At 43.3% G+C, this 503787-nt stretch overlaps 13 protein-coding genes and 1 long non-coding RNA gene across 39 annotated transcripts; 6 read left to right on the forward strand and 8 right to left on the reverse strand.

The window, feature by feature from the left end:
• Positions 1-286: 286 nt before the first annotated feature.
• Positions 287-11865, reverse strand: FBXO7 (F-box protein 7). Its single transcript, XM_015863647.2, has 9 exons — positions 11543-11865; positions 10013-10310; positions 8463-8690; positions 7084-7225; positions 6127-6210; positions 4914-5006; positions 2671-2847; positions 1999-2036; positions 287-1788 (listed from the first exon to the last, which is right to left on the reverse strand). Exons 1-9 carry the CDS (start codon positions 11662-11664, stop codon positions 1390-1392), a joined length of 1581 nt encoding a protein of 526 aa, XP_015719133.1. The 5' UTR covers positions 11665-11865; the 3' UTR covers positions 287-1389.
• A 57-nt stretch (positions 11866-11922) lies between these two features.
• Positions 11923-32655, forward strand: LOC107314456 (BPI fold-containing family C protein-like). Of its 6 annotated transcripts, none has more exons than XM_032445066.1 (19): positions 11923-13685; positions 13770-14109; positions 15221-15346; positions 16221-16346; positions 18046-18142; positions 18382-18493; positions 20078-20206; positions 21963-22121; positions 22810-22873; positions 22961-23021; positions 23851-23942; positions 25377-25550; positions 26621-26674; positions 27323-27493; positions 28111-28178; positions 29692-29734; positions 30635-30698; positions 31556-31632; positions 32181-32655. In XM_032445066.1, exons 5-19 carry the CDS (start codon positions 18139-18141, stop codon positions 32247-32249), a joined length of 1341 nt encoding a protein of 446 aa, XP_032300957.1. In that variant the 5' UTR covers positions 11923-13685; positions 13770-14109; positions 15221-15346; positions 16221-16346; positions 18046-18138; the 3' UTR covers positions 32250-32655. The 6 variants fall into 6 exon arrangements, with proteins under 6 accessions (XP_032300957.1, XP_032300948.1, XP_032300953.1 ...); XM_032445057.1 differs by lacking the exon at positions 18046-18142 and having other exon boundaries at positions 13770-13871; positions 14053-14109; XM_032445062.1 differs by lacking the exon at positions 18046-18142 and having other exon boundaries at positions 11923-12052; positions 13549-13685.
• Positions 32656-36952: 4297 nt separating this feature from the next.
• Positions 36953-49213, forward strand: LOC107314491 (BPI fold-containing family C protein-like). Its single transcript, XM_015863737.2, has 16 exons — positions 36953-37359; positions 38721-38847; positions 39093-39204; positions 39839-39967; positions 40626-40781; positions 41483-41546; positions 42178-42238; positions 43144-43232; positions 43729-43902; positions 44594-44647; positions 45443-45613; positions 46071-46138; positions 47140-47182; positions 47749-47812; positions 48922-48998; positions 49100-49213. The coding sequence occupies exons 2-16, from the start codon at positions 38742-38744 to the stop codon at positions 49139-49141; spliced, it is 1410 nt and encodes a 469-aa protein (XP_015719223.1). The 5' UTR covers positions 36953-37359; positions 38721-38741; the 3' UTR covers positions 49142-49213.
• Positions 49214-49502: 289 nt separating this feature from the next.
• On the forward strand, positions 49503-59271 carry RTCB (RNA 2',3'-cyclic phosphate and 5'-OH ligase). Its single transcript, XM_015863722.2, has 12 exons — positions 49503-49693; positions 49780-49858; positions 50069-50136; positions 51359-51458; positions 52200-52356; positions 52553-52709; positions 53777-53936; positions 54391-54566; positions 55476-55664; positions 56156-56266; positions 57024-57143; positions 58190-59271. The coding sequence occupies exons 1-12, from the start codon at positions 49601-49603 to the stop codon at positions 58295-58297; spliced, it is 1518 nt and encodes a 505-aa protein (XP_015719208.1). The 5' UTR covers positions 49503-49600; the 3' UTR covers positions 58298-59271.
• Positions 59272-70796: 11525 nt separating this feature from the next.
• ASCL4 (achaete-scute family bHLH transcription factor 4) lies at positions 70797-77717 on the reverse strand. Its single transcript, XM_015863760.2, has one exon. The coding sequence runs from the start codon at positions 73338-73340 to the stop codon at positions 72774-72776; it is 567 nt and encodes a 188-aa protein (XP_015719246.1). The 5' UTR covers positions 73341-77717; the 3' UTR covers positions 70797-72773.
• A 669-nt stretch (positions 77718-78386) lies between these two features.
• Positions 78387-94388, forward strand: PRDM4 (PR/SET domain 4). Of its 3 annotated transcripts, XR_001555482.2 has the most exons (12): positions 78387-78509; positions 79658-79791; positions 80452-80637; positions 83001-83801; positions 86485-86634; positions 87861-88000; positions 88801-88886; positions 89600-89727; positions 90194-90508; positions 91617-91785; positions 92552-92620; positions 93200-93289. XR_001555482.2 is itself a non-coding variant. In XM_015863808.2 (11 exons), the coding sequence occupies exons 1-11, from the start codon at positions 78499-78501 to the stop codon at positions 93504-93506; spliced, it is 2427 nt and encodes an 808-aa protein (XP_015719294.1). In that variant the 5' UTR covers positions 78387-78498; the 3' UTR covers positions 93507-94388. The 3 variants fall into 3 exon arrangements, 2 of the variants coding, with proteins under 2 accessions (XP_015719294.1, XP_015719305.1); XM_015863808.2 differs by lacking the exon at positions 92552-92620 and having other exon boundaries at positions 93200-94388; XM_015863819.2 differs by lacking the exon at positions 92552-92620 and having other exon boundaries at positions 87882-88000; positions 93200-94388.
• Positions 94389-94882: 494 nt separating this feature from the next.
• PWP1 (PWP1 homolog, endonuclein) lies at positions 94883-108119 on the reverse strand. 2 transcript variants are annotated; one of them, XM_015863841.2, is made up of 16 exons: positions 107976-108119; positions 107831-107889; positions 106956-107140; positions 106452-106537; positions 105062-105158; positions 104429-104539; positions 103772-103902; positions 102802-102875; positions 101054-101150; positions 100194-100255; positions 99376-99487; positions 98801-98891; positions 97582-97703; positions 97007-97112; positions 96157-96320; positions 94883-95110 (listed from the first exon to the last, which is right to left on the reverse strand). In XM_015863841.2, exons 1-15 carry the CDS (start codon positions 108039-108041, stop codon positions 96205-96207), a joined length of 1515 nt encoding a protein of 504 aa, XP_015719327.1. In that variant the 5' UTR covers positions 108042-108119; the 3' UTR covers positions 94883-95110; positions 96157-96204. The 2 variants fall into 2 exon arrangements, with proteins under 2 accessions (XP_015719327.1, XP_015719317.1); XM_015863831.2 differs by having other exon boundaries at positions 94883-96320.
• LOC107314543 lies at positions 108036-122464 on the forward strand. Its single transcript, XR_001555494.2, has 3 exons — positions 108036-108132; positions 112030-112115; positions 114437-122464. It is a non-coding gene; the product is annotated as an uncharacterized LOC107314543 (long non-coding RNA).
• A 2046-nt stretch (positions 122465-124510) lies between these two features.
• BTBD11 (BTB domain containing 11) lies at positions 124511-279072 on the reverse strand. Of its 6 annotated transcripts, XM_032445080.1 has the most exons (19): positions 277862-279071; positions 192318-192467; positions 180070-180274; positions 170640-170792; positions 158267-158432; positions 155034-155123; positions 151733-151834; positions 150516-150609; positions 150271-150406; positions 149696-149719; positions 148379-148599; positions 146555-146733; positions 140865-140936; positions 135765-135870; positions 135080-135182; positions 133585-133666; positions 132549-132617; positions 129298-129411; positions 124511-125908 (listed from the first exon to the last, which is right to left on the reverse strand). In XM_032445080.1, the coding sequence occupies exons 1-19, from the start codon at positions 278832-278834 to the stop codon at positions 125699-125701; spliced, it is 3249 nt and encodes a 1082-aa protein (XP_032300971.1). In that variant the 5' UTR covers positions 278835-279071; the 3' UTR covers positions 124511-125698. The 6 variants fall into 6 exon arrangements, with proteins under 6 accessions (XP_032300971.1, XP_032300975.1, XP_032300976.1 ...); XM_032445084.1 differs by lacking the exon at positions 155034-155123 and having other exon boundaries at positions 277862-279072; XM_032445085.1 differs by lacking the exon at positions 151733-151834 and having other exon boundaries at positions 277862-279072.
• A 38848-nt stretch (positions 279073-317920) lies between these two features.
• On the reverse strand, positions 317921-349467 carry CRY1 (cryptochrome circadian regulator 1). Of its 2 annotated transcripts, none has more exons than XM_015863858.2 (14): positions 349082-349467; positions 331841-331949; positions 328956-329098; positions 327685-327869; positions 326369-326457; positions 325575-325715; positions 325151-325462; positions 322735-322886; positions 322445-322647; positions 321557-321658; positions 321154-321249; positions 320271-320342; positions 320042-320155; positions 317921-318594 (listed from the first exon to the last, which is right to left on the reverse strand). In XM_015863858.2, exons 1-13 carry the CDS (start codon positions 349237-349239, stop codon positions 320046-320048), a joined length of 1872 nt encoding a protein of 623 aa, XP_015719344.1. In that variant the 5' UTR covers positions 349240-349467; the 3' UTR covers positions 317921-318594; positions 320042-320045. The 2 variants fall into 2 exon arrangements, with proteins under 2 accessions (XP_015719344.1, XP_015719355.1); XM_015863869.1 differs by having other exon boundaries at positions 320042-320149; positions 349082-349327.
• Positions 349468-349851: 384 nt separating this feature from the next.
• MTERF2 (mitochondrial transcription termination factor 2) lies at positions 349852-356063 on the forward strand. Of its 4 annotated transcripts, none has more exons than XM_015863917.2 (2): positions 349852-350370; positions 353799-356063. In XM_015863917.2, exon 2 carries the CDS (start codon positions 353810-353812, stop codon positions 354995-354997), a length of 1188 nt encoding a protein of 395 aa, XP_015719403.1. In that variant the 5' UTR covers positions 349852-350370; positions 353799-353809; the 3' UTR covers positions 354998-356063. The 4 variants fall into 4 exon arrangements, with proteins under 4 accessions (XP_015719403.1, XP_032300990.1, XP_015719393.1 ...); XM_032445099.1 differs by lacking the exon at positions 349852-350370 and adding an exon at positions 351205-351288; XM_015863907.2 differs by lacking the exon at positions 349852-350370 and adding an exon at positions 351226-351284.
• A 1745-nt stretch (positions 356064-357808) lies between these two features.
• On the reverse strand, positions 357809-367421 carry TMEM263 (transmembrane protein 263). Of its 3 annotated transcripts, none has more exons than XM_015863927.2 (5): positions 367310-367421; positions 365929-365993; positions 365077-365210; positions 362643-362712; positions 357809-360396 (listed from the first exon to the last, which is right to left on the reverse strand). In XM_015863927.2, exons 3-5 carry the CDS (start codon positions 365107-365109, stop codon positions 360110-360112), a joined length of 390 nt encoding a protein of 129 aa, XP_015719413.1. In that variant the 5' UTR covers positions 365110-365210; positions 365929-365993; positions 367310-367421; the 3' UTR covers positions 357809-360109. The 3 variants fall into 3 exon arrangements, with proteins under 3 accessions (XP_015719413.1, XP_015719430.1, XP_015719421.1); XM_015863944.2 differs by having other exon boundaries at positions 362643-362748; XM_015863935.2 differs by lacking the exon at positions 367310-367421 and adding an exon at positions 366657-366763.
• Positions 367422-384451: 17030 nt separating this feature from the next.
• Positions 384452-413052, reverse strand: RIC8B (RIC8 guanine nucleotide exchange factor B). Of its 2 annotated transcripts, XM_015863959.2 has the most exons (11): positions 412828-413052; positions 410791-410838; positions 401872-402480; positions 399291-399385; positions 395521-395674; positions 395101-395196; positions 392509-392653; positions 392212-392356; positions 391624-391743; positions 389515-389562; positions 384452-385506 (listed from the first exon to the last, which is right to left on the reverse strand). In XM_015863959.2, the coding sequence occupies exons 1-11, from the start codon at positions 412951-412953 to the stop codon at positions 385395-385397; spliced, it is 1698 nt and encodes a 565-aa protein (XP_015719445.1). In that variant the 5' UTR covers positions 412954-413052; the 3' UTR covers positions 384452-385394. The 2 variants fall into 2 exon arrangements, with proteins under 2 accessions (XP_015719445.1, XP_015719455.1); XM_015863969.2 differs by lacking the exon at positions 389515-389562 and having other exon boundaries at positions 412828-413049.
• Positions 413053-416088: 3036 nt separating this feature from the next.
• Positions 416089-496676, reverse strand: RFX4 (regulatory factor X4). 6 transcript variants are annotated; one of them, XM_015864007.2, is made up of 18 exons: positions 496166-496676; positions 479971-480057; positions 473261-473321; positions 469353-469476; positions 459464-459525; positions 454269-454482; positions 453351-453428; positions 451226-451389; positions 448956-449056; positions 447119-447177; positions 445804-445948; positions 442356-442450; positions 441138-441255; positions 435916-436035; positions 434834-434995; positions 428908-429070; positions 426924-427062; positions 416089-417653 (listed from the first exon to the last, which is right to left on the reverse strand). In XM_015864007.2, exons 1-18 carry the CDS (start codon positions 496206-496208, stop codon positions 417381-417383), a joined length of 2208 nt encoding a protein of 735 aa, XP_015719493.1. In that variant the 5' UTR covers positions 496209-496676; the 3' UTR covers positions 416089-417380. The 6 variants fall into 6 exon arrangements, with proteins under 6 accessions (XP_015719493.1, XP_032301013.1, XP_015719485.1 ...); XM_032445122.1 differs by having other exon boundaries at positions 469353-469505; positions 496166-496675; XM_015863999.2 differs by lacking the exon at positions 496166-496676 and adding an exon at positions 491863-492061 and having other exon boundaries at positions 434834-434992.
• Between the last annotated feature and the right edge of the window lie 7111 nt (positions 496677-503787).

Below are 503787 nucleotides of genomic sequence, written 5' to 3' on the forward strand. Positions count from 1 at the left end.
CCCCCAGAGTTAATAGAACTTCCTGACCCAACCAAAGTCAGCTGATGTGTAAAACAAAAAGATGACTCACTGAAACATCACCTGAAAAAGCACAGAAGTATTACTGATGAAACAGCTTGTATTTAGTAGGAAACGTAATTCACTGCCATTGTTTGAATTCCAAAAGGATTGTAGAAAGCAATATCAGCTGTCACAACAGTCATCGGTACCATTTACGTTTTCAGAAACACCGAGATCAAACCATCTTAAAAAGAAGGAAAATAAGAAATGAAAAGTTCTAGCAAAGTTTAGTTATTCCAGTCTTTCTTTAATTGAGCTTCAGTATGACACTGCAGATCTCATCAGGAAACTGTAACAGCGATGTTGTTAGTTGTTCATTAGTTAACGAGACAACACTTGAAAAGCTCTAACATGCCACAGCATGTTTTCTTCCGTCGAGATAACTTTTGATACTGCTCTAGTGCAATTGAACAGAATTTACTGAAGTATGAACTGGTTCTGTTTCTCCTGCTGTGATGCCACATCCACTGCAATCGGGTCAACCTGTTTAATTCCTTAAATAGTTAGGCAGGCAGAAAAACTTATTTTTGCATCCATTTTAGTTCACACACAGTAAACGCGGCCATGTACTATAGCTACTTATTTGTAAAGTCAACCTGTTCAAACAAGGAAAAAGTAAAAATGTTTTGCTGCTGGTTCTTTGTAAAATTGCTCTGCTTCTGTTCAGGCTTTGAGTTGCCCTGCAGCATGGGTTCACTCAGCTGTTTGCAAAATGAACTGATTTGCTTTCTAATTTCTTCCACTTAAAACAAAAAGTCCCTTCCTTGTATTCTTTGTGTATTAAGTAACGACATAAAAATGCTTTTTACCTAACAGAAAAAGGAAAACGTCTCTGAAAAATAATCTATGAAAACACATCTACCATAGCAGTGGTAGGATCCCATTCTACGTGGGATGTGGCAGAGTTTTTGTTAAGAAAAATCATTAGCCAGGTAGATTTGAAACGAAATATTTTTTTTTCCTGGCAAATTAAAAAAACTCTTCAAATAAGACAGAAAAAGATACTCTTTATCTGATGAAGCAAATACTTAGCCAGTATCCTTCTAGTCTCTAAGTAGCACTCCACAGGTGATTGAAGAAGAGAGGTGGGAGGGAAACAACATGTACTGTTCTAAGTCACAGCCCATCTTGAAAAAGACCTTAGTGCCAGGTACTGCACTATTACCAGAACACAAACAAACCCTAACTCTGGGGTCAAAACATTACCATGCAAACAAGTTCTTGCAACAATCTGAGGAGAAGGCAGATGTTAGTGCCTGGCTTTACAAGGTCCTGCAGTTAGAAAGCAAGCTCAGGAACTAGAAAATCCACTGAGGGAGAAAGCAGCAATCAAATGAACGCACGGCGAACGTCCGTGGGGCGGCCCCGGCTGGGTCTAGGTGGAAACCTGTCATTGGGACCAGCTCGTCCTGGAAGTGTAGGGTTTGCTCCAGGCAAGGAACCAATGGGGTCAAAATGTGGTCTGAATGGAGGAAACTGGCATGGTGCTTCTCCTGGGCCAGGAATGAGTGAATTAATTGGGTCTCCAATATACAGAAGCGTTGGTCTCTCAACATATTCTCCAATGACCATGGGGGGATAGATTGGGTTTGATGGGAATGGGTTGGGAGGAAAGGGACTAGGATAAAATGGGTTGGGATGAAAGGGAATTGGATGAGGTGTAGGGGGCAGAAACATGTGCCTCCATCTCAAGGCCTCCTTCTTCTGTTTCAACTTTTTCTTGTATAGCTGCAGACAGAAACAAAGGTATTTTAAGGTTCACCAAGTCTCTTGTTGATGTTCATCTTCCCCTACTCCAACCAAACTCAACTCGTGTTTACAGAACACTTTTAAATTAAAATTTAACTCAAAACTACAGCTTCCCAAAGTCTCTGTGTTTGCCCTGAATTTCTCCCATGTAGACTAATCTCAGTGAGATTATATAGAGAAGCCACCTACTTCTTTCCAGTCAGTGTCACGAGGCCTTGCAATGGGATCTACAAGAGAAGCACAGAATCAAAATGAGCAACCTCTTTTAAGTAGCATTTATGCCAAGGATTTGTGGGAACATGCAGGAGATGAAAAAAACATCTCTGGTCAATACATAATGTGTTTAAAAAAAATATAAAGCTGTAGGACCATTCAGTATATAATCTACTCATATTCTATATAAAATACCATCTCCGAAACTCCTAGGAAATCCCAGGAATATTATTCCCATCTTTGATTTATAATAGCACTTCCCTTTACCACCTTTTTCTTCAGTCTCTTGTGAGGAATTCTAGCAGGAATATCCCTTCTCTTCACTCTCAGATAGCTGCAATAACAAGTGTATCTAAGTAGCAAGAGAAACAGATGAAAACAACCAAAGTTCTACCACATGATGGGCAGAACTATATGGTCCATGAGAAATGGCTCAGATAACTATTACTATTTTTCATGACAGAAAACAGAATACCCACCTGAATTACATCTAGTCCACTGTACTGGTCACTATCACTAATGACTCTATTTGATGCCACTATTTAAAAATCAAGACTGCTTACCTGAGCAACCTCTTATCAAAACGTAAGACCTAATTACCCCTGTTCACACGAGAATGAAATTGAAGAAAATGTGTATCACCGTTACCTCTGAAATCTCGCAGATACATAAACCTCCACAGAAGCTGATCATTTGAAGCTGCATAAAGATCACGGCAAACAGCAGACAGAGAGATGAGGGAACGGACATCCAGAAGTCTAAAAATCCGAAGCTTCAGCTCAAGAGGAAGGACCACTAACCCAAAGACATCTGGCAAGTTCAGAGCTACGAAGTGGAGGACACAGAAGAATTAACTAAATGGTGCAAAGCTGATGACCCTGAAGAAAAGAAAGACATCATAACCTTTCCCTTAGATCATTCCCTTTTGATGCCTCAGTTAAACAACGGGTCTCCAAAAGCACCAGGACACGGTTTCTTAGAATACTGATCTCTTCCACCTTGCAGTATGTTTATGAGTTCATGAAATAGGCCAAATGGTACTTTACACTGAACACCAGTGACTGCTGTTAACCTAAGAAACATGCCGCATGCTTATGTGTGCAGGCTACAGAACAAAGGCCAAAGGAAAAAGGTCTGCCTGATTACAAGAGTCCATAAAAAAAACATATCAAATGCACAGCATATGTTTCACATAAAACTTGCCCGCACTGAAGTCTACGGATTCCACTGTGTCTTCAGAATACTAAGCTGAACTCTTTTACAGCAGTATCTATACACAGAAAGCCTGATTTCCTACTGCTGATAGGTCTTAGAAAAGTCTAGTAAAGAGACACAATCAATATCTGGTTGCAATTTTACACGTTCCATGTGAAAATTCACAGGTAACGTATTTGTGTCAACTGAAAACAGGAGAATGGCAAACATGAAAAAATTTGATGAATCTCAGACTCCTTTATCAAAACAGAAAACTGCAAATATGTCATTGTTCACAGGACAGTTTAGCACCAAAATGCTTATAATCATTTGCCATAACTTCAATTAGCACTGCACCGTGCCCCCTGTGTCTTGGTTTCAGCTTAGTGTCAAGCACACCCTGATGTTTGGCTGTTACTGAGAGATGAGTGCATGCCCACGGCTGGGCCGGGCCGCAAACATAACAGGAAGAGCCTGCCATGATGATGTAGAGTAGGGGGTGGCTGCAGTATGAGCTATGCCAGGCTGCATGCAGCATGTGGGTTGGACATGCCTGCAGTTCTACTGTTGAACTTTCTGTTGAACCGGTTCTACTGGCTGAGCTTTCCCACCAATATGCTGTTACATGCTGTTGCTTTCCAACAGATGGCAGCAGAGGGGCGGTCTGACAAAATGGTGTCTGACACAGAAGTGTGGATGAAGCAAAAGTCTGGTACTGAGTTCTTCCATGCAGAAAAAAAATTGCACCCACTGACATTTATCAACATTTGCCGAATGTTTATGGAGACAAAATATTAGGTGTGAGTACAGTGAGGCAACAGCTGTGATGTGAAAGAAGAGCCATGTTCTGCATGGCCACACACAGCTGTCACATAATGAAACGAAGAGTGTCTTTATCAGCTCATCCATGTGAATCAGTGGATTACTTCCAGGGACCAATGTACAGAGCTGAGTGTCACCTTCAAGAAGTTAGAAAAGATGGTGGCAACACTAGAATATTGAGACGTTTGTGTCAGGTGGGCCCCACCAAGGCTCACATAGGAACAGAAAAAAACAATTTATACAAGTCTGTGAGGACCCATTGCAACAATACCACACTGACAGTGACAGCCTCCTGTTCCATTCTCAATCATGAGATGTGGTGTCAGCACTATGAGACAGAGTCAAAACAGCAGTACACAGAGCAGTGATACATGAATTTCACATTAAAAAAAAGTTCAAGGTGCAGCCCTCAGTGGGCAAAGTGAGGAAAGGGATGATCCTCCTGGATTTCCTAAGACATGGACAAACCATCAATGCTGACTGCTACATCACAATGCTAACTAAGCTGAAGGCTCCAACTTGCAGAGTCAGGACAGCAAAGACAACCACTCTTTTGCATCATGGTTATGTCAGGCCCCATACCAGTTTAAAGACAGTGGAGTACATTGCCTGTCTTGGCTGCACTGTCCTACCACACCCATCATACAGTTTGGATTTGGTGCCCTCTGACTTTTGATGGGAAATTATCATTATATTGACTTCTTTTAAAATACAAAGATTAATCTAATTTCTTTAGAGTGTCCATTTTTTTCTTACTCTCCACATACCCACCACTGAGCAGCTGTCTGAACTGTTTCTAACACTTCTCCCTCAAGACTCTGCATACACTCCCTCCCTTTCTTCCATCTGCAAAAATTAAGTATCATCTCTCTCACCTTGTCGGGCAGCAGCCAGAAGAGAATAAACCAGCTGGTCTTTAAAGAGACGAGATAATTTCTGAAGGTCTTTGTAAACACCCGCAACCTTTTCTATCAAATCAGAGAGATAAAAAGCTTAATTTCAAGAGGTTATAATGCAATGATTATGCAAGAGCAGAAAAACCATGGCTTTCTTATAAACAAAACCGTGATCTGTTTGTCATCTTGGTGGGCCCAGGTCTGCAGCTAGTGTGTGTATGTGGATAGTGTGTATGGAATAGCAATTTTTTGAGAAACTCCAGCCTACTTCCATGGTAAGGCTAGGCTACCCAATGGCTTTAAAAAGCACCATTATGAGAAATACATGAGTTCTCCAAAAACCAACTGGCTCTCAAGCTGTCAGACCTTCTTTGATCAGATTTCAAAGCTCAGATGGCACACACCTATGCTGTAAATGTCTGTTACATTCATTTTTCAGATAAGAGTGCTTTTCCATTCTGTTATCCTAGGAAAGAGGAGCCAGAAGACTCTACCATTATCTTGGACACGTCAGTGCTCAGTTATTCCTCTAGAGCCTTTTGACTAGCTTCTTACATCAGTGACTGGAGATCTGAGAGACACAGTGTAGGACACCAAGTCATCCTCAACTGGCAACAAAGAGGTTCATTAATGCCTTGTAAAACAAAAGGCTAGTCAGTCTTCTGCTGACAAAGGATCCACATCCATCTGTCCTTCTCCTCCCCCACCTTAGTACTTCTCTGATTTTGTCATTCTGGAGAGAGTTATGTGGTTGGCATCTATTTTATAACACAGATAACAGTTACGTTGTCACAGTAAGAGTGTAGGTATCACCAGCCTCTAAAGTCCTGAGCCAGCAGGGAGAAAAAAAGAGGGTCTAATCCAGCATTGCTGCCTCAGAAATTTACACTGACATTTAGAACCTCAGAAATAACAGGCATTTGGGACAAAGCATGAGTCAGTCTTTGCAAAATCCTTTCTTTATTCAGTTAATCAAAGAAATTTGAATTACTTTAGCAGCAAAATACAAGTAAATGGCTATACTCTGAATTCCTTTTACCATAAAGCAATAACCCATCTAAACAGTGGTTGTATTTTTATTCTTTCTTGCTATTTTTTTCCTATTTAGTCCTCCACTTACTATTCCTACCCACTATTGCATCACTTGCCTACTTCCTAGTTGACTGTTATCAGTATTATAGCTCACGCATACCTGGTTCCTGAAAGCAAACAAAGGATGCTGGCAGCAGCTGTATTCTCTTCACACCTTTAATCTCTTTGTTGATTTTTAATGTTGCTGCAAACATAAGAAGAAGAAAAAAAAAATGATATTCCAAAATTGAAAACATACTGAGAGACAGCCAAGACCACTTCATCACTGCCTTACTCTCAGAGGTGCTTTACTATTCTCCCTTACCAGCTCCTGTCAAGGAAAATACCAATGACAGCCAGCAGTTAGATACACAGAAATTTCAGAAAAAATAAAAACTGAACTCCTAATAGCAAAGGATAACCAAATATATGTCTACAAATATTAATCAAAGAAACCTTGAAATTAGAATGGAATTCCAATTTAATATCTGTTCCATAATAAGGAATTGCTCAAATGCTAAATCAAACATTAAAGAGCAACTAAAAAGCAACAAACCAATCAAAAGCTACCAAGAGATATGGAAGTTGCCTCAAAATAAACAGACTTCTCTTAATTTTCTGAGTTAAACAGCTTTTTGAGACCACAGTGAGAATGCTCATGTGTTTCAGTCAGGACAAAAAAGAACACACACTAGAACAAAGAAATATGTAGTCTAGAAATGGCTTAAGTCTTGCAAAGAGTGTGAGACTAAATAAAATGGATTAAATCTCTCTCTTTTTAGTATTTACTCAGGTATAACACAGTTCCCATGAAACGAGATAAAACCCATACTTTTACAACACTGTAATGAAAAAGCTAACTGACTTCCCCAAACATTATTCCATTCTCATTAGAGAGAAGGAAAAAGCTGATACTGAGGCAAGAAATGCCAAGAATTTCCAGCATCAGGAAGTGGCATCTGCCTTATCAACCTGGATAATGACATTGTGATTCCAAAGAAGCTTATGCAAGTCTTCTCTTGCTAAGCAATCGTGATATTTAGCAACCTATATCCAGGATAAAACTTTACTAATTTACCATTAATAGCAACAAGATCTCCCAAAGGCACACAAGTCAAACCAGCAGAACCCTCTTCGCAAAGGGGATGCGTGTACTGTAGCTTGTAAACACCATTCCCTCTCCATTTCTCTGGCATAGACACTGCCTTGGCTTCTGTCCCCTGAAAATACACAGAAAATACCGTCATATCTTCAAATGGAAAAAGAGGACTAGAAACTTGAAAATGCCAGAACTGTGTTTGAATTCAAATCTTTAGTTTAGTCCCAATCTGCATTATGATACAGACTATAACTGCATGAGCACATACTTTTTTCCTCAATACTAACAGCAAATCTAAGGGAAGTTTAGCAATTTCTGTCTTGCGCCAGTTTCTGGGGAGGTTATTCAGCGTGTAGACTTATAGTCACTGTGTAAGTCTATACTTCACTCTGCCATTCACTCCAGCATTCTGAAAACTCCTGAATATATGATAATTTTCTGCATTTAAAATGTCTTATTGCACCTTTTCTGTGATCTCTGACAGGACTTGAAGGTCATAGCTTGAAAATCTCAGTGGATTAACTGTTTTCCTTTCAATTTCAGTATGAGAATTATCAGATGTTATCTCACAGAGAGATGCAACATAACCACGAGGACAAGCAGGGTCTCTCTTTCTTTCCTCTTAAACTTGCACAAAAATCACATTCCTTCTTTTCAAATCCACAAATCGACATTAATAAATTCTGCTCCCTATGGGAATGTGTTCATTGGATAGTACTTCAGCCTATGGGAGTGCTGTTTAATAATGTTAACTGGTGTTGGCCAAACAGAATTAAACTAATTTCATATGGTTTTAGCACCACAAGGAAAACAGGACACTAGTCACATAATAGTAAACACCTAATGCAAGTTACATGAAAACGGAAAAGATGAGCTCACTGGACAGAGACAAAACTGTAGGTGCTCTAGACATTAGTGATTCTAAAGCCTAACTGAACCCTGCTGAAGATGATGTAAGTTAATACTTAGGCAGCCCTAGACCTTATTAGCCACCATTTGAACTGTACCCTATTGAGATGACACTTACGTTGAGGAAAGCACTACAACAAAGTGCCACAATCCAAGCACATCTACACAAGCTTAACAGTAAAAAGCAGAAATGTCAGGTTATCAGGTGAGTTCCAGGTGAGGACTGAGAGGAACATGGAGGCAAGCCTCTCCTTTTACCCCGAAAATCTGCTCTAGAGTTTAGCCTTAAGATATACTCGCCAGTCAAGTTAGAGATGCTGACACTTCAGCAGACTGGGCTGCTTACAGTATACACACAGCCTGATCCAGACCTCTAGAAGCATCTTGCATTACAGGTTCTTGTAATATTCTACAGCTTACTTGCACTGACCAAGACATTGTGTACTTACCTGAGGTACATAGCCTGTCTCCATCATGAGAAGATGTAGTAGGACAATCAAGGCATCAGTGGCACTGGTACACTCAGCAGAAAGGTAGAGCACCTCTAAGGAATGCGGAATCTCTCCATCAGTAGCCTCACTGCACAGCATGGGTTCGGAAGGATAGGAACCTGTACCTTCTTCTAAATCAACATCTCCTGGGACTAATCCAGAAGGAAATTCTAGGCTGGATCCTGCCTTCAAGAGATAACAAGAGATACATGCAGAAAATTATACCATCACAATTGCTTGTCTGTCTGGCAGTCTTCATGGGCACCAAGTCAACACTACAGATGTTCCATGTAACTTCTACCGACTCAATTCATCTCTGTTTTCTAGCATCCCAGTTGGAGACTGGGATTATATACACAGCCTCTGTATTTTTTCAATACTTGTAATGCAAGTCTTTCATTTAAAAAGTCTGTCATTTTCTTGCAAATTGATAATAAATTATTAAACATTTGTCAGAATTCTTGCAACACTTAAAGGAACAATTATTGTGGTACTTCAACGTGCATAGCAAGAAACCAACATGATTAACTCAGACTCCTTAGAAATGCAATAGGCTTAAATAGCTAAAATAATCATTAACAGAAAGCATTTGCTGACATTTCAAGAAGACTGTGGCTTTATTGTCATTTCCTTTCTTGCATGGGCTTGCATGCCCACAGCACCAATGTACTAATGCTGCTTTGCTCCTGGCAAGAATCAATGGGACAACGGTCCAACTACATTCTCCTTCACTACTCAGAATTCTTTGGATCCTAAATCTTAATTCCTGTACTTTGAAACAATACCTTATACATATGTTTGGCAATATTTCTCATATGAAGGTCGGAGCGAGTGATATTTTGTATTTGACAATTAATCCAAAATCAAAGAACAAATAAACATCTTCTCAAGCTCCTGTCTAGGAAGGGACAAAATCAAATAATGAGACAGGCACCAAGCAGCACGGCACCTAGGGGTCTCTTCTAGAAAAACCACTTTCACCACACAACTAGCAGCTGGCAGATGCAGTTGTCTGCTTAACTGTTCTATCTACAGTCACAAACAAATCACTGCAAAACATGCATAAGACATGTCTATTAACTGGAAACAGGTTTGTGGCTTCATACAAATGTACACTTCTGAAGCACAATGCTACCTTAGCACTGTTAAACTTCATGCACAAGATAGACAGATCTCTCATTCCAAGCAGGCCATCTGAATCCTAGAAAACTGCTATAACCACGAGAATGGAATCACACATGCTCAACGTGAGAGTGATATTTCAGTATTTGCTGCATTTGTGTGGTACCTCAAGTAATTTTTTTCAAGGTAGCACTGAGGCACTAGAACTTGGAACCAGGACATAACAAGTAATGATGGAGACAGCTTTCCATCCAAATAACTGGTTACATTATCAGACAGTCAGAACTAGTCAAATATTCTGAAGCAATTCTTTGATATGCAGGGCATCACCTGATGTAAGATACCTCATTTTTTGTCTTTTGTCAAGTCAATTCTCACGTGCTTACCCTACTGTCACTTTTCTGAGCTTCCGCTTGAGATTTCTGGTTGTCAGACTCTTCATTCTGCCTTTCTTCTTTTGGACTGTCAGCCTGACTTTTGGGAGTTAAGGTGGATATCTCATGACCATTCTGAAGTGAGGGAGGATTAGAAGATGAGGGAGGAGGTAGGCTGGATTTGGCATCTGTTTCTTCTAGTAATAAACATAACAAATCACCAGGAACTATCCCATATGAAACTAAAGTCTTCTCATCTTCTGTAAGAGCATCCTTCCCATTCAACGTTATTGAAAACTCTGTATCAGAACTGTAAAATAACAGAATAAGGAAATATGGTTAGCTGCATTTGAGTAGCTGTACACAGAGGTATAGTTAGAAAAGCATACTATGTTCTACAAATGTTATTCCTTTGGGTTCTAATCTATCAGTAAGGTTCAACAAGGGCAAGCACAGAGTCCTACACCTGGGAAGGAATAACTGCATGCACTGGAACAGGTGAGGGGTGACCTACTGAAAAAGATCTCTGCAGCAGAAGGAACTGGGTGCCCTGGTGGGCAACAGGTTGGCCATGAGCCAGCAGTGTGCCCTTGTGGCCCAAAGGCCAACAGCATCCTAGGTGCATTGCAAAGAGCATGGCCAGCAAGTCAAAGGAGGTCATCCTCCCTCTCTTCTTTGCCCTGCTGGAGTACTGTGTTCTGGGCAGCCCAGTTCAAGAAAGCCAGGGAACTTCTAAGAGAGCCCAGCAGAGTGCCACTGAGAAGATGGAAAGCATGGAGCATTCCCATATGAGGAAAGGCTGAGAGCCTTGGGATTGTTCCACCTGGAGAAGTCTTGAGGGGGAAATCTTATCAATGCTGATAAGAGTCAAATGGATGGGGCCAAGCTCCTTTCAGTGGTGGCCTGCATCAGAACAAGGGGCAACAGACACGAACCGGAACATAGGAAATTCCACGTGAACATGAAGAAAAACTTCTTTACTGTGAGTGTGACAGAGCAGTGGAACAAGCTGCCCAGAAAGGTTGCGGAGTATCTCCTTCTCTGGAGATACTCAAAACCCACCCAATTGCTTTCCTGTATATGCTACTGTAGGGAACCTGCTTTAGCAGGGCATTGGATTAGATGATCTCCAGAAGTCCCCACCACACCGTACAGAATGTCAAGCCCTACAATTCTGTCATTCAGTAACACTCAGCAATACACTACAGCAAAAGTGAGGAAATAATTACAGTTTGAAGTTTCCCCCCCGATTCGCTCTCCAGGTACACTGGAGCAAAACTTTTTCTAAGTTTTTATTAAGTTTCACCTCACAACCGTTCGCACTGCGCTCCCGTGCGACAGAGGACGCCTCTCCCAACCCGTGGCCAGGCCCCGCACAGCTCCCACGGACCTCTCCCCACAGGGGGCGGCAGCGCCACGTCTCGGCCAGGGGTGGGTTAGGGAAGAGAAACGGGCCGGGCCGCCCCGACCCCACCCCGCGTGGTTCGGCCCCGCTCCCGGCCGCCCCCCCGCCGCCGCGGGATGGTTCGCTCCGCGCGCTACCTGTAGCCCCAGGCTGGAAGCAGGGCCCGGCGGAGCTGCGCGCGCAACTCCCCCAGCGTTGGCTCCGCCCCCTCCAGCTCCAGCGGCGCCGTTCGTTTCTGCAGCCGCACGCGAAGCTTCATGGCGGCGGGGCCGGCGGGGCCGCGCTTCCGCCCGCTTGACGTTCCGAGCGGGCCCCCGCCGGCTAACGATGGTGGCGGGCAGCGGGCGCAAGGGCTGCCGGGGCGTGGCGGTGTTTGGGTTGGCGCGGCGCCGCCTCTGCCCCCGGCCGGCTCCGCCTCCGGCCGGCCCCGCCCCCGCTGCCCGAGGAGCGGTTGCTCGGTGTGCCAAGATGGCCGCCGCCCGTGGTGCGGCGCGAGCGGGTCGCTGCTGCGCATGCGCACGGGTGGCGCGCCGTGGCGGGGAGGTATGAGGCGGGAAGGTGGCTGTGAGCGCCGTGGCAGCTAAGTGCAGTGAGGGCACTGCGAGCGCTGTGCCTGTCAGGAACCGCTCTCCTGAGTCTTGGAGAAGGTTGGCTGGAGTGTTTTGTATCTCTTCAGCATTGTGACCATTTCTGCAGTTTCCAGTAATCAAGTATCAAACTGAGCTCAGGCTGGGCAAGGCACTCTACAAAAAAAGTATTGAAATCGTAGAATCGTAAAATGGTTTAGGTCAGAAGAGACCTCAAAGATTGTTGATTTCCCACCCCTTTCTATGCACAGGGCTGCCACTCCCCAGCTGAGGCTGCTTAGGTCCCCATCCAACCCAGCTTTGAATGCCTCCAGTCATGGGGCACCCACAGACCTTTGGGCAGCGCTGCCTACTGAGTAAAGAATTGTTTCCTAACATCTAACCTTAATCTTCCTTTATACTAGTGTTGTATAGCTAATACCTTTATCGAGGCTCTGCTTCACATCTCAGGTTGGCTGCTGGCCCTTATGCAGCATCCTACGTTTCTTTTTGTGGCTTTTAACTGCTCTACTCCTGATGAAAATATGTGCTCCATATGGAGCATAATTCTATAATATCCATACTCCATATGGAGTATAATTTCTATTGCTTTCCTTCATCATTCTTGACCAAACATCAATGTAGTCCTCTACTGGAGGCTGTAAAAAAAAAAATGACAGAGGTGTCTGAATCGGAAATGTCCTTCAGAACATCCTTCAGGACCAATTGGCTGCTATACTGTCTTTGTTCCAATGCTGTCAGCTATGATGTGAGAACCTCAGATTGGAGAGGAACCTGAATCACAGAATATATGATCTTAGATATCTTAGGCAATCTTGTCCTATATAAGAGTTTATAAGTTTATCAAGGAAATCTTAAGGTCCTTGTAGATCAAACTACGTCTCACAAGCACCTTAACACTTTTGTTCTTTATATAATCCTTTTCACTATTGAACTACGTGCTATATATATCACTATTGAGCTACATGCAGAGCAAAATTCTTTGAAGTGACACCTCAGAAACAGAGTTTGGTATCTCTGCATTAGCAGCACCTTTGCAACTCTTAGCTGTGAGGCCAGCATGCACTGTGAGAGCACTGACTTGTTAAATGAACTTTGTTAAAAGTGAATCAAGTAGTCCAGGTTCAGGTACTAGGACAGGACAGTTATAGAGGTCAGAAATGCAAACTAAATGGGTTAGAACAGTGGAAAGTGTGTTCTTGTTTACCATCAGCTCATCAGACAACTGCCTTTCAACATAATTATCTATCATCAACGAGTTCTGTGTAGGCACTGCAGCTATAGGTGTTTCCAGCACAGATTAGTTGCCCTCTGGCAGCTACATTCCAAGGCTTTCCAGTGGCAGTAGAGAGCAGATACCTGCTTTTATGTCCTTTAGCAAACTTCTGTCTGTATCATTTGATGGATACTTTAAACATTCCAGGCAGTATCTCCCTCCTGCTAACCATATAAATGTTGTATTCCTTTTCCCTTGAGTGATTTTCCATATGGAATATCATTGTATAGGAAGGGTTAAAAGCATGAAGCTATTGAGTCATTTTGATTTGATATTGCAGAGTGAGCTGTGGAAAGCATACCTATTGCTGCTGAGTAACTGGAAGAAACAGAGCAAGGAAGAAACTGAAAAGTCTAATCCTAGTTCTGCGCTAACAGCAAAGAGATTGTGAAACTAAATGCTCTTTCTGGAGTCCAGGTTGGAATTATACTAATTTTTTACTGCTGCATTTGAGGTCTGTTTTTCTTGTGTTTCTTAACTATTGAGATTTCTCCCCTGAAGCTTTAGGAGTGAAAAAAATTCTTCTGTGGGCAGCAACTGAGAAGTTTGTGCAGGGCCGAGACAAGGACATTGACAGCATTCTTTCTCATGGATATTCTAAAGGTTGATCAATTTAAGATACTGTGTTTTATGGCTGTGTTAAATCTGTACGAGACAATAAGAGTGACTTTTTTTTTTGTTATTGTTGGGTTTTGTTGTTTTTTTTTTTTAATCAAAAGCTTTGATTCTCAGTCAGGCTTCAGTGGTTACCTTTAATATAAGTTTTATTTAAACTCTTTTGCAGGCTTCATGAGGGAGAACTCTAATGTTTGCATTCCGGGCAGTAATGTACTTCATTAGGGTGAGATAAGTACGCAGACTGAAGCAAAACAGTTTTTCATCTTTTTTTCTTTATATACGATACTTGAACACTCTATCTCTGAAAAGACAAAAGCATTAAGAGAATTAATTATATAGAGGATTTGCCTGATTAGTGCTCAGTTACTGAAGATAAAAATCAGAGCAATTTATCTATCATTTGTTGTCATCAGCAGTGAAAATGGCAGCTCTGATTCAGATTATCAGGCAGCTGGCATCTTCCATCTCCTTAGTTCTGTCTGTTGTGGTCATCTGACTAAGCTTGTACAATCAACCCTGGCATATGACAGAGGCTTTGGTCTTTGATGAAATCATAAATATCAGCTTTGGAGTGTGAAAGTAAAGCTTGTTGACTAGAGAAAACAGTATGTGATGATACCATCTTCTAGCACCATGGAAGTTCACTTTGTTCTTTCAGCTTCACACTTGGGATACATTTAAGAGCCTAACAATAGCGTGTAACTTCAAAGCAAAGTAGTTAACTAAGGTTGCTGTTTTCTGTTCCTCTGTGGGAGTGAATTTCAATGGCAGTGAGGTAACCTCACCTATGTTAGTGCTGCCTGCTTTCCTTTTAGATAAATTAGGTAAATATTTCATACATGTCTGTGTTATTTAATGATAGAAAACTCTGTCTTTTTGGTTTTATATTTATTTTTAATTGAATCCATAGAATTAGGCTAGAAAAGGTGACATTTGCAAGAAAAGCTAAGACTTTTTTTTTGGAAAAATGTTAAGGTCTGTGACTCCAGGTGGCTGTTTTATGTAACACTGCTACCTTAAATTAATTCTCCATGTTGTGTTGGTTACAATAGAGAAAATCAAAGAAGCATAAAAACTAGAGATGGAAAGACCACTTAAAGAGGAATTTTCCAAATCTGTCAGAATTTGGATTTTATTTTCAGATTTATCCGTTGTTTGTTTTTTTTTTCCTGAAGCCACCTTTTCCAGCATAGAATTTCTGGGGCGATTTCATAAGTACTCTATGATTTATATGATATTCTATTATTTTTATCTATGATTTCTATGATTTTTAAGCATTCCTTCAGAAAACTACTATCAGAACAATACTGATAAAGCTTTTTGTCTATTAACAGCTCAGAAGTCCCATGAAGAGCAGTATTTTATGAGCTGCTGGGTAGATACTGGATTTGTAGCTGTTCGAAGTCTGGCCTCATCAGTATTAATTCCAACAAAGAAGTAAGACTATCAAAGGTTTGGAGGTAGGGAGTTGCATGTTTCTTTGTTTTGTTACACATTTGTATATATTCTGGTTTTGTACATATGCAGATACTACAATCACAGTCTTACATGTTGGAAGAGTGTGATCTAGTCTCCTCAGTGTTAAGGCCAGTATAAAATCACCACAGACCCCTAATAAAAATTTCACTCAGCACTTGGAATACTTGAGTTGTCATGTGAAACAACATTCAGTTTCTAGGGAATTGAACAGTGCCTGTCACTGATAGTGAAAATCATGATGAATGCAAGTTTTGAATGAAGAAACCTTACTTCTGTAAGTGTAAAAGAAAAATAAAAACTAATTTGTCGCTGCTCTTTTGAAGCTGTGTTTTGTGTTTGTGTTCCACCATGTAGTGGCTTACTTGCTTTGCATTCACACTCGCTATACTGTAGTCTGCCACGTGAAGTACATGCTTTGAATTAACCATTGCAGTCCCCTCTTATGAGCTGATTTGATCAGCATTTGGATTAAGTCAGAAGTTTGTCTATGTATGTGAAAAGGGTGTTGGCTTTTATTAGGACAGACGTTTCTCAGCTGTTTGCTCTGTCATGTTCACTCTGCATGAGCTAGAATATGGTAAAATAAACCAGCCAAAACATGGGTGCAAGGAAAGCACAGAGTAGTGGAGCAGAACCATGCAACCTCACCAATAGGTGATGCCTACTGAAGTGCTATCCAGTTAATCACTGCTCCCACTATGACTACTTTGTGCAGTAAAATCATCAGCTAAACCTCTCATGGTTATCCACCCTTGTCCACGTTTCTTTGAGGGAACAATGCCAGATAAAGATTTTTTTGTGACTCATGGTATACGTCATTTACAATCACATTTGCATCATAAACGTTGTTGACAGGTCCCAGAGACAAAGGTGAGAAGATGCGAAAGATGTGGTATTCTTTCCTGCCATGTTTGCTGTTTTTACAACTTGAAGCTAATCCTGGTCTTAAAGTGAGAATTACTCAGAAAGGGCTGGACTACGGTATGTCTGAGATTACCAGAAGTTAATTTAAAATAAATATTCTATGTACAGAATATAGTTCTTTAAAGAGGTGCAGTGTACAAGCCCGGTCCTTAAATACTGCAACAGAATATATTCCTTTTGTCACCTCATAGCAGAACGCCCTTTGTCCCTTCTCTCTCTTTGTCTCTTTTTTGGACTCAGGGTACAAATTTATCCTTGAATTTGGGGCTGCATGCTCCTGCAATCCAACCATGTTTCTATCACACTTCTCATATTTATCTGCTGTCTTAGAACTAGAATGAGATGGTCACATAATTGTTGCTTTTCAAAAAGTGCTAAAATCTTGATTGTAAGTGCAATATTTAATTGAAAATAATTAACATATAATAAGAAAAAAAAAAGGGGGAGGGGGGGGAGCTTAGAATCTTGGAACGAACATGTAACTGCACACTTTCACTGTCATTCTATTTGAGGTGAGATAGAATCTGCACGTGCTGTTCTTTACAGCAACCATCTGCTGTAATTTTGACCCTTAACAGAACATCAGCGATTTTGTACATGGCACTCCTAACCTCTACAGTGTATTTTCCTTACTCTTTCTATTCAGGCTAGCTCTCCCTGCCTCCTGCTGAAGGTGTAGTGCGTGGGTGTGGAGGGCACTCAGTACAACTTCAATTGTTTACAGAATTAATATTAATAATAAAGGTTAACAAGGTACAGATTCAACAAAGGCTGGGTCACGCTAAGGATTAATCATCATTTATGTACTCAACACACTGACAGCTAGACAATGGACTTGTGAGATGAAAAGCAGAAGCTTGGGGCTTATGAGTTTGAGATGAAAGAGAGGATCAAGTCTACTTATTTCTGTGCATGAACATTGTTTTTAAGGCTTTTGAGGAGTTAAGTGTGGGACAAACATCAGTTATCCAAAACAGAATTGTTCTTTGTATCTTTTGATGAAATGCGAGTGAAATTACCCCTTAGGCATCTCTGTTGCCTTTAGAAATGAAAATTCAGCCTATTTCTTAATATGAGCCCAGCAGTAGTTGTGACATTCAGCGTGGCTTTCAAGTGCCAGACGTACAGACTAACCCTGTGTTAGTCATTGGGGGTAAGAACAGATATTGACAGTGACTCTGGCAATGGTATTTCTTGTATTTGAAAAGTGTTGTACCTGTCATAGAATCACAGAATCATAGAATTGCTCAGATTGGAAAAGACCGTAAAGATAATCAAGTCCAACCACAACTTGACCGTACTACTCTAACAACCCTCCACTAAATCATGTATTTTCCTTTAACATGAGATTTTAAGGCTGAGTCAGTAGATCCTCCCCGCTCTCTCATTTTGGCAGGACCATTTGAGGTCACTGGCTGCTCTCATTTAGAACCATAAGTGAGCTCTAGGGTATTTCTGTCAGAAAGAGCCTGTGTTTTCGCTTTTGAAGAGGGAACTTCCAGGGAATCATAATGAGTTATCATTTATTGTAATTGTTTGTTTTTTTTAACTTACTGAATTCTGGAAGGGGAAAAAGTATATATGTATATATATTTATTTATTCAGCAGCTGTGAGGCTCTAAAGCTAAAGAAACTCCTGTAAAAATGTGTTTGACATACCAACGCTTCATATGCATATGTTCACACTTCTTACCTAAGTAAGGACTATGCATGTTGGCCATCTTGTCACTTCTTAACAGGCCTCTTCATTCAACAGGTATAAGACAGTCTGAGAGAAATGTGATGACCAAGTATTTCCAAGGTTATCCACACTGTATGTGAAGTGAAGGAAGTATAACAGTTTCAAAAAATGGGTAAGAGTTCTAGAATGTAAAATGCAAGTCAAGATCATCATGATCTTGAACTAAATGATTCATATGGGGGCAACAGATGCAGATGTGTAAGTAGTTGGAAAGAGGTCTAGGTAAGGGCTTAAGAGCAGAAGAGTTTCCAGAACTGTGTTAAAAGTGATTGAATTATTTGTCAGTATATCTAGACCTTTGCATGCCATAATGTGGCCTGCAAGGTATCTATTTCCTCTGTCCCACTGCAGGCAGGAAGATTGGGATAGAACTACTGAAGCAAAGAGTATTGCAAGAGACCTTCCCAAGTTGGAGTGGGCAGGAGAGTTTCTCAATTGTGAAGGTGAATTATACAATCTCAAGGTAAGTGAAGGAATTGCATTTCAAAGTTTTAGGATGAAACAGGTCCGTAGTAATAATTATGCAGCCTTTTTTGTTGTTGTTCAGTACAAAACTTTAATGGTTCATCTAACTGCTGAAATGAGTTTCATGAGGGAAAAGCCATCATGAAAGAGTAGGAGGAAAATGTGCGTATGGGGATGATGTATCTGAGTTGATGGAACAGGAAGATAACTTTTGCAGAATCTTTTTGGGTAGATTTACAATGGCTAAAATAGCATTTTCATTAGGTAAGGCTCTACTTTTATTTCCTGCTGAGGAAAGTTGTGTACTGGGAACAGCCTGTAAAGTAAAAGGCCTGTGGAGCTTTCTACAATATTTCCAAGCAAGGAAAGTAATATAAAAGCATGTTGTTTTACAGCCTTCATTCCCATCTTTCTGTTTAAGCTTTTTCAATATACTGTAACCAAAAAAAAAACCAAACAAACAAACAGTAACTTCTGACCTTTTAATATTACTTCCAAGTAAAGCTCTGCTGCCCAATAGTATTTTACTTCATTTTTTCTTCATATCATTTTTATTTATTATAAATTGCCCAGAGCAAGAAATAACAATCTGGGAGACTTCATATACTTTTTGCTGGATAAGGGCCCGCATCCTCTATTAACATCAAATATTTTAGTAATGTTCTAATACATTAATATATTGCTTATATTCATTGTATTATAGTATCCTGGAGACCTTAACTTTTGCACAGCTGAGAAAGATGAATTTGGACAGCCTGAATAAGAAAAAACTGGGGGGGGGGGGGGGGCAGGGTGATGTCTTACTGTACATCTTTTGCTGGGTGTTGATTATGGAGAATGTGGAGCCAGTGAAGAGATGCTGGGCAGCAGGCACAAGTTACATCAAGAAAATCTCCAATTAGAAGTTAAGAAATTGCTGAGGAGAAGCAGAGTGAGAACAGAGGTTGGGGAATCTCCATCCTTGAAGATGTTCGAGACTTAAAAGAACAGGACCCTTACTTGGCCTGGCTTGGATCAAGGACATGATCCAGAAGATCTTAAGGTTCCTTCCAAACTAAGTTGGAGTGATCTGCAAAATCACAATTCATTCTCCCAATTAGTTATTTCCCTACACAGACTGATCTCACCTCACTGAAAATAGGATTAATAATTAATGTTGCCCGAGCTGTTTTTGGAAAACTATGTTCATTTTCACTAAAACTAGCCAGTTTCCCAGGGAAAGTAGATGAAAGTCAGTTGTTTCTGAGATCTCTGCCAGGTAGCAGGAAACAATGAGGAATGTCAAGTATATGATAAGATTGCAGCTGATACCTTTACAATGTGCAGCTCAGTTCAACACACCCATTTGCAACACAATGTCTTTGAATATCAGGAAAAATCATTTTCATGGGGAAGTCTTTAAGTAAGACTTGATTTTGAAAAACTGAACAGCTCCAGGACCTTTTGCTGAGATGAGTAAAGGGATATAGATGGGGAAGGAAATCATAGACTCTGCCTTTGATTGCAGAAGAATTCAATCATCAATATTCCTTCTTAACCTTTTAACATGCAGTCTAACGTCCTGCTTCCTTTTTTTCTGTAGGTTCAAAGTTGATGCTGTAGATATACCAGAAACTTCTGCTTCCTTTATTCCTGACACTGGTGTTAGTCTATCAGTGGCACATGCTTCTGCTACAATCAGTGCAGACTGGAGACTGAAAGCATGGCTACTGTAAGTACTGTACAGTGCAGTTGGAGTTGGGAGACAGTTCTGGGAGTGGAATTAGAATTGTAATTCAGAAATTTAGTTGCTACTTATCATTTTTTTAAGTCTGATATAAGCATTTAAAAAACAGTTTGTATGAACTTCTTGAGAGGGAAGCATTTCCTGCAACAAATGCAGGTATGTCTCCTCGGGAGTCATCAAGTCAGACAACTGTTAGCATGCGCAGCTTGTCCAGATGGTATGAGTTGTATATACAGGACCACAGTATTTTAAATGACAACAATTATTTTTTTTGGTAGAGTATAACCAATAAGTTGACTCTGTAGTTAATTATCTACTTGTTGCTACAGTGTATATTGTCTTCCATAGTGATCATTTTTATAAGGTGAGTACTGTCACAATGCCAAACATCCAGAAGTTAGAAAATTCTACAATTCAAGTCACTGTGGATAAATGACTTGGCTTCATGAGCCTGTACAGTATGAGATTATCTTCAATCACACCATCACATTCAGATTTTTCCACTTTTCTATCTCAGCATCTCTTTAAGACAATATATTTTTTTTCCTTCCCTTCTTTGAAGAGGGGGAGGGAGGGCCAAAACATCTGGGATATCAGAAAAGGTTTCAAGGTGTTAATCTCTACAGTTGGGGTTAATGGAATACCTGGAAACAGCAGTAGGCGTTGCTCTGTTTGCAAGCCAGATAGCACAGCAAGATGGATCACCAGGCTGCACAATTCACAGTATGTCCTGATTTCAAAGGAGCACGTACACAAAGTTTTGTATTCAGTTTTAGTACTGGTAGCTGGAAAGCACTGTCACTGTGGTCGCAATCTGTATGTAGTTGTCATAGTGGCATTGTGAGGAAAAGGATACTGTGTTCAGCAGAGCACATCAGCTGCTCCCAAACATTAATTTACCTCTCCCTCTTGTCCAGGGTGAGGACTGGGGCATGATCTAAAGAACACACCAGAAATATAAAGCTCTGAGGACTTCACCAACTGCAAAGGAGATGAGGAACTGGCATGCAGGATTTGGGGGAGGGAGTCAAAGCCAGCTTTGGTGAAGTGCATGGTTATGAAGGGAGTTTCTTTCCTTTTTGAGGGATGGAGGGAACAGTCTATTCTGTTGTGTTCCATATTATGTTTTGTACATAGCTGTAAGTTTAAACAAATCCTGAATATGCCTTACTCTTCAACCCCTCCACTCCCTCATCCTAATACACCACTTTCAGCTTAAAATAAGAGATCCCAACTGAAAGTCAGCTTTTCAAGGGAGACCCTTGACAACCCAGGCCTACCTGGCTGTTTCTGGGGTCAGTAAGATGGGTTTTATCCCAGCTTTTTCAGTATTATTCCTGAGTTCCCAAATCTCACTGTAGCCCTCTTCTCTTTCCACTGTGTCCCAGTGCACTCTGTGAGTTCCAGAATCTCATGGCAGGCACTTTGCTCCCGAAAACCTATAACCAATGAATTCAGATTCCTACTAAGGAAGAACAGAGTTAAGGATGCTGCAAGAGACCTAGGTAGTTAAACTTTTCCTCATCTCCCAAGCAGCCCAAAAAGGCAGAAGGTCCAAGATCCTTTTCACAATGATCTCTATCACTTTAATGACTAAACTAAAACATAATTCATTCTTGATGATAGAAGCCAGTAGTCCTTTCAAAACTGATTTACAGGTAGTATATTAAAGTATTCCCTTAGAGGACATGTTTCCCTGACTGAGATTCGTTTCTATTTTGTTTCGTTTTGTTTTTCTAAGTAGCAAAGACCAAGGAGGATTTACCCTGTCCATCTCAGAACTGTTCATTGCAGTTGTCTTCAAAGTATCACGGGACAACACAGGCCACTTGTCTGTGTTGCTGCACAGTTGCCAGTTGAGCATTGGTAGTGTAAAAGTCACGTTAAATGAAGGATCCAGGTATGTATGCTAGGTATGTATAGAAGATTTTCTAATTACTCTGGGGGAAGTAGCGGAGTTTGTCACATAAGGGCCACTTTTCAAACTGTGCCTTTCACGATCCAAGTAACTACTGAAGGATCAAATTAGACTTTTAAAGGCCTGTTTGTTGTAAGCAGTCTCCTTTGCTGAGCATGTGAAGGGTGGCTAATCATCATTTCTTTGTGCACATACCTAAAAATGAGCTGACTAGACGTACTGCATTTGAAAAATTTGACACTTGCCTACATTAAATGCTACAAGATGGCAAATGGAAATTTGCAGGAAGGGATCTGGATTCATTATGCATTTTGACAAGCTGACCTACAATTTAACTACAAAACTTGATATTTAAAAAAAAAAAAATGACATAATTTTTGTAGTTCTCCTTGTTTTGACTTTCTAGAAAGCCTTTTGTTATATTTAAAGAGAAAATGTGGCTGTTATCAGCATGTTAACATTAATATTCACAGCTTTGCAGATGATTAACTTCTAAATAGCTCCAACAAGACCCAGAACTCATAGCATTGGTACCGTCTACCAATATTGGTAATTGGTTTTCATTAATCTAAATGACATTGATGCCCTAGCCTGGAAGATTCTATGGTTTTATATTTCAGAGACTTCAGTCCATGGTAAAAAGTGTTTGTGTTCATTTCCTTTTCTTCAGCTGGATCTATAGCTTCCTATCTGGTTATCTTGAGAAGGCCATTCATTCCAAACTGAATGAAAATGTAAGTTTGAAAAGATTATTTCAGCTAGTGAAGGGAGGAGTTCAAATACAGCCCTTACATTGCTGACTTCTCTCTCTTTTCCTATAGATATGTCTAAATATCAAATACAAAATACAAGTGATGGATGCACAGCTTAGAAAGCAGAAGGGTGAGCTGCTGATTTGAGCTTTTTGAGTAATTTTCACAGTGTGTTGTTTGTAGTGTTTTTATCACTTGCCAATCCACCCCTGTGTTCACAGTACAAAAACAAAACAAAACAAAACAAAAAAGCAAAGACATAAAGACTGAGCCTTTGTCCTTTATGTTAGTCCATTTCAGATTCTTAGAAATCTCCTGCAAGAACCTTATAGACAATATTCAGATTTCTTCGGTGCCCATAGCAGGTCACCTGTAATCTTTCAGTTTGTTGTAGCTGACCCATATTACTTTCTTAGATTTTCAAGATGAACATTTTCCCTCCCTCCCTCCCTCCCTCCCTCCCTCTCTCCCTCTCTTTCAAGACTAGAATATTTATCCGTAGTTATGAACTCACCGTTTCTCTTTAAAACCATCTAATTATTTACACAGTGTGAATTTTCCAATTAAAAAAAAAGGTCAGGCTGAAGTTGTAAACACAAAACAATCATAGATTCACAAGGTTGGAAAGGACCTACAAGATCATCTAGTCCAACCCTGCTCCCATTACCATTGCTACCACAAGCTACTAAACCGTATATAGATACTGCGCTGTGTGAGAGCTGATTTCCGAGGAGTCAGTTCAGTTGTGAAACAAGAGAAGTAGGCCTATAACTGGAGGAACTGGTGACTTTCCAAAGGTGCAGTCTCACTTTTTCTCTTACTGCAAGTTTTTATTTTCTTCTTCCTTCTCCCACTATTTCCCTTCATCAGATTCATCATTTCTAGAACACCTTTGCCTTTAACTGCTATGATGCTTTTGTAATAATGCACATTTTGTTTTTGTCTGTTATTTTTTCTAGTCTTAAGCCAAATAGATGCCTTTGCACAAATAGACTATTCTCTAGTTAGTTCTCCAGCAGTCTTCAAATCACACATTAACTTGGATTTGAAGGTAATTCGCCATTAATATCTCTGTGCTCTCAAAGTCTCTTCAGATCCTCTTCTGCATTTATTCATTTCTTTTTTTCACTACAGTCTTGCTCAGCCCCTTCACTGTTGAGTCAGAAAAGCAATAAGGATTTGGAATGTTTTTGGTAGCAGCTGTTTTGGAAACAAGACACAAGCTTATTTAATATAGTAACTACATTGGTTAATTCACCAAAATAAATTATTTCAGTTGAATCCCTTCAGAGGTGCATTATAATAAGTGATACATAATCTACAATCCCTACCGCTGTAATTACAATCCAAAGTGATCGTTTTGGGGTGAGTCCTTGTCTTCTATATGTACCAAAAAACTTCTCACAAACAACATACAGCAGTTCCTTTCTCACTAATTTTTCACCTTTTCTGGCAAGAGATATCCCAGCAACACTCAGTTGATCCAGCAGCTTCAACCGTCCTTGTAATGTAGAGCATCCCTATTGCTCTCAGCACTGGCTTCAGTTTAGAAAGGCATGCTAGAATAACAGCTGAAACTCTCTCTCTGCTTATTTTATTCAAGAAACACCATTCACAGGTGAAAACAAAAAAAAACAAAAAACAAACACCAGCAACAGAAAAGAACAAGACACGAAAGAAAAGAACAAGAAAAGAAAAGAAAAGAAAAGAAAAGAAAAGAAAAGAAAAGAAAAGAAAAGAAAAGAAAAGAAAAGAAAAGAAAAGAGGAAAAAGAAATACATCAAACTTCCCAGCAGACCTTCTTCAAAGAAGATATACACAGATTAAGAGTATTTAGCAATACTGTTAATTCTTCAGCTATAGTTAGTTCGAATTTACAAGTTAAACTTCAACATGCTGACACCCACTATGAGATTACAGATGAGTCAGGAAAAGAAGTGATTGGTCTTCAGTGTTCCTTGGAACAAAGTGATCCTTGATGGTTTTAAGTTGCCGTTTTCCAACTCTCAATCTTTTTTTTATCACAGTTGGGTGTTTCCTTTTTGTCTCCCTCTTACACTACTTTTATTGCTTTTCAGGAGGTAGGGAGGAGTTCCTGAGGAATCTCCTTAAATGTCATTCTTAGATTAAGTCAACAACTGTATCTTTGCAGCAGAAGAAGACTGGTCTAGAGGATTTTTATGCTGACTGGTGGTGGCAGTTCAGAACGTTCATTTCAGTGCTCAAATTCAGATTTGGAAAGGGTAGAGGCCATGTTCTCTGTGATTCCTGTTTGTTTTTGGTTTTTTTTTCGAAAGAACTTCAATTTGCTGATTTTCAGGGCATACAAGAAATTCTTGCGTGTTTCAGGTTTTACTTACTGTCAATTTTATCTTCAGGTTAATAAGATAGAATAAGAATTCCCTCTGTTCAGCCACTACTAATGCATTCTGACAAATACAAATGCTTAATAAGTATAAGTACGTGTGTTAATGACTCTTTGCAGGGCACAGTCTATCCAGTAGGAAATCACACAGACCCTCCCTTTGTGCCTGCTCCGTTTGGTCTCCCAAACAAAGGTGATTCCATGTTCTACTTCGGAGTCTCCAATTATTTTCTTAAGTCTGCTACACTGGCTTACTACAGAGCAGGGGTCTTTAATATCACCATCTCCAAAGACGTGAGTATAATTTGTATATAATAGAATAACAAATAACAGAAACATGAATGGTCAGCAGAGGAGACTGATTCTTTACAGGCTGCCCAGGGAAGTGATGGAGTCGCCATCCCTGGAGGTGCTCAGGAAATGTATGAATGTTGTACTGAGGGACATGGTCAGTGGGCACAGTAGGGATGGGTAGGCAGTTGGACTGGGTGATCTTAGTGGTCTTTTCCAATCTTAATGATTCTGTGATACTGTGATTATGTTTGCCATGTCACACAGATCCAGATCAGGATTCTACCACTTATAAGACTGAACCAGGACATTTTTTCTTCTTTTCATCATTTTAGATAGTCAAAGTCTCCCTCAGACCTGAACTTACTGGCAACTCTAGGCAGTAAATGGCAGAGATGAATGTCACAGAGCTGGTGCACAAGGCGTGTATGAAATAACCAAAGAAAGCTTTCCTCTGCATGAGTTCCAAACAACAGTAAAAAAGGCAAGATGGGAAAAGGAATTCTTAGTCCACTGTCTGCTGCATAGAGGCCCACAACATAGGTATTGGCTGTGCTGAAAGCAGCAAAATAAGGCAAAAAGCAGGTACAGGGGAAGTAAGCTTTCAGCTGTGGATGAAGAACATATAAAACTTGTCCCAGAAATGCTGTTTCCACAACATTAGTAGACAAGGATTCCAAGAAGTTTTGCTAGCTGAAACACTGCTAAGAGGGTCTGGCACTGGCAAACATCATCATGGTGGTCAGCAGAAAAAGGGCAAATAAGATTTTTGAGTTCTATCTGACAGATCCGTTGTATTCCATCTAAGAAAGTCCCAAAGGCAGGAAGAAAGCAGGATGCCAGTTCTGTTCTTTTAAAGTACTCGCTGTCTGGTAGAAGCCTCTGAGATAATCCATTAGAAAGAAATCTTTCTCTCCTCTCTTCCACAGAGTATTGTGGCTCCCCTAGGAATCATTCTGTGCAAAGGAAATACTAAATGTAAACATGAATTACCTAGAGTCAAAGTGTTTTTTTCAAGGAAGCCCTTATTTTTAAGCTCGTATAAAGACCTGATTGATCTCATTTGTTTACAGCTTTCTACTGCTTTTAACCTAACTACTGCCACACTGAAAAATTTTCTTCCTGAGGTGGGTACTTCTGTTTGTACAGATCTTTTAAGAACAAGCAGTAGCTGATGTCTGCTGATATTACCTGTGTAACATATTTGCAGAAGTTTGTGGAAGACGAGGAGGCTGAGCTGCTTTACAAGTAGTGGAAAATTCAAACATACATGTTCTCTTCTCATAACTCATTGTTCTTCCTAACTATATCACGCTACTCTGAAGTCATTCTTTGCCCCCATGAATACCAAATTCACTTTCAGTCTCTGAAACAGTTATAAAGACTATATGGTGGACATCTTCTCCAAGATCGGTCTCCTTTTATTCCTGCTGAAGTAAAGGCATCTCTGTTGTGCTAGGCTGACTCCTCTATGTCAAGGTACCTTCTGGATGCAGGAAATCATATACAATGGGAAGTAACGGTCATGAGCACAGTTTATAAATGCAATGCAAGACATTAATATACTTACAAGATGCTTTAAAAATACCTAATATGGCAACATTTGATATGAAGTTGTGGCATTTTTTGTCCTTTAAGAGTATATATATATGTATGTATGTATGTATGTATGTATGTATGTATATTTTAATGACTCTTCTGGAAGGCTGCTCTTCCAATGTTTTTTTGTATTGTCATATTGTCAGAGTCATCACTTTTTCTGTGAAATCCCACAGATTGCTCTGCATTGCCTAACTGCATGCCCAGTGCTTCTGAAGCTGATGGCTACATCACCACCTGTTGTCAGTTTGCAGTCAGACACATGCAGACTATGGATCACTGGGTCTGTAGAGGTGTTTGCTGTTCTGCCAAATTCAACCATCCAGTACATCTTTACAGGGAATCTAGTAAGTAGCATGAACTAGAAGATAACATTCAGTGCTGAGGCTGAACAAATGATGCAGTAATCTTTCAAGTCCTTCAAAAATCAGAGATTAGCTTAATATACCATATACAAGCCTGTCACAAATGTGCATACTGTTCTGTTGCATTTCACGGGGAGGAAATGTGCACTACATACTGTAGAATTTAATATGCAGGTACAATATGCAGTTTATGAAGCCCATTCTTCCCATGTGGGAGGTTGAATGATTATTTGAGAATAAATTGTAATATATACAAATGGGATTATCTGACATTCCTAACTTGTTCTCTCTTGTTCAGCATGTCCCCAGACATCTTTTCATTAGGTTGAAAGTAATGCAGTTAAGTCAGCCATGCAGGGATTTAAATGATACTAACGATAAGGAAGCAATCAGGGCAGTATTATCACTTCACTCAGGTAATCCCTGCTGCACTCAGAAAGCAGCAAATTGACAAATGATTTCACTATTTATACATACTGACTAAATATAATGTTTAGGCATTGTGCTTCCAATGACAAAAAGCAATTACATTTGTGTCTGTAGCTCAGACAGTATCTACATATACAGTCACAGAAGATGGTTTTGTTTTTTCCCCACAGACAACAAGTACCAGAAGCAATTTGGCAGTAATCAAACAGAAGCTGGTCATCTCATTATTTCTGAAGAGGTAATTAAGGAAAATTCAGAAAGCAACATTAATGATTCAAACACTAGGACCCACTAGAATGTCATTCTGTTTATCAACACTTGTTTCACCATGAGAAAAAGAGCAATGGTTACCTTCTTTCTCACAGAGGCTCTAAAATACATTTGACTATTTAATCTATGTTGTGCAGATAAAATATAATAATATTGGGGAATAACTTTGTCTCCTGTACAGCGTGTTATTACCCCTTTCTCAAGGTTATTTAACCCCTCCAAATGACAGTGTTCAACATATTCAGTATCTTAAAGTCACCTGTGCTGATGCTAGAGAATGAGATTTGGTCTATTATTCTAAGCCCTTTACATGTTGCTGTCTTGCCATGTCTGAACATCATAAACAGATGCCATCATGAAAACACTTTACAGGAGCAGTACAGCAAGCTCTCTGTACGCCTTTACATGTGGGGAAGGGAACAATTACACTATGTAGCTGATACAACAACATGCTGTCAAACAAATGAAACTAGAAGTGTCTCTAATTTGAAACAATGCCCAGAACTTTTTAGATCGTGCTTAGATCTTGCTGGTTTTCTGGTTACCTACAGGTCATGTGTTTTCAGCTGGCTTTCAGCAAATTTTACTCACACTTCAAACTCAGTGATGTTCTAGAGCTGCTTTCTCCCTATATATGTAATTGTATAGAAGTGCAGACTTTCAGGAATATCCATGTTTCTTCTTGGTAGCCCTGCTCTGCAAGCTGGATCAGAATTCCAGAGTATATATTGTATTTTTCAACCTATTAAATTTCCATTAGAGAAAAACATAGGCAGCCTTTTCTGAGTTTTGGTCACTGGCCCATTTTAACAGGAAAAGAGGACTTGGAATGATCAGAACCTGACAGCGTGAGTTCAAAAAAGAATCCTGCCACACAAAACTTTTGACATGAGACTGTGTTCCGCTCATCAGGATGATGTGTTTGTTTTGTCATGGTTTTTTTTCCCCCAGAGTTAAGTTTACAATTATCTGAGTGTGTATCACAGACATCAGCATTGAAGTTAGACTGGGCTGGGACTGGATAGCAGCTCTTCCAAATCATGTTGAGGAAAGTGTAGTTCAGCCACTGCAGGAAATGGCAATTCCAGAGAGATTTCTCTTTACAAATCTTGTAGTTGTCACCCAAGACAACAGATGACTGTAGAAGTAGGTTGATTTCAGAAAGATCTCATTAATTCTACAACAAGTGAATAGTCGTCTGTTTGATAAAATGCAAGAATCAGGCAAAATTAAATACATTAATCAGCATGAAATCAAGAAGTTGGACAAACGAAATGTAAAAGGAAATGCAAATTCTCACTGCCCGCTATGCTTCTGGATTCAGTTTTTGTACACACATTCTGCAGCACCTTAAGAAAAAAAAAATATATATATATTCTTTTTTCTGGAGAGCAAAGGTGTGTTTCTTCAAGACTCTTCACTTCAAGCAACGACTGTGCTAAACCATTTTTGCTGAATCCTTTTTTACTTCTTCCATTTAGGCTTCAGTTCTCCCTGCTGCACTCTGCTGTTGGCTTCTCTAAGGTAAGTTAACAGTTTCAGTGCCTTAACCAGGTAGCTGAGCCCTTCAGAGTTAAAAGCAGTTCAGCCAAACTTGTTGCCGGACATTTCTCCATCTGCCTTGGAGATCATCTGTCACTGCTCTTTCTACGTTCAAATACATTACCTGTTTTGCTTGTTTGTTCCTTTCTGGTAAGAGGAAGTAACTCTTGGGGTGTTTCTTTTGTCAACAGAGACACCAAATATCATTATTACCATGCAACATTAATTGAAACAGGGAGAAGTGTCTGCCTAGCCTGCATGACCTAGTCTGCCATCACAATTGATTTTACTGTCTTCTGCATCCAGCAGGACAAAGGCAGGCATGGGGCTAGAACTTCTTCTAGCCGTTTCTGACAGCCAGCCTGAATTCACAGCTGGATTAAGTAGACATAACATTAGGAATGAGTACAATGTCACGCTTAAGCTCAGCTTCAGGAATTATCTTGAAACACTCGAAGCAAATAAAAGGAGAGTAAAAAACAGGGAGTAAAAGAAACAGCATGCCACTGGATAGATCATTCATCGTACACTGAGAATTGGTCAGGGCAACTCTACAGCAGCTCAACCCAACCTGCACCTTTAAGTGAAGGGAGTAGAGCACCAGAGAGGGGGCAATTACTGCCACCCAGAACACAGTTCATTTCTGAGAACTTCTGAGAAGAATATTCACATCATCCAGGTGCCATTTAAAACAACAATAACAAAAGCATCTTTCTTTATTATTTTTTTTAACCTGAGATTTTCTTTACCAGTTTTTTTTCTTTGCAATAAAAGATCTTGTTTCTGATCTTTTGCAGTTCTAACCGTCACTCTCCATCCTCATGCTGCAGTCCCCTGGGTATAATGCAGTAATCACCAAATGTATTTTCCCCTTTACTGCAGGTCTCACTGGTGGAGAATTTTCTGTCTTACACTTTACGGAGGGTAGTAATCCCAGTAATCAATGGTAAGGATTGTGGCCTGTTCCTGAGTACAGTTGGTGGGAAAGTGAGACCAAAACCATTAAAGAGAGTGCACAGCTTCGAAGGCTGGAACAGAGCAAGTCTCAGCTCCTTTCCAAAGTGCAGCAGTAGAAGGCAGACATGCTTGAGTCTCATCTCAACAGAGTTGAGCCATAACCAGAGAATGGCCCAGACCTGGGAAGCTCATAAGCACATCTGCATCTTCTGGCTTTAGGATAGTGTAACATTATCACTCCCCTCTGCATTTGCACTCTGCCTGCTACCCCAGGCAGAACAAAGTTGAAAATCAGCTCAGTGACATGCAGAGAGCAAGGGATGAAGAAAGAGGTGCAAGTAGAAAGAAACATACGGAAGTGTATAGAAGGTGCCTGGGGGCATAAACAAGGGCAAGTTGTTTATCTTGCTGAGGAAGGAGGTGAGATATTGAGGAGGGAAAGGAGGGATGCAAAAGTCAAATGGTTGAAAAAGCAGGCAAGGGGCTTCACCCAGGAAAGTAGGAATGGATGAAAATAAGAGGGACCCACAGGCTTAGATGGTCATATTGAGAATAAAATGAAAGGAAACTGGCAAATAAGCCAGAGTGGGAAACAGCAGAAACCACATCCAATAGAGTAGATGTCTGAGAAGGAGCAAAGGCAGACTGCAGTGTCAGACAGCTGAGAGATTTTGAGAGGTCTGTCCACTGCTTTTTCATAGGAATTGTTGCTTCTTTGCAAATACAAGCGTCACAGATACAGTGGTGATTGATTAAAGGGAGATCTTAAAACTAATTTAGTTCCTACTGAAAAATGCTTCCGAAGTATTTTATTCACAGATATATTTATATTTGTCCTTCTTTAAGATAAATTAGGAAAAGGATTTCCTCTTCCTAACTTGGCCTACACCAGCCTGGTTGGACCTGTAATAAAAATGAATCAGGTGAGGAGCCTCACTTTTAGTTAAATAATATTGATTATTTTTTAGGTCTGTAAATGTGTGCATATTGCTGTGTTGCATCATTCTAAAGATAGCTGATAGTAAAGCTTTAACCATTCAATAGATTGAAAATCCACACTCTGGATGAAAAATGTACACACACACCCCCCACCAGACCAGGATGCTTTGAGCATTATGATTGTAAAGGGGCCTCTAGACTTTTGGGGGAATCCCAGCGAAGTGGAAACACCACAGAGGCAGCTGTGCTGTCCCCAGCAGGTCTTAGGAGCATTGAATGAGCTCTCGCTACTATGACCTTTCCATAGTACTGGAAAGCTGAGATGCAGCCTTGTGGTTAGCATTACCCAGCATTCTGGGGGGCTGCGTTAACTAACATCAGTTCCTATCTGTACTCTGATGTCAACTGCATTTCAGGAAGCACAAAGCCATGCTTGTCTCCTGCACTGCTGAGGGTCTAATTGTCAAATCTACTGACTGCAAACGTGTCCATCTGAAATTTAAGGTAATTTTACATGTTCTTGTTTCCTCAGGGTCATCTTGTGATTTTCACTGATGTTCACTACAAACATGAGCAAGAGGAAGATGAGGATCTTCACTGACACCCCTAATGCCCCTTTTCTTTCAAACAATAATAGAGAAAAAAAGAGGTCTTCCTTCTGCTGGCTTGTATGGAGTAGATGCTATAATATTAGAAACATGGATCTTGGTCACTATTTTTGCTGTTTCTTCCCTTTTCATGAACCAAATCTGTTGGTTTTTAGTATAGTGGGTATAGATGACTTTTATATTATTTTATGATGCATTAGAAAACTTGTTGCAGTATGATGGGAAGGAGTGGATGGGTCTTCTTGTGTTAGGAACACCAAGTTTTATTAATTTCAGGAACCAGTTATTGCATTATTCAACTTATCTCCATCAGTGTTAGCAACACTGTATGTGTAGAGTGAGATCTTAGTTTTTGTAATATTTTCACAGTTTCATAGTTTCATAGTTTCATGCGGGTTGGAAGGGACCTTAGAGATCATCGAGTCCAGCCCCCAGGATTCGAGCCTCTGTGTAGCAGAGCGGCACTTCTACCACTTGCGCCACAGGGGGGATTCGAACTCCGGGCCCCAGTGTTGCAAGGCGGCGTCTTTAACCACTGCGCCACTGGGGCACAAGTTTGTCCCTTTGTAACTGGATGCCGTAAATGGGAACAGATTTATGAAATCGAGTGAATTATAGAATTACAGAATCAAAATTTATGTTGAAGTAACCTCCAATAGCCATCTAGTCCAGAGATCACCTTGGAACAGGACTAATTAAATTATGTTGCTGCAGGCTGCGTCCATGTGAGTTTTGAACCTCCCCAAGGACAGAAATTCCACAACCTTTCTGGGCAACGTTTTAACATTTATTTAACCAGCTTCAGAGTAAATTTCTTTTCCTGATATCAAATCAGAATTTCCCATGTTCCAACTTGTGTCCACTGCCCTTTTTCTATACACTGTGTGCTTCCAAGAGCCCAGCTCCATCTCTGTATCCTCAGATCAGAATGTTGTAGAAGAGAAAAAGGTCTTGGCAGGCTCTCTCTTTCCCAAGCTAAGCATACTGAATCTCTCATACTGTCCTAGTAGATCGTGTTCTCCAGCCTCATAACCTTTTTCATGATACCTGCTGGACTTGATCCAGGATGTCAATATCATTCTTGTAGTGGGGAGCCCAAATTGGACGCACTGATTCAAACAGTCTTGCAAGTGCCAAACAGAAAGGAAGAAACATTTACCTTCGCATGCAGCTCTATGGACCTTGCTGTCCACTAAGATTCACAGACCCTTTTCTGCATAGTTTGTTTCTAAAGATCCCCAAGCCTGGACTGATGCAGGGCATTACTCCCTCCCAGACACAAGGAGTGTATTGATTGCTCCACACTGGTTGGTGTTGTGCACAAAGTTGCCAAGAGTGCACAGTCCCATCATCCACACCAGCAGTGGAGGAATTAAGCAGTGCTGATCGCAGTGTTGATTCCTGTGGGACACCCACTAGTTGTCAGTCAGCACCTGGACGGTCAACACTTTGTTGATCACAACTCTGATTCTGGGCCACACAGCCAATTTTTTACCTTCCTTCTCCCCCTGTAAATCACCAGTGTGATGAGAATAATGGAGACTGTTTCAAAGACCTTACTCTAATCAAGGTATAACATATCCACTGCCCTTCGTTTGTCCACAGCACCAGTCAGTTCATCACAGAAAGGAATTAAGCTGGTCAGGTGTGATCTGCCTCTAGAATACCCGTGCTGGCTGCTCCCAGTTACGTTACCCTTCGTGTGCTTTAGAAATGGCTTCTAAGATATTTTACTCCATATCCATCCCAGGGTCTGACATGAGACTGACCATCTTGTATTTTGCTGTGTTGTTCTCCTTGCCTTTCTTGAAGGCAGGTGTGGTGTCTACCTTTTTTTTCCAGTCATGAGGAACTTCTGACTGCCATGACTTTGACAGAGAGCAGCTTATTTCTGTGATCAGTCAGCCAGCACCTTTGGGTGCTTTCTGTCTGGTCCCATGGATTTGTGTCCATCCATGTGGGTTCAGTGACCCCAAACACTGCCTTTCTCTGCTGTGGGTTATACCTTGTTTCCACAGGCTCTGCAAGGAGCTCAGAGACCTGTGAGTCCTGATGACAGATATTACTGGTAGAGACATCTTTTTCTACATCTCTTGTCACAAGTCCCTGGCTTCCTAAGCAATGGACCCATGCTCTCCTTAAACTTTCTTTTGTTACTGATGTATTTAGAGTGCTTCACCTCCCACAGCTGTTTCAGCTCCAAGTGAGTTTTGGCTTTCCTGACTTCATTTCTACATGTGCAAGCAATGCCTTTGCACTCCTTTCAAGTAGCTGGTCCTGGTTTCCATCTTCCGTATGCTTCCTTTTCATGTCTGAGCTCACTCAAGAGCTCCGTGTTCATCCACTCTGGCCTTTTGCCACAGTTGCTCAACCGTCTGAACATTGTTCTTGTGCTCTGAGGAGGTTATCCTTGAAGATTAGCCAGCCCTGGGCCTTTGCTCTGCAGGGTATTTTCCCACAGATCTTGCCAAGCAGGCTCCTGAATTCTTCACATCTTAAGTCTACAGCTGTAATTCTGTTGTTTTGTTTTTTTTTTTGTCTTGCTCACTCCTCTCAGGATCTGAAACTCACAGACTTGTACTCACTGCAACTAAGACTGACCTGTCTTTGATCGTCATCCGGCAGTTTTTCTTTGTCTGTGGGTAGCTGCAGCTCTTTGAGGGGATCGAGCTCCACTGAATTCTATAATACTACAACTCAAATTTCTGGAACTGAAGAGCTTGTTTTTCCCTGTGTTGTTGTCAATTACTCAATTAAAAAAGTCATCTTGAAACCAAAGAGAAGCAAATCACTGCAGCGCCTCCAACTCATTGCATTATATAGTGGGAGAAGAGTGACTAGAAAATGGACAGAAAAGCTCAAAAGAAATAGTTCAATATCCCTCATTGATAATACCCCAGGCACTTCTTTCTGCCTATTTGGGAGGGAGAATTCATGGGATAAGGGAAAAAGAGAATGAAAGCCCTGCTGCTCATCTCTCTTCCAATTAGATGTGCTTCAGTACCAGCCAACAAGTGCCATGGCTGGATGGGCCTTTCCAAACCAAAGCTGTGCCTTAGTGTGATGTTGCACTTGTGTAAAACGAAGTGTAAGGAGAGGTTTACATACAGGAGGATGTGAATTTTATTCATCTTTAGTAGCCAGAGGTATAAATAATGGTATGGTTACACGCGTGACTACCTGCGGTGAGTTTTGTATCTGTATACAGCATGAGTATTTGTTGTCTGACAAATGTTTTTACCCTTTTCTATTTGTGATTGCACAATGAAGTGACTCAGATCGTTGGGCTAGAAGTGCTCCATGCCTGAGGGAATGCACACAAGCTAAATTAATTGAATCACCTCTTTTGCAAGCCAGGTAGTACTGGTCAGCTGAAGGACAAGCAAGCAAGCAAAAGAAACAGAAAATACTGACTGCAAGTACTTCACAGTATATTAGTATATAAACCACAATAGTATATATACACAATTTCACAACAGATGGGCTTAGACAGGTGTTTTCTATCTGTTCTTCCTAGCAGCTATGCATTTCTTTCTTTCTTTCACAGTACACATTTGGTTATGAACGTTAGTCCTGTGCAACAAATAGAATCACAGAATCACAGAATTGTAGGGGTTGGAAGGGACCTCTAGAGATCATCAAGTCAAACCCCCCTGCCAAAGCAGGCTCCCTACACCATGTCACACAGGTAGGCATCCAGGCGGGTCTTAAATATCTCCAGAGAAGGAGACTCCACACCTTCCTGGGCAGCCTGTTCAGTGCTCCGTCACCCTCACTGTAAAGAAGTTTTCCGCACATCCGTGCGGATTTCTATGCTGTAGTTTCATCCATTACCCTAGTCCTACTCCCACGCACTACTGAAAAGAGACCAAGACTCACCACTATGGCTCCAACACCTCAGGTATTTATAAACCTGGATCAAGTCCCTCTCAGCCTTCTTTTTTCAAGGCTAAACAGACCCAGTTCCCTAAGTCTCTCCTCATAGGGAGATGCTCCAGGCCTTCACCATCTTAGTGGCCGCTCTGCTGGACTCTTTCCAAGAGATCCCTGTCTTTTTTGTACTGGGGAGCCCAGAACTGGAACACAATATTCCAGATGAGGCCTCACCAGGGCAGAGTAGAGGGGAGGATCATCTCCTTCGACCTGCTGGACCGTCTTTTTAATACACCCCAGTATGCCATTGGCTTTTTTGGCTACAAGGGCACACTGCTGGCTCATGGTCAATCTGTCGTCCACCAGGACGCCTAGGTCCCTCTCAGCAGAGCTCCTCTCCAGCAGGTCTTCCCAAGCCTGTACCCGGTGCATGCAATTATTTCTACCCAGGTGCGAGACTCTACACTTGCTTTTGTTAAACCTCATCCGGTTTCTTACTGCCAGCTCTCCACCTGTCCAGGTCTCGCTGAATGGTAGCACAGCCTTCAGGCGTGTCAGCCAATCCTACCAACTTCGTGTCATCAGCAACTTGCTGAGGGTGGTCACTATCCCCTCATCAAGGTTGTTGATGAAGATGTTGAACAAGACCGGACCCAGCACAGACCCCTGGGGGACTCTGCTAGTTACAGGCCTCCAGCCAGACACCACACCGCCAACGACAACCCTCTGCACTCTGCCAGTCAGCCAATTCTCAGCCCACTTGACCGTCCACTCATCTATCCCATACTTCCTCAGCTTTGTTATAAGGATGTCATGCGGGACAGTATCAAAAGCCTTACTGAAATATATTCGAATATATTCGCCACTGGGGAATCTTGTATCTGAAAAGCCAGTGCTGAAACAGCATGCTACAGATGGAGCAACCACTGTGAGCTCAGCATCCCTGTGCCTGAGGAACTCTGCCTACAGTTTACACTGCCCTCTGCTTAGTCTCTAAATTAAATTAGAGTGATAGTTTTAACCTGTGACACTCAAAATAGTTCAGGGCATGGTTATCTGAGAGGCCACTCCCTGTGTGATACTGCTGAAGGTGGCAGCAATTGGCTGTATTCAAGCTCTCAGCTCTTTCCTTTAAAAGACAGGGCTGTGGCTGCAGAGAGTTTTCTTGCAGCGTCCTCAACCCTGTGGTCTGGTACAGCAAGACACCTCTTTCCAGCCCTCAGAGGAGAGGTATGGTAACAAATACTTTGTGACTGTTCTTTGCTGTGGAGTGTGTTGTTGGGAAGGGATAGATGTAGATAACACTGGCAAGATTTGGGGGTTTTGAATTATGAGAACTGTGCCTGCGTAGAAAACACATTTCCTTCCAGCATTCTGTTATAGTCATGCATGAGAAATATATATTCCATTTACCTCTCAGTTTCTGACAGTGAAAATTAAAAAGCAAACACTGGTCTTACCAAAGGCAAAGGTGTTCTGTGGGATTAGTTAAAACTTTACAGCAAAATTAAGCCAATGTAATATTGTAATTTAGCACCTTGCTTAAATTGTGATCACGACTGAAATTCTTCAGAGTTTTGAGATAGATTATTATTTCTAATAGGTGAAGAAATAGCCAGTGAAAGATAGAGCAACATCTAAACAATTTTTCAGGTGTTAGGAGAGAGTGCAGTCTTCTCCTAACAGATGGTTTCATCCCAGCTCTGCAATGGCCCTGTGGTAATTAAAGGGATTTTTTATATAAAAGTAATGCTAGGAAAGATATGCTAATATTTTCAGCTGTCCATGATGTGGCATAGTAGTAGGGATTAAGGAAAATCAAGCCTGTAAGCACAGGAGGATTATAAGCATTCCCCACAGAGCAATTCGTACAAAGACAGGTGGGCTATGTCCCTCTTCACTATAAATGTGGCTGTTGTAAATGAGAGCCTTAACATTTGAATGGCTGTAATTGAATAAGACCGGTCCCACCCAAAAGTACTGAGGAAGGATAAACTGTGAATAGTAAATGATTGTTTGTCCTGGGCTGTACATCGCTTCCCCCAGCTAGTCCTTAACATTTTCTGAGAGGAGATAATGGAAGAATAGAGTCTATTGCTGATTACCCCCAAACAAGGGAAACAAGTGACAGCCAGTAATATGTAAATATTGAAAACATTTATTTTGCCATTATTAATTTGTTTATATAAAGTACATTCAACACTGATGTCCCTCTCTGTGAATGGAGAAACTAAGTAGAGTGTGCTTTGGACAAAAGGCTGGAAACCTCAGGTGCACCTCAACAATGACATACATAGGCACAACAGGAAAAAAAGGGGAAAAACATGATAAAATACCCATCTTTAGGGATGTCCAAAATAGCCACTTTGAGAAAGCTTGGTCATGATGCTTAATTTTACTAAAGAAAAAATTGTGGAATAACTAAAATAACAGATTTAGTAGAAGTGGTCCATTTGTTTCAACATAGTTTCCCAACAGGCACTAAAAGAATCCTGTGGAGGGTAAGAAATACAACTCTATTCCAGGCAAAAGAGTTGTTTAACAGGAATGAAAAGCACAATTGTACAACTGTTTGAAATGTTTCTTAACAGATCCTTTAAAAAACAAAGACGATGGTGAAGATTTGCTGTTCTCTCCTCCTGTTAAGTTTGCTCAGTGTGCAGCTAAAAGCCAACCCTGGACTCAAAGTGAGGATCACCCAGAAGGCCTTGGAGTATGGTAGGTGTGCTGAAGTACGTGGTGATATTGCACTGAATCCTGATATGACAGACATCTTCAATAGTGAGGGCAGTGGGAGGAAATGAGCTGGTCACAGGCTATGGAGCAAAGTTAAGAGCACAATAATTCATCCACATCCATCCCATCAGCAGGCAGTGTTTTAAAATCTGCTAACCTGGAAGCACATAAATATAAACCCACTGTCACTATCAAAGGCAACTGAACCAGTCCTTCTCTTCCTGCAGCCAAGGAGGTTGGACTGGAGATCCTGAAGAAGAATATGGAGAAGGAGCAATTCCCTGATTTGACTGGCTATGAGAGATTTGGGCTTGGTAACGTCAACTACAACATCTCGAGGTAAGTAATAATCCTAGAAAAATAGTTCTGGTAATATGCTACTGTTATATTTAGTTCTGTGCATGGATTAAATGGGAGTGTTGATGTGTTTTACAGTAATTTTCACTTAAAGTAGGACACGTGCAGCTTACATCCAAAGCCTGATGAAGCTGAAGCAAAAACTCTCAATTAACTTCTGTTTGGATAAAGTTATCTCATCTAATTTAGTCAGCTAAGCCCTTGCTATGATCAGTGGAGAAAGATTTACAGGTATCAAGTCCTTCTAAGGCAGCTAGCCTTACAGTGCACAAATCAAGCAGAAATATTGCATGTTTTGAAATACTAAAAGGGACAAAACTGCAAAATGTGGGGTCTCCATACATAAACACACAGGTCAGTGTATAGATATAGCACTTTTAGGTGTTTAGCTTGCAGTGTTAAGTTCATTGGGTGCCTTGTTGGTTGCTCAGCACTCAACAAATATGCTTTAATGACTTATTTTTGCAATGTAAAACTAAATGATAGTGTAAGAGTGGAGTGGCAGTTATTGTAGCCTGAAAAAGTGCAAGCAGGACAAATCAAGTAACATCTGAAGTTACTTGAAATACTCATCTTTATTTTTGTTTTTCTCACCTTTATCTTTCTCATGCTCTAGAATAAGAGTCACTGCTGTTGAATTCCCCAACGTTTCCATCTCCCTCATGCCCAGGAGCGGGGTAAAACTGGTGATTAGAAATGCTTCTCTCACCATCGATATGAACTGGAACATAAGGACCTGGATGTTGTACGTGTAGCCTTGTGTGTTCTGGGATTTTTCTTGATAAAGAATATAAAAAAGCAAAGAGTAGTTTGTCCTGTGGGTTCTTCATGGCCAAAGGTGCTCTTTAACAGCTCAGAGCAGAAACCCATTAAGTCTGGTCCTCACCGACAGGAGAGGTAGTAGGTCTACCTACAACATAGTTCAAGTAAAGGCATGAGCTTCAATGCAGCTCACAGACCAAGGACAGAGACCCTCACTGAGGCTTTTCACAGCTCTTTCTCACAACCAGGCTATGAAGTTTGATCAAAAATCCCATGAGCACGGGCTGCCAAACCCCTGGGACTGCGGCAGTGGGGAGGGCACTCCAGGCCCTGAAATAGGTTTGCTCTTTAACAGACATAATCCAGTCACCCTCTGATATGGACATGTCTTGTAACAACACACAAACTACTTTAGAACAGTGAGTTACCTGCTTTTCCTAATTCAGCATATTTCAAAACTCCTAGCATGGAAACTTGTGTAGAACACACGATTTGTTTTCTCTATGAGCAACACAATGAAAAGTATTCAGATAAACATCTTCATCTTCAGTGAACAGCAAGAGTCCATTTAAACCTTAGAAAGCCTTCAATGTTCACTAAAATAGGCATTTCAGTTGTTTATGTACTTCTACTTCATGCAGCAAAGACGGCGGAAGAAGCACAGTGCATATTTCCAAGGTGTTTGTTACTGCAATGTTTTCAACACCCCTGGATAGAATGGGTCATACTTCAATACCGCTAATCAGCTGTCATACGACTCCTGGTGATACAGACATCAAATTGAATGGAAAAAGTGGGTAAGTGCAAGAGATCTGTGTACATGCTGGGAGAAAATAATTGTCAGTGAGTGGCACAAAGACAGCTTCGCAAAATAGGACAACTAGAATTGCTTTTGGGTGTCTATAAACAACACAGGTGAGAATCAGGGCCCTAATCTAGTGCTCAAGTAGCCAAGATTAACCTCTGTTCTTGTACTTGTGCACTGTAATTTGAGTATAGATACAGCAACTTCTGTCAAATCAAAGATTCCCTTGTGCTTCTTCAACACAGAATTCTTTCCAAATACAGCTCTGATCTTCAACTCTAGGTAGAAGCTACATGTTCGTACTATGCTTTATGTACTTCAGATCAGAAAGCTATAAAAACTTAAAAGAACCAGGCTGCTGTCTGTCATTTCTCTGGATATAAACCCATGCAATGTGATTTCTTAGTGCACAGACAGTTTGCCTTGTGCTTACACATACACGATGGTGCTAATATAAAGCAATTATTGTTTATGATGATGAACCCAGTCTAATCACTGGGTAAATTATCTCCTTTTCTGTGGTAGATCCCTGATTGCTCTTGAATTTCAGAAAGCTCCCGTGTGTAGAAGTATATCACACTTTGAAACCATTGAAGTCATGTTCCACAGAGATATTGGATTTCCTGTTAATGGCTGTAGTACTTGACCCATGAATTGTGTTTTGTTTTGTTTTGTTTTTTTCTTTTCCTGTAGCTTCCTGCATGATTTCTTTATCAAATATCTGAAGAAACCCATTCACAGGAGGTTGGCCACTAATGTAAGCCTTTCACATTGTGTAGGGGAGCATTTAAGGAACATCACATGTCAGCACTGGGAACTTGGCAAAGGATGAACTAGAAGAATTACAGTTTGGTTCTGGCCTGATCCACACAGTTATTGCTTTGCCAGACAGAAAAACTTCCAGATAAAATGTTGAGTTTGTGGCTAATATTAACTGATCCAGAAATAGGTGAGGTTCAACCAGAGCCAGAATGTGCAGTTATTCTCCCATTCCAATGCAGTACAGGACTGTGCCTGTGTACATACAAACATCCTGGTTGTCAGGTAGTGTTCATACTCAGCAGGTAAAACGTACTATGTGACACATGGATTTCGTGATGCACCATCTGATAGTATGACTTATTTAAACCTTATGGTTTCAAAGAGATGAGCACTTGTGACAACATCCTGCCTATCGCCTCTAAGAAGGTAAAGCTATGTTCCTTCAGAAATGGGTTTTTAGTGCATTGAATCACCTCCTGCACCCAATAGCTGAAGAAAAACAACCTTAGGTGTTTTTGACAACTGCTGAAATTGTAACATAAGGAGACAGATTTGCTAGCACACTGGTAAGAGGTGCATACAGTTCCATGATAGTCATGCTGTAACTTGAGTATGCTTTTATGCAGTCTTGTCCCAACATCAAATCTGGGATCCGGTTGATAGCTAAGGACCTCCAATCACTGAACGGTGAGTCACCAATGATATATTTTCTTTCTGTCTCTGACCTGTCCAGTGGAATTCTGTAGTTTCCTTAGCAGCAACTGGATAGCAAAGCCTCCAGGAGCTGTATCAGACCCCACATTCTGTCTGCTCCTTAACTTAGAAGACCACAGGTAAATAAAAGGACTTACAGTCTGAAGCCTGCCCTCTTAGCCTGCCTGGAAATTTAGGACTTACTTGCATATTTATAGAACTTCCCAAAAACAGAAGAAGAAAGCTTACAAGTTCCTTTTAGATATATCTTTCTGAAAAGAAAAGAAAAGAAAAGAAAAGAAAAGAAAAGAAAAGAAAAGAAAAGAAAAGAAGAGAAAAGAANAAAAGAAAAGAAAAGAAAAGAAAAGAAAAGAAAAGAAAAGAAAAGAAAAGAAAAGAAAAGAAAAGAAAAGAAAAGAAAAGAAAAGAAAAGAAAAGGGGAAAAAAAAGTTTGTTAACCATTTTAGTTTAGATTTGCAGGAAGCAGGCAAATTGCTGGGTGGAAACAATCTGTAAAACACAAATGCCTAAATAGACCAGGCACCCACCTTTTTCTGGGGAAGTATTTGCAAATCAGGAGTACTTCAGGTGCTCTCACGCTGTTTAACAAGAAGGCCCAGCATAGCTTATGGGCATTTCCTTTTTCATTTGGTAAAACAAAATTCACTTTTCTACATTGAAGAAAATATTAGGCAAGCTAAAATGATGCTTTGAAGAACTTACCAGTAAAATGTCAAGCCTCAGGTCAGAATATGTGTTAGGATGTCACAGGTTGTTTTTCCCTACCCTTTGGAATGTTTGTCATTTTCCTTCAGATGCTGATTTAGTTTTAATGCACATAAAATTCACTCTGTGGTTGTATAATATTGGGTCTTTTGCCTTATTTACCATATGTACAGTCCCAGTGCGGATTGATGATTTGGCTGAAATTGACTACTCCTTAAACAACTTGGAAGTATTCAGACCACACATTGACATGGACTTAAAGGTAACTGCTGTAGCGTTATTTGTCAGGATTGCAAGAAACAACAGAAAAATAAGTGTTAGATATGCAAGTTTTGAGTAATGTCAGTGGTACTGCAAAAGATAACAAGAGTGATTTTAAGATTGTCTGACTTTTTCTCTTGTGCATTCTTTCATCTGCACGCATTACTTGCTGATTTTTTTACCTCAGTCATTTTAAAGATCCATCTTGTAACTGAGACCCTTGGCTGGCTCTGGGCAACAGTTTATAAATCTAAAGTCTTGGAAATGGGGAAAAGAGATAGTGAAGCTTTTCAAAGTCATTCAGTACTTAAGTCCTTCATATGAGGTGGTAGAATGTTTTCAGTAGGTGAAGCACTAGAGCTCCAGGGTGTAATACAAGTCCTATGTACTTATACAACAGATGCATAGCTTAAGCAAAGGGAAAAAAGTCTGTGGTCACTTCAAAGTCGTGTTTTGATTCTGACTTTTTGTGTTAAATCTCTGAATCTACATTTCAGGGGATAGTCTACCCAGCTGGAAATTATACTGGCCCTCCCTATGTGGCAGCTCCCTTTGCTATCCCGGACCAAAACGACTCCATGCTCTACCTTGCCTTCTCCGAGTATTTCTTTCAGACATCCTTATTTTCTTACTACACAGCAGGGGCCTTCAACATCACCATTGAAAAGGAGGTGAGTAGGACACAAGAATGGGCTCAGAGTGGCTCTGTCATTCAATGTGGAGCCTTGACATGTCAACTGTCAGTATGCAATAGATTCACTGCTAGTTGGGCTGTGAAGTCCTGAGCCAGTAGAGCACAAATGCTTGGGTATTGCAATGTTCTTGTTTTATGCCCAGTACAGACTCCTCAGTCCATGGCCAGGAATGCCTCGTTCCACTGTATAAAGTACTTTGCTACACAAAAGAAATTTATTATAGACCTGTGGAATAGCCAAGAGATGGTCACATAACTTACTCTGGACAATTTAGCTGCCTTAGTGGCTTTTTCCCAAGGGGTCTTTACAGAGAAAAAAAATGCTACGGGGATGATGGAAGCAAAGCATAAGACAAAACACAACAGCTATAGCTTGGGCGTAGGCAAACTTGGCTATATAGTCTACAGGAGGTTCACTAAGTCCCCATACCTACGGATTGCCACCCAAACTAAGACAGTATGAAGCATTTGCTTTCCCAGGAAGTACCTTGACATGAGTTACTGGGAATAAGCTTTAAGTATATTGAGTCTCTTAAGAATATTTCAGAGAACAAAAGGTACAAAGCCAAAGATCCATTGAAATGACAGTAACAATGCATTAAAGAACAGCTGAGAATGAAGGTCAAACCTGGTAAACTCATTTCTTTTATCTTTATTCTTTCCCCCAGACTTGCAGATATTTAAATATAAATACTGAGATGTTTGGTAGTATCATCCCCGAGGTGAGTGTCATTACTTTCACAAACTGTTAGAAAACTGCCCAGTGTGAGTGTTGTGCACCTCAATACTGGTGTTCCCCAAAGGTTTTGTAGGTGCAGTGGGGCTCCTGCACTGGAGAAATGGGCATATGCATGCATGGTAGCAGCAGAGCAGATGCACCTTGTCACCTCCCATCCCCACAGTAAACTGAATGACTATCATTGCCAAACTTGGCCATAATCTTGTGCATCAGTCTTTACTCTGGGCACTGTTTCAAGCTTACAGCTTGAAATTGTCATATGGTCTTTATAAAATGCCATGAGCATGGACATTAATATCCACTTTCCTATTCTAATTAATGAACTTGTGAACCTATGCACTCTTTAGGCAATGGGGAGTCTGAGGCTCCTCAGAGGACAGTCTGCAGCAGGTACCTGTCCTATGAGATGGATTAATCTCAAAGTGAATGTCCTCTGAGCTCCTTTACTATTACTTAAGTGTCACATTTTGTTCCGTTTCTTTCCTGTATTCACAGACTAATATTTAATTTAATTTCTCTAAAAGTGATGCAGAGGAAGTAATATTTCTAGGGTGGAAAGAACTTACCATTTCTTTCCTGATTTAGCCAAGATTGGTGATTTATCACCACTGAGAATTTATATTTCCAGCTTGTATTAAAGAATTTGATGTTAGCAACTGTTCTTAACCTCATCTTAAAGAACCGATAGCTTTGAGAAAGAGAAAATGTAGTATTCTAACTTCTTTTATAAGAAGAGCATTTCTCTGACTTTTTTGATCTTTGCCTTGGAATCCTGCAGATAGCCAAATACTCAGTTGTACCGTATCCAGTTATGGTGAAGCTGATGGCCACTGAAATACCTCTCGTCAGCTTGCAGCAGGATTCTTTTACTCTAGAGATTCTGGAATCCATGGAGGTGTTTGCTGTTCTACCAGACTCAAACAATCAGTCATTGTTCACAGTGAATGTAGTAAGTATAGTAAACGAGGTAACATTTAACTCAGGGTGGAGTATACCTGTTCATTCCTGCTGTTAAATTTCTCTTTAGCAAAGGACCATATTTTTAGCATTAAAACGCGCAGGTTCCCTTTAGTCATTGGTGATGTTGTGTGGCCCCACTTTAACCAACAGGAAGGGGAAGATAAATGAGAATCCAAATAAATTGACATTGATTAACTAAAGATTTGTTCTCTGGGATGGCTTTTGTAAGCATAAGCCATGTCCCATGAATCTTGTTCTTCTAACTAAAAATGGCCTTGATTAGTGAAATCCCATTATCCACATTTCACCTCACTGTGGGGAAACCCCATATACACAAAATAGCTCCTGTACACAACCAGGAAGATGGTGCTTCTGCATCTGTGACTAATTCTCAGCAAGGGTTCTCTTTTCTGTGTCTGGAAGCCCATGGTTTCTCTCTTCTGCAGGCAGCCAACACCAGCGTTGCTCTGAATGTCTTTGACCAGAAACTCACTGGCTCACTATGTCTGAACAGGTAATTAAACAAGGTTGGCCTGAGCCCATCTGTAAAACAATGCTAGCAATCTCAGCACTGCAGTTTTGACATGTGATCAGCTAACTATAATTTACTTTCTCCTCTGAGCTAGGTATGCAGGGCAGTTATGATGATCATGAACAATTTGAGAGCTTCCCTCGTTCCTTTCTGGCTAGTTATGATACATCCGCTTCCTAGTCTATCTGCATGGGGATCCAGGACACAGAAAAGAACATTGATACCTGCAGTTTTCCCTATGTTGAAATAGGGAGAGATGCCCCTACAGAAGCACTGCAGTGTCTGGACTTCAGAAGGCCAGAGCAGAGAGGCTTGAACATTAAAAAGTCCTGTAAACCACAACCTCATAGCTGAGAGTTGGGTCCCTTATGTCACAAAGCACTCCTTGGGAAGAAAAAGAATGTGCAAACTCTTTCAGGACACAGCTATGTTAGGGATGTAAAGAGGACGACATTGATAGTATTTGTTTCTGGTTTTGTTTTTTTCCCAGAAAAATTAAGAGGAAAAAAAGAATCTGAAGCATGCAAGTAATTGGATACTTGAATATGTATGGAAAAGTATAAGCATTTGAAATAGGAAACATTGACATCATCATCACCATACTGTGAAAAGTTATTCTTCCCATCCCTGGAAAGGCTCACATCAAAATATTGTGCTTATGTAACAAAATCCTTGCAAATGTTCTGAGACCGTGCACATCCTTAATGTTGGCCCTAGTAACATCAAATACTGACTGGGTTTCCAAAGCACAGCACAGAAGAAGTGCGCTCACATCCCTCCCTACAGCCCTTCTAAGATATTTCTGCATTCATGCTTAACTATGCCCTAAGAGAATCACATCTTTCTCAAGCAAAAGATACTGCTTCAAAAGTCTCCTTACAGATGTTTCATAATGCCTAGAGCTCTGAAGCAGTGACTGTACATCTAGAATAGTACGTGTTTGTCTTCTCTAGTGACTCTCTCATTTTATTTCTTTCCCTAAGGCTGCAGTTCTCCCTCATCCATTCCAATGTTGGCTCTTTTGAGGTAAGCAGATAGTTAAAGCGCATAAGAAATACAAACCAGGACTATCAGTGATGTCAAGGCTAAAGTGTAAGCAGCTAATATTTATCTCTATTCCTAAATAATTTGGTTTCATTCCTGGATGTCTCTTTTCCTGTCTTCTAGCAGACACCTCTCTCCTGTTGACTAAATAATTAAAAAATAAAAGTTTATTCTTTGGGGCAAGTTAGTGTTGTGAAAACTAGATATTCTGAAGTTTTCCTGACTGATGTATCATACTTTACCAGTAACTAGAGAGATGTCTCAAATCAGAGCCATGGAATGCACAGCAGCAATCTGAACTCCAGCAGGAGGTGGAGCGGTGTGCTGCTATCTGAGCAATCACGTGTATGAGTGAGCTGTTTACATTTTGCATCTCATTTCTGCATCAAAGACTTAAGATCCAGAGGCTACTTTAGCTTAAGACTCTCTGGAGCTAAATGGAAGCCAAAAGCTGAAAGAAAGCCTACAGACCTCACCCAGAATGTGGGAATGATGATTCTGTCACTATCAGAAAATGATGCTTAACTCAGCTTTTTTGTCTGTGACAGATCTCATTTCTGGAGAACGTCCTGTCTTATATTTTACAGACTGAAGTAATTCCATCAGCCAATGGTAAGGCTATAACACCAACCTGTATCATGTGGTTGAAACACCTGAGGGATGGGATGCTATTCAGAGAAATCCAGGCAGGCTTGAGAAGTGGGCACAGGAGAACTTCATGAAGTTCAGCAAATCTAAATGTGAGGTCTTGCACCTGGGTTGTGGCATCCCCTGCTGTCTTCCAAGCTAGGGGATGAAAGGATGGAGCACGGCCTTGCTGAGAAGGACTTGGAGGTATTGGTGCATGGCAATTGGATGTGAGCAAGCAATGTGCCCTCACAGCCCAGAAAGCCAACTGTGTTCCAGGCTGCATCCAAAGCAGCATGGCCAGCAGGGCAAGGGAGAGGATCCTGTCCCTCTGCTCTGCATTGGTGAGACCTCACCTGGAGTACTGCGCCCAGATGTGGAGTCCTCACAGTTCAGGAGAGACATGGAACACATCCAGAGGAGGGCCACAAAAATGGCCCATCCAAGGGATGGAACACCTTTCCTGTGAGGATGGGTTGAGAGAGCCAGGGCTGTTCAGCCTGGAGAAAAGAAGGGTCCAGGGAGACATGAGAGTGGCCTTCCAGTATCTAAAAAGAAGCTGTAAGAAGGAATGAGACAGACTCTTTAGCAGAGTCTGACAAGGAGGAATGGTTTCAAACTAAAAGAGGGGAGATATAAGAAAAATGCAATCATAGTTATAGCAGCGAAGTGAAGCAAGGTAGTGAAGCACTAGAACACGTTGACTCCAGATCCTTGGAGATACCCAAGGTCAGGTTGGTGGGGCTCTTAGCACCCTGCTCTAGCTGTAGGTGTCCCTATTTGTTGCAGGGGAGTTGGACTAGATGTCCTTTAAAGGTACTTCAAACAATTCGTCCAATTCTATGATTCTGTTCTTCTAAAAATCAGCTAAACGCTTCCAGCAGAGTGGGTGATTCTAGGAACTTTGGACTTTCTGCTGAAGTTACAGGTTCCTGTTAACTCAGCTGGAACGTCACCATCATCCAGTAAGCAGTAGAACAGGAAGACAGATTGGTAGGGTTCTAATTGCTGAATAAACAGGAGGTCACTGAAGAGCAGACATTTATTATCTTTCTAACGCAGCCCTAAATCATCCTGTTTGTCTTTTCCCTAAGCTAAACTATCCAGAGGATTTCCTCTTCCCAATTTGGCCAATGTTACCTTGACAAGACCTCACATCACGATCGCACAGGTGAGATTTTAACATTCTTATGGAAAATGGTTTGGGGTTTTTTGTGGGTGTTTGTTTTTCCAGCAGCAGGAGGAGCATTTCTGTGACTGTTCTCCCCACAGGGATACGTGTTGATTTCTACCGATGTTCACTACAAACACTGAAGGAGAAGAATAAGCGTTAAGCGTGAAGCTCAAATAACGGGACTGTTGAAATAAAGCCTTGCCTACACACTGCTTGTGTCTCATGCGCTTCCTGAAAGGTGCCGCCGCCTCTCACAACAAGTACGTTGTGAGTACAGCTCTATGCATAGGCCAGGTTAGGGCCTGCCCAAGCTGAGGAGGAGAACGGCGCTCGGAGGGAGAGTGTGGCAGCACGGCCCGTGCTTCTCCGCATCCCCAGCGTCCCGGCTTGTCGCACGCAGCGCTGCCCTCCCCCTCAGCTGAGCTGAGGAAGCTGAGGAAGGCCCGGCCGCTCCGCCAGGGGGCGCGGGCGGGCGGAGTAGGTTTGTCCCTCGGCGGCTGCCGTCCCCATCCGCTGAGGTGTCGTGGCCCGCGGCGGCCGCCGTCGTGTGTCGCTGTCGGTCGGTGCCGGCTGTGGGGATCGAGGCGAGCGGAGTCACCATGAGCCGCAGCTACAACGATGAGCTGCAGTACCTGGACAAGATCGACAAGAACTGCTGGCGGATCAAGAAGGGCTTCGTGCCCAACATGCACGTGCGTGGGGGGGGGGTCTGAGGGCTGGGGACGGGGGGGAGAGAAGGAAGGCAAGTTGCCGGGCTCTCTGACCGCTGTCCCTGCAGGTGGAGGGTGTTTTCTACGTGAACGACCCGCTGGAGAAGCTGATGTTCGAGGAGCTGCGCAACGCCTGCCGTGGGGGAGGTGAGTCCGGGGAGCGGGGCCCGCGCGATGAGGGCTGGGCTGGGCCGGGCCGGCAGCGCGGTGCTTTCCCTACAGCTTTCTCTTGTCCAGGCCAAACCAGCCCGGCTCCCTCAGCCTGGTGAGCTGGTATTTTGAGCAGCCCCTTCAGAAAGTACCTCCTTGTGATTGCCATCTGATTACTGGCATGTTTTGTCTTCGTTTGGTTTGAAGGTGCGGGTGGATTTTTGCCTGCTATGAAACAGATTGGGAATGTGGCTGCACTGCCTGGAATTGTTCATGTGAGTAATTGCTCTGGAAAGTTGCTTTGTGTTCCTGCTTGTCATTGATGATGGGAATACTGCTGTGAGAAGGTGTTTGGATCAGAGAGCTCTCTAGCACAGTTGGTGTGTTGGGAAGCTGGATCGGAGTGTTTGCAAGGACAGGCTGTGAAACTCAGAAAGGGGAGTATCCACTTATTTCATGGACTGCCTTTCGATGTGAAGCCTTGTTGGCTTTGCTTTATGCTATTCCAGTTGCTTTAGCCACTGTTTTCCCACTGTTTTGTTTTTTAATCCTCTCTGCTGACCTGCAGTGCATGAAGAAGAGAGGAGGGAGCAGGAGGTGATGCTGTTATTTGTGTTACTGTTGCTGCCCTCACCTTTTCACTCTTTTTAATAAGATTTCTTGTTGATTGTAAGGGGAGGGGAAAGAAGCATATAAGCCCTGAAAAACTGTTCTCCTCTTCATGTATAGCAGCAGGTTAACACGTTCAGTGGGTTTCAGAAAACAGACAGAATGTTTTGAGTCCTATTTGCAGCATCACAATCTGAAGAGTTGTGTAGATGCACTCTTTAATTGGCAGTAATCTGATAGGTTCAATTAAAAGTAACTGTTATGAATTGACTCAGCTCCTAATTTATCTTGTTGTATTGAAAGAATGATTTTTTTCTGCCTAGAGCACAAAGTTTTAGGCCAACATTCAGTGACGTAGCTAAGAAAGGAAAGTGCTGACTGTTGTATGGTCTTATTCCATTGCACTGACTTCCTTCTTCATTAAATTTGCAGCATTTAAGTATTGCTGATGGCACGTAACAGGGACAGACTCGTCTTCAGTCTTATGTCTCTGCTCTGTGCAAGTTATTGCCTACAAAGATGTCAGTGCAAAGGCTCTTTAGTTCAGGGATAAACTACATTTCAGTTTGCCATCGCCGTTCCTACACTTGGGTGTTTGTTTTTGTCCCTCCTGGGTCAGTCTCAGGAGGGGCTACTCAGCTGACTAGCCTCAATCTTGCTTCAGGGTGAGATGAGCTGCTCTCTGCTTTCTTTGATGGTCTCTCCTATAAACTGTAGGAGTTTAGATACCTGAATTCAGATGTCTGCTCCATCAGAACATCCTTTCTCTATCTGGTGTATTGGTCTGTATATGTGACAACCTCTAACACAAGGCAGAGCATAACCAAGATGACTCTTAGTGCAGTACAAAGTTTGAAGAACTTTGAAATTTCCTTTGTTTTCTTTCAGAGATCCATAGGCCTGCCAGATGTCCACTCTGGCTATGGCTTTGCCATTGGCAACATGGCAGCCTTTGATATGAATGATCCAGAAGCAGTGGTGTCACCAGGTGAGATTACTTTAGGATTGACTTAGTCTGCACTGAAGAAGGTCTGTGTTGGCTTAAAAATACATGGCAAAATGGCAGATCTTTATGGTACTTTATATGCAGAATAAAGACAAAAGATATCTGAATTACACAGAGTTAAAAGACACTTAAATTTCTATGCTCAGGACCTTTATTCTTCATGAAGTGAGTGGTTATTCTGTAAGCATTTGAACAGTACAGAAAAATTACCATTATGTTATTGGCTTGGGCTTGCATCCCTCAGTCTTGAAGGGAGAGCACGAGACTTTGGACTTGGGTTTCACCACGTTGATAAAGAATTGACTCTTCTCTTTGAGCAAGATTTGAAGCCCCTTTTTAAGAACATTTCTATATTGTTAAAAACGTAACCTTCCTATATTTCTGACTTTTTAATGTACAACTTGGTCTGCAGTAACTGATGGTCTACAGGTGCTTTTGTGGTTGTATCTGAGATTAATGTTTTAGGCCTTGCTGTATTCAAATCATGTGTTCCCAGTGGACTCTTGAAATCTATGGCTTCTTGTAAATCTATTAAAATGAAACTTAATACAGTTCCCAATATTTTCATAGAAGATGTAAGATCACATCATTTGGTACGTGCTCCCTGTTAGCAAAGATGTTGATTTAAGATTAATGTTAATCTCATTTTTATTATCCTAATGTTTGGCAAACACTCACCATTAGCGCACTATTAACCGTATGGCTCTTCTTACACTGATACAGGTGGTGTCGGATTTGACATCAACTGCGGTGTCCGCTTACTGCGAACAAATTTGGATGAAAGTGATGTGCAGCCTGTGAAGGAGCAGCTTGCCCAGGCTATGTTTGACCATATTCCTGTTGGTGTCGGTTCAAAGGGTGTCATCCCCATGAACGCCAAGTAAGAGAACAACTTTGTGTGCACGTCACTGCAGTGGTCATCTCTCATTTTTATGGAAGATTCAAGGGCGGGAGGCTTAGCCTTTCTGCATATGTGCTTCTCCAGGAGGAGAGCCATCGGGTGTCTTAGGACCATACCTAGTTGAGTTTTGAGTATTTCCAAGAATAACATGCATGTATGTGTTTCCTAATTGCAGGGATTTGGAAGAGGCTCTAGAGATGGGTGTAGACTGGTCTCTCCGGGAAGGCTATGCCTGGGCAGAGGACAAGGAACACTGTGAGGAGTATGGAAGAATGCTGCAGGCTGATCCCAATAAAGTCTCTTCGAGAGCAAAGAAGAGGGGGCTGCCTCAGGTAAAGCTGTGTTTCAAGAGGGTTTTGAGTGCTCCCAGGGTTCAAAGTGAAAGATAGTGGGTGGTTTCCTGACTTTGCCTTTCCTTGAAACTTTGTTCTTAGCAGGTGAAAAGGTGAGACAGTGGTGCTATTTCTGATGAATTCTTGGCAGAGTTTGAACGCAGGGAAACATGATAAATGTTGGGCTTACCCAAAGTACCTGGGGCCATCAGGTTTTCACCAGTTAACACTCAGTAACTGGGATTCGTGTTTGCTGGCATGTCCCTGTCCAGATGTCATATTGTTGAGAGACAAGCTGTTCTGTAACTTTTCTCCTTGTTTGTATAGGGAGTTAATAGAAAGGGAAGGAAAGATACTACAATAAATGTGACTAACTCAGAACTCTGAATTACAGTTCAAGGGTTTCTATGTGTAGTATGTCATTGCTCTGAGTGAAATGCTTTTGAGATAGCTGTAATAATGCTCTGATTACTGAAACTTGATTTTATATGATTTGAGTGTTATGAATTGTGCTGCAATACATTACAAGATTTTAACCTGAAAATGATTTTACCTCCTCAATTTTCTCATTTCTACCTATCAAATAAGTAATCACCTGTTACTAAGTCAGAAAAAAAATGGGTCTTAGAAATGGAACATCTTGCTTTAATCTGCTGAAAAGGTTTAATAATGTAGTTAATAGGATATTCTAGCTTCTTCATGGGGTTAGAAATAAGTGTAAGGCAATGTCTGCCTTGTCTCTACAAACAGGATGGATTCTCAATACTCTACTTTCCCTGTCTTTTGACTAGACCTAAGTAAGTTGCAAAAAAAAAGTGGCTGCACAGACTGTAGATTCTTGTCCTTCTGTTTAATCCTGGTCTTGTTCAAGCAGTAGAATTTGTTATGAATCTGAACAAAGATGGCTACAATAATGCTACTGTGTTCTGCTTCCTTTTAGTTTACATTTGTTTGTTTTCCCTGGAAGAACTTCTAAAACTAAAACCTTTGTAGCAATTTGCCTTTTTGCCCATGTTCCCATGGCTGCCTTACTAAACACTGTCTGATCTTCATGTTGTGATTGGCAGCTGGGGACCCTGGGAGCAGGAAATCATTATGCTGAGATCCAGGTTGTGGATGACATTTACAATGAATATGCTGCCAGGAAGATGGGCATCGACCACAAAGGACAGGTTTGCGTCATGATCCATAGCGGCAGCAGAGGTTTGGGCCACCAAGTTGCCACAGGTATGGTCTGACTGGCATGGGTACCTGGAGTAAAGCAAACTGGTCAGCATGTTCTTACCAGTGGCTTGTAAACGCCAACACCATAAAGCTTTTCTTATGGTGTAACTGTCAGTCTATTCTGAGTTACCTTGGCAGGGGTTGTCTCCCTATGTTCTCCCTTTCCCCAAATACCATGTATCAACAGGCTGAACTGCATTTGTCTAAGCAGAGAATTCTTTCTGGTTCACGTCAGACCTGCTGAACCTCAGACTGTTCTTTCTAAAAATAGTCAGGGAATGCTGTTTGCAAACAACAATATTCTGCCACAAAATTACTCTACTGTTTGAGGGGAAGCTGTAGGTCTGACCGCTGGGCAGATGCGTTCAGTTTTAGAATATAAATTGTGGACACTTGTGTTAATCCCATAGACTGAAACAAAACGAAGAAGTCACGTAGAAATCTGCTTATTTCCTAGATGCATTGGTGGCTATGGAGAAAGCTATGAAACGGGACAAAATCATAGTGAATGATCGGCAGCTAGCGTGTGCCAGGATTGCCTCTGTGGAGGGACAGGATTACTTGAAGGGAATGGCAGCTGCTGGAAACTATGCGTGGGTCAACCGCTCTTCTATGACTTTTCTAACAAGACAGGTATGAGCAGAGTTGCCTCTGATGTAAATATTGTGGTACGCATCATGCTTTATTCTAGGCATACACATGCACAGTGCTGCATCATAGAATCACTGAGGCTGGAAAAAACTGTCAAGGTTAACCAGTCCAACTGTCCACCTATCACCAGTATTTCCTCACTGAACCATGGCCCTTGGTACAACATCTAAGTGTTTCTTGAACACCTCCAGGGATGGTGACTCAGCCACCTCTCTGGGCAGCCTGTACCAGCACCTGACCACTCTTTCAGAAGATATTTTTCAGAAGAAATTTTTCCTAATATGTGACTTTCAATTTTGTGCTTCTTAAGTCTGTCTAGAAAAAGCAGCTTGCACAGAACTGTAATCAAAGCAGCCTGTGTAAATCATAGAACCGTAGAATAGCTTGGGTTGGAAGGGGACCCAAGGATCAACACGCTCCAACCCACCATCATAGGCAGGGCCACCAACCTCCAGATCTGGTACTAGATCTGGTAAAACTTCTCAGCATCACTGAGAAGCCATTTAAACAGTGTTTTCTAAAATGCCTCATACTGGAAGAAGAGTTTGCAAGAAGACTGTCCTTTTAACCTACCAAAACCATCTTTTTCTGAGTTGCCAGAATTTGTCTGGCTGATAATAGATTGAATTCTAATGTTAAAACTGTTGATGGGCAGATGAGTCCAGACAGTCCATTTCTGTCATGCTCGACACTGTTGTACTTAGTTTAATCATGGCTGAATTTGACCGAGGATTCTTACCTGCCATACCAAGTGTTTAGGTCACTGACTTACCAGTAAGAAACATTTTCAAGCAAATCTGTTGCTTTTATTTCTAGAAGTATTGTTTAGCTTCTGTGTGTACACTGCAGTTCACCTCTTGTATTCCATGTTGGGGTTTGTTCTCATTTTAGGCTTTTGCCAAAGTCTTCAACACAACCCCAGATGACCTGGATATGCACGTTATCTACGATGTGTCTCACAACATTGCCAAAGTGGAGCAACACGTAGTGGATGGGAAGGAACGGACTTTGCTGGTGCACAGAAAAGGATCAACCAGAGCCTTCCCTCCTCACCATCCTCTTATTGCTGTTGATTATCAAGTAAGTTTAGCTGTAGGAGAACAGAAGAGAATTTTGGGATGAATCAGATAATTCTAGGGTATTTAAAAGAGATCTAAACTTTGAGAGTTTCTTTTCTGAGTGAATAGCCCTGGAAACCTTATGGAATGGCAAAATTCTGCTTGTGTGTGTATATATGATCTTTGGGATATTAAACTCAGTCTTGCACTCCGCAACTGCAGTGGCTGATAGATCATTAAAGTTTTATAATTATGGCAGGCTGCAGTCATTTGCCTTGTCTGTCTGTTGGACCTAAGCCTTTTTTGATATACTGGTGTACATCTTTCAGTGCATTTTGGTATCCAGAATCCTTGATACCAGGTATCTGAGGAAGGCAGTGCTCTGAGGGAATGTAAATCTAGCTTTTTTTTTTCTTTTTTTTTTTTTTGGGGGTGTAGTTCCTCTCAGATGTTTATTAAGAAACATTTGTTTAGGCTTTTCCTTGGTGGATTAAGACTTGTTTGTATCCACAGCTGACTGGACAGCCTGTTCTGATTGGTGGGACTATGGGCACGTGTAGTTATGTCCTTACTGGCACAGAGCAAGGCATGACTGAGACGTTTGGAACTACTTGCCATGGAGCTGTAAGTGGAAAAGCATTTCAGGAAGATGTTTGAATGGGAATTTCATCCAGTGAACAAGGTTGTTTAAAGGGCCATTTGGTGTCTGATTTGTTTGTTGGTAATACAGGTGTCCTTACCACTGTAGTTCAAGCCCAGGAGGATCGCAGGCTGGAAGTCCTCTTTGTCTCTTATTGAGTGTTTTTTACTACTCCTACAGAAAATGTAGGGGGTGCTCCTTTATATGAAGCAACAGTTAATACAGATGTATTGGGAATGATCTCCTCCTTCAAAATCCTGATATCTGAGCTAGCAAGAATTCATGATGTTGAGGCTGTTCATACAAAACTCCTCAGTTGTTGGAAGGAGATATTTTCTCCCTTTTATTTTATGTCGTGAGACAAGGATGACTGAGGAAAAGGAAGTTTCCAGTAAAACTCTGAATCATGAGCACTGTCTGACATGGTGTGGGCAAAAAGGCTACTGTGTTTTACATACAGAACTTTTCTAGCCATAGTACCAGATGTGTGATTATGCAGAAGCTTGTCATCTGAAATCTAAATTCATTTCCCATTTTATGGCTTACTCTGGTCTGTGTCATCAGCTATTCTATTGGCTGATATGTAATGACTAGAGATTATATGTTGGATATAGCACCAGATGTTATTACATATAGTTTTCTTGTGCATATCTGTTGATTTCTTTTTCATGTAGTAAGAATAGAGTGCTGTTTTTCCAAACTACCACAAAAAAATACAGAACTAACTAATCTACTTTCTAGGGCCGTGCACTGTCTCGAGCCAAATCTCGACGTAACTTGGACTTCCAGGATGTACTGGACAAGCTGGCTGACATGGGCATTGCCATCCGTGTTGCTTCTCCCAAACTGGTCATGGAAGAAGTGAGTTTAATACTTTGTTAGCTGAGAGGGGAGAAGAGAATCTTGCTCCTTGGCTGAATGACCCTCTGTCACATGGTTCTTGACAGTGCTGAGTAGTCCCTGCTTGAATATATATACAGCTTCTGCAATTTCTGATAGACTTACCTACTTTTCTGGAAAATAATATGAAGTTTTCTCTGTCCCCAAAGTCCTGACATAAGTAGATTATTTGGCAGGTTCAAGGAGTGTGGTTTTTTTTTCCCTCTTCTCCTGCCTGACAATAGAGGTAGTAACCATCTGTGCTGAAAAATCTTTATGGGACCATCACTGAAGTTGTTACCGTTTATGGGTTCTCTTCCTTCTAAATGATGTTCTCCCAGTTTTGCATTTAGTGTATGCTGTAGTTATGTAGATTCATAGCAGTGTATGAGAGGGGTCTGCCTTTTAAAACAAAATCCTCTTTTTTCTCAAGAAGAGGAGAACTTTGGCTAGAGAACTTTGATTGTTAGGACTTCAGTTATGATTAACATGTCTCTTGTAAACACAGCTTAATTTGTGCAAGCATATCAGTCATTTATAACTGTGCTTTTATGGGTGTTAGGGCTGTACAAACCTGCTGATCTTATAATAATCTCCATTCAAGGGTGGTTTCCTAATAAAATGCTGAGGAGGAGCTCAAGAGCTCAGCCTTGTTTCTTGTCACTGAGAGGCAGTGAAGATAAATCCAAAAGGCTGTCTGGAAGGAGGAAGTTGGAATGACTTCCTGTCAAATGCTGAGTTCCAGAATTACTGGCTGCTGGGTATTGCATTATCTGAGAGCATGAGGAAAACTGAACCAAAACAGCCAGTACCTTATCTGAAACGTGGTAAAAGTTTAATTGTAAAACTGAATATACCTTAGATTTTGCATGTCTGAAATGTCTAGATTTTGAATATCTTCACCTTTTACAACCTCAATGCATATGATTCAGATTTTGTGAAGAAAGGAAGGGATATCCAAAGCCTGTATCCAGCTACCTGTGACTGTGCTGTTTACAATGTTTGCTTTTTCTCTCTTTTCCCTCCAGGCACCAGAGTCTTATAAGAATGTGACGGATGTTGTTAATACCTGCCATGCAGCTGGCATCAGCAAGAAAGCCATTAAGTTGAGACCTATTGCTGTTATAAAAGGCTAGGAACTGACGAGGCAGCAGAAACCCACCAACATCTTCAGGCCTTCTGCAAAACTTCTGCAAAATCATCATCTTTCCATACCTTTGGACTCCATCATCTACTCAGATACTACATCACTCTTATGGAAACACAGCAGTTGAGGATGCCCCTATTTTTAACCACATCTAGGCATAAATAATAGTTCCACCTCCTTGTTATATGGTGTTTGTTTCTTATGGAAACAGTAAAGAAATCACTCTTGTTTTGTTTTCTATGCAGTTTCTCCCCCAATTTGGCTGGTTGTTCCAAAGGCAGAACTTCTGACTTTGCTGAGTTATCACTAATTACTGTGCTGTAAGACCACCGCCATCAGCAAAGGTGACATACAAACCAGACCTCCCATCTCTGCACCTGAGTGCCTGGAGCTCTTTCCGTGTACAGAAGTACCGTGACAGGCAGGGTATAGCACCTCTGGGCAGGGAGAGGTCCCTCTGTTTGCAGATATCTATATCGTTGCATGTTTTCTGGCAGTTGGGTAAAAAATACGGAGTTGGGAGTGGTCTCCCACTTAGGTTGAGAGGGACTAGCTGGGCTTGAGGTGCAGTCTTCTCCTCTCCCCCCACCCTCTACCACGTACCACAGCACCTGATGTGCTTGGCTGTGCCTAAGCAGGTGTCTGCAGTATTGTGTAAATGCTGGTAGAAATTGGCAGGTTATTTAGAAAGACTTTGTTTGCCTAATAAAAGTTGCAACTTTGCAAGTTGGAAATGTACTAATCCAATATTTTGAAAAGTCCTTAGCATCTGATAGTTGGGTTGGATGGTGTTGTTCACCGTGTCCAGTGACTGATTGAAATGAATCCGGCTGCAGTGTTGGGCCCAGTAGGATAAGACTGCTTTCAGCTGATGATATTTCTTTAAATAAAACTGGAGTGGGAGCTGACCATCCCCACTAGATCATATTGAATATTATAAATAAAATGGGAAGATGGACACTACAGTGTGTCTGTGTCATGTTTATTCTGTGGCTGTTGTCCATTTCTAAGTGTATATATCAGCATGGAACCCAGGACATTTGGTGACTTCAGCTGATGGACCTTGCAAAGAAATGTGCTGGTGGCAGGTATTTTTGCAGGACAGAGGAGGAAACCTGTAAGCCTGTATACAGACACAAGAGGGCAGCAGGAGAAAAAGGCAGTGCCTAACTAGTTGGTTCAGTCATTCAGTTGATTCAGTACGATGACCTGCAGCAGAAAGTTTGCTGGCCCCTGGGGCTTAACTTATAAATGGTCTTGCCAAAGCAGTGCTACTTCTGCCTCTAGGAGGTGGCAGGTATCATTTCTGGTGACAGCACCTTCCTGCAGTCTGCTTGCAGGGCAGTGCTACAGAACATGGGCTGTACAGCTTCCTCCTTTGCCAGGAACCCCGCTGCTAATGGTGCACTCGGAGCTTTGTGCAGGTGCTGTTCCTGCACCGTTAGTGCAGCAGACAGAAGACTGCTTTGGGTTATTCTGTGACTGAATGAGTCTCATCCCAGGACCCAGCAAGGTGCAGACTTGTGCAGTGTTTGCTCCCATACCAGCTGCTTGGGAAACTGGCATCTAACCAGCGTCACTTTTATCACCACCATGAGTCTTAGGGGAGGTTTTTCTGCTATCTCTGTGCACTCCCCACTTTACATGCTGCTCCTTGCACGCTCCGCTTCCTCCTCTCCCGGTGGTCCTGGGCTGGTGGCCTGGCCCAGGAGGAACAAGTGATCTCTGACACATCTCTGGCACGGGCCTCTTCTCTGCTCTCCTTTGTTCCTCCCAAACATAAACACACTTAACTGGCCTCTTCTCCCCTCTCCCCTCCCACCAGCCTTCAAAGCATGCAGACATAGATATCCCTCCCACAGCAAGTGCCAGCATGCTCCCTTCTCGCAGAGGGAAGGCTTCAATTACACTCAGGCCCTGCCCGGAGCTGGCATTTGCTTTACTCTGAGCACTGTCCTTGCTTGAGTGGCTCTGATTGCCACTGCCTCACATTCTTTTGGGAGGTTTTTCTTTTCTCTTTTGCCTGGAGAGGTGGCGGTGGGGCAGATAAGGGAAAGGCTGTGATGCTGAAGGCACCTGCAGCAGGTGCTTTGTCCTCAGTGCTGCAGGAGGCGGTGGGAACCTCCTGGCATCCTCGAAGCACTGAGAAGTGCTCACTGAGTTTGCAGATAACACTAAGGAAGAGTTAATCTGCCTGAGGATATGAAAGCTCTACAGAGGGATCTGGAAAGGCCAGATCAATGGACTGAGGCCAGTTGTATGGGCTTCAACAAGATCAAGTGCTGGGGCCTGCGCCGTAATCACAACAACTACATGCAGCGCTGCAGGTTTGGGACAGATTGGTTGGAAATATACATGGAGGAAAAGAACCTGGGGCTTTAGCTGTGGCACAGGCTGCCCAGGGAGGTGGTGCAGTCACTGTCCCTGGAGGTGTTCCAGAACCGTATGGATATGGCACTGAGGGATGTGGTCAGTGGGCATGGTGGGGATGGGCTGATTGTATGACTAGATGGTTTTAGAGGCCTTTTCCAGTCTTAATGATTCTATGATACTTTAATGGAGGATTCAGATCTCTGAATTCTTCCTTGCCTGGAGTAAATGAGGGATTGCATAAAGCCTGGCCTCTATTCTTCTGTGTTAACACTAGCGCCTGAGCATGCTTCTGTCCCAAGATTTCACTCTCTGTCTTTCTTAGTCTGTGTGTAGTCACTTGGGTGCACAAGGCCACTCTGCTCACAGTAAAGGCAGTGGCCGTGCAGGCTCCTGACACAAGGAGCTGCCTTAGCAGAGACTGAGAGCTGCTCCTGGGCAGTGGTACGACTCAAACGAGAATCACAGAATGGCCCAGGTTGAGGGGACCTCAAGGATCATGAATCTCCGACCCCCCTACACAGGCAGGGCCACCAACACCAGCCTCCAAAACCTTTTCAGTCTGTGTCTTTTCTTCCAACACTCTGAACCAAAGCAGAGATCTCTGGGAACCTGTGGGCAGTTACGTCCTTGCTGGGAAGCAATTGGGAGTGCTTTGGGTTACGGCACTCAGGTCTTGGAGTACCAGTGCTGAGTACATTACTCATACAGTCCCCAGGCAGCAGGCGTCGTGCTGTACTGCCAGAGATAGTTACATCCCATAACTCTTTATTACCCTTTTTACAGTTTCAGGCAGAAGGAAAGGTGGGTTTCCTGGCTGGAAGAACACCTTGCCGATAAATCACTCCATTACCCCATTGGCTTTTAAGAACTGTAACCTGTTTGCACTTTAATCTTTAAAAAAGAAAAAAAGAAAGATGGTTGTTTTAGTTTTGACTAATGCTTATTATTGTAGGGTTATAAATCTGTAGCATTCACAGGCATGTTATCAAGCTTTAAAATCACAGATGGACTGATCAGTTCCTCCACTGTTTTCCTGCCAAATCCTTATCCACTTCTTGGATGAGGAAGAAAAAACATCACTGTAAATTATTTCTTCCCCAGAAGGTATTTATATTGTAGCTGTTGCCAAAGGGATTTTCTACACCCGCCGCTCACAGGAGTCTTCTTTTAATCAGGTAGATAGAAAAAGGGCTGGGTTGTGCGCTTTCTTCCCCATTTTGAGCCTTGCCCATCAAGAACTATGTCTGTCCCTTTCCCCTTATATATGCCTGTGCATGTCCATTGTGGAGCACTGAGCTCTACAGAGGAACAGGTGCCTCTTTGTCCAGCCAGAGGCCAGGACATGGGCTGTGATGACAGAAGGCCACTTTTGGGTGTACTGAGCACCCCCATGGCGTAGAAACACTTGGGATGCCAGGGGTTGTCCCTCCTGTCCCTGCTCAGACCCAGGGCCTCCAAAAGGCCTCCAAAATCAGCCTAGAAGAATAGAAGATGCAGGCTTCTGGCCACTCCTCCTGCCAGACCCCACAAGCTCTTCCATTAATGGTCAGTGGATGAGGCAAAAGTTTTATCTTGATTGAGAAACACGAAGCTTTGTTTGTGAGACAAATACTTGTTTCCTTGTCTCCTGGGCAGGAATTCAGAATATTTGATGATTATCAATAGCAGGCAAGAGCATCGTTGCTGTATTCTTTCTTTTCCGTTCCTCTGGCTGAAGGTTAACCTTCCCATCACAGACCAATTCTTGGAGAGGAGTTTTTGGCGTAAGGCCGAGGCATTTGGGTACATCTCCAGAGAGCAGCTTTTGGTGCTCTGAGCCACCATGGATTTACCCAACCCATGCCAAGTAATTTCATTTTATTGTGTCTTGGTGCTCTATTGACCAGTGGTCTTTATTATAGTTTTTTGCCATTAAGGAGACAAACTCTGATGTGGGGACCATTGCCATATACATCTGTGGGCACTGCCAAGTATGGAATTACTTCTCTGCAGACCCCAGACCCAGCAGCCCTTGCTCAGCATCAGCATAGCAGGCATGTGGTGGCCATGAGAGCCCATTTTCTCTCTGGCTTCTGGCACTGATAGAGGGACAGCTTCATTCAGAAAGACACTGAGACCCTGGAGTGTGTCCAGAGAAGGGCAGTGGAGCTGTCAAGGGTCGGGAGTACAAGTGGCTGATGGAACTGAGGCTGTTCAGTCTTGAGCAGAGGAGGCTCAGGGGAGACCTCATCACTCTCAACAGTGACCTGAAAGGAAGGTGTGTCAAGGTAAGGGTTGGCCTGTTCTCCCAGGTAACAGCAATAGGATGGGAGGAAATGGCCTCAAGTTGTGCCAGGGGAGGTTCTAGTTGGATATGAGGAAAAATATCCACTTTCCTCCCAGCATGAGAAAGCTCCAGACCCCAGACCAGAGGATGAGGGGCTGGATTGGGCTTTTTCATATTTAGTTCATGTTTCACAACACCAGCTTTTCAACAGGCCCACCTCCCCCTCCCTGCCTGTGGTGACTCATCCCAGGAATTTTAATCTCCATTCTCTGTCTGTAGTTGTAAAATGTAATACCAGCAAAGTTGGGCTTATTTATCCCGAAGCCATGAAACTGTTGTCAGAAGAAATTGATACGAACTACTGAGGGGAGAAAAAGGGCTGCTGGTGCTGGGGAAGATTTGACTTGAACAGGGCTTTGAATTCTCAGCACTTCAAATGGAAATTTCCCTTTTTGAAGTGGATCCATTTTCATCTCTATTCCTTTCTTGTTTTTCAAACTACCTGAGTGAGGACTTAGAGGATTTGTTTGTGGGAGCATTAGTTCCTGCCGCAGCTCTTGTCTGCAAGAAGTTTCCACCAACATGCCATGTCTTATGGGGAGCAGCTGAGGGAACTGGGGTTGTTCAGTCTGGAGAAGTTTCAGGGGAGACCCTATCGCTCTCTGCAGTGATCTGAAAGGAGGTTGTAGTGACAGGAGGTTGGCCTCTTCTCCCAGCTAACAGTGATGGGATGAGAGGAAATGGCCTTACGTTTACCAGGGAAGGTTCCCATTAGGAACAATTTCTTCTCAGAAGGAGCAGTGCTGCAGTGGCACAGGCTGCCCAGGGAGGTGGTGCAGTCACCGTCCCTGGAGGTGTTCCAGAACTGTCTCTGTTCCAGAACAGACTCTGGGTCCTTCCCAGAGTGGGGAGATGATACTTAATTTTACTTTCTCTCTGGGGTGAGGAAGAAATTGACCCACTGAGCACATCAGTGCTGGTCTTCCAGTTGCATTGCTGAGAAGTTTGCAGTAAGTGTTGCTGCAGGGCTCTGCTGGGAGAGGTTTTCCTGTGACTATGAAAAGGAGAATTTGTACCTCATCCAGTGAGAAGCCACGGTGGAGTGAATGGCTGGTACCGACACCCCCAGTATGCACAGCCTTCTGGAGACACCACCGATCTATCTTGATGTCTTTTGAAGCCAGGCTGGCCCAGAAGCTGCTGGTTTACCATCCTATGGATATGTTTCAGCAGCCAAGCTAAGTAGATCCCTCTAGGCCCTCAGAACCCAACTACTCTGGACAAAGATTTGCCTGTGTAAACATGAGCATATCCAAGGTGCTCCAGATCAAATCATAAGGTCTTCACAGATATCTAAGGCCTAATGACTAAATAAAAAGCAGATCAAACATGTAAATTTGAACAGGGATTAATTACACACTTGCAACTGAATAATAATAATAATAATAATAATAATAATAATAATAATAATAATAATAATAATAATAAAAAAAGCCGTTTAGGTTTGTCTGCATTAACTATGCCCATGGGGCTGTTCCTTTGTATGTGATGATGCTCCATGAGATATTAGGTCTAGTTCCACCAGATCTCCTGAAAAGCCTTGAAGGCTCTGGGAAACTCTGCAAATACATTTTAGGAGGAGGTAGACGGTGAGAAGGGAAGTGTCGGCATCTCTTCCTCAGAGCAGGGGAGAAGCCTTTGTTGAGTGGCCTGAGGCTAGTTCTCAGCTCCTGGATTTCAAACAGATGTAATTATCACTTGGATAAGGTTCAGGACTCGGAGGGAGCTGCCAAATCTTTCATGAGGGAGTGAATATATCCCACTGAATCTTGGATTAAAAAAAAAAAACAAGAAAGAGAGGAGGAATATGATTTAACTTCGTAGGTGTTGTCTTGCATGTATGATGTCCTAGGTAGGATATACTCCCAGCAGTGTCCTATAGCCTGTCTTATAAACCCTTTTTTTGTCTGTTTGTTTTTTGCAGCATTTGTGATGTAATTTCATTTAAATGATTATTTATTTATTGCACTTATTCGTGGCATTTATAATCTAGCTGAAACCAAGTGGTATTGCAAATGTCTTTACAATACCTACTGTCCAAAGAGCTCTAGCCCAAGGAGTCTCGAACCAAATAGAATAGCTGATCTTCCAGGAATCCCACTGATTCTCCAAAGCTTTTGAGCTTTTTTTGCTCAGCCCTATAAGCTGCCTTTTCTTAAAGCTTTCCAAGTAAATTCTAAGTCCAATGGATTTCCATTCACACTTTTCCTGGTGTCTACGTGCTTTAAACCTTCAGATCTGCCTAAGCTGCAAATCCCTTGTGTCGTCATTGTGATAAAATCCCTGCCAATATTGGAGTTGAAGCTTTCGGCTTTTGCTCACTGAATTAAAAATCAAGGCCAGCTGGAAGAAGGGAATGATTTCAGAAAAAAAAAAAAAAAATAGAATAAAATCACAGAATCACAGAATCACAGAATGGGTTGTGTTGGAAGGGACATGAAAAACCATGTAATCCCAACTCCCTTCCATGAGCAAGGACACCTTCTATTAGTAGAGTCTGCGCCAGGCCCCATCCAGACTGGCCTTGAGTGCCTCCAGGTATGGCACATCAAGAGCTTCTCTGCAAAACATACTCCAGTGTCTCAGCACCCTCATAGTAAAGAATTTCTTCCTAATGTCTAAGCTAAATCTGCCTCCTTTTAGTTTTAAGCCATTACCCCTTCTCCTATCACTACAGTCTCTGATACAATGTCTTGTAGCCCCCTTTAAGTACTGGCAATTTAAAGTTGCCTTTGTTTTCCAGACATGGTTTAACACAAATCCATTTCTTACAGTATTTCCAATTGCATTCTTTTGAACTGAAAGCGACCATCAGAATTACTCCTGTATACTCTATATACCTTTTAGGCCTTAAAAAAAAATACAACAGTCACCATGCTCATGATTTCTGGATGTAGGTCTGACACTCCAAGTCCTCAGTTCCCAGACTGGAGCTTGCTGTAGTACGTACTCAATAGCATTTGTTGCATTCACATCTGTGCCCATACTTAATACAGATACAAATACAGAACATGTTCTTTAAGACAATGACCCCAAAACACAGCGTTTAACAATCTCAAAGCCACCTCTGGAAATGTTGACTGTTCTTACCACAAAGAATGCAGCCATTGCATGGGCATTGCTGCTGTTTTTCCTTCTCTTTCAACACGAGTTACTGCAGCATGTACAGAGATGACTTGGCACTCTCACCAAACTCACTTAACTAAAAATCGAGCCAGCTGCTAACTGAATGAGCTCCTCAGACAGGCTACTATAAACAACATTTAATATCCTTATGCTTTATGGGCTTGTTAACGTAAATGGAGCTTTTGAAGCTTTGATAGCACTGAAAAATGCAAAGCAATAGAGCACGCAGCATATAAACAGAGACAAATGCCTTGTGCCAACACACTGCGTGGCTCAGCTTTGATCCATCCAGCAAGGCCATTGGGATGAGCAGCTTCTGCAGGGCATCACTGCTCCCATGACACAGGGAGCAGCCTGGGTGATGTTGAAGGGCAGGTTTATTTAAGCGCTCAGGATTCCTCAAGGTGAAATGGCAGAAGGGCAGCCCAGTGATATTTCCTAGTGAGACACAGCAGGATCTGCTGGTGGTCATAACACGTTTACAAGAGGAGGGCTGCACTGGTGCTGAAATGAAGGGGAAACCCAGGGCTGAAGTCACCTGGGCTTATCACTCAGTTCATCCTGGTGGCAGATGGGCTGAGCAAAGCCTGCTTTGTGGTGGCTCAGAGCTTTGATAAGGAATGCATACAGAGATGCTCAGCAGTGATGAGCAAGCAGAATGAGGAGCAGTGGTGGGTAGATAGGGGTGGTGTGTCTTAGTTTCAGGCAGACAGGCACACTGTCATGCAGATGCTGTGGTCTCAGCCATTTTTGCACAAAGACTGGTGCTGAAATTGTATTGCTGCTTCTTTGTTGATATTTTTATGTCATTTGGAGAAGCTTCCATTACAACCATCAGAACCTGCCTAGTCTGCAGCTCTGTGGTTCCTCTTTCCAAAGAGTGTATTGCTGTGCTGAGTTGGACATCCATGCTACAGGCATTGCATCTATTCCCTTACCCACATTCAAACAGCCAGCACTTAAACAGTGTGCCACGCTTCAAAACAGCTATTTCTCCTCCCTCCCTCTACCATCCTCCTTCCTTCTCTTGTGTGCAGATGCCACAGCACTGTGTTTGTACATCTGCCTCATTTCATTTATACATTGCTTAGTTTATCATCTGTTTTATTCATTAAGCACCGGTGAGCTTTAGCACCACTGATTGTATGGAAGTACAGATCATCTCTGCAGGAGTGTTCCACTGGGATAAATGCTCTGTATCTGAGTCTGGGACTTCTTCAGTGCTTCTTAAATTTAAAGAGCTACATCTAGAGAGCAGGATAGTATAGAATAATGCTGGCAGTAAAGGAAATCCATAAAAAGGCCTGAAAATTCCATTTATTTGCAACTACTTGTTCTCTTTGTGATCTTGGTGCAGATGGAAAAGCTTGGTTGGAATTAAATGCCAGTGGTGGACCTCTCAGGAGCACAAAAATCTGCTATATATGTCCAGAATTGCACAGCATCAAGATAAAGCAATATATTTTTCCTAATATCTAATACTAATATATCTTTTCCAGCACATGTAAAATTATAATCAATACAAATGGAGGTCTGCACTAACACAGATTTAACTCTTGGTGTTCCTCCAAATGCAGGCTCTAGCCAAAATGACAAGGTAGGTCCCATAATAAAATGAAGCCAGATGAAAGCACAGTGCAATGGGTGAGAAGGAATTCAGAGTGAAATATCTAGTGGTTGGCAACCCTGCCTACAGCAGGAGGTTGGAACTAGATGACATTTAAGGTCCTTTCCTACCCTAATAATTCTGTAGTTCTATGATTCTATGAGCTTGTTGGTTGCTACCTGCACCTGTAACCCACAGTTCTGGGGGTACTGACTCTTATCAGCCATATCTGCAGACAGTGATGACAATGAACCAGGATCAGAGTTAACCACCCAGAGTTACAGATGTATGTGCTGACCTTGGCAAAGCCCCTTGATTACATGAATACAGCAAGTATGACTGGAGGTGGCTAAAAGTGTCTTCTGTGTCTGTTCCAGGAGCTGGGCTATGGTTAGCTTAGCATTTCCAGCTTTTATGCATGCAGTTTCTGAACCTTTCAAGCAAATGGTTCTTTTGTAAGCTAAGACAAATAAAAGGAAACCAATTAAACTTAGCTTTTCTTCTTGTTTTTCCTTTGAAGTGCAGCCAGTAAACCCAGCCTGGGCATATACCTGTGCTTTCCATTCCTGAGCTGGGTTTTTTTTTGTGATTCACTGGAATACATATGGTCATTGGTTGTGGGGTTTTGTTGTTTGTTTTTTTGGCGTTTTCTATAGTCAAATGAATTTTAGTCATAACATTTTCAGTCAGCTCTGGAGCATCTTCTGTGCAGTGTCACCTTGCCAAACTGCTGTAAATTGCAAACAAATGCTCTTGGATTATTTCTCTGGTATCCCAACCTGACTCCTCTCCTTTTTTGATCCTCCACTGACTTTGGAGACCCACTGAAGTAACGGAGAGAGACATCCAACTTTAGAAATGCCTTCAGTCTGGTTTGTTTTTCCAGCATGGCTGGTTTGCTCAACTAAGAGAAGCTTTCTATCACTCTGCCAACGGATGTACTCACAGTGAGATAAAGAAAGCTGTGGAAAAATCACATGGGAAATACATGTGTAAGCACTTATAGATTTTTACCAGCGAGAATGCCTCTGGGTTGTCAGAGTGTTCCCAGAACCGTGTAGATATGGCACTGAGGGACATGGTCAGTGGGCATGGTGGGGGTGGGCTGATGGTTGGGCTATATGATCTTAGTGGTCTTATCTAACTTGGAATATTCTATAATTCTATGACTGACCTTGGCCAACAGCAGCAACCCTGTTGGTACCACTTCAAACATTTTATATGTCTTTTTTCCTTCCTTCTGAGTATGCTGGCATTAAAGGTTTTCAAAAATACTTTGCTTTTGTGTGACTGTTCTCTGTTCATTTATTCCAGTGTGATAAATTGGCCTTGATTGCTTTGCTGCCTGAACACAATTTCTCTACAGTGCTTTCTGGTTTTCTTTGGCCACGTTATTGACACTGGTAATATAACATGAAAGGAGAGTGGATGGGCTTTCACAAAGAAATCAGCTAAATAGCTATTAGAGGATTAAAAGAAATCCCAGGGCCAGGATTACACATCTTTACAATGCTGATAATATCAAGGAGCAAATGGATTTGTAATTTAATGGCAGAAGACGGAAGATGACAGATGTGCGCTTTTTTTCATGTTTGATAGAAAGATTAAAGCCTGCATTTGGTGTGCAGCACTTTGATAAAGCTGTAGCACGGTTGCTTAGGGATATCAGTGCTGACTTTCTTGTAAATGGTGATTGTGCCACATGGAGAGAATTCTTCCGGTCACCATTTTTATTCAAACTTTAATTCTCGGGGTGACAAGTCGGATCATTGTCTGCCTTCAAAGTCTGGTAATGATAGACTTTAGAAGCTTTGAAGAACAACTTTGTCTGCACAGAAACAGCTTAGGAAAGCTTTTGAAATGTATCATTCACTTGAAACTTCTGCTGACACAAATAAGAATCACTGACCCACACTTGGAAATCTTTTGGCTGACTTCTGCTTCCTTGTGCTAGAAGAATACGAGAGGTTTGCACGCCCATAGGAACTGTGAGAAGTGAAGTGTCCAGCTTTCCTGGGAGCTGTTCAACCCATCACAGATTTTTTTTGCACAGAAATAATTTGATTTTCATCCAGAACTTCATTTTCCTATAAAACTAATTGAACTCCAGCTTTTACACCTGCAGAACTGAAGTTGGACCAAGAGGTACATTCAGGACATCTTTTAGAGCTGTTAAAAGGAGTGAAATGTGCAATCTAAAATAAACATACATGCATGTTTTTATTAGTATATAGGCTTTTTCGTCCATCTCCTTTATTTGAGATCCAGAGGTATTTCCAGCATGTTATTTCAGATATACAGACATGGTTCTGAACAGATCATTAAGGACACACAAGAAATAAACCAGCCCCATCCAGATGTGCAGCTGTTCAGACTGCGACTCACATGGGAAGGGTCACCCTACAGCAGTGCAGATCAAGTGCAGGCCCAGGACCACAAAGAGGAGATGCTTTCCTCTGATGAGCCTCCCTTAGAGGTACATCCCACATGAGATGAAGCTGGCAAGGGGCAGATGGCTCCATCTGTCTGTCTGATCACCAAGGAGACACACTGTACCTTCTCTCCAGGATTTGAAACCACAGGATTGCAATGCTTGGATATGTCACTGCAGGACTCAAACCTCCGTGAGAAGCATCTGATATAAAAATGTGTTTGGGGGGGGTTATCTGATGCCTCCCACCCAGACAGAAAAAGGCATTCTGCTCATTTTGATTTCTAGTGGTTTGGTTTGATTTGGATACTTACTTTCATTAAACATGTGTTAAGTGCTTTTCATCTTCAGAGAGCTTTACAGAGCATTTCACAGAATTTGTCTCAGGTACGCTGAATGCATGTTTTTCATAGGTAAGAGAGATTTGATCTCTGCTTTAAGGGAGAAATGCAACCCAGGCTTACTCACAGAGTTACCACCAGTGCCGCTCCATTCCCAGAAATATCAGAACTGAGGCACAGAGACTCTGAGTCTATTGTCAGAATCCATACAGAGAAGAAGAAAAACCAAAAAGGAATGAATCCCAAGCAGCCATCATACCACTATGTTGCCCTTCTCCCCTTTCTTGGATAACAAATATGAACACTGATGTATCCAAAAATCAGTGCCTAAGCTCTAGATCCTTAGATCTAGAGATTCAGATCTATTCAGATCTAGAGATCTGAATAACTGTTCAGGTAACAGGAATTAAACATTTGGGGTCTGGAAAACAGAAACAAACTGAATTAAATTTGTCAGAAAAGGAACCTGGCTACCACTTAAAGAATAAACTACAAAGCTTGTGACTGCCATTGATATCTCTGAATGAATGTTCTGTCAGAAGCCACTTGGACAACACATTCAGGCCTTTATTCATATATGAGTTGCATGCGATTTGCTTGAGTGTCTGCCTTTCAGTACTATTGAGAAACACATATGTGACTTAAGAAGAAATAATTGGGTTGAGAGCTGTAGCAATAGCTCAACCCAAGTACTTCTACTGCAAGTACTTGAAAGCAGGCTTCCAGTAGCTAAAAGTGTACAGAGATCCATAGCAGTGAACTAGAAATCAGCAGAGTATCTTTATATCTAGTAAATGCTATTAGAAGCCAACAGTATAAACATGCTAACTATCTAGATGTAAAAATCTAGATTAAAAACTGAGGTAGCACTTTGTGTGCACTTCCTATGCTATTCATTATCCACTGGAAAACAAAAACAAAACCCCATAGCCTGGATGTATTGCGTTTTTTATTTAAATGAAATTTACGGACACATCTGAGGTATTTAATCAGTATGCATTCTCATTTACATAGGTGTTCAGTCAGCACGCTGTGAAGGAAAGACAAAATGATACAAAACCATTTCACCAAAGCGAGGCCAGAAAAGCAGAAGTTTGGAAGGTTTGTGCAAGACGTACAAGTGAGAAGGAGTTTACTTCGTGTTCAGAACAGGATTCAAGCTCATAGCTGAATGTTAATTAAGTCCGGCCTTGGGGAAAGGAAGATTTTTGAGCAATTTGGGGGGAAGTTTTCACTTTAAGCAGATATTGTCTGAATGAAAAGTATTTCATATACTTCAAGATATTCATTTGAAAAGATGGATTCTTTGAAAAAGTAATGTGATATTCTGATCAAAAGGGGAAATGCCTACACCTTCACACAGACGTAAACTGGTATATTTAATGTTACCCTTTTTGTACATACTACATAACCACTACAAGAGCCTATTTCTGAGTTCTGACCAGTCAAAAATACTCAGGACTATTTTGTGTACAAACTCAATTTTGAGTAAAGAAATAAATAGGCTGGCAATGTGTTTTTTTTTTTAACATCAGAATTGAAGCTGTGCCTTTTTAGGTGTACTTTTACAACTCTCTGCCTACCACATTCTAGAACACATAGGAGTGAAAATGTCAGACTTGCTTTTCCTGAATATCATCCCTCCCATCATCACTGAATAGCCAGAATCCAATGCATGAGTTGCTTCTTTCGCTTTAGAAGATGCCACTTAAAAAAAAAATTACTCACAAGTTTATAACAACAACATCTTTATCTATCAGAAACAGGAGCATTTCTGGGAGTTTTCTAACCATTTTAGGGAAGGTTGAGTTATCTAAATCTTACCTTTCCCAGTCGAAATGTTTGTTAACTGCGGTATTCCAAGTTAGCAAGCAGGAAAATAAAGGAGGAACTGGGAGAAAGGGAAAGGGGATTTCCTGAAATGGATTTATCTGGTTTTGTTCTCTTCTTGCATGAAAGGCAAATGAAAATAGAACAGAAGCTGAATGAAAAGTAGAATGCAAAGATTTGCTTCAGTTTTAACAATCCGAAGTTTAGTAACACATTTGGAACAAATGAAGCAAGGTCTGTGTCCTTGCAAGTCATCTTCAAGTTCTGCACAGACAACACAGTTGTCCTTTGAAAGAGTGAGAATACCTTTATCTTTTCTCCTAGCTGTTATCCTTTTTCCTGGTATTCATCTTAATCCGCAGAAAAATCCCAGGGGATTTAGTTCTGGCTTTCAGAAGGTCTTGAAGGCTTCTTTCTTCAGGGGTCCAATTCCTAGCTATTCACCTCCTCAAATTCACTGTAGGGGGATGAGGCTGAGGAGGCTTTCGACTCTCCATCACTGTTGCATTCCCGCAGAGGACCAGGGCTGGGAGCATTCGAGAGCTCCTTGGTGGTGAGCGTTTCCTTACTGCTGGACCCCAGGGGATGGCAGTCCAGCAAGCTCTGCAGGTGCTTGATGTAGCTTATGGCTGCCCGCAGAGTCTCCACTTTGCTGAGGCGCTTGTCAGCAAATTCCTTGGGCAGGTGCTCTCTCAGACGTGTGTAGCCCTCGTTCACACAGCGCACCCGCTGCCTTTCCCTCTCGTTCCTCTTCCGAATGAAGGCAGGCTCAAAGGAATAGTCATAGACGCCCACGTAGCCAGGGAATGGGACATAGGAGATGTGACCTGTGTGCCCACCGTAGGCTCGCTCCCAGTACGATGGGTCTATATGGATGGGAACCCCAAAGGGTTCTCTCAGGGGAACCCCATGGGGATGGATGTGGCTGTTAGCCAGGGGCATCGATCCTGAAAATGCAATCCTGTTCAACAGTCCACCATCGTCTTTATTGCTGGCCATGCTTTGTCTTTTCTCACCAGCACAAAGTCAGCTCCCAAATGTGGCTTCCAAATCCTGTATCAATCCAGGCAAGAGGGAAACATTTGTACGGGCACTCTGCCCCGCAGGTGGCAATTTCCTCTTGTTGTGTAGAAACTCAGATCTCAAAGCACTGCTGATGACTCAGGAGGTCCACTCATGCCTGGAAATCAGCTCTGAGCCTTGTCTTTATAGATGCAGGATGCCAGCTAATTCATAGGCAGGTTTTGAGGACAATCACTTTTAAACTTTCCTTTTCCTCTGATCTTCATATTTCAAAAGATAATAAGAGGGTTCCTGTGTATTCCTTTTCTCCCTTCTTGAAATTATGACCATACGAGTTAACGCTAAACATAAATAATCTTCCAGGCTCTAAACACTTCTCATGTATTGTAATCCACAGTATCGTTTGATATAATTGTCTCCAAAAGCGCCGTAATTTGCAAAGTTTACAGGGATCTTCAAAGTTTTGGCAGAACTCCTCCCTTTCAGGAACCGAGGATCTTCTGTCATCTGAAAACTACCCAAAGGCTCTTCACAATGAAATCCAAAAGACAACGGCAAGCTTTGTTGTTTCGGCTGCTCTGGTCTAACTGAAACAGCTCTCAAGCAGTTTGCAAACTTATATGGCATGTCTCTAGGTTTCTGGAGAAGCAGAGAAATCTTCAAAGGAAAGAGTGCTCTCTTGTGGTTGCAAGTCATGTCAGATCAAGAATGCATACGTGCGAGCGATAAGAGGAAAACTGTTCTCTTCACCCGAAGAGAGGCTTTTGCAAGAAATATGAGTTTCACAAATTGAACGCGAACATTATCAAGAAAGCCTGCAACATTTTGCTCATTTCTACTCATTGCAGAGATGTTCTGGTCATCATTATAATCACCTCCCTCAGAAGTTATGCTCTGATTGCCCCTGCGTAGCTGTTTCCAGATGTTTACATCAGTGTTGTCTTCCTAGATGCATCCTACAGAGTGCTTCAGCTGTGGAGCTGAAAATCTCCCTCAGCTGTGCCAGACCTGTGCAGCACCCACCAGTTTGCCTGCACCCTGCCAAGAAGGCATAGGCAGAAAGAAGACAAGGACTTTTGGCAGTGCCATGTGGTCATCCATGTGCTTCCTCTAAGAAATCTGCTGTGCTAGCAGCATCCTTTCCCATTTTGTTGTTCAGAAGTTATAATATTTGTGGGTTTTTTTTCCAGAAAAACAGCTTCACAGTTAACAGAATTGCCTTCTTTTTGCTACCATCATTTTGGTGAGTTGAACGTTTGGCCCAGGAGAGCAGTGGGAAAGGACAGACATGAAAAGGTACAAGCATGTGGGCTCTATTAAAACTGTTCTTTTGCTCAAAGTGAAAGTTTCCACCCTGTTAGGTCTTTCATGCCAAACAGTCTCAGAAGCGTGAGTAACTGAAACAACATCCTCTGCTCTGAGAAACACATCTGTGTCTCTGCTGAGTCAGAAACCAGCAGCAGTGATGCCAGCGCATGCTTTCAAGTCAGTATCTCTGCTGGCCTATTCCGCTGCTTCAAAAAACAATGGTAGAAGAAGAATCTAGATGGTAATCTTCAAAATATGATGAACGTACAGGGAGACCCTTCCAGACAGATGTAAATGAGAATAATCCTGGCTTCTGGTTTATGCCAGCAGCTGGAAAAGCACCTAAATGGCTCAAACGACAGGGCAAGTATCCATCCACTTTCACCTCCACCACCAGTGCTGTCAGTGAGTTCTCCAGTAGAAACATTTCCAGAGCTGAACTCTGAAAATAGCACATTCGCTGTAGCACTGAGGTAGGCAAGGACTTGATGCTTTCTTGAAGCAAGGAGGCTGTTGGCCTCTGAGCAAATATCGGAAGTAGGAAAAGGACATTTGATGTATGTTATTTTTCTATTGAAAAATGCTGCTCTCTGTCATAATCAGCACAAGCAAAGACCTTCCCAGTATCTACAATCTCTGCAGAAGCATATAAGGAAATAGCAATGTGCCTCCTGGGGCCCTCTGGTGCCAAAACTTTTTGCAGCCCTCCATGACCCCACCAGAAGTCCAGCTGAGTTCAAAAGCCATGGTTGTGTTTCAGTTCTGTCATGCAAATACACTGCTCTTTGCTGCCAGAGCTCTTGTCCATGTTTACAGTAAATACAGGTCACCTGCACAGCCCAAAGGGTCAGAACCACACCTGTACCTGGGGAGGGAGTAACAATACATGTAAATGTGAATTGTTAACCTGCATAACTGAACTCATGTCAAAGTCTGCAGATTGTGTTTCCGAGCAAGAGAAGAGAACACACCACGAGTGCTTGCTGAATGTTGTATCTTGTTGACAAATCTAATATCGTGCTCACAGACAGGGCTTTGAACCCAGGCAGGGTGCCAGCACAAGGCAATACACTCTTGGTACCAACGCATGCAGCTGAGCATAGGGACAGCAACAGGACTGGGGCATCATAGTGTAATGAGTAGATTAAGACTCCATGGACAATGTCCTTCCAAGAAAACCCACTGTTCTTAATTCTTACACTGTTTCTCAAATTGCCTCCCTTGTCCTGAACAGGAGACTCTTCAAATGAAAGGAAGCAGAGGGACTGGTTTGTCTTTGGTTGGTAGAAGTCAGATATAATTCACTGCTCTGTGGCAGAATCATCCTGCTTTCAGAGCTGTTGCAAGAGAACATTCAGGCTATGAGGTTCTGGAAGCTGTGCTGTTTCTATTTGAAACTTAGTTGTGGTTTTAATTGCATATATCCTAACACTGTCTACAAGAATGTAATCTTTGTACAAAAGAACCCTCAGCCTGTTCACACTCCCACAAGAATCATGAATAACACTACAAACATCCTTGTGTTACACCGTGATTGCTTTGAATTACTCTGAATTACTCAAAGCAACAGATTCTCCTTGACACCGCATCCCTCTGTGGCTGAAATGAAAGTCATTATTGGAAATACTATAGAAACTCAAGCACCAGCTGAACATGTGCATCTATTTCCCAGCAGATGAGGTCTCAACTATTTTATCTGTGAACATATTACTGAGGAGGAGGAGGAAGAAAATACAGTAGGAGTTAAAAATCACACTAACTGCATCTTTTCCCCTGTGATTCCACGAGCATCCCTTATTTTTCAGCATGTCTCCAGGGTATTAGTACAGCTTGAAAAATAGCCGTGTCATTTGCTCTCATGCAGCAAGTACCATGCAAGTCAATAAACTAAGCTTTCAGGACACATCATACACCTGTCTTAATGGAAACAACTCACAGATATTACAAATGCTATCTCTATAAAAATCTTCTCTTTCAGAGGAGGCATTTCTGAAATGTATTTTACTGTAATACTCCAGCATGCAGAATACATCTCTGTAGACACAGGTTAATTTCTCATCCAGTGACACTTCAGAGCTCTTCTGTTTTCCTTTGATACAGGTGCTTTAAGCTGGTAGTTAAACTATCACTTCTTCAAGGGTGTAAAGAGCCTACAAAAAAAACCTGGAATGTTGGAGGACCCACGCTTGCCAGCAGGAGAAAACACTCTTATCTGCCTATGACTACATCCAGTCTGACTCATAGGCTCAAAGTATTACTTTCAGCTCAGATAGCGAGGATTTCAGCAATGGGATGGTCCTCCAGTAAGAGTGCATTATCAAAATTAGCATCGAGCTCAGGTCTTGGTGTTTCAGGGCAGAACGGAGATGTATTGAGAGTAACAGTGAAGTTGTGAGGATGACGAGGGAAAATGTACGGTCTCCAGTCGTCATCTGTGTTTTAGGGAGTTCAGTGTCATGAAAGAGTCTTTCGAGCTGGAAGGGTCAGGCTGGAGGTGCTCTGAGCACTTGATCTAGCTCTAGATCTAGATCTAGATCTAGGTGTCCCTGTTCATTGCAGAGGAGGTGGAGTAGACGGCCTTTAAGGGTTCCTTCAAACTCAAATGATTCTGTGATTCTATGAAATAGCATATAGGACATACGCAGCTCTCAGACTGCTAGAGCCAAATGAGAAGCTGTTTCCACCCCTAATAGAGCTTACAGCTGTGTATCAAAATGGAATGATCTTTCCAGATTGCACATTCAGTCATTCTGGATCAAAAGGCAGCAAGAAGACAAATACGTTGAGTTTCCTCGTGCGCAGACACCCAGTCAAGGCATTATGTGAGGCAACATTTACTTGCAGAATGGAACACCTCTCCCATGAGGGCAGGATGAGAGAGCTGGGGCTGTTCAGCCTGGAGAGAAGATGGCTGGGAGGTGAACTGAGAGTACCTAAAGGGGAGGTACAGGAAAGAAGCGGACAGACATCAGGGTCTGTGGTGACAGAACAAGGGGAAATGGTTTCAAGATCAAAGAGGGTAGATTTAGGTTAGATAAAAAGAAAAAATCGTTTACAGGGTGGTGAGGCACTGGAACAGGTTGCCTAGCAATGTGGTTGATGCCCCATCCCTGGGGACTTTCAAGGCAAGGCTGGACCAGGCCCTGGGCAACCTGATCTAGCTGTGGTGTCCCTGTTCACTGCAGGGGAGTTGGACTAGATGGCCTTCAGAGGTCTCTTCCAGTACCAAGCATTCTATGATTTAGGGGCAGACACGATCCGATCACAGAAGCACATTACAGCATTTCAGGAAACAGCTGTTCGCCTCTGTACTTAGCAACTTGCAGACTGATTTGAACAGCAAATGTGATTAATATGCACGTGCCACAGGTGACTACACGCCAAGCGGTTCCTTTGTAACACAGCCTTAGCCGGAGCAGTACGTTATTGAGCCACAAATCGCAACCAACCAAGGAACGGCAGCTCCGGGCCTGCTTCGTACCCAAAGCAAACGCGGCCCGCCCCTTCCAAGCGCGCTGCCCGGCGCCGCGCCGTGCCCCGTCCCTGCTCCTTGGCGGGGCCGCTTCCTGGCTGTGGCGCCCGGCGGCGGAAGCTGCCCCCGGCCCCCTCCCGCCGCCATCACCGCCTCCTCCTCCGCGCTCCCCCGCCCGCAGCCGGGCCCGCGCCGCTCGGGGCCCCGCCCATGAGGCGGCGGCGGCGGCGGCGGTTGCGGCCGGGGCAGGCGGCTGCCCGAGGGGCGGCGGCAGGCCGGGGCTGAGGGCCCTGATGCGGCTGCGGCCGCGGCCGCTCCGCCGCCGGGAGAGGCCCCGCCCCGCCGCCGGGCTCCATGTACCCCAGGTGAGCGGCGCTGGGGCTCAGGGGCCTGGGGAGGTGCGTGGGCGGCTCGGGCCTGGCCCGGGAGACGGGAACGGGACTCCTTCACTCGGCTCCTCCCGCGGGCCTCTCCCGCCCGGCCGGGATGCCAGCCGTGCAGCCCTGCGCCGCCGGGGACTGGGGGCTGTGGGACGGAGCGTCGCGCTGGAGCCGGGCTGAAGTGCGACGAATGTTGGCAGCCCTGCGTGCGGGGTCAGACCCGGGGCCCGCGTGAGCTGCGGGTGTTCTTCCCCGCTTCCAGGCCTGCGATCCATCACCCTCGCATAGCTGTGCTCGGCCGTGCTGTTTGCTGAGCCCATGGGTGGGTGGCAGTGCCACGATGGGCAGAGCGAAGGCTCGTGGAGCTGCCCACATCTGGAGGCGACGACGGTGTCCCGTTTGCATCCCTTGAGGACTGGTTCAGGCCACTTATGCGGTATCACACCTCGGGGTGTGTCGTGTGACGGCTGACTTCTCCCTAGCCTGGGGTTTGGGATTGTTGGGCGGCCCCTGCCCTACAGCTGCTTGAGTGGCTCGGGAGGTGCAGCTACTCAACTAGCAGTTGTGTCACCTGTGGTGCCAGTTTTCAATAAGACGAGAGCACGTACTATTTCAGAACTAGGCTTTTAAAGCTCTGTAAAATGCCTATTCTGCAGAGGTGACTCTTGTCACCATGGGCCAGGTTTGGACTGATGGTGAATTGGGGATTTTGTGTCCATTACAAAATTTAAGCCATCTTGGGTGATGTTGTCCAAATAAGTGTGACATTCAGCTTGCAGATTGATCTGCAGTCACAATACTTTTTTACAGTGGTTTTGACTGGAAGAAATGAGACTTTGTATTCCGGATAGAAAGCAAGGTGCTATGCTCTGATTTGTCTTTTTGGACTGGCTTTCTACTCTCGGTCATTGCTATCAAATGACATTAGTATGTCTTGGCCATGGCATAATCACAGTGTGAGTGGCTGATGTACTTTATGCTTTGTTTCCTAAGACAGACCTTTTACGTGTCAATACTTGATTTTGAGTTTGTGTTTGTTCAACCCTTCTACACAGTCAGTACTCGGGAATGCTTCTGTTTCTGTTTCTCTTTCTCTCTTTTTTGACCTCCGCTTTCTGTTCCCTGCCCTCTAGAATGAATGAAATGAACCTGAGTCCTGTAGGGATGGACCAGCTGACCTCGTCCTCTGTCAGCAATGCCCTGCCTGTCTCAGGGAGTCACCTGGGATTGGCAGCATCACCCACTCACAACGCCATACCGGCACCAGGTAACGGGAGAAGCTCCCTTTTAAGGGTATTGCAACTGATGCTCTCCATTTTATTGTCTTGTGAAAGTTCATAACTGGGTAGCAGTGCTTGCCTTGATACCAAGTCTCATCTTTTGCAGGTAATTAGGATATATAGAACTGTGGAAATATACACGGTGTGTATAGAACTGTGGAAATATACACCATAAGCCAATTTCTTATGTGGGAGGACAAAAGGGATGTGTGCTTACTAGGTTTAGTAACCCCTTAGTGGGGGTCTCATTTTGTGGCTGCAGAGTCCTTTGAAATATGACCTGTCACTGCAGATCTTCCTCTGCTTCAGTCCATCTTTACTCAGGTGAATATAATGGTCTTTCATCCATAAAGCAAAACCATTTTCCTAGGTGTTCATACAGGGGACTGCACAGATAGAAGTCCATCACAATTGCAAAGTAGATTCAGGTCCTACCTAATGTGTTTAAAGGAAGATCTAGCCACATGCAGGCGTGTCTCTCAGTGCTGTGATAACTGCGATCCTTTCTTTGAAGCCTGTTGCCTTATGCTGACAGCACCATGTTTTACTTCTGCAGTGAGCTGAGGAATTAGTAATCTCTTTGTTAGCTTGTTTGTCCATAAGCTCCACTAGTTTCACTGAATTTAAATGGGCATTTTTCTTCACAGGTTTGCCTGTTGCGATTCCAAACTTGGGCCCCTCCTTGAGTTCCTTGCCCTCTGCTCTGTCTCTGATGCTCCCAATGGGTATTGGGGATCGAGGAGTGATGTGTGGTATACCAGAAAGAAACTACACCCTACCTCCACCGCCATACCCTCACCTGGAGAGCAGCTACTTCAGACACATTCTACCTGGTGAGTGGTCTGCTGCTAATGGATGGAAGCAAAGAGAAATTGATTTAAGAGCCCCTTGGTTTCTGCTCTGAAGCAGCCGAAACATTTTGCAGAACTTAGTTTTCGTGCAGTCTGACGTGATATTTACAGACCTTCACTTTCAGATCTCTGTTGTTGTATGCGTACATATGTATATGAAGAGAATTGTAGGAGATAAACTACTTAAATTTATCTATAGATATTAGATACAGATAATAGAAGGAAGTTCTTCACACAGAGGGTGGTGACACACTGGAACAGGTTGCCCAAGGAAGCTGTGGATGCCCCATCCCTGGAGGCATTCAAGGCCAGGCTGGATGTGGCTCTGGGCAGCCTGGTCTGGTGGTTGGTGATCCTGCACATAGCAGGGAGGTTGAAACTAGATGATCAGTATGGTCCTTTTCAACCCAGGTCATTCTGTTATTCTAAACTGAACCTCTTACTGCTCCTGCTTTAAGATCATCAGAATGCAAGGAATGTATTGTTTTGATGTCAAATATCTTGGTAGAGTTGGAAAATTGCTGCCATCTTGTTGTTGTTGCTGTTGTTCTGTAGTCTGAAGTAGCACTTGATATGCATGTAAAATGGTTACAGTACTCCAGTGCTCAAAAGGAGCAAGCCAACAGCTAAGGAGTATGATCTATTACCCCCCCCCCACACACACTTCTTTAGTCCATGGTGTAGTTTTTCTTCATTTTTGTTCAAGGTTGGTTGTCAAACATATTGATATGTATCTCAAATCCCTATTAGTATCTATATTGGAGTAAAAATGTAGAATTTTACATGTTACTATATCAAGACATGGAAATCTGAGCTGTAAATGTAGACCTTGTTTTGTTTTATAGCTAAGATTGACAGGGTGGAAGGGGTTAGATAAACTTCAAGGTCACCCTGTGAGTGTTGTTGGTTCAGCCTGGATGAGGAAACGAAATACAGCAGCCCAGATCTCGTCCAGCTACCTGACAACTCATGTCTGTATTTGCCAGCTGCTTAGCAGTGTATTTACATGCCTGCCATTTTGTGGGCAAAGAGTAGAGGAGAAAGCAGCACGTCTGAGGGCCAGAGGTATTTGTCATTCTTCTGAGATGGTATAATTCATGCAGAAATGTGTTCTGTTGGCTTTTTTTAGTCTGCTTGATGTTTAGTCTGATGTCTTATAGACATCAGCCATCTTCCTTCCTTCCTTCAAGAATCCTCCTTGTTTGGGCAACAGGTCAACGTCACTCGTGGAAATGTTTGATGCAACTGATCAATTTAACCATCCATTTACTACTAATTTCTTCACTTAGCCATTTATGGGGGGTTGTGTTGCAGAAAGAATAACCATAATTGCATGCTTACAATACTGGATGTGTTAGAATGGCAAATCGTTACAGAACAAATGGCTCATAGGGTTCAAGGCTAAAAAGAAGCACGCTGATACCGATCTTGCAGAATGTGCAAACTCTTTCTCTGTTATTACACTTGAGGCACTGTTTACTTGATTGTGCCAATGAATTTCCTCCAGAGATTTGTCAGCTTGGGCTAACTGAAGAAGTTGATACGATGTAAATATAGTAATTTCTTTAGTGTTTCCTTGTATCCTAAGTCTGGAGGTTATTTGATGGTGAGGAGTTTTCCAGGACTACCAGAAAAGATGTTAGAATTTCTAATTTAAATTTAACCAGTCTATTGTTTATAAGGAGAAACAGCATATTTCCTTTCTAAGGAAAGAGAACGGGTGATACAAGATAACTTTGAGAGATATTATTCCTTCCTAATTATGGTTGAAGAGCTCTGAGATGGACTGAGGTGTCATTTAGTTGTAGAGGAACAAAGTAGTTATTGTTAAAACTTAAGTACTTGAGCTGGAAGTATCTTGGAGAACTGTTTCTACTTCTAGCAAAAGCGAACCTGAGTTTGATCAAATGTTAGATTCTATTAGAAATCCTTCATTGCTTCTGGGCTGGTTCTTAAGAATGAATAATTATGGCTAAAATGCAAAGAGCCTTTTCTGATTCAATCTGTATACTGAGGAGTCTAGACTAAATGCTACCAGATAGCTAAGAGACAAATCACTTAAGTTTAACGGATAACCACAGACTTACCTTGTTGGATGGATGCTCTGTTTTTTTTGTTGTCAAAAGATATTCTGTAAAGGAGTGTCAGGTTGGCATATGTTTGTGAGGCAGGTTTTTAACTGGGCATAATGTAAAGAGCGTGTCTCCTTATATTGGCAGGAGCTGAGCCAAAGCACACCAGTAGGGATTTAGGTCTTAATGTACTACACTACAATGACTGGGTGTTTTTGCTTCAGACTTGAAAACTGATGACGTCTCATCTCTTCTCCCTTCTCTTTCTACCAGGTATCTTATCATACTTGGCTGACAGACCTCCGCCTCAGTACATCCATCCCAACACGATCAATGTTGATAGCAATCCAGCATTGTCAGTGCCCAGCAATCCCTCGGCCCTAGATCCCTACCAGCCCAGTGGAACTGTGGGGCTGGAACCAGGGATTGTGCCCATGGACTCCCGTACAGTCAACACACATGGTGCTCAAAACATGCATCCTAGTGACAGCCACGAGGTAGCTCTGGACAGTACAATCACTATGGAGAATGTTTCGAGGGTAACCAGCCCCATCTCTACAGATGGGATGACAGAGGAGCTTACAATGGACGATGTAGCCGGGGATCATTCGCAGATGCCAAATGGCTCCCGGAGCCATGAACCTTTGGCCGTGGACACAGTGGGAAGTAACTTGACACCAGACGCAGTGGGGCACGGCGGGGTCATCCCCATTCACAGCAGCACTTTGGAACTCCCTGTCCCTGTTGTCATGGAGCCTGACCACATCGCTGGGCGGGTGGCAGGGATGTCGGATAGCACACTAAATGACTCCATTCATACCGTGGCCATGAGCACCAACTCTGTGAGCGTGGCACTCTCTACCTCACACAACCTCGCTTCCCTGGACTCGGTAGCCTTGCACGAAGTGGGCCTCAGCCTTGAGCCAGTGGCGGTGTCTTCCATAAATCAGGAAGTAGCCATGGGGCCGGGTCACGTGGATGTGTCCGCAGACAATCTTGCCTTCGTACCGTCCTCTCTGCAAATGGAAGACTCCAATTCGAACAAGGAGAACATGGCAACCTTGTTTACCATATGTGAGTGTGAATTTGCTGCTTTCTTTGGGTGGGAATTGTTTTGTAGCTGTTGTCGGGAGGGATAACATAACTCCTGTTGTCAGCGTTACAGATTTCTGGTGGAAGAAACATAGCTACTTAACAAGTCCTCCAAAACTGGAATATTGGTGGTGGTGGATTAACCTCTAACTGGTAGACACAGAGTGTTTTAGCACTGTTCTCTTTGAATCACTTTCCCATGCTGCCTTGAGGTTGGAAGTTTTGCTCCTTATGATCATGTCTTGTGGGTATGCTGATGCTGTCCTTTGCAAATGATTCTCTTATTTCTCAAAGTTGCATTAAAAATGACTCATTTTGCTCTGCTTGAAGAAGAAAACAAATGTTTCACCAAGTGGTATAGCTGTTGAGTTTGATGTTGTGTCATTTCCTAAAATTGTTATTAAACTTTGAGCAGCCACCAAGGAAATGTTCTCAACAGGATCTATTGGGAAAAAAAGAGCAAGGAGAGGGTGGGAAGTTTTTAATATTTCTAATTATTCTCATTAAAGACTCCAGTATGTAGGCTAGTTGATCTTTTAGGAAAGGAGAAGCAGTGGACATTGTGCTCTCTTAATCCTCTCATAGTTAAAGGAGTTGTGTTAGAGAACTGTCAGGTTCTCATTCATGGGGATAGAGATTTGAACTCCTAACCACAACATATCTGTCTTCCTGCCTATGAAGCGTAAGGCCAGTGGCATTTATGTTCAGTTCTGTCAACTGTGGTAGCATTGCTGACCACCACTCTTGTACGTGAAGTGGACTTGAAGCTGCTTGTCTTCTGACAAGATTTGCTTGTGGGAAGTTTTTAAGGAATTGAAAGAAATAGTGCCTGATCAGCAATGCGAGAGGTGCAGTTTAATGTGTAGTCTCTCCAAAGTCTAGTCAGGCACTTGAATTAACATTTTTGTTCTTTGTAATAAGCTCTAACCTAAAATCGGATGGCTCTAGACCGTGATGAAGCTGCAACTCCTAGATGAGAAGTTTTGCCATTGATGCAGTCAGGATTTCCTGCTAACAACTGTTGCCTGTTGAAGACAAAATGATCAAAATGGTGTCATACGCAACATGCTCGTGATGAAGTCACTTACTTACACTGCTGAGAATCTTCTTATCACTCTTGAGACCGAAGCTGTTTCCCAGCTGGTGTTCCTCATTGGTAGGATGTTACAGTGGCTACTGTGTGCCATGTGATTTCATGTGATTTGAAATAGTCTTTGGCTTGGGAGAGTTTGCATTGTAACTTCTTGTTCTTCTGTAGCTTTTCTTAAATAAAACGTGGCTTTGTGTCCAGGCAAGTGACAGTAAGGAAGAAGAATCAGAACCTCCTGATGGCTTTTCGTCACTGAGAAGGCAGAAATCAGGGTGTTTTTCAGAAAACTTTGTATACTGCTCCCAAGTGGGAAGAAAAAGATTCGACAGTCCTGACTGTGAAATGAAGGACTTCTTTATAATCAGTGCTGAGTGGTAGGCAAGGCTTTAAAAACTAGCATTACAAATAGTATTTCTTGTTACTTGGATCGGGTGTAGCTGCTGTACTCTAACATGTCATCTGCATACATTAAGCCATTCTATATGAGCTTACTTGATGATTTTCTGAGTGCCTTCATAGCTGTAACTGTATAGTTGCTCAAACTGTACTTGATACAGAGTCATATTCTGGTACACTAACATCTCTCTCCCAAAAACCTCTTCTGAAGACTTAATAATGGATGTGTTGTTTATGTGTACTGAAGGCTACTTCTGTGATAAGGTATTTTAAACTGCACTTGGGCTGTTGAGGGACTGAAGAAGATCTTTGTGGAGATCTGGCTTTATCAGCTGAGCATCTTTATTTAGAAGAGAAGTGATTTATCAGGAGTGTGTTTACCGAGGCTGCTCCATTTGTGGAGAATTAAAGTGACAGCCTTTTTTGAGGTGAGAGCATTTTATGATGGGCTTTTTCCTGAAGTTACTGGACTAAGGACTTTCAGTGCTTTTCTTTTTGGCATTATGTGCGCCAAATGATGGACTGGGAAGGGGGAGATGCTGACTCTACTTGGACACTTCATTTGTTCCATTCAGTACCACCTTGTAAAGGGGTTCTCTGTGAGTGTATTGCAGTGGGTCCTTCAAAGGAAACAGTGCACTGTCTGAATTGAAACAGAAATAAGGGGGTTTATGGATTCAATTCAGAAAAACTTGAGGAAGAAAACCTTACTGACCCTCTACATGAATATCCATGAGGGTTCTGCATGCCATAAAATTCTTGTGCTCCTGGTAAATTCAGAAACCATGCTCAGTTAGAAAGCTTGTGGCCTGGCTTTTCCTGCCTTCTATTAAAGGTTATGTCACTTCTGATCAGAGTGAACATGGCTTTTCTCCCATGAACCTTACTGCCAGCTCTGGGGAAAACACCCTCAGTTTTACCATAGTTTGGTGAGGAGACGGCAGGTGGGGATCTGCATGGTTGAATTTGATAGTAACAGTGATATGTATGTTGGTGCCCATCTGACTGTAATAAAATTGCACATAGTATTCTGAGCAAAAGCTCCCAAAGCTTCTGAGTTAAGCAAGATAAAAGCAGCCTTTGGCAGAAGCTGATCTATAGCATATTGATAGGGAACTGGTTGCAGTTCAGGGGCTGTGACATCTTTTTAATGCCTGTTGTCCTTCCCTCTCTCTGCAGGGTGCACACTGTGTGACAAGGCGTATCCATCAGACTGCCCTGACCATGGACCTGTCACCTTTGTCCCGGACACCCCAATAGAGAGCCGAGCCAGGCTTTCTCTCCCTAAGCAGCTTGTCCTACGGCAGTCTCTCATGGGAGCTGAAGTGGGTAAGAATCAGATTACTGTGTGCTTCTCTGCAGCAGTTTAAAATATGCTCACTGCCTGAAATGAAAAACTGTAGGGATTTTAATGTGGGGAAAGAAACACAGAGAGAGAAGTGGTTCCCTCTTCTATAGTCACCGTGGCTTCTGTCGTTTTTGAATGTGCAAGAACTTCTTGTCCCTTGGTTACTTTGTAGACTTCAGCTAGGCTGCAGGGGTGCTGCCACACAGCATTACTGTAACATTTGATAAGGTCAAGTGCAAGCAAGGTATGATGTTTATTTTTATCATGTGCTAAATCTCCTGGGCACAGCTTTGATAAGAAAAAAAAAAAACCACAGCAATTGCAGCCTGGGGGAAGATAACAAGTAGAAATAATGGAAGATATTTCTGCCTGCTTGTTTATCAGCTTGGTTTGCTACCTGTGGGTCTCCTGGATACTCATATTGGAGAATTGATCAAGAGTGCCTCTTTTTTTTTGTTTTCCCCCACCTTCATCTACATTTGGCACGTAGACTGACCCTGTCATTGGATGTGGACCTTGTAACTGTATTACACACCACTGTCACCTGGAAATCGAAGAATACAGTGCAATACCCTAAGGATCTGAAGGCTAGAGAAGAATGTGATTATTGGCTTGCTTAGTGTTGCTGCTTGTTGGGAGTAGATTACATCTGTTGTTTTTATTTTTTTCAAGCTCCACTAGTTTCCAGTTTATTCCTGAAAGCTGTTCAGTGTATTCGTGTAGATCTCTATATATGAATGTTTAATAATAAATAATATACATGCAGGAATCCCTCTGCCCATGACAGAAATACAGCTGCCTCTGGGGAGAAATACAGAAGCTGCTTAACAATGCCCAGCAACAGTTCTGGAAATTCCTGGGGATTAGGTAGGCAAAATGTAGTTACTGAAACTAGTATTTTCTGCTTCTGCAGAAAGTGCCATGAAAACTTTAATTGGTACAAGTGGTTAGGATCTTAGTTTTGTAGCTTACTGAAAAGTGAATTACTTGCTTTTGGCAAGCACGTAAAGATTTGCAATTATAACAAAGCGGCTCCAATAGTGTCATGTGGTGGTGGTGGTTCTTGTCTCTGCATTAGGCGTGCTCTACATGTGAAATAGAAGCTTTGATGATCTTATGCCTAGATATTATCCTCAGAGCATTATCTCCTAAATCTCCCACCTTTTTGTTAAGCATTCTTAGTTATTTAAATCGTTGATTTCTGCAGATGTTGGTCTTCTACTGATAGGTGTGTGGACACGAGAAACCATTCCTGTAAGGACTTGTTTTGGACCTCTGATTGGGCAGCAGAGCCATTCTCTGGAGGTGGCTGACTGGACAGACAAAGCAGCTAGTCACATCTGGAAGGTCAGTGGGTGACCGGCTTGCAGACTGCTGCGTGCCTTTCTCTGATGAAGGACACCACATGACACAGCAGCTTGTACATTGTCATCCTTGCGAAAACCTGAAACTAATGCAGTTTGATTGCTTAACGCTTAGTATCAGCATATCACAGCTCTGTGTCATGTAGTATTCTGGTAATCAGTCCTGACAACAGAGCCTCTTTAATGCCTTTTCTTTTACAGGGCTGCGTGTGGTTTCCCGTATTTATGTGAAGTGCCAGCAGAGATTGTATATTCCTAGGCAGCAGTTGTTTGTTTTGTATTGTTGTTTATCGCCTGTGGAGACTTTCAATAAATCATTTGTTGTAGGAAAGCTGCTTCAAAGCTTTCTTTGCCACACCATTTCATATTGAGAAAATAAAATTGATCTTTATAAATAAAGCAGGTATTGTTTGCCCAGTATTATTCACAAGAGTATTTTATTAGTATCTGCCCAGTATTATTCACAAGATTTGGCTCGTAGGAAAAATAACCACATGCATTTCTGCTGGGAGCTGAAGGTGTTGAGTGGGAAAGATGCTGATAAATAATTTTTCTAGTCTCCTGGATAGCAGAGATGTCAAGATTTCTGTGTGAAGGGGAAATAAGGAATAAAAACAGGGCTGTGGCCTTGACAGCGGCAATAGAGACCTCCTGGCATGCTCTAGGTAAACATATCCTCTCTTAGAGAAAGAAGCTCTTTCACTGTGTTGTTTGCTGTGTTTTATCCTAAGATTGCCTTTGTGGTTTTTTCTGGTTTTTGGTTTTTGGTTTTTTTTCTGATAGATCTATCACAATGGTGTCCTGGAGTTCTGCATCATTACAACTGATGAAACTGAATGTAATTGGATGATGTTTGTACGCAAAGCCAGGTGAGAGCCATCTGTACCATGCTAAATGTCTTGGAATTTGGGCTTATAGGAGGCTGTGCTGGAGATCACGCAGCCTGTCATGCTGACTGCCCAGGTAGGTCATGAACTCAGGATCAGGGGACCTGCAGGAAGCATCTAGGGATCTTGGACTAGGTGAGGAACAGTGAATCAAAGTATCCAGTGGAGAATGTTCTGGGGAAGCCAATGCACATGCTGTAGTAAAAACTGGTTCTAATGCTTTAAACCAGATTTTTTTATATTAGTTTGCCGTGTATTAGCTAGTCTCCCCATTGGCCCATTCCTTTTGGATGTATTTGTGAAGACAGTGTTGATTTATTTATTTCTTTTCATGGAATCGTAGAATGACTTAGGTTGGAAGAGACCTTAAAGCCCACCCAATTCCAACCCCCTGCTATGGGCAGAGTTGCTGCCCACCAGAACAGGCTACCCGTGGCTCCATCCAGCTAGGTGTTCTAGGGATCACGCCCTAGGGATGACTCCCTTCTTTAAGCAACCTGTTCCAGTTCTTCGCCACTCTCTGAATAAATAATTTCCTCCTAACATCTAATGTACGAATGAATGAAGAGACAGCCTCTTTTTTTTATGTGCTGGCAAGTGCTGAGGTTTCCTTGTTATTTATTTATAGGAATTTCCTTTATTTTTCTGAGTATCCCTGGAGCACTTATTTTCCATAACTCTCCATGTTGCTGTAGGAACCGGGAAGAGCAGAACCTGGTGGCTTACCCTCATGATGGAAAAATTTACTTTTGCACCTCTCGGGACATCCCACCTGAGCACGAGCTTTGCTTTTATTACAGTCGGGACTACGCACGACAGCTTGGTAAGTAAGCACTCACCTTCACTGGCTTTGCAGGGACTCCCCAGCATGAATTCCTTTTAGTGCCACTTCTGGGTACTGTGCCTTGGGAGTGCTTAATGTTCCTTGTCAGTGATACACATCATAGTTTCCATTTCATTATGAAGTGACTGTCATCACTTAAAAGAAATACTTAAGTATCTTATTCCACTAATCAGAAGCATGAGATTGGAGTTTTGTGGAAAAAGGGCTGATTTTCTTCTGTTCTTCTGTCTGGTGTTGAGAGAGTTCTGTTCCTGCTCTCCTCATTTAGTTGCGTTAATTTAGGCTTATATAATAAGAGCTGGAAAGCAAACATCAGAGGTGAAGGGAGCTGGAGTGAAAACCTCTTCAGCTGGTTTTCCTACCCTAAGATGTTAATGTGGATCATGTTCATTGTCTAATTAGACCTTGCTGTGCCTCACTAAAAGTAATATTTTTGTGCCCAAAGGTGTCCCCGAACATCCAGACGTGCACATCTGCCACTGTGGAAAGGAATGTGCTTCCTATGCGGACTTCAAGGCCCATTTGAGCAGCCATATTCACAGCCACCTCCCCAGCCAGGGCCACAGCAGTAGCCACGGGCCAGGCCATGGCAAGGAAAGGAAATGGAAGTGCTCCATGTGCCCCCAGGCTTTTATCTCCCCTTCCAAGCTCCACGTCCACTTCATGGGGCACATGGGCATGAAGCCACACAAGTGTGATTTCTGTAGTAAAGCTTTCAGTGATCCTAGCAACTTACGCACGCACCTCAAGATACACACAGGTGAGGGCTGGGGACTTTATGGGTATTCTCTGAAGGGGAAACATTGAGGCAGGCCCTGTTCTCTGATCTGGGCCAGCTCATGTCTGTAAAGCCAAGCTCTTGCCCCCTTTCTAAGATTAGCAGCATACTGGCTGTTAGTAGGAGTGATCTCTGGTCTGTGCTGAGCCCAGCTAATGACCAGGCATCATCTAAATAGTGCTGACCGGTGTGGGATAGGACTGAGATGGATTCAGTGTTTGTAGGACAGTATTTAGCGCCATGTTCTGCTTGATTATGCCATGCTTAAACGAGCATTTGATGAACTGCAGTGCATTACAATTGGGAAGAGCTATAACGCTTCATTTGCAAGACAGAAACCCCTTGTTCCCTCACAGTTGCTCTGCAGTTGGCAGCTATGATAGAACAAGTGTTCCCTTCTGCTCAGGAGGAAAAAGCCAACTGGGTTTAAGAGCTTGTAATATGGACAGTTTCCCACTTAAATGTGGGGCTGAGATGTTTCCCCTCATTCTTACTCATTTGAAGCAAATGGCACAAGACTGAAATTGGTGACTATGGGGTCAGACTGAAGTGGCTAAGACTCAGCTCTTTCACTCATCAAAACTCACCAAGTCTGAACATGCTGATGGCCTCTGTGTGAATTTGGATATCGCTACAGCCTTTTGGAGATAAAGGAAGAATTGCCAGAAGATTGGTGAATGAAAAAAGAGAAAAATAGAAAGGGAGATTTTTAAGCTCTGTAGAAAGATGACAGGGACTCAGAAAGTGTATTTAACAGAGTGAGGAGAGGGGAGATGATGTAGATAAGTGCTGTCCAGCAAGATGTAGCATGGATATTTTTGCCTGTTTCTTCAGAACAGTTGAAAAATGCAATTGGGAATCAAGGAGTGCAAATCACAAAGCTGGAGGGGGGAGCTGTGGGCTTGGTGGTGAATGGATTCAGTGTGTGTGATCACAGAATGCTCACTGGGATAGGAACAAACTTAGTGAGCTTTGTACATGGGAGTACAAAGTCTGAAGTTCTGCCTTCCTTCAGGGTGAAAGTGGATGGGATTGATTGCTTACTGTTCTTCTTGGCACGCTGATTGTGGGTATACATGTGTGATTATAGGTCAGAAGAATTATCGGTGTACCCTCTGTGACAAGTCGTTCACCCAGAAGGCTCACTTGGAGTCACACATGGTCATCCACACGGGGGAGAAGAATCTGAAGTGTGATTACTGTGAAAAGCTGTTCATGCGGAGGCAGGACCTCAAGCAGCACGTACTTACCCACACACAGTAAGTGAGCTCTGGGGATGTGCTGGGCTGCAGTCAGTAATGAAGCTTAATGGCCTGAGAATTCAATGTGCAAATACTTTGGCCTAGAGAGCACAGGTTCACCTTCTAAAATAAGGGAGAAATCTGTCTGGACAGATGCCTTGTTACTGGCCTGCTGCTGCTGGGACTATTGTGGTGTTTGTTTGGAATTTCCTTTGTCATTAAAAAATTGCAGGCATGCATCCTGTCTTGTGAAATAGCATTCTGGAGCGCTCATCACTACAGCTGATTTATGTTTAGTTCTCTGCTGAGAACTGTTTCCAAGTCACAACATGAGTCCTTAATAATGTCATTCTTATGTTTTAGTTAATTCTCTTAGTCAGTTTGCACCTGGGGAGTGTGTTTGTTCCCTGCTGTTTCTCTCCACCCACCCTTTCCACCCTCAACTCTCATTCACACACACTTGTCTCCTCTGTGCGGGGAGAAGGCACCCCCAGGTCCTCCTCCATTTATCTGGAATTCTCACCCAGTCCTTCAGCCCTGCCAGGCCGGATCTTTCCCTTTGCTCTGTGAATTTTCTCCATCCTGTTTGGAATTACTCCCAGTCCCAAGTCCCTCCCTTAAAGGCTGCTTACCCAAATCTAATCCCTCTGAATGTTTCATTTTCAGCATCTGGTTCTTGTATGCACTTGGAATCAGATTGCTGCTGCTTTCCTGCTGCCTAGGAGACAGAACAGTGCAGCAAGCATGAGAGAGACTAAGAGATTTGCTTTGCTTGTTCTTACAGCCAGAGCTAGGAGCACTGCAGGTGGGAGGCATTTTGCAGAGTCATGTGCAATTTGACTGTTGCAGTCTGGTAAGCCTCAGCTTAGCATTTACATCTGAGGTTTGTTAACACTCAGCAGCTTTGTTATTTTTTTTCTTTTTCTTTCCTTCCCTTCCTGTTTGTACAGGATGGAAAGAAGGGGGGGGGGGGGGGGGGGGGGACTCACCCTTCCACCATGGCAACACCTCTGTCCTGCCAAAACATGGAGCTTAACCAGAGTTCAGTCTCACTTAAAAGGCAAAGAAACAATCAAAAAACTTTTAGAATTCTTGTTGGGTTTTTTGTTTGTTTGTTTCTTTTTTCCCTCTGATTTACCATCAGGAAAAATAACTGGTTGGGTGCAGGTGAGGAGTTGAGCCAAAAAGTTTGACTTTTGCCAAGAGCATGAGGGGGAGCAGAGAACAGCTGTGTGAACATGCTGCTTTTTGAGAGAAAACAGCATTTACATGTCAATGTTGTGGTACTTTTGTTATTTCTGATTCAGATGCATTGGAACCAAGATTTAGGAACAAGAGTGACTCTGCCACTTGCACTGTCACCCACCTCCCTACGACTTAATACATCAGCTGCCTTTCTGCAGAAGCAAACTTAAACTTTTTTCTCTTGCAGAGAACGGCAGATCAAGTGCCCCAAGTGTGACAAGCTGTTTCTGAGGACAAATCATCTGAAGAAGCACCTCAACTCACATGAAGGAAAGAGGGACTATATCTGTGAAAAATGCACCAAGGCTTATCTAACCAAATATCACCTCACTCGCCACTTAAAAATATGTAAAGGCCCCACATCCAGTCTATCGACCCCAGAGGAGGAAGAGGAGGATTCAGAAGAGGAATTAATAGACTCAATGAGGACTGAGGACTGTAGGATTAACAATGGAATCTACTCAACTGGTGATGCCCTCGCTGGACACAAATGAAGAAACTGAAGAGGGAAATTTTTGTGGATATTAAAACGGGGGGAAGGAAAAAACTACAGAACTCTTCCTTGTTTCCCCAGTCAACAACAGCATTATGTCAGATGAGGAGTATTCCTTTCATTCTGGTCTCCCCACTACCACCACTTAATAAACTCTGTAGCCAAAACACTGAATGAGAACGGTGCGCTTAAGAGTGAACAGTTGCTAGAAAAGAAATATGAGGAACAGAGATTTTTCACACATGCTGTGCATACTCAGATAACCCACCCAGTGCTAGGATATGTAACACACCTTGCATTGTCCTTTGAGGGAAGAGCCACAACCCAGAGATGTAGCTGAGTAATGGCTATGACCTGTAAGCCATCTTGTCCGTAACTGCCACAGCCCTGACAGCAAGAAAAACAAAACAAACAGGACAAAAAAAAATGGTGGTAGCAGTTAGTTGTATTTATCTTTTCTAATACTTGTTAACTGAAGGATGTGGTTTGGCACAGAGCAAAGAATGTCAGGTTTCCTTCTATAGAAACTACAATAAGGCTTTGGTCTGGAGGCAGTGTACCTGTACTCAACAGTAGTAGATAAAGCAATTATCCCACTACAGCAGTGTTCAGAAAACCAAAAGTTGGCTATCAGTTATTACCTTCTCTCACTCTGGTTCACGAGAGCACGTTGTGAAGAGGTAAAGACTGTACAGGTCAGTAAGGAAGAGGCTTATAGGTGATCAGGCAGTGTTTACAGCCTTTGCGTGCTGTAAACCTTTTACAGCTTAAAAGTGATGGGAGGGTTTGCTGCTAATACTATTTATGGAATGAAAATGTATTATTTCATTCACTTGTTTTCTTTTTGGAAGAAAAAAAAATTAAAAATGTGGCTCTTTTCTAATGTTCTTTAATATTTAAGCAGTCTGAAAAAAACCCAGCACTTCCTTTTTCCATCATCTGCCTCTCCCAAGTGTTCCTGGGACAAGGCAGGGGCAGGAATGCCTCTGTGAAGAGAGAAGATGATGACTAACAACTCATCTCTAAATCTTGTAGGCTGGTTTTATGGTTTGTCTCTCTCTGCTGTAAGTGGGTGGACAGTGAGCTGAGCTCTTCCCTGACAAGGTACCTGGGGTTCTCCCTGTTAGGTTCTTGCTGTAAACAGCCTCATTTCAGCTGTGCCTCTCCCTTGACGTTGTATTGCCTTGTTTCTTTAAAGCCTCTGTGTGGTTTACCATGCTTGCTCTCAGAGATCAGTGAGGGAGACAGGGTGAGAGATGATGTTTGGTCAAGGGACAGCTGGGATAAGAGGTGCATATCTGTAGGGACATGATTTCTCACTAGAACAAAAAGCAGCTGCTACAGCCAGTAATTACAGAAGCAAAGAAACAACTACCCTCAAGGAGCTTAATATGAAGCATTTATTTCAAATGGAAGCTTGGAAAAGCTTGCAGCTTTTCAGTGCAGAGCACATGACCAGAGGTGGTTCTGATGCTTTCACCTTCAGATTCACAAGCCCACTCACTGGGGCCTGGCAGAATGGGACAGCGCTCCTGGTACATGCAACAACTGTTGGTTCCTGCAGAGCCATTCTGAACACCTGGTACCAGCCTGGGAACAGCTGAACTGGAATCATAGAATCATTTATGTCAGAAAGAACCTGTTGAAGCTGGAGTTAGAAGCAGGCACTTATTTCAAGGGTTGGGACAGAAACCTACAGCTCTACCTCTTGCCCAGGGCAGTCCAGGCCAGTTGTTTGTCTGCTAATGGCCAGAGGAAGTTACAGCGAGCTAGGGTGGAAAGCAGCAGTTGCAGCTTGTAAACTGTGTGCACTGACAAGTCTGTGAGCACACTTGTTTTCATACCGAGGGGTTTTGCAGCAGTAATGCTTTAATAGACATCTTGAATAAACACCTTCCAAAACGTGGCAAGGGAAGCAACTCACAGGGGTTAAGAGTATCCATTTAACTTCCTCTGGCCTACGGTAAGGCACCTGGTGCTCATTTTTAAATGTGAGGAGCCTTAATGAGGTTCCTGCTGCTATAAATCAACTGAATGTCAACCTAACTGCTGACTTTAAGGGAACCAGGGGAAAGAAACCCTCGGTCACAGTGGGACAGAGCAGAGATGTTTGTGGTTTAATTTTGGTGATCTCAAGTGACACATTTCAGGATTCTACTCAGGGACACAAATTTACTACCCATTCTTAAGGAAAAAAAAAACCAAACAACTTTGATATGAAAAAGGTAAAAATCTGTATTAGAATTTTAGTCTATCCAGTCTCAAATTAAGCATCAGTTATCTGACTATTTACAGCTGCCATTTCACCCAGCATCTGTCTGACATTACACAACTGTTGGCTGAAGTGTTGTTCCTTAACGCCATTCGGAGATATTTACCTTCTTTGCAGTATTGGACAAACCTCTGACAGCAGCAGAATGCTTTTCTGGTGACGATTTCATCTTGTATATCAAGTCTACAACCAGCAGCCCCTAATTCAAGGATCGTAAACTCAAGCGTATGGAATTGATTTGGTCTTTTGAAGCTGGTGAGAGAGGCAGAACTCGCAGCTTCTCGTGTCCACATTTCTTTGAGATAAAGAAGCCTGCAGTCTGCACGACATGAGTCACTCCCACGAACACTCTCCAAACAGGGGAACTGCTTGAATATACCTGAGCTGTAGTCCCTTCAGTTACTTTGACTTTGTGAGGTTCGGTCCATCATGATTCCATTGCCGTCTCTGAACTGTTGCTGCTACTACCAGCCAACGAGCTGCAAGCCGCAGAGTTTGCACCAGCCAGAACAAGTCTCTCTCTGTTTCCAAAAACTTCATTCACTGCAACACAGGTAAGGGATTGCTTACATGTTACTTCCCCAGAGACAAAAGCACTGCAGCAAGTACAGCAAGGCAAATACAACAGAATGGAAATCCTCACCTGATGCAGTTTCAAAGCCTTCCCCATTACCCAGAGCAGGGAGCTGTAAGCTTACATGTCAGAACAATCTGTTTCCCCGTGTACGATAATTGAATTACAAGTCACGGTATTTCTCCCCCGGTGAATCTCTAGATGTTTCCCTGTGTGTAATTCCCTTACTGAAGCACTGTGAAATGGATGAGTTTTGTAGAGCAAAACAGTTTAAATTATTTATTACTGGTTTTAGTCCCTCTGGGTTTTATCGAGCTCTCATAAGCCTCAAAAAATTCACACCATTTAGCTACATGCAACTGAGACAACTGATCAAAACCAGCCCTGACTTCTATGCAGTGCTTGTTTACACCAGGAACATTAACAAAAAAGGAAGGCTGTGAGAAATGAGGTATTGTATTTCAGTTACAAGAAAATAAACCGTGGCAAATACAGCTCTCCAAGATGGAAAAAAAAAAATAGAAGATATTTTTAAGCTGGTAGTGAGAAAACATTCAATCTTTGGGTACTTGTTTAAACGTGTCACGCTCAGAGCTGAATATACAGATACACCCTGGGGGCAGAGCCTCAAGATCCCAGAAAATGAGAATGTTACCTGCAGAAATGCTGCTTATATCCCAGACACGCAGACCTTCTCGCTCTCCTCCAAAGGCAAAAACAAATGGGAAGTCAGGGCAACAAGCTGCGCAGAAGAGAACACCCTGGGAAGGAGGGAGAAAGTATCTTTTGGTGTTTTTCCTTCCCTTAAATATCATCTGAAAATGATTTTATCATCTAAAATACTTTTGCCAGGCAAGTTATAACAAATATAAGCTCTTTGTTTCTTGAAACTTGACTTTGTGTCCCTACAAAATCATAGTAAGAGCTGTTAAACACATTTAGGAAGTCATATTCATTCTGAAGCTCAAAGATGCATGTTGGAGAACTATTAGTTCTACTGCAGAACACTTGATCTGACATCCAGATCCAAGGCTTCAAGGCAGCCTGCCAACTGTATCTTGCACTGAATATTGTGTTGCAATGAGGAACATTTTACTCAGAATACACAGATGTGGGTTTTTTTGTTCTTGTTTCTTTAAGACGTCCCACAAAACAAGACTTAAATTAGAAAACAGATTCAACAGTTATACATACACCTTCTTGGAAGTAAGAAATGTAATCAAAGATTACCATTTTCATATCCCTGGAATGGATTAGACTTGGTTTGCCTCCCAGGATATCCCAAATTTTCACGTGTTTGTCAGCAGATGATGTCACGAGGCACCCTTTGACCTGACTGCTTAGTTGTAGCCCTGGAAGATATGAACACATCAGTGTATAAGCATCAATCAATCGCCATTTTAGAGATGAGGATACACTTAGGGTGAAAGCAGAACAAACCTAATATTCTTCACACACTGAACTCAGTTCCAGCAAAACAAAGCAAAAAGTTAACAACAGCTTTGTGCTACCACTGCTTCCTACAGTGACAGAAGAGCCTTTTGAGAGCAAACTTCATGTAGGCCTATTTTATCTCTCAGTGTAATGACAGTAACAGTAACAGTAACAGCAGAGCTGCGGTTGTGCTTCTTGCTTGACATAATCAATCTGGCTTCCCCAGTTAGTTTTCTTCATTCAACTCCATCACTTCATCCATCTGCGATGACGGGACATACTGACATCTCATTCTGAACACATAATCAGGTACTTCCTTCAAGTTGCTTTTTAAAAGTTTCTAGGCTGGTCAAATAATTTAAGGAGTCTAAAGCAGAGAGCATTAAAACCTTCCCATGTGCCATATCTAAGTCACCATCAGAGCGAAGTGCCAGTATAAAATATTACGGATACAGAAGTTCTAGTTGATAGTCCTGCACCAGACTCCATAGTTTCTGTCCTTTCTCATCCCAAAAAGCAAAGGGAACATATCCTAGATGAACAAGCCTGTTTTGAAATGCTTATTCTTCATGATATTCACTGAGACAAGTTCACTGTTGTTAAAATACTTTGCTTACAATGGTTTTAAACAAAAAGAGTGGAGATTTAGATATTAGGAAATGTTTCATTCAGAGGGCAGTGAGGCACTGACACAGGATACCCAGAGAAGCTGTGGGTGCCCCATCCCTGGAGGCTCAAGCCCAGGTTGGATGGGGCCCTAGGCAGCCTGAGCTGGCAGGAGGCAGCCCTAACCATGGCACGGGGTATGACTGGGTGGGCTTTAAGGTCCCCTCCAACTCAAGCCATCCTGTGGTTCTCAGCAGAGACTGTTTCATGGACCAGCTACTCACTATTACTACGCACTAGTTTATCTTTTCGTTAAGCAAGGAATCACCACCACCTCAGCCATATCAGCTGAAGACATCTTCCAGATAAGCCCTACCACTGGGGCAAACACAACACACACATCATTTACCTGATACTTCTTCGTCATGAGCCTTCAGAGTAAACAGAGGCTTATCAGAGCGAGCATCCAGGCAGTACACAAAGCCATCCTCTGTGCTTGCCTAAGGAAACCACAATACTTTGAAAACAAACCGCCGTAGTCATTTGTTTAAAAGTGTTCTATGGAGTAACATCCATTCTCTATTAAACCCCTGTCATCTGAGACAGACTTAAACTGCTTCTTAGCTGGATACATTCCCCTGTACACAGTTCTTCACTTCCAAAGTCAGACTTCATACATCTGGAGCTTGAATTATTCCATGTATATATGCTATGCTGCAGTGACATATGTGGAAATCTTAACCGTATACAGATTTCTTTAACTGTATTTTGTATTGAATATGGCTGCACTACTGAGCTCAGACCTTATGCTCAGCACTAAAACACCGAGCTTCTCGTCTCTAAACTCAGTGCAAACTTTGGAGCCATTTAACAGCTGCCTCACAGACCTACACAAAGTTAAGTGTAATCATACTGAGAGAAAATACAAAAGCACGGGTTAAACGAAGCAGCCAACAGGCCAAGAAGAGAAAAGCAAATACTCACTAAGAAATTACAAGGTGAAAAGTGATTCCAAGTTACTCTTTCAACCTGACCACTAAACCGCCAGATTCGATGGTTATCTTGTGGGCTTCTGCAGTCGTACAGCACAGCTGATCTATGGCAAACAGACAGGAAAGGAAAAAATAGCAAAATCATAACAGAACTCTGTGAAGTTCCTTTTACCACTGGCACCTACAGAAGGTCCCTGGATGCTTTACAGGAGGAATCCACAAAGGCGGTCAGCTGGTCTACAGACAGTGTACTGGTATGTAGGTGTGCAGGAAATCAAAGGGAGAGCTAACAAGGGATAAGGATGCTGGTCTGAGTGAACGGACAATTTCTTCTTGTTTTTACAGAAGGATTACAGGGGAGGAAAGTGGGCAGAATCCAGCTCCCAACAACACGGGGTTCTTCTCCAACGTGGCAAGTACGTAACACAAGCCAGACAACATAAAGCCCAGCTTAGTCTTATAGCTTGGAGAAGCCCAGAGATGCTTACACAGAGATGAGCAGAGGTACATTTCTACTGCAGAAAAAACATAAAGACAAATTAAGAAATAAATTCAGTTTGGAACAGATGCCTGGCACAGAAAATTTCAGTCCAGATGGTTAAAGTATTTGGCTAAGCTGAGAAAGAGGGAAGGAAAGCTGTATTTTGGCCACGTACAAACCTGGCTACTTTACTGGAAAGAAACAACTTTACTCAAATCTGGCACTCTTAAAAAGCAAATTAAAAGGAAAACCTGAGGCAAATTAATGGGCTAAAGATGGGCATTAATGCTGGGCTAAGCATGGCATTTAAAAACATTACCATGACATACTTATCGTAAGATCCGGAAATGAGGGTCTGGGTTTCAAAGGGATGAAACTGCAATGTCTGGACCTAAGTGACAGGAGATTTTATTAAAGAATAAGCATTGAGATAGAATCAGGGAATCACCAAGGCTGGAAAAGACCTCTAAGATCATCCAGTCCAATTGTCTACCTATCTCCAGTACATCCCACTAAACTACGTCCCTCAGTACAACATCTAAATGTTTCTTGAAGACAGAACGCATACACAGGTACTGCCTTTGAATAAACACTGCACACAGTAAAAGCCCCACAATAAACAAACAAAAACCCACAACACCTCCCCCTAACAACTCCTATGAAGTGTTCTGATATTCTGATGCCTCGTAAGTGAACTAAATCACATACCCTCATTCCACACTCTAATTACAAGATTAATTCATTTTCCAAACATCCATCACTATGGAATTTCGGTATCGTTTACTTTAAACCTTTCTTACCTAGAATAAAATACAGGCAACACTCATAGTTTCCTTAAGCAAAGCTTAGTTTGATCTATGCTCAGAAACCTGTATTTTGAAGCTTCATAGCAGCACTATTAGATCCCCAACCTCCTGGGCTTTTACACAACAAAACCAGGAAACTGTTATAAGTCTCCCATGATTTTCTAATGGATAAGTTAATTAACAGTTCTGAAACCAAACAAAAAAAACACAACCGTTTGTCTGCAAAAAACAACCGACTGAGAATTGTAAAGAATTCTGCACAGTTGGCTGGAAAACCACAGAGCTGCTGCTTTAATGTGTTCAGTACTGAGCAGCTACACAGAAACTGCAGCGTTTTCTTCTCTGTGCTTTACACTGAAATAAACGCATTCATTATTACGTACCTTGTCTGTGTGCAGTGTCAGGCTGGCTGCAGGTTTGCCCACAGCCATATCCCACAAGATCACAGTGCTGTCAGCAGAAGCACTTGCCAAAACATTCCTGATAATAAGCCAAAAGATCAGGTTTAAAAAAAGTCTTAGAGACAAAACCTAATAATGGTCCAAAATCCTAAACACGCAGAAAATCTGATGTGGAGATCAAGCATCATAGAATCATGAATGGCTCGGGCTGAAAGGGACCTCAAAGCCCACCTGATGCCAACCCCCTGCCATGGGCACAGCTGACCCCTATTAGCTCAGGCTTCCCAGGGCCCCATCCAACCTGGCCTTGAGCATCTCCAGGGACAGGGCACTCACAAGAACACTGGTCTATATAGTTACAAGTAAAGATCTGCTAGCATTTTCTCCCCACAGCACTTAAAAATATAATTTACCAGAAGGCTTCCTGAGCAAAATAGTGAGAAAGACTTGAAGCACTTCCCTCTGTTTGACATGAAGATGGTATTTTTCAGCATTAATGCAACTTCAGTCTGCAGGCATATGCTTGCAGCCAAGAGCCAGATAAATCTATTCTTAACAAAAAACCCAGCTCTCCAATATCTGAGTGTTTATATAACTAACAAAGACCCAACACCATACACCCTTTATTTCCTGAAAGTTTTACCAGCATCACGGAGTTCATAACCCAGTATATTACAGCACTGGACATTGCAGACACTTTAACTCTTGTAGCTGTAGTTTTGTGACTTATCCCTGTCACAAGACAATCGCCTCTAAGTAATATGAAAGTTACGTCTGAGTCAGACTGATGGAATGATACCACGCTGTGCGTGTGTATCATTCAAGATCAACAGACAACACACTGAGAGCACAAACTTCTGCATGTTTATTGAATATCTATGAGGGTGCTTCCTCCTTTGGTGCCTAGATAACAAGGAGCTTTAAGTAAAGGCTGACACCTGCTGATCAGAGAATGCAGAATTGATTGCATGAGTCTTCAGGCAATTTGACAGCAGGAAAAATAAATATAAATACATAAATCTATCACTGAGACAGTTTCAAGGCCCATCCTAAGGATCCTTTAACAGTTGATTCATTACAAGCTACCTAAGCAACACCGAGTGGCTTCTCTATTCCAGCCTGCACATCATCCTTAACCTCTCCCCTTAGATGTGCCCGCTTTGCATTCCTTCAACAGCACTACTTTCTTGCTAACTCACTCAGGCAACAGTAACTCCCACAGGTCAGAGGTGTGTCTACAGCAGTGCTATGAAGGCTTTTGCAGTCTTTTCTCTTCACAGCTCTAGAGCAAAAGCCAAAGGAAAATAATACACAGCAAGGATTACCTTCTATGAAGAAGTAGTCCTCTATCTGTTCAGATGCTGTTTTAGGTCACTGACAGACTGGCCCAGACCTTGTGCTATTCCAGTTTGTCTGGCTTAAATGCAGCTGCTTTATTGAATGGCTTGGAACCACTTTAGCCCCGACCTCATCTGGACAACTTGGAAATAAAAGCCATCTGCAGCAGTATATAAACACTTATTTTAAAAAATAAAGAGGAAATCCGGTGTCCTAATTTTGTTTGTCTTTTTATTTTTTACAGGGGCAAATATTTTTGAGAACTGATTCATTTCACAACTGCTTTCAAGTTCAGCACTACGCTTCATAAGGCTCTGAATTAGTGAAAAAAAGCAAGCCTAATTAACTGTGCCAATGTGTACCCAAGCACTGTTGTTCAAAGACTCCTTTACCTGCTTTGTTTATTCCATGAGAGATCGAGCACAGCATCAGCGTGTCCTTCCACTGCTCCTTCCTGAGATAAACCCTGCACAGGCAGATACAGCACAGACTTCAGAACATTACAGCTTCAATGGAAATCAAACAGCACAACACACTATTATGAACTCTTCAGTGCCTTCACAGACATCTACACTTATTAAATCATTCTTTCTAGCTGCAACGAGGCTTCCGGTAGAAGAGGCTTCCTCTTACCCCATCTCTCAGACTGCTCCATCCACAGCAGGAGAGCTCACAGAACCACTTATTTCCTTCAGGCTACAGAAGAAGAAATTTCATTTCCATCACCTAATGTGCAGCTTTTTCAGCTTCTTCCTAAACTCTTCTGGCATTTCCTTCTTTTCCCACCAACTGGTCCTTTAATGACCAGCTCCTACAAATGCTAATTTTAAATGGTTAAGCTTTGAAGGATTTTTCTAGAACAATTGGAAGGTACCCATAAGTTCTCCCACTCATTCTCTGTTCTTTCCTCCAGGCTTTAACTATCCCTGGGCAGAGCAGTGGGTGTTTCAAGCTGAAGCATTTCCAAACGGTTATCTTTAATAGCAATTCTGATACCTCAGTCACTCTCTGGGCGTGCCTATATGTACACATGCTGTATTATCTCGATGACTACTTTAAACCTGCTTCAATTTCAGATGGATAAAGCTGACAGAGGTGAATCCAAACTAGCTGTGTTTCATTAGAGTAAACCTTGTCCTTTATTGCTCAATGCCTTTTCAACTCCCTGAGTCACAGGCAAGTAGCAGTTTCAGCCCCCTGTATACAACCAAGACATTATCTTCTGTAACTCATCTAGACATCATCCTTCAACACAATAGCGGGGATTAAACCTGACTACCTACACTTTCATTTATTCCATTGCAGGACAGAAGTAAGAATATTATCCTCGCTTTAAGTTTCCTCCATTCAACCAACACTTACTTTCTTTCCTTTCTTTTTCTTCTTTTTCTCCTTCTTGCTCCCAAGAGAAAAGACAGGTTCTAAGCAGTCCACTATATCAAGGTCCCAGATATCAATAACTGGGGTCATGTTACCCACCGCAACATAATTTCCTGCATACACACAAGACAAACCAACAACAAACACAATCACATTTAGTTATAAAACAGCACCTTCGGCAGCCCAGCTGCTGCATATTTCTTCAAGTGCTCTTAAGTGCACTTCACCTTCAGTAAGCACCGCTGTTCACATGAGCCCTATTAAAGCACCACAGGAAAAAATGCTCCTAAAAACATAAACATATATAAATGTTGCAACCGTGCTGTGCCATAAGGACTTTGAAACCCTTCACTTGCAAACATCAAAAAACAGATCAGAGTTTGCTTTGTTCTGCTAATTAACAATAACTTAATTATTTCTCATCAAGCCAATATTTTAGTTGCACCGCTTGTTAAGCCAGCATCACTAAGGTCACTTATCACCAAGTGAGAAAAAGGAAAGATTTTCAGTTTTTCCCTCTTAACATCTTGGGTTTATTAAGTTTCAGTGGATGGAACTACTCAGTAACAACATCATATTTACATGCTTTTCAGTTACGAACAGTTTTATTGGCCAATTACAGTATCCTTTGTTGTTTACCTGATGACTCCTCAGGGTTCGGATCAAAATTCAACCACTCCAAACTCAGAGGATAAGCAGGCAGGATGATATCATGATGTACATAAAATGAGTCTTCTTCGTGATTATAAACTGAAAAAGATGTATGTGACATCAGTGAAGAGGAAAAGCAAGCAACCAAAGTCAGCTCACCTCTGCAGTGACATGGCACTAAATTCCAAAGGAGATCTGGAATGCCAATTTCCAATATGTTCAGAGCTTCCAAGTAGAAGCCATAGCCTCTAAGTACTAATGTTACAGCTTACAAAATCCTACAAAAGGAACTAATGCTCTCCTGTGTAATTCAGATATCAAGTGAAATATTAGCAAAATTCAGATGTTACAACATGACTCCGTTTAAATAATCACTTCAATGTAATTGCTCTGAACCCACAATCACCATTTCCTACACGTGAGGACATTAACGAAGGTTGAAACATTCATTTCATAGAATCACTAAGTCCAGATTCAGTAACATGGGAAATCAGGTAACAGATGAACAGTTTTTGCTTTGGAGGAAGCTGAGGACTCCAAAAAACAACCTCATCTTTTACACAGCTACATGGAAAAAAAACCAGCAGGCTTCTCTGTAAGGCACAAATCCACATTACTTACCATGGACCTCCAAACTACAGTAGTCTTTATCGACTCTGCCACAGAGGACAAGATTGTCATTGGGCTTAATCAAAAAGTCCTCCTGTTCGTATTGATCCTGAACAGCAAAAAGGAGAGGCCATCACATGTTAAGCAAAGAACACACTGGCACAATTGCACGAGTTCTAAAGGCTGAATCTGTTACAGTAAACAACCAGAGCCCTACAGCCCACCTACCCGAAAGCATCATACAGTGGTAAATGCAGAAAGGCAGAACCAGGTTCTGTCACAGGGAGGCTGAATGTACTTCTGAATGCTACAGAGATGGCGTTTATGTGGACGCAGTTGCATTTAGAGAAACATTTCATTACCACACATGAAACCACCTTCTGAGGTAAACAAGATGCAGCCTATCACCAAAAGGAAAATCACCAGAGGGATCCCACTTTTGTAGCTTTATTTCCCTTTGCCTCTCATGCCTTGAGCATTTAGATCACAAAACAATGTTCTGCACAGTAAGTATACTGAGGCGCTGCTCCTCACACTACAGGAAGCAATTCCCAGAGCATTAAAACATTGTCCACATACTGGAAAATAGTTGCAGAGAAGTATTGCCTGAAGCTATACTGGCATTCAGCTGCACCAGGACAGATGTAGCCTCCATCCAGTTCTCATTGTTACTGAGGAATGGAAGGCATTCAGGGAATTTTTGTTAATGGAAAACTAGGAACTGCATATTAAAGTCAGTAGCCTTACACAGACTGCCATCATTCATATAAACAACGCATAGGAAACCTTTTGGGCACCGCGCAGCAAGCTTTCAATAATTCCTTTTCCATTCACTCCCAGTATTTTTTTATATTTGCATTCTGCTGAGTATTGCAATTCTCTGAAGGGGTCCAATTAATACTGTGCAGTACTTAACTCTTTAACAGTGATGGCAGTAAACACCAAGAACAACAACATGGCTGTATTTCTTCAAGCCACAACGCTGACTGGACACGATTACTTTGCATTTTAGTTCTTTTCTAAACTAGCCTGAGCTCATCTGGCTGCAAGGAACATGTAGGTGTCTTGCAGTCTGGGAAGCTGTCTTATTAGGGTCATTAGTGACCTGAGATTTGGTATTTCTTCACGTGCTTTCTGGGTCCTATTAAGTAGCTCACAAGCCGCCTCCACAGATAGAAGTGCGTGTCTGAAATCATGAGTCAGTTCACCTCACCATCTAACTTAAACATAGAAAGCACACACAAAGGGGGATGCACAAAGCAAAAAGAGCTCTGTACGAGGATAACTCTGGCAAACATTTTAAAGTACTGCAAGCACCCCCAGGCAGCCTGGGAGGGTGGAAAATCTAAATCAATTCTGAGTTTCTGGCGCTTCACATATTTAACATCTTTACAGTACTTACGGTGTTTTTCAGAGTGATATAAGGATCCTGATCATTGCTCCCATATACTGCCAGACCAGCCAATGTCTCTCCAAGTTTGGTATCACCTACATGGGAATTTCAGAATATTTCTCATATGTGTCAATGATCACCCAAATCACTCCAATGGAGTCAGAAACTCCAGCACTGCCCCACACATGGTAAAATACCAGGAGTGGGCTACATCAGCTTCCAAGTTTCAAACATGAGAACTTCACATGGCTCCGCTGCTCAGTGCTGCTCTGCTCCAGTGCAGCAGCAGAGGGAGCAACAGCCCTTTTCCAACACCACCCAGTGCTGGCAGCAAGGAGCAGGACATGGAGTTATTTCACCCATTAAATCTAAACTCAGACAAACAAACAATTCAAAATGTGAATTTCCAGCACTTTAAACTAAGCGCTACATGGCTTCAACGTGCGTATGTCCTAAGTACAAAAAGAAGTGAAGAAAGAGCTTACAACAAAATCTGACATTTCAGTTTCTTACCTCCGTCTTCCTCTTCATCATACTTGTCCAAATCATACTCAGCCAGCTCATCATCACTCAGCTTTTCAGCGCTTTCCTCCTGCTCTTCATTGTCAGGAGGCGGCTCAGCCCTGTCAGCAATGGCAATATCCATGCCATCCGCTGGCTGGCCCTGATCTTCTTCATCGCTGCCATCAGAGCCCTCCCTGTACAAAGACACATCCCCTGAGCAACGCAGACAGAATGCGCAGATAGAAACACCACTCAGCAGCTTGGTAGCGAAGCTTCAGCACACAGAGCCCTGACCCCTTCCAACCTCCGCATTAAATACAAGTCACTGTTCTCTCAGGCTGCCTGAGAATTGCGATGAAGTTTTTTTCTTGTATATTTTCCTGACAACTATTAGCAAGCATCAAGAGGAGCTCTGACAAAGATGGTGAAGGGTCTGTAGGGCAAGGTGCGTGAGGAGCGGCTGAGGGCCCTGGTTTGCTCACCCAGAGCAGAGGAGCTGATGGAGGCCTGATGGCGGCTGCTGCTCCTGACCGGGAGCGGAGGGGCAGCGCTGAGCTGTGCTGTGTGACAGCGACAGGGCCCGAGGGAACGGCATGGAGCTGTGCCAGGGGAGGGGCAGCTGGGGGTCAGGGACAGGGGCTGCACCACAGGGCGGTGGGCATGGCCCCAAGTGCTGGAGTTCAAGGCGTGTCTGGACAATGCACTCAACAGGGTTTGGCTGCTGTGTGGTGCCATGTGGGGTCAGGATCTGGATTCCAATGACTCTTACAGTCCCTTCCAATTCGGGATATTCCATCACTGTCACAACGTGTTCCTTCCCACCCACAGACTCACCTCCTCCCGTCCCCCCCCTCCCCCTGTGCCGCCCCGAGCTCCCCACTCACTGCAGCCTGCCGCGGGCCTCCCCGACGAGCCGCCTCAACTCCTCCCGGCTCAGCTGCACCTGCGGGCGGACACAGCGCCGTGAGGATGGGGGAGGACCGAGGATCCCTCACGGGGTCCCTCAGCACCACCCCATCCCACCCCCACCTTGTCCGGCGTCTCCTTGGCAATGCCGCGGCGCACCCAAGCGGCGCAAGTCACCGGGCAGCTCATGGCGGCCACACGTGCGTAGGGCTGCGGGGCACCGAGTGGGCGCACCACGAGTGACGTGTCCGCCCGCAGAGCCTGTGGGAAGAGGGAAGAGGTGGGGACTTGTGGGTGATGTCACATTTAAACGCCGAAACGGGGAAGTGCGGGGTGGGTGGGGTAGTGGTGGTAGTTTTTTTTAATCAATGTTCAGCAGTCATCAATGAATATCAACAGGTGCTGTTTTCTCATAGGGAACCAAACATAGAGTGGTTTGGGTTGGAAGGGAGCTTTAAGATCATGTAGGTCCAACCCCCTGTTATAGACAGGGACACCTCCCTCTAGACCAGGATGCTCAGAGCCCCGTCCAGCCTGTTCTTGAGTGCCTCAAGGGTGGGGGCATCCACAACTGGGCAACCCGTGCCAGTGTCCAGGTACCCAGGGTTGGGGAAACGAGCATTTCACGTGGTGAGACTCAAGAGCTTGGCGTCTGAATTTCAGCTTGGCAGGTGGAGTGGCCCAAAGGACAGGCTGAGGGAAGTGCTAAGCAGCCAAAGAAGAAAGGTTACTTCCAGTGAATGTGGCTCCTGGATGTGTATTTTTGCAGAGACGTTCATTTACACTGTGCACGGTTGCACAGCAAACCCTCGAGCCAGACCTGTTTGTACCAAAGCATTACCCAGAGGGGGCACACGTGCTCCATCTTCCCTCTCAGCACAAACGTAATTACAAAACAGCAGTATTCTGTGGTGATATTTAGCAATGGAAGTATCAGAAGAGAGATCTAAAGATGGAGGTGGGGAGGAAAATAGGTAACAAATCTGCATGATAACAAAACTACTATTAATTTCATATTTGAGAGCCAGTCCATAAACACTTTATGATTCCAACACTTCCATCCGTTATGTGGTTACTGGAGATGTGGAGCTGGTCCTCTGACTTCTTAAGAATAGAAAGACCAGCAAGCTGGTTTTTGCATGCATCATTGTTTCACAGTGCCTTGGCAGTTACAGAGGTGGAGTTGAAAGTGCTCTGTCCCAGGCAGAAAGCTCCCTGCAGTCACTTGCGACAGTGACTGAGCTCTAGTGCCATACAGCACACATACCCCAAAGAAGCAGCCAGGATGTCTCAGGTTGTAACACTCCAGTAAAAGTGGGCTTCTTGTTATCTAGTGCCCAAAGATGGCTTGGCTACAGAGGTGTGAGGCTTAAGGCAGAAAGCAGATGTTTATTTCTAAAGTTTGTGTGGAATTCTGACACAACCATTGGGGGAATTAGGGGGTGAACCTAAAAGGTTGTCTCAACTAGGAAGAATGATCCATAGCTGTCAGAAGTCTGAATCGCTGCTGGATGCAGGAAGTGGACTTGAAGTTTGGTACATACAACAGGAGAAAAGGGCTCCAATGGCTGTCCCGGGAAGCATGCAAGGACCAAGTTCAGGTCCCATGTCAATGAGAGCACTCTAACAAGAAAGTTCACCAAACATTCCTATGTTACATTGTGTTCTGGACTGAGCTTTCCTAAACCTGAGCTTCTAAAAGGCTTCCCCCTACATCAGTGATCAATCAGACGTGGCAGTATGTTTCCCCAGAGCTGGTTTGTACCTGAAATCTGTCTTAGACCCATTTGTTAACCTTGCATGAGCAGAGCTGAGTTTCATTTTCTCCTGAGGGAACTCTGCAAAGTAAGGCAAGTCTTCATAGCGATGAGTTGCACTGTCTCAGTTTAGTCACCTCTTCTGGTGTTGGCACCTCCTGCCTGTCTGAAAAAAGCACTAAAGCACTGTCCCTATTTCTGGATCTGCTTATGCAGAATTTGAGGCATTTGACCCATCCCAACCTTCTGCTTTTCATCTGAGGGGGAAAGCGCCAGATAGTTCTCATCAATAGGAAATGTGTGTGTCTCATTCCAGGTGGCATCAAAAACATTCAGAAAAGTTCAGCTGGGTGATGGAACCCAGCTAAGCAGAAGGACCTTTTGTTCTGGCATGGATTTACCAGGTCAAGAAAAATGGTTTCGGTCAGGAAAATCAATAGGTCCTTTGAAGGGAAGTGACAGCCTCTTTTTGGGAGGACGTGTCAAGGATCCCAGAGAGCTACAGTATTTTCTTCACACTAAGTAGAGGTGAGGAGAGAAGGGAGCTGATTGGTGAAGAAGTGATGCAGAAGCCACTGGTGCCAGTAGGCTTTCCAGGAGTGATTTGAAGATTGCAGAGAGGGTGCTCCAGTGTCCAACAGTGATCAAAGGTCTTGGAATGTCTTGGATTGTGAAACTGCCAGAGACACCATAAGCATTTCTAATATGACAGCTGGAAGGTACTACGAGGCCATGAAATTGTGTTTTCTTGCAGGCTGAGAGCAATAAAACAGAGGGAATTTTCTATGTTTTGAGAAGCTATGCTGTAGGCTGACGGCTGTGGTTCAGCTGATCTCTTCAGATGAGAAGAGGGTGAAGGGACCGATACACTGAGCATGCCACCTCACTCAGAAAAAAATCTCTTTTCTCAAATGAGCTGCAAAATACATGTTGCAGTTCCAGGTTTGCTGAACAGCTAAAAGCAAAGTCTCAACATCAAGAAATACTCTAACTTGAGACAGACATAAAGAACTACTTACAAGTGGCTTTGAAACACCAAGGGTAGCCACAAAAGTCCTCAAGGTTACCTTCTGATTCTCTATTTGCATTCCCTGGGTGTTTCCATGAGTTAAAGTGCATGAATTTGGAGGAAACCAAAGGAAGATCAGATCTCAGTAGGGCAGCATCTTGTCAGGGGAGACAAGAACACTGCTTGCACACGGCAGTGTAGCCTGGAGGGAAAAACTCTTGAAGTGATTGCTAGGCATAAAGTTTTCAGGTAGTTGAAATAGAGTTGCTTTGTTGGGTTTGTGTTTTTTTTTTTCATTCACCATCTCCTCAAAGAGTTGTCTGGGAGATCACCAACCTCCTCACATTAGAAGATAAAGTATTCTTAGTGCAAGCTTTATTCTCCCAAACCTTAGATTTGCTTGCCTTTATGAAGTAAACTGGGTCCTTTCCTTATCAATTAACTATGTCTAGCAATAAGTATGATCTCAGTGTGAGACAGATACACATAGAAGACATTAAATGCTTATTGGAACTGTTTGCCTTTGTTTCAGTATACATGTGAGTGAGCACTTGGCAAGGAAGGGGCACATGTGAGCATGTGTGTGCCCCAGTGGCGCAGTGGTTAAAGACGCCGCCTTGCAACACTGGGGCCCTGGGTTCGAATCCCCCTGTGGCGCAAGTGGTAGAAGTGCCGCTCTGCTACACAGAGGCTCGAATCCCGGGGGCTGGACTCGATGATCTCTAAGGTCCCTTCCAACCCGCACAAAACTATGAAACTATGAAACTATGTCAGGATGTCACATCTCCACAGGCAGATGCTCCTGTGAGCACACAAAGACTCCCACCTCTCCAGCTGTGCCGTGCCATGGGAGCAATGGCAGATACGGGACAAGCGTTTGTCTCTGTGGCTGGACACCCTACTTCAGCATCTAAGTACATGTCATTACTGGTTGCTTCAAATTCCCATGCTTTCAGGAAGAGGTCCCAGCTCCTTCACAAACCTCTGGGCTTGTAGAGCAGATGGGCTAAGAAGCTCTAGAGAGGCAGCGGGGCTGTGCTATGTACGGCAGCTTCCTGAGCTCCATTGTGTTCATGGACATGGTTTGTCTTGCAGGCCTAGATCTTTGTAACAAAGCTCAGATCACCAGCCCAAACTTGTATTCCGTAACATCTCCCTTGAAAAATGCATTAGAAAAAATGAAAGTCATTGCAAAAGCTTTCATTAAAGTATAAAGCTCTGCTGACACGGAAATGTTTGGCTGATACTGCTACACACCTAGAAATATGCCTGTACAAGCTACCGTGCAGACTTTTAGAACTGTGTTGTCTGAGTAGTTTAGATGTTACAGTCTGAATGATCTAATTTAAACTACTTAAACTGAGACAGCGAGTTTTTTATTTACTTGTTTATCTATTTATTTATTTTGAAGTTACACAGAGGCCTTTACTGCTGGTGCCACTTGTAGGCCTTTGGACAGCGGTCTCTTGTTTGGACTACACCTGAAGCTCCTCTTGGGTAAGCCCCAGTATTCAGTTCTTTGCTAGGAGATTGGTGAGGTGCTGGCACAGGCTGCCCAGAGAGGCTGTGGATGCCCATCCCTGGAGCTGTTCAAGGACAGGTTGGATGGGGCCCTGGGCAGCCTGGTCTAGTATTAAATGTGGAAGCTGGTGGCAGGTGGGTTGGAGATTAGTGATCCTTGAGGTCCCTCTGTCACTTCTTCACAAGCACTGCGGCCATGCTGACAGCAGTGAGTGGGAGCACCAAATCTTACAGATGTGAAACACTGAACACAGGCAGTTTCTGGGAGATGTTTCCTTGCGGGAGCCCCATTCTGCTGCCTGAAGCACATGGAGAAACACCTGAGCAGGAGAAGGAACAACAAAAACACTCACAGCAGCCATCGCCTCAGCTAGAAAACAATGGGATTTTTATTGAACAAAGATGGCTCATTATCACACTCCAGAGAATTCCACCTGCTGCTCAGCAATCTTTGTTGCCATCTGATAATAACCTATGGGGGTAGCTGTATAAAATAGGAATAAAATACCAAATCGCTATATTCATTAATAAGTTTGCCTTCCAAATACAGAACCATGTGTAATTTAAAGTCTAAAAATAGACTACAGTTGTTAGCGTTTAAACCAAACCTTTATGATAACAAATATACAAAAAGGCAGTCAATATATTAAACATTTAAATCAACAGCATACATTTCTCAGAGGTAAACATTGAGCAAACAAAGCCACCGATGACGTTCAGAAGGCAGGTAGAAGTTTTAAGGTCAAGCTCCAAATGCTGTTGGTTTCCTAAAGCTGTGGTGGTATTATACTTTATTTGGCCCCTACATTGAAAACTACATAGCATGGACACTTGAAACTATTATAAGATGTGCTATCCAACAGGAAATTGGAAGTTTCTTCATTTCTTGTTGTATCTCACTGTATATATATTAAAGCACCTGCAGAGGCAGAGGGCAGTAGGAATTAAGCACTTTGCTTTGCTAGACTGGGGTTTTACTTCTGTTAAAGGTGAGGGCAACAGCATCCTCCTGCTGACACAAACTCCAGCACTGACAAAAGAGAAGTCTTGGCCTGACAGACAGACCTTGCAAATAATCAGCCTTGCAACAGGCATAAAACAGCATGGGATTTGCATACCTGCCTATTTACTGTAAGTCTGCACTATTTCTACTGCACAGAGAAGTCTCCTTCGGTAGTTGATCTAATGCCTGAGTTTGAAAGCTCGGGATGCATACATACACTCAAAAATAATGACAAATTTACTATCAATAAAAACGTGTTTTAATGCCAACAACTAATAAAAGTTCATATTGCAATACTGCTCACAACATAAATGTACAATTTGCACAAAACATTGCTCTTCAACATGAATATTTTGCAAGCTACTATATATATATATATATAATATGTATAACTTCTTTTCTTAAAGAATTATATGCTGGAGTGCATGCAAAGAATTTCAGAGCAGTACCACAACAGGTGCAATCACTTGTTTATAGGTTACTGAAACCATTCAATACAGAAACACCGGGATATTAGATAGACAGACAGACAGACAGATAGGTAGATGTATGTACACACTGCTTTTTTGCGGACCTTCCTTTCCATGCTATGCGAGCAGTGTGGGTTCCATACGAGCCCAGGTCTCCACAAATGACTGATTCAAACAGGGCTCTGAATGTTCTCCACACCATAAATCACTTCTGCTGGAGCTGATGGCAAAGGAAGCACTTGTCCTTTAGCCAGGAGTGAAGGCAAGCCATCTTCTCCATAGCCAAAGCCTGTTCCGATCCTACTCCTACATTCACAAGCAGTGAGTGGTGAGCATCTATCCATCCTGTGTTTTGGCTGGTTCCAAGCAGTCTCCTGCAGCCTTTACAGTTGGAAACCCAAGAAGGGAGAACTTGGATCCCCTAAACAGCAGTGCACAGCACTGCCCCTGTTCTAGTCAGGTATGTACAAGAAATGATACGTCTCCTCTGGTTAAAAATTTACATAGAATATATACAAATAAAGCTATTCTATCAAGGTGCAAGTTTAGTATTCTCTGGTGTGTTCCAGTGAAGATTTCTTACAAACCTTTATACAAACTCATCAGAAGAGCTTACACAAAGTTGACATTTTGTCACAGCTTGCTATGTAGGCTCTGTTCTGCAGGCTTTGGAATGGAAACTCCCTTTCCTTTCCCTTGGAATTCTCCCTACGCACAAGTCTGCAGTTGGTAGACTACAGTCACATCAAATATACATTTTTTGTCCTCAGTACATTTTAGACAGGATGAACTGGCCACATGTGTTGTTGGTTTTTTTTCTCCAGGAAGTCATCAATCTCTATGAAATGAAGCAGGATGGAAATGAAGCAACTGGACATCACAGGAGTTGCAGTTCACGTGCCCAGTTCAGCTCTCCTTGCCTTGGATGGGACTATTTGTAGCGTGTGAAGCTACACAGTTTGGCCCTAAGGGTATGTTTTTAAGTCCTTGGCACTATTTTACACCAAGCCAATGGCAGGCAATGTCCTCAAAGAAACGTTTAAAAAATACTAATAACAAATAAACTAAAATGTAATTTACTGCACACAAAGCAGTAAGCATCAGACTGATCCACTAAGCAGATGGATACGGAATGCAAAGTGTCTAAAATTAGAATGGTTGATGTTTACTCAGGCAGGTCTAAATTTGTAAAAATCTTTCCCACCCTACAAAGGCCTCGTTCTGCACCATGTAAATATAAGATGCTTCTAATCAAGTCACTGGAAATGCAAAGATTGTGATCAATGGGCACAAGGAAAGCCTACCCTCTCCCATTTCTGTTCGGCAGAAACCTCAAAGTTGTGCAGCTAATGAGTGTAACTGAAGTACACGCCTGTGATTCCTGCTGAAGTAGGGCTGTTCTGTGGCAGCAGGATTTGGCCTTTAGCCTTCATGGTGTACCAGGCACAACTGTGTGGGTGACTGGGTGGGAAATTCTATCCACCAGCACATTAAAAAGCCTTGCAGCCTTGCTGTATTCCCACTGACTTCATGAGAGAGTTTGCCAAGTGTGCGTTCAGCACCACTGGAGGTAAGCTTTTCAAAGATCTTCTCCTAACACCATCTCCCTCCATTTTATGGCTGTTTTAACAAGACATTCAAAGCACAGGCTTAGCACATGTACTCTGAAGCTACAGGGAGTGTAAACTAGAAGCAAATATCTGATTAGTTTTTCTCTTTTCTATTTTTTTCCATAGTAATACAATAACAAAAAAGAACTTGCTACTTTCATCCACCTTCCTGCAGTTGTGCAGCATTAACCAAATGACATTCAGCAATGACAAATGAATCTTAATCTCATTGGAGATTTTAAAAGGATTAGCAACAGACCAAATGGGGTTTAAAAGAACATAAGGTGGACAAAAAGACTCCTTCAGAGTTTTTCCAACATTTATGCTGAAGACCATATTACGTGATAGACCGTGTAAAGCTTTCTGATCCAGCTGACTGAAGGCATTACGCTCAAGGGACAAACATGTTTGTATTAGAATAAAAATAATAATAATATAAAAATCAAGAGAAATATAACAGTAAAAACAATTTAAAGCAGCGTTGAAGTTGTGGACATGGCAGACAAAACTACTATTCCAATTTACGGCTGAGCTCCTCTGTTTTTCCACATTTCCTCCTGCCTAGTTTCCAAGTGCCCTACGTTTTCAGTGGAACAGTTTGCTCAGGAGCATTAGTGCCAAGCAGGGGATTTTCAGAAGCATCCAGCAGACTTCAGAGACTGACATCTTTGAATGAACTACAGATGTCTGTCTTTTTGCAGTGAAATGTTTGGTTCCAGGAACATTTTTCTTAGCTAAAGTCTTGGTCTACTAACAAACATCTGCCATCTGACTTCTATCCTCTCTGACTCTGTGGCATTTTGGAAGTTGAATGTTCAGAAAAGGATACGGAAAGGGAAGGAAAGTTTCACCTGTGCCGTTAGTTGTAGATGACCTCAGGCACGTCTGTGAAGCCACAAGCCAGTGATCAAGCTGCATTTGTGGGCTGTTGGACAATAGCTTTTTCTTGGCAGTTACTGTTGGGTTGTGTGATCTTTCATTTGTTTCTCAGTAGAAAGTGTAGAGAAACCTTCCCATAAAACCCCAACAATGGCTGGCAGCAAACAAAACTACTCTGCTGAGATTAAAAGGAAAAGAAACACCACAAAACCCAACAACACTCATAACAATTGTAACAAATGCAAAGCAATCATAACCATTCCTGGTTTTTATATTACACAAATTAAGAGTCTTCCCAGCAGCTGTATATAAAAAAAATAATAATAAATAAACCAAGATTCACTTGATGGTTCTGAACCATTCCAGAAGCCGTCTTATTTCTAGCACATCCGTTCCTCTGGCTTTCATCTTTCTCTTCTATCTTTAACATCAAAGACATCTCAGACAAGTGGGAGTGGATGTGAGGAGGGATGAAGGAAGCAAAGAGTTGTCACAGGGATGGTGCTAGTTCTTCTGTCTTTTCAGGATGGTTGCACCAGGATTTTCCCACTCAGTTGTTGTTTTCAATGTTAAACAGAAAGACACAAAACCAGTCCTTCAGAGCTGGATGACGGAGGAAGGATCTCTTCCTCATTTAAGGATCTAATTACAGATATGTATTTGGTTTGGGAAGTATGAGATGCAAGAAGACTTCAAAGGTGACACAGTATGAAAGAGATGGAAAACAGACCTAATCCACAGACTAGAAATAAAGTCAATGAAAAGACTTCCAGCAATTTTAATGGGGCAAATTTCATCACGCTTTCATGTTTGGTTTGTGAATGAGGTTATAGTAGAATCTTAACTTGTATTTTCCCTAGAACATTCATATATCCTTCATTTAACATGTAAATTACTTTCTGAACCTTGTATCAAATATTTATAAATGCTAAACAAGGTAAAATGTGAAACCCTTTTGGGAAAGTGGAGTGGAGGGAGGTTTAGCTGCACTAATGGATATTGCATTAATGCTTAGCATCAAGGAAGCCTGACTGCCATTAACAAGAAATCTCATTACAAATATGATTTCACGCCTCATAACATATCCTGTGGATCTATTTACTGTCCATCTCTCTCTCTCTCCTGAACATACAAACACATGAAGATAACTATGGATGAAATGTCCAAAATATATTTCATATCCTTAACCCTTTTTTTCCCCACACAGCAATAACTGAATTAGGATCACAGCAGAAAATTCAGAGCTTGGACAATATAGAACAAATTTGTTTACAGTACCACAGGAAGTGTGGGATAGATGAGTGAACAGAGGGCAGATTGAGAACTGGCTGATTGGAATTGCTCAGAGGGTTATGGTCAGTGGTGCAGAGTCTAGCTGCAGGTCTGCAGCTAGCAGCGTTCCCCTAGAGCTGATACAGAGTACATTCTTGTTCAACATCTTCAACAGTGACCTGGATGAAGGGATACAGCGCAGCCTCAGCAAGTTTGATTCTGAAACAAAGCTGGGAGGACTGGCTGACACACCAGAAGTCTGTGCTACCATTCAGCAAGAGTTGGACAGGATGGAGAGTTTGTCAGAGAGGAACCTGATGAGGTTCAACAAGAGCAAGTGTAGAGTCCTACACCTGGGGATGAATAATCGCATACATCAGTACAGGTGAGGGGCTGACCTGCTGGAAAGGAGCTCCGTGGTGAAGGACGTGGGTGTCCTGGTGGGCAACAGATTTGCCATGAGCCAGCAGTGTGCCCTTGTGGCCTAGAAGGTCAATGGGTGTCCTGGGGTGCATTGCAAGAGTGTGGCCAGCAGGTCAAGGGAGGTGATCATCCCCTCTGCTCTGCCCTACAAAGGCCACATCTGGAGTGCTGTGTCCAGGCCTGGGCTCCCCAGTTCACAAAAGAGATCTTCTAGAGAGCCCAGCAAAGGGCCACCAAGATGGTGAGGAGCTCGAAGCCTTGGGACTGTTCAGCTTGGATAGGAGAAGGCTGAGAGGGGATATTGTCAATGCTTATAAATATCTAATGGAGGGGAGTCAAATAGATGGCCAGGCTCTTTTCACCAGTGCCCAGTGACAGAACAAGGGGCAATGGGCAAAAACTGGAATATAGGAAGTTCCATACAAACATGAGGAAGAACCTTCAGACTTTGAGGGTGACAAAGCACTGGAACATGCTGCCCAGAGAGTCTGTGGAGTCTCCTTCTCTGAAAATACTCAAAACCCACCTGGATGTTTTCTTGTGTAATCTACTGTCTGTAAAGAACCAGCTTTAGCAGGGGGTTAGACTTCCAACCCCTATGATTCTGTCATTCTGCATGACTCAATGGATAGCCATGAATCCACATCTCAAAGAAGACTGAGTGCTTTACCATGTCGCCAAGGGGCATATCAGTCTCTGGTGCAATAATCAAAAGCCAGAGATAGTTTCCAAAGCTACTGAACCAACTGTTCCAAGCTTGTTTATTGGTAGTTTACCCAGATTTGATCGAGTCAAGCAAGGTGCCTGATCGGGTGAACACTGACAGTAGGGAAGTCGCTTGCACTGTGAGGAGGCCTTGGGGGCTTCCCACCACTCCTACCTCCTGCCACCTCAGCCCACAGACGTGCTGTGTGCTCTCCAAAAGCCACAAAGCACAGTGAACCAGACTTCTGAAAGTCTCATTTGAAAGCATCTCATGCAGTACACCACAAGGCAGTCAATTTGTCCACTGCTGGGAAGGGGAAAGGGCAAGGCGGTTTGGCTTGAACCTGCAGCTTGAACAAGTCCAGATGTTTTGAATCTCAGTAATCCATCCCTGCCAAAATATCAGAGGTGTGAAGGCTGTGACCTTAATTAATTAAAATGACCTCCTAATGGACTGGCTTTTCTAATGTGTCTGTCTTTTTATTTTCTTTTCTTTTTTCGTCTGAGCATCTCCATTTTCGAATGTAGCTTATTTTAAACCATGAATTATTTCTGATTGGGTATTTCAGGGAGTTTTTCTCCCTTTCTTTGTTTGCTACAGAAAGGCAGTAAGAAAGAAGATTGCTTCTCGCTGCGCCAGGCAAAGCTGGGTAATGGAAGTTTTAATGAAAACACAGCAGCAGAGATGATGGGAAGTGGGAAGACCAAAGTTAACCACACGCAAAAGAGTGCAGGCAAATTCGCTCCTGCAGCTGCAGCAGCGGAGATATTTATAAGGCCAAAAAAAGAAACAACCACCAAGCGGTACCAATTGCTAGAGCTCCACAGCCTCATCTGAGCAGTGTGACTGAGTAAACCCTGAGCACTGAAAAGACCAGAGCCAAAGCAGTTGGCTGAGAATACTCGGTGAGGGATTGGAGATGGGGCTGCTTTCCCCTCTCCTCCTGTCCTCTGCTTTCCTCTCCCCTTTGACTGCATGTAAATTCAAAGCTGGAAACCAAATGAAGCAGGACAGAGAGAACTCCATGTCTTGAAAACTCCAGGCAAAGACCAGGGGTTAGGCATTTAAATTCTTGGACTCCATCCTTTTCCCTTACTGAGACCTTTTCATTAGCATGCCATCTAACCCTGACAGAAACCTGTGCTTGTTGTGCTTGCACACCTACTCACACAGCACCATCACCTGCACAGGACGAGAGGTAAAAAAAATAAACCTACGAGCCCAAAGAAGTAAGAAAAATGCCTCCCAAAGGAAAACAAACACGCAAACTGCTGTTCCAGCACATCATGTACAATTGGGTGGACAGATGAAGACAACTAAGCAGCACAGCACACAAAGCTGCAAGATGTTCATAGAAATTACCCTGTCGAGTTAATGCAACCACTCCTGCAAGTTTTTGCCATGTTTCCCAGCTGTTTCAATGACAAGCAACCCCCGCAAAGCACAGAAACCAATCAAGGCTACACCAACCTGAGGAAAATAAGAGCTGCCACATTTAGAACCCTCTGTATGAAACAGCACAAGATAATCCAGACCATCCACAGCTGATCCACACAAGAAGTCTCAAACCAACCTAAAAGCATTACAGTTTAAAGGCAACAACAAAAATCCAGTATCTCCCCCTGCAAAGCTTACTCCTCCAGCTTTTAAGCTCACTGGAGACAGCTGACAAATGCTTCTTATCTTCAGCACATTTCCAGGTTTTCCTTCAGCTTCGGGCACTGTATTGGTAGTGCTTTCAGCAGTGGTCTCACAGCTCATCAGATCTCAGCCCAAGACTCAGCTTCACTACTTTTGGCCCTTGGAGAGCAGATAGAAGCTGTAGGTCAGGTGTGAGTCTATTGAAACGTGGGAAGTGGCTCAGAGCTAGCAGCCCATTTGAGCCCACTGAAGACAACAAAACTTGCCTCATAATAGGATGGTAACAAATTAGCAGCATTTGTTTTGTTATAAGTGTGGAAGACGTGACTGGAAGTGCTAGGAGTTAGAGATACAGAAGTGCTTATAGGCAAGCATCTAAAATTAGCAATGTTCTCATCGATGGGGTTTCAGATATTATTTGACTGCTGTTTCAAAGCGAACTTCCTGAAAGGTGATTTATTAAATATTAGGACAAATCCTAAGCAGACTCTTTAATGCTTATGTATCTCAACAGACCTACATCTCTGGGCTAAGGGATGAAAGCAACGTCAGGCACTTCATTTCTGCAAAGCGCTCGCTTCCTCACATGAAAGACGCTTTGTCAAACAAACAAACTTCAAGTCTTTGACTTCAGGTAACTGCCATTCATCAAAAGAAGAAATCATCCACTGACTTCAGAGCAGCCCTAGTGAATGTGGGCTTCAGGATGTCACCTTTCTGGAACAGTTTATAAAAGCAGAACCAGCTCCTGAGGGGCAGCAAATACCCACAGCCGACTTTTAGGAGCTTTGCAGGACCTCTGCTGCTTCTGGGATTTAGCCATGGACAACGGGATTAGGAACAGCCTTTTTGTTAAGATGGCTGAGTCTTGCCTCGAGGATGTAGATGTGTGAACTCCAACACCTCTATTTCTTTTGAACGTTAAAAAGATAAAAGCCCTTAAATAGCTTCCCGCACACCTGAGTCCCCGTGGGCTTAGAGGCAATCTGCAATAGCAGAACCCTCCTCTGACATGAGGCAGGTCTGGGATGAAGAAGAGGTGCCCATTCTTTCTTCTCCCCATACCAACTTACTGCAGCACAAAACAAGGACTTTTTTTCCTTTCAGTTTTCACAAGGCAGCCCAGCGTGTCCCCAAAAGCCTCCTGCAGACCACGCTGCACCACATACACCACTGGGTATGGAGCTGGTGGCCAGTGGCTATTCAGTATAGGAGGCTCAGTGTCAAAAGCAGCACATGGACGTTCAGCAAGCAGCTCTCACTGTGCCAATAGCAGACTGGCTACTAAGCTCCCACACCTCTTTAGGAGTGTTTCCTCTGTCTTTCAACAGGCGTTTGCACAAATCTACTCAGAAACTGAGTCCAAGCAGGCAAAGATTTAGCTGGGAAAAAGTCTTTGTCGTTACAAAGCTGGCCTTGCTCCAGGATGGAGAGCATCTGGCCGCCAGCTGTGCTAAGAGGACAGTGGGCTGAAGGCACAGAGCAGGGAAAAAATGAGAAAGGAGCAGACAGTGCTGAAATCTGTCCTGAAAAGAATACCAGCCTTCCTCTCTGATGTCCAAAACCTTTGCCCTCACACATTCCCCATCCTCTTCCCAGCTCTGAAGCTGACTCTTGGGAAATAGCCCATTCAGGAATATGCAGCTAACATCTCCAAGCTTGGGAAGGGATCCAGCAGGGCTCCAGAGTAACAGACTGGGAAGTCTGGAAACTGGCAGCATGTGAGGCAAAGTGAGGAAGTTCTGGAAGCGAAAGGAGGACCCTGTGGAGAGGCAGGAGAGATGTGCAGGCAGGATGCCTGCAAGGCTTGAAGAATACAGCATGGGGCTTGTATAAAAAAGGCACATGGAAAGAACCTTCGCCACCTGTAGGCTGGGAAATTATGATTAAAAATGGAAAAAAATCTCAAGTTTTTCTAAGGATTTTCTATTTTTTTCCCCCATACTTTACCTAGAGAGGCTGGAGAAGATTCGAGGCCACATTTTCCCCTCCAAATTTGGAAATTATAGCAACTTGTGCAAAGACTAAAGAAGCAGAAGGCTATTTATTTTCTAAAGTGGCAGTACCATCTCTCTAAGAATTCCTAATAAAATGCTCTGCTGGAAAGAGCCGTATCTGATAGGGACGGTGGTCATAGGCACCCGCTGCAACTCACACTGCTTGTTAAATTACACTTACAATAGAGCCCTTTCCCCAGCCCCAGATTAATGGGATGGAGAATCCATGCATGAAGCCACATAGCACAAAGCAGGGAGATGATGAGGCCAGGAGACGAGATCAGAATTGAAATTGATTTTGATGAACTGGGGAAATCGCCTCAATTAAACCAGAACAAATTTAATAAAGACAAGTTGGAAGTGTTAAAACTTTGGGAGGTGGAGGAAACAGACACATGCATTAAAATGGGAACTCCTGGGACAGCTGCTGTAAATCAACCAGGAATTGTAATGCAAGGTAGGTTAGAGGAGTGTCAGCCAGGGGATGTAGAAAATATTCTGGGATATATTTTCTGATATGCTCTGTGTAAAACTCATGGGACAGTCACTGAACATCGCCTGTTGCTGTATAAATCCCCCACAGGAGCAGAACATTCTGGGAAGCTGGGAAGACGTGAGGGGAAAGACAGCAACAATCAGAGGCTTAGAAAATATTACTGAAAGGACTAAGGAAGACTTAAACTAGTGAGGGAGGTTTGATAATTCCCCTCATATGCAGAATTATTTTATAAAAAGGCTGTGGATTATCCATTCTTCCTGTTGACTGAGGCTGGAAGGAAAAGTGTTTTGATTTACAGCAAATAATTTCTGGAAGTCTATCGGGAAACCTTTCTGATGATGGGTTTGGTGGAGATGGTGGATCCTGTAACAGCTCTGAATGACAGGTTGTTATAAAGGGGTCCTTTGCTCCTACTGTTTGCTACAGATCAGCAAAGCAGATCTGATGGTGACAGCGGGTGCCACACTTTCTGTCATAGCCCAGACTCACAAGCCCGCAGAGGAGCACAGGGACACAGCAACATGTGAAGCAGCAGTGCTGCACAGACACCACAGCGTGTGCCTGGAGGTGGGCACTCTGCTACTACACCAAAACCTCTTATTTTCCCTTGGAGGACTCAAAGATGATGACCATGCAGTACATGTACAGGTACCAAAGAACACTGTAAGCTCTTCATCTCTAAAAGAGAAAACAGTGAATATTACCACAGATATTCTCGATTCGACTTATCAGGAGAACAACTAGCACAGTTATCAGTATTCCCTTTCTGTTAAGTGCAGGTTCCTAGTCACGCTCAAAAACCATCACCTTCCAGGAGCAGTTATGCACACAGGACTCTATCCCCTTACCAAACACTAAGATTATTTGAGCTGGAAACAGAGGCGCAACACTTCTGGCTGCCATTATAACATCCAACACCAGACTGCCTACCCAAAGGTACAACTACGTGCTTGTTTCCCAGAAAAAGACATTCTGCCTATGGATATATGTGTGCACAACTCTTGATGACTTCATTGGACACTACACCTGTACCCAAGGGAAAAGATTTTAATATCATGATTATTGTCTGAAGCTGCGGGATGAGGTCTGCTCCTGCCTGGCTATCGTAAGCACAAAGGATGGCTTTCCTTGGATGGGGAGGCACAATGAACGACAACAAGCACCCCGCGTGTTGTTACTCCATCAGCCACAGTCATGTTTCTCCACGATCACAACATTCACAAAAAGCTGTCGTTACCTGAATGTTCTCGACAACATCCTGTGTGAACATTTGCTAGGCAGGAAAACAAAAGGTCTGACTGACTGCCATGCCATGCCTATAACACATTAGCATCAGTGAAGACATTTCTGTACTTTCTTGCAGAAGCTGCATAGGCATTAAAAGACCGAGTACATAGGACGCTTCACACCTCGAGTCATAAAACAGCTTCCTACCATGTGGATAACTAAAGCCAAAACTGTGTTCTCTGAGCATGCCCAAAACTACCAACATGGAAGAGCACCCAACACAGATACTTCAACAGAAGAACAAGAGGCTACCATGCACCATCCAAATAAAACTTCTAGAGTCTATGAGCTGGGCAGAGTTTCTGAACAGCATGCTAGAAAATAAATACATCAGTGTCACTCTGCCATGGAAAAGGCAATATCATTGCTTGCATCTCGCTGCAGTCTTCTCCATGTTTTAAATCAAACGATTCATGAAAAGCATTATTTGAAGACAGAGCATCAGGAATGTTGTGGAGCGTCGCAGATCTGCCTTGCTAACAACAGGCTGCAAAACAAATGAAGTTTGGACATTAAATCGCACCCCCCGTCCCACCCCACCCAAACCCTGCATTGTAGATAACCTATACGTTCTGAGGATACAGTGAGAAATCATTCTATAGTATATTTAATTATAATTTATAAAAGTCTAGCTTGGACACAATCTCTGGTCAGTAGCAAAGTATCGACACATCACAAGAGGAACGATCTGTTATTATCCCTTCACTGTAACAAACAGAAATCAGCATCTCGAGAAGGTCTCTGGGGGTATCATATCACAACCAACTGCACTGAGTAAAATAATATGCCGATTTTACAGATGGAGTTTGACAAGAAGTAACATTGCATTTGTCTTGGCAAAACGAAGCACAAACAAAACATTTCACTGGTACAGTTACCATGCAAATGCATGTTGAGTTCGTCATTGTTTTTAACCCCAAATCACAAGAAGCATGCAGTTTTCCTGCCCCCCCCCAACTACTGTATTAGAGATAGTCTGGGTAATGTACCTCTTTGGCGTAACCATAGCCTGTCAGGCAAGGTTATACCACTTTAGGAAAGAATACAAGCAAAACTCGATCATATGTGTGTTTACACAATGTACATTTTAACCATTTAAAAAACAAAACATGTTACATAGATTCTCAAACACAGCTCTGTCGAAAATGAAACCATAAGCTTAAGAAATAGTTTTTAAACTACAAGGCCACCCCATTATTTTTATGAACAATTTAAAAAGTTCCCACCCCTAAAAATCTGCCAGTATGTCTACTTCCTCCATTGTAACAGTCTTACCCGCTCTCTTAACACAATCGCTTTTTGCTCAACAGCAACAACAGTTCTTACATTTTTTAAGTGTATGAGATAATGGACTCCGGGATAGGTATAGTTCTTAAATGTGAAACGATGGAACATTTCGCCTTAAATGTGTAATTGGTCAATTCAGGTGTTTCATGGCACCACCGCTCAGGCAGGGGCTGCTGCTGTTCACTGATATGAGTTCTGACTTTTGTTGGCATCTAGCTCCACGACCATACTTTCATGTTCAGAACTTGGGTACAACACCGATGCACCGGACGCTCTGGTAGGCCTGCTGCTCAGAAGCATACAGGAACTATATTTTCCATATTCCCTCATCCAAACGAGGCGGCAGCCTCAACGCAGCACCTTTGGCCAATACAGAACTATTTGGATGTGAAGTAGAATCTATTTTGTGTGTATTCGTTTAAGCAACTGCAACAGGAGACGTAACTTGCAGGGTCTTTATTAGAGTGTTACCATCTTCCTCAGCTTTATACAATGGAGCCCTTTGAAGAAGACAAATGAATTGACTGAATCCTTGTGGCCAACGTCCTCTGTAAGTCCTGTAGTACATTCTGACCAGACGTTTCTCCGTTCTTGTCATACAACAGCTGCTTGAAAGCTTCGTTTTCAATGAGGACCATCATATTTTTTAGGAAGTATCCTTCGCAATAGGAAGATAGTTCTGTGACTCCGAGAAACTACAAGAAGTGAAATTAGAGAAAGATAACCATTCTGATAAAACCTGGTCAGCAAGAGCAGTGCCTAAGAGCTGTACACAAACAAAAGCACAAGCTGAGCCTTTCAGACTGGCCCCGTTAACACTTACAGATACACATATTGCAGGGGCACGAGTTAATCAAACAGTATTTTATACCAATGATTATGGTTACAAGCTCAATGTTAAGGGGCTGAAGCTTTGGTCCCTTGGAAATTGCTAGGAGTTTTACAACTGAGGTCACTAAACCCATGATTTCATTCTAGTAGCCATGTCCTAAGCCTGTAAGTTTGGGAAGAACTGCAAGAGACCTTCGAGTTTCATGAATTCCATCCTTAGCAAGAGTGGGATTCTTGACTGCAGAAGTCTGTCATGCAAAGTAACAGGTTTTAGGGACCTCTTGAGGAGGAATGAAGGCTAAATGTTAGTAACCCTTGGATGAGTGAACTCAACTGTGTGAGGAAACCAAAATGATCCATACTGGCCATTTGATGGGTGACTCATAGTGGTCATCACCCCCTGGTTACCTCCTGCAGTCACACAAGCAGTACAGCCATGATACATAGGAATTTAAGATACGTGAGCTTACAGAGGAGAGCTCAGCACATGTTCCTGTGCAGGTAAGATCCTGCTGAGTCTGAGCTCTGAGAAAAGCATGAATCTTTGGCTCTGGAGTGCATCTGTGAGGCTAGGACTGCTGGGAGATTTCATAACTTTGGGTCCAGACTGTAACAACTGCACAGCACTGTTATCCTACACCATCTTAATGTTATGTTTGGAGCTAAGAATGGAAATGGCTAAAAAAAATATGACAATGAATACATATTAGGACAAGGTAGGTTCTATCTTCCAGAGGAAAATTCAATTTCAAACCATGCAGGTTTTCAACAAATTATGAGTGCATTACTTTGCACCTGGGTGTGACAGCATATGTTTGAATCTGTATTCTTCTCCAAAACACCACTTGTCTCTATTCATCATTTCAATATATCCACAGTATTGAGAAAGTGCTGGGTTGTTTTTTTTTGGCCAGGCTTGTTCTAAGGCTCAGCTTGCAAGCAGTGCAAGCACTGAGTGTTTTAGACAAGTACTTGACTCTCCAATTGATTTTGCTGGAACTTTGAGTAAAAAGCAACTGGTATCTGGTGGTAACTGATCAGTCACCATTATAAATCCTATTTGCCTGGTGACTTTCTTTCTGGAGGAAAGATGTAAATGAAGCCCTGAAAGTGATGCTGATCAAAAGGTAGTTGCAATCCTATGAACAGAAAACCATGAATGATTTAATATTTTCCATTCAGTTTTTAAATTGCAAGTGAGACAAAATCCACATTCTCTCACCTTCCTAGCAGTACTTCACCTCCTTAACCCACGGCCCTAAACTCTTGTTCCTACAGCTCTCCACCCTGATAAACACTCCTCTCCTATAACTTATCCCCCTACCATGGACAGTGTTCCAAATCTGTGCTCACTTCATCCTATGCTTCTACCAAATTAGGTCTTAATTGTGATGAGGAAGTCTGTACTCCCTGTGTCCAGGTCAGCTTGCTTGCACAGTAGCAAGGACTAGAAATGGTTCCCACAGAATGGAAAGGCAGACCGTTTGCTGGCAAGCTGTGTCTGAGCTGCCTGTGAGCTCCCCTGGCTCATGAGGACATCTGGTCTCTTCTGCTGTGTGCCATTCACATAAACAAGAAATGAAGCTGCAGTGTGATGGGAGCACTCTGAGCAGAACAAACTGGGCTTGGCTTAGTAAGCTGCACAACACAAAGACCAGAAGCAAAAAGATGGAGACGTCTACTCTTCAGACAGCAACAAGGAGAGGTATTTGAACTAGCTTTAGAATGTGTTCACATTCTGAAAACCTAGCTATCGCACTGTGAAGCTTAGCCCTGCTAATTTACTGGAAGCAGGGTCAATTAGCCCATGAAGAGCTCTGAAGTGATGTAGTTTAACCAATTCCAGAAGTCAGGATTTCACTCCCAGCTAGTTAGCTCTGTAATGTGCTACATGTCAATGCAAACATGACCCTGGCCTTTAAAACCTCTCAAGTAAACCATCTGCACTGACTCTACAGAGAGATGAAGGCACAGAAAACTTGCAGGCTGAAGCCCTTACTGGCAGACAAGGAACCAGATCTAGCCAAGAACACTGGGTACCTTCAGTCCCAGCATTGGCAGTGTAGAAGTCCCTCAGATGAGTCTAAAGCTTGGTATATGAACGTTACAACCACATTTCACAATCCAGAGAAAGCATGTGATTTTAAAACAAAATTGTTCAATTTACTTTTGCTAACAGTAATGTAAATTGAAAAGTTCCCACATGAACTTGAAGATAAATGAAGTATTTTTCAAGAGTACTGCACTGGTGATTTTATTTCCTATTACAATAAATGGTCCTGCAAATACACCTCATTTTTTATTCATTTTAAGTGGAACTTTATGCCATATCAAGCACTGATTGCATAGTATCCGTACATTGAGATCTAACATTACTACTCAATGTAGGAAATACCTGATTGGAATGGAGGTCAGATCTGCAGAGGCTTGGAGCAATCTGCAGGATTACTCTGTTCAGTCAAACCTCAGTACCACACCACAACATTTTCATGTAGTCTGTGTGAGGAAAATTGTTCAAGAATTGCTTTAAAAATTATTCATTTTAACTATTTTTGTATCATTTCTATCTTCCAAGACTTAGTACTTAGCAGATGAGGAAGGGAAAAACTGAACCTTGTCCATGTGGCTATGACCTTCATCAGTGACCTAAAATAGGTTTTCTAGGTCAAAACATGCCATGTTTTTATGCCTGATGGCTTCCACACAAGCTAAGTAAATGATTTAATTCCAGTCTCTCCTCTCCAAGACATACAATTCTCACTACTGTGCTTGCATGGCTGTGAGACACTATACTTCGACAACGTGGCATTTTCATATATTATAAAAAAAATAAAAGCATATATTATAAAAAAATATAAAAGCTGTCACCAGCACTGCGGGGTTTAGGCAAGAGGCAAAAGGAACATTTATAGGAAAATGCAGCCTGGAAGGTGAAAAAGAGATATCTTACTCAGTTAGGTGATTCCTGTTGAGTAACTTAGCAATTTGGGTCACTGTGATAAGATACAGATCTGCCACAAGTAGAGACTGAACCATAGGAGGATAGTAGGAGGATGAGAAGTTGCCACAGATGTTCTTAGATGTGACTAATGACTGTCACTCTCCCAGGTACCTTTTACAGTCCAGAATGTGAATGACAAATGCTAAACATGCAACAAACATACTAAGCACACGACATATGCATTACTACTTATCACCAAAGTGATCTATGAGCAGGAGGACAGACAAGTAACACACATGTAGTTATTTTTACCTTGGCATGATTATAAATATCCACGCAGTTTTCTGTATTAATGCTTTTTGCACAAATGATCTCACAGTGTCGTTGTAAAGCTTCAAGCTGGAAAAATTTAGCAGCAGAGAGAAGCTAAAAAAAAAATAGGAAAGAAAGGGAAAAAAAAATAGTCAAAAGTGGTGAGCAGTACACATTCAGAATTTGGTTCTTTACTGCTTCATTATAGTTTTTCTCTGCCCCTGCTGCAGTCTGAGTTAAAGCACTGACCGCTGACAGTCAGTCACAATGAGAGGGTTGCTGTAGTCTCCTCTAGATCTCACTGTGGGAAGGTGGAGATGAAAGGACCGCCACAGCCTGTTCAGGTCCATACGCTGGCCTTAGGACAGATATCTGTCCTAAGATAAGCGACAGACTGGAGAGTCCCTGGTCACTTTGCAAACATGCAAGGAGGAATCTGAAGCTACATTCCAGGAAAAGAAGGTTTGGATTCAACTGTTCCTCAAGATCTGTCTGAAACACAACACCTGGGTTTGATGTGCGGATGTCAGCAGAAAGGCCAGGACCATGAGTATAGAAGAATTCAAACCAGATGACAATAACCACCCCAGGTAGTCTTAAAAACCTAGAGAGAGAATAAACTTCAAACCTCTCACCTCAGCAGGCTCAAGGAAATAGAGTCAGGTCTCCACATACTCCTTGCTCTATCTCAGCAGCAGCAGTAAGGTTATGTTGAGGCCATAGGCACTGAAATGCTGCCTGGTTCCAAATGACAGTGAACCAGCTTGATGTGAGGCAGCACCTAGCACCACTAACATGAGGGTAATGCATCCACATTGCTGCACTAACAGCTCCTGTGCCATCAGGACTCACACCGACATCTCACTTTGGTCCCATACTAACCCAGGAAATGCAGCCTGGACTAGCGCTGCTCTGGAGATTTCAGTTTAACACCATGAACATTAAACGTAACCTGGAGCCTGCAGCATGAAAACCCGGCTTAATTTGTGCCTTTTCCTGCTGATTTCAATACCGCTTGGATTGCCTCCTTTTTTTGTCCTTCTACAGCTGGGGGAGTGAGCTTCATTTTCTGCCTTTCCACAGTCCATCATCACCTCTGGCTCTTAGCCCTGGTTTAGAAAGCAGATTGAGGTTTTTCACTTCTTTACGCCTTGCTCTAACCCAGGAAGGTCCCTTCAGGCTGAGCTGGTCACATGTTCTGGCATTTATAAGAGCCTTATCAACACAGACTTCAGGATAGAGAGGCTTCTCATGATTCCCGAAACAGCTGTTATGCTACTAGGTAGGAGCACTTGGGAACAAAACCCTGAAACTGCCCTAACATTATTCTGACTTCTCCTATGCGGTCTGCTCAAGTTCTGCTTTAGTCCCATAAATAAATCCAAGTGCTGGAAATCTGCAGCGCTGATGTGATAGCAGCCAGCTGGCCTCAATTATGAATTGCAGCAAAGATTTCTGTGGAGTATTTCTGGTGCTCCTTGTTATCATATTTGTAATAAGGCAAGTTGCTAAATGCAGTTTTGAAAGATAAAGCTAAATCCTATTCCAGCTGCCTCTGTGGCTCAAGCAGTCACGTGCTGGTTTGTAATTACTTTAAACTGTGAGGAACCGTAGCCAGATCTGTTATCAACAGATCAATCAATCAGCCATACATTCTGGAATCACAGAAGTTTTGAGATGCCATGAAAGTAGAGCAAGCAGCCAGCTGAACTGCGGCACAAACTTTTTTCAGTGTGGGTCCACCATCTGCAATGGACAGGGATGATCTCAGTCTTAGTTCCATCCCCTGGTTGCCAGCAGGATTCATACAGATGCCCCTGTACCCAACATAATTGCTACATTTTGGCCACTTTATACCTCAAAGAAAAACTGTTCCCCATTTATAGTTAGCGGTACTTTGGTAAGAGTCAAACCCCACATGGGTGCTCCAGACAGCAGTGCGATAGAGATATCTGGGGCTCTTCAGCCTGGAAAAGAGAAGGCTCTGGGGAGACCTGATAGTGGCCATCCAGTACCTGAAGGGGACCTACAGGAAAGCTGGGGAGGGACTTTTTATTAGGGCATGTAGTGATAGGATGAGGGGAAATGGTTTTAAACTGGAAGAGGGCAGATTCAGAGTAGATATTTGGAAGAAATTCTCTACAGTGAGGGTGGAGAGACAATAGAACAGGCTGCCCAGCAAGGCTGTGGATGTCCCCACCCTCGAGGCATTCAAGGCCAGGCTGGATGGGGCTTTGAGCAACCTGGTCTAGAGGGAGGTGTCCCTGCCTATATTAGGGGGGTGGAACTAGATCTTAAAGGTCCCTTCCAACCCAAACCATTCTATGGTTCTATGATGGGGACAGATTAATTCATGTAAGCAACAATAGAAGATCATGGGTGCAGTAGCTCTTATTTTAGCTTTTATTGTCCTGTATCCCTTTTGGCTACCATTAGTTGTCAACAGGAAAGCTCCCAAATGACTATCACAAATTTGTTCTAATGTATCTTAGTTCTGTTGACTTGGTTGAATTAGGTTAATCAGAGATGGTAATGACAGCGCACAGTATCTGGAAGAGAAGGACCTAACATCCATACAGGATGTGTGACTATGCTGAAGGTTCCATCAGTTCCAGAGGGCTTGGCGTGGCCACTGCAAATGGGCACAATGGCAATGGACTTCAACACCCAGTAAGAAAGTGGCAAATAATTATCTCAGGGAGCAACTTAAGGTTTTATTCAGAAAATGAGACAGTCATATGCTTGAAACTGAACTGAACTCCACCAGGATTTCTTCTGTGATTAAAGTCAGTTGCATGCCCAAAAATTCTCTGGAGTGATTGAACCAAATTGGATGCTTTAAAGCTGCTGAGAAAGGTACAGACACATAAGCCTGGGCTAATAAGCCAGAAGTAAGAGTGCCGTAGACAAGCTCATTGGCCCAGCTCAACAGAGCACCTCATCTACTAGGCTGAGAGACAGAGAAGACAACGTACTATGCTGCTGGGAATTGTTTCCAGACACTGGTAACACCTGCTTTGCATTTCCTTGTAAGAGCATCACAAATCACCTCAGCAGATATTTTCATTTCAGACAAACTATTTTGTCTGGTGATCATGACTTTTCTACCTGGGTACTCTGGGCACTCAGCAGGAGGCAGTGATGTCTCTTACGGGAGCGCTCATGTCTTGCCCTTGTCATGAACCCTTGGGTGAATGGTAAAGAGATCACTTAGCACTGTTCCCCCTGAAATTAACATAAATGTATCTTACCTCCATAATTTCATTATTTTTAATCAAGAGTGACTCTGCACCTCCATAGTAAAGATACTGCATAACAAGCTGTAACAAAACAAAGGGGGTGTTTATAAAAAACCGTCAAAGGGAGCAAGGAAATGGTGAAATTGCAGATTTCACCAGAGACTCTCCAACATCAAGGATTTGTAGATAAAACTGGCCAAATCCTCCTAATTTCAAGATATATTTGGTTATTCTCTCTCTGCACAGTTCAATAGTTCCTTCTCATGGGTAATCTTAACCCTTGCCAGCCATGTTGTCCATGCTTTCTCTTGATGCCCAAACATTGTGCAGGAAGCTGATTAATTCATTCTGAGTTTTCTACGTCTTTTCCAATATAGTGCATCATTTATTAAGGACAATATAGCATATATATTGGTTATTCCTTTATTACCCCCTTGGCAATGGGACCAACACCTCCACTCAGCTGTGTGAGGGCATGCATGGATGACAACAAATAATTGTGGAGGCTTTGCACTGTAATACGAGACAACTAAGATATCTCTGCAGTGAGCTTCCAGCAAGTTTAAAGTCACTGTAATGAGCTGGGAAATATCTTCATCTATAACAGTCAACACATGGAACTGCCTGGGCTCTGACTCAAGGGAAGGGAAGCATATACAAGTATACACTACAGAAAATATATTTTCATGGCAAAAAAAAAGTGATTGAATAGCATTGCTAAAGAAGCAAATGAACTATGTCTGGGAGCCTGTCCATTAAATGCAGAAAAAGTCAGCAAGAGAAAAAGGAATCAAGTACTTCCCAGTGACACGCTCTGCTTTATCTGCATACTCTGTATAAGTGAAATGTATGCTATTGAATCTGGTTGGGCATGACATTTGCAATCAATAGCACTATGCAGCTTAGTGTATGCAAGGAGATGGATTCTGTGCTCATGGAACCACTATTCTGAGCTATATGCTTATCAAATACACATGTATTAGTTTGGACAGGGCATGTACAATGTTTCTATGTTTCTATTCAAATACAATGTGAGAACTGACTTTACCTGAAAGATGGGGTACTTCACATAGTTGATCTCAATACAAGTACTATCAGTTGAGGGCTTGCTAGACAGCAATGCTTTAAACCTAAATAGAAAGGAGCAAGATTGAAATACCAGCCCAATTATCTATGTGGAAAACTATGGCAAAGTGGAAGGACAGCATCAGCTCTTACAAAAACAGTACACTGAAATGAATGGATTTGTCACTGAAATGCATCAGGATTCAGACAGCTACACAAAATAAAGTTCAAATTGAAAGGAAGAAGCCTCTCTTTTAGGAGATTTCAATTTGAAATGTTGGGAAAATACTTCTGATACCACAATAGAAAAAATGCATAGGGGAGATTCAGATACCGGAAAGAAGCATATCAAACTTGTTGTTTTGGTTTGGGCTTTTTTGCTTGAAGGAAACGTGGTTGTTTAGGAAGTTGCAATAATTCAAAACTGTGCACTTACTTTATTTGAAGATCAATTTCTAGCCTATTTCTATTATGCTGCAGCAAAAATGTTTTGAACAAAGCATTAAAACCACATTAAGGTTACTACTACATAGGCTTCATACAACTGTATAAGAAGAGATAAGAGAGAAAAATAGGTATGCTACTTTCTCTGATTATCAAAACCTAAAATTCAGACATAGGTTTCAAGATAAAAAGCCTCTTAAAGTTAATTATTGCTAGATATTCTTATTTGATTAGAAGGTGAGTGCACCGTCAGAAACATCTGCCCTTCTCTTGTCAATAATTCATCTGACCTTCTTGAGGCAGTGCAAAGCTTAGTTTATCTATCAAGACCAGCATTTGCTGGATGGTAACCTCTTCCATACCATGACTGCATTTTAATTAAAATATGGGTAACAATTGATTTGATCTTAGTAGTGTCAAACTCTATTTTGAAGGCAATTTAATAAGCTTGGAGATGAAGTTTGGATTGTGCTTGCACATCTTGAATTATAAAGTTGTGTACAAATACAGTTTGTGATCATCACGTGCGGAATACTCTTGAAGGCTGAGTTGAGCTGGGTGACCCACACCCAGCCTTCTGAGCACAGGGATGAAACCATAAGTACTGCATTTTGATACAGCGTGACGTTTCCTATGCATCTAATTCTGAATCAAGTGATAGTATCTTGTTCCTCCTAGAGACTGTGTACACGGATGCAAGACAAGATTTAGCTGCTCACCGGATAAATGACTATTAAGAAGCAAACTGTTAAGACTACTCTATGTTTAAGGGCTGGATGCAGCGATGAGCTCCATGCAAATGTGCCTTGGTGGAATGAAGTCAGCTGTATGGCCAGAAGCGTGGAGCATTTACAGGTTGGGAATCTAGTGATGGGAGCGCTTGTTAATCAGAAATAGGCTGCTGAGATTTGCTGCTTAGGAAAAAAACTTGAATATTGAACCATTAACCCTCGAAGAATCTTAACAACAAAAATACAAAAGCACAAAATCAATTTCTATTTTTGCTAAGAAACAGAACCATCTCTATGTCTTACCGTGGTGATGCAGTAAATAGCAGCACTCTATGTGCATAAAATGGTCTTCCTTCCACCAGAAATGTAACATCTGACATCTCTTTGTTGTTAAGAAAATGGGGATCTAGAATTATAGAAAAAAAAAAAAAAAAGAAGAAGAAGAAATAAACCACCAATAAATTTGGTTTGGGATCATGAATGTACATAATATTTTCCTGTTTTGACAAAAGAAGACAATGGTGTAAAAGGATATTGTTCATAATGAGTAAAGCCCGTCAAGCTATTTTGGACTGTCTGAAACAGGAGACCCACAGACAGGCACATGGAGTTCAGACTAAGGAAATTCAAAGCTTTGAAGTCTGTGTCAACCTTTGCTGAGATGATCACCAGCCAGCCCTGCCACACGGAGCTGGCACAGCTTCCCAGCTCTGTTCCCCAAAGCAAACTGCAGAGAAATATCCTTAGCCCATACCCTCCCCTCCCCCTAGGCAGCGAAGCCTTTGTGCCAAGGGGAAAAGCATGCTGGAAATGGGCTCACTTCTTCTCTAGGTTACATTAAGCAGGGCTGGGAGGGCCATGCCATCACAATGTCACTTGAAGCCAACAACAGTGGTTCACATTTTCTCTGACTTGTACACTCAGCCTGCAATGCAGATTTCCCATAGCTCTCCTTAAGGACCGAAAAGCATCTTCAAGTCATGCTTACCTAAGCGAGAGGTCTGCTTGCGCTTGATTTCAACAAGCTTTGGAATAGGGTAGGGTCCATAGCAATGAGTGAAAATGACAGATAGCTGCTGACTTATCACTTCATTCTAAGCAAAAGGAAATAAACACAAGCAACATAAACTCAGTATTCAAAGAAAGACATTACGTTATGCTCAAGAGCTGTTTGTTTTGAAGCTGAAAAATGTGACTGCTGAAACTTCATTAAGAACCAGAACTTCAGTGTTTGTTATAAACTACCTGTTTGTTACATCTCCTGTAGGAAGCAGGTAAAATGGAATGTCCTCTCCTTGGGCCTGATTTTCCCAACAAACTCAACAGCCACCATCCCTTCCAAATAAGCCATGCTCCTTTATGAGAGCCATTTCACTTCATTTTCAGACTTACTTCAATATAAAATACCTTTCTGTTGCTCTTTGGGAAATGGGTCATTGCTATGTTTTAGAAAACCGGGGTTACCAAACAGAGCTGTATAGCCAGCATACATTTCTAATCACAACATTCTCACAAACAGAATGTCAGAAGCATCACAGAATGCTACTGAGGCTCCTCATTTCACCCCAAGCATGTTATTAATATGATCTTATGCCCCTGGCATTGGTTTTGGCACCACTTCTCTGAAGAGACCACCAGAACCTCACAGAACCAGACCCTTGGGTCTTCCCAGAGAAGCCTTCAATGATAATGAAATGAACTTAGTGCTGAGTCACATCTGAAAGCAGGATTTAAGAGTTTTTTGCAGATTTTATCCCAGTCTTTGCTGGTAACTGGAACTTCTCATATTCAATGGAGACACACAGCTAATTCCTGAAAATGAAGTATCTTGACTTTCAGCTACCATGTTGGTTGGCAATTCACTTCCATACTGGGAAACCATGAAAAAATGAGATGCTTAGATGGTCCAAGACTAAGGAAGTAAGCAGGTACGGGAGTAAAATAATAACAATATAAACAATGGAGGAGTTTAGCTGTTATACTAAAAATATCTTCAGGCTTATTAAGCAGAAATTGAAGTCTTCCTTCTCTGAGCACATTTCAGCTCAGTTCTAAAAGTAGAAATTCCTTAAATCCCACATGGGATGAGGAGGAGTGGCAGAGATACTGTAATAACTCTTGCACCGTATCTAATTAAACAGGGTGGGAAAAGGAAACGAGCTGTGCCTTCATAGGCACACGCTGATGTCAAAGGAAATTACATGCACTCGCCTGCAGGCAGAAGTTGGCTCCTATTACTACATCAGACATAAGACTGAAAGAAATATTGGGATAAGAGAGATACTAAGAAATACTGATACCAAGAGAGACCATTCAGCACGGCATAGGAGCAGCCACCAGTGAGGGCTCACTGTTGTGGCTCCAGGACAACACCGATGCAGTGCCCCAGGAGCATCTCTGTTCAGCGTTGGCAAAGCTGGAGCTCTGCAAATCGCTTCACAAAGGGAGTGAATCACAGGGCAAAAAGAAAAGGAAGATTTAAAGCCAGATTTACAGAAGGAAGTGACTCAGCCATTGGGAGGGATGGGGGGAAAGCTCCAGACAGACAGGGCAGAAAGAGCAATTGCTTCTCTGCTTGGAAGGGCTGTGTCGAAGCCATGCTGGCTGAGTCAGCCAGGGAGGAGCATGTCCGGGGGGATGCTCCTACCAGCAGGGTAGCAGTGAGCTGGAGGCGGCAGACACTAAGATGTCAATAAATACAACACAGGATGAATCTAATACCACATTCTGGAAAGGAGGGAACCTTCTGGAGAGGAATAAGAGCAGTGCCTACCTACACATACACATACGTCAGAAAAGACAAAGCATCTCCTCCCTCAGGTGCCTGTGGGAATGCACTGATAATAAAATACGTATCAACCTCCCAGTGCCTTGTTAGGAGCCAGAGGACTTGCCCACTGCAGACCAGGAAGTCAAGGTGCACTGAGACTGGGAAGGAATGAGCCAGCCACAGCCACGCAGGGTTGGGAAGAGGATACACACTTGTAACTTGAACTGGCATGATGGTCACATGCCAGCAAGCCTGGGAAGCCTGTCAGTTTCCTCAGCGTGAAATGGGTGATGAGCCCTGCCACGGCATACGGACCCCAGTCCACTATACAGCCAACTTGCTACTGACTGCACACAACCCTGCTGAAAACTGGTGTAGATAAAACTCTAATTAACTCAAAATGGGATTCACTCACATAAAAGAGGCTTTAGAACACTATGGTGCAGAACAAAGATGGGACAAAGGGAAAAATGACAAAAGAAAGGGAGACTTTAGGACCAAAGAGTCAAAGAAAGCGCAGCTATCAAGCAGACAGAGACACTAAGCATCATGGACCTTCAGAGCTCTCACACAGGACACTGCTTTCATTTAGCAGACAGGAGGCTGAAGACCTTTGGCTTCTGTTGATAGCTTTAAGAAATGCGCTCAGCTAGAAAGACAAAGCATTTAGAGTCATCACCAACAAAATATACCAAGTTTTCCTCCAAAAAGACATGGAAAGAAAAAAAGAACAACTGTTCCCCATGCAAATCTGCACATAGCCAAGCTTTCCAGGGCCCTGGCCCTGGCCCTGCTTCCCGCAGCCTACTGGCATCTCCAATAAAGCAGGCAGGAAGAAGCAGCAAAGAGGAGAGATAAAAGGGATGCTTCGTCGAAGGTGCAGTCTGCAATTGGATTGCTGGGGAAACAAAAATCTTGTTTTGTCAGAAGCCCAGTGTTTCTCTTGGAGCAAGTTGAGCTTGGCTGCCTGTGAAGCAACTGGAAACAACTACAGGCGACCAAAACCTGGTAGATCAGAATTGCTTCAGCAAAGAAGATGACATTCCACTGTATGTGCACCAGCATCAAGAAGCTCCAAAGCTGCCTTGGTTACCACATCCAACATTAAAATGGTTACCATTTTAAGCTCTAAGCATTATTCTTTCCTGCTTATCCATCACCTTACCAGCTGACTGTGTAAGAACAGCTGTAGGAGCTCTCTGCAGCAGTTGTGGGTGGTGATATCAACACCAGAGAAGAGAACCCATTTGTTTTCTTGCCAAAGTTTGAAGCTGGAAAACATTTTGCCTTGATGCTTGATGCTGAGATCCAGATCAAGGCCAGCTTCTTCTCAGATACGAGCATGCATTTGCCGTCAAAGGGAGCTCCATGTGCATCTGCTTGAACGGGAGAGGGAAGAAAGCTTGGCATAGGATATAATGAAAATATTTACCTAGCCATGGGGTAGTTTACAAATAGGCTAAAAGGAACAGGGAACAACAGTGAATCTTCTTAAGGAGATGATGCTTCCTGCAGAGGGTTGGTCGGTGAGCAAGAAACTTTGCTTTGTAGATACATGCGGCCTCCTGACTTAAAAGCATTCTTCAAGGGAGATCTAACGGAATTCCCCACACTTGAACTGTGAAAGGAATTCATAATTTCTTTTGAAGCAAAGCTGAAGGTTCTCAAGTTGCCAGAGCAGAGATGAGTGAATGATCTGAGAGGAGGTGAAGAACTGGGTGGGGTATCTTTTCCTGAACGCCTTTCTGATGATGAAGGTCTGCAGCACAACTCAGGAAAGGCTCCTGAAGATTGAGGCACAACCCATGGGAGAGTCTGCTTCAGTTCTTCTGACTGGGTTCAACCTGGTCTAGCCATTCTGGAATGTCCTACTGTACATATGTACTGGACACAGCTGGGACATACCAAGCCAGTTTTCTCCAGTGCCTGTGGAAGGTAAGTGTCATCTTGGCGGCTCATGCTCCAAAATCTCAAGAAGAAAACCTAGGCTGGATTCAGAAGATAGGCTAAGGTCTTGCCCTTTTCTTTTCCAGCGAGATCACACTCTGCTTTAGTTGCCCCCTATTCACAGGTTTCCTCATTGACTCTCCCTGGATCACTCAAACCCCAGGGGATAGGAATTCTGACTGGTCTAAGATACCTTGCCACCTCTGCCTCATTGCCTTCTACAGTGGTAACAATTTAGGCTGCTTTTCTTTGCTAACTTAGCCCTGGAGTGTCAGGCCCTTGAATTCCTCTACCACACAGCCACAAAAATAAACGCAGTGTTAAGATGAAAAATAACACCATCATTCTGAGTCCAGTGTTTGCCATTTAATACAGATCCGCCCTGCAAGCAGAGAAAACATGCTGCTCAGGGCACAGGGGTGCTGGCAAAGATAGCTTTTCTGTCTCTAGTTCTGAGGATGCTGGGAGGACCCAACTTTCTGCTAAACACAGAGAAGTGCTGCTTCCAGTCTCCTGTTCTGCATGTGGTCCCCAGATACTGTTCCAGCAGTGAAATCTGCCTCAGATCCACTGAGGAGTCATGCATGAACTTCCTTCCATAACAGGCTGGGATGCCTTTGAGTTATTCCTCTACTTATCCTCCCCTCTTCCTGTAAAGAGTCAATAAGTGCTAAGGCAATAGAGAGGGCTTTTTGTAGACCTCCCAAGCTCAAGCACTCAAACTCTGCTATAAGACTTTCTTTGCCATCTCTGTGAATCTTTGTCATCCTTCCCTTATGTTTCTGCAATAGTCCTCAAGCAAAATTCATTTTTTACCAGCTGCATCCAAACTGATTAAATGCTGCTTTACAGGGTCACTCCTAGATGATTAAACAGCACACACATAATTCATATTAGTCAACAGTTGCAAAGGTAGGGAAGCCCCAGAGGTTGAAGACACAGTTAGAGGCAGTGAACTGCATAACAAAATGGGTTTTGTTAGTGCCAGGCTCAAGTCATTCCACTGCAAATACAAACGGAAAGGAATTAATCACAGGTAAGGCACAAATGGGCCCTTCAGCTAGCTCTGGGAAAGCTGCCAAGTCTTCCTTTCAAAAGACTCTTTATATCACAGCTGTGCATTGTATGTAAAAAGCTGAGATCCCCGGGCACGGTCTAATCCCTGGGTGAGAGACCATAAAAGGGCAGGTGTCACATCCATGGCAGTTATTTATTGTCAATGAAGAAACGGCTCCTGCCTCTGGCAGCGAAACATTTTAGAAGGCAGTCAGAGTAGAAAAACAAATATCAAACCTGTATTAGTATGAAGAATTTGTGTTATGAAAACACAATACACGGTTAATAGTTGGTTATTAAAATACCACTTGGTACCTGGCGTTCACATCTCACACGGAGAATGCATGACGTACACGTGTGGATAACTTGCGTCCTGGTTATTCTGAACTGTTTAGACACAGAAGTACTACAAATGACAATGGGCAACATTACAGACCACTGCAAATTTTCAGTGAAACTTGCTTCAAGAAATCAAAATCTCAGTCAGAAGATCAATCTCTGAGCTCAGGCTGAGCATTAACACACGGGAGGGTATCAGCCACTCCATGGAACCTGTAAGCAGGCATTTTGGGATCGTGGAGGTTTTCAGGGCTATTCCTACTACTCGTATTGGTGCGTCTGTCTCCCCTGTGTAAAGGCTACATTTTTCTTCACTTAAAATATTCCAGCTGTTGGCCAAAATATTCAATTTCCAGATTTTATTTTTCAAGAAAAGTGAAATAGCAATAAAGAAACAGGACACCCATCTGAAGCTCCAGCTTCTAAACATTAAGCTGCAACAGAACAGGCAGGTGTTGTAGGCTTTCCTTCTGCTTTTTCTTTGCTGGAGCCATCAACATTTTTTCTCCCAACAGAAGAGTTAATGCACTTGCTACAGAGTCTACACATTGCTATTTCTGAAAGGATATATTAAATAAACACTTAACTTTCTAGGAGATTTTGGATTACATGGAGTTAAGTCACTGTCTAGAGATTACTTTGGCTTTTAAATTAAACAGGCCAAAGCTTCTCAGGATACCTACATGCCTGAATCCTTTTGGAATTGTAAAAAACTGGCTATTGCTTTAAACTGTTATTTATTCTAAATAACTGTCAACGTGGTATTGATGGCTGTTTTTCAAACAGTTCAACTTCCCAAATAACTCTGTGCATTCCTGTGGGTTTCTTCAGCTGCCTACAGATGCGTATGGAGCGTGTGTGAAACCCAGCAGGAATTTTAAATCCTGAGGAAACACCTCTGCAAACAGTTTCCTGCAACCTTTCATCAAGTCTTAATGCACAGTGTAATCAACACCTCGCTAATGGGCTATTTTTCAAAGTAAACTACTGACAGAACCTGATGGGAAGGATGAAGGCTACAGAGAAAGGGCAGTGAAGGACCTCCCATGATTCTTCAAGTTGGTTTTGCCATGGGCAATACACTAGCAGCAATACTCACAGTCCTAAGCTAAGGTTTCCTGGTGCAAAGCACTTCCAGAGCCAGGCAGGGCTCCAAACAACACTTCAGCACATGCACTTAATGTACAGTTAACAAACTTTGCCAATACGTTTCCCCAAAGTATACAAGGAAATGGCAAATAGCAACTCCATGCCCATAACATGGGTGGGAGGGAGAAGGCTGTGTTAGAGATTACTTGAAATTAAAAGATTCTTTTCATCCTCCAAGAACTAGGCCATAGACAATCTGATCTAAATTGCTGCATACAGAAAAAGCAGTGGACAAAACTGGCTCATCACCCAGTACTGCTGGTGACAGAGCTGTCTCATCTGCATGGATGGAGCTGGTGGATTGTAATGACAATGCAAGCTCATGCTGAGCCTCAGAGTGGAAATCTAAAACCATCCTCTTCCAAATGCTGATGGTTAGACTAGATGATCTGAGGAATCTTTTCCAACCTTAGTTATTCTATGATTCTGTATGCATGTGGACATACTCAGGACAGCCGCAGGTTTTCTTCCCTTTGACTTTTGCCCACCATCATATGAGAATGGCTACTGTCTATAATCACATGTAGGTAGCCTACTCTGTGCCTGAGGGTAAGGCCTGAGATCCCCGTGCTGGTTCTTCCTGATGGCTGCAGCTGACCTGCCAGCCCCACCTCAGGTACCACAAGTCCATAAATCTGGGAGCTTCCTCCCCCAGACTCTTCTTAAATTCTTGTTTGAGGGGCCCAAACTCAGTGTTGCCTCCAGTCCACAATTACAGTCACTAGTCAAGCAGATGCGGGGCACTATGACATGGGGCAAGATGTCAGTTCAGCTCAGAGACAAGCTCAGACAATGCAAACATCAGCCTTGGCTATAGACAAATGAGAGGCCCAGTAAGGAGTTCAGAGGGGTTCCACGGGCCATGAAGAATATGACACAGATACTGACAGGCAGCAATTCAGTTGCATCTTCTTGTTTTCTTCTTTCACAAGATCTCCAATGTCATCTTATCTTTGAGGCATTCAACCCTGTCCTGTACAGCAGCCCAAGTTTAGCTCACGGCTACTTGCTTCCAGAAGTGTCTCTCCAGCTTTTGTCACATGCAACCCTGTCCAAACTACTTTAAGCAGACCGTCTGTGAGCTCATCTCCCTCAGAGATGTGGTCAGTCCCCAAATGAGAGAGACTTTCCTCCTCATCCAGTGGTCCAAATCCCCTTAGTGAACCACACAGCTTCACTGTAAGTTTTAGGTCTGAATTTTGCCTTCTCTTAGGGAAGTGCCCTAAACAATGCTCTCCATGTCCCTTCCATCACCACTGCTCTCTGGTTTGGCAGGGATCTAAGCTGACTGCAGGACAGCAGTGGGGGCTAAGCCATCTGCCTGTTGTTGTAGCTTTGCCTCAGCTGCATGGAAATACTTCATTCCTCCATTCTCAATTCAATTCTGAGCAGTGCAGCTGATAAAAACATTAAAAGGCATGAAAGGAAATGAAAGTGCTCAGTCCTACTGGCAGCCACCGGGAGGCTGGGAACCAAATCCTCATTTGTGCCTTTGGAAGTCTTTCCCCAGGGCTTGAGTGCAGCGGTGATTGACCAAAATGCAATTTATTAACTGTTCTTCCCCTCCTATTTCACAGCTCTAGGAGAGGCAGTAACTCTAGGAACTACTGCTCAGGCGGTTTTGCCTGATTTGCTAATTCTTGTTACCACTCTGTGTTCCAGTCCTGTCATATTAATGCCAGCCTCTGGGCTCCAGGACACTCACATCAGCAGTGGTGGCAGAGATCCCATACAAGCTCTCACATTTGGACCCTGAGACCCTCTAGGTATGGGTATTAAAAAAATATAATAAAACCTGTTAGACAAAAGGCATTCCTTCTATCATGTTCTTTTAGACAGTACTTACTTTTTCTTTAGTCTTTTCCTTTTTTCATACCCTGCATGTCCTGGGAACCATTGAGAACGTTTTGTCCTACAGTGCAATCTGGAGCTGGGGTAGAAGGCCCATTTCCTATTCAGAGATCTGATCTACATTTCTGTGCAATTTCTGGAGAGTCTCTCAAGACAATTACTCAAATAATAAACTGATGTCTGGCTTAGCCAGGTTGTCACAGCTTCTGAAGCTGAGATTGCAACTCTGTAAGGCACTGAAAATCTGCCTGTTTAATTACCTTCATTTCCTTGTTCGGAAAAGGAGGCTAAGATCTTCTTCCATATCTCAACTCATTAATATTTGTAAATTGTTCTGAGACTGCAGGATAGTTGGGACTACTTATAGGACTGCAAAATGCCATTTCAATTAGGTACAAGTTGCCATGCAATTAAAATATACTGAGCATCACAATATGTAGCAAATGGGACATCTTGTTTTACATCACCCAAGGAGCACTAAGTGGCTTTGTGCTTTTGAGTTGCCTATTTTATACTTTTTGCCCTGAAAAACTCATTAAGGAAATGTATTGGGACAGACTGCGATGTTCAGTGTGAGCTGTTATCTCTCAAAGTTCCCGGCCCATGGGAAAAAGTACGTCCATGTGGGCAAATCAAACTCTCTCCTGACAACTCCACAAAATGCAGAAACAGAGGGACAAGAACCACAGCTACAGCCCTTCTGTACCTCTGCAAGGAGATTCCCAATCTGTGGATATATACAAAGAACAGTATCTGCTCTCAGCATTCCTAGGGAAGTGGATCCTTAGAATCTCAGCTGTCCTTGTCTGACTCACATGGAGTAACCAGGGAGAACTTTTATTGGCTCTTCCTCCTGCAAATGAATTTATTTTGATTCCTTCCAAAGGGCTGCTCAGAGTCTGCCCTCATTTCAGTCTCTAAGAGCTTTGTGGGAGACTGTTTGGGCAAGACTGTGGCAAGAATTCATGCCATTTGGAGACAATCTGTAAGCCCTCACAGTGTCCCAGAATGATTCCTTATTTTTCTAAGAATATGAAGCACTGTATGTGCATAGAATTGCCCAGGTTGGAAAAGACCTTTAAGATCATCAAGTCCAAAGCATGTGGTTGTGAATATGCACGCTCACGAAAGGTGAAGACAGGCAGCTCCTCTAGGCCCAGAGTCGGGAACAAAGATCAGCACAGATTTTTTTATCATACTTTTTCTGTGTGTGTAACATATATCAGTTGCTTTACTCCTCCTACACCTCCACATGTTAACTTTTAAGTGAACCCAAAGCAGAAGGTAGCAGTCTCATTGGCTGCCATGTCTCCTAGAGGACACTCCAGATGGCCCAGTCAAACATCTCCAAAAGGTATGATCTTATATAAATAACTTATTCTAATGACAATCGTCTATAAACCAGTTGGCTTTGGCTTCAGCCACCCAGGAGAACCGCAGCTAAAGCCATTCCTCATCCTAGATTACAGAGACTAAACTTAATCTCCATTAAGTTTTCCAATATGATTAGTTTTATATCAGCTTTCAAAACAAACAGCACCTTGCTGTTAGTTACTGGATGAACATGTATTAACCCAAGGCAGTTCAGACTACAAATCTGAGGATTTAGAATGATTTCCTGAAAGGTATATCTAAATATTCTCCATAAATACCCACGCAATACAAATCAACACCAAACTATCCCCAAAGGAAACATTCATGGGAGCAGAAATCAGAACAATCGCTGGGATAAATGTTCAGCACTTGGTCAGGACTGTACTCCAAGTCATCTTTTGCATTAGCATATAATAAATCCGTGTAGGCTTTTACTAAATATACTGTGCCTGGTATCCTTTAGTAGTGTGTGTCTGTACCAGAACTCTCTTCACATTATTTAGGTTATTGCTGTAGGTGCTAAAAATACTTGCTCCTTGCTGTTGCGTGTGGAGTTGGGTGAGAAACGTTACTTCCCAGTTCAACAAAGAAAACTGTACCAGCGTGTACTGTAACACATAAGAAAAAAAATAACCTTCACTTTCCTTCCTGCTCAGTGATCATCTCTTCTTCACTGTTTTACTCACATACCTAATGGCACCTCCTCCCTCAAAAGGTTTTGTTAGTCTGATGTATCTGGCTAAGACAACGTCAACTGAAAGAACAAACCTGGGGAGGCTGCAAGTGGAAACACACATAGGATTTTAAAAAATCATTCTGCATGTGTTCTCATAGAAACCAATCTCCTCACAAGTTTAGAAGTCATGATCCCACATTAAGGGAAGAGAGAATCATGTGAGGGGTTAAATAAACACAAAGCAAACATGAGCATCAGCTTTGTTGCACGGTGCTGTAAAGCAAGCTGGGTAAAGTCAGTCACTGGTTGGTTTTGGTTATCAGCATTTCTTGTGCTACAGTGACCCTTGTGATTTTAATTTCGCCACTATGAATTAGCTCCTGTTGTCTCCTCAGTTAGCATCAGTATTAAGATGTTGTAGCGGAAGATGTAATTAGCTTGTGTGTTTTTAACCCATGATTCCACAGTAAAGAAAAATGAGATACACAGTACAAAAGTAATAATCCTATACAGCTCTAAAGCAGCTTTGGGACCGCTGTGCAAAAACATTAGAGCAGTTTCTGCTGTACAGGATCAGAATGAGTCTGATTTCTTTAGAATACATAATTTATCCTACCTTGCTGGCTTTTAGTATCTCAAACATCAGAGGCAACCCCTGTGTGATGAGCTCTTCTGTGTACTCTTCCTCTTGAATGGACTTGAATTCCTTTAGCAAGCACTGGATGAGGGGTCGTCTGTGCTGCTGGAAGGATGTTCGCAAGGACTCCAGCCATGTGTGCAGTGTCCAGGGAACACCTACAGAAAGAGGACAGAGCTCACTCCCAGCTCCAGAGAAAGATGTGCCCTTCTGTAATTTCCATCTTCACTTGTATTAATCCTCAGATTTTAAGCAAAAGCTGCCAAATAACACTAGAAATAAAATTCCTATTTACCCACAGCTGAGAAGGCGGGTGGTTATCAAGACGTCCCAGACCTAATACACAGAGGCTCTCCTCCAACTGCTAAGGGAAATTGTGGTCCCTTTGCTCATCTAGCCCTCAGCTTCTCTGCTGAGACTGCCAATTTGAGGTAATTGTTGTGGTGCTCTGAAACGCAAAAACCTTTTGGAAACTAGATTTACATGAGTTCATTTGTTTGAATGTGGCCCTGGGGAGCCACTGAATGGAAACAAAAGATTTTGGTCACTACCTAGCTGTATTCAAACTGGTGGTCTTCAGACTACAACTTTTAGTTGTAAGCCCTAGCCTGTGTCCTCTACTGATCATTACTATTTCCCCTAAACAGCACTGGGTGAGTTAAGGAGCCTTTTCAAGTAGCTGTTTGTCATGGCAGAACCACTCTCTAGGAACTTAAAGGGAAATGTTCCCCTGCACTGAATGAGAAAACACACAAAGTTAATATAGTACTCCAAACATTAGGCTGGACGTGACCTAGTTTCTGTTCTTGCAGAATAGAGTGGGAGGAAACAGAAGCCTGGGATTTGGCAACATAAGGACTTTCCTTCCAATTCAGCAAATGCCCAGCACCTTGAGCAGCTCTGGTTCTCTCCTCTCACTCAGCACCAAGAGCTCTGCCTGCCCAGCGCACCTGGTAAAACAAGAATGTACACCCTGACACACAGAAGAGGTCCTCAGTGCTGGAGTGCTGCACTACATGAAGGCACAACAGCCACGCTGGCCTCTCTCCAGGGAAAAATTAATGGAGATCAGGCACAGAGTAATGGACACATAGTCCAGATTCATTCCCTCTTGTGATCCTGACCACTCTTGCCATGAGAAGAAGGCAGACCTCCAACAGGCTGCTGAAGTGCTCAAGCCCCATGCTGGCACAATTAGCACACTGAGAAGCCAGTTCACTGCTCTTCTCCTCAAAGGCTCATAAACCTTGGGAAAAAAAAGATGTTTAAACTGTGGACTGTGAAATGGCAGAGTGCAGAAGAGAACTGTTGGAAGCAGCAGACAAACACTGCCCCAGAGACTTAGCTAACGCTCTGCCAAGCAGCAGTGAAGATGGCTGCTGGTAGAAACTACGCTGTCCTGAAGAGCAGAATATGCTATGGAGCTAAAATGGCCCCGAAACCTGCAGGATCCCCTATCATGTTCCAGATGAAGGGTGGAAAATAAGAGATTGCTCTTAGAGTGTGTCTAGCACACACAATTTGACATAAAAAGCAGTTTGCTCTATTTTGCAGTTGCTTAGGCAGCAGGAATCTTAACTGAGTTCAGAGAAGCTCTGATAGCCTTGGCTTTAAGCCTGGGCTGACTTGAACTTACCTTCCCCATCCTCACCCACAAACCTGCTGGGAAACCCCCTGCAATTACCACCTCCATAGAAGTTCAGGAGGCTCAGCTGCAGTCAGTTTAAGCAGCAGCACATGAAAGACACATTTCTTACAGCGGTATCTCTGATGAGGCAGAGAAGCAAGGGTGCCAGCACTGACCTATACTCCGTATGTCAATGGTCACATCCACATATCCATGCTCAGCACTGTGGTACATGGCCTCCTTCAGGGCTTTCAGTTTGGCCTTGCTGTTGCGGCTGGCACAAAGCGGAGCTGCTGCAGAGTCAGGTAGGTCCGTCCCTTCGGCCAGTATCTCCTCCAGAGACAAGATATCACTCTTTTCCTTCTCTGGCTGAGCAAGTAGCTTACGGAAGACATTCCTGGCAATTACAGCATGACACAGAGAGGGAGGCAGGGAAAGAAGAGCAGGAGAGTAGTCAGTGGTGATGATACTTTGTGCAAGACACCTATCCAGCAAGCAGGTCAGAAATTACTCCAATTAATGGAATAGTTTACAGCAGTCCTAAAGCAAGCATCACTCTGTTAGCCCACCTCTTAGCCCACCAGACCACAACTGCAAGATGCTGCTGTAATGACAGCAACTGTACAGATGTCAAACAAATGGCAGGAACTTTGTGGGAACATAAACCCATGAGCTAAACGTGACTCTCACGTGTCTCATGACTTCTGGCACCTGCCCCACCATCGGGTTAAGGTTGGATTGCCTTTGGACAAGCACTCAGGACTTTCACCAGGGAGGCCACTTGAGAAGGGAGCTGTCTGGAGCTATGGAAAGCACCAGCACTGGATTAACACTCAAAGCAGCTTGGGAAAGCTAGAGCAACTAGACATTCAACAAGGCCAGTCAGGGCAGGTTCAAGCACATCACGGACTGTTCTGGCTGGGCGATCAAATCTGGGCCATCACACACCAGGCCCAAATTCAGCCAGAGACTTGGTATCTTCAGGTTCATACCAGCATAAGTTCATCAATCTCAAAGGAGTTGCTCTTGGTTTCCACAACTATAAGAAGAGAAGCCAGGCTGGCCACCATGTCACCTCCATCATACTCTGACATCCTCCCCACACCTGCTTAGAACCTCGCATGGGGTGACAGCAGGCCACGGGGTGTCCCAAAGGAGTGGTTTGGGGAGAGAGGGAAAGAGGAGGGAGCCTGTGTGGGCAGTGTAGAGGTAGGAGTGTAAGAGCCAGTTCTCAGAAGTAAGTTGTGGGTCTGTGATGTAAACAGAGCCTCAAGTCCTCCTCAGGCACATGGCTCTCACTCACACCAGCTGGCACCAAGGCCTGAGTAGTAAATGCAAGAATCCAGCAACAAGTTGTCTTGTCTGTCATCCCAGAGATCCCTCGCAGGCTCCAGATGGGCAGTGTTTTTTGAACCCACCCTGACATGCCATGAGCATGTTGTTACACTGGCAGCTCTTCTCTAAGCAAACAGACGATAGGTACTGTCTCTAACCTGTATCTATGTTCCTCTGGATGGCTACAATTAGAAAAGCAGGAACGTGAAGATCATAATACTAATCCATTGCACTGCAGTAAACTCCTGAACGTTGCAACATCATGCATGCCAGGTGCTTCATTTCATTACTTTCTTTAAAGAATTGCAGCATACATCCAACATTAAAGCACACAGGACTTTACAGTAAACACAGATGCAGGAACTCTGTTCAGTGACAGCAAAGGCTGCAGCAGTACAGACACAATTCACCCCAAACCTCAGAAATACGTCAACAAGAAATTCAGAAGGAATGTCTTCGGCATTCCTTTCCACCATCACATAATCTACCATTTAACAAACATCACATTGCAACACACCACGAGGAGTATCCTTCCTCTTCTTTCAATAAGATAGAAAGAGCAGGTTGTACCACCAACTGGTTTAATTCACATGCTAGCAAAAAGCCTTACATCTCTGCTCAGTTGGTGGCTTGTTTGATTGTTCATGCAGAACTTTCACCCATCTGCTCAAACCAGACTCCCAGGAAAAATACAACCACGTGAAGGATGCCACTAGACTTGTTCCCACTCTACCTGTGTCCATGAGCAGCGGCCTGACTGAAAGAGTTCATGTCACCTTGTGGAGTCATGGAAATGCCGTTCCTGTACATAGTTCCTATCATGGGGTCAGCTCCTCGCTCCAACAGCAAACTGACCAGCTCGAAATTTCCTGCAAGTCAAGAGATGCACGTTTACTTCTTTTAAAATCCACTGTTTGCTCATCCAAATCACAGATCTCAACTGAAGAATTTACAGCAGAGGAAGGAGAAAATCCTTACCGGCAGCTGCTGCCAACTGTAAAGGAGTTTCAGAGTAGTTTTCTTCTCCATGCTCCAGGGAACCTTCTACTTTTGCTCCAGCATCTAACAACAACTAGAAAGAAAATTCGCCATTTAGAGCAACTGAGGGTACCACAGTGATCAAGAGTTCATGAACAGTGACGAATGAGAGTCTAATGCTTCTTGTTATCTGCAAACCAGATACAATGGAGACAAGTGACATGCAAGTTCTGCTCATTATTTTACAGAGGCAAATTGATTCCTTTTTTCGCTCATTTTACATTGCCAGACACCAGGAGCACTAGTGTCCAAGGCTCAGAGCCAAAAAAGTGTAACCCAGTGTTTTTGAATGGGAAATGCGAATAAGGTTGGTGTTAGGAAGCAATGCACTGAAGATGGAAATACTGAATATCAGCCCAACAAGCATCCTTCCTTTATGGTCTTCTAGAAGCTCAGGACCAACTTATAATGGAACAGATTTCAATTGCCTCCATCTTTTTTATAAAGACATGGCCAAAGAAAGGCAATCATTAAAAACAAATCGTAGTAATGAATCCAAAAGCTGTGGTTTCCATCGGGTACACGTCCACATGAATAGTGACAATGCTGAAAACAAAAGTGGCCAAGGAGAGCAGGATGGAGCCTGCCCTCTAGCCCCTCTTGGCCCTTTATGTCTTTAGGCTTTCAAAGTTTTAACAAAGCTTGGTTACATGTGCAACAGACACAGCTGTTTTGAAGAATAAACCTTCTTGACTTTTGAGATGCCAAAGCAGAGAACCAGCATATCCCACGCGACGCCTTGCTCGGGTAAGGAGACTGAGAGCTTCTCTCCCTTTGGGACAGAGCGATGGCTGTGGCTGTCTGTCTCTCCCCACCAAGGCAGCCGTCTGGTACTTGTTAAAGTATTACAGCATAAGAAAGTGTAATGAATGAATAAACAGACACACAAAACAAGTGGTCAGGAAGGAGCACAAGGAGTTGTCAGACTTTCTTTGGTGCAAGTTTGCTTTAAAATTGTCCTATTTAAGCCTCATATTGGTTAAGGTTTGAACACCATATTTGTTATATAATAGGTCTATTATATATCAGTACACTCTAGAAGAAGCAGAAGTAACCAATATGAGTATGACAAGAGGATACTGGTTTGAGATGTGCATAACTGGAACTAAAGAGGAGAAACAAAAGAATGAGATGCAGGTAGGGAAATACAATAATACCTGAACTACAGGAATATGTCCATGCAACACAGCAAATGTCAGAGCTGTCCAATGGCGGGTCTCAGGGTGGACGGATGGGTATTTATGAGCAGTACTGACAACCTACAAACAAATTAAAGTTATTTTTTTTCAAGTGTAATAAAGTCAACCTGCCTGAAAGCCAGGCATGTGAGGGAGTAAGTGAAATAGAAAACCTGGGAAAGGTGCTTTATAAAATGATTGGTCTCACTTTTTTCCAGCAAAAATTTTTCTTAAGTCTAAAACTGTTCATGCTGATTTGACAGCTTGAATAGCGCAATACCAAATGAAGTCTTTTTACCAACTACTGTAGCTCCATCTAAACCACTGGCCACCACTTTTGCACAAGGTCAAAACATCCACAGTTGTTTACAGCAGCGCACGCTGGAGGAGCAGGGATGGATCAGGACCCTTATGGCTAAGGACCATCTGACTTCTGCAGACCCCTACAGCTCCAGCTCTTGGGATTGCTTCAGGCCCAAAGGAATTCTCTCCACATAAATCGGTATGACTTTTGTCGTTGACATCAAGGAAGACACATCACAGTCCCTGCCCTGGAGTTTTCCAGCAGTGCTTCCAGGCTCCTCCTCTTCTACCGGAGGGAAAATGACAGCTGAGAACTGATGGGGCAGAGTGACATTTCACAGATATTTTAAGAAAAGTCATTTTTATTGCTTTCTCCTGTCTGAATCGAGTTAGAACACAGCAAAGTGGCTTCAGTTAAAAGAGATGCAAAGTTTATTCTCAGAAAAAAGCGGTATTTTTTTACATTGCTCCTTCAATTTTCTATGTTTTTGTTCCTGGTTCCTCTAATGTAGACATTGGAAAAGATGAATAACCACTCTCTGCTTCAGTTTCCCTGTCTTAAAGATGGGGATATTAATATTGATGAGGTTCACAGAGATGGAAATATCTAATGAACATTTGCAATCTGAGCTCGCACACTCAGATGGAGTGTGATACTAAAATTCAAAATCTTATTATTCATCTTAGAACGAGGACTAAGATCAGAGTAAAAGATGCACCACCTCTCTGTCTTATCAGCCAACTATGCTTTCACTAAGTTGTTTGACATAGTTTTATCCATGTAGGGAAGCAAGGGCAGTTATTAAATGCTTAATTGCATGAGCAGATAGCATTTCCAAGCACCACATGCAGCATTTTGTTAAAAGCATCTAACCAAGCCCTTGATTCTGAGAACAAGGGATGAGGACAAAATCTGAAGAGCCTGTACAGATCCCACAATTAGAGTGGATCTGCACCAGAGCCTGGTTGCATCACTCAGATTTGCCAAAGAGAGGGGGCTGAAATGCCCTTCTCTCTTTTACAGCTCAGTAAGGACCAGCACACTACAAGCTCTGGTGCAACTGGAGAAGCCTGCTGGTGTCTGAGCACAAGTACAGGGATTCTTCAGGTCTGAGTTTTCTCAGAAGGAAGAGATCAAGCAATCTGAGCTGGGGATTTAGGCTGGGGAGCAAGAGTGGCAGAGGGTGAGGATGGGCATCATGGTGCAGTGAGATCAGTGTCCAGCATCTCCTCTTCCAGCATGGACTCCCACTGCTGTCTGGGGCAGCCCGTGGCAAGCGGTAAAGAAAATGAAGTCATTTAAACTCCTTTGCTCCTTTTTGATTACAATTCTCTTCTGTTCATATGGTGTTTACAAAAGACCTGTGGCTGATAGGGCTTTTAAAGCCTCAACTGCAATTTGCTGTGCATCTACAGGTCCCACTGACTCCAGAGAGTATTGCAGCTCCTCAGAACATCTGGAGATGAGTCCATTTTCGATAAACATGGGCAATCAAAAATGGAGGCACCCAGCATTTGAGGCTACTTTTGGAAATATACATATATATAACTGATTTGCAAAGAGAAATAAGAAAAATGATGCAGGCACCTGACAGGGTATTTATTTTCGTTCATGGTTGATTTGCCTTTTTTCGCTGTAATTGCCCAATTTGCACAGTTGGTTGTGGTGTGCACAAATCATCTTCTAATTGCACACCATAATTATTCATAGTTCTTGTCCCAAAGTGTTTTCATTTGATTTGAGAGCAAACACTCTACAGAAATGAATCAGGGAGGTTCAAATTTCTCACTGGAGTTGTTTTTTTCAGATGTCAGCAGTTTCAGGAAGACAAAACTGTTTAAATTTGCATTTGGTTCAAGTCTGGAAGATTACTGGCCCAAATGGAAGGGCCAGGATTTCTGCTCTTAATGATAACCAAATAATGCTCTGAGCTGTGGGATCTGAGCAGCAGGAGAGATCAGCCTGTGCTCATCCATTCTTTGGTCTGTCTACAGTGCTAACAAGGGTTCAAGTGCTCAGTTATTGCTGGCTCCAAGGGCAGCTCACTTGAATTGTGGGAAGGAAGAGGTGAGAGTGGATTCCATGAGGAATCATCAGCAGATTTCACACAAGACACAAAGAGCAATAAGATAGTAACAACTATCAGTCTGTACAGGTGACATCTATTCCTGCTTTTAAATTCAATGTTTTACAAGTGCAAAATGTCTGGCTGAAAGCAGCACCTACAATTTATCAGCTCATTCAAATCAAAACAGAACAGATGGAACACAGATAAGTGAAGCAGACAGTTTAATTTACTCATGACCTCCACAAACTGAAACTGGAATCAATAACAAATAATTCTCTCGTGGATTTTCAAACAGCTCTTTAAAAATGTACATACCTGCATTGCACGGAGTTGAACCACAATCTGTTTGGTGGACAGATTGTAAGTTTTTGATGTGCATTCATCAAAGAGATGTTAATATTCTGGAAGCTTCAAGCTCCTCATCCAACAGTTTTCAGACCAAAGCATTTCATCAAAAAAAGCAGGGGAACGTACACTGCACTTGTGTGCTGGGGATGCTTAGACGGAACATCCCAAGACGTACAAATGCATAAGCTGTAGCAGGCCATCAGACAGACATTTCTTTTACCCTCTTCATTTTTACTCAGCTGAGATTCTGGGAGTCCTCCAATTACTATCAGAGCGGTGCTCTGTGCTAATGCTAATGCCCGTTTTCATTTGCAGTATGCAAACACAACTAATTAAAAATTACCTGTGGGGTAAGTCCGATGACTTGACCCTTTCTGAGAAGCGAATCCAAATGTTAACCTAAGGCAATCTGATTTCACCATTCATTTCAAGTGGTGTTGTCCAGGACAAGATAATTTTATCTTTATTTCTTGGGATTTTCCCTCCGCTACTATTTCAGGGGGTAGTTTAAGATGTCAACAAACAACAGAACAAAGATACAACCAACAAAAAGTCCTCACCTCAGCATTCAGATCTGCTCCAGCATCTAGCAGCATCTGCACCATAGCCTCATCACCCCTGACACAAGCATACATCAGTGGAGTCATGCCCTAGTCATTTTTTGGAGTTAAAAAACAAAGGAATTGACAAATTTAACACAGAACTCTTCTGATTTTTTAAAAAATAGTTAAGTATATATCATTAAAACTAACAGTATGTATTTAATGAAATCCATTACCTCTGTTACAGTCATGCCCCTCAGACTAGCAAAAGCAAACAATTTCATAAAATCTCCATTTTCATTGTCACTTTGGCTGTTCTGTTTCTGTGTTGCCCTTGACATTCTCAATACAGCCACTGAATCTGGGTCTGTAAGCCTCACCTCCATGTTTGTGTACAAAACTCTGCATGTTTGCCTCTTCTGTGGGACCCCATGAAGAAATGTTCTTATCAAAACAACCATATACCCACTGATAGTTTGTAAAAATGATAATCTTATTCAGTTTTCTACGATCACTGTTTCTTAAAATCTAACTTTTCAATTACTGACAGAGCCTTTAAAAACATCCAAAGCTCCTCTGATAATAAAGTAGATTTGGGCACAGTTTTTTTTCCATATGGATACCATAAGGGGCTGGAGATGCAAATACTTTGTATTGCACTCTCTGGTAAACAAAGATTTAATTTTAAATGAAATGCTAAACAGCTGCTGTCTCTAGGAAAGAATGTCACTGTTTAGAGGAGAACTAGATTAAATGACCCCTCACTTCAGAATGACCACTATACAACTTGTATTAGTCTGAAATACCTGCAGTGTCTGATCACCGTTTCCCTTGAGATAAGTATGATTGTGGTTGTGGTAATATATCTAGATGAAACCATAAAAAAAATCATTACGTCTACCATAAATTATAATAGAAAAGGCTGCTTATTAAATGCCATAGGTGGCGTTGACCAACAGCCAACAGTTGTTTTGCAGTACATTTACTGCAGCATGTGGCTACCTCTGATGTGTGTTTGTAGCCTCCCTCAAGGTTCCCTGGTAAAATTCCAGTCAGATGGCAGCGGGTTCACTGTTTAATCTGAGAGCTGCCCCCAAATGAAATTATTTTCAGAGGCACAGGGGGTGCCCAGCATGGCCAGACACAGAGCCATGCCACTGCTCTTCCTGGCCTAAGCCCAATACCACTGCTGTTGTTGAACTACCCATTCTTCCTGCTTGCATGCTGGGTTGAACGTAGTGGGCATGTGGAAGAGTTGGAGAGAAAATAGAAGTTATGGTTTGTCCCTGCAAGGTAGACACAGCTCCCTTTAAATGCACGGAGCAGAACACTTTTGGAGATACAGCAAAAGGGAACAAGAATTTGGGCCTCCTGCTATTATTAAGGAACAACTTCACCCCAGGCAAGGACAGGTGTGGGTGACTTGAAGTAACTTTCAAGGAGAATCTGAAATGACTTTAGCTACAGTCAGTGCCAAAATATTTCTTTTGGCAGTTAATAAACAGTACCAGAGCAAATGAGTCCACCAGAACTGCGAAAAAACAGTGCTTGGGCCTTGAAACACAATGACTGCACGGCAGCTTAAAATTAAGGTGACTTAAACTATTATTTCAGATTCTCTAAATGGTGTCAGTCAATGATTAAATCAAATGTTTAGCACATGACTTTAAAAACCTGCATGGCCCAGCAATTGCATAACCAGGAGCCCCATGGCAACTCTGGCACCTTGGTGTAAGCAAAGGAGATGCCTGTGTGCTACACATGGCTTCTGAACCCACAGCAAGAGAGACTTACAATTGACAAAAAGGGGCCCTGAATGTCACGCTGTGACATCAGGGTTTACAGGGTTTCCAAACTCCTGTCCCTTTGCATTGCTGTCCCTCTGCCTATCCCCTGGCTTGCTCTGTAGCTCAACCTTGAAGCATTCCTCAAACCCCTCTCTTTGCAAGTGGGAGGAATGGGATTTTAATGAGCCCATCATTACTGCTCTACTCACACAGGAACACGGTAACAACATGAAAAATCAACACCCAGGGCATTAGGGTTTTGGCAAAATAAAAATGACTTTTTTTTCAGCCTTGTATAACTTCCAGCTCTGCCCTGCAAGATGTGGGATGGCTGGTTCAGGGAAACATTTAAGAACTTTCACTCAAATGGGATGTAAGCATGTGTTCATAGTTAAGCATATGATTAAGTACTTTGATTCATCAAGGCAGAGCGTTCCCAGCTTTCAGCCTGGAGGACAGAGGAAATATGGTGCAAAAAGTTTCCAGATTCAGACTAAGTTAAAATAATAATGATTTTTTCAAGTATAATGTTTGAACATTAGAATGGGCTCTCTAATACAATCTTTTTTTGCAGAGTACTGCCCTCTTCTAAAGCTTCTCTCAAACAAAGCCACATTACTGACCCAAACTGAAGCTCTTGAATTCAACATAACTCACATCCCTGGAGCAGCTTTCCTTCCAGAGGACCTAAACCAACTCACAACCCAACCATGACTTTCATCTGGGGGCATCAAAAAACTCAGGGAAATTCCCTTGTAAAGGAAACCATAATATCTGTGTTGCCCTCATAGGAATGGGAAGGGACCTCTTGAGCATCACAGTCCATTGGACTGCTGCCGACAGGCAACTGAAGAGGCAGGTTTATCCCTTGACACAACCACTGGCCTACTGGAGAAGTAACTCCAGAGAAATCTAGGTTCCTCGTTAGGTGGATATTGGCCACAAAGTGTAATGGAGTGGTAATGTTGACAAGAGGCTTTCCCATCTAGAAGACCAGTTCAAACAGGGCTCAACTCAGGGTGCCAGCAGGAGAATTAACCTTCTCGTGCTGTGGGGGGGTTGGTGGTGTATTTCAAACATGTTGCAAATCCCAGGGCAGTTTCTCTTGGAAGATGTTCACCTCACAAAGCTCTGCCACACATTAAAATGGCTTTAAGTATTCAGAACAAGACTAAGCTCTCTTCTGATCTCCTGGCTTCAACTGATTCACTTTTCTGTTAAGAAGATACCAGGAGACATATTCATTCTCACGCTGAGTTACCTCAATTCTAAATAATCAGTATGACCTGATATGACCAAATATGATTTAGTTGTTCACCTGGTGGGGCTTTAACTCAATGCAAACTAATGCAGGGAAAGCACTAAGGTCCTGACTATATTTAGTTGACAATTGGGCTCATTTGCTTTGATAAACAGAGAAAAACCCTCATATTTCATTTCTTCTTTACATTTCTGTCTCGTTACCTGTTCACTCATGCTGTTAATCCCATCCGGCCCCAGCAAGGCTATGGCCTGTTTAACCAGATCCGTTCGGCCACAGTTGAGCATCCGGAAGCCGAGGTCCTGCTTGAACTTTGCTTCAGTGGCAACTGCATCCAGTTTCCGAGATGCACAAAAACAGTCGTCGATTCTGTGAACGTGAGAAATAAAGTCCCTCAGAGGACAGTCAGAGGACAGACATTGCTGCCCTTAGGAAAATAATACCTTGCCCTATCTTTGAAGGATGTAGGTCATGCACACATTCGCTCTCCTTTGACCTGTATGCTCAAGGAAAGTGTTGAACGGGAAGTGCTAATGCATACTAATGGAGACTGCCCTTGGTCTATCTTTCACGGAACAAATTACATATTTTATTTCTTTTTAATGGGAAAAAAAAAGAGAGCTTTCACTTGATATTTTTTTCCCCTATGAAAGTAACACACAGCGCATTCTCACCACAAGTTCTCCCTCTGCATGGCGAGGTGATCCAGACCCCTCAGTTTCTGAAAAGTTAGCTTTGAACTAACATCAAATGGATGTATCATCATTGACAATACAACAAAGAGAAAATCATTCCAAACACCTTCAAGTGTCTTACCAGCACAGCCACGGCAATAGAGGAGCCTCTGCAGAGCAGAAAGCACGAGTCCCATAGACAAGTAGGGCACCGTGCAATCAGGGAAGAGAACAGCATTTCTGCCGGGTAACTGTGGCAAAGTATCACATGTCCTTACTGGCTGTGCATAATAAACAGGATATCATTCTTTTAAGATCTTATTCAAAAGATCCACAAACTGTAAGCTGCTCAAGATCTCCATTTCAAATGGATGAAGGGCTGGGGGTTATTTAGCCAAGATGTGAATCTACAGCTCCAGAGAGAGCAGGCGATTCAAATCTGATGTTTACTTAACTCGGTTTCATCTTATTAAAAGACAGATTTGCTTTTCTTTCATGCTGAAGAGTGTCTTGTACAGGGTGGGGCCCAAATCCACAGTGCTGTTGCTGTGAAGTTGGATAAAGAACTGGAAAAACAACACTTTGATTCTCCAATGACACCAGGTCAGAAAACAAGGGGCTACTTATGAATGAAAAACAAAATCAAGATCAAAAGTGAAAACTGCAAATAGACAGCGAGTACTTGTTTTCTATTTCAAATGGAAAAAAAAAAAGGGAGCGAACAAAAAAGTATATAAACAGAACATCATTATCATTTAATTTTCTTCTTCAAAGTGCTGTATCAGTGCTTTATAAAATATATAACACTGCTTAATATTTAACAGCAATATGCAAATAATATGCTGTTTATATAGAAGCAGTGGTATGTAGTAACAGGTACTGCTCTTCCTCTTTCAGCAAAATAATCTGAACTGGAAATACAAAGCAGTTTGATCAAAGCTTCTGCAGGACTCAATACTGAAGCTGGCATATGAGCCTGAGATTGCTCTCTGCCTTGCTGGGTCACCAACCACCAGACCAGGCTGCCCAGAGCCACATCCACCCTGGCCTTGAATGCCTCCAGGGATGGGGCATCCACAGCCTCCTTGGGCAACCTGTTCCAGTGAGTAAATACACTGTAACAGCAGCAACTGGAGCTGCGGAAGAAATATGCCCACAAAGGAGATGAATAAAGAAAACATAACAACGCTGTTTGTTGCACAGATGTTTCTGAGCAATTTTAAGGAAAAAGAAAAACCAGTTCAGATATACAGGGCTGAGCTCTATAACAGAGATCCACAGGAGCAATTGCTGCTTTTACACGTTCACACCGTACGGCACATTTCTGGCACAAGAGCTACAGCAACATTTGGTACTTGCTACCCCCATAGCATAGGATGCTAGAGATCATCTGTGCCCTCCTTTAATGTACAACAAAGACAAAGCACTCTCACAAGTAGGTGTTGGGATTTGCAGTGCCCAGAGGGAGCGCCTGGGCCTCCCAGCTCCAGCTGGCCATTTCCAGATGTCTGTGGGCTGAAAATAAGGTGGTTCCTCAGTGAAGCAGGGCTCTGGAAAGATCTAGACATCCTCTGAGGACTGCAGAGGAGTCTGCCACTATGAATCATTGATTGTGTCAAGCCACTGCTTCATCATTTGTACCAAGATATATAACATACACTGAATAAAATGGGTCAAAATCAGTGCTGGCAGAAACAGGGAGAGCTGTACTGACGTCAGCCAGACTTGGTGCGTGCAGAATGCCAGTTGATGATCTTCTCTTCCCCAAAAATATGATTTTGACTTGAGTTACACACCCACACAAGGAAGGAAGAAGGAACAGGGGCCACCTATCTTACTTATTTTGTATGGGCTGCCCAGAGTTCTGCTCTGGCATGGGTTCATACAGCACCTACCGCTCTGTAAGTGACGCCTCTGAGGGCTGGATCTGATCCCCTACGAGCACATCAGTTCACCTGCTCAGAGCCTATGAAGGGGAACTTTTTACCACTCATTCTGGGTATCAGCAAATCAGTACTCCTCGATCAGTTGGGGGGACTAAGTCTTGGTTCGAGGCTATGTCTGTGGAAGCAGCTGTGTAAACACTGCAATGATCTGGATACAGGGCAGTGTTTGAGTTGCAAGGCTGCTGGATAGCACGGAAGATATGCCATCTAGACCAAGTACCACAAAGCAAGAAGCCACAACTTCACCCTATTATCAGTGTCAACACCCCCAAAAGGGTCTATCACAAGTGGATTATAGCTCTGATTTATGGAACAAAGGCAAAATTGGACCAGACTGTTGCTGCTGCCACCATAATCATATACTGACTAATACAATGGCTAATGATCAAACCAGGGAGTTCAGTAAAACAGGAACATTACGTAAGGGAATGGAATGGAGAATACTTGAGAAGAGAACACATAGCAGCATCTGAAAAAGCCAGAGAGATGAGAGAGTTAAGGCAAGGAGACATGTACAGATAGAAAGCAGTGAGGAGACAGATCAAAAATGATTGGGAACTACAAGTACAGAATAGTAGAGTATAGCATCATTTTTAACACTGGAAAAAGCCAACTGGGACGATGGCACAGCAGACAGAGCGAGCAGCCACACTGCAGAATGAAAACGAAAGAAACTGAAAAAAAAACGCAAAGCCATCAAAAATGAGCCCTAAGCCAACCCAGCATTGCATTTGCTCCCAGATCCTCTTCCTCACCATGAACTGTGCAATGCCAGTTCCAGTGGTGAAGTACAAGCAGGGGTCTCTGCTCCATATTATGCTAATGGATGCTCTCCCATCGCAGACAACATAAAGACACACAAGCATGAAAGAATGCAAGATAAAAAGAGGAAGAGAGCAGGCACCAAACCCTGACGCATTCAGACTTCCCATCTTTGTAATGTAATGAATATACTGACAAGCTACCAAGAGGTAGGGAACGGATGGGAAAGAAGCTTGAAGAATCAGGTTGACTAAGGTCAGCTAAACATACAGCGTCACTCTTCAGAGTTGTGAAGCTGTGCCTACAAAGAAATGGAACTGGAAATGTCCCTGGCTGAACAGTCAGTTTGCAGCCCTTTTGCCAAGAAGTATTTGTGATCTTTCCAGCCGCACAGGATGCTGACACCAGCTTGACAGCTGGATGTCTCCTCCAAGGCCACCTCAGTTTACTGCCAGATCTGCTGGCTGCCAGCGCTCAAAGTTTGTCCTTTTTCAAGTCCTCACCCTGCAAAAAAGGTGCTTCTTCATCGACAGGGACAGCTACGGGAGGAGCAGTTTGTGGAGGCAGTGCTCTCCCCCTCTTTTTGCTGGGGACAGTGCAGGATGGCTCTGGGAGATGATGTAATCCCCATAACTAAGGGGTCCAGTCACAAGGCCTACAAGCTCACTATCCTAAATCAAACGAAGTATTGCCTTTTTTAAATAAAAGGAAAACTAGAAGGTAAAAATCTTCTCAATTTTATTTTTATAGCTAAGCTGCAACCATGTTTTTGCAATATTTCTTTTTTAAAAGGATTTGCTCCCAAACGTCTTTTAATTCCTCACAAATATTCTACAGCAGTTATCTTCAAGATCACTACAGTGTCACCACTGCACATAATTAACTTCACTGTGGCATCATATGGGCAATGCCATGGTAACGTTAATTATTTCTGAATGGCCACTGTCAGATTCTGTGCGGTGCCCATGACATTCTATCCTAATCCAAAATGCTCACACCTCTGACAGGAGTCAAAGGTAATCTTCCTCATTTATAATGGCTCCCAACAGCAGGGCAAATTGTTTTTATCTTTTCCCGAACTCATATTTATGACAACGGAATGAAGCTTTTCTACAGCAGCTGCTACATTTACAAATGTAAGTTTCCTCATTCTCATTTGGACTGGCCAAGAAACGGTCTGTGCTGATCTTTAGTAAGTTACTCACGGATTGAATACATTTGGGAAAACAGATGATTCAAAGTGTTTCCATCGTAACTGGTAGACGTAGCAGTTCTGTTATTACATCGCTTTTTAATTATTTGTTCTCTTGGAGGGGATTATTGCCATAGTCAGTAGTGGACAATTAAAAAACGCAATGCTCTGTAAATGTTATAAAAAGGAGAATAGAAAATAAAGTATAAAAAAAAGAACATCCTAATTATGTTCTAAGCTATACGTGCCAGCATCACAAGTGAATAGTTAATTTAAAAGAAATGGAAAGCGAATGTGATGAGCAGCAGGACAAATGCTTCCCTCTGGTAAAAGGAACAAATCATTATCGCGATATCCAAGCACCAAAACCTTGTTTGTCCACTTGGGACCCAATCACCAGCTCTTTCAATTAAAAGAATGATAATCTATTAATTAAGTCCATCTCTCCAGCTCTGTTGAGATTATTCACTATGCCTCCGTCCTAAAACTGAATGAGGTCTCATGTCAGAAATTATAGTTCAGCTGGTTGCAAGTCTGGAAGGAGTCATATTTTAGCTAGCAATATGCATGCATTTTCAATGCTTAATTTCTTGGGGTCAAGGATCACAGTTTTGATCTGGGTTTGTACAGCCCATCGCACAAAAGGGTCCTGTTCTTTGCCTGGGGCTCTTCAGTGAGACTACAGACACAACAGCAGCAGGAGGAGTGGTAGACGGTTTGATTTAAATTTGTAAGCAGTCTTTTCTTCAGTGACATGCTTTAAAAGGGAATACACAGCTGATATTAATAGGACTGCAGTATAAATACTATATTGAGACAATCATTTGCATTTGCAGTTTGGAGAAAGCAAAACATAAGCACAAACATTGATCAAAGTGATCAAGAGTGCTACTTTTTAACATGGACATAAAGTATCTCTGTTTACTTTAATCAGGAGCCAAATTAGGCAAAAAAATAAAACTCCTCTGGATATTTATTAACCGATCTCTTATTCTTGTCAAAGGCTTGAAAATAGATTTGTTACAGATACTGGAAAACTGACTTTAAAAGTGATGTAACTATAAAGTCAAGACCAAAATCTATATTTCAAGGCACTTTTAGCATTATAGTCCCATGTATCTAGGCCAGAAACCTTACTCAAAACTGAATCTGACTTCAGATTTTGAATAAGGCCAATGTAGAAGAGGAAAGATTGAGTACAAATTAATCTTTCATACAAACAAACATAAGTCCTCTCTAGTTAGTGGAAGACAATATGTTATCCGTATCCTGATGACTGTAATCAGGAACATACATAGAAAAGAAGTATATGAAACCCCAACAAAAAAGACTGTATTCTTAAGCCTATAAAAATACAAGTGTGTTCTACCATGGAACCAAAGAGAACACAAGGAGAAGGTTCTCCTGATCAATATTTTTTGTTCATTACTGTTGCCTTCCAACAGCCGGTTGGCAGCACAGGTTGTGATTCACCTCAAGAAACCTATGCCCTATCTTTTAAGTAATAAAATCTCCTTCATCCACCGACACCATCTGCCCCAAGGGACTGCTGGGTTTTGTCAAGCAGCTTGTTTGCAACCGCTTGCTCGTTTGGCATTTTTGTGCCTAATTACGGCGATAGACATGGCTGGTGTTAAAGGATTAGTGAAAATTTGTGGGAGAACAAGGACATTCAAGGAGGTAGGCAAACACCAACCGTTCCTACTTAACTGCAGCTGTAATCTAATTAAACAGTGGATTTTCTCAGCTATTTTCTACTCTCTCTCTCTAGAACCTCAGCCCTTTACTCTGCATTTTAAGAGAGAGCAAAAAGCAGTAGAAAATATTTTTGTGCTTCCAAATCTCTATTTATTAAGTCTATTTATATTTTCATGCTCTAGTACAAGCACAGGATTTCCATAAATAAAATATTAAATGCAACTTTTCCTATTTCACCTCTAAGTAAGAAGAGCATATGCGCAGTCTAGTATTTAGATGACATGGCAAATGACAGAGACTGCTCTGAAAGAAGAAAATAGCACATCTTGCCTTTACATTGCGTCCTTCCTTTTCCATGGTGCTCAGAAAACTCTGTACGGTGATCTAAGGATGTCCTCACACTAAATGAGCTTCATTCCTGAGTTTGATAATCCTATTTTCCTAGAGAACCTTCATTAAGAAGGATGGTCCCAGACAGAAAAGCAGACTTTGTGTTCTTGGTTCAAGGCACATTGGAAATTAGGAGTCATTTTCAATTAAAAACAGATTTTCAAAGGCATTCAGATACTGAAACAGCCCAGAGACCTTTCTGGATCAGAGCTGTAAAGGCAGAGCAGAGTGAGGCTGGGATGGAGTAGCCACTACAGAAGCATACAAAACTGAAGCGTTAATAATCCCTGCCTCTTTCTGCAGCAAGGCTTGAACCCATCTGCACTTTCAGCTTAAACTTGCTCACGATCTGCTAATATCCACATAGTTCTGTGTCTGCAGTGCCCTTTAACAGAGTGTTTTCCCTTCCATGGTGTTTACTCTTGACGTATGTGTAGAAAATAGCCACACGTTCCCTCAGCAGTCACCTTGCTCAGCTACACGAGACCAGTTCTCCCAGCCTTCCTCTAAAACATTTTGACAAAACTCCACTCACCCAAGCCCAATCTCTCTGCCAGGTCCAATGTGACTATTTTCTCCACATGGACACGGTATTTGGTATTCCACATCACTTCCTACCAGTCCCACCCAGAGAAGCACCAGTATTTTCCAGCTTGTACAGCCCTTGTGCATCCTCAGATTGCACTGTTGTTTCTTTTTCCACAGCTAAGGAAGAAGTCGCTAGCATGGTTTGCAATTGTTCTCTGAATGAATACTGCACTATAGTCTTCACTGGCCCCATTCGAATACTCAGTTCTCAATACAGAATATATCACACTGTATATACAGTGTGTAAGTTACATGCACACCATTATATGTATTATTTTTAACTAAGCTGTATGTGTTTGCCTTACAGTTGTGGAAAACTGCATTTCATCTCATTGCTGTTGTCCCAGCCCTCAAGGTCATCCACTTTTTCCTGGATGATTTCCCAAACTTCCTCTGTTTGGACAATGCCTCTCAACACCATGGCATCAGCAAATTTTAACATCATGAGCACACTGCTAATATTTGTGCCAAAGTCCTTTCTGAGAATTAAAAAAGGAGCAGCTCTTACAGCAGAAAGCTGAATAACTCTGGTTGTAACCTCATTGCAGCCAATCCATCCCTTGTCACCTCTTTCTAAGCCAGGCTCTGCTCACTTCCCAGTTCCTTCACTAATCCCGAGCTCATCTGCCTTAACTGAAGGCTCCCTGCATGGACTGCATCAAATAGCTCACACGAGTCCAAAAAGATGCAATCTACCAAATTTCCTTGGGGTAGAAAATCACTTATGGAGAAGTTATTAGATTAGTCTGGCAAGCTCTATCTTTAGAAAATCTGTGTCACATTTTATCCCATTTTCCCCTCAACAACCTCCTTAATTAGTCTTTGCTTCTAAAACCATCCTAAAGCCTTGCATATTATTGACGTTACACTAAGGGGCTGGAATTTTCCTTGGATCCTTGTTCAAATATCGGGCACTGCTATTATTAATCCTTAGAGTTATGGTACCACTCCGGGCTTTGTAAAAAATATTTCCCTCTGACCTTCTGATTTCATGAGGCAGCTCTTTCTTGTCTCTGGGATAGAGATGAATGCACAATTTTGAGTGCATTAAGCTGCCTACTTCACTCCCTTTCTGATGTCTGTTTTTCCATTTTCATAACCTTGTTGTTATTGTTTAGTTTTCTTTCCCCACCAGAATTTTCTTCCTGAAAACAAAGTATTCTTGGGTGATGGCATCTGTTAGCACTGCTGCATACTTTTCCAGGAGCCTTCTCAAGGCTGGGACAGAAATCTACCAGTTTCCTCTCTGTGCTGCAGGAAGAGAGAAGAGAAATGGGTATGCCCATGGTCAGGAGCAGAGACAGGACCCAGATTCTCAGCCAGACAGAGCAGAAAGGAGGATTTACTACCACCATTGGAGGCAAGCCCAGCAACCTGAGAGAACAGCATTGAAACAAGCAGAAGCGATGCTGTCACCTACAAATATGGGGAGCTCCATGCTCTGCACATCAAGATGGGATAGGGCAGTAAGAAACCAACTCCTTTGGAACTCACCCATGCCACTGCCCACTACTGTCATTCAAATCAGAAAGTCACAGAATATACTGAGTTGGAATGGACCCACAAGGATCATCAAGTCCAACCCCTGGCTCCACACAGCACCACCAAAAGACCAGACCATACATCTGAAAGCATAATCCTCCAGGACTGCTGTAATATACTGCAAGCAGAAACAAAACTAGTGAGAAAACACACAGCAGCCTTTGTGCTGAACGATACAGGATGCTTCCTCCTTTGCTCTGTTTCCCTGCCTTCAGACCAGACCTTGCACGCAGTCATCCACTGGGAATTCTCCCCAGCACATCCAACACATTGGGTATTTTTTTATTATTTAACAATCGCCCTACAAAATGGAGGAAGGAAAGAGATGTGTGAAGAGCTGCATGTATTTAGGTTGAGCAAGGGAAAGGTACATTTTGCTGATGCAATGAAGAAGAGCAGCCAAAGGCAGGCATCTGTTCACAGCCACACAGACCCAGAGCAGTTTGAGAACAATGCTGCCTTACTGCAGCACAGGAGCAGGTCCAACACAAACGATACCACCACACCCTTTTGACAACAAATTTCCTTCATCCCCGATGCCTTCACTAACCAAAGGCCCAGCGCTGGGGGCAGAACACCCACCTTCACCAGATTTCTGCCAACAGAGAGCTGTTTGGCATGTGAGTCTCTACTGGCTACATCCAGCTGCTTTAAGGGGCACAACATGGCCTGGGAACAGGAAGGTTGTTATTTAGGTCTGATCTCCCACTATGACAAAGAACGTCTTGGGCACAGCTTGTGCTTCAGTCTCAGCTAGCTGTTGTACATCCAGCAGTCATCCCATCTGTGAAACCTACCTCCATGCAAGAGGTGGAGACAACTCTATTTAAAGCTCCCACTCCTGAGGGAAGGTAGAACATTTATATCCTCGTTCATTTCCAAAAGCTGGGAAAGGGAAGAAACTTTCTGGCATGTCTGGTGCTGTAAAATGAAAAGAGACTGGGAAGGAGACAGACAACTTCTGCCTGATTCCAACCTTCCTCAGTCCTGTGCACACAGAAAAAGCAACCCCTCTTTCAGGAGATTGCAAGAAATTAAGGAGATGGATTTTTAAAGATCAGAAGAGGGAAGAAAGAGAGGAAGTGCTGGAGTGAAAGGCAGGAAGAGAGCAGAGATGATTTACAAACACATATCAGGAACCTCACTGCTGGAGTATGTGATTGCGCCAGGAGGTGTCACATGGCTCCACTGGGAGACCATGCTATAGTCCAGATAAGACACTGCACATTTGTTTTTTATCTGAACTTCATAGCCTTTGAGATTCTGCCAGAGCTCTCCTTCTCTCCATACGCACATTTTTCCAGCGTGGAAGCTGATTTTGCTTTATGTGTTAGCAATGACAGGTTGTGAATCAACACCACGGAATGATGCAGTTGCACACAGTGCAGGACATGGGCCATGGGACATAACACACGGTGAGTTTTTTGGTTTGGGTTTCTGTACTTAAGGGATGAAGGAAGAATGCTAAGAAAAGTCTAGAAATTGAATGGCTCTCAAGGTTCTACTTACTCAGACATCTTTATAAAAGTCATAAAAATATATCAAGCTCTCTGCATTTAAAATCCTTTGGATGCCATCCGTCACACAGCTTATTTGTAAAGCCATTCCCTGCAAAGCTGCTGTGTCCTCTCCCAGTGTTTACATCTGTGGCAACAGTGCTTGCTGAGGAAAGGACATTTGGGAACACTCCCTCCCTTATGGGGAGGCATGGAAGGTTGGCACTTGGCTTGATGGCAATGAGAAGCAGAGAGGGTTGGTACCAAATATAGAAACCAATACGTACAAGATTTTAAATTCACATTATTGTTCAGAATAGCACAGCCCTCCCCTGAATCTCAGGATTACAGGCACACAGGGGCCTGAGACCCCGCTGCACAAACAGCCTCCACCATGGATGGACCTTGACACAAACATGAGTGCCCCGAAACTCATCTGCAGGCTTCTACAGAGGGGAGAGATTCTCCCTTTGAGACATCAGTGGGTGAACGAAGCCCCTAGAGTCAAACAAGAGCGCACTGCAAGGTCTGGTCTCTGTGAACTCCAGAGACTGTCTCCAGAATGATTTAGTTTTTCATTTCCACCTGATTAATTCTGGGCTGCGCTTTTCAGGCTCCATCCTGCCTGTGAGACAGGCAGGACAACAGCTACTGCTTCCACTCATTACAAAATGAATTCTTGATAGCAACTTTAAACTAAACACTGATTTGTTCTCATCAGTAATAAATTTTCCTTGGGCATAATACAACTCTCCTCAACTTTAAGTGATTCTGAAACTTCTGGAAAATCATCTAACAAGTTATTTAGAGAATCACAGAATAGTTGGGCTGGAAGGGGCCTTTTAAAGCCTTTCCAGTTCCAACCCCTTGCTGTGGGCAGGGCTACCACCCACCAGATCAGGCTGCCCATGGCCCCATCCAATCCATCTTGTATGTATGTACACACACATACATACACACACTTACAAACTTGAAGAATGGTACACAGCCTTTTTTTAGTTACACAAACGTTTAACCATATCTACCTCCCTTTTTAAGACAGAATATTTACAGCGCAAACATTATTGCCTCATTTGCAATCCTACCTAAATACCAAAACAGGAATTTAATTTATGGTGCCTTTTAGAAACCAAGCACTTGGTCCTCAGAATGCACATTGTGCCTATGAGTCCTGACATTTCAGTAGGGATGCAGAATGCTGCACTTCTGGAAATGAGGGTCAAGATGTTCACACTGAAGGGAAGCAATTACAGTCAATATCTGAAATATGAAACGCTCCAGATTTAGCTTTTGAAATTCAACATATTTCTTCAACTAAACATTCAGTGCCTTCAACTATAAAAATCTCATGCAGATCACAAAGTAAAGTATTATGCTCTCTGGTGAAAGAGCATGTCAAGGCCAGAGTCAACACAACCCAGCTGCTCCAATGCAGGTTGTCACAGCTAATCATGTAGCTCATTGCTCTGCCTTCTGCGTTGCAGGAAGGAATGCACCTAGTGCTGTAGGAGAGGCAGACTGCTGAAAAATGGTGTTGTTTTTTTTTTTTTTTTACATACAAATTCATAAAGTAGTTATCAGTGAGTAATTTCTCCTTTGGCAGATTCATAATGCCTTTTGGTATGAAAATCAAAACCGACTTCATTCTCGACTACAGCACAGCTCTACATCATGCTTTTATACATGTACATAACAATGAAGCGAAACAGACACTAAAAACATTCTGGCAATAAATACTTTAGGACTTCATTAGAAAACCAAAAGGTCACATCTGATACATGAAAAAGTCAAATTATCCAGACTGACATTTACAACGAATTTGAACTGACATTAGCATGAAAAATACAATTTTACCATGAGAAGTAGTCTTACCTATAAGTTTAAATCTAACCATTAATGCTGAAAACAAAGCACTGAAAATATCTGCAGCCTTGCCAGTTATATCTCAGTATTCTAGGGCAAAGCAGTGTGAAGCAGACAATTAGCAGAAAATTTCAGCCCCTCATTACCAAGCAGAAGCTAACAGTAAGAGAAAAAAGCCAGGCGAGCAGATTATGGGCTCGGTCCAGCTGTGAGATATTCAGGCACCCATTACCGTGCAACCAGCTTATCCACGGATGTGAGCAAATCCCAGAGCCGATTTCGCAGAACACGCAGTGACGAGCCCGAGCATCCGTGCACCTCTCTGGGAAATGAGAGAGCCCTCTGCCTGCCTGCTAATTCGCCGTCACTGGGAGAGAGAGAGAGTCACATTTTGCACAAAGCATCCGATCTTTCTGTGGACTTACTTTAGCTGTCGAGGTTCACAGTCAACTCCGGGCAGCAAGAGCCTGGCTGCCTGCCGTACGTCATCACTGTCCACCGAGAAGCTGCGACGGTGCCCCGCGTGAGCCACGGCGACCCGAATCCACTCCATCAGGGGCGGCAGCACGATGAATGGCCTGGGGGAGCACACAGACATCAGTGCTACGGTACAGAAAGCAAAACAACAGCTGTAGGGTGATATCTTGGGGAGGTGAGCGCATGGACGCGTTTGCAATATACGGAAAGGATACAGAATACAGGGAGAGAGAAGGAAAGACACAAAATGAAACCGTAGAAGAGCAAACTAGCTCAGCAAATTTCGTGTGGGTCTAAATCAAGATGTCTCGCCCTGTCTCTGGAGCAGGATTAGTCAAAATGTCAGATTTATGAGCCACGCTCATTTATGGGGCCCCTGTGAGATCGATGCACCCACATACAAAGTCCTCCCCCACCTCTGCACCATGTGTCCCAAAAGAAGGCAGAAGCCAGCACAGGATGACATCCTGCTCTGGGTGATGCACTGGGGCTGGGCACACTCCCTGATGCTCCACAAGGGTGGAGAGAGGGGACCCTGACCCCAAGTGCTGGGCACGCGGTGTCAATGGGCAAGGACATCTCCAGCATCTCCACTGACGCAATGTGCATCTCGCCACAAAGTGGGACCTTGACATCTGCTTCCACTGCATAGTTGAGCAGCATCAGCAATCAGACTGGATCATCTCACTGTTATACCTATTGCTGTCTGTATCAAGTTGCTCTGTTCTGTTCTGCCACATGAGCAAAATTACTGTCCCCAAAAGGCACACTGGAAACTTGGTTGCAGCCCTCATTCTGTCACTGACAGTGTGTGGCCCCTGCCAGAGGCAAAGCCCTTCACTACACCACACCTGGCAGCCCCATGTTCTAGCAGGAGCACTCCATGCCTTACAAGTAACACACAGCATGTAAAAATAAAACTGAACATCTTGGAAGGTCATTGCCTGGGAGATCACAGTGAACAAAACCTAGAGAGCAATGCAAGTCACAGCAGTAGCTTTCCCATCCCAAATGGCTTTTGTGGACATCCCAGCACTGATGGCATCCTCCACGGAGCATAAAAAAAAGAAAAGTCTAAATGGAGAAGGGCTGAGGGAGGGTGGAAGATATAGTATAAAATTCTAAAATTATGAAATAATAATTAAAAAAAAATTAAGTCTGCTCCAAAGCTACATGTGAACTATGCTGAACGTTCTGTACTTAGATAGAACAGCTGAAAACTACGTAGACACAGTAAGATCATTCTGTCCAACCTGCAAAGAAGACACCACAGCTAAAGGATGTTAACAGAGATTATTATAATAGACTAAAAAAAAAAACAACACAAAAACAAACAAACAAAAAAAAAAACCAGAGAGAGAGAGATGAAGCTTGTAAATGACTGCTAAAGGAATGCCTGCAATTAACATGCTTCTACCTTCTCCTCCTGAACCTTCTACCTTTATCTTCCTTCCTTTGTGGCTCCCTTTCTCCTTCTTAGCTTGTGTTTATTAGCTCAGTATCTCATTTTGTTAGTAGCATCATCCCTTACTTCTGCTTCCTTCCTTTCTCCTGCTCCTTTTTATCTGATACTGCTTTGCCTGACTTGTGGTCCCTTCCAACAGAGGGAAACAAAAAAAGGCTGGATTAGGTACCCTGCGGACAAAAACTTTGCATTTTAAATATCTAACTTTACCCAAAACTAATCTACCCTGAGAAAAATGATTTAATCAAATGTTGATTCTGGAATATCTTTTTCCTATTTATAGCTTTTTATGCCATTTATTTTTCTTTTTAAGAACCAACTTTCCAGAGCTCTGATAATATCCTTAAGGAGGGATGAGATATTTCAAAGGCGCTGAAGGACATAGAAGCCCTAAGGCCACTGACTTTCCCTAGGACACTGGGTTCCCAATTCACATGGGTATGTAAACGAATAACCTCCTTCTGAAATATGACAACTTTTGCTGACTTGACACTTCCATTACTATTACATTTAAATGCATTTCCATCACCTTGGGACCAGGCTGCATTTGTTTCCCAGCCTTCCCTTTCTCCAGACCTGCCAGTGCCATGGAAGGAGGCTAATAAGAAGAGAACAAACTCCCACAAGCACTGTGATCAGATTTTTAGAACCCAGATGGATCGCAGTGATGGCAGTGGTCAGAGGATGGAGAGGGTGTGCTATTTCACCCTAAGGGGAATGAAGGACAAAAATGCAGGGAATTCTGCTGCGTACTGCTCCAGGAGGCTGGCAGCAAAGGGCTCAGCAAGGCAGCTCCCTGCAGCCTGGACTGCTGGGAACAACTGATTGGTGGGAGTTGCTTTCATCACTCACGGAGCAAACAGGAAAGCAGTACAAATCATGCTGGAAGTGTAAAAATGCATATAGTTACACACAGACCTTGTGCACTGGAAACAGTTAACAGGAAACTAAATTCTAGGCTATGGTTCGCCCTCCTATTAAGCAGGCAACTCGGGGGCTCATTTATTCCCCCCTCTTGTGCAAGGCAGCTCACCCAGCAGCAGATTTGCCCCACTGAGGTAGTCAGGGCAAATAAAACTATTTTCAGGAACTGAATCAACTCTGCTGCAAGATGTCATGTTTTCTCTCCTGATCTTGCAAGCTTCAGCAGAAAAATAGAAATGAATTTATTTGGTGCAATAAATCCTGAAAGGGAAGAGAAGCAGTGTTATATAGAAGCTGCGGGATTTTCTCTAAAGGCCGGTTTTACTCTGCATGGGAGGATGTGGGATTCACTCAGAATATATTACATTCTTCTTTCCAAGGCAAAAAACCCTGCCACTGCCTATCTGAGCATGTCAGGGAATTTGTGTTTTGAGAGGAGAACCAAATATGGTTGAGAGCAATAGGTTAAAAATACCCTTCAGGAGTCCATGCATCATGTGAAGTTGGTTGGCTTTTCTTTTCTTTTTTTTTTTTTTTGAATGCTATTTGTGTGTCAAAGGAGAAAGAGGATCACAAAGTTATAGGAAGGCGGCAATCCACAAGATAGCATGACATCAGCAAGTAATATATCACTTTCCTTCCAAATGACACTCTGCAAAAACAGATCAAGCGAATGCATCACATCATTTTATCACTCACAAATGATTTATCTATGCTGCACAAAGGCAGACAGCAACAAGGAGATCCAGAGCAGAGAAGCAGAGATGTCACTGACCTCCTCCTCCAGCCTCTCTGCACCTGCGCTCAGTGGTAAGGGCACACACCAGGCAACTTCCATGCACTGCTGGGAAGCTAAACACAACCTTAAGTCATGTCCTGAAAATGAATGGGTTTTGGCACAAGCTTTGACATTTTCCTGAACTAAGGGAAAAACTGTCCCAGATGGGGATGCAGAGAGAGGTCTCTGTGCAGAGCCAGCCCTGGTCCCATGCAGAAAAGCTGCAGGGGGAGGAGAATAAAGAGCTCCCAAGGGGCCAGACTCTTCTCAGCACTGTCCCCAGTCCTTAGCAAGGGGGCAGACAGATCATCCTCGAGCAAGCCCTTACTGAGCTCCTGCTTAAACTGAAGAACATTATCAGGGCTGCTCTCACCACATTAAGACACCTGTTTCTACAGGAGCAGCATATCAGGCCTTCTTTCTCTTCCACACCTATTTCAGGCTCATGGGACACACTGGGGAGGAGACAGCACATACTCAGCTGCAACTGTGAAGGCCAAACTCTGACCTCACTGGCATTCCCTGTTTCCCTGCTGCAGCCCCACACTCTACACTTCTCTCACAGCTACTTTGGGACAGTTCAGGACTCATGAGCTCCTCTGTCTTGCAGGCATCTGCAGGCTCAACCATCCTATCTTGATCTCAGATGCTTCTTGCTCTCCCTCTCTCAGTTTCAGCAGATAGAAAGTGGCCACAGTTGTACAGACCTGACCATGCTTTACCCTAAACACAGGTCACTGCTGGCATTTGAATTTTTAAAAGCAGCAAGTGAGAGTGAGCAGTACTTCCGACAACAGTCACAGAACATCCTGAATTCAAAGAGAGCACAAAGATCATGGAGTCCAACCCCTGGCTCCACAAAGCACCACCCAGAAATCAGACTATGTGTGACAGCAGTGCCCCCGTGCACCTTGAATTCCAGTAGCTTGAGGCCATGCCCACTCTCTGGAGCAGACCCTGTCCCTGACCCCCAGCTGCCCCTCCCCTGGCTCAGCTCCATGCTGTTCCCCTGGGCCCTGTCGCTGTCACACAGAGCAGAGCACAGCACTGCCCTTCTAATCCTTCTGAGGAGCTGCAGCCGCCATCAGGCCTCCATCAGCTGCTCTGGGCTGAGCAAACCAGGGCCCTCAGCCACTTCTCACACACCTTGCCCTTCAGTGGATAAGGGAAGTCTGTACCTTTACAAGTAAAGCATATTCAGACAAAGGTGGAGAGATGTTTCTTCTTGCCAATATGAGTCAGCAAATTTAAAATGATGAAAAGATCTTTTCATTTGTTTGTCCCTAGTGTTTATAACATGCATTTTATATTTAAGCCACAAACTTCTTGTCTTCCTTGAGAGCCAATGCTTCCCGTTGCGCTGCAGAGGTGCTGCACAGGGAGCTGGCTGATCAACCCCTCTGTGACTCCAAAAGCCTCACTAAGCACGGTCCAAGCCTCTGACAATGGCAATTCTACATTTCACTCAGGCTGAAGGACCTGCCTAAGCAGAGGGAGCCATTCACCCATATGCTTTATGCACCCAGCCTGCAGTGCTTGGGTCTGCACCAAGTCTGCAAGTCACGGGCCTTCGGCTCACACTCAGGGGTTGGGCACACAGTCCCTGTTGCCTCTCCTGCATGAGAGCATTTCTGGGCAAGACCTGAAACACAAGCAAGTCAGAGTGATGACTTGTCCGGCAGCGACAGCGAGGAGATATTTCCCAGGCAGTTCTGACATCGGATGTGACACGCCTGGCTGCGACAGAAATCCCTGGAAAGAAGCCATCCGCAAGAGCGCTGATGGGAGCGCGGTGCAGAGCAGCCCCGGTGCTGCGCTCCTCTCAATGCCGTGCAGAGTTTTCTCTATTTAACAAATCCTATAGCGATCACACGGACAGCTTAAGCCTCGCTTGATAAATTAGATTTCGAGTACAGCCCCAGCACCACAAGGAGATGGTGTCTGACAGCCGAGCTACAAATGCTGTCTCTGTGCTGCTTTGTGTGCCATGTGCAATCCAGCACGCTGCAGGCAGCTGCCAATACCAATCCTGAAGTGATTTTTAACAAGTGGGAAGTTTGATACTTAGGATGCGAATGCAGAGGATGAACAAAGATGAATTTGGGATTCCCCTTCAGTGGCTTCCAGAGAAATAAGCAATGGCGATAACTTCCGAGTTTAGTGAGGCCATGGTTTTACCATGGGGTTAATACAAGGTTACGCCATATCAGCATGCCAAGCGTGTGTAATATCTTCTGCAAACACACTGCAGCTTCATAGCAGGACTTTCCCATTCTAATTTCCCAGAGGTGCAATGTTTATGCTTTCTCCCCTCTCAGCAGCCCCTCCTCAGGGGTCGCTCTGCTTTCTGCTGGCATCTGCTGGAGCTGGCACCACAGAATGATTTAAAGCAGGGTCACATCTTCCTGGTTATGCTCTTAATAAAATGGTTTTATGGCTATTCTATGGACACAGCTGTACCAAGTGCTGAAGGAACTGAGGAATTGCTGGGGAAGGCGCTTTGCTGCCTTGTGAGCAGAATTAATGGGTGGCCCTGGACAGGCTGAGTGCTGAGACACTGCTTCTCAATGAGTTGTTAATGGGGAACATGGAGAGTTAGGAAGTCATGAGGACTTTGTCAATACAGCTGTGGGTAGAAGTGGGTAAGGAACCACTTAAGGAAAAAGCATCATACAAATCTGCAACTACAGATTCTGTGCTTTCCGGTGCTTAAGAAATTACTTGAAATAATTTTGGAAGCCTAGAAGCAAAACACAACCACGGGACAGATCCTTTTATTAAACTAGAAGCAGCAAGCTAGAAAGAAATCTTGGCAACAGTGGTCTAATTGACAAATCCTTCCTTTTTTATTTCCCAGGAAAGCAGAAGAATGAACAAACCTAAATAATCTGCAGGCACCCACAGGTGAGGGCACCAGAGGAATGATGGTTACACAGACAATCAATGGCAGCACAAGCCAATCATTTCCATTGCGTCCTAGCAGGATGCATTAGGAACACTGGACTCACAAACAGGTCCAAATCCCCTCATGCACTTTCAAACCTGCCGAAATAGCCATCTACATGGTACCCAGGGCCATGAGATAATCCATCCCAGCAGGACCGGCTTGTGGTAGTGCCAACAACACAGCCAAAAGGCACAGGGTTTATTCAAGTATGATCAGATTGAAAGAAATATATGAATTTGGAGGTGGGGGGACTGTAACAAATCTGTCTTCTGGTTGGGTTTGCTGGAGCTTGGGAAGCAGGGAGTATTTTCCAGATCTTCTGAGAAATCCTAGCCACTTTCCTACTCTCCCAGCCTCATTATTGCATAATATTTTTTCCCTTTCATTTTATGTGAAGACAACCATTATTATAAATAGACTGCATTCTTATTCCTTTACCTCCGTGAAGAGCAAATACAGAGAAACACTCCCTAGAAAATACTCCCTAGAAGCAAAGTGTTGGATTTATTCAAAGGTAAACATCCAATTTTATGCGCCCCATGAGACTTTAGAGGAGGTGTTGCTTTTTGTGCTAGAAAGTGCTAACCCAGGCAGGACTACAGTAATACTGGTTGCAGGGATTGGGCTCCAGCTTCCCTTCCACACCCAGATGCTGCGGAAGAACAAGCAGGGCCTTTGCAGTTTTGTAACTCAGCCCAATTCAACTGTGGTTGAGAGCCCAAGCCCAAGTGGACTAGAGATGGGTGAGAAGGAGTAAAAGCTCCCATGGGGCCATTGAGCCCTGTGAGAACTTGGGGAGTTCTCTGACCACATCTCATAACGCTCTCCCCATCTTGGGCATGCATGGTCAGGAAAGATGGACAAAATAGTAGCCAGGTTGTCTTCAAATGAGCCAAGTACAACCCTCACTCCAAGAAAATACTGTCTGTGGCCAGATCCACTCAGTTTCTGGCTTCTCTGCACCAGCCAGGACCCAGAGAGGCCAGGGAAGGGGGAAATTGTTTGGATCTCCTTCCTTCTCTCTCTGTGCTTCTTCCAACATAAAAGTCATTGTCACAGCCAAAGGAAAAGAGAGGGAATAAGTAACAGAGATAAGGCTTCAAGCCTGCAAATATTGTGCATATAAAAATGTCATGTTTAACAAACCCACTTCCTCATAATGCATAGAAACCCACCATGGAAACTGAAAACACTAGAAATAAGTCATGGACCATAAAGCATGAGTGCGTATAGCACTGATAAGTCTTTGACTGGAAATATGAAAGGAGGGTTCTCAGAGCACTAAATAGAAATCAGCTGAACTGGATTACTTGCTGAGCAGCCCAAGATACTTGCATCCAGCTGGTGCTGGTGAGGCATGCTACACAGCACATCCAGTGGAAATATCTCGGCACGTGCTTACCCCTGCATCACTTCCACTTGTGTTTTCCAGAACTAAGTACAAACGCATGTTTGATTAGGCAATAGAAGGAATATCTGTTCCTTCCAAAACTGACCACAAACTCTTGGCAGTAACACTTAGTACTTACTTTGGCCCTAACCACACACCACAGTTGTTAAACCGGTTTTCCAAAGGAAGACATTTTGCCAAACAGAATACTCGTAATATAGCAAAGAAGAGAAATTGCATCTGGCTTTATATAATCAGCATTTCAATTGCTCTAACAAAGAGAAGATACATTAAGACTACCTCACGAAAAAGAAAACCTATTAAAGCAAATGCTTAATGAGATTCTACAAATATTCCTTCCCCTTTCACCTTCCACAGGAAAGTCTTTAGAAATTTTACAAAACCAGAGGCTCACTGCTACTTACTTTTACAGTTCCACTGGTCCCAATGGCATTAATCCCACAGATGGTGACTTCAGATAAGGTGAGAATACATTCTTATTTCAGTCACCACTTTTAGCACAGTACTAACCACAAGAGCTCTTGCTCATGAGTTAGGCCTTCTGCAAAAGCCAGGTTGGCTAACAGTTCATGTAATAAAACTATTTTAGAAAGATATAAAAATACTGGGTTCTTTTAGCTTCCCTTCTGTTTTCTTTCATACACTGGGTATCAATAGAGCAAAAACCAAAGACCATTCTAACTGAGTGACCCAAATTTGGAAAGAAACAAAATGCCACCCAAAGGAAAATGGCGAAGTTCCCAGTAGCATCACTAATGCCAGAGCTTCGTCTTGTCTGATTTTCTATGAATCAATATAACAATATTTCAGTGAAAATATTATATAGCACTTGTGGTTACACATATAATGACATTCTCAAACACTGCTTTTGGGATGCAAACTTCATACTAAAACAATAACCAAGCCCCATATATGCAACTGTCGGTGCACATGTGCATCAGTTTGGCTCATACATACAGCATGATACATCAGGACATGAATGTGGAGTTCAGCTTGCAATTGCACCACCATGATACACCATCCTAAGCATGAATATCCATCTCTTTTCAAGCACCGGTCACTCCTCTCATCTCCTGAGTGACAACTCCTGGTTCAGGGAAGTGAAATAACAGAACATGCCTCAGACCACAAGTGGAGGCAGAGTTTGGCTCTTGTTACTAGAGAGGCTGCTGTGTTTTTGACAAGATGGCTTTATTTACATCTCCTTTCTTTATAAATATTATGAGTCAGGACTGAGTCTTGAACTTGCTTCTTCTGCCCTGGTTGATACTAAAGGATGGATGAAGGCGGGTAAGCTGGATGCAGCCCTATCCCCAGCAAGACACCCCACAGGCTGGGCAGGAGCTCACAGCCCCCAAGTTCCTCTTATGCTGAGTATATAACATACCCCCACACCTCGCTCAACTGGGGCCCTGCATCTTTAACAACCCCTCCTTGCTACACACTACTCTACTCATTTTCCCCTTCCCAAATCACAGCTGTCAAATCCTATTAATGTATAGAAAGACACATTTAAACCCAGACCTGCTATGCCAGAAATAGAAGTTCTCATTTTCTTTTCCAAAACACAGAATAGCTGAGCAACAAAGAAAGAAAACGGAAATCTCTACCAAGTGCACATCTGGAACCAATTTGCTGAATGTAGCCACTGGGTGTCACTTTTGATATATATTGGGTCAGCCATGGAGCACTTCAGCAAGAGAAACGGGATTTCAAAAAGGTGATCCCAAACCAAAACAGACTGCTCTGCAGCCTCCTATGCACAAGCTGCAATTAGCAATTAGCCAGCAACGCTGATTTATCAGCAAAACGTCTTCACAAAGATATTAAACACACTCTAACATGGCTCTTACCTCTCAGTCTGCAACGTAACTTTTGATGGTTCCACATTTGGGTTTTCCCACTCCATCTGCGGGCAGTGCATGAAGTAGCAGAGGGTGTACAAAGCCTCCGGCTCCCAGTAGAGTGATCCCTGCTTCTGGTGCATCGGTGTGCCATTCCCATGCTGCTTGGCATTCAGAGGCTGGAGGTGATGCATGGCTCGGGACACGAGGTCACCTGGAAAGCAAGACCTGGGTGAACACTGGGCTTTTACCTCTTCTCCCTTTCCCTTGTGCTACTATATTTCCCCCAAGTTTTCAAACCAAAAGATGCATCAGGTTGTTTTCCCTTGCCATTTAATTTTGGAGAACCTAAACAGTAACAGGTAGAATCTGTGCAATATTAATCACCAGGCTTGGTTGTTTACACAGTGTGGTGACATATCTGGGCTGCAGACAAGCCCCTGAAGGGATGTGTGAATAGTGTGCTTAGTGAGCATAAGCAGTGTCAGGCTGGCCCATGTTGACACTGTCACAAGAGCCAGTCCACTGGGGCCAGGGTCACAGCCCTTGGAGAATGCCAAACTCCTGCTTCCAGAAGTTACAGAATCACAGAATGGCTGAGATTCAAAGGGACCTCTGGATCCGTCTCCTCCAGTCCCAGCTCAAGTAGGGACACCCACAGGCCCTGGCCTGGGTATACTCAGTCACTATCACACTATTACAGTATTTCCTGTGCTTGTTTGTGCCCACTGCTTCTTGTTCTGGTAACACTGCAAAGAGTCCTCTTGCATCCTCCCTTCAGGTATTTGCACAATCCCCCTGAACCTCCTCCTTTCCAGACTGAACAACCCCTCCTCTCTCAGGCTCTCCTTATAGAGGAGGACTTAATTGGACGCTCTCTAAGTAAGTTGTATGTCTCTTCTACACTGGAGAGCCCAGAACTGCACCCAGCATTCCAGGTGTGAACTCTGCAGGGTAAATGAGAGAGGAAGGAAAGGATCACCTCCTACACCTGCTGGCAATACTCTTCTTAATGAAGCCCAGGATACCATTAGCCTTCTCTGTAGCAAGGGAACATTGCGAGCTTCAACTTGGTGTCCACTGGGACTCCTGTGTCCTTTTCATACTAAGCTGCTTTCCAGCAGTGTCCATGCTCTATGCACTTCCACTTGTTGAACAGCATGAGGTTCCTGTCAGCCCACCTCTCCAGCCTGTCTATGGATGGCAGCATAACCTCTGGTACATCAGCAGCCACTACTCCCAGTTTTCTTATCTATGGGTAAACTGCCTGGAATCCAGATCATTAATGAAGATGTTGAAGAGAACTGGACCTAGTGCCAGGCCCAGAGGACATGGTTTGTGAATAGCCATTGTGTCATCTTCCCAAAATCCAGTCTCTTGCCCCACAGGGGCAGTTGCTGCCCAAAAAACAAGGAGGGCTTGCACTATGGGCCCTGTGAGCAGAGTCAACTCCATGGCTCTGGAAAACAGGCTTAAGTCAGTATCATCAGAAACGTGCAACTGCAATAACAATTTCTAAGTCCAAGCTGGACTGGGAAACTTCATGTTTGTTGAACAGGAAATCGGAGAATTGGGCTCACCTGAACTATTCAGGAGATCAAAGAATGGAAAATGGCTGATTAGAAAGATGCCTGTTGTCTCCCTCTATAATTATTCGATTCTGAAAGTTTCCTTGCATTACAGGTATGGGAAATAAGCCGCAATACTCTAACCTATGATTATGTTAGCAGGCAAATATACAGGCAGGAGCATTGACTCTCTAAGCATTGTACTGATTGTAACTAATTAACTAAATCATCTCCCTCTGAGGCAGTGGATTTTATGACATTAGCTGTCTAGTGACCACTATATAAAAGACAGCAAGCAATTTTGGTTATAAACTGCCTGTTTTTACATCATTCTGAAAGTTCTTCAGGGGGAAATAATGATCTCTGATCAAATCAGATGGATTGTTTTAAATGAAAATCTGAGCAAAAGCCCTTTGGGTCATCCTTGAGCTATGCATAAGCATGTGATGGGGTAAAGAGGGCATAATTTCCTGGTGCTAAGAGAAAGAAACACAGGTTTTCTCAGCCCGGTTCTCCAAAAACAGAGTCTTAAAGCCATGAGCAGAAGAAAACCGCTGTCATGAGGAAACTGCCGAGTCCATGATTTCAGGGTTTTTGACACAATTTTTGCTGCACTCTGCAATATTCTTCTGATTCAAAGCTTTCATTTAAAAATAGTTTCTGCCTTTTCCCACCGCCAGGAAATAGTCATGACAGGACCAGTCTTACAGTCCTGCATATACATAATCTCCAAGAGAAGCTGTGCATGTGGAATACCTGCAGAATCAGGCCCACCTGCTTTTTTTGTTTCTGTACCAAAAGATAAATAAAATCAGGATATGGTTTAGGCCAAGACTCAGTCAGCAACATTACTTCACCCACATTCCTCATTGAGTCCCAAGGCGATGTGACTTGTATGACACATCCAGCACTGCAGGGAATGGCACGCTGAGTAAGGAGAAGCAGCAGCAGAAGGAATGAAGAGTGCAGGGCAGCCAGCTCAGCATCACTGCTGATGCAAGGCTGGAGAAACTCAAGCCTTACTGGGACTGATGGCAAAACTCCAATCAATTTCAACATGACCAGGAGTTCATCCTTTTATTCTTTATTTCCTCAATTGCTTCTTAAGAAACCTAAACCAATTCAAGCCATTAAAGCTGAATTAATGCTTCTTATGTATAAAGTATCATTTAATTACATTATACCAAGAATTGATTGGCTTAGATCTTGCTTTACCCTTTGCTATGTTATCTCTGGCTACACTTTAAATAAATGCTGTACTAACAATTATTATAACATTCCTCTATCAGACACAACTCAGGGCTTAAATAATCAATACATATAAAGCACTGAGCTTCACAGAGGGCAGTAAGTAAGCATAGAAAACCACATTGTGAGCTTGCTGTCTAGAGGGCCAAACACTGGAGGCAGGACAGGAATCTCTGGTTTCAGTTTTATTCTGCTGTGTAACCTTGGAGCAGCCACCACTCCCCCAGTGCCCTTCTCTATTCCAGTCACATCAAGCTACAGTGCCAAATCTTCAGGGCAGAGACAGTGTCGGAGCACATCAGGGCTGAGGAGGGAGCTGGCAGGCGTGCACACTGTACAGCAGTACTTAATACGTACTCTGTAAAATGTGGTGTAGTGTAACAGCTGGTTTGAGATGCACGTGCACTCTTTCAGCTCCTGTGACATTTTGCTTTGTCTGTTCTTCCTCACTAAGACGCTATTGCTTCTCCATTTGCTTCCAACAAAGAATGCATCACGTTCCGTTGCTTTATTCAATGATCTTGAAACTCTTCTTGACTCTGGCCCACACAGCCCATGCACATGCAGCTCCCTGGTGGGACTCCCTGCCCTGGCCTTCAGCAGTTGCTCAGCCAGCTCAAGTCTGAATGCAGAGCCCAGCCTCACCTCCATGCTGAAGCAGGCTTTCCTTGCCAGCTGTAAGAGCCACATAGAGGGCAACCTTGAATTTGAGGCCAATTATAGAGAGGGAAACTCCCTGTTCATCACTGTGTCAGCCAGCTCTGCACTTCAGAGCTACAGCAATGCTGTGTAAGGTGAACTCACCTGCTCACAACATTGCTGGCTCTTGTTTGCTTGTACAGCTTGCAGTTTTGCACGCATTCCCTTCGCTCCTGATGGGTACATGTGAGAATCCCAGCTTCTGGCCCTCAAAATACATCTCAGACATATGAGCTGAGTGTATCCAAAAAGCCAATAAATCCCCAAGTGCGACACTGCCAAAAAGACTAAAATAAATCCCAGATTGGAGTTGCTCTTGTAAGCTGCTGATGCTGCTCCCAATGGCTGTGGTGTCATGATGCAGGGGGCTGGGCAGGGATCCACGCCCCATATCCCCTGCGCTCCCTCCTACCCCTGTGCCATGGCCTGCAACCCATCTGCGGAGCAGACCGCGGAACTGAGCTGCCTGATGAAAAACCTTGCCAACATGACTTTGTTTTTAATTTAAACCAAATAAACACTTCCACAATTTATGCAACGCGAGCCAAATGAGCCGCCACACCAACTGTTGTGCTGGCAGAACTGGGGAAAGGAAGACATCACATCGTGTGGGACAGACAAGAAACGAGCAGCGAGGTGGGGGGATGTGCGGGCGTGTTTGTGTTTTGAAGCTAGGAAGCCAGAACTGGAGGGAAGGCTCCTGGAGCACAGCAAAGACAGTGGCAGTCCCAGGATGAGCTTGGCAGCCCTGAGGAGAAACCCAGGCTAGGCCTGCCTGCTAGCAAATGGACAAAGAAAGTGGGGCTACGTCCACCAGCACTACGGCCTTCCTACGACTACAAGAAGGGCCCCTCAGTGCTTTTTATGAACTCAAGACCCACATACATACATTTAATTTGAAGATTCAGAATGTTATGTAACATGCATGCTCTGACACGGGCCTGGTTTAAGGCCATACTGAATATTTAAGGAATAGCTTCACTGACTGCAAGTCGGAGATGTGATGTGACAGGGAAGGTTAGGCTGCATGGGGGTGCTACGTTCAGCAACCCACAGCACGCAACTGGAACACTCCTGCCCTCTCAACAGTGACCAGCTAAACATTTTTTGACGGTGAATGCCTTCAGAAAAACCTGTTACAATCTCTTTTATTATTTTAGACCCCAGTGCTTACAAAGAAACGTGTCTATTTTGCATTGTTTAAGAGAAAATGGGGGGGAGGGGGAAGATACAGAAAAACAAGAGGAAGAAGGAGGAAATGACAGATGACTAATATTCCTCTTCTGACAAGCATCCTGGAGGATATTATGGTCTGGCATGATGGACCTGATCTTCCAAGCCCATTTGCTTAGGAACAAGCTCAGGGATAGAGCTGTGCAGGCTAAAATGTTCAGCTGGGTGTGTGCTTGCACAGCCATGCCCAAATGGTGAATGATGCTGGGCTGATCCTTGCTGAGCCGCTCCCAATGACACAAGTCTCAAGTTTTTCTGGTTCCAAGAGCAACTTATAAACAATATTTCTACACACAGTTGTTCAACCTGTGTCATTCCTTCAAAGCTCAGGGCAGGGGGGAGGATCTCCGGTGCCACCACAGATCTTTTCAGGTGTGAGCCTGGGGCAGTGAGCAGTAGGCCGTGTTTATTATAGAGCACATGTGAGAACATACTGCAAGCAGAACCCGTTGGTTCAGTAACAGTCGTCTGACCACCCCTCTGGCTCTTCATCACTCCAGTGTGTGTGCTGACCTGCTCTGGAGATCATCCAAAGTTTCCAAAGTTTGCCCCCTTACAATCACACAACTCAGGTTCCAATTCCCTTTCTTGATATGGATTCATCTCACAGCTCAGCGTTAAGGCCTTGGATCTACAGCTTTTGCTCAGGGCCAGCTCTAGAGAGACTGTGTTGAAAACATGAATTATAACCCTGATAAAAAAATTGAGAACTATCCAGTTAGATTGCTATCTGGTAGCCATGGCATCCTGAATCCTCCCTGTACTGTAGCGAAGTCTCTCTCCCTTCCTGCCTGCCTGTTGCATCTGGTTTCTGCATCAAAGTGATGTATTGCTACAGCTCACCCAGGCGTGTGCCTGTGAGCGCATGAATGCAGGTGAATACAAGCAGTTTAACAGCGCCTCTTGTATGACAGCAGAATGCCTGCAGTCATCTGCTCAGTCAGCTGCCCAAAGCATCCACACATTCATGATTCCAGCTGCACTGCTCCTACACGTTTGCACTGCCTCTGAAGTCCATCCACCTGTATGTCTCAAAAGTCAGCTAAGCAAAAACCGCTTGAGCAAAACTTTCCCTCAAATGATTTACTGGAGGTCTTTATCGTTAACTCCCATCTGTACTAGAAAGGAGTCTGCAGAAAGCTGGGGTGAGGGCACGCAAGAAAGTGTCTATCACATTACTGTTTGCACACATCAAGTATATTCTAACATGGAGCTATGCTCTTCTTGGCATACAATATACTCCAAATCCAAAAGCCAGACTCCTGGGGCTATGGATGCACTTGGGGTGGCATAACACACAGTCATTGGAATACCTTATCTGATGCAGAATCATCATCAAGCTCACCTTGCAGTAATCTCCTCATTCCTGTCATATCGGCTTGTCTATGGCACCAGCGTTGTGCCCCAGTGTGAAACTGCTCCCTGCTATCCCAGGTAATTTTTTGTTTTCCTAACAGCCACTTATCTCTCCTATAGAAAAGCAGGGGAAGCTCTGAATTTTGTACCAAAAGACAGGACCAGTACACAAGCAGCCAATTTCAGCTCCACTGTGCCCCCCAGCAGATCATTTAACGTTTTATCTTGTCTTATCCCACCATCACAAGAAGGTTCTATTTATAAGACAGAATATGTGTTTGTGTGTAATTTAGTGTTTGTAAAGCCTTTGAAGATAGAAAAAGGATTGAATATATCTAATTAAAAAGCCACAATAATGATTAAACCTTTTCAATTCTACATACCTATTATAATAATATTCTTACTTTCAAAATCTCCTATCCAGTGAGACAAGCATAATGTTTACATTTTACTTCCCTCATACAATGTCAGCTCCAAACAAAACAGTCTTTGACTGAGAAGTTCATCTCCTAACCTAAGGCAGAGCCTTTCACTCTGCCTTTCTGGACCACCATAACTGGTTTTTTCTCTGATCTTATGTGGACCCATTCACTGAATTATGAGCCCCACATGCCTGAGCAGGCCATGACAAACATATCACTCTGCCCCAGCTGACTGCCTGTGGTCTGCAAAGCACAAGCTGGGATGATAGCAAACTTGAAGAAAGGAAAATGCTGTGTTAAGAGTTTGTACCTCAAAGGTGATTTTTGCAGGGGTGTCCTGAGCTGATTCGTTGGGTTTTCAGGGGAGAGTGGTGGAGGGCTGGAGTTCCAGAATGCCCCCATCCAACAAGATGATGACTGTACTGTCAGCAGTAACAGCCGTATTGTCACATCCAAGGGGTACCCACTAAAGCTGTCAGCTCTGTGGTCAAACTCTGCACTGAAGGAAGCACTGCTATATGAATTTCAGGATTCAGCCAGTATCTCTGCTTAGCTCTGCACTGCACTGAGAGAAGAGAACTGTTAATCAAAAAAAAAGCTCTGGTCTTTCTCTACAGTGCTGCTTAGTCTAAGAAAAATATCTGACAAACAGTGCTTTTGCTCTGGCAGTAAATGAGCACAGCACTTACAACAATTCTCCTTCAGATGCCACCCTTCCAGCAATCACCTTTATCCCAGCATTTGCTTAAGCCCGGACTTTACCTCTTACTTACAATACAGGAATAAATTTGTATGGCTCCTGCAGCCCTCCTCCCTGTTAGTTGTACAGGATTGAGACTAGATGAAAAGACAAGGGAGGGGATGCTGACTTTCATCATCTCCTTGGCTGGGGCTGAGAGCAGAAATGAAAAACAGTGTTGGTATGTACAAGCACATTTCTACTAACACTGGAGCAGTAAAACTTCCTTTCATCCCTAGAGTGTGCCAAGATCTACTGGGAGTCTGTTATTTTGGAAATGCATACATTCAGCACTGTGGAGGCACAGAGAGGATGATGGGAAGATGTAGCATTTTTCCAATGTTGAAAAGAAAAACCTCAGTGAGACCTGAGCGGTGATGTGGAGGAAATACCAGATCGAACATCAAAGTTGGAAGCTGTTTAAGTTAAACATCATTCAAAGGCTACGAAGTGCTGAGATCAGCAGGGTTTAGTTACATCTTCATCTTCAGATTGCCCCAGTTTAAAATAAAAACACCTACTGATCCCAGTTAATGCTCAAGAGTAACACCTCCCCATTACCAATCACCATGGTTTGCATAAGACTGGATAGCAAGTCTCACCGGCCAGAGAGACCTGGCCATCCCTGGACCCAAAGCAGGCCTCAAGCAGAGATCTGCTTCTGTCTAAAGAGAAAAACAAAATCCAGAAGAATTCTCCTAGTCTGGAAATATTTTCTCTGAGAACAAACAGTGAAACATTGTCAAGCTGCTCTTTTAAATCCTATTATTTTAGCTGTGCTTCAGTTCTTCCCAATGTTCTCTATATAATAAGCATTTCAAATCAAATGACATTATTTTAAAACACACTGTAGTAGGCAATTACAATTCCTGAATACTAAAATGCCAATATAACATAGGCAAAATTTACTGTTGTTCCTTAACTTTCTGCCATGTTCATTATATTTTAATGAATAAGGTTTCACATTAATTTTTCAAGCCTTTTCCTCAGAATCACATATTACCTCAGTAATTGCGTTACAGAATTAGGTCTCTATTTACGTTCTCCTCTTGAATCCCAGAGACAAAACCTTGCTTTGGTTTTCCATAGGTCAGCAGTATTACTTCTTCCTATTTTCAGGAGAGCACCACAGAGCTAGCAGCACTGCTCTGCTGTGCTGGGACATCCCAGAGACAATCCATGCCCATGTCATTGCATCCAACCTGCTGACTCCATGAGATAACAGCAGAGGTAATGCCACACTGTAGTGGCAGGTGGGATCTGTGGGTACCAGAGCAGCATCTGTAAGTTTGGATACACCTGAGGACACCTCACTGAAGGTCAGACTTCTCTGCAGTGGACTGTGTTAGCATTCCACTACAGTTGTGCTCCCCAGCCCACCATTCTCCACCTTCTCTGTCAGCCCTGAGGAGACACAGTTCACCTAAACAGCCTTTTCTAATGTGCTAACAGCAAAAATGAATAAACTAATGCTAATATCATGGTCCAGATAACTATAAACTTCACCCACAGGTATCACCACTGATGGATACTGAAGTTTCCAGGCAAGGGCAATAAGGAAAGGAATTTTTGGACACCTCCCACCCACCCTGTATCCCCCTTGGTGTATGACCATGCCTAGTGGGATTAGCACACTGCAGCACAGAGATCCCATCGGCATGCTCTGCAGATCTGGGGCTGAAAGGCTGCTGGTTGATACCACCAACAGATCCTGACAAACAGCACCAATCCAGGTGTGCCAGCTTCAGGAAACGTGAATACAGAAGTTCAGTTGTCCCCAGAAATGTCCTCAAAAGCCCTTACCACAGCATCCTAAGCAGCAGTTCCTCATCGGCATGACAGTAGATATAGTACTCGTCTGCCACAGCAGACAATTTCTGCATTACTTAAAGGAATGACACAGCCAGACCAAGTAGCTTAAACTGCTGTAAGTGACACCAGTAATTCATTTCATGCTGCAGCCAAAAGGTGAAAATTTTCCCCCAGCAAATCTTCAGCCCTCCCCTGCATAACCAGCTGTCAGCCCTTGACAGAAAAGGAAGAGGAAAGAAAAAGGGAGTAAGAAGATGGTCAGGAGATATCACGAAAGTAGCAGACCAGAAAGTACCACACACAGGAGAAGGTGGGGATACCACACTATGCAATGCTTTTCATTTATGATTAACTATCTCCATTTTCTACCTGGGACAAAGACTGGGAAGAAACTGAGAAGGTCTGAGCAGAAGAAATACAGATGCTGGCCAATAAGCAGGCCCTGCTTGCCAGCTGTCATCTTCAAAGGGACAGATTTGATTTCCTGTTCTCCATGCCTCTGGCAGCTGGTCACACTGTTACATGTGAGCACACTGGGCAGAAGAGTCAGGGATGTCTTTCCTCCAATGAAATGTATATGTGTTAAATCTAGTTATTCTGTATGCTCTCAGTGCTTTAATTGTCAATGTTGATAAACTATAGGAAATCTCATTCAATTAACCTGTGAGGTAGACGTAAGTTTCGATATTGAAGGATCACTCTACCCTTGTTTCTTGTGCAGTTATGGACAACACAAATTAAATCCTGAGTCCTGGGACACTGCAAGCCATGGGATGTTACAGACACACACTTGGGTCCTGCTACTCTGTTACCACAGCAGGTCAAGCTTTCATCCTTGCCACTTACCCCTGGTTTCATCCTATTCCTCTCTTCACAGCTACTATGCTCTTAATTCCCTTCTGTTTCAAAGCTCTGCCCATTAACTTTATACATCCCCACAAGAGCAGGGGCTTTTACATATGTAACGCTTCCCTCACATCCCACTTTCTCCATGCCTGAAGTTGCTATATCCCCTTTTCATACCACAGCACCAATTTTAAGGCTCTACAACCACTACCCCACCCCACGACAATCAGATATCTTCCTCCACTTCCCCAGTCCTGCTGATACACTGTGATGCCCAGGTGTTCCCCATGGCTCTGCCCTGCTGCTGCTTCCCCAGCCTCCTTCCACAGCCATGGCTCGCTGTAACCTCCAAATCACAGCCAGCCCTGATCCAGAGGCAGACACACAAGTGCTGAACAGACAGGCTGCAGTACCTCTTGTATTCCCACATTTCTATCTGTTTAATGATTTTCCCTTAAATCCACCACGCTCTGCTCACTGACACCCAGCACTTCCCTCGATGTTTCAGAATAAAGTTTTGAACTCTGCACCAGCATCGCTCCACAACAGATTTCTATCCGCTTGAACAGAAAACCTTGCAAGCTTTGCTGGCTACCACTACTCCTACGATTTCTTCCACGACATGCATCTGCTTGCAGAGGATGGGGAGGTGCCCTCATTGTTGTCCAGAGGGCTTTCTGGAGTGCTGTCAGCCTGCTGTGTGCCAAGCTCTCTCTGACAGCTGCATCTAACTCCCACTGAGGCGTTGTGTTCTTCAAGTTGGCCACCCTGAAGAGTGCTCTGCCTGCGTTTGGAGTCAACAATGCGTACAGAGCAAACTGTATTGACCAGGGTGAGGGGGGTCTTAAAGATTCTGGGTCTTGTGTATAGAGGTACAAAATAGCCCGAGATGGAAAAAAAAAAGAAACCTTCTGAAATATCCACAGATCACATACTTATTAAAATACAACCATACGTACTTTAAGAGAGGGAGAAGTATCATGAATAATTTAGTTGGCACACAGAAAGTACTGTTGTGTATTTCATACGTGTGAAATAAATAAGCAGAAATTACTTCATTTGAATAACACTGAACACCTGATTCCAGAGACTGAGCAACACTTCACACTAAGGCATGTAAGAGCTCTTGGCTTGTTGACATTTCACCAGAACAGAGGAAAATTAGCAAGTTGAAAACAGAAATGTCTATTGCGGCTTGCAGATAAACATTCAAAGTGCATCCACTGGGCTCGTAAACAGCACCTAAACTGAGCCCTTGACATTATGAAATGGCTGCATTTCATTGCTCCTGTTGTTACAAAAAAGGCTGAAAAACTGCACCTGAGATGACAATGTGTATTGTTTGGTGTTGATCACACAGAATCCAACATTGAGAACAGTAAGTTGAGCTGCATATGTTTTTACATTTGACTCTACAGTTTCTACCCAGAATTTCAAAGTGGAGCTCAGGAAAACAAAAAACATCTGGTTTCCCACCCATCACTCAGTCTCTCTATACCACAAATGTGACTGGAAGGCTCCTTTACTAATAAAAAATCCCAAGAAGGCACTTTTGCTAACTGTAAGCTCCATGTTGCATGAAGATTTACATGGCGTTTGCCTCCTGCTATCAGAGCAGCCACGTAGCATTCAGAAAACAGTAAATAATTTATCTGTGCTGTAATCAAAGCTTTCAGATATAATAATTAGGCACATTTCTCTGCAAGTGTTTTGATTAATAACAAATTATTTGTCTTCCAGGTGCTAATTGCTCTGCTTCAGGTTTGAGTGGTGTTTTTTCTTTTCCTCTGCTAAAACTGGAGAAAGAAAGGAAGAGCGAGGGACCTCTCCTGTAACACAGATGGATGTAGCTCTGCTTCAGCCTGTGACTATTGCCTTAATGTATTGCAACCTCTATCTTTTTGCCTGCCCATTTCAAAACAGGACATCGGTATGTCAGATATTTGCAAGTGTAGCAAAGCCGTGAGGTACTCTCAAGCATAATATAAAGAAGATGAAATAAAAACATAGAATCACAGGATCATTCAGGTTGGAAAAGACCTCTAAGATCACCCAGTCCAACCGTCCATCTGCCACCAATATTGCCCACTAAACTATGCCACTAAGTGCTACATCTACCTTTTCTTTAAACACCTCAAGGATCCCTCACCTTCAAAAACAAGAGCAGTGTGCGCACAGAAGCGGTAGCCACTGCTAAGACCTCTTTCCTCCTATGGCTCCAGCTTCAAGTTTCATGTGTGCCCCTGTCTTCCTGCTGCACAGCCAGACAATGCAGGTGGCTTTGTTTTACTTTGAGGAAAGAAATCCAAGCATTATAAACAGCGTTGTACTTACTGAGCTCGGCAATGCTCCCCACACGCGTAGCCAGTAAAGACTGCTCGATGGTCCTTAGCTCGGACTGGCTGAACATCTGCACTTCCCCAGGCTTGTTTGACCGCTGCTGGTCTTTGTGAAGGTTCAAGCTGTCTGGCAGGCAGAGAACACCTACAGTGGATAAAAAAATAACAAAAGAACTTCCATGTAATTTCAGTCACTACTGCTGTCACCACCTCATATTCTTTGAACATTCTAAGGCCCATGTGAGTAGAGCACAAAGACAATAAGCATTTGTAACTCAATGTCACAGATGACTCATGTTCTCAGAAGTGGCCCTCATTAACTCTTCTGAATATCCTCAAGTCACTGGTGATGTCACCAAGGGATAATGCTTACAGAAAATCCCTTGTAATTGCCTGTGCTGGAGGTCAAGAGAACCCTTCCAAAGAAGCCTTCTAGAAACTACTCCAAAACCACGGTATCTCAGCAACGGAATCCTTCGAGATTGACGTTAAAAATATACACAAGGAGGCTGATACATTTACAGGACTTTCCTGTCTGGGGAATTCCACTGACAGTTGCCAAAATAATGGACAGGATCAAGATGCCTGCTGTGCCATTGATGAGTTTATTGGATTTCTTTTGCAAACACAGCTCCTGACAACTGAACTGCATAGATTTCAAAAGCCCATCACGCAGAAGCCCTCAAAGCAGCCAACTTTTATGAGAAGGCAAAAACAAGGTACTGACATAAAAAAAATTGTCAATACACATCCATGCAGGCACAAAAGTCACTTTCTGCCACGATATCTGTACACTCAGAGGTAGAGGGCACCTGTTTGTTAATCAAAATCACCGTCATGCTACAAAACAGAACTTATGTAGAACAGTAAATGCTTCATTACCATCCTCGAGTAACAGATACATGGAAGCTCAGCCTGGATAGTAAGCGCTGCTCCCTTCCTGAGGTCTGAGAACAAGCAACTATGGCCATGCTTGCTTATCCATAGTATTGCCTTCCAGATCCCTCTGGGACCACACAAGTGGGCATCCCTGGGAGGCAGTGCGGTTGTACCTCTTCGTGGCAATTAAATCCCATCCTATCTCTGACTGTGGGATTTGCAACAATTTGCTTTGAAAATAAAATAAAAGTAGGAAATGTATTTTTTTAAATTAGCTTGTACTCTTTGTTCCATTTAAGCACAGGGGAGAAGTTCCCCCTTAAGGACCAAGAAAACACTTTACAAAATGCCTTAAGAAAAAGGGACATATGTCTTCAGAAGGGAGAACTCAGGAAGTAACTGGTGACTAACCCTATTAATCAGTAATTCTGTTAGTATCATAGAATTAAAGAATGGTTTAGACTGGAAAGGATCTCAAAGCCCACCCAGTTCCAACGTCGTGCCACAGGCAGGGCTGTCACCCACCAGATCAAGCTGCCCAGGGCTCCATTCAGCCTGGTCTTGAATGCCTCTGTGGATGGGTCATCCACAATTTCTCTGGTAAGCAGTAGGTACACAACATTCTGAGTCCCTTGCTGAATTACTGCCTTAACCCCTTGTATATTTTCACATTTAAACAACCCACCAAACATCACTGCTTTGGAGCACCTCAAGGCCAGGCAGTCAGTGCTCCTGGAAAAGGATGTTTCTCAGACGTCGGGGTCTGAGGAATTAAAAGCACTGAGGTAAGGGGTAAAAAAGTGCAGCAATGAAAAAACATTGAACGAGCAATCGAAAATTACCAAACAAGCTTTCCAAATTCACTTCTGATCACTTAAGTGTTTGCCTTGAATCAACTCTTAGCGTAACACTTTTATTCTGTAGACGCATGGATCTTGAGATGTTCAACACCTGGATTTAGAACGCAGACTTGCCTGCATACTTTAATAAGTATTCTCTCCCTGAAATATTGCTCATTTATTTAGATTACTCTTCATAATTTTAATGGATAGAAATTAAGACAAAATTGGAAGTCTTCCCTGCAGAAAACAGATGTGTAACATCTAATGCCCTACTCTAAAAGACCTCTAAAAACAAGAAATAGTACCAACAACTTTATGTCATCTTTAGAAGGAAAAGAATACCCAACAAGAAAATAATTAGTGAAAATACATGTTAAAGTGTGTGGGGAAAAAACCAACTACACTGTTTTAATGTACCTTTATGAACAAGACTGAAATGGTTTAACATCCTAAGGCACAAAGGAAAGCGGTCTCTGAGCGATGAGTGATGGCATACAGATATTTTATTCTCAATTTTGTCTCTGCCTGTTCCCACAGCCGTGCTTTCCCTTACAAACAGCCCTGATGATTAATTACTCTGTTCCATAGCGAGGGGAGTGTATTCTTAGGTTTTCAGATGAAAAGTGCAAATGAAATGCAAAATGTACCATTGTTAGAAAACTTAGCAAATTATAGGATGTGTCACGCCAAAGGGTTTTTTCACTTGAGTGTGACATGATTAAAGCCATGCGGTAGCCAAACATCTGATACTTACACGCCAGCTTCACAACTATAATTGACCACAGCGGGTGACCAGTGGTGTGCTGGAAGATTTTTTATAACTCTCATCATTTTGCTGGAGAGCATTTCTTTTCTTTTGCCAGAACGGAGAGAGGGAATTCTATGCTGGAGCACACAACTCTGCCCCTTTCCTTGCTTCAACTGCTTTCCCCCAGAATAATTGAAGAAAAGTTACAAAAATGCATTTTGGCAGAAAAACTTGCTCTATTTTATCAGTGTTTCACGTAAAGCTCAAAGGTGCTGATGAATGACTGTGGATGGAAATTGCTCCCTAGCAAGAAGGGAGCATGCCGAATTGAAGAAGAATGCAAAAGTTAAGGTAAAATCTTTGTGATTATAAATGCCTTCGTTATATAAATAGAAACATTTAAATAGCCATCACCTGCTTTCGCTGGCTTGGCTACAGTTCAACCTCCTCATGTTAATTCCCTGCTGACTGGCATTATTCACTTGCTTTGTCAGCCACGACTTCAGCCCCACTGCGCTATACTTGAAGCATAGGTAAGGATCTCATGTTTCCAGCAGCCTGAAAGACAGGGCATTTTCCCTTGCTTTTTTTGCTCTCTTGACTGTTGATGCTGACGCTGCCATTCCAAGCCAAAGATTTCTGTGCTGCATCTTCAGAAATAACTACAATATCTGTCTTTTCTCTCTCCTGGCATTGCTAAATGTCCTTCCTTTCTGCATGGTTACTCAGCCCTGTGCTCTTCTTTGCCCGTTACTTTATTCCTCATCTTCCTTCCAATTCACTAGAGTAGAAATCAAGTAGTCTGTTGTAGCAGGACGAATGTGGGGCCACACGCAACATGCCCCTGGCTGCTCCATGCCCATGGTGATGTACGGCAGCCATGCGCTGCATTTATGACTGCTATGAATCACTGGAGCAACGAGAAATAACCAAAGCTCTCCTCTGTGTTTGGCTTTTGTCACCTCTTGTCATGCTTGGCCGTAAGATCCTTGGGGCAGGTATCTGTCTAAAACATCCAGAATGAATCAAACCCAAAGTTTGCTTTATAAGCGGCTGTTTTTGATTTGCCCTTGGCCTCAGCTTGCCTTGCAGCCCTTAGGTACAAGATTGCAGAGAAACAACAAAAATACTTTAAAATCAGTAGCATGCCAAAAAAACTCACAGCAACAAGCTCCTAGTGCTCTTCTCCCTAATCTCCAGGGAGAAAAATACAACCATCATAGGGAGCATTCGATGCGCAATACACTCTACATTTTTCCTGCCCTCTGGGCTCAGTGGAAACATAAGCCTGAGCTCAAATCCCAAACCAAAGAAGTATTGCACTGAATGACATTGAAGATGCCTGAACTTATAAAAGCACCAAGTCTTTCAAACCTCATGGAGGTACTTGGTAGCTCCATTCCGGTTTCCCCATGCAAATTCCCATTTCTTGTGTTAGGAAGGCAGATTTTGAAACACGTACATGCACATTCCTGCATGGAGCTGTGGGTACAGTCCTTGCAGCATGGCAGAGGTGTGCACATATCCCACTAACTTCCCACATGGCAGAAATTGTCCCAGGGCCCAGAGCAGCTCTAACACTGAACACAACAGCAGATGGGAAACCTCCTCAGCTTTCAGAGCAGGAGAAGCATGGGTTTGTAGCCCAAATTTCACCTAAAGACAAAGAAGTCATAAAAAAAAAATCTAGGCCTTCTCCACTGTTCCTCTATTTAGACAGGTATCAGCATTTATTTATCTGCCAGCTGTTGTAAGTGTTGCAAAACAGTTGATTCCTGGAGCGCTGGCACCTACAGTGTCCATATGTCAGAACTGGCAATAGGATTTCACATCCACTTCAACACTGGAGCCTGGAGGCTTCCCATGGTCTGCTGTTGTCACCACCCAGCTGTTTTCACAGGGCAAAGGCAGATCAAAGGGCACAACAGTAAAAAACTGGTATACGCAGTCTTCTGTGCACACTACACCACCATGAATGGGAGAAGTAATGAAATGGCAAGTCTGTTTATTTGGAATGGAAAGTATTTTTTGGGTAAAGCCATGTTACATCCTTAAGTTTGGTCCCATACCAGCTTTCCCTGCTAAAGAAACAGTTCAAGCACTGAGTCCATCTTAGAAGAATGAGACACTGAGAGGAGAGATTTAGATCTATTTATCAGATTCTTTGTCTTCTCTCTCCTTCAAATCCCATGGTCTAAACCAAAACAAACTTCCAATGGCACTAAATTAATATAAGTGCCCACTAGACAATGTAATTCAAATGACGAACGCAGAGGCATCTAGCAGGAACCTAACACATTTGTTTTGACTAAAAATATAAGCATTGTAAAGACTAAAACAGTTTTTTGCACATTCTTATCCTTTTCATTCGAGAATACTGCTAGATTTTACTCTACATGTGAATGTACAGTCTAGATAGAAGATGGAAGGTTTTGCTGATACTCGTTTTTACTTCTTTAATTAAGGGCTCCCACTTTTAGTAGAAAATATTTCAAAGCATCTTTGATATCTCTATCTATCTCTTACATCTTAAACAAATATACATATCTGGAAGACTTCTTATACTCCCACCTCATGGATTCTTCCATAAGTTTATAGAGATTAAGAGTGCTGGGTAGGTACTGGGCAAATTACTCTGTAAAATGAGCCTGAAAATGGTAGTTAACCCTCAAATGCCCCCAAAACTCAGTGCTGCTCACTGCTCCAGTCAATGCCAGTCTTGAGTCCAACTCCATGAGATGGTGAATTCTAACTCATTCCAACTATGCAGGAGCTCCCTCCAACTTGGGATGCCAACAGCAGGCAACCTGAACCATGACTCCCAAACTCAGCCTGTCAAACTGACAGGCAAGGCAGATGGAAAACATCTTGACTTCTCCTTACAGAAATGAGACTATGGGGAAAACCTTAGTGCTTATCATATCAACCAGCGCTTTCAGTTAACTGAAGGCGTGGAAAGTATTCAAGGCAAGGAGTGCAAAGTGTCTTCTTTCCACGCATTCCAGCCTGGTTAAATAACAGGGAGTGGCTCCGCGTGGAGAAAATGCAAAGCACTTGGGAAAGCCAGAAGGTGATAAAAAGTTTCCAGAATCTAAGTTGCAGAGGAGACAAAGCAGCCCAAATGAGGAAAGGTGGGACAGGCGCAGGAATCAGATGCATGTCAGGAAAGTAAAGCTGCTTTGTGCGTCTTTAACACCTACTACCCAAAGCCATTAAGAAGCAGTACCAGCTCTCCACTTAGCCTCCAGGCTCTGGTGCTAAGCAGCTATAATAATATGCACGTCCAGTTTATATGTGAAATGAAAGTAAAGCACTGCAGAGCTTAGTAGCTAATTCAAGGTGAAATAAGAAATGTCAGAGAAAAGCAGGAAGAGAGCATAAGGCCTCTAGTTATGCTGTTTAACCACAAGAGATCACCCTTTCTCTCCTGGAAAAAATCAGTAGAAGAGCAAATGAAAAATGCTTACAATGAACAGGGGATCCTAATAAATCTGCCACAAAGTCATCAACAGCAGCAGCCACTGATGAACGACAAACAGAAGTTGTGCAAACCGTAGGGGCTGGGATCCTACCAGAACAACTGCAATCATCTGAGCTGTGCGAGTGCAGCTTCGTTATTTCATTTGGCCAAGTGCGGAGGTTTCGTCTTAGCAATTTAGTCTCTGGCTCCTTGCAACTGGAAATTTCAGCAACTGTCTGCATATCTGGAGAGCAGTTTCTTCCAAAGCTGCATGATCGTTTTCAGGGCAGTACCCCAGCTGGGCTGGATCTGATTTCATCAGAAGCCAGAATGGATGATCGTTATCCAAAGCAGAATACCTCTGTGAGTTATTAGAACAGATGTTATAGGAAGATGAGATAATAGAATTATATTGCTACGCACGGCTGTGACATCTTTTCTTGTAAGGAGTTTGTTAGCACAACACATTCTACTTAATTGGGACATTCTCCTTATTAGGAGCCTTCTAAGGCAATCACTTTAGCCTAATGATAATGAGTGGCAATCACTGCTGCTTTAAATGGCATTGAAGTAACAACAATTCAACTAAATTAGGATATATTCTGCTGGTACCAAGCGGTTAAGTGGTGCACAACCAAGTGGAACGCAGGACGGATTTGACTGTTTAGGTTATAAATTACAAAAGAAAGAAGAATCAGGAGATTAGATCCCTCTCAACACAAAAACGAAACTCCCAGCTTTACCTTTGTTTTTATTAAGATATAAAGAAAGCAAAACCTTGATCCCATCAAAATCAATTGCAAAACTTCTAAATACTCAAAACCACCACTGAAGGAAAAGAAGAGCAAACACAAAGCAAGCCTGTCCATAAACAAGAGAAGTAATGGAGATCCATCTCCTCGTGCTTTTCCCCAGGTCTCTACCAGGGCCCAAGAGTGGCCCCTGAGATCCTCCTGTTGGGCATGAGATGGCCCTCATAGCCTTCTGTTGGGCATGAAGCAGCCAATGCTGCTCAATGTTGTGCACCCATGGCTGGACAGCCAACACCTACCAATGGCCCAGTGAGCAGCACCCAATGTGAAACCACATTCCCTCCTTTTCCACAGGAAGGAGACTAACGTGCCTTTACCTACCCTTGATTTTCAACACATCTCTCCCTGTTGACCATGAAGTAGCATTTTGTGGACTTTACAACAGGAAGCTGCTCAGCAGCACGCTGTGATCAGCCGGGCTATTCCACTGTCACAGTAGTCATAAAAGCTCCAGTGCAAGCTGGGATTATTTTGGCACAGAGATGTTTGAGCTGACACAGTGCATTTACTTCACACACAGCTCTAGATTACCCAGGTCTGAGCTATGCTGCCCTGGAAATAGCAATGTGGAGGAGAAAGGCTTTCTATCACACTCTTTGATAGGAGGCATCGAGGTAAATAAATAATAATAATAATTACAGCTGTCATCTTTCTTCTCTGCTACATGCAAATAAATACAATACGTGCTGCCCTCAGTGTCTCTACACCAGCTAAAAGTTGATAGATTGTGGGAAATTTGCAGGCAGAAAAGAGAATGATGAATGTGTTGGCAGTATTGGCTGGGGTGGAGACTTAGGGATGAATCTGGATTTTGCAGCACGCAGCCTGACCACAAGATGCCTCTTCTAGGTCCAGGCAGCACTCAAAGTGCCGGGCACATACAGGGGGAAGGGATGTATGTTGGAATAAATATGGACTTAGGGAATGCACTGCAGTACTAACTCATGCAAGGATGTGTCTGGCTAAAAACAGGCAAAATCCCCCTTTAGGCTGAGAGTTCGTAGAAGGTCTAAGCCTTTGAGTCACTGAAAATGACCAAGAATGCATTAGCAGTTTTTTATTTCCCAGAAAAAGACCCATCACCTGATAGCAGCAGAACAAGAGGATTCAGTGATTCATAGCGTAATACGCTTTCCTAGAGCCCGCAATTTCCACCACTCATTACCACCAGCCTTCCAAAATGCCCAGCCACGACGGACGACTTCCTGCTCAGTGACCGGAATGCATGCACGGCATGGAAGCCCAGCAGTGCCGATAAGGCACCTTTCCTAGCCCAGCCGGGGCTCATCCATTATGTGATCAACAAAACACCAGCAGCTCATCAGGTATCATCACAGACAGCTGTGTCCAAGCCTGGTTTTTAGGAGCTACAAGTTTCTAGTAACCATGCTGTGGTTACGGTGCACCTCTCAAGAACAGAGGCTGAGTATTTAAATTACGAATGAATAACCCCATGCAAGAACATAATCCCCCATTTTTGTGAGACCTACTATCCAAACAAACTCCTACACCAGGTTATGCAGCTACAGAATGGCAGTGCAAAATGCTTGATGCAACAGAGCATTTTTTTTCCACTGCTTTCTCTGTGTACCTCCATTCACTTGGCATAGTCACTAAGCATTGGATCCCCTCAAGGCTTGGCCCCATCATTTCAAAAACACTGATGTGCCTGCAATTTCTGAGCAGTTCCACTGAGTACTATACAATACACTTGGCAAGAATATTAAGAATACCTTAAAAAAACACCTCCCCCATTTTCTTCAATATTTGTAAAGACCAGTATGCCTTTTATAGAAGGGATCATTTGGCAGAATTTCTCCCTTCACCTCAAAACATCATCAGCTTGTACAAAAGCCATGAATAATACATAATGGCAAAGACATTTAGTGCTCGGACTGAATACGGGGCATTCCCATACCAGTTACCAACCAAATCCTTTATGCTTCACAAGCAGGCATGGTGTCAGCAGCCACAAACGGGACAGAGAAGTGTGGGACAGAGCTCCTGTGCTCTGTGTGCAGTTGCTCTACAATTGCATGTGCATCTTTACATAGATGTCCATACATGAAAAGCAGTGATGCATCCATCCTTACCAGGCTGTGGTAGTAGGGCACAGAGCTGTGCTTTGGGGGGAAATTCAGGCAGCTCAGGCAGAACTTACTTTGTCAAGGTTGGGTTTTATCCCTGAGCAATGAGTTCTGGGTAAACTGGAGCATGCGGAGCCCACAGCAAAGGTTGAGTAATTAGAATTTCCTTTCAACCGCTTGTGCAGATGACTATCAGATCAGTCACTCCACCCTCCCCAGGAAAGCCCACACTTAATGAAAGCAGAGCTGTTTAAGAAACACGTGCACCTATTTACTGGCCCTAGGGCATTATCCCATCATCCTGAGCACTGACCACGCTCCCGCCCACCTGGCAAAGAGCAGTGCTGAGGAAACTGAATGAAAACCGCCCACTCCCGAAGGCAGAGGGCATAGGACCACCGCCATCTCATCAGAAGTCATGGATAGGATGTGCCCTACAGCCCCCTACCAGCCACCCGCCCAGGTTGGCTGCATGATCTGAGGGTTTTCTAGCAGATGAGCTCCCTTAGCTCCAGAAGGGATGGCTGTGAGCTGTGTGGGTCTGGGGTATCCTTCTCCCCACAACCTCAGTAAAAGAATAAGGCTCTGCCTTCGGTACATGCTTCAAGGGGTTTTTGCCATGTATTTAAAACCAATAACTTGCCTAAAAACTTCACTGACTGGAAAGCCTGGATGGCGGCCAGGGGACAGTCCTTTCTAAATGCAACCTTTACGTTCTTCAAAAATTCCACTTGGCTTACCATGTAGACATGGCTTGTCATTAGCACGTGTTTTGGCATCCAAACCTTTGATATAGATACCTACAGCAATAAATCAGTTCTGACCAGTAAAGGTTAGACTAGATGTACATATATATATATATATATATATATATATATATATGGTAAAATCATTACAGGCAATGAATAAAATTTATGAGAAGAGACATTAGCCTACATCTCTGGCAGACTTTTATGACTGGTTGCCCCACAGATTGGCCGGCTGACCCCATTTCAAGTAATTCCAATTTTACAGAGCTCACAGACGCCTTCTTCCCCCACCCAGCTATAATAAAGCTGCGTTCAGGTGCATGAACTCATTACGGGGCTACCACATTAACTGAAGAAAGACTTCTAAAAATTATTTAATGGGAGTTAATTTTTTTTCCTTTGATCCCCCACAGGGTATCAATTTGTGCATTCAGAGTTTTATGGCACTAAGATATACAGTCTTACTCCTAAAATACCTATTTTGTTTTTTTGAAATGATGCCCTCTATTACTTTTCCGAGACAAAGCTGTGCATTTATTCTCAGAGCAGTTAAAGGTCAAAATCTGTTCTCGCTCTATGCATAATCTTCAAATTTGAACCTCTGCATTATTCATTTCCTCCACTTCTTCACCCAGACATTCACATAGAAATTCACAAACACCAAAAACCCTATAGTAAAGGAATACTAGTGTCTCCCTATCAGACCCTTCTGTGGTGCACTGATTAGCCAGTAGATAAGGAATAAACGGATATTCAATATTATATCCTTCTGCTTCAGTGCAGTCTGTGGCACGACCGCATCTCATTCATCCTCTGCTTTGAGTAAAGCACAGTGCCGTTCCTCATGGGCTCACCTCTTCCCATGCCACACTCAGAGAAGCAGAGCTGCAGCATCCATGGCAGTGCCTGGGCTGCCCCTTGTCTTCAAGGCCTTCTGAAGTACACCAGCACCACAGCTAGAAGGGAGAACAAACTGTGGGGCAGCAAAGGCCCTGATTCTGCCCCCACTGCATCCTCCTTGGAAATCGCTGAGCTAGCTCTGCTGAAATGGTTCCAAACAGATATATATTTAAATCAGTCGTGAGGGGGACATCTGCCCTAGAAAATGGAAAATGCAGTTGGAACGTATTACAGCAACCCAAATCAGGGGCATGTAATGATAATCAGCAGGTAGCTGTAACAGCAGGCCATGCTAACTGCCTCACCTCTTACATCCCTTAGCTTTATTCAGCCTTTCCTCTTCAAAGCAGACTGAAAGAATCCAACTGATATTTTGAAACTTCCAGACTTGGCTGCAGTGTGCTGCATTACTTAACAGGCAGGCTGACTAAGGAGCAGCACGTGCTCTAGTGGACAGTGGAACTGAAGATGAATCTAATCTAAATAAACTAATTCCAACCACATTCTTAAAGAGTACTGACATGTCGCACTTTCAAGTGTTGCACTTATTCCAGTCTCTGTGGATGGCACAACACAATGCTCCCTGGTTTGTATCTTCTAATGCTAACGGTGATATAAACCACGGGGAACTATATAAGTTAGGGAATGATGAAGATCATAATACCCGAACAAGGCATGGATTCAGAGAGAACTGTGACTTTATAGCACAGAAACACACCGCAAAATGACAACTGCACTGTAAAACCTACAGGAATTACAAGCAAGTTTTAAATGCCTCAACTGCACACTGCAAGGAAAACTAACAAAAATAGATTCCACTTCTAGTTCTAAAATAATGCTATAATTAGTTATTTTAATTCCATTCTAGTGAAAAGTCTGAGCTCACAGTTTAAATCATTTGTGGATTCATGGCCTCCAGTCATGAGTGGACTACACATTGCCACTGACCTCAGCCACAGAGTGTGCCAAGTGAGCTACGAGCTTCATTAAGGAATTACAGTTCATGTGTATATATATATATATATATGTATGGACAAAAATACATCCTATTTCTATCTATAGACCATTTGTAGGCACAGCTAAACTGTTCATTTAAGTGGGAAAAGGTATCATTTTCCCGTGCATCATTATATATACAGACACAGTACTTGAAATACGTTGCATGTGGGTCATCTTTTCTGACATGAGGTTTGCATAAAGAACACAGACAGTCCTTCTGGCCCAAACGCTTCACGTTAATCATGTCTCTAGGTGGCTAACGATGGGTTTAGAGGATGCTCAAAATGGTTGGTTGAGTAAAAACGTTTCTCTTCGACCTGCAACCAATCTCCCTTCTCCCCATCTCCTGCAGTGGAAGGGAATTTTGCCACTACAGTAATGGCAAACAGCAAAATAAGCACATTAACCACAAGCACAGCTGCAGAAGGCAAAGCCTTCTGTGTGAGAACTAAAAGATCACATCCAATGAAGAGGAACTTTGACAAAAAGAAGTGAGACACTTTGGTGATTTCTTGCGAAGTCTACTTGCAAAGTCTACCCAATGGACTTTTTAAGCAAGAAGTGTTTCAGGAGTGACCTGACTCACAAAGGGCAAGTCCAGCAGTGTGGCTTTCCCCAGCATGCTCTGTGATAGGGAAATGGATGCTGGTGCAGTCAGATGCCCTCCTGAAGCACCCAGAACTTGGCTTTTAGGATCCAAAGCCTTGATCTTTTGAAAAACTCAATCTGGATTGTTCCTAGAAGCTAAAAACACATCTCAGTGTCTGCAAATCTTGGGAGAAGAACAAAGGAAAAATATGACTTGCAGCTCTAAGGAGAAAAGTGGTAAAATATTTTTGGGATGACTTCAGAATCATGGGAAATATGCAGGATGAAGCAATGGCTTTCATGTGCAAGTGGAACTGTGATTGAAACGTCCTGAAGGTGCATAGTTAGTAAAGAGTTAGTAAAGAGAAGTACGATGTAGAGAAGAGAGAGAAGGAGCTTGGGAGCTGTGGTTTATCAGTATGACACACAAGATTAATGCAAGCACCTACAGAGAGGGAAAACAATAAAAACATAAATGATGGAAAATAATCCTCACACTTTGCCACTGTGCATGCTTTCGGGCAAAGATCTGACAGCTGAGTGTGCAATAATATTTGTGCCATCTGCCATCCTCCTACTTTTTACAAGCTAATAGTAGCAAGCTGCTATGAATAGCAGTAATATACAAGGACAGCTTTGTAGAAGCGAACACCAGTTTGCACCTAATCTTAAGTATATTGAAAACATTAATTTCAGTGCTTTAAAAACAGACTGATCAAGAAACAAATTTGAAGCAAGGCGAAACATTCAAAATATGTAATACTGATGCAAGGAAAGATCAAATCTTGGTGGCACTAAGAACGTGCCAGTCTTCAGCAAGTGCAAACAGTGGCCAAGGCAACATCTTGTCCAAAGAAACAGATTATTACAGACGATCCTAGACTAAGTGGAGGAAGATAGACTTCTGCTGTCAATCAGCTGGACAACAGCAGTTCCTAATCGCAAAGCCTTTGAGCCCTGGCAAACCCTGGCTCATGACAAAGTGCTGCAGCCACATAGGCTCCTGCAGGCTGCTAAGCCATCACTTCCTCAGACTTAAAGCACCACAGCATTCCACTGCCCTGCAGTCCACATATAAGGCATGTTTACTGAGTTAGTAACTCATCTCGATGTCAAATGGTGCAGGACACCCATGCACATCCCATTCCCTTTAGATGGTTCAGGTCAGAATAACCCCAGCAGCCTGAAAGCTTAAGATTTAGTTTTAAAAAGCTACAGGTGGGCCAGCAGGACAGGCTGGAAACATGCTGAAGAGCAGAGCGGGCACGTTTGGATGTGGAAAGTGACTTCCATTGGCAAGTGAAATGCCTGCTGTGCTAGGGCTTGGCTAGTGGAAAATGCTAGTGAGCTGGCAGCCTAAGGAAATCCTGTTCCAGTGCTGGCTCCCCACTGGGATGTGTGTATGTTTGCCAACACCCACGCTTACTCGATCCTCTCTGTTGGTTTATTTTGGCTGCCAACCAAACACTGTAAACTACAGACTGGAGTGTGAGTGTGGCAAAAAAGAGCCTGGTGGTCAATGGCACTCCTGTGGGGTTGCGGGGTTGAACAGATCAGAAGCACAGGAAAACCAGTGCTGCCACCACTGCACTAGGACAATTCCCCCAAGCTCTGGCCCAGCAGCAGGAGACAGCCCTGCAGCAACATAGGCTCTGCAGAGCTCATGAGAAGGGACGAGCCACTTCTGCAGAGCTGTGGGAGGCTGCGGGAATGTACGTGACATTTCAGGTGCTGTGGTTTGCAGGTTGTGGTCAGCAGCATATGCAGAAGGAGGCCCAAGTGCCTACCAGTGCTTGTGCTTTGCAGCGTGTGCACAATGCCTGCTCCAGTGTGCTCACCGGAGAGCATCCGCTGACTTTGTGGGGTCATGAGTGCACACCAAATCCTTACCAGCACTGCTCCGGAAGGCATGTGGCCAGGTTTGCTTTATTAACGTCAGCTAAATGCTGTGCAGATGATTATGATAACGTGAGACACATTGCTGTAATAAAGGAAACAATATTTACCTAGGTACTTAGAAGTTATTTTCGATATATATCTTCAAAGCAATTAACAAATATTAAGGCATTAATTTTTTTTTGCCAGCAAGTAAGTTTAGGGCTGCCTTATTGGCATGTTTAATACACAGTGCTTTAAATCTGCTGCCTTGAATGTGAGCAGAGATATCTGCACTCCTGACAAAACCAGGGCTGGGAAGCCTGAACCAACAGACTGAGCATCCTTCTCTGAAGTAGATGAATGAGTTGGTAGCAGGACGTGGATCCAGAACTTGAAGGGAGCCTATAAGCAGAATGGGGATGGACTTTTTACGCCATATAATAGCAATAGGGCAAGAGGGAATGGCTTTGAACTAAAAGAGGGGAGACTTAGGTTAGATGTTAGGAGGAAATTCTTTACTCAGATGGCAGTGAGGCACTGGCACAGCTGCCTAGAGAAGTTGTGGGTGCCCCAACCCTGGAGGTGCTCAAGGCCAGGTTGAATGGGGCCCTGGGCAGCCTGAGCTGAGCGGTGACAGCCCTGCCATTTATGGCAGGGGGTGTGACTAGGTGGGCTCTGAAGTCCCTTCCAACCCAAGCCATTTTGTGATTCTATGGTTCCATGAGCCAGGAATGGTTCATTAAAAACAACAACAACAAAAGACACTGTATCCTGACTTCACACAGTATGGTTTCACCCTATTGTACATACATGGGTACTGCTCCTTGCATACATCGCATACACAGCCCCAACTTCAAGCCCAAAACAGTATTCACCACACAAAAATGGGGAAGACCGGAGGAGCACATTGCACAGGAACAGTGTGGAGGGAGAGAAGCATCTTTTCCATCGAACCCTTCTGTCCATGCCTCATGGCCTGGGCACCAGGGCCTACCGCTCTGCCATGGCACTGCAGGGTCTCCAACAAGCCCCACCATACCCTGTTAGCCTGGTGATGGCTGGGCACCTTGTTTGGCTAAAAATGCCCTATGGAACATGTTGTGATACACAGCTGTCTCCATGGGAGGCTTCTTAATGAACTAATTCTCCCAAGGAGCAGTGAATATAGAAAATGGAGCATCGCGGTGACGTACTTAAACAGCCGCAGAGGATGCAGCCCAGCAAACAGAAACGAGTGCGCTACAGTGCCAGCTCTGCTATGTGGAGGTGAAAACCAAGTATGCTTAAAAAATTACTTCCTTCATCCAACACAGTGGACTTTAATAAATCCAGATGTCTAAGATTTCAATTCTTAAAACTTTGTAAAAGAAAAAGAAAGGTCAACAGAAAGAAATGCGAAGAGGAGAGCACATTTTATATCCATTACAGCCCTGCACAGCCTACCTGGGAGAGTCGACAGGAAGGGAGAAAAAATGCCAACCACAGACGTTTCGAATCAAACAGAACAAATATTCAAGGGCAATGAAATGCTATGAAGTAGCTTAGTGGAACTGTTTAACAGTCTCAAAGATACTTTTAAACATTTCGTTATCAGAAATCCAAATGTCAAAAAAAAGTCCCGAAACTGGCTTAAAAATAAATACATTTACATGAATTAAACTGCCATCCTGCTTTATTTTCCCAGCTCAGCTCTAGTCATGTTGTCAAACTTATCTCCTCAGACAAGAAAAATAGAAAGAACATTTTTCTGCATGTCAGAAGACCAACTCCTGCAAATGCACAGCGACTCAAGAACTGGGGCTTTGGGAAAGCCATCGAACACAGAGATGTGTACTGACCAGCTCATCCATGCTTCTTAATGGGATCCTCACTGGTATCTCAGTCATTCAGCAAGAGATTTTAAGCAGCAACTTCCATTGATTTACAGGCAATGAATCTATCAAAGCCTTCTGCTTTGCTTTCATCTTTAGTGGAAAAACAAAAGAAAGAAGAAAGAAAAAGAAGGATAAAAAAGAATACAAAAAAAGCCCAAACCCAACTCAAGCAGTTTGCAAGGGAAAGAGGAGAAAGAGAAGACAGTAAAAATAATTCAGTCCTAGGAAAAAGAGCCTGTATTGTTAAAAATATAAAACAGTCCAAATACAATGCAACAGTCCCAGGACAGGAGGTCACTCCTGTAAGCTGTCATTCTGACCCTATATTTCTTTCCTAAATCATCCCAGCAGCTTGAGCTCTGCTACGACTAACACTGAGCTCAGCCTGCCCTGTGGGCTTAGGGCCAGAGGGACAGCACCAGGGCTGGGTTGCAGAATGAAATGCCCCTATCCAGATCACTCTTTGAATGCAAACACTATGCAAGGGATTAAAAAGGAATAAACATCCGTGTGAAACATGGCCATTTCGAAACTGTAACACGGCGTCCCAGTGTGAAATTTCAGGCTTTGGTTGCCAACATTTCTTTGGTTTCCATTTTTTTTCTAAACCTGACACCCTTTTGCAGTAGAAGACCTGTCCTATCATTCTTAAGAGGAAGTTTAATGAAAATGCCAAGGGACAGTGATAAATGACTTCAACTCGGCCAGGGATTTAGAAACATATTCTTAGCCAGACAAAGCCCATAAGAAACAGGTTTGAAACAAGGCAAAACTCGCACTGATTTCATTGTGAGTGTGGCGAAGATCAAAGATGGCACAACTATTTTATCTGCCCGCTCATCTGCTTTTTGTTTTCTAAACCCACCATAAAGATAATGGACCCGATCAACCTCTCCATCACCGCAGTGAAAAACAAGGAGCAGTGACAGCACAGTCTCTGAGGCTGCCACCGAGCAAAACACTCTGAACCACAAATCAGTCCTCCCTCTCTTTCTGTTTTAGGTGGAAGTTGACCTCACCAGGGGGTTACTAACTGCTTACTTCCCAACCCAGGGGAAAATCGCAGATGGTAAGGGGGTCAGCTGGCAGGCCTGCAGCCCACAAAAACAGGACCTCTCACTCTCCAGCAGAACACACTTATCTTTGCAAAGCCTTTGTTTAAAAATCCCAGCTGAAAACACATGTGGATGACAATCGTTTACAAGTCATTTAACCTAACTCATCATGGAGTTTGTGCTGGAAGCAAAGTTTGGCAGCCACCCCCAGCCCCTGCAGCCTTCAGCAGAGGGCACTCCCAATAACACCATGCGGAGCCTGGCAACAAGGTACACGGCAAGCATTAATGCATTTAGGACGTTATTTTTCCTAAGGTGTTTTTTTCCCTCATTTTATGAGGAACTTGGGTTTACTGAACTCAAGGAAATAATGTCAGCATTAATTAAAAAAAGAAAGAAAAAAATACCCATGCAAATAAAAAAGAAAAAGAGTGAACAATATGACCCAAAAGCTCATGTGTTGACCAGATTTTCACTCTAAGACTAATCACCAAAGAAAGCACAGAATGGCAAAATTCACTCATCATAAACTTCAGAGATTTCAAGAAAGTACTTGACAGATTCCATCACCGTTCACTCTGGAACATCTTGAAGCGTTAAGCTTGCCAACAAAAATAATTACATCATCAAGTCTTTATACCAAGCTGCAGATTGAATACTTAAAGCAAATGCAGATTTAATTCGTGGTTCAACATAAAGGCTGGTGTCAGATCAGCGAGAATTTGCTCGCTGCTGTAGCTGGGCACTGCAGTGATTCTACTGGGACAACAACTCAAAATGGTAACAATCAGAGAATCACAGAATCATAGAATGGCCTGGGTTGAGAAGGACCTCAAAGATCGTCTAGTTTCAACCCCATGCTACAGGCAGGGTCGCCAATAACTAGACCAGGCTTCCCAGAGCCACACCAAAAAGCGTGGCATTCCCAAAGTCCCAAAGTCTTCCAGGTGTAACTTAGCCAACACACACACCTGACGAAGGACAACCAACCCCAGGGCTTGCAGCTGGTTCCAGAGGAAGAACAGTAATTAAAACACAACTTCCAACTCACAAGAAGTGATGCAGTTTGTAGAATAATTGGCTGTAGCTCACAGCCAATTGGGATAATGTCACCAACTGAAAAGATGGCATTTGTGCTTTGCATTTCAATAAGATTCAGCTGTTAAAAAAATTATCTACAGCTCAAACTCTTACAGACTGCAAGTCTACAACTCAAAATGTTATTCTTGCTGTGAAATACAGACAAGAAAGCTGTACACTGTTAAAGGGTACCTACAGGCAAATGCTGTTAGAAGCAAGTGTATAAGGAAACTGCATAAAATGAAAAGAAATGCAAGCTTTTGCTCCAAGGCTGTCTTGTCTGTAGGACGACTCAGAAAACGGGGTGGATACATCTGGCAAGTATGGTAGAGATGGAACTAGATGAGGTAAAGAAACTTGGGAAAGGTGGAACTGATATCAATTCTATGATAGTTAAAGCCATTGCTTAAGAGAAGAGGACATTGGCAACTGGAAATAGATGTTACATGAAGGAATTCCTTCTTTCCATTCTGATAATTTTAATGTTTCTATAAATGTTTTTACATACACATAATGTCTTCTTTCATTGTAAATTTGTAAACTGCAAAGGCTGATTTTAGGGAAGAGTGACTGCATAAAGCAATATTAGTCCTCCCAAATGGCAAATGTAATCGCCTCACATCTCACATACATTTTGTAACACACTGGATCTACTAGCCTAACACTACACTAACGTTTAAGTGACCTGTGACCTCATGGGCCAATATTACAGGTGACAAAAACTGCATGTATTGTAATGTAAGCACTAAATAAATACCTAAAAACCATAAAAAGAAACACACGGGAAAAGAACAACAAGATGCATGCAAAAATATGGTTGCACTCATCAATATCGAGATATCAGAATATAGAGACAAATAAATACCTTTGCGTTGATGGTTTAGAGCATGTTCTACACGTGATGTAATCAGAAAATGTAATGTTTCTGAACAACATGGTTGATTGTGTGCCCAAACCACACTAAGGGGAGGTTAAGGTCACAAAGTCAAGCATTCTTAAAATTAGAAAATGCCAGATTAAATTTACTAGTGCAGTAATTTTATTCTCTTATGCATGCGCACTACCACACACCATTTTATCCCATGACTGCATATGAGTTTTCTTCAGAAAACTGACAGGAGACCAGCAAAAACTACAGCAAAGCTGGAAGGAAAGCAGAAATAACGGGAGATTACAGTGATTAGTCCACGATTCTAGGGGAAAAATAGTAATGAAGAGAGAAAAAGAAAACCCAGACACCCACTGAGTGAGCTCGCCCTTATGTGATTGAAATGGATGGCTCAAAATCCATATGCTAGGTTTCCTAGCATAGCCAGCCATCTTTTCATTGACTGAACATCTACAGAGTGAAAACTTCCGTTGGGATAAAAAAATCTATAAAGATCTCCCATCTTTAACAGGTAACATTCCAGGGAATATAGAAACATGGCACCAATGTGTTATTTGTGAAATACTGCTCAGCAACGCCAGAGGTTCATTCATCTTAAGTAGGACGGTTGAATACCCAGTAAAACCCAGAAAGGAAGCATCTGAAACTAGATCTCACCCTTTATTTGCTTGGCTTTAGAAATGATAACCTCTCATTAGAGGAACATCTCATTAAATAGCCCATCTGGGTCATCGTGCAGGATCTCCGCTTGAACAGGCAGCACAAAGCCCCAGAGAACTGTTGATGTCCAAGAGCCTTTATTTTCTCTTTTTTTTTTTTTTTTGCTGCACTAAGCAAAGATTTGCCTGGTGTCTCTAAGGACCCTGACGGCAAGGGTGGAAGCCTTCAGTTTGTTCTCTGTATCATTAAATCTCCAATGGAAAGCGCAGTCTTTCATTATCCCAATCATTAGCACTCCCTATCCACTATAAATTCGGGCCCTTCAATCACCTGTCTCAGCTCTACTGCTAAAATCCTTCTGACTTCTGCAAATTCCAGGTAAAAACGCTTGCATTATAATGAGTTATTTAACAAAAACTTCACGAAGCACAAAAAGCACACGTTTCAAGGGCGAGGTTCACTAATAGCATGGAGTGGTGAGCACTGTGTCACTGCTGCAGTCAGTTTTTAAACACCTAAAGGACTGCCTGCAGGCCCACATACCCCAAATCTCATACCATTTATTTGATGTCACAAATGGGGAGTAATAAGAGTACACCACAATTTGTATCCTCAGTTGCATCTATTCCTGCACAACGATACTCTCTGAAATAACAGACGGATGAATCAAGAAACAAAGTGTCCCAATTGCATTTATTTTCTTGAACACCACAAAAAGTCTGTGCAGAGAATAGGGCCCCATTTTTGGTCCCAGAAGGCAACAGATACTAAACTGCACTTCTGATCATCGTACATGTGTCACACCTATTTGCAAGCTCAGATACTCATAGGTAACACTGAAAATAAGCCGAATGATAACTTAGACAGGATTCATAACCTTAGGATAGTAAATGCTTCAGGACCAAAACCAGGTATGCTCATACGGCTCCTGGCACAACAGACCCTCATTGATATTGCCTGAGCTGGTCTATAGCAAACAAACAGCCCAAGTGTCTGAAAAACAGTTGATATGAGGCAAGAAATACAAAGAGTGAGCAGTTCCTAGGAGGAACACCAGCAGGCTTCTGCTGTGATGGCACACCTGAATCGGGATATCAAAAAGCCAAAGCTGACACCCACAGCTTTGAAAGCAGGAACAAAGCAACACCTTGCTTAAGTAGGCAAGGAAGTGGGACTTAAATTCCAGCTTGAGACTCAAAGTGTCTTAATAAGGCAGTGCCCACACATGAAAAAGCAAAATGTTTTAAGCCTTTAGAGGAAGCGCCCCTTTGAAAACACTGTTTTGCTTACAAGAAGATGCACTTTTAGTCTTGTGTTTCATGCCACTTCCATTTGCTGTTTTCTAATTCATTCAAAGCAAACAGAAAGGGATTTAGGTAGCACAGATAGGGAGAAAACCACCACATCGCGGGTATTTTAGCACATCTGAGGGAGTGCAGATCCTCCTATAGCTCCAGCTGCTTCCCCCAAAATCTCACTAACTCCAACCCGCCCAGCAGAGTCACCCAGCCACCAAAATGGCTGCGTTCTGTTAACCGAGCAGCCTGGGGATGAGGCCAACAGCTCTGCAGGGCCTGAGACACCCAGCAAGGTGCCATGGCAGCACCAGCAGAGGCCAGGACCTCAGCCAAGGGCTTGACCCCACTAGCAGATGACAGTCACACCTGGCTGTGCACAGACCTGGGCAGACATTTGCTCACGAGCACATGCAGTGTAATGCTGGGATGCAGTTGGCTTGCACTACCTGTGCCTCATTAAGGTCCAAAGCAAGAGCTACCCAGAAACACTAGGTGCTGCTGTCAGGCAAAATCCTCCAAGTATTTTTCTCCTCTCACAGAAATGGAGGACAACCATTCATTAGCTGCAGTCCGCACCCACTAGCTTTGAAATTTGTGATACACTGCTGAATACTCACATTAGCAAGAAGTCTTAATGAGGGTAAATGCATGGAGCCTCCATGCCTCTAGAAAACAGATTTTCTCTCTTAATTTGGACAAGGTGAACCGCATGAGATGACACTGCAGCCGTACTTACTTTGCTGTCTGAACTCAGGGCAGACAGAGGTTGCTGGCTTCCATCTTAGGATCCCTCTGATAGCCTGCGCCACTGCAGCACCAGCTGTATGGAGCTTTGAGGAGTATGGTCCCGTATATATCCAAGTGCTGCCCATCACAAACTTTGTTACTGCCCTTTCTTTCTCCTTTATGTACTGAAGCAACTTACACTCAGTGCTCTCACTATTAACAAACACGGACTGTGTTCTCAACTTGCATAAACCCCAAACTTGCAAAATGAGCTCAGGAGGAACACACAGGCTTTGGTTCTGCCAATGTATGCACGTGTACATTCTCCCTTAATTGAACCGTTACTCATACATATAGATGTTTGCTGAGCAGGGGCCTCCACCTCTTTGTGTTTGAGCTGCTTGAAAAGTAAAATGCAAATGAGGCAATGTGCTGCAAATGCAAATTATGCATTATTGATAAAAAGTTGCAATTCAACACAGATGATTTAAAGAGAAATTACTGAGGCCTGTGCTGAAGGGAAGGAGTGGAAAAATGAGAAACATACTGAAGAGAAAGCGGATTGTTTCATTTTTCAAAGGAGCATGTTTCACATTTTCTATTTATTCTATTTATTTCTTCCATGTTAAACATGTTTTTTTGGTATTTATTATCCCTCAAAGTGGGGCACCTTGCCTTGTCTGCCAGCTTCAAACTGCATACAGATGCCGAGACAGACCCAGAGAAGAAACCGAGACACAATTCTGCCTATCAAGACACAGGTTTCGCTACTTTAAAGAATTCCCACCGCCGGCACCAAAACAGGGCGATAGCGAGGAGGTGAGAGGCAAGAGAGACGGCTGCACTGAAAAGCCCTGTTGTGTTCAGCCACATATTTTTCTCATTTGTTTAGTCTGAAATTCCTCCTTCACTGACTCTGGAATTGTTACCTTTTCGGAAGGCACCGGGAACATCTGGGCTCCATATGGCTCGTGCCTCCTCTGTGCCAAATGAAGCTATATTCTGTTTCTATACCCTTGATTTCTCCGAGCATCGCCACTGATGAGGTTTTAAATATCTCCACACCGGACTAAAGCGTAACCTTAGAATCACTCCGTTTGTTGACACAAAGTTTATGGCAGTGCATCGATGTGGCTGGATTAGCCGGCGTTTTCTGCCTCGTCCTCTTCCTTTTTCTTCATTCTTTCTGTTTGTTTCTTTAAGATTAGGACGGTGCAAATAGAAAGGCACAGATGCTGAGAAAGCAGTTAGCAGCAATCTCACCTCTGCTCTAGGAAGCTATCCTCACCCACCCTTTGACAAGATGCAAAAAGGAAATGGGTTATTCTGATGGCTCATGTCTAGGTAATAACCTTTTCCTTTGCTCTCCAGCTTTCCCAGCTCCTGGTATCTCCAAGGATCTACGATGATTTTTCCTCCAATAGAGGAAGGATAGCTCAAATACTGGGGAGATAAATGGCACAACCTTGTTGAAGTGTTTTCCTCTCCTTTCACTACAGAAGAAATACTACTCTTATTCGCTCCCCACCAGACATTTCTGTGTGGCAGCCTCTGCCCTGGGTCTCTGCTGTTACAACCACTGCTGTGCAGCTGCTCTCATTGGAGAGACCCAAGGGCTGCACTGAGCTTTCTGCCACCTGAACCCACTCTTGCAAAGGTTTGTTCCACCCCAAATCTCGCCAGAGCACTGATTTGCCGTTTCTCTCTCTGCAGGAGGGAAGCAGAGACCCAGAAGCACTCCACTGATTATCTGGACACTGTTACCAATTCCAAAGAGGATTTGAAATGTTGCCTCCATTCTGGGATAATTTACAAGCAGCAATCTGTGTATTTTTTCCTGCTGTACACTGGGTTGATTCGCAGGTATTAATCTTACCAGGGAACATGCTGAGGTTCTTTACACTTAATAAAATATCAAGCCCTGGCTCCCAACAACCATTACTTTGCACCTGTCAGCATCACAGACACCATGCTTTTTCCTGAGTCATTCTTTTTCACATTGCCATTAATAATGGCAGTCTCAGTGTTCAGCACTGCACTGAAATGGGGAAGACAAGGCTTCATTTCTGCAGACTCCTAATGGGGCCCTAGATGAGGCACTTATAAGAACCTCCCATCTCCAGCCTACTCCCTATGCTGTGGGCCCGCAAAGCACTGGGCTCGCAGGGAGATAAGCTAAAAAGAAAAAAAAGCATCTGCCACAATGCAGCTGGAGCTTCTGGATAACATCACAATAAATTAGATTTGATGCTGGAGAGATTTTTCACTCATAGGGTAGTGAGGCGCTGGCAGAGGCTGGCCAGAGAAGCTGTGGGTGCCCCATCCCTGGAGGTTCAAGGCCAGGTTGGATGGGGCCCTGGGCAACCTGAGCTGGTGGGGGCAGCCTTGCCTACAAACCAGGTGGACTTTGAGGTCTCTTCCAAACCAAGCCATTCTATAATTTATGATTCTATGTAAATCAGCAATAGCCCACGATAGCACCACAGTTCAGTTGGTAAATGGGCTGTTTTTCAGCATTATTCCCCAGGTATGGGTCAAAACAGTAAGAATTCATCCCAGTATCCCAAAGATGGATGGTTCAGGTGATGTGCTACTGTTGTGACCTGCAAGGAAAGACCTATGTCTTTCCAAACATAGTCCTGTCACCAAGGTTCTATCTAAATTCTGCAGTAATCTATGCAGGAATCAACGAATGACTTAGGTTGGAAGGGACCTTAAAGATTATGTAGTTCCAACCCCAACACTGACCAAGGCACAGAAGATGGCACCTCCCTTTTCTTTCAGACCAAGCACCTGCAGTGCTATTAACTTCCCTGCCCATTAAAGACCTCTGTTGCAGGTGCTGAGTAATCAGGCTCCTGGTCAGAATAATGCTTAAGGCGCTTCCTTGGATTCTTTGCATGCATTTGCAACTTTAGTGGCTTTGCTGGGGCAATGCTGCAACTCTGAAACCAGAGATCCCTCCTTAGTATAGTCCCCACAAAAACAAGTAACATGCCCTTCCCTCCTGCTCATGCATACCCACCCCCTCCCATCCCCTCCAGAGCGAACAGCAGAACAAAGAGCTCCCTGCATGCAAACATCCCCGAGAGGAACCACATGTGGCAGATGCTGCTGCATCACTTAATGCATCATTTAAAGCCTTTCGGGGACTGTACTGTGGCGATGAGTAATTTGGCTGGAATATTGTCCACAGACAGCACTGTGTGGATTAGGGCACTTTGAAGGTCATCAGCTGGGTCAGAAGCAAGAAAACAATGCTTAAAACAGAGCTTTCCATCAGCATACATCCTGCAAAGAGAATGAGTGAAGAAAAGGGCCCTACAAAGCCAAAACATTTATTTATTTTACTGCAAAACCAGCTTTTAACATTTTCTATATAAAATAAGCAGCAGATGTACCTGTCTAAAAGCAGAATATGAAAGCACATCATTTGTGCTGTGTGGTGTCTGAAATCAAGACCCGTCCCTAAACATCTCAGCCAGTGGTCTGGGTACCAATTGAGAGGCTAGGACTAGATGACCTTTGAGGTGCCTTCCAACCCAAGCCATTCTACGAGTCTTCACATTCAGATACAAGTACATGAGCAAGCGGATACTGAGACCAGCAGCACCTTTTCAGTCCAGTGGGGGAAACACGTCAGATCTGACAATTAGATGAAACTGTCTTGCCTGTCTTTAAGAAAGTCTTTCAGGTCACGAGAGACTGCAAGTGCCAAAGTGCTCTCTGGATTTACACAGCTGCAAACTCCGGCCACAGATGAAGCCACGCAGAAAGGCAAGTTCATGAATTATGAACAAATACTGTGTGCCAAAACACATCAATCATTATCTGTCATGAACAAGCCAAGCACCATCAAGTCATAATGTTGACATTTGCACAAAACTTACACAAAACAATCAATAGAACTGCATGGATAGCTGAAAAAGGAGATGTTGTTTTCATATAATTTAACACTAGGCTTTTCACTGAATACAAAATGCTGAAAGTCCTCAAAATAAAATAGCTGGAGAGCTAGTGCTCTAATGAAAAGTCGGATGAGCAGCTTCTGCCCACTTCAGATGTCTCACTCATGCCTGAAAGCGAGAAGAGATGGATTTACCTGTTCTTCTCTTCAGAAATGGAAGCAAAGTCAGCTGCCAGCTAAACAAGTGAAAAGCTGTACAGTCTTTTTAGCCAGCAGAAAATGGACACGATTCTGCCTGGAGCATGATATAAAAAGGCCGTGATTGCCAGACTTTTCAGCAAGGTATAGCACAACAAGACTATGATAGCTGGACTCATGTTCCTTGTGGGTCCTTGTGGCTGTGTACTGTAGGGCTTCCAGCACCCTTTGTTTCTAAGGCAGGAACACGTATTTCCTGCAAACACGCTTTGGGCAGAGAGCACTGAAAGAAGAGGAAACTTCTGTGGTTTTCTTTCTCAACTGCCACGCAAAAGACTTCCTTGTGTTTGAAACAAAAGGGCGCACACACCTTCCAGACACGAGAGCAGCCCTTGCTTTAAGCACAAGGTGAATGCAATTCTTGTTCCAGGGGCTGGACAGTGCCGACTCAGCCAAGCAAGAAGGCAAGCACTTATAATCAGTGTTTGCCACCTGAAATTCACACTATAATTATGATTGCCGTTGTTAAGGGTAAGCACAGGATTGAATGCAGAGCTTTGCTGAATCAATGTCTTGATTTCATTTTACTTTTATCTAACCCTACATCTAAGCCAGGCCACAAGCTCTTAAGCACAGAGAGATTAAGCACTGTTCTACACCTCGAAAGGCAGACAAGCATGGCAGGCAGATGACAAAAGGGTTCACTACTTATGTAACATGGGGTACAATGTAAGGTTTCACTTCACACTTGAACAAGGTTCAGAGCAACTCCAAAGGAAAAAGAACAACCCTACAACCTAAAAGCCACCAGAAATTCTACCTGTGTCTGTAGGCATGGGAGTGAGGGACACCCACGCTGGTCAGAGCTGCACTGTGCTGTGGTTTATCAGAGATTAGGACAAGCCCCTGGCAGGCTCCCAATTTTCAAACCCAATCTCACTCACTGCCACCCAGCCCCAGACTTCAGCTCCCCGCGGGGCTCTGCCGTCAAGGCTGTGCCTACGAGCATCTTGGTTAAGCATCCCACTTGGTCTCTCAGCTGGCATTTTTGCACAACAAACAAGACACAAATTTCAGCCGACAGCGTGTCCAAGGCTTTCATTTTCCCCCGGGACACAGGACTCGTGTGAGTGAACATCTGTGAGAGCAGAGCCCATCCTTCCTCCATCATTGTGCACAATACTGAATCATAGATTGGCCTGCGTTGCAAAAGACCACAATGATCATCCAGTTTCAACCTCCCTGCTGTGTGCAGGGTCGCCAACCACCAGACCAGGCTGCCCAAAGCCACATCCAGCCTGGCCTTGAATGCCTCCAGGGATGGGGCAACCACAGCCTCCTTGGGCAACCTGTGCCAGTGTCTCACCACCCTCTGAGTAAAAAACTTCCACCTAATATCTAACCTAAACCTCAATAAAGTTTTCATGATTACATTTACTCGTTCTAGTGCAGTTGCTCATACAAAATACTTACAAGTCAAATCTGCTGAAATCCACGAGCACCTTTTTGCACCACTCCAAAGCAGGAGAAGAATTCTCTAAAAAGATGAAATCTCCCTGCTGTATTCAATCAGGAGACAGCCAGTTTTCCTGCCTGCTGCTGAGCAGAGCCAGAGCATCCCTGCTGCTCACTGCCCTGTGTATCCCAAGCAGCATTCATGCCTCGGATGTGTCCTCCTAGAAATATACCCCGAGACACTGCTGTGAAAAGATGCAGGTTGAGCCCACAGCTGCAATCATTATGAGATTTGTTCTCCAAAGGCTTCTAACATGAGCTGTTATTTTATCTGAGATTACAGACATTAGATTATTATTAAGTAAATCTGTTCACTGCCAGTCCTGAAGAAGTCAGAAAGAAAGCAACACTTGAGCTCTCTATCTGGGTCAAGTTTGTCTCGGTTTAACAAAGTACATAAAAGCCTAACAATGCTATCAAATACAGATATTAAGCTTAGCAAACTTTGAGATTCTCAGATCAATTATTATCTCCCTGTAAGCTGACATCCATGGGATCACTCCTAGGCCTTTTAATTTACCATGTCTTCTAATTAAAGAAGATTAGGTATACTTCAAACAACTGTTCTTCCTCTGTCAGGCTCAGACCTCTGCATTCCTCCTAGTCTACCTGAGAGGATGGGCTACCAGGAAAACATCCGCTCCAGCCCCTCTCCCACCTAATGCCTGAACTCCTTTTTTCTTGTGGAGCAGGAGGTTGGAAATTCAATTCCTGCTTCCAAAGCTCTAGTCAAGTGCCTGAATTTAAATGGGATGCATCCTGGCATTGGTGCCTGAAACCATGCAGGCAGCTGGGCCTGAAGTCACAACCAACTACTAGCCCCCCCACACTAGTCACACCCCCTCAAGCCCAGGGCCTTGTTCATGCTAGGAGCCTCTCCAGTGCCCCTGACCCCCCGCTCAGCTTCCACCAAGGTTTTTCATGCACCCATCTCCCACTGCCAGCAGCACCTACCTCTGTTCAGGGCCTGAATAACAGGTAAAAAGCCTGTCTGCTAAAAGTTGGTCCTAATACCCACAGATATCACTATCACTATCTGTGCTGTCAGGGGGTCGGAAATATCACATGAAAAGGCAATCCCATTGGTATACATAGTATGAAAAGGATAAAACACCTTCTCCCCACAAAGTGAAAGCATTTGAAAATTCCCTAATTGCCAGTGTATCTCTTATAGGTGGAGGGCACAGGGAGAGAAGACATTCTGCACTTCAGGAAATAAGCTTCCTTGTCAAACACAAAGGTGAAAGATAACCGAGCTGTACACAGAGAGCTGCATTACGCCTGCATGCAGCTCTTGCACAGAGCTACTCTGCTATTTGCTGCACTTGTTTTTATGTCATGCTTGGGAAAGGTTTACTGGACATTGCTTTACCTTCTGCCAGCACTCAGACTTACTCATCTGGTGTGTTTATGAGTGTGTTTAAGCGCAATTCAGAGAACAGGCCAGAAGGACTACTTAAGACAAGAGCTCTCAATGCAGTAGCCTGTAGCAGAGCCCATGACACACCTGGTCCCTCCACTCCACTCTGCACCCCTTCATACATCAGCCCCCACACCTGCAGATGCCATCAGCTTTGCTGCTCCTGATAGTTGCTGCTTCTTCCCCCAAGCTACCACAGTTCTGTGAGCACACCTTGCTAGGTTCTGCCACTACCCATGTATCTTTCTGGCAGGATTCTGTCTCACTCAGCTCTTCAATGAGGCTGCTCCCCATTCATCAGGAGATTTACTTCCTCTTCAGGAAGCACAAAGAACTGGGGAGGATACAGCAAAGAAAGGTTTGGGAAATCTAATGACAAACAAGGAGCTGGAGCTGTGAAACAGCTGTGTGCCCTGACCAGATGTTCATACCCATATGTGGTGTGAATGCAGCAGCTAAACGAGCTGCTCTATGCACTATGTTAGCAGGCTTGCTCCTAACCCTGACATGCTGCGTTGTAAACTACATGCAAACATGCAGGCTGGCCTCAATTCATGGCAGTGCAAGGTCCCAGCACCAGCACCTGCTGGCACCACACTTTGGGGACATCGGGGCTCCCTTGGGCCCCAATGGACTCTAAGGGACAGGTGCCAACCAGTCACAGAATATCCTGAGTTGGAAGGAACCCACAAGAACCACCCAAGTCTGCATGGCTTCTGATCTTCAGCTTTTTGAAAGCAATAATAAGCCAAAATCAAAGCATATTCATAATTCTTTGTTCATACATCTGACCACTGGAATAGTCTGGGAATAACGATTCCCAGGAGAAGGAACTTAAGCAATCAGCCCACTCTGTTGTATCAGGTTTGATAGCCAAAACAATAACAGTGCTAACAGCAACAGACCAAAGACTTATTCTCATTAAAACTCATCAAAATGAGCAATATGCCCATTCCGTGCATTCAAGAGGATTTGATACTGGACAATTCTTTAATTTCTCAATCAAACAAACACTCAGTCCCTCTCTCCTAAAATCAGAGAACAGCTTTATGAAACACCTCTTCTCTCCTGCAGGATGGTTTTGCAAAAGCAGAGTGGGTGCACGTAAGATCTGTTGCAGATACACTTGCTTGTTGTGGGTCTCATATTTGCAGATGCATTAAAGGCTACCTTTTCCCTGTCATCCACCAGGCTTTCTTCCCTTCCCATTTAAAATTACAGTGTTTGCTATGGTGACATCATGTCATGACTGCAAGGAGTAAACGCGGCGTGACATACGTAACTCCTGGGCAATGCAAATCCTAAGTCATAGCAGTAACAAAGGTGGGCAGTGAATCACTCCTGTCCTGTGTGAGAGAAGGTTGCATTTCTCCTTTTTTTCCTTCTCCACCCATCATTGTGAAAACAACAACCTCCAGGAGGGCATGCGAGGCTCAGCAGCTCTGGTGCTGGCATGGCCACTCCTTAAACAGGATTAAACTTACCTCAAAATGATACCCTGCAAAAGAAAAGTTTCTTCACAAGAGTCCAAAATTGGCCTTTCTGAGAAGTTTCAGAGCAAAAGTAGGAGCCTTCTGCACGTGGGAAAACAGCACTATGGCATTTTAATTAAGGGCTGAGTCATGTTCCAGCTTGTGTAGTAACAGCGTGTGAAATAATCCCATTAAAGAACTGCTTGAGGAACTCACACTAGCGTAGCAATGTGACAGGGCCTGCTGCCACCATCCCCATGCTGAGAACAGGCAGAAAGCCACTACGATCCCATACCGACAATCAGTGCTACCTTCCTCCTCTTCTGTGTCTCCATCACAAAGCCGCATCTTTGGGCCAGCACATGGTCTTGAGCCCTAAGGCCAGAGACCAAAAGATGGGGTATTTGTGTTGATCAGATCTGTAGCTTTCGTCACCTTATGATGAAATGGTGACTTGAGCTGGTCAGCGCTGTTCAGCTTCATGCCCATAATCCTCAAACACATTTCCTTTACTTTTGGTGTTTCATCTTGCAGTACGTGCTTTATCACAGCCTCCTCTGAGCAGCTGTAGAAAAGGGATGTATTTGGCTGTGCATCCCCATAAAGACCCAAATCTATGATTGCACTGACTTTCTGATTCCTTCAGGGCTGAGCATCAAGGGCACAGCAGCTGCGCTTGTGGCCCAGGGCTTGTCATGAAGATGGCCATTAAGGCTGAAGCATGAAAGAAATGACAGCTCGGAGCAATGCATAGCTTAGTCAGAGGCCAGAGGGGAAGCTGGGGAGCACTGGGAAAGGCAGAGGGATGGGAAGAGATAGGAAAGAGAGAAGAAGGGCATCCAAGGACAAAGAAGGTAGAGTTACATGAAGAGCAACTGAATGTCTATTTGCTCTGACTTGCTCTCTCCACTTGGCGCCACTGCATGGAGAGGAGGAACCTCTGCCCATTCTTTTCCTTTGACCACATCCCTCAGCGTTGCACGGCCCTGCCTTGCTCTCTGCAGGCAGGGTGAAGTTGGGATGCTCCCACCCGCTGCTGGTGGCTTAAGCAGCACATAAGAGTGCCTGACAGCTTGGCATGCTATGTTTGTGACAGCACCTCACTCTTCAGGGACAGGGAAATCTCACTTAAAATACAGCGCTCTCATTGTGCAGTGCCAGGTGTGACTGTGACATTTAACACTGAGGAAATCTGAGATTGTTTAAAGTGAAAATATTCTGTTTTACCCTACAGGCACAGAACTAGGAAGGGCAGGCAAGCCTGCTCCAGTCAAAGCAGAGTAAGCGTGACCACCAGCAGCATCACCTGTGGTCATGCTGGCCAGTCTTCAGTTTGGTCCTTTGGGTATTTCTTAAAGGAGGAAAAAAGAACAAAAAAAAGGCTTGTCTTACCTTGCACTACATATGGCAAGTGCCTGTGCTGCAGAGCTTGGGGCCTTCATCACCTATGTGGTAAAATGGATGAATTCACATGTAAAGGGCAGTTTTCACCTTCCTACCAGAGCTCTGCTCTGAGCAAAATGACTTCTCCTCTCTACCCTTCAGCAACTCCTGTTCTCCAAGGCCTGATCCAATCTGATCTTTTTCCTTTATGCCAGTTTTGGAAGCTTTTGGACTAAAGGAACAAATGAAGCAGCTGACAGAACTGTAAATAGAAACGTGGAACATTGTTAATCAATACCAAGAGTTCTCAAACATGAAGAAACCTTGACAAGAGAACTTCTAGAAACTGCAGGATGCAGCCTCCAACACCACATACACACCCATAGATGTGGAGACCCCCCATCAACTACTGTTTCTCTTCACTGGCTCTTTTTTCTACCTATTTGAACACACAAGCCCAGGGGAAAATGACAGATTTATAAAGCTTTACAGTGGAAATCCATCCTTGAATCAGGGTAATCTCCCAACGCTCTGCTTTACTTGTTCTTACTTGTAGCAAGACCAAAACACTGCCAAATAAAGATCTAAAATCCTAAATCGGGACAAGGGCAAAAGCCTCAACAAAGGCTTCTGCAAACCTCATCTAAACACGGCCTTTTGTTGTGTACCGCACACAGCCTCGTCATCCATCGGCCAGGAACGACGCCGCTGCTCTGCTCAGAAACTTGCCCCAGTCTGAGAACTGTAAAATTGCAAAATCCTTTTCTGTTCTGATTCTAACTGAATCCAGCTAAGCTCCACCATGAGGTTCAATCCATTAGCTGATTAAAAGCTATAGATCACGCTGCCTTCAACACATTCAGGCCATTATGAATAAGTCCTGTCAGAAAAGCTTCCCAGCACAACCAGTATCTGTGAAATTGCTACGGCTACAGTTAATAAAATTTCTCATTCGATCTTTTTTCAAGTCTGCAATATACCAACAGGCAAGAAAAGAAATGTGGTATTCTTCAAAATTACATACTTAATTACTTAGTTACAGGTACAGCATCGTTAATCCCCAAACAAACAAAAAATGCCCCAAAAGAATAGCAAATATGTTACTGCATGCCTTTGTTTGCTTATGAAAACTGCACAAAAAATAGCCCTGATGGCTTTCAGCTCCAGTTTGCAGATTAGCTTTCTACGGACTAAACAGACCTTTGAAGTTTCTCTACAGAGAACTTTCTTCATAGCCATCTGTTTACTCCCATTCCTTCTGAAAAACAGCAAAGACAGCACCCTCTGATCAACACATCCAGCTATTATCAACTAATATTGAAAGCCAGGCAAATCCTAACACTAGGATTCAAAATTAAATATATATATACATAGAGAGAGAGAGATTTTTCAAGGCTTGTAAATAAGCTGAGCAATTAAATTATGAGGAACGTGATAGGCTTTTTGAACTTCCCTAAGCTTTGCTTGAGTACCACCTCTAACACGAATTCTGTCTTGACAGGGAAAAGAAGAACTCAGGTCTCCTCTGCCCTCTCATTTCTGTCAGCTGAAAACTTAGTCCTTATAAATGAGCCCTATAATGTTTCCTGGATGTGCCACTGCCTTTTTATTAGTGTCACTGCGAGACCCCTATTACAGGTGATTCATAATGCTTCACAGAGGCTCAGCAAATGTTCCCAGTCTTTAAAACTGTACAATAAATAAGTCAGGATTTTTCATTTAAATATCATTACAATGATATTTAAGCCCTTGCCTTTCAGAACAGTAGAAACTAAATCTTGTCAAATTGCTATTTGCACATTATTTACCTCAATAATTTATCTTTATATGCTTCAAATGATCTTCAAGAAGGCTGTAAAAGTTTCCAGTGTGTTCAGCATTCACAACTATGAAACAAATGGCTTATGCAAATATGTTTGGCTCGCCGTTCATTTAGCAGCTAGTTACCATGTCCCCATCCCAAGCTCACTGCAGACAAAGAAGAGACTCTGCAATTATTTATCACCTGCTATTCTGCAGGACAGTTTACATGTGACTATCTGCACATGTTCTATGACCCCATGAATTATTTGATTGTATTATTAAGGAAAGCAACCTCTCAAAGTGCCAGGGAGTCGTTTACAACCTGCATTAGTTTCACTGGCTGCTTGCACATGGTCTTAATGAAATACGTTTGTTCTTCAAATTCTACAAAACATTCATGGACTTCCTACTTCATTTAATGAGCAGGTAACAATAAAGGTGATCAGATCTTAATCTTCCTGAGCATCAAGAACTTAAATATTTGCAGTTACTCTCTTTGACAGATGAAATCAAATGTGCTTTTTCTGCTGAAGAATGAAGGAAGCACTCCTATGGGAAAGGGGCTTTCAGCCCAGTGACACTGTATGAATAGCATTTATTTACTTTAGAAAAGGGAGGGTCTCTTGGGCAACAGGAAGAGCGGTTTTAACCCTTTTTCACTATACAATTCCTAAAAGCTTTCTAGTGAAACCACAGGCGCACATTTCAGTTGTGTGACAGACAGCTCGCTTTTCTTAGCTGTGTTTTTGCAGACAGCTCAAAGTTAATCCATTGCAAACTGCTGAACACATCTGAAAACTATGGAGCCAGGAAGTAAAGCTGCCATAGAAACAAAACTTTTAGGGGAGAGGTCAAGCAGTGCCTAAATACCAAAAGCATTAAAGTACAACCTGGATTTTACTGGTCTGTGCCATTTCTGACATTGAGACTTTTCGCCCATACCTATGATTTTTATGTATTTTATTGTGTTATGTCCTTGCTGGTCACCCACTGCCATCTGAAATTGGAAAGACGACATACCATTTATCTCAAAGGGAAACAAAAGAGAGCACTAGTACTCCTCGAGGTTTCACCCTTCTAAAATAAACACTACATTTAGTGTAGGAAATAAGGACATAAGAAATTACCAGAATAGCAACTAGACCGATGGTACCAAGTCTGCAGGGGAAAGTTTTCAAGACTCAAAAACTCCTTTGGTCAACCAAACATGTACCTTCACTGAACTTGTGTATCTATCTGTGTCATCTGTACTTGGAACAAAAAAATGGGGTGGCTGAAGGAAATGCTTTGACTAGGATAAAAATAATCAAAGGTCTGTACCTGTGAGAAGAGATTGAAGAGAACAGATTTGTTCAGAGATCTGCAAATTCATAAAAGTTGCTGCAAATAGCAATGAACTGATTCATTCTCCACAATGACAGTGACCAGAACAAAAAAACATGGGTTGAAAACGCAGCAAGGAAGATTTAATTCAAGCATTGCAGAGAGCTTTTTCCACTGGTAAAGACAACCTTGGAGAGGTTTGTTGGAGGATGCTGTAAATCTCCCATAGCGAAGACGCTTACCTAAGCCAATGGGCAAATTCTGCCTCCAAAATGGCAAAGATATCTCAACAAGGGCAAGAACTGTGCTTATAAGTGATAGATTCCTAATTCTCCTGAGAGATAGTAAATGCCATTATTACAGGTACTGAATAAGAGCTCCTCATGCTTGTGGGCAAGGACAGGAGGAAGGATGAGTGGAAGGCTGCCATTTGTCTTCAAAACTCTTGTTGGCTGGTATAGCTCAGACTCATTAACGACTGTGTTGCTCCACAGAGGGCTATCCACAACACATGCACTGCTTGTTTAGTGCTAAACACAGACATATTAGAGGTGAAAGAGCAAGAACACAATTTTGACAAACAGATATATAACAAAACATACATCCTTCCAACTCAGACCTCAAAGCACTTCAACAAACCAGGAGCTGGCATTGCTGCTTTACACAGAGAGCTGACTTGGTTTTCAGCAGGCAGACAGAATGGTGACAGGAGGTATGGACACACCAGGCAAAGCATTCATGATCCTCTCACCCTGAGATTTCCAGCTGTTGTAAATCCACTGACTTCTCAGTGACTATCTAAGGGCACTTCCCCAAACTGATGTACAGCAGGATTGATAAGTAACTCACTGGGAAAAAAAGCAGGTATGAAAGCATCTGACAAAGACCCAAATTTCTATTGCTAATCCTAAAATTACAAGTATGCTTCCAGCTGAAAGGAATGACAGTGTAGTTACCTTTGAAGCAGCATCTGCTCCATGCAGTCACTCAAGTTTGCCATCTCTATGAGAAAGACAATGCTGTTCCAGTGCAAACAGGGGTTTGAGAGAGGAGATATCAGCCCAAACCACCATTTCTCATGCTTATTAAAGTGCTGGTACAGAGTTGATAAATGAGCTATTGAGCGTCCAGCAGTGGTCAAGAGAGAAAATTATTCTGTGAATTTCATTTCTGAGGTTATGAAATGTGTTAGACTAAAATGGCTTGTCAAAAGCTTCAGAAGGCCTTTTGGGATCCAGTTGCCCTAAACAGCCAGGGTCGTTCACTGTCAGCTGTGGCTCAGCACAGCCAGTCAGGCGTGAGCCTCCTCACCAGCAGCTTCATTTCAACAGCACAGAGGAAACCAAACTAACATATTTCATTTCTCAAAGTGACGGAGACTTAGCAGCATACAATGCATGGCTTGTGCAACAGCGCTCGGCTCCCGGCTGGATGAAGGATATTGCTTTGCTCACACAGGGTGTCTGCCACGTGACATCAAGCGCTCAGCAGCCAGTCCAACCAGGGCCCCATGCATGGACACATCCTTGCCTTTGGGGGCCACCTACCTGGGTGCAGCCCATACAGATGCAGGAAGAGGGTCCTCAAACAAGCACAGATCATAGCTCAGTTTTCATCCTCGGAGTTCAGCCTTTGATATCTCACCTTGTAAGCATGCATGCTATGTCTTCAGACAAGCGCAGAGATAACAGCCCCTCTAAACTTTCCAATCACTGTATCACCCACCAAGCTGTTATGCTCCCACTTGACTGGGAGCATACCAGCTGCTGGGGTAATCTTACAACATATTTTATCTACAACCTCCTCCATGCTAAGAAGGGCTTCACTGCATGCTGTGTTCGGTACAATACAGACATGAAACATGGACTTCCCTTAGTCACGTCAGATCTTCTGACCCAGAGGATCATTCCAGCCATCATGGAAAAAGACATTCCTCTGTCAGGCCTTTACGCATGCAGACTTCAATATTACCCTTCAGGGCAGCCCCCAGGTTCCAGAACAGCCCAAGAAAGAGCAGCTGTTCTGTAGAGATGTTGGGTTTTGTTGTTTTTTTCCTCCAGGATTAAACACTTTTTCTAGCTAAGAATTATATTTGATTTACCTTTCTGGAATTTCCTCTGTCTAATAAGCTGGAAGCTTTACAGACTCAATTAACAACAGAGAAACTCAGCAGGAACATGACAGCATGAACAGGTCAGATTTTCTGTTTCCCTCCCCTTTCCCTCCCTTCCTCACTCCAACACACTTCTCCTACCACCTCCTTGGGAGTGATGGGGGTGGTGGTATACGAGAGGTTCAGCTTGGATCTCGGAATCTTCCAGATAATAAGAAATCAAAACATCTCTACAAAATGGCTCAGTTTCAGCTAAGCAGCATCATTTATAATTTACAGGAAAAGTGCCAAAAATATCTCAATTAGATTCAGTCCTATTATCCTCTTGCAGCTGCCCTTGTTGGGGAACATCCAGAGCTTTTTACCTTGTGTACCTGAGATCTTACAGCTTTTCTAAAGGAAAACAGGTAATAATAACTACCAGAGCATCTGTCTGAAAACTGCTGCTTTGGGCCAGCTACAGAGATGAGTTGCTTTGAGTCCAGTGCCTCAATGCTTCCTCTCACCTCAGTATATACTGAATCCAAGACATTTCTGTATACGTCTGTCTTCTATCATTCTTGCTCATCTTCCTGAGGATGCTACTGCTATATGTGATGGTTTAGGACATCAGTTAGATATTAAAGAACAGTGTGCTGATAAATAATGAACTAAATTAGTTTTCAAAACACACACTGATAAACGATGGATGGGACCAGGTTTCCAAGTCCGATTTACAGCACAGGTTGTGGTGCACCTTAAACCTATTCCTACATCCACAAAAGCCATATTATAATCATGGCAACATTAATACCAAACTCACTTGATTGAAACTGAAGGGCGCTACCAGTGAAGAAAGCATTGGAACAGGTTGCCCAAGGAGGTTGTGGTTGCCCCATTCCTGGAGGCAATCAAGGCCAGGCTGGATGTGGCTCTGGGCAGCCTGGTTTGGTGGTTGGCAACCCTGCACATAGCAGGGGGTTGAAACTGGATGATCATTGTGGTCTTTTTCAAGCCAGGCCATTCTATGATCCTATGATCCATTCAGAATTTCAATTAGCAATAAAGGTTAGGTGAGAAACAGTTAAACTTTTTATTTATTTACATATAATTAATTGTCATACTAAATGATAATGGGTAAAATGATGGGCTGTGTGAATGCCTCTTTTCCATTGCCTTCATGGCACTGCACCTTGCCTTTTACTTACCTAATAAAACATCACTGAACACACATGCAACCACTTGCTTATTCTGAATGCAATCAAAACTAAGATGATATCTAACCATACATGTTAAACATCCATTTGAAGATCTCTTCTTCCACACCTCTAGATCTGAAGTAGGTCACATGAAGTACTGATTAGAGCCATGTTGCACCCATTTTTACGTCTGTGCTACACCTGGTAGAACAACTTTGATGGTGTTTCTTTGATATTTTCAGAAACCCAACCAGCACCTTCAGCAGCAAGAGATTGACAATGCACCCCAGACAACATCCTACTGCTGCTTCCATGGTCTGAAGAATAATATCCATATTCAAAACATTTTACTATAAGGAGATATTGCCAGGTACTTCACTAGCAGCTACCTTCCTGTTAAGCACAGCTAACAGCACCATCCCCTAAAGCTCATCCTATCAGGCATCAGCTATTTATACACACTCAGGCATCAGTTCTGGAAAACAAACTACAAGCTTCTATGTGCCAGTGGGGAAAAGGTTGAGTAGAATGCATACATATTTGAACCCCCGTATTTTCCTGTCTTAGCAAGAGAAACTGGAGTAGAGAATTCACTTTTCCATTCAGCTCTCATAGTCACAACCTTACAGCCCATGTTCCCACTGAGCAGCTGCTGTACCACAGAATAGCTTCTTGCCCCATGCCAGCCTGCAGCGATGAGCTCAGCTGCTTCTGGCTGCCTTCCTCTCCTCTGGTCCCAAGCTATCAGTCACCCCTATGGGAAAATGCCTTTCCAAGCTCCTCCTGCTCGGAATGCCTTTGGGATGAGTTCTTTGGCTACAGACCACAGCAGCTCCCCTTCGTACCTCTACCCCATCATGTGCACTAGAAAAGCTGTCCCCACAGACTCTTTAATAAGAACAAGCAATAACTCACTGAATTAAAGCATTCGTAGTCCTAGTGGCTACATATTTAGCACAAAACCGCAGAGCTTTTTGCTGAGCTTCAGCGTGCCCTTGATTTTCACCCAGCCTCGCAGACAAGCAGAGCTCCAAGGACAGAGGCATTGCCCCTGGTCCTAGGTCCGTGCCACAGTGCTCAGCTGCTCTGTTCCTCCAGGCTAACACTGCCATTTCCTCATCACACCAGAATCCCCTCTGCGGCCACTTCCCCAGCAAATCTGATTAGATGTCCTCATATCCTCGAAATAAAGAGAGGTTTATTCATACCACAGTTGCTCTTCTACATTCATTTACTCAGCTATTTACATTGGCAAGTGGTCACCCTTATAACTATTACAGACTGTTTTCAAGACCAAAACAGCATGTCCTGAAAACGGCCTGCTTGTAGCCTTGCAATAACTGGCTTTTTGCACACTTTCATTTAGGCTGTCATTTCTCCTCCCCAGCAGTTTCATTAGCCCAGCCATTAGCCAGCAAGTCCATCTTCCCTTGAGAAAAACTCTGGCTTCTTGATTGCCTTGGTTCTTTGTCCAGCTCTGGCCAGGCAAGCGCTCAGACTCCCTGAGATCACATAAACTCAACTAGTGGTGCAGGTTCTGTGGTGATGGATCCCTACCAGCACAGGACAGCTGTAGAGCTGAATGGGGTGTGCAGGACAGCAGAAGCGGGGTGTAGGGAGGGCTTTGGGCAACCCAACCCAAACCATTCGATGATACTATGATTCTAATGGTCCTGCCCCATCTGACCGCTGTACTGTGCACAGCATACACAGATGAACACAGCACAGGTAAGTCAACACAAAACAAGCCATTGTGGATGAACTCCAAAGAGAAACCCCAGAAGTTACACTGATAGCCTTTACTGTCTTAAAAGTATTGGTAACAGCAGCTACATGTGCTTTTATATACTTGTAGATGGCATCCTTATCATCATCTCTCACTGCTCCTGCACCTGAACTTCCTGGACTAAATCTAAGGGGTTTTAATGAGCATCCACTCTACTCCAGTGATTAAATTACTGAGGTGCTGTTCCCGAGGCGCATTTTACCAGTCTTGCTCTTTGCTTGAGCCCTGATCTTTGCTCCGATCAGTTGAGAAATCAACAGAGACAGCTTTTGGATCAAGGAATTACTTAGGCAAACAGAAACGACAAAAAAGACCTGAGATTCAACCTTAATCGCTCTTCTGATTCTGTGACGATAAGGGACTTATTTGCACCTTGGAAGGCTGAACTGTTCTCAGCCCTTTTCAGAAACAAAGCAGAAGCAGTGAAACAAAGAGCGTCAAAACCAGGTAGGAAATGTCACCACAGAAATATAAAACAGTTATGTGCAGATAAGCCAATGGAAAATACAGGGGTAACAGATGTGTGGTGGGAAGGGGACTGCTTTGTTAGCACTGCCAAGAAAAGCAATTAAAACCATCCAGTGTCCCAACCACTTTCCATGGGCTGTTCTGTCTGATTATTTTTTCAAACCCTGACAGGGCTGAAGTGCATTCTGCCCATGTTCCAAACAAGTTTTTGCCATGCTCACAGCACTTCCCCGGTGGTGGAGGACAGCAGGTCACTCAGTGCTGCATTCTCCTACCACCTAGAGATGAGGTGCAGCACACAGATTTCCCCTAGATAATCTGAGGCTTCTTGGGGAAGCCCATGCATTATTCACTAAAGATTTTAACACCCATTAAATTATTGCTAAAGGTCAACATTTAATACTTCCCATGAGAAGGGATTTGGTTTGTTGCCCTTTAGAATAAATGTTTACAGTAATGTTTCTCTGAGCACCAGTTCCTCCCCAAAGAGCATGGGAAGTGAGAACTAGCCCCTTCTATTACTTATTATTAAACTGCAATGTTTCAACCCAACCATCAGCATTTCTGATTGTAAAGCAAGCCTTCAAAATGGCAACAGTAGTGTGACTCAATGGGCACTCTCAGTTCACTTTACTCAGAAGGGAAGGCTGACACCTTTGAGATGTCAAAGAAAGATTGGAGACACCAGCTTTCACAGCCCATATTACCAGACGGAGAAGTCACTCCCATTTCTCATCTGCAATCATAGGATCTAGACCAGCAATGGCACTGACTTCAAATGCAATGAAGACAAGTGCACCAGGGCTGCACTGATACACTTTTTAATGGGGACAGCTTGCATTTCCACATACGTTTGTATGTTGTCCATCCTACAGCCCCCTGAGAAGCACTTGCCATCCACAGGTACACATGACAGATGGATGGGTACCCTGGGCTGCTGGGCAAGGCAAGCTGTAGAGCAAGTGCCCGTGCCATGTCTTCAGGCAACACCAAGCACATGAAGCTACAAGCAGCCTCGGTCCCAAGTCTCAGCCCCTGTATGCTGTAATATCCCTAACAGGCCATGCCTGTGCCTTCCAGGTGAAGGCCTTAAATTGTGCCAGAGGAGGTTCAGGTTCTGTTTTGTGGGGGTTTTTTTTTCCACTCAACAAAGGACACTGCGGAGATTCAGCATCCTTGCCCCAAGCACTCCTTCCCATGGAGCGGCAGAAGATATGCCTGTGACTCCCAGGGGAAGAAATTAAGCTAGTCTTTCACTACCAGCACCCTTCAAGGTGATGCTGACAGCAGCGTCTGCTGTTAGTGCTGCTGCAGGAGCTTATGTATCAGTGTGGGCCTCCAGCTGGAAATGTTCAGAAGGATTGATCCCATACACACCAACACTGGCATCAAAACTGATGGCCAGGCTGCATCCCAGTCATCAGCATCCACACGGTGCCCACCTGAGACATGAGTATTTGCCGTCACCCCCTTCTCATTTATTCTTGTGCCTGCAAAAGCAGTTCATCAAATCAGTGGGTTCTATGCAGCATATTTTCAGTATCTACTTCTCCCTGTTGGTAATGTCTATAAATTACTTGGAGAAACCAGCTGTAAAATTGCTAAATTGCTGATGACATGAAACTGAAGGGAGTAGTAAATACAAAGCAACCACAAGAGAGATCCATAGGGATTCAGATCACTTATGTAACTAGGCCAGTACGCTGAAAATTAAATTTACTGTGGAGCAAAAGTAAACTATTGCTCAGTTATTGGAAAACTGCACAAAAAAAAAAAAAAATCAAAAAACTAAAATGTAAGAGGAAAGGAGCATGAAATAGCAGCAGACACCTATCAAAAACTCTCCTGAAGGGAGGAAATTAATCCAGCAAAGCTGCCGTGGTGATGGAATCTGCAGGAGCTGAGGTGGGCAGGGCCCTGGCAGGGGACTGTGCAGTTTGCTGATCAGACTCCACTCTGTCTCTCAGTAACAGGACACAAACCTCCATCAAACCAATTTTCCAAGACTTAAACTGTTCAGGCACATTCTGTTCAGCACTCAGCCTGCTTTCATCACTGCAAGATCTATCAGCACCGCTCTGCCTTCTGGTAGGCCTTGTGCTACCTTCTTGCCCTCCTCTTCCTCCCCATGCATCCTTCGTCTTGTTTCAGCCCCTGTTCACCCTTCTCCCACCCTCCTCTCTCCCCAGGCATCATCCTTGCTCATGTAGATGCACTGGGAACAAGCAGTGATACCAAGAACCAGTCTGCCCCCAGTCTCAAATAAGGCTGCAGTCTGGAGGGTAGCATACATATTCTGAAAACCACAATTATTTTTAAAAAAAAAAACAACAAAAAAAAACCCTGAAAATATAGGGCAGGTGTTAAAGCACTCACAAGCACACACAGGAAATGTTACAAGAGAAGGCTGCAAAAAGACACCACAGTTTCTTAGCGAGTATGGCTGCAGTTGCAAGCCTTGGTGAGGGCGAGGCTTGCTGCTCAGAGCTGTGCCTGCAGTAGCTGGAAGGCACCCTGCATACCTAAGCCCACTAAAATCTGAACTAAGAAAGGACACTGAGACATGACACTACACGAAGAGGCTTTGGATATAAAGAACAGCTCCCCAGATTATCTAAATATGGACTAAATTGCCTCAAAAATGCATGCAGAATCCCCTGGGTGTTACTTTATTCACCTACTAAAACCCATGGTATGCTGGAGGCTGGAGCTGAGGGAATAGGAGCGCAATGCAGCAGGCTGCTCATCCTATCAGGGCAGCTCTGCTATCACTGCATCACCCCACAGCCAACACCAGACACAGCACTGTGGCAGCAAGGGATGCTCCAAATGGGGATGGCAACACTACAGGAAAGATGCTTCATCCTTGGAGATATCCAAGGTCAGGATAGAGGGGCTCTGAGCAACCAAATGTAGCTGTATTTGTCCCTGTTCATTGCAGAGGAGGTGAACTAGAGGGCCTTTAAGGGTCCCTTCCAACTCAAAGGATTCTGTGTTGATGCAGGGAGAAGGCAGCAGCCACCTGCTCTCCTGGTTGTGATATCTCCCACAGTTCTGCACATCTCCTAAGCATGCAGGTCCCCATCACAATGTGCCTGGCACAGGGCAGCTTCTCTGCTGGACCTCAATATTCCACTCCCAAACTATCTCACCTAGGACCCACGGCGCATTTCCCCCTAACATCACTTTCAGAAACACCTGAACTATTTGGACAGAAACTCCCTTCCGCTCCAGAATTAGAATGAACAAACACATTGCTTTTGCTGACCTCCTTGGGAAATCTCAGCACAGTCATTTACAGTTTGGCACCATCACGAGCAGCCAATTAAGTCCCAAAGTACAAGTCAGTCAAGCTCCTTGATTTATGGAGTTATGCTACCTGCTTTGCCTCTTACACAGGTTCTTAGAGAAGCAGAGATGGGATCCCCATTGTAAAACAGGGAAGAGCCGCATCAGATATGCAGAAGCATATACTTCACTTGAATGCAAAGCTCAGCGGGTCAGGAAGTTCGATATTCTGGCCTCCAGCAGTGACCAAGCCCTGATGCTCCAGTAGAAGGTGAAAGCCTCAGACTTCAAGTGCTGCAAGACCCTGACCAATGTTGCCAGTTGTTGAGGGCCCCCACCTGCACAGCGTGCTGGCCACCATGGGACCACAGTCTGGCAGCCATGCAATGCGGCAAAGCATCTCTCCAGGTCTCCAGAGAAGCAGCTGTAACCGAAAGCATGAAATTTGTTTAGCTCTATTTTCATATGCATAACTGAGTATCTGACATAAAATTATATAATGCCTAAAAAAAATAATAAATTATAAAAGAAATGATCTGTTTTGATACTTGACTCAGCAGCACCCAACAGGCAGGAGGGAAGAGAGGGAACGTAAGGAAAAGATTAATTTTTTAAGTGGAAAACACAGAATGGCCTCAAAAAGTAAAAAAACCATTATGATAACGAACAATATCGAAAAGGCAATTAAAAAAAGTTATTAGACGTAAATTCAGGAGAACAGAAAATGAAAAATAATCAGCGTCGATAAGCCAAATCTCCTGTTCTTAGATGTTCTTTCACACATGAAATTTCAGCGTTCATAAATCTGTGTTATGCTTTGCAATACAGGACGGAAAGCTCTCAAGTTGCTTTGTATTTTATTATTTATTTTCCATTTTCTTGTCAGCAGACATAATAGGATTATAGCTGGCTGGTAGCTCCCTCACTGCCTTTCCACCCAAGGAGTAGCCTTGCAGACATCCTTGCCCTCCCCTCCAGGGCAGGGAGGCTCACTCAGCCTGATGCGGCTTCTTGGGCTGTCTCTGCACCCACTGGCAGCTCTCACATCTACCTGACAGAGGGAGCAAGGTTCTAACAACGTGGAGTCCCTGAGGAGCCTACCTTGCTTGATGAGCAGGGGTAGGCAGGCAAAGCACAGTGAGAAGGATGGGAAGGGGCTTGCAGTAGCCTAGGGATGTGGGGACAGATGGGGCACTGGAAGCTCGCATGGGGATTTGGGATTCTTGGGGTTGGGTGACACAAATCCACCAAGAAAGCCACTTTTAATAGCTCCTTCTTAATAGTTATTTAATCACAAATAACACGCTTTACATCTGAGGCTGTGCTGTTTTTCTCTTCCTGTCTGATTTTAGCTCCCAGTTCCACAATGCACTAAAGCTCCTGCTCTAGGACCCCGCTGAATCACATTTCTAAATAAGGCAGTCTCCCAAAACACTTTTTTGCCTTGCAGTGCATATTGCAGGATTTCTACCCACAGCACCAAGTGGAGATAAACAACCCAGTACACAAATAAAGAAACAAATGTGCTTTCTTCCTTTCCCCCCTACCCCCAGTGAGATTTCAAAATAGGCATCACTTCATGAATATATATATAAATGTTGTTTTGCTTTTGTTTCTAAGATAATGAAATCTTGTGAATTTCTAGTGCCAAAGAAAATAGGTACAGAAGAAAAGAAATGAAAGCAGTGTGGACTCTAAAACGGAAATTTCCCTGAGCTCCAGTGCCTCTAGGCTACAATTGCATCTCCTATGTGTTCTTCCCGAGCGTCCATGTGCGTAACTAATTCACACCAAAGTCAGTGGGACAAAGTCACATGCTTAAGTGTTTTGCTAAATTTGAACAGTTCAGACCCTTAAGGGCTGTAACACAGTCCTAGGCCTCCTTTCAGAGCACCCAGATCCTCTTTATTTCACAGGGAAGCTGCATATGAGCTGCAGGCTGCCAGGAGCTTGAAGGACAAGCCAGGCAGGAGTAGCTTGCTGCATGCCACATTCCTCACCCTATTCTCAGCCAAGGGATGGGAAAGGGGGACTCACAACTCCCCCGGACCCTAGGGATGATTTCAGCTCTGCAGAAAGCCCTGGGCTGATGGCACTGGGCTCTTTCACAAGCTCCCTCAGTCGACCACGCTCTCATCTGCCCTGGCTGGGTGTGTGCCCCACTTCTAAACCCCACTGCTGGGCTCAGTACAACAGAGGCTTCACATCGTCCTATGTCCCATTCTGTCAAAGCTGGAGTGCATCAAAATCAAATCAAAGCACAATCATAAGACTATGAAATCTTTTACACAGATGCAGCAGCTGACTGGAATTTAAAGGATCTGCAGAGAAGGAACAAAAAGATGGCAGGAGGGGGGTTAACGCTTGTAGAAGGGCTTGAAATGTGACAACCAGAATAACTGCATTTGGATGAGAAATGCTAAAGATTACAGACTGGGCCTCCTGCAAGGGTGTTTGCTTTGCGTGCAGTGCATGTAATTGAGTCTCAGTTCCTTGTAGCCTACAACGAAATGAATAAAAGGTGATATAGACAGTAATTACCACAGGTAAAATGACTAGTGTGGCTGTGAATGTGGTGAGTCAACACTGATAAACACACTGACCCTATATGGTGTCTGACATGATGCTCTCTACTCATGTGTTTGCTGAAGATGGATGACTACCACCACTCAAGACATTTGTGTGTTCTCCACCCAGAAGCAGCAGCACACAGAGGGACACCTTCTGAGCACCTTGGGTTTGTGCAAACATATGTGGCTATGCATCCATGTTCAGAGGGCAAGAGCACCTGAATACAAGCTCTTCACTCCTGCTGAGCTCCAAATCCACCCCACAGCACAGTAAATACAATTTCTCCATCAATAAACTTTGTTTTTAGCCTGGTGGGTACCAAGAAAATAGCAAGCTTACACCAACAAGCACATCTGCCTTCAGTAGCTAAAAGCTTTTCAAACTTGATGTCTGCTCAAACCGTCCTTACCAAAACCTGACTATACCATCCCTGAATGCACACATCTTCAAGGGAAGCCAATGCCTGCCTCACTGAGTCTGATGCAACTTCAGTTTAATAGCATTAAAGGTGTCTGTGTTTTCCCACTGAAAAGGAAGGTGCCTTGTGGGAAGGGTGGTAGCCAGGTTTCTGAGGAAGAAACACTGATTTCTATAAGTAGACTGTGCTTCCAAAAAAGTAACACCCCAGAAATGGCTCCTACCTCTGCTCTCAAGCCCATAAAGACTTCTTTAAAATGATGGCACATCTGTGGGAGCCATGCTCACAGAAGCCAAATGTCTCATATGGTATTCATGGAACCATTAATTTTTTTCTATTACTAGCATTACGCTCACCACCAACTAAATCAACATCCTGGTAACTCTTTACACTCTCTGCACTCCAAGGATTAATTCCAGAGGCATCACGAATAACTTTCACCCCATTGAAAACTATTCCTGTTCCTCTACTGAATCATACATCAGTCCAGCTTGAAGGTCTGCAAAGACACAGCCCCTGAACTGGAACTAACAGCCTGCATTACAGCTTTAGTGACCATTGGAAGTGCTTTCCTAAGTGCTCTGAGCTACAATAACCATTTAAAAACTCACTTTGAGATGATCTAGACTTGCACAAGTTGAAGAGTTCCATTCTATTGGATAAAAAACAACACTGGGGCCATGACTCAGGAAAGCATACCTAACATACTGCTGAAACCATCACACGTCACAGCAAGTACATGCCCAAGCACTTTCTCAATACTGAGGCCTGGGCTGAAGATAGTTTCCCTTTGCTCTCTTTGTCCTCCTACAGCATCCACTCCTCTATTTTTAATCCCCCCCACCAGTAGGGTGCTCAGCAGAGCACCGGGTGTCATTGGGGTGGGCTTTGCTATTCCCGTCAGGGCTGCCGCAGCCACCTGCAGGGGAGTGGGCCCATGAGGGCCCAGCCACCCACATGAATAGCACAGGTCCCAGGGCCTTTACTAAAGCAGTCTTCATCCTCTTCCCATCTATTCTGCTGTTTCTTCTCTCTGCTGCAGTCTAAATTCATCCCTATTTACATCCCAGCTGCCTGCAGAGAATTGATCCCTGTCCGCTTTGAAACTGTTCTGTATGTTTTTATAGATACTGGGCCTCTCAGTCTCTTTTCTGCGTGGGGCTGATCCTAAGCCTTTTCTGTCACAAGTCTTCTCCTTCCCAATCTCTTCTTGTTGTTGCTGATCCACTTTGACTACTCAATTTAGACTGACAGTGGTACCCCAAAACAAAATACAGCAAGCAAAGCAGTAATGGCAGCAAGCAGAGTACAGTAAACTGCTAAGATGGTCTCCAGATCATCAAAAGATGGTCTTAATGGTCATCAAGAGATGTCTCCAAGCATCAGGATATGCCCAGGAGTGCAAGCTGCATTTCCACTTCTCACAACCTGAATGAATCCAGAAAAAAGGGCTGTGTCTGGGAAAATCTTAAATTAAAGTGGACTCGATCTAACGTTGACAAAAGAATGCCACTGTGGGATGGGAATCAAACAGCCTTCCAAAATGACAGAATGGCTAAAATCTTTTCTCTGTAACCATGGGACAAAGAGAAAACTACATTCCTGTTAAGAAGCATCAGTGCACTCCCAGAACAGCAATACAGACTGGATTTATACTTCCAAAGCAGAAAGCATCACACCTAGGGCTACACACTCTTGGACTTATTTTATATCTTTGATTATTAGGTACTACTGCCTCTTACTTCATAAGAATTTAGGAGGAAAAAGTGGTCTACAACAAATGCACCTACCGACACCAAGAACATCAAGCTATGTTTTGACATTTCCAATTGAACTTAAGAAGTATGTAAATCCTTCTGTCGGTTGTCTCAGTAAGCATGAATGTAGCAATAGTGAATGTGGGGGCTGATGGGGAATCAAGGTGCTGCAGACAAAGAAAGCTTCTGCACAGTTCTAGTCCCAGACCTGCTGAAGCCAGATACATCTTGATGGCCTCTCCAAGCTAAGACCAACCACCCAAAACCTGCTCAGCAGTCAGAGCCATTTCCCTTAGTGTATTTTTTCAACAATCTGCAAGACCCACTTTGGTAAACCAGATGATGTTTACCAGTATGTCTTTGATTAGTTTATCCCTAAGAAAGCCTACATTTTAAGGACAGGAAGTGGCAAAAGCATCAGGCTGTTAAGGCTAATTATTTAAATAGAAAAACATTTAAAATCCATTTATAGTAAACTGTAAAGTTCACGTTAATTTGTTATCTAACACCTTTCCAAACGTGCTCTACTCGCCTGTCTAGACAGAGTTCCTGTGACACAAATAAGCAGTACAGGGGTAAGGTGCTCAGACCACTCAACCACAAATATCTGAAATTCATCTGTCTGCTGCCCTCTTCCCCCCCTAACGTGACTCTTAAAAAGCCCAACGTATATGTTTTCAAACCATAATTCTTTTTATTTGCTGTCAAGCTGCTGAGTCTCTGGAGTATACGTGCTGCATATTTTCGAGCCTCTTTGTGCAGCCACAGCATGAAGAAACTGATGTGCTGTGGTGGGTGTGGATTTGGAGAGAAGGAAGAAAGCTAAATGAATGCAGCAATTCTCCTGAAGTGTTCTTGCAGTGGATGGGGCTTTAAAGACAATAAGGAAACAGACCCTGAAATACCAGCAGTAAGATCACAGAAGCTGAGTGTAGCAATTTATACTAGATATCAGGAAGAAATTCTTTACTGTGAGAATGGCGAGTCACTGGCACGAGTTGCCCAGTGAGGTTGTGGATGCCCCCCCCCCCCGGAGGCATTCAAGGCCAGGCTGGATGGGGCTTTGAGCAACCTGGTTTAGAGGGAGGTGTCCCTGCTTACAGCAAGGGGGTTGGAACTAAGTGATTCTATTCATGATGCACAACAGCACCAACACCCAGACCTCAGCAAACTTCAGTGCTGCTTTTCTTTGCCAAAAAGAAAAGCGAGTTTGAAACCCGCAGTCAAAAATGGACTTTGTGGTCACCTTTTAAATCACACTGGTTCTGTCCCAAACACCATCTGAGCTGATATGAACCAGAACACTGTTAATCTCTTCTATTTGTCATGCCATTGCTTCTTACTCCAAACCACCAAGCTATCCCTCGAGAGGCCAGGAGTAACCAGTTAATCAAAGACAACCTATGGTTTGGGGTAAAACAAAGCTAGCAGCAATGTTTTTAATGCATCTAGCATTCCTATTTGCAATCTACAATAACCGCAGCTCACTTTCACGACAGTATCACCCTGCTTTGCGTGGATGAAGAATTTCTATTTTCCTTTTTACGTTAAAATTAACAGCTGATATTCCAGTAATAATAACAAAGTATTAAAATGCTTCCTACCCTATTATTTCTAAATACTGCTATATTAGGTTGCACTACTAATCAAGCAGTTCCCAACTAATCGATACTTTCTACTGACAAACTGCGTTTTACTGTTGCTTTGGAAGACAAACACTCAAGTAACAGCTCTTCGACTTAATGCTTTTTTTGAGAGAAGTTGTTTTGAGTAACCAGATTAATAATACTGCAAATGTTTAACTTAAAATTTTCATGAGAAAATTGTTTGCATTCGTCCATTGTTGAAGACTGATGGAAGATATGGAACAATTTCTCTTTTAGAGCTGCTGAATATGCAGGAGTTGATTATGTATCTATTTATATTTATGCAAAACTTAATATGAACGTATCTTTGCCTGAAAGGCAATAATCTATTCCCTACATGCATACTTTATTTTGTTACTATCTCCCATAAAGAAGATCTGACTTGCAACAATTAATTTTTGTAATAGCATTCTGGAAAACTCTAAGGCCATTTTTAACCAGAGATGTTATTCCTTACGTACCATGTGCTGGCACATGCAAGCATTGTGAAGTAAACTTCAACTCTTCAAATAACCACAAAACACTTGGTAAAAAATTTCATTGGAAAATGCCTTCCTGACCCCTCTTGGCAACGATATAAATGGGCATGAACACATTTGCTCTTGAACCGTAACTCCCTCTTCTAGTTTTCTTCTTCCTTTAGTTTGCCTTCTCACCTCCCTTCTCTGCGCTCCGATCTTCTTTCAGCTGCTCTCACCATATCACCAGCCACTCATTGAAATTCTCTCATGGCATTTTGACAGTTAACATCCAAACAGAATAAGCAATCACTCAGAGAAAGCAAACCTTCGGTCCTCCGCCCTCTCAGCAGTTAAGCGGAAAATAGGGATGAACCCAGCAGGCAATCACAAAGATGCATTAATTTCCAGCACTGCCCAGCTGTAGGTTTCCCAGGCAATACCCAAGGCTACTTAGTGCCCAGGTGCTGCATCTGTACAGCACATTATGAAGAACTACCTACTTCAAAAGGTTGTTACACAGCTGAGAGTAACACCTTTGGTGATGAAAGGCACCAAGTGTTTTATAAAGGTCAATAATACCACAGTGCCTGGGATGAAATGAGCTATTTGCATGGGCTTCCTCCAGTGCGCCATCCACCTTGAGCTGTCTGGCTTTCTGGGGTACTGCATGAGTGACAGGTGATTTAGGAAGTGTATGTTTAACTGTGTGGGCTCTTTTCCTGAGCTCCACAAACAAGATGGAGTGCCTGCTCTCCTATGAAGTACATCTACCTCTGAACACATTCCCGGTGCCAGCAGAAAGCCATTACAGGCAAAGTGACTGATGTAGAAAGAGTTCTGCTGAGCGATCTCACATGAGGAGCTCTGTCCTACGGGCTATAATTTAAAATAAATTAGCCTCCCTCTGGAAACCTGTTCTGGTCACAGACGCCTCTAACTTCACTGGAAACTCTACCACATGCCTTGAAAAGCAAAAATTCCAGCTGAAGGGATGCACTTGCTTTTGAGCTGCATTTGCATCTGTGTCTGCAGTGCCAGCAGCAGGTGTGGAAACTGGGGCACGCTTATTTTAAAGCAATACGGGCTGTCCTGTACACACTACAACATTTTCAGGGTCTGTACTTTCAGCCAGGGATGTCTCAAGACACCCTACCTGCCAGGCAAGCATCTTTACAAACTCATACCAATAACTATTCTTCTAGGTTGCACTTCTTCCTTTAACAAAAGCAAGAGTGTGAAAGTAATTCCCACAGCATGAACTACTCACATTAAATAACCGAAAGATGAGGTACTGGTGGTTGGCGACCCTGCACATAGCAGGGGGGTTGAAACTAGATGATCACTGTGGTGCTTTTCCACCCAGGCCATTCTATGATTCTATTCTATGATTCTAAGTGGATTATAAATGTATTTGCTGAGCAGAAACACAGGTTCTTGTTATTTCTGCTTACTACCCTCAACTAGTCAGCCCTTGAGCAACAGTGACCTAAATTTGAAGTTGGTTCTTCCTTGAGCCAGGTGTGAGATGAGCTGCTCTCCATCAGCCTGCTCCAACCTCAACTCTGCTGTGACTGTAATGCTACTGCGCTGTGACACTTCTGCCACAGATGAGGACTGAAACCCTATGGATCATGCATCAGTTCATAGCCCACTCCTCCCTTCACAATCCTTTCTGGTCATGCATTACTGAGCCTAGTATTCCCCTTGCAGCTGCTGTAGGGAGCTGCTCATTCAGGTGACTGCAGCAAGGGGACTGCATTTAAAGTTAATCTAGGTATTCCAATGGCTGTCGTAATTAAATTGATGTGTTTTACGTGCTAACCAAAGCATATGTGCACACAAACTGAAGGAGCTGGAATCATGTCAGAAAACGTGGACTCACAAGTAGGCAGCAGACTGACAGCATACAGCCAGCAGGAAGGAAAAAGCAGCCAGTGCAGAGGAGGAAGGAAAATATGTGGGCAAAAGAGAAAAAAAAAAGAGAATGAAGCAAGCTGCAGAGTGAAGCTGCTGGTGAAACTAGCCAGGCTCATCTCTATCTGAGGAATTGTCCATGCTAGGGCTGAAACACAAATATTGGCAAGCTGGTGCTAGGAGCCAAGCAGCTTGAGCAGTTGGTGCTTTGCCAGGACACAGACACAGATGCTGACAAAGCTGTTTATGGAGCACCCAAGTAGCATCTTTTCTCATTATTGTCTGAAGTGCTTCTACAAATATTTAAACTCCTGCACCTAGCATTCAGAAGGCCTCATGATGAGCACAATATACAAGTTTCTGCAGCAAAGAAAGGAAAAACTAATGAGATCAGTGGTCCTCTTCACTCTCACCTCTTCCTCACACTGTGCTCAGTGCTGCCAGCATGTACAAATTCAGCACACGTGGAAGATTTACAGCAACAAGTTTTCTCTTTTCCTGCACTAGCTACTTCCAAGCAGCCTCCGAGCCTGGTGACACTGAAGAGCTCTCGTATTCTCCTTTAACAGATAACACTGTGGGAAGACACCCCTTACAACAGGGTACTTAAATACAGACAATGTGGAACAATTACTACTCTGTACAAGATTATAAAAGAAAAACTACTCAAGTCTTTTGGTACAACTCCATAAATGGCACTGCTTTTTCTGCCTTCATACAGTAATCGCACTGAAATTGCATCCAATGAGTCCATGAATTTTTAATCAGGTCTGGGGCTCCTGCACACACGGCTATTGCACGTGGTGGTATCAGCCAGAACCATCAATTATTAAGTTTGCCAACTAAACTTCTGCTAAACAGTTTCAGGTTGGTGGCACATTATTTGACTGAGGTGATGCTTGCTTTGTTTATCTCTTTATCATTAATATTCTTCCCAGCTTTCCTGCAGCACCGAAGTGCCAGAAAGGGTCACAGCTCGGTTCGAGATGATGCCCCCAGGGAGGATGTGGTGCCTCAAACAGACTGTATTATATGCCACTGCTCAATTTTTTCCTTAGCAAATGCTTCCTCTTGGGTCGTGTCTAATCTCATCACTAATTATACCTTTTTGTTAAGGCCAAAGAACATATCTGGTAGTCATCTTTATTAGGCAAAGATTAATAAACAGACACGGTCTTGCTTTTCAGTCTTTCTAGCAATATAAAAAGCTCAGCTAAGTGCTAAGAAAAAGCATTGAAAGAAAAAGACTGAAAAGCAAATTCAGCCCTTCTGTCCACTAAATTAATCCATGTCTCCACAGGGCTCTGCTCATTAAACAAAACGAGCTGTGACAGACCCACTTTACTCCAGGTACCTCTCACCATGCTGCCACCAACCCATTACCAGCAGTGCGTATCAGTCAGCAGCAGCAGAACGCACTGCACGCAGGCTGGGAAATGGGGCATCATGTGCCTGTTCAGTGGGGTCAGGCTTTAGGTTACAAACTTTCCGCATCTGTGGTCACCTCCTGATATGCTTTGCTCTGCAGAGAGCATAACGGATCTCTGCTGATGCTTGCAAGAGATATAACAAAGCAAATATTGACAAGCAGCCATGTGCAAGAAGAGGTACTACCCACAAGTTTCTCACACTTTCCATTAGGGATCAGCAGAGCTAAGTGGTCAGCTCCATTGACTGTACTCTTCCCCAGTTGTTTCAGGACTTATTCCAGGCCAGCCTGCAACTACATGCATTCTGAGATTCTTGACATAAATGCATCGCAGAAATGCAAACTATCATTAATGATTACTAATGCCATTAATAATTAATTTATTACTATTCACTAGCATGAAATTCTCCCCATGGTAGGTGCAAAACATGCATCTTCAGCTGTCAGCCTGCACTGCACTTTATGGAGCAGAGTGTGGCAGGCATCTGCTTCCCAGGGATTTTTCCTGACAGCAAGGCACTATGTTATTACAGCAAGGCTCTCACACTTAGAATTACAGAGCAGTAGACCTTGGAGAGAAAAATGGAAATTACAAACCTAGGAACAAAGTGCAGATTGTATACAGACCAACGTTTGCTAAGGTGCCATTTGTAAAGCTGTATATATGACAACTCAATGTTGCTGTTTCTCCTGCATCCAGGTAATCCCACTGACCTTGGTGGGAGCCCCACACAGAAGCCCCACCAGCCCAATTCTGAACCCCAGAAGAAGTCCCATGCATGGTGCCCTATGAGCCACTGCCGCACAGACGCACTCCACCTACAGATCACAGCAGAGGCTGAGCAAGAAGGAGCATAAAACCACCCTTGTGGCACATAACAGCCTGAAGAAGCAGATCTATCAGTTAGCACTATGGTGCCAGCTTGCATCAGGATCTCTTCTTTCCTCAACAGCAGCAGAGGCCATTCACCAGCTCTCACAATAGCCGAACACGGAAACTCACGTTACTTGCCACTCACAAACCATATTGTATCGAAGAGTCAAAATATCATAGAATCACAGAACATCCTGAGTTGGAAGGGACCACAAGGAACATGGAGTCCAACTCCTGGCTCCACACAGCACCACCCAAAAATTAGAACTGAAAGTACAATTCGTTTCATCTTCATATACAGTCTCACAATCGTGGAGTCTCCCACCTCGGGAATTTGGTGAAAAGCGACTCTGAATCTGTGTGTGTGGTTTATGAGGTCACCAGAATGCCCAGCACAATTACATCCTTCTGTTGAAGCTACTCATTATTTTAACACACCACATTTTCTTTTCTTTTGGCTCATGAGTGCCAGTATTTTAAAAGGTCCAGAACTGTGCTGCTACTTTGACAGCTTTGGAAAGTGCAAAAAAAGAAAGGAGAAAAAAAAACAAAACCAAGAGAGAGAAGAGAAGGATGCTTGTCCACCCAACTGGCTTAGCTCCACAATACACGCTGCAACACAGGACTCAGTTTCTGCCCTGACATATCACCGTATTCTTACACTGACTTCTTTGGAGCATCATGACATAAAAGAGGAGTTGATTTACCTCACTTTGCTAAGCTCCATGTAGGTGCTTTCCTCATTCAGTTTTTTTTTGAAGAGGAATTGTTGTTGCTCCTGTAGCCACAGTTCTTTCTTCCACTGTTTCTGAAATAAAGGCATGGCACAGACATATAACACTGGGTACCCTAGAGCGGCACCAAGAAAAGACCTTCATGGTCATATATGAGAGAGCAGTCAGAATCAAAATAAAAGCCTTTACAATAGAAACAAGGAAACTCTAAGAGGTAATGATGAAAACTTGGTCAAAGCATGACCACTGTTTTAAAGAGAATGGTTGAACTCAAATACGTAGTGAGCTCACCCTGCAAAAACCTTACCCTTGAGGTTTTTATTCAGGCAAATGCCCATGGATTTTATATTAGTGCAAACTTCACGATCTGGCCAAAACACAGCTTAGGAAGAGATTACAAGGTTTGATTTGAGAGCGTAACAGCAACAGCATGGCTCAAGCTTACTTAATTTATGAAAACAGGAATGAGTCTATCCCCACAAGACCGAAAAGCTGAAACACAAAGCCTACATAGGAAAATGTACTGCAACTGGGCAAGACAGGAAGAAAATGGAGAAATCATTTATGGTTACTTCAGATATGTGTAACTATTTTCCACTATTGTCAAAGGGCTGTTAAACCACAGCAGGGAGAAGCCAACCGGATAGGTGGGGCAAAACCATGGTTCAAAGAGCATGCATGTACACCAGACAAGCTGCAGAACAACATGCCTCCTAAGCTGCTGCTTCAGTTTCAAGTCACTATTTACAGCTGCTAAACACAGTACGGTAAAATCTGGGCTCCCCCAAGAGAGGAAGGGGTAGACCGAGGGGATGAGGATGGAGGAGCAGAGAGGTAGATTGTTTTATTACAGCTGAGAAAGGGGCAAAGGGAAGCTGTACTGGCAGTGACAACCAAATGCTGTACAAAAATAGACAAATAGCTATTTAAAAAAAAATTAAAGTTAATGCGCTTTGCTCATGGCCACAAAATCCACTGCACTCAGCATATTTATGGCCTGTGTGTTAGTTTTCCACATTAAGATGACTGTCAGTGCCTTCCAGGGCTCTGAAAACTTAGAACTCTCACTGGAACCCAACTTCTGTTGATTTATGTTTGCATCATCTAACCTCTGTGAACCTACACTGGTATCAATGACTGACCTGCTCTGCAATAGGATTGTATCACTTCTAGCATGGGCAATACATGTAAATATTGGACTCAGTTTCCACAGTAATATAGCCAAAAAAAAAGCTAGCCCTTCTTTCAAAGAGTTGGAACTAGAAATAGCATTATAAAGAAAAAAAAAAAAAAAAAAAAAAAAAAAAAAGCTCAGTTAAGGTCACAATTTGCTAAATTTGCCTCTATGCATGTTCACATGCATGCAAGTAAAATATGTATTTCCTGTATCTTTACATGAGAACATTAAGGATGCTTATATCTACCTGAACTGCCTTCTTAGAACTCTTGCAAAATCCCAGCCACCTCATGCAAAATCCAACTGGTGCCAAGAAGAGAAGAAAAAAGAAAGGCAAACCAAGACACAATAGCTTTATCATTCAGTATCAAAAAACCCGTGTTGATTTGCCACCAGATTTCACACAAATTGGCCTGTTTAATATAAACCTGTGTAAAATCTATTTTTTGGAAGGCAATTATTATTCACTCCTGCCTAGCCCCAGCCAATCTGCATGCCAAAAACAACATTTGATGAACCCCAAGGAGCTACAGCTGACTCTCCCTACCTGGGCCCTTCTATCCTGACTTCTAACTGACTTTCCCAATGGAACATGTCTGAGCTCATCTCTAGCACCACCACATTTCACACTGAGATGGAGGGAGCAGTTGGTTGCGTACCTTCTGCTCCTGTGCTATTTTGGTAGCCTTTCTGTTGAATGGGAAAGGCACTATATATGGCAGTATCTACCAATGCAATAAAGTCTTCCAGCCCATAAGAAGCAATCTGATCTCACCCCACGGCACCAGAAGACAGTAAATGCAACTCCTGTTACAACAGCTGACAGACTAACGCACACCAGGCAATGGGATCCCCGGCAGGTGCTCCCCTCCGCCAGCTGTTGCAGGAAGGGTAGGAATGTTTCCCTGGCCCCAAGGCGCTGCTGGTGAGAAAATACTTCCTGTCACCCTAAGGAATGAAGAGTGCAACATATCATTTCAACATAGAAATTAGATCCCGTCCCTCTCCGCAGGCAAGCATCCCCACAGAGTCTCAAAGTGCAGGTCCAAAGAAGTCCCTAGGAGCTTCTCCAGTGATGTACCTCAAGAGACCAGGAACACTGTCCTGAAAGGCTGCAGGAACAGGATGACCATTCCGTGCTCAGCTGTGTACATCAAGGACTAAGCATTAACTCGGTACATGGAGACAGCCTTCCACTAGCAGGCAAAACATGCTCAGCATATTCATTCTAACAGCTACACTTTGGTTTCAGTTACTGCTAAGAGGCAAGTAAAATGTAATACAGCATATTAAGTAAAAATAAAACAATCTTTCCTTCAGATGCCCACTTAGTAAAACTTTCCTGCAAAGTGGAAGGAAGCTAATTTTCACTTCATGTGGGAATTAAAAAGACACGTAGATTAACCCTTCTACTCTGTTTTCTCACAAAAGCTGCCATTTCTCTAAAGCTGTATTAAACCCTACACTCTGAAGTTTAGAAGATAGTGCTGCTTGCCACTGTGAAAGCAATAAGATGTGAGTATAGCCATGCAGCATCCACTGCCCTGCTGGAGCTGAGCAAATTATAACCTTCACTTCTTCCAGAGGAACGGTCCCAGCTGCGGAGAAATGATTCTTTCAAATGACAATATAAAATGATACAGTCAAGCTGCCTGATCTTATTCCCTGAAAAGAGATTTTCTCCTGGGATGCAATCTGGTTCGAGTGGAGGGAGTTAATCTGAACACTGCATAAGGATACAGAAGATATAGATGTTAGTTGCCTCTTGCAGAAAGCATTCCTTAATATAAGTAGAAACACACACACAGCAACTGAAAAGAAACTGAGTCACCCCAAATGTGTCTTCTGTGTCCCGATGGGCTCCCTGGGTTCACTCATTTCCTGCTGCTGTCACTGCAGCAAGGACAGGACCTAGACTCAGGGTACGGGCTACACCATGAGCAACACAACCTCACTCCCAGCGGACAGTATATGAGCCCTGAGTAATTCAAGGCGATTGCTCCATCACCACGACATCCTTGAAGGTGTGGTCCCCCAGCCCTGTCTCTATGGCTTAAACCACAGAAAGTGCTCTGCAAGTGAGTCAGGCCTCTGTTATCATAGCGAAGTACTCACATTTGGAAGACAGAAACATTTCCATATAGCTGGGATGCCCCATCCTGGGCTTGCCTAGAAGATGAGATCAAGGGGCTCAGAAAAATGACAGCAGATAAAAAATATTCATGGCAACTAGAGAAAATGCTTGGGAAGCAACGCAGTGCAGAATGAGTTTGCAGGTGCTAGACAAAAGCTGCCCAGCAACAAAGCCTGTCTTGCAGGGAATAAATAAATCACATTGTTTGAAGAAATTTTGCTGCAGCTGTTATTCTGATTTGCCCCAGCAGCACAGCCTCACCAGGCAGCCCAGCACACAGCAAGCAAGGGCAGATGTCAGGTGGATGCATTTTGTAGGTTGCTATAGGCACACCACACCCTGGCTGGAGCACTGGGCTTAGGAGGCAGGGGGAAAGGGAGGCAGCACATCTGCCTCAGACAAGTGGAGGTTATGCTGGACTGAGGAAGTGGAACAAAGCAATGCTATTCTCTTCCCCTATTAAATTACAGAGTGTCACAGCCCTCAGACTGACAAGTGCTCAGAGAGCAGTGCCGGTGGGACAGGCTGATCACAGAGAACACAAGGCACATTGCTGAGCATGGCTCACCTGTCACTATGCATGTATGCACGTGCATTAGACTGCATTCGAAATAAAGTAACTCCTTCCAGTTTGCTCTCTCAAAAGCCTAAGGATAATTGCAACACAACAGAACAGCGGTGTCAGAGTCATTTACTAATACCTCCACTGACATTCACATAAAACATTTTGCAATATCAAAGGGGAAAGGGCAAAAAAGCAACAACACGCAGCCTGCATGAATGGGAGCCTCTGAGAAGCAAGGCTGACTTCCAGTTACTAACACAGGACATGAACCAGAACTCCAGGGGACTGGGCTGCAGTACAGCGTGACTGAAATTAAGGTCAACTTACCTGTTCAGCAAGCATGAGAAAATAAACACTACCAAATCAGAAGCCTACAGACTCTGTTAACCCATGTTTAGCCATAACTACCCTGCTGGAAACAACAGACTAGGCAAACTCTTCTCCATAAAGAGCTCACTTCTTCATCACCAGCTGGGAGCTCACAGAGATGGGGATATATGACTTTCATAGGATACAGGTAGAAGGGAGCAACTGAAGGAGCACAGATAGGCAGAAATTACCAGAAATGCACCTGAAATTGAAGGTAGTTTGAAAAGCAAACAGCACATCGTTAGTGGCAGCCTGGCCACAACCCTCTAACACCACACCTTCAATTTTGAACACCCATCTCTTAATGCTGTTGTTGAGCAGATTAAAAGGCCTTTTGGGGTTTTTTTTGCCATGTGATCATAGTAGTGAAAAGAAGGGCAGCTACCCTCCTAGGCCAGCCAGGCAATGCAAACAGTGAGAATTAACCCATGACAGCTGTGCTAATGGTTTGAGAAAAGGCCGTTTAGAGTTGGGAGCACGCCCAACACCAAAGCAATGGAGCAGTAGGCTGCTCCTTCAGCTGAGAAACGAGAAATCTCCACTATTTCCTCCTGCACTTTCCCAGAACCTTTGAAAAATGGTATTAAATGAAGAAAAATACCACTGCCAAAGCGATTTCAGTTTTAAGCCGCCTGCATGACAGACAAATGTACAATGCATTTAAGTGTGACTTCCAGCCACGGCTAGTTCCTGCTGGCAGATCCCACCATCAAGAAAGAAATCAAGGACCCTTCTTATTCCCCCCAGTACAAACCAGCTTATGCTACGCCAGCTCACAGGAATGCTAAGTAGGTACACTTCAGAATGCATTATTTGCTCTCGGATGTACACTCTTGTAGTCCTGGAAGGCGAATAACATTTGCTTTCTGCAACACATCAAACTGAATACTCACATGTGATTAGCGAGTTATGTGAGGTATCCCCAGGCCTTCCCTGCTCCTCTGCATTTTAATAATCTTCTAATTTCTAGCTGATAGTATTTTCACCCCAAGCGTATTAATGTTTCCACACACCTATGCTAATTCCAGCGCCACGAGCAGCTGCCCGTTTGTCTTAGCTCTCTGCTGTGTGCAAAGCATGCCCAATGTGCCCTCTTCATGTAACTGGGTATTGCACAGTTTACCTCTGCTTCAGCCAGGCCACTTGTAATGCACAGCAAACTTTGTGGAGACAGCATCTGTATTCTTTAACACCGCACCGCCTCGTTGCAAGACACTGTTCATAGCCTTAGCACAGATCTGCTCAAACCAATCCATCAGTGCCGTATGAAAACTGATTTTTTTAATCTTTTTTTCTTTCTTTTTTTTTTTTTTTTTTTTTTTTTTTTGGAATAAAAATAACACGTTACGCTGGAAATAAAATCATGATTTGTAGTTTAATTTTTTAAGTCTGTGAGCATTTCTCCCAGATTTTGCTTTAAGCCCCCGCTGGTGCCTGCAATTCTTTGAAGCATTCTTATACATCACCATATGAAAATAAACTGCATTTATCCCCCACAGAGTCAATCTGCACACCAATAATAAACACCCTGAGCCTGCCTCTTTTAATACATGGAACACTGACCCCAGATGTATATGTAAGGTTGCCACCAGCTTTAATGAAGACAGAAAAGTACATTTAAGGGTGAAATTTGGAAAACAGTCTAGTTTTTCCTCAGTATTCCATACAAGCACTCCATCAGATTCCTCGGGGCCGTTTTACCCAGCCTCTGTAATGCGCTTTTGTGAGCTACACCTCTCAGTCAGTAAACCCCTTTTCCCCTTGACTTGAAATTTCAGAAACCATAATTTAATTCAGAACATAAACAGAAACTCCAGAGAGCATTTCTAATCATACCATGTATCCTTTTGATACTGCTTCATAGCATACCACTCTTGCATAGAGCTGGCTCGTATGCTTGCTGTGGCATGCTGAAAACAACCCCAGTGGGGCAACAGGCTTTCCATGGGGCAATCACATAGGAAAGGCATGTGCCATGTGCCAGATTCATGGCTGAAGGAGGCATCTGGGCTTTTAGAAGAAGCCTTAGGAACCTTTGGTTCCTATGGAGAAGAGGGCAGCTGCCCACCTCACCAGGCCTGCTCACTGCATGGGGCTCATCTAATAGATAAGCATCGCTCCTGAATTTTGCCACCAGCAAGCAGGTGCTATAGTCCTTAACTTATGGAAATTAATTCATCTGTGCCAGATCTGCAAAGGAGAAATAAAAAAAAAGCAAACAAACAAAAATATTTAGAGCCTTATTAAGTGGTGTCACTCTATAAGAGGCTCCTCCGGAAGCTGCACAGCTAGATTTACATTCTTTCATAAACCAAATCCACTTTAAACCTTACTGGGTCTAATTCCACCACTGTGCTGAATGATCCATTTAAAAACTAAGCCTGAGCACCAACCATAGATAATGAAAACAATGCAGAGCTTCCTCTCACAGGCATTAGCTCAGGCTCAGCCCACTGGCAGTAAGAGCAGAGATCCTGGCTGTGGGGAGGCAGCCCCTCTTTGGGTCCCCTCTGCCTGTAATGCAGAGATCACTTCATTTCACCTGCTTGCAGGGCAATGGCAAGGAGGCAGTTCAGTCCGCCCAGCAGCAGGGACTAAGGAAAGCCCTTGGCCTTGTCCCACACACCAGGCACAGACAGCCACATGCTGCTTCAGCTCCCAGGCTCAGGGGCAGCAGAGAGATTTCAGGTTTTGCACATGCCTTCTGCTAAGAAAGCGTTTCTATTGTGAAGAGGGGTGGGACTTTGAGTAAGAGCCCTTCATCATCTCAGTGCAGCTTTGCATCGCCTCCCTGCTTTCTGGGTTGAAGGCTCTCTAGATACACACTAGGTTTCATGACATTGTAAATTACAATAGTGAAGTCACAGAAAAAGAAATGTTTTTTGCTTCTTCCGGCTCCCCACCATTTCCATAAGGCACATAAAAATTCAGACAGCACAAGCATTTTCAATTCAAATGCTTCTGCTCTGCCCTCACCAGGACAACTGTCCCCAGGGACAAGCTTTGCTACGGCCTGACCTGTGACTGATAATGACAGAGCTAACACCATACCACTACTCCCCTTCAAGTGTTCAGCAAGACAGATGGTTACCTGAAAAATAAAAAGCAAACAACATGCAAAATTCCACCATCTTTTCCCAAAACACTGGCAACCTTTCCATCTGACTCTGTACACGTTCTCTGAGATACGGACATTCCCAGAATGGTTTGCAAGTGTGCAGGTTATCTCTGGTGCCGGTTGTAGGGGTTAAAAATAGCAGCTGATAACATGATACAACACTTCTGCCCAGCGCTCAAAAACCAGAAGTGACAGACAAGGTGAGAGAAGATGAGGAAAGTGCATGAAGTACAACATGGGGTTTCACATTTTGTTAGGAAGACAAAGTCCAAACCTACATTCAAACATATACCAAGTCCAAACCTACATTCAAACATATACCATTCAAATCTATATTCAAATACATGCAAGGGGGGCAAAAAAAGTATGAGGGAAGACTTACATTGGATATCAGGGGGAAGTTCTTTACTATGAGAGTGGTGAGGAGCTGGAACACACTACCTGGAGGGCTTGTGGATGCCCTATCCCTGGAGGTGTTCAGAGCCAGGTTGGATGGGGCTGTGGGCAGCTTGGTCTAGTATTAAATGTGGAGACTAGCAGCCCTGCCTGAGGAGGGTGGGAGAGGGGTGGAGCTTCATGATCCTTGAGATCCCTTCCAACCCCAGCCATTCTGTGATTCTATGATTCAAATCCTAGGAACCACCTGAAGGCAGAAGTGCCATTCAAGACCCGGGGCACTGCCCAGTGACTCCAACACTAACATGGTTTCCATGAGAGCTGTGAGACCCCATGGGATCCCGAGTAGCTGCCCTGTTCAGGTATGAATACGCTCATGCCCAGCCAGGGCTGGTGATGTCTACATTGAGTCCCTTGTTAAGATGGCACAAAAAGTCACTTAGACTGATTACCAACTCAATACTTAATTACTACTCCATGTCTTCAGCATTTTCAGAAGCAGCCACAGTGATGATATTTGAACTTGAACCAACACGTTAAACCAAACACAATCTGCGAACCTGATGGGTTTCAGATGTCTCACCTGGCATTTGGCAGCCTACTGGACTGAACAGCAGCAGTGCCACCACAGCACTGGGATCTCGAACCTCATCCCACCGCTCAACAGTGACCTCCCATGCTGACCTCTGGCTCATCATTTAGACTGCTTTCCTGAGCTTTTCCATCTATAAAATGGAAATAATCACATTTAATTTCCTTGCAGAGCTGTTATTAGGGTTAATTAGCTAATGTTTGTACACTGCTTTGAAAAATGTAGGAGTGCTCTCCTCTCTCTCACTCTCCCTATATAAATATATGATGTCCTATTATCATAACCATCTGTGCCAGTGGGAAGTTTTAATTGCTGAGCCAGCTCTTGGGAAAGACCTGACATTCTATAATATATAGGTCAGAGGACCTTGTGAACTGTGAAGGCAATGATAACACGTTTCAACAGGGAATGCAACGAGACATGAGGTAATGCTAAATCTGGTGCTAACTGGGAGGCATTTACTAAAAGCCTAGAAGAGAAATCTTGGTGTCCCTTCCGCATGAACTGAGTACTAAGAAAGGTATTTTCCATCTCTCTTCAGGAAAACAACCTTATCTTAAATAAAAAAATGAGAAAATGGCATTTAAAAATGCACTGAATAGAATATCCTAAAGGCTAACCTGGAGGAAATACACATGAAAATAATTTCAGTGCTAAAGAGAACCAAGTGGGTCAAAATAAGTGGCTCCTCAGGCTCTTGGCATGAAGTGAGCTCATTCCTTAAGTGAGACCAAAAAAAAAAAAACTAAAATGAGAGAGGAAACAGAAAAGTTACTAAAGTCTGAATATATGCTGGAGGTAAAATACTGTAAGGTATAAAGTTAAGGAAACAAACAGTAAGGTTCTTGTTTTGCTTTTAGCTTGAAAGAGTAATGAGAAACAAGTATATGTTTTTATAAATATAACCAAAGAAAATACAGGGGAGAGAATGGGTCTATTGTTGAGCCAGGCAGGGGATCACATAACAAGAATTCAGACGGATAAAGCACTCAGGAGTCATTTCTCTTATGTGCTCTGTACAAAGCACACAGAAATAATTAGGCAGGAGATAAAATTCATGATCTAGATAAACCTGAAAAAGAAAAAGAAGACATGTGAAAGTATACTCGTTTAATCAATGTGCCAAACTCTATAGCAAACAGCCACTGAAATTAGCGGCATTAAGCAAGGGATAAATGTAGCTCACATTTTATAACTCAGTGAGACCAAATGGGATGCACAGAAGGGATCTAAAGAAGCCATATAGACACACAGACCATAAAACTGCTGTTGAGCAGTCTTGAATCTCATACGGAACTGGCAAGATACCAGCAGTGTGCAGAAAAACAGTTTGTAGAAAATAGGTACAACGACCAGGATGGGGTAAGATGTAACATTAGGAAATTCCAATCAATTGTTTTATTAGAAGAAGTAAAGTACACAGCATAAAACAGCATGATGAGAAAAAGAGAGCTTCAATAAAGAATGATTCTGCCCAGAGAAATCGCACTGCCCTCCAAACATGCAGCTCTTGATGGAATGAATTCTAGATTAATTAATTAAACAGTCTTTACTGCAGGACTACAAATATCCATGAAACAGTGTGATCTCGGGAACAGCCCCACAAAACCAAAGAATGGGTATGTCCCAGGTCTGAGCTCATCTCCCCTGGTAAGAATGACTAATGGGAATGTGCCCAGAGACATTCACTCAGCTACATGAACCAAACAGCTATATCTTCCGCCGGTGTGGCCACCGTGAGCTTAAAGCACTTGTATCTAAAACGGAGGCAAACCAGGCAATTGGCACTCTTTAACAAATGTATGCGTGCACATACACCATTTTAACCGTATTTTAATTGAAAATGTTGCCTGCAGAACCTCTGTATCTCCCACTGCCATCACGTTACAAATGCTGTATCACTGTTTTTACCTAAATGTCTTGTAGACCAGAAGTAGCACGTAAATATCTTGATCACATTTACAAATGGCACCGACCGGCATCTGATCACAGGAAGAGGGCTGATATGCATCTGCTCCAGCCCTCCACTTAGGGCCTAATAAGAAAATGTATTTCGCTTTGATGAGTGAGGATGTTACCAGGCAGAGGAGCATGACCAGCACAGTAGAAGATTGAGAGCGACCACATAGCAACCTTTCAGCCCAGAGGCAACATGCACACTCAAGCCTTCATTTGGACAAAATGTACAGTACCAGAGATGAAACTCACACCCAGCAGAATCACAAAGTGGAGAGCCCTCCCTTAAGGATCCAAAATGCAGAAGGGGCAACTGCAAGGGGCTTGCAGGGCTCTGCAGCTGCAAGAGTGGGGCTCTGGCACCAGCTCCCCACAGCTGCCTGCAGAGCACTTGCTGTTGGAGGGATCCTGCCTGCCCGAGGCATGGGGAGGTCACAGAGGCACTGGGAGGGGGCACGGGGGGGGGGGGGGGGGAGACACAGCTGGAGAGGCTGCCAAAATGATCTGCAGATTGAGGAGGCTTGAAGGCTTTGAGGAAATTAGTTCAGGGAAGGAAGAGGAAGTGGAGACAATTTAGGTGTAATTGAAAAATAGCAGTATGTGGCAGTGAGGATGGATAGTGTGCAAAAGATGGAAACTCGTGAGAAGCTCAGATGCAGCTTGTGCAGGTGGCTGTAAGCCAGCAGCAGACCGAGCAGCCATGGTGTGGGCTCCCTCCTCCTACCCAAACAGCTCTGCCCCTGCATTGCACTGCAAAATCACTATTTATTGCATATCCCTCATAATGTCCAGTACTCTGTACCGTGTCCCTCGCATGGAAGGAGTGAGCAGCAGATCTGGCACTGAGATGACACATCCACTCTGGGGAGCAACTGTGTTTCACAGCCAACACCTGTGGCCTGGAACACATCCCAGCACCATCCTGATCCTATGCTTTGGGATGGGATGGGTGTGAGTGCCAGGCCTTGCCATTGGACATTACAGGGCATTTAAACACCCAGCCAGGCCTGATGCCACAGCTGTAGATCAAAGGCCCACAGCACAGTGATTCCTGCTTCTTAGAACAGATGCTGGGAGTTTCTCTTGCGTGCTTTGTGTTTTTGGAGGCAGTTCAGCTTGTCGAGACAGGAACAGAAGAACAAGTTTATTCAGGCTCACTCAGCCTGTCTGCAGTTCATGGCCCTCATTTTCTTTTGCTCTCACCAATCAGAGGTGACAGGCATTTCCCGACAGCATTTTCAGGATATCTGCATTTAACCTGACTTTCAATCTGTGTCTCTTCTGAAACTGTGTATAGTGTAGAAACAGCACTGCCATGAAGGCTCAGTGCAGTGCCAGTATGAGCTGACAAATGAAATGCCAGGTCTGTGCATTTCTGACCGACCCTCCTAGTTTTCAGTTCTCAATGATGGATTCATCACCTAAAAGTAAACAGCACTTCAAGACCTACTGTCATCCCTGTTTGGCCTGTGGCAAAATTGGTCACTTTTTGGCTGCCAACACAAACCTGCCCCCCATCTCCCAGGCCTCCCTGCAGTGCCCACACCCTGGTGACTCCCCTCCAGCAGGACACAGCCAGGGCTGCTTGGGAAGCCTTGCAGAAAGGCAACTGATTTCCAGCTGCTTTATCATCAACTTGGCGGATAAGCCTGGTGCCAGGTGGCTTAGCCAGAGATTAGCACAAGCTGTGCAGCTCCCCATGTCTCTCTTAAGCTACCTTTCTCTTTCCTTGCTGAGCCTCCTTGTCCAGAAGCAGAGCATCCTTTCCTGGAAAACCAGGCTTGAACATCGATGCCAGGCTTCACACCAGGAAACGTTGGTCAAACTACAGGCTTCTGCAGACTTCACTGAACACTGCCACAAGGGCCAGTCCTTTAGTAGCAGTAAGCCTTGCCACTGGCCATGCCACCAGCAGTGCACCAAAGGAACCACAGGCTGCAGGCAGCACCTCACCATGACTCAGTATTTGCAGTTTCCCTGTGTACCACAGTGCCAGTGGGTCTTGAAGGCCAACGAGCTGGGAAAGCAAAGTGCTGAGAGAAAGGGAAAGACTTTGGAAACACGGCTTTAAGAGCTTTGGGCCTGTGTCAGTATCTTCTAGTGGCAGTGGATGGACTTAGTCAAGATGATCAGTGTAGATGTCCCTTAGCATTCTCTTAGCCACCTGCAAGATCTGATGTTTGGAAGTAATTTGGTAAGCAACACATCTTTGACAACCACAAAGCACAGAATTAAGTTGAGGAGACAAAAATGCAAATCCTAGGCTGTTTGCATCTCCTCCACTAGCAAAGCGACAATTCACTTTGTCCCTTAATCCACCTGTGCAAGTAGGATGTTAATACATGTTAGCAGTTTACATCTAACTGATACAGCCATGCTCAGCAGATCCAGCTCACTTGATTAAGTTTTGTAGCACCCATTAGGAAAGAAATTTGGTGGCTCTTCTGCTGATCCCAGCACAACACAAGCTTCAGCCCATCTGGAACTTGATAGAGCAGCTCCCAAGAGAAAACTGAGCCAATTTGGCCATCAGAAGCTGAACTGTGAAAGCTAAAAGCTGCAAAACACTACAGACAAATTTCATGCCATCCTGAAGTGGCAGAACCGGTAGCATTTAACAAGCGTCACTGCTAGGAACTCAGAATTTAAAATACCAGGTCCATCCACTTGGTTGGCTTGTCCATATGGCTAAGGCAATTATCTCCACCCATTTCACCTCTCTGCTCAACAAAATAAGGACAGATTTGGAAAGAAGGATGGAAAATTCTGCTTACAGAAGAGCAACACTTCTTTCACAATCTTTAAAAATGTTTATGTTATCGCAAAAGGGTATAAGACAGTATGATCATAGGCCATGCTAAACTGTTCCTACTCATAATAGAAAATCACTACAGCACACAACCTGTACAGAGTATATATATCAATCACCCAGTGGGGTACTGGAGACATCAGAGTGTTCTGAGGCACCATGGCACACTGGGGACAGGCTGCTGCAGCAATTTCAGAGAACTTCAGAGGTTTAAAAGAAAAACTATATGACTAAATGCTCCCTTTCCTATTGCTGTTTGCATACTGCTAAAGGGACAGTTCAATTTTTAAAGAGCTTTTCAGGTCACCTTTAGGAATTCATCATGTATTCCCACACTTGCTTTCTATATCTGAGCCATCTTTCAAGCTAAATAGGATTGTACTGCATGGCCTGGTGTTCCCAACTTTTCTTTGTATCAGGTTATGAATGACAGCAAGATCATCTATCCCTAATTCTCCACGTCTCACATTTTTAAAGCTAGGGAAGCCTGTAAGATTGGGGAAAATAGCAAGGGAGAGATGGATGTTCAGATCTAATTTGAAGTAACCACCACCCTCTGGCAGATGCCTACCCTACTGACAATACAGATGGAGAACCAGAGCCCACCAGCAGCATGACGCTTCCTAATTAGCAACAAACAGAACTGAGAATGTGTGGAATGGGGCTGCCTGTGCCTGTACGCAATAATTAGTAACATGCTACATCATACGTGGTATGTGACATTGAGGCAAGAGGGAGATTATGCCTCCTGACAAAACACAGAGTGTAAGCCGTTAATTCCAAGGATGCCTCGTAGTGCTAATCGAAGAATGACAAAGCTGGATATCATGTCTGAGGCAAAAACCCCAAATCAGCCCCATTACTGCCAGCAGACAGTGTTTTAAATGAAACCTCACGGCTCCAATTTAGAAGTAAAGCAGAACTCTCACAAAGAAGCCTCTCCCTGGGGGTGCTGCTTTGTACGTTGTTATGAAGGTATCAAGTACAGATGCGGGCAGAAGGCCTTCTTGCAGCACACCTTTGAGAAGCACCAGCAGAAGGGACACTGCTAAGGGAGTGCTAAGAAACACAGCTGCTGGTAATCCTGCTAGCCAGAGGCACTGCAGAGCTCCTGTTATTGCAAAATAATAGAGAACACTTCTATATCCCATCTTCACCCGGTGTAACTTGGACATTGCTGTCGCCTCCACTACTTAAATGTTGAAGAAAAAAGACTAGTGTTGGGAAGAACATTCACTCAGAGCACTCAGACTGTCTCTAAGAACCCACCTTTCTTATTTTTGCGTGGCATATGCATGGGTAAAAATAGGCAAACGACCTCAATAGCAGCTAAAACACTGCTATTTAACTGAGCAGATTTGCTGCAATCTTCCTGGGCACCGTGTAAAGAGGATCCTTCCCTCTAGACACCCATGACAGGAGTGGGAGGAGAGCTATGGTTTGAACTACTGCGCTCTAGGGTGATCACATCACAGAATCACAGAATCGCTTGAGTTGGAAGGGACTCTTAAAGGCCACCTAGTCCAACTCCCCTGCAGTGAACAGGGATGCCTGCAGCTCAGCCAGGGTGCTCAGAGCCTCAGCCATTATAAATGGGCAGAAGAGTTCTTGTCCACCCACCTTCTGTGTTTCAGTCTCAAAAATCCACCTAGACATTCGTTTACTGATAAGAACAGGAGGAGTGAATGAGGTTGGCTTCCTTCACAGGAAGGGCAGAGTAGATCAATCGCCCAGTGGGGTTCCCCATCATTCAGTGGATTGCAGCTGCAGACACTTCTAGCCAGCCTGACATCATCACAGTAAGAAATATGGAACGATGAGACTCGAGGTTTGGCCCCTACTTGAGGAGGAGTGAGACAGAGGAAAGCTTTGCTTTCCAGCCTTGCCACAGCACACGTCCACTGAGCTCAATCAGTGCTGGGTCACAGATGTGGAAAACTAAAGGTAGCTTTAGAGCTCACTGCAGGAATTCAGCAAGTGCTGCTGTCACAGGTACATTATTTGCTCTTCCCTGCTTCCTTTTCCTTACAGATTACAAACCCAGTGGACATCTATGATAATTAAAAAAGCAATTACAGACACACCACTGAAATGCTGCAGCAACAGAATGACTCCAGACTCATAGCAGACCCTAACCCCTTGCTGATGACTGCATTTGCTACAGGCCTGGATCCCCTTGTTCCTGCAGCACCCTGAAAGGTGCTGGAGAGGCAACTGTGCCTCGGGTACCGCCAACACCTTGCAAACCATGCAGGCAGATGCTGAGACAGGTTTCCAAACATGGACAGCCCAGACAGAGCCAGACTTGTGCAACTAACTGCCACACACATTTCTTTGAGGTATATCAACAGCTGGCCGTGCTGAAGGCGTGATGCCTGACATGTGCATCCTGCATTTTGAGGGGATTCTGGAAGCTACTCACTATGTTGTTCCTGAGCAATCAGAACTAACACTGAATTTGGCTGGTCACTCAGTTCTCTGAGTTCTCACAAGGCTCCTAGTTGGATGCGTTCTCTCTTCCTTACACATGTGCAATTCCAGCTGCTTTGCCTCACAGCAGACAGCAATCAAACAAATGCGGTCATTGAAATCTCAGGCAAATTCAACTCCATACAGTGCAAACACACACACACACTGCTTACACACATGTGCTTTCCAGCAACTTTAACGACTCTCTGGAGGGGAGGAATCTTTCTTTGGTTTTGCTTGTTTCAGAAGCAACAAACAAACAGGCGCCGATTCTGATGCTCAGATGGTGTTTTCTCAGGAGAGCAAAGTTATTCCCGTGCCTGTCTTTTCTGAATACATCTTCACCAGCAATGCTGAACAGCTCTTGGAAATTCAATGCAGAAACAGAGCAGGCCATGTGCTGGTTCCCACAGCAAGGCAGTCGCTATTCCTGCAGGGATCTGTCCTTCTTTGCCACTTCCTTTAAGTGTTTCCTCCTCTCTAGGAGCTGCCTCAGGGAGGTGCAACACAGCACACAAACATTTTCCCCATTTCCAGCGAGTTTACACATTTACTTCTCACAAGTCAGAGAACATCTCAGGCTTCTTACTGTTCTTATTTAAGAGCCTGGAGAACAACATAAATCCCTCCTTCCTTTTCTGGAGGAGCCAACAGCACTCGTTAAGCCTTCTAGTTCCCTCTGCTGCCATAAAAAGGTGTGGAGTTTCTGAGTGCAATCAGCTGCTGTGCAGAGGCTCTGCTGTGGTCCTGGAAACAATTCAGCCCTCATGTACCTCCCCGAGGAGCCTCCCAGGGCTGCTGAGCCAAGGTGGGAGCCGGCAGCAGCACTGCAGGTCACCCTAAGAAGGCTGCCAGAGCCCCTCTGCTTTGGCTCTGGCTCTCTGGAAACTGTGAGGCTTTGTAGCTGACTGCTTCATAGCACGCGGGTAGGAAAGGAGGATCAAGCAGTCAAAGCACTTAAGGCTTTCCCCTGCACTCTGAGAACTCTCTCCCTGAATACTTTAAAGCTGGGCATCCTGCTAACAGACAGGAATGAAACAGCAACTGGAGCATCACAGCTGGGCAGAGGAATTTCCAGCCACACGAGCTGCCTGTAGTTGGACACTGCTTCCAGGCACATCAGCCTCCTCAGGCAGGCTCCCAGCTAAAGAAAGGGCAGTAAACAGATCACAGCTACACAGACATTGCACACCTTCCACCCGGCAGGGACTAAGGGTGGAGTGCGGCACAGAGCCAGGCTGGGCATGCCAGGAGACGTGGCATTTCCATATGTAAAGACAGCACCCACTCCTGCTTTACATCTCTTTTAGCTCAGTCTGAGGCACAGCTGTGCTGCACCGGTTCCAGCGCTCACAGCCTGGGATTTCCCATCCCTTCCAGCTTCCCCAGAGTCAGGGAAAAGAGCTCCCCAAAGTCAGGCAGCTCAAGTGACACTAGAATGCAGGCATCATATGTATTAGTGCCACAACTGCCTACAGCTGCACCTACCTGAGAGTGTTCTCTTGCTTTAAGCAAAGTGACTGCAAACCTCAACATCCTCAGAATAAAATGCACGTTACAAGTACGGGATTCGTTTGTGTGCGCTCAAGGGAGCTGGTTCTCCCCAGTGCTACATTTATGCATGTAAAACAGAAACAAGCTCTGGGTTAGCTGACAGCTTACCCAGTACCCCCAGGCAATAGGGCCGAATCACGTGCATCAGGAAACCAGACAGCAACAGGCTATGGCATATCTGCAAGATCTGGATCGCATCCTTGAAGCTGCCTTCACAAGCGGGTGGCACACCAAAGCTGTGGCAGAATAAGCACTAACATCTCAAGTCAGACATTCATTTTGTGGTGGCTGAAGTGTGTGCCTTCCGAGGGCCGCCTCCATTAGCAGCAGCATTTGAAACATAGTATTGCTGAAAATTGTTTAAGAGGAGAGAAGTGCTACATGAAAGCTCAAGTTGAAAAGATGGGTGGTTTTTTTTGCCAACAAGTGCGCTCCAGTAATAGAAACCGCAGTAAAACACCGTGATTTACAGAAGGATGAATGGATGTTTTCTAGGTCAACACTCGGTAACCGGTGGAGATACCAGCCCACGGAGTCATTCCTTGTGTTGTTGTTGGGTTTTTTTTTGTTTCCCTGACTTCAGGAGCTTTTCCATTCCTAAAGCACCAGAAGACCTGCCTGATAATACATCTGACCTAAATGGAACCAAAGTAGCTTTCCTTTACAATAAGGAGGGAGATCATAAGGAAGATCATCGGATATGAGGAAACAGAAGTTTAAGGAAAGACTTGAGGCCACGAAACTAAATTATTACTTCATTACAAACTGCTGAGTTTTAAGCTTGGACCTACAGCTTGAAATCTATGGACTGGGGAAGGGAGAAATCGGCAAGTATTTCCATGCTCCTCTGTAATTTGAAACCACTGAGACATATCTCAGGGTATAAATCATACAGCTCTAAAAATAACATAAATTATGTTTTTGTACTCTTCAGAAGGAAGCTGACATCAAATTAATGTAGCAAATGCAAGAAAAAAATAAGCACGGCTTATTCCAATGGCCAAGCACATCAGAAGCTCTTCCTTGTTCCAAGGGAGGAAAGTGCCACCAGTTGGCTGTGCCCTTTGGGTCTCATGGCTACAGGTAGCCTATAATAAGCCAAATGTCTGTCTACATCTTCAGGTAATGAGGGAAATGTTTATTAACAGAAAGTGCCACCAGCAAAGTTCCAAAGAACTCTCACTTACTTAATTACACGGGGAATTTCCCAGCAAGTCCCAATCCCTCGTTCTCATCACACGGACATCTCTGACTGCCTCTCTGTGCTACATAAAAGGAAACGAAGCGTCCTACTTTTAAATGCACACTGTCGCTTCTGTGAACTGAAGTTCTGACCTCTCTCTGACACAGTCTTTTTAAAACAAAGCTGCTACATACATGTGAAAAAGCAGATAAAACAGCTACCAGAAAATACCTAGTTTTGTATAAATAAGTTATCCACTGCGGCAAAAAGATCAGATAAACACAGTGTTGAAAGTAAGTGGTTATGAAATGACTGAATGTATCATTTCGGCTCTTTTGAAACAAACTAAAAGATAAAACTGAATTATTCTTTCATTTCATAATAGGAAAAAGGAAACTTCATCTAGCAGACAACTGTCACTTAAAATCTCAACAGAAACATACTGTTCAGTTTCAAAGCGGGGACAAGGGTACACTATAAAGTGCTTTAAGAAATGTATTCCCTCCTATTCTGTATCTCCCCTTTCAATAATAGACAGCAAAGAAATCAGGACACATCTCTGAGCCAGCTGATACAAAAACAGTGAAAGCTCTGCCTGCCAAAGGTATCGAGATCCTTAGGGGTGCTTTCAACCACTGCTCGGAGCCTGAGCTGCAGCTGTAATTCTCCATCTTCTGTACGTGACATCAGCACAACTGCTCTGTAAGTTTACAAGAAACATGGATGAGCACACGAAGACCGTTTCTCAAAAACCTTGCAAAATGGGAAGTTGCATTTCTTACACAATTACTAAGAAAATGAGATTTCTGCAGTTCTTTGTGCCTGCCAGTCCCTCCATCACCCCCAACAGCCTTTCATATCACTCACCAGCGGCTTTCGCCCAACTCTTGCTAAGCACAATAAACCCAAAGATGGCCATCAACAACCGTGTTTCTGCAAAGAGTATGAAAACCAAAGATCCAGAAGAGACCATGACATTTTCTCCCATACATCATAATACTGATGGTGAGCCGAAGCTTCATCAAGGATGAGAGAAATGACACAAAGATGACACAAAGATGGGTAAAATCTTGCATTGGTGTAAGCCAGGTGCAGAGACCTCCTTGGCCCTCCACCCCTTGGTTCTGGCCACAGCAACAAATAACTCACAGAACAAAGCAGAGTTTACCCACTGTCTCAAAAGGGCCACTGTGATCTAGTGGAGAGGTGCTGTCTCACTTCTCAGAGGGCACAGCACTTGGGTAGGCACCAACCAGCAGTGCTGGTGGAGGCCTGTTATCTTCCTGCCAAGACTTCTCACAACACCCACAATCCCACTAGGGAAAAAAGGTGAAAAGACTTGTAACTGCGAAATCATGAAGGTTTGAAAAGACCTCTAATATCATCCAGTCCAACCAGCAGCCCATCCCCACCATGCCCACTGACCATGTCCCTCAGTGCCACATCCACACGGCTCTGGAACACCTCCAGGGACAGTGACTGCACCACCTCCCTGGGCAGCCTGTGCCACTGCAGCACCGCTCTTACTGAGAAGAAATTGTTCCTGATGTCCAACCTGTGCTTCTCCTGGCACAACCGAGGCCATTACTTCTTGCTCTACTGAAGTCTGCAGGAAGGCACAAAGCAGAGGCCTGAGAAAGCAGAGCACCAGCAAACCTCTAACTTGCCGCTACCCAATGAACAGAGAAATCCACTCCTGCCATTTTCAGTTAATGAGCCATACTTTTATTTTCCTGAAGATGGTCCCAATGGTACAAGGTAAAGGCACGAGCCTCCTTGTTAGATTGGTTAAGCTTGAATGCCCTGCATCCACTTTTAACAGAAACTGTTTGCAGCACTAAATTCCAAGAAAGCCACAATTAATTGTGCTACAGCATCACTGAACACACTAGTTACACCATTAGAGCCCATTATTTTTCCTCTAAGACATTACAGTGCTGCATTATTGATGCAACAGTCTGGTGTAATGAAGCGGTACTTTGTGTGCCTCCCACTGATGGCTGAGCTCACTGTGCTGCAGCGCTGATGCCAGATTTAGGGAGGGTTTCTTTTTCCAGCAGGTCAAAAATTCCAGAAACAACACAAAAACAGCTGCGCAGAAGTGAAACACCTGTCCCCAGTCAAACACAAATGTTTGGGTTTCTATTTGATTCAACTCAAAATTGCATCTATTTCTAAATTCTGCTTCTACAACATCATTTGGACAAACTATTTGCAGAAAGACATTCTAGACAGATTAAGCCGGAATGCAGTAGATTAGCAAGATGCAAACATAGATACTTCTGTTATGTTAAGGAAAAAAAGTATATCTAGAGGGTTGACAGCAAATACTTGCAATGCAGAAATCACATATGAAGGCCAGTGTGCAAAGTAAAGAAGAAAGCCTACAGAAGCTGTCAGACAAATGTAACAAGCCCAGAATGGTAGATCATCCAATTCTGCATCTCTTATTCATCCATGGGACTAGTGAAATGAATGAAGTCGTAGCTCTGAGTCTGTTTGCAGAGTGCCTAGTCAGCAGTGAATGGTTACGCAGCACAGAGGAAGGCCAGGAACGCCTGCCATGTGTTGTGCAATGCCTGGGAAGGCCGTCCAAGTGAGGCCTGGTCTAAAACATGAAATAGTACTTCCTCTGCAATATGAGCAAATATTAATATCTTTAGAAATATCCTCCTTCACTTGCATAATCCCAGCCAATTGTTTCCTAGTCCCTTCCTGCAGCACTCAGTTCCTCAAAGCCCCACTATGTTGCTGAAAGGAGAGGGCTCTTTATAGTTATTTTAAATTTACTCTTGGTTTCATTTAATCTTCTCGCATTCTGCCTCTCTGCAAAATATTAAGCTGTTGATCTGCTTCCGCTCTGCCACTCACTCTTTGCATGGTTCAATCACAGCTTCTCTTGGGTGCCTTCTTTCTGCACCAAATAATGCCACTCCAGTTGACTATCACCATACTGAAACACTCCCATTAGGCCCCCAGGCTTCCATTATCTTTTCTGCTGCTTCTCTATTCCTTTGCTTTCTGGAAATGAGGCTACTGAAACTGAACTAATTACTACAGGCTCAGAGGATGTTTTATGCAGGTGCTGAATTGTTCCCATTTTTCCTCACGCCACAGACAATATTCGTGTACTTACTTCAGTATCCACAACTATTACAGAGTATATCAGTGCAACACCAGCAGTGATGCAAACCTTTGCTGGGAACATTTTATAGTGAGGGGCCCAAAACTGGACACAGTAATTGAGGTGTGGCCTCACCAGTGCCAAGTACAAAGGGATGATGGCCTCCCTAGTCCTGCTCACCATGCTATTTCCATCCACCTCAGAGCCTGTCAGACAAAAAAAAAAGGCATGAGAAGCAACTATTAAGCAGGCAGCAGTGCTACAGTGAAACTCCAGGCAGCCTCAGAGCATAGCCCTAGGCTGGGCAAATTGGTGTCATCTAATCTCAAGGTGACAGTAATGGTGTGGAGAAGCTCACCACGGCTCCACTTCCTGGGTTACCTGCAATAATGGCCAGTGCCGGAGCATTCAGGGCCAGCCAAAACCTTAGAAAACATTTTATGACTCACCATCTCCTTTATCACACAGGCACAATCTGTAATTAAAGGCGCCTCAGTAGGAGGGCACACACCCATCTGATAACGTCCCTCCAGAACCACATGCCCAGCCACTGGTGGTTCCATCCCAGGCATGTCTTTCCTGTGACTGTCCCAGCTCAGCAGAGAGGGGCAGGGCCAGCAGACATCAACCTTTCCATCACCACAAGTCTCCTTGCAAAACCCACCAATTATCCCATGCACACACAGAACCAATGAGCTAAAGAGTGGCAACAGCCTACATCATTCCTGAAAATCAACTTGATGCTGAACACAGTGGTGTAACAAAGAAGTGGTTAATAGGAAAAGCTCAACAGCAAAAGCAACAACGTGTCCCAGCTACTCAGAGGCAAGTTGTTTAGATCCCTTTTTTTTTCCATGTTAAGGGCATGGGGTATTTTGAAAACCCTTCTCCTCACTGAGAGCCTGCCAGATAATTAAACTGAAGCTCTTATTTTTAAAATCTAATTTAGTTTTGAAAACATATGCTGCTGGAACTATTTTTAGGACGTTTCCTATGTGGGCCAGCAGAAATAGGCTACAGCCAGTGAGCACGGTGGGCTGCAGGCAGCTCCTGGCGCTGCTCGCTTTGCAGCCTTCAAGCTGAGCACAGTGAACCAGTAAAACAATGAAAAGCATTTCTCCTTTCAAGTTAAGAATAAATACCTACAGTCAGACACCGATACTGATCTTCGGTTTTGAAAAAGCTTATTTTTAGCCAAACTAAATCTGGGCCTACAGCTTTGACGCAAGAGTTCCTTTAATTTGTTAGCAAATCACTGGAGCTGGCATCAGTGGGAGCTTTGCCCAGGAGAGTGCTACAGGATTGGGTTTGGGACTTCATCTGGGGCATCTTCCATCCTGTACTGCTCCACACCAAACATGACCTACAGAAATGAAACACCTGCAGCACAAGGGTGACTTTTAAGTACTGAGTTTTGCAACTGCTGTTTTATATGTATCAAGCAGCCGAGGCTCCTGACTCTATCCCTACCATCTTGATTCACTTCACTGCAACTACACACCGTGAAATAATCTATGTACAAAGCCTTCAACCAGAATCGTTCACTCTAATGACTCAGTGAAACTCATTTCTGTGATATGCTGGCATACTACAACATAGAATCATGGAATCATTAAGGTTGCAAAGACCACTAGGATCACCTAGTCCAACCACCAGCCCATCTCCACTGACCATGTCCCACAGTGCCACACATGCTCCTGTATAACAGAAATCTTCCCTGTGACCTCCTTTTGGTGGGTACTCATTGAGAGAGACCTGCAGGGTCCTCTTCAGCGTCCGTTCTTACCCTCCTTGTGTTCCTCACTCACTCCCCATCATGTCTGGGCTCTGTAGCCCCAACACTCCCCACGCAGCCAAGCACAATATATTAGTGAAGGCAATACAGCCCAGCAGTGTTTATTCAAGGCTAACACGGGGCTAGCAAAACTAGAAAACACTGCGGGACGCAGTTTCCTCCAATTATTTGACCATCTTGAAAATGCAAATACATTCTCCATACCTCCGCTGCAACTCCACCTGGGAGCAGTATTTCATAGCACTGCAATTTAAAGGCAGGGTGGTTTTGATTAATTTTAAAGCCTCAGATTCTCACAGGTCCAGGTGCTACCCCACAGCTCTCGAGGACTGAAATCTGCTCCTTGAAGAGGCCTCTTTCTGTAACCTCCTCGGGTATTCCTGCTAATCCACTCACTCATGAGACCTTCGTGGCTGTCTGGAGTCAATGTGCTGCTCACACGCGTGACCCCAGCAGCGTAGGGGCAGGGGATCAGGCTGTGCATGAGCTGACCCAGAGGTACTGCCTGTCCCTCCAGCTTAGCTGGACACAGCATGGGCTCCTATCTGCTGGAGAGCATCCGGTCTCTCACAGGGCCGCAGCTCACACCCTCCCCACACTTTCACTTTTGGCTGCCTTACAACACCTGGAGAGCAAAGCTTCTGTCTCTTATGCTTCCAAATCTGAGGATCATTCAACCCTTCTCCCCAGGTTTACTGGAAATGTTCATTACTGCCCTAAGCACAACTGCAGGACAAGCTCAGTCCTGGAGCATTACATCAGCAAAATTCCCACTGATCAAGCCCATGGCCCACCAGCAACAGATAGCCACGTACCACCAAGCAGATCTGTAAGCCATGCTGTGAAACTCCTGCACCATCCACAGAGTGTTATGGGAAGGGATGTGACAATTCAAAAGCACCAGCTCAGCATTAGGGAATAAATTAATTAATCAAGACAAGTCTCTGCAGCATTCGCAAGGCATCAGTGCAAGTGAGTGCAACTTGTCCATTCTGCTGAATGGTTAAACACCAACAGTGGCTCGCAGTCAAGCATTACTCTCAGAAACACATCCTTCATCCCTGCTACTGAAAGGAGACCATGTCATAGAACCACAGTACCAATAAGGTTGGAAAGACCTCTAAGATCATCCAGTCCAACCATCAGCCCATCCCCATCATGCCCACTGACCACATCCCTCAGTGCCACATCCACACAGCTCTGGAACACCTCCAGGGACAGTGACTGCACCACCTCCTTGGGCAGCCTGTGCCACTGCAGCACCGCTCTGAGAATTTTTTTCCTAATATCCATTGATTCATTTCCCTTCAATAGAGGCCATGTCTCTTCTGCTTTTAAAGAAGAGACATTTCTCTTCATGGAAAACAAAATGCGCAACTGACCACCAGATGCTCGCTCTTCACAGCCTACTACAGAAGGATTGCTTTATCACCTTCCTGGAAAATAAGAAGTTTATTCATTGACAGAGAAACAGGCCCACACTGAGCTCACTGCTGGAAATTTTTTGTTGTAGGTAGTTCTGGAAGCAAGGAGAGACCGAGAGCTGTGCATGAGACTCCAGCTACCACATAAAAGGAGGCTGTAAGAAACAAGGGGACTGACTCTTCAGCAAGGTCTGCTGGGATAGGAGAAATGGAAATGGTTTCAACCTACAAGACGGGAGATTCAGACTGGATTCAAGGAAGAAGTTTTCTACAATAAAGGTAGAGAGGCACTGGCAAAGGCTGCCTGGTGATGAAGTGGGTGCCCCATCCCTGGAGACCCAACCTACATCACATCCAAGGTCAGGCTGGAGGGGCTCTGAGCACCCTGCTCTAGCTGTAGGTGTCCCTGTTCATTGCAGGGGGGTTGGACTTGATGGCCTCTAAGGGTCCCTTCCATCTCAAGTGATTCTATGATCCTAAATTCCTCTGTAGTGTCTTCATTTTTCAGACTGCCCAATTGACACCCCTGGCAAAGCAGCTCGAGGTGAAGCCGATGGCACAAATTCAGGGGTAAATCTGATCCCATCTTTAAAAATCTCTAAAATACTTATCAGGTGCATAAAGATTGTAATTACAGATTGACACAGAGATAGTGCAGAATATTGTTTTCAGTCAGGAAGAAAACAAGATGAAGAGCCAAAGAAGAAGAAAGCCCCTATTGGTTCCTCACCCCTGCTGAATTCTCCTGGAAAACACCCTGCAGACAGTCCCATGAAGGAAATGCTGACATGGAGGGGCTGGTGCACAGCACTGGTGCCAGGGAAGGATGTGGCAGTGGCACGGTCCCACCAGGCAGACAGAGAGTGCAGAGGATGCTGAAACTGAGAAGGCAATGGGAAAGTGGCCAAGCACTGATGCAAGCCACAAAGATCATATGGGAGTTTCAGAGGGAGGTAACGTTGGAAGAATCTTGCCCGGGTGCCTTGCTAACAGCAACAGTGCTGAGGCAAGACGGCACATCCTGGTGACAGGCATGCCCTCCTCCTTTTCCACTGCCACTGGGAGTAAGGCATGGGGAAAGCCATAAAGCTCTCTAGAAAAGAGAACCATTTCCCCTTCCTGGAGGAGGGAGAAGAGGCAGAGACATGCTGCCCTTCAGCCAAAATGTCAGGAAAGCACTGCTCTGCTCAAGGGACACTGTTATTCCCCTGCCTCGATTCTGCCTCACAACCCTGAAGCGCTATAGCTGCAGCCCTAAAACTCCCTGCTGCCAAGGTACTTTCCAATACGATAAAGGGAATAATTACCTCGGCATACATCATCTTTATGCTTTAGCATTAAGGTGTTTGTAGTATAATCATTTCTGTTGCGGTGTTGTTGTTTTTTTTTTCAAGCTGCTCTCATTACCGAAACAAATTACATGAATAAAAACATCCAGAGGGAGACAGCCCTTCATCAGGCAGTCAGTCAGCAGCCCCCCGCTGGGCCTCCACCTCCAGCCCCAACCCCGCTCCTCCCACAGCCATAGAAGGCTGCACAGGAGGCTGTCAGTTAAGTAAAAACACATCTCATGCACTGCACTGCTACCGATGTCAGCTCCTGGGATCAGTTTTAGATGGGTTTATGTATTACCCCTAGATCCATGATAGCATCTCACATGGTTCAATTACAGAAGAAAGTAGTAACCAACTGACACGGCATGCTCACCGGTAAGTGAAGGGAACAGTCCCTGTACACACACGTGTGTATCAGAAGTGAAAAGCATTAACTGACTTTGTTAAGCCGTGCTAACACATCGGTCTCTCCCATTTGCTTGAAGTCCCGCTAACTCCCCCGGATGAGGCGAGGCTGAGGTTAAACTGAGGTTAGCTGGCACATGTCAGCCAAGCCTGACCTAATCCTTGGTTTCTTCCGACTTGTTGTGACTAAATAATATTAAGAATGGGATGAAACCACAGCGCTACGGTTGTGTTCCAAATAACTATTTTTAGGAGCTGTACACAAACAGATGAGGGTTAGCTATGCACGCTGGCTGCCCCACAAAGCCCTGCTCCCCTTTCCCCAGCCCTCCCATCCCATCCCATCCCATCCCATCCCGTGGATGCACATGGATGTTCTGCACCAGCCCCAACCTGAATGCCTCCTTCAGATGCTGAAGCGGGAAGAAATGCTCACTGAGATCTTTGCAGCAAATAATTACACCCCCCCACACACCCCCCAAAGACTTGAACAGAAAGAGTCTGTTTGCTAAACCCCTGCCCACGATGGGGTGGTGGAGCTAGAGATCTTTGAGGTCCCTTCCAACCCAAGCCATTCTATGACTTAGACCTTGCCTAATAGCTTTACCATACAGGGCAGATAACTTCAGCCAGTTGGACTGCTCCTCCAAGCTTTCCCATGGACTTACTCCTGTTCTTTGTGTTAAATCCAAGAGCTGGGGAAACCTCCCAACCTTCTCAAAGCAGCTCTGAGATCTGCCATAAAAGCAGGGGTTTCAGGAGCAATAGAGAAAAAATAATAATGCAGCTTAAGCCACAGAGGTGCTACTTTTTATTCCGTTTATTGAGTATACAATATTTTGCTCCCACTATTTCAAGGAAAATAACGCTCCATGTGATTGCTATGGGATGTAAATGCGTACTCCACTGTTCAGACAGAGCTCATAACTGAAACATCTAAGAGCCAATGAAATCCCAAGCGTAATGTTTTTAATTTTCATTCAAGCATGGCGTTAAAATTCTGGTTGTGCAGGAAAAAGAAAATACTACCTCAGAGTGCTTTAGAGGTCTATTGCTTCTGATACAGTAACTAGGAGAACTCAGCAGAGATGCCTGCAGCTTGTTCCTAGTGCTAGTACCTAATCTCTTTCCCCACCCCTACTCCCATAGCACAGAAGAGTTTGCCAGAAGGCTTGTAAAGGAGATGGGGGCTTGGCCTGCAGTGCATTAATGAGTGCGATCACCTTCATCCACATACCTCCAGCCCTGCATGAGAAACCACATCCACGCTGCATTGAGGGCATGGCTCATGCCAAGGCAGCTGCCAGAGCTCCACAGATGTACCCATGACAAACACAGCAGGCTGACGCACTTACCCAAAGGACATCCTTATCTGAAGGCGCATGACCTTCATTTATGGGAAGGAGAGGGTTATCTTGCAATACTGATCTTATTCAGCAGCTTCCAAGATGACTGGGTATGACACAAGGGTAAAAAACCTCAGCTGTAACCACTAAGTGCTCAGCACAGCTGACTGGGAAACCCTGTAAGAACGGTTGCGTCTTTCAGATCCTCAGACCGCAGGCCCCAACATCCCCACTCACAGCCTGTTTTCAAGCAGACTCTGACTACTTCATGCTCCAACCATGTGCCTCTCATACTTGCATCCTGTGATCTTCACGGGCTGCCTGTTTCACAGTCCCGTCAGAATTCAAGGTGTTGAATTTAACCCAGAGATGTTTGTGTAGTTTGACATTTGTCTGGCAGAGATGGCACCACCTCTTCCCACCAGAGTCTGCTTTTGCCCTGTTTTCCTTTTATGGCCGCTCAAAAATATTGGCCATGGTACCTCTGGAAAAGACTCAACCTGTGACTGTCGTCCATCCACATCCAATGGACCAAGACAACCCGTTCCAATGTTTGCACGCCCACATGCTACCCAATTCACCAACCCTTTATGGCACCAGGACCTGCCTCTTCCCCTGGAACAGCCCACAGAGACACAAGGAGAAGCCTGCTACATGCTGTTGTATAGAATCATGTAATCGATAAGGCTGGAGAAGACCTCGATAACCACCCAGTCCAACCAGTCAGCCCACCCCCACCAAGCCCATAACACATCCCTCAGTGTCACATCCACACAGTTCCTGAGCACCTCCAGGGATGCTGACCCCACCACCTCCCTGGGCAGCCTGTTTGTTGCAGTCTTTCAAGCACTGAGCATAGAGGAAGGATGAACAACTTGTGGTTATGCCACCATATGGAGACGTGTCTTCCAGCTCTTCTAGCAACCTACCACCGGTTTCCCAAGAGTTCTGAGCAGGTCAGATCATCTCTCCCATCGGACTTCCCCTCCTTTCAAGTGCCTGGGAAGGAAGCATTCACAGGCAGCCACTGAACATTCAGACATCGGAATGGTGAGGGCTCGATAACCAGATGCCTTTCTCTCTGGGGAAGGAACAGCACGATGTTTTTAATGACTTATGTCTGTTTTAGCTGCCATGGAAATACTTAGGGGGATGCGGCACAGAATGTAAACAGCAATTTAAAAAAGGGCTTTTCTTAATAAGAAGGCCTGAGTGTTATTTGCACCTGTAACTCTGAAGACACGTAAGAGACTGTCAAATTGCATCTTATAAGGAGCTAAAATAGCATTACAGTCATTCTGCAAGGGAAACGTAAAGGCACCAGGAGAGAGACAAAACAAAATGGACAACTTGCTGGGGTCCAGCTCAAACACCTTCAACAAATGCCATTTGCTCAAGTCAGGGCTGAGATTTGTGCCAGGTAAAGCTGCAACAAGATGGAGATGAAAACTCTGAATCATGTCCCCGGAGGGAGAAGGATGAGGGCAGGCTGAAGTTCGCGTCAGTCCCCCAGGGCTGATACAGAGGGTGTCACAGCTCCGCAAACCAAAATGAACGGCTCAATGGGAGCCGTTCTATGATAGGAACGGGCTCGATCGGAGCTGGCGCTGCAACGCCAGAGTGACAACGCCTGAAACCTGCGGGCACGGCACTGGGACGGGAGGGAAAGAGGTGCTCGGGGAGGGCTGCGCTCCTGCCTGCGGCCACACCATCAAAGCACCGGGGGATCCTGCGGCGAGAGCGTCCCGGGGGACGCTGGTCACGGCCCTGAGGAGGGCACCATGGGGCAAAGGCAGGGGAACACCGCTATTTAGACAGGGGGGGGGGGGAATGGAAGGGCGGGGATTCGCCCCTTTACTTTCACTCAGCATCCTCGCTATGGGTCTCTGTGGGGTGGGAAGACAATGGCTATGGGCCACGCGGCCGCGCTCCGCTGGCACCTCGGCAGGGTTAACCTGCTCTGCGCTTCCAGTTCTCCTCGTTTTCCCGGTTTCTTTTGCTCTGACATTTGCATCTCGGCTTGACAGCTGTTTTGTATGGGAGACGATGTGCCCGTGCATGCAGATACGTAGGAGAACAACACCCGCTCCGACCGAGGCTCCCGAGCCGGCTGCGGACTAACGCCGCGCCTCCCCTCACCGAGCAGCAGGAGGAACGTCAACTTTGGGGTCCTGCTTTACGGAACAGCACTTCTGCCAGAGATTAACACCCCCCCCCCCCCAACCTTTTGCTTGGGAACAAAGATAAATTAGAGACACAGAAACCCCTGCTTAGTCGGTGCATGGCCGTGTCAGGCTCCGGGTAAACAAGCAGCGACACGCCGCAGGTGTGCAGAAATCCTGCGTGCCAGCGCGCTGCGCCCGGCCAACCCGCTGCCTGCCGGGGGAGCAAACTTTGCTCACTCCGAGCTCTCCGCAGCGCTGCTGCCGTTTCCTGTGGAAAACTCCGAGCTCCCAACGCCGCCCGGCACGGAGTCGCGGCCGCAGACGGTGCCGAGGAGCGGCTGACAGCGGGATGCGGGAAGGAGGGGGGATGCGACGGCAGCCCCTCCCGGCCCCGCTCCCCGCCCCTACCCGGAGCAGCAGGTGGCCGCTCGCTCTCACTCACCGCTGGCGTTCTTCCCGCAGATGAGGTGCTGGTACGGCTGCAGCAGCCCCCACAGCTCGGGGTCGTTGTTGACCGTCTGCTCCAGAGCCTCCAGCGTGAAGCGCGGCCCCTCGGCGCCCTCCTTCTCCCTCTCGGCCGGGCCGGCGGTTGCGGCGGGGGTGGTGCGGCCGGGCGGCGGCAGCGGGGCGGAGGAGCCGGCCCCGGCCAGCACCCGAGCGTGGATGTCGCGGAAGAGGCTCTCGGTGCCGGCCGTCAGGTAGATGGCGGCGTGCTCGTGGATGCGCAGGGCCACGCGGCTGTCCACCATCCAGCGGTAGAACTTGCCGACGGAGAAGGCCAGCCCGCACCGCGCCGACTTGCCGCGGCTGAAGCGGTCCCCGCCGCTACCGCTCATGTTGTAGAGCGAGAGCGCTCCCAGAGCGGCCGCCGTGCAGCGGGCGGACAGCGTCCAGCCCAGCACGATCTCCATGGCGCTGCGCACCTCGTGCTTGGTGCACTTGGCGAAGCGCAGGCTGAGGCGCTGAGCCTCGCGGGCGATGCGCACCAGAGCGCGGCTCACCAGCGTGGACAGCCGCGCCGCCGCATCCCGCCCCGCCGCGCCGCCGCCGCCGCCCGGCGCCCGCGGATCCCGGCGCGGCTGCGGCGGCTGCAGCAGCGCCTCCACCTCCTCCAGGCTCCAGGGGACCTCCTCAAGGTCGGGCAGGAGCCGGGAGCAGTGCTGCCCCGCGCAGTCCAGCACCTCGGAGTCTTCCGCTAGGACGGTGTTGACGGTGTCGAAGCTGTTGTGGCGACTGTGCATGGAGTCAGTTAGGTGCGGCCGGCAGCTTCCTCCATAGGGGTACGAGGGGTGCGAATCCGAGCAGCACAGCGACAAGTTGGAGGAGCGCACCGAGTCCGCCGCGCCACCATAGCCGGAGTCCAGCGTCAGGTCTTCCAGCGTCCGCGCCGCCGTCTTACCCCGCCGTGCCATCATCGCCGCGCTTCATGCTGCACCCGCGGGACCCGGGCGGGGTGCGGCGGCCGGCGGGGACGAGGCGGAGCGCCGAGCCCTGCGGGGCAGCCCGCTGCCGTGCTCCCAGCGCCGCCAGCCCGCGGAGTGCTGCTGCTGCTGCCGCTGCTGTTGCTGCTGCTGCTGCTGCCGCTGCCGGTGCAGCCCGCACACCGCTGCCGGCCGGGCTCCTGCACTGCGCCGACGGCCGACCCGCACCGCAGCGCAGCGCCGGGCGGCGCGGGAGGGCGGGGGGGAAAGAGGTGGGCGGGGACATGCAAAACTCCGACGGCTTTCGGCCAATGGGACGGAGCGAAGGGCGGGGGCCCGCAAAGAGCCGCGCCCCGCGGCCAATGGGGCGGCGCCTCCGGCCTCCGGGTCCCGCCCCTCGGCTCTAACCCTCGGCTCTACCCCTCGCCTCCGCGGGGTGCGGAGCCGCAGCGCGGGGCGGGGACGGGGCTGCCGCCAGCGCTGCCGCCAGCGCTGCCATGGGACGGGGTGGGAGCCGCGCTCCTCTGTTTTGCAGGCTGTGCTGTCAACGCCGTAACGGCAGCGCGTACGGAGCCGAGGTGGTCGAGCCCGGGCAGCGGAGCACCGGCACCTCGCGGCCGGCACCGCGAGCGCCCCGCAGCAGAGCCCTCTGCTGTCCGCAGCGCTGTAGCGCACTCCGCGCGGCATCGAGCTGCTCGCCTCAGTGCGCCCCTGCGCTTCTGCACAGCGCTGTGCCCAGCCGGGAGTCCGAGCCGTGGCTCCATACAGCACCACCCAAAAACCAGACCCTATGTCTGATAGTGGTTTCCAGAACTTCTTGAGCTCCAGCACTCAGGGCCGTGCCCACAGCCCTGGGCATTCCATTCCATGCCCACCGCCCTGTGGTCAGCCCCTGTCCCTGACACAGGGTCCCCTCCCCTGGCACAGCTCCATGCCGTTCCCTCGGGCCCTGTCGCTGTCACACAGCAGAGCTCAGCGCTGCCCCTCCGCTCCCGGTCAGGAGCTGCAGCCGCCATGAGGCCTCCATCAGCTCCTCTGCTCTGGGTGAGCAAACCAGGGCCCTCAGTCGCTCCCCAAGGTCTGGGTGTAGGCATTTATCTACCAGACACACCCACCGCAGATAATAGCTCCTTAAAGGCCAGGTAGGGGGCGGTGATTTTCCACTAGCTGGGGCCATGTGCATCAGTTATCCGTGGACAGAGCAAAGGAGCTCAGGCAGGAGCTGATGAAGTACCCGCAGGGGATGATAAGTGCCAGCATGAGCTCTGAAAGAAGTAAATTGAAGCGCAGTTTAGGAAGGTGCTCATGGAAAATTGAAGCGGACAGGAAAGAGATGGTGTGGCGAGAGCAGTGAGGGGCACAGCTCTCACCTTCCCCAACCCGTGAGCTCCCTGCATTGGGAGCTGGGGGAGCAGCAGGGCAGGCCCCAGAGCAGGACACCCCGTGCCACCACCGTGTGCCAGATTGCTTCGTTTTTTGTTGGAAACCAAAAGCTGAAGTGAATTCAGAGAAAGCTGACACATTCCTGCTGGCTAAGAGCACTGCTAACTATTAAAACGTGATGATGCACATGCGATCTTCAGCTCAGAAGGTTTCTCGACAGCTGTTTGCCAGAAGTAGGGAGGCGATGCCAAGGGAAAGAGCGCTTTGTTGTCACTCAGTGCCTCGTGGTTCTGCAGCTGGTGGCTGCGAGAGCAGAGATAGTGCTGGGGATGGAGTAAAGGCCCACAAGGCAGCCCCTTGGTTCGAGCCCTTGGTTCTCAGCAAGGCTCAGCCATGATCTCTGCATCCATCCTGACGGATTTCAGCCTCCCCTCCTGCTGAACCCACTCTACAGCTTCCCTGCATGGTCTGTTTCAGAGTCCACTGCTGCCAGGAACAGCCCTCCCAGCATCTGGCTTAAGCTTTTTCTTTGATGCAAATGTAGAGAGCAAAAGGATGCTCCCAACCTTTGTTAGTGTCCTGGACCAATATCACTTCCCCTTAGGCAGCTCTGAAAGCAAATAGAGCCAAGCAGGATACACAGAGCTCTCCACCAGCCAGTGGCTCCAGGTGCTTCTCACGACTCTCTACACCCCTCCCATAGAGCGTAACAGCGTTTGCATGCTTTGTGTGCAGTCAGTTCGTACATACATGCTACGTTTTGATCAGAACTAAAGGAAACAGGAATAGCAGGCTTCCCTTGAGCATGGAGACCAGGAACGGCAGTGCTCCGCCACTGGGAATTTCCATTCCCACCCAGTCACACCAAGACTGCAACAGGGACGAATGCACGGGTAAGCGAGAAAACAGTTTAAAGATGAAACACAAAGCAACACACATGCTGGAGATCAGCAGTGACTGCTGCATTGGTCTGCGGTAGAGAGGACAGAAATCAATAGTTTAACTCACTCTGCATTTTAAGTGATCATTTCTGCCCATCTATCTATCACCACTTCTTAATATGTGGCAGTTCAGGGCTGACAGAGAGGGGGAAAGCAGCCCCCAGGAGGTTACCTCGTGGGCAGGGGCTCCTTCTGCTTCTGGAGGGCCTCCGGAGCCCCCAGCTGCACAGAGCCATTGAGATCAGAAGCAGATGCTGTGCACTGGTACTAAGGGGAACTCACTGTCTTGTAGGCAAACTGCAGGAGAAGCACACAAAGAAGTCGTTTTAATACGAAGAGGGTTTTTTTTGCTCCAACAACTCATCCCTTAAATAAAGAAAACAAAAACCAGGCATGTTTGGCATAAGATAAAGTTTAAGAGACTGAGCAATCTTGTGCTATTCCATTTTCTTTGTCCCTAACGCTTGCAATTCCTTTTGCATGTTTTCCTCGCGGTTTACTTAAAAACCTGATTACATCTTTTTTCTTTTATTTTTTTAACATTACAGCATTCTGTTCGTTCCTTGAGCAACCAAAGCTGCTGCTGAAATGACTGCAAATAAATCAGCCAACAAAAGCCTCAAAACTAACAAGAACTGTCCCCAGCAAAGCTCATATTGCTGTCAGCGCTCTTACATCCCTGCAGTGAACCACTAGGCTCAACAACAAACCATGCCTGGACACATGGGATGGATGAGGGGGTGTTAAAAATACATAGATATTCAAATGGTAAATATGACAATCTAGCCTTTTTGTTTTTGAAGAGTTTTTATTGTATTTTGTTTTTATGTATTTATTTGTTTAAGGTTAGCAGTAAGGAGCTCCATGCAGCAAGACCTGACACTGCCCAGCTCTACCAGAGGTTGTGTCTCATCACACTATGGCACTATGGAATGGCTGTGTGGGAGCTCCATGCTGGAGCAGACGTCTAACACAAACACACTGCGGTTTCCAAACAGAGCCAGGATGCTCTGTCATTCATAGAATCATGGAATCATGGAATCATGGACTCATAGATTGGCCTGGGTTGAAAAGGACCGCAATGATCACGTAGTTTCAACCCCCCTGCTATGTGCAGGGTCGCCAGCCACCAGACCAGGCTGCCCAGAGCCACATCCAGCCTGGCCTTGAATGCCTCCAGGGACGGGGCATCCACGGCCTCCTTGGGCAACCTGTGCCAGTACGTCACCACCCTCTGTGTGAAAAACTTCCTCCTAATTTCTAACCTAAATCTTCCCTGTCTCAGTTTCAAACCATTCCCCCTTGTCCTATCACTATCCACTCACATAAATAACCATTCCCCCTCCTGTTTACATGCTCCCTTCAAGTACTGGAAGGCCACCATGAGGTCTCCCTTCTCTCCTCCAAGCTAAACAATCCCAGTTCCCTCAACCTTTCCTCATAGTCTCCAGTGCTCCAGCCCTCTGACTATCTTAGTGACCCTCCTCGTTGCTAACCCCTGACTTCACATACAGTGAAGGCATGAGCAAAGCATCAAATATCAGTGGGAAATCACAGCTCCGGTCATCATGAAATCACCTCTCCCTCTTCCCCTCCCACTGCTGGCAACAGACAACGTATTTATGGTCTGCACAGGGATTACATTTTATATACCTTGCCCAGACGGTGACCTACTGGAATTTCATGTACTGTAAAAAATATGAGCTACCAACCTGCCTCTTCCCATTTTTATGATTTCAAGTATTTCTTGCATTTGCAGCTGCCTAAAGGCTCTGTGAGCACAGGAGGGGCAGAAGTGGTGGTTACTTCACCTCACAAGCTCTCCAATGGCCTGTATTTCACTTTAAAACCAGCCAAAACACCTTTCCCAACAAACTTTCCTGTTGGGTTCCTTGCTGTGCCTCGCATGGGGCACATGCCGGTGCCAGGTGCAAAGGGGTCAATGTCAGTACCTCCAGCATGGGAGATAGGGCTGAGACGAGCTCCAGGAGCCCACCCAGTCCTATATACACACATGTTTATGGAGACAAGACACCTGTAGGCCCCAGGCAAGTTTTGGCGATGGGATTTCCCAAAATGGAAGGCAGCCAAGGGAGGGATGGCGTAGGCACTTCCCTTTTGCACACACTGCTATGTGGCTCTTGGCCACATAGCCAAGAGCTGGGTTTGACTGGGTTTGGAGACAAAGTGCTCCCCCATGGTGTGGGCCTGGGGCTGCAGCAGCAACATGCGTCCCTGTGGGCATCCTGGGGTCACAGGACTCCTCACAGCCCTGTCCCATGGCAAACAGCATCTGCCAGGGCCCTGTGCTGGGCCTTCTCCCAGCCCTATGGCTGCTACGGAGCTTGTGGAGGTGGGCAGAGCACTTTAAGTCTCCTCACTTCTGTTTTCCAGCTGCAAAATGGCAGTGATTATATTGGCCTGCCCTATAAAATGGCTTGTAAATGTGATGCAACAGCTAAATACTATCATGACTATGTGTAAAATAATCCATTATAGCCTCTGGATGCTGGAGAAGGAATGAATGGTGGCTGGAGTCCACATAAACACTGTGCTAGATCAATGCAGGCACTATGACAGTGTTGATCTGGTCTCTTAGTGCGTGTGCTCACAAATCCACATGGGGATGAAAAATCTAAACATGTCTCTTGGCTGACAACCGACTAAAGCTATGTTGCAGGGAGGAAGAAAACCTAACGCCACTGCACAAACCACACTACAGATTTCCTGCTTTGATCACAGAAGGAAGAAAGGTTTTATTGGCCGAGCTTTCTGCGTATGAGGAGAATTGTTTTCGGTTCATTTTTGGGGTTATTTTTCCAGATCAGACACCTGAGTTTGATATGAAGGAGGCACCCTACCAGGTCGTGTAAATGTTTAACACTCTGTCGAAGTGAGGTGCTTATCAGCTTTAAAAATCTCTGGGAACAAACGTTCTGTCCTTTTTGCTGACAATGGGGAAGAAAACTCCTGACCTGACCTCCACACAAGCTCAAGCCAACATCTCCTGTACTCCAGCTACCAGGCAAACCTGAGGTCTAACTTAAGGTTCTTCTATGAAAGCTCCAGAAGGAACTAGTTTAATTGCACTCTGCAATAAAAACCAGCCCAAAGGCACTTAGCACATTGTGATCGAGGAACTGCCTGCTTCCAGCTCCCTCCTGACACCCTGCTCATCACCCAGCACTACTGACTAAATCATCAGAAGAGCTGCCTACAACAGCAAAACTCGCTTAGCACAATCAGACTGAAACACGTTGATTTCATACAATCACAGAATTACTGAGGTTGGAAAAGACCACGAAGATCACTTGGTCCAACCATCAGCCCATCCCCACCATGCCCACTGACCACAGCCCTCAGTGCCACATCCACACGGTTCTGGAACACCTCCAAGGATGGTGTCTGCACCACCTCCCTGGGCAGCCTGTGCCACTGCAGCACCACTCCTCCTGAGAAGAAATTTTCCCTAATGTTCAACCTTTCTTTCCTGCAAAGCCACAACCTGTACATTTGTATAACGAGGAAAAGCATCAGGGATGCTTTGCTCACTCATGAGTGCACACAGGGCTGCATGCCATGGGTGTCAGCCTCCGCCTGTCTTCCATCTACAGACACAGAGCTGCAGGGACTGTAGGTGCTACTGCCTTTTCCAAAGTCACACAGATAGGAAGGGAATAGGCTTATGCAGAGATTTTTTTCTATAGAGACTACTAAAGAAGATGGCTGCACAGCCTCCATGGCTGCATGATGCTGTGTCCCCTGCACTCTGCTGCTGGCAGGGGCATCCAGGCAAACATGGAGGAGACGGACCCCACAGGGCCACTATCTCTATGGTTCTTCAAGAGTTGTGCTGTGCACAGCATTTCAGTGTCTGGGGGACGTTTTCAGAGTGGGGGCTTTCCCTGGAGGTGTTCAAGAACTGTGTGGATGTGACACAGAGGGGTACGATTAGTGGGCATGGTGGGGTTGATGGTTGGACTTAATGGTCTTTTCCTACCTTAATGAATCTATGATCCTATGATTCTATTCTATGAGTGGCAGAGAACAGCACCTAAATTATCTCCTAATTAGGAACAGAAACTTCATTTTAACACGTTACCTTCCATCCTTGTACACTAAATATGAAGCCACATGACGTATCCCTTGAGGACATCTTCCTGGTACATTCACATTTTTCAAAGGAAAAATATACTCCAGCAACATGCTAGCAAGTGGAAAAGCTTTACATCTAAACAAGGATTGAGACTGCAATAAGCCACCGCCTCGTATAGAACAAGTACAGCCTGATCATCTTCCTGAACAACAGGGGAGGGGGGATAAAAGCCAAGGATTCAAATTTACAATGGTGTGGCCCAAAACCACCTGAGATTCTGTAAATATTTCTTTTCCCTTCAGGTCCGGGTATTCACATATTCCCCTTGATCTCAGCTGCTGCCTTAAGAACCCAGTTCCTCCAAGGGCGGGGGGAGAAAGGCGCACAGTATTGGGCGGTTGGAGTCTGCCGCTTAGCTGAGCAGCTCTGCATAACAAACGCTCTCAGCTCCCGCTCAGGATGTGCAGAGCTCATTTATAAATCTTTTGCCAGACTCCAAGTTGCTTGTTTGAAAAAAAAGAGATGACATTTATTCAGTTGGTAAAATAATCCACCAGCACATAAAGTGTCCCTCGCGCAGTGCCTCTGGAAGAAAGCCCAAATATACACATTCTTACCGCTATAAAATCTTTGCAGCAGTCACTGGCAAAAGTATTTGGAAAGGATTTCAGAACACCCGTATCAGCAAGATGCAAATGCAAGGGTTTTGTTTACATGGCCCGGGCTGTGCAGGGTATCTGTCAAATAACGTAGCAGTGAGAAGGCCACTGGTCACATGGTGGAAAACAAATGTGTGAGCAGCAGTGACAGAGAGTGCTGCACATGGACGTGGCCTGGGAGGAGGGCAGGGAAGCACCTGCCAAACCTGTCCTGTTATCAGACACAGCACGGCAAAGTTGGAGGTGCTATGGAGGAGGATTTTTCCATTGTCCTTTCTACGAGGAAACCAAACCAAATGCCATGTTCAAATCAGCACTGATTTTCCCAGTGATTCCATCCTGCGTTGCGACCAAGGGGCTGGTGTACTTCTTCCTTTAGTACAGTGTCCCACCACCAACACATCTACCTTCAGCCCAGGAAGCTGCAGGTAATTCCCAACGCATCCATATGAGACAGCAGCAAATATTGCTCTTGACAAGGTTATTACTTTGTACTTAGGATGCCGAAACACTGAGAAAAATTGTTCTAATTTCAGAGTTTATTCAGATGGTACAACATCACTGTTCGTCTTTAGTTACTCTGCTTGCACAAGCGATGCTGCATTCTGCCATTAATCTGCTATGACAGGGCTGCTCTGCTGCCCACGTTGAGAGCATCTGTACAAGAAGAGGAACAGATGATCAAACCACACATAAACCGACTCCAGGGCTGAAATTCAGAGTAGTCCTTCCAATGAAACTTGAAGGTTTGGAAATAGTTGACATGTTTATCATGTGCTAATGATAAGAGAAAAATCCCACAAAAGCTTCTCAGAGCAAGACTATATGGAGGAATGCTGCAAGTCGTCCTACACTGCCCTTATAGAGCATCCATAAAAGGTCCAGCTGCTGAGAGCTGGGGTACAGACAGAGAACTTTTTCTCCCTTTTCAGTTTAGCAAATGCTGTCTCCAGCTTATTGAGATGCTGTAGACAACCAGAGCAGGGCAAAAAATAGATCTTCAGTTTGATGCCAGTTCTAAAATAATAATAAGAAGGAAGAGAATGAGGAGAGGATGGAGCAAACATTTTGCTCGGTCGCAACATTTTGGCTCTGAGCCTTTTCAAACTTCCAAAATGAACCTGAAGCCTTTCAGAACAAAGCAGTGGCAAATCAGATGTCAGTAGGAGCGTTTCTGCTGCTTTGAAGTTCGGGTGCTTCTTTTCTCCATTTCTTTTTGCATACCAACAACTTGACTAAACTGACATTTCAGTTTCACAAAGTGACATTTTCTTTCCAAGAAAACTTTTGGCCAGAAAAAAAAAAAATGTCATCTCTCTGTGCAGAAAGCAGATACAAAGAGAAAGCTCTCTAATTGACATCCCTTAGAGCAGCTCCAGCACATCCCCAGAAGAAAAATGAGACGTGAAACCCCACAACCATAACTTAGGTCAAAGTTAAGCACATGTAGCTTGTATGAAGTAATGCAGATGGCTTTAGGAACTCGCAGGAGTTTCTGGTTGCCAGCATCTGCTTGCTGAGCTGGAGTGGATAACCACCATGCTGCAGAAGGTGAATTCAAAATAAAGCAACATGAAGATGACTTTGTACAGTTCCTCTCTTTTGAGGCAGAAGCTGCTTGATGGAACCCCTCAGCGAGGAGGTTTGGCACCCAGATGGACATGACAGCTCCAAGGGTGAAATCTATCCCCAGCCATTCCCACCTGCCCTGCCCTCTGAACCTGGCAGAGCTGGGATGGGCTCACATGGCTGCACCTCACCTAATGGGAAAGGCCACGGATGTCTCCACCAAGGAGAGCACCAAGGACCAGGAAGTGTGGGACTGTGTGGTTCCAGCTGTGGGCAGGGATGTAGTCCAGCCCTAGTGATGCTCCCAGGGCAGCCACACTGTGCTGGTGACATGCTCTGCAATGTCTGTTTCCAGTGTAACAGCAATGAAAGCAGCCATGCAACTCTGTTTGAGACTAAAGAGGAAAGTGCATGGCTTTGAAGTCAGAAGGTGTATAATGAATTCAACAAAACTTTGTATTTCAAAGCCGGTTCTATTTGCAGAAGCCATCTGCCCAGAGAAAAGCTCGAACACACACCTCTGACAGGAGTCAAAAGAGTGAGGGAAACAGATCTTGCCGAGGATGCTTCACATTACCTGTTCCCACAGTATCCAAAATGCCACTTTGTAGTGCAGCAGCTTCCATCCTTACATCAATTACAGCATTCATTTCCAGCTCCCAGAGGTCACTGGCATTTGAAACCACTGTCCAGTTCAGTAGCTCCCAGCACTTTCTAATGAGATATGCCAAGAAGACATCACTGCTTGTTGCTCCTAATGATAACTACAAGCTCTCTGGATCTTCCCTGAAGTCACTGCCTTTTTTATCCCCTTATTGAGGTTTATTGATCTCCCTCTCTCCCTTTCCCTGCGCTCAGTTTCTAAACCATGTGCTGAACCACGGCCCCAGAGATGGCTCCATCTAGGAGGACAGGATACAGCATGGCATGGAGGGAGCAGCAGAGCCCAGGAGCCAGGTTATCACAGAGAGCAGTGAATGCATGCCCTCCATTGGGGCACCCAGCAGCCATACTGCTCTGTGGTGTGCAGCAAGGGCTTGTGCTTCTGCAGCAAGGTGAGGAAACAGGCATCCTGAAAAGCTCAGAACAACTCTGTTTAAGAATTCCCTCTGATTTTACTGGCCTTTCATATGACTTGTAAGAGCCATCAGAATACTGTCTGATAACTGCTTCCTGAGAGATGGGAGCTGGGCCATACCACAGCAGAGCCAGGCTCTACCAATAGTCCTCCCGGCATAAAACTCACCATTAAATAAGAAGCCTGGTTTTATTAGAAATCAGCTTAAAAGCAGTTCCCTCTTATTCCTGAAATCTTACCTCTCTTGTATGGCTCAGGAGATATAGCCTGTGGTGAATGGGCTTTTGGCCCACCTTTTTACACCACTGTGTCAGTGCAAGAGGTTGTTTTGCTGTGTGCGTGGACACAGGTCCTTCTGGCTGCAGCCTTCTGAATGCTTCGGAGCCCCTGGGCCATGCAGACACATGGCGAGGTCCCAGACACATTTATAACCCTGCAACAGAAATGAGATTGCTGGCACTGAAACACAGCCTCATCTCTGATCTTACAAAGCTAATAATTACAAGCAAAAACCCAATGTCTGTGCACAGAAAGAAGTCCAGACTGGATCCTTCCTGCGTTAGCACAGGAGCCCAGGATGCACCTGAGCCACGCAGCACCTTCTCCAGCCATCATGTGCCAGGGGAATCGTGCACACCAAGGCTCAGCAGCTCCTCACAGCCACACAGCCTGCATGGCCATCAGGCTGAAGTATCTGCTGGAGGGTGTAAGCAACTTGCCTTATTGCTGCTGACACCCACCGCTCTTACTGCAACCAGAAGAGGCTACTTAATGTGGTGTCAGCCCATCCTTTTCAACTTCTAGTCTTTGGACGGTGCGATCTTTTTCTTCTCGTAATTTTTTGGGGCTAATTTACAATCTGGACACCTTCCAGCAGCAGGTTACCTCCTGCCCGCGTCCAGCCCAGCTGCCGCCTTCAGAGGCACCGTGCAGCCAGATGGACAGACGCAGGCACATGTCTGTGCACCAGCGTTGCTCCCTGTGAAGGGTAAGGGAAGGATATGGCCAATAGCAATGGCTGGGTTTTTCCACATTTTCACTTTCAAATGGCAATATTATGCAATATTCCAAACTGAGCTTTTTTTTTTTGTTCTTTTGCTTCTCAGAAGCAGACGGAAGGGGCTGGCAGAGCAAGCTGCTGCCTAAGCTGTCACTGCTTAGGTGAGTGGATTGCTAAGTTTCAATGCACTGAGTTTGGCACTAGACATAACCTGAAAAGAGATGCTTTCTGGCCTCCAAAGCAAACATGGCAGGATGGGAGAGGGAGTAGGAGCTGCAAGTTGGAACAATGTCCAGGCTTGGAATACAGCAACAACCTGGGGCTCAATACTCTGAGCCCAGCCCATGGCTGCAAAGGATACACGGAGAAGGTGCCTCACCATGACACAGCCCAAATTGTTGGATCTGGAACCCAGGGTGAAACAACAGCCAAATTATTTGCATTCCAGCAGCCTACAACTGATGCATTAATATCTACCAGCAGTGCCTATGCATCAGCTTTTGGAAACTCAGACCATTTCTCTATCACACCAAGCAGAGGAGGTCAGTACAGACAAACTCAGTCCAGACTTGGCACTGCTGTGAATGCTATTGCAGAGCACAGCTCTCCCCTGCTCCAGGAGGTGAGGGGAAGCAGGAGCAGAGCTCTGCTCCAGCACAATCTGGCATTTAAATGGCACTGTACTTAGAAGTGCCTGTGATCAAACAGCACCTTCTTGTTGAGAAGATGTGCTCCCAGAAAGAAGCAGGGTCGCATCTGCTGATTTTAATGACAGAAAATGAGCTTGTGACATATTACTGGTGCTATCATTGTAGCACTAATGTGGCCAAGAGATAATTAATGGAAGATGTGTGGTTGAGTCCCTCGTGCCTCTCTCAGAGTCTCAGCCTGTAATTGGTACATTGGCTCTCGTGAAACAAACTGCACTCCTGATACAGCTCAGAAATTGAAACACAGCACTCCAAAAGAGATGTTTTACTTTAGGAAGCGGCCTTCTAATAAAGTGATTTGAAAATGAAGAGCATTCTCTGTGTCTGGGTGCCGGCGCTGCTCCTCTCTTCAGTGCTGTGCTACATGCCCCCAATTTCCCTGCCGTGGTTTGGATTTATGCAGCTAGTGACTCCTGATGACACATTTTGATGCATTCAACCCAACCACACACCAGCATGAACCAGAGAGCACCGTATTTCTGGCTGAAGAGCCAGAACAAATATGGCCCTGTGCCCAGACAGTGCTGGCGGTGGCTGGAAAGCCAAGACTGGGTGTTTAACAAGAAACTGGGAAAAGTCTGCTCCGCTGAAGGCATGGGGCAGGGGCCCTCTGCCACCAATAAGAGCATTCCCAGACCACCTTTTTGGTGTCAGGAGCAGGCACTGCTCTTCCCCTTCCCTGGCTCTGTTCTATTCCTCACAGCCGTTTGGGAGCCACATCTGTATTTCCTAGCTATGCACAAGTATCTAGCAGAGCTGATAAGGAATGAAGACGGTTGGTCTGACAGCCTCATGGCTCTGCTGCAGGCTCCCTGTGTGGCCTCATCAAGCCGCATCTCAGTTTCTCCCCAGAAAATGACTAATAGAACTTCCTTACTTCCCAGGGGGGCAGGAGGATAAAAACAGCAACAACCATAATGTGCAAAGTTATTACAGACATCAGTTCAGGCAGACTGTCAGCTTTAGCACATAACATGCTATCATACATGGTTCTGATCATGTGCACCCTGTTGGGTGGAACCATGCAGTACGCTCCTCTGGAGAAGGTGCCTCTGATCTCAGGGATGGACCACATACTGACCATTTCCTGCCTTCGGGGAGAGAGTAATCCCTTTTAACATATTTCTCTTCTTCTTTTAGGAAGAGGTGGCAGAGGTGTCCTCTGGACCTCTGGAAATGGGGCACCGGCTCATGCCCTGCTATGTGGCTGACCCCTGATGAAAACTATGAGGCCATACTTGGAGCCTCCAACCCTCTGTCCTTGACAAAAGCAAAAACTAGGGTGTGGAAAGATGCTGTCAAACCCTTCACCACATCAGCACTTGCCATAAGTGTTCCCTTGCCTCAAACCAATCTGGGAGGAAGCGCAGCATAAACAGTCTGGTAAGATCTTCTCCAGACACCTGCTGTGGCACATCAGGAGACTAACATATTAACTCTGAAAAAACCACTAATTTTAAGGAGAACTCTGTACTTAAGGTGGCAGACGTTTTGCAGAGATCAGCAGAGCTTGTCTGGTGCTGAGAAACCAGGGAAACCTGTTAACAGCAGACTCTGAGGATAATTGAGGAAATTAGTCAATGCCACTTTTAAAGGACTTTAGATTACAATATTGCAGAGGTTGGTAATACTTCGCTCTTAATCTTTTCAAACATACATTTTCAGTGTTTTGTTTATCCCTTGCTTCTGACTTGCTGTCAAACCGGGACTCTGCTTTTTCTGGGGCTACAGTTGAGTCAAGTAGGTCACTATATGAAAAAGCTTTGAACAAGGGACATCCGTGCCATACAGGAGGTCATTATTTCTTTGCACGTAACATAGTACACACAACCAGCAGTTGAAGTGTCACTTGATAAAAACAACAGCTCCCAGTTATGCAAGCTAAGGGTACCATAAGGGTGACAGGCCATTGGAACAGGTTGCCCATAGGGGTTGTGGAGTCTCCTTCAATGGTGATATTCAAGACTCATCTGGATGCCTACCTCTGTGACCTACGTGGGGAACCTGCTTTAGCAGGGGGGTTGGACTCAGTGATCTCTTGAGGTCAACCTTCCAACCCTACAATTCTGTGAAAGGATGTAAGACCAAGACCCCTGCCCATAGGCCAGTGTGCAGAGGAGGTGGGAAATTAATGCTACAGGGTAGCCATCATGATGGAAGAGACAAACGTGCCAAAAAAAAGGGGACTGGCCTGAGATGCCCCACCTGGAGCTCAGCAGACTTCCTGAAGCCAGCTTTATTTATTTTGTTGGCAATATTCCGTGCAAAAACAGCTTGGGGAAGGTAGGATGGTGCCCCAGTTTCATCCCACCCCTTTCTTTCACCCTTATTTCATGAGGAAGATGCAGATTCCATTTCAAATAAGCCCAGGCGTATGCAAGTGATTTCATGTGACCAGCTACATATAATTATTCTAGATGTAGGCCTATAAATGATTCATTAACATCTGTATCAGCTGGTTATTTAATGTGTCCTCCTAATTAAAACTTTGTGATAAAGACAACTACAAGCTTTCTGTAATTATGCCTCTGGACAGCACAACGTGTTTCCAAGCAGTATTTGCAGTTCCTGGGTATACACTGATACCTAAAGTAGGGTAGAAAAATTTAGGCTAACTGCTGCTCTTAATAGCTCTTTGTTAATAAGGTTATTGTAGGATTTCATTGTACAACAGCTTGGGACTCTTCTGCATAGTACCGCTTACATGCAATGTTAGGTGATGAAGAACATACACTGCGTTATCATTTTGTATATATGAAGAGCATGGTAAAAACAAAAGCCAACACAAAAAAGCCCATTTCATCTACAACAAGAAATGTGTCTGGCTCTGGACACTGCTCACTTGGGAAAAATAATAGAATAAAAATGCGGACCAAAGTTATGTTTGAGGAGACACAGCATGTTTCACCCTACAGGATCAGATGTGGAATTTCCTGCTCAAACCAGAGATCCTGTTTGGCTCAGTGCAAGCTTCTCTTAGTACAGTCCATAGGCCTGAGATGACCATCAGCTGTATATATCAATGCTGGCAGGAAAAAACACAATGACTTGGGAAGCACATCAGACAGTGCTTCACTCTTCTAAGAAGTAATAACACTAAGTTTACATCAGTGTAACTAGGTAGGTCTAACATAGCTTGTCACCAGTCTTGTTCTCTCAGAAATAGGTTTGGTTTCAAAGAGAATATGCCTATGTATGAAACTGGTAGGAAGTGTAAAATGTTTTCTTGGGATGGCTATCAATGTAATAAAACATCAATAACAAATGATAAATGCTAAGTAAAAGAAGCTTTTCCTAAGCAGCTTATGCTAAGAATATAAATCTTCCCTCAGTACCGAAAGACTACATTAAGTGTAGTCCTTCTAATTTCATTGGCAGCCTGCTATCACTGCTGGATAAGATCGATAGTCCCGATGACTCTTCCAAGCAGGCTCTGCCTGGTTAATCACGATGGGAGATGACTGCCCTTCTGTTGACATTTGGCATCTCCTGTCATCAGTGGAGAAGGGCACGTTTCACCCGGAGGGATCACTCAGGTAAAACTTGTGGGTTCTTATTAGTGACAGAGCATTGCCTAAACGCTGAAGCCTGCATCCCATAGGAGCAGTGAAGTAATCTATTTTAATCTGTGGTTAATTTCTACAAACATCAGTTGGAGAGAAGACAGAATGAAAGCTACAGAAAAGCCTCTCAAATGAATTTGAGTCCCTCAGAGGTATCCTCCACCACTGTGGCCAGCATCAGTAGCTCACCAGTGTTGGTAAAGTAAACTCTATACCATGCCTGTCCTTTTTCTTTCCACCTTCTCATATCCATATGGTGCCAACATCCTCAAAATGTAGTTCAAGACAGAGCTAAAGTGCAGTAGGTACAGAAAGCCTTTACCAGGTGTTAACATTTTACAGACAAATTGATCTTGCAGTAGCACAGAAATATTATCTGAAGTGAAGTATTTAACGTATCTGGAAATCTTGGCCATATCAGAGAGACTCACTCTTGTACAAGAAAACACAGACCAGCTTCCTACAGATCTAGTTCTCACACTGTCTTGGAGTAGCTCCTCTGTTTCTTCTTAGCTACTCTCATGATAGAGTAGAAGTGATTACTCCATAGTCACTCTTGTCACAACTTTTTCTAATGTGAGAGGTCTTACTTTCAAGTAAAATTCCTCAGTGCCCCAAGGTAACAGCCACAGCCCTGTGCAGAATCCCTGACTGTTCCTCAGGTGCACACCCAGCACAGCCTTCTCAATGGGAACATTTCACATGGTTTCTCTACCTAGTGATCTACTTTAATTAAACTGATAGGAACTTAACTGTGTTTGAAATTCCTGCTCAGAGTTTATCAAAAGTGATTCAGGCTGGTCAGCCTCAAATAAGGAGGTACAGACCAAATGTGTATTAAATTCTCAAATCTCTCATGGGACAAAGAAGTTTATGAAACAAGACTGTACATGCCAGCTCCAGCCTGTGATGGCTGAGATGGCACCAGCATGCTGTTATTAGCTTGCTACTGTCCGCGAGGACTGCGGGATGCAGCAGTAAAATGGCCAGATTTTAAACTGAACTTAAGCAGCATTGTAAGGCAGGAGCAACAGGTTGCAGATGAGGCTTGATGTTAACTGAAGACGTAAATGCATTGCCGTGGCAGTGCAAGGATGGAGCCTGAGCAGGGTGTCCTGTACCTAGACCCAGCAAGCACCCTTTTGACATGAAACTGGGACAAAAGCAGCACGAACCCCTGAAGCCTGAGCAGACTGGGAGGAGAAAAGGCTCCCTACTGTCTCACACAGACCCCAGAGTAGCACTGGAGTCACATGCAACAGGGACAGGCCAGAAGGAAAATCCTAAAGCCACTTAACTGTGCGCCCCATACTCAGTGGACACTCCCTGTCTCAACCTTGAGACCTGCCATGCCTTCCTGCGTGTGTATGGTTTGGGTGCAGCAGCACTGCTGGAGAGGGCATGAAGTCCCATTGAAAAAGCAATTTTACTGAGTAGTAGAGGTGCTTGAGCAGAGGAAACACAGCTTCCCACTTGAGCTATGATAGTTTGCTGTGGCCTTTGGGTGACACCATCCTGGCATCCCCCCACCAAAAGCAGGTTATAGACATTGACTAATAGTAAGAAATGAATCCCTGTAAAGATATGAAAATGGAACAGAATTAGATGTCTTACTTAAGGGCTGGAAGGAGAAAGGGGGTCAAATGCAGAATTAGAGGGTAGATGCTCAAACAGCGGGCTCTGAGCTCTAGGTTTGTATGCTGCTTGGCACAGCATGGCCATGATCCTGCTGAGGTCCCGAGGCAGCATGGCAGTATGCATCAGCATCAGCTTCTAATCCTAGTCAAAAGCCAAACCCAGTAGGCACCGCCTGGCTCACAGAAAGGATTAGCCAACAGATTGTAAACAATAGTTGCAGGAGTCACTGTGCCTATTGTGCAAGCATTTTGTGCTGAGTATACAGAAATTCCTGAGAAAATGAGAATGTTTTGGTGAGATTTTCAAACAGAAGTAATGGGGTATTCTCAGTCTTTACCCACAGGGATAATCCATCAATATCACTGCATACCATCCCTAACTCTGCACCAACCAGATTAGCAAGGACTGCAACTCACATGTGTACTATGAAGCAATATAGACAAGCTACTTACAAGATGATCCTCTGAAGCATTCAGACTATCTACCTTTTCCCATGAATAGGCCCTACTTTCTTTCATCACAAAAGTGTTTCTATCATAAGGCAGAATATGTAGGAGAGTCAGTGGGTCCATGGGAAAAAATCAGCAGAAATTAGAAAAATTAACATTAACATTAGGAGAACAAAACAATTGGAAGCCATTGAGATGTTTTTCTATTAAAACACACACTCCTAGCCTAAGACTCTAATTCCAGGAATAGCTGAGGGCTGGCATCTAGGATAAAGTCAGAATTGCTTGAGTTACTGTAACTCAAGAGGAGCTCGTTTGAGGACAGCCAGCTTGGCTCCAGCAGCAGCAGCCACATCACAGACCACACTCAGTCTAAATACTGCAGCTTCACTGAGCTCGGGCTTCACCATTCACCTCCCTGTAGAGTTGTTTAAACCATTCCCAGTTCAAGCTAGAGATGGACAGAGAGAAGCCCACTGTGGTTAGTCTTCAGGTCAGACTTCAAGTTAGTGAAGAGAATAAAAAGTGTGGATTTTTCATTATCAATTTCCGTTGGCATTCATCCTTTTATAACCTGTGATGTCTTTATGTGATATGCTTCTAATTTCACCACCGTTTCCTTAAGAAAAATGAGATACACTCTAATAAGTCAGACCTAAAGCTTGCCAGTCTGGATGCGTTGGTAGAGGAGACAAAACAATCCCTCACAAAGACGGGTTATTGCTAACCTTGTCAGCAGGCATAAAGAAAACCAAGGGGAGTTACGTGTGCTAATTGTGTTATCTTTCTGAGCTTTGTGATCTCAAAAACCCTTAGGGATTTTTTGAGATGCTCCCTCCCTGTCAGGTGCAAATAGGAAGCGTGCTCACAGTGTGTTCCTCAGATACACAGCAATAATGATGAAATCACAATTATGATAAATGACGAACAGTAATGAAATAATGGTAGAAGGAGCATGAGCTCCCACTTGTCCACCTGCTTCCTGTGCACTACAATGGGCACCCGTCTACCCTGGCAGGACTAAATCCTCATTTTTTTGGACCAGAAAAGCACATGCGCACAGTGGAAGTCAAAGGACATTTGCTGCTGAATTCCTAAGTGAAAGATTTCAGTGTGAGGGGCTGGGCCACGTCAAAGAGCCCTTTAAGCTTTGTGCTCTGGTGGAGCTGGTGGCAGCAAAGAGCACTTTGTTGGTCACGTATACAGCTGGGGCTATTGCCTTGCACAAGACTCCTCAGGAGTCTCTGATGTAGGGAAAACTCATAAACAACGAGGCTATTAAACTACATGAGCACTGTCTCATCTGGTTTAATGCCAGCACATTAGAGGGAAAGGAGGACATCTGTGTCTTCTCTGTGAAAATTCCCCCATCACCCCTTGGAGCAAACCAATTTAACAAATGGGATGAGATATGGAATTGCAAATGCTGTTCACAGCTACAATGTGTTGAAGCGAATATCCCTTTTGGAGGAAGAATTCAACTTACTCTTCTCTTTGAGGTCTAGTTTCCAGTTTGCCTGTTCACAAGTCAGGCTTCATGTAGATTTCTAGTCTTGGTGTTTTTCTAATCATAGGGGTTGAATATGAGAGAGGTGTATGTCAAGTCAGGGCCTATTATTTGTAATTAACTTGGCTTTTGCAGAACAGACAAAACAATTGGAGAAACTAGAAACTGGAGATCAAGTAGTTGTTGTTGGATCCAGTTGCTGGCTTTACTTAACCCAATGCAAAGCCCACTCTCTGAGTCCAGTGCAGACTCTCTCATCTACATACAGAAGAGGAGAGGATGCTGCTTAGGTGTAGTGCTGCATCTGACACAGTGCGTGCTCTGATTGTGATCTTGAACACTGGAGCATCCTTATAATGCTCTGATTTTTTAGGCAGCAGATCAGGAGTCTGTAAGTGGTTGAGCAGCTAGTTATTCCCTTAACCCTCTTCCTTTCTCTGCATCTGATTTCTAGGTGGACAATAATCTAGATTATTTTTAGGGTTACTAGAGTATTCTTGTAAAAAAAAAAACAAACAATCAAACCAATCCATACCTGTTCAGTAAAGCAGAGGAAATCTTTAGAAACAAAGCAGGGCCTCTCCAGGGGGACAAGGCTAATGCTCAGCTCTGATCACAAGGCTGCAGAAAGGAAACAAAAAAGTGAAATAGAATTCCAAAAGACAGTTCTCGAGCAATACACAAGAACAAGACAAACCCAAAGGCTTTGCCAACTCACCACATGAGGAAATTCCTTCCTGTCCTAAGCATAGCCAGCGATTCTGCAGTGTGTCCAGCAGCAAATATCATTAAGGCTGATCTAGTTTGTTTTTGTCCAGGCTTGACATTGGCACTCAAAAGAAGATGCTGTTTTTTGATCTTACTTTTCAACAATTACACAAGGAATCTCCCACGGCAAAAAAGAAATTCCAAACACTGATGAACCTTTTAGAGCAAAAGCCCGACTTTCCAAGTGTTTGATCTAAACTCAGTTATGTTTTAATTTCCAGGAGTGGTGTTTTGTCGTCCTGTCCTGAAGATCTCTTGAAGACATGTCATGTCAAATCCTACACAGAAATCTAAGGCCCACTAGGGGTTAATGCATTTAAGCTGTGAAAACATGTTTCTGTAAGTAAGCGGCGGCGCAGCTATGTAGAAATCTTGAATCTGCAGAAATTTCACATACAAGGAATGTCTTGTGGTTCTCAATGGAGTCAAGTTGCCCTCGTAGTTCCACCCCCAGGGTGGTGGCGGCTGCTGGCTGGGAGGGCAGGCAGCATGGGGCTGTACCCGAGGCACCTTGTGGGAAGGCGCCTAGCACGGTGGGTTCTGAGGAGCGCAACTGGTGTTGAGGATATTCAGCACTACAAAGGATCTGGCCTTTAAAATGTTCTTTGCTGCTGCAGGCCAGAATAATTAAAACATCAGAGCGTATCGTGTTTATGTATCAATGCCTTGCATGTCCGGACACTTTATGCTAAGTCCTCATAAGGACCATATAAGCTCATCTTAGTCTGATTTGGCAAGTCAGCCCAATGATTCCTGGTTCTGATTAAGTGTTGCCTTGCGGAATCCCTTCTCCAGTTAAGCCTTGGCAGTGAAGCAGCAAACAAGGCCCAGGGGCTTGTTTGTAGACACCAAGCCCAGCCATCCAGCGGTGCACGGCACAGAGACACTTGAGCAGCAAGTAGCTCATGCTGCAGCCTGGCAGGGCTGCTCTGCATAGCGTAGCTCTTCTTGAAGGGAGCTGGTCCAAAACTGCATTCTGAGATAAAGCACTACAGAGGTTGCAGTTATCCAAAAAGTAAGCATAAGACATTCAGAATGAAAGATGCCCTGAGAAAAAATGTAAGCTCAGCTGAGTGTGGAAATAATTCTCACTGCAGTCAAAGCAACTTGCTTTTTCTTTAAGAGGATTCAATATTGCAACCATAAAACTAACATAAAAGTACAAGCATGTGAGTGTGATAAGACTGCTATAGTCTGGTTATCTTACAACAATTTAAGACTTAAGTTGTAAAAATGATAAACACGGAATCTGAATGTGAACCGGTAAGACAAAATAACATTACCCTACAATATCTTTGCAATGTGCACTGAAAAGCTGTATTTCCTCTCCTGAGGCCTGAGATAGTAAATAAACACTTTTCCAGTTAAAGAATAAGATAACTTGGAGCAAAGTGGGAAGAAGCTGCACTCTGGTTAATCACAGAATAGCTTGGATTGGAAGGGATTTTAAACCCACCCATTTCCAACCCCATGCCATGGGCAGGGCTGCCAACCCCAGCTCAGGCTGCCCAGGGCCCCATCCAACCTGGCCTTGAACCTGCAGGGATGGGGCACCCACAGCTTCTCTGGGCAGCTGTGTCAGCACCTTCCCACCCTGAAGGATTAAGGACATCAAAAAAAGGGACAGGTGCAAGAGCAAGTCTGCTTCCTTGTACCTTTTATTCTATTCTTGATCCTAGATTTAAGATCATGAACATTTTGTAAGTGTCAGATCCCTCATCATCTGAACTAACTAAAAAACATGGTGGGTGGAAAGCAGAGAACAAGACAGAGCCTCTGTATCTTACTTTAGGAGTAAAAAGTAGTGAGAACCTTTGAGTGTTTGCAGTAGCCATCATACCTGCCAGAGCTGGCAGCAAGGAGGAAGCAATGAACAAAAAGCTGACCACGCATCTGTAACACCATGGTTCACTTTGGTGATACTGAATTTTCCTGCTGCATGTCCACTTTGCTTCCCACAAGTGCTCCATGTCATATTTAGGTCACTGGCTAATTTCAGATCAGCTTCTTTGTTTCCATTTTGAAAAGCAGTGAAATTGAAGATCTGGAGGTACAGCAGAGCTAAAACACTGCAAAGAGCCTCCAGCATCTTTCTGCATCACTTGTGGCCCTGGAGCTCAGCCACAGGACAATTCCTTCCTCACCTATGGGAATCATTTTTTCCCAGTTCTGAGGGGGAAATGCACACAGCTGAGTGTTTCACCTGAACTTACATGCTGAAACATATGGGCAGTGTTCTGACCCTCTACCCTCTTTCAGACCTGTTTCCAGTACAGCACCATCTGGTGCAGCACCTTCAGCCTCCCCAGGATGCAAAGCCCTCAGGTGTTTCCATACAGGTGTTTCCATCCAGGAGGCACCAGGTAGGACAGTAAACACTTTTAAACTCTTCCTAAATGAACTTATCTCCTCACAGATTCCAGCAAGGAGGTATGCAGCCATAGAGAGCAGATACCTGAGTGCATCTCTGTTCCCCCTGCAGCTGCAGGGAATCTGCCTTCCCTATATAGAATGAGCATCAAACAAGTTGTTCCTTACTGCCTTGGGCTTTAAAATCTTCATTCTTTTAAATTGAGACCACAGCACAGCTTTCCATGTGCTCTGTGTAAGAGCAGCTCCTGATCAAAGATGGATCCCCATCGGGCTCTGCCTGTTCCTGCTGTGGTTGCCCAGCTGGGAAGCACTCACAGAGCATAGGCACTGCAAGCTCCAAGCTCTGGAAAAGCTTTGCAAAGGGAAAGTGAGTCTCCTGTTTATATTGTGAGCCAGTATTTTGTGTGAGCTGTGGTGTTATAAAGTCAGGCACCCACAGTACGATAAAGACATTTCTCCTTGCCCCTTTGTACGTAGCTTGACAGAAGCAAGACAGTGTTTGTGACAGATGCTGATGAAATGAGCGATCTGGTTACAGGGCTGAAATATTTGGGAAGGACACAAGTTAGATCAGAATCTATTGCCTTTGTGGAAAGGAGATTTAATTTCTGAACTATCCACACGTGGCAAAGAACAACCTTGTCTCTGCCCTCTGGTGACAGCCAGCAGGCACCATGCAATTATGATTAAAGCCTTTCATTGTTTTTGTCCCAGATTAGATTAAGCTGGTATTTAAAGATACAATTTCCTCATTGCATTGTCATGCCGGGATAGAGACATGGCTGTCTGTGCACTCACAGTGGGCAGCAAAAGGAAATCTGAACACTTAGAGGTGAGCACAGCTGGCAAAACCCCTGGTTCCCAGGAAGAGAGAAATCATCACAGTGTTGCTGGATTGTTTCCACTGATAATCTATTCTATAGATTCATATTTCTATTAATAAGGGGATCACAGAGTCATCGAGTTAGGCATTCTTTATCGCCTAGAATCACAGAATCATTAAGGTTGAAAGAGACCTCTAAGATCATCCAGTCCAACTGTCCGCCTATGACACCTCCTCACAGTTCCACTGCCCTTGTCTTGACACACTCCAGGGCCTCCATGTCTTTCTTGTAGTGAAGGGCCCAAAACAGAACACAGCACTTGAGGTGCAGCCTCACCAACGCTGAGTACAGAGGGGACTATCACATAGAACAACATGCCAACTCTTACTGTTAACTTCATTATGATTGTACACCAACAGTAGCTCACTCAGTGGATACAGGGCAATATGTACAGACACACAAGTTGAGGTAGCTCAGTGACACTGTAAGAAAGTGGCCCACTGACACAGAGCAATCACCTTGCTGGCCAGCAGCATCCCCACATGACAATGTGACCTCATGCTTAGGCATCACCAAACAGACCCTCATTTGTCTTGTGATGCTTTTAGCCAGTCAACACTGGTCTCCGTCAAAACCTGCTTTCTTGCTGCTGGCTCCAACCCATCACTTGAAAGGTCAACATTAATTTATCTTACAAACCAATTTCACTAATCCCTTTACATTTTATATCAATCACCTCCAAGCAATGGCTTGCACATTTGCCTCTAGCAGCCATCAGGGAAGGCCATGCAGGCTCCTCTCTGGGGGCAGTTCCTTTCCCCCTCCCCTAGCATTGCTGTCCCTCACTGGACACCCCAGCTGAAGCAATGGAGCAGCAGAGCCACCTTGTGCAATCTGCTCTGCAGCCTGGGTGCTTCCCCTTGTTATGGCCACACAGGAAGGCCTGAGGCAGGCGACTTCAGTTTTGACATCACAAATGACCTCACTTCAGATTTACCTTAGCTATGGGCTTGACCCCATTTTAACTCACCACAGTTATAGCAATCATTGGAGTTCTCATTACAAGAGATTTGGCACACTTAATAGTTTTCTTAAAGGGACAAACACACAGGGTGGTGAGGCCCTGGCACAGCTGCCCAGAGAAGCTGTAGATGCCCCATCCCTGGAGGCGCTCGGGGCTAGGTTGGATGGGGCCCTCAGTAGGTGAAAGGATGAAAAGGAGCAATGCACAAGCACTTGCCAGTATCTAACATCCCCAGCCTTAAGAAAAAACACCAAAGGTGATATCCAGTTGTTCTGGAAGATGCCCACGCAGCTTCAAAAATGTGGGTATGAAAGAAGGGAGAAACAAATGGGTTAGGAGGTTGAGACAGCACGACAAGGAGCAGCAGCCTGGAACTGAAAGTGAAAAGGAGGCATTTAATGAGTCCCATTTAAATCCTCCTTCGTATCCCGAGGGGCAGTAAATGGCTCATAAGGATTTCTCCAGCCTATTGGTTGTTAAGAAAGGCCCAGGGGACCCTGCTTTCTGTCTTAGAGCAGTTATACCATGGGACTCTGTACCTTTGGCACAGTAGGAAGACTCCCACCCAGTTTATCTCACTAGGTATGGTCAGCCAGCCCCCAGACTATTTCTTTCTGTGTAGCTCCAGAAAGACTCCTGGAGAATTGAAAATCCCAGCTTTTTACCATGAAGGCACATGGAAGAAAGGCAGAATTCAGTCTCAGTGTGGCATTCATCAAAGCCAAAGAGAGCTTTGCCAGCTGTCACAATGGTACCACATAGCAAGACCAGCACACAACACCCACCAAATGAGACCACAGGGATATAGGAACCAAGAGCTTGCTGCATATGGGACCAAAAGCAGCAAAGAATATTGTATTAAACTGCTATTATTTATTTGTTTATTTATTTTGCAGCGTTGGGGTAGAGGAGTTTCCCCTGCAAGAGATGATTTGATACATGGCAGTGCTATAGTGCTCCCAGCAGGGCCCAGTTTAATATAGAGCCCACAGGTGCAACGGCACAAGCAGATGCCAATGATACCAATGGGTTCCCCAGTCTGCACTGCAGTCTAGGTAGATGCAATGGGCCACATTCTCAGGAGCAGGACATGCCTACTTGTTCTGAATAAATGAACATTTCAATGACCCCCTTTAACAACACATCTGGAACTCTGGTTTAGGAAGCGGGTTTGTGACATTTTTAAACAGAAGAAATACTTGAGCTGCTCAAGAGATGCTGAGAGTATTGTAACATACGCAGGAAATCTTTCAAGTCCTCATAGAGGAGACGGGTAAATGCGGCTATATGGATATGTTCTTTTTAATGCACTTAGGAAAACGTGGCTTCATAACAGGCATAGCTGAGAATCTGCAGCTCTCGCAGAATGGAGTGGAAATGTGACTACAATCAGCAATCTCAGAAGAGCCTCACTGACATGCTTAAGAAATGAAGTCAACACAGCCTCTTTAGAGTAATCCCCTTCAGCAATAGCCAGCCACAACCTTGTACTTCTGGTGGCACAAACATGTGCAAGATGCTGGACAAGCAATGGCTGCTCTGAGCCACAAATGTGTTCTGCTTGGTGGACCCCTATCTCCTCTTTGAGTCAATGAGCCTCTCTGTAAAATGGGCTCTGGGACTCCTGGGTCTCTCCCAGGTTTTGAGACATTCAGCCACTGGGATGAACAGGGACCCTATCGAGGTGTTATTCCCAGCTCTCCTCTCCTGCTCATCTTCTCACAGCCCATTTTTTGTTCTCTTGACTTAATTGGGTGCACTCCAGATGGCACACACCTGCACAGATCCCCGCTAATTACACTGCACAAATGCCTCATGCAGAGAAAATAAAGGACAGAAGAAATTAGCTAATCACCCTCCCTAGCTGTATTGCTGAGGTGTTTTACAAACACACAGCGCACTCTATAAACCAACACCATACATTTACATCTGCCATCTTCCCTTCCCTTGCCCTCTCTTGGCAGGTGCTCCACCAGGAACCTCTGGTCCTGGTACACACACCCTGAAGCACTTGGGGTGCTCCAGCAAAACCATCCTCCTCTTCCTCCTCAGCTTCATCTAGAGTAGCTTCCTCTGTGGGAAGACAGCCTCCCTGTTATCCAGGATGTGTTTAAAAGCCAGCCCTTGGATGAACTCCACACTTCACAGGCTGTCTGATGGATGTCTTATGGGGAGGGAACTGGGGTTGTTGAGTCTGGAGAAGAGGAGGTTCAGTGGAGGCCTTACCACTCTCTACGATGACCTGAAAGTTGGTGGGGGTTGGCCTCTTCTCCTAGGTCACGGGGATAGGATGAGAAGAAATGGCCTCAAGTTGCACCATGGGAGGGTCAGGTTGGGTGTTCGGAAGAATTTTGTCCCAGTATGAGCAGTGCTGCAGTGGCACAGGCTGCACAGGTAGATGGTGGAGTCACTGTCCCTGGGGATGTTCAGGAACCACGTGGATGTGTCACTGAGGGTTTAGAGGGCAATAATGTTGGTAGGCAGACAGCTGGACCCCCAAAACCATGGCACAAGTGAGGAATAGCAACGAAACCCATGAGAGCTGGCAGTAGCTCAGGCAGGGCGCGTGCGGCACAGGGCACATGTCACAAACCTGCTTGTGCCGAAAAACCAGGACAGTGGTGCTGGCATAAGCTCAAGCATTTCTCCTTTCCAAGGGCACCTACTGTCCTAGCAGTGTCCAGTCCAGAGATGAAACAGGAGCAAAAATGAGGGAAAAAAGAAAGAAGAAAAAACAGTCCTGGTGGGTTTAGAGACAAAGCATGATTATGCACACACATACTTTAATTAGTTCATGCTCTGAAAGTGGGGAAAGACCTCACGCTCAGGAAGAAAACTCGCTTTAGAAAAACTGAAGTGTTATTTATTGTCAGCTTTTTTTTCCTCCTGTATTTCAAGGATGCCATTGCTGTAGGACAGCCTCTGACTTTGCTGTCCCTTGCTGTCCTTGCCTTCCACAGCTGGGAGAGAAATCTAAGATAGTTTAGATGTGATAGCCAAAAAAAAAAAGGCTTTGAAAGTAAGCACTGAAGGAACACTCTGTGTTTGAACTCCACAAAGAATATTAAAACCAAGGGAGAGTAGAGCTGAAACAGTAATACTCCATTTTTTATATGTACGCATATATATATATTTCAACCATTAGATTTAATGTCTGACTGCTTTCAATGGGACTTTTGTTTGTGTAAAGGGCGAAAAACAGAGCCCTGTTTTACCATGGCTCTGTGCTATGTCTGCTGTCTCCAGTCCCCAAATTCTGCTCTGGACATGGACAGGATGCAGACCCACCAGAAAGGGGGGTGACAAGAAATGACAGAAGGGCTGCAGCTCCTTTCTACTCACACAGTGCCCCACAAATGGCCCCATTTCAGCAGGAAACAGCAGGCATGCTCTGCAGGTGTTGGCATATCTACAGTCTACTCCTCCTATCTGCCCACAGCCTTAAATCATGGCCCATGGCTGTATATTTGGGCATGAGAGGGCATGTGGGGCATGCTACAGCCCTCGTGACACAGCCCCCTTCGGCATCAAGTAAAATAATTGACAGGTATCAAGGCTGGGTCATGATTCAAAGGAACAGATAAAGCTTCCTACTAACTCAAAAGCAGAAGAGGCCAGTTCTTGCCCCTTTTACTACTGTGGTTTCTAGGGGTAGCAAGGAGCATCAGCAATCAGCAATCAGCATAGAACAACTCTGTCCTGGAAACAACCTTCAAGACGATCAGGTCCAACCATCAAGCTGACTACAGATCCCCATCACTAAACCATGGCCAGGATGATTGGAATGAGTCTGTTTAAATCCACTTACCAGCTAGAGAGGAGAGAAAATTGCCAGTGCTTCAGCCAGGGTCCGATGGCTTCCTCGATGCCACATGCTGGCCTCCAGGAATGGAGCAGTGGTTGTGCAATCACAAGATGTGCTTTCTTCTCTTCCCATTTCTGCTCCAGAACTTCTCCAGCCTTGGACAAACCTCCCAAGGGCCTCTGTGCCTCAGCTTCCCTGCCTGGGAATGGGGATGAGCACAGCTGCCCACCTGCATGAGCCACATATCTGCAAGCCAGTTCTGCTGGGTTTTTCTGTACCTTTGTGGCTGGGCTTCTTTGAGTCACCAGCCCTGGATGTGTTTAAAAACCATTTGCATGAGGTGCTCAGGGACATGATTTAGCGGAGGGCTGTTAGTTAGAGTAGTATGGTTAGGTTGTGGTTGGACTTGACGATCTTACTGTCTTTTCCAATCTGAGTGATTCTATGATTCAAATATGTTGTGTTGGAAGGGACCATAAAGATTAAGCTCCAACCCCCCGCCATAGGCAGGGCTGCTCCCTACCAGATTAGGCTGCCCAGGACCTCATCCAACTTGTCCTTGAACATCTCCAGGAATTGGGCACTCACAGCTTCTCTCTGACCAGCTGTGCCAGTGCCTCACCACCCTCCAAGTAAAAAAAAAAAATCTAACATTTAACTTAAATCTCACCTCCTTTAGTTTAAAGCCATTCCCCTTTGTCCTATCACTATTAGATCACATATAAAAGTCAGTCCTCCTCCTGCTTTTAAGCTCCCTTTTCAAGTACTGGGAGGCCACGATTAAGTCTTCCTGAAGCCTTCTCTTCTCCAGGCTAAACAAACCCAACTCCACCAACCCTTCCTCACAGGAGAGGTGCTCCGACCCTCTGATCATCCTTATGGCCCTCCTCTGGACCCACCTCATCCTTCCTGCACTGGAGGCCCCAGGCCTGGACGCAGTACTTCAGATGGAGCCTCACAAGGGCAGAGCAGATGGGAACAATCACCTCCCTTGTCCTGCTGGCCACCCCTCTTTTGATGCAGCCCAGGATACTGTTGGCCTTCTGGGCTGCAAGTACACACTGCTGGCTTGTGTCCAGCTTTTCATACACCAGGACCCCCAAGTCCTTCACAGCAGTGCTGCTCACAATGGGTTCTTCTCCCAGCCTGTGCTCGTATCTGGGACTGCCCTGACCCAGGCACAATGTTTTGCAGTTGCCCCTGTTGAACTGCATTAGGATCTCATGGACCCACTCCACAAGCCTGTCCAGGTCCCTCTAAATGGCATCACTTCCACCTATTGTGTCAGCTGCACCACTCAGCTTGGTGTCATCATAGGATATTCACTGCTTCAGACTGGGTGTTACTGTGAATTGAGGTGAAGCCTGAAGGAAGTGAGCAAGTTAAGTCTTTTCCTTAAGTAATGAAAATGTTTTTTCTGTGTATTTATTTTGCACTAGGAATGTAAACCTCAGTGCAAACAGCCCCCTCAGCATGCTCTCTCCTGCTGTTACAGCACTGCACTAAAAGATGCAAAAGGGAGCCTTAAACGAGCTAGAAGTAAATAGAACTTTCACTTTTCTCAACATAGGTGAGATCTCAAATAAATAAATAATGCCACGACTGAGAAGCAGAGCATGATCCAAACACAAAACTACCTCAGCATCACCACATTAGGCCTCACAAGGACACTTCGACAGCACCCAGACTGGAAGCCTCTAAGAAGGTGTAAAACACAGCAGCACCCTCACAATTCCAGGAGCTGCTGCTGCAAGAAGAAAAGCACCAGAACATGCACACACGCACACACACACACACAAAGACAGAGCTTGTGAGGTCATCATTTGCAGTGCTGTCTCTATTGGCCCTGTTGCAATTAATGGCAAGGTTGTCCAGTTTCATCGCTTGAGCTCGACATGGATTCCAATCTTATTAAAGGAAAACAGTCTTCTAAACATAAAATAAAAATGCTCAACCAACACACCGTTTTTCCATTTAGCTCAAAATGAACACATAGATCATGTAAAAACTGAAAGGGCAAAGCAGAGAAACTGGCCTGCCTTCCATTCCTCGGAGAAGCTGGAAACTCATTTCATACTATATTCTAAAATATCATTTCCAGAAGCATTTGATACCTTACTTGGAGGACCCTGGGATGGATGGGTCCCTTTTTCCTTGCAAAAAACCTCCATTTCCTCTCCTAGGCCACTAGTGTAAATACCAAAATAGATCACTCTGAATTGGCCTGTTATCTATGATTTATTTAATGGCTAACCGCAGTGTCTGAGGCTACTGATAGACAATTTAAATATGTCACAGAAACACGGCACTTTGTTTTCAACTCATTCCCCGCGCACATTCAATAAATTGAGCATGGGAAAATAATAAGGCAAGCAAGGCCTTGGTTATCAGTTCTGACAGGGTTCACAGTCCATCTAAATGAGTCTTTAACTCATTTCATCTCACATTTGAACATAATGCTCCTGACAGCCATGGCTCAAACTGAGCTTTTCTAAAACCTGGAGGTTTTCAAGAACCATGTGGATGCAGCACTGAGGGGCATGGTTAGTGGGCATGGTGGGGACGGGCTGCTGGTTGGACTGGATGATCTTAGTGGTCTCTTCCAACATTCATGACTCTATGATTATATGCTCCTTGAGGGCCTTCCGGATCATTTTTATGGCACTCTGCTCTGCATGCTTTCTCTGCCCATATTGAAGCTCATATTACTCTCATTTACACTTTCCTATTAGATCCATTCCATATCTCAATTAAAAACTATTGCAGCATGCAGTATTTAATGCACTTTAACATTTAAGGATACTGTATCTTGCTGCAGGAAGTCAGAACTTCAATGAAATTTGGTCTGCTTTGATTAATAATTGATGACATTTTTGCATAGGAAAGTAAAAAAAAAAAAAAAAAAAAGTGACATACTTTCCATTGATCTGAGAGCCTCAAGTAAATGAAACACGCTGCCTACATCTGTTAACTATTGATAGGACTGCACGGCAGAGCAGAGGCTATTTCACAATCATCTGTACATATTTAAGGCTGAAAATAGAGAAAGGCTTAACCTGCACGGTGTTCAGTTTTTTTGAAAATGTAATTTGATGTTGAACAGTCAGAGAACCTGTCTGTACAGACGACTCAAGGTTACACCTACCTTCCCTGAACACTGCAGTGTTAACAAAGTAGAAGTAGTGAAGGTTGAGCAGGCACTTCAATAACTTAAAGAGCTTTGAAGGGTTTAGGGTAGGTCTTGAGCTGGGGAAGAAACCATTTTGAAAGTACAGATCATTAGTCTGACTTCTATCATATACAGAGTTTTAAAACATGTATAGAAGGAAATAATAATTAAGATGCAGAAACAAATGGAGGTGAAATGCAACATGATCTTAGCATCTAACTAAACTTGTCTTGATTAGGGAAAATCAGTATACCTTATCTACACAGGCTTCCATAACATGTGGCCAGGACCCACATTCAGTGAAGATGGAGAAGCCACATGGTTTTGTTTTGTTTTCCTTCTGTTTCTTTCATGAATGCCACTGTACCAGTCCATCCAAAAGATGGGTCTTTTCCTGACTTGAGCCACTTGCACTAAGCTTGCAGGGAGAATCTGAACGCTAACAAAGAAAGAGTCCCTTCCCAGCAGTGGTTTCCCTTGATTGATAACAGATATGGGAACCTTAGCAGGACCTGGTGCCAAGTTCCATAGGGGCACACTGTTCCCCTCAGCCCAGGGGAGCTGCAGAAATGCTTGCCTGGGGAAGGAGCAGTGCTTTGCTGCACTTGATCTGTGTGGGATCACTTCACAGCCATCGAGAGAGGATTATAACTAAATAGCAAGGATGCACTAAGAGAGCGTTTCCAAGTAAAGAGTATTTAACTAGAAGAGCTGAGAAGTAGAAGAACTTCATAAAAGAAGACTGATGAGTCGTTAGCTGTCACTTTATGCCTTCCTATGTATCAATATTTCTACTGGAAGTAGGTAAAATTAGAAGTAAAAAAAAGGGAAAAATAAATAAAATAAAATAAAATAAAATAAAATAAAATAAAATAAAATAAAATAAAATAAAATAAAATAAAATAATGGTGGAAATATTTCCATGAGATCATTTTCTCTTCCAGCACATTTAGCTGATGGCAAGTACCTTTGTTCTCCAGTGTTTCTGGTCCTCTTGCATTTTCCAGAGTCCCAGCTCCCCTTAGAGGCTGAACGATGACTTAGTGCACATGTACATTAATAAACACATCCTCCTAAATAAGTGCCATGGCACACATCTCCCTAGAGGCAACACAAAAAATGAGTGATGGGCATTGGGTGCCGCTGGTGTGAGGGAGTATCAGTGCCCTCAAGGTGATGAGCAGCAACAGCTGAAAATAGCCAGAATCACCCATCTCTTTGGGGCATTTGTTTCTTGTATTTCTACCTCACACTTACTTATACCTATTTGTGAATGGTAGAACACTGTGAGAGCTGCTGGGCTGTGCACTGGTTTTCTGGAATGTGTTGAGCCCATTCCTGGTGATTTCCCATATGATTACAGTGAAGGAAATCAAACCAGACTGTGTCCATACTGGGACAGGTATAATCTGGGCATTCTTCACAGCCCTTGCCTCCCTGCAAAATGTAGGCATAACTAATGAGTTAATCTAGAACCACTGAAATCCATCAACAGTGTGCACTGACTTCAGTACAGACATGATCAGATTCTGTATCATCCTACTAGCTTTTGCTTAAGTGAGTTTAACAGAGTGAAATAAGTCATTTTGCAGGTTTGTAAGGCGCATTCATTGAGGTAGTGCTTTACTTGAAGCATACCTTGATGTTCCTAGCAAAACCTTGCAGAGAAAAATCACAAGCTGGATGTACCCAAATGGATTGGTAGAAGGAGAAGCATTCATAAAATTCATAAAAAGTGGGTGAATAAGATTGTTCTTTCCTTTTTTCAGATAAAAGGATATATATCATTAAGGCATTTACAAGAAGCTCACACTCAGAAAGGTACTGCCCACCTCACACATGAACCCTTGTGTGTCGATGGGTGTCTGGGCTGGATGGAACAAGCAAAACATGCAGTAGCCACGGGCAGGAGAGCCAGAAGATCTTTGTGTTTCACAGCAGCTACAAACTTGTCTCAAGGAGCAAGTGGCGCCACTGATACCATTCCTTGAGTTATTTCCAGGAAAAACTTATTTTTTAAGATACTGATTAAAAGCAGACTTTTATTCCTAAAACTCAGCCTAGACATAAGACATCTTTCAAAAAATGAAAGAAACAAAACAATTGCCATAGATAGAAAACTCTGACAAAGCTGTTGCAGAACAGAGAGAGCGTATGAGTGATTAAACAATCACTATTGGCTTCAGTTCCCGATAAGCGTGGGAAGCAGCAGTAAAACATCTTTCTGTGCTGCACAGCATGGAAACATCTTCAGCAGAACCACCCAAAGATTTGTACAGTGGGTACTCACACACTAATGTAAAATAAATACTGAGAGGCAGAAAGGGAATGCATCTCTGCAGCAGTTCCTCCAAGACAAGACACCAGGACCCTTGCTGGTCATAGGAAGCAGAAATGAGTCAAAAGTGCACCCTCTGAAGAGCTGCTGTGTTCATGAAGAGTTGTGGATTCTCTGAAGTACACACCAGTATTAATAAGTGGAGTAACCCTGGGTATTTACTTCCAGGTCCATGGGTCCCCTGAAGCTCTCTGACCATATCCCTATCCTCCAGCTGATGTTCCCAGCCTTCCCCAAAGGGTGACAGAGTTCCTTAGGTTGGTCCGTAGTGGTCAGAAATAAGTCGATTCAGATTTCTGCACTGAAATCCACCCAGCGCAGTCAGCATTACCTCTAGGGATCACCCACACACAGGGCTATCCTTACCCAGCACCCTGAAAAGCCATCTGAGATGACCAGGGGGTACAGGGCAGCCTGGAGCATGGTTCCTTTCCCAGCTGCTCTGTCTTAGGCTTGGAATACAATATTCAGTCTGTGTGGCCCTGTTTCATATTTCTCAGGAAGATTTCCTCTGTCATATCACCACACCACAGAGCCTCCTGCTGCAGCAAAAGGAAAAGAAAAAACAGTAGATGAGATAGGTGTGAACTGCAAAGGACTGAATGGAAAGGAGCAGGATAACACTGTTTCTTTCCCTCTTCTTAGATAAAGGGAAATGCACCGTTAAGGCATTTATAAGCAGCTCATAGAGATGAAGGGAATCACTGTGCGATCACTGTGAGCGGTTGGGGGAGGACAGTGTGCCTGCTCCCTGCCCTGCAGAGCAGCCCTCCCCGCAGTTTTACAGACTCTGATCTCCAGCAGGAAGAGTGGGGACTTCAGCTTTGAAGGCTCTGACTCACAGCTCTCAGCCTCTGTCTGACCTCTGTCTCTTCCATGCTGCGGTCTGCAGCATCTCAGCATAACATCCATCCCACCAGGATCCTCTGACAATGGGCAAGCAGGAAACACCTTCCTCTTTACTGGGCTACACGTGATCATAGAATCATTTCATTTGGAAGGGACTTTTAAAGGCCACCTAGGCCAACTTTCTGCAATGAACAGGGGCGCCCACAGCTACATCTGGGTGCTCAGAGCTCCTCTAGCCTGACCCTGGATGTCTCCAGTGATGGGGTATCCACCACTTCTCTGAGAAACCTGTGCCAGTGCATCACCACCCTTATCATAAAAATGTTTTCCTTATATCCGGTCTAAATTTCCCCTTTTAGTTTGAAAACATTCTCCCTTGTCTTATCACAAGGGACCCTTCTAAAGAGTCCGTCCCCATCTTTCTTGCAACCACCTTTAGGTTCACTCTCAGGCCTCCCTGGAGCCTTCTCCAGAATGAGCAGATCCTCTCATTGAGTATCCAGCATTTCCCTCCACAGCAAAGAGCAATGGGCGTTGCATTAGTGGATGCTGTGTGGTGACCCACAAAACCTTCTCTGTGGGGTAGGGCTGCTGGAGAGATCTGAGTGATGAGACAGGGCTGGTTCCACCCAGGGGCTCCACATCACCCTGGGGGGACAGCAGGGCCTGCAGCAAGGAGGCACCAAACAATGACGGCCACTCCCTTTAGAGGCTGGGGAAATAAAGGCCTTGGAGTGAGGAGTTAATTACAGGTATTGTGTGCCATTTCCTACAATTAGGGGAGCCCATCTGTAGAGATTTTAATGAATGGAGATCTTATGAGGAGCCTCAGTTTGGCTGGAGGGTCTTAGTGGGTGTACTTTGTCTCCTCCAGTATTTTCTGTAGCTGCGCAATCATTACCATTTGCCATTAGAGATGGTGTTAGATGGCAGGAAATGAGGAATGAACAATATAATACCTTTCATACAGAGCAGCTGTATGCATCTGCCTCTTCTCCTGACTTCCACCATCCCTCCCAAATTAATACTACAACTCCTGGCTACAAAAATCTCTTTCCTTTTTGTAAGGGTGATTGTGCATGAAGCCATGTTAGCAGAATGGAATGAAGAGGTTTCACCCTGTGTACTGCCTCAAATATAAACAGACATGGGGTGGATATTGAAAGGAATAATCTAAATAAGTCCCTTTTCCATCTAAAGAATTTTAATTTCATTGTTTTTCTACGTGTCACAATTAAGACTTACCAGCATTGCTGTTGACCCCTCTATTTTATTGCAGCTTTCTTTATCTACAGCCCCTTCTCTGGCTATGCTATTTTTTTCTCAGTATAACCTACCGAGTGTCGTCTAAAAGTGCCTCAAAACCAACATTCCCAGATGAAAGAAAAAAGCTTTAATCACATATGTCATGTCTGGTATGTGCTGAAAATGCCCCAAAGCCTTGAGTCTGAGCAATGATGAGGACTGCATCACGCAACCAGGGATCTTCTGGCTTTGGGGGAATTTGGATGGAGCTGGACTCATTGATTCGCTCACAAAGTAGCTGCATGGGTGCTCCTGGACCACCCTACCTGAAAAGCAAGGCGCAAGCCAGCTTGCATAGCTCAATCCAGTGGACTGGGCAAGGCTGACTCCAGAAACTGTTTCTAGGCCCTTCCTTATTAAATGCTACAATGTGTGTTTGCCTGCTGCTCTATGAACCTGATCCCTTTCCTAGGGCTAAGCCTCAGCTGCATGGATGGGGCTTCCATCACAGTTCAGTCCTGGCACCAGGACTGCCCAGCACTGTAAGCTGGAGGCAGCTTCACACATCTCTGTAAGGGATGTGAGATGATCCCAGAGATATAACCAGAGTGGTGCTTTTACTCATATGGGAGTGCTTTGAATCTCCTGCTGCCTGAATATCACTTCAGTTCTTTCCATTTACAGAAACCATTTTTCATTCACTGTCTTTAATGAGACATTCAGCTCCACAACAATATCTGACTCATCAATCTTCTCCCTTCAAGAGCACTTATATTGATCTTCTATTCTCTTCTGTTATATACAGAACTATACACACACACGCATATACATAATGTGTGTACACTGCAGGTTCCTTTATTTTTGTCTTTCTGTTCTTTGCTATGCTTAAGCCAAGTTTATAACACTAAGTATAATTACATGACCGTTGATTACCTTATTGATTATTGTGCCCTGAATGATCTCTCCTCCTCTTTGCAGCTGCTTTAAATTTCCCAGTTGCTCTTAAAGCTCTGCTTTTTAATACATTTCTCTCAGGAAAAGTATTAACCAGCTCCTGTGTCATGTCTTCTCCTGCTTGTTAGTTGCCTGATGAGATCTACCCACTCACACATAGTTTTCTGGTGAAATACGCTCTGCAGAAGCAAAGTGTATTTATCCTGACCTTTGGGGAGCTTATCTGACTCAAAGCTGAATTCTAACCAACTTCAGATTACCATTTAAGAGATTTTGCAATGTCTGCCCTCCTAGCTGGGTCCACCACGTTACCCAGAGCCCCAAGAGGCAGCTCTGCTTTCTCTCTTGTTCGTGCTCAGTCAGCTCCCAGAGCAATCATTCCCAAATTTCCAAAGTCAAAAGCTTTACATACTGTCTATTCTCTGTCTGGCCTGGAAGAAGCCACAGTTGCCTTTGCTACTCAGTCAAGTATTACTGAAAATGTGGTAGATAGACAATATGCTACGCAAAGCAGCGAGCCTTTGGGGGGTTGGAGGCATTGTGTAATGCAGCTTCTCCTGTGGGAGTGGCGCAGAAAAACAAACCAGCTGTCTGGATTGAAATCACCAGCAATTAACAGCGGTTTCAATTACCCAGAGCAGAGCTTAATAAATATTTGCAAATTACACCCTACCTATTTTCACACGAACAGTGAAAGCCCTCGAGAGCCCAGATCAGAGGGACATTGGTGGAGGGAATTCAGAAGGTCAAGAATTCAGCAGATATTTCAACATTTCTCTTCTTAATTAGAAGAAGCAAAACCTTCTCTGTTGTGTGGAGTCGGCTACGAGAGCTGCAGAGAGAAATGAAAGAGGATGATCAGAGAGAAATTCTGCCAGAGCGTTCTCTTCACAATGCACGCCATGGAAGGAATCCCAACAGGAAGAGATCCCACCCATGCCCAGCCTTCAGAATGCAGCAGAGACACCACAATTGCAGTTATAATCAGAGGAAAAAGGACCCATTCATATATACTTGTCTTGTGAGGAGAGGCTGTTCTGGAAATGAGTGTCATTGCATACCAAAAAGTTTTATTTGGGCTCAGTTTCCTTCTCGGAGCTGAAAGAAACTCCGGGTTCGTAATTGCTGCCATGTTAAAGCACATCATGTCATGATAGCTGCAGAGACAGAAACCCACCATGGACCATGTGATAAAAATAGTGAAGATGCACTGGGAATGGAATCCATCACCACCTCACTGAAGCCTCAGGAATCTCTTTCCATTGTAAACGCACTCCATGCGAGAATGCCAGCTCTCGCGGGAGCGATAGTAAGACATAAATCACGCTAACTCAGAACAGCACCCACCAAACAATACAACGGGCCTATAAAGCAAGGCTTGACTCCGCATTCGGAGGAGCGTGTCTGAAGTCAGAGCATCCAGGAGGGGGGCTGGAGATAAGAACCAAGTCTGTTCCAATGGTGGGGAGGAGGCCACCTACCAGGTGAGCTCTGGGACCACCGGCACAGATAGCCCCACACACTCAAGTATTTTGTTGCTAGCTCATTTTGGGGAGATTATGTGCTCTCTGCATGTCTAACGGCTGATGCACTGGTGAAAAGGGTCCTTGTGTGCACATGAGCACAAAGTCACTGATCTGTGGTACCTGTATGGCCACCTCTATTTTAACAAAATCCTGTTTACTCAAGCAAAGTTAAGCACTCCTGAGCATCTCAAGCAGCCAAGTGTTCGCCCTGTGTACCTAAGTCCTTTGTCTATGGTATGCTAAATGCTTAGCAATGAAGCAATAAGGCGTTGTTCCACATGAGTAAAGAGCAGAATGAGGTTCAGTGAAGGAAAGCTTTAGATTCACAAAGAAGGCCCAATTTCCACAGGAATCTAATCAAAGTCAGCTCCTCCATCAGCACACCTGCAAAGTCCCATTGAAAGCAGCTTCAGAGGAGAAATAATTCGGTTAAACACGAGAGTGACTACATTTTGCTGTCATTTATTATGACTAAAACTGGATTTGGATGCTGACGTTGGGTATGCAAATTCGGAAGTCTTGGCACATGAAACATCAAATGCAAATGCTACCTGGTCATAAACATAACATTCCAGTCTTCCCCCCGCCTCCCATCTACAGACATCATTACTTCACAGGGTATTTTATGGTATTGAGCATGAAACTGCAATACATTTTTCAGATGCTACAGTCAAATGTGCACTAAAGTACCTGCAAAGCATCACTGCTTCCCCTTTTCTTGCCCCCTCAGAAAAGGCCTATGCCACAAAGGGCACAGTTACCAAGGTAGTCAAGACAAAAGGGATGCTATCTCATACCAGATGAAAGGCACTTGAGAAGCACATATAAAACAAGTAATTAAAGACCGTGTGATGACCACATGAACTGGAGCTCTAGAAAGCAAACAGACCTCAAGAAGATCTTCCCTCTCTCTAATTGCTGTCTGTAAATTGCTCTTTTATTAAATATTTATGGACTCGCTTACCGGCTACTCCCAGTCAGAACAACCACAGTTAACAGGATTATCTTCCTGTGCCAGATGTAAGTAGCAGAGATAAGAGAAATGGAGATAAGGAAAACTCACCTGCACTTGGTGCATGAGCCACCAACACAAGGTGCTGGCACATGATCCTGCATGTAGGCTGCGCTCAGGCATTTGGCAGCTCTTTTGTAAGCATTCTTTGTTTCAGTTGGAAGGGGCCTTTGAAGGGAATTTGGTCCAAGTCTCCCGCAATGAACAGGGATACCCACAGCTCCCTCAGGGTGCTCAGAGCCCTTCCAGTCTGACCTTGGGTGAATTCAGGGATGGGGCATCCACCACATCTCCGGGCAACCTGTGCCAGTGCCTCACCACCCCATCATTAAAAACTTCTTCCTTATATCTAATCTAAATCCCCCCAGTAAACATTGACACAGTGGATAAGAGGTGAGTGTTTTCTCTGTTTGATGTTGAGCGGCCGCTTCCTCATCCCGCCTCCCCTCCCCCGCCTCGGCAGGCCCCGCGCCGCTCCAGCTCCCACAGCGCCATCTACAGAGCGCCAAGTGTGTAGACGTTATGGGAACATTTCCCCCTCATTTTCCCACTCATTTTGTTTGGAAATAATGTACCAGAGCAACAACACACACAAGGACCTTCGTATCCAGCCATACAGTTTTCCTTTTTTATTAACAACATTATGTCATTACTGAACAAGGCAACTGAGAAATACAAGGACTGGACATATACATCAAAATTTTACAGCCTGACAAAAAAAATTGGCGTATGACTTTATATACAAGTGCGATTAGTAAAGATTACGGCTCTACTGTATTTGATTAAACACAGTCCTAATCACTTACGTTACGAAAATATGAAGTTGATCGTACAGAAGTCAAATCCTGGGATCTAAAAATAATGGCAGTTTAAAAACTCCAAAGCTTTCTATGTCCATCTGTTTTACAGAATGTCGCTACAGCTCTTTCTAATACCATGTACATGAAAGATTATCAAAAATATATCGATGGGTCTATGCTAATGATGAATGCTTGTATTTACATTAAGTTAGCAAATACTTCACCAAATACTTTATATACAAAACTCAATTTATCCTTTGTGAAAGAGTCATTAAAAAGTTAAAAACCATAGAAATGCCAGTTAGAAATAATGCGCTCCAAAAATTGGACTTTACAACAACTGAGAACAATTGAAAATAACTTATGAAAAAGCATGTTATTTTACTACGAGGACTCTCACAACTCTTCAGTCCCAATATGGAGTAGCAGAAACTTTGTCCTGGGTGTTAAGCGATATCTCCTCTTCTAACAATGCTGCAAAGAAACAGAAAGAAACAGTTCTTCTTAAGCAGTTTGTCACGCAGGCTTTGAAGAACACGGACTCTGAGCTGCATTCCACCCAGGCCCATTGGAATACCAAAATATGGTAGGAGAACACAGAAGTGCAGTTTACAGGGCTTCATGTGTGTGCCAAAACATCAGACAGATCAGACTCTGGTTTTCCTCCTCTACCAGCAACAAGCGAAATGCAGTATGAAAGCAGTGCTCTTCACTGAATCAAATCAGTGCGATACAGTTGTTCATAATGCACTGCAATGACTTTGTCAAAGTGCTGACACCACATAACAAGCAAAATTAGATCTTGCTGTCAAAACCAAATGAAGTAGATTGAATTTCTCTTTTTATCTCCAGAGATGCTGACCGTATTTTCTATGCTTGCTGCACGGAATTCCTATCTTTCAATTCCACCAAAGCCTAACCATGTTTAATTTTTATTCCTTATTCTTCAAATGCTGTAATGACCAAATCTTAAACCTCTTTTCTTAAAGTTAAGGATGTGATGATATGTCAAACACCTTTAATCTATGCAGTCTCTCTTACCATCTAATCTTGCCCCCTATTCCTGCAGATAGCTTTCCATTCTTTACCTTTTCTTCTAATTGCTCTTCAACATGTCTTACAGAGTATCTCCTTTGTTACTTTCAATTCATGCTCACTGGGAGAAAGGATTTAACATCTTTGGCCTGCCCTCCTTTCTCCATACCATTAACTCTACCCAAAACACAAAATCCATTTAACTTCTCTATGTTGAAGTCTGCACACAAATCCAACTCCTTCCCCAGTGTCTGTTTCTTTCCACACACTTTCTTATCTGTTCATACATGCCTAGGAACATCTTCTATCTCAGATTCAAGTACTTTTCATCACAGCTCTTTCTGACAAACACTATCAATCTGAGCATTGTATCTAGGTTGCAGACCAATGGAAAACACTCAAGACATCCAATCTTTCTCATCCCTAGGTCATTTCATTCAATAACTACAGCAGTGTTTTGTAAAACTCTTTGTGATGTCTCTCCAAAATATGTTCTCCTTAGTCCACTTGCACATCTAGGACTAATCCAGGCTCTGAGATTTCCCTTATTGGTTGTGTTACTCTTCTGATTCAGGTTAGAAGCTGCTGGCACAATTTAAGGTAAAATGCAGGAGAAGCAGAGAGTAAATGAAGCTATATAAGCAGCTCCGCTAATGTGTTTGAAGCCAATTTAACCATCTTCCTTTCCTTAACATCTCCAATGAGGTGTCCAACAGCCTTTGGTTATTTCTCTAACTATTTCCTTTCATGGTTTTGTTGTTGTTGTTGCTGTTGTTGTGTTTGTACAGCACCTGCAACTGAAAGAGCTGGAGCAAAAACTGAAGCTCCTTTGTATTGCAGCAGTATATTCATTAACAGGACAAATGTCAGGTTTCTCAGTTCTTACCAGTTTAATTGGTGCTCTGCCGCTGGACTTTTGGCCCAACACTTTGAGTTTCTTCTTCTGGATTTGGGCGTTTCCCAGCGCTAATGCCAGTACCAAGAGATGCTCTTCCTGACAATGTAAAAAACAGTATTTATAATCAAGACTGTACTTATAGAAGTTCAGGAAAGGGGGTTTTGTTTGTTTGTCTGTTTGGGGTTTTGGTGGTGGTGTTTGTTTTCTTTTTAATTACCTGGCTGCATTAAGTGTGATTGCTGATTGTCTCCATGAGCGTAGCGTAAGATACTACTTGCTTGACAGTAACCTGTTCAGTTACAGAAGATGACATAAATAAAGCTCAGAACTTCAGGAAGCGTACAGTTATTTGACTTGCACTAACAAAACAGTTTATTCTCTACCAAGAAAAATCCTCAGAACAACCTGAATATATTAAGTGCACACAGTTATGCCCTGCATTTGTAGCAAACAGAGTAAGGTAGGCTGTTTGGACACAGTAATATATTTTACGTTGTTATAAAAGTTAACATTGGCATGGTGAGTTCTCCTTTTCCTTTTAAACTACTTGGCTACAGAGACAGTAACAAACCCTTAATGTAATGAAGAAAAAATACAATCACCAAATGGATAAAAAAACCTATTTGAAAAAGTAGTCTGAATTAGCAAGAGCAGCTGCAGTTTCTTGTTCTGCTGTACTCTGCTTATGTTCTGTGTATTTAAACAAAACAAAGACAACAATCTATCATGATCAATCAGTATATGCTTAGAAGTCAGTTGTGCTCTCTTTACTCGCAACTTTGACCTCTACAAATCACATCTTAAGTTTTTTGTAAAGCAACCAGAAATTTGCTTATACGTTATGAAAACATCCACCAAAAAAAAAGACCTGTGGAATTTCATTATATATGCAAAAGCGTTAATGAAATCAGGGAAAAGGTAACATGTAAGTTTTGCAAGAAGATGTATCAAGTGAATTCCCTTTCAGGATCATTCATCTGAAATAAACCTAGAATAGGTTTCAATATTTCTGTGTAGTCACACTTGTGATTCCCTTCACTACCCATCCAGAACAATATCTGTACTTCACAGATAAAGATAAGACAATATCTTTACAATACCTTGCTGCTGAACTCCACTTCCTCCTGTATGAGAGTCTCCCAGGGCACATGTCTGAACGCCAGCTGTCTGACCGTCACAGGATCCCAGCTGAGCTCCTAGTGAAGCAGGAAAAACAACCAAAAGACAGCATTCCAATTTGGCAAGTCAAACTATTTGATGTGTGTTGAGAAATTATTTTGAGAGAAAGAAAAATATGAATAAGATTCTTCTGTTTGAGATTTTAAAACCTGTCGTTATACAAATACTACCAGCACTGAATAAAACTGGAAGTGTTTAAGTTGCTCCGGAAACTGTCTTGTGAAAACAGCTCTCTTATAATACACAGAGCCAAGGGCCTTATAAAAAGGCATTTCAGCTATTCAGTTCCAGCATTTTTGCATATTGAAAAGGAATCTGACTGACCTCCTGCACTGCTACAACCAGAAATGCTTTCTCCTGGTGAAAAGCTCATTAGGCCACCATTTCCATTTCCATTTGGATTAGAAGGCACTGTTGCAAGAAGACCTAAGCAAAGAAATAAGATATGTAGCCATAAAGACAGAACGCAAGCAAACGAAAAGATTAAAGGTAGCATCCATTGTTCTCATGGCAGGCAATTCCCCATCCTCATCCCAAGCAGTCCTCCTTTATAATAGGATAACATCTCTCTGTCTCCCCTGCTGTTGAGATATTGACAGGCAATTAACAGTTACATAGTAGGCATCTTCCTTATAACGTTCTGCATACACTCTCTAGTACATATTAGTTACAAGTGCTACTACATTGCACTGGACCGCAGTGTATCCTGATTCAATATCTAGTATTATCTTTATAAAGACTACTTACAGCATCTGAACAATCTCAATGCACATGGTTTACTTTTCAGAGAAAAGGCAAAGGTGTGTCTTCCCTTGGCACAATGTTAGCAGAGGCCGTAATAGTTTCTATCTGAACAACAGCACTTGCACATATATGGCATGACAGAAGTTATGAATAACATTCATTTTCTAACCTCTGGTATTAAAACTTAGCTGTACAAGAGTAACACAACATTCAGAAGAATATACATTGGCAGATTTAATTAACCAGAATTTATCATAAATCCAAAGAAAAATTTCTGGACAAGGTTTGTCTGTTCCACTCCAGCTCTTTTGACCCTTCTTGGTTGTATCTAATATGTTCATTTATTTGTTCATATATGTAAATCTGCTTACAGCACTGAGTTCATACCTATCTATGGGATGAAACCATTAAATGCTAGAAGGCAAAACATGTTTACAAACAAACAAAGCCAACAGCCTATCACCATACCCAGTCCTCTGTATCGTGAAAGCTGCTGGTAAATTTGTTTCATCCTCTCAATATTCAGACGGCTTGCTTCTGCATGGTTTACCATTGGTTTGGGATAGTTAACTCCTATCACACATTTTGCAGCCTTCTGGACACTCTCTGGGGCATTCCAAGGATCATAGATGTATTTTGCAGGGAAGCCTCTAAGTACAGGCAAATAACGTCTTTAAAAAAAAAGAAAGAATCCATTTTAAATAGAGAGGTAGTTGACAATGTCAGTGAATTACTGAAGATTCTGGACTGTGAATTACCTGATGTAATCTCCATTTGGGTCAGTTCTTCTGCCAAAACCCACTGGACAGTAGCAGTGAAAAAACTGCTGAAAGAAGGAACTACAGGACAGCCACATCCAGCTCCCAGCATTCACGCTCCAATCTGCATCAAGTAAGAGCTCTTCAAAGACCTCAAGAAATTAGGGCAACAAGTTAGTCTGAACGTGGCACATCTTTGAAACACCTGCTTGTCAAGAATGGATGTGAGTCCTCAACTCCCAAGGTAATCCAGCTCTTCAATGCCACAACATTCACTGAACGCTCAGTACATGGCTGCAAATACTTACCTAAATGCCAAACTCAAGAACATAAACGTGATAGCTCATTTTGACTTTTACCCTGTAAAAAAACAACTTGGAAACATCTCAGAAAGGGAAGTCTGGAAAGTTGTACATCTTTGCTAATAAAAAAAAGAATACTCAAATGATGGCTGAAGCCTGATTGCCTTTAAGTGCATTTGCTGCGCTTGGAAGAGCTGCTTCTTCATGTTACAACTGAGTAAGCTTTGCTAACTTTTACAAAGCAGGAAATACAAGGAAGTTCCCCAACTCTGACCACCAGTCTAAATACTTCAGCATGAGCAGCAGCTTTCACTAGGTGAGGAGACCCATGAGTAGTAAGGCAGTTTCAGGACAGAAGAAAATGAGTCAGAAGCCATATTCCTGAAGGCCACTAATTAATCTAGTAAGCCGCAGTTCTGAGGACACACGCTTAGAGATGTCTGAACCAATAAGACAAAAAACATCTTCTCTAACCATTAATACTAATATTAAAATAATATGAGGAAACTCATTTAAATTTACAATTCAATCCTTCCAAAGCTTTCAAGTTTCCAGCATTTTTTGTTTGTTTTTAATTAATATAAACAAGCCTATCATGCATAAAAATGTTTGTCTGCACTGATCACATCACCTAACAATGCAGGCTTACAAAAAAGAAGCTTTATTCTCTGAAGGAGAACGCAGGTGTATTTCCATAAAAACAGGGCACAAAACAGTTTCCCAAACAGTTACTTCTTCAACCTATTTTCCAAGTTCTCATTTCCCTTTCAAACTTGCATTGTATCCAAATGTTCCAAAGAACCATCATCATTTTTCTTCACATTAAGACTCTAAAAATTAACAGCTTATGGATGCCATACAGCTTAAATTAGTATTATTGCAATATAAAGGCTAAACAAGATAACACTAACCAAGACCTTTCTCCACGTAGTCATGGAAGTATTCATGCCATTTTTGTAATATTCAGTGTATACTGCAACGTTATCTACTAGCTAGAGATATTTAAGCAATAGGTGATTAAAAACAACAACCCTATTTTTCAAGCAATTACCTAACAACATAGCAAGATTTTTAGATGAACACTAAATGCTTGCACTCAACTGCTCCACTAGATGCTGCCATGCAATAAGACTTAGAATCACATTTCTTCAGAAGGCCAGGTTAGTGTTTGCTAGCTATGGATGTACTGATTTAACATCATTTGACTGCACAAGACTGGCCCGTCCATATACATGCGCTGTTTCAAGAGTAAGAACAAGGTGGCACTCATCTGTAAAGCACAGCCATTTCATTTGGCTGAATCACCTGTGCATATTTATCTTCAATGAACTGTATAAGGAAAATTCCTAAGACAGCTTATGTCCTTATGTAATCAAGACTTCCCTTTTAAATGAAATGTGTTTACTTGCAGCTAACCTATTAAGTGAGATGAAACGTCATAAGACTGGATGCATATATAAGATGCAAGCTCAAAACTCAGAGGGCAAGTACTTTTAAAAGAAATCTAAAATAATAAACTATTTGTCATTATCATCGTCCAGTAAAAGAAGTGTGACCCTTCCAAATAAATAAATAAATGTAGAACTGACTGAAATGCTAAGATTAAATTATTGCATTCTTTTCTTCAGACGACTGACACGTGCACTTTCAACTTCAGTGTCTCCTGGGTATTTGCATGGAAATTAATTACACTGAAACTACAGCTAAATGACATTGCCCATACTCATACTTCTAACATTAGGTGAAGGGACAGAAGTGGCTAAAAGGACACTCTCAGCTCTTAGTCTTCTCCCTTTAATTCCTGTATTTTTCCTTAGTGGGCAAGAAAACATACGTTGTGAACAGGAATACTTCACAAAACTATGACTGTATAGAAAATTTCAGCTGCAGGGTTAAACTATATTTCTTAAAATCATAGAATCCTGAGAGTTCAAAGAGAGCTCTGAGGGCCATCTAGTCCAACTCCCCTGCAATGAACAGGGACACCACAGCTAGAGCAGGGTGCCTGGGTCTTACCTATCCTCACCTTGAAAGTCTTCAGGGATGGGGCATCAACCACAAAATTTACATATAAATATAAACCAAAATTCAAAATCAAGAATAAGAAAGAATACCTTCATTCCTTCTTCCCAGCTAATCCAGAGGTCACCTCGAGTCAAAAAGCAGGCCACAGCGTGCCGGGCAAAGTGGTGGATCCAGCCTTCTTGTCGCAGCTGGGTCATGATTGCATCAATCCAAGGGAAACCTGTCCTGCCTTCTGCCCATTTGGCCAAAGCCTCAGGATTCTTATCCCACGGAATTTGAACACAGATAGGATTCCCCTCCATTTTATCAAACCGTGGATTGTTAGTTGCCGCTGTGTAGAAAAATTCACGCCATAACAGCTGGCCATAGAGGGAGAGGGGAGGGGAGCTGTTCTTTTTTACCTGAAGATTATTAAAGGAAAACATTTTATTAGGAAAAGATGGGGGGAAAAAAAAGACACAAAAACACATCACAACATCTAAGAATGCGTAGTTGACCATGTAGAAATCATACCTTTTTGTACAGGTCCGTTAACTTGAAATAAAAGAGTCGACAGGACAAACAGCCAAAGCGGAGGTAGGGACTAAGCCCTGTAGGGCTTGCCAGAAGGGAATTGGCATTCATTCGTGGTCTTTCAAAGTTTGCTACCCAAGCCTTAAAAAAACATAAAATAAGCCCAAAATACACTAACATCAGACTGCAGAGTAGGTAACAGAAGTTAGTGAGCTTAAAAGGGAGAAATCATGCACAATCCATAACCAAGCCCACATGCTGAACAGGTGATCACATCATCTGAGAGCTAAGATAAGGTGATCATACGTTCAAGGGGTTCTCCTTAAATCAGCAGAATCTCTAGTAAATAATTCACCTCCACAAAGAAGGCATGAACTGTCCTCCAGAACTACTTATCCCTTCCTCAAACATACAGCAAACTGCAACAAGTAACAGTACAGTAGCTTTTTAAGGAACTGCCCTTCAAAGCTAGGAAGCATTTCAAGTAAGATTATCTCCAAAGAAAAACAAATCCATTTTCTCAGAACATGCGGTAGCACAACAGACTTTCTCCAAAGTTCAAGGCAGGTGACAATTTGCTGTCATCTTTTAAAACTAAGAAACAGCAACTAGATTTACATCATGATATAAAGGCCCTGAGTATAAAGGGTTATCTTCTGTTTCTTTTTGGTGTTTTTTGGTGGGTAGGGGGCTGCTAGTTAAAAAAAACACTTTGTTCAGTTTTCTTTACATTTCATTACTAAGAACAACTCTATTTTCCAGGTACATTACGCTCACCACAATATGAAATATACCTTTCGTTCTAGATGTCTCTCCAGTCGTGTGAGAGCTTCTGTTTCTCCCCCAGGCCATACAGCAGAAGGCAGACCATCTGTGTCAAAACCTGAAAAACAAATTAAAACAAGGAAAGTCCTTGTTTGCCTCTACAGAAGGGCAATAAATTCGAGGGTACTGATACTCGATGGCATATTATTATATCCTCAGAACAGCCTTAAGTTGGACATGTGGCAACATGCAAGTTCCGTAACAGTATGCAACCAAGTTTTAACAAACCATGTTCAATAGCTTCAACTTGCAGGAAAATGCATTTTTTACATTCTGCTATAAAGTTTAACACTGAATGATTTTACTCCAATCCCACCACTTTTGTTTTTGCCCAAACTGACCTGCCTTTCATTTTCCCAATTATTTTCAGGTTTCCAGCTCTGCAGCACACTGATTATCTCTAAACTACAACTTTTACTTTTTATTACCTCACTTCTAAGAAGCAGGAATTGCTTTGTTAATTCACAGGATGCCTACAAACTTTTCCAATCATACTAAGAACATCCATACTACCTTCAGAACTAACATTCCTATGTTTCATTGACTTGGACATCCATAACAGATTGGAATTACAATTAGTAATTCTGCTGCAGAAGATAAAAAAAAAGAGGCAAGCTTTTTTCCCCATCCCCTAAGGACTGCTCAGCAGGTACATGAGATAACAAGTTCAGTGAGATCTTTCTTTCTGAAGAAGGCTTTAAAAGACAAAACAGCAAGAGCATAGCCAAAATTTGTCCAGAGCCTTTTCTTAGGGATTTGGTTGTCATGCTGCATTTGTTTGCATATATATCTTAAATTAAAATTTATACAAACAAGAGATTTTTAGAATCTTCTAAAATAATTATTTGCCTTATTATGGCAATTAATTATTATTATGGTATTTCAGGACAAGCTTTTGGGGCTTTGCTTTGCTTTATATTAAATTGTAAAGTGATAGATCGATGAACACAAGATCACTAAAGCCATATAATGCAAGGAAATAATAAAGACTGTAGTAGCTTGATGATTATTTGGTATCTCAATAAAATGGCGGTGCTGTACTTCAAGAAGCTCAGCAGTATTTAGTGTAGTTTGACCCATCTGACCACCCATTTAAACAAACTCAAAACCTAAAATGCACCAAGCTCATTATCCCTTTTTGTTCTATTTGTTTGACATCATTGACATCAACTAACAATTAACCAGAAGTAGAACTTCTCTCAGGTGGTTATTTTAAGTATTACGCTTTCAGTGGGAGGCTGCTCCTATACTCGTTCTGCAACATCTTAACAGTGTAAGAACTTACCTAGCTCTTCAAGCGACGGGACACCGTATTTCTCATCGTGGTCATCGGAAACTGGAGTGGTACATTTCTGCATTACCTCCGGGGTTATAGTCTCCACTGGCATCTCCAGAGGTTCCATTCTACTAATCAGAGTCTGGAATCGCTTGTAAGTAAGAGGTGGCTGTCCTCCATTTAATTCTATAATTCTGGTTTTGAAAGGAAAAAAAAGAATAAAAACAAAGTATGTTAGACAAGAAGATATTACAATGTTATTTGTTGGGTTTTTTTTTCATTTGTTTGTTATTGTTTGTGTATACATCTATGCACACAGAAGAAATATTGTGCTACACAGAAAGACTGATATACTTGATTATCCAGACAGTTTGTACCTTAATTTCACACCATCATTTTTCCTCATCAGGAAAACATAAATTAACTGTTTAAAATCAAGTCAATTATTCTTAACTTCTGGGCTGACGAAAGTTCCTTAAGAATGAGTAACGAATACAAAAAGCTCGAGGCAACGAAAACACATAGAATTAACAGAGCAGGTAAAAGTCTGCAGCAGCACAGGTGAGTTGCATGCATCTTATAAGATCAGCTGCATAAAAAGAAAGCATTTTTCTACTCTGGCATTCAGAGCAGAGTCCAGTGCTGCAGCTGAATTAATACTGAGAAAAGATTAGGCTGCCATTTATACACAATGACTTGTCAATACACAGTTTTCACATTCTGCACCGTCCATCCATCTTTAAATCTGCAATCTTGGAAACAGGGTAAGTTCAAGAAATAGCTTAAAGCAGCAGATCGAATCAACTGTTCACTTAAGGACAGGGGGAAAATGAGAAGGAATTTTGACAGAGGGGTAGATTTTCAGTTTAAGATTTAAAACTAGTTACTGGTTTCAAATACGTGCATCTAGCAATCTCCCATACATGTGGTTTATAACATTAAAATGAGCATCTACAGTAACAAATTACTTAATGTTAAGAGAAGCCAAATCATATTTTTGAACAGTTTGCAGATTGTGTTTCTATAATAAGGAGCTAATACTAATCCCTTTAAATAGATCTGTGGAATAACAAACAACACATTAAGTAACACAACACAGGGATATCAAACAATCCCCAGAATGTTACTGGATATGTCACTTATAGGAAACAGTGTGAGAAAAATGGAGGACCTTTTGCTAACTTGTGTAGAAATGAAATTGAGACAGAACAAACTAAAATTAAACCAGAACAAGTTCTAGTTGTTTCTTCCTTTATAAAACCAGAGTAATGGTAACTTACTTGTCTAGGTCATATAATGTGTGAGAAATTCGAACGATGACCTCCACTCCAGCTTCACTAGCCAGCTTCTTAATTGCTGCATCTCTCTCCTTGCCAAATGGTTCCGAGTCGTATTCAATAGACAGTTTTGCAATGCTCCATTCCTGAAACACAAAATAAATATCCGGTCCTTCAGCAAACCAGCTGCAAGATAGAGAGTGAGGAAAAGGAGAACAGAAAAGACAGGTTGTAACACCAGCTGTAGAGAGCTGGTAAAAATACACAAAGGTACAAGACACAGAGATACAGATATCCTGACTGACAAAAAAGCAGCCAACATTTCGGCACCTAGACTGGAATCAGACAAAAACAAAAAAAGCCTCTATTGATCTGCCCCATTACATTTCCATAGAAGTTTTGAAAATCCAGCTTTAACTTTAGGATCCACATACTTAAGAGGCATAACGGCAGGGAAAGATGACACAGGCTGTCTTCTGGACATTTTTGAGCATGTTTCTAATCCCAGTTACCTTAAACAGGAGACCTAAACACACCAGCCAGACTATTTCAGAGAACGAGACTTATACCAAAGGCACAGGGGTTCACTGTTCACTTAGGGCACTGCTTCACTTCTCCATCACATCACCTGTGATGGAGCACAGGTACAATAATGAGGATAGATTACTCTAGGGAGTGCTTGGCATCCTTCCACCCTTACGTCTGCCAACAATGACACAGCAGGCCCTGAACCCTTTAGCAGCCTCCTCTTACACAATGTTTATTTTACATTCAGTGGTGACGTTTGACAGCTGGTAGCAAGTTTTCTTAAATCCTTCTTTCCTCTGGTATGTTGAAAAGAAAACCATGAAAAAAAAGCATCCAAGGGCCAGAGCCACACTGCACAGAGAGCCAAGGAACTCTGAGACAAGTGAGACGTGATGCGAATACACACAGTTCACATTAATAGTAATGTCAGTTCACATTAGCATGAGGTAGGCACGTAGAGGCAAGGACACACTTTGCACGTGCTGCTTGGCACAATGGATGCTTTTATCAACACTGATGTATTTAAATAAATCAGAAATCGTCCCAGCTCTATTCTGTTCATCAAGCCAGCCCCAAAGCACTAGAGATACAGAACAAACTAGGACAAACTGGAAAGAATAGCAAGAACCAAGTGAAGTTCACCATTTCAAATTAAGTAACAGGTACCAAGTGGGTGTCAGCGACTAATGAAAGCTGCAACTCCGCAGTCAAATGAAACCATCTTTCTTGACTTAAAGAAATAAAATTTTTGCAAAGACCTGCAAAGTTTGCTGATAAAAATATTCTGTCTCTGTGTACTACTCCGGAAGATGACAACCTAGTGCTGCTTTCAGTAGCAATACTAGCTAGTACTGCTGAGAACAGGTGACACCGAATTAAGTCTTAAGGGAAGCAAAGCTGTTCTGAGGGATTGAAAGCGGGCAGGAAAGAAGAACATAAACAAGTATCTCTCTCTAATCCTAGAGTCCTCTTAGTCCTTTTTAACAATTAAAATATATCAGTACTCTGTCTTTTGAAAACATCATCCTCCAAACTGTGAAAAGGAGAGCCCTACTTAAAAAAAAAAACAGCTGTGAAATATTCACCCCCAGGCATCTTAAATAAGGTTTCTGACACAAGAGTTTATAGAAGTTCCACTGCATCCTACCATTAATGGCTTGAAGATATCACCTTTCAGACAAAAAAACAGATGTGTTGTTCATGGTCAGGATTGTTGCTCACTTTTATGAGACATTTAATGAGAACAATTTGAAAAGCTTGATTCAAGGTTCCACATCAGCCACCTGATATATAGGTATCTGCTTTGGCAAAATAGGCTACAGGTGTAACTGTATGAGTTATATACGTGCTTGAGGTAGCCTTCAGCCAAATGACTAACATGCTCAAGAGATTAAAAAAAAATCTCTTTCATTTATCTAGCTTAGTGCTGATGACTGGAAAATTACAACTCTTGAGAAGACAGTCTTTCCAGAAAAGGATATTTTTTCCAGTCTTGCTTATCTCAATCACCTCAATTCAGTCATTCCATAAAACCTCTTAGAATCCATATGCAAAGCATACTGAGCAGCCTGGAGAAGAGAAGGCTCCAGGGAGACTTGATAGCGGCCTTCCAGTACCTGAAGGGGACTCACAGCAATGCTGGGGAGGAACTTTTTAATGAGGGCATGTAGCAACAAATTGAGGGGAAATGGCTTTAAACTGGAAGAGGTACATTTAGACTAGCTATTAGGAAGAAATTCTTTACTGTGAGGGTGGTGAGGCACTGGAGCAGGTTGCCCAGTGACGCTGTGGATGCCCCCTCCCTGGAAACATTAAGGGCCAGGCTGGATGGGGCTCTGAGCAACCTGGTCTAGATCCCTCTAAGGTGTCCCTGACTATAGCAGGGGGTTGGAAGTAGGTGACCTTAAGGGTCCCTTCCAACCCTAACCCTAACCCTAACCCTAAAAAGCACAGCAGAGGTTTGGTCTAAAATCAAAGCACTGCTTTTACAGGTCAAACTTTGAATCTCTGAATTTGTGTACGTGTTATTTCAGAGGGAACCCAGAAAGGAAAACTTAGTACAGGACACAGCAAAACATGAGAAATTAGCCCTGTTTCTGGAGAGAAAAGAATTAGAACTGTGTAGTCTAAAAAGGAACTCAAGCCAATTGATGTGCACATTAGAGAGGAACAGAAATTCAAACATTGAAAAATCCTGAAACTGCAAAAGTGTATTTAGCATTTGTGTTGAAAGCAACTTGTGCTTAAGTATACTAGTATACTTAAGTTGAAACCATTTTGACAGTCATACTCATGGACAGAAACTATCCGTAGGGTAAAAGGAAACCTGTATTTTAGTTGTATGCATTTCTAGCATTTACCTTAAAAAGCCTGGGGAAAACATCTGCTGGCTGTCCACGAATAACAAACAAACGTGAATTCAGTTTCCGTAGATTGGCATCAAGATCCTCAAGACACTGAAGCAGAAACCTGCAAAGAAAAGTAAAGAAATGTTTGCTTTCTGAGGTAGACCAAGCAACTTTGCAGTAGAAACAGGGACCTAGAGGAACAGCCCAACTGTTATCAGATCTTCCATATTTTGTGTGTATTTTGGTGATGCATGCATGTCACCATTCTAAGTACACTTAGCTTGCAGTAGTTCAACAGCTCTTATTAAGCAGCACACAACTGACAAAAATCAAACTGAGCTCTCATTGAAGTTTTCACCTCAGTGCTACTCAGTTCCGGAACACATTAAAAGATACTCAAGTCTTATCTGAATCTGTAAATGTCTTGTCACCCTGAAGGGGGAAAAAATAGCACACCACAAAATAAAAGAGGAGACAATCAGTTATTGGCATACAGCAATGAAACTTAATCCAAGTGCCCCTTACAACACAGAGGCCTGAACTGTTACTAAAAACAGCACGTCGGGGGACTAGATGGTCACAACTACGCCATTGGCCTTCACTTATAAAAATAGCCCTGTTTCTAAGGAGGAATGTCACAAACCAGCTATACCCTCCCTTCAATTTGTAACAAGCAAATCAGGAAACAAGGAAAAAGGGGGGGGGGGGGGGGGGGGTAGGCTGCAGATCTAAAAGTCTTAAGGTGAAACGAGCTGTTGCACATCGGATGTTGAGACAGATCTACGCACCAAAGAATGATTAGTGGATTGAGTAACTGAAGATGGCTGAAGATTGTCTGGGGGGAGACAAGAAAACTGACAGGAAAACTGAGGCTGGTGGCCACCTATGGAGATATTCAGATAAGCATCCTTCTCACAGACCCTTCACCAGCATAGTGCTTCCCCTACAGCATTATCTCTGTGATAAAAGTAAGGTTTTAATTAGGAGCTGCTCAAACCCTCTACCACAGCGATGTTACTGTGAGGCAAATCATGCACTGATGAGGGCAGCTGCTAAGTTTTGTGCATGCATGCGCCACTGGATTCCCCACCATCAACCAAAAGTGATGCCCTGAGAGGCAAAGGAGAGACTCTCCTGCTGGAGGCCATCAATCCTATGAGGACCTCCCATAACACCACTACATATGGGTATACAAGAGCACAGCAGCTTCTTTACTGACAACCACAGTACGTGTTTAATGACAGAAACAAAAAACAATGCCCAGTTCTCTCACTTTGCTAAATTTTGATCTGATAAAAAACAAACCCTCCAAGGCAGGCAGACAATGAAGTAAGATATATATGCTATATCTAAAAAGAAACTTCTGTATAAAAAGTCATTTTAATATTAGATTCTAGAGTGAAATAACATATGCTTCTATTTAAAGAGAATGCAGGCCCTAAGTTTGTAGGCCAAAGTCACTTCTAGGCCTACACTAGAAAGCACAGAGTGTTTTTCTGTTGTTGTTGCTGCTGTTTTAAGCTTGGAATTACAGTCTTTATCATGAATCCTGTCCATTTCAATCTTTCTCAATCTTGTTTCCCAGGAACATATGCGTTCACAAATCACTATAAACATGAACTATAGTGTCCCAGGTGGCTTTGGAATGATAGAAGAGGTACATTTTTGTTTGAATTTAAACTTCAAGCCACAGAATATAGGGAAAAGGTGTTAAGGAGAACTGGCAAAACAAAACACTCACAGCTATTTCAATGCAAGAACTGTCTCAGGAAATTGTTTTCCTACTTACTTCCCCCCTATTTTCTCAACCCACTTTCTTCCTTACTGACCACAGCACACAACTTTAGTCTAGACCTGACACAAAATCCTATTCAAGAAGATTACATGCACTGACCCAGCCTTCAATTCACATCCAAGGTCCCTAAACTTGCCCTTAATACCATTTAATCTCTATTTTGTTGGTTTTCCAAATCTTCTCTAATATCTCTCTTCCTATCTCCATAAAACTTGCACATATGTGGAAAAACAACAGTCTAGACTGGAGCTGTCAAATACATGGAGGAAGAGAAGGGAGCAGAGGGGGACGCAGGGAAGAAATTACTCTGTTATCAACCCTTCTCACCCACACAAAAACAGAAGCAAACTAACCAAGTCCCAGCTTAGGCTGCACAACTGTCACTGAGAACACACTGTTCAGAGAGAAAAAAAAAACAAATTAAGCCCTAGCGACCCCATGGTATTTGTAGTAACAACAGTGCAAAAGAACACTGCTTTTGAATAGGAGAAAAGGAGTTCCGTTTACAGCAAACGATTATTCAGAATGAACTTGCAATTTATTAAGACTATTTGAACCTTTCATCTGGTCTGGATGTGTTTAACAAGATGCGCTGCAAATGATGAAACAAATCTATTTTGTTTTCACCAATATACAATATCACACCTAAAGGGCATTTTCTCATTAAAATTAGAACAATTTCGTCAAAAAAATCCTTCATACAGATGTTTGTTTGTTTTCTCATATGGAGGGCTGGAGCCCCTCTCCTGTGAGAAAAGGTTGAGGGAACTGGGCTTGTTTAGCTTGGAGAAGAGAAGACTCCAGGGAGACCTCATTGTGGCCTTCCAATATTTGAAAGGAACATATAAACAGGAGGGAGGACTGCTTACATGGATGGATAGTGACAGGACAAGGGGGAATGGTTTGAAACTGAGACAGGGGAGGTTTAGGTTAGATATTAGGAGGAAGTTTTTCACTCAGAGGGTGGTGATGCACTGGAACAGGTTACCTAAGGAGGCTGTGGATGCCCCATCCCTGGAGGCATTCAAGGCCAGGCTGGATGTGGCTCTGGGCAGCCTGGTCTGGTGGTTGGTGACACTGCACATAGCAGGGGTTGAAAATCAAGGATCACTGCGGTCCTTTTCAACCCAGGCCGTTCTATGATTCCATGATTTTTCTTGCTCAGTTAGAATCAATGACTTAAGAAGGCTCATTTCTAGACATAACCACTACCAAGAAATATGTAGTTGAATCAACAACTCATCGTAACCTAATCTTTTTCATGTGTACAGAAGTTTGGTTAAAGGCATGTTCAGATCTAGTTTTAGATATATCTGGGTACAAATTACTTTAAATTCAAATCTCTACATTCCAGACTTCCCACTTTCATCTAACATGCACTTATGTGCAAGGAAGCTAACAGCCATACTAGCTCCTGGGACAACCTCAAAGCCCATTGCTTTCCTTAATATTGGCATAGCATTATAATGCACACCCTAACGAATCAACGTAGCATTGATAACAGATGCATGTACGTTGGGGAGGAGTAATACCACATCTACAACATGCAACTCCCCCATAAAACAGTAGCTCTCAGCACTCAACACACCCTTACAGTACACCATTATGGGATCTGGAAGGAAGTGTTACAGAACTGCCCTTCCAAGGTTCCACTTTGAATTGTAGCTCTTGACTACAAGTGAGCGTGGTTCTGGAGAACCAACTCCATGCACAGGTACAATGCAGAGCAGCAAGATGCAGGCATTTTCCTCAATTGCAGGCATCTAAACAGAATTGGGAGCAGCACTCTAACACAGACATGCAGCACTCTTATTTTTCTCACCAAAACCACCAAAAATGCATTCCCTCTTCAGCTTAACATACTTCAAAATTACTCTGTGAACTGGAACAAGCGTGAAACCCTCTAATCTCATTAAAAGTAATCTCTTTTTAGTATAGGAACTCCTGGAGCAAAGTTTCCTAACACAAGCTCTGAAGTAACAGTTGCTAGGCTTGAATTCTATTATACTTCCCCCCCAAGTACGGCAATTAGGAGCTATTTAAATCGCTCCCTACAGTAACAGGTCATAGTCCTGAGTCTGCAATGTGAAACAACTTTGTCCTCCCAATCTAACAGAGAAAGTGAGAAAGCACTTTCTTTTTCACTTTGAGTAAATACAAGAAGTGCACAACCTAACTTCATTAAAAAGGCACAAAAAGGATGGAACAGATTATTTTAGCAGGTAAGAGCATCGACCCACATTACTTCATCCAAACCAAGCGTTCTGCCTCTCTGCTAAAGCCAGGGAGCAGAAGGGGACTGACCTGAACTAAAACCTGTTTCATTCCTCAGTCACTGAATATTTTACCCATGACTGCACGAATTCCAACAATCCATCCAAAATACTGTTGAACCAGTATTTCTGAATGCCTCCTCTCTAACCACTAGTCCTCAGGCCAAGCCTTTGATTTCCATCTCTCCAACAAAGAAAAGCAGCATCACACAACAGATTCACAGCACTGTGGATATTCAAGCACCACCCAAGCTTTGTCTCTCAGAATTATGTTATGCGGCCTGGTGGCTGCTGGCTTTATTTTCCTGTTCAATTTTTCTCCAGCTTTTCTATCAGATACTGCTTTGTCTTTCAGAGTTTGTGAAGAATGGGATTCAATAAAAAGAAAGAATACTACACACTGCACAGCATCAACCACACCTTTATATTTGAATGAACACAGTCTGCAGCATTAGGCACTGATTGCATTAAGAGATCACGCAACATGTACCTTTACGCATGGAAAGAGAGAGATTTGGCCTTTCATACATATCTTCTGTTTTGCCCTATGTTCAGTTGGATCATTATGAAATTCCAGTATCACTTAGGTAAACACACTTCTCAGATTAGCTTCTACAAGATTTCATCTAATACTGCAACTGTGTGTAAAGCATTGAGAAGTACCTCAAATTTGATATATTTAATATTTTATCAGCGCATTTTCCTGTTTACCACCATCCAACGCATCTTAGACAGCGCAAGCAGTGTATTCTTATGAAACCATAAGAAGATTAAGCTCAGACAGGATTTAATTGTTATGTACACTCCACAGCATCCTTTGGCAGCTTGCCATAGCAGTATTTTCCTGTTACCAAATCAAGGTCACACAGAGGCATACCTTATTATATTACATTGTTTCAGTGAATACAGCATACAACTTAATATCCCCAAAAGGTATACAGTAATACCTCCGCTAGTGAGCTTATACACAAGAGCAGGAAAGAGTTGACTTTATTCAACAGTGGGTACAGAAGACAGCTGGCTGTGGAGCTAACTAATCTCCTGCAGGTTTACTCTACAGACAGCTGAGAAAGAATGGTTCCTTCACAGTGCAGCTCAGGACCTCAGCACCTTTCATAACTTGGCATGAGCTGATCCGTGCACAAACCAAGAAGTGCATCGCTGGCCTTTTTTCTTCTGGCATTGACAACTGCTATTATCCTTAAGCCAAAGCAAAGCTGTGATGAATGAAGGAGACAAGATGCACCCGAGCCCAAGTAGAGTTGTGGTATGCATAACTGCTGTGAAATAAGCTCTTAATGAAAAGCAAACAATACAACAACAAATTGAATGCTTCAAAAAGGTTGTAAGAAGGAGTTTCAAACAATAAGCATTGCTTTATAGTGGTTAATCTCCAAACATGATCAAGTTGAGTCCTTTTCAGTGGATCTTCCGGAAGCTAAGCAGCAAGGACCATCTCATCTTGCTGGACATGAGCCAGCAGCATGCATTTGCAGCCCATAAGGCCAACTGACTTCTGGGCTGCATTAAAAGAGGTGGGGGTGATTGTCCCTCTCTACTCAGACCCCATCTGGAATACTGCGTCCAGGACCCTCATTACAAGAAAGATATGGAACTCTTGGAATGGGTCCAGAGGAGAGTCACTAAGAAGATCAGAGAGCTGGAGCACCTCTCCTGTAAAGAAAGGTTGAGAGAACTGGGCTTGTTTAGCTTGGAGAAGAGAAGACTCTGGGGAGACCAACCCCTGCACACAGCAGAGGGATTGGAACTAGATGGTCATTGTGGTCCTTTTCAGCCCAGGCCATTCTATGATTCTATGATCTCATATATGTAGTTTCACCCAACTCCAACATGCAATTCTGTTCTATTAAAAAGACAAAATAATTTTAATCTAATCTATCTTACACTAAGACACAGATCTATGATATCCTTCCATATTAATTTCATTAATTTGTTCACAAGTGAGCTAGCTTTTCAAGGGTAGCACTACCCAAAAGAAAGGAATACACAAAAGATGTCCTATCAAAAGGTGTCCTAATTCAAGAGACATGCATAAACTCCCTAGAAGCAACCTATATTTGGTTCCTATTTTGCGATCCCTACTTCACAGTAAATAGCATATCTAGCCTTTGTAAAGATCTGGATCTGAGCTCTGCACTTAGAGAACACCTATTACTCATCCAGACTCATTCCCATTTAACAAGCAACAAACAACTCAAATTACTTGTTACAAAGGTCAGCTTTCTGATGATAAGAGACTAACAGGCTCACAGTTTAAGTCTCTTCTCCACAGTCTTCCACTCTTATGTATTCCATGTTTGCTTTTCTGTAGCTCTTTAATTCCAATTCACTGAAATTCTCATGACTTGACTTAACTCCTTATGCTGACTCTTTCCAGCATGAAACTACTTGGATCCATAGAAGAAAAGTCAGAAGCAAGCAATCGTATCTGCAGCATGGACAGCTGGGGAAGTACAACCTAAAAGCAAATTATAAAACACAGCTTCTTGACAGTACAGCTGTGTTCACATTTAAATAAACTTACAGCTCCCTATTCTCATGTACCCACATAGCCTTATTTAAGCGAGCTGCTCATAAGGCTTCATGTAATTAAACCAGAGCTGGCCTGATTTTTATTCCTTTCGCTGAACAAAGTAGTTCAGTCACATTACTCTCCAGAGTCACACTGTCTATAAGAAAATAACAGCCAAGGCTCATTTCAAAAGAATAAAAGAGACTGGGACTCTAGCAAGGCACAATCCTGCAGCCTGATTCAGGACAAGTCCCATACTTCACTCTGCAGGGGCCTTCCATATCAAAGTCTGAAACTGACAAAAAAAGATGCACTGAGCTCCGTAACATAAGCACTGGTATAGGAAACAGCAATGTAGTTCATGGGATAACTGGTGAAATCATAAAATCGAGTAACATTTAGATAAACATCGAGACAAACACACTAACCAACCTGCCTGTTGGTCAGGAGCAACACCAAGGTCAAGGACCAGAATGTAGTATTTCACTTGAAGAAACTGAATTTAGTTTATCTAAATTAAGTCATTGCAGTAGTCCACCGAAGTGTACTATGTCACTAAAAAGTGATATTCAACCATCTCTCAAGAAGTAAAGATGATCCAGATCAATTGTTTTATGAAAAATGCAGTCTTTATAAGAACTGTGTTTTTTTTATTTTAGCTGTCTACCCGTTGCTTACAGAAGAAGCAAGTGAATTGTCAAAGAGCAACAGCATCACAGATTCTTGACTGTAGAAATAATAGCAGGCAGCTGGAAAACAATGTCCTCCACACTATCAGTTTTTTCCAGTTTGCTTGTGCCAGACTTGGAATTAACAGCACAACGGGAGATGCAGAAGGGAGCACTGCCAACGTAAACACATAAATGGAAGGCACAGGATGGGACACTCCATGGCCACCTCCCCAAAAGTGGGTAAGTGTCAGTGAAGACAAAGGGCTTAAAAACCAAGAAGTGCAGTGAAATATCAAGCAAACTGCTGTCATTCCAGTAAGGAGATGCATCTCTTAAGAAACCATATATATATATATATATATATATATATATATATGCTTTAAAGCTGATTCCATAGATGAAAATGATAGGAGAACACTTGTAGGCTCTGAACTAAAAACTTGCTTAATCACCACTGATGAGTATTATTGCTATGCAGAGCCTCACACAAGAGGAGATTTTCCTTCTCCACTGGAGGTCAAACTGAAGGAAAAAAAATAAACGTTATCTGCTTTCATCCCCACACTTCAAGGTCAAGGGAAAAGATAAGGAGGGGAGAAAGAAACAAAAAGAAGCCTCCAAACTCCGCAGCTTTCATTACTGCATTGCTCACAACCTGATCATTTCCTTATGCCGTTTGTAAGAAGAACATTTCAATATGAATCAACAAAAATAGTTTCTTAAAGTAGGTCGTTGCTGCAGCAACCAGTTGGCTGTTTGGACTACTCCCTGCCACAATGACCTACTTTTCTAGTTATATGTAACTGTTATAGTAGGAGCTGTAATTCTAGTTCACTTCCGAAGGGTTGCGAGAGGATTTATAACTTGCAGTTGAACTTTGTTCCTAACAAAGACAGATAAAAGCTTCGAGCCTTTACCAGAAGCAGATCGGTTCTGCTCCTACGTTGTATTTAGAAGCACTGCCACCAAAAGGTTAAACGAAATCTAATACTCAAAAAGCACGCAGCCAATATGCAAAATTGGGAGCTGACAAAAAATAGAAAGGGAAGCTGTCAAAACAAACAGCTACTTGTGAACTACATGTTCCAAGGCAGCGCCGGTGTCTGGCAGCAGCCTTTCTACATAGACAGGCTGCTCAGAAGCTAAGAAACACCATCTAGAGCTGTGCTTAAAGATCATTTTAAATCTGCACGAAGGACAAAAAACTTCTGTGAACGACAGGTAAAGCTAACCTATTTCTGAACCTCACTGAACCCTGCAGGAAGGGTGCAGTAGGAACATACAAGGATACAACCAAACCCAGGAAGTAACACTAACAAAGGCTTAAACTCCCTGCTTGCTGTTGCTATAGATGGGCATTATCCTTACAACAAAGGAAAAAAAGATTACTGGTACTTCATTGAACGGTATTCTAACCTTGTGGAGAAAATAAGGATCATCTTTATCTTATCATCTAAGCCCACGGAGATTCACATTTCAATCTCACTGCCTTGTGCATAGGTATTTCTGATCAATCTATGCAATGCCAAGTTCAAAAGCTTATACTCAAGTTAAATATCATGAGATAAGCACAAGAAAATAGCACTTTCAAGGCAACACAGTCCAACAGAAGGCAAGCTACGTATTACCATCCAGAACATCCTAATTATAACCTCAGTTAGTAGAAAGGTTCTGACACGCACGGTTCATATTCCAAATGCACGAAAACAAAGCACATGCACCACATCCCTCCAAAGGCTGCTTTAACTTTAGTCATCTTAAACATTTTAAGTTCAGAAGGAAGAAAAACTAGAACCAAGGAGAATAGCATTTGCAAGTGGGAAAGTTCCTGAATTCTCTCCAAACCTTCATTTTTGGAACAAATCAAATATAATGACTGTACTCCTGTAAATATTATCCTCCTCAAGGAGAACAGCAAAGAAATAAAATATAAATATCGATTTACTTTACCAGCACACTGGATGAGCAGTACAACAGCAGCCAGGGCATCTGCAAAGATAGGATTCTGGAGGAAGGATGTAGCAGGAGAAGATAAAAATGTGAAATCATTAAAGAAACAGAAAGGTTGTTGCTGCAAGAGCAGCATCCGATCACTAGTAATGCTGCTCAGTTTGAAAGCCTGACCTCCAGTGCCAAAACTGCAAGGTCTGTTGTGCTGTCTCCTATAGAAGGAACACAGAACTCCGGTAAGACCATCGGTAAATGAAGAATCGAAGAACATTTCCTTGGCAAGCTACAAGTCTCAGAACTGGCAGTTAAAAAAAAGTATGGTGGAGATTTCATGAATGTCACCCAACAAGTATTAACGAGAAATAAACCAAAATACAACCTCACCTCCATCCAAAGACCCCACCGGAACTTGGGTGACAAAAATTCCCCTTTAGAATATTCTATTTTAAAAGCACATCTCAACTTTTCAATCCATGGTCACGCCTCTCCCACTGAGAGCAATAAGGAAAACAACTGCTGAAAGCTTTGTTATTCTCTTTGCGTATTTAAGACCGTTTCAAGAGACAATCCTGAAACCCAACCAGACGCATAAATATAGTCCTAGAAAATATTATTTGTTTATCTCCAAAAATGTAAAATGTGAGAAGGGAAAAAAAGATCTCTTGATATGATGGAATTTATTAGCACAAAACAAACTTTCAGCTCAAAGGAAACTCACAATAGAACACCACAAAGATTTTTCTCCATTCTTCAATACATCCAACATACTGGAGAACAAATATAAGCTATTTTTAAGGTCAGCTGCTCTATGAGCTGGAGTCCCACAGTTCTTCAAACATTTCTCATGTACTTCAGAACTGCAGACATTGCAAAACTGAGATAAGCGTGCCACGGTGCTGTAGTACATAGCATAACCGTGACTGTCTGACACACTGCGCAAGGCGTGAAGTGGCCTACATGAAAGAGTTACCTACCAATATTCTTGTTTTTTCCAATCATGGCTGCCCTACCTCTTTTCTTTTGATCCCTCCTCTGCCCCTTTCTCAATTGCAGCTAAGGACAATCTGGAGCTAATTTCAGAGTTCTCTTGGACTTGCTGTTATAATTGTGCAACCTCCTTGCAAATCAACTTGCTCCCTCATTTCACATAAAACCAGTACTACTTCTCACCACTGGTAGCTCTCCTCAGGTCTGCTATCTCAACACAAGACATGCAGTAGTTTAACCTTACCTATAAGGTAAGCAGAGCATTGGCATCTGTATTAAGAAAAATTTCTACAACTGCAGGTGTGCATAGGCTTGTCACTGCAAAAAGAATCAACACATTTCCCAGAAAATGGGTTCCATACTTGGAAGGAGACATCACATGGTCAGGACTTCCTTCCAGTGCTTGCACATGTACAGAACCCAAACTGCAGGATGCTACCTTGCCATAGCACCTAGCTAGGAAATACAGCAGATTACAACCAATGCAGTTACTATCCAAACTTTTCAAGTGCAAACATGACAAAAAAGATTACAGAAAAATCCAAGTATTCATAACAGGAGTTGTTTCTAAGTAGCTCATGTCATCGGTATTTCCTCTCCGTTAGCAAAGAATCAATAACAATCCACATTCATGCTTTACAGCTTCCACATTTGAGCTTCCAGATTTTCTTTCCCCACCCACCCACCATTTCTGATTTTCATTTATAAAGGACAGGAGTTTTTATCAAACCCATAGCACAAGAACTTTCCCTTTGCTAAGCATACAGATTCACACTGCAAGATGTATGTGGCTGAGCAGGAGAGGAAATCAAGAAACATAAAGGTTATGGAAGTTTTCAAAGCAGATCCACGCTTCAGTAACAGGAAGAAACAATGCAGAACTCAAAAGCTAAAATGCAAACATGACATGCTTGTCCCTTCATTAATTAGATTAGCCGGAAATAGTTACTATCCAGATCAATGTCCAACTGACAAAGTCCCTTCCCTCTTTGGTACTTTGAACAAGTTCCATCCCACAGCAACAAATGTGTTGTGTTAGCACTTTTCAAGAAATTATGAGCAGTGGTTTTGATACCTGAACTGCTTTCTGAAGCCATAATACGAAATCCCTGCTTCCTACTCAAGACAGTCAATATAGACATTCGGACCTTTCAAACACTAATGCAAACTGAAAAGCAAAAAGATCTCAGTTCACAAGTCAAGAAAAAAGTGCATATTTTAGTAAGTTATGTTGACTGCAGCTCAGATGCTGTCTCCAACAACACCTACAAGCATTTGTTTATAAACCATGTTTATAAACCATTAGTGTGCCCATAACTGCTCCAATGGTGCACACAGACTTTTGCTGGAGTTACCTCCATTAACACATACAAAACAGAACTCTGCAATATTGACCTATTTTCCCTGGTCCTTTCTACACTATCCTTGACTAAACCTTTATCCCTGTGAAAAGCAACAGTCACATGCACATTAAACTCCAAAGTAGTGGAAGCAACTGCTTAAAGGTGACCTGAAAAATATATGGAGGCTTTGGGGTCAGAAGAACATTGCAATTGTAGTTCACTCCTTGTCCTAGATTGCAAAGAACCCAAAAGCCACAGGTACATGGAAGCACATGAACTAACCATGCTCCACATTCAAAGTTGTGAAAACTTGAAGTGTATTTCACCAAAATACCCTACAATTCATACCACGCTAATCAAGTCCTCTCTGCATGTAACCACAGGAACTGCTATCAAATCTGCAACATACTAAGACTATAAAACACAAAGCCACAAACTCCACATGGCTTACACAACCAATCCAGGCTTAAACTGACTTCTGCCTTTTGAATTTGCTATGGGAACACTAGAATCACATGAAGCCCTGAAGTGAAGGGTTTCTTTCAGCATACAGATTAATACATTACAGACCTCAGTGCCACTTCTACGCTGAAAAAACGGCTGACTTCACCAGCAGTTTGACCTTCCTCCTATCTCTCGTTATATAACTGACCTGAAAGCCTGCCAGGAACTGAGTGGGGATGGAAGAGAACCACTTTCCTTGAAAATAAGGCTTTCATTCTGTAGATTAGCTGTCATAAATGAAACAGTTTGGGTGGCACAATGCAAACAGCTCTCTTGCAATATTTGCATAATGAAATATGTTTCAAGAGTAACTGCTATTTGTAGCATTTAAGATATTTTTCACAAGCTGGAGGGAAATGTGCTTTCTACCTGAATAATGAAAGAAAAAGACAAAGTAAAATTTTGTTTTCAAGAGCTGATGCGGAATTCATTGATACTGACACGGGTTGATCAGTTAAAAACAAATCTGCATCCTTGATTGCATAAAAAAAGCTGCCTGCACAGATAGCATTTGTGTGGGGTTTGTCACCCTCTCCTTTCCACGAGCAGAGGACATCACAGCACAAGCTACAAACAGATTACCTCCCCCTAATCAAGTAAAGAATGCAGTTTATTGATGCTTTGGCACAGTAACAAATTATTACAGAGAAATAATTCTAGTCCCAGAGAAGACAAGTAATCCGATGGACTTGTTTCTAGAACACATCTGCCATGATCTCAGTCACAAAGTCCACACGCTCCTCTTACATATCAAGAATAATTTACCCAGAGTGTAGCCCTTAAACATGGTATAAAACCAGGCCTCCAAAACTGCTTTACTTGAGGAACTAGATTCCTGCAAGATCCTTCCTGCAGCCACCAAGCACATTGTATAAAACCTGACTGGAATTGTTCTGGCCTAAAACCACCACCCTGAAAAACAACGTACTGAGCACTTTATGTAAGGTTTGGTTTGCAGTACCACCCGCTCTCCCCAGAGCGACCAGCACAGACTTGTTACCTAGTTTAATAACTGTTACGTTACAGAATCTGGTGATACAAAGCTATTCACCACAAGAAGCAGGCAAGCATAGGGTAATTTCTCAGCCAGCAGAGTTATTTCTCACCTTCTGACAGCATGATAAAAAATAAATTGGGCCTTTCTCCTCACACAGTAAAGAGGCCAGTACTTATTTTCAACAATAAAACTTCAAAGGGTGTCAACAAATGGAGAAACTGCAGAAGAAGCCAATAATCACCTTCTGCAGAACACCCAGTGGTTACCACGCACTAACGTCACAGGCTACAGTTACATGGCCATCTCCATCAGCAGCCAAGCCATGGAAGGAAGGCACTGTCCCTCCCACTCCTACCTCTCCATGGCTACCACCAGCACAAGCCTGTCGTGGCACAACCTAATCCTACCAAAACCAGGCATTAAGCTGTCCTCGACAGCCTAACGAGCTAACCTGGTTCACCAGAGGGCTGCACCAGCAGTAGCACAAGAGGGTGGAACCAGCTTTCATCAGCAGTGTGGGATTAAAGCTGTGAGGGCAAACGTCAGCACAGCTCAGTGACGTACTTTGCAAATTACAGGACTAGCTCATATAACATTGTAAACTAACTTATGGATAGGATGCAGAGGGTTCCCCCAATCTAACAGGATGCACCGCAACACCCTGACCTGAACGAGTGACCTCTAAAAGCAAGTTACTACTCCTAGATAATAGACTTAGAAATTTACAGATTAATCACCCTCAATTTAAAGGGCTGGCTGAACTAAAGTTCTGCAAGTTACACACTGAACGGGCACTGACACAACTCATTGAATGGCACGACAGGTATGTCTGCAACATAGCACCAACTTCACCTGAGGACCTCAGACACACAAGCAATAGCAGCTGAGATCGGCTCATGTAAAAGGAACCCCAAGAATCTACAGAATATTTATATTTATGTGGGAAAGGGAATTGGATTTTGTGGACCTGTTAAAACTGTTAGAGAGCATCCAGAGGGCAAACCACTTCCTTCACGACCTGAAACTACGGGTGTATTCTCAAAACCAGATGTAAAGGACAGCAAAAGTGAATCGATGCCTCAAAAAGATGCTCAAGTATTAAATGTTCAAATAAATCTTCAACTTCCAGGAACTGCAGTGAACGTCCTGGAAATTAAATGTTTGTTTTGGTCTTTAGTTTTTAATACACTTTGAGGTATTGGCATCAAAAAAAGATCACACCTCTTCCTTCTCCTAAATCAATGGGACTATCTGGCACAACAGCAACAAACTTAGCAAGATGCTAAACACATCAATATTCTCATAGAAGTCTATGAGATTTATGATATTCCTTATTTTTCTTATTCATGAAAAGAAAGTTATTATCTCCAGGAATGATTAAAAAGGGAAGTTCAAGGATTGGCAAGATTACATTATGCATCATGTAAAATCAGCTGCTGCACACCAGCCTTTCAACTACCACATCAAAAACATACACGCAGACTCAAAAAACCCAAATTAAACAAGTAAATAATTAGCCAGAGTAAACCCTTATCCAGCAGCTAATGGAATGTTTGCATTTCTTTTTCCATATTTTGATCAAGTGCCATTTTGTACAAAACTTGGGCTAACGAAACCCTCCCCTAAATCATGTCACTAACATGAGATTCCATTCTCCTTAATATGGAAGTCTGTGAGAACATGCCAGCACATTTTTTTCTTAAGTAGGTAATGGTTACTTGCTTGAGTATGTAAGTTACATTCTTTACCTATTCTGTAGGCACAATTAGAAGCGCAGTGTGTGTGGTGCCAGAAGTTTAAGGGCAGTTATCAAAATGTGAGCAGTTTCCTATTTGGCATTTTCCCTTAGTATTTCTCTATCACCTTCTTCCTCATATTGGGTAACCACTCTCATGCAAGCTTTTATCTGTGAGTGACACAGGAGAACTCATTACACAGGAAAAGCTTGTCTCAATGCAAGTACATCGTCGTGATTTACTTAGCAGCCTGAGAGAACAAACAACAATAAGAAGCAGAAGAGAACCAGAAAAATGAAAGAAGTTGATGAAGGCCCTCGTGTCTGTTACATAGCATTCGTGATTTTAGAACAGGTAGGCTGCATGCCAGGAGAAAGGAGGTCAGTAAGGCCATGTGACTGCTTGGTAATTAGGCTTGCTCAATAGTGCAGTTACACAAAAATATTAGTTCATGAGTGTTACATGACTGTTTAAAGAGAAAAGTTCATCAGCAATGTACTCAAGGTTGCAAGATTTAAAACACATTTTCAAAATGAATTGTAACTGTTGAGTCTGCAGAGTAACAGCACTATTTCCAACAAGAAGATAAACCTCCTGTTTTCCTAGTGTTCTTACACGATTTTCCTCATTCACTGTTAGTCATACTTCAACAGACAAGAGTTTTGCTCAGGTCACTGGAGTCATAAACTCAGCATAACATAAACCCTTGGTGTAAACCTACCCAAACCAAGGAAAGCTCACAGTAAACCTACTGCAAAAGGCTAAATCTGACTCATCTTCCAAATGCTGGGGGGTTTCTACACCTCATCTCAAACAATATGCATTTTTGACTAATGCAGCACCCTACGGCACAGGCATGCAAGCAAGTATGTTACTAACGGTCATCCAGTGACCAAGGAGATGTGGGTGTTTGGTTTTCAGTTACAAGTGCTAAATGAGACTGGCAAGCCAAAAAACGGCATCATAAGTCTTGGGTATGCATGCTATGAGAGTGTGCATTACCATCAGTTAAAAATAACTCATTAAAACCACTGGAACCTAACACGGACCCATTCCAAACTACTAAGCGTTCATTTAAACATGACTTTATGGAGCTTATTCTAACAAACAGAACTCTGTCAATTACCTACTCTGCAAAAATTAATGTATTTCTTCAAATTTGGAAAAGAAAGGCCTTATAAAACTGGGCTATGAAGGCAGGGAGATCTTCTAGTCAAAGCCATGTACAGCTCATGCCCTGAGGTATACAAGTCCCAGGGGGCTGGCTGAAGTGCTCGGGATAGCAGAGTCAGAACTCAATCTCCTTCTGCAGGCCTCTGTGCTTACACGGAAAGGAGTGGTGGCGGGGAGGGTTCCTCTCCAAAATAGGAGAAAATAGAAAAACCTCCCTCTTCTGGAAAAGCAAAACGAAGCCAAAGCAACAAAGATAACCAAAGCCCCTAACCATCTACTGAAAAAGATCATTTTCTTCAAAAGCAAAATGCAGTGTAGAGACTGTCCTTTAGGACACCAAAGTAAACAACTTAGTCAAAGCAGATGAAGTGTTTTACATAAATGTACTCGAGGACTGTACTGGCTGAAGCTCATATTAAGTGGCCTCTGAAGAACCAGGGCTGAAGCACTACAGACATGAGCTTCCTTTTGCTGGAGTCCAAGTCCACATCTGTCCATTCACAGCTCAGGGATCACAACCCAATGGCCTGTTGTTAAGCAGTATTTCAGTTGCAAAACACATCAGAAACCTATGAAGTATTCCTAAGACATGTGATTTCCTTAGCACTCGGGCCTGTTCCCATCTCCCAAACTCTTTTAAAACTTAAGCACTGACCACGCTTTGCCCATAAAGATCAACACTGCTGAGCATTAGGGCTCAATACGCAAAAGGAGTTATTCCTTTCAAAGCAAATAAACAAAAAGCCACTATGAGAGAAATGTGTAATGCACCTCGGATATGGAATAAGTGATAACTTTAGCTATTACTGAATGCTATGAGCCTCGTTGCCAGTGGAAGTGAAGCGTCCATCTAGGAAAGGTTAATGTAAGAAATCTTAGTATTTCTCTCCCCTGAGAACCAAAGGCAGGACCACGAGTCGAATCTAAAGTGACAGAAGTCACGGGGTCCGCAGGGAACCATCCTCGAGTTGAACCAAGCGGAACGGAGCACCGGACCATCCCAACTCCGTCCCCGGCTCATGACGTGGCGCAGAGCCGTCACGCCGCGCCCGCTCGATACGGGGCAGCGCTCAGCCCCGCGCCGCGCCCCCGACGGGACGGGTGGCGCCGAGCCCCGCGATCACCGGCCGCGCACGGGGCCGCGCAGCCGAGCGACGCCCGGAGCGCCCCTACGGGGGCAGCCCCGTTACCCGCTCCTTATATGGCCCGCACGGAACGTCCCTCGCCCCGCGCCGACTCTCCCGGCGCGGTCGCCCGGCGCTTCCCCCGCCCGCGGCCGGTCCCCGCTCACCGCCAGCGGTTGATGCCCACGTTGGAGGAGCCGGCGAACCAGGGGTCCAGGATGTAGACGCAGCGCACGGTGTCGGCGCCCCGGATGCACTCCCGCAGCGCCGGGTTGTCGTGGAGCCGCAGCCCCTTGCGGAACCAGTGCACGGCGTTCACCCCCATGCCGTGCTCATGGCCCGGCGCCCGGGCGAGCAGGGGGCGGCCGCCGCCCCGCGCGGAGCGGGGACAGAGCGGCGCGAGGGCTCTAGGACCCGGCGGAGGCGGCCGCCCGACGGGGACGCATCACCGCGCGGAGAACCCGCGGCTCGGCGGGACGGGACGGGACGGGACGGGCTCGGGAACGCGGAGCGGCCGCGCAGCTCTCCGGCTCTCCTCGTGCCGCGCCGCCGGCCGCCACCTCGCCGCTCGCCCTGTGACTGCGCCGGGGCTCCGCCGGCCGCCCCGCCCCGCCCCCCGCCGCCGATTGGCCGCCTCCGCCCCCACGTGACCGCCGGCCCTCACGTTTCTGAAGTGTGTTCGCTGCCGGCCGCGGCGGGAGGTGGCGGCGAGGCGGGATTCCCGCCCAGCTGGGCGGCGCCAGGGGCCGCGGGGCCGCCGGGCCGGGACGGGACGGGCCGGGCTGAGCTGGGCTGAGCTGAGCTGAGCTGCCGCCGCCGCTGCTGCTGCTGCTGCTGCTGCTCCGGGCGCGTGCCCGAGCACTGTTATGTATCGTGCTCCGCGCGCTCCCGCTGAGGGTAGCGCGCATGCGCGGCGATACCGCGCTGTTCCCCTCGGGCGTCCCCTGCTTTCCCCTTACCCCTGCCCCACCCCTCACGTCTCGCTGCGGGTCTGGGGCACCGAGCCGTAACACCGATTCCCGCTCCGCCTCCCGCCCTCCGTCCCTTATGTAAGACCTACGCAGCCACGCAGCCCGCCCGCACGGCACCCTCCCCCTCCATCGGCGATTACAAAACTGCCATGCAGGCGGGCACGGCGGGGCTGTTTGTTCGTTATTCCTAACCAGTGTTTGTTTAGAAGGTCGGAACTCCCCTCTCCGAGCGGCCCGCAGCCCCGTCTCTCGTCCCCGACCCCCGACAGGGCTGTGGTACCGAGCAGCAAGGCAGCCCGCCGCCGGCTCCCGCTCCCCGCAGCCCTCCCTCACGGGTTTCGTAACCGCCGCTCCCCGAGCCGTGCCCGCTGCAGGCTGGGCCACAGCCGCGGTCTGCAGAGCCCTGGGATAAAGCACAGCCTGCTGCCTCGTTAGGCCGTCGGGCTGTGCTTCAGAAGCGGAAGGGAGGTGAAGAATGTATTAAGGTGTGTAAGCTACGGAGGCTCTGTGAGCAAGAAGGGAAATACGGCCATGGTTAATCAAGGATAATCTTGCTCACCTCACTGCTCTCCTGCAGGAAAGCTGCTGAAGGAGCACTGTATGCTCGTGTAGTGCAGGCCGTGAGAACAAAATCAAAAGGGAAGAGTCAGAAAAGGATAACAACAGTGTGACATGCTAGGAGCTGAGCATGAAGTACATACATGAAGTATACAATGCGTTAAGAACTAGGAGTGCTTTTCAGTTCTTAGCATTGCTGTATGCTGCTGTGTGGTACATACTGACAAACGCGGACTGTTCATGAAAGGGCAGCGGGGTGGGAAGCATAACCACAGAATGGTTTGGGTTGGAAGAGACCTTAAAGATAATCTATTGCAACCCCCTGCCATGGGCAGGGCCGCCACCCCACAGCTCAGCTGCCCAGGGCCCCATCCAACCTGGCCTTGAGCACCTCCAGGGATGGGGCACCACAGCTTCTCTGGCAGCCGTGCCAGTGCCTCACTGCTCTCTGAGTAAAGAATTGCTTCCTAACAACTAACCTAAACCTCCTCTCTTTTAGTTTAAAACCGTTCCCCTTTGTCCTATCACTATCTACCCATGTAAAAAGCTGATTTCCATCCTGCCTCTAAGCTCTGTAATATACATAACTAAGAGACCGCGCCACGCAGCGCATTCACCGCACCCTAAGAACAAATTGCGCCAAGACATCAACTACAGCACGCTTAATCTACGGCAGATACCCGCACCCCGCAGCCGGCCCTCAGCGCGCCATGGCGGCAGGGCGGCTCCGCACGCCCCGACCACATGGTATGGTACGTTCCGTTCGTTCCGTTCCGCTCCGCCCCGCTCCGCCCGCTGTCAGGGGTCGGGCCCGGTGCGGCCGAGCAGCGCTCAGCGGGAGGCAGGTCAGGCGCGGGGCGGCGGGGCTGTGTGTGAGGGAGAGGTGGTGCTGGAGGGGGTGCAGCTGGGGGAAAGACAGCAGTCCGTCTGGGCTGCCTTGTACAGCATTCTGTGTTTCTGCATGGAACATAGAATCATAGAATGGCCTGCGTTGAAAAGGGCCACAGTGATCATCTAGTTTCAACCCCCCTGCTATGTGCTGGGTCACCATCTTCGTTATCACTGAGGAAAAAATGACTGTGATGCCAAACAAATTTCCAGACAACCTAAAGCTTCTCTCAAACAAGCTTAGCAAGAATTTCCATGTTGGATTTTGGAAGAGCAGAGTTTACTGTAGCAGAATTTGGCCTTGTTTTTAAAAAGCTCCATAACTAATCGGTAAGATGACTCTCTATTGTAAGTAACTGCATTACTCACAAGGCAATTTTGCCTAACAGCTGGATTACGCATCAAAATAAAAGTCATGGTTAGTTATTTTCCAGCTTTGTACTTTGGAAGTATCACCTGATATACCCCAAACAGTTTTAACAATAGTTTATTTAGATGGCAGTTTCCAGCTGAGCTAAAGTACTAATGCAGAGAGCCCTGACCCTTCAGAGACTGCTTACTCTGGCTGGACCCAGTGAATAGAATAGAACCACTCAGTTCTCTCACAGGCAGTTGTGTCACTTCCTATGTAGGAGAGGCTTCAGTTTTCAGTCCTGGTGAAAGTCATTTTTTCAGGGTACAAAAGGAGCAACACTGGAAAAATCTGTGTCTTACCTGCACTTTGGGGTGCTTTCATAGCTACTTGGAGAAGCAGTGCTAGAGCTCACTGGGCAGCGCTTCTCAAGCCACAAAGTGTATGAAGATAAAGCCATTATACCTGGAGTTACGGCATATGGCTTCATTGAGCTGTGAGGCCTTTCCTCACAAACTTGAAATACAGCTAACAACCAAGTAACTGATGAACAGCTTTCTGCTAACAACAAGCTTTAATGTAGTTCAGCATTTTCTATGTCTTAATCTATTAGATTATGATGTGGCAACATAATAAAAGTGCAGCCACTAGAAACTGAAAAACATCAACTTAAAAGCAACGATACATATTATTGACAAAAAAGTATTTTACCATTAGAAAATGTTTAACCATGCCTGAAGTTCTGTCACTTTGGTTCCCTAAACAAACTACTTTTGTGTATTTTCTTGAAAGATGGGATAGAAATCAGACTGTAAGGATTTCATGTAGCTGTTCTGCATGAAACTTCTTGATATATGTTATGCAAGAGATCGGACTGGGTGATTGTAGCAGTCTTTTCTGTCTAAAAAGTAAAAAAGAAAAACCAACACAATAAGCCTTACTTAATACTCAGTGGGTACTTCTGGAAGCACAATATGCTTTGGGAGAGGTGAATGTGGCTGTATAAATAGGATTGTCCAATACACAACTTAATTGTATCTTCTTTCCCCCTTTTGATTTAGAGCAATTTTCAGCATGTTAACAGCAGCAGCAATTAGGTCAAGCATTTCAGAGACCAGAGGTTCTCACTTCCACCTCGGTGCTTCCCAAAGGTTGTTACAAAACCACCCCCTAGGAAGTTAAGGATACACTCGGTGATATCTGTGCATGCATGGCTGCCGCTGCAGCTCCTCCAGCTGTGTCAGAGCAGGTGGCACTGCCTGTGCTGTTCATGATACCTGGCACTCAGCGCCAGCAAAGCTGCCCCACTGGGTTACCCACAGCTGCATGGCGGCCGTGCGCCCATCCAAAGGGTTGCACAATGGCTCTGGGCCCTCTGGCCCAGCAGGAACATACAGCACAGGAGAAGTAAGCTCGAAGATGTGGCACTGCTTGCTTCCCCGCAAATATCAGGGTGATTACTTAGCCCCAGTTAACAGATTCAGCTAATGAAAAATGTCTTGGTACACAAGTGGGTTTGATGATTTTTTTCTTTAATTGCAAGGAGAATGAGTTGGTAAGGCAATTAGGATGTGAACTGCTACTGAAGAAACACCTGAGAGGGATATGACACATGAAGGAACATGTCATGCTCTAAACAATCCCCGAGCAGTTAAGCAAATACATTCAAAAGAGCTAAGAAATATGTTTTAAGCTGCATTTTTGTTTTGTTTTGTTTTTATTCATTTAGTAGAATTGCTGTCAAATTAAATTGCATATAACATTTTTCCACTGCAGTGTGAGTGAGCTGTAACACCGTCACTTGCAGGAAATAGCTGACAGCTTTGTTCTTGTATGACTGCAGCATATCACGGACAGAGTGCTGCCCCCACAGCAGCACAGCTGCATCTACATGTTATGTTGTGGTGAGGCATCAACCAGAATATTAACCTTTCAGAAGTCTTTTCTTTCCCTTCTGCACAAAAGCTGATTTTATTTTTTTCCAATAACAAAAATACTGTTAAGAGCAATTTCTTATGCCAGCTCAGTCTAAACATCAATGGCTCTGAGAATGTTATGAGGTATAATTTGTGTCTTCAATGTGTTTTCAAAGCATTGTTTTCCCTTTCTGCATAGGGCTGCATTCCATGATGTTGAGAGGAGTTGCTCACAGCGCAAAAGATACAGTTACATTTCTGCTGGCAAGATCTCACTACAGTAGCCCTGGGTTGTGGTTTGGGCCTGAGGTAACAAACAGAAGCTTCTTAATTCATTCAACATATACAATCGATACAAAGTCGAGACAGGAAAATCAAAAAACCATTGAGGACCTCCACAGATTGTCGGTTGATATTAAGAAGATACGCAGAGTAAAGGAATGGGTTCTCCTCCAGGAGGTGGCCTATGTTACAGAAACGGCCAGAATTCTACAAGAAATGGGTGCGGATAAACCTGCTATAGCCAGCATCTTGGAACGCTGCCCACAGGCAATGCTGCTTAGCCCTGAGGAGCTGAACTCTCAAAGAGCTCTGTGGCAACTGGTGTGCCAGAAGGAAAACCAGCTGATTAAATTAATAGAGCAGTTTCCAGATTCTTTCTTCACTACTGGGTATCACGAGAACCAGAAAGCAAATATTTTATTTTTTCAGGAACTGGGACTTAAGAATAATATAATCACCAGGTTCTTGACAAGCGCACCCAGTATCTTCCAAAATCCAGCTGAGAAAAACAAACGTGTGATAGAGACATTACAAAGAAGCTATTTGAGTTTAGGAGGTTCTGATGCAAATATGAAGATCTGGATACTGAAGTTACTGAGCCAAAATCCATTTGTTTTGTTAAGTACCTCCTCGGCAATTCAGGAAAACTTGGAGTTTCTGCAAAAGAGTAATTTCAGTGACCACGAAGTCCTACAGCTGCTGTCCAAACTTAAAGGTTTTATTTTCCAGCTTACACCCTCCACCATGCAGAAGAGCATACTTTTTTCCAAAGATGTCTTTAAGTGCAACGATCAAGAATTCAAACGATTGGTGCTGAAATGCCCAGCCCTTCTCTACTATTCTGTGCCAATTTTGGAAGAAAGACTTGAGGGGCTGCTGAAGGAAGGAATTTCTATAGCACAGATTAGAGAGACACCAATGGTGCTGGAGCTGACAACCCAAATCATTCAGTACAGGATTAAAAAACTCTCTGCTTTGGGTTACAATATAAAGAGTGGAAATCTAGAACACCTGAATGGGACTAAGAAAGATTTTGAAGCCAATTATGGTAAGATACAATCAAAGAAGGAGAGACCCATGTTTAATCCTGTTGCTCCTCTAAATACTGAAGATTAATTTGAAGACTGTACTTAAAATTATGCAGTAGGGAATGATCAAAGAGAAAAGAGGTTTGGGTTCTTTGATAAGAGTTGAAGCACAAGTCATCTTAACCAGACTGCAGTCTTATGTTGTCCTTTGCTGCGGAGCGGACTTTATGCACAACTTCATTATAAAACTGCAGCTTTTAATGCTGGTTATGAGAAAGGTTGATTAATCCTTTACATAAGGATTTTTTTTTTCCCCCAGGGAGCATCTTGCATATCTTTTTGGTTCCAATTTCCTTATCTGCCTTGCCTCTAGCTTCTGTGGCTTTTCAGCTCCATCACTGTGCTGTCCGTGGTAGTGCTTAGCGTAATCTTTATCTGAGGGAGAGAAAAGGAGGATTATTTTGCCAGTAATATTAATCCACCCACTGGTCCGCTGCCTTTGGAGGTGTATATCGAGTTCCATTCCTCATTGCTGCAGGAAGTGGCTCCAGCTCCTGCATCCTGAATTGAAGAATTGAAGCAGACCTGACTTTTGGGTGGCAGGACCCAGATAGAGCACAGCTGAAAACAGGCAGGACATAGCATTTGCATTTAGCTGCTGCTACTGTGATACCCTCGTGTGTTCATTTACAAACCATAATGGGGAGAAACTACAAGGCAACCTCCTTGAAATTTCCATGACTTCAGAAACTGGCTCCTTTGGCAAAAGGATGGGGGGCAAAAGGACATATACTTATTGCTGTTACGTGGTTGTTCATTTCTTTTCTAGCAAGGCATGGGGAGAGAAAAGGCTATGGAGTGACTTAAACAAGTCTCACGTGACTGGAGGAGAAAGGGAAAAGTCCCATTTTTGTATGGGTATAACAGAACTAGAGTCTGAGCATGCTGGTGATTAAAAGCGACCATCAGATTTGCAAACAGCTGCCATAGTTTCTAAATATATGGGTGATGGTTTCTCATGTATCACTGTAATAGTTGACAAGTGCTGGCTTTTAAAATAACGCCTGTCCTACAGTGTTTAAGTGCTTAGCTTTTTAAAATTTATTTTAATTTATGGGTTGTGAATAATAATAAAAAATAGTAGCACCATTAAAGATCCGCTCAATAAAATTAGGATCAGCAATATTACACATAGAAAACAAAGGTAGACTTTCCTAAGCAGCTATTCTATACAGATTCCCCTTTGGCATCAGGAGCTAAACCAGACACACGCCCACCACAGGCCATCCAAATCCAGGGCTCCTTCTGTTGAAAAGGAGCTTTAAAATGCAGAGGAATGGAGGTACTGAATGACGTATTTAGAAAGTGAGCTGCAAGGCGATGCCACACAGCCTGCCACATTAATTAGTGCAAAATCTGGTCAGAGCCGTGACAGGATGCCAGCAGGTCACGGAGGTGAGCACCCCCTGACCAGAGCACATGTGGTGGCAGCTAGAATTCAAGTGACACCGCCAGCAGGCACCATAGACATTCAGCTGCCTTACTAAGCCATTTCTTGGCTGACTCTTCAAAACACACGATTGATTTAAAAGAGGGAGCAGGGAAGACAGCCATATGAGAAGATTGCAGCAGCAAGATCACCATATTTCAATTCAAAACCCTCCATCCCTTGGACACAAGGGGGCATTTCAGCTTTCTGGAGGTATTCATAATACCATCTACTGTAATGCTGAGCCCCAGAAACAAGCAGTCATTCAGGATGAAAAGAAAATTGAGACATAAGAAAATGCTTTCCATAGAGAGTTCTAACATTTCTACTGGTGTCTGGCTTTAAAATTCCTACTAGCTACTGCTATTCTCATCATGTAAAGTACTCCCAGTAGCAATGGAAGAAATACGTCACTTTCCTGTTTCCTCAGCAGTCACTGCCAGATATTGCAAATGCTTTTTCCCTTCTGCAAGTTTCAAAACAAAAGCATTAAGACTCCTTTTCTATACCAGCTGGCCAAAACTCATTCAGCCCTTCATCCATAACTACACCTGGGGCCCGTCTCTCTGCTCTTCCCAAGTGTATTCAATAACAAAACCTCAGGTAAGCCTTTGATTACCAAAACATTACTCAGTAACTGCTGCAGTGCTGAAATCCTCTTCTTAATCTCTGATGTTATAGTGAACGTAAACCAGTTTACACCGTTGAAGTTTTGCACATAAATCATAGAATCATTAACACTGGAAATGGCCATTAGGATCACCCAGTCCAACCAACAGCCCATCCCCACCATGCCCACCTACCATGTCCCTCAGTGCCACATCCACAGTTCTGTAACACCTGCAGGGACGGTGACTGCACCACCTCCCTGGGCAGCCTGTGCCACTGCAGCACCGCGCTTTCTGGGAAGAAATTGTTCCTAATATCCAATCTGAGCCTCTCCTGCTACAACTTGAGGCCATTCCCTCTCATCTTACTGCTGTTACCTGGGAGAAGAGGCCAATCCCCATCTTGCTACAGTCTACTCACTCAAAGTCTCTGGCCCAGCCTTTCTTTGCAGAACTAGCAGTCATGCATACAAATTATCTTCCTAAGCATTTCCCCTTTTGAAATGGGGGCTGGGAAGGCGAGTTTTTAAAAAGTTCCATATTCTGTTCAGCTTCCTACGATCTTAAAAGCGGGTATCGCCAACCCGCGGATCCCAGAACTATATAACAAAAAACCAAACAGTGGAGATTATTTTGCATTGTGTCTACGCACAACCAACATGACAATGAAGTATGAGTTTTGTTAACAGCAGTTTGGTGCTATTCAGGTGCAGACTGCCCCGGCCTCGAATGCAGCATGAGGATTCAGATGTAAGCATTTAATGACCCACCTTTCTTCGCAAAGTAACTAAGGAAGCTTTCAGTAAGTCTGAAACAGCAACAATTTAATGTTTCACAAGTGTCAGGACAGAGTCAGAACAAGTTCTTAAGACAGGGCCTTCTTAAGCAAATGGAAAATAACACAGAATACAGGAAGAAGCTCTTCTCCAAAACTAAAACCATATGCCACGGTAAAGCATTTCAGTTACAAGATTCAGAAGTAATAACTACAACACATGCTAAGAACAAAACACATCAAAGCAGGTGGCAACCTTGTACAGTTCTAACATGGCGTCTCTCCTAACATGCTTGTTCTGCAGCAGGTTTCATAGCATAAAAATTAAAGAATGACATAAAAAAGGGGTGGGGTGGGGGGGTGGTAAAACAAGTTCAATGTCTGAGCGTTCAGAAAACAGTGAAGGGTTTGGTTGAGTGTTACAAATCTTGCTGTGCTCCAAACCAGCTGATACACAGTGCTCACTGGTAGTGCCCTGGGGTACACTGGAAACTGCACTAGGCTCACAGTTATTTACTGCAGCTCCACTGCTGCTGGTGTCTGAGGTGCTCATTCCTGCAGCTATGTGGGATCTTCAAACTATGCAGCATTCTGTGCTGTCACCTTCTGGCTATAAAAGTAGTAAGGATTGCATTTATTGCTTGACTTTACCTCATTACACACCTGCAGCAGTTTGGAGATAAGCAACTGGTGCAACTAACGAAGGGAGCAGAAGTCCACCTGCTGGGTTTTGCTCTCCCGATTGCCCCAGTCGTTAAACCTAGTAATACACCATCATTACTGATAGCCAGTATAGCTGTTCCAGACTGCAGCTGAAGTACCAATGGCTCAGAAGACAGGGTTACCGCTGTACCATCACGTGCACAGTTTACTTTCAACAACCATGAACACAGGAGCAAGTTTTAGACACGTGATATACTTTTGCTTTTCTTTAATCTCTAAGAAGTCTCTATATATCCTCGCACAACCACAGCTACCTGAAAAGTAAGCTTACAAGCTTGGAAGTTTTTGGAAGGAACACAACTTCTTAGAAAATACTGCATATACAATGTTCACAGCCTTCTTGTTTGCGAAGTCAGCACACACACATAAAGATCACCAGAGGCTTCTACTTTAAGGCAACCTCAAGCTGTGTCCTTGGAGTGTATTTGGCCTCACACACTGTGGAGGACCTACAGATGTTCCCGTATGAGGAGTGTCAAAGTTTGGCATTTGTCAGTATACAGCTTTTTTTCTTTAAAGGGCGCTCACATGCCATTTTTGGTTTGAATCAAAGTACTGCATTCTACTCAGAATGCAAGGAATGAGATAAAGATGTAGTGAAAAAAATCTTGCATCCATTTGAACAGAGCAAGAAGCTAACCTGGCACATCAAGGAGCTGAGACAACAGCTTTGCTGGTTCTTCAGTGGTTTCCAGCTACACAAAGCAATTTTTTCAAGTCACACAGCTGTGTTAGATGACCACAGCCACCTGCTCAGTTTCCGCTAAGCCATCATTATTTTCTGGTGTCTCTCAGAAGCTGATTAAAGCAAGTTTCCACTTGCAGTAGACAGATGCCTATCATTAAATACACCTGAGATTTAGCAATCTTGTATTCAGTAAAAACTGAGTAAGTTTCAGGTATCATTCTCTGAAGCTTGTTCAATGAACTGCACAGAAACAACAGAACAGCACTTTACGAAGCTTCACCTAATAGAGAGGTTCTTTTCTAATAAGGCATTAAGTTAGATTTTATTATCCCTTGTACCACTCTGTCAAACTTTCTCACCTCCCATCCCCCTCTCATTTTCAATCTGTTTGCTTCCAGTTTGGAATGGCAGAGTGCAGTCACTGAAAACTGTCAGGCTGCCTGCAAGTACTGTTTCCTAACTGTAACTATTGAAGCACATCCCACGGTGCCATTACACAGCTCAAGGATCCTTAGCAGGAGGATGTGGAAGCCACTGGGGACAGTAAGTGGCACCTCATCAAACTGACTGTACGGCAGATTATCAACTTAAGTTTCTATGTTCACATTTCAGTCCAAAACTGCAGAAGACTTAGAGTACGTGAATATTCAAATACACATTACCCCTTCAGACACACATACTCACTCCTATAGTTATCAAGTGTAACATTTCACCAGGTACAAAGCTTGAAACTAGGCCGTAACAAATCTTCAGATGCTGTGCTAGCCAAGCTTCTTCTGTCCTTTCCAGATGAAATCAGCCTTCTCTTCAGAAGACAGTGTCTAAGACACATGGCTTCTCATGGTCCAAATCTTAGCAGATTTTAATGCCACCAATGTAATATTGTAGAAAATCAAGTACGTCTCTCAGTTTTGGCTTTAGTCAGATTTGTCCTTTTTCTTTCCTGTTAAAGGCACTTTGCTCGCAACAGCAGATCCTACTGCTGTAACGCCTCCAGCCACAGCAGAAACACTTCCTTTGACCAGCCCCACTCCCACTGAAGGCACTGATGTGACTGCTGTTTTGGTGATTTCCAAGCTCTTCCCTCCAATCCAAGCAACACCCCCGATCGTGGCACCCACAGCTCCCTTTGTCACACTGAAAATGCCACCAGTCACACGAGAGAGCACGCCAGGCTGCTGCTGCGGGTGGTCTTTGATTGAACCTGAGGGAAGAAAAAGCAATCAAGTCAATCACAGTGCCACAACTAAAGCATTTTCAAGAGAGTTATTCATAAGTATTTCCTTTTATAGTCTAACAACCACTGCATGTAGTACATACTTACCTTACAGTTTATTTTTCTTGGATGCTCAAACAACACCATTGTTCCAAATAGCAAAGTGCGGTGCAATGAGATACATATACCTCAATGCTGTTTTCTAAAACGCAAGTTAACACAGGGCCTACAAATATCAGGCACACAGCTCCCACATGGTTTTAAGTGCTGAAATCAGTCCTCTGCCTGCACAACCACCAGCCTCTTTGATGCTGCCAACTCTTGCAGCCAAGGGAGTCCACTTCTGGATCTCGTTAATGGCAAGGGAATGTTGCTCCCTTTCAGTTCCACAGGGCAAGGTGACAACAAAGGAACTCCTGGTTTAGCTCATGAAAAGTGGTCCCCAAAGGCATTAACAGCTGTGCAGGCAGTGACAGGCTCCCATCAACAGAAATCCCGCTATGAGACACATAAACAAAACCCCAATCACTTTTTTTCCCTGCATGTTGTTGATGCAAGTCTGGTTTTCCTTTACGCTATGTTTGAGCTGTGTATTGAATAACATGGTTCCTTGATGCACGCTGGATAAGTCAATTCACGGTTTCTGTTTACGGTACAATTACACAGCTTCAAATCTGGTGCCACCTGCAAAGCAGAAGGCAAAATACAAGAATAGTACTACCCATACAAAGTATGAGCAGAAAGCTTTCTCTTGCATGCATTTCCCTAAATTCTCCAAGCAGCATGTTGCACGAGTGCCATTTGAACAAACTGAAACTACTCCTGTCTTTAAAACATAAAAATAATGCCTAGTAAGCTGGATTCATAATGGTTCTATGAAACTATTCAACATGCTAGGAAGACAAAAAAAAAAAAACCCATACATACACACCACTTTTACACTGTCATCTTCAACGAAGAATCAATTATAATTTACCAGTCATGCCACCATTCAGATTCTACACATGTGTTTTGGCACGTGTGAAACAATTCACTCTTCAAGGGGGAAGGAAAACAAACAAACAAAAAAAAAGCAAACAAAAAACCAAAAAACAAAACAAAAAAAAAAAAAAGGAAAAGTAGCCCATGAAGTTTGACTTGAAAATAAGACATAGTGGGGCATAGGATCCAACCAGACATCTGTGCTCAGGAATGCTTCAAGGATCTTGACAACCCTACAAGAGCTTTAAAAGAAGTATTTTCTCCTAACAATATCCTTAAGAAAACACTGCGCTAACAAAATTTATTTATCCCTTTCCTCTCACCTTCTTGTACTAGTGCTTCCTGTGTTAAGAATACATCAAGTTATTCTACTTGAACCCCTTCTGCTTCAGCTGTGGATAATACTGCTGGTTCAAGTGAAGTAAATTGCTCAGTTATACAATATGTAAAAGCTGAGAAAAAAATAACCTGCAAACAACTAGAGCTTTTAAGCATCATTATAAACCAAAGAACAATGAAAAGGAGAGGAAGCAGGACTTGCTGACCTCTATGTAGGTTTATTATGTTTGGTACTAAAGTGAGAGAAGACAAATACATAAGACCTATGTGTTGAGAGTGGTTTTTAGTCCAGTACATCCCCAGCATCGCTATGCAAACACAACCCTCACAGTCCACAGCCTAGAAGGGAATACTGCTCATTCCAAACTTTTATTTCCTCTGCAGATATAACAAGATATTTAAAATTCATTTGGTTCATGGGACCAATTCGTCCCTGCATTCATCAAACCAAGCGCTTTGTTGTCTTCACAAAACCGTGAGATTAAGCCAATCAGTGAGAACCACAACTAATGTAATCGTGGACAAAAAAACCTCCAAAAGAAGAGACAGACCCATCTTGTCTAAAAGTCACAAGTACTACAAACTCAACAAGCATCCAAAAGGGTAGCTGGGCTCTTTCCACCTCATATATGGATTGATTCAGACCTCTGGGAACTGATCTACATACCATGTCCTTCAGTATCTGCCCACCTTCCCTAAAATATCAGCAGAGTTATTAACCACAGTGAACTCACTGGTTTGTACCAGGACAATGCAGAACTGAACAAGAATCCAAGCCAATCCCATCCCAGGACTGAGTTGCTTACTGTTATTTGAAAGTTAAGAGTTCAACTTGCAGATCCATCTTTAAAATAGGTTTGATCTTCTGGCGAATTTCTGTAAACTTACCAGGTATTATGAAAACTAATACATACCTTCTGGTGGTTCATCATGGAGGTAGGATGGGACATCCTGATGACTCTTGTCCATTTGATTCATTGTTACCTAAAAAAATAAGTTCACGTATGCCGCAGATCTCTTCTGCCAAAGCAAAAATACAACCCATGAATCTAAAATTCATACAGCATCAGTTCCACAGACAAGGACTTTATTCTTCATCACTAGATAAGCTGGCATCAGCTGCTCAGTTACTGCATGTTTTATTATGAGACTGTGCTGCTGAACTCTTCAACCAGACTGAATACTTGAGGAGGAACCTTCCAGCAGGTCAGCAGCTTTGGCAAGAGCAGCCACACTGCACCACATGCACCTCAAGTGGCCACCACTGATCAACAGCTATGAAACAGATTAGCAAACATAGTGGTAGATGCTGGAAAAAAAACAGCAGCCTGCCTGTAAGATCCATTAGGACCTAGGAAGGAGCGGTTTAAATAAATGAGTCCTTGTGGGAGGATTTGAATAAAGGCCGGGAGAAAATCGACCAAAAAAACCAAAAAGGTGAAATAAACGTAATGAAAACACTCCAGATACCATGTGGTGACAGCAGCACAACTGGACTATTTTAACTATACACGAGCTTTCCAATGAAAACATTTCAGAGACAGGTGATACTAAAACAAAACAAACAAAACCACACAAAACCCATCAAAAGCTGCTCCCTAGTGCAGCTCAACACCTTTCTACCTTCCTGCCTTGTCAGGGACTCCCTGTTTTCCTTCTCCCTGCATATATGCAGAAACCCTTGAGATCACTCAGTTCCCTCCTGGGCTCACTGACCACCACCACAAGAACTGCAGCCCCTCCTGCCATGCCCATTTCTGCAGCTCAGGAGGGTGGATCCAGAAGGGATGAGGAGGCAGATGCACAACTCAAGGGTGGGAACACTCAACCTGGAAAAGAGCAGCTCAAACCCTCACACAGCAACTGTGAAGTCAAAACAGCGCAGAAAGAGCCAGCACCCACACGCTAAGTGACAGATAGATCTTTGCATGAGCAGGAAACCTAAACTGAACATTAATGAGTCTTCACAATCAGCCCTGAGGGGATCAGCTCACAGCTCAGGAAATATGGGAACAGCATCTACTGCCAGCACGATTTATCTGATGGCAATGGCAAGCAGGTGCCCTTCTGTCTTTTGATGTGGAAGCAGAGAAACAGGAAAGTGATTAACAGCACATCAATATGGGAGACTAAATACATGAAAGCTAAGAGGCAATCTGGAGAAAAGCAGTTATGTAATTCTTTGTTCTTTTATTTAATCACAACTCAGTGAGTTTGAAAAGAGCCTGACAGATTCCAGGGAGAAACAGAAGGGGAAGTGAGTTCTGAGAAAGGACCGGATTCAGCACCAAGCCATTTCTTTGCGGCTGTCTTCCCTACTAAAAAGAAACCTGGCCAGCCTTACTTCAAACAAAGGAAAAGTGGTGAAAATAATTTTCAAAATGACCCAAGGGAAACCCAAATGAATGAACACAGAGAATAACCTGTATTTATAAAGAGCTACCCCCTACAATGTGTCTGAATCCCCAACATCTAGTCTGCTTGCAGTTCCCAAAGAATCCCAGATGAAATTCACTGGTTCAACTTCCAAGAACTCTGTCAACAAGTCTTCACGAGATCATTGCTGTTTGAGTATTTTCTGCTGTCAAGAAGTTATTGGATTCAACAGCACTGACAGCAGGTACAGCCCCAGAGAAGGATCTTGGACCTGCTGTGCTAGCCATCATACAAGTATTCAATAAAGACTAGCCCTGTTCTGTGGAAAGAACTGGAATAAGGTAGGCAAACAGGTAACATAGGGAAAAGACTGCTTCACAGCTGCCTGTAATCCAGGTTAGGACACTGTCAGATTGACTTACAGCTGCAAGCATAGAAACAAGTGAAGCAATGTATTGACAGGGGAGCTTCACAGCAGAGCTTCTTGTTTAGGGACACCTCCCCCATAAAAAAAACCAACAACAATAAAGAAACCCACAGCACTCCATAAAAGCAGTGACACATTCCCACCCCTTGCTACCTTCTGCAAAGAGCAAGGTCATGGAAATCTTGAATACAAGCTACTTTTTGAAAGGTAGAGCAGAATTTTACACATCACTCACCTTCAACAACCTAACACAATCAGAACACCTTCCAAGCCACAGTAGTGCCTCACTCTCCTACAGCTCCATTGACTGCAGTGTCCTACTTCACATGGGTCAGGCACTGGTAACCTGTCGCTACAAGACCCCAGAAAGGCAGAAAGTCTTTTCTAGGTTTGTAAAAAGCAGCTAATGAAAACCAAGTCACCCTTGGTGAGCTCCAGTCATCAGAAGGGGGGATTAATAACATTTTTTCTTTAAAAAACAGAGTCAGCAAATGGGTTCTGCTTTTCTGTCTTTTACAGAACACTATCACAGCGAAAGCACTCACCTGCAATTCAGCGCCTCCTTGGTGTGATGACATCCAAGTGCTTACATCCCACTTCGGAAGGGAGCCCACGGTCACCCGACTGCTGTGTTTCCTAAGGGTGGTTCCTCTTCACTCTCCCTACTAGAGGTGCATCCCTGCAAAGGAAGAGAAAGCAAAACTCATGAGACATGATGGAATTGTTAACTCTCCACCAACACCTAAGGCATCTGGAGGTGCAAAGATAAGGTTTTGCTTGAAGAATTAGATCATTCATTGATTAAAGCACCTTGGAAACAGCTAAGTCCAAGTCTCCTGTACTCTGAATCCACAGACACCAAGAATGCAACAGCAATGTTATTATCAGCATTGCAAGCATATGCAACTAGGCAAAGATTGATCATAAGCCTGAATATATATTGATCATAATCCCTGGAATACAGGATCTTGAGCCCTGGTGCAGACAAACAGCCATGCAAAAAACACACGTAAGCTTCATCTGTTCTTATGTAAAGAAGGTGAAACAAATGTAGACCTTATGGGAAATTATGAACAAGAACACAAGTGACTGGATGCTTATTCCCCCCCTCTATGCTCACGAAGGCCTCCCACACCAAAAAAACCACAAACAACAAACCCACTTTTTCAGTTGGTTTTAAAGCAGAAAGCACACACTTCCATACTGTCACAATACAAACAGCTAGAAGCTACAACAATTTACACAGCTGGAAGAAAACAAGCAGCTCAGAAGTAGTTTTATGGTTGAGATATAATGCTGTAATAGGACCCTGAGTGAAGGCTCCAGGAAGCACTGGAGGTCCTTGTCCAGCCATGCATACATCCACATCCGAGCCACTAAACACCAGAATGTCTCACCAAATATATTCCTTTGCACAAGAGGTGTTAGGTCAGCTGTTTCCCCAGAGATGTTCTGCATCCACCTATAAGAGAAATGCTGCATTAATGACATTGTATGGAACAGGGTTACCACTGTGTTCCTGCCACGTGCCACAGTCCACTGCAAGGAGAAGCAATCAGCACAGCCTTCAGGAGCCTGGGCGTTATGGGATTCAGCTCCCTGAAACTCTAAGGACACAACCTCTCTTTCATGACCATGGATGGAGCTCCCGGACAGCAGCCGGCACTGATCGCCATCAGCCTTGTAGACATGGGTGCCACCTCCCTGCCTTCACGCAACGCTCACAGTGTCTCCCAGACTTTGCAGACAAACAGCCCCACTGTTAGGGCTCGGCAAACCCAGCCCAGCAGCCGCCACAGGAGCTGGCTTCTCTCAATGCCACCGCTCAGACGTCTGTGGGCAGCAGCGCAACGACCCGAGGATGAGGCCAATTTTGCTTGGCAGCACTACGCTGCTCCAGCACCGGAACCATTCCCTAGGGAGAGCAGCGAGCAAACCGACCGTCCCAGCTCAGCACGGAGCCTGGAGGGGGCCGAGAAAGGCCCAGAGCTTTCCCAGAAGCCGTGCGGTGCCGCACACCGCAGTATCTGCGTGCTGAGCTCAGCTATAGTACATGCCCCGCTGGTTACACAGGAGCATGCCGCCTACAGCGGCTCGGGGCAGGCCGCCTCCGTTCTGCCTTCACCTTCCGCAGGGAACCACGTCTCCGCTCGGTGCCCGACCAGGCTGGGACCGCCGTGTCCGGGCCCGGGCCGTGCCACACGGCGTCCCCGGCTGGCTCATACAGACAAAGCGAAGCGCTTCCAGGTTCCTCCCCGCGCAGCTCAGCTTCAGGAGCGGGTGGAAACGGAGATAAAGTTAAGCGGGAAACATCCCAACGCGGAGCAGCGTGTAAGGAAACGGGCAGCACCGGAGGCGGAGCGGCGCGTCCCCAACACGGACAAGTTTCGGGAGAGCAGAGCGAAGCGCTCCTGCCGCTGCTGCGAGGCTCGGGCGGAACGGCGGCCCCAGGCGCCACGCAGGAGGCGGCCCGCAGCCCGCCGGCACCCCGAGCCCCGCGGGCCGGCGCTGGGCGGCGGCACTGACGTGGCACCGTGGCCGCGGCGGAGGGCCGGCTGCGGCGCTCCTTCCTCCCTCCTTCCCGTCCTCACGGCGCGGGGCCCCGGCAGGAAGCACAAAAGCTGCGCCCTCCGCGGGCCGGCGGCCCCGCTCGGCCGAGGCCCCCCGCCCGCTTCCCGTCCCCGAGCGGCAGAGGGAGGGCGGCAGAAACGCTCGACGGACGGTCGCCCCCCGCCCCGAAATAACGGCGGCGGCGATCCCCGCTCGGTGCCCACTCACCGCTCGTCGCAGCGGGCACGCCGCGACCCGACCCGGCCCGGCGGAGACTTTACTCCCGCGCCGTCCTCCGCTGCCGACGTGGCGCCCTCCGCCGCCCGCCCCGTCGGCGCCCGCAGACCCCGCCCCAGCGCCCGGCGCGGCCCCTCGGCGGGCGGGGGGCGCGCAGGCGCCGCCACTCCCGCCCCCTGCCCGGCCCGCGGCTCCGGGCCGCCGCGCCGCCCCCGGTGCCTTTCGGGAGGGTCGGAGCTCCCGCAGAGCCACGCGGCGCCTTCGTTCAGTCCGGGGGGGTGGCGACCCCCGAGGTCGGGGAAGGCGAATCAGCGGGTCCTGAGCGGACTTGGCTCCTGCGCTGGAAGCAGGTCCGTGTTCCCTGCTCTGCCCCTGCTCTTCCTCCAGACGCGGGGATCCCGGGGCTGCCGAGCGTCCCTTGCCTTGAGGCCCTGTCTGCCATACTTGACACGCAGGCACATCTCTTCGTGTCCACTATTTCCCCCATAAGGCAGCCAGTCCCCCATAACCCTTACATCACGAGGCACCCAGCGGCCGACAACCCTGCTTGAGCCAGGGGGTTTGGAACTCGGTGATCCTTAAGGTCCCTTCCAACCCAAGCGGTTCTGTGATCTGAAAACTCTTCACCTGCTGTGATCTGAAAATGAAAGGCACCGCAGTGAGAGAAACCTCTTCTTCAGATTCTGAAAGACGCGGGGTGGAGCAGAGGAGTGTATCAGCCAAGTGCTGTGTGTGAGTGGGCGGCCTGCACACCCCGAGCCCCAAAGCAGCAGTGCCCTGGGACGCAGCTCTGCAGGCACAACAGGAGCACAGGGATGCGGCCCTGCTGCTCCCACACACACACCTCGGCTGATGGGAGAGCTGGGCTGCAGGGATGGCACCTCTTCTCATTTCGTTTTTCATGCATGGAAGCATTACATCGTCACTGATCTCCAAAGGAGAGACACCACTCACATATATACAGCGTCTTCATTGCGTATGAGGAGACATGCTTACTTAAGTGTGATGTCTGTCCTGCAGCTGCATCTTGTCTCATAGAAAACAAAACTGTCTGCTAGGAGCACTGGGTGACTGCAACGCATGGGGAAAGAAAGTCAGAGAGACACATGGTTCTGGTGATGGTTCAGAAGGTAACAGGTCACATTCTGTGCAACTGAGAGGATGCTCAGGTGGGCACTGAAAAACCTGGAACAAAATTTCTCCTTACTAAGTATTACTTAACTGAACGATATCTATTCATTAAGTTGAATATATTCATTAAGTTTTGTTGCCTAGACCACAGAAAGGCTTCATATCTGTCAAAGTGCAATGGGGAATTTAAAAATGTACCTTTGATAGGAAAATGACCAAAGTAATTGAAGCAATTTCCCAGAGTACAAATTAAATTCTAATAGGAAAAAGCATTGTTCCTTCTATCACGCTTTTTTTTTTTTACATTAGCAGCAATTATTTGATATTCCAGTCTTACAAATATGAGCAGTCATGAGTAGCATGAGCAACGTTTGCTGCAACAAATGAGCCTGGAAAGGTCAGCTCCCTGCCTTAGATAAATAAGGTGAGCAGTAACAGTGCTGTTTAGTCTCGTAGGTGTGGTGTGCTGCACAGAAGCATGGCAACTCTTATTATTATTCTTTTAATCCTCTTTTAAACAAGCCCTTCTTGCTGTTTCCCATCTGTTTGCTCTGCTTCCTCGTGTGTACGCATCACGTCTCGCTGTGTGTTAATAAGGCTGAAGGTTGACTGAGAGTTGGGTGTGTGCTTGCCCACTTTTGGAGCTTCTGAAGAAAACTGCTGGCATGGAAACCTCCCCCGACAGACTGACATCTCAAATAACAAGCTATCAGGTCTTCCTAGAGCCTTCTCAGCTCTCACAGCCCCGGCTCTCTCAGCCTATCATCACAGGAGAGCTGTTCTACCCCTTGGATCATGTTTGTGGCCCTCCTCTGGATGTGCTCCAACAGGTCCACGTCTCTCCCATACTGAGGACTCCACAGCAGGTGACGTCTTACCAGTATAGAGAAGAAGGCCAGGATCCCCTCCCTCACCCTGCTGGCCATGCAGCTTTAGATGCAGCCCAAGATACGGTTGGCATTGTGGGTTGTGTGGGCACATTGTTTGCTCATGTCCAGCTGCCATCCACCAGTACCCCCAAGTCCTTTTTAGCAAGGCTGTGCTCCATCCTTACATCCTCCAGCTTGTATTGATAGTGGAAGTTGCCACAACCCAGGTGCAAGACTTTGCACTTGGGTTTGTTGAATCTCATGAGGTTCTCCTGTGCCCACTGCTTAGCCTGTCTGGGTAACTCTGGGTGGCATCCCATCCCTCAGGCATGTTGGTCGCTCCATACAGCTTGATGTCACTGACAAACTTGCTGAGGACGCACTTGATCCCACTGTTGATGCCACCGATGAAGATACTAAAGAGCACCGGTCCCAGTACTGACCCCCGAGGGATGCCACCTATCACTGGTCTCCACCTGGACATTGAGCCATTGACCACTACTTTCCAGGTACAATCTTGTAACCAGTTCCTCATCCATCAAACAGTCCACTTGTCAAATCCATATATTTCCAGTTTGGAGAGAAAGATGCTATGGGAGACCATGTTTCAGGTCTGTGCCTCACACAAGGCACAAACTTGACTGTATTCAGGTAGAAGCTGCTTCTTAGCATCATATCCAGACTGAATTATCAGTTCCTACAGATGGGTGTTGAGAAGGGAGACCCTAAAGCACTCATGAAATATTTCTAAAATTCATAATAATTTAACCACTGCAAGTGATAGGACTTGAAGCTATTATACAGACTATGGTTTAATTAAATACTCATGGGTTTCCTGCTGCTATTTGTATCTTTGACCTGAAGGTATATTCACAGAGGTCAATCCCTGTAGCCTATACAAGCTGTAGAGGTAGAGGCGGACACCCCTCTGTGTCCCTACATGGGTTGCCCTGTTTCACCTTGGGACTCTCCTCCTCTCTAGGCTCTCTCTGGAACAAACCTGGTTGTTGCCTTGAAAAAGAGATCTGGTTTTTCCTCAGAGCATACTGCACTTCCTTGGCTGTAAAACCACTGCTCTGTCCAGCTGTGACACAGCCCTCCCAGTAGTGCAGGCATTTGAGGCTCCAAAATGACACAAGCTGCGTCTTAGCACGATGTGGCATGTTGGTATACAAGGGAATGGACTTGTTGTAGAAACCCCATCCATTTCTGCTGGCTGGAGAGAGAGGACCCAGAGAGATGAAACCTGCCAGGCTAAAGCTGGATTGTGGTGCAGAGCCCTTTCTGTGCAGAATGGTATACGTCAGCTGAGACCATAGTCAAATGGGAATAAGCCTATGTGAGGATTAGTGCATCTAAGCAAGATATTCAACAAAAGTGCTTCCCAACTGCAAGCACGGATGCCTTTTTCTCCTAATCTAACTAAGCCCTGATGACATAAAGCATTAAACAAACCTGATGCTTGAGCACAGTCAAATGTATTAAGTCAGGGATGGCTCATATGGTCTCAGCCTTCTACTTACACACAGTTAAATATGGAGCAGTGTGACTGGCTCATGGCAACACGTGGAATGAGATCTATCTGTACAAATCTGTCAGCTGGAGGTCCAGATCTTCTAATGAAACCAGCAGATGGCATTCGTACACTGCAGGCTTCCCTGCTCTGCACCTTTTGCAGCTACACAGTCCCTTCTCCCTTTATTAGGGGAGATTGCTTGCACGAGAGTATCTCCCAGATCAGTGCAGAGCTTTGTTTTCATAAGGGTAGGAGCATTTCCTGTACGCTGTCCAACCTGATAAATTACTGGTCAGTGAGGATTAGATATGTTATCCCAGAGATTAACATTTAAATTAGATCTCAGAGAAATAAGCTGCTATATGCGATCTGTCATTTCTGCAGCACTTTGGTGAAAGCTGGGAGGTTTCTTAGCAGCTGCCATCTCTTACTCTTTCCTCTGACCTGCTCAAAGCCATGTCATTATTTGGAGTTCTCAAGATGGAACAGAGCTTTTACAGTCTGTAGGAACCACAAGGTGGCCTGGTGGGAGGTGTTCCTGCCTATAGCAGGGGGGCTGGAACTACGTGGTCTTCAAAGAAAGCAGTTGGAAGTAGCTGAGGTTTGACTGTTTAGCACATTGCAGCTCTAATTACAATAAACTGAAACAGTGGGAGCTGAGTTTTAAACCGTTTCTGATGTGACAAGGGATGCTGGTCAGTACCTGAAGGCAAAATGATCGTCGAGTTTCACACAGGCCAACTGAAGAGATGTCAAAAGCCAAACAAGGGGCTTGAAATACTCTCAGAAGAAATGCAAACATATATGTATTTGCCTTATGCACGTCTTCTAAAAGGCACGGTGATGGCAGAGACCAACGTTTTAAGGTGAAGTTGGGCCCTACATTCTTTCTTATGTCATTGGGAGTAAAGATTTTAGCAACTTAAAGATTAGGCTTTACATGAGAATAGCTCAGAAGATCAAATGATGGATGGGAGGAAAAAGAAGCCCCTGCTCAAACTTCCCAATGTGTAAATCCAATATTAATTTCAGAGCTTCAATGGGAAACCTGTGACAGGAATGAAGCTAGAGAGTGCAGTACTTGTGCACATAGCTAGATGGCTGTAATGGCACACTGGGAACGGCCGCACTCCCTAATTCATCGCAGGCTGCTTCATGTTTCCTTTGATATGAGACGGTCTTTTCTGTATTCACTTTTTTTGACATTTTTATCACACACAACCTCCATCCACATTCTTTTTTTTTCATAGAAATACTCCAAGTAAATCAGCTTTCAGATTTGTATCAAATAATCTTCGGCAATGACAATTTTAAGCTGCAGCTGTTTCACTTTTAAGGAAGATGTGTTTATTTCCTCTGCTTAGTTGCTCCTTCTCCATGCAGAAGTATAGACATTACAAAATGATCAGGGAAATAAATACACACATTTAGAAAAACATATTTTTAAAGAGAATTTTCTATTTTTCTGGCAGGTGACCTGTTTGATCACCACTTTATAGCCTTAGAGAGAACGATGTCTTAAGAGCTCTGGCAGTACCTTGGGGCAGTAAACTGGCACAAAAGGAAACCTAACACAAAGGCAAGAGGAGCACTGGGGGGGTTGGATACATCTTAGCGGCTCCCGCAGGCATCTCCACTTCTTGTTTTTGGGGGAGGGGGTGGCGGGGGGTTCCTGTGAGTGTGTTGGTTTAAAAGATTAAGATTTGCAATCTGCACGGAGAGGAGAGTTCTTGCTGAAGTCTGTATACCAAAGCTGGCTGTGAATTGAAGAACTGCTGTAATTAGATTACTGTAAATACAATAAGAAACTCACTCCTGGTGGTCTGGGGAGGGGTGTCATAGGGCACTGGAGAATTGTGCTGGCAGGATTTGGGACAGTTTGACTGAAAGCAGAGAACACAATCTCAAAATCCTTTTAATCTTCCCCCCCCTCCATTCCCCTCCCTGTTCTTTGGGGATTTGTTTGTCATTAAGCAACAGTCAAAAGATTAAGGAAGTATAAAACGACATTAAAGCTCCCAAGTACTTCTATAAAATTATCAGTGCCGGTGCTGCCTTCAGCAAGGACTTCTTCTGCCAAGACTTTGGAGAGCTGGATGCAATGACAAGGCAAGCTCAGCTCTGAGAGGCCACAAAAGCAAACTCATGAGCTCGGGCCATTGTCGTGCTTTCTGCAAGCGCCTCTGCCGGACAGTCGCCCAACGCGCGGTGGCTGTTGCTATGTTTCTGCGCTCAACAAGCTTAAACTTTGCACGGCCCATGCAAAACTAATTTGAGTCAATTTGTCTACATCATTTCAACAATCGTCCCGTGCATTTTGAATCCGTACATACAACGCTGCATGATAAAGGCCCACCAAGCAGATGCCGACTGCTCATTCTGCCGTGGCCTGGCTGTTGCTAGCTCTTCACCATGGTTTCTCCATATCCTAGTGACAATGTTAGTTTTTCGGTGGTGAGGTTAAGTCTGTGCCTGGCTAGTTCAGACTTTTCTTTACAGAGGACGGCTCCTATAACAACTGCCGGCTCTAAGCCTGACCTTTAAAAATGAAACGGGGGAGTGTTAACTGGAGTAAGTTTTTTCTTAATCTCCCGAGAGAGTTCAAAGGGACGCAGGGAGATTTTGTGAGCAAAGTTTCAAGCCTGCACAAGAAAGACACAGATACCAGAAGCAGTTATCAGAAGAAAAGCTGATCTAACTCGTTTAACAATTGAAGAGTTTCAGTGTAATGGGTTTGGATTCGCTCGCAAACATTCACTTTGTGAGACGGTTTAATTTTTGATACTGAAATCAAATGAGAATAAAGCAGCTGCACTCTGTGCCTGGGCAATATAACGGGATGATTTGCAGCTGGTGCAAATCAGTCGAGCTGCAGAGGGAATCAGCTGCGTTATCCTGTTTTCTACCAGCTGAGGACTTTGAGAGCAGAGCGTCGTGTTTGGAAGACTTTCATAAGTAAAAGAGAAAGAAGGAGTAGTAAAAAATAAACCTCATCCTCATGTGTGATAAATCCCATAAGAGGCATTAAGATGCATGTGTTCTGCAGTGAGAAAAAGCCTATAATTAATGCCTTTATTATTCCTGGATTGCCTTTATATTTGCCTGCAAGCCTGTGCTGAAAAAGGATTACCTGACGAGTCCTGACAGATTGGAGCCCTGTACAACTCCAGGGACTGGCTGGCTGTTCCTCTTTCTCTAACGAACTATTGGGGATTCTTTGCTGGACCCACCAAAATGGCGACCATTTTCCTATAGCAAAATTGGAGATCATGTTCATTTTTCACAGGGTTCCCTAAAACAACATAACTCTGCCAAAGTTGCTAAAACCGATTTTGTTTAAGCCCCAGTGTTTTAGCTATTTTTTTCTTTTTAATTAATTTTCTGGTAGAAAAGGTTGGTCTGAGCTTGGGCACGTGCTGATGGTGGTGCTGTGAAGTGCTGCAGCACTATCAAAACTGCTGAATTTTGGCATGGAGATGCAGGTTCTTGGTGTAAATTCAGGGGTGGTAAGCCGTGCACCTGTATGAAATCCAGGAGATCTGTGTATGCTATTGACAATACAGCCAGTCAATCAAATAAAAGAGATAAAAGTGGGCCAACTGCAGCAAGGTTTATCAAAAGGCTTAAGAGGAGTTAGTCCTTAGTTAACAGTTAACACATCTAGCAATATCTGCAGAACCTATCTGAGATGTGTCTGGTGGGAGCCTGCAGGACCCAATTCTTTCAGCCTCTGACTTTTCTTTTCTCACATGGGAACGGGTTATTTGCAGAGCTGGGCACTGAGCATCCCACCAGCACAACCCCCAGCACTGTGAATTCACCACCACCAGTGGAGTTCAGTTGAAGAAGCCAACCAGTCACAAATACCACAACAACAAAAAAAAGTGAAAGTTTGCCAGATTTTTTTTCCTCAGAAATGGAAGAAATCCCTGTAGGAAGCCTTGGACTGCCAAAGCCACTCTCAAATGACACTTTGTTCAGACAGCTCTGGAGGAAGCAGCCCTGTGAGAGCACCAAAGCAGTGCTGGGAATAATAAATATCAGGCAAATCTGTCTGTCATAAAGAAGATAAGAATAAAAGGTAGCAGCAAAGACTGGACAAGGTTAAAGGGAGAAGATTTTGGCTCTTAGTTTCTAAATAGGGATGCAGCTGATGAAGGCACCTGAGAGAGACTTTTGAGAGTGGGAGCCAGAATGAGGGACAGGGAGGACACGCTGGTGCAAGGAGCAAGGCTAAGGTTCAAAGCATAGCATGAACAGCCACAGCCCAGTTACCTCAGGCTTGATGCATGAGCACTATAGTTGATGTCTCTAGGGAGGAAGCTTTACTAGGATGGTCATCCATCCTTTGGGCAACTTGTGAGGAGCAGGGCAGGAGCCTGTCAGGAGCTTCTGTCACAGTCTTCATGGGAGAAGTGCTCTGTCACAGGAGAAAGCAGGACATTAGCCTTCAGACCAGAGTTCTTTGGAGGCATCATGGCCATGTGGGCAAGTGGAAATGGTTCCTCATCTGCCAAAAGATGAAAATATGATGGGCATCTGTGGAAAGTGGATTTGTTTTCGTGGGATACCTCTGTTCTATATGTTGACTCCGAAATTCTCACAGAAAACTGGGTTTATACTGAATAATTTTCCCCATACCCTGTCCTGTCCCTTCACTGTGCCTCAAGCTTTGGCAAGGCACAATGCTGAGTTCATAGGCACTGCCCAAAGCATGTCCAGCATGCTACAGTGGATGTGTTTTCTATACTGCACACTGAACACCAACACTACTCTTATTAACGCACACAGCCCCTCATATTTGGACTGTGCAAACTGCTCCTAACAGCTCCTTTCCCCTCTTTGTTCAAACAAACAATGGCCTTTGGAAATTTATTTTAATGCTGCTGAGACCGAATTGTTATTTAATTTAACAAATGAATAATTCTCCCTTCCGAATCCCCATTTAGCTCCGTGTGTATATTACTTAATAGCTTATCTATACACCCAACAAATTCTTTCTCATCTGAAGGTATACAATGTGTGACCCCTTGCTTGTACAGCAGATTAGTGGAGGGAAAGGGGGATATGGCTCCTCTCTTCTTCCCCATCTTTCCATAAGCAGAGAGGACATACTCTGGCTTCCTATAGACACACTTGCCAGCTTTATTTGGCCAGGAGATACCACATTTGAAGTTGTCTCTGGGAAGAACATTTCTGATAGGGAGTGAAATGCAGGAAACACATTTGCACCATTAACCCCTGCTGATGGAGTATATGATGAAGTTAGTTTGCAGAATTTAACTTAAAAGAAGTTACTACTTTTTCTGTTTGCTCTATGTATTGGTGATTTATGTTGATGAGGACCAGTTAACTCTCCACAGCCTCCAGTCTGCAGCCTCTGCATACCTGAGGAGCTACACTAGAGGCTGCACAGTAGGACCCACCGTGTCAAACTGTAAATAAACTGAAAACACTGAACTCTGTGAAAAGAGCCCCTCCTCCAACTTACCCCACGAAAGACAGCACCAAAAGCATTCTTGTATTTAGGTAAAAATATGAGGCCTAAGCAGTTAAAAGCCTCCCCTAATCTATTTTCCTCCAATTCTTTCCACCTCTAAGAAGCTTGTGGAGTTAGTTGCCGATTAACATTCAGGAAGATTGTACTCTGCCTCCAGTTCATTGCTCTCTTGTTGGCTTATTGTTATTCAGAGCCCATTTATTGTAGATGAGCCATTCATTTTCCTCTAATTGGATGGGATTGGATTTCACTTTCATTGTTGGATGCACTGAAAACCCGGGAGGGGCTGCAGGGATCAGCTCAGGGTTGGGGAGATTTAACTGAGCACAAAGTTTAGGTTGCAGCTGAAAGAAATCACAGGTTTTTATATTTTATTTTATTTTATTTTATTTTATTTTATTTTATCTTTTACATGTAAATGCCTCTGGGCTAGGTTTGCCTTATTATCCTCAACACCTTGTTTCTGGCATTTTTTGTACAGTGTCTCACCAAAGGACTCACCACAAGGAACATTTTATGCACTGTAACATCCTCTCCTGCAAAATCTCCAGTCCATCTGGAGTCGTACAAGGCTCCGCAAGCAGAATGCATTTTGGATCCTGCTCTCCATGGCTGTTTGCCTGGCAGTGGCTCAAGCTTGGATCGAGCTCCCAGTCACCTTAGCCCCCTTGCTGCTCACCAACACGGGGTGGCCATGGCCTTCACAACACTTGACAAACAGGTCTGAAACCAGCCAGCAGGTTTGGAGGGGGCACAGGGAAAGCAAGGAGATGTGCGTACCTGCACAGAGTGGTGATGTGACTGGAAAGGGACAAGACAGTTATCAAAGAAATCCAGCTGCAAGATTGCCCAGGGAGCACTGCAGGTGGGCTATGCATTCCCAAGGGAAGAGACCAAAACCAATTCGAGACCATGATGTATTCTGAGGAAATCCCTTTGCACAGTCCTTCTGTTCACACACACAAGAACCAAGCAAAGCCACTTCCTATTCACCTGTGCCCAGCTGCTGATAGCACCTAATAAGGTGCCATCTTGGCCCCAAGCCTGACATGCATTAAGGTATTTATTAGTTTCTTTTTCATGTGGGTCTTCTGGTGTTTCATGAAGGCTACACTCACACTTGAACCTCTCCTTCCCCTCTCCCTGCCTCCTTTAGTTAAATTTGAGGTGTTCTGATACCTCTGAGAAGTCAACAGCAAGAGATAACATTTGGCCTATTGTTTACCAGCTAGTGGAGGTGCTGCCTAAAAAGCTTTAAGGCAAAGACCTGCAGGCAACTGGTGCAGAGCACAGATATATATAGTCCTATAGGTCCCCATAACATGAATAATACCAGTGGTGGCAGCAGGGCTGGCTGCCCAGACTTAAAGGTGAGACACCTAACTGAAGAGCTCTGGGTGACAGCAAGCCCACCAGACCCTACAGTCTGTCTCTTCAATGCCGAATTGTGTGCATAAAATACTATTTTTTGTTCTGTAGCTACACTAAAGGGGTTACACACCTTCTTCCCACAGATGTATACAGTGGCAATCAGCCCCTGGCTCTTGGTGGTTCCTGAGGTCACCAGACCCCTCTTGAACAGTCTGTGAATGGTAATTAAACAAAGCAAGGCTATGAGCTCATCAGCCGCTATCCTGGGCTTGCACCTCCCCTGGAAAATTGTAGTGATCTGCAAGTCAGAAATTACAGAAAACATCTGTGCTGGCCCCAGCACAAGCCTCCCCTCAGCCTTCCTCTGAGCTGCTCAGCAGCATGACTGTAAATTGTCCCACTGGATTTTCCAGGCCTCCACAGCCACGTGAGGTATGGGCACTGAAGCCGTCCATGGTCATGATCTTGCCAGCAACACACAGAGGGGATCATCTTGCATCTGACCGTACTTCCCTACATCCCCCATGCAGGGATTAGGGAGCTGCTGCATAACTCATTGGCCTTGGCCATTATACACCATCTCTGGGCTATCTCCAGCACTGTTGTTTTCCAAATCATGGATATAGACGGGCCACAGGTCTTCCAGGAACCTGTTGGACATTGTCCTTTGGATAACATTCTCCAACAGCTGTTACTGTGCAGACACTACTGAGATACCGACAGTCAAGCTATAAGCACTGCACCAATTTTACCACTACTTTTTCTCCTAATGTCACATTTTACTTAAGCAGAAGCCTGGAGTCTAGTCAGCATTATTACATCAGCCTTTAACCCAGCAGGAAGCTATGCTTCAGGAGAACTTTTCTTTGCAAAATCGTATCAGCTGGCACTGATAAACGTCTAGGTTGACTTCCCAAAGTCAAAGCAGGGCAGCATCAGAGAAATCAGAGAATGGGTGAGCAGCTTTTTCTGATCTTATCACAGAATGGCTTGGATTAGAAGGGACCTTAAAACCCAGTCAGTTTGCCACCCACTGGGTCAGGCTTCCCAGGGCCCCATCAAACATGGCCTTGGGCACCTCCAAGAATGGTCTTGGGAACAGCCTCTTTCCCTTCCCTTCCCTTCCCTTCCCTTCCCTTCCCTTCCCTTCCCTTCCCTTCCCTTCCCTTCCCTTCCCTTCCCTTCCCTTCCCTTCCCTTCCCTTCCCAGAAAAAACAAATCCAAATTGCTCATCCCACAGACACACACCCTCTGGGAGGTATTGATGTGTGCTGGTGCAAGGGTTTTACCAAGAGAAATCTAGCGGGAATAGTAAAAATTACAGCCTTTTAAAACTCTCCCAAACAATTACAGAAGGAAATGAGAATGTTCTGTGCCATTTTAATGTCCTGTTGTTCTAGTAAAGTTTGACATGACTGCTTTGTTTAATTCCAGGATTTTTTTTTTCTCTTTTTCTGATTTCATCTTGTCTTTGCTTATTTTTCTTTCCTCCCATTCTTAGAGAATTTGCGGAGATTAGAAAGAACACACACATAAAAAGACCTTGGAAACTGAGAAAACAAATAACTCTATTTCTCATTTGATTACCTCTTCCAGATTTGTTCTTTTTTCTTAATGGGAACGACCAACCAGGTAAAAAGGAGGCGCTGAATGGTAGAAAAATAAAAGGAGGACTGAAATGGCAGAATTAAGAATGTAAAGTAGAAGAGAAGAAGGTTCTCAATATCAGGGAACTCCACTCCATTCTGCACATACCCTCCAACTGCAGAAGAAGAGATTAGATTCACAGAACCAATAAGGTTGGAAAAGACCTCTAAGATCACCTGGTCCAACCACCAGCCCATCCCCACCATACCCACTGACCATGTCCCTCAGTGCCACATCCACACGGTTCTGGAACACCTCCAGGGACGGTGACTGCACCACCTCCCTGGGCAGCCTGTGCCACTGCAGCACAGCTCTTACTGAGAAGAAATTTTCCCCAATATCCAACCTGAACACCTCCTGGTGCAACTCAAGGCCTCTTGTCCTATTGCCGTTATCTGGGAGAAGAGGCTGACTCCCACAGGTTATCTGCAGGCTGACCAGCTTTCCTGGCCTTACCTGCTGCCAAGACTTTCCCAGAAAACTTCTTAGCAGGCCCAAAAGAAGCAGGAGGTGTCTGGATGCCAAGTTCTCCTGCAGGAGCTGCAGCAGTACCAATGCATACTCTCTGTGTGCCTCTAGGAAACACCAGACAAAGAGGTTGCACTGGCAGGTTCCTGTATCCCACCCAGACATGGAAGGAAATCCTCCCTCAGGCCCCTCTTCCTGTTTACATAGACCAGTGCACCCCAAACTTCACCAAGACCACTAGAAATGAGACGCAGGGGATGCAGAGCAGGAGGGGAGCTCAGCCCCCAAAGGAACAACCATCACCTTGCAGGCTTGCAGGCCGTCGTGTCCCTGTCATATTTATTTGTTACGAATAATCACCGCTTCCCTCTCCTCTCCCCTCCAGCCCACTCCCCCAAAAGGCAGCAGCATGTAACAGTTTGTTGTCACATCTCAATTAAACTGTAGGCCCTCCGCCTGCCGGCGATAATGCACTTCAGATAATTCGTTGATGCAATATATTTTCCAGCATAGGCTTTTGTTTTCTTGCTTGGCCGCTCACCCTCTTTTCTGTGGTCAGTTTTGCTCATTTCTCTTGTAAGCTGTCTAGAGGCAGAGAAAAGGCTTTCAGTTTTAAGCAGTTTCCTTTTCAGGCTCCCTTTATTGAATTCCAACCTCCATTTTTTTTTTTTTTTTTTTAAGCATAGGGACATCATTTATCTTGGACTTTAAGTTGCAGGGGCCTTCAAGGGGCTTCTTTTTTTCTTTCCCAGCTGCATTTGTTGACACACAGTCAATCTGTTTTTTGCCTTCATTCCCCCTCTTCCCCCCAGCAGGCCATAAAGTATCGACAGCTGTGCCCTTTATTAGCATAGCCATTTTAAGCACAACAAGGGGGAAGAGACTAAATATATTACAGCCATTACCTCTGTCAAAAAGTGACAATTTTAAAACATTTTAGCTTTTCACTGGGAAAGCCGGCGGCACAAAAGAAAGTGCTATAATTTTATTGTAAATGCTTTTTAAATATGGGTCACTTGGCCATCACCAGTGGAAAGGATGGAAAAGTTCAAAGCTTGAGAACAGTTCAGGCAGATAGCAGAATTGGTGGGGATTTTTTGTTTAAGCCTCGTCTTTCTAATATGCTAATTGGGGCAAAAATACAGCAGTGAGAAGCATGCAAAATAAGACCTCGTTCCTGGTGGTTTTGTTTTCCCTACAGCTCCGTTCATGCTTTTCCCATCTACTTATAAGTGTGTTTTACAACTTGGATGGGAATTATCCACCCCAACAGGGTGTTATATGAACGTTTGGGGACTGGGAAATCAGGAGGGAACACGGGCAGCCACCGCTCTTCACAGAGACTAAAAAATAAACAAACGCTTGTTTTCTCAATCAGCTGCAGAAGCATGATGTACAGCACTGTGATGGACGTACAGCACTGTGATTTACTGGGCAAAGGCATCTCTTGAGCATAACATAACCCCCTAATCCTTAGAATTCCAGTAGCTTAGGCTCAGGCTTGGATTCTGAAAGACACCCTTAGGTTTGCTGGGTTTTGCACAGCAGAAACTTGTATTTTTAAGCTCTCAGAATTAGGAATTAGCCTTTTTTGGGGGATAGAGCAGGACTAATGCCCGTACCCAGCATCTGTTAGCAGCTCTTAAAGGTAAAAGAAGGTTTACAGATACCCTGAAACATGTGGATCTGGGCTGCTTTTGTCTGAGTTTGTAATGGGTTTATCAGGCCCAGAGGAAGGGGCAATCTCAGCAGGGTTTATTTTACACAGCATCGCCTTCCTCTCCCTTTCAGACATCTGCAGAGAACTTGCATGCCTTTTCTTTCTCTTACCTGTACCATCATTACAATTTCATTTTGCCTCTTGCATCTCAGAACACGTGCAAAACTTGGCTCACAACGAGGCAAGTTGTTAAACAGGCTCCCCAAAGCAAATAGGCTTCCTTCTCCAAAGGATCTATTTAAGCAGAAGCCCCTGAAATCCTGCACAGGCATGCGGTACCTATCAGCATTGTGATGATCCATCCATGTCACAGCAGCTCCCAGAGGCCCATATCCCACTACATAAGCACTCTCCAAATTTGCCACAGAGCAAGTGAGCATCCTGCTCTGGGAAGCATGCGCTCCACAGCAAAGGGGAAGCAGGAAGGAATGCTCACCACCCATCTTCTGGCAACAAATTTAGCAGCTAAATGCAACCAGCTGGTCTCCCCAGGCTCCCTCTGTAGTCAAGGGAGGGAAAGCAAAGCTCCTGCAGAGGGTCATTCAGTGCACCCAAATTAGCCTAACTCTGAATTGTCCTCTCTCTCATCCGTGACTGCAGAAGGAGTTTGAAGAGGCTGCCCGGATAATTTAGCCAGCTAAGTTGGGTGGTCTGAATAATTCCTTCCCCACCAACCTCTAAAAGCCTGCCTAGGTACCCCACAGAGATCGGCATGCTGGTGAAGGAACATCAGCAATTCAGTGCCTGCACTAGAGAAAGCTGAGGTGCTCCATCAGCACTCCTGGATGCTGAAGGCTCCAGCTGGGCTGGGGAGTGGGCGTAAGCTACGTGATACCAGGTGCTGCTGATGGACCAGCTGTGGCCATGGTCTGCTTTGGGAGACATAGAGACATTGCTGCCCATGCCTTCCTCCTGGCTGCAGGCAGGAGAGGGGCAGTGCGGCCTGTGGGGCCACAGGACAGGGCCTGACCTGCCCTCAGGTTGCTTCCTGGCACCATGCAGGGTCCCGGCCTGCTGGGCCTTACACCAGAGCCAGTCTGCAAGCCTAAGTTTAGCCAGCTGAGCATAGGCTGACAAGACAGAAGGACATCTCTTCCTCCCAGCAGGTCCACTCTAAGATGCACCTCTGTACCATCACTAAATCATCATTTTTACACATCCAGAGAAGAATCCAGCTTGGGCTGCTGGCTGTTTAACTTGCTGCTCATCAAAGACCTGTAAAGTCTGGCTTTCAGCTGTTTGAACAGTCTCTTCACAGCCGGCCTGATGAAGGCGCGGGGCTTTATTAGCTGTTGTGCAGCAATATGGTGAAGGACAATGTTGTGGAATGCTCCTACAGGAGAGTCGGGTTTTCATGTCCCTTCCTTTTCAGACTGAGATGCTTGGCAACCAACTGCTACGACAGCACGCTTCACCGTAACATACTCTTCCTTAAAGCCACCTCAGACATTTCACACTGTTAGGGGAAAACTGGTGCTTGAAGGACCATAAGGGAACCATACTCCTGCCTAGTCGCTCTCCCCATACACACACCTTTTTTGGCAGGGAAGAAATCCCTACACAAAGGCTGGAAAACCTATTATAGGCCGTGTATAGAAATGTGCATTGAAAGCAGCCAACGCTCTGGTAATTTTCTCACAACGTTTTTGAGAAGACTGTAAGCGTCCTCTTTTTCCTGGAAACCATGTCTGGGGCACATCACATTTCAGTTAGAGGCAGCAATACCTGCCAGGAAGTTTTCATTAACATTTCAACTAATAAGGCCGAGTTGTTTCGCAAAAGAGCAAAGTATTCGGACAAATTTCAGCCATTTCCTATCGCCTGTTGTTTCATAACTCTATTTAGTAGGAAACAAAGAAAAGCACAACTTCCAAATCATTGGTGAGCCTTAATGGGAACCACGTTATTTCTGAGTGTTGGTGCCAAGAAGAAGATGGAAGTGCAAGTTTTTGTGTCTGGGATGGCCTGTGAAGGGCTTCTTGAGAATGGAAGGTACCACTCACCCCAATGCAAGCCTACAGTGTAGCAACCGGATGGAACCTCAAGAGAGGGAGTTCCCAAGTCTCACTGAACTTTGACAGCTCCTGCTCTTGGGCTCTGCACTCACAGTGATGGGCTGGGAACCAGACTACGGGGCTATGGCAGCAGAGGTTGGGCAGTGCATTGAGGGAACAAGAGGGAGAAAAGGGCAGGTGCAAAAGGACAGTCCAACACCTTCAACTCCATGGAACAGGATACAGTTTAAAAACACAGCTCACATAGAGGCATCCTCACTACAGGCAGCCCAGATTGCACAGTTGGGCTGTGGGATGCAGGCAGAACATTCAATACCCGGTCTTCATGTTCTTATTGAAAAACCTGATACAAACATGTATTTTTCAAGGCAAACCAAACAGAGGAACTGCTTAATGCATCTACTGTTACGCTGTTCAAAATGCCAAGAGGCAGATCACAAGAGCCTCTTGCCATATCATTTACTTCTCCAGTCCCATGAACCAACAGCTGATACCACGAAAGGACCGAAACCTCCATTAACAGACATAGTTAAGTTCTGCCTTTCAGCAAAAATATCACAAGCACTTTGCACTTGCGGTGCCATTTCATGTTAAGGGTTAGCAGATCTGTGCAAGCTTCTCATACAGGAAAACAAAACCTGGTTTTGGCTTCATTGAAACTCCTTCCTTCGACAGGCCTCCAAAAACCACCTCCTTTAGCACAGGGTACCAGCATCAAGTCAAAGGAAACAAAAACAAACTGGAAAACCATCATCAACGTCCAGAGGTTCTCAAGATACAACGTGCACATTTCTGAGCTAGAAGAAGGAATTACAATCTGAAACACAGATTATTCTTCAGAGACTTCCTATCAGGAGAAACAGATACAGAAACCAAACAGGCAGAGGCAACGACAGTGCGGCACAATTACAACTTTAATCTTTTATCTTTGAAGAGTACAGAGTTGAAAATTACACTTCCTAATCCTCCCCTAAAAAGGGAGCTATTTCTTTGTTAGTAGCTTGACTTCCCTTCAAGTGAAGCGCTCCCATTAGGCCCCAATTGCATAAAACACTCACACTTGCACTTCTCTTCGCTCCTATTCACAGCAACATTTAAGTGTATATACTTGAATGCTGTTTTGAATAGGGATGTTTTTATTTAACCAGAGCTGGGGGGTGGTGCGGTGGTAATACTTGTGTGGTCTTAGCGTGGAGGGGGGAGGACAGACAACATACATCATCTTGTTCCCAATTTAAAGGCAGTTTTAGCAGCAGTCAGTGACTGACACATGGGTAAAATCTTAAGCAGCAGCTTAACCACAGACGTGTGTAGTGGTAAGAAATCCCACAACATGTAAAAGGGGAAGCTCTGAAGTCACTGCTGAATGCCAGCTAAAGCAGCGCTACAAGGTCGGTTCAACTTCTAAATTTTCCTTCTGATGCTCCTAATGCCATGAAGCAAATTTGCTTCTTTAATTAGAATTATACAAAGGCAAAGAGAGATCAGGAAGACAATACAAAAATGTATAAAGAACAGGAAAATCTACAGACTTTGGAAAACAGGATTCTGGAAAAAATCAAAACGTTCACTTTTTATTTGTTGTTGTAGGATTTCACTTTTCTATCCCTTTGAAATGCATTTAGTCTTAAATTAATAAAGATCAAACGAACACACGTTCTTTGAACAGACATGATAAAAACGCAGACATTACAACACAGGATCCATCATTTAAATATCCCAGTAAGTGAAAGGTTAAAGTGGCGCTGGCTGACGTGAGGGTAAAACGCTCTGATAAAAAGATGCCGCGGCTCTAAGGAAAATGCGGACTAGAGAATTGAGAGCGAAGCAGGTGATGCTTTAGTCTGAATCTGAACTGTCTTGCTTATTGGTATGGTACTGACTGACTGCTTCTTCCAAAGGAGCCATTGTACCATCCGGCCGCACTCCCATTGGCTTTATAAGCTCATCTCTGTAAGAGATTGAAAAAAAAAGAATATACATTAGCATATGTACACATATCAATTCACATGCGTATAGTACAATCGCATACAGTATATGCTTTAGTACATAATAAGCCTTTAAAAGGAAGTTATTTCTGCTGAAGCCTTCTGTTTTGAAGGAAGAGGAATAAAAACCCTTCCAAAATAGGTGGGAGGGGAAGAGCGGGACAGATAAAGACCTCATTCATGTAGGCCAAACCTCCTTAGCCAATTAAAGACACCATGAAAAGTCAGTGCCTAATGGGCTGAAGGCAAGGAACAGGTTCGCCATTTCAAATACACAAAGTAGCTTTTCTCCTGAGAGTTCTCGGCCAGCCATCCCCACCTACAGTTCCACCTGCCATTCTGGCCAATAAATGCATGTACAATTAAAATAATGATGCGACGCACATTCCTCTTGCTGCAGGAAGTAACTCTGTGAAGAGGGCAGACTGCCCACACCACTACCCCACTACCAGGGCTGTGTAAGTACTTGTTGATTCATTTTCGAAAGCTGACTGATTCTAATACTACTGCTTTTGTTTGCGGCAGTTTAATTACAGGATTGACAGCCATTTTAATCTCTTCAAAGCTCTAAAGGCCTCTCAAAGCTAATCCAATTATATCTACTCCACAAGCTACAGCCTCATCTAAGAGATGATTAATTATTGATTAAGCCAATCAAAAAGTATTAGCAAAGATTTATTTAATCCTTACTTTTTTATCACCTCATTGATATGTGGATTATGGCAAAATCTGTGAGGGCAAAGATAACGTTTGGATTTTCTCCTGGAGGAAAAAATAAAAAGGGGGGTGGGGGTGGGGAGAATACCTCAAAATATTCAGGAGTCACCTTAAACAAAGGAGCGGAGGTTTGATGTCAGGTTTGATGTCAATTACCCCTCACTTAAAAGGCAGCCCAGTAAAACTCAGGCGATTTAACACAGTGGATGCCTTTCCCCTGCTCCCCCCAGGCCATGGACAGTAAAACCACACCACTCAGTGGGGAGGACAAAAGCATTTCACTAGATCTCTGCTGGTCTGCACTTCTACCTCTGAAAAGAAGGGGTAGAGATTGCTTGTATGCAGCTGGCAACCTAACCTTAACACAAGGATTGAAACAGAAGGCAAGGCAACATCTGAATTACATTGGCATGCATAAGATAGATACAGTACAGCAAAGCAGCAGTTCAAGTCTCTAAGAGTCCTTTTTCCTCAGGAAAAGAAATCCATCTATTTGCATAGATGTTACCATCAGATACTGCAGATCTAAGCTCACAAATCACACCACCCGCAGCACCTCACAACATGAGAAACCGGCCCTGGAGGAACCTGTCTGGCTTGGCCAACCATGTCTGGGTGGGCAGCCAGAAGCCAGGGAAGGACATCTGTTAGGACCTTACCCTAATCCATCTCTAAACAGACATCTAAACAGAGCTGGCCTGCTGTACTTGAGGACTGAGAACTCCTCGTCCTAAAGTAGTACAGGCTATAGCATGCAGATTCTACCCAAATCGCTTCTCATGCCTCCTAAGATGAGGGATCCTAAATTACTGTTTTAAAAAACACAATGCTTAGGTTGCAGCACTGCCTCCAGTAGTCATGGAACCATGTCACCTATCAGCCAGTTACCATTTGCTATTGGTAATGGCCAGCAGAGGATCAAAGGCACAGTGCAGAAAAAGGAACCCAAGAGGAATATTCCTGGTCAGAACGGCACTGCTACTGAAGGGCACAAACATGGGCTTAAGAATGAAAACCACTTGGAGAACATGGATCAGTTCTGCATAATCCCACAGCAGCTCTGATGTAACTTTCTAGCATCAATGTTGATAAGCGAAGTGAAAGCTGGAGAGCAAGTACCCACACAACTGACACACAGTAAAGGTGTGAATACCTAACCTCGTTCTCGTCTGCAATGTTTTTGCTGCAGAATACATGCTGACTGCTCATTTCACAGTGTCTCATTATGAACTGTACTGCACTACATTTGAGTTCTGATCCTCTCCTCCAGGCTCAGTCTGAGTTGGGCTGAGCTCACATTTCATAAATTAACAAGGATGTTTATCAGCTGCCTTTCTGTGCCTGCACAAGCTTCCTGCTTTGCAAGTCCTTCAATGGGATTAAAGACTGTTGTTAAAAGTTTGCTATTCTTTCTACTGGATTAGTAGCTTGAACTCCATACACACCTCCTCAGACAAGGAAGGAAAACTGACCTGTATGAAGCAAGAGAGATGCTGGGCCACCACAGGAAGAGGTAGGAATTAATTGTTCAGAGCAGAAGGCAGGGACCAACCAATTTTTTTTTCCTAATCATGAGCTAGACCTAAAGTAGTGTAAACCATGACATTCCTTTCCTGGCTATGATTTGACTGCAGGATCTGAACACTGCACAAGACCACATGAGCTGACCCTTACCTGGTACAAATCACCTCAGCTCTACCAACCTCATCATGCTTCCCCTTTAGCGCTGGCTGCTCAGAGACCTCAGCTGAGCTCTGACAACATGGGGCAGCTGAGGATCTGTTTGCTGTTTAAGGTGAAATACAAGTGGCACAGTAATCCCACAGAACTGGCACGTACACTCTCTGAAGTAATTTCATTACTTAGACACTTCTGTAGGGCAGAAGAGAGATCAGCTCACCCCAGTAGGTGGCAGCACGAACACTTCCGCATCCACAAAGTCCTACCCAAGTACATAATAGGAATATTTACACAAGTTCGAACATCCTTATGTGACCTCCAGTACACTCAAATAACCCTTCCTGCAACATTCATTTTTCTAATGCAAACAAAGCATTCTATTGAAGCATACTTAGAAACACACCATAATTAAACAGTTGGTAAAATGCATTCTCTTCTTCCACTTGCAGATCTCCCAAGAGTCCCTTCAAATGTATCTATACAAGGTCTAGCTTCCTGTTTGCCATTTAGCTTGATAACGACTCAAAAATCATTCCCTTGTTTTGCAGGGTAACTCTTTCTTGTCTGCTCTGTGTACTATAGGGCAGTATTGACACATGGAATTAATGATGGTGTCTGTAATGAAACAGCCATCATGTAAACACCAGCCTGCTCCTTTGATAAAATGGCATGGTAGGGACCTATTCACCTCCTTATAATTGAGTACCACATAATAGTTCCGATCCTTTCATGTAACATTATTTTGTTCTATGAAGGGAAGGAAAAAAAAAAATCTATGTAACGTTGCTTTCTTCATTCATCCTATGATTAATTTTGTGTTTTTAATGAGTATGGCTGCTTATTTAGGCAGGTTCTCTTACTTGTTTTGTTGACTTCTGTTGAATGTACAACAAAACCCAAGCTGTGATAATTGGAGACCATTTCATCAGCAAAAGGATTCTTGCTATTAATACAAGGTTGGCTTGGAAAAAGCATCCTGACATTTTAAATTAGTCAATTAATATACAATTCCACCTACCATTTATAATAGAAAAAAATGTTAGCATATTTCTTCAAACATTTTAATTAACAGAGACTATTTCCAATAGTCTATGATATAAACAGACAGAATACTATACAACAATAACTTAAGTTGGCTATCTTTGATGTTTTGTGAAGGAAATAAATAATAGAGGTTGAGTTAAATCTGTTTGCAGACTTGGAGATGTGCACCACATGTAGAAGACGCACTGATTTACAGCTACCTGACAATTCTCAGCAAGCCACCATCTATTCTTCCCACAAGCAAAGCCCATGAAGTTACTTTAGGGCCAAGTTCAGGCATTCGGCAACCTACCCTAAGTAACATACACATTTACCAAGTGCTGCAGCAGAAAATATTAATGAGGGTGAAAATCTTGACAACACATTTTTAATCGTTTCAAAAAGTAACTGCATTCAGCCAAATCTGAGCTAAGTTTTTGTAGCACCCAAGCCAGTGTTAGTTTGGGCAGAGTAAATGGGTTCACAAGCAGTTTCCAGCTTTTTTTCCCCCTATTCATGTTGATAAAACCAGGTGATTATTTGACATTTACCCTTCTTGAGTGTCAGTTGCCTCGTGAACAGGCCTTAGCACCAGCAACCTAAGAGAAAACAAAAGCCTTGGAAACATGACCCGAAACAACCAAAACAGCACCTCAAAGTAATTTCAAATCTTCACTGCCAATGATCAAAATTAAAGAGAAATATGGAGAGCAGAAATCCACTGGCGTCTTATGGAACAAGGGCAAAACCATCCCTTTATTACTCACAGTAAACTCATACAAAAGGGTACAGTGTAAAGAGATAGCAGCCATTAATGGCAGGCTATATATCTGCACTGACACAGTGCTGCTTTGCACATTTGTTTTCTGAGAAGTTCAAGCTGTCCCTCAGGTAGCTCTTCAAAAATAATAACAGCCAGTCATTAAAGTCTAAAACAACCCAATGGCAGATTGCCTTCAATACCCTCAGTCAGAAGAGGAAGCAAGTTTGTCAGTCCTTCAAGTGTTTTCCATACCTTTCCCTAGTAAAAGAAGCTATCACAGCACCTACAGGGGTCACACATCAACACAACTGCCCTGCAGTAAGCACTACACTAAAAACCAATCAAACACACAGCAGAAAGAGTTGCAGCCCTGAAGATCTTGCAGTCCCAGTACTACAGTAAGAACTGCAGGTGGATGTAGTGAGACATAAAAGCCCAAGGTGAAAGCAAAGCTACTGGCCAAGAGGGTAAGGAGCGACACCAGGCACCAGCTGCTTAGATATTGTCAGTTTTTAGCACACAACACAGCAGGTGCCTCCAGCCCTCCGAACTGAAAAGGCTTTTAGGCTACAGTAATGCCATTTGGACTTATAGTGGACTGCTATAGTGACAGCAACTGACTTGTCTTCAGTTTTTGTTTCTCTCCATCATCCCTTTAAAGAAAAAACAATAAAAGCTGTAGAGCTTTTAGACAGATTATAATGCTATTCCTAATGCTCAGCATCTTAATTCTCTACCTCATGTAGCAACCATTTGGTTTTACATAATAGTTTAACTAGAATAACACACACAGTTTTCCTCTCTTTATTAAGAAGACTGTTAACTTATGACACTTGCTTCCCATACAAATAACCTGGATAAAGTATTCAAGTATTCAATTATTTCACTGATCCAGTTGTCTCCAGTTTTTCCCTGCTCACACTCTGGTTTATACTTCAGACTCTGCCAGCTAATAGGAAATCCAGAATCACCCACAGCATCTGCTGTTTCTACAATCCTTAGCAGACAGGTAAAAACATTTAGTTGGCTGAAACATCTCTCAAGAGAACCTGTTATTTGAATATTCACTGACTGCACAATACACAAACATTTCTATCTTCATCTTTATCCCCTTGTTTGAAAAATGATTCGCTTACAAATTTACCTAAATTCCTACAGCTCAGACCAGAGGTGGATTCGTATTACATAAGGCGTTCCTTGAGAACACAATACTTTGCTTACACAGAAAACAAAGCACAAGCAACCATTCCAGTATGCCTACAAGTATTGGGTGATCACCAACAATACAGGTTTGTTCCCTGAAAAAAAGCAATCAATTTCACGTATCAACAACATATCACATACCACACCAGTTTATTTTATGGCATTACCATATCCATCTAGAACAAATGTTAAAGCCTCCTTTGTAGTCCAGTCTGCATTTACCCTAAGTCCTTATGAATTCCTAATTGTATCTTCCCTTTCAATTGCTCTAATAGATAACTCATTCCTTCTGCTGACAGCTGTTTTCATGCAGTAATTGTTCTTCAGATAAGCAGCAAGACATAAATATCTACCATCAGATCCTGCTTGCTGACTTGGGGTAAACAGGCACACTTGTCTCGCACTTCCTCATACATCAAAATGAGAAATTCTTTTAATTACTCATCAGTCTACCCATTTAGGAGGCAGGTTTCATTGACACCTGATTCTGTCCAATCCTTTCCAAAAAGGGTTTCCTCTGAGGTCCTGTAAAATATCACTCTTTCCTTTGAAGTATTAAACATTCTCCTCTGCAGTGAAATCAGCCCTAATTCTGCAGTGTTAATTATAGCACTATTTGAAGCTGCAGACTTCAGTAAAGAGCAAAGAACTGGGATGTAAAATGTCTCCATCCAATGCAGCTACAATACAATACCTGGAAAGTTTATCAAACATGTTGACAAGCTTCATAGCTTCATATTCTTTTTGTTCTTCTGTCATTTCATCCATTGGATTAGGCATGGGTTCTTCTAAGTGACCAGTGATCAGGTTAATGCTGGAGGTAAAAAGACAACATAGTTTACATTCCTACTGAAAAATGTATGTAAGTTGTCTGCCTTCTTAAGAGGAGGAAAGAGCAACACACAATCTAGTTTAGATTTTAAGGTAGCATTTAAATGGACAACACATATATTCTGAACCTCTAACACTGTGTTCTTAGGCCATCCACAAACATTCTGAATAGTTCTTATTTCTTCTTGGCAAGCATTTCATTTTTATGTAACTCCACCTACTGAAATTAAATCATTATCAGAGAGGGTATTTTTTCTTTGGAGCCACCCAAGTGTATTCTGGACACTGAGTGAAGCTGGTCACTCAGTAATTCAACTGTGAGGCTCAGAAGAGACAGTAGTCCATATAAGCACATGTAATTCAAAAACTGGCTGCTTTGTAAAAGGGGAAAGGGATATGTCAGAACATCTTGACTGCAAGAGGAAATGCAGAATTTACACCAATACCATACTTGGGCTTTGCAGATTTGTATTCTTCGGTATCTGTATCTTCATCATCCGAGTACCAATGATCTCCTCTTCCCCCTGCTAACAGGCCTCTTGCTGCCAACAATCCTGCCGCATTACCGTAGCCAGTATATTTTAACAAGCTGTCAACTGCAAAGAGTGATACAAAGGATTATTCAGCTTAGAATTAGCTACAAAACTAAAAGCATACGGTTCTGCCAAAATCAAAAGAGTTACAGCGAGAGGCAAACGTTACAGCATGACTTTAAGTGAAAGGGAGAAGAAAAAATATATACATATACCTCTCTCTTTACAAAGAACAAAAAGAAATTCTGCTGCAATTTGCTTTACTCCAAGGTCAACATGTGTCATAAGGCGCACAAGCTTGTTTCTCACTGTTGTGCCAACTTCTGGACGACTCGATACATCTCGTAGCGGAGGCAGAACCTAGCAGCATTAAAAATAGAAAACAACGACATAGAATGCGTGGAAATTCTTAGCTAACTTCTGCAGAAACACTGTAAAAAGAACAAGAAAATACTGCTGTTCTGCTGCTTTAAAGAAGGGACTAATATAATAGCAACCCAGTTGTGTTTACATGGACCAGTAACAACTATTCCTCCATCACACACTCTGCCCTTCTGGTCTGCTGTCCTGTGCAAATGCATGTTGAACCTCAAGCACAGATTTGAGAAAGGAGGGCTAGGAGCAGTTTAAGAGCATTATTGTCTGTCTCAAAATACCTGGTTATAGACAACAGCCACCTTATGTTCTTAGATTCTTCTGTTTTGTTCTAGTTTCTGGCAAAGCATTAAGAATAAAGCTTAGTATGATGCATAATTTGTACAGAGCAGCAAGAACACTTACAGTGAAAAAGCAGGAAAGTCAGTCATACTGCAAGTGCTAACAAGGATTTCAAAAACTGTCCCCATATGCGAACAAGGAAGCTCATCCTTGTTCACTCCTTTGAAAGCCGAAGCTCGCTTTTAAAAAGATTTGGAGGAAATACTCTTTTTTAACATATCCTAAAATGCACTGCTTCCTCACTATATATCATTAGTATTGTTAACTTTAACCCTCCAGAAAGCAAGAAGGTGCCTGAAATGTTTGGTCTGGCAACCTAACTTCAGCCTCTCTATGTCAGTGCATTCAAACTCAAGCCCCGGATTATGATGATTATTTTGCATTCACAGGACATGACATGACCAGCCAACAAACCTACGCCATAAGACCAAATATTTGGTAGATGGAAGACTTCTGTAAGAATTACAGATCACCCGCGTTTTACTAGCTAACAAAACCAAGCCTGTCATTAATTGCCAATAAGAACTGCGGGTTCTTTGTTTTCCAGGTGTTTAACACAAAACATTGTGTTCTGTGCAAATTTATTGCACCATTACTGAAATCAGACTCACTGGGAGCTGATACTTACATGCTACATATTGACTTCTTTGAGAAGGATGGGGCCTGGTCCTTTTTTCCCCAATCTAAGTACTCAAATAATTAGCAAAAACACTTTGTCCCTGCTTACTTTCCCCAAAGGGGATAATACCATGACTGCCATTTCCCAAAGTGCTGTAAGACTGAATTTGTGTTTTCAGAATAGTTGAAAGCTAACACCACGATGAGTGCCATGAGGGAATTAATCATTCTGTCTTCAGATCAGAATTTGAATAGTGCACACTAAATAAAGCCTAAGGCCAACACTTAACTACGAAAGTAACTTAAAATATCAAGCATCCGGCCACGCAGTTAGCAGCACCCATCCATTTCCTGCACAATGAGACAGTGCTCCTGTGGGAAGAGAAAGCAACCAGTTGCATCCCGACACCTATATGCTGAGATTTAGTACAAACAGGCAGACAGCCTCACTTTCTAACTTGTATTTGGAATATTTGGCTCTGTATTTTTTTTGTAAAGAAGTTTAACAGATAAGAAAGACTGTTCCAGGAAAGACCTGCTGCAAACAAAATATTTATACAAAAATGGGTTTCCAAACACTGCCTGGTGAAAGAAGTGGACAATATATGCAAAATACTCTCATTGCCATTACAGATTCCATTTATGAATTCAGGCACAGCTTTGATCTGGGAGTGGCGTTTAAGATGCAAACCAAAAAGCATCACAGGTTAGGAAAAACACATCCTTCAGCTGGTCTCCGCTGTCCCTTCCTTGCTCATGTTTTAAGTTTTCTCTCCTCAACTTCAGGAAAAGCAGCAAATAACACCTCCCGGACCCACCACACTGAGCCTATATGTGATTGTTTAATCTTTAAACGTAGTACAGAAATCACTTTTCCCTGTGAAGAAACTCTCAGGGTCTGCACTGTATTTAATGGCTCTTTTAAGAGATGCTGAAGTAATGAAGGTCAGCATTTTACCCCAGTGGAACAGCAGATCCATGCTTGGTTTGTAAGTTTCAATTCCCAAGATTCCTGCCTGCTGAAGTCAAATTAAAGCTCAAGGAGAAGTGACCAAATGCCTGTAGTCTCAACTGGCTGCCATACAGCTTGATAAAGTTCGATCAACTGCACTGACGTGTTTCTGACACAATGGATGTAAGGGGTCAGATATTACTGGGCTTTTTCCTACCACAGTGACCTCCCAACTAACAGAGCTTTAAAACATCTCCAATATTATTTAACAGCTCGCAACATTTACCATGGATCACAGGCTATACTATATATTGATTGACATGACTCTGAAAAAAATATTTCTATAGCTGACAGCTGTGAGAGACACAATGGAAAAAACAAATACCAGAGAGAGAACTTTCTGGGTAATTTAATAGGAAACCATCAGTGCTTTGAAGGTATTAGTGCCCTGCACTGATGTGCAGATGTAAGGACATTTGTCATTAGTTTTTGTTTGAATTTCGATGACTATTTTACATACCTGAGCTTTGATAAATTTCCTGATATTCCTATGAGTTCGGCAGCATTCCGTTAATAAACTGAGAACAGGAGTCAAACCTTCTCTGTAGCTGCTTCCCTAAAATAAAAACAAACAAAAAGCATTCTTAACGTGCATTTCAAATCCTTTGAGCTCTACAATAAAGCCCTGTGATGATCAAATCACAAACTTCACACAGATATCAACAAAGAGCCAAATGCTCGCGGCCTGAAAAACACAAGCATGTTTCAGGTATTCACGGGAATTTGTCCTCAAATTCAAAGTGTTTCACAATCTAGAATCAAGCAACAACATCCATATTTTTCCTAACACTGCCTGAAAAGTTCTTACAAACATAATAGAGAACCACTATTTAATTTAATGAAAGAAGCCACCTTTGACAAAAATCTTCACAGGCCATACCTTGTCAATTCTCTTCTCCATGAAATCCAATAAAATCTGGATTGCTCCCATATTCATACCATTGTATTTTATATCTGTTTCCTCTTGGGATGATGGACTAATAAGGACATCCAAGCAAGAAACGGGAATATTGCTTAAGAGGTTGATTGCATTGCTGAAACAGATTATTAGAATTTGTTATTTATTTGGAAGAAGCAAAAGCAGTACAACTTACCATACTGTTTGTACAACTGCAACAACAAAAAGGCCCTGCAACTGAAGCAATGCTTTATTTTCTATTCTCTGTGCTTTAAAGAAGGTGGCACACGTTATGCCTGAGTGCAAGCTGTCAGAACGAACAAGGAAAAAGAACAAAGCTCCAAAAGCATTAGTGCAGCAGTGCAGCATCACCTCTAGCCCCCACAGAGCACTACCCCTAGGATAAGGCACAGCCGCCAGCACTACTTTACAGCAGCTGAGCTGGCAGGACAGCAGGGGGAACTCTCACATTGACTTGCAGGGCTCAGAGCTTTTTCCTCCTTGAAACTTTTACAATCTGGCCATGTCCTGTCATTATTCTGACAGAATTATGCCATGGAAAGCTTCTCCCTCCATACCTGAGTGGAGCGTGGTGGTAATTTCTCAGGTTCCCTGGAACGGTTTCACTTTTCCTCAGCTTGTAGTATACAGGAAATATAGGATGCTTTAACACTTTAGAAAGATCAGGCTTACTTACCAAGTGCTAACATACAGCAATTGGCAGCTTTTGCAATCCAGAGTGGAGTATAATGTGGAACTTAGCTTTGCAAGGAACTCTTCTCTGTCACATATCCTTCAAGTTTGCTATCTGTCCTGTTCTCATTACACAGATCAGAATCTGTACTTTTCCTGAAGGAGGCTAAATGACACAGATGTAGCAAAACTTATAACTGTCACTATTTAATGTTGATGCCCAACTGCAGTTTTAAAAGGATGCGTTTACAAATACTACAGAACAATGTGGTTTTAGGTAAGCAGGTCTCAAAGCTATCAAAAAACCTACGGGTTAATAATGTTTCCAAGAGTGACCGAGAATTCCAAGAGTGGAGAAAGCTTCTCAGTTCAGTTAATGCTTTAGATCGTATTTACATAGAAGCTGCACTCAGTTTTTATGTTATTCATACAATTCTAACAAATGAATAACGTGTCAGAAAGCAAAACAGCAATGACACAAGAGGATATCTACCAAACGTGCTCCTTGCAGTCTGATCAGGCTGAGCGGCTGCTCCATGCCACGTTATCTCCCTTCTGCTCTTCTAATCATTGAATTTCAGTCAACTTGCTCTTTTGGAAAAGAAAAATATCATCCTCATTCTTGTTTAAGATATCTCCTACAGCGCAGAAGTCGCTCCTCTCCAGTATTTTGGGAAGAGTTAGAAGCAAAGCAGACTGAAATTCAACAAATATTTGGTGGCTTTCATCCTTTCATCCAAAGTTCTCTTTTTAACCAGTTCCTTATTAAACAACTGACTTCTCAAACACCTACAAAATTAATTTTCTGGATCACTGTGTCTGAGCTATTCTTTTCACCAAATGAAGTCCAGCTTTCTGATCTTTGTCACTTCACTGACAGTTTTATTTGTGGTAGAGGAGTGTATGAAATTCTCCAGCTACCAGGAAGTCAGTGACTATGCACAGATCTGCACAATAGTGTTTGCATTCCTACTCCAGGGGGTAGAAATACTGCGTATATTACTCTCCCCTTTTGGGCTTCCCAGAGATCATTAATCACTGGGACATGACATCCACCCACTCATGCTCCCAGCCCCCTCCTGATATGCAAATTCAGAAGCAAAGGCCTATTTACAGTTGCAGAATGCCTTGATTAAAGCCTTGTTAGTGGGCATAAACGGCACTCACTCTAATATGTGGTGCTGTAAGCTGTTCATATTCAAACGTTACGTAATGACAGGACAGAACCACAATAATGACACCAACAGCAGGTACTAAATTAGTTAAGGGATTTTTTTGTAGGTAGCTTCTGCTTATTTCTTCGGAAAATAAGTCAAACCAACAAGCAGTACAACACAGTTAAGGGCATGTATCCAATACCTGATGCTCATATAAAATAAATCCTTAACTCAGACACTCTGAGCACAACTCATACAACACACTATAGCAGGTCGTCCAAACCCTTCAGCTGCACATCTTACATTCTGCAGGTTTGCAGACTTACAGAAGTGAACAGGAATTCCAGGTAGTATACTTATGCTTCCTGATACTGCATTCAAGTCTGTTTGTATTTCATTCTATTTCTAATGACATTTTAATAACTGTGTTACCGCTGGTTGGGATGCAGACTGGGAAGCTGAACTCTTTCTGACTCTCACCTCAGCACTGCAGTAAGGACCCCATGGTCAGAGCCCAGCTTATTTAGCAGCCAAACTGACCCAACCTGCTTTCCCATGCTGGCTACAGACAGCTCAGACAGCTAACACAAGTATTACAGAAACTTCAATCTGGAATGAAAGATTTCCTTGGCTTATTACAACAGTGAGATACCCAACCCCTTAAGATCTGCAGGGTCATAACTTCTGACTACACCTCTTCTGTTCCAGAACTGCCTTGTGATGAACCCTGGGGGTAGAAAAGCACCCTAAATTATTCAGCTTCCACTGCAGCGTGTAGCATTCTGAGATGAAATTCAGTTCTGCAGATGGGCTGAAATATTTGAACCACAAAGTTCTAACCATGTGCTGTGCTACTCTATCATTAGAAAAAAAACCAACAACCTTGTGTGTGTTATAAATCAAGATCAAATATTACAGGCAGCAGTGCTACACTTGCAGGCTTTCTTCTATCAACTTGAGCTGAACAAACTAGATACAGTTGGCTAACAGAGGGAGAAAGTTATATTCCCAGCACAGCAGGCAAAGGCCAATGCAATGGTATGCTGAATTTAACGGAGAAAGGGAGACAACTGAAGGAATAAGGCAGTGATTCATCCTCCCTCCCTCTACTTCCCCCTCCTCGGAACTGGGGGGAATTCTTGCCTTTATCTGGCACCTCCATAAGGAGGGATGCAAGCAGCATACCTACAAAACATATTCCTTCTGACTGAAAAAAGCAAAAAAAAAAAAAAAAGACAGAAATCACACTAACACTGCATTTCCTCCATCACTGCTTACCTCTATCTATAAAGCCCTCTTTCCTGTAGCTGTGGAACTTACATGGATCTGTTCAATGTTCCCAGCAGTGGGAAACTCAGACCTACCAGTCCTGGCTTTGGGAAGATGAGGAGGCAAAAATCTACCATAAGCAGAAGCACAGATAAAACACTGGCTGCCTTTCAGGACACACTCAGTACTAACTCGAGTCATGGCTACCACTGCAGCAGTCTCCTAAATTATTCCAAACCAGCCAGCAAAAAATGAGAAGGGCTCTGATGTGGGATTTTAGCGCCTGCCTACTAAGACTGTTGATCCCTAAGAGCTTTCCAAGATTTTTAGTAAAGCTCATGTAACTCCTCCAGGACTGCTGGGTGTGAAAAGCTGTATTCTTATTGCTGGATACTGCAGGATCAGAAAAGGATCTTGCACTTTGATAAACTGATGTCTCAGACAAAGAGAGCTGCAAAACAGGTTTTATCGCCAAGCTATGGTGGCATAAGTGTCTGATGCTCCTGTACTGCTCAGCTGTAAAAAATTACAGTTTTCACTGGTTCTCAAATTCCCACTTCAGATATCAGTGAAAGTGACTTATTTATTTTTGCAATAATAACAGCAGTAGACTGTCTCTGCAATTTTACCAACCTGTGCAACTCTTCAGTTTTGTCTTCAGTGGGGCCCGTGGTTAATAAGCAGTACCGAAGGATGGCAGCCATGTAACGAAATTGATGAGATTCGTTCTATATAAATATAAATTATGAAGATATTTTTTCATTTTGAAGATTGCAAGTGAGGTTTTCAGGTCACTAGAATAATAAAAATTAAAAACGGAAAATACCTATTAGATCACAACATCCATCCCTACCAATAAAAGGACTTCACCTTAGAGTTCACTTAATGCAAGGTACTTTCATGTGCTGGCCTTTTAAATGAGGCCTTTTACAAGGCTAGGGGACCTCCTTCCAGCCAAACGAGTCCCCACTAATAGAAAACCCCGTTAGAACTATTTGCCCAATTCCATGCAACTATTCTTAACATAACATTCCTATCTTCTTTTCTGTTTACACCCAGAACTGATGTCTCTTCATCAGTTTAGATTTACATATATTCTTTGCTCACTTCATTCTCACTCAGTCCTTTTGCTGCCAACAGTTTCATTCTCCCACCCAATATGTTTCCTTTCTTAGCTCGCTTGCTTCTGTTCCCTTGACATTTTTCTACATTTCTTTAATAACTTCTCTACATTCAGCAACCTTATTTGTCCCACTTTTGCTCTCCTCAAACAGCACTCCCTTCCAGCCTTTCAACACAGAGCAGTCACACAGAAGAATGCCAGTAAATGTAATCACAAAGCTGCGTCTGTCATTGTCTCGTCCTTTTTATTAGCACTTCTTGGCGTCCATCATACGTTCTTTGTGTATCCGGCCTCGCACAAAGCACCCCAATACCTCACATGTAACATCAGCATCCAAATCTGCCAAGAGTACCACCTGCAGCTCTTGTCTGGCTCTGCCACTTTGAAATCATCTCGTCATTAAACTCCAGTGTTTCAGATGGTTCTCCTCATGATGAGTTTCATTTAGCTTTCCACCCACACACCCAACCTCTCTGGTCTTTTACTTTCCAGCCCACGTGCTTCTCAACTTTTCAAACTCTGCATCTTCAGCCCCCTTAATTAACATGCTGTTTACTTTCCTTACAGATCATTAATATTTCCACAGGGATACCTGCTAAGCAGAACATCCCCTAATACCTTGTTAAGAGTTCACAATTATCAAAGAGCTCTTTAATTGAAGGGTTGCTTGCTTTTAAGAATGTTTAGTGAGAACTCGTTATATAAGCTCCATTAACAAGAAATAAGTTTCTCCTAACCCGGAATGACTTCAGCCATCATCCAAAAAGCCAACTTATTAGAAAAGATATGAATATCAAAATGTCTCAAAATCTGAAGGGATAGTTGCTTGTGTGGGTTTTTCAAGGAGGAAAAGATCTGTGGTAGAAAGCCTCAGTTACACCAAAGGCAGGTGCCCAATGAAACCTCACCAGGTAACACCACAACTGCTTGTTTTTTCAGCTACATGTGGCTAGAAATTACAGTTGATGGGCATATCCTCAAGCCCAGAAAAACAGAAATGAAACTAGTAAAACTCCACAGCTTTAATTGTTACTCTATTGTTACAGTCCACAATCTCAAGGGATGCAGCCAGCTGGTACAGCTACATTACAGAGTTTTTCCTGGCCAACTAATTAGTGCTGAACAGTTTATTTTCTTTCAGAGGTCTCGGACTCTCATTAAACAGTCTTCCTTGACACATTCTACTGTATTTTGCATTTTTTTTGTTTGGAAACATACACTTCCAATTATTTCATTATATCATCCAAGCTACTCCCCCATTAAACAGAAAACACATTGAAAAGAGTTTTTTTTTTTCTTTCTTTGCCTAAGTAGGAATAAGAGCAAAAAAAGTTATTTTTGCATTATAAGCAATGAGCATTAGAGACTTAACACCTCTTAAAACCCCAAGATCACAGAATGACTCGGGGGGAAGGGACCTTAAAGCCATTCCCAAGTCACCTACACAGGCAGGGCTGCCACCCAGCAGCTCAGGCTGCTCAGGGCCCCATCCAACCTGGCCTTGAGTGCCTCCAGGGATGGGGCACCCACAGCTTCTCTGGGCAGCTATGCCAGTGCCTCACCACTTTCTATATCAAGAATTTCTACCTAAGATGTAATCTAAATCTTCCTTCTCTTAGTTTTAACTGTTTCCCACAATCTATCAGTGCAGTTCCTGGTAAAATGCCTCCTCATCTTTCCTGTAGATCCCCTTCAAGGAGGGGAAGGCCACAGTGAAATCTCCCCAGAGCCTTCTCATCTCCAGGCTAAACAAGCCCACCCCACTCAGCCTTTCTTCATAGGAGAGGTCCACCAACTCCCCAGGCACTTCTGATCAATATATGACAAAGTCAGCATTCACGTATTTGGAGGAATTTTCTCAGACTGGTTTTTCATATAGGAAAGCTACGACACCAATACAAAATTTCAGTAGTATCTCAGCTGCTGTAATGAAAAACGCAATCTAAATTCAATTAGAATGACAGTAGCAAAAATAAAGAATTAAAATCCTTGCTCTGGAGCCAGGACAAAAACTGCTGCTTATGTTAGTACTGGACCTTGCAAGGCTGAGCAAAACCCATTTAAAGAACAATCACTTCAACTAAACCTTACCTTGCTGTGGACATTCCAGCTGTCAAGCGTTACATTAAAAAGAGCCTTCAGTGCCTCAACGGCACAATTTGTCTCTTGCAAAGATAAAGGCGGCCTGTTGCGGTCTTCCACTGTTTTATATTCTCCTGTCCATCTTACATTCAGGGAACTTTCCAAAGCCTGAGTCAAAACTTGCACTCCTTGTAGTTCCTGCCGCAACTGCGACCGAATATCTGTGTGCAGAAGCGACAAGAGGAAGAGAAGACGCAAATCAAAGCATTTAATGTCACCAGCCAGCTGTTGGTCCTTGCATTTTTTCAGAAGATTGCAGAGCATGGCTGCAAGATTCAGTTCCAAACTGAGCTTCTGTGCAACAGCACTATTAAAAATTATGTTACAGAGGCATTTTAAAGCTTCTACTATAACAGGAAATTCAGACACTCTCTCCAAAGGATCTTCCACAGTATCCAGCTTTGCTAGTCTCATGAGGATCTGCATGTTCCTCTTCGTGGTTACAGGCACTAGAACCTTCTTGTCCCGGGACAGAATCCGCAGCGCTTCCAGACAGGCAGTTTGACATGAGGTTTTTGTGTCTTTTTCCAGGATGTTCAGAATTCCCTCACACAGTTTCTAAGCAAAGACAAAAAACAAACAAAAACCTAATCAGTTTCATTTAAACATTACTAGCAATAGCTAAACATGTTTCTGCTGAGCTTCTAGTTTTAAGTTTTCAGCTAACTTGACTTGGCAAAACAGGTATTCTATCTTAGCTTTTCAAAATATAAAACATCATGAAGGACCTCCTAAGATCACCAACATCAGTCTTCCTCACAGACTCATCCAAACACAACAACGTTGGCAAAAGTGTTAAGCACAAATGGTAGCACAGATGCTACCAACCGTTTCCAGTTAAATGGTTTCTCAGTTTCAGGTCTGAAAAGCAGAGAAGTGAGAATAAAAAGGCCAGAAAGAAGTGAAAGGTTTTAAAACCATAATGAAGTAGAACAGCCACACCTCCAGGAACCTGCAAAACTGTAGGCGGAGGTTGTTTCAGTCAGGAAACTGAGGGAAATGAAAGCAAACTTAAAAACTGCCCAACATACAAGTATCAGTACTTCATTTGTACCATTTCAACACAATCTACCAACCTCTCCCACGTTAATCATAGCCATCTCCGACCAACACAGGAACACAATAGGAGACTTTTCATTGGAATGCTTGGGCTGTTTCAGTGAAGCAGTAAAACCATTGCTTTGTCAACACAACTAGCCCTTTAAGTTGAAATATTCAGCAAAACTTTACACAGAGGTGACTATAGGGGCAAGTAGAAAAATGCAGAAAAAATACTTCCTAGAATCTCCAGGCCAAAACAACAATATCTGAATTAAAGAATCAACTTTGATATGACAGAAAGAAGCAATGAGAAGATCAGAAGGGAGACAAGACAGGACAGAAGAGACTATTGGATGACAGAGGACTCTGCAGGGTTTTTATGCCCTACATTCACTACAGTAACACTACATATGGGTATAGTTACCAAGAAGCTCTCATGTAAGCGGCAATACAAATGACATCACCTTCCAGCTTTGCATCTTGACCACTGCCTTGAAAACTCCCAAAGAAGCAGAGGAGCACCTGCCCCAGACAGCCCTGCTGCAGAAGTCATCTCAGGACCCAAAACTCACATAATGGTGTCATGCAACATACGTTTATATGAAAACAATATAAGAGCCTACAGGAATAGTAGTATTAGTAAAAAAGAAATAAGAAATAGCGCAAGGGAATAGTCTCAGTCTCTGAAACAGCACCTCTTGCTGCCAGCAGAAAGGTGGGGAGCACGGCACTCCATCACCCTGACACAAAGATCAAAGCAAAAGCTCCACTTGTGACAAGCAGAGCCTCATACCACAATCACTATAACTAAAGCCAAAATAAAGAAGAAAGGTTGTCTAGAGCAAATCTAGAACAGATGCTCCAGAAGAATAAGGGATAAAAAAGCCCTACAAATCTCCAAGAGTGTTAAAAAGATACTCTGTAAACAAAGTCAGTATAATTGGAAGTGTGCTTGCCCCAGGGTGAAGCCCACCCAAAAGCACGTCCCAGCCAAACAAGGCCTTGACTCCAACCCAGCAGCCCTGACTGGCTCTAGCCAGCAGGAGTTGGAACGAGGGGTGAGTTCCACCTCTTACTATTGCACAAGCAATGTGACAATTCTTGGTTAGAGGTTTATTGAAACTGCGTCTGACGACCTTATGGCAGCATTGGTTTGTACCACATAGCCTAGGCTCCCCATCAATGCACCTGGACACAGCTCCATCTCTTACAAGAACTTAGCTTTATTGTTAGAAGAATTTTCCACACAGTTAACTCCACTCTGCAAGCAGAAGCAACAGTCACAAAGAGTGTTTGATGTGATAAACAACAGCACTGAACGGACAGTTCAGAGAACTTCAGATAGGAAAAGGCCAATTTATCCTGACCCCTGCCCACCTGCTGCTAGGTGAGCATCACCACAGAATGTCAGAACACTGTGGGAGAGATCCAAAGGGAAACAAACTCCCACCGACTCACCATGGGAGACAGAAGCTTTACTTCCCTCCATGTATTTGAAGGCTATCCTTGCAATTTAATTAAAGGTCATAAAAGCCATCACCTCTATGGCTTCAAATCTTCGTGAAACTCAGCAGTAGAAGATTCCTACCTATGATTAATTTCAATTATGTGACTAATTGTAATTAAGATAGATACTGAAAACAAAGGTTGCGGTTTGAGACTGGGTAACCTGCTTAAAACATGAGGGAAAAAAAAGAATCTGTATGTTTGTATGGTACTTCATTCCCTACACATTCCTGACACTTTGGCTGTATAAAAGATTCCACAATATAAGCAAGGATAGAGGTTCTTTATAAAAGCACATTACTGCATTAGTAACTAAACCGTGCCACAATTCAGAGCAAGTTACTAAGCTTCCTAGTCATTAGAGCAATAGATCTATATAACTTTTTTAATATCTAAGACTCGTGCAGTAGAAAAGCCCAGAAACAGCTATTTGTCATCTTGACAAGCAAGGTATTAATCCGTTCTGCTCCTTTCCCATGACAGCATAAACACTTGATGGTAAGGAATGATGTGGTCCTACATAAAAAGCAACACCCTGAGGTACAGGAGATCTCCATTTTCTTCCTCGCTCAGCCATAGACCTATTATGTGGCTTTGGCCAAAGCAGCATCATTGCTTTACTTCCATGTCCTCATTTCTGTTTACAGGCTAATTATATATTTAAAGCAATCTGTTCAGCAGAGGTACTTCTTATTGGGTGCTTATATTTTCCTTGCTCAATCTCAGCTGGCAACAACAGAATTTAATGAAAATTTGGGCGCTTCACAATTTTGCTCTTCGGTCCCATGGGTGCCTGTATGTGAGGTCCTTTTCCATCTCCTCTTTGTCTTTGAAGCAGATATCTATAAAGCACACTCAATCCGTGGCCACTTTTCTCAGCTCAGACCACTGAACTTTGATGACACTATGTCCAAATGAATTAACTGTAGCTTCTCAGCATCAATAACGCGTTTGTGAGAAAATCAAACTATTTTCCTTTGCTTTTTCATCATTCTCTTTACTCACATTTGCCTTTGGATTAGAGCAGAAACAAATCAATTCGGTTTCCATCCTGGAAGAACCCAAGCAGAAATTACTACTTTATTGAATTAAAAATAATTTAGATATTGATTATTCAATCCTAGAGAAGCTGCAATTCAAAGGTGAATGAGAACTCTGCTAAACATCACAGAAACACAACGCTCTTGTTTCTTATCTTACTAATAATATTTTCTTACTTTTATTTTGCAGTCTGCCATAGATTCTTTAAGTACCTGAAGAGGTTTGTTTATCACTTGCATTTAAATTAAAGCAAGGAAAAAAACCCATTGTTGCTTCTTCCCACTTTCCTTATTCGCAGTGTATATTCCTAACAGAACTGCCAGAAGAGCCCAACAAAAACAAAAGTTCTACAGCAGCACAAGACAGGAAACATGCCTGATTTTGTAACATCTTCACTTATTTTCAGGTCAAGTGTTTTTAGGACTTCTTTGTGTATTCCAAGGTATAAACACATCCATCCTGACAGAACAGGAGGAGGCAATACCACATGCAGAGCAAGATGAGCACAGACAGCATATTTTACTCCTTATTTTTTAACCATAGTTTTGAGGTTGAACTTAAAAACAAGACAAGGTTAGTTTTTTAAGAGCTGGACACAGTTCTCCTCACTCTTCTTTGAGAGCTGAGAAACAAAAGTGACAGACATAGCGAGTGTATGCTTACTGTCTTAGCAGTGATGAACCAGAAGCCACAATGTCCTTGGCTCTAACAAGGATTATGAGGTCAGAACACACGATGTTTCCATTTTCCTAAATAAATGGCACGTGGCACCAAGTCATGCTTTCCTTCTCCTGCACTGGTTGGAATCATTCTAGCTCATCTTCATCTTCTGACCTATGTTTTCCATAATTTCCAAATCTCTGTTCAAATTCTCTCTGAAGTTCAATAGAAGCACATTCTTTATTTAATTCAACCTATTTCTGCATCTGTTCGGTGACAAAGATGTTCCCAAACAAATGCATCTGCTCAACCAGTCACATAGCTCAACTATTGCTAAACTCAGCTGTATTGCAGCCTGTTCTTCAAACTTATCTTCTGCTTTGCTATAAGCATGAAGATTCACAGCAGCATCTATACTTGCAGATAAAAAACGTTAGCAGGAACTATGGCAAACTGGTCGTGAGTTTTCACAGCTGTAGGTCTGCGCAGCTCTCCTTGTTATTCAGAAGCTTCCTTTAAAACAAAAGTGCTTCTCAAGTAACACAAAGTTATTCCATGTTTGTTTTTTTTTCCTGTTTGGTTATATTTTCACTAGACTACAAAAAATAAGCATTGTAGACAAATAAAGTTTTTGGCAAATTAGAGCTAAGATTTCAGCACCAGAGATGGATAACATGGAATTGCTTACTAAGAAGTTGGCTGATCATTCCTGCTTAGAAAAGCAGCATTAAAATAATAAGCTGATCATTTTATTCTGCCATTATGTCTCGGAGTCAGTCATCCAAGGCATTAAGATAGTAAGCTTAAGCACATTTGAAATAGCTCAATGTTTCATTTTCTCAGGAAGTCAGGACAATATCACCTAATGCTTAGATCCAACTGTGTTGAATAAAGAGATCTGGATAACCTGAGAAGGCCATACCCAATTTTTGCCTGGCCTTTCAGATAGACTCCTGTGGGGGAGGGTGTACACTCATACTCCTTGAGGATTCTGTCTGATTCACTTTGAAATCTCACTGTTTAGCCTCTGCTGACAGCAGGAGGTTGGCCTCTTTGGCAGAGGCTCAAATTGCAGGTCTGATCATTTGTGCCCAGGCTGGGTGGCACTCCGTAAGTAAGGTCAGGAGCATACGCTATAAATGGTGCCGTCAAGAACCAAACCAGGTGTGTTCCTTCTACCCATCACAGAGAAGCAAGGTGAAATTTGACAAAGATGCACTCATACAGCCCTGCTTTTCTCCCTCTTGAACAGGGAGACTGGAAGCCCTGTACAGCCTCTGTAATCCAGTGGATAGAGAAGGGCTTTAAAGGAGAGTTGGGCTTAACATAAAATGTAAGACAAGTTAAAAAGAGAAGAATGCTGGGTTGGACTGGGCAGGACCAAAAGAACTTGGAACAAATCCTTATCATTAATGAAGGATACTTCGTAACTTTTTCCTTGCAGACTGGGGCTCCCTTACCAGATTTCAGAGAAGTGATAACAAGAACAATTAATACCTAGATACCACAGCATACCCACAGGTGAGTCTAAGCTTAATATTTTTATAGGACTCACCAGCAGACTTTAAAAGCTTGCAGTGACAGTACTGGGAGCAAAGCAGCTCCATGCCTTTGTGCCTGCAGGATCCTTCAGACCTCCCAGAAGCCTGACAGTGCCAAAAGCACTGTCTATCAACAAGGTTGGTTTTTTATATTATGTATGACAGCATCTTGCTACATCAACATACTTTACTGCTTCCATCCTTGCAAAGTTCAAATGCAGTACAGCCCACAGCCTGGAGGAATCTCTCAACGTGAATTTAAGCAGCAGGTAGAGTCCCACAGTATATTTGCAGATTTAGCATCAATGATTCTGATGTCTTTAAAATATTTGTCATTGTGAGGAGGAAACTGTCCTGGAAATTTTTGTCCGCTAAAGGTGGCTTTCAGTTTCAGATCTGTTACATTCAGACTCGACCTGAGCAATACATTATGAATACACAAAGATATTCTGACTCGAGATTCATGTATCACAGGGCTGACCCCACATGGGAAGCCTGAGACAGCTTTCTTGTAACAACAGGAGAAGAGCTGTCAAACATTATCAACATTTCCATTCTGCTTTTGTAATGCGAAAACCAAGTGCTTCAAATAACACCAGCAGTGAAGCAGACAAAATGTAAGAGGAAATACATCATAAACACCCTATAATGTCAGGTAAGAATGTAGCTCATGAATAATGCTCTTATATAGAGCTGCTGCTTGCTTTTCCTTTTTTCCCCACACTCAAATTCAGCATCTTCAGCCAATTTAAAAGCCAGCCCTGTGTACCCCCTTGGACAGATTAACTCTGTTTTATCACCCAGTGAAACAATGTTTAGCTCCTTCCAGGTGCATGCCCTGGTTAACCAGGAAGTCAGTGCTGCCAGAAGTTTCCAGGCCACAACAATGTTGTGATTCATTGTAGATCGGCAAAGAGCACAAGAAAGCTACTATTCCACAAGCAGGATTTGGGCCTGTCAAGGTAGAAATGACAGAGAACAAAGCTAATCCTATTTACTCCGAGATTTGAATGAAGAGAAAGTGGTTCTAAGGAAAACATTTCTTTTTGTACGAGGCCAAGCAGCAGTCACCCAGGATGCCTGCTGTACCACACACACACACACACACACCAGGCCTGAGACCCCTCTCCAGGTTACCAGCAATGTACCTACTGGAGCTCAAAGCACAGGCCAACACAGAGACACACATAATTAAACAGAACATGACCAGGACAAGCTACAGCTCCTAGATGTACAAGATGGTAGAACACAAGCTTGTAGTGCCCAGCTGCTACATCCAGATAGATCTGCTCATCAAGCACAACAGCCTTGCCTCGTTCTGCCCTCAAAAAGGAACAGCCCACTTCACAGCATGTCACCATACATGGGGTGTTCTTCCTCTAACAGCATCCACTATGAAACAGCATAAAGCTCAGCTGCGCCCATAATGTACACAATCACACCACAGACAACCTTAAAATCATGGCTGAAGCTGCACGATGAGGCAGAGGAAAAAAAGTGCCTGACCAAGATCCCACCTGCATTCCACAGATTAAGAATTTATATGGTGTTGTCACCCACATTACCAAAGGTCAGCTCTGAGTAAGGCCAAACACTTGATAATTGCATGCACGTCTTCTGAAGTGTTAGAACCACACAGATTTTCAGTGGCATCTCCTCAGAGGTCTCTGCTGTGGATTAGGCAGCCCAGCAGGTAGCTAAACACCACACAGCCAGTCACTCACTCACACCCCTCCAGGCTGGATGAGGGAGAGAATGAGAAATAAAATAGAACTCATGGGTTGAGGAAGAAGACATTTACCAAGCCAGAAAAGGAAAATGGAATCAAAAACACATTGATAATATATATAGCTGCAATGTACTTATCTCACGACCCACCAACCAACCAACAGCAATACTCCCTGCCCACCAGCAACACAGCACCTCACCACCTGCCAACCAACACCCAGCAGCCCCCAAGCACCAGCCATGTCCCCATTGTTTAGTACAGAACTGTTAAGCCCACTTACTATCTTGAATATATTCCTTTATGACCTCTGTTGAGCCTTAAATTAATGTCACAGAATGAATAACAATTTGCCCTCCAAATGTACAAGAATTTAGCCAATTTAAGTTAACATTCTATCAGGTGCTTTCAGAATACTTCTTATCAAGCCAGAAACCCTAATCAACTACAGCAACAGGCTGAGGGCACTGAATAAAACACTACTGACCTCTATTTGCACCTCTACTACACTCAGCTTACCAACACATAGGCTTGATAGTTTTGTCACGCTGGCTATCACTCAACCATAGCATTCAATATCAATCAGAACTTCCAAAAGTAGAGCTGTTACCCATAAAAATCCTGCTATAACTTTGCATTTAACAAAGCAACAAGACAACAGAAGCACATACTGTAGTTCACAGAACTTTCACTACTGCTTTTGTGTTGAACCACACACTGGAAGGCCCTTTTTTAGCTCGTCTTTATTCTTAGGCACAAGATATCTGTGTCATAAAGAACTGTAACCTAGGATTGCTGCACGCATAGCTCATGGTCTTGAAAATGCAATGGACATTTGTCATTACATATTATGTCATAAAGATAACAGGGGGTGGCAGTCAAGGGCAGTTGAAGTCTTAAACACAAAGATGCGGATGAATCCCATGGGAGCTGTTAGGCCCTGACACACCTGCACAGCTCCAAGCTACAGAGCAAACATTTCTCACTTCGGCAGCCTCGCACGCTCAGCATGTGCTCTGACCATGACAGCTTCCCTTGGAGGAGCACTGTTCTGCAGCAATGTCTCCCTTACAGTTTCACAGCTCTACACTTATCCCTTCATCTTAGCACCTACTACCCAACTACCTCACATAGACAGGAAACACTGGGACACTGCTGTCTACTGAAAAAAACTGCCTTGCATAATTTTTGTACCATTATTTTTCTTCCACCAAAGGTGGACTCCAGGAAATGACTTACAGGCTTCTCCATTACTACTTTATTTGAGACAGAGATTTTAGCTGGAGTTTTTGTTTCCCTTTGCTGTACTTTTAAGCAGAGCACGTATTGAATTCAACAGCCTATTTTACTTACCTTTCTTTTATCCTCATCTGCTGGATCAAATCTGAAAATGGCTCGATTCTGTTTAAAAAAGAAATAACATTTGTTATGCATGAACATCAGCTGTTCAGTTACAAAACTCTAAAGGTCTAACTAAGATCAGTCTCAGCTAAAGAGAGCAGCCATGTCATCCAGCTTGCTTTCCCCATTCCACCCAACAGCAAGTGTCTCCAACCAACAACTTCAGTCACCTCGCTGTTGGTGCAGAACAGTAGTAATAGGAATTAATGACACTGAAGAACTTCTAAGCTAAGGGTAGCAGGAATCACAGAATGGCTTGGGTTGGAAGGGACTCCAAGGATCATGAAGCTCCAACCCTCCTGCCATAGGCAGGGCACCAACCTCCATATCTAATACCAGACCACACTGCCCAGAGCCCCATCCAACCTGGCCTTGAACACCTCCAGGCATGGAGCATCCACAACCTCTCTGGGCAGCCTGTGCCAGCACCTCTCATAGGAAAGAACTTCCCCCTGACACCAATCTGAATCCTCCTTCCTTAAGCTTAAAACCAATCACCCTAATCCTATCACTATCTTCCCATGTAAAAAGTTGATTATTGTCCTTTTTTATATTTTCCTTTTAAATACTGGAAGGCTGCAAAGAGGTCTTCCCACAGAGTTCTCTTCTCCAGGCTGAACAAGCCCAGCTCCCTCAGCCTGCTTCTGTAGCCCTAAATGAGTTCCTTTTTGGCACTGGACTCCCAACACCACCAAAGAACTGCAAAAATTCAAGAACACACCAACCAAGGGTAGGTAACAAAGACTGATGAGTAGTTAACCAGGAGAAGATTAACAAGAGAGGAATAATAAGAGAAGTAACAGATTTGGAATAATCATTGCTAATGGGCAAGGTGTGTTCTCCCATTGAGTTCTCTTAGTTTTTCCATAGTACCCTGTACCTTAAAACTACATTTACTACTCCTTGTCAGTGAAAGCATATTTTACTACTTAAAAAGACTAAGAAACAGAAGGAAGACCTAGAACCTGAAGAACTCCACACAGCCTTTCCTGCCACCCCCCCAGAAATCTATCTGAGCCATTAACATCGCACAGAAATAGATGTAGGAAGTGTTAAGGCAAAGCTCTGAACAAGAAACAAGAACAAGTGAAACATCATGCTGAGATCTACTTCAAAAGAAGCACTGAGCCACACACATAACTCCAGAAGTCTGTATAAAAGCCAGAAATCCCTCAGCAGAAAGTGTGCCAGCTCTCACCGTCCTTGAGAATTCCACCTAAGCCTAAAAAGTCATTTGAGGAAGTTCCTATGAAGGCATGGAACACAGCACAAGAAGTGATGTGTGCACATACACGCTTCCTAACAACGCATTTAACACAGGGTCATCTCAGAGAGTAAACACAGGAGACTGGATGTTCTCTAAGCTGAGCCCCTTTGCATTGCTTTAGAAGCCAAAGTGCTAAAGCAGATGATCCAGCAGACTCCAGAGATAAGCACCCTTTGGATGTGGCAGTCTCCACCTTTGGACTTCACCCAATAATACATCAATCTATGTAAGATTTTTCCCCTCACCTCAGATATGGGAAATGACAATCACAGAATGGCTTGGACTGGAAGGGACTTCAGGGATCATCAAGCTCCAACCCCCTCTCGCATGCAGGGAACAAAAAGCCTGAACGTTCGTTCCTGTAACAACCCCCTACATTTCAGCAGACACCCGGCTCGATACAGCTGCGCTCGGATCACACCCAGAGCCAAACCCGGGGCCAGCAGCGGGCAGGTGGGGCCGTCCGGCACAGCCCTGCCCGAGGGCGGCTCAGCCCCCGCAGAGCAGCGGGAACAGCCCGGAGGACAGAGGCAGCGCTGTCCCTAAGCGTCCGCCGAGGGCTACGTGCCGGTCACAGCCGCTGGAGGCGGGCAGGCCGCGGGGCAGCCCTCGTGTTGCACTGCATAGCGGAAAAGCAGGGCGAGACAGCAGCTCCTGTGGGCAGAGCTCCGGGGCGTGGCGGCGGGCACCGCCCGGCTCCCTCCTCCCCCCCAGCCCGTTACCTCCTCGTTGTACCGCAGCAGGGCCCGCTCCGCGGCCTCGGCGGCGGCGATACCAACACCAACACCAACACCACCAGCAGCAGCACTACACCCGTCCACGGCCTCCAGCACCGCACCCAGCTCCATGGCCGCCAACGCCAGCAGCCGCCGGGCCCGACCTCCCGCCCCGCGCCCCCTGACGCGACGTGACGGAACGCTGCGCGATGTGACGCGACGCTCCCCGCGGAAACCGTCCTGACTGGCAGGCGGTGCCCGAACGCTATTGGCCACTAGGAGTGAGCGCCCGCCCCCCACCGCCCTCCTATTGGCTGCTTTCCCTCTCGCCCCGCCCAACAGCCCTGAGGGGACTACGCCTCCCGGCATGCTAAGCGAGGCGGCGCTGTCGTGCGCGCGGGACTTTGTGCCGCGCGGCATGATGGGCATTGTAGTCCACAGAGGGCAGCCCCGACGGCGCCTAGCGAGATGGGTGGTGGAGCTATACATGGATTATACATGGATGGGGTTTGTAGGCCCACACACTACAAGGCCTATGTGTCCCTACCTGCCTGTCCCTTCATAGGGGTTTAATAGCTCACTATAAGGTGCTCATGTAGGTGTGAGAAAGCAGAAGGTGTGGGGTGGATATCCCAGTGTCTCGCCACTGTTAGGTTTTGCTCTTGAGATCTGGGAGGCTAGAGTGGGCCAACACCACATGCTACATCTCAACAGAGCGCTACAAGACTCCAGGTTTAAGCTACAGTAAAGAAGATGAGGCTTACTGCCACTCTCAAAATGCCCTGTTTTCCACTGTTTGGAGAGCTGAAAGTAACATACTGAAGTTAACAACAAAACCCCACAATAATAGAACTGTACACCTGTACATGTTTAATATGCAGAGCTGTACTAGCATCTCAATATTCTGGTTAGGGCTTCTTTCTGCAGTGGGTGATGCAAAAACAGAACATAGTCTTTAGGCTGCAAGGAGTAGCAAAATGCAATTTGAAGTGTGCACCCATTTATTTTGGAAGCAAGACCATGTGTATATTAATGCAGCTTCTGGAAGAAACTTAGTCAAAATAATCCTTTGCTTGTAGATTTACTGTTTTGTTACAAAGCATGAACCTGCTTAGATTTACTTCACAGCATAGTAAAATATTCATTTTATTTGTACAAGGTCAATTGGAACCTTTTTACTTATTAAAAAAAAGATACCCAAAACTAAAAAATAAAGGCTAAAAAACTGTTACTGAACTTTTAAAGGCACATTGTTATTCATCATTGCTGCATTTTGGTTTCCACTTTAGGCAGCATATGAAGGATTAGGATTTCAGTGAAAGCGGGGGACAGAATAAATTGCATCCTCTACCAAAGAACTGCCAGACCTTTTCACATGAGTGCATACCGTGAGCCCTTCCCATGTTAGTCAGCTTTATCTAAACCTTCCAAAGCAATGTCTGCCCCTGAATTTCATGGGTTTCAGGGTCAGTCACAACAGAATTGTGAGGCTGGGGAGGTCAGAGGCCATTTTTGTCAAAGGGTAGTGACCTGAGCAGCAAGAGGTAGCCTGACAAAAACAGGATTCATGCCTGTGAATGGAGTTCTCACTGCGCATCCCCCGCTGAGTCTTTTTTCTATCTGGTAATGAAAAATCTTGAAGAATTGTAGTGGATTTTTATACGCATACATACATGTTTGTGTGTATATAGCTATATAAATATACAGATTTCTTACATGTGTTAGTTATGCTATAATACGTCTTGTATTTATTGCATATATATTCTTATATATTTTAGACTATGAACAAATAAAATAATGCATGAGCACATTAGAAAATGTGAGAAAAGAGAGAAATCTAGCAAAGAGAAGAAGAAAAGAAAAAGAAAAAAAGAGAAAGAAAATGAGAAATAGGAAGGAAAAGGAAGAAAGAAAGGAAGAGAGGAGGGAAGGGGGAGGGAAGGGAAGGAAAAAGAAAAGGAGAAAAATAGAAACAGAAAGCAAGAAGGCAGAGGAGAAAAGATAATAAGTTTGAATATTTTGGCATGTGGTATGAAAACTAAAGAAAAAAATTGTACCTTGCATGTTTACTCCCTCTACACATAAATATTTGGCTAGGCAAGAAACATCTGTTTTAGTTAACATGGTCAAGGGAAAGGATTAATTAACAGCCTCCAGACTCCAACTCAGGATGTTTGGCAATTTGTAGTAGGATGATTTAGGAGATTCCTACCAATTACCAACCATTCTACTCAGAGGTTATCATCCTCTCTTGATCCACCACACTTCACAGCCTGGTATATACCCCTGTGACCTGAAAGCTGTGGTGGTTTATATTAATATCATGGGCTTTGAAGTGCAGTGGTCAAGAAGGGGGCCCACTTTCCCTTGCAGAACTGCTGACACAGATGGTGATGATGAACTTTGTAGAGAAAAAAAAGTGCAAAGTAGGACTTCAGTCTCAAGCACAATAAAACTCTATTTGCTAAAGACAGGCTATTAAATCTTCCCCACAAGACTTACCTTTTTCACGTGTGGACAGTTTTGCCTGAAGGTTGCTTGAATGAGATTAAACAGATGAGTTATCCTAGACACAATCTCCCCTGTCCTGCCCTCACTTAATGAAAGTGAAGAGTGAATTAATATTAGATAATAACACCAGGTTACACAAGGAAAACTTTCGAAGGTCTGTGACACTTAGGAAATGAGATTTTCATTGTGTATAGAAAGGTGGACATAGGCTCCTGCTATGTTTCTGACAACCCTACCAGGACCCTGACTGAATGTTTAAGAGCCTGGACAGTTGCTAAACGTGGCCTGGAACACCCACTGTGCCTCAGTTCTTGAAGTTTTCCAATTCATTCCCATGGTTACTTTCCAGCCCAAATGCTCACTAGCTTACTTACTGGTTGAATGCATGATATCTGAGCATCTTGCCACTTTACTTGCTCATCTAAGCAAGACAGAATTTCCCATTTCCAGTATTCCAGTGGCAATGTGTTTGTTATAAGTTACAGTAAAGAAAATAAAATAGCATATCTTACCTGCCTGGGTAGATATCCAGGCTTAGGTGAGCAACAGTAGCAGGACACAAACCAAACAACATAAAGTCATCAGCTGGCAAACGGAGTGGACTGGCCTGTAGCTGGGAGCACAGGTGGATGACTGCTCACTTGCTGTTGGTTATACATGTTCACAAGTCATTTGCTGCATAAAAAAATACAATGTCACTTGTAGAATTTTTGGAAGGTTTGCAGCTTCTGTATGTAAGTAAATTTAAATGGTATCTACTCGATTTCAAGAACTTTATTTGAGCATGAAAATCCTTCATATACCTTGCACAACTGTACAAACACTTATGTCCATTGCAGGCATAAATGTGGTTATTATCAGACCGAGTGCTATCCAAGATTTTATTTACAAAACAATTGCTAAAATGTCTGATGTCATACCTCCATTTATTTATTTCTTACCCATAGGGTAATAAGTCCACCACAGTTGCTTGGTGCATTTTATAATACAGAAGAAAAAGCTATGTTAATAAAATCTAACAAAAACTCACAAATAGCTACAAATCCGACAGAAAATGTCTAAGAAAAGTTCTCCCCAAAATACAATACATTTTTTCCACACATACACAGTACAGAATAAGTTCAAAGGCACAGCTTTGAATTTTACTTTTGTAAAAGTTCTCACCACATGAAGGAATCAAGGGAATATTGTCATATCTGCCAATGGGTAACTGAAAGAATATTCATGTTTGCATTGTCTTTTTTTTTTTACATAATTGCTTCATATCGTCACATTTAACATATGTGGCTGTGAATCCAATATCTTCCCAGTTCCCAAGTCCATTCTTAACGTTGTCATTACTGACCAGAGAAGTTAGATTATTTTTTTTTTTTCCAGATTGTGCAAAGTTAACACAAATACATATACAATAATAGTCAAATTAAGGCAGTGTATAATTCGATGCTACATGTGTTTTCTCTTTTGTAAAGTTACTGGATCAACAGAAAGGTGCATCAATATACAAAGTTAGGTGTAAACTGCAATCTACACAACACACGTCTTTTAAGGAGCCAGGTAGAAGAAGTGATGCGAACAAACGATGACTTGGCAGAATGGTTTTTAAGAAATACACTGAAAGCTTAAAAGAAGAACAGATGTCAGAGTTCTGCTGAGAGTGAATTTCCTACCTTTAACACAAATCATAAATAGATTCCATTCCAGTACTTTGTTTGTAAGGCTCATTAATGTTTGTCAATAAGCAGGGGAGAGGAGGGGAGGGGGGAATGGCTCACTGACACTGACATCACACAGGGTTGGCCCACATGCTGGAATTAGAAAAGGCACAGATTGGCCTAAAAAGATGTCTAGAATAGCACAGAAATGTTTTTCGGCTACAGGAACAATCAGCCATAATGCTCTGCAATCTGCCCACGTTACGAACTACATTTATCTTCCCAGGATCTTTTCCATCTTCACCTCCCTTCAGGAATGTCCAAGTAAAGTTCCACATAAGATCAAGTTTGTGTAACTCTTCTTAAGTATACGGGCTTCACTGATACCAGTCATTTTCATTTAGCCCAACCTGTGGTGGCTTCCCCATTGATGTAGGCAAAGCCGGGAAAGTGTTGCATGTGCTCATATTCAGAATTTCTGCGTGTGGTCAAAGGGGTGTACATGTCACTAGAATTGCCGTATCTTGTGGAGTGCATGGATGGGCTCGTGTAGCAGGAGTTCGCAGCCGGCACCTCCGGCCAACGAGGAGTCACGGGTGTGGGATGCAGCCTTGGAGTACTGCTCATCAAACAGGGCTCCATTCTTGATGTTGGGCTGTTGAAAGGGTACTACAACAAAGGAGAAAAATGAAGAATTATTTCCCATATACTTGATTTTAAAATAATGGCTGGTGGTAAGGGCTGGTGGTATCACATATCCTTGCTTAGCGTAAACAAAATTGTATAATTGAGCAGCTCTCCAAAACCTTTATGATACTGAAGGTAGAATATCATATAACAAGTACCTGAAGTCAATTATGAGAGGGTTCCTTGCAAATGAGTCACAACATTTCCCCCTCCCTGGTGGCATTCAAGGCCAGGCTGGATGGGGCTTTGAGCAACCTTGTCTAGAGGGAGGTGTCCCTGCCTATAGCAGGGGGGTTAGAACTACAGGATCTTAAAGGTCTCTTCCAACCCAAACCGTACAATGATTCTTTGATTTAAATATTGAAGAGCTAGCTACTGGCAGCTATATCTAGCAGCAGAAAAATAAATCGGATTTGTCTGATATTTTTCTCTCAACTGAGAAAGCTGCTATTCAATAAAAACAAAACAAAACTAAACAATAATGATAATGATAATGATAATAATAATAATAATAATAATAATAATAATAATAATAATAAACACCTGCAATAATTGTTCCAAATCCTGGTCATTCAAATAGCTTTTGAGGGAGGAGAGCAAAAGTATCTTTATTACTGGAAAGGAGCCTTCCCTTTTAAATGTTCACAAGCCACCCTGCCAATTTCTGGAGAAGAATACTATGGTCTGGCCTCAGAACGTGCAGCTAATTGGAGAATTTACAGGAAGAGACATGCAGAAGAAGAATCCCTCTATTCCCCAGCTGTTCACAGCAACAGTTGGAAACTAGAAACCAAGGAAGTTTGACAAATGCCTCTCACGAAGGAGGTGTGCTGAGGGTAAGGATAAGCAAGAAAACAGAGAACAGCATTTGCTCCTTGTAGTTACAGGCTGCCCAACCAAGAGGAAGAAAACCGTGCTTTTAAGTGTTTGCTTTACATGTATATATTTATTGCCTGTCTTAAAAGAGTGGATTATCTGTGTGCTCAGCTTAAAATATAGCTTTCCCTGCTTTGCCCCCAAATTATTGCAGAGATGGTGAGGATTCCTGTTCCCCTTGCCCAGCTGTGTATCCTCAGATCTTCTACCTTTTACACCTACTAGGCAAGATGGTTTCTAGATACCCCAGATGGATACAGTGAGCACAGCAGAACTGGGGTAAACGGATTCATATATACAGGGCTGAACCTATCACACAAAAATTGTTGTGATTTTAAGTTTCATCGTATTGGATTGTTTGAAACTGTGACATTTCCTTATTACACTGTCACCAGAGTAGGACTGCCACCTCTCCTGCATCTGACTCTTAGAAAACTTGCAAAATACATGCTAAAGCTTCATACAGCTTGGAACTGTAAAACTACTTCACCATATTTTGGTTGGCTGTAGGAAGAGCTGCTGGAGTTGTTCAACAGAGGGAGACGGCAGTGATTCCCAAGGGGTCTCATTACATTACTCCACTGCCGGATGCGGGTGGCATTAATCAGCTGCACATGTGGGTCCCCAGGGCAATTACAGCAATGTCTCCATGAGGAGTTTCTTCTGACTCTCTTCAGCCCACAGCCAAGAACGCAGCCCTGCCTTGGCAAATATATTTGAACAGCTCAAAAGCCACATGCTGGCCACTCCTAATTAGGAGAAAGAGAAGACTATTTTTGGCCAATATACTGCAGTTTGTGATTTGGCATATTCCACTGTGCCCTGCAGAGACAGACCAGTTAGCAGATGAGAGGGAAGAGATCAAAGTGGTATGCTGCATTATTTAGCATATGCAGCACATCACCTATGCAATCAGATGCTGAAAAAGGCTAGTAAATGGCAGCGCCATACTGGAATGTCAGAACTACAACTAGATCTGCTAATACAGCTATCAGAGTAAGCTGTATTGGCAACACTGTCCACTTGTCTGTACAAATTTCCACCTTCACCCCACTGAAAGACTTTTCAGTTGGTGGCCCTGCCAGGCAGGGGGGCTGGAACTTCATGATCCTTGAGGTCCTTTCCAACCCAGGTCATTCTGTGATTCTGTGAGCAAAGCTTCTGCCATAACAAATTCAGAGAGAACAAGTTGCCATGTAATCTGCTATAGTTTCAGAGTCCAATTTGTCTCACCCAACTTTAGCTGTCAAAAAGTCAAGCATCTAATAGCAGTGAGTCATCTGTGTTCTGTCTGCAGCCACCAGGAGAGTTTATCAAACCTCTATTTGTGAAACCTAAATATTTAGTACTACAGATGAGTGATCCTTAGAAGATGGCTCTTTTCTTCCTCCTGTAGCCCATTAGTTACTGGGTTATACTGGTGTATTAGCTTGATCTGCATTAAATAAAAGTCCCTTTTTCGTAGCTGTTGACTCCATATGCTGCTTTCCTGGCAGATCTCATATGCTGGGAAATGTTCAACTGTGTACAGAATGTTTTGAGATGGTAGATGGTAGGAGCCAAGACCAGGATCTATTACCGGGGAGGAGGGGGGGAGGGGGAAGCCCAACACAACAAAACACACCATGCAAAGCAATACATTTATTCTTTTCTGAATGTCATCTGTGGAGGGGCAAGGTGTGGGCCAAGCTAGAAAATGCTTTGGCTTCAGTAGTGTTTTACTTGTAAATAATTGTCTCTATTTTTGCTTTTCTTACCCATTGATCTATACCTCAACTCACTGTGAAATTTTGGTATTAAGTAGTATATTTAGAAAGAGACTAATCTATACTTATTCCATAGTACATCAATGATTCTCTCATCTCTTCCCAATGCAATGACTGATTTGCTCTGTTAACCATAACAGAATGCTTTGCTCTTCTGACTTGGTGCAATTTTCCACTGAAGTCATGGCTTTCAGAATAGAGGAATTACTTGCTTTCATACCCCCTTAAACATGCCCCAGCTTCAGCTGGAGTTTACATTTACTGCTTAAATTTACTAGGGCTTGTATTTGCTTATATTTTGTAGACTGTGAAACTTCAATATATCTGCAAAACAAATGAAATGAATGGTGAGGATGCCCTGGATCTCCTAGCTGTACATGACTTTATGTGGGGAAGCAACTTCATGTCTTCTAGGTAGTTTGGACGCACAAAAACTGTGCTGTTTTGGGATTGAAACACTGGCTCCCAGAATGAACTTCGGGATGCACTGAAAGGAAAGATAATCCCCTTCCTATTTGCAGTCAAGAGACCATGCTGAGGCTTCTAGAAGGCAGAGCTAATGGCTGTGCATAAGGGGACAGGATACAGTGCTCTGCTTTTCCCCCTCATCGGGCTCACCCGATGCAGCTGTGTTTATGAATGTGTCATGAATGTAAAAGGAATAATTGCTCGAAAATAACGTGGACTCTAAATATCAAGTATTTTACAATAAATTCTGTTATGACTGAATGCAAGATGGAAAGTTTTGTAATGGTAGGTCAGCTAATCACAAATGACTCAGTGGCTTCTTTTTCCTTACAGTGAAGAGACTATTGAAAGACAATATTTTTAAAGTACTCATTGGCCCCTGCCTGACTATTAACTCACCCAATGAAGCATCTATTCAGCCTTGTTGGAGTATCCAAAGCATCGCCATCTGGGCGGATGCCTGCCCATGCTGCCTGAATCACCTTTCACACTCTATATCCGGTTTAATGAAGAGTGCTTAAGCATGCTGAACTCAAAACACTGGGGCCTAGTGATCTTTGCCAGATATAAAAGCGACATTTGTTGGAGGGCTCTTGACAGGAAATTACCATTTTCTGGGTTAACTCACACTTGCTGCAACTGCTGCCTCAGACCTAGACAAGAAGCTCTTTAAGTCTGGGACGCTTTAAGACGATTATTGTTAAGGCCTTGCCCAAGAATGAAAAAATTAATTCAATGTCTTTTATTATTATTTTAGAAAATACTACATTAAATATGTCCTACCAAGAAGTGAAGATTGAATTCCTAATGTGTGGGGATGGAGAATGATCTCCTTATTTGTATCCTCAGCTTACTGATTATGCATGGAGGTGCAAGGTGCCTCTGTCCAAACAGCAAAATATTTTCCTTATGAATGTGGCTCTGACTTTACAGTGCATTCGCTCACGTTTTTGTAGAATGCTGTACGTTAGTATTCTGTGTCAGCCACTACTTGAAGATCTGCAAATAACTCATACCAGGAATGATAGCTATAGTGAAGGGCTGGTTGTAAATTAACTTCATGAAGATATGATCAAAAATAGCAGCACTGGAACTGTTGATCAGTTTGATCTTTACAACCTGGTATTTGAGCCTTTGCTCCACAAAATGAAGCTTAGTAAATCTCACAGTGTCAGATAGGTTGGGTGACGTTTTCAAGACACTCCAAATGACCTCGGTGCTTTTGGGAGTGGCATTTGGAGCCTCATGAAAACCTCATTTGTTAGCATTTAAAAATTAGACATGTTCCCTGTTGTATTCAATACATAATTACTTCAACTTCATTTTAATAATCTCAAGACTGTTGTGAAACCAGACAGTTAGGAACAATAATCTGTGTTGCATGGGTCGGATTTTTTGTCTTTCTGTCATTACTCGGTATTGGATGACAGAATGGTTTAGTGGGGGAGGGTTCATTGTTCTGATTGCATTGGTATAGTCATAAACTTATACTGTTTATGTGCTGGGTAAAGCTTTTCCCTTTTCCCCATCCACGTGCCGTCCTTGTATAATTCCCACATGCAGAGCATCCACCATGGGAGAATCTATGCAGATGATAAGTCTGGAAAAGAGGTGGAGGAAGGAAGTAGGAGGAATGATGGAGATCTATAACATGTCCAATGGTAAGAGTAAACAAAGAGAGAATGAATATTGCCTATGTCTCATCATTCCCCAAAATATAGGCAATCCAATGCAATTCTGAGAGAGCAGGTTAAAAATTAAAACAGAATACAGGCTTCATGTTAGGAGTCTCTGAGTACAAAAAGAAACTCCAAGAGTTTAATGTAGAATAATTTGCTTGAAAATACAACAGTCCAGCTGCTGCTTCCTACTCAGGACATCCCTAAGTCAGCTCTTACCAAGCACAGCATGGCTATGCTGGTAAAATGACCACTCTAGCTATCCTTTCACTAATAATTTTCCTCCACACATTTGCTTCTGGCCATAGCAGGATATAGGACCTGGAAAAATGGACCTACAATATGATTCACTGTAGCCATGCATTAAGGTACTGACATAGATACCATATTTTTTGCTGTATACTGCACTGCATTTACATTGATACACATTCATATGACAGGCATCTTTACCTGTTACCAGGTATATTAAAGAATAAAAACAACCTGATGCAGATTTCTCTCATTCATTACTCTTCCTACTATGAGTGTTATCCTTGTGGTTTACAAAGAAAAAATGACTGCCGTGCTAATTAAATTATGTCTAAGGAAGAGGTGGAATTGTATGAATTGCAATATTTATGGATAGCTTGAAAGGATCAAATCCTGTTCAGTCAGGGTGAAATCTGCAGACAAAAGCCATCCAAATGCAGATTGTGGAGGCGGATTAGATGGTGGCATTGTGAAGGGGTTACCTCTGAAACGGGTACCTCTCTGCTACACTTGACAGAGGTTGATAGGAACACTCAGGGGCTTTTAGACAAACTCGTCTATTTTTCTACGCTGGCATCTGTTCACCTAAAACTCGTGGCAAGTGAACTAAATGAAACATCAAGTCAGTAGTTCTGTTTATGTACACACATTACACAGATTCCTAAATAATGATGGAGTTTACGTAATGTGATTGTATTCACTTCAGCACTGTTGCTTAGAGAACTAGGTAGTACCAAATCAATCCGTAGACCACTTTTCTATTTGTTTGCCTGGCTCTTGGCCAGTAAGCCAAGTCAAGAAATGAGCAGTCGGGCCTGGAGTTACAAGGAAACAACTGTTCTGAGAACTAATCACAGATGCTGATGAAAGAAAAAAAAATACTCAGATTAAGACCAAGGTTTGAACAGACTGTCCCTGTCAACAAAAAGACTCTTAGCCAGCAGTGGGAATTAGTCAGCCTGCATCGCCAGAAAGAGCCATTTTTAGGTTCCTGCTGGGTTAGTAGCTGCAGAACATTACTGCATCAGAACATTTACTTCCCTTTGAGAAGTTACTGATCTGTCTGAGAGCTATTTAATAAAACCAGCATTTGTCTTAAGTACACATTACACTGCTCTGTGAGCCAAGGTAAGTTCCAGGATTGCTTCAGAGGTGAGAGATAACGATATCCTCATGAGCTTTCACCAGTCAGTTATGGGAGGGGGTGATGCACAGTGCCTCAGCTGTATCAGCTTTATCAAATACCATTGTTTCATATCCTTCAATACTAGTGGATTCAGATTATCCAGGAGTCTCTCACTTACATGGACAACATGCTTTTCAGGTAGGATAAGCTTGTCTTGGGACCACCGCCTATGCTCTCCAAGAGTACTGTATGTAGTACAAGATCTACAGCTGTCTGACTTCTTCCCTTCCACAGCCCCACTGTAAGTAGATTCCACTGACAAAACCATAGTGGGTACCCAAAATTTACACAATGAAACTATCATATAACTCTGTGTGTGAAGATCAATATGCTACATGTTGGCAATTCCATTTTAATGGGTCACTTCACACCCTTCTCCCTTCCCCAAAGTTCAGTACTCCCCACTTCCATCAAAAGAAAGCTATTCCCTCCATCTTGTTTGCTCTAATTCCATTTGTTTTGGTGGTTGTCTGTAAATTTTATATGTGAAGTGATCCATCTTAAAGTTACATTAAAGGAACAAACAAAAAAGTCAGACACAACTCTTTCTTTATGAATATTGCTTTGGGCTGGAAAATAGCCCTAAAATAAGTGGCCTGATAAAACTCAGATTACATTGCTCTCTTCCACAGAAAGAGGTTGGAAAGACATGGTGTTCTTCCAAACCAAAGCAGTAATTTATAGCTGTAAACTAAAAGCCACCTCTTTTACATCTTGTCTGTTTCAACTCTGAGCCTTCTCTAGGACAAGGGCTCTGTCTGATTCCATGTTTGCAGAGGAGAACTTACCCCCACACAGATTTCTTCTTGGGAATTAATCTGTTGACACTATCTTAAAGAGCTAAAGGTGAGACAGAGTTCTATATTCGAACTGAACGTAAATTATAACAAAGAATACTTTTGAAGAGAGATCGTCAATGCCTTCACTTCTTGGCTGATTGTATTACCACAGCAAATACACGTTTCATCTCCTTGGGTTTTGAATACAGCAGCAGCTGTTTACATATTCACTGCAAATTTGGATCCCTGTATTTTGATTTTGCAAATTCAAGAGTCCTACTGCAATTCCAGGTTCTACTTAGGAAGTGCTCTAGAAGAAATATAGTTCCATAACACCCTTTTAGGCTTTTTGGGCAACAGCACTTTTCATTTATATACTTCTGGTTAAAAGTAACTAAGAAAGCATTCATTGTCAGGGAAAGCATTTCACAGAAGCTCGTTTAGTTTTTTTGTTTTGTTTTGTTTTGTTTTTAAATGTAAGATTGTTTAAGATTCTTTTAAAGTTTTTTTTCAGTTTATAACTTTCAACAAAGAATGAGCACATCTATAGGGTTTTGTTAGCCTTATCCTGCTATGAGAGTGCATCTCAGTTCACAAGTAGCATGAGAAAGAGCATGCTAAGTACAAGTAGAAATAATGTTGTTCTCAAATGTAATCATTAAAGGATAACTCTTCTTCATGTGTATCCTGGACAACTCAAGGGCTAGTTGGAGAGGAAAAAATTATCAGACATCTGTATTTGTAGAGACAGCTTATTACAGAACGAAAAACAAAAAAATTATTTTAATGTATGTTGCTATTTCTATAGGGCATATTAACCAGGACACGAGAAAACTACAAATTTATCAATCTTGCTTTGCTTAATTTATTTCTTGCTTATCTTGTGCTGTCTCTGTCATTGTCGCAGATACCTCTTATGCAGTTTTTCTCCAGTAAAGGATAATAGAGTAAAGAAGATTCATGAGAAAATTTAAGCCAAAAAGTGATGTACCCTAGAAAAAAATCTTGTGATAACAGGATATGGCCTGCAGTGAAAAAACAATATATACAAAACTATCACTGTACATTATACTTAAACATTTATTCATGGTTTCCATTAAAGATAAAACTAGTTAAATCCTCACACCTGATGTATTCTCTTTGGTGGATCAGCTGCTACACAAATGGGTGAGAAGCTGTAGGATTATTTCTTCCATCAACTAGAGAGCCACTGTTGAGCTGGCCCAAATGAGCATACTGGGTTTTCACAGGACAATCTTCCTAGCTGATCTCAAAAAGCTTTAAGAAGGAGATTACTACCATTATTCTTATATTAAAGACTGGGAAAATAAGGCATAAAGAAGGAATTACTTCTTGAGATCATCCAGTAGACCAATGTCAGAGACCTGAATGAGATGCATGTTTCATGTGTTCTAGTCCAAAGCTCTGCCAAATTCATATATGTTTGCAATTGGTCTGACTGTAGTTAAACATGGTGCTCCCTACTAGACTTACATAAATTTCTAGCAGATGAAGCACAAAAGGCTCTATGTGTGTGGAATACCCCTGCTTGTAGCTGCACCTTGTAGATCTTCCAACAGAGTCCCCAGAGGACAGACCTGTACACCAGTTGCACAGCGTACCAAAACCTTCCTGTAGTGGCACTACTTTTGAACTGCTGCCAAATATCATCTTCGTGCTTAATATATGCTATTTCCCACTATCGGTTTGTGAACTGAAATTCCTTAGGTTATGGTAGGAGACCAAAGCGCACGCATTAAACATAACCTTCTTGGAATGGTGCTCTGAAGTTATTCAAACTATACACAGAACTCACATTTTTTTGCAAACCCCTAACCATATTTATTCTCAAGAGCAGAGACACCAGAAGAATTCACTATGGTCTCTGCATCATCTCTCAACTGCATTAAAACACTTTTATTGTTAGGAGTGTCTTCCTGTTCGCAATGCCTAAGAAACACACAATTAATTATATTAACTGTTGGTTTTGGATACTCCTTTACACATAAGCACTTTATATGATCCAGATTGCTGGATTTTAGAGTTTCGTACTCTAAGTTCACAAATCAAAGTTATTTCTGATAAAAGAAGCTCCATCAGAATGAAAAGATGCCAAGAAAAGAAAGAAAAATGGTGACTATCAATGACTAGAAATAAATCAAAGAGCCTGTACGCTGACAAGAAATTTACAAGTATGACTTTACTTAAAATGTTGTAGCAAGCATTTTCAAGAAAGAAATCCAACTTACCTGTGAAGAGCTTCTGTGGTAAGCAGAGTAATGAAGTGGTCCAGAAATAGCAGTATCATGTGGTAAAGACGGGTACTGACTCTGCATTGGATGAGGGTGCTGATTGCTATAGCTACCGTAGTTATAACTTCCTGTGTATCTAAAATTCAATTAAAAACACTGTTTAGTAGGCATAATCATTATATTCCCACTAATAACTCAGTATCTTCCATGTGACATACAGTAGCACTTTTTTGCATACCAAATGATTTCTAAAATAACCTTTATATATATATACATATATATGTATATATGTGTATTTCTGAGATCAGCTAGGAAGCAGCTGCTACTTAGTGAGCTATTCAACACAACAACAAATTGAGAGACTCAATATGTTTCTGTTACAAGTTTTACCCTGCATGCTCATTTGTGCACTTTCTCCCTTTCATTATTATCCCATTGCCACGTTTCTAGTAAATTACTAGGTGTGGTAATAATTGACTTAAAGAACTGCACTGTGGAGTTCAGCCATCTCTTTGCACTGCAGTCACATGGGGGGGAGGAAGGGGAGAGAGATGTGTTTATTTGCATCTGAAGCATACATACAGCAAAAAACTTTAGTGCAGCTGACTGGAGGTCAGGATGGCATTTGAGGTTGGAGAACCTGCCCACTTTCTTTTATCTTTCCAAACACTTGTTTTGGAAAAGCCAAGGTAAAGGAGAGAGCAGTTTCCTCAGCTGTAAATAATTTTTCAGGAAGAAGTTTTTATCACTGAATTTATATGATATCCTCTATAACCAGCCAGAAATACAGAAAAAAAAAAATATTGTATAAACCAATTCAGCAGTCTATATTTATCTTTCTTGTGAGGTAAGAGGCCTTTACACTGTTCCAAGTCCTCAGTTCTTAAAACATCTTCACTCTGTGGAATACCTCTGTATGAATTGCTGTGATCTTTTAGGTACTCTCATCTCAAGATGCTCTGGAGGTTTTATATTTCACAAAGGAGGTCATCTTTAGTGTGCAAAAATTTGAAGTAACCCCAGTGGAATGATTGTTAGAATACTCTCAGGTATGCTGGGTGGTTAAGAATCTGCATTTTCTGTGAAATTCACCTGCAAAGGGGAAATGGTCAGCATACAGCTAATGCTCTCTGCCTGCCTCTCTGCATGGGAGTGAGGCTCAGTCTTTGAGGGAACAGCTGTTCACTCTATTTGTCTCTTCTCCAGAAACCTTGAAATCTCTATGCAGACTTTGATCTCTCTCTGCTTCTTTCCAGGGCATTCAACTGTTTGAATCTTGCATATAAGGTCTCCTGTATTATTATTATTATTATTATCATCATCATCATCATCATCATCATCATCATCATCATTATCATTATTATTATTATTATTATTATTAAGTTCAAACAGAATTTCAGTTTATTTCAGTTTGTGCTCATTTCCTTTTGTGCTGTCATTGGATACCACTGAGAAGAATCTATATCCATCTTCTTTTATACCCTTCATTGTGTGTTTATAAACAGTCATAAGACACTCCCTGAGCCTCTTCTTCTTGAGAACAGAGGGGAATAGAGAACAGAGAATAGAGAACAGAGGGGAGCTGAGAACTGGATCTAGTGCTTCAGATGTGGTACTGGGTGTGATGAGCAGAAGAGGAGAGTCTTCTCAGAGACATGATGTGGGAGGTTAGTTCTTTGGACAAATATAACCTTTGAGATAAAACATGGCATGTGAGAGAAGGAATCAGAGATAGGGAGAAAGCTACTAAAGCCTTCCTTTTTATCAAGTATTCTCTAGGCCTACCAAATTTCGGAATTTAATAAGGATTTAGTAAGATGATAAATCTAATACTTAATAATCATACAACAGCCAAAGAATAATGATACCAGAATCTTTGCAATGTGGACTTACTACACCAAGAAACAGATTTCACTGCATTTTCAAAAACCATAAGCTTAGGTTCATCCAAAATACCACACAAAACAAACAAGACACTCACCCATGTTCTTCTCTGTGGGGATAAACAGGTATCCGATGTGTGACAGATGATGATGGTACGTGTGGACTTCTCATGCAGGGCAGCTGTTGGGAATTTTCAGCAGGAGACCCAGCAGCTGTTGTCACGGTGTAGGTGAGCGACCACGTGTAGGACTGCATAGCCCCTACACACAAGCAAGCATTAGAGAAACATAGATGAGATAGGCTGTAATTCATAGAGGCGTTATGCTTTGAAACAGCTACTGGAAAGTAAACTAATAAGCACTGATATTGGAAATAGCATCCAGCAGAGTGAACAAAACAGTCTTCAGGCCTGGAGAGAAACAGAACATACAACTAGAACAATGAAAGATTGGAAGAAGAGTGTTACACAAGAAAACTTCTTGAACACTTTTGAAGTTTCTCTCCTAATCCATCTAACCAGGTACCAGCCTTGGGAGTGGAAACACAGAGGTAATTATAAAAATTTCCTCCTGTAAATAATGTTTCTTCTGACAGGGAATGACTTATTTATTTATTTATTTTTTTCACTTGTGGGAAGACTGAAGTGAAGAAGTGGATTTTCCATTTTGCTTGGAAGGTGCTGAGTTTTTTAATCATCCTGACCCCTTCCAGGCAAGAACTCCAGATTCATGAGCCAGCTGCTGAGAAACCTTTGTCCTTTGCACACACCCCTTTCACTCAGGAGGCTGACAGATCCATTGTTCCAGTATAACACAGCTCTTGCTGGAGGTCATGACCATACTGGCTGAGATTACTCTGCAAATGAGGACCAGAACACTGAATTTAACCCAATCCGAACACTAGTTTGGGGTGTCCAGGCCCTCTTGACTCTTTTTCACCAGCTAAGAGGAATTGCAGGAGGTGACTTGTTTATTCACTGTGGATTCTGGGACTTCCTGAGTATGAAAGGGATTTTCCAAGAGGGAAATGTATTACCCAGGTCCATATCCGCTCCATGGTTTTAGGGAATGAAAAAACTATCTCAGATGTGCACAGTTTTCTGAAGAAAATCTGCATGTGATTTTACTTAGCAATTCGGTAATTTTTTTGCAATGGGAAATTCAGAGTCTAACCAAAGACATTCTGAGCCTCGTAAGGCACAATGTGAACTGGGGCTGTTATATTAGAGACATCCTTGTATGTGTTACGGCCAAAGATATATTTGGTAGGTCTGTTTTCACATCTGCATTTTCTATCACTGATTTTTGACTTTTCAGGCTTTCACCTCCAACCATTAAGAACAATTGAGATCCCTGAGACTAAAGAGGAGGCAAACGAGGAGGCATGGCTTCTGTGGCCATCAGCAGTCATGCTTCCTTGAGCTGAGGAAAAGTGTTTAAGGAAGTCTGCCTTCACTAGAAAATATAGCTTAAGAGGAAGCAGCCAAAGCTATTTCTACAGTTACAAAATAGTTTCATTTGACAACAAAAGAAAAACTAATTTGAAAATTTCAACAGCTTGTCTGTGGGTAATTTTAGTGAAATGTTTCAATTTCAAAAGGTCAACATATTTTCCTCATGGTATTGTCCAAAATGAAATCTCAAACTTGGTTTCAAAACGGGGCTGAGCTCAAAATTAAACAACAAACACACAGAGAAAAATAAAATAAAATAAAATAAAATAAAATAAAATAAAATAAAATAAAATAAAATAAAATAAAATAAAATAAAATAAAATAAAATAAAGAGAAAAGCAAGAAAAGAAGGAAAAGAAAGATCATCAAAAGAAAACCAAACACTTATTTTAGGTAAAAATACCTAAAAAAAAAACCCCTAACACTTATTTTAGGTAAAAATACCTAAAAAAGTGAGGACAGAATCTGTCCTCACTTTTTACTTCAGATCATCCTCTGAGTCAAAGAACTCACAACCTTCCTAGCTCTAACAAGCAGCTGTAACATAGCTAAAAGATCCTCCACATTTTACCGTGTCTAGTTAATTTGTTTGGCCACAGACATTGTGAAAAATTCTAGTGATCTTATCTCAGTCTGAGGAAAATGAGTCAATTCAGGACAAGTTGTTTCTTATACTCCCTGTGGGAAGTCTGCTCCTTGGAAGAAAGGATGTGGCTGCTCTTGGCATTCCAGTCTAACTGAAAGCTATCTGTTCAATTCTAAACTCTGTTTAGAGTATAACACAGACTGTGCCTGTCCCAACAGTATAAAAAGAATGAATAGGTCTTGCACTGGAAGAATATAGTTTTATAATTATCCTAGCCACAGTTAGTCCCAGGTACTATCAGACAGTACTTGGCACAGCTGTTCTAGGAAATAGAATCACAAAATCACAAGGTTGGAAAGGACCTACAAGATCATCGATTCCAACCATCCTCCTATCACCATTACTACCCAATCTACTAAAACATATCTGATAGCGCCTCATCCAGATGCCTCTTGAACACAAATACTCAATTTCTTTTGGAGGTTGTGAATTAGAAGTGAACATATGCTGAGCTTTACCCTGGATTTACATAATAACAGAAAGCTGATCAAATAGTCTTCTCAGGATAGTGCTGGAAATCTACTGTTGCCTTGATTCTCTTTGTCTTCAGAAGGAAAATGGAATTTTCCTTCACCATTTCCACACTGTTTTCAGAGTGATCTGGTCACAAAGAGGAAGAGGACAGAAGACAGCAATAGGCTTTGAGATTTTGTGTATAGGTATATATGAAGTCAATCAGAATACTGCCAACATTATGGTGGGTAGATAAGAAGGGATGGGAGTAGTCATAGATTTTTCTAGTTAGCTTTCTAACACTCATCTACGTCTCAGGCCTATACAGTTAATTTCCTTAGCTGGCCACAGAACTGAACTCCAGGAGGTGAAGTCTCTTTTAGATACAACTGACCCCAACTGAACCACATTCTAAAATAAGGAAAAACAATAGCAGTTGAGCAACATTTTGTTCTGCTTTGTGTTCTGAACATTCAGTGTTTGATTAAAATATGGAAGTTCATTTATTATCACATCTTTTTCTTTTCTCTTGTAAAGATAAATTTGATTTTGAGGATACTAATAGGCCATGTGATATTTAGGAGAATCAGGTATAACAGTGTCTGTTCTCACCGGTGCCTTCATGTATACCAGTGCAAGAAGAACCAAAAGTTGCTTCATTGTGCTGTATTTTATACTTGCTGTATGCTGGAGTAATTGATCACCCAGCTACAAGATATTCATTGCTCTGTGTATTACATCTGATAGCAAGCACTAATGTCAGCTCCAAGTAATCAACGATCACAAGTCAGACCTCCATTCTGCCCCCACACAACAAAGAATTCTTAATGTAGAAAACAACAATGACAACAACAAAACCACTGGGAAGGAGAAATCTGCCTGTTGAAACTGGGAGCTGAATTTTTCACATGTGAAGACTTATTTCAGACATGTATTTCATGAAACTAAACAGTAAACTGCACACATCAGTTTACAATGTGTTAGAAAGTAGTTGCAATTCAGAATTCATTTCAGGCTGTCCAAATAACATTGCATTAGCAAATGAGTAATCACAGCTTTCAAAGGAGCTTTGAGAGAGAACAGCATAGTCAGCCATATAGCTATCATTTTTATGACAATATTGCTGCAGTTTGAATAATCATTAATCTGGCCTTTGTAATTTAGAAAGGATAGAGACTAATTATCCTTTTAAATGTCTAGTAACTTAACCCGAAGTTTTAAATAAAATGCTAGCTAAGCCATGCCAGATGTTCTAACATAGAATGCTATATAGAGAATTTACCTTTCTTTTGCTTAGCACCATGTAATGGCAAAGTTTAGTTTGCCGTCACTTGTGCTGACTGTTGAGTGAAGGCAAAGAGGTTAAAATGCAAGTTAAATAGTTAACTTTTATTGCTAATGTCATAAGAAAAGAAAAAGTTAGTGATACTTTAAATTGGGGAAATAAAACTAGTGGTAGCCAACGGGACCAGTTCTCAATGTGTACAAAGCATTTTCAGAGTTTTATATTTGCCTTATGAAAGGTGTTTAAGAAAATCAATACAATGTCCTTTAAATATGTTTATCCTGACCAGAGGTTCCTGTCCCAAAATATTCTACATACCAATTCCAAAAAATCAGTATATGTAACATTTTGATTATATATATATGTGTGTGTGTGTGTGTGTTTGTGTTACATCTTCAGCACTGCCATTTTAAACTACAGCAATTTTCAATAGTTGAAACATGGTTGTATTACTTTATGTGAATGGATCTTGCATTCCGCTGTGCAATGGTTAGCAAATTGAAAAGGTGATCAGTTCATCTACATAATGCATATGGGAAATGAAGGTATTGCTAATTGTCCAAATTAGGTCTGAGAAATATCCATATACTTGTATTTAATCTTAACCAGATGGCTGCTTGCACTGACAAATTTGGCTTGTTCTAGGCAAAAATTACTTTCTTCTGGCAAAAATCAGACAGCACAAGATTGCAAGAATAAAATACAGTTCAACTGAAGGTTTTTGAATAACCTAAAAAATAAGAAGCTAGAAAAAAACAGAGCTAAAATAATTAGAAATAATAGTTTTCTTGCCTAAGAGGTTCTGCTATGGGAATAATTACATCAAGTTCTACTGTCTGTATTGTGGCAGTAGGTCCTTCAACCATTGCACCCAAGTAATTCTTTTTCTGGCTTCAAACTTCACATCAGCAGACCGTGGCCTTGCCAGGGCAAGCAAAAGAGAGAGAGAGACAGAGGATAAAATAGGCTATAAAAAAAAAACAAGATGCAACACAAAACCAAAAAAGAATAACATTTGTAATGTCTGTGTGAGTCCGTTCTATGATTTTACTCTATGATTACAGATGGGACTCAGGAGAAATACATAAGATTCATGCAGTTTCTAGGCCTGCCTGGATCTGAGGCTACATAAGGCATGGAAGGTGGAAGCTCATACAGATGATATATAGGCTATTGTTTAAATATAGAATAAACTTTGGGTTAATAGTTAAGATATCTATATAGAGTTTCAGTCACTGTAACCTAAGCAAAAAGTCCCTCAACTTTCCACCCCTGTCAATGCCACTGGAGAGCACATGGTTTCCAAGTTTTCAGTCTTTTACTTCTAAGGTAGAATTCTGCATCCCTGTAATTTCTGGATACAACATCACAATGTTCTTATAGGGCCATAATGTGTACAGACCAGGTTACTCACAAACATTGGCATTTCAAGATTCAAACACATACACCACCTCCAGCACTGCCTGGTTCAAAGCAGACCTGATCACCTAACACGTTTAGGAATCAAGCTACTTTATTGTCTAACTGTTCTGGAGGTGATATCAATCTATTTCCCTCCTAAATGTAGTATAGTCTCTGACAACGAGAAAACATTAAGTTACAGAGTAGGGACAGAATACTTAAATTGCCTTTAACCACAACTGTGCATTGTGCTTCCCTGTGGTGCCTTTGAAAACAAGGAAAACCTCTGTCAGAAGGATTTATAACTCATTTGGCCACTGCCAAATTCTCCATTGTGGTACATCATCACTTTCTGACATTATTTCAAGAACATTTTCTAAGTTTTCTAGTTTATCACAAGTGATAGCTTCCACATTCTGATTACATACCCATTGCACCAAGGAGCTGCAAAGCTGGTATTTTACTGCCTAGAATGTCTTCTGAAAGACATTCACATTTCTGACTTTCTGATTTTCATGAATTAAGAAAACACAGCCTGTAGATCATACAACAGATGGACCATCTTCTCCATGTCCAAAAGGTAACAACTGAGTTTTATGTTAGGGTACATGGGATGGTTGCCCATTAATAAAGACCAATCAAGAAAGTATAGCCAATAGTTTAAACAGATTCCTGCTTGAGAAGGCTTCACATCTCTCAAAAGCAGGCACATAGTGTCCTCAAGTTCAGTTTCAGGTGACTGAACGCTAAAGCCATCTTCAAGCAGCTGCCACAAACGTGCCTACCTGTTGTAGCTGCTATGCCACCGTACTCTGGGGACTGGTTGCTGACAGGTGAGGGGGCAGAGGGCACTTCCACTGAGGTGGCAGATTTAGCTGGGGAGAACGGCACTGGGGAGGGAGTTGGAGGAGCTGGTTCACTCAGGATAATTTCTTGTCGTATTTCTGCTGCAGAGTGAGAGAAAAATGGCAGAACAAATGATTAAAGGTAAAGTCAAGGAACACCAAGAAACTTAGAAAATACTATGTAAGCAGTTAAGTTCTTCACATATTTCATGAAATCCATACCAAGACTCGCATAAATATTTGAAAGAAGCACCGCAGTAAGATTCAGTCTTACCAATATGAGTTTATTTTAATAAGATCTCTTATAGGAAAGCGCTATTCTTCCTGAGGTACATGTAAGAAATATGTGCATAGACAGTTTAGGGCTTTATTCCTGTAAGATACGGTGACAAAAGGATTTAACTTTCCAAAGTCAATGGAAGATGCAAGGAAAGAAGATCAGTGTGGATCAGAAGCAGAGAGACTAATGGCAGCGTCTGTCTGCTTCTGTTCTGGCATGTCAGTGCAAAGTAGAGCAGGCCTTGGAATTTGCTTCTGTACAGACAATCAGAATTTAAATACATCAGAAATTCTAGCCTTTATTATTATTATTATTATTACTATTATTATTATTATTATTATTTTATTTATTTGCCCAATTCTTCAGTCTCTCCCTTTTATTTAGGTCCAGTGATATGATTGAATTTATTTAGTGTGAAACTAGGGTGAGACAGAATCAAGGTTGGGCCCACTGAAATGCAAAGATCAACTGAGGTAAAAGGTCCTCTATTCGAAAAACCGAGTTCGTGCTTAGGAACAGTATTTCAGCCATCCAGAGTCAAGCCACGAAGCTGGTCTCTTTCTGAATGCATTAACACCAGGAGACCCCTTGGCAAATGATGGATTTCAAATGATGGAACCAAAATATAGCATTGCACTCCTAGATAGGACTCACAGGGTTAGGTGAGGATAAGAAACTTACTTAGAAAACAGTGAATCCAGTGGAATAAAACAACAAATGATGAATAAAAGAGCAAAATCACCTGTGCTTCCTTCTCCTTTCATTGCCCTCATTAGCTCATTAGCTCTCTCTTGACAATGGAGTGATTCTAGCAGGTACAATACGTAGTCATCAAACATCAAGTGAATAAGGTGAAAAGACCCTGGTAATAAAATGAACAAATAGAAAAGCCATTGACTGTCTCAATACACTCATTAATTAGGGGGATTCAACACAAAAGGCACTGAGTAGAACTGCCTCACTATAGCACTACCACTGCAGTATGTAGGTTACTCACTGTAAAAGAGGTCAAAGTAAATCTAGGGACAAGCATACTGTCCACTCTGTACTTCCACAGCCATATATGACCAACCGTTGTGGTTAAAAAGGCTGCCTACCTGAGATTCTGTGCTACTGTCTCTTCTGTGATACTGTCTCTTTAGAAACAAAACAAAGTGTGGGGATGGAGTCAAAGAACGACTTGAAAGTTAACAGTAAAAAGAGATTATGTTGATAGCTCTCTAGCACAAATCCTCAAGTAAGAGCTGAATACAAATGGAGAACTTCTTCATGTTGTTAGGAGGAACTACTGGGAGATGCTGTGGACTACAGTAATAGAAATAACATTTATTAGCACTCTATAAGAAGTTCTGTCCTTAGGGATTTATAGAAAAAAATTTCTCTTTAAGTTCCCCAATTACAAATGACAGAGCTGAGGATAAATTAGTTGATAAATCTCTGATGCAGTTGGCAATGAACATAGTTGCAAGCCTCTGTGGAAATGGAAGTATTAATATTATTGCACAAGGCATTGGTGAAAGCTCACTTGGAATTCTGCACATAACTCTAGTCACCAGTGTTTGAGAAAAATCAGTACAAGCTTAAATAAGTCTGAAGATTAAGAAGGATGTGGGAAATGGACAGTATACTTTAAATTACTAAAAATGCATGTCTGGCTTCATTTTACAGAAGGGATGGGAATTGCTTTCCATAATGTGTAAAGTAAGATACATGTCAAGGGTGGTGAAGAAAAGTTCGCCCTAGAGCACACATGGCCACAAAAACAGATGGGTTAGAAGAGAATAAACTTAGCTTTACCTTGGGACACTAGATTTTAGCATGATGAAGCATAAGTACCTCTAGTCCAGCTTCCGCACTGAAATATACTGTTGAAGGCAGAAGTGGTTTGAAAGGCCCTATATCCTTACACAATTCTAGCTGGCAATTCAGCTTTCAAAGCAACTCTGAACACATTCTTTTCCTTTGTGACCTGATGGCCTTTGTGTTTCTTTCTCTTACTCCACGCCTGCATGTCTTCTGCCATCACTGATACAAGCAGATCACACACGCAGGGATGAAAACGTGAGCCTTTGTGTTCTTGGTCAAGGCAGCAGAGAAAAAAAGGAATAAGTGATTGCAACACCTTAGCCAGGAGGAGGAAAGCTTTGGCTCTTCTTGGACCTAAAGCATTCACTTTTGTTTTCACATCTGTATTAGTCAAAATGGTAGCATGCTTCCCCAGCCTTGCAAGGATAAAATAGTGGAGATCCTCACCTAATTACTTCAGAAGTTCTGTTTTAGAGATCTTTTGAATTAAAAGTCTTGTTGAATAAAACCTTATGTAATATAGCAATATTACGAAGTCAGCAGACCTGACTGAATCACCTTGTTACTGATCCAGAGCTCCTCCAGTGGAAAACCAGATTACTAAGAACCAAGTCTTACTGATTTCAGTGCAGCTCCCGCTGGTGAGCATTTCCAAGGTAAGCAAATCAGGCCTCAGTGCTGCCAAACTTCATGTAGTGGCAAAAGGCTCAGGGTATTTGGCATTTCTCACCAAACTCTTCACTCACTTCCATTTAAATAAGTAATCTAAAGAAAGTGGCTCATAGTTTCATAGAAACATTGACAAGTGTGAACCCTGAGCACTGAAATGCTAGCAGGCAAATGACAAGAATGCAACATTTGCTATAAAAAAAAAAAGTCTTTGTTTTTGGGGGGGGTCTGTTTTGATGCTCTGTTTTGAAGACTTGGGGTTGGCAATATTGAATGCAGCATTTAAAAACATCCCAGCACCCTTGTCATTCTTTTCAGTTTCTCTCTTCCTCCCCTATTATTTCTCCCACTGTGTATTTTTAAACTCTGTACAGAGTTTTTGAGCCCAGAATTGGTGTGAAAGACACCAGACAAACAAGTTGTTGATACTGAATGAATGCAATATTTTTACATTTTCAAATGATTCAAAAGTAATGTAAGCTATAGACTGAAACCAGTATCAAGGCATGAATTTCAGCTACACAGTGAATAGCAATTGAGCACAATGTACAGTAATTTATTCTGTGTTTGAAAGCTACTGTTTTTCACATTAAACTGTGCAGCTCTTTCAAGTATATCTTTAAGCAGTGAAAAGGATTCAGCTGAAGCTGATAAACCTTCCCTCTTTAGGAAGAAGTCACTCAAGAGACCGCAATTATAATAATAAATAACATTTGGCTCTAATTTTCAGATTGAGTTAACTGAAATCATGGCAATGATTACTCAGCTAACATACAGTAAATGTCATCTGCTATTAACAGATATGGCAATTATGTGTAAGTAGCAAAAAAAACACCCAAAAAAACAGTGAGATGTCTTCTATTACTAATTAGTTATGTTAATACACTGGATGCATTACCCAAACATCACCACCAACTGTGCCTTTGATATGCATAGACAGGAAGGAGGGAGGGAAGCTGGGAGGGAGAAAAAGGGAGAGGGAAAGATAGGAGCTTTATCCTGACAAGGACTGTTTCAACCTGCCCATGTCACCACACATAAAGGCTTTGCAGAATCAAAGCTCTCTGCTGGCCAGTCCAGTGCCAGGCATTGCAACTTTCTCCCATCAAATCTGCATATAATCTATTTCTAAGACAGAAATATAGTGTCCTGCATATATAAAGACCTCAGGACCTAAGGCTTGATTTTACAACCACCCAGGAATTTGCTTGACTCTAAGTCATGAACAGTGTGTCAAACAGCATTGCTGTGAAAGCTTAACAGCATTAGCACAGATTATTATAACTTGGTGTCTGCAGCTAAATAACTCTTGGTTCATTTCTGAAGAAATAATAGGTAGGGATATCCCAAGCTTTTCTCTGATAGGATGAGGGAATTATTTAGGTCTGTTTTCCTCCCTGAAAACCCAAAGGCTCAGAGCTCATCCTTCCTCCACTGGAGCTGGACCTGAGCAGGTCCCACTTCAAATAAGGGTTAGAACTGGGACTGGGCCAATGCTTGCCATCTCACACACAGAAGGAAACTTCATCTAGCAGGCTGCAGACCACTGCGGTTCAACTATTTTTTAAGTGGTTTGTACATAAGAAAAACAATTTCAACAGAGAACTTGAGAAAATCCTTCCATTGTGCAACTCCCCATGTACTCTGGTGAGAAATCTAACTCTGCTGAGGCAGGTAACTGGCCTAAGTAGTGAAAGATGGCAGATACAAAAGAATTAAAGATATATATATATATTTTAATCCTGTTTTTGCTACCAAATTGAATGCTGTTATTGGTCTAATTCTGATTATAAAATTACAGAATCACAGAATCATCAAGGTTGGAAAAGGCCACTAAAATCATCTAGTACAACCGTCAACCCATCATCACCATGGCCAATGACCATGTCCCTCAGTGCCACATAACGCCGAACACCCATGAAAAACACGAGTTATGACTGCTTTTTCCTGACTGCAGTTACATATAAAATATCAAATTCATGTTCAAAGATGTGCATCCATGAGTTTGTATACAGTTACACACACTGAATTATAAGGACAAAAATAAGCAAATGATAAGACTGAGCAATTAACAAAGTTCTCATAAATGAGAAATTTGGGACCCAAATTTATAAGAGAGAGAACAGGCAAGTTATTTTGGCAGATCTAATATGTTATAGTGTCAGGGGTCCCAAACTCGAACAAATGAATAACTGTCAATCTTCACATTTTCTTGAAACATAATGAGTTCATGAATCTATTACTACTCACAGCTGAGAATCACTTCCAGACAACAGACAACCAATATAAGGTGTTTTCTTCATTTGTTGGCTGCTGGTGTATTTCACAGATTTGGGTTTATGTCCACAGAGAGATGTGTGGCAACACAAAGTGCTGGAGCACAAAATTCAGCATTCCTTCATACAAAGGGATTTTTGAACATTGTGAGAATATATACTGTGTTAAGCAGTATCAGTTATTTTTATGCCCACAACAAAAGAAAAGCTGCAATAATTCAAGTTGAAAATGAGTCCTAGAGGAGGTTCAAAATAGAAATGACCAGGTTACTGGTGCTGAAAACAGAATCTAGCAGATGAAAACTGTGATCATCTTGGGAACGTTCACTAACCTGATGTCTAATAGTGACTCAATGATAGCTCCTGGAAAAATCCTTTACAAGGGAAAAGCTGATGAAAGAAGTTTCATATTAAATTATAAAGACAGTTTCTACTCTGAGTTCCTATTTCTGATGGTATCTGAATGTCATCTAATGGCATAAAGTACTTTAAAACATGGGTGGCAGAATTACAGTTGTTCAATGCCTTTATAAATTCACTTATCATTAATCTTCAGTGAATACATCCTGGCAAACATGCATGTACAAAAAACATCCCTAACTGAAACTCTGGTTGCAAATAACCACAAATGTTCACATTCATAACACAACAGTACATTTTCAATCACTGGTCTTAAATTGATTTTATAACTGATGCTGTTTCGATCCCAGGATTCAAGGCAAAGCTTCTTTTGAAACCATGTAGAAAAACAGCATGCATTTTCACTACTAAACAACATGGAAGGCAGTCTCTATAGGACACAGAAATAGGTCCACTCTGCAAAGTCTAGATTAAAAAGCTATATCCCTTAAAAGCAAAGCTAGAAAAGTGCCTCACTGGCAAGCTTTTTGTTTGCTTGGCATGAAAACATTTGTCATAGCACAACATGGTCACAGCAATTTAGGTAACCTGGCTGGCTCTGCACAGAAGTGCATTAGGGAATGCTCCAATTATTGACTCCTCCAGCTGACCTGTGACTGATAACTTCAACTACAACTAACAGAAGTAATAATGATTTCCACTCCTCTGGCTATATCTTAAAGGAAAATATCCAAAAGAGTTAGCAGCCTTGACTTTTTTTTTGTAGAAGATCCCTGGTTGCATGAAAACCACAAGTGATGGTTTAGTCCTTTTTGGTATGTGTCATGCAATTATTACAACAAAATGAAAGTACCAAAGCTGGGTGCACTGTGCAAAGTCATGTCCCGAATCACTCGAGTGCCAAAACAGGACCACATCAGGAGGAACTGCTGAGCTACTTTCTTCAAAGAGCCCGGTCTCTTGGCAGCTACCTGCAAGAAAACAAATACATCTAACATGGAGAAATTTTCATTTCCACCATCTGATACAGATGAGTAACGTATGTATCTAACTTCCTTTTGTAAAACTGAAAAACTACTTACCATTAATTTCACATTAAAATAAACATATAACAATATATAATTTATAAACATATAACATAATAATATATATATAATATATAACATAATATTATAATATATAATAATACGGTATTATAATATATTATATATATGCATATACATAATATATATTATAACAAATATATATATATAATTTATAAACAATAAACAATTAATTTTAAAAAAGAACAAAAAACCAACCTACACAGAAATCCATCTTGCAACTATATACAAACACTGGAAAGAGGAAAGCAGAAGCACCATTTAACTCTAAGGCTGACTTTCCTTTATAAATCAGGAAAGAACTGCCCCCAAGAGCCCTAATCTTTATTTTAACCTAATGACTTACATGATCATTCATAGACAAGGAAACAACGTGTAATCAAGAATGCTTGATCTATGCTGAAAATGTATATTAGTATTTCAGTTAGAGTTTTTGTTCCTTCATGTTTTTATTGTGAATATGAATAGGCATTTTACTAGCAAAAATACTTCCCCGGTCATCTCAAATCAACTGAAAAACAGAAAAACTGTGTCCTCAAGTGAATGGTAACACAGACAATCCTCTTTACATTTGAGTGCATATAAATGAATTAGCTGGCCTACATATCTCTTTTATTAAAGTCGTAAAATGACAATCCAGATTATCATTTTCATTTGTACTACAGAGTTAGAACAACTCTGAACACATCTCACCATACTTCTGAAGTATTGATTTGACTGAAAATCTTAGCGCTGTTCCATTCTTAAATATTTTTTTAGCTGGATAGACAAGAGCAGAGTGAACCAGGATGCTGAATGTGAGCAGTTCTCATACTGTGCACAAAAGGTGGTGACATTTTATCCACTGCTGCTTTCCTTCTGCTTACTACACAGCTTCACTTTCTCTTTTTCTGTTATTGCTAATAATGCACGACCTGAACAGAGTTCATAAAGTGTGTTGGTGACTCAAGTCCTTTCTCCTTACCAACCTTTACAACACATCTGTCCACCATGGAATCCAGCCACTCAATGTATGACTCAATGGGGGACTGCTCCTCCAGAAGGTGATCAAACTCCTGATACACTGGCAGACAAAACAAAAACAACAGCCCACTTCAGTGCTTGAATTCCACTTACTGCAAAAGAGAAACAAAATCTTTAAAAGCTGCCAATAACATGACCAACTTGCTATGTTTTTTTGTTTGGTTGGTTTTTTTTTGGTTTTCTTTTTCTCTTTATAATGGATTGTTTGGCCATAACAAATATAACTTCCTTGGTTCTGATCCAGTAATTTTTCCCAGTCTCCATCTTGCTTCTGCTGAAAATGATAGAGTAATTGGAAATGGCATTTAAGTGTGAGCAAATCAGGACCTATTGTTTAAAGTTCTTCTTTTGATTTAACCTTCAGCTGTCTGTGGTGCCCGGAAGTAAAACATTTATGGTGTTTGCTACCAAGAGTGTGAAGCTACCTTGACCCTGCTGATGAAAAAAGGTCATGCGTGAAATTGATTTAGAAACGCATAAGGAATCTTTTAAGTATCAAGTGGATGAGTATTGTTGATAGTGCTCTCATCTGTATAATGCTTTAGTTGCAAAAACATTATTTAACTGCTGCAAATCATCTGTTTGCAATGACAGACACACACAAAGAAGTTCCATAAACTTCTACTTCTTCAAAACAAATTGCTACCAATTTACAAATGCTATGAAGAAGAGTTTCAAAAAGCAACACAAATACTTTTTAACCTCCCCAAAGTTAGCAAATTCATACTTCAGTACTGAAAGTAAACAACAATATAGTAATTAAACTGCAGCTCTTAAAACTGCAAGTCTCCAGTTTATTAATGAGAATCAATGGCTAAAAGGCAAAGAATCATGCGCTGTGATGCTTTAAGAAACTGTTCTTCAACCCAGCTAAAATAAAAGGCACAGTAAATCAAGAAGAAAGATCCTTTCTACCTGATGTGTCACAGGATGGTCTCAATGTGCTATGCATTTCCATTTATGCTTAATTGCAAATAACAAGGATTAAGAAATTCCCACCATAGGAGGCAGATAGTGGGGGAGGTGGAGGAGACAAGTTTAGGGGTGATAGCTGGAGAAGTGAGCCAGGGAGACTGAGATTAAAGCAAAGAAGGAGCTCATTGGTCTAAATGGAGCAATAGCATCCCATGATGAATTAGCAAGATAAGCAGGAAAGCATTTGCGCTGCACCTGATTAAAACTTTAACTTACACTTGCAAAGGCTGGATGGTCAGAAACCTTAGTCATAGAAGAAGGGAAATAATGCTGTTTGGGCTGCCTTTATCTTGTTTTGTTGTTTTACTGAATGCTCAGCCTCTCTTTATTCAGGATAAGATCTCAGAGAAATCCAAATGTTGTCTTCTTATCTGAGTATTTGGCTGGACAGAAACTGCCAACAGATGCAGTAATTCCTATGCTGTGCAATGAGTGGAGCAACAGTAGAAAAACAAATCAGTTGCCTGCTTTGGCAATGCAGGAACATTGCAATGGTGAAGCACTGCAACCTGCAAACTGCTGTTTGAGAAACGTAGTTGCTTAGCCTTTACTGACTGTTAAAAAAACTTCAATGGGATCTGAGAACAAGGGGAATAAAGAAGAAACCAGGTCAAAGGCAGCCACTGTACCTGAGCAACAAATAGCTTCTCATCTACCCAATGATTTAACGTTTCACTCTAACTTAACTTATAGGCTTATGAACTTTTATTATTATTATTTTTTTTTCATCTGAGAGGTAGCACCTGAAAATTGTACTTTCTCGGTTCCTTATGCCAAGAATGTGCAAGCAGGCCTTTTTGCATGTGATGAAAGTGTAACCTTTGAGATGCTCTTTAGCCAAGTAGAAAATACATCAACATTGAGGGAACAAGCTCTAAGACTTAGAATAATCTCTCTATATATTTGACATCTCTGTGGGATCCCATATGGAAAAGTGACTGTTCAAATCCATCTGCATTCAAGAAACTTCCATTTGATTTGACAACATTAAGTTTGTATTTAAATATTCAGCACACATATACAAATATTTCCTAAACAGTGAGAATTTTCTGAATGAGAGCCAAAACTACTGCTACTAGGGCTTATACTGCTTATAGAGCTGCTACTAGGGATTATAACTTTGAGAATTCATTACTTTTTGGTCAGTGCGTGGATGCTGGGTAGATACTGAATACATAACAGATGGCAGAAAAATGTATCAAGCTTCTATACTCCATTCTCACTGTGTACTACTCCCCCTGTTGCTATGTCAAGTTTCAGACTTTTAAGAATTGAGGAGCACCATGTAAAGAGGTGAATCAAGGGTTCAGAAGGACAGGTAAGAATACAGAGCACATCACACTGGAAAGGTAGCAGAGGATATAAGACCCATTCGTAGAAAGGAGAGAAGACTTTTAGTGTCGCCATAGTGAGAGAAGATGGGTGTGAGAGAAGAGCTGAGGTCAGCTTTGTAGGGACCAGTGTACAATGAATGTATCTCCCTTCCTCTTTCTTGCCACACACTGAAAGAAACACCACACTAGCAAATGTGCCCATGCAGGGCATCCACAAGTAGTAACCAGGTGGATCCCCATTAAAGCTGGTCATTAGAGACACAACTGTTCCTAAGGCGTGAGAGAAATACAACAGGTGGGTCTGAAGGGAACTGAAGTTACTAACGACAAGGATACCAAAGACAAAGATAAGATAGTCATTTCCAGTGCCTTGGAGGAACAAACTCCATGTGCTTAGGGTTAAACCTAAGCTTACAGACACATTTGTTTGACAAGGCAAATCAATTTTTATAAATGCAAAATAAGATCTTTGACTATGAAACCAATTTGCCAGCATCTCCAAAGCCAGTTTTCAGTTCAGGCCTTTCACTACATTACAAAGAATCTAAATTAGTCAATTAACTTGCTTAATACAGTACATTTATTTATTCATAAAAGTTCAGGGTAAAAGCTTCATCCCATCAGATTCCTTTGTTTAAGAAAATACCATGTTAAATGGAGCTATTTACAAATAAAATTTTCAAGGGACTCAAGTACACAGCCATCTGGGGGCAAAAGCATTCAAAAGACAGTTCCCCCACAGTTTTACAGCGGGGTAGACTGACTTCATTATCGCCAGTGGCCTATGTATAGATTTACTTTGCTCATGTTCATAGCAAAAAAAACCCAACAGCCCTCAATTTTGGTACATGTTCTGTGCCACTGCTTTTTCTAGATACTAGAAAGAAAGTCTGTAATGAAGGAGTGCCTGGATATATGCCTTATAATACAAGACCTTGAAAAAGATTTGCCTGCTGTTTTGAGACATGTCTCCTTATTTATCTTAAGTAAATGAATGGCTGCAAAAACATTACTTTCACTGATGTTTTCTTTTCCAACAACAAACCAAGGTTCACCTGGCTTTATTTGAGGGTTCATCTCTTACATTGTATGATGAGTTTTCTGTGCTCCTCCCGTGAGTCCTCCATAGTATAGAGGGTTTGTTTGGTAATGCTATTCAGATCCACATTCCTCCAGTCTTCTAGCATTTGAAAAGTGATGTCTGCACTGTGGATCACCGTTCTCGATGCCTGTAATCCAATCCAATTTATTCATTAGTTCATGGTTTATTTGGTTAAAAAATAACCTTTATCCCCTTTTCCGCTTCCTTAGCTAGGCTCACTAAATTGATTCTCCTCATTCAACCCGACCCACCAAACTGATATCTTACGTAAGTTACTCGGCCCTCTTGCCACAGGGAATTTTGAAATCAGTTTGCCTTGTTCAATTAACAGCAAATATTTTGCTCTCGCTCACCACAAACCCAAATAAGCAACGCTAAATCTGGACTCTTCAAATTAAAACAGCTCCATTGATTTTTCAGTTTGCTTGAGGTCAAAACCAAAAGCAATAGCAAAAATGAAACCAAAACCCAAGGAACCCTACAAGGGTTTGCAAATCACCCTCTCCCACACTGTGAAGACTCCCATTCTTCCTTCAGCCACAAGAAATAGCTGAAGATTATTTGCCTCTCTATAAGATCTGCCTCCTGGCTGGTTGATGCAGGGTTCTGCTGGTTACCCTGGGGTGCTGAATATCCTTTCAAATGTAGAGCTTTAAAACTGATAAGGAAAGCAAACTATCTGCTCCAGTATATATGTAAAACCCCAAATAATTCAGTGCATCCTCTCCAATTTTGTGCTACATAGAATATGGCCTCGTTAATTTTTCATATGTAATTGTCACTTAAAGTAGCTGGTGAAAGCAAACTCTTCAGGGTGATTTTCTTACATTCCCTTGCTGTGGTTGTAAAAATATTTTCATTTAAAACCCAAGTGGTTCAACCCTTTTGTTTTTAACTAATTTAATTTTCATTTATAATACGCAATTAAACTTGGAAGCTTTTGTCAGACATATATAAATTATTCTGTCTCAGTAATAGTCCTGATTCAACTACACTGAAACCAATGGATCATCCATCACTTATGTCATGGTAATGAACTAGTTCATCAAATCAAATCCTAAATTTGTTTCAGGAAAGTTTTCTGCTTAATTTAATGATCAGTGGCTTCCAGCTCTCTAGCAAAGTATTTTTGTTGATTAGTTCTTGATTTTGTAAAGATGATCATAGTAAATGGTGGGAAGAAACTGCTAACATGAACTCTTCCTCTTTGAGTAAAGTCCATCTTGTCGATTTAATGAATTATTTTACAAATCCGTAAAAATGGCATTTGGCTAATTCAGGTAACTGAAATATATACTTGGCAGAGATGATTCAGTGATGTCTGTCGCCGGAGTATTTGTGAGAATCTTCTGGACACTGTAGGAAAGAGGAGATATTTACTTACATACAGTGTTAAATAAATAAAATAATTAATATCTGAAAATTCTGAATTAAAATCAGTGCTGAAAAAACATATCCATTTGTTTTACATTCAATTGTAGCAACATCATGTTTGCATGAATAGCACAGTTTTAACTTAGTTTAAGCCTTGACCTATAACCTTAAATCTGGACACTCAATCAGTTTTACAGAGGCATATTACAAGTGATGATTTATGGATGCTGTGAATAACAAGAGGACAAGAGAAACACAGAGGACAATGGAAGAGCTTTGCTTGTTTAGCATAGCAAATTTTCTCTTATACACAAAAGAGCTGAAAACCATAAAGACAACTGTTTAACGGGAAGAAAAATGTTGGTGCAAGAACAAGTGGGCAAAACATAATGACAATAATATTATATCAAGAAATTAGAAAAGTTTTCTGAGTCTCAATGCAAACAGTTTTTGGAGGAGCCTTCCGACTGGACTAAGAAAGGAGCTAATATCTGAAATAGTTTCTGGTAAAATTTGCTCAAAGTTTCTAAAAGTGATTACATGACACACTAACATTCTATGGCATAAGAGGGCCCAGGAGGTACTTGCTATCTCTCTTTATCCCTTTCCAAGATTATTTGGATCCTGTATTAAGATACTTTCTGTACTTGGAAACTGAAATTTTAAAATGTTTTATTGACCATATTTTGTCTGAATTATACAATTTAAGGACTGCAAATACAACTAAGATTTGCAGTTACTCCATTCAGTAATTCCTTTGATCACAACTTTTGATTAGGAGGAAAACATTGCAGAAATGACAAAGGCTCATGTATGTGCTAGGATGGGCTCAATTTTTTTTCTTATAAAATCACAAAAGACCTGCAGAGCGAACCAAACAGGCCTTAGATGCAGTCACAGAGTAGGAGTTCCGTCTGTGCTGTACACAGAGGCAGTTAAAGAGCATTGTTCAAGAATGAGTAGAAAGTGCACCGTCTTTCTCCCAGCAGATCCTTGATATTTTTGAACAGAGAGAGATGTAAAGTATGTTCTCAGCTCTGACTTTCTGTAACTTTGAAAACAAGTTCATAAACAACACGCAAAATCCTAAAATGAGTTTTTCCAATTCACATCCTAGAGTGTTCTCTGTAAAATATACTTCCAATTTTCCGTGCTGATCAAAATACTTAATCCTTCTCCTAAATTAGTTTTTTTTTTGTTGTTTTTTTTTGTTTTTTTTTTTCCCCCTTTAACTTTGTGGTGTGGAATTTAGTGCTCATGAAAGGCAAAGAATTGAGAGCTGTGAAATAAAGCAGGCTTTATCAATAGGTGATGTGCACTGCAGGCATCTACAAAGCATGTCTGAATAGGGCTAGTGCCCTTTCCTGTGGTGACAGGGTAATTTGATCTCCTTCATTTTTAACTCTGGCACTTTTTTGAGCAAGGGCCTCAGGCTGTATTCAAATTGTGCTACCCTAAAGGTTTGTTTAATAATTTTCTGTGCCTACTATCATCCCTAATGTTTGCTTACTATCAACAAAGTTAATTTCTTATCGGAACTCACAAGAAAGGAAAAGTAATTTTTCTTACTTCAAGCAGTGCCTTATTTCACTTAAATGAAATTGGTTCTCACGAGCAAGTGGAGATTGGAAGTGAATGCAAAATTTACAGTGCTGTCAGTATTTAATTCTTAAAAGACCTCTAGGTTCACTTTCAATTAATTTGTAAACATTAACATTACATGTTTTCCAGATTAATAGGAGATATTTGGCAATACTTACATTCAAATTTGATATTTCTTAGGTTTTCTGGCAAGTCATGGAGAGCTACTTTCAGCCACTCATCCAGTTGCTTTGCAAATTTTCTGATCACCTGTGTTAAACTTAGAAGAGAAATCAATACATCAGAACATTTACTCTGTGTCTTCAGCTGTGAACATGTGAAGACTATGGGTCAGTTATTTACACCTCACTATTATGCAGAGTTGCTGAACGTGTTTTGGTCTGTAGACATGAAGGAAAACTTCTGAAAACCTTTACAGAAAAATGTAACACCACAGAGAATGAAAGTCTCTGTACTGCGCTGTATTGATACTTACAAATGATTTTTTTTTTAAGCTTAAGATAAAATCATAAAATCATAAAAAACATAAAATCACATTAATTTAAAAAAAGACAACAAGAGATCAAGCCTGGGATTTCAGGTCATTTGTCCCTAAGTTTATACAAATGGACACAGACACATTAAGTGAAGCAATAACCAACCCTGCTCCAGACTGAAGCCAATGAGTGGGTGGCTGTGACAGGCAGGAATTTCTAGACCATACATAGGGGCAAAGCAAAACCTGCCTACTGCCTTTAGCACTCAAGATACGGGCACACTCTAGCACTCAAGATGCATAGACAGGGGAAATATGCGAGGAACTTTACTTCATTCTGTCAGGCAGCCATTCTGTTTGTACTCCAACATACACTGCAGATGACAGAGGTGGTAAAATAACTGTTGCCATAAACCTGATCTGCTTTGCAGGGACACCTATGATAGGGGATGGATGGCATCTGTTGCATCCTCTAAAACGTGTTTTTCTCTGTACCGCCAACATTAATTCCCAGGAAGTTCCTCAGAGGATTCTGGCTGAGTCAGCAAGATTTCCTCCAGGAGCTTCCATTGCAGTGAGACCCTTCTTCACCCCCTCCAGCTCAGGCTATGGCTTAATAGCCACAATCTGGCCCTTTATATGCATTACAAAAGTCTATATTCACACTCAAGTCTCTCCTTATTTGCTATGAAAGAACTAAGCAGCTTGAGAAAAGGACTGCTGTTCTGTTTAATCCTTCCAATGAAATAGATTTTTCTTTTTTTTTTTTTTTTTGGGGGGGGGGGTGGGGGGGGGAACCTAAAGGGGGGGATGAGGGGCAAAGCCTGTAAAAACGAACATATCTTATCAAGGAAATCCCATGCTTATAACAAGTTTCTCATGGAAAAAAATACTTTGTCTGTACTTTAGCAGTCATACGCTGCAAACAGCATTCACCAATTTAGGAGTGTAGAATGACATCTTGAAAACATTTGCTGTAATTAGAGCTGCATTAAAATCCTGAAGGTCAAATACACAAAGCCAATAATAAACTCTTAGAGGAATAAACTAAACAAATAATTTAACCTCGGGAAAGCATCAAATAATACTAAAGATGAATAAATATTTAGAAAAAGGATGTTTCCTGACGTTTATATTGGGAAAATCAAAGGAGGAATAGGTTGACTACACTCAGTGATTCCACTTTTTGCTCTGAAATGTTGATCTCTGTTCTATATGTTAGGATTTCTTGGACTCAGATGTACTCCAGGTAGGAAGAGAAAAGATGAGCTCTACCTTGTGGATTGGCAAAGAAAACTGAGCACTTGAACAAAGGAGTCAAATAATTGTTAATATTAATGAAGTGATCTTAAAATAAGCCTGCATCTGATCATCACAGTATAGCATTTAAATTAATCCAGGTTGTCTGAGACTTCTCAAGTATGATCTTCATATTTTCTGCTCTTGGCAAGCAGAATAACAATTGGGTTCCAAGAGTGTAAACATGGACTAATGCTTAGGTTGCAGTACCTGAATATGCAAAGGACTATCTACAAACAGGGCAACCTGGCCAGCTTTTGTCACTGTTGTTCTGAGTACTGTTATGTTGCTATGCCAGATTAGCAGAAAAGTGTCTGAAACTGTCAGAAAATGGAGGAATGTGTCATTCTGCAGCCTGCAGATTTCTGATATTCCCTGAAAGCTGGGATGTGACTGTCGGCTTGATGTTAATAAACCAACAAGAAAGTCTTATCCTTTATCACACAAAAAATGTCACACTTTTCTCAACACAAGTGTTGATGAAATCAAAATGCTTCTTCACAAACATGTCAGCGTTCAGCTCCTTTGAACTGGAATGTGATTTAAACTTGGGTGGAACCAAGCAGCTTTCTGAGAACTGGTGCCATTTGTGAAGATACATATTAAAGACAGCTGAGCTATGTAGAAGTGGTCAATGCAGTCAGTTCTACTGACCTGTCGGGTAGTGCTTGCAGTACTGTTGGCATCAAAACTCCAGAAATTGCTTTGTACAAAATCGAGTCACAGACTCCAACTATATTCACTACAGTTGAAGAACCCAGTACAGGCAGCATATGAGGAGGCATCCCTTGCCAAAAGTGCAGAAGAAAACTTTGAACCTGCAGTGGTGAGAAGAAGCAGGGACATGTAAGAGAAAATAACAAAAGCCCACACATACTTTTTTCTTTAAATGATCCTGTTTAGATATACAGCACAGATGAGGTATATTTCCTAACTAGACAGGCTTATACTTAACCTGGAGCAGAATGAGATAATGAACCAAAGGTCAAGGAGGCTTTCCAAGCTGGAGACAGGGTATGTTCCTACATCTTAGAGGCACATGGGTACCACAGTATTTTCACATTCCGTCACACAAGTGTAACTCCCTGGCTTCCACATATCCTTTTTTTTTTTTTTTTTTTAAACCTTTTTCTTTCTGCTCCTGTTTACAAAGTAATGAACCTAAGGCTTGGTGTGGGGAGGGACAGGAAGATAGCACACAGTGAGGGGGGCCAATAAATTATTATGCATTAATTTTGAAAACAAACACTTCAGAGATCTTAAAAGCTGTTACTGTGACTAAAGAAAAAGCTGCAATGACTTCTTTCTTTCTTCTATGAAGGAAAGTGGAAAAAGAATGGAGAAGGGCAAAAAAGATAATAGGGAGGAAATTTCAGACACAAAAAAGATGCATCTGAAAACTGCCATTTAGGAAATAGAGGTGTTACTAAATGAATGGTGACCAATGAATTCTGCAGAGGTCAGCACACCAGCGTTTCTATGTGATAACCTTTTTACACACAGCCTGTAACTGCAACCAGACACAGTAAATAACATTTGTCATTTATATCTTGTTACTGTTCAGCCCCTCCTCCACCACTGATCCTGACAGATTCCCTAGAAAAAGATACCATCCTTCTCTGAAGGAAGTATTTGGACACTGATCCAGCAAAAACCCCTGAATACGTGTGTTCTCACCAAATCAGTGGGCTTGGAGTGAAAGGGCCAAGGGGTTTGGTTTTCTCTAACCTGTACATCAGATTTAAATACTTCTTCATGCTTCTGGGTTCCCACTTAAACGTGGTTAGGAGAAGATCTAAGAGATGCATTGGAAAATGTGAGAGAAGTAAAATAATACTAAAACAATTTTCCTACAAGGAAGAACCTAGATTGGTGCAATGGCTTAAGAGAGCCTCAGCTTTAAATCAGAAGAGTGGAAGAGCTAGGATGAGATAGAAATAAGGAAGGAATTCTCTGCTTTAGTTCAGAATGCAGAGTCAAAAGACCCATTTCCTCTGATTTTCCAAGTTATATTTGAATGAGGCCCTCAGCATCTCTATGGTCAGATTTGCTTTCCTAGAAAAGAAGATTTCTCCACATGTGATATAAAACTTTGCAGTCCAGTAATGTTTGATATTTGTAGCCATTCACCTCTAGTTATAGGACTGTATGCATGCATTACCAGAAGACCCTCAGATTCACCTTGAAATCCAGCAGGTACAAATCTTATCCATTTCTAATGAATCATAGCAACTGTTGAGGAGTGTGTGTGCTCCTGGCTGCACTGCAAAACAACTGAGGAACTGGAGACTGTAGGTACACGTTTATGGGGATGTCTGAGAGGCTCTAGGCCCCCCATCTCCATGCACACTGTTAAGAGACTAGCAGAGAACATCGTTTTGGCTGTGGCACCTCACCTGGGTTTGTGCTGAACACTCAGAGGAATTCCTTCAAACAAAGCTCAGTTCAAACTTAAAAGTTAGGAAAGCTGTGATGAATACACTTCTTGAGGTGTAAGATCTGGATTATCAACATCTAGTAAGAGGATACTGCCACCTTAATCCTAACGGAGAGTCAAGACCATTCCCACTGCTTTCATTCTTCTTAACTCAAATAGTGGTATAAGTGAGATTTAATGCTATCAATGATCTATGTACTCAAGAATAGCTATTCTTCATTATTCATGAAAAGGATTAGCCAACACAAAACCACATGTTTGTAATATCAAATTCAAAATAAGCTCTCAGATCCATTCATACCTTACGTATTATTAAACTACAACTGCAGTTTCTAACCATACCTCATCAAAGTTTGCTCTTATTACAGTGTCTAGTATCCTCTGACAGTGAGTTCTATACATCATAATAAAGGTAGAAACCTGAAAAAGAATGAGAGGGAGACACACAAAAGATCATTCTACTTCAAGAAATCTGCTTTAAAAGCTATCAGAATATAGAGCACAAAAAAGTAAGTTTTTTCTTACATATGCACAATTGCAAAAATAATGACATCAGAGTCTAGTTAGATTAGCTTTAACATAAGTTTTCTTCTTAAAGGTAAATTCCCCCTTTGAATTCATGAATTTTTCTGTGTCAATGAGAATCTTCAAATGTAAGAGGAGCAAAAAACCCCAGTGGGATCAAAGACAAGAATGTGGCCCTAATTAGGACATAAAGGACTATAAAACCCTAGTCTTTTGTCCACTTTACATTGATACTACACATGGTGAATAGCATCAGAAAACTAGCAAGCTCAGCCAAGAACAGTCAGGTCACTTTTGTCATAGGTGCAGACAGGATTCTTTTAATTTCCAGCCTAGAAGGATAAGAAACACATTAAATTCCTCTCCCCACAAGAAAGGATTGGATTTGTTTTTCAGTTTGCCAGCAAGTGGGTTCACATATTGCTAAAACAGAAAACGGGGGTCTTGTTTTTGGTGATTTAACCAGTAACCATCCAAGCCTTTCCTAAAATGTAATACAACTTTGAAAGAAGAGTGTGCATAGGCTTAAGATATGCTCTACATCTGATAGCATACACTGCTATACTAAGGGAAGATACTTACTATTATAAGAAGCAATGAAACTCCCCATAAATAAAGTCAAAGCATTATTGAACTTAATCTAATTTAAATTCTTTATATTTTAGACAAAGTTTGCATCCAAAGCAGGGAAAAAAGGATACAGAACAAGCTGAGAAAACATTTCCAAAGTGTTACCTTCTCCTCTGGCAGACTGGCTGGCAGATTTAGATCTTTGACATTTGGAAACTCTGGCAGTAACGTTCCCAGTTTGGATCGTGGTGAATATGCCACTGTCTGTTTGGTCACTTCTTTTTTTCCTGTTTCATTGACCCAGGCTGCTCCTTTTTTAGAATACATCACATCATAATACTGTGAGTTTTCTTTCACTGCAATCCCGTAATAATGGTACCTGATACACAGAGAGGTACATTTCATGAAGTAGATTGTTTAAAAATCATTTTAAAAGGATATGGGAGTAAAAGAAATGGACAGTGCTAATAATCTCTATAGCAAAACAGACCTCGTGATAGTTTCTGTATCATTAACAAGCATTGATTCAGTAGCAGAATATTGTGATAATACACCGGGTTTTCCAATTTCTTTCTTTTGGTAAAAGCAGCTCTCTTAGAGTTAATAAAGCTGACTGTTGCAAGGCAGAAAATTAACAGAGTTCTGTGTTGTTGTTTTTTTTTCCCTTAAGATTTAAAAGCATGTCCTAAAGCTACTTGCTGGCAGAGTTGTGCTGTGCAGCTGCTCCTTTAGTTTAGCAGTAAGCAGAGGTACAGCCCCTCTGGTCTGGCCCTTCTGTTGTTATTTCTTCTCAGACTGTCGAGGGCTGCTTTGATCCCTGAATAGCACAAGTCTTTATCACAAACAAACTGATCAGAAATGTTTCAAAACCTGAAAGCACTGCAATGAAAGGGGGGGGGAGGGGGGAAAGGAGGGGAGGGGAAAGCACGTCTGCTTGAGAGCAATGAACAGCAAAAAATGTACAGTTCAAAACGATGTGCCTTGTAACTTAGCATCATAATTGGTCTTATTGGTCTTGGATCAGCACAGGATACTACACAATGCCGTAACTCTGCCTGTGCAGAGCACAGTGGGTGTTACACGGTGTAGTCTTATGGACTAGTGGCCTTATGGCATATGGTTGTGCCATGGCTTAGCATTATTATAGGTGTTAATGGGAGCACTCGTTATCCAAGCTAACCCTTGCATCAAAGCAGCAGAGACAATCTCATTCACTCCATGATTTTGCTAACATTTACTTCATTTTCTCAGCTGTAAGCCCCATCACCACTTCAACTAAATTTTTAGTGGTTACAAAAGGCAACATAAAATCATATTGCTCTTGTACCTTTGCCTCTGTTTTCTTAAAGGGAATTTTCAACCATCTTCCAGTTCTCTCCTTACAGCCTATCAGACCAAGATGAGACTTTCACTTCTGCATCCAGCTGTGGTGGGAGGAAAGGGGACCATCTCCAGATGTCTGCCATCCTCCCCAGATAGTTACTGTTTTCAGAGTGCTACAGGCAGATCAGTTCACTTGATTGACCCTGGTTTGCTTTAGAAAAATCACCTGGTTTTACTGACATCAGTTCAAATAGTGAAAGAGCAGTGTCTAATTGATTATAGCTTAAGCTAAGGTGATTTTTTTTCTAGAGCAGCTTCACTCATTGACACGCAAATCGGTGCATGCTATAATCTCCAACAGAAAGTAGTGGCAAATAGCTGGAAGCCCTAATCTTGTCTACCAGCACAGATGGGCTGAGAGGAGGCCTGGGGAGCTGCAGGATTCTCGTATGTGCCACCCTTACCATTTTGAATGAGGGCGTTCCATATCATCCATCAATAAATGAAATAAAAATAAAAGCTATCTTGAACTCAATATTGAATAATTCAGGGGAGATTTATTAAAATATTAATCTGACATTATTTGAATAAGATTTCCTTCCTTCAATACCTTAAAAAGCCGCACTATCTGCTCCAAATCTGCATGTCAGGGCTTAGACCAAAATGTACATTCCAGACCAGAAGTCAGGCTCCAGATCCATCCTACTCTGTTACAGACAGCTGATGGCAAGTTTTTGCTTGGATACCATTGCTGTGCATGTCACATGTTTCACTGGCTTTATTTGAATAGGATCCTTACTGCTTTGTGCCTGTTAAAAGGACAAGCCAGGGCAAAGGACACTGAGAAGGCTGATGCAGCCAGACGTTCCATGTGCCAAGCTGCACCGAATGGTACACCAGCCATAGAAGTTTGTTGTTTTTTGTTTGTTGTTTTTTGTTTGTTGTTTTTTGTTTTTTGTGGGGTTTTTTTTTTTGTTTTTTTTTTTTTTTTTGGTTGTTGTTTTTTTGCTTAAGCAGTAACAACTCCTGATTGCAGTTCACGCTCACAGTTTGATCGCGGCTGTCATGCATGCACTGTGTATAACAGCCATACAGCCTACTTTCTTACATCCTGTGAGCATGGTATGTCTGGGGATGGGACAATGGAAGGAGGAAGATATTTGGAAATGCGACCATCCCAAATGGCAAAAAATCATTGGTGCAGTTCACAGATAGTCTTAGCATGTTTTTGCTTTTCTTTAATCATTTCTAACAGCAAGAAAGAAGAGAAAGTGACAACAACTAACCATCCACAATCAAACTGAAATCAATAAACAGGTCTTGAAAGTTTGATCTGTAAGGAAGTAACAGGCAGATCACACCATCATTTTTGCAGTAAACAGAATAATCTTTCCTTTCATGGACCCACAATCTACAGAACAAGTCTTAGAGAAACAAGTAAAACTCCCTTCACGCCATACAGTTCCTATTAGTTTAAGTAACCGCTTGTGTATATAATTGAAGATTTTCAAGCTCTAGTACAGAAAGAAATGAGCTTTTCTATTCAGATGCCTTCTCATGGCTCACCTGTGGTAGAACTCTTTCTAAGCTCAGCATGATAGAGAACAGCTGCACACTTACAGCAATAAACCCAGCTGCAAAAGAGAAAGCCTCACAACAGATGACCAAGAGTGGAGTGACATTGGAGCTCTGAACTTTGAAATATTGCAAGGAAGCCATGCTATAAAAAAACTGAGTGTGAAGCCAGATGATCTCAGCCACTTCTGTGGTTGAGTTTCCTTGGCAGTAGCAAGGAAATGGAATGAAAATCATACTGGCAACAATTGGTCAGCACAGTAGGTGATAAAAGGATTGAAGTGTTAATGCATAAAGTAATTTATTTACATAACAGAACTGAAATGCAATCAGATGTTTCTGAAAATAAAAACAGACCTCAGTTATAGCTGTGCTCGGTCTAGCAAGGAGTGTATGTGTTGGTGTATTCATTGCAAAGAAGTACAGTGTGCATGTGAGAAAGACAAGTGGACAGTGAGGTAAATTGAGAGCTGGCTGGCTGACAGAGCTCAGAAGAAAATTGTAATCAGTGGCACAGTCTACTTGGAGGCCTGTAACTAGTGGTATTCCCCAGGGGTCAGTACTGGGTCTGGTTTTGCTCAACATCTTCAGGATGTTCTGGATGAAGGGACAGAGTCCATCCTCAGCAAATCTGCTGGAAGCTGGAAGCTGGAAGGACTGGCTGACACACCAGTAGGCTGCGCTGCCTTTCAGCAAAAGCTGGACAGGATGGAGAGTTTGACAGAGAGGAACCTGATGAGGTTCAACAAGAGCAAGTGTAGAGTCCTACGCCTGGGGATGAATAATCGCATACATCAGTACAGGTGAGGGGCTGAACTACTGGAAAGGAGCTCTGTGGTGAAGGACGTGGGTGTCCTGGTGGGCAACAGGTTGGTCATAAACCAGCAGTGTTCCCCTGTGGCCCAGAAGGCGAATGGCATCCTGGGGTGCATTGCAAAGAGTGTGGCCAGGCCCTACTCTCCTCTGCAATGCTGAGGCCACATCTGGAGTGCTGTGTCCAGGTATGGCCTTCCTAGTTAAAAGAAAGGTAGGGAACTTCACAAGAGAGCCCAGGAGAGGGACACTGAGATGGTGACGGTGACACCTGGAACATCTCCCTTATGAGCAATGGCTGAAAACCCTGGGACTATTCAGCCTGGAGAGAAGAAGGCTGAAGGGGGATTTTATTGATATTTATAAATATCTCATGGGGAGGGGTTCAGTGGATAGGACCAGACTCTTGAATGGTGCCCAGTGACAGAACATGGGGCAATGAACACAAACTGGAAGACAGAAAGTTCCATATGAATATGGGAAAGAACTTAGAGAGAGCACAGGAACAAGCTGCCCAGAGAGGTTGTGGAGTCTCATTTTCTAGAGATATTCAAAACGTGCCCAAACCCTTTCCTGTGGAACCTACTGTATGGAACCAGCTTTAGCAAGGAGCTGGCTTAGATGATCTCCAGAAGTACCTTCCAGCCCCTGTAATTCTGTAATATGCAGATGTGTTTATACCTCTCCTCTTCATTGGATCCAATTGCTTCTCTGTATGCTATAATCATTGGGATGTTAACTAGGGATGAAGATGTAGGTATCCTCTTTTGTGCCAGAACAACTCCATCTTATGAGCTTCCATGTAACTTATATTCAGTACAAAGTCCTGATGCTTTGAGTCCTGACCTATCAGGCTTTCCTAATATGCTGTTGGACTAATCCAACATTTACACCCAAGTGATTCCTGGTAGCACTGAATGTTGTTATAGCATGTCTGAATTTAGATTTGGGAAGGAATTTCAGATCTACAATTAGCTACTTTAAAAATGGCTGCTTTAGAAAAAGTTAAGAGAATCTCAAGATGAAGATATAAACAACTGGAAGATCCCAAATAGAATGTGAAGTGCATTCTTTTATCTGAACCTATTTCTCATTCTGGAATGAACTATTAGGACAAACTGTTTTTAGAGAGGTGCCATCTTTTGGATAAGGTGATAAACTAATTCCTTGATCATGTAAGGAGACGTTGGATTTTGTCACACAGCAAAAACTGTCATTAAATCCAGGTCTGTGGACATTTTAAGTTTAGACCAACATATATTTCTAGATAAATCCCACATAGCATTCCTCCACTTTTTCTCCAAACTTGAACATGATGTTAACCAGCTGTTATTTCCCAGCCACAGCAGTAGCTCCGTTAGTGCAAAGTGTGAATGCCCTTTATGTCATGTAAAATGAGTTGAGAAGAGACAAACTGTAGGAAGAATATGGAAAATATTGCTGACAAATTCAGTAAAAGATCTTCATTGGATTATGCAGCCCTATCACCTCTGAATCAATAAGACAGAGTAAAAACTACAATGGAAACTGTATCGGAGTTGGGGTTTAACTACCCAACTGGACAAATCATTCCCTGATGTCATACTATTCTATTCAGTCAGAGCCAGATAGGGCCTGTGTGAGAAGATAATACACCACACACTGCTTACTTTGATTGGCCTCTGGTTCCAAGTCTTCTCGTCGTTAGCTGTGGAAACTGTTGCCTTATTATCTGCAAATGAATAAAACTGATATTAGAAAGAAAAAGAAATGAAAACATCTGTTAATAATTCATTACAGACTGTTAAGATCAATAAGCAGAACAACTGTCCCGCGGTCTCACCCAAGTACAAGGGTAGGAAAATCAGCTTTTGATTTTTTCCAGTGCTGAAAAGTGGGAAATAGGCTTTTAAATTTGGCATGATTTTATTTACTACCATCAGTTTAGATAAAGAATTTTATGGCATTACTGTTCCTTAAATCTCACACCATTTCTGCCTCTAAATGAAAGAAGGTTGTAGTTAGAAATTCCTATTTATTTAAATCTGTTTGCAGGTTCAAAAATCTTGGTTTACCTGCAACTAGAGGAAACCTTTGAGAGCTTTGGAGGCAACATTTCTTTAGAGGCTTTCACAATCCTGCCATTGCACACTCCCTTTTGTAAGAGGATTCCATGAAAAGATACTGGTATTTGACAGTGCACTGCTTCCACCAGGGAAAATTCATTGTTGCATTTTCTAAAGATGGGTCATAATCAATTGATGTGCTATGGAAAACGAGCGCATCTCAGAAACAGCAGGATATTGTCAAGAACCTGGGCTTTGGTCCATCAGCAGAGATTAAAAGAACACCGCTACTGTAAAAACAAAACTTCTCCAGCACCAGATGCATTTAAGGAAACAAATTAATGAATGTCAGTTGTGTAGATCCGCTTCAGCCAGGCTACTCCTGATGAAAAAGCTCAGCTGGAGTTGCTGGAAAGGCAGCTCTCAGCACCTCATGGGACCGAACCTGATTCTCGGTGTTGTCTGCTGCAGGGGCAAAATGCAGCTGGCAGAACAGTCATGCAAGAAAGAACGCAGTAAGTCTTGAAGATTCACTTACAAGAGAAGTTTCTTTCTTTCTTAATCTGTCGCTTATTTTGTGCTTTCATAACATAAAGTGCTGTTTCCTGTTTTGCGGGGGGTGGGGAGGTGGGGAGGAACAAGTAGAATTAAAGAAGAACAAGCATACTAGATGGAATACAACTGTTCAAACAGAAGACAGCATTAAGTAAAATTGATTAAATAGTATAGATTTTTCCCCTGTGAGCCATTTTGCCACCATGATAAATATTTAATCCTGATTGATGACTGAAAGCTCTGGAACACGTATTTGGATCAAAAGGTGCTTTATAAATAAAGATGTTACAATGGCACATGTTCGACTGTTTCTTAGGTAATATACATATAATTTTAAATCAAACATAAAACTCCACTTTCTTTTGCATCATGTAAAAAATTGACCTGCACCATGTTCTGAGAGCTTTGCACAACGTGGCTCATGTCAAAAATGCAGACTCAGACTCTCTGAAGGTTGTTCAGCTTTAATTTCTGGAGCAAAACTTCAGCAAACAGTAAAACACTTTTGTGGAGCTGTGAAAGTTCAGCCTAGCTGTTTGATAAATGAGCAGACAGGCAAGCAGCCCTTCTTTCTTTTTTTGTATGGATTCAATGAAGCCTGCCTAAAGAACACCACATGCTGTTCCAGCTACTGATCTAACATTCCGCAACATCTCAGCCTTCCAAATTCCCTTTAATTACACATTAATCCCACCCCTCTCTCTTTCATTTTCTGCAGACAGGGTTGGGGGCTCCACAAGGCTGTGGGAAAAAAGGCGGTGTTGAAGAACTACTTTCTGAGGATGGCTTTTTGGGTTAGGGGATTTTTGTTTTTTTTTCTTTTTTGGTGGCAGTTGTCATTCAGAAAATTCCATTCCTCTCCTAAAGTTGATTTTTACAGCAGCAGACTCAAAAGAAAAGCTAAGTATTACATTTACTTTCACCTCAATTTTTCTTCTTTGGAACAATGTGAACCCGTATTACTTTCAAAGTCTGCCTGGTAGTGATGAAGTGTTACAATGCACACTGTAAATGCCACTTTATGAACCATATGCCATGATACTTGCTGGGGTTTAAATAAATCAGCCAATTTCTACATACCAGGGCAGAGGTGATCAGGAAAGGAGAATAACAGAGCAGATGATCAGATGATATTTTTCTTTTCTTTCTTTGTTTCTTTTTTAAATTCATCATGCTTAAACAATGAGATACACCTTTTGGAACTCAGCTGGAATGTACGTATCTCTTAAAATGTTCTTTGCCAGTAATTAACAACAAAAATATCCAGCAAACCTCTGAAAGAAAATATTGGGATTCTTTGATCTAATGCTGTATGTATAGGATACATACAGCACAGCATACTCATGCTTTTTGCCTGTACACATTAGCATCAGTGTTTGTGACTGGAATGAAGCAAGTCAAGTAAGTAATGAACTAGCTGCTCGTATAAATGCTTGCGTTTATCTACACTTATGTGAATCCCTATGCAATGATATTCCCAAAGGTTTCCCTTAAAGCAGAAAGAGGAAGTTGGAGCAGGCAGGAAAAAGTGGACTGAAGTAAATGGAAAAAGCAGAAGGTCCAGAAAATTGTTTTTAAATCGTGCTTTCATCTTGAAGTCTTCCAGTAAAACACAACATAATTGCGTTTAATGTGTATTGATTTTCTTAAGACCTACAGAGAAAATGAGTTAATTCTACATCTGCAGGGTAAAGGAGAAAGAGTGTTCCTAGATGTCAGACAAGAAAATTCAGGTTAGGAACTGAAAACGAACTTGGATTCTTTTCCTTTCATCACCACTGTGGGGTTGCATAAGCAGAAACGAAGCAAGACCTGACCATGCAGTTTAAACCTCATTCTGAATGGAGCCCAGTCCCTGTTCTCACAGCAGTGCTGGCTCCTCAACAGAAGCAGCGTTAAAAAGATCTCATGGGTGGTATCCAAAGGAATTTTAGAGTGAAGAGGACTTTTACGACTGTCCTTCAATGGAACTGAAATTTCATCCAACATTTCTCTAAATCTACCACAAATCCAGCTGCCTGTGTGATCTTCTGAATAAAGGGATGCAGGCTTTGTATTTTCCAAGTAAAACTCCATCAAACTCATGTGGCATTATTTTATGTTTGTTTTTGAGACCAGTGTAGTGCAGCATTATCTATGATATCTGTCCCTCATATATTGATTTCTTTTTCTCTAAACCTGAGTCCCATTCTCCCTCTCTTCCTCTCTGCTCTGCTCAAGACCTGATCTCACCTTCTTCCTATAAGAGATCTTGTTGTACGAATTTCTTGATTAAAAATAAAAATGCTAATAGCTTCTTTATCTTCCCACAGTTTCAGAGTTCTTTTGGTAACTGCACATTGTGTACATCAGATACAGATATAAAGCAGCACATATGTAGTCTACACCTTCCAGTGGACTCATATATCCTGGTGTGCATTTGGCTAACCCATCAGTAGAGAATCCTGATGCATGGTGCAGGAAGAACACATGGGAACCTTTCCCTTCAGACAGGCAATACTTGCTCCACTCCAAACACATTGGGCAGCCCAAGTGAATACAGCAAGGAAGGGCCTTCCCATACCTTTCTCCCACACTGAGATTATGGTGCTGATACAACATATATTGCACAGAACTTGGAGCTAACAGGATCTAGTTTTAGCTGGTTTTGTTTGGTTGCTTTAGACATCTTAGTGTCTAAATACATTTGAATTAAATATCTGTTTACTTCTATTTTTTTCTCATTCTTCACACAGCAGAATCAAAATGAAATAAATTATTTAATGATTCGCGCAAAACAGAGAAAAATTTATGAGTGACAATGAGAAAAATGCACTTCCTCTGTAATGGTCTGTACTGTAGTCTGCACAACCTATTAACCTTAGGCATGGCTAACTGCAGGAGCTCTCCTGTTACCAGCAAACGGCTGCAAAGGTGCATTCCTTCATCCTGATGACTGCCAGCTGTAATTTCTGCCATTTCTCCTATCCTCATATCGCCAGCACTGAGACTCAAACACAAGCAGACACAGCCTCCCTTTTAAAATGAGAAGTGTATTCTTAATTCTGCCATTATCCTATGATCCATTTTTCCTTATTTCAGTCCATTACAAAATATCATTCCTATCCCCCCCAGCTCCACCAAGTTGTGTGAAGAAAAGAGGCATGCTTGTCTATATCTTACTCTTCACTCATTTACTTGCATAGTCCTAGAGAGAAAAGCACAGTGTGTAGGTGCAGCGTTTTTGACCCCACATCTGCAGTTTGTTCTTATTCAGTAACCTCCCATTTCTCTCCACTCACTTTAATGAATGGGTCACGGTCTAGCTGTTGGATAAGATGTTTCTTCTAGCACTGATACATCTCACCTGATATTGCAAAGCCAGTCAATGCCCAGTTTGGTCTGCTGTGAAGATTATACACCATGACAAGCTCCATTTTTAGTGAAGCTTGAAGCTTGAATTCATCTACGTACAGCATTCTCCTTCAGCAGTTCCCCTGGCCAGATAGAATTCAGCCTAAGGCATGATCAAATGGATTACTGCGTCCCAGCAAAGCTGCAAACACTGAACGCCCAGACACACATGTCTTACTGAGTCACAGCACTTTCTGTGCTGCCTTGCTGAAGCCAAGCAGACCTAAAGCCCAGCACAACTCGCCCTGCTCTTTCCTGGTGCCAACACACTTCCTGCCATCACACCCAGCCTATGTGTGGGAAAAGGCTGAGCGCCAGTATCCCTGCACTCTGGCAGACCCTGTGCTGTAAGAACAGCCTCTGGGACGTTCTGACAAGGCATGAGGTAAAGCAACCCAGAGGCCAGTCTACTCACACCGAAGGTCTGAGTGGAAGCCAGATGCTTCAAGTGGCAAAGTCTGTTAAAAAAAAAAAAAAAAAGCCTTTGCTAGAGGGCAAATCTTTGAGAAAGGGGAAACCTGTCCAAAGAAACTGTGGTGTCCTTGTTGGTTTTCTTGCTTCTCAAGCTCAAGGGGAAAAGACAATTGATGGCAACCTGTAATAATATGAGGGATTTGTGAAGCAGCATTTATTCCTTCAGTGCAATAACAGAAAACACATCCTCAGCTTTAGATTGATTTTTGCCCTATTTTCTCTTTTTTTCCCCCCTATATTGACTGTAAAAAATGAGTATAGTAAAAAAACATTCAGGATGTAGTAGCAGTCCGTAATAAAGCACTTACTATTTCAGTCTAATAGAACAGAGCGCTAAGAGTAAATTTGGGATTGGTGGACACTTACCTGTGAGGCTACTTAGGGACAAATAGGGAGGACAGGGTAAAAAATGCATCTCCAGAAGTATCTCTGTATGCACAGCAGGCAATTTCCAGATGTGTACATTTCCATGCAAAATCCAAACACATAGTAATGTCATTATCAATAAGATTTCAAAGAGGCTGGTCTGTTCTTTTTTAAAGTCAAATATATCCAGTATGATGGGATGAAACCGTAAATTCTCTCTATGTTATTCAAGCTTGGAGGAGCAGTCCTGCTGGCAAAACTGGGCATAGTGACAGTTCATAGTGATAAAAGAAGGCTCTGGCTGGTACAGCTTGTACCGTCCTGGAGCTAAGCAAACTGTATTGAAACATTTTATTTTGCTAGTGTAATTCTGTCTCAGTCCATTGTTTTTCAAAAATGTAAAAGATCCTTCCTAACCAATGCTTTAAATCTGTTGTGGGACCCACTTCCTTCTCTATTTATTAAGATAAACTTACAGCAAAGCCACTTAGAGAGCAATGAGATTCAGGTAAGCATGAACCCACACTGGAAAAGGACCTAAGGCTAAGGAAGAAGCAGCCTGCAGAATGTCAGCATCATTCTTTCATTTTCTACTCAAATATCAATTTACCTTGTCAAAAGACAAGGCAGAAAACAAAAACAAAAGAGGAAATTATTTAACCTCCAGGGGGCATATGGGAGTTATGGGAACAACACTAGGATGCAAAGGAGATGCACCATGAGAAATTAAGCGTTCTTGAAGCGGTGAAATGAGAACTTGGGTGTTAGAGGAAACTGGTGTGTAGGGGAAGATTACATCTATAAGAGGTTCAATTAAGACAAATAAAGGTCATAAAGAGTCAAAAGAGAAACAACAAAAATCAATGTCGGCAGAGGAAACAAAAGCATACGAGAAGCTCAAGGACTTACCACTTGGGCCTGAGTTGGCACAGGTAGGACAGAATCAAGAAGTCTTACATAACCAATCCATAAGCAACAGTTCCTGGGTAATTCATAGCTTGATGTATTAATTATTGCTAATATTATTCATTATCAGTAACATTTTATGTTAGCATGTTGCTCAGACAAAAAAATATACCTGCTCAGCCCTCCCAGCTACAGGCAGTGGCAGAACTCCGAGCTGGAAGAATCTTAAACCACTCTAATAATAAACCAGGTAATGTAGCTAAAAACTGGCAAATGTTAGTATGGGCAGAACTGGCTGTAATGTTCACACATTACTTGGTTAAGTAAAGAACTAAAACGCTTAGCTAACATATTAAAGCTACAGCTTCCTTTGCCATATAATATTACTGTATTATCAATACCAGAGCCTTATTTTGTATGTACTTACTTGTAAGTGGCTTACGAATACAGGTTACTTTTTAAAAGGTGTTTATTTATACAACAATTCTGTTTTTTTCCTCTGAGTACCTTTCTTGCTATTAGCCAGATTTCCTAAGGAAACAGTCAATGAGGTGTTACTGTCTCTCTGTAAACCTCTTGTCCTCACTGTTTCTGTATTACCAATTGCCTATGGTGCAGTCCACATCCTAGACATGCAATAAGAAATGCTGGCTGGATAATGGGGACAGCAAATTGAAATTAAGGCTGAAGATGACAGGTTGACAATTGGACTAGAAGATCTCAGTGTCTTTTTCCCCACCTTAATGATTCTGTGGTTCAAAGACAATATGGGGATGAAAGATGAACCTTCAGGTGAGCCTTCTGTCAATACTTTATTGGAGAACTATGAGTATGAGGCAGGGAGTCAACACTGCCACTGCTCTCAACCAGCCAACCTATGTGCTACTACTTGTCCAGCTGTCTGGGAAGGAAGAAAGAAGAAAAAGAAAGACCTCCACACATTGACCTGGAAATAATTGGAAGTACGGCATGGAAACATGAAGAGAGAAGACTTAAGTACAGCTCTGGATTTGGGGAACATATGAGATGGTAGGAAACAAGGTCTATTAGTTCAGCTGTTCATGAACAATCTATTTGTGTTCCCTTCTATACTTTGTTGTGGAATATTTCACTTACATTAAGGTTAAGCTTTGCCCACAAAATCTTAACCTGGAGAAATCACTTGCAGGCAAGTTTTTTTGTCTCAGGCAGTGTCTTTAAAAATGAAATTAACTCTGCTGGGTTAACTCAGCTGTAACTGAGTAACGACACATTAGGATGTTCCTTCTTGCAGACTGTTTTCAAGTGCTGAACTCTATGTCCCTTTCTGAATACTATCAGTCTGTTGAAGGAAAAGCCTAAATGTTTAACATTGCCCACAGAGCTAAAGTTCAAAGATGAATCATAAATTTAATGTAGGCTCTTGAAAGGCATACTCTCTACAATTTCACAGAACAACTAACTCCTTTCTCTGCAGAAGATGACAGCTGCAGGGCTCTTGATGATTGCCAATGAGGATGAGCATGTCTGGCGTCTCTGTTTCAGCAGCTAAGAGCAGAAGTACTCAGATAGCACCTATTTCCCTTCTCTGCCTCCAAGTTATTTATGCAGGACATGCTGCTGATTTGGTATTTAAGTCATATGATAACAATTTGTCATAGTTTTAACTGAGATAGAATTGTTTCCTTCAGGGTGTCTAGCATGATGCTATGTTTTGGTTCTAGGAGAAAAACAATGTTGATAATACACTGATATTTATAGCCATGGCTTAGCAGTGATGCACAAAGCCAAGGCCATTAGTAGAGAAGGATCAAAGGAGCTGAGAGGAAAGAGAACTAGAACAGCTGAACTAAAATGGCCAAAGAGATATTCTATGTCTTATGACATCATGTGGAAGGAGTTTTGAAGAGGGGTGGGCATTCCTATCCGTGTCTCTCTTCTGCTGCTCAGGGGGCTAGTTGGGTATCAGAAGAATCAGACTGCAAATTATTGGCTACGTGATGTGCTTGTGTGCCTTGCAGATCATCATGACTGTGAAGGACAATTTTTTTAGCAATAATGCATCTCACAGAGGCACTGAGTTCACACCTATACAGGAACCTCAGTTTCCAGATCCAAAATGGTCATACAAAACATTATTTTAGGACAGTACTGGGAGGATTCTGTATGGGTTCATCTCCACAGAAAGGGAAAACAAACTCTATAGATTGCTGTGTCAGAACTAAATCTACTGCAGCTAAGTGGAAAACAGCCTATGGGAAAGAAAACAAAACAAAACAAAAAAACACCTTGATTTTTAGATGGAAGATACTGTACCTATCCTGCTAGGCCAAGATGATCCTACCACTCTACTGACGAAGTGCATATGTATGAAGGCAGGGAGAAGGGTGGAGTAGCATACATGATAACTGGACTGCTGCATGTTGGTGAAATCATGTTGTGATGAAATAATCACAGATTATTGCACTCCTTACAATTTAGGGACGTTTTCAGTAGCAGCAAAATTGCATCATGTAAATGTGTCAGTTTGCAAGAAATCTGTTTCTTGTTCTCACTATTCAAAAATTACACGCCGTGAGTTCATTTAACCTCTGGGTAGTAATAATACATAAAATGAATAATTTCATTCATAATATGGAGTGTATTTAGAAAGAAATCTAACATTGAATCAACAGTGCTGTGCAGGTCTTTATGATGTAACTGTAACATTAAAATACGGTGCATTTTACTTGTCTTACTCAACTGCCAACATAAAGATGCACTAGAGAAAATGGCACCTCATTAAGTACATTCTTCTCCTTTGCCTATTCTTTTCACAGGCACAGACCCTAGGAACGTATTCCTCTCTTTGAATACCCAGCATTTTTATGGAATAAATGTTGCGAACACTAGAAGGCTTCAGTTTCATGCTTGTAAACATTTAATAAACAGTGGCAAACTCTACATTTTGTCTAGAGACAAGTTTTAAAGACCAGTGACACGCTGGAGAGTAAAAATGTGGTCTTAGATAAAAAATTAAAAAAATAAAATATCATCCTATTTTTCACTGAGGAAACATCATCTTATCAGAAATTCCAAAATAAGAACTTTGTATAACATCTTAGCCACTCCATAATGTCTGGTAGTGAGGTACAGCATAACCCTTTACTGCTCACACCTGTGCAATGCACTGCTGCATCTGTACAGACTGCGTCTCCACTTCAGTCTGGAAATAACCACAGTGACTCTTAGAAAAGCTGGCCTGGAAAGCAGAAGCACAAGAAATTGCAGTGCAAAGATATGTGGGCAGCCTGCGTGTGCAGGGCCTGACAAATGCTTTGGATGCTTTTGGGATTTGCACATCCAGAGTCACTCCTATTTTCTCCATCGTGGTTTTGCCAGTGTGTTCCCATATTCTTAATTCAAGGATCTCCACACAATGCTTACAAGAATGGCAAAGATAGACCCAGAATTAAATTATTGATATTTGACCATTCTGGGTTTTTGTTTGTTTTATTGTTTTTGTTTAAATATACATTCATGAAAGCACTACAGGTCACAATGCTTAGACTGGGTTGTAGTTGACTTCCAAGTTGCCAATACTGTATAACATAACTGTCAGATAGGCTGGCAACACCAACGCTGAAATCATCAAGAAAGCAGCACAGTCATGATGAGAAGTGATTCCAACTTTCCAGATACTTAAAATCATAGCCTTTGCCTCATGATCTGAATTGTAAGATGTTTTATTAGTATATCAGTATCTCTAGCAGTAAATGACAGTTTTTCTTTAACCCAAATTCACCTGAAGCAGAGGTATCATAGTGCTCTTTAGACTCACCTTTCCAAAGCTGGCAGCATTAACAGGTTGTGTGTCATTTTTCTCACAGAAGTCCAAGTAATGCATGTAGAGAGCACTTCGAGGAATGCAAACACCTTCCGCAATCTCGTAGTTCTCCTCCAGCCTTAAAAAGCAAATATCAAACAGAGAGCACTGCAAGTATGTTGGATGTCCTGTATGGTGAACTGTGTGCAAAGCTGCATCTTTAAGACCAAACACTACAGCTTCTGCTTTTCTAGTCAGTTTTCCCTGTTTTGTTTCTAACTACAAAGTCCAATTAACTTTGACAAAGCTTGCTTATAATTTGCCTTCTGCTTTCAATCAAGTATGTAGGTTGTGAGTTGCTAGTATCAATAGGAGATTTGCACAAAGGAACATTATTCTGTGGTCATGCTCCAAAGTACTATCTTTTGGAAAACATACTATCACATAACATTTGTTGAATGAAACCAAACATTCAGTGATGGGTAGCATTCCCTCATTTTTACAGGACAGGTCACCATTGGTTTTGTGACATCTTCTCACTCCTGTCCAGCTGCAAAGTTCCTTACCTGGAGGAAGCAAGTTGTTCATAAACACCAAAGAACACTCACAAAATTATATCTGTAGAATAATTTCTCTCTGTTGTTGATTAAGTGAAGAAAACAAGACTTTGTGATCTGCTTAATGCAGTAGGGAAACTCCCTCGCATTGTAGAAACTACTGTAACTCACACACACAAACATTCACGACATTTTAAATTATGCATCACATACATAAATAAGCAACTACTTAGAATTTAAAATATGGAACCATAGCCACTGTGAATCTATAAATTAGAAAAATATTTATCTTGAAATTACATTGTTGTGATTGCCGACCCAAAGAATTTGAAGAGTTCTTCACATATACTCAACTTTAAAACCTCAATCTTGTCACCCATGGTAGCATTTCTGCTTTTAAGTTGCAAGTGTGCTCATTTGCCTAGCTGCCTGAGAGAAGAAAGTGGGTGCAACTTATTTTACTAGAAAATAAATAGATTCTCAGAAATCTTCAGCTTTACAGTAAATAGGACCCTGCCATTTGATAACTGTACAATACCTTTTCAAATTTCTAGTTTCACTCTTTCGTTGCATCTTCCAGGTCCTATCCTCCTTCCATTTCAGTTATCATGATCATTTGTGACTGCAAACTATTTTAATAAGATATCTGGCTAGATGAATGGAATCAGTTTGTATGGGCAACATCTATTCTTCCTTGGTTTCTACAGGAATATCATCACGGCATCTTTCCTCAAATTCATAGTGCTTTAACAAAACCTTCTTTCAAAACCTGGAGAGTTCGTTTGTATGCTATAGCTGCTAATTGGAATGTCAGCTTCCGTGACCAAGACAGGACAGAAAGAAAAGCAGTTAATTATTTCTGCTCATATCTGATGAATTTTTCTCTTTTTCTCCTCTCTTTCACAGAGAATCATTAGTCTGACACTGAACAATGCTCCATTATACCTGAACTTTTTTTTTAATGATCAAAACCACATCTTGCTCCACTTCTTTTATTTTCCTGTCTTTTATTTAATAACTTTATCATGTTTTGAATTCAGCCTCATTCTACAGTGTTGTAGAAAGATAATGAACTCAACCTGCTACCTAACAAATTGCTATCAGAAATAATGTATATATGACATTTTAAGTGTCCTAATAAAACCATGTGAAATCTAGTAATTCACAGTAAGACCTTTTGTACCACTACAGTATAGCAATAAAAACCCTAAATCCTTCCACAATGGTGACAATTTTATCTGTCTCCATTAGTGTTCCTCCCTTTATATTTATGTACTTCTAGAATAAATGGCATTATTATATATCAGAGTTGTGTTCATAGTGCAGACTTATTTCTAGGTTGGAAGGTAACAGAACAACTGTGATGTTATCATTTCTAATTACATAAAGGATTCTAGAATAGATAATTTTGATGTATTATAGATGTTTCTGCAAAACTGCTACCCTTGGGAGAATCCATTGGCTAGCTTTACTTTCTTCTTTTTCTGTTCTTTTTCAGTATGTTGTAGAAAATATAATTGTCTTTAGTTTGTTTCACTTTCACAATACTGTTATTTGGTGCACCTATGCTGTCAGCCACCAAACTGCATGGACTTGGGCTGTCTTGGCTTGTGACAATTCAGTGTTGAGAGAATTAGACGCACACAGAACTGATGTAAAATTACACTACAGTTTGGTCAACCAGCTCACCAGGGAAAAATAATCACAAATAAACATAGAGAAGTGTTAAGCAAGCTGTAGCTATGCAGATAATTACGAGCACAGGAACCAGAGAGAAACACAGGATACTAGGTATTTGAATGTTCATGCCTTAACAGTTAACATTCAGGCTGATGTATGTTCCTGGGTGATAATTTGGCAGAATGACTACATTTACCTGGCCTTTCACTTCATTTTGTGTCATCAGCCAAACTAAACAAAGCAAAAAAACCCACCATCATTATTTCCAGGAAAGACATCTAGCCAGACTGACAGTCATCCAGCCACAATTCTAAATCCTCAGCTAGATCTCCCTCCTCTTTTACAGTGTTCAATGCACTTCCCATTTGGAGAGGCATAAGCATTAAGGATATATCCCCATGAGACTGATATTATCTCCTTTCATTATGATGTCAGACAAGAAATAAATAATAAAAGACAGTATGAATAATATGACAAAAATTATGTATCTCCCTTGTGACTTGCTTCATTTTCCCTGCCACTTTCCTCCTTTTTCCTTGCTAATGACATTTCCTCTATTTCTTTTCTCCACTGCTCCCATGACTTCATTATCTACGAGTGATAGTAACACCTTACAGCAAAAAACAGAGACAGGAGACAAAGGTGGTGCTTCCATTTGCCAGAACAAGGCTATTTCAATTCACCCTTGGAATCTAGGCAGTAATTTACCCCAGAACTTCCAGCACTTGAACCTTGCTTAGAGTTTCCTGTCAGAGGGGAGGGTGCATGCTTACTTAAGGCATATTCATGTAAATTTCATTTTTCATCTTTTCTGACAGTGCAAAAAATTGATTTGAGCCCTGACCAGGAAGAACCATCAAACAAGTAAGGCCAAACCTGTGGGAAGCACTCAGTGCAGCTTTTATACAGCGCTGACCACAATCATTTACCAATCCATGGTTTGCTATGTGCTACTACAGTATAAATAATGTGATGGTAATGTGTCTGGCCTTCCAGAAAAATGGAAACTTGACATCTTTGCCCAAAGCAAGCTTTCTACTATATAGTATTTTGATCCCAGTGCTTGAGCTTCTAATTATATTTAATGTATCAAATGCAGAAGCATGGTTTCTCCAGTCAACACCAATTCAAAGCTGCAGTACAGAGGGAGAAAAACATATTGAAGCCAAGAGAAAACTTCTATTTGGGACAGCTTTTTATTGTATAAAGTATTCTTTTAATCCTCACTAGATTTCTAAGGGCATTTTGACAAATGAATCACACCTCTTATTTCATCTTCTGTGCTAAATGTCAAAGATCTCATTCTAGTAAAACTAAAAAGGTAGACATCATCACACACTGAAGAAATCATAAGTCTTGAACAAAATTTTCTGTATTAGTTTTCTTTTTGTAGTAAGTACAACAAAAAAGACAAACCACAAATTACCAACTGGCAAGGTGGCAAACAAATATGCCAGCTAGGTTTTCTAAACTGTATCAGAGCTCTCTTACGTTCAAATAAATCTCATCAGAGTAAGGTATTTGTTGAGAAATATTACATAGAACTCTAGTGAGCAAAGTAAGTACATGCAGTAGAGCTATCTTTAGAATTCTACAAGATGTCCAAGATCCCCGTTCACCTCAGTTCAAAAAAGGATAAGGAAAGATGCTAACAGGTCACTTTGTGTTTTTTCAGAGGCATCTTACCATTGCAGAGTAGCGGGAGTTGAGTGTGGCTTCGATGCTCTATTATTTTCTTTTTCCTCATCTGTTAAGAAACAAAAGAACACTATTTAATTTCAGTGAGAACTTCTCAGCCACTGTGAAGTGCTAAGTGATTATCTGTTCAAAAATGTTCTAAAGTGTTAAAGCTTTCCCAAATTCTGGCTGAAGACTGGAAATGTAAATATCGATGCTCCCTAAGTTATTACCTACAAATACTGCTTTAGACAATAAACCCTGTAAACTTCTCTCTCAGCAGGAGTGGGGCGTTGTGTAGAAATGATGACATTGGAAAGCTAAAGTGTGTATAAAAAAAAAGAGAGAATCTTGAATCTCTAGCAATGTTTCCAAATAGAAAAAACTTTCACCACCTTTAATGGTACAGATGCTTAATCCAATTTGCTTTTTCTTTATCCTTCAATTAGATGAGTCATTTGACCTTATGGTTTTCCTCCACTGCTGTGACCCTGATGTATGACAAATACTAAGTATTTGTAAATTTACACAGCTTAATAAATCTTTAAGTTAAAGACATCCTGTAATACACAGTTTATTTCTTTTCAGGTAATTTTCTGACGATAGTATTCTCTATTTACTGTTTATCAACTCTTTTTTTTTTTTCTGGCTTCCCAAGGAGGTTAATAAAAGATGAATAGACATTGAAAATAAAACTGTTTTAAAAGATTGGATTTATTTATTTATTTATTTGGCCAGCTCACATTAGTTCTTTTGAGAAAAAAATAAAATAGATCTATAGAATAATCCCTATTAAACTGTGATTTGCAGTGTATAAAGTGCATTCCTAAATGAAAGCTGAGAGTCTGAAGCGCAATCAGCTTCTCCAGAAGGCGGTCCTATGGAAAGCACTGTTGCTTCAGATACATTTGGCTATTTTCACAACTTTGTGCTCAGTGAATGCACTAAGGACAGAAAGCTCTGGTACCTAAATGAAGTAAAACCACCGTTTCATTACACTGCACTGCCAATTTCATTTCTTTGTTTTTAGAAATTAAGTATTTTTTAGAAATTACTTAAGCCAACTTTTAGGGTGTTGAACCTTAGTGCAGGCAGAGTATCTCATAAGAGTACCACATCCATCTGGAAGGTCTATTGTGCAATGCCAAGAACTGGCATACGGAAATAAAACCCTGCTTCAGAAAACGCTACCTTCAGTCCTCACATCACAGTGCTTCTGCCATTACACTCAGTGTTAACTGAACATCCTTTAGCCAGGAAGGCCACGCCGTGGACGTCAAAGAAAATCCAGATTTACAGTTATCCACAGACACTGGGGCAGCCCCTCTTCTACATCTGCATGACAATGGGCCTCTAATTATTGGACTGCACACTCCTTCCCTGCCTTTCAGGGCTTTTATTCAGCTGGAAGGACCAACATACACATTTCAAATCACTTTTAAATTGTGTTTTTCATTTGTTTTTCTTAAACAAACAGTCTGCATGCAACAAACCTCAGGCACACAGGGCCTGAATGCTGAGCTACTGCTAAAGGCCGCATGAACACAACCTGGACTTTGGGAGACAGAGCTGTGCAGCACAGACTTAGAGCAGTGGTGGATAAAACAGTTGGGGCTATACCCATGGTATGTCTCAGCAATGTGTTGCGGGCAGTAAAGTGCTTGTAGAATGGACGAGTTCCCCTTGCTTTTGTAAAGAAAATAAAGCTGGCAGCTGTAGGAGCAAGCAAGCTTGGCAAACAGGGATGGGGATGGGTCGGCAAGCATGGGAGGTCACCAGTCCGCCACCAGTCCCTGTAAGAGCAGCACCACAGCACCTTCTCGTTGACTGTGGTGTTTTCTGGCCTTTAATAGTGCATGAGAGATGTCAGAGTGTGATACAACAATTGAAGCTGCTGCTCCTGTGCATTAGCAATGTGTAGGGGCTCCGTCTCAGCCCCACCACCTTTTTGTTCAGAATAAGGTTATTGCTTCCCAGTTGAAAGTCATCCATTCTCTTAAGCACCTTTTTCTGTCAGTATCAAACCCTTACTTACTGCTTTAAGTTCACTCTACTGTGTGAGCTAAGACTTAGACTTAACTGGAAATTGCTATAGAGGTACAAGCTGAAAAGGCTGGTTGCCACTGATCTGAATAACCACTGATGTAACTAAGATGCAGCAATCCTAAACTGCCTCTGTCTATGAAACCAACAGGTGTTACAGACTCCCAGCCAACCTTTTCCCCACCCCAGATAAAACTTCTAATTGCATTTCTTGATTTAAGGGGGTTAGTATGCAATGGTCTGTCATCTACACTAATTAGATTTAATCTTTCCCTGCATATGTGGCACTGTAACAGGCATCAAACTGATATCCAAATTACATAATTGGTCTCTGCATCCCTTCTAACCATCCTTTGGCTGTTTCACAATCGCACTGAGACCCATGAACAGGCATTTTACCTAATCTGCTTACAGACACACTCCAAGCTATCTGTAGTCAGTCAGATCCTCCCATTTAAGGATGTGTTTTAACCACAAAAGCTAACAGTAATATCATAAACTACAGTTTAAATCCCTTTTCCCAGCTGCGTACGTTTCCTTGTGATTCTTCAAGATGCTTCAGCACCCTCCACTGATTGTCCTACAGTAACAAGGAGAAGAATCATGTACTTGGAACTTCCTTGCAAAGTTCTTTGAGAATCATTTTCCATCAAAATATTTAGCAACTGGATTTTCAAGAGAATTAAAATATTCATAATCATGAATCAGAATCATGCCTCTGCAAAACAATATAGAACTTCTATTCATTTTCTGCCTATGGTCCAGATATCAGCTAAAATGATTCTCATTTTCACTAGATTTTGGCTAAAATATTTATTTTTATTAAATAGATAGGTAGAGTTGTACACAGTATAAGAATGGATGAGACCTAGAAAGACAAACATTCCATATTAAATACAAGAGCACTGTATAGTTTAACTGTATAATCTCATTAAACAGTTTACTAGCAGAATAATAACTATTCCTATTCCTTATACTTTATTTGGTAGCAGGATACCTAAAGGCTTCCCTACTGACCAGGGAATGTTTTGTGAGAGTCTTGACTCAGGTCTGATCCCAGATTTGTTTGTACTGCATTAAAAATACAAAGAATGCTGTTCTCCCTTTTTCTTTTTTTTTTTTTTTTTCCTGTCATTTTATGAGAATCCTTCACAGTGCCACTGCATGTTAAAAGGAACTTTAATATTAAATACTTTTAAAATCTAATCTATTTTGTAAAGAAGTGAAGTAATGACACTGAAGTGTTGCTTCAAGACACTGTCAAAGCACAGACATCACAGTCCTTCACTGACAAATGCTAAAGGACTTGAAAACACCAGAAAACTAATGTTGATGTTCATCTCTGTCATAACTACAATGGAATTAAAGCTTTACTTTCCACTGCAGAGGTAACAGAAGAGTCTTGTACTTTCCAGGGCTGCTTGTACATCTCTCAAAGAACCTCCAAGGAGCTAAGACAGTTTCAGTAGCTTTATCTGAATAAAATCCTTCACATAGTTCAGACACCTCCACATTTTTCAGATGAATAGCACCTGCCCCTGTAGCCACATCAGCCCAGGTTCTGACTGCTCTCAAAAGTGATTTGCCCTTTGCTAACATGAATTAAGGGATAGTAAGAAACTGCCATACCTCATACTGAAGTTGAAACTTTTGTAATTCTTAAATTGCTTTCTTTCATACCTCTATTTCAATTTTGGAGAATCTGGCTCAACACATTGCATACAGAAAATGTTTTTTTTCTTTCCAATATTAGATATGGGATTGAACTATTCCATTTTCCTGTGGCTCTTTTGACCAGCATGTAGAGTACAAAAGTGGTGAAAGGAGACGTACTTAGAAAACTGGAAACTAAAGTAAAATGATCCCAGAATTTTTATAGTAGAGTGCAAATGCTTTGTTTTGGAAGAGCACATGAAAGGTCCCAAGAGGGTAAGAAGCACCAAACCCAGCACTGTGTATTACTTTACAATGTAATACAGGTCCAACTGACCTGGAGACCTGGAGGAAAATGGAAGAAGAATGCAAAGGATTTCTGTGGCCCAAGGTACAGTTCTGCCAGGTACTCCATTGGTAAAAAAAGGCAACAGTGAAACTATCACTTGTCCTAAAACCCTATGAACTGTAAAAACATGCAATAAAAATATGTCATAAAAGCAGGCTGATACTGAGTAAGAAATCAGCAGAAATCATTGCATTCTTCCATAATGAATGCACATATCCACCCTCTAAAAAAAAACACACCAAAACAGAAACAAAGCACTGATGCTTTAATGGCATCCAGCCAAAAACTACCTGATGTATTTAGGAAAGCAAACAAACTCAACATCATCAGTAAAGCAAGAGGAAGAGGAATGATGCCTTATTTTGATTGCTGATGAAAACAGGAACTCTGCTGACCACAGTAACTTGATCACCCTTCTGAGGAATTCAAAGTTGCATAGGTTTTCTCAAAATACTTTGCCTCCTGCTGCTTGAAAGTGCATGACAGAGGCTGGACAAAGATGGACATGATGGTTTGGAAACTTCTTGGGCACTCTTAAGGAAACCCAAAAACTAGAAAGGATCACATAATACGATGTGATGCTTTCTAAGGGGAAACATCTACTTTTTCTACATTTCATGGATTATTGGTCTTCTTGCTGTTAGGCAAATTGCTTATTTTTCTTTCCTCCTCTTTCCTTTCTTCTCTGTTCCTTGCCCACAAAAACAAGGATGGCTTTTCAGGTGGATTAATTCTCTGATCTACACTGCAAAAATGCTGGTATTAGTGCAATGGAAACAGCTGGGTGAAGTCGCTATGAAAAGGAAGCCGGATTAAACCAGCACTTTCATTCCCATTTGAGTTTCCATTATATATCATGACAAAGCACTCTGCATACAAACTGTGGGATAAATTTGGTTATGTATCTGTCAGTTCTACATTTGATGCCTTTTGTTATCATTACTTTCCCCTCAATTCCAGCACCAGAAAACAGAATGAACAACTATCCTGTCTCCTCAGTGCTGCTCTCTGAAATACTTGCTCTTAATCACAACGGCTAAGCCACACAGGTTCACCTACTGACTCAGGGGATGTGAAGGCTTTCCTGTGTACACATTCAAGCTATAAGCACATATAACAAACCGCTAACAGTTTTGCTACAACCTATATAGAGTAAGAAATCTAAAAAAGAACATAGAAGGAAACTCATAAAATGAATTATGTTGTTTTTTTGGTTTTTTTTTGTTTTTTGTTTGTTTGTTTCTTATACAGCTAGTGGTATTAATTTAATTACTCTGATACTGTGAGTCTAAGGGAAAACCCACTAGAGTCAATAGAATAAAATCCTGAATTCAGACTCCATTAAGAATCAGAAGACACATCTCAGTCATTACGGATTATTTCTGCCCCATTCTTAGTAGCATCAGATAGGGTAAAATGAATGCAATAAGTTGCACAAAGGTTGTCATAAAATGCAAATAAACAAGCATATGTTTTATTTTTTCAGTACGATAATTCCTAACTTTTTAAAACAAAAAACAGAACCCCTATAAAACCCAAACCTGTCAAATGTTATTTTCTTTGAGGATTCTCTTCTGCTGTTCTTAGAATGGGAGTCATGCTCCTAACACCTTCTTTCTTCCTCAGAAGAGATATCTCTTCACAAGAGACTCCTGGACAAACAAACGTGAGACTCCAACACGGAAGATTCTGTAATCAGCTGAAACTTTGTGCTGCAAGGCATGTAATTCTACAGTGACATCAAAGAGTACTTCTCTTAAAATGAAAAACATATACATATGCAAAAAGGGACTGTCAGCATTTAAGATATATTTTAAAATATAGTTTCTAAACTTATGTGTTTGTACCAAATTGTGTCTTTCAGAATGGAGGAATTCATTTTGCAGTAATATCTTGTAACCAAGTAACGCTGGAGGAATAGAAATGGAAAATGACCCCATGAGTGTTTTCCCCTCACACAAAGTAAGTAAAATAGAAATCAAATAAAAACAAGATGGTAAACTAGAAATTGTATTACAATTTTAAATAGAAAAAAAAACCAAATAAAATAAAAATAGGTTATTTTGAGGTATTGGGCAGTATTTATAATTACCTGCTCTTCCAGAGCTAAAATTACTGTAAGTAGAAGAAATGAGAAAAAAAACATCTACTGTGACATTACCTAGATTTATAATTGTTTCCTCTCAGTGAATAAAGGGAAGCAACATCATGATTCAATATATGATTTTTTATTTTATTTTATTTTTTTAATCTGACGATATTTTAATTCTTAAAGAATTTATTTGTGTGACTCGGTATTGAACAACAATTTTCCTTTTCCTGTATTTCAGCTGCCTGGCGTTCACCAGTGAAAAGCAAAACAGATGGTTTCAGTCTTGATCGAATGCGAACAGCACATTTTAGAGGTCACCCAACCTCTATTCAGGAACATTCAAATTCTTCTGGACGTTTTAACTCATAGATAGTATTGCTTCCTTTCAAATAATGGGAAGTAGCCAGTGGTCCAGCGAAAACATTGATAAAACTTTTGGACGTGTCAAAGAGACGGCTCTTCAAACTACAGAGTATCAAAAATATTATGAGGAAATACATATATATGTGTGTGTGTGAAGTGGAAGGAAAGTAGCACTTAGACATTTTCACATGCACTCCAAATTCATGAACATTTACTTACTTTCATCATTAGAAACATTCCCCAGAGAGGTGTGACTGGAATAGCGTTTGTTTTCACTTTCATTGAGGCACCGTTCAATCCAACTCTCTGCAAAACAACAAAGTTGCTCTTTTTGGGTGTTTGTCTTTGCATAGAAAATAAGCTTCCAACACATTAAACTAAGTAGAGCTTATTTTTCAACAGATGGTCATCCGTAGCATTTCTGTTAAAGCAAGCTCAGATGGAGGTTCTTTAGCAAGAAAGTCTTTTCAGCTTTCACACTCAGCTGTTGCTTTTTGTCAGCCTTTTTGGTTGTTTCCTTTTTTCCTTGTATGTTTTCTGTGTTTTTATGTCGTTTTGTTTTTTGTTTTTGGCCAAAACACTTCTGTGTATACAACAAAGCTCTTTAGGATATTCTCTCCCCTCCCCATCGCTTGATGCATTAAAAAATAATTACTGCCTCATGAGCAACTGAAACACACGAACTGCATTGATTTGCCTTTGTATGGCAGACTTTTGGTACCTGAGCATTTCCTCTGCTCTTGTGAGGGCGGTTCGCACATGTAAATCATTCATGTGGATCTCTGTTACAGAGAGATTCAAACTGTGCTCACTGAAATCAACTTCTACACTCTCCAATCTCCAGTGTATTCTTTGGCTCTACTGAGATCATTTCCAGGTACAAGAGCAAGGTACCAAGTCAGCAGACCCTGTAATACTGAAACCTTTGTAAGTCCCCAGCCGCTCCCATCCTCCCTCTTTTCTTACTTCCTATTTATTCCCCCCAGCCAGATGAGGTGCAGCATTACATAGACCCAACTCTGCTGTTGCTCTTTCTAGAAGCTAAAACATACACCTCCTGATGATTTTAGAGGATGCACCCAGCTCAGCAGAATTTAACGTTACGGATCTTCAGGGCAAAAGTCACACCTTCCTTGGACAATGCATAAAATATAAGTCCTTGGGTTTGCTTCGAATCCCTGGATGCTGTCATGATAAACAGATCCCCTCATAAGACTGTTTTTTCAAGGACAGATCTCACTGTGGTCAAAGCAAGAAAAGCAAAGGGCAGGTGCGAAGGCTGCATGGTAACCCCACAACTTACAACAGGAAACATTCCCACTGAGCAAAGGGATACACAAGAAATAAGGGGAAACAGGCCTCCCTGTCAGCAAATTGCTGGAGCCAGAAATACCTTCAAAGGGACGGAAATGGATGCAGATCGCTTTCCATAAGCCGCCCCCGAGTCTGTCTGGCTACCTGCATGGAGCTGACAGTCGGGGAAAGCCTCAGCAGCAGTCCTGAAGGGAAGGCAGGAGCCCAGCGAGAGCTGCCCATGTGTTTTACAGGCAGCAGTCAGTAACGCCTCATTTCAGGAATCCAGAAAGGGTCTGCTGAGAACTCCTCAGGGCAGTGATCCAGGCCCTACCAAGGTGCACACAGTGCTGTTCTGCACACTCCTGGTGTCCAGGCAGTACAAGACAGACCACAGCAGCTCCGGGCCCTCCCCTGCCCTGTAGCGGAGCACACTGCTGTCAGCATGAGAACGTCCCATCTGCACACCATTAAAGTGCCCTGTGCCTCGTGACTGTGCAGCCTCTGCACTGCAGCTTAGTCTTTGAGGTATGGCAAATAGCCACAATTGCCCGAATATCAGCCAAAATAGCTCAGTGGATTGGATTTGTCAGGATATTTCTTTCAACATCAGACTCCTGGTCTTATATAAACATCACTTTTACCAACACTGCAACTTAGTATCTACCAAGAAAGCCTGAGCTGTGTGGCTGCTGACCCCAAAATCTGCTGGGAACCCAGTGCTGAGGCTTTCACTCCTGCTGCTCAGCTGAGCCCACCAACCCCTTGTCACAGGGCCAACACCAGCTCCATGCCAGACCGCCCTTACTACCAAAGCACTGAGCTAACAGCACCTCTCCTCTCTCATTTCACTAAATTGAGCCGGGGAAGGCTCTTTACACCTCGCTCCAAAGCAGAGAAACTTTCTGCCAAGGATGACCCCAGAGAGAGATGGCAGAAGCCTTGAGAAAGGTTACCCTACCTCCTCCTCCTCCTTTCAGTGCACAGCCGTGGCCATACATAATTCCCTTGGCTCCGTGCCCAGCTGCAGGGAGCACAAGCAAAGGCGGCTGCCATTAGCGCCAAGGGGAGAGCGATGCCTAGCTCTGCCCTTTCTTTTCCTGCCGGCACCAAGAGCTGGGAAGCTGGGACTCATCCTCTTCCCTTGACAGCAGGGAACTGGCAGCAGCCATCTTTAGCCATGTTTACTAAGTAGCAAAAATAAAGTTTTTAGGTGTTGTTTAGAGTAGTTTTCTCATCACCATCCCGATAACTGCATTTACAGCCCTATTCATTGGTAAGGAAGATTACGCTGCAAGCTCTAACATATCTGGAGTAGGGCACCACTACTGTTTAATTATGTGCTGCAACTACTTCAGGTCCTGAATCACACTGGTTCAGCTTGCTGCAGCCTGAGTCTGGCTTTGTCTTTGTGGCCTTGCATTTAAATAGCTGATAGAAATTCTTCAGGCCTGAAAAGATACATGACCTGTCTGGCAGGAAAGAATGAAGAAAACGAACTCTTTTGAGTGAAAATGTCAGGGAGTTTATGGCAAATTTGTCAAATTATTTGGCAGATGACAAAATGTGGCAACACCAACTAACTGTTTAAAGGCTGCATTATCTCAGAAACCAAGGGATGGAAGTGTAAGTAAATAAGTATTCTAAGAAATGCCTTCACTTAATAAATATTTTTACTGCATGTACAAAGATAAAGGTTTTCACAAAGCTTTTAACTGCCAATATTAATAACAGCACCTGCAGGCATTAAAAGAAAATACAACCAGCTTTGCAGAATTTGAAAACACTCCCATTGAGAGCTGATAGCTCCCCCATAAACCTGCCATTAAAAAAAAGAGACAGAAAGAAAGAGAGATAGAGGCAAAGCAACCAAAATCAGGAAAGCCAAAACTACATTTGTCTTACAGAAGTAGTTTCAGAGCTAATAACATTACACCCTGCTGCCGCACAGTGAACCCACTGGGCACAGCTCTGTGCACACCATGCACTCTTGTTCACACTGCTTTGGTGCACAACCCAGCTGCAGAGTCAGAGGGAGGCACCAACAGGTAACCTTTGCTGCCTCTCAGCTGAGGTTTCATTGCACACTGCCAAGGCTGATGTCAGTCATACAAGGCATAGAAAGTTAATAACTTACACAATATGACCAGAGCCCAAGCTTGGCACTTGGACCTTACTAATCAGTCACAGAGTCATGGAGGGTTCAGGTGGTGCTCAAGCAGAAGAGCACATCAGACCTGATAACAACAATAAATCACCAAGACAATATGTGGGAAACCCAAATACCTAGTGGGAGATGCACGTGTCACAAGGTGTATTTGACTACAGTGTTTTCAGTGTATCACACTTCCCCTTCTACCTGGGACTCCTTTCTACTCTGACCCCCAGCACATGCACCCTCAGTTATACCTCCAGCACAGTGGTTTGAGCAATGATCAGTACCAGCTAAAAAGCAACCAGGTAAAATAAATTAATTGATATCCAGTAGTAAACTGTAGTACAGACACATCCTGATAATTCTGCTCTACTGCATTGTGCAGAAACTATTATAATCTTATTAGCAAAGAATACGAATTGGGTGCCTTTAATGGCATTTTGAAGATGCACCTTTAAATACTACATCAACTTTTTTTTGACACTCAGTTGGGAAGGAAGGCCTGGGGACTCCCCAAAACAGAGGAAAGCACATGAGAGCATCTCAGGGACAGGAGCTTCCGTGAGTTATTAGGAAAGAGGAGCAGGCACTGAATCTTAAACAGACCTTTGACAAATCATTTGGACAAATGACCTCCTTCAGAGGTCTTGGAAGACTTCTGAAAGGCCTCTCTCCACAGAGTCTGATTCAAGGTGAGAAATACAGCAGAGCAGCCAGCGTATTGACAGTGCATTTAATGAGATAATTACTCTGCCTTGTTTGCATAATGATTATTGGCTTCAAGTATCTGCAGCCCAGAGGGAAGTTAAAAAAAAATAAATAATAATAATTAAAAAAAATATATGCCCATTTATGTCTACTACATCTGCCTGGCCAATAGCAAAAGCAGCACAAAGGCCACCTGGGCACCACCATGCAGAGTAGAAGAGGAGGTAGACCTGTTCACAGCCAATGTTGGCTCCTGCAGCTGCTGTTCTGCCAAGTCTCAGAGTTTCTGCAGCATGAGGGTCCCTTGCTCTCAGTCTCCTCTGGCCTTTAGAGGTCTCCACATCCCGCTCAGCTCCAGGCAGGATGGCACAGGCAACTGGAGGGGCTGTGTGGAGCAGCTCCAAGGTGAGCACACACCCTGCACCAAGGCCACTGGATGCAGCCCTGGCAGGCAGGCAAGCAGATGTCCTGAAGAGGCACAGAGAGGTTTCATGGAGGGAATGAAACTCTGTAATCACCTAATCTGATCTGCACTTTGCCATACCTCTCAATCCTAAAGTGGAACTAACTGTGCTGGATTTCTCTAGTTATGCCCTATCCTGTGATCTAGATGTGGTCATACGATGGACATAATTTGAATAGCTATTCTTTTAACTGAAGTTCTACTAGGTGAGCACACCTATGTTCTAGAAAGAGACAGAAAAGGTTTTTAGTAATCACAGTATCAGAGCTTGCAGAATTACCAAGTGCTTATTTCACCACAGCCCCTTAAATTGCATGGGAATTCTTTTCATAAGCTTTCAGCTCTAGATCTGTTCCCATACTCCAAACTTTAAAGCAGTTTGTCAGCAAGCATGAAGTTTTACTTCATTCTCTGCACAGGAACTAGTGTTTCTTCTACAAAAGTTTGCTTGTCGCTACCTCTGGAATAAGTCCCTGCTGTTTGTATACCCAGAGTTGTGGTGGACACCCCATCCTTGGAGACATCCATGGTCAGGCTGGAGGGGCTCTGAGCACCCTGATCTACCAGTAGCTGCCCCTGTTTGTTGCATGGATTTGCACTAGATGACCTTTAAAGATCTTTTCCAACTCACAATTCTATGATTCTATGAAGAAACAGAGATGTGCTGTGACCCAGACTACTGCCTGAGCCATGCACCAACTTGGCTGGCACAGCTGCCAATGGTCACTCATTTTTATTCATGGCTGCTGTTTCTTAAGGCAGATGTAGAGAAAAGTAGAAATTACCTGCGAGCAAAAGGATATAAAAACGTGGATAACGTGATTACCAAAGGGCACCTAAGTTGCAGTGGATTTACAAGAGATCCTATTGAGAAATGAATACTCAGAAGTGATGACAGACATAATTTCACAGTTCCTTGTTATGAATATAGATCTTATCATCCCTCTAAGTTATGTATTCATTGTTCTGAGAGGAAAGAGTTTCTCCTCTTTTCCTGCAGCATCTTTGCCTCGTGCCTCAGTATCTAGCTGCTCATCTGACCTAGTGTGTCAAGAGGAAGAGATTTCAACCAGCAGATTTAACAAATAAAAGCGATGCCCGAGATAGCTCAAGGGGCTGACTACTGGACACTGACCTTCCTATTTCTAGTTTGCTAGTTGATGATGCCAGCCAGATGTTACATCTATCACAAAATTGTTTCATATACAATATGGATAACATTCATTTTAGTTCTAAAGAAAACCCTCGGTGCCCTGACACTGTCTCCAAGTAAACGCTGACGTCTACATGGTTCATTGATGCTTTTATTTGTAGAAGTTATATTGCTGAATGTTGTCTTAAACACACTAGCATACAACAAACCCTGTTTTTTTCAAATGAAGCCTATATCTAATAACGCTTCAGTGTCTTGGGTCAATTGGTCACATCAACTTAGAAAACAAATCACAAGTTTAAAACAGTGTCCCTAAGGCAAGAGAGATTAGCTCTTTCTGTCAGGATGAAGATTAGTAGATAATACAGAAATGTGATGCTCATGCTCAGGAAGGTCTGCTCAAGAACCTGATGGCAAATAACTAGAAGCAAGATTCACATGCTGAATCTCCCCTACACCTGGCAGCACAGCACTGCCAGTTGTCCACGTCTGACACTGAGAAGCACAACCCTGCTGGAGTGGTGTGAGGGCTGACTGCAGCAGTGCATTTGGAGGTTTTAAAGAACTACACTGCTTGAATGAAAGCAAAGAAAAATCACCTTCTGAAGCCTCAATCCACTGTAAAAACAAGACCTCATCAAGATCTGCTAGCTTGGTCCCACTACGTTAAAAACAATGTTGTATCTGTAATGTGACAGGGCTTGGCAACTGCTGACTCCCATGAAGGGTGTTAAACTTACGGCATCAACCAAAATCAATCACAACAAGCTATTACAGACAGCTAATCAAACACACAGAGATTTTCTAAGGTTTAGGTTTAAGCAGATGATGTAATCTCCCTTCTCTCCACTGGCAAATGAAAGGTTTGTAAGACCACATCAGGGCTATCTTCCAAACACCATTCCCTTTGATTTCCCCTTTGCTTAGACATTCCCAATTCACAAAACAGCTTCTCTTTGACTGCCAAGGTGGACCTGCCACACAGAGCCTGGTTTCCTTCCTTAGTGCCTCATTTGTTGTCATCAGCTGGCAAGGCACGTATCCTTCAGTTAGCAAGAGCGAGCTGTCATGAACATCAAGCTCCACAAGAAATCATGCCAGTGTCCTCCTCAGTTCTACACAGCCATCTCCTGTTCTTCCAAGAGACCTGCTCCTTGGGGATGACAATGACACATGGCCTTGGTGCAGATGGTAGAGCTGCTACCCTGACAAGCTGCCAGATACCTTGGTGTTCTGTTTGTTAATCTAACTTTATTTTGCGTCCAACAGGGCAAAATGTCGGGCACTCTTGTTGCAGCCTCACTTCTTTTGTTCTCATTTCTTGGCATACAGTTCTCTTGGAACTATTTCAGGGTTAATGGACATTGGTCCAGGGCCTTTACTAAATGTTGGCAGGAATATTTTTGTCTTTTTCATTGCTCTTGTGATTCTGGTGAAGCATAGTCAGATATGCCATGATGTCATAAGAATGTGAAGAATGACTCTTGAATCTCCAGAAACAATTTTGTTTTGTTTTGCCACATCTACTCTCCATGTTGTGATCTTCCTACTAACCAATTTGGTAAAGTACATTAAATAAATAAATAAATGGCACACTGTGTTCAAAGAGGTAAAACAAAAATCACCACAGTTCATCATCATTACCCTCATCTACGTTACATGGGCTGGAAAACTGCATTTTGTGAGACGTTGCCTTCTTGTTACTCTGTATTAAGCAGAAGTTCGGCTAAATGTGACACGTTCATTTAAGTACTACATCCACAGGAGGTAATATTCCTCATTAAGAAGTTACATCCCAGATGCGGGGCAAGACAGTTATGAACCCTAAAATATGGGGTTGCTCTGTGTATTGATTCTGGCCTTTAGGGCAGTGTTTAACCCAAATCAGACAGGTCTCGATAAGTGCTGTGCATTCCTTTCTTTGGGATCACATATATTACAATCATACTACCAGCTAAGCATGTTTGTTAACCAGGAGTAGCCTTTTCCACCTCTCAGTTACATGCCACATGGTATTATCATTCTTTGACAAGTAATTTTCACCAGACCAGAAGTCACTAAACACATTTGGTGTTTTAAGGCCATTCCTCATTTACAGTGAAAGAAATCTCCTTCAGTTCAATTTCAGCCCAGTGGCATTCTCTCACTTTCACCTAAGATCACTTAAGCTAATAACACCAGTACTTGATGAGTTCAGCTTTTCCAGGGCACACAACTTACAGCCAATCTTATCATCAGTAGGATGGTTGCAAATACTGTGTGCTTTCTAAGCACCAACTCTACCTACAATGAAGCATTCTCCATGCTTTCATAGCAGGGAGCAGTACAGATCCACAGTCATTCGGGGTCTGCTGCGTGAAGCCGTATAAATGCTGCCATCTTCTCCAATTTATCCACAGGTTCCTTCCAAGAAAATGCAAATACTCCTCCTTGTTGCCTCCAGTTCTATTATCTCTCACTAGGAAGTACAGGGCTTCTTGATGTACTTCTGCTCCACATTTCATTTATAATTTACATTTCATAATAAAAGTTAATGTTAGGCACACTGGTAACCTCATGAGAAGTCAGCAGAAGTCAGTCTCTGCTCACAAGCTACTTGGGTTAAACATTCCCTTTGCTACCAGGGTCCCTCAGCTCACCAGCATGCATGAGAAGACAGAGAGTCCTCAAATCCTTAACTCAGCTCTGCTTCACTGGTGCACAGGGCTAGAGTCAATTGGCTCAACAGGAAGCCTGTGACTCAGCAAGCAACAGGATCTGCAGTGAGTGTCTGCAAAATGCTTCCCTCTGTCACAGGAGCTGATGGACCCAGCAGCCAAGCCAGCTTGGCACAGAAATGGAAGTACATCGGTAACAAAGAACTGCAAAGGTGGAAAAAAATAATTGTGAGACATAGGTGGAAAGTGCAAGAAACACGGGTTGTGGGGCTTGGGGTGGTAAGAGATGAGGGAGAAGGAGTGTTGTTGGAGAGGAGGTGAAAAAGAAAAGGAAATGAATGAGTAACAAGTTACTCAATGTTAAAAATAAAGGAGGGGAGGAAAGAGAGCAACTACAGAGGAAAATTTTAGAAAATGAGGAGAAAAAGCAGTCAGATCTTGGACTGGGACTACAGGGACTACAGTAAATATTTCTCATAAGACACAGCAACAGGGAAACAGACACTTATGCATAGAGAAAACCTGGGTGTCAGGATGCAATCACTTGTCCAAAAAAGAGTCAGGGACAGAAATACTGTATTCACTGAAGTAAAGGCCACCTTCCCTCACTTAATGCTCATCTATTCCAAATCTAGCAGTTGCTTGCTACTGCCAAAGGATGCAGCCATTACATTACTCACGACCATTTTGTGAGTAAATACAGCTCTAAACAGACAGAAAAAAAATGAGCACTGTTTCTTTCAGCTCTCAAAACGCACCAAGGAAATTAACCAAAAGGACACTGATAAATCGTCATAGTGTACTCCCACAAAGGCTGCTAACTCACAACACTAACCCATGCACCTAGGGCAAGCATTTCATACTATTACATTTACAGCTTAAACATGCTTCCCAGAAAGTCTTCACTCAGTCCCAATGTGTCTAGACTTTCAGATTCACAAGCTTAGCACGAATTTGGTTCCTTCCATGCTGTCTCTTCCATCCCTTTAGAAAGTACTATGAAACTAGACCAGTGCTCTTAAAACCATGAGCCGGCCCTTTCTGAGAAGCCTCCAGTCTTCTCTGAACAATATGCAAAGCAAACTCAGGGAGGGAACATGAGAAAAAAGAGAACTCTTCTTTCCTCCTCCTCCTCTTTTTTTTTTTTTTGTTTTTTTTTTGCCTAAGACTCACCAAAACAAGAGTCTAGTATTGAATATTCAGCACTGAATACTAACTGCTCAATAGATGGTCTGTTTGCAGAGCTCAAAGTGGAAATGACTCAGCAAGGAGAAGAGGTGAACACGCTGCTCTATCCATGTGATTAAAATGCTCTGCAAAAGCAGTCCTCCCCAGTTCTCCCCACCTCTATTCAATGGAGGCCATTTGCTGCCCCTACCACAACTCATTAAAAAAAATGTTTGCATTAGAGGGGCCCCTGCACAAGTATTGTCCCCATGGCTCTGAGCTTAGGATAGGAATGTTAGCTCTGATGGTGGAAAACCTGCGCTAGCCAGCCTGTGCCACCAGTGGTACCTCTTAATGCTCTACTCAGGAGAAGGGGGAAACAGAAGGTATACCTGCTCTCCACCTGCAGGAGACATGGAGTGAATTTCTCTGGCAGCTGCAGTGCTCTGCAGCAGGTCTTGGAGGTCTCTTTTCAGGGCTCCTCCCCAAAGACAGCATCCATTCCCACCCCTGACCTTGAAGCCCAGAAGAAGCAGCCTTTAATGGGTGCTGCACACATGCCACAGTCCTGCTGTACTTACTGCAAGAACTCCTACTTCAGTTCTCATGTCACTTTCTCCTCCTATGAGATGTTCATCCCACACACATCAGGCATGCCTGCTGCTAGGTCTGATGTGCAGAGGCCTGGAGCTGAAGCACCATGCCAAGGGCAAGGAAAGGAGAAGCCTGCTGCATCTAGCTATGGCATGAGCCAGTGTTCCTGAAGGAAGCACCATCCCTGGAGGCATTCAAGGCCAGTTTGGATGGGGCCTTGGTCAGTCTGGTGAGTGGAAGCCCTGCACAGAAGGCAGTCATTAGGTTGGAATTAGGCAGGCTTTAAGGTCCCTTTCAACCCACACCATTTTATTACTCTATGAAAGCCCACCACACAAGCAGGAAACTCTTCTCACAGAGTGGCAGGTCATAATAGGCCCAGGCATATGGCACCTGCAGAGCAGGTCCACATTTGCTTGCACCACATTTTTATGCCTATATCAGGTCACTATCACTTGAGGAGAAGCCAGGGATTTTGCTTCATTGGGTTGGATTTCACTTTCCTCTGAGCATTAGAGATGGAAGCAGGATGCCTAGAGGCTATACCAGAAAACGCTGACATTAAATACTCATTTGCTTAATTAGGACATCCTGCCTTACGTGCAAAAACGGAATGTCAGATAAGGTAGAAATCACATAAGACAGTTTCTTATGATTCTTTTTTTTCCTCTGAAGGATAAGGTTGGGCCTGCTTCCTATGACCACCCTGGAATTTTATTCAATGAATGACCTGCTTCTGCAAGATCCTACAACGTTAGAAAAAACACACCTTTCCTGCTGGTCCTCTGACATGGGGTAGCTTTCAGTCTCATATGAAAGCATCATGGGTTGAGGAAAATATAATACATGGGGCCTTTGGAGTGAGGTAAACATCGCTGCCACCAGGGAGAACCAGAACCCAGGACACAGGGGTTTCACACAGTGCTGGATGCCACCAGCTCGTGAGTCCCCATCAGCGAAATGGTCTCTTGTCTGTGCTACCCTTTCTCAGCTACCACTGAGGGTGTTTTGGCACTCTGATTTAACCCATTACCATTGCACTTAGTTTTGTCCATATTACATTTCTCTCCCCACTATTTTCTAATTTCCTTTGCTATAGTATATATATATATTAACCTCTTTACAAATTTTGCACAAGCCAGGAGAACATAAAGCTCATTCCTGCTGCAGAGAAAACAGTAAGTACACCGTCTAGTTGACTCAGCAGTCTCACGTGCACGCTTACACACATGTAAGACATTTTTTCATACAATGAAATGAGTTCTGCTCAATCGAATGCATTTTTAAGTCTTGTCCCAAGTAGCCAAGCCAGTGAAAATAGCTACACAGAAGAAAACAGGATAAAGAGAGCCTGAGAGTAATTCTCTAAGCAGGGAAAGATTTAGAAGAGAAGAAAGCAAAGCCGAGCAACAGGTAGTAGTTTTATGTCTAGAGACAGCATTCCAGAAAATGACAAGAGTTTTTAACAGCCTAAACTTGCAGTCCTTACTACCAAGGCAAATCTCTTTTTCTTCTGGATACAACCTCAACAAGTAAATGAAGATCCCCAAAGAAAAGGATTTTGTATTTCTAAGCATGTGAGTTCAAACTATAGGGCTCACGGGCAGCAGGAATTTTACAGAACGCTAACCGCTGCATGCCTAGAAAACCTGAGAAGTCCCATTATACATCTCTGGTCTGCCACTCTCAAGCTATCACCTCGAACTCCTCGTGCTGTACATTTCAGAAAACTTCTACAAACTGATCCAGCTGTTGAAAATGCACTGTTTCCCATTACCATAATATTTGAGATTCTGAGGAAAAAAATAAAAAAAGCTCAGGATAAGCCGCTTATTAATTGTGAACCTGTCATTCATTAGCTGTGAATCACCCACTTGGTCGCTGTAACAAATTCCATTTCAGAGAAATTAAGTTCACTTACCGATAAAAGGGAACAACGTGCTTAGCTGGAGCTGAAGGAAAAGAGACAGCGCTGAGCCCTGCATTTCAGCCTTGAAACAATTTAAGATGCAAACGAGCTTTTCCTTCGTTACTGGATGCAGCGAGAGCCAAGGTCCTATTTAACCCTCTCCACCTTTCCTGATTAAAAGTTTATCAGAAAGGGAAGACTGGGTCAAAAGTACTTCTAACCTATCATTTACACATGGAGAACACAGAAACAGGGCTCCCGCTGCAAGCTCTGCCACTTACTAAGCCCCATCTCTAGCACTGGCTAGCATTTTGCAGCTAATAAACTGTTTCTTTCTTCCTGCTTGCCTCCTGGGAGAAAATAAACGGGAAGGAAGGCAGCCCAGGACTGCTATTTATGCATGTGAAATAGAGGCAATTAAGTTATTACACATTTGCTGCCATTAGGAGGGATGTTATGAGCTGACCCTGCACACCTGCCCTTTGGGGCAGCCACACAGGGACTTTCAACAGGTGCTTCCCTCGGGGAGGAATTGCAGCATCGGGATCTCCGACAGCAAATTGTATCACAGCTTTAAACACAAAAACTTCCACACGTATGCACAAGTGTGCAGGATCTCACAGACATGCGTGAGCATGTTTTAACGCAAACATAGTAAAAAGCTTACGGAGGTCTCCACTGCCTTCATCAACACCACATTCTCTTCCTGCTCTTGCTATCTATGGGATCGCTCAGCCATCAAATACCCTTTATGCTATCCATCCTCCTAACCCGAGTGTCAGCAATGCGATCGCTTCGGCCGCCGGGCTGCTGGGCTCCAGCAGGGCCGGATCGTACGGGGCATTCATTTCCAGACACAATGAAACCAATGGAAAATCCAGTGCAGATGCGGGGAAACAGACAAGCGGGTGAACTCGGAAAATTCACAGACCTCCAGGCTCACGGAATTGTGAGCTAATTATTTGGACTTTAATGTCACATCAAGTATCCCCCAAAGGACTGACCCTATATTTGTATTGGTTACACGACAGCCTGCTGTGGCTCTCAAGGCTTTGTAACAAAGCCCCACACCCTGGCTGTATTTAAGGCCGCCTCTTCAAAAGTCCCTATCTGAAGAGGCACTAATGTTTCTCCACCACACGCAGCCCGGTGCTCCCACGATGTCATCTATTTTACTGTGGCAAAACCCTACATACTGAAATGGCATCCCAGGGGATGCGCCCCTTCCTACTGCTCCAACTTGCATAACACTTGTAAACTAAGCTCAAAAAACACAAAAGCACTTCCATTTGGAGACGCTGCTGATTGCATGAGTGTGCAAACCTTCTTCCTTGGTGACAGCACCAGTGGCTGGAAAGCAGCCTGGTTTTCCACCAGCAAACAAGCTGACAATGCTGATGGGAGCACCGAGCTGTGCTTGAGGGCAGCGTCACAGTGACTTTCTGTGGGACAGCTCTAATGTCCAGCGCAGGGATCTCACAGCACACAGCGATCTCCTCTCACCACTTCCAGAAGTGTGGGGCCATTGGGACTGTGGGGCTCTCAGTGCAGTCCCACGGGCAAAAGTTTCATCTGCCTGAAGCCAGAGCCCCTTCTTTAATGAAGCTTTCACCCAAATAAAATCTTGAGGGCTTTGAGCTCTAAACTGTGACTTAAGTAAATGAAATAATTTCCTGCAGCTGTCCGGCTATTCTTATGTAAAATCTGGTTTCAGTTCTTCCTTTTCATCCCTTTACGGAGCTTTCCTTTAAGGCAGGTAAAGAGCAGACAGACTATGGAGCAGTGAAAGTCCCGCAATTCTCCCTCCTGCTGTATTTTAGAATTCAGATGGGTAAACTGTAAAATCATCCCCCTGTCAGACTTCGAAGGCAAACTTCTTTACTCGAGAGAATTCCTGCCAGCTCACAAAGCCCTACAAAGCCCCTCAGCCTGCCCAGCGTCTGGAATGCACCCTCAGTAGCAGGGAGCAGCTCAGCACTGGGATGGCCGTGAGCTGTGGCCCTGCTCCTGCTGCCAAGGAGTGGGCCTGGCCACAGCGAGCAGGAAACAAAACAGTTTTGCTGCATTTTGTTTTGTTCCATTTCTTTCATGTTAAACTGCCTAAGATGTGAAAGCACATGAGAGAAACAGCCAGGTTCAGTTACATTAAGAACTGGCAGTGTTTCTGCTGTGCCTTTGCATCGTATCGAGTTTAGAATTCAAACCAACTGAAGGATCATCAGCAGGTGACAGACTCTGTAGGCAAATTGCAGAGCAGCAAATAACTTGTTTTCATTTTCTGGAACAAACACAGATTGCAGTTTGGGTTGCCTGAGAGCTCGTAAGGAAACAAAAACAACAGCAACTTCCTCTTTATCTAATAGTAAACCGCGCTGCGACCAGTGAATCAAACAATTTTCAGCAGCAAAAGAAACCACTCATTTGGATAAAAAAGAAAGCAAAAATAAAAGTCAGACCTCAGGCTGCATGCTTCAGTGTTACAGATGTGTTCTAAACTGTCCCAACTGCTTTTCCTGCCATCTCTGAACCTTCCACTACCAGCATCGGTGATTTCATGAACCAAACCGAACGATGAAGGCCATTCATTACCTTCTGCCAGTGCTGGGTGCTGGGTCCCGTTGCAGCGGCAGGCCGATGGCCGCCCAGCACTGTGCTGGTGCGCTGCAGGAGGGACCTGCAGCACGGAGCTCTCCGAGGGCCTCATCCCATCCTCCCGACAGCGCTGTAGGGCTCTCAGCTGAGTTCATGGGCTTTGGGACTGCTCGCGAGGCGAGGCTCTATGTCCCATCCAGGCAGCACTCTGAAACCAGAGGTGCCCCTTCCCGGCTATGGAGTACGGAGCCTCTGCCCGATGGGCACGGGACATTATGAATTATTATTATTATTTCGAGATAAAGCATTAGGGAGAAATTAAAACACAAGGGATTTTTTTTGTTTTTTTTTTTTCCGATGAAGCCATATTTCTCCGCGATGCAAAAGGATCTTTACATAACAACTGCAACTCGGGAGAAAAGCTAATTGGATTAAGTCCTCTGAAAGGGAGGTTAAGGTGTCTGAATGAGACAACCGCAAAGCCCCACTTCTTTTGCCATCTGTTTAGCAAGACTAAAGCGTTTTCTGATTAATATTATCTTAATCAATCATGCTGCCATTTACTACAGCCGCGCTGAACTCAAGGAACGGACAGTACGGAGTCTCTGCCCGAGGACGGGCGATGCCGAGCGCAGGGCTAGGGCACATATTGACTGCTCTGGTTTTTCGCTTTGGTTGTCGGTTCGGGCTGCGGTTGTTCCTCCTAAAGGCCCGTTCCTGCCGACAACGAGAACCCGCCCGCGATGCGCTCAGCGCCGTCCCGGCAGCAGCGGAGCGAAGCGGGACAGCTCCATCCGACGCCCGTAACTCGCTCACGGGAGGGACCCGAGCGCAGTTACCCGCGGAGCACTTTCTCCTCTCAACACCGTCGGGATATCGGCCGGGACTGAGGGCTGCAAATGCCCCGGGATCCCCCGGGGAGCCGCGGGGAGGCCGGGGCCGTCCCGCAGAGCCGTCGGGGAGGCGCGGGGAAACCGATCCGCTACGGGGCTGCGAGTCCCGGAGACTCTGCCCAAGGAGGGAGGGAAAGAGAGAAGGAGGAGGGCTCGTGTGCTGGCGCCGGTCAGATAAATTCAAGCTGCAAAGGTTGTTTTGCCGGTGCCCGGACTCCGGAGGGTTTCGGCCGCAGGGAGACGGCGGGGGCCGTGGGGGCGGCAGGGCCCGGCTGACAGCCTCAGGGGGAACGCGTGGCCCTGGGCCCTGCCCGCGGGCAGCGCCCGGCCCGGCTCCGCCGCACCGCCGTGCCGAGTCGGGCCGCGCCTGGCGGCAGCGGCGGCCGTCGAGACGCGGGTTGCGGCCCTCGGGGAGAGAGAGCATCCCTTCGTCCCGCTCCTGTTCCGGCTTCTCCCCTCCTTGGGAGGCGTGAGTGAACGGGCTGAATGGCCGGGAGTTCGGGGACCGAGAGTCCCCAGAGTTCTCCCCTTCGAGGCGCTGCCAGTCGGACAAGCCGAGCACCTCTCAACCAACTTCCCCCAATAAACCTCTCCGAAAGGCTCCCAGCAAACCTAAAGCCTATAAGTAGAAGCAGCAAGGGAACGAGTTTGGCGGCCGGTAGCCCGGGGAGCAGAAAGGGAAATAGAAAGAAAAAAAGAAAAGAAAAAAGAAAAAAAAGAAAGGGAAAAGCCCAGCGCTGAGTCGCTTCGGCAGCGCAACCCCGGGGCTGCAGCGTCACGTCGGGAAGTGCTGCCCGGGGGGCGAGGGGAGGGAGGAAGGGGGCACTTACCTGTGGAGTCCATATCGGGTTCCTCCAGCAACCCACAATGCATACTCTTCCCATGGACGGGACGGGAGCCCCAAGGTGCCGGGGTGTGCAGAGCCCCAGCTCGGGGGTGCGCGGAGAGAGGGGAGAGGGAGCGGGGCGGGAGGGAGGGCAGCGACGGCTCGTGGGGAGGGGGAGCGCGGGAGAGGGGGACACTCCGTAATCCAGCAGGGCAAAGCCAGACCCGTCAAAATGTTTGCGGATGTTTCATGGGAAAAAGCATCATTTTATAGAAGCCCTGATGGGAGAAATGTCATTGATAGGCCAGCCAGCCTGATGAATGGCTGCTACTCAGATGGGGATGTGGCAAGGCTCAATGTGAAGCCCATTGTGATGCTGTTTTGAATAAGAAAAGCTTTCCTCCAAAAAGGGGGGCCTTAGATCTACGCAATCCCAACACTTCGACTTCCCTCTTCTATTAGAGCATTAGAAACGTTTTTCTTATTTAAAGTTCCAGCGGCCTTTCCACTCCTCCCTTCCCCCCGGCCCCCACCCAGCTCCTTTTGGCTCATTACAGCCCCGGATCAAAATCGCCTCCGATCTTCCAACGGGCTCGGGGCTGCTGCGCTCCTCGGGGCGCGGCCGGGCGATCGGCGCCCGCTCCCCTCCTCCTCGGCTTCCTCGTGTCTTCCCCGACGCCCCTCATGGGGCGGGGGCGAGGGGGGGTTAAGCAAAAAGGGCGACGTGTGTGGGTAGCGAAGGAGCCGGGGGGAGAGGATGTCAGCGTCCCGCCGGGCGGTGCCGGGGTAGCTCCGGGCCGGGGCTTCGCGTCCCCGGAGGGAAGAGCACGGGGAGCAGCCGGGCACGCGGGAGTCGGAGCTTCTCCTCGAGGGAGCGGGGATCCGTCCCGCTTCGGGGTCAGGGAGGAGAGGCTGGGAAAAGTTGGTGATTGTGCAGGCGGCTGTGTGTGCTGGAAGTGGAAGTAAAAGTGCAAAGCTGGGGCTGTGATAAAAGTGGCTGGTCCGGGGAAGGAAAAGCTGTGATTAGAATATGAATAGAGCTCCAGGAGAGGAAGAGAAAGGGGGATTATAGCTGAATTACTTTGACCATGGACAGAGCCAACATTTTCCACTCTTCTCCCCCTCTCTCCTCCCAACACCCAGACTGCCCCCCCTTCCCTCTGCCCGTCGGTTTGCGGGGCTTTTTCTTTTTATTTTTTTTCCTTTTTCTTTCTTTTTCTTCTAACGCCACAAACACGCAGCAAAACAAGAGGCGAGGTGGCTGAACGGGGCCTGAGGGACACAGCCGAGCGTTCAACCACGGCTCTCCCTCCCCTCTCGGGGCAGCCCCAGCCGGCCCGCCCCGCTAGGCCTCCCCTGCGCTCAGTCAGAGGCAGCCTGGAGGCCCCGAGACACCTGCAAGCGGAGCGAGCTCGGACGGAGCCCAGGAAAGGACCTCGCAAGGCACAGAGCTTGCTTCAGGCGAGGCCCTCGCTTCTGCAGGCTGCCAGGGCCCTGCCGCAGGCACTCCCCGCTCCAGGGAGGTCGGCCTGTGGGGCTGATGTCCCATTGATGGGTAGAATAATGTGTGTGTGAACACGGGGATATGCTTTTTCTAGGGTGAGATTCCGCTGGGAGTCCACACAGGCTGGACGGCTGGAGGCTCATCTTGCTCTTCAGCAGGGTGTATGCTCCCCACCTGTCCAGATTAGTTCCCTTCCTTACATTCATGTATCAGCATTGCCATCTTCCCGCTTACCTAATCCTGAGTGCGGCACATCACTCTGGTGTCCTTCCACAGCTCGGCGCTGGTTGGGTTGTGCTCTCATTTCTAATGTAATCTAATCTAATGCTGATGTGTTTGGATTTCCCACGTGGTTCTCAGCAGAGGACATCATTCCTCTAAAAGAGTGGGGCATCTCCTCCCATGAAAGTCTGGTTAACCTTACGTGCAGCCAGTTGGAAGTTTGCAGATGGGAAGACCGTAAAGCGCTGGCTTTCTTCAATGATGTCAGCTGCAGGATTGTATTTGATACAGAGTAAAGGGCAGGTCCTGGCAAGAATGCAAAAACTCTACCATTGGGGATTTTCGCTCTGGATTCTTGTCTATGCAGAACATGGACAAACCATAAAGGCAACAGGATAACCCTACACTGCCTCAGTGAGGTGTTTTCGGGGTAGAGAGGCTGTGTCACTATAGTGAAAAGGAGAAACGCCTTTGTTGAAGAAAGGTGAATGGGTGCTTGGAGTGTGGGTGCTTGGAGAGAAGGGAAAGGTCATCAGAGGGTAGGGAGGGTATCCACCTAAAATCCAATAGTCGGAGCTCTTTTGGAAACGAGTTTCTATGAGTGTCCTCCATTCTGCAGCCATTTGTCACAGTGGGCTGCAGCCACACTAACTTGCCTTGTCATACCACCTCATGGTGGTAGTAGACCCCAAACATCAGTTCTAGACCCTAGAATAAACACTTTGGGAGTAAGCGCCAAGGAGCAAGGGCAGTTTCAATGAGCAGCTGGGGAAGGAACCACAGGGAAGTGAGAACTGTCTATTAATTTCAGCCATAACACCCAAGGTAGGCTGAAGTTCTAGGCAAGTTTTCTCTTGGATTAGCAAGAACTTGTGTTAGTTTTAGTAACGAGTGTGAATGTCTTGTGAACAGCTATATCAAATGGTGTCAGCATTACCAAGAACCTGGAATGAATGAGTCAGGGGACCCTTTTGGGAAGCAATACACACAGGTGAAGGACAGGATATAGTCAACTGACAGAAGGCTTCAGGAATCAACTCTCATGTGTGTGTGCTTGGGTGTGGGATGCTGACAGACACAGGAACTGAAGAACATCAGAAAGCATCCTGGGTAAACACACACACAGCGATCCCTTCAAAAGGCTTTCACTGGCACAAGCACTGAGAGTAAGTGGCTGGGGCAGGAACATATGCAAGTGTCTGGGAGAAAACCATCAGAAGAGCTGAGGCATGCAAATGATGGATTGCACGTGCATTGGGCAAGGGGGTGCCTTCTGTTTAGATTGAATGAAAAGTAACGTTAATTGCAGCTGGCTTGCTGGAACTGGAGAGATGTCCGAAGCCAACTTTTGTTGAAGATGAGTGTAGGTCAACCTTAACTGATCTGCTTTTATTAATGCCTGTGAAAGGAATTCTGCTCAGCTGCAGTTCCTGGGTTCAGGAAGACATGCAGTGCCAGTGTTGCCAGAAGGAACAGTGCAAACAAACTTGTTCACACTGGTCAGCTTCAACCTGCACAGAAGGAGGGAAATCACTCTTCAGGTCTGGATGACATCAGTGTCCAGAAGAACTCCTGCATCTAGGGCTGCTGCTCAGAAGGAGTCCCTTGCTGACTTCAGTATGAGGAAAGGGCAAGGAGTCATCAATTTCTGAGAAATTACAGAAATTTCTGAGCTTACAGAAATTTAGCTGGCTTTTGTTGTGCGTGGCTGGTACTAGTTACCAGAGGATTTGTACTGTGTGTTGGAAGAAGAGCCAGCCCTAAAAGCTATTATAGACAACAGACACAGAAAAAGATCCATTCCAGACTGCCGAACAACTGGACGTGAAGCCGTCATATCCTCTTAGATGACTGACTGATAATGAGTTTCTTTTGATCCTCCTGGAGCACAGAGCATTACCGGCAGCGCCTGTAATGGCCGGCTGAGGCTTGAATACAGTGTTAAGTTTTCAATTCGCTATGAATTAAAGGTAAAACCATTTCCATTATCAGAATGCAATTTAGCAAGAAACAAGAACAATACTGGTTAGCGCATTAGTTTACTTTGCTCCTTAGTTGAAGTTGCTTGACCTTAGTTGTTGTGTTATTTTTTCTGTTCATAACGGTTTGATGTTTGTTAAGTCTGAGTGAACAGTAACTATCATGCACTGTCTGAAACTGAAAAGCATATGCTTAGGTCAAGCAGCTCCCTGAAACTCATGGTAAGGAAAAAGTCCCCGCTGCTGTTAGCAGGGAGCTGCTTTTCATTTGGAACCTACACACCGTTAATACACTGACTGGGATGAGGGGACAAAGACACACAAAATGAAGCTCTGAGCAAAAAACCACTTGGTCTTTGCAAACACCTCAGAGGCACCAGCCTCGGGAAATACAGGAGTAAAATAGTAGCTGTAATTAGGAGAAACACACAGTTACTGTTTCCCAGCCCCGCACAGCAGCAGGATGCAAGGAGCGATGGCCTGCTCGCAAGCTCGGAAAGGTTTTTCTGAAGATGGAACAAAGGCCCAAATTCACTCAGAGTGGCCAACAGGAATTATTGCCGGTGACTTTTATGAGGCAGGATTTAAGCCATATAAATCGCTCTTCAAAAATCCCAGCTGCAGCAATATATAACAACGTGTCATCTCTGATGGGAGTTTGGAGAAGGTTTAACCAAGTTCTGGTGTTCCCAGGGACACACGTTCATATGCATCTATGGCAAAGAGGGTGTGCATGTCCTGTGAGTCTGTGTAGTGAGTTCTTAAATGACTGCCAAGAGGCAAAACTGACTCACTGGCTGATTCCAGCATCCATTACTACTCTGAGGAAGAGATATCGACCAGGTCCACAGTCACCAGCTGGAGCAAGGCTGGTGAAGCAGCCAGTCATTGCACTCCTCTACCCCTTCCCAAAGAATTAATTTCCCCACTCAAAGCGGGTAGAAACATTCCACGGGAAGGACAGACGCAAGCCAGAACTTGTGTTCAGACATGCTCAAGTTTCTAGGAGCATTCAGGTCTAAAACATGGGTCAATTTCCTAGGCTTCTGAGCCTTAGACATAGAAACTGGAATGCAGATCTTCACTGTGCCTTGCACACATTAAGCTTCCCAGCGCTGGTCCAGATAATAGCAAAGAGTCACCATCTGGCTGGATTTTACGGTTTGATGAAGTGCTCAGTTTTAAGGCAAGCACGTGTCTGGCACCTGGGGACTGCAGAGTCCTGATCCCAGTTCTGGCACGGTCTTTCTGTGGCCCTGGGCAAGTCACGTCCTCTTTGGAGGAGGGAATTCATCAAGTGCCCCATGGCCCCGCTGAACCAGCAATAGGCTGTTAAAACAATCCTCAGCTCCAAGTGGGGAGCGTTTGGCTGGGGGGGCCTTGCAGCAGTGCCAAGCCAGCTCCATGCTACAGCCCAGAGCTGCTGGTCCTGGGGCACAGCTGAGAACCTGTGCTGTTCTTGCAGAGCCCTGCACAAGGCATGTGAGCTCAGGTAGGTTGTTCCAGGGCTTGGGAGTACACAGGCTAACACCAGTCTAGTCCTCAGATCCTTGCACAGAGGAAGTACTGGTAAGTTTTCAGCCCTTCTGGTTTGTTTGGTTTGCACAATGACATTTATTGCTGCAGTCAGACTCTACAGGTGTGTTCTAGGCAGGATTTACAAACCAATTTGCAGAAGTACAGCACTATTTATTAGTTTGCCATTTGTTATCACTAAACAACGACACGATCTTCAGACTTCTAACTTACTCCCATATTACTATAAACCACAGATGCTTTCTATTTATGAGCAAGAAATCCCAAGTAATGTCACAGCAGTAATTTATCATCATCATAGGTCTATTTTTTGTTGGTTTTCCTCCTTTTTTTTAAGCAGCATGTAACTAGGGAGCCCATGGAATTCAAAGCCCTCCTTGCTGCATGCTCAAGCTTCTTTGCAAGCAAAGCTCTTAACAAGGTATGGACATTACAAACAAAACCTATTTATTTTCTACATCTTAAAATTATTAAATCCCCATATACCTGCATTTCATACTGTAACCTCCCTGAATGCCAGAATTGGTCAGTCTGGTTTCGTTTTTCTTTATAGTTTCCTTGTTCATATGTTTGAAAATATCTACCTTTGAAAAGGAAGGAAGGGAAGGGAAGGGAAGGGAAGGGAAGGGAAGGGAAGGGAAGGAAGAAGCTTTAAAGGGTAGGCAAATGACTGAGTGAGGCTGTTTTTCTGACCTCTAAACAATACTTTACCCACAACTCCACAAACCTGTGGAGACCTGTGCTTTTTCTGCCCCCTCCTTGACTTGATTCTGCTTCTCACACCAGCTGAGTGCAGCTACACACAGCTGCTGGTTGAAGGGGTAGCTTTTAGCATCTGTGTTTTGAAGTGAAATAATAACTACTGAGTTCTATTCCAAAAATACTCCTGCTATTTGATACCGTTGAATCCTTAACTTGCCAAGTGAACGGGAACTTCTGATGCGTGGAGATAGATATCTCTTCCCACAGCAGCACACACCTCTGGAAATGGACTGTATTCTGCTGTTCAGTCGGGACTAATGCTGGTGACCTTCAAGTTGAATAGCACTTGGAGTAGAAAGCCTCTCCTGGAGGCTAACTGGTGAGACAGAAAGAAGTTGCAGAAGAATGAAGGAAAGAAATGTTAGCAATTTTCTAGCCACAGGTTCCTGCTAATGCCTTCAGATTTTGTTCTGTGTCGTTCAGAATACTGTGTCTCTTTCAGCAAAGGTCTTCCATGGAAGGGTTGATCTGAGGAAGCCTACTTACAGCAGTGCAGCCCTTAGCTGGCATGAGACCTCTTTGTGAAGGCACTCACTGTATAAAAAGGGGGGGAGGGGAGGTTGGCTAGGAAGATAATTGAAAGGATTGCAAAGATGAGGCTCACCAGAGGAAAGCAGTGTGACAGCTGTGGGACTCTGAGGATGTACTTTACTCCATTAGTCTCTGTGTTGTAATTTGCCCTGTCTGCAGTAGGAATCCTTCATTGAACTGCCTCTTTAACCACTGCTCAGTTTCTGCTGCTGGTTTTGTACCACTTATTCTACTGCAAAGAACTTGACTGCAAGTGTCTTATGAAGGAACACAGGCATCTTCTCCAAGAGAGGGAAGAAGTAAAAACTGGGATTTCAACTCAAATCTGCGGGCACATAAACTCACAGATTCAGGCAAGATGGCAATAACATGTAAATGAAACGGATCAAGGTATCAACAGAGCAGAGCAGTTCATAGTGGATGGCCCTCCCTTGCTCCTAGACAAGTCTAGTTTCTGAGTTCTGCTGAACGCACCCACTGCTAAAACTGCACCCGGCTACCTAAGCTACCACAGAGGATTTCCTTTACTCTCACAAGATCTTCTCAAAAACTGTTGCCATACTTTCATCAGCATGAGGTAAAACAGCCGCCAGGTCCCCCCTTCAGGGCTGCACACAGATCTGTACTCTCAGCAGGGTTACACAGGAGCACACTTCTTTGCTCTTCATTTCTGCTGTGTCTGCTTGAATTTCTGCAGGTGTAATAGCAAGCGTTGTTTAGTCTTGATAACACCCTGCAGCTCAGACCTCTTAAAACAGCAGATCACTTAAAAGAGGACTGACTGGTCTTTATCCTAAGAGTAGTTTCCTTGCGCCAAGTCAACACTTCTCCCACCAACACGCTAAAGCCTGTGAGGCTCACTCCCTCTGGTGGTACACCCGAGCCTCAGTTTGGCAATCAGTAAGCAAAGCAAAGTGTGTTCATTTGGTTGGGGCTGTTGGTTATCCCCTTCCCCCAGTAGTTTGCAAATGACACTTTTTGGTTTATCATCATAAATAACCCACAGCTGCTCAGATCTTGGTAGAGGTGCTTCAAGAGCTTTTCCAGTCCAAATGTGCTGTGCTGAGATCTGCATTGCCAGCAGTCCTACTG

The sequence above is a fragment of the Coturnix japonica genome, chromosome 1 (assembly GCF_001577835.2).
Source record: "Coturnix japonica isolate 7356 chromosome 1, Coturnix japonica 2.1, whole genome shotgun sequence".
Taxonomy (NCBI): domain Eukaryota; kingdom Metazoa; phylum Chordata; class Aves; order Galliformes; family Phasianidae; genus Coturnix; species Coturnix japonica.

Bases quoted from the DNA above. Each gene is read 5' to 3' on its own strand.
- FBXO7 (XM_015863647.2), bottom strand. From the start codon at position 11,664: ATGAAGCTTCGCGTGCGGCTGCAGAAACGAACGGCGCCGCTGGAGCTG. The intron at 6,211-7,083 runs GTAAATTAGTAA...TTATGTTTGCAG, and splicing joins AGATCTTGTTGCTATTAATG to CAACATTAAAAATCAACAAA. The intron at 2,848-4,913 runs GTGAGAGAGATG...TCCACTTCGTAG, and splicing joins TCTGGCTGCTGCCCGACAAG to CTCTGAACTTGCCAGATGTC.
- LOC107314456 (XM_032445057.1), top strand. From the start codon at position 16,244: ATGCGAAAGATGTGGTATTCTTTCCTGCCATGTTTGCTGTTTTTACAA. The intron at 23,022-23,850 runs GTGAGCTGCTGA...TATTTTTTCTAG, and splicing joins ACAGCTTAGAAAGCAGAAGG to TCTTAAGCCAAATAGATGCC. The intron at 27,494-28,110 runs GTAAGTAGCATG...TTTTCCCCACAG, and splicing joins ACATCTTTACAGGGAATCTA to ACAACAAGTACCAGAAGCAA.
- LOC107314491 (XM_015863737.2), top strand. From the start codon at position 38,742: ATGGTGAAGATTTGCTGTTCTCTCCTCCTGTTAAGTTTGCTCAGTGTG. The intron at 40,782-41,482 runs GTAAGTGCAAGA...CTTTTCCTGTAG, and splicing joins AAATTGAATGGAAAAAGTGG to CTTCCTGCATGATTTCTTTA. The intron at 46,139-47,139 runs GTAATTAAACAA...TCTTTCCCTAAG, and splicing joins GGCTCACTATGTCTGAACAG to GCTGCAGTTCTCCCTCATCC.
- RTCB (XM_015863722.2), top strand. From the start codon at position 49,601: ATGAGCCGCAGCTACAACGATGAGCTGCAGTACCTGGACAAGATCGAC. The intron at 54,567-55,475 runs GTATGAGCAGAG...TTCTCATTTTAG, and splicing joins TGACTTTTCTAACAAGACAG to GCTTTTGCCAAAGTCTTCAA. The intron at 57,144-58,189 runs GTGAGTTTAATA...TTTTCCCTCCAG, and splicing joins CCAAACTGGTCATGGAAGAA to GCACCAGAGTCTTATAAGAA.
- ASCL4 (XM_015863760.2), bottom strand. From the start codon at position 73,340: ATGGCCAGCAATAAAGACGATGGTGGACTGTTGAACAGGATTGCATTT.
- PRDM4 (XM_015863808.2), top strand. The intron at 79,792-80,451 runs GTAACGGGAGAA...TTTTCTTCACAG, and splicing joins CAACGCCATACCGGCACCAG to GTTTGCCTGTTGCGATTCCA. The intron at 91,786-93,199 runs GTAAGTGAGCTC...TTTCTCTTGCAG, and splicing joins CACGTACTTACCCACACACA to AGAACGGCAGATCAAGTGCC.
- PWP1 (XM_015863841.2), bottom strand. From the start codon at position 108,041: ATGAGCTGCCCGGTGACTTGCGCCGCTTGGGTGCGCCGCGGCATTGCC. The intron at 104,540-105,061 runs GTAAGTAATGTG...CATCTTTTTCAG, and splicing joins CTGTAGTTTGGAGGTCCATG to TTTATAATCACGAAGAAGAC. The intron at 98,892-99,375 runs GTGAGTATTTGC...TGGTTTCCTTAG, and splicing joins TTTCACCTTGTAATTTCTTA to GCAAGCACAGAGGATGGCTT.
- BTBD11 (XM_032445080.1), bottom strand. From the start codon at position 278,834: ATGATGGCACGGCGGGGTAAGACGGCGGCGCGGACGCTGGAAGACCTG. The intron at 158,433-170,639 runs GTAAGTCCACAG...TCACGTTCACAG, and splicing joins TGTGAACCTCGACAGCTAAA to AATCGACGACTGTTTTTGTG. The intron at 129,412-132,548 runs GTAAGATACATT...TTTTTTTTTTAG, and splicing joins AAAATAATGAAATTATGGAG to CTTCTCTCTGCTGCTAAATT.
- CRY1 (XM_015863858.2), bottom strand. From the start codon at position 349,239: ATGGGGGTGAACGCCGTGCACTGGTTCCGCAAGGGGCTGCGGCTCCAC. The intron at 331,950-349,081 runs GTGAGCGGGGAC...TTTTCTTTGCAG, and splicing joins GTGGGCATCAACCGCTGGCG to GTTTCTGCTTCAGTGTCTTG. The intron at 322,648-322,734 runs GTAATTCACAGT...TTTTTTTTAAAG, and splicing joins CCAAATGGAGATTACATCAG to ACGTTATTTGCCTGTACTTA.
- MTERF2 (XM_015863917.2), top strand. From the start codon at position 353,810: ATGATGTTGAGAGGAGTTGCTCACAGCGCAAAAGATACAGTTACATTT.
- TMEM263 (XM_015863927.2), bottom strand. From the start codon at position 365,109: ATGTCATCACACCAAGGAGGCGCTGAATTGCAG. The intron at 362,713-365,076 runs GTGAGTGCTTTC...TTATTTTTTTAG, and splicing joins AAGGAGGCGCTGAATTGCAG to GTAACAATGAATCAAATGGA. The intron at 360,397-362,642 runs GTATGTATTAGT...TTCTTCCCTCAG, and splicing joins CCATGATGAACCACCAGAAG to GTTCAATCAAAGACCACCCG.
- RIC8B (XM_015863959.2), bottom strand. From the start codon at position 412,953: ATGGAGCTGGGTGCGGTGCTGGAGGCCGTGGACGGGTGTAGTGCTGCT. The intron at 391,744-392,211 runs GTATGGTATTGG...TTTTACCTCCAG, and splicing joins TACAAATCTGCAAAGCCCAA to CATTAACCTGATCACTGGTC. The intron at 389,563-391,623 runs GTATTGTATTGT...GTTTTCTCTTAG, and splicing joins ATGTTTGATAAACTTTCCAG to GTTGCTGGTGCTAAGGCCTG.
- RFX4 (XM_015863989.2), bottom strand. From the start codon at position 491,926: ATGCAGGGCTCAGCGCTGTCTCTTTTCCTTCAGCTCCAGCTAAGCACG. The intron at 473,322-479,970 runs GTAAGTAAATGT...GTTTCTTAACAG, and splicing joins GAATGTTTCTAATGATGAAA to ATGAGGAAAAAGAAAATAAT. The intron at 441,256-442,355 runs GTTGGTAAGGAG...GTTTTCTTGCAG, and splicing joins TGGACAGATGTGTTGTAAAG to GTAGCTGCCAAGAGACCGGG.